The sequence below is a fragment of the Sphaerodactylus townsendi genome, linkage group LG02 (assembly GCF_021028975.2).
Source record: "Sphaerodactylus townsendi isolate TG3544 linkage group LG02, MPM_Stown_v2.3, whole genome shotgun sequence".
In the NCBI taxonomy this organism is placed as follows: domain Eukaryota; kingdom Metazoa; phylum Chordata; class Lepidosauria; order Squamata; family Sphaerodactylidae; genus Sphaerodactylus; species Sphaerodactylus townsendi.
In genome coordinates, this window is record NC_059426.1 from 30,167,116 (window position 1) to 30,588,282 (window position 421,167).

Consider the following 421,167-nt stretch of genomic DNA (forward strand, 5'->3'; position numbering starts at 1 on the left):
ATTAGGAAATTAGGAAAAGAGTTGGTGGGAGAAAGCCATGTATGTTTTGCTGGGAGTGGGAGGTGTTTTGTGAGCTGGTGCAAAAAAATAATTGTTTGGTCATGGTGCGGGAGGGTGGCTGCCCATACCCCGGGGGGGCGCCAAACGCAGGTTTTGTCGCCGGGTACCAGTTTGCCTAGGTACGCCTCTGTAGAAGACCCAGGTCTGAATCCCCATTCTAACCCTGGAAGCTGGCTGTATTCTTGGCTCAGTCATTCTTGCTCCCTTTAAACTTTAACCAGAATCAATTTTGTGTCACGGGATTTGGGGAGGTGGCAGGGGGAAAGTTAAAGTCTTCACTTTTTTCAGGCCTGTCTTACTTTTCATAATCAAATTTCATCAGGTGCACACAAGAATACATACTATTTTTAAAAGGTTATACGTTGTATGTTATTTGTCTCCCATAAATGTAAAGGTCACAGTACAGCACTGTCCCATAGATAAGGTCTGTGGGGTTGCGATTTTTGTTTTACTTTTTGTGGTATATTTCAATGTGAGGTTTCTTTACACATTCTGAGAATTAGTGCAAAATATGTTGTGCTTTACTGACTACCCTGCCTGTAGTTATGGTGGGGTCAGCACAACGGTGGCATATTTTCCCCTTTGCTCCCTCTGAGTTACACACTTCTAAGTCCATTTTAAGTCTATGGAGATTACAGGGGCTTCCCCCTTTAGCATGTACCACCCATATGTATCCCCATTCACTCCCTCCTCGCTTCACTTGGAGATTGAAAGTGTGTTCCTTGACTGATGGGAGGGAAGATGACAGGACAGCATATGGGAAGTAAGCACCAATCTCCCATTCTCCATTAAGAACTGGTACTGTGAAAAGGGTTGCTGTTAAGTCAGAAATGACTTGACACCACATAACATACAACACACTGTGCAAAACAGAGGATGGAAAGGAGAGAACGAGGCCCTGCTGTGGTCTACTGGGATCTGTCCCGTTAATGCCATGGTGGTGAACCTATGGCATTCCAGATGTTCATGGATTACAATTCCCATCAGCCCCTGCCAGCATGGGAAATTGGCCATGCTGGCAAGGGCTGATGGGAGTTGCAGTCCATGAACATCTGGAGTGCCATAGGTTCGCCACTACTGCGTTAACTGGATTGCACCCTCATGCTGTCTTTTAACATATGTTTTATTCTCCAACACAAGACAGTTACTTATTTCCACCAATTTGAATCCCTGCATCTCATCCAAAACAGGGATACAGAGATCCTCAGTGTAGCAAAATTCAAATGCCCAACCATTTCCTTGATGCCTGCAGAATTTTAAGACTTCTAGTGCCGTTCTTCCTAATTTTTAAAAATGGAGGTTTTGGGTTTTTTACATTCAACCACACACTCGTATGCCCCTCACAACAAAGGAGAGCCAGTGTAACAGAGTAGCTAATCCAGATTCGGATCCCCATTCAAACAGTGGAAGCTTGCTAGCTGACTTTGGATTAATCACACACTCTCAACCTAACCTTCCTAACAGAGTTGTTTTCGAGGAGAAAATTAAGAGAATGTAAGCAACTTTGGGTCTCTGGTGGAAAGAAAGGGAGAAGAGGAATAAAGTAAATGAATAAATAAAGTAAAAAGGGAAAACCAAATTAGTAAAAACAAGTCTGATAACCTGAAAGAAAATTGGGGTAAATAGGGAACAGGCGATTCACACAAATGGCCATTAAAATTATCTCTTTAGTGATACATGAATCTCCACAAAATTTACCAATGTTTCCTTATAGCTCTGCTTCATATTCCATTTCTTTCTTGGCTGCTGAATCTGCTTAACAACAGCAACATTTCTATCCCCAGTCTGCTTTTATTGTTTACAAAGGAATTACCCCCTACAAAACCAATGATAATCTAGTTTGTGTTGATCAAGATGTCACAAACATCTTAGATGTGTCCTAACACCAACAATCTGAAAGAGACATTCCCCACATTTTCCCAGGGACAGAGACGTATTGGGGGGAAATGGTACCCAAGGACAACACCTGCCCCGGGCACCCCCCACCCCCAGGCCCTTAACTCTTGGGGACAGGGCGCAGGGGTGGGAGAAGCTTGGATGGGCACCGCAGCAGCAGGCCGGCTCCTGGGCCAGCTGGCCTGCTGCTGCGGCGCCCATTGGAGCTGTTCCTCCCTAACCTGACCCAGGAGCCAGCCAGCTTCCAAGCCGGGTTGGCGCGGGAAGGAGGTGGTGGGGGCAATTTTGCAACCCCCGCTGTTGCGCCCAGAGACATTTGACCTCACTGTCCCCCTTGCAGATACACCACTGTCCAGGGACAGCTTAATCAATCTTTTCCTAGAATTGAACAACTGGACATTTGGAAAACATATGACTCTAAAGCAGAGCCCTGTCCCCTGCACTTTCCATAAGCTTCAAAAACAATCCACTTTTTAAAATATTCCAGAAGAAAGTTGTGTGTTGTACACAGAATCTTCTGGTGAAGCAGTACTAAATTTTCATCAGGAGCGCAGTATTTGCAAAGACTTCACCTGGGCTGTGAACTCTGCTAAGATCCTATTTTGCAGGTTAACATTATAACGTTGCTACAACAATCACCTAATTAAAAAAAAAACCTCCAGTTGATTACAAAAATGCCTATGATGAAGCAACACAGATAATTTATTGATTAAATCTGTATAACTCGACATATGTATAAAACAATTATTCCAAAAGAAAAAAAGTATACTGTATTTGCTCATACATTTTGCAGTAGGCACTATCTGGGAAGAGACTTTCCAGTAAAAAGAGAAACGCTTCTTGTAAGATGAAGCCTAGTGGATTTTGGGAAGTGCTAGCGTTACAGAACAACCACCTTTCAATTAAGTGAAGTCCAGTTCCAAGAGCAACACCTTTCTCGACACACTGCAGCCACCGAGCTTAGAAGGATGCAGCTCTACTTAGAATCGCACTGCCAATGATCAAAAAAATGTTTCAACCTTATTACACAATCAGATATTACCTTGTCAATGGACAACCCAGTAGTGTAGCGCCAAGGGGGCGGGGAGGTGCACGACACACTGGATGCGCGCCCCTGTGGAGGCATTCCAGGGGGCATTCTGGGGGTGGGGTGTTCTGGGGGCGGGACGAGGCACTCCAGGGTGGATGGGAACTTGGAGGGGTGCAGGGTGCACGCGTGCACTGGGTGCACCTCGCCCCGGTCCTGGGACAACCCAAACCTCAAACACCCATTCCTGAGCACCAAACAAAAACGAACAAAACAGAAATTCTGTCAGAGGAAAATGATGGATGCCGCACAAGGCTCTGAAATTCTCAGAACAGCCCATCCAGGTTCTCACTTCTCATGGTGGAGTGAATGCTCATTCTAGTACCAGGGCTAGAAGACAGGACGTGCAGCAGGGAATGGAAGAATATAAGTCCTTGGGAGTCAGTGGGGATGGGACAGATTTAAATACAACAATGACCTGTAACAAATCTGAATCTGCCCAGAGTGCCAATCCCAGACCCATGGCTAGTCTCACAGCCAGGTAGCCTAAAAAAACCGCACATTATCAGAATCAACTGAACTTATCCTGTCGATCAAGTTTACATAATTAATAAAACACATCGTACATTTTTTAGAAAGTGCTGGAACACTGAACCAATGTTAAGTAGGAAAAAAAACATAGGAAGGAAAAGGAAATCCTTTGAAATGTACACATTAAGATCAGCTGGTTTAATAACAAGTTTTTTTTTAAAAAAAACACACACACATTCCTGGTGCTCCCAAATTCCTAGGCATCAGAGTCTTCAGAAGTTGCTTCCATTTCCTCCCCACTTTCTTCCGTATCACTGGTATCCTCTTCGCTGTCATCCGTGCTCTCCTCATCAGTTTCTTCTTCAACAGCCTCCTGTTCGCTTTCTGACAGGGACATGGAGAGAATGGAGGTGTCAGTCAGCTTCAGAGTGGCTTGCCTACCTCTTGAGCATTTCTCCTGCCCCCCCCACTTTTTCCTGCCCCGCCTCTGGTACAAGCGGCAGACGCACCCCATGTGCCCACTGCTCCCCCTCAGATCTAGGAGCTAAACAATGGACACGGAGCTTTTGGTGAGTTTTCCTTCAGCAGTGGAAAGATGAGCAGAGGAACTGACTTCTTGCCACCAATTAGGAAATCAGTGGCCTTAATCATCTGTGAAACGGAACTTAAAAGTTTATAGAATACTCATTTAATGCCTTAGTTACATTAAATTTCCAGCCTGGTGTAGTGGTTAAGAGCAGGTAGATTCTAATCGGGAGAACTGGGTTTGATTCTCAACTCCTCCATCTGAGTAATGGAGGCTTATCTGGTGAACCAGATGAGTCTGCGCACTCCTACATTCCTGCTGGGTGACCTTGGGCTAGTCACAGTTCTTCGGAACTCTCTCAGCCCCTCGTACCTCACAAGGCGTCTGTTGTGGGAGAGGAAGGGAAAGGAGCTTGTAAGCCACCTTGAGTCTCCTTACAGGAGAGTGGGATGGGGTATAAATCCAAATAACAATAACAACTCCTACTCCTCCTCATCTTCCATATATTTTTATTGTCAAAGATATTTAATCTCTTATAGTTTCCACTGATCATGTGGTTTTTAAAAATATGCATATGCGCTGAGAATGCAACTATCATGGGAAGGGGGGGAATTGCTGTCTCAGTTGATGATCTTCCAGTGGGTTTGTGAGCTGAGATCAGGACTAGGGGAGGGGGGGTGTTGCTACCTCAGGATTAGAGGATATTGCTGACTCAGCTGGCGAGTCTGCGATGAAGAGCAGCCTTGGTCCCCACTGCAAATTCTGTGCGCCCCCACTTGTCTGTTATATTCCTATCTACTTTGGGCCTCTTGAGTCAAGCTTTATCTGGCTCCCCGCTTAGCTCAACAGTCACTTTTGATACTGGAAAGGCCTGGAAAAGCCCCAGCATTTTATTGACTGGCCATTTGCAATATTTATGGCTGTGCTTGAAATATTTCTCCATCTCTGCACACAGCAGTCATCTAAATCTTTGGAACTGTTGCCTAGAATCAGCAATATTATTTCCCAGCCTTGGTTGAAAAGAGAAAGATATATATGCCTCGAGTGCTAATCCTTTCACGTAAGCCTTTGGATCATCATAATAGCAAATGCTTAGCTTTATGCAGACCTCAGAAAGCTGTTTCACAAATGCAGATACACCAGCACTTACCATAATATACAAATGATGGGTCAAGCAGAGACACATGACTCCAAACTTAAATAGGCTGACCAGACATATCGCCCTGTCACAGGGCGGCAAACAGCAAGCCCCAGAAGGCAGTGCGCTCCTGCGGCTGCGCGTGCGGCCGCCTCCCCGTCCCGGATCACAAAGGTGACCATCTGGTCACCTTACACTTAAAACACATGTCCACCAGAGAGTATTGACCAACTGTGGTGTCTTGGCACATGTCAGCTATGTGTATAAATGTTTGTCACACTTTCTCATATTTGCTGAAGAATAAACCACTTATACAACAGTGTACAGTGGAACCTCGGTTTTCATTGCCTTCAGATTTCATCAGTTTGGGTTTTCATCGATTTTTTCAGTGAAAAATTTGTCTCGGTTTTCATCGATTTGCAGTAAGGTGTAGGGGTTTGTGGAGAAAATCGCCCAGACAAAGCTGTTGAAGGCCATGTCTGCAACTTGTTTAATGACAATGTCTTGCCCCATTTCAGACAAATCTTAAAGAGGCATCAGAAACAGACCTCTTTGGACAGTTTTCTGGTGCGACATTGGTCCACTGGCTCTGAAGCTGGTCCTAGTGTTATTGTTTGTTACTGTTGTCAGCATTAAACACTGTTTATTCGCCAAAAGTGTGTTTTTGGTATGTTTTTTGGATTAAATGGATTTACATTGATTTCTATGGAAAAGTTTGCCTAGGTTTTCATCCGTTTCGGTTTTCATCAATTCTTTTCAGACGGATTACCAACGAAAACAGAGGTTTCACTGTACTAGGTCTGGCAAATTAACTAGAGTAGGTCATAGCCTCTCCTCCACTCTTGAGCACCAATTTGTCAACAAACTTATCACTCACATTTTTATCACCTTGAAAGTCAACTGAGTATAGTTGGGATATCATTTGGCCACAGTAAGAAACAAAATCACATTTATTACCAGCATAAATAAGCCATCAATTCATCAGTCATCAACTTTAAAGCACTCAAGGACGATAAGGAGAAGGTCTTAGTCTTCTAGTTTTCAGACACTATTATTCTTTGCCACCAGAAAGCACATTTATAATACAGAAGTTAATTTTTTTCCCCTTAAGACTTACCTAATTGCATTTTTCGTTCAATTAGTGGAAGAAACTGCTCGGCTTCAGGATTGTGAGGTTCATATATAAGAACTGGAATTTAACCAAGAGAGTAATGAATGTTAAAATGTTGACATGGAAAATTGAAAAATTTGCCCCCCTTCTCTCAGAGCTCCAGTCCTATTTCATGTAATAGATTCTGGGAATAATTCTAAGCAGGTTCAACTGGGAAGTAAATCCCATTTATTTCAATGGTGCTTACTCCCAGGAAAGTGTTATTAGCATTACAGTCCGTGCACCCACAGAAACAGTAGGCAGAAAGAGAGAAATAAATGTCTAAATTCATACCTAATTTATCACTTAGAAATCTGAGCTACAGAGATACCACAGAAATCAGGTAGCTAATATTCATACTTACTCATTTGACAAAGTTTCTTGGCAAGTCTGTAATCGTGTTGCATTATTGCTTTCAGAAACTACAAAGAATAACATAGTTGAAAGCAAGAATGTTAGTACTCAGCAAAGATTAAAATGCAGATATTTAGTTTTTAACAACCTTTGAAGAAAAATAACTATATACAAACATTGCAATATTGCCCTTTTAGTTAAATTAATTTTAAGATGTAAGAGGTTTTAGAAGTTCCTATTCATCCCCAATAACAAACCAGATTTTCCAGTTTTAACAGGATCTCTGTCAAATCACATTCCCAAAGCATGTTACCTGAAATGGTGAGAGTCTGTCCCTTTTTAGAGTGGGAAATCAGTGAGAGCAGCCACCTGATCTTGGAGCAGAATGGTCTGATGAACAGAGCTGAATGACCTGCGCTTACCTCTCGTGGAAGAAAAAGATCAATGCGTTGGGGACAATATCAATAGACAGAGAGGTGTCCAGAGATATTGAACACTGGCTACTAGAAGAAGGGGCTTTTTATAGTGAAAAAGGGGCCCTTGAGATTATGCAGAGGGGCCTTAATCTCCCACAATAAAGGAGAATTCTGCCTTTCCAGGAAAAGACAAGAGACAGGTGTCAACCGTAATGGTTTGAGTACTTAGCCTGATGGGCTAAGCTGGGAGTGGCCAGTGGTGGGTGGAGTGCTAAGTCAATCACAACTAACAAACAATGACAGTGTAAATAAACTGGTCATTAGAGAGATCAGCCAGAGGAAGAAGTTTTGAGGTTGTTACAATACTGGCAGGAACACTTGGGGCAAGTATGTTAAGTTGTTTTTCTTTGCAAGGGTGGATAGTCCAGGGCTAGAGACAGGGATGCTTTCCAATGCAGGGGTATTATGCTCTTTTAATCCCTTTAAGAAGGGTGTGAGGAAGGTATTTTGCAAGGCAGATATGGGTGAGGGCAAGTCCAGACAAGTTTTTACTGTGTCCTTGTGGGAACACTAGCCAGTGCAGAGAATGGGCTCCCCATTTTGGCACTGCACCGCTAGGCACCTGAAAGGTTGGCAGGATGAGAAGAGACACTGCTCTTAAAACAGAGCCCCCCACCCACACATCATGGGTTGGTCTGGTAACAAGTTACGACAGCCAAGTGTCCTAAAAATTGCTCTGTGCAATTTGCTCTATCTTAGGGGCTGACGGAGGCTGAAATCGCACGAAAAGTTAGGAAAGTTAAAATGCAACTGGAAATCAACCTCCCCACAGAACCCAAGCACAAGAGCACTTAAAAGTGTTATCCACTTGCTATTCACACACTTCAGAGACTTTGAGTTTTCACCTGATCATATGGATGGGTGACTGGCTGAAAATTTTTATTTAAGAGGAATTAATCCAGACATCTGGAGCCTGACTGAAATAACTCCAGTAGATGTGAAATAACACCTGCCTAGAGGATATTCCATTTGTGAAGTAGGACCAGGACATGCAGTTGTTCAGTGGAAGCAGTAAGACCCCGGGACAGTGAGATTCCTAATGTCATATCCTATACTTTAAAAAAGAGAAAGAAATAGACTAGGGTGGTGGCGAACCTATGGCACTCCAGATGTTCATGGACTACAATTCCCATCACCCCCTGCCAGCATGGCCAATTGGCCAATGGTTCGCCACCACGGGAGGCAGTCTGATTCAAAAAGGAAATAGACCTCAGACGAGTGGCAAGAAAAAAACCCTTCTTCACATTAAATTGCTCAGATGGACATGTGAAAAAACTCCCGAAGTGTAACTCTGGGATACTATTCCTGAAGCTTTGATTCTGCCCTTCTGGCTTTTCCCCTCTCTTCTCTGTACACAGCTCTGTAGATCTCAAATTAATTAAGGCAGAATAATGGATCAAAACACTCTAGAAGGAACACATTTCAAGCTTCAAATCGATACTCTGATTTGATTCAAGACATACCAAGCCAAAAACGTTGAGATTTTATTTTTTAAAAATACAAAATCAAAGTTAGAATACTAATTTTTCCCATGGACTTCCTAGATCTGACTTGTCTTAATAAAAGTTTAGGAACACACATTTTATGCACATACTGATACAAATGGCAGAAATCTAGCTGCAATTATCTCTAGAAAAAAAAATCAGGAAATTTTGAATCCACATTCACATTGTCCTAATTGAATTACATATTTCCACTGATTCCCCTTTATCTTTAGATCAATATTTATTGAATCAATTGGAATTAATATGTTATTTGACACAACACGACACATTTGGTTTATTCGTTTAGTATACAGGCTCAGGGCGGTTTCCACCATTTCCAATACAGATTACCATTTAACAGTTTAACACTTACAAAATTCCAGCTTCACAATTAAAAACTTGAAACAATTAAACTCTAAGTAAATCAATACATCTCCATAGGTGGCAGTAAATTTATTTGGCTCCCGACTGATAGAGTAGGCTAAACTGAACAAAGTAGAGCAAAAGGAAACTGGAGAAGGAGAAGAGAAGGGGAAAGGGAGAAGGGGGAGCCCTAGATGGAAAGCTGCGGCTGCCTCAATTGTACACCTGGTGGAACAGCTTTGTCTAACAGGCCCTGCAAAACTGTACTATATCCCACAGGGCCCAGGTCTCATTAGACAGAGAATTCCATTAGGTTGGAGTCCTGGCTCTGGTTGAGGCTAGCCATATCTCTCTATGGCCAGGGACCTCCAGTAGATTTCCACTTGCTGAATGTAGAGTAGAGACCTTCAGAGGACAAATCAGGAGAGACAGTCCCAGGGGTCCTAAACCGTTTAGGGCTTTATAGGTCAATACCAAAACCTTAAACCTGCTCTGAGCCTTCATCTGGAGCCAGTGCAACTAGGGGAGCACCAGTGGAATATGCTCTCACCACAAGGTCCCTGTGAGGACTCTCATTGCTGTTTTTGGCCCAATTAGAGCAGGCCCAAGGGCAGCTCTGCATAGAAGGAATTGCTGTAATTTAACCCAACTATCAGAACATGATGTGATACAAGACTTCCTTCATTTAGGATTATGGTTTATTCATCAAATATGCATAAAATATGTACTTTAGAAGTTTTATTAAGACAAATGGTGTCTACAACCACTCTATGGGAAAATAGTAACACTCTGACTGATTTTTTTGAATAAAATGTTTTCGCCCAAACATATCTTGAATTGTACTTAAATCCAGAGTGTAACGTATTGATTGGAAGCTTGAAATATGTTCATTTGGGAAGTCTTTGATCTATTGTTCTGTCTATATTATCTGAGGTGTGGGGGAAAAAAAGAAAGGTATAATGAAAGGACCAGTTATAATGAAAGTGCCCTAGGTTGCAGATTCAGGGGACTTTTTCTCTATGCATCAATCAATCAATCAATCAATCAATCAATCAATCAATCAATCAATCAATCAATCAATCAATCAATCAATCAATCAATCAATCAATCAGACCTTCACTAGGCATCAATAATACAAGATAGATAACAAATCAAAATATTTGAATCCCATTAGTCGGCTAATACATTAGTTAAAAATTCAGCTCCCAGCTCTATTATCTCAGCTGACTGATTGTCCAAAAGAAAGCATACCCAAGATATTGTAGGGCAATTCCTTGCATGGGAGGGCAATATATTGAAGAAATCAGGTCTACAATAAGCATTTTTAGGGCAAATGTATATGTTCTACAGTTTCAGCAGCATTGAATTTGGGAATACTACAATATCCTCTATGCATCTTGCTAAACATCTGGATACTAATGCTCTGAGATACAGGTTAAACCTTTTCATTTTTGCTCTGGTTAAGAAGGCAAAAAAGATCATTTACAATTAAATGCTAATATTGCTTGTAGTTTGGTCAGAAGTAGCAGTAGCAAGAAGGTTTTAGAAGGCTGCCATAAAATGTGCAAAAATTTAATCCAAATGCCTTGGAGGTGACTGCCAGTGCAGAGGTGGAGCGCCACGGGAACATGTGGGGTCTCATGTCCCCGGGCGCATGCCAGCTGGTCATGTGGGGGCGGAAAATTGCTCCCACACCCCTCCCCTTGGGCCCACCCCACCAGGCTGCTCCTTCGGCTGGTGTTGCCCCCAGCGCCATTCCCCCACACACACCTCTGTGCCAATGCAATCCTAAGCATAAACACTCTTTTAAGTCCCCTGAAATCAACGGGCTTAGAAGAGTTGTAACTTTCATGATATATAAAAAAGAGAGAAAGGTTCACCAAAGGGTCATTTCAAGTTAGCAGAAGTTTGCTAACCCAAAGGCCGGAGACAGTCAGTCTAGAGCAGGGGTAGGGAACCTGCGGCTCTCCAGATGTTCAGGAACTACAATTCCCATCAGCCCCTACTAGCATGGCCAATTGGCCATGCTGACAGAGGCTGATGGGAATTGTAGTTCCTGAACATCTGGAGAGCCGCAGGTTCCCTACCCCTGGTCTAGAGGCTAAGGAGCAGTTAACCTTTAACATGATTGGTTAGTTCAACTGTAACTCTAGACCAATGAGAGGCTGATGCCTGGGCAGGGAAAAGTATCCTGTTGGATGTATGTATTGTATATGCTATGCTAAGTTCAGATAGACAGAGCTAGAGATAGAGACTCAGTTAAGTTCTGTGTGTTGAACTTTGTTATTGCTGTAGCGTTCTGTATAGTATTATAGTCTTGTATAGAATAAACTTGTGTAACCTTGCAACTGCCGAAGTAAAAACCTTCCTATGGAAAGAACATCTTGCGTGAAGAGTATTCTTTTCCTAGTGTGGTAGAAGGCTGCAGTGTGTGCAAGAAGACTATAGACCTTCTCATCTTACCAGAGTAGCTCCACTTTAAACTCTGCTGATAGTAACTCTGCTTCAAATTGCATTATCCAAAGGCATATTTGCAAAGGCATTATGCAAAGGCGTATTTGGTGAGCATATATTTACTTACAGTGGCACGTAAAAAGTTAAAGTCTCACCAACCGGCATCCACGTTCCATTCACATTGCAGGTGGATAGGCTAGTTCACATTATTTAGGCTGAGGCGTGAAAAAGCTTTTTCCATTTAGGGAAACATATGATAAGAGAATTCCCATAACACACTGGCTGCTGTGGAGTTCTCAGGCTATATGGCCACGGTCTGGTAGTTTTTGCTCTTCATATCCACCTGCAGCAATGGCAGGCATCTTCAGAGACATGTCACGGGGAGAAGTGTTTCTCTCCATGGCAAGGTGGAGTGATTGTGTGATTGTTACATGTTTTGTCCATAACACACTTTTTGTTTTTGGCCAAGTCTGTCCCACCCTGTTTGGAAACACGCCATAATGATTCCTATTTCATTTCCACCTGTTGTGCTAAGTAGACAATTATGCATATTTAATCAGAATTTGAGAATTTTATGCAATACTAGCGGGGCCCGGCCACGCGTTGCTATGACTTATTGTGGTGAAGTGGGAAAGGAACAGTAGCAGCAAATCAATTGCAGAGGCCAGCAGTACGTGCTCATGGAAACACGTAGGCTGATACTGTGCGATGTCATTGATGTGTGTGACCGCATTCCTTGGGGGGGAATGGAAAGGCACCCCTCCCACACATCTAGGCTGGCTGGTCACGATCCTTTACCTGGGAGTAAGTTGTGGTGGTGGCAATGGGTGTCGCTTCTAAGTAAACCCTCTGAGGGGCACGACTCAGCCATTCAAAGTATGTCACGGTAGCTTTACCGGGCTTACTCCTGAGTAACACGTGCCTCGGAGGCAACCTGGTTTTCTGAACTGTAACCTCAGTATTCAGTGAATCTAGGCTGGCTGGGCACTCCCTCTCCTCCCTTGCATGCCACCCCTCTCTCCCCTCCCTCACTTCTGTTCCCTTGCATGGCACCCCTCCCCCTAACTCCCTCCCCTTTCCCTTTGCTAGAGTGGGTGGGTCATATCCAGATGCTGGGCCCCCTCCCTCCCCTCCCTTGCATGCCACCCCTCACTCTCTCCCCTCCCTAACTTCTCTTCCCTTGCATGCCTCCCCCTCCATCCCTTTCCTCTCCCACCCTCTCTTGCCTTGCATGCCACCCCCCTCCCTTCCGTCTCCCTCTGCTAGGGTGGGTGGGTCATATCCAGATGCTGGGCCCGCTCCCTCCCCTCCCCTCCCCTCCCTTGCCTGCCACCCCTCACTCTCTGTCCCCTCCCTCACTTCTCTTCCCTTGCATGCCTCCCCCTCCATCCCTTCCCTCCCCCTCCACTGAATGTGTATGAGAGTAGGTGTGTTGTATGGTAGCAGTGGGTGAGGCACAGAAAGTGAAAGGTACCTGTGTGGGAGGGGGGAACCCCACCTGACGTCTCACACAGCAACGTGTGTATGTGTTTCACTTCTACTCAAGTTAGTGCCTATGTACTGTTTTCACTGCTCATATCTGGCCATCTGAGCGAACATTCTAACGGCGCGAACATTCTAAGGGTGACAGTTACACACAGGCAGCTTCATGGCCTGGTGTGCCTGGAAAAAAGATGTTTTACCTGGCTCAGGTGTGTTGTCTGACAGCGGGAGGTACGTAAGAACACAGTCGGGGGAATGAGTAAGTGTCTGTGAAATTTTCAGTGCATTTGGGCCAGCAGGTGCGGGGTTATTCTCGAAGCAACAAACGCATGGTTCCATTTTTATATATATAGATAATACAGTAAGAGGAGCTCAGCAGTCTTCATCTCCTACTTGACAGCCTATTTGTTCAAAAAAAGGGAGGGGATGATGCTGTACCTCTCCCATTAATTCTAGTGGGGCAGTTCTCTTCTCTGCTTCACCATCACTTGACTCATCATTGCATTCATCACTATCTGAACTGTCTAATGGCTTTTCATTGGCACTTTGCTTATCCACCTCGGTCACTTGGGTATCAGTCCTGACCTCACCGTTGGGGGACTTCTCCTCATTCTTGGACGTTTCTTCTTTTTCACCTACACACCCAGGAAGAAGAAACAACAGCTGTGAGCAGAGTTTCGGTTAAATTAACAAGCAGTATTAATGAACAGATCTCAATACAAGCGAAATGACAGCTGAGCGGGATTCCGTGACGTATTCTAAAATGTCTGTCATTTAGCCACTTCCTGTGCCAAATATTCAGATAAGGGTAAGATAAATGGTATAAAGCAGGGATCTCCAGCGTTTTTGAGCCTGGGGGGCACATCTGGAATTCTGACACATCATGGTGGGCACAACAACAAAATGGCTGCTTCAGGAGGCGGAACCAGCCACAGAATTATTGCCTCAGCTTAACTTCAATAACACAGTGAAGGTTCTTCAGCTGTGGTGGTGACAGATGCTGCCAAAGCAATGTTTTTAAAATATTTGCACAGCCAATCAAAACCCCAATAATCAATCAGAAGTCCTGCTGGGCAAAAGCCTGACGTGGCCCCACCCACTTCATAAAAACAGTTGGGGAGCACCAGAAAAGGTGTCGGTGGGTGCCATGGCACCCATAGAAACCCCACTTTGGGGTTCCTTGGTATAAAGTATCTGTGTAGTAGAGCAAATACCCACATTAGGTCCTAACTGTGTTGGCAAAAAGGTAGACCTAGAAATATTTTAGAACGTAATAAACAAACTCTTAAAATATTTAGGGGTATGATCCAGCCATACTTTTATTTACTGTTGATTCAATCATGGTTCTACTCAGCCTTCCCTCCAATGAGGAGAAGACAGCATAAATTGGGCTTATCCCATTCATCGCTGACCTTTCAGACTTTCATAGGTGAGAGACAACCTTACCTAGGACTCCCCATATCTCTCTGCCTTCTCTGTGTTATTTGTTCTCTTTATAAATAAATGCAGGGGGAACCATATGTGGAGGCAAAGGAATTCGTACAAGGAAACAGACCCACCATCAATAGGCTCAAAGAGAGTCAGAGGCAGAAGATCTACACCTCCAAGATACTTCACCCTAAGCAAACTCCAGCTCTTTCCTCTCTCTATTCCAAAATGATTGGCTCTTGTCTCCCCCACTCTTATATACCATGATGACCCTTCCTTTTAGTTGGAAGAAGAAATGTCATCTTCTTTAAGTTGGCCCTTGAACATTATCTGGAAGTCTTCTGTCGATAATCAGTACCCACTGAGCAAATGCCTACAGCTATTATTTCTTCTCCATACATGGAGATTCTTTAAGAATACTGGGAGTAAAGGCTGAAAGCTAGCAGCAGAACTATGTAAAAACAGTCAGGCACGGGCCCTGGTATAATATTATTTTAACAAAAATTCTCAAATTATAATCCAGTGACATGAACTCTATTAATATGGATCTCATAGACCAGGGGTCTGCAACCTGCGGCTCTCCAGATGTTCATGGCCTACAAATCCCATCAGCCCCTGCCAGCATGGTCAACTGGCTGATGGGAATTATAGTCCATGAACATCTGGAGAGTCGCAGGTTGCAGACCCTGTCATAGACCCACAAATACAGCAAGTTTGTAGAAAAGTTTTTTGGCCAGCCCTCTTTTTCCACTGCAGACCCTTTTGCCCCATGGAAACTGATTTCTGAACTTTCAAAAACAACATAGGATGTGGCAGAAGGAGACTACCCCAGAGGAAGGAACTGGCTGAAAGCAGAGGTGTGGGGGGCAGGGAATGGCACCCGGGAGAACACTTGCTCCTTCCTCCCATGCTCCTCTTACCTTAGCCTGGCTGGGCTGCCGCCATGCGCTCCTCAGGCCCGCGCTGCCAGGCTGTTCCTTCACTGCTGGCTGAAGGAGCAGCCTGGCAGGGTGGGGCCAAGGGGCGCCCGATGGCTGCTCAGCTAGGCTGCTCCTTCGGCTGGCGGGGTCTCTGCAGGCCCGAGGGGAGGGGTGTGGGAGGGCGGAGGTTTTTCCTATTATGTGAACAGTTGGCATGTGCCTGGGAACATGTGACCCCCACATGTCCTCGTGAGTGCTCCACCTCTGGCTGAAAGTACTCCTCCATTTCTAATGTGAATCATGGAAATGTATATGTATGTCTCTGTCAATTCCCCCTTCAGACCACATCTTACTTTGCTCCTTTGTGAACTCTGATGTATTTTGAGCAGCTTTCTAAAGGGTGCAAAAGACTTCAGTGGAAAAGGAAAGACATAGCAGATAACCTATGGGATGGCCAGAGAGATGCAGCAGGCATGGATCTGCTCAGTCCCAGGATGGGAGGCCTTGTGGGATTATGGAAGAAGGTCAGCAAATCAAACAAGCGAAACTATAACAGCAAACTATACACAAATTATATCACCTGCCCTTTCAAGTCTGCTTACTGAAGAAAAATGTATTATTTGAGTCTTTAACCCTGGTTAAATGGTCTTTGGTTCCAAGAATATATTAGCGATTTGGTCAAAATAAAATACAGTGGTTTTGGAAACTCACTTTTTAGCTAAATAATTTAAAGCAACAATGGTGACATAATTAATTAAATTAGGCCACCGTTATCTAAAGGTTTCATGTGATCTTCCTAAATCACAATGGGAATAACAGAAGAAAATGCTGGCCTTTTTTCTCCCACTGAATTAAATAAAACTCAATTTCTTCTGTACTCCAATGCATCTGCACAGAGAAAGGGAAGCATTGTTAAATGGCACACTACCCATTACCTTCCTTGCATATGCTCTTTATACATTTATGGGTCAAGACTATCAAGGAGGCCAAATGTCTCAGGAAATGGGGCATAAGCACATTTTCCCATCATAGTGCACCATACAGTACACAACACATTGGAAGTAAAGAAAGAGTTGAAAGAATTCAGAAGTCCTCAGGTAGCCATCAGTACATAAGAGTAATTAAAAAAGGTGAGGTGTCTTAAAGAAAAGCAAACCCAAATACCAACTGTTCAGCTCTCAATTTAAAGCCCAGCTTCCCTGAGTTAAATGTCCCCTTGATTTTGTGACACTTTTCCAGTCGAATGCATTAAAACTTCCGCATATGCAGTAAGTGTGACAGGCTAATGTTTAATTATAATTTGTCAATGGATTCCCTTAGTTTTGTAACTGTGCATGCCAATCTAGATCTAGTGAAAATTCACAATATCATTTGTCTATCCCCTGCAAAGATACTTGCTGGAATCTACCTACCCTACCTGGAGGAGATACCTACGCTCTTGGTATGCTTAGATGAGAAATACAAGAATATTTACCCAAATAAGCCTTTTTGTGGGTGGCTCAATGGCAGAGACCTGCTTTGCATACAGAAGGTTCCAGGCTCAATCCTAGTTTGACAAATCAGGTAGCAGGTGATATGAAAAGCCTCTGCCTGAGACCCTGGACAGCAGACCCTGTCAGTCACAGTAGACAGTGTAGATCTGGATAGACTAATTCACAGGTGTCAAACTCGCAGCTCTCCAGATGTTATGAACTACAGTTCCCATCACCCCCTGCCAGCATCACACTGGCAGGGGATGATGGGAACTGTAGTTCATAACATCTGGGGGGCTGTGAGTTTGACACCTATGGAGTCACTAATTGTTTGATTCAGCAGCTTCAAAGTATGATGCATCATCTTTCTCACTGCTCACTGTACAATGACCACAGACACAGATTCAGCACAAACCTATTAGTAACGCATTGGACGGCAAGAATTTGTCAGTAAATAATTAAGAGGCTCAGAAAATAATATCATCTACTCGCTGATTTAGAAAGCAATCCTCAGCAAGTCTGCTCAAAATCCTATTTAAGTCTACCTTCTGTGATTTCCTTCTAGGAAAATATTCCAAACCTGCATTATTAGTTGCCCATAAAACTCAGGACAACATTTTTCTGCTAAAGGTATACAATACGCAGAGAAAAAGGGCTCAAAATACTACTATTCTACAGTTCAAGCATTGTTAAAGGAGATTTCCCTGGCTCACAAGCCTAATCTGGCATCATTCTTATGCTTTTTTAATCCCAAGAAAGGAAAACAATGTTATGGCTATATGGAAGAACAGTAATATTAACCATTTCTCTCACAAATGTAACCAGAAGGCAGTTTATAACAACATCAACAAAACACCCACTGAAAGCAATTCTAAACTCAAGCAAAAGGAAACAGTCCAAAAAATGTCAAAGACACAATTCAACTGGCTGTTGTGGTTTTTCCAGGCTGTGCGATCATGGCTGTGCGATCATGGTAATTTTTGCCCCTAATGTTTTGCGGGTATCTGTAGTTGGAATCGTCAGAGGCATGCCACACAGAGAAATGCATTTTATCATAACGTGTCTCTAAAGATGGCAACCACAGATGCTGGTGAAACGTTAGAAGCAAAAACTACCAGGCCACACCCACACAGCCTAGAAAACCCACAACAGTCAGTTGGTTCTGGCCACAAAAGCCTTCAGCAATACACACAAATCAAAGCTACCTGCTATTCAGATTCCATGGTGCCTCTTTAAATATGATGATTGGAACCTTGACATAACAGAGTTACTCAGACTTGACTGTGAATTTCACTCACTAGGTGTACTGTTTTCCATTGTTTACTTTACTTGTATGAGAACTTTCAGTCAGTCTTCACAGGTTTAAAGATTCACATCAGCCTGGCCTTTTATTTAACAGAACTGAGTAAGCAATGACATCACACACAGTTCTAGAGTTTAGATCATAAAAAGGCAATGTGAAATACCAACTGTACTTTACAAGCCAAGATTTCCTTACAGAACAGAAAAAATACATACTTCATAGGATACATCCTTGTTGCTTACTGATATCCAACAGTGAACAAAAATACCAGTAAAGAGATATTTAAAAAAAATTGTAGTCTAATTCATATATCTTTTTATTACATGCACAAAGCCTTGACTGACAAATAATGTAACTAAGGTTGCAATTTAATCACTTAATTAGTTTATTAGTCTGGCTAAAAAGGCACCTGGTTAATTGGTAGCAGATTTAAAATAAATCTAATTAATACCTAACACAAGTTGTCACAAAAGTCACTAGTGGCAGTTGCCATCTTAGAAGAGACAATCCTCCTCCTCTCTCAAGACAGAGGGAATGCCTCTTCTAAGATGGTGCCAACTGCAACATGTGTTAATTCAGTTTACATTTTCCAATTACCAAGAAAATCAAAGTTAAGTTGTTGCTTTGATATCGTTCTCAGATATGCCACGTTACAAGAACAGGACCAAGAATTTCAGATTCTCACAGGCATACCATGGAACACTGAGGATATAAAATATTTCTCCCCCTTTTTAAAATTAAAGACTTTATTAATTAAAAACATAACTTTTAATAATTATATACAATGCAATTACACATATGAAGTAACACTCGTATCTTAAAACCTTTTGATAATAATAGTTTATAACTGAAATACAAAAAGCAAAAAACAAAAAGAGAAAATACAATTAATTATCATTGTGTTATTCTAAAGTATAATAGCCCTAATGTGTAGTATCATTTATTTATCTTACTTTAGTGGTTATGACAACAACAATGAAAGAACTAAGAATTTAAAAAATCATATTAAACTATTAAGTCAACTGACAATATTTGCAGTATAAGAAAGATAAGGATTACTACTGGTTTAAAAACAGCAGAATAAAAGGGCGGGGATCCAAGCCCCTCCCTCCCTTCTTCTCTAGGTCTAATCTCTTTACTGGACTTCCCCCTACAACATCTACAGTTGTTTCCATCATAAACTGTGTTCAACAAAGCTTTTCTAGAAACAGAAAGAAACAGAAAGTTATAAGGGAGTAGATTTATTCCCGGTCAGAGTTACCTTAAACAATGATACAACTTATTCACTGTCTATGTGACCTTAATATTCTACTGGTTGCATATTTAATTCATTGTGACCCTTTGTTTAACATAAAACACCCACTATTAGTAGTAAAACACAGTACACAGTATTTCAGATCGAAAATCAACTATTAAAAAAGAGGTAAGACAAGAGAGTCATCAATAATGTTGATTTTCGGGGCAATGTTGAAATGTTGAGAATGGGGGAGCAGATGGCTCCAGACAAAATGGCTGCCGCAAGAGGGCCATCACAAAATGGTTTCCACGTGGCAGGAGCATCATCCTCAGGGAGATGCAGGAAAGAGATGCTCTGCTGAAGAAGCAAATGTGCATCAGGATGCCCATGAATGCCACGCTGGCGATCACTGGGTTATTGCACCGTTTTGAGCTAGTAGTACCTTACCTAGGAGGGTCCATTGAAGATTTTAAAAAGAAACTAACTAAATGGCACCTACTAGCTCAGACTCAGGTGAATGAATTTTTGAAACTGTGCTTAAAACAAATGTAGAAATACTCATGACAGTGGAAAGAAAAAAATATATATTTGTTTTCACCTGCCATTACCTTTTGATTCTGTCTTTGGTCCAGTTATTCCAGTTCCATGATTCAGTTTGTGTAAATTTCCTTTTAACTGAGGATCATGATCGGTTTCTGGGGTGCGGAGAGAAACACTGAGTGAAAAACACGGCACAATCATCTGCAGCAATGATATCTACAAGTCTCCCTCACACCAAGCTACAATGTATTTAGCAAACATAATATACTTAAAGAACAAAATATATATTTAAAAATAATTCTGAAAAGTATCAGTGTTGATACAACTCATTTACCATTCCACTGAAGGCACTAATATGGCATTCAACATACTTATGTTAAGACTTGGGAGCAGGTACCGGGGCGTACCACCCAGGGGGACACATGGGGTCAAATGTCCCTGGGCTGCGGCCATTTAGTCACGAGGGGGCAGAAAATCGTCCCCTACACCCATCCTCCTTCTCCCGGATCCATACACTGTTTGGTTGTGATGGGGAAGGGCGGCCGCCCATATGGGGAGGGGAGGGGGGCAGAAAACTCAGATTCTGAACCAGGCTACATTTTCCCTAGATAAGCCTCTGGCAGGAACCCCAATGCAGTTTCATAAATTAGTAATATATTTGAAGTATTAATGAAACACATATGCTAACAAAAATGAAACCTCCATATTGTTAATCAGTTGGCATGCTGTTAATTAGAAATGAACACACACAAGCAATCTTTTTTTTTATTTCACAGGGAAGATGATCCATATTGGACTGCATGCTATTATATCAGAGACAATTAGTGAGAAAGAGTTCTAGTCTGTTTAATACCAGATATTGTAGCATGCATGCCTTAACAGAGATTAAGCAACCTCAAGGTCTAAATGCAATAAGAAGTTGTGGGATGCCTCCCTGGCTTTACCAGGGAGAAGAACAGGTGTCCCCCAGGCATATCAGGTGATCTCATTCTAACCTTATTAAAGGCCGAATCTCAGGAGATTTCAGTCATTATTATTATTGATCCTGTTAACCACCAATATTTTAATCTAATTAATCTCTAATATATGCCATGACCTGGGTAGCCCAGGCTAGCCTATCTTGGCATATCTCAGAAGCCATGCAGGGTTGACCCTGGCAAATATTTGGTTGGGAGACCTCCAAGGAACACCAGGGTCGTGATGTGGAAGAAAGCAATGGCAAACCACCCACAAACATCTCTTGCCTTGAAACTCCCACCAGGGGTCGCCATAAGTCAGATGTGACTGGACGGCAAAAACTCACATGAAAACACAATTTTCATCAACACAGTTTTCATCAAACATGAAAACTGAAGGAAGTCATTAAGATATAAATGGCTGGGGTTGATTCTGAAGATGAATTTCCCAGGCCCTCCCCCAATACAAAACCACACAAGCTCTCTATAAGCCATGCCTGCAGATGTAAAATCTTACCTGCTTCTTCTTGTATGCTCTTGTGCAGTTTTACTGCAGCCTTTGCATTCTGATTCTGTGAACTCCTTGCTAGAGCAGTCTGCCTAAATATTTCATTTGTTTTTCAGGGCAAGACAAAACAGCAGAAACTTTCATGGAGGCAACAGAAAGACATTGTGCTTTGAAGTCAATTTCTAATATCCAGTAGTAAAAAAATCCTGAGCTATCCAACTTGGCTTAAGCAGTGTTGCCTTGCTTTAGTGCAAGAACACAAATGATTCCACGTCATGGGCACAAGCCAATGCCACACAACACCTCCCTGCAGTCACAGAATTACAAATGAGCAGGGGCTGCCCCCATCTTCTGTGCTGAAAAATACATTCTACTTACCCAACTTATCAAAGAAATCAGGAACATCCACAATCACACAGAGATCCACGCTGGAACCCCTCCAGAGCCATAGAACAGTGGCACAACACTACGTATAGTTTAAGATTCATTGCCATGACTTTGCAGTCAGCCCTCCCAATGCACAACAGTCTTCCATGCTCCTTTCTGGTTGGTGGGCTGCCAACCAATCATTAATTGCTACTTAAGAGTTTATTTTTAACTTCCCTCTAACTCTGGGCTGGTGCTCTTACTCTCCCATGGTGACGCTACTACAAACTCCTTCGACAGAACAATCCATGGCAATAACATTTAGAAACACTTACCATGGAGAAGGCCTTCATCATAGTGAGAATTTCCATGCACTAACCAGCAACTATTTGCACCCTTTAGTAAAGACAGAGAAGCCCTCAACAGAATAGCAGCATCCTACACTCTTTAATAGGACTGTTTTGTGATCTACATCATGTTCTGGAGCAAGTTTAATCTCTGTCTTTACCTTCCTGTCACTGCCACAGGGGAAATTCAGTCCCCTTCTCTCTCGTGGGTTGCCTGAAGCCAACTCCACAGGGGCATCTTGCTGTAGCATTCCAATCAGCCAAAGTGTTGGTTAAATTTACATCAATGCTGCATATCATAAAGAGCAACTGGCAGAGGCCAAATCTACCATGGACTGTGAGGGCCCAGATACGAGTGAGTTTCATATAACAGGTTTACTAGCTAAAAGGAAGGGTTAACATGGAAGAAAACAATAAACTCTTGTTTTATACTGGCTACATTGTTACATTAATCCCAGCACATGGCTGAAATAGGCCCACTAATATAGAACAAAGAAACTAACATACATGCTTTCAGGCATGCAGTCAGTGGCTACAAAACTGACCAATGCCTAATCGATAAGTCAGCTCATTAGAATGTTGTTTACATGCAAACATCTTGTTTACATATAAACAGGTGGTTAACACTTTCATGACTGGTGTGTCACGCACTTGCAATTGCTAGCACAAAGGCAGGTGAATAAGGACTTGCGCAGGCTCTCTCAAGCAGAACAACTTTGTCGAAGGCTTTCACGGCCGGATTCAACTGGTTATGGTGGGTTTTCCGGGCTGTGTGGCCGTGGTCTGGTGGATCTATTTTCTAACATTTCGCCTGCATCTGTGGCTGGCATCTTCAGAGGTGTATCACAGAGGGAATGCAGACTTCCCTTTGTGATACACTTCTGAAGATGCCAGCCACAGATGCAGGCGAAACGTTAGGAAATAGATCCACCAGACCACGGCCACACAGCCCGGAAAACCCACCACAACCAGAACAACTTTATTTCTACAAGGCGTAAACTCAGCATACTACAAGAATAGAATCTAGGTGCACTAAGCTAATTAAACAAAGGACAGCTGCTAAGTTGGTCCTCACAATCCATGGTAGATCTGGCCTCTGCCGGTTGCAGGATGCCCACATCTCTGAGGCATCTGAAGCCCCCTTTAGCATTATTCCACTCAGTCCGTCCTTCATGGAGGAACACACAGGACAGATGCATCTCCTGATGAATACCAAAACCCAATTCCAACTTCAAAACTACAAGGCACTCCTAGACAAAGGAACAGCCCCCCTTTTCAGATCCTCCCCCCGCCCCACCCCGCCCCACGTCCAGGGCCTTCAGCCAATTTGGATGCCAAGCCCTGGGGCTAAAGCCCACCAGATCTGAACCTTCCAATCAAGAGGTGTTACCACATCAAAGAGCTAGCATGATTCTCTCTGGTTGGAAAAAGATGCTCTCTATCTGGCAAACAGCATCTTCTCCCCTGCTTCCCAGCCACAAGATGCCAGAGTCCATTTCTATCACCATAACTCTCACAGCACCTCTTGCCCCTCATTCACCACAGACTGCCAAGGCAGAAATCATTCACATTGCACACGCAAGGTTAGGAAACCATTATCACCCCACCCCCTGCCGCCGCAATATAACCTGTACATCAGAGGTGGGATCCAACCAGTTCTCACCACTTCTCTAGAAGTGGTTACTAATTTTTTCTGAGTCCCAAGAAGGGGTTACTAAAGCAACCTCCCTGCCCAATAGGGACTGGAGGTGAGTGTGCAGCGGCGCCACTGTTTGAATCCCACCACCATCGGAAACTGTTATTGAAGTTTTTGGATCCCACCACTGCTGTACATCAACTCTTGATGTTCCAAGAGTACTTTTGTTACCTACAGAATTATACAAACACTGTCTATTGAAAAAGCTAAAGGTCAGCAACTGGTTTCTTTATCAGACTGTAAAGCTCAGCTGAGGTGAGACTTACTTTCCTAACGATTTAGCTGTACGCAACAAGATCTGCTTCGATGGAGTGTAAGGTCTGCTTCTAGATTCTTTTCCACAACGGATGCTGCCTTAGTTTAAAAACAAAAGCAAAAGAAAAGCAGCCACAAAAGGTTTTAAATCAGGGGCAAACTACTGGTTCTGCTTAGAGCCAAACTACAGGATACGAGGGATTGCCGCTTCAGATTGCGCAGCTGAAAAAAAAATCAAGAACAAAGGGCACTGCATGGATTAGGACCGTGCAGTTGCGGAAGGATGCGTGCGTATAACTCCTAGCCTTTCAATGTAAACAGGGCATCAGTCATTTTTCCTATCCGAATCCTAAAGCTGCAGAGGGGAGAGCGTTTTCAAGTGGGAAATCGGCAGAGGTGCAAACATTCAAACCTCCCTTTCCTCAGCACCGTGCCCCTGACCCATGTTGCTTCATCTGCTTTTAGCAAGCAAAATATACCTATCCTGCTTTTCTCCTGAAAAACCACAATTACACATTATACCTTGAACAGCCAAAAATAAACAAACCCAAACATACCCCGGGTATACTAGGCTGGTCTACCATCGGCCTCCAGGCTGCAAATCACAGGCTGCCGACCTCTGGGTAAGTCAGCCATCACAGTTATGGGGATAGGTGCACCATTAGTAACCATCGCACCACTCTGCACCTAAAAGCTCCCACTACAGAGATTAGTTTCCTGGAAGAAAATGGAAACTCTGGTGGGTAGACTCTATGGCAGGGGTCTGCAACCTGCGCCTCTCCAGATGTTCATGGACTACAATTCCGATCAGCCCCTGGCAGCATGGCCATGAACATCTGGATAGCCGCAGGTTGCAGACCCCTGCTCTATGGCACCAGCCCCCTCCCCTCCCCAAAGGCCATCTTTCCCAGGTCCCAACTCCAAATCTCCAGGAATTTCCCAACCCAGAAATGGGAACACTTTGTCTCTTGGCGATCCTATCACACAACTGTAATGTATGTAGCTTGGCCCTCAAATGCAAAAATGCTAAGCAACCTCCAAGTTTCTCTTCTATATATTTTGAGTAACCAAGAGCAAGGTCTGAGTTAGGCATAGTGGCAAATCAATAATGCCATTATTTATCTATGTAAAAGAAGAAGAATAAGAGTTTGGATTTATACCCCAGCTTTCTCTCCTGTAAGGAGACTCAAGGTGGTTTATAAACTCCTTTCCCTTCCTCTCCCCACAACAGACACCTTGTGAAGTAGGTGGAGATGTGAGCGTTCCCAAGAACTATGACTAGCCCAAGGTCACCCAGCAGGGATGCAGAACTGGGGAAACACATCTGGTTCACCAGATAAGCCTCTGCCTCTCAGGTGGAGTGGAGAATCAAACCCGGTTCTCCAGATTAGAATCTACTGCTCTTAACCACCTCACCTCGCTGGCTCTCCCAGGTCCCAGATCCAAATCTTACGAGTTATGAGTGAGAGTCTGATTCAATATGTAGAATAAGCTTTCCTACTTTTTTTTAAAAAAGGTTATTATGCAACACTACAGAAATGTGAATCTCAGAAAGATCTTGGTTAGCTAGTGAACAATAATCAATATTACATTATAAAATTTAGTTTTTGTATCCAAAATCTAAAATTATTGCCATCATTTAAGCAACAATTTGGAAATAAAGCCCAGTTACAATGGCAAAAAACTTAAGACTGGGGAGTTCATTGGTAGAATCTATATTTTAAAAATGTATATCATAAGTTTGTGGTAGAATTGGCTATCAGTTATTATCAATCCAATTTTCAATTGTTTTATCAATTCTTTCAACATTTACATTACCCATGAACATTCTGGAATCACATTTAGAGGCAGTATTACCGTATATATTCGCATATAAGCCGAGTTTTTCAGTACCGTTTTAAGGCTGAAAAATGCCCCCTCGGCTTATACACAAGTCCTGCTTACCAGCCAGCTCTTCAGGCCTCTGCCGAGGCTGGGGGTGTGGCCGGGACGACCTCCCTGTGGCTGCACAAGCCGCTTGTTGCTCCCTCCACCTCCCGGCTGGGTTTGAGGAAGCCCAGGCAGCCGGGAGGTGGAGGGAGCTCCTCCTTTGGGCAATTACTTCAGGGGGAGTCTGAATTACTTCAGCTCCCTCTGCCTCCCGGCTTCCCACCTTCGGCTTATACGCAAGTCAATACGTTTCCCCAGGTTTTGCTAGTAAAATTAGGTGCCTTGGCTTATACACGAGTTTATACGGTAATTAAGTATACAAAAATATTCAAGAAACTATCAATATTGGGAGAAAGGGTAGGGGGAACCCAAGTATCATTCCACTTGGTGTCCACTTTTCGGTTCCCTTTAAATTGCCACCTTTTGGGGGGGGGGCAGCTTTTTGGGGTTGGTTAGTTCAGCTTTTGCCACATGCACCCCCCCCCCCCAGTTTTATCTTTAACTAACCTGTTACCCTAAAGAAACCTTAAAAGTCTTTGACAACGACTAGGTATATTTTGCAATTATTCTCAAACGAGCAAAAATACAACAGAATGGTATTATTAACTGTACAAGAAAGGTAAATCAATATAATCAACCTGATAACCGTTCTATCAACCCATGAAATCTTACATCGGTTTAGCTTAACATTTTGTGATCTTGGATACTGTTTCAGTTATGTTTATGATGGGTCTGAATATATAGTTTTAATTGTTTGAAAAGAGACAGAAGAGACGAGCTACACGACAAAAGACATCTTACCGTGGAGCTGTTTGAACTGGTTCAATGACAACATCTTCTAAAAACAAGGTGAAATGTTTGGTTCACTGAACACATTCAGTTTATTAAATGCAACAGAGATGAAAAATAATTTTTTATCAAAAACTAAGAAATAACTGAAGAATATGGAAACATAAAGAATAGCATCTTCTATCATTTGCTTTTCAAAACTCTTGGAGCTTCTACTTTTGTTAAGTGTCCCAGTTCCCTTATGCAAAATCAACTGAAACAAGTTGATAGTGCACAAAATCATGTTAATTCGGTATATGGGGAATTTTATAACCATCACTGTAGTTCAGAAAAGGCAACATGGTGTAGTCCAATCTCATCAGTTCTCAAGAGCTAAGAAGGGTCAACACTTGGAAGCGAAACCACCAAGGAAGTCTGCAGAGGAGGGCAATGGCAAACCACCTCTGCTTCTCACTTGTCTTGAAAAGTGCCTTGCTGGGGTCACCATAAGTCAGCTGTGACTTAAAAGTACTTGACACACACATGCTGGTTCAGAACTTTACTTTTTCCCAGTGGGAGTGAACATGGGAGAAAGGGGGATCTTCAGAAGTGTGTCTGGGGTGGGGCCTAAACCATTGCCCTCCACCTACCAACCACACTGTCTGTTTCAGAAAACAGGGTTTTCCCCTATCTCTGCCTACATTGAAATTTATTTACTTTATCCCATAGAAGTGAATGGGAACCACTGAAAATGCAGCCTGCTCAAATGGTACTCCATAATGTAACCCTTCCCAAACCACTACTTACCATTCGGACCAAATACATGCAGCCTTCCATTTTGCCAGTTCTTCTGTTCCTGAAACACAGATAGAAGTAAGAAACCAACCAATGTAGACACTGAAAGGGCAAACTAGTTGTGGATTGTGGAGGGAGAGAGGGATCTACGTGTATTTTTGCACGTATCCGTTTGTGCACAAGAGAGAAGGGCTAAACCCTGATCCCTCCCTGCCTGCCTTATCCTGCTGCCCTCTGGTGCTTTCACCATTTTTCTACCATCCTGCCTTCAATACTAGAAGTGGGCCAGGAAGGAAGAAAAATGCAGGAAGATATTTACTAATAAAGGCTAATAAATTATTCTTTACTAATAAAGGCTTTACAGGCTAATAAATTGAAGTTTCAAGATGGAAGTGCTACTGGTGGGCAGACAGTCTGACCTTACATTTAAAGTGTCACCTGTTCCAGAAGGAGCTAAACTCCTCTTGAAGGAAGAGGCTGTAGTGTGGGGCATGCTCTTGAAATCAGGCCAACTGCTGGATAAACAATGGCAGCTGTGGCCAAGAGTGCCTGTTATGAGCTTCAACTGGTTAACCAGCTGTGGTCTTTCCTTGGCAGAAAAGATCTGGCCACTGTGGAGCATGCCCTAGTTACAATTAGATTAGATTATTGCAATGCACACTGTGTAGGATTGCTCTTGAAAAGAGATTGGAAACTTCATTTAGACCAGAATTTCGCAGTCAGGACGTTGACTGGAGTGGGTCGAAGGGACCATGTCAACCAAGTCTTGACCCATCCACACTGGCTTCCCCTTTGTCTCTGGGCACAATTCAAGGTGCTGGTCTTGACTCTCAAAGTCCTGTATGGTGTGGGACCAATGTACCTGAAGGACCACCTAATCCCTTGTGAATCCACCCAAGATAACGTTGCAAGCTGCTTTGGGTCCCCATTGGAATGGAAAGTAGGATATAAAATATTTAAACAAATAAATGCCGATAGATCAATTCAGTTTCACGCAGGAAAAATCAACAAAAATAGGGATTTTTACCTTCATTGCATCTGTCCTTCCTAAGCCATTATGCCTAGTACAAAGTAAGATTGTTTGCAAAATGAGCATATTAGTTTGAATATAAAAAATAGTTTTGTCACATAGGGGGTGGGGGGACACTTCAAACAAAACCTGCATTCTGGAAGAACTTCATTCACAGAGAAAACATAGGTGGTTTAATGTATCAATATTTCCTTAGACACAGTAATCACATCCTATTCTTTGCATAAATCTTATCAAGCAGGCAATTTTCTCTTTGATCTAGAATGAATATAAATAGAATCCTTAGTGTACCTCATGTTATTGTCTGATTTTTGGGCTACGCTTAGGGTTGCCAGCTCTTGATTAGGAAATACTAGGTGATTTTGGAGATGGCTGCATTAAGGCTGAACCAACTGATGTCCATTCTACTTAGGTACATCAAATACACCTTGTGGTTCTCAGGGAAAGGGAAAAGGTGGTAAAAGTTTGTGAGAGAGGCCCATTTTTTTACCCACTTTGGCTTTTGTTTCTCCTCAATGTTCATTGGCATGCAAAAGAAATTGTATGCATCTCAAAGCAATTTTGCCTTTTCAGCATTTTCCCCTATTAATTTCATCCCCCTTCTATTGCCATGGGTTTTACTTTAAGAATTACAACTGCACACATTTTTGCATGTGTGCTTCATATATCCATATCAGCATACCATATGGTGGAGATTCTTCTCCGTAGGCATTTAGAATACACCACACTTGAACTTTTGACACTGAGGAACCAATAGGAGAAAAAGAACAGGCATCTCCTTCCTTGTGGGTGACCAATCAGGATCCAGTGCCTAAGTGTGATAATCATACACTCATGTTCACTGCCTGCTAATGCTTCATAATTGTATTAATCTAGCAAAGGATGGCTCAAGATGTTATAGTCTCTTTCTTATGAGAAAGCTCTTGTTTATCTGGAACTTTTAGCGATGTGTGAGGTCTCAGCTATGACTCTCTACCCTCACCAAGATGGAGGCTTGTCTTTCTTTCCTTACCTTGACAACGGCTCACATTTTTCTAGGTTGAATCCATCTAAAAAGAAAAGTTCAGTATACTGAATGCTATTTTCTCAAATTGTATTTTCAGTGTATAATCACACAAAATTATTTTGAGATATATTTACAACAATGTTTGTAAAAAAAAAATCCTTACAGCCCAATTCATAGTCCTGGGCGCTGGCGCAGCACAGCACAGCTGCCTCCAGAAAGCTTTCTGGCAGTGCTGGGAGGGTGAACCCCCGCCCCCCCCCCCAAAAACCAGCCACCAGAAAGTCCTTCATAGGGCTGGCCCATGATACAACTGGCCGCAAATCCAGGTTGGAAGCCAACCCCCACTGTGCTGATGGGGCTGGCGGTGGCACAGGAGTGCTGACATGGTGTTGGGCACCGGATCCAGGTGTCCCAGAAGGTTGCAGGAGCTGCCCCCTAGCATATTTGCCCCCGCGCTTTTAACATTTATCAGTTAAAGACAATTAGAGGAAAAAGAACAGACAGAATACAGGCACATTATCAGCACTCTGAATATTATACTTCTTTATAAATGTTCATGTTGGCTAGTATGTAGAATCACCAGCTTGGATCCCAAGATTTAGCTCTGTTGGCATAACAGTCGCAGTTCCTCCAATGGAGTAGCTTCTCCATCCACAGAGGAGATGAAGATTTGTGTCAATTCCTCCTCTCCTGCTTCAGACTCATCTGCTGTCCTCGCTAATTGTTCCTGGGTGCTCAGTGGCCCAGAGGAGCACAATTGCGGGGTACACAGAGGGATGCAGTGGGCAGGCGAATGCAATGAAGCTGCCCTTCTCCAGGACAACTCCACTCATGCTACAATTTCTAATAGAGTACTAAAACACCCTCAGAGATCAGGCTTCCTAAAGCATAAATAGGGGCAAGTGGTCACCAATGTGGATCAGTGAATGATCTTGGGACTTCTAGTAGTTCCTGGTCCTCAAGTATCAGGTCATAATATAAGCTAATTGAGTATTGTACTATATCATGACAAAATTATTTTCCTGCATAGCACTTACTTTACCAAGAAGAGAGACTCATTAAGTTCTGAGAGATTGTATGTTTTGCATTATGTTCAGATTTCATTTTAAAATCAGGATTTTAAAAAAGAGAAACTTATTATAGCTGTAACTTTAAAAACAAACCTGTGGTTTTAATTATTTAAGCCATCTATTTTTATCCTCCTGGTTATAACACAGGGTTTGTCATCAGCAGATCAATCCTGCAAGAAGAAAGATAGGGCTCCACTGACCCTGGTTACTTCTTACTTGAACACAATTTTTTCAGTGATGGGGTTAGTCTATTCCTCACTAATCTCAGGCTCCTTCTTCCTGAGCCCATTAGCAGAGGAATGGGTGAGAAAATGGGACCCGGGGCAAAATGGCACCTAGATGGCCCCCTCCCCCTGCCCTCACCCCCTCCCCCTTACCTTTTTCTGCTGGCAAAGCTGGCTTAAAAAAAGCTTTTTCAGCCCACTGCTTTGCTAGCTGAAGAAGCAGCCTGGCTGGGGTGAGGCGAGGGCGGGGGAAGAGAGAGGGGTCGGGCCTCCTGTCGCACTGAGGCCCAGCAAATTCCAGAAAGGAGGATGGGCGTGGCTGGACCTTGGCGTGACATGTGCATGTGCAATTTTTGTCCCCTCCCACGTGACTCCCAGAGGGGCGCCTAGGGCAAAATGGCACCCAGGTGCCCCCCGTGGCCCTGATTAAACTGATTCAAAACCAATTATTTGTAATCAGTAGGAACACAATAACTACGACTAGCCCAAAAAAAATGCATTATAAAACTGCACGTTACATGCCCCCAGGTTGCCCACAAGACTACCAGAAGAACATTTTGAGACCTTCCAGGAAAGCTTCAGTCCTTGATGAGTCATAATAAGACAACTGAGGATATGCTTTGTCTAAAGAAAAGGGACATTCTTGAATGGGTGCTTGCTTTCTTGCTGAGAAAACTCGGATGGAACCCATATCAGATTAAGCTGGAAGTAGAAATAAATATAAATATTTTCCTTGTGACAATCTGGGCCATGATGAAACTGATTGTCAACAGCCTTCCACAGCAAAAAGTTATGCAGGAAGTCATGTGTATGTGCCTGTCTTGCGTTATGTTTCTAGAGATGAAAGTCACTCATGGGGAACGCCTATGATTTAAAACATGCCACAGGACGTGGCTTTTGCTTATGAGGAGGAGGAGGAGGAGGAGGAGGAGGAGGAGGAGGAGGGCCAGGCATTTGCTCTGCACATGTTTTCCTTGAGCAGCACAACTGTCCCCTGAGCAAGAATGTCAGCTCCATGGCAAACTCGTGTGAGCAAATTCATGTCAACCATTCCTGTGAGCTCTGAAACATTAGTAAGAGATCAAAAGACAAAAACCACAGCATAGCTATAATGAGGAATTTCTTAAAAGAGAAGACATTTTAAAGGAAAAGGGATGGTATTCAAAATGCTTTTAATTATGTTCTAAATAAGCAACTATTCTTTTTATTTAAAAAAACATCCCTCAGAATTAAGAAATTAAAATATACTAATCTAAAAACTGTCCAATAATCATTCAGAGAAAATACCTTCAGGAGCAATCACTTCCAGCATTCCAGAAACCTATGGAAAATGTAGAAGAAAAAAATATCCAAATGGTGTCTCTGAGGAGAAGTATTCTGGGACTGAATGAGATCAACATATTGGATGCGCACAGCTGAGAGGGATCTTCACAGATCATTCAGATACTAATTTGCAGTTGAGTACATCACAGTAAGTCAACTGTAATGCTTCTTCTTACAACATGTTGCTAGTGACAGCAACTGTCAGTAAATTGACATTCTTGAGGGGCAAGATCAGGATGGTATAAAAAAACAGCGAAGTATTGTAGAGGTTACTCTTCACTACGAATCATGAGTTGTTCAGGTGAAAACAGACCAAGTGTACAACATCTCACCCCTTGCCCTGACAATTCTGTGTTGGCAATATGTCTTTAAAGGCTTGTTACATCTGTGGTTTTGCTAGTGAATCTATCTTTCTGGATCAGGAAACGTGTCAGATTTTAGCACAAGCTGACATCTCAAGAGTCCATGTTCAGAATTCTGAAAAATTCAGTTGATACTGAAGATACTAACTCTTGTGTCACGCAGATTTCAGTAGGTCTCACTTTAATATGCAACTTATCCCTGAAATCAGCTCGATCCCTGAAGACTGGAAAATGGCCAATGTCACACCAATCTTTAAGAAAGGATCTAAGGGGGATCCAGGAAATTACAGGCCAGTCAGTTTGACATCTGTTCCTGGTAAATTAGTAGAATCCATCATTAAAGATAAAATTATAAAACATGTAGTAAAGCAAGACTTGCTGAGGAAGAGTCAGCATGGCTTTTGCAGAGGCAAGTCCTGCCTTACAAACTTACTAGAGTTCTTTGAGGGTATAAACAGGCATGTGGATAAGGGGGAACCAGTGGGCACTGTCTATTTGGATTTCCAAAAGGCTTTTGACAAAGTTCCTCACCAGAGACTATTGAGAAAACTCAGCAGTCAAGGAATAAGAGGGGAAGTCTTCCTATGGATTAAAAACTGGTTGAGAAACAGGAAGCAAAGAGCGGGTGTAAATGGGAAGTTCTCACAATGGAGAGATGTAGGGAGTGGTGTCCCCCAAGGATCCGTTTTGGGACCAGTGCTCTTTAACCTATTCATAAATGACCTGGAAGTAGGGGTGGGTAGCGTGGTGGCCAAGTTTGCAGATAATACCAAATTATGTAGGGTGGTGAGAACCGCAAAGGATTGCGAAGAGCTCCAAGCGGACCTTGATAAATTAAGTGAGTGGGCTAAGAAATGGCAAATGCAGTTCAATGTAGCAAAATGTAAAGTGATGCACGTAGGGGCAAAAAATCCAAACTTCACATACACGCTATAGGGGTCAGTGCTATCAGTCACAGACCAGGAAAGGGATTTGGGTGTCTTAGTTGATAGTTCCCTGGGAATGTCAACTCAATGCATGGCAGCTGTGAAAAAGGCAAACTCAATGCTGGGGATCATTAGGAAAGGAATTGATAATAAAACTGCAAAGATTGTCATGCCCTTATATAAAGCAGTGGTGCGACCGCACTTGGAGTACTGTGTTCAGTTCTGGTCGCCACATCTCAAAAAGGATATTGAAGAGATAGAAAAAGTGCAGAGAAGGGCAACGAGGATGATTGAAGGATTGGAGCACCTTCCCTATGAGGAGAAGCTACAGTGTTTAGGACTGTTTGGAGAGGAGACGTCTGAGGGGGGATATGATTGAAGCAGAGGCGTATCTAGACCAGAGTGCGCCCGGTGCACACTCTGGCTTTTGCACGCATCCCCCCGCCGCCACGGTGCCCTCCCACGCACCCCAACCCACTTACTTTTAGGAAAGGAGCAGGCCGGAGAAGAAGGACGGAAGCCTGCCTGCGTTGCCTGGGCCTGGTGGGAACTACATTTCCCAGGAGCCCCTGGGAAATGTAGTTCCCATCAGGCCCAGGCAACGCAGGCAGGCTTGCGGCCTGCTCCATTCCTAAAAGTAAGTGGGGTGGTGCGCCGCGGGGGGGGGGCGCCGCGGGGGTGGCACAGCGGGGGGCACCATGGAGGGAAGGGGGAGGGAGGGGGATTTTTCTGCCCCCACAAGACTACAAATGGTGCGCCCGGTGCGTCGCGTACCCCCCGTCCCCTGGTGGCTTCGCCACTGGATTGAAGTCTATAAAATTATACGTGAGGTAGAAAATGTTGACAGAGAGAAATTTTTCTCTCTTTCTCACAATACTAAAACCAGGGGGCATCCATTGAAAATGCTGGGGGGAAGAACTAGGACTAATAAAAGGAAACATTTCTTCACGCAACACGTGATTGGTGTTTGGAAAAAGCTGCCACAGGAGGTGGTGATGGCCACTAACCTGGATAGCTTTAAAGGGGGCTTGGACAGATTTATGGAGGAAAAATCGATCTATGGCTACCAATCTTGATCCTCCTTGATCTGAGAATGCAAATGCCTTAGGAGACCAGGTGTTCGGGAGCAGCAGCAGCAGCAGCAGGCCATTGCTTTCACCTCCTGCATGTGAGCTCCCAAAGGCATCTGGTGGGCCACTGTGAGTAGCAGAGTGCTGGACTAGATGGACTCTAGTCTGATCCAGCAGGCTCTTTCTTAGAGTGGGAAATGGTTTCTACTGCAGAGGTAAAGCTCTAACTCAGAATAAAATCTGCCATCCTGATATCAAACAATTTTAACAAAAGGGATGGAAAAATACTTGCACGTGCCCTTAACTTTTATATAAAAATTATTTTATGGCATCTTGCACGAAATGCAGGATCAAAATAATTTTGTTTTGTAGAAAAACTAAAAAAACAGACAAACCCTAAAACTAAACACTAAACCAAAACGACAACAACAACAACAAAAGGGAATCTATTTGAAAGGGCAGTGTCCTTAACATTTCAGACAGTTGTGCAAGTCAACCGTCAATTTCAACAGACTGACCTTTTGGAGAAAGGAAAAAAATGTTAATCAGAAGCGGCCTACTCCTTCAGCATTGTAGGTGGTCGGGAGGCATACAAGCCAAAAGACAGTAACTCATTTCCATATAATTAACACAGCTTGCATTAAACTTATGTGAGCATGGCAGCATTTCGGTTTTTTAATCTGCTGCACTTCTGCTATGAAGCCTGCTGTGAACTTTCTGGTGTGGAAAGTGTCATTTGCGCTAAAGAAATCTTTTCTGGAGCGTGGGTCAAACCACTAGGTGTACTTTCATCCAGCTTTTGAACCTACTCGGATGAACAAACCCCTTGAAATCTGACTTTCCAATGTTACCAAGCATGAAAAAAAGAAGCAAAAAAGAATTTCCCCAAGTTTGCCATTTCTCCCCATTTACATTCTGATTTTGACTTACAATACACTTCACTCCTCCTGTGCAAGCAGGAAGATTTCAGAGACTCTGGAGCACTCATCAAATTCATACCTCCTCCTCCCTCTCTAGTTTTATTATCTTATTGTTATTTTATTTACTTCACTTGTAGTTTGCCTTTCTCACGGAGACTCAAGGCAGATAACAGCTAACATCACAAGAACTACAACCAGCCTTTGTTAAGCATCTGAAACACCACTGTAGGTGTGTTAAGCTTCCAGAACGTCCCCCTATGGAAGCAGCTGCATCAGCAGCAGTAGTAATGCCTAGGATGTTCTAAAGAATACAATAAACTCAAACACATACATTCAACTTCTTTCCCATGCATAAGAAGAGAAGAAGAAGAAGAGTTTGGATTTATATCCCCCCTTTCTCTCCTGCAGGAGACTCAAAGGGGCTGACAATCTCCTTGCCCTTCCCCTCACAACAAACACCCTGTGAGGTGGGTGCAGGCTGGGAGGCTCAGAGCTGAGCTAGGCAGCGTCACCCAGCTGGCGTGTGTGGGAGTGCACAGGCTAACCTGAATTCCCCAGATAAGCCTCCACAGCTCAGGCGGCAGAGCTGGGAATCAAACCCAGTTCCTCCAGATTAGATACACAAGCTCTTAACCTCCTACTCCACTGCTGCTCCTCTTGGGAGGTTTTTAAAGTGAGGCTGGATGATCATGTGACAGGAGTGCTTTGATTGTGTGTTCCTGCATTGCAGGGGATTGGACTTGGTGGCCTTTGGGGTCTTTGTGATTCTATGATTCTAAGCCCTTTCCATATCATATCATGTCTCTCCATAATAAATCCCTTAATCAAGTTGTAGGTAAGGATTGCAAATCTCCCTTTCACTGTATTCTTTCACAGAGATGTGTTATCTGAATGTGACCAAAACACACACACACTGGGGAGGGGGCACCTTTCATATGTGTAACAGCTGTCATTTCTATAGGGCCTTAGAACCTCTGCTGCTCTATGTGATCAACCCATTTATGTTATCAAGTGGAATTCAGCAGGTCTGGCAGGAGATCAAATGTGAGTAAGGCAATTTAAGAGCTCTGCAACTCATATTTGTTTAATTACTCATGTGGCCCAACATTTATAAAGGGGGTGGGGATGGGAGGAGAATGAGAAACAGACACTGTTCATGGTGCTTTGCTAGGGAGCGGTATGAAGATGTAATAAATACAGAAATCAATTTATTCCAAATGCCATCACAAACAGGTTCACTCCCTTAATTGCTGAACGACTTGCTATCCCCAGTTCTAAGTGCATAAGCATTGTATAAAAAATATTAATGTTACTTTAAACTTTAATGTAATTGCAACCCCCTCCCCCCCTCAGCTTTCAGGTAAGCTAATTTTACAATTACCAATCCCTAAGAACGACATTTTTTCCTGGGAACAGGATTCTGAGTAGACCTGCTTAAAATGGCACTGTAAGTTAACAGAGTTGTAAGCAAGTCATCTGCAAAGCAACAAACATTAGTGGCACTTAGATGTCCTTTTCCAGAGAAGAGCTGTATTGCTCCCCGCCTTTTGGCAACTATTATGACATAACCTGCTTTAGGTCACTATTGTGGAGATAAGAAGGGTAAAAATATACAAGGAAATAAACAGAAACCTTTGTATTGCACTCTAGAGCTGAGTGCCCCCTTTGGGTTAGCATTGCCAGCTTTTGAACTGATGGGGCTGTGCTGGACCTTTCATAATTACAGGAAAGGCAGAACATCAACAGGTGAAGGGTTTCTTAGTGTGGAATGTAACAATATGGAGGGGAGGAGGGGAGATGCTGCAGCGATGCAATGTCTGCCTGATGAACATACACTGTATGTATTCAAATGCAAAGGTCAGTCCCCCCACCCCACCCATATGCTACCCTCACCCCATATGCTACCCTTCACATACAAACTACAGTTATGCCAAATAACAGAAATATGTTTTGAGCATAACATGGGAACATCTTCCTTTCAAATCGAGTATTAAAAGGGAAGGGGGGAATTCCTAACATCCTAGCATAGCTGTTTTGGAGCAGAGCACTTGCGCATTTTACATGGCAATAAAAGGGTCTCCCTACCTTGAAAGGGCTGGCGAGCTTGGAAATCCCCCCTTGGCCCACCACAATGTGAACCTAAAGGAAATGGAAGACACTGATTTAGCAAGGGATTGCGGGGCGCACTGCTCCCTGCCTTCAACCCTCAAGGAACCAGCAGGACAAGCTACCTGTTCATGGCGCGGTCCAGCAGCCAATACCTGCCCACGGGTCAACAACCTGGCCTGGGTTTCTCCCAGTTCTCTGCATTCCTGTCTCTCAAGCAACACAGCTGACAGCCAAGGCGTAGCCATGGCAACAAGAAGCTCTACATGAGCTCGGGGCCGCCTGGAAAAGAGGGACGGCTGGAAACACGCACGGGAGCAAAAAGGTTCCGCAGCAGAGCAGAAGAGGTAAAGTTTCCCCCTTCCGAGTCATTGTCCAACCCTGGGGTACCCGCTTTGCAAAGAAGTGATTTCATAGGCTAGCCGTTTTTGTGGGGTAGTTTGCCATTGCTTTCCCCGGCTATTCTTTACCCCCTAGCTATGTGCTAAGTACTCTGTAATTGTCTGTCTGTAGTTGCTAGGCAGGGAGAGGTTCTTAAACGTGGGGAGGGGAGACACAGACAGGTGGACGGCAGAGGACAACATTTCAGTGGTCTCCAACTCAGTGAGTCTTAGTCCCAGGAAAGTGTCCTGTAAATTTGTTCCAGCACAGCTAAAGTAGGAGTCAGTGTTACTTTAGAGACAAAGCCGAAGCTTTAAGAACCAGAATGCAAATTCTGAAATTAACTTACTGTATATATTTCTGTTGCCTTAGTATCTTACACATTACCTGTTATTCTAAGTTCTAATACGATAGGTGCACAACATGTTTTTAACCAAATTTTAAATCTTATGTACTTTGTATTTCATGTATTATGTTTTATGACCAAAATTTAAATGTTATGTATTTTGCATTTATCTTTATGTATCTTAAATGTTACGTAATTTTCTCTTTTGAAATACTTTTATGATGTTACTGTGAGATAATGTTTACATATGCTATGGTTCTCTTTTGAAAGAAGATATTTAATGCCTAATAAAGGTTTTGGATTGGATTGGATTGGATTGGATTGGATTGGATTGGATTGGATTGGATTGGATTGGATTGGATTGGACAAACAAAAGTTATTCCAGCTCCAGAAGCCAGCCTCAAGGTAGGGTCTGGAGGGCGATTGAAATTACAACTGCTCTCCAGACATCAGTGATACATTCTTCAGGAGGAAATGGAAGCTTCAGAAGCCAGACTTTGCAGAGCTTCCTCCCATTCCCAAACTCCACAGGTTTCACACCCAAATCCCTGGGAATGGTCCAAGATTAGAGTTGGGAACCCTCAGCATAAAGTTTCTTGAGTCACAACATCCTTCACTCAACATCAAGTGGCATATGACTCACAAAAGATTGTGCTGGGATAAGATTTATCAGTCTTTAAAATGCCAGCATACTCCTGTTTAATGGCTGAAAGAGGGTCTTTTATCCTAATAATCAGGGGACAAATCTCTTCTGACCCATCTGTCCCAGTAGCCAGAAGTCTGGAGAAACATAAAAGGTATAAACTCAAACTATCCAATCTATTTGGTGGAAATTAATCTGGAATCATCCCCAGTTCTGGTTGTATACATTCTGTCACTAACCCAAGTTATGGAACAAAAGTGTCCACATCTTGAGATTTATAAGTGTATGCTTTTTTTCAAACAAATATGTAGAAATAAATGAAGGAACTTAGGTTTTTATGCAGTAGTACATGGGAACTTTAAGACAGTTCTTGTTGTACAAGACAGAATCTTCTCCAATCAATCATCTGAAGAATGACATCCCCATTGTCTGACTTTGGACTGTAGAGGAGCCAGAAATATCAGTTTCTTGCAATTTCTTGCCCAGTTGACATCGCTCTTCTCTTATTTATTTAGATTTAAAGCATGTTGTGTCTGTAGGATTGGGACAGGTGAGAATGTAAAACATGAAATACCATCAAAACAGAATATAATGTGGTCACATTAATATACCTTTAAAAGTTTCTAACAGTGCAATCTAGAACAGAGTTGCTCCAGTAATTCTGTTCTGGATTGCACTGTAAGTGTCTTCTGGTTTACTCACATTAACAGGAAGTGAAATATGAATGCCTCCAAGCTCCAAGAAAGCTCTTAAGGTATTCTAATCACTGGAAGGTAGTTCCCAGAGAGTTGCAGTATTATGTTTTTGGATAAGAACTGGTTTTGGATAAGAACAGGTTTTCACACAACTTTCAAGCATGTAGAGCAAAGTTGTCGCACTAGAAATACAAATATCAATAAAGAACTGAGATTTGAACAATTGTGTATCAGAAAAAAATAGGCTTTCAATTACCAACAGCACAAGGTGTATAATTTTGAGTATTCCAAAGCATATTCTTGAAAGCCAAGAACTCAAATTCTCTGCATCTGTGTGGCATAATGGTTAGAATGTCTTTATATTCAGGATTTAAATTGTATGTGTTGATTTCATTGTATACTTTAAAACAACATAGTGTTTCTGAGGAGTGATTATATGTGGTCTGAAATACGCGTTGAGACTGTTAATTTTAATCCATACAATTAAAAATGGCTAAATCCTGTATTAAGGGTTCAAACCTATTGATTCTTTACTGTTGAATTGCTGCCAGTGTGCAGAGAGGTCTGTGCTTACATTCTTGATTGATCTTTCACATTATGATGAAAATGAACGATTAAATCCACAATGAAATGAACTCACTTATGAATAACAGCTTCTTTTTCCAACGTTTCCTCTCCTTAAGTAATACAGTGTGGGGAGAGAGATGTGGACTGAATGGGTTCTTGGAATTCTGTAGTTTGTCCAAGTCACAGTCTCCTCCTCTTCAGTCCAGTCCAATTAATCATTTTGTCTGATGGATGGGTGGAGTGTTCAAGAGAAGGTATTAAATAACAGGCCATTCTGCCTCTGTACAACATCTAATTTCATTTTACTATATCCTATAGTAAAAACATCTTGTCCCTTTCAGAGAAATTGTTAGAATGTGTATAACTCTTTTTTAAAAAATGTTATAATGTTCATTCAGTTTCATCTATTATTTATCCTATAACAAGAGATGCAGAATTTAAGCAGATTAGTCATATTTCAGTGGTATTATGTACATATCTCAATCTTTCAGGGCATGTGCCTAATCTCTTATTTTAGTCAACCAATGGCAAAAAGGGTACTAGCATTTCTGTATAAGAGGAATTTTGCGCTGGTTTAGTTTATGTGGTTATTTGGTCAATTATTAATTTTTTTTTCACATCATGTCCTATAGTTCTGGGAGATGTAAATTTCCTTTTCCAAAATTTAGTAATTTGTGGTTTTGCATGTAAAAGCAAGAAGGTTTTTAATTCTTTGAGAAGCTTTGGATTATAGGGGTCTTCGCCATGCTGTCAACATAATTGCAGTTGAGAATTAGATATTTTGCAGTTGTTTTTATCATTGTGATTAATTATCTTACCCCAACATGTTTGTAACTTTGCATAAGATTACCAGTGTTATGAGTAAACTGTCCCCTCTCCCAATATATTTTGAGATATTGTGAACATGATCAGTTTTATGTATTGTCGAAGGCTTTCACGGCTGGAATCACTTGGGTGCTGTGTGGTTTCCGGGCTGTATGGCCGTATTCTAGCAGGAGAGAATGCTGCTAGAACAAACCCTTTGTGGCTCTAACCTGTAATCGGATACATCCAGTGTTAAGTGCTATCTAGTATATTTTTTCTTTATGACATCTCTAATAATTTTTTTCTGAAAGGGGGTGTAGACCATAACTTAGGCCATATAGCATCTTCATTTTTTTAGATCTCTTAGCCATAATTTTTACAAAAGATTTTTTATTTCTGAGTATCCAAAGTATTCTTGTTCAACCATTAGACAGAATCTAGAGACCATCAGACTTTTTTCCAAATAGTTTTTTAAAATTTTTCATTTTAAGGTCACCAATTAAACTTTGCATTTGTAGATTTTGGAACCATTGGAGAGATTGTTTGATGTGTCCTGGAATTATTATTTGTGGCAGAATTTGCTTTCCATTATATCACAGAATCTATGGATATCATTTTCTTTTAACACTTTAGATATCCTTTTTTGAGATCATTGGGCAAGAAAGTAGATATCAGTGAAATTCTGAAGCTAGGAATGTATGCCAGTTATTAAAAATAAGGGGAATCATGTTACAATTATTTTTGTATAACTTTCTTTAACCATCCCACCATATTCTCCGAAGTATAATCTACAGTGTAGTCTGTCTATGCAGAGCTCCTTGTTTTCATTAGTATATGTATTGGATGGTCACTGTTATATGCAAGAGAATCCTATGGAAAGCCAAACACATGAGTACAACTTAGTGACTGTCCCAGTTAACCACTTGTAGATGATTCTGTGGGAGAATTTTTCTTTTCATATCAGTGGGACCTAAAAGTACGAACTTAGTTGATTTGTGTTCATAAAACTGATGCTTAAGGCACTCATATTTACAATATTTTTCTATATTATATTACCTTTCATTAAAATAATTATTTTGAAGTATTAATTTGGCATGACTCATGTCCATAATTTAGGTTCAAGTTGCCAAGTTCTGATTCTGAACACATTTAAGGTGCAATTCTAAGCAGAGTTAAAAAGGTAAAGTTTCCCCTTCAGTCGTGTCCGACCCTGGGGTACCACTGCAAGCAGTGATTTCATGAAGCGTTACGTTTTTACTATTAGGAGTAGTTTGTATTTAGCTTCCCCGGCTATTCTTTACCCCCAGCTATGTGCTAGGTACTCATTTACTGACAAAGGAATGGATGGATGGCTGAGTTGACCATGAGCCAGGATATCTGCCCCACAGGGGGCTCGAACTCCTGACCGTTTGAGTGGCAGTGCAAGCACTTAACCACTACGCCAGGCAGCTCCTTCTAAGCAGAGTTACACCCTCCTAAACCCACTGACTTCAATGGATTTAGAAGGCTGCAACTCAGTTTAGGATTGCACTGTCTCTGTACTGGAAACACATTCCATTTCAAGTAACAGAATTAACTCCCCTAGTAAGTGGTTATAAGCCATTTGTGAAGCCCTCCTGCTAGCTTTGAGGCTCATTTTTATTGAAAAGTCCCCAGTCCTTGAATGTTTTCATACATGTGTAACATGAATAAATGGGGCAGATTTTCTTATAGACTGTGGGAAACATTTTATTAAATGGCTTGTTCAGATCTGATATTTTCATATCAGACATGACAAGTTTCATAAATGGAAAAAGCAGCCTTTAGATGAGGTTTTTTTAAAAAAATTGTGAGTTTTCCTAAGGGGTCTTCTAGATTGCTCCTGCACTTGTACCACTCAGCATACAAATTAGAATCACAGGAAAGTTCAGCTTGATCTCAAAATAGCGAGACAAGAAGAATATACATTTAAAATAAAAGAAGAATCCCACCAAGAATTCTGCAGAGCTGCCTAGGTGAATATTTACTTGTTTTCAGTCCTTTGTGCTCAGTGGGGCTTACTTCTGAATAAATATGTATAGTATTCGGACAAAGAAGTCAGAACAACAAATCTTGGCCAGGACAACAATAGCTTTATTTTAAAATATTGTTTGAATCTATCATTGCAAAGGTTTCAATTGATTACTGCATGGATTATCCCTTCTTTGCAGGAAATCCTCTTGTAGAATGCAACCCTGGCCAACAACCAGTGTTTAACAGGGAATATATTCTGAGCAGAGAAAAGGCTGGATGGCTAATGATAATCTTCTTGCACCAGCTCATGCCAGCTGCCCTGGAGGACCAACAAGCAAGGCAAAGAGGCCAAGGTCTTCCCTTGATGCTAACTCCAAGTGCTGGTATTCAGGGTTTTGCTGATTACATTAATGTATGTACATCCTGAATCTATATGGGTATAGTTGTTAACAGCACTCCTGCAAGCTTGAGCTCCTGCACCACACCAATCTCCTCCCTCTTGCCCTGCCTCCCTTTTATCCCTCTAAGGAGGTTCCTTCCCTCCTGAGAGCTGCCTGCTCCAGCCTCATAGTGGGTGGCAAGCTGTCTGTCTTGCCCTGCCAGCTTGAGACTGGCTCTTCAGCCTTCCAGGCCCTCCTCCTTGATTGCAGCCTGGCTGGGGCTGTGCTGGCCTTGCCCCACTCTCTGCTGTGGACTGCTGATTGCAGCTTGGTCAGGGCTGTATTGCCTTTACCCTGTTATCTGGAACTGATGAGGCTTGCTCTTGTTGCTCAGGCGTGCCTGCCAATTCTCCACTGTTCCTTCGTACTGATGGCTTTCTGGAAGTCACTTGTGATAAGTCCAGGGGTGGGGTTGTCAGTGGTGGTGTGCTCCAGGGTTCCTGGGTGGGCATTTGTCACAAGAAGGGGGGTGGAACAGTCTGCCAGGTGGTTGGAGGAAGCCCCATCCCTGGACAACGTGTATTTTTTTAAAAAAATCAAGCATACATTGAGTTTTATGTGAGTCAGTGGCACCATAGTGACCAATACCTGACAAAGGGAGCTTGGACTCTTGAAAGCTTCTACTCTGAAAATCTTGTTGGTCTCCAAGGTGCTCCTGGACTTAAATTTAGCTTTTTTGCTGCAGATCATCATGCTTACCTTCTGAAACTTTCATCATGGGCTCTAAGTGTACACTATCACCTGTGAACAAGACTTCTGTATATGGAGAAGGTAGCTATTCCGCTCTGAGGTACATTGAAGAAAAGTGTGATTAAAAATGTACTGGATAGATTTGTTTTAGGAGGGAGCGCAGAGAAAACTGCCAGTCAAAGATCTTGAAAACTTATAAAATTATAGAAGGAAGATATTTTCAGGTGTGGGATGGGATTTTCAGATCGTTCCCCTACATGTTTCCTCATAGGTCCACATCTTCGAATCTTAATAATATTAAGAGCATCAAATAACATTGCAATTGTAAGAATGGAGTAAAGAGAGTTTGTTAAAAAAAAACTTCACCTCTAAGTTCAAGAGTGCCTCAACAAAGAGAAACATATACATTTGTGCATACAGTCTTGTTCACAGACAAAAAGGCACTTATATCATTTGCTCACACGCTGTCCAGTTGTTAGCACAGATTCCTCATTCTAAGAGGACTTCACTAAGAGCTCCACAGATAAGAAATATCACTGTACAAATCAAGAACTACCTCTAACGGGGGGAAAGGTAAACATGACCATTGCTCTTGGAAAGTTGGGAGCAGCTGAGATTCCACTGAAGAAGAAAACAGGCAGATGGGAAAATTGCCTCACTCAAGTTCCAAAAGTTTACAGCATCTGGAAGTGGAAGATTTGGGTAAAATATATATTCTCCTACCTCCCCCTATTTTTCATAACTCCAAGTTTATATATTTATTGTTATTTTATTAATTTGTATCCCACCCTGTCAGATTCAGGGCAGCTAACAGTTTTTGACACAATTAATTAAAATACATAATATAAACAATATGATTAAAACCTATCAATTTTAAAATTCCAATCACCACCCATTAGCTGAAATGCTACACAGGATGGCCAGTCAGCAAGGGGGGAATAGTATAAAGCTCAAGAATATTATTTATTGGTTAACTTCATTTATATGCCACCTTTCTCCTCAATATAATTTTCAAGATGCATATATTTGTGGATTTGTTGGATCTTTCACAATAACAAGAAAGTTGGAAGTCTTACCAGTCAGATATAGAAATGTAGATATTGTTAAAGCATGGTTTAAATTTGGTACACATCTAGTAACTGATGCATAAACAATCTAGAGGAAAAGAAGTTTTGAAAACATTAAATTGGTGGGTCAAGCAGGTAAGGTATTAGATTGTTTTTATTTGGGGTAATTGATAAGAGGAGGAGAAATACAGTGCATAGACCCATTCTAAGCCAAATCATACTCTTCTAAACTTCACTGGAACTAGTAACTCTGTTTAGAATTGCACTTGATAGACTTACAGTGAACCAAGAATGGCATTGAGACAAAGTGCCTATTTTTTCTTTCTGTGCTAAACTCCACAGCTTAGAACGTCACTGTTCTTCTCTTCCCCAAACTTTCCCTTAATTGTTTAATACAACTGCCCTTCCCTTCCAAGAAAGGAAGAATATCACTAGGAATAGATTGATTTTGCAGAAACTGAAATTTCAGATTACTGAAGTAGGCAAGCAGCATATGGTGATGCCGGCGTAGAGAGTAGAAAGCCTTGAAGAATGGTCCTTATAAAGGAAAAAAATTAATATAGCTCCATAGTATGGTTAAGCACTGGCTATTCCTTTTATGCATAAGAATTGAGGTTTCCCTCTCTTCACTCATGATGCTCTTTGACAGTAGATGAATATATAGTTGTGTAAAGAAACACAAAGAGAAAAAGAAAAAGTTATCACCACATGGTTATTATGACAAATCCTAGAAAATGTTGATTTAGGTTTACATTTCAGAATCACTTAAAAATGAGTTTACTGAAAACCTTGTTGGAATGCACTGATTATATACTGAATTGTTAACACATTCTACTTCTACTGATCTTCTCCCAAGTATCAAAAAATAGCCAGTATGATTTCTGTGTTTTTATTGCCATTTTTTATGGTTTAGGGGGTTGTTTTGTGGCCGCTGGGGATGGCATAGCCACGCTACCTTCAAAGAGGAATGGGGAGATGTGCCAACAAAGGAAAATACACAAAACCCCGCAGATCCAAAACTTGGGGGGGGGGGGTGGAGTCAACAGTACACAGCTAGAAGAGGATCCAGAACAGCTGGTTTCAGTCAACTCTCTGGGGGGGCAGGGAGGACTGTTGGGGGGGAGGCATAATGCCAATTAAAGCCATTTTAGGAGTTGTCGTCCTAAACACACTGTCCTGGATTGTCAATAATGCCGGCAGCATGGTCACAGTCCTTTGCCCCCCATGGATTGCACTATGTTTGAAATGGTTAATGTCTATTCAATGCACTTGTGAGCTGTCCTAGAGACCTTTGAATGCAAAAGGTATATTTTACAAATATTTTATGTATTGGTATGTTTATATTATAACAGTAGCAGTTACTCAGCCCCATAGTTATTTATGTCATTCTTACATAATACACAAATATGTATAGACCTGTACAAATAGGTACCTTTTCTTTTCTTGTACTCCACCTTCATAGAAATTAAACAGGGCATGTTAGCAACCTCATAAGGAGTAAAAGGTTTTCAGTAAATGAGTACATGGGTAGTCAGTGGTAAAACAGAATTTTGAGACAATATGGCCCAGACAGGGATCTGCAACCTGCGGCTCTCCAGATATTCATGGTCTACAATTCCCATCAGCCAATTGGCCATGCTGGCAGTGGCTGATGGGATTTGTGGTCCATGAACATCTGCAGAGCCGCAGGTTGCAGTCCCCTGGTCCAGGACGTAATATAGTAATTTGACCTGAGAGGTTTACAGTGCAATCCAATGCTACCACATCCTTCTTAGTCAGTGATTATCAACCTTTCTAATGCCGCGACCCTTTAATACAGTTCCTCATGTTGTGGTGACCCCCAACCCTAACATTTATCCATTTTACAGATGGAGAACACTGAAGCAGAGTGTCTTAGGCAACCCCTGTGAAAGGGTCGTTTGACCCCTAAAGGGGTCCTGACCCCCAGTTTCAGAACCACTGTTCTAAGTCAATTGAAATCAATGGGTGTAGAAGCATTTATTCTACTTTGGATACCATCAGTACAGTAAAATTCTATTTCTGTTGAGCATTTACCAATTGGCCGTGGAAATATTCTCTGTCTCCGTTTGCCACCCACAAAAGCAACAACCAAAATGAAACTTCTTGTTTATGCTGAAACTTCTTTCACTTTGGTGCCCCTGTATGGCAAGCTCTTCCACTCCCTGCTCCTGTATCGTGCAGTAGAGTGTTTTCATCCCTCTGCTTAGCATTACATTGTAAATGTTCTTATCAGTATGTTTCCGGTTGATGGGCAGCTTCTTGTTACCAGCTCTCTCCCACAGCCCCCTGGTTTGATTTTCTACCATCGTTCATAAGATGTATGCCTAATTAAGTATATAAATTGTTGCCCTGAGGTCGACAGATCCATATCCTATGATGTACGACCTTTCTTTCCCTTGGATTGAGATGAAGCAACGATTCTGCAATCTGGATGTCAATTTTAAAAATATCAGCAGCAAATATATTTCTAGGGGTTTTTTTTTCTTTCTTGAAGCAAGTGACAAGTTAATAAGACTTGGCAGCCTGGCCCTATCCATATATCCTCAGAAGTATCGTGATATTCGGTTTCATGCTATTCATACTGATTTTATTTATTTAGAAGATTCAGCAGCTTATCCTGCCTTTCAGTCCAATCAGGACCACCCAGGCAGCTAACAACTAAAAACAGAGAAGCAGCAAAACACATCACTAAGCAAATGAAAAACCAGAAATGAAATACATTTGTGGAAAAACAAGAGGAAAAACAAAAGAGATTGGGAATTTTAAGTACTTACAGGGGTGGAGGTATGTCTGATTTTTTTCCAGATTGCTCCCAACACAAGTAGAAACAAAAACTTTTTAAAAGCAGCATACTATGACATACAAAGCCCTTCATGTCTGCTTCTCCTGTTATTCTCCGCTGCATGAGCTTTGCCCATCGGCGTCAACAAATGGGAAAGATTAGCAGCAGCCAGTTCACCTGCATTAGCTGAGGTGGCTCCCCCTTGTGGAACAACCCACTTCAGGAGGCCAGAAAGTCCCTGGTCCTTCTATCATTTTGCAGAACATGCAAAACAGAAATGTTCAGAACTTATAAAGGGATTAAAACTGCTGCCAAATGGAACAGCTCTGGAGGACGCTTGTACAAGGGACTGTGGTCAATCACAATGTTTATTGTATATAGTCACTTTTATAGCATCATCTTCTACCTTTGCAACCCCATGTTCCAGATTATGATACACATCACACCTTAGATTTTTTTTCTTTTTGCTTGCATTGTGTTAAAATTCTATATTAGTCCTTTTATGTTTACTGGATGCCTGATGCTGGTCAATCTCAGCAAAAAGGGGGAGGGGCTATAAATTAAGAAAATAAACGATATGCAAAGGCTCCTTTCTGTGTTTTCATTTCAATGAATACGGTTTATGGATCTGTGCTCTGCAGTCCCTAAAGCCAGAATATCTGAACCACTTACATATGCCCCAGGATTTAGTACCAGTGGTTCCATGATAACAAAGTATGGGAGCCATTTGAACATTATTGACAACCCAGTGAAAGTTTAGTTGTGATTGTTCCATTCAAAGAACCAGAACTTACCTTAAAGAAAAATCCTACACGGAGTTAACATGTATTGAAAATGGACTTAAGGAGGGTGTAACTTGGTTTCGGGTTGCACTGTTAGTCACAACTAACGGCTTGCAATGGTTTCATTGAGACTGAGCCTAAACAGAACTACGTTGAAATAAGTTCAATTTATTCAATGGGGCTTACTCCCAGGAAAGTATCCTTCCGATTGCAGCCTGTGCTACCACTAAATTTTACATCAATCAGGACTTACAGCGTTAGTGGATCACGCCATGTGAAGTGGTCCCAAGACTTGATTTATTACGATAAAGTTGTGACTGAATAAGAAGCAGCCAGCAGAATTTTGCTCAGACCTCAATTGGAACGAAAACATCTGTTAAGTGTTTACTTTTAAAAATGGACAGCTGCTCTGTTTGGGGAAAGTCAATAGAACTGATGATATGTATTAATATTGGGCTGAGCACAATGTTGTAGCCAAAGCTTGACCCCTATAAATACTATTTACCTCAAAGGGAAAATTAAGCATGTGCTCAAAACTTATCAATTTGAAATCAATGGGAAATATGCTTCACAATTTAAAGTCATAGAACAGCTAGATTCAAATCCAATAACCCCTTACAGACCAACATGATTTTCAGAGCTTTTGCGATTCAGTGCTCCTTTGGTTAGCATTGATTCTTGCAAGCTTATACCTCGCAAAACCCTGTTTGGTCTTTATAATGCCACTGGGCAGAAATCTTGCTGTTCAGGACAACAGAGCTACCCACCTGAACCTAATTTAAAGTCATATAAACAGAGATTCCAAAATGAAAGTAGGAAATTTTCCTAACGAGGATACATTATATCATGAATGGATAGATTTCCAATCTACATTCAGAAATTATGCACAAGCTAATCATAATTAACGTCTTTAAGACAGTAAAATGTACACAGAAATATAATTAATCCAATATAATTGTTCCAACAATGGAACAAAGTGATTTTGTAACTCATTTACAATCAAAAATTTCCTTAATTATCCATATAGAAAGAGCTCCAATATCATGGCACAAACATCAAACCACTCTATTTTATTCAGCACAAAACAGCTCAAACTACTCAAGGAGTGAACAGCCCTGCAACTAAACTAATAAAACTTCTGCTATGCTGGAAGAAATATTTTGGTCTTCGCCTGCTTTTATACCGGCTTCTCTTGATCTTTATTGTGTAGCCCACAGCTATGTTCTTGACTCTTGATTGAGTGCCAAATTGACACTTGATCTTCTCTATGCATATTGCTCTTACCAAAAAATCACTTCTAGCAATGTAATTAGAATCCAGTTATAGGGCAATTCTGACCAGAGATATACCTTTCTGAGTCCTCTGAAGCCAACGTTTAGGATTGCATCCACTAGAGAGTAATCCATGGAGCTTACTCCCAGGAAAGTGGTTCTTAGGATGGCACCACTGATGACTTAGATGAAAATTACTGTTTCCTGGGTGTATTTCTAATTATGTCAGTTCTGAATTTACAACCTGATCTCAAACATCTGCCTAGGAATATTTCTCATGACATGATTAGAGTCTTGGTTCACCACTGAAGTAGTAATTACAGTGTCAGAGTTAGATCTGAGAGATCAATGTTCGACTCCCCAAACTACCATGGGAGCTTGCTTGGTGATACACACTCAACCTGGCCTACCTCACAGAGCTGTTGTGAGGATAAAATGGAGGCGATGAGAACAGTGTAAGCCATTTTGGGTCCCCACTGGGGAGAAAGGCTGGATAAGTTAATAAATAAGTAATAAATGAATAAATGTATTGTCGAAGGCTTTCACAGCCAGAATCACTGGGGTGCTGTGTGGTTTCTGGGCTGTATGGCCGTGTTCTAGCATTCTCTCCTGACGTTTCGCCTGCATCTGTGGCTGGCATCTTCAGAGGACCTGACAGTATACTCCACTTGCTTTCCTTTCCTACTATCAGATCCTCTGAAGATGTCAGCCACAGATGCAGGCGAAACGTCAGGAGAGAATGCTGCTAGAACACGGCCATACAGCCCGGAAACCCCACAGCATCCCAATAAATTAATAAAGTTCGTAAGTACTAAGTAAGTTAATAAATAATGTCACATCCTTGTTCAACATGGGAAAAGAGGTACTGTGAGATTTTAAATAAAAGATTGACCTGCAACCTTTTTTACTTCTCAATACTAGTTAGCTGGAAAGCAAATATCCAAGCAGATTTCAAATTCAAGTGCTTCAGGTGGGGAAAATATTGCACCGCTCCTAATTCTACTAGTATTTCATTTCCTCCATGATTCCAAAATGCATTTCCCTCCCCCAAATGACTACCACCCTCTTAAACAGACTGTATTGTCATATTCTTGTTAAACCTAAACATGTCTTGAACAATCTGTATGAAAAATTTTAAACAAATTATAGTTACTGTTTCATAAGATGCATGACCGGGATAGCCCAGCCAGTCTTTTCAGTTCTTGGGAGCTAAGCAGGGTTGCTTCTGGTTAGTACTTGGATAGGAGACCACCAAGGAAGTCCAGGGTCATGATGAAAGAGCAGGCAAACCACTTCTGAACATTTCTGGCCTTGAAAACCCTGCAGGGTTCCCATAAGTTGCCTGCAATTTGATGGCAACTTATATCCAATCATTTATTAATTAATCCCAGAAAGGATTCCTGCAGAAGCCACAGAACCACTACATCTACACAATGAAATTTTTAGCACCCATCTGAAAACAAAAGCATGTCCCTGCTTTAGATTTGACACAGCAGTACTTTCAAAATTGTTCCATAATTGCTACTTGGAGGCCTTAATTTCAAGCAAAATATTAATCTAGCCTTATATTTCAGGTTTTATCCAATACTTGAATAAAAATTCTAAAAATTAAAATTACACATATCTAAGTCAAGGGGAAATTTCCAGAACTCTTACAAAGATATGCTTCAGCATATCAGTAGAACTTGCTCTCTCAAATGTGCATCGGAATGGAAACATTAACTTTGTCCATTTTTAAAAAAAAAATTTGAATTGTTTTGTTCTCTTTAAGTTTGTTACAAACTCTGGGTTAGTGTTTTCATCTTAGTATATAGTATTACATTTTGAAGTGTTTTTCACATTTTGCAAACATGAACAGGGACCTTTTCTACCAGTGAGTAAAAGTGTTTTATACTTTCAGCAGACATTGGGTGCAACTTCTTGTATAGTGTCTAGAAAGTAGAAACAAAATTGACAGTCAAAGAACTTTGGCATCAGGATAAAAGGAAAAGAATGTTGCCTTCTCCCTCTTCCATCCTTTCCTATTCAACAACCCTGCAGAAAGGTTTAATCAACTTGTGATGCGGCTGATAAATTGATGGTACAGTTCCCAGCTTATGTTGACGGTTATAACCTTGCTCAGTAAAAACTACCCAGAAACAAGGAAACCAAGAAGTTACACCTCTCTACCCCCCATCACAATGTGGGAAACTCAGTAAACTCTACATTGCCATAGAAAAGCTGGAAAAAAAATGAATATGAGGCTGTTGTGGTTCAAACAGTTGGGGTGGTCACCAAATAAATAGGCACGTTTATTTATTCAGGCTAAGAAAACAAAAATGGGCCCTCACCAGAGGGAGGGGTGTTTTGTAAAGCCTTCAGAAGGAAGAAAAGATCAAATGAAACTGACTCAGTGGGATCTTCCTGATGTGACCCCAGCGTTAAAGTATTTATTTTCCCACTGCAGTTGAAAGTCGCTTTACAGAAACATCTCATGCTGGAGCCAAAGACAGAAGAAAAAGTTTTGTTTGTTTTTTCAAATTCAAGCAAGGCTATTAAATAAGCTGTACACAGAAAGGTTGATGGTCCCCCTCCCCCTCCCAAGAAACACAAAATTGTAATAGTAAAATGACAACAGTAAGGAGAGCAGCCAGACCCTTCATAACCAACAGAACACTGTTGCTTTTATTTAAAACAGTAGCCTTGCCTGTCTATTGGTCCAAGCAATTCTCACTAACCCCTGGCCTTTCAGTCTTCATTGGGGGATCCGTATGGTAAAAGAGGTTGATTCCAGAGCCAAAAAAAGCGGGCTCTTGCCCCACAGCTCCATATTGACCCCCCCCCCCTTTGCAAATCCGCTTTGAGTGCCAGGGAGCCTCCAACGCTTCAGTTGTGTTTGAAGAAGCCTCAACTCCTGATATGGGAAGAAGAAGTTCCAAAGGCTCCAGAGGGCTGATCTCCTAAGCTGAAGATGCAAATCCACAAAAATCACCCACAGGGATTCCTGGAAGCATCTGGCCTTGGATCTGCTCAACAGGGCTCTCCGGGAGAGGGATCCTGTTCACTGAAAACCCACCCTGCGCAAGTCCAATGGTTCTCCCCATGGCTTCCAAATAGGGATCCCCTTGCATCCTTCTGCCCATCTGTCCCTGCAGATTCCAGTGGGGCATTATGGGAAGGAGGGTGTTTCCAAGGCGAAGGGCCACGCGGAGGTCGGAGGAGGGCCACCCATCCGACGGGGAGGTCACATGCCCCGCGCCGTCCCCTCCTCCTGCTCCCTCTTGACGGCGCAGGCGTGGCCGTGGCTGCCCGGCAGGGCCCCCCCTCCGGCCTTGAGCCGCTTGTTCTGGTGGGTCTTGACGTGCTTGGCCAGGTGGTCGCTGCGCATGAAGCGCTTCCCGCACTCGCCGCAGCCGAAGCGCTTCTCGCCGGTGTGAGTCCGCAGGTGCCGCTGCAGCTCGTCGGAGCGCGTGAAGCTCTTGCCGCAGAAGAGCCAGCTGCACACGAAGGGCCGCTCGCCCGTGTGCCAGCGCAGGTGCGCCTTCAGGTGCGACGTCTTGCCGTACACCTTGCCGCAGCCGGGCAGGTGGCACACGTGCTGCTTCTTCTTGCCCGGCTCGGCCGCGCCGTCGGGGGCCGCCTGGCAGTTGGGGCAGCGGCAGCGGCGGCACCTCCTGGCCGTGGCCGCCAAGGGCGCCTTGGGGTGCAGCAGGGCGGCCAGCTGCGACTGGTACTGCGCCAGATCCGACGGCGCCAACACCAGGCCGCGCTGCAGGCCGCCGGGGGCGAAGCGGGGGGCTCCCGGCGGCGCCTGCTGGAGGCTCCACCAGGGCAGGTCGTCGGGGGCCGGCGTGGCGGGCGAGAGCTGCCGGCAGGGCTGGGGCGCGGGCGGCGGGGGCAGCAGGTTGCAGTAGCCCGGGGGCAGCGCCGCTTGGGCGGCGTAGGGCACGTAAGGCGGCGGCGGGCAGCCCGAGGGCAGCGCGCCCATGGAGGGCGGCGGGGGCATCCTCTTGACGGGCGAGAACTCGTAGGGGTACGACGACGGGTCTGCGGGCGGCGTGAGCGGCAGCTCGTGGGCGGCCCCGAAGGCGGGCTGCGGGGTGAGGCCCAAGGCCGGTGGGCCCCCTGGGGAGTGCGCCGGCATCTCGCCGCTCCACGGGTGGAAGATCCTGGACGGCGACCCCAGGCTCGGCTCGTAGGAGACCTGCAGGAAGTCCGACGGGGCGCCCGGCTGCCCGATCCGGCTGCAGGTGGCGGCCAGCAGAGCCAGCGGAGAATGCTTGGCCAAATCCGGGGAGGCGCTGGGCGTGCGATCCTACGGCGAAGGAGGAGGAAGGCTGTTATTCGAAGGTCCCCCGTGCCCAGCTCGCAACTCGCCTGGTGCTCCCCTCCCCGCCCAGCTGGCGGCGGCCCATTCGTCACCCCCGGAAAGTTTGCTGTTAGTCACAAAGAACCAGTTACCGAGCACGTGGGCGGGACAGTTTCCCCAACAACAGGCGCCTGCCTCTGCCCCGGGGAGAGGGAGGGGGGGGGGCCAGACGCTGGGAGTCAGCATCGCGCCCATGCCCCCCCCCCCCCAACCCCGATAGTCCCTTTCAACTCTCCGGGCTACTGAGAAGTAGTTGGGAGTCGCAGGCTTTGGCTGGGGCGTTGAAGGGGACGAGATTTTTGCTGCCCAGACTGAACCCGGTGCTTGCAAACAAGGGAAGTTTGGGCGGAAAGAAGCGCGGCTTTTTAAATCGGCGCGTTTCTTTCCAGCCTAAAAACTACTTATTGGGACGCTTTTCAGAAAGTTCGCTTTGGGACCCAAACTCGTCTGGAAGAGTTCAGTATCTGACCACACTTCTCCCCTGTTTCTTGCAGCTCGGGTGGGCGCACGCCCTTGCAAGTTGTAACTTGGACCTTCCCCCCCCCCCCTCCTTTTCCGGGCGATCCTGTCCCCCAGTGGATGGCCTCGCACCCCCCAGCTTTTTGAGCCCGCCGACTTCTCCACCCCATTCCCCGAGATGAAGGTCCCACTGACCTGCAGAAACGCTTGCAGAGGGTCGTTCCGGAGCACCGCCACCGTGGCCATGGCTACCGCGCCCGGGGCGAGTGGAGGCCACGCGGGTAATGCTGCGGCATGGAGTCGCTCCCGGGAAACCGAGGAACTGCCCCGTTGACCTCCTTCTGCTGCGCCCTCGCCCCCTCCCCAACCTTTGCCCGGCCTCGCCCACCCACCCCCCAAGCCGGCCACCCCCTCGACCAGCCCGCCAGCCCCGACACCGCAGCGCGACGATCTCCGCGGCGGACTGTCTGACGACGGCAGGATCACCTCCAAGAATTTGATAAGGACTTTGCTGGGCCGCCAGCCAGTCAGAAGGAAGATTTATGGCTTTGAAGTTTGCCGCTGCCCAATCATCAAAGGAGAGCGGCTCTTTCAGAAGCGAAAGCAAATCCTTTGAATCCACAAAGCTCCTAGGGTGTGTTTGTTGGTGTGGATAAAAGAACTGATTATTAGGGGGGGGGGGATGGGAAGGGAGGAGATAAAGGCGGGACAATTAATGAAGTAATCACTATGTGGGAAATGTATATACACAAATAATTGGATTTTCTTGATCAAAGGGCCCCTTACCGCCTGGAGACCCTGGTGCTTGGATGCTCAGGCCTTGGCTTTTAGCCCCCCCTCTGCATTATCCTTTAAAAAAAAAAGTCTATTGCCACTAAGGATTTCCAGAACTTTAAAGTGACAGTTGTTACCTCCAGTAATATCATCATCCAGATAGTGGGTGGGACTCAACAATTGTATGAATAAATCCCCCCCCCCAAAAAAACCCCTTCACTCTGGTGTGTGCCTACCTCTCATGCCAATTGCAAAAGTTCTACAGTTTGTGTGTGAGAATTTTCTGAAGAATTCCTTCTCAAGTGGCTACAAAAAAAAAGGCAGTTCCTTGCCCCTCTTCCCAGTCTATTTGTCCCACTGCGCTTGGGGATTTCAGCCTTGAAGATGCTTTGATCTCCTACGAACGATATGGAAACCCCCCCACCCCCACCCCCATTAATGTGGAGAAGTGCAGTAAAAGTGGCTGAGAAACGTGTGGTGGATTTTAATTATGTGATATCTCAGAAGGAATTTTATTTTTAGCCAGGAAAATGTTTTCCAGTTCTTCATAAGAAGCCTTTCCAAAGAAGGGAAGAGTTCTGCACAATATATCTTCAGTAGAAATAATTCATTGACCAGGAAATCCGGGCAGCTTTAATGGCTCTGCTTTAAAAGTCTGCTCCTTTTATCCCTCTCCGACAGAAGTTTCTAACCTGATCCTAAATGCTTGCCAGGGTCGATTCCAGTTAACTTTCCAAAACTGAGGAAATGTGGCTCTTGATAGTGACAGTGAAATTAGTGGTCCTTGTTTCCATGTAAAGATATTTAGGATGGGAGTCTTGCTTTAAAACCAGGGCCACAAACTCAGAGTTGGAAGAGACCACCAAGTCCAACCCTTTGCAATGCAGGAACACACAATCAAAGCACTCCCCACATATGTTCATCCAGCCTTCAGCCGCTGGAAGCGATTTCTCCAAAGGCCGGTTTGGAAGCTTAGCCGGGCGGAGACCCGCCCTCGCGCTCTAGGCCGCACTTCCGAAGAGGTGGTGCTTCATTCCGTAGGCAATGTTGCAAAACAAGGCTGGAAGAAGCGCTCAGAGTCGCCCGTCTTCTGCCCCGGGCATTCTCGTGGCCCGTAAAAAAGAAACCCAAAAATCTGTGCTTCCTGCTATCTGTTCTTCAAAAATGGACAAATACGGAGCACCTCCACGGCTGACCCTCCTGGACCCATTTCAGGCTCGCTTCTTTCCACTTCCCAGAGGCGCTGCGTCCTCCTGAAGACGCCTCTGACTGCGTCCCTGGGGGGGTCGGTCTTTCTGGGCCTGGGCAGATCCTTGGCGCGGGATTCCCTGCCTGAGGTTTGGACACGCGCCAAAGGCGGGCGAAGCGGCGGGAAGGGGGCTTCCTGGGGGCAACTCGGGGAGGGGGAGGAAGAGGAGCGCCGGGGCGGCCCTGCCCTTCTGCCCCGCCGGCTGGCATTTCTGCAACTTTCCTCGGGTAACCTGAGCCGCCCGGCGCTGCTCGGCTTCCATTGTGGCCTTAAACGCCCGGCGCGGAGAGATCTTTATCTGGCTTCCCTGTGCAAACAATCCGTGCCCCCTCGGAGGCTTGCGCGGAGGGGGGGGGGGGGCTCGAATCAGGGCGGCCTCTTTGAGGGGATTAGAGGGCCACGTCCTCTCCCACGGCTCCATATGTAGTCTCGGAGAGGAAGAAAGCCCCCCCCCCGCCCCGCCGACCTACACCCGCAACGGGAGAGAGAGAGAGAAAGCAAAGGGCCTTTGCCTCGGGCCTCCTACACCAGGTCGAGCCTGGGCAAATGCTGGCGGACGGGGTGGGAGGACGCTAAAGAGGCCACCAGGCCCAGGTCGCGCTTTTGAGCAACTTGGCAAACGTTCTCGCCGCCACGAGCCACAGGAGGACACAGAGTCACGGTTGACGTATTCGGTGCCCGCCCCGGCTCATGGCACGATGCGCAAATTGGTGCATTTCACGCGCGCGTGGATAAAAAGATCGACAGCACCACGAAAACCAAGCGAGACTGGCCTCCCCACCCCCGCGGGGCTTCTCTCTACATCGAGGCCTCCCGAAACCTTCAGTGGACTCGACGACGTAAAGCTGGAAGCCGAGCCCCTCCGAAGCAACTCCTCTCCAGCTGGCGAGTGGCACCTTCGTGCGCAACGATGGCCTGTCCGCATTCCTGCGGCCCCCCAGCTGGAGATGGCCGGTTTTGGCGGGAGCCCTCTGAGCCTCGCTCGCTAGCTGTTCCCCGGGGGAGGAAAGGAAGGGTCCTGAGCTGCCTGCGAGTGCAGTGGGGTCGCGGAGAGACCGTCGCAGAGATGCTGGGGATATCAATCACCTCCCACCCCCCGCTCAGTGGGGAGGCTCAGCCATCCACAAGGGCGGAGAACATGAGACAGCGGCGCGGCCTCCCCTCCCGGTCAGAACCAGGCGTTGAGTGATCTCTGCGCGGGGTGCGCGCCTTGGGAAGTCGCGGGGCACGAGGGAAGATCGTCGGCCCCCCAGTCGGACTGTCTCCAGCAGGATCTTTTATTAGAATCAAGCAAAACTGCACAGTGCAGCAGGGTGCAAATTTTCAAGGTCTCCAGAACTCTTATCAGGTTGGATGTTAAAGGGAGGGGGGAGGGGAGCCCTGATCTTAAGGCTTTCACTTGCCGGCATTCTGTAAACAATGCGAAGCAGGTGCCCTGCCCGGGGTTGGAAATGATTCCGTTCATTGCCTGCTTGCACCCCTTGGCCCATTGGAAGGAAGAAGCAAAAAACAGAAGAAGCATCCTATCGAATGTACAAACTAGGCGGGGGGGTGGGGAGCTTTGTGTCCCGTAAAAGGGTTTCTGGGCAGAAGTGACCCAGAATCATCTCAGTGGAGGGTTAGGATTGGGAACGCTGTGGGACTTCACTTTCAGGCAGCGTGTTCAGGAGCAAGCCTCACACTTGGATCCTAAGCTTTTTAAAAAGTGCCACTGGTGATACTCACAAGAGGTCTAAGGCTTATTATTTGCCAAGCAATTTATTTCCCTGGTGGCTTTCCACGTAAGCAGTGGATTGCTGCAGTTCAATTGCAATCCCGGACACCCTTATGAGGGACTAAGTGAGACTTTCTTCTGCATGTACATCTGCAGGAGTGCATTGTAACCAAGGGCACTTTCACAAATGCAGAATAATGCACTTTCAATCCACTTTCACAATTGTCTGCAAGTAGATTTTGCTATTTTGCACAGTAACATCCGGCTGCAAAGTGCATTGAAAGTGCATTATCCTGCATGTGTGAAAGTGCCCCACGTGAGTCTTTTTCTTCCTTTGCAAAAGGCTTCAGGAAACGTTTGGAGGAAAACTTTGACATCAGTGGAACTGAATGCAAAGTAAGGACACAGAGACTTGCATGAAACCAGAGCCATGTGTAACTGTTGTTGAGATGGAAAACAGGGGAAACAGATTCTGATTTTTGACCTTCCTCACTAGGCAGGAGAAGCCAACTCAGGGAGACAATTATTTGGATCCTTTAGTGCAGTGAGGGAGCCAGCATGGTGTAGTGGTTAAGATGTTGGACTAAGACCTGGGGAAACTCCCGTTCAAATCTTCAGTCAGCCATGGAAACTTGCTGGGTGATCTCCGGCCAGTAATTCACACTCTCAGTCCTGACCCCAGGGGCGTAATGTCCATTGGGCAAAGTGGGCAGCTGCCCAGGGCACCACCTTGTGGGGGGCATCAAAATGCAGGGTTCGTTTTTGGGTATTTTAGTGGTTTTCCATTTTTGGCCTGTAGGGGGCGCAGTTTTTAGGCTAGCAGCACCAAAATTTCAGGGATTTTTTGGGAGACTCTCCTGATGATATCACCCAGGTTTGGCTCTGGGAGTCCAAAGTTATGGACTCCCAAAGGGAGTGCCCCCATACCCCATTGTTTCCAATGGGAGCTAATGCACTCCCTGCAGGCACCAATGTTGTGGTGCCAAAAATTTTTTGGTCATGGTGGAGTGGCTGCCCGGGGGGAGGGGGGGCATCCAACTCAGGTTTTGCTCAGGGCTACAGTTTGCCTCGTTACGCCCCTGCCTGACCCTGGCTGGTATTGGGATGGGAGATCTCCAAGGGATACCAGGGTTGTTGAACAGGGAAGTAAGCAATGGTAAAACACCATCTCTTGAGAGCCAGCATAGTGTAGTGATTAAGAGCAAGTGCATTCTAATCTGGAGAACTGGGTTTGATTCCCCACTCCCCCACATTAGTGGCAGAGGCTTATCTGGTGAACCAGACATGTTTCCGCACTCCTCCCTTCCTGCTGGGTGACCTTGGGCTAGTCACAGTTCTTCAGAACTCTCTCAGCCCCACCCACCTCACAAGGTGTTTGTTGTGGGATGGGTGAGAAGGGAAAGGAGATTGTAAGCCCCTTTGAGTCTCCTTATAGGAGATAAAGGGGGGGGATATAAATCCAAACTCTTCTTCTTCTTGCCTTAAAAACTGTACTGGGTTGTCATAACTCATCTGTGATTGTTAACAGGGCAGTGATTGTCAAAAAGTTGCTTTGTATGTGTGTTTTTAAAGCAATGAATACACTTGAAGCTCCATGTGTCTTTATTTCACAAATTCACTTTCAGTTATTAGGAGATGCACAGGTAAAGTCAAGGCCCAAAAACAATCCAAACATGACATAAAAACAGGGAAAGAGACACCAATGAGCTTACATTAAAATGAAAGATCTGGAGAGTCATTAAATAAATCAAATAAGAGTCCAGACAGCTACATTCAGGAGAGATTGGGCTTCGGACATGTCAACGGCCACAGATGAGAAGAAGCGCTGCGGGAATCTGTTCCTCTTCCCGTTTGGCCCCAGAGACAAAACCACTTTGTACAGACGCTCCAGCTGGAGTGGGCCAGATGAGAACAGTGGACTCAGAGACACATCTGCCAGGCCAACAGCAGGTTGGAGGAGCAAGAACGGGCTGGGATGGAGGTGGGTGCATCTTCCATCCTGTGGTGGCAAGGTCCCCTTTCCTGTGCAGGACTTCTTCCCTGCCTCCATCTCTTTCCTTACCCTGCAGGGAAAGAGGAAAAGAGGTGACCTGGGGGTGGGAGGGAGGGGGAAGAGAATGCAAAGAAACGGTTAATTTTTCTTTGGGCAGAGACAAGAGGGAGCACCAAACTGAGAGGAGGGAGACAAAGCAAAAAACATCATAATGGTTGCAATGGCAAAGATGTTGTAGGGCTACAAGAAGACTTATTTACCTGTAGTGTCCACACAAGGGAAGGGAAAGGGGGTGTAGAAGGGGGCACTCAGACACCAAACCTGATGCTTGTGTTTGTAAAGTGTCTTCAAGTTGCAGCCAAGTTATGGTCACCTGAGCATTCAAGAGGCTTTCAAGGCAAGCGTGAAGCTGAGGTGGTTTCCGTTGCCTTTCTCTGCAGAGTCTTTCTTGGAAGTTTCTCTTTCAAGTACTGACCCGGCTTCCAAGATCTAACGAAATCTGTGTTGCTTTACTTCCCAACCTACTATTTAGTACATTTAAAAAATCCTTTCTCCAAGGAGCTCAGGAAAATGTTCTAAAGGTTCTTGTTGCTCTATTGCATAGTCACAACAACTCGGTGAAGTAGGTTGGGCTAAAAGTGACTTGCCCTTGGCAGAGGTGGAGCGACCAGGGGGCAGGGTGCTCGTGTTGCACTGGGCGTGCCTGGGGGCGGAAAATCCCCGCCCCCGCACTTACCTTAGTGAAACAGTACAGACTGAAGAAGTGGCCTGCTTCCTTCAGGCTGAAAATGGCCTGGAAGGAACTACTCTTCCCAGGAGACCTTGTGAGTCCCAGGGTCTCATGGGAAGTGTAGTTCCCACCAGGCTGTTTTTAGCCTGAAGGGAACAGGCTGCTTTTCCAGGCTGAACTAAGGTATGGCGGGGGAGGGGGGGAGAAAACACGGAGTGCACACCAGGCGCACTCTGGCCCAGCTACGCCTCTGGCCCTACGTCATCTATCAAGCTTCCTGGTCGGGAGGATGGTTTGGACTTGGGTCTCCTAGGCTGATTCCCCACTGGCAGAGTCGGCCTAGGTTCGTCCCAGCAACTCCCCACTGCCGCTGAGTTTGACCCGGGTTCGTTTCAGTTCTGTCCCCTCAGAACTGGAATTTCTGATTCCAGTTCTGAAGTACAGCTTTCCCCCCAAACCTTGGTCAAACTCAGTTGGAAGCTAGACAGTGGGGAATCGTCCCTAGATCATTCCATTGTGGAATCTATATCATGGGGGAAACTATTTTATTCCCAAAATATCAGAAGTAGAAGAATCTGGAAGGATCTAGTCAACTAATGTCCAAATTCCCCCCCCCCCCCCCCAAATCATGAAGTTTACATGAGTGTTATGGAACTGGACAGAAGAGGTCTGAAGAATATGAACTGCCTGCATGCTATTCTGTGAAGCAGGGGCATAACGAGGCAGCCCTGGGCAAACTGTAGCCCTGGGCAAAACCTGAGTTGGATGCGCCCCCCCCCCCCATGGGCGGCCACTCCACCACGACCAAATTTTTTTTGCACCAGGACATTGGTGCCTGCAGGGGGTGCATTTTTAGACATATCAGCACCACAATGTCAGCATATCATCAGGAGACTGTCCTTATGCTACTCCCCAAGTTTGGTGAGGTTTGGTTCAAGGAGTCCAAAGTTATGGACTCCCAAAGGGGGGTGCCCCATCCCCCCATTGTTTCAAACGGGAGCTAATAGGAGATGGGGGCTACAGTTTTGAGGGTCCATAACTTTGGCCCCCCTGAACCAAACTGCACCAAACCTGGGGGGGGGGTATCATCAGGGCAGTCTCATGATGAGACCCTGAAAGTTTCGAGACTGTGCCTTCAGAAATTTGCCCCCCCCCAGCCTGCAACCCCCATTGACAGCAATACAGAAAACTCAATGCAGAACAAAGATTCTTGAGCAAATTTCTGGGATGTTCCTGCAGGGGGTGCATTTTTGAATGTATCTGCACCAAAATGTCAGGTTTCATCTGGAAACTGTCCTAATGGGACTCTCCCCAAGTTTGGTGCAGTTTGGTTTAGCGGGTCCAAAGTTATGGACCCTCCAAGGGAGTACCCCATCCCACATTCTTTGCTAAGGAGATGGGGCCACCCTTTTGAGGGTCCATAACTGAACTCCTAAACAAACTGCACCAAACTGCAGTGCCATCATCTCAGATGATACCCTGAAATTTTGGTGCCGATTATCCAAAAATACACTCTCTACAGGAACATCCTAGAAATTTGCCAAAATTGACGTTGTCTACATTATATCAATAGGAGTTACAGGCTGTCTATATTATGAAGGCACAGTCTCAAAGCTTTCAGGGCCTCATCAGGAGACTTCCCTAATGATACCCCCCAGGTTTGGTGCAGTTTGGTTCAGAGGGGCCAAAGTTATGGACCCTCAAAACTGTAGCCCCCATCTCCTATTAGCTCCCATTGGAAACAATGGGGGATAGGGGCACCCCCTTTGGGAGTCCATAACTTTGGACTCCTTGAAGCAAACCTCACCAAACTTGGGGGGTAGCATAAGAACAGTCTCCTGATGATACACTGAAAATTTGGTGCCGCTAGCCCAGGAGTAGGGAACCTGCGGCTCTCCAGATGTTCAGGAACTACAATTCCCATCAGCCTCTGTCAGCATGGCCAATTGGCCATGCTGGTAGAAATGAGAGTGAACCCTGATCTGGAATGAGTTCCCCCCCCCTAAACTAGCCTAAAACTCTGCCTGCAGGCCAAACATGGAAAACCACTAAAATACCCAAAAACGAACCCAGCATTTTGATGCCCCCCACAAGGTAATGCCCTGGGCAGCTGCCCACCTTGCCCAATGGGCATTACGCCAGTGCTGCGAAGTTTCATTAGGTCCTAGCATTACCCTACTGTTCAGTTGAGCTGATATGGCTACAGGCATTTGGGGGGGGGGGCTGTTCAGTGTGTGCATTTAGATAAGACAGTCCTGTTCTCAGGAGAAATCGCTACATGCTGTGAGCAGCGCAGCCCAGAAAATGGTCAGAAACTACCTGGTATAGTTCAGTCTCCAAAGCTATATTAGTGTGTCCTTAAACCCAAGCCTACAGATTACAAGTCTTACAATAGAGCAGAGGAATGGGGGCAGGCTTATTGTGTGATCTTTTGCAGAGTTACAAAGAAGTTACTTTACATAGGTTTGCATTGCAAGATTAGAATATGTTGGGGGGGGGGAGAGAAGAGAGGTCAGGTCACATCACAGCCTCTTAGGACAAAGAAGAAATTGTTGCTTTTCATGTGAAAAATATTTATGCCAGCAATGATTTGTATCCGTCTCCCATATTGATTATAACTTCTGGATTACTTATTTGACAAACAGTAGAAGTTTTTTTTAAAAGGACATTTTTACACTAATAAAGTAGGAGATTGATTTTTGGCTTCTGCTTTCAGGACCTTAGCCTGATTTTTCCAAGATAAGTGGAGTTGTACATGTAAGCGTTTGAGTGAGACTTGTAAAGGGTCCAGATCCTGCATGTCTTTGTATTTGTCTCACGTCTTTCCCGTGTGTAGGGGAGAGGAACACAGTGGCTCAGTTCAAAGAGGATCCCTCACTTCTGAGGAGAAGAAGGAGGGGACTGAGGCATAATCTAGAAAAAAGATGAATGCAGTTTCACTGGGACAAGGTAATTAAGCAACTGAGAGAAATCCTGTGCATACTTTCTGGAAAGGAAATCTCAATAAACTCAGTGAAACCTGTATTGTTGTTGGCTTTCGCAACCAGAATCAACCAGCTGTTGTGGGGTTTCTGGCCTGTGTGGCCATGGACTGATAGTTTTTGCTTCTAACATTAGGAGCAAAAACTTCCAGACCACAGCCATACAGCCTGGAAAACCCACAACAGTAAAACCTATTTCTGAGTGAACACATGTAACATTGTGCTGTACTTACAACTCAGTGAAGAAAAACCCTTTAAGGATACAGCAGCGTTGGCTAGATCATAATAGATCATAAGCTAGATCATAATAAAGTCCCCTGAGATAAAATTATTCATTCATTTTCTATCTATCATGACCCTAGATAAGAATGGCCCGAGAAAAGAACTGATAGTTACACTAGGACTTGACTTAGCGAGCAAAAATGTCAATTGGTTGCCCATAGGTACCGTGTTTCTCTGAAAATAAGAGAGGGTCTTATATTAAATTTTGCACCAAAATATGAATTAGGGCTCATTTTCATGGGATGTCTTATATTCGGGGAAATACGGTACCTTCACAATTCATTAAGGTGGGCTCTCAGCAACCCTGTTGCTTCCCCATCACGTGTGATGCAAGCCACATCCTCATTGGCAGGGAGCACCCTGCTGGATCACACTATCCTGAACCGTAACTACCAGTAGGGCTTATTTTTGGAGTAGGGCTTATATTTCAAGCATGGTGGAATGAGGAGAACCAGTGGGATGCTGTTATCCCAGGTTACAGGCTCTACAGGAAGGATAGGACAGGGCGTATTGGGGGTGGGGTGGCCCTCTACATCAAAGAGCATAGTGTCACATAAAATAGACAATGCAGAGGAGCTGATTCCTCTACAGAAGCACTGTGGATATCAATACCAGAGGTGGAAACAAGTTTAACATTAGGAATATATTATAGTCCCCTGACCCAAAGTGCACAAGAGGATTCACAGATGGAAAAAAAAGAAATTAGAGGCCATTATAAAAGCAAAAATAATGCAAATTGGTAATGGTGATTTTGCTATCCCCATAAACTGGAAAAAATGCATGTTCAAGGTCATAGTAGGGAGAGAACATTCCCTGGATATGCTAAATGACTGTAACTTAGAGCAGATGGTTGTAGAACCAACCAGGGGAGATGTGATCCTAGATCTAATTCTATGTGGGACCCAGGACCTGGTGCGGGAAGTCAGTGTTGTTGAGCCGATAGGGAACAGCGACCACAATGCTGTCAGATTCAGTATCTCTGCATGCGAACAAGTGACAACTACTAATGTAGTTACATTTGCCTTCAGAAAGGGAATTTCTCAAAGATGAAAGGGGATAGTCTGCTTGGGAAGCTGAAAGGAGAAAATCAAGAGAGTCAAAATGTCCAAAGGTGCTTGGAGGTTATTTAAAGAAAAACACAGTCTTAAAAGCTCAGCTGGAATGTGTTCCATAGGTTAGGGAAGAGCGGCCAGTCCAAAAAGCCACCATGGTTGTAAAGGGAGGTTAGAGGTAATTATTAGGAAAAAAAAAGATGTCTTTTAGAAAATGGAAGTCCAACTTAACTGATGAAGAATACAGAGAGAACACAAATGGTGGCAAAAGAGAAGCAAGTTAGCTGTAAGGGAGGCAAAAAAAAGTTATGAGAATAGCATGGCTGCTTGAACATCAAGACTAGCAACAAACAGTTCTTCAAATTGCATCAAAAGCAGGAAGCCAGCTAGGGAAGCCGGTAGGTCCAGATTAGACAGTGAAGGAACAAAAGGTGTGCTAAGGTGACAGGGAGATTGCAGAGAAGCTGAATGAATTCTTTGCATCTGTCTTCACCCCAAGAGGAAGTGAGAAAATTCCTGCACCTGAACCAAGCTTCTTAGGAGGTGAATCCGAGGAACTAAGCAGAAGTTAGTGGTAGACAAGGAAGAAGTTCTGGCAGCCATTGATAAACTAAATGCTACCAAATCCCTGGCCCAGATTGCATTCATCCAAGAGTTCTTAAAGAGCTCAAGCATGGGAAATTGCTGATGTTCTCACATTAATATGCAACTTATCCCTGAAATCCAGGCTCCATCCCTGAAGACTGGGAAGATGGCCAATGTCACGCAATCTTTAAGAAAGGGTCTAGGGGGGGACCAGGGAAATTACAGGCCAGTCAGTTTGACATCTGTTCCTGGTAAATTAGTAGAATCTATCATTAAAGATAAAATTATTAAACACGTAGAAAAGCAAGATCTGCTGAGGAAGAGTCAGCATGGCTTTTGTAGAGGCAGAATCCTGTCTTACAAACTTACTAGAGTTCTTTGAGGGTGTAAACAGACATGTGGATAAGGGAACCAGTGGACATTGTCTACTTGGATTTCAAAAGCCTTTTGACAAAGTTCCTCACCAGAGACTGTTGAGAAAACTCAGCAATGAAGGAATAAGAGGGGAAGTCCTCCTATGGATTAAAAACTGGTTGAGGAACAGGAAACAAAGAGTGGGTGTAAATGGGAAGTTCTCACAATGGAGAGATGTAGGGAGTGGTGTCCCCCAAGGATCCGTTTTGGGACCAGTGCTCTTTAACTTATTCATAAATGACCTGGAAGTAGGGGTGGGTAGTGTGGTGGCCAAGTTTGCAGATGATACCAAATTGCTTGAGGTGGTGAGAACCACAAAGGATTCTTGAAAGAGCTCAAAGCGGACCTTGATAGAAGTGGGTGAGTGGGCTACTAAGAAATGGCAAATGCAGTTCAATGTAGCGAAATGTAAAAGTGATGCACATGAGGGCAAAAAATCCAAACTTCACATGGCTACAGAGGGTCAGTGCTATCAGTCTGAGACCAGGAGGGATTTGAAGTCTTAGTTGATAGTTCCATGGGAATGTCAACTCAATGCATGGCAGCAGTCGAAAAAAGGCAAACTCTATGCTGGGGATAATTAGGAAAGGAATTGAGAGAATAAAACTGCAAGATTGTCATGCCCTTATATAAAAGCCGTGAGTGCGATCGCACTTGGAGTACTGTGTTCAGTTCTGGTCGCCACACATCTCAAAAGGATATCAGAGAGAGATAGAAAAAGAGATGCTGCAGAGAGGGCAGCGAGGATGATTGAAGGATTGGAGCACCTTCCTTATGAGGAGAGGCTGCAGCGTTTGGGACTCTTTAGTTTGGAGAGGAGGCGTCTGAGGGGGGATATGATTGAAGTCTATAAAATTATGCATGGGGTAGAAAATGTTGACAGAGAGAAATTTTTCTCTCTTTCTCTGTCACTAGAACCAGGGGGCCTTCATTTGAAAAGCTGGGGGGGGAAAAATTAGGACTAATAAAACACTTCTTCACATAGCGTGTGATTGGTGTTTGGAATATGCCACAGGAGGTGGTGATGGCCACTAACCTGGATAGCTTTAAAAAGGGCTTGGACAGATTTATGGAGGAGAAGTCAATCTATGGCTACCAATCTTGATCCTCCTTGATCTCAGATTGCTAATGCCTTAGCAGACCAGGTGCTCAGGAGCAGCAGCAGCAGAAGGCCATTGCTTTCACATCCTGCATGTGAGCTCCCAAAGGCACCTGGTGGGCCACTGCGAGTAGCAGAATGCTGGACTAGATGGACTCTGGTCTGATCCAGCAGGCTAGTTCTTATGTTCTTATGTTCTTAAAATCATGAAAAATCATGATAGGGCTTATTTTCGGGGTAGGTCTTATTTTGGAGAAAACACGGTATATCAGTAACTGCAAAGAGAGAGAAATAATTTTCTTCCTTATGTGAGTGAATAGGCTGTATTCTAAAATACAGTGCTCCAATGTGTCTATCTGTCTATCTTTCTTCATTTTCTGGAGTGTGCCCCAAATGTTCAATGTATATTAAGAATATTGTGTCTTTCAGAGAAGAGATAAGGGGTAACACATTTGCAGTATAATTAATCTTTACAAAAAATAAGCTTCTACGTTGTCTAAATTGGGGATGAGTTAAAAAAAATAATCCAAAAAGTTGATGCTAAAATAAAAAAAACGCGGTTGGCCTTAAAACATCAGAATTTTGCTGACGACACAGTTAATAAACCCATTCAGAGTGGATCAACTTCATTAAGAACTTCCCCAAAAGGTACAGAACTGTTAATGAATAAGAGAGTTCTGTTATGAATATTAAATACATTGCTGATCTGCAGTACTGACCTGGATAGAACAGGCTACCTTGGTCTCATCAGATCTTGGAAAGTATGTAGGGTCAGCCCTGGTTAGTATTTGGATGGGAGGCCACAGTGGAAGTCTAGGGTTGCTACCCAGAGGTAATGGCAAACCCCCTTTGCTCATCCCCTGTCCTGAATACCCTGTGGGGTCACTAAATTAGCTGTCACTGAAGACAAATACGTAGACAAACTTCAGTAATGGTAACTTTTCCTTGGTTTCTCTTTTCTTCAGAAACCTCCTGAAAAGAATGTAGGTCACCCTACAGTTTTCTCTCTTCTTACCAGCCCATTTTTGCCAGTATTTTCATGGCAAGGGGCATGCACAGAATGCCAGTTGTGCCAGTGGCTTCAGTTTTTCCTGTGTTGCACAGTTGCTGGTACTAGTTCAGGAGAGCAAAACAGCACAGATTTTGCCTGAATGCAAATCGTTTTAAAGTTAGCATTCTCATTACCACATCAAACATTTGCAACACAGCGATTCTCACCTTGTCAACAAATGGAGCATTTTAGAAGGAATTTGCATAGGGTACATTTTTTGAAAGAAAATTGCATAGATTATTAATCCTCAGGGGAAAGAGAGAAGCTGCCTGCATTTCGACCTTCCCAAAGGTGCTACACAGGGCTAGGACACCCAAGAATAGAACTAATTGTTGTGGTTGGGGGTGCTTAGAAAATGCTTTTCACACATTCATATATTAACAGAGGACATCACATTGCATTCATGTAGGTGTAGCAACAGAGCCAGTAGTGTGGTGTGGTGGTTAAGAGCCGAGGACTCTAATTTGGAGAGTCAATTAGGCTAATTCAATTCCCCACTTCTCCACATTAAGCCTGTTGGGTAACCTTGGACCAGTCACAGTTCTCTCAGAACTCTCACAGCCCATGCAGAGGCAGGCAATGGCAAACCAGCCCTGAACATCTCTTGCCCTGAAAACCCTATGGGGTTGCCAGAAGGAAGATGTGACTGGATGGCCCTCTCCACAATCACAAGAGTAGCAACAGAATTAACATAACTAATGTTGCAATAAATGCCTCAGATGAACACTGAGCCAATGATAAGGATCAATTCATTGTGAGCAAATTCAGTATAGAGTTTTAAAAATGTTAGTGGATATGAATCATAATTAGATCGCAATCTTCTTCTGAGAAGTACAAGGTGACATCCACAAGGATATCTCATTTTATTCTCACAACAACCCTCCGGAGTAGTTTATGCCAGCACACATTGGCTTGGATCCTGAGAAAAATCGCCACTGACTGAAAATATTTCCATCAACAGAGTGGTGATTTCTTACCCCCAACTCCAGCTTTTGAAGCCCCAGCGTCTCCCAAAATGCCCAGGAACAGCATGAGGTAAAAACTGGAGCCAGCAGCTGGGTGGGTGGGTGTGGGAATCATCTAAACCATTGGTTCCCAACCTAGGATACACTTACCCCCAGGTGTGCCAGCAGAGTGTTGTGGGAAAAATTCTGTAATGGTGGAAAATGGCAAGTCATCTTTGCAAACTGGGTGGGAGCCAGCAAAGTGCTTGTGAGCACTGGGAGACTCTGGGTGCTTGTGGGCCCTGGGAGAGGGCTCCTTTGCCTTTGAACGGTGGTGACTAATCTTTTCCAAAAATGCAACGTCTTTAAAACAGCCTCTTGTAAATAGAGATGAGGATTCTGCTGCATTAAAAGAACAGCTGCTGCGTGGCCATAACCAGCTGTCATGTCATGCAGGTAATTCTGTGTAAACGGCCCCCAGTTTGCTATGGTAGTACTAGGTAGAGTCATCAAAACAATAGGATTTGTATGTTATGATTTGCATCTTGGCTTAGAGATCATGATATAAAGATTCTAATTCTGTTTTACAGTGGCTAATGGAGGCAGTTCTGTGAGGTAGTTATAAAAGTGTCAAGCTAGGAGTTAGGAGTCCAGTCTCCACTGTGTTTTGTAGCTTGCCTGTCTTATAGCCTAATCTACCTTGTGGTGGTGTTGTGTGAACAAAGTGGAGGGAGAATAATTGCCCTGAGTTCCAGATTTAATACTGCATCTTGCATCGACTGATCCTGATTTCAAATAGCCAAGTTCTTCAAAACAAGCTTCAGGGTGGCACTGAATTTTTACTGTGTTTTTAAAAAGCCCTGTGGGAATAGGTTGGGATACAAATCCAATAAATAAATAAATAAATAAATAAAAATATATGTTATGTTAAATACAAGTTGTATACCACCCTCCCCGAATCAAAACAGTGTTAGCAAATTATACATATGATTAATAAATTATATGTAAAAAGTAACGTAGTGTCAATGTTAGCTAAGTATTGCACTGAACTCATTTCTTCTTTTGAGTTTTGAATGTAAACATATGCACACTGTTTGTTCATCTTGTTATTCCATGGCTTTTAATCCCATTATTGGGATTTATTTTGCAGTTACAACATACAAATTTGAAATAACAGCAACTGTATTAGTTACAAACATTTTGCTGACATGGAGGTACAATTTCAGGGAAATGGATTGCCAGGGGGTACACAAGTAAAAAAAAAAGATTGGGAAACACTGATCTAAAGTCATCCCAAAGAAATCCTCACCAAGCCACTGGACTGTTTAAGGCAGTGGTGGCGAACCTATGGCACAAGTGCCAGAGGTGGCACTCGGAGCCCTTTCTGTCGGCACGCGCACACAGAGTTCATCACCCCACAAACACACTCATCTAGGCTGGCCTGGTCTGCTGGCACAATGCCCCGCAGCAAGCAGGGAGGACTTGGCTGGCGAGTCTGGTGCCTGTGCTCTGGGTGGCTGTTGTCTGAGGGGTGGGGGGAGAGGAGGCGGAGATGCTAGAGAGGTGCAGAGCAGTGCACGCGGGACTTGCTGGAGGCTAGAGCAGGCTGGCCCCTGCTTGAGAGGAGGGGGGGCGGAGGCAGAGGGGTGGGGTGGGGTGGAGGCACTGGAGCAGCGCAGGGCAGAGGGGCGGGTGCATGCAGGACTAAAATGTCAGTACTCAGGTTAAATTGCCGTGTTGGCACTTTGCGATGAATAAGTAGGTTTTGGGTTGCAGTTTGGGCACTCGGTCTCGAAAAGGTTCGCCATCAGTGGTTTAAGGCCACCAAACATTCTGTGTGACGAAGAACCGATTTGAACCCGAGCTCACGAGTCTGATATTTTAATTATACCGCATTAGCCCCTTTGGCTTGGCTTTTCAGTTCCTTTCAGGATGTTTGCTCCATTTGGCACAGGGGCAGCACTGTCCTGCAGATGCCAACATGAGAGGAAGTTTCACAAAAACCTAGCAGTTGAGAAAGCATACTGGTTTGGGGGGGTCTGTCTATCACATTTTTTTATCTCATCCTTCTTCATTTTATTCTCACAACAACCCTGTAAGGAGGTTAGACAGAAAAAAGTGACTGGCCCAGGATCACCTTATTTATTTCATGGTACTGTGGAGATTTGAACATGGGCCTCTCAGATCCTAGGCCAATGCCTCTAATCACTGGGCCACAAAATGCTTTCTAATTTAACCCTTGATTTACAAAATTATTTTGTCCGTTGTCACAAACTTAGTTTCACTTTGGAGGAAAAATTTTTTAAAAAACCCAAATATTTTACAGGAGAACACCGCCTCATTTCTAAATCTGAATTTATAGTAAAGGTGCCTCTTGCCTTCCTCAGAGAAACTGATTTTAGCAATGTAGCATTTTTTAAATGGGATCCTTTGGCACAGCCCTAGAACACGGCCTTCTGTTTAACATTTTACTTCACTTTCCATAGAATTATCCATCTCACAACAGCAGTGATGAGCAAACTTTCCATCTCAGCCTTCTGACAGACTGGCTTATCTCCCACTGGGAAGATCTATTCTCTCTCTTAATTTATAGCCATCCTGGGCAGGCCACCTTTTAACTTCAGCTAGGTATTTTATGGCCCTCACAGAGGCTCTGATCACAATGCCTGTAAAAATTAGCCACTTCCTCTGTCTCCGCTGCTCTCCTAGTAGGGTGCCTCAGCTGTTAGGAATCTCAAACTTTGAGCAGCCGCCTTTTTGACAGACGACTTCTTTATGTGGAACATTATTTTATTTCCTACTGAGGAGTTCTTAACTTTCTCTGTTTTTTTGTAGTAATTCTTATTGTTTCCTCATTTAAAATATAGAAACAAAATTAAGAGAAAAAAGTTATACAAAATAACAAGAAAAAAAGATTGGGGGGAACTTAGCTGCTACAAAAAAATTAAAATGTAAGAGAACTTTACTAACAATTATTCATTTGATATGATATACAGCAGAATAAATCAATTTAACATTTATATAATTTTATATAAATTTACCATGATCTGTTGAAAATTTTACACCATTTGCTTTCTAATGACTCCATCATACAGAATGAAACCTGGATGAAATGTTGTTCACCCCTCCCTAAAGAAAGGGCCTGAAGACTCATTCAATTTGTACGGACCAAAGCAGCATTGAAGTTGGGTGACCCTGAAGTTCTTTGAATGGTGACTGATTATACATGTTCCAGAATGGTTGGAGACTTTGGGAATCCTTTAAAATATTTCTTTTCTTTCAGTTTGCAGGCTAAACCACTATCACTATGGCGTAAGTAAGTAAACATATCATGGCTGAGTAGGAAAAAGGCATGCATCTCATTTACATGCGATTTATTTACTTCACTTATACCCCACCTTTCTTCTCATTGGGAATCCAAAGTGGCTCACATTGTTCTCCGTTCTTCATATCCAATAACCACCTTGTAAAGGTAGGTTAGGTTAAGAGTGAGTGATTGGCCAAGTTTACCTAGGTCAGGGGTCTGCAACCTGTGGCTCTCCAGATGTTCATGGACTACAATTCCCATCAGCCCTGGCCAGCACGTGCTGGCAGGGGCTGATGAGGCCCTGAGATTTGAATCTGGGTCTTCCCACACTCCAACAACTACGTCACTCTGAGAGTCATACTATGTGCATTTTGCTGCATGTTTAACCAATGGGTCAAATCAGTTATGGCTTCAAACCACGTGTACTTGTGGTTGAAAAAGCCGTGTGTGTGTTCCTCACATGTGCTCTTTCCTGTTCAGAAACTAGGGGTGGGAGGAGCAGCAGAGCAATATTGAATTTATTTATTTAATTCAAACATTTCTCTCCTGCCAATTTCCTCAGACACAAGGCAGCTAGGATACAGTAATCTGCTCTGGTTCCCGTGGGGAACAAATTGGGGTACGTACAACATCAAAGTGTGGTAAGGTCAGCATGTATTTTAATGTATTTGATTTTGATGTATGTTATTAATGTATTTTATGGTATTGTATTTATTTTAATCTGTATTTTAATGTACTTTATTAAGGTATTTTGTTTTAATCTTGATTGTAAGCCGCTTTGAGCCCTATGGGGGAGAGCGGCATGGAAGTTTGATAAAATAAATTAATTAATGTATTTTAATGTAATGTATTTATTATATTTTATTTTGATGTACCGGTATGCTATTAATGTATTTTATAGTATTGTAATTATTTTAACCTGTATTTTAATGCATTTTATTAAGGTATTTTGTTTTAATCCTGATGGTAAGCCGCTTTGAGCCCTATGGGGGAAGAGCGGCATGTAAGTTTGATAAAACAAACAAACATTTGTGGCCTACAGCAGGAGCAGAAACATATAGCTGGAAAACCAGCTGATATATGCATATATATTTGATATATACATATTGCTCATATTGGCGAGCGCTGCACCATTTATTTTAGTGCAGGGAACAGATGCGTGAGGCCAGAGAACTAAATGCATCAGAGCTCCCACACTCAGAAGAAATATAAGGGCTGGGGCAATGATCCATATCTCTCTGGTGGTATATAAATACTCTGGTTCCACCACCTCTCATCTCAGTGGCACTTTAAGAGATACAGTTATCTTTTATTTTAGCTAGTTTGGAAAAAAGTTGAGTCAATTGCAGCTGGGCATAATGTTATCCTCTGGACGGCAATATAGCTACACAGAACTCTAAAGCCTATTATGCATGGAATGCTTACCACAGAGCATTTCACTGCGCAACAGGGCTATAGTGGACTCTCCTCGTGTTTCTCTGTTTACACGTGAGGAGGCACTTACTCGCTGAACTCCTCCTAGGCCTCTGCTTTTTCTGGTTCTCTTAATTCTGCCCATCAACTCACTCTTAAAGGCACAGCTCTCATCTCACACAAGATTGCTGGCTTTGTCAATGACAGTTATAGCGATATTGCTGTGATTGCAGTTATATCAATATTGTACCACTTTTCCAAAAATAACCCTCCCAAAAGAAAGAGGCAAAGCAATTTCCAGGGAGCATGTCCTAGAATTGATATTCTCCTGTCCCCCACTCCACACAGACATACATATTTCCTGCTGCTGCTGCTGCCGCTGCTGCTGCTGTGGGAGGACTGGGCAGCTTGTTATTAAATGGTTAGTCCGCCATTCATAATTAATCCTACAGACATTTTCCCCACCCCACCTTAGCCTGCTAAGCCAATTGCAACAGCTCTGGAAGGGAGAGTGCAATGGAAATGGTTAAACCACCATTTGGAGGTTTACAAATGCAATAAAAGACAGTGCTTTTGCAATGATGCTCTGTTTATATTGATATATCAATATTGCAATATAATAAATAACAAATAATTAAGTAATTAATCTGAAAAGGGGGAAGGGGAGAGGCATGCAAAGGAGTGTGAGGGAATGTGAGGAGTAAAGCTAGGTAGACTGGCAGTGAGCAGAGGGAATCTCCCCCACTCTGGCAACTAAGAAAATTAAAGTCATGCTTAAAGTGGTGTTGCTTGGTGCGGGGAGAATGGAAATTGAAAGTGGGGCTTGGGGAGATACATCCATACAAAAAATCTTGCTGCAATGGACATTTGTCCCTGCTGCACACTGGACACCTTGTGCATAATGGGCCTAAAATCCAGGCCTTGTTTCATTGGGAAACCCATGACCAAATCAGGCTTTCTGATCACCACAAGCAACCTTCTAGTTTCCATCCATATAGACGAAGGGTGCCTATAGTTATAGGTGGCCACAGGAGAAAAGCTTGCTCCAGTCCACTTTGGGGGAAGAATGGGAATTGGGCTGTTGCCTTCCATAAAACTGAAAAAGAAAAACCACAGCAAACTTAAATATGGTAATTGTCCCAGGATCATGCTTTGGACCTTATGCATATTTAAGTTCCACTGAAATCAGATGGATTTGCATAATACAAGTTGTATTTATATACTTGTCCATAGCTTCCGGGGGGAGGGGGCAGTCATACCCAGCCTCACCACTCAAGGATACTGTTGATCCCTCCCTTGACTTTGCAATATTGTCAACATAATTCTGGGCATTATGTTTAAAGTTTTCTATAAAAAGAGGAAACAGTGCATCAGGGTGTAACTGAGTCTTAGGCTTGTGACAATGACAGCCCACCTCCCAACCATGGATGAAGTAAATATTATACATATATATAATTTACAAATATTACTGCCTTTATCACATTCCTGTGGCTGAGCATTGGACACTCAAGCCTTGTCTTAAGTTGTTACGAAGCTCCATGAAAATGTGAGCAGAATATACTTTTAAACCAATATTCATAAATTAAAAATATATATTCATGCTCCGAGAGTGTGGTCATGGATATGGCGTCTGTGTGTAGTGATTATTGATGTCTGTTTTTTATTCTAGAGCAGTCCCTCTTTTTAAAAAAGGCTTTAAAAATGATGATCTTCAATAAATGATATGAATCCTCCCCCCCTCCCCGAGAAAACAAGAAAAAGGTGAGTCTTGTAATGGCAAGGAGGCACGCATTTGCGGGGCAATCCTTGGCATATATGCTCAGGAGGAAATCTCACTGGCCTGGACCTTGATGGCTCAAGCTAACCCAAGCCAGTTGGTGGAAGTCTAGGGTTGCTTTGAAGAGACAGGCAATGGCAAACCACCTAGGAGCAGCAGTGGTGTAGGAGGTTAAGAGCTCGTATATCTAATCTGGAGGAACCGGGTTTGATTCCCAGCTCTGCCGCCTGAGCTGTGGAGGCTTATCTGGGGAATTCAGATTAGCCTGTACACTCCCACACACGCCAGCTGGGTGACCTTGGGATAGTCACAGCTTCTCAGAGCTCTCTCAGCCCCACCTACCTCACAGGGTGTTTGTTGTGAGTGGGGAAGGGCAAGGAGATTGTAAGCCCCTTTGAGTCTCCTGCAGGAGAGAAAGGGGTGATATAAATCCAAACTCTTCTTCTACCTGAACATCTTTTGCCCTGAAAACCATCTGTGATTTGAGGACACTTTTGTCCCCTACTACCAAATGGAGGGATGTCCTTTAAAAGCTCAATTGTTTATGTGTCTCATCCAGAGGTGTGCCATGCCCTAGTAACTCAATAGAAAAGTGCTTTTTAAATTGTAAATAAGTGCTGGTTAAGCTGCATGAAAGATTGAATGCCACACAACAGCGTTGAATTTAAAATATATTTACTCAAGCTGTCAAAAGGTCCGCTCAGTGGTTGGGAAGTGCTTCTCAGTGGTGAGGGTCATTGGTTGTGGTTGTGTGAGAAACCGAACAAATGCTGTTCTAAGGTATATGTTGTTAAAGCACTGCTGTGCGCTGCATGCGTTCTGGAACAAGTCAAGTGAATTATTTTTGCTCCTCCAGTCAAACTTATTCTGGCTATAAACTGTATCAACAGGCTGAAAGGAAGAGATCTGCCTTCTAGCTAGGCCTGCACCCCAACTGTGGAGTCTAAACCAATCACATTAAGGATGCTGAATTAGCTAACTTTACTTCATTTAACATTGGTCCGGCAGGCTTATAATTGGCTCAGGAGACAGAGCTTCTTGGTAACACTCTTTTGCTTTAGTAACCTGTCTTTGAGGGAAACCCTCTCTGCCTAGACATCTATGATTGGCCATGCTGGCAGGGGCTGATGGGAATTGTAGTCCATAACATCTGGAGTGCCAAAGGTTCGCCATCACTGACCTAGGGGAACATATGGGGTCAAATGTCCCCAGGCTGTGGCCATTTAGTCATGTGGGGGTTTTTTGGAAAATTGCTCCCCACACCCCTCCTCTTCTCCCCCCCCCCCCCGGTCAATACACTGACTTTTGCACCCGGGGTGTGTGTGTTTGTGTGTGTGTGTGTTTGTGTGCATGCAAAAAAAGTTGTCTGGTCATGGTGGGGGAGGGCGGGCACCCATAGGGGGGTGAGGACGGATGAACGGAAAACTCAGATTTTGTACTGGGCTACATTTTTCCTAGATACGCCTCTGGATACAAGAGTCAATGGGTCAGGAGCAAACACCTAGGGTTGCCGAATCCCGCCTGGTCACCACATTGGATTGGGAGGGGGGTATATCGCCCCGCCTCTAGACCCAGGTTTGGAAACTCTTGGAGATTTGGGGGTGGAGCCTGTAGGGGGAAGGGACCTCAGTGAGGCCATACAGAGCACCCTCCAAAGCAAAAAAGTTTCTTCTGGAGAAATTATTTCTCTAGTCCAAAGATAAACTGTAAATTAGGGGGATCCTCAGATCCCGCCTACAAGGAGGCATCCCAGGGAGTAGCCACAAATAAGGACATTCCCATGTGGTCTCCCAGCTTCGAACACATCTAGATGGGTCCTTGTAGGACGCAGAGTCCAAGTATCACAGTTATCGCAGGCACACTAAACTCTCTGGGCAGTCCTCTACCTAACTGTCAGTGGGATCAGGGCCTGTGCATCCAAAATGGGGACAACCCAGGGATGATTTGGCTTGGAATATTTTGTTTCCCATATGTTTGCCAACCTCTATAGATCTCTCGCCAGCGTGGTGTAGTGGTTAAGAGCAGGTGCACTTTAATCTGGAGAACCAGATTAGATTCCTCACTCTGCCACTTGAGCTGTGGAAGCTTATCTAGTGAACTAGATTAGCTTGTGCACTCCAACACATGCCAGCTGGGTGACCTTGGGCTAGTCACAGTTCTTTAGAGTTCTCTCAGCCCCACCTACCTCACAGGGTGTTCGTTTTGAGGGGGGAAGGGAAAGGAGTTTGTAAGCCCCTTTGAGTCTCCTTACAGGAGAGAAAGGGGGGATATAAACTGGTGGGATTCAAAAATTTTAGTGACAGGTTCCGATGGTGGTGGGATTCAAACAGTGGTATAGTGCCAATGAGGCTGGGCGGGGCATGATGGGGGCGTGGCCAGGCATTCCAGGGGTGGGGCATTCCTGGGTGGGGCTGTGTCAAGGACGCAGGGCGTGCGCACCCCAGATGCAGTTCCCCTTCGCCCCGCCTCTAGATTCAAATAATGACTGTTTAAAGTATTAAAAAAGCAATATACCATATGGTAGCGTATTATTTTTTTTATATAATTATATTGATTAATTTTAAATAATAACATAAGTAAGGAGAGAAACCAAAAACTGTTTACAATTGTTAACATATTACAAACATATCTAATTGTCTATCTCTCTCAACCCCCCAACTAAAACATCCTATATTGCCTCCCTCCTTCCCATATTTCCCTCTCTCCCTACTTTCTACTTCCCCTTCAAATTCCTATAACTACTTTATCTATTCCACTTGAAAGAAAACTAACAGAGGGAGAGTTCCAAAATCCTTAATCTAAAAGAGTAGTTTAAACTCCTCTCTTTCCAATATAAATTTAAAGGGAAAAAAAGAAAATGAAAAATCTTTACCTATAATACTTTCCCAACCTTTACACCAATGAACAAAAAAAAAATAGAATTACTATATATTGTATTATTTCATACAGTTCATACACACGTGGGGGGGTGCCATGGGGGGCCGCAGTGGGCCCTGGGGGGTGATTTTGCATCCTCACTTGACGAGATTTGTTGTACCCAGGGACAGAGATTACCCCCTTGTCCCTAGTGGAGTTAATCATTAATAACCAGTTCTCCGAACTGAGAAAATTTTAGTAACCGGCTCTGCCGAATAGGTGCGAATAGGCTGCATCCCACCTCTGGATATAAATCCAACTGTTCTATTACAACTGGTCTCCAGGCAACAGAATTCAGTACCCCTGCAGAACATGGCCACATTGGAAGGTGTACTCTATGGCATTATACCCCACTGAAGTTTCTCCCCTCCCCAAACCCTTCCCTCCACCCCCAAAATCTCCAGATATTTTCCAGTCTTGAGCTGGCAACCCTACTTCCCCATTGGGGCTGACTAATTATGGCTAGCTGTTTGGGTGTTGTGGGTTGCCACCTGGATCATGGGATTTTTTCTTCATGTCCATTGCAAACTTCCACAGAATGTATTGCTGAAGGCTTTCATGGCTGGATTCAACTGGCTGTTGTGTGTATTCTGGACTTTGTGGCTGTGTTCTGGTAGGTCTTGTTCCTAACGTTTCTCAAGATGGTAGGTCTGGTAGGTCTTGCTCCTAACATTTCGCAAGATGCCAGCCACAGATGCAGGTGAAACTTAGGAACAGTTCCACAGGATAATTAGCACTGGCATAACAACAGTGTTAAGGTTCCTGGGGCAAGCTGGAACATTTGGCTTCCTAGAGACAGCCATCACAGGATGTAATATAAAACACTGGACGTATTCTTGTGGTGGTCATTCCATATGTACTAGTCCCAAACCTAATATTACTCTGAAACTAATTTGTACATTGTATTTAATTGAAATATTGTTCACAATTTTAGCCTGTATCACATGTGTCTGTCATCATGCTCTTACACGGCTGCATCGCACAAATTGTGCCTTGAGAAGAAATTAAGTAATAAACAAAGCCTTGGATTCAATTGGCTAGTCAATTTTCTTGTAATTGCACAGTAGATTAACTAATTGTCTGACTGCAAGTATTGCATGCTAACAAAAAGTTGCCTACAGCCTTGATAGTGAAAAGCAAAAAATAAACCATAATACTATCTCAGAATTTCATACTGCTGTTCTACCATCACTTGGGGACGAGGGGGGTCATTTGACCCAGGTGCAATCTGCCTGGGTCATATGGGGGCACCTTTTGGCTCCCCATGTCGTCTCCTCTTCATAGTCTGCTCGCCATAGCCACCTGCCCATTTTTTCCCTCCTCTGTCTGGTCCACCACTGCTTGTTTCCACCTCGTCTGCCCACTCTTCCCTGCTCCGTCCAGCCTGCCGCTACTTTCCCCTGCTGCCGCCTGCCCATTTTTCCTTGCTCCATCCGGCCTGCCACTGCTTTTCTTCACCACTGCCTGCACCCACTCTTCCCTGCTCTGTCTGGTCCACAGCTGCTTTTGCTTGGCCCCGCCTGGCCACTCTTCCCTGCTCCATCTGGCACACTGCTGCTTCCCCTGCCGCCGCCTGCCAACTCTTCTCTGGGTCACTGCTTGCTGCTGCACAACTGCAGAACACAGGGAGGTTGACTGGCTCTTGCTGGGCATGCTCGGCTCACCCTGGCTGGGGGCGCAGCACCCAGGGTTTGCGCCGCTTAATAACAATACACCTCTGGCTGTCATGAAGAATGATGTGCCATGGCAAATATTTAGGGGTCCAAAAGACTGTGGTGGAGAGCCTGACAAGGCCCAGGTGGGATGTGGGCCAAGAGGCTGCTGGCACGAGTACCCTAGCCTACCGGATATCACCTATGAAGGGCTGGCATGCCAGGGACAGGTGCAGAGTATAGGAGTTCCAGGTATTCCCCGCAACCAGCAGGGAAGGTGTGTGTGTGTGGAAATAGAGGCCTAAACCTTGATGGCATCAACACACTGATGTAACTTCTGGAAGTAATGTCATCATGACACCAACAACATGGGGATGCTTTGGTAGCTGGGCAAAAACTCTATCGTAGAAGCTGTTTTTACCATAGACTTTTGTAAAAAATACCGAGCATCTTGCACGTCATTAACCACTTGTTGATATCATCTCCAAAAGTGACCAACAAGATGATGATTTTGAGGCCCAGGCCTTAATTTGTACCTAGTGCCAAGGGAAGGAGGCCCAAAGTGAGGGATCCTATGCCCCAGTGAGTGTCTGGCAACCCTAGCAGAGGGGGACCAAAATGAGTCCTCCCATGGGGTAGGTCTGGTCGGATGTGCACTCTGTAGGTTGTGGGTGGATAGTGGCTTTGGTAGTGGTGCTAAAAGGAGAGGGTGTGATTGTGGAAATGAGGGAGCCAGAATGGATACAGGTCTGGGAGCAAGACTCAGGGGTTGGGGCCCAATGCTGGGGCAAGCATGAGAGGCGGTGGTGTGCCACTTGGTCAGGGTGGCCAGTAGAGGAGTCAAGTTTCGCTACTCTGTAACTGGGGCTAGGTCAGGGGTCTGCAACCTGCGGCTCTCCAGATGTTCATGAACTACAAATCCCACCAGCCCCTGCCAGCATGGCCAATTGCTCGCAGGGGCTGATGGGATTTGTAGTCCATGAACATATGGAGAGCCGCAGGTTGCAGATCCCTGGGCTAGGTGAAGTTAACAGCAGTCCTAGTGGCAATCAAGATTGGACACTCTGTGACCTTTCCCAAACCTCCAGGTAGATCAGAAAGTCCCTAGGCCAGCAACAATGACACATCATACAATGATGAGTGAGCACATCCCACAGCTTTCCATTCTGTCATATTGATGGCTCATCCTGTTTCACAATATGGTTTTGGCTGCTGATGAGAAATCTCCCTGGTTCCAACCTGAGGTCATCTGGGACATTATGTTGACATATAATCAGGTGCGAGTGGAAGAACAGATCAATTCTATTGCCCCCCCCCCAACCCCAGTATGTGTGACTTTTTCCACAGCTTTTGCTTTCTATTTTAATGTAGACGTCATAATCCAATTTTTTTGAAAAAAACTATGAAACAAAAATGGAAGACATGGCTAGTTATTGAATTGTGTTGGGTTCCATAATAAGCACAATTTTTTTCAAATGGATTGAATCAAGCTCTAATCCACAAAAGCTTATGCTTGAATAAGATTTCATCTTTATGGTACCACAAGACATTTGCACAGCTACAGAATAGCAAGGCTACCACTCTGGAATTATTCACCTGAGCAATACATGTAATGGATTTTTTGTTTGATTGTCCTGATACACCCATGAGTGAGAAAGGTCCAATCATTGTGTTACAGTGAATACCTATTAATTTTTTTTGAAAGCTGACATCCAAAACAGATACAAATGCATTGTCATTTGGTACATATCACATTTTTGTTGGGGTGTGGGGTAGGATTTCAATAAGAATGACATTAAACATAACCACTTCTGTTAAATAAATAGATCAGGCAAAGCTATTTTTACTCGAAAATATCACCAGACGTAGAGTTTGGTTACCATATGTCCAGGAGAACCACATACACACATACAAACACGCACAAATTTGATTACACCTTTAGTTTTAATCTGTAACAAATAATTGTTCAATCACTAGGGATGCCAAATCACCCACTGGCTCGGTTCCCATCCTGCTCACCAGTCACAAGCAGGGAGCCAAACCTTTGACAGGCTGTTTGATAAGGTTGCCTGTAGGACTGCCAGCCCCTGCTGCCAGTCAGCTGGCCGGTGGAAGGTCTTACAAGTGGAAAGGTCTTACAAGGTGGAAGGTCTACAAGGAAAGATTTAGGCTGCTGATACAGTGGCTTCACCAGCAACATCACTTCTGGTGCACACCAGAAATGATGCCAGTGTATCACTGGCCATATTGTTGCATTGCCTCCCTCTACCACTGGTAAGTCCCCCTCCCCTGTGCTGGTTGCCAGGATGGACCTGACCAGCAGTGGATAAGTTGCATCTGTACTACGTCTGTTGCCCTTTTTTGCATGTAGCATAATGCTTGGTTATGGCCCTTGGTCATGGGCCAAACAGTTCTTGGCCTATGGCTTGCAGATAGTGCTTATGGGAGAATCAGCAACTGATCTCTGAACTGCTCAGTCATATCGTTTCTGTTTTATCTATACTGAATTTATTTGTTGCTGTAAACTGCTTTGGGTCTCCTCCAGGAAAAAAGGTGGAATATAAATATTTTAATAAATAAATAACATGACTTGCCAAATCTGTTTCTATTGTGATGCTGTAAACCTCCAGAATCTCAAAGGCTCTGTCTGTGTGCGTGCGTGCGTGCGTGCGTGCGCTGTATTGTACTCCTGACTTGAAAAGAAGTGTATCTGCATTATAGTTGCAGTTACTGAGGAAAAAAATAATCTAGGCCTACAGGTAGAAAAAAAGTGCTTTGTCAAATTAAAGGGGTGGCCACTCAGTTGGGTTGCATATAAATGTGCAAAAAGTAAAGATCCCTTCAAAAACACCAGATTTGCTTTTTAAATAAAACACCTTTTAAATAATTGAGACTTGCCATTTAACTGTTTGCATTGAGAATTTTAAAAAATAGTTTAATTTAAAAAAAAACCCCACAATCATACTGAATTAAAAGCAGTGGAATAGCAATGTTATTTAGAAGGGAAGAAATCACCTGCTGCCCTGCTTAAGGCTCTCAGGAATCACCAAGGCTTGGATCAAAATTCCCATAGCATAAACATGGCCAGAAAAGCTGCATTTTAGACCTCTGTGTTACGGAAGTTCATCAGCTGGTCTATTTGTCCTGGCTGGTTGCTTGAACCTTAAAAGAGGTTCCATCTCACTGATAAAAATAGGTCATTCTGTCATATAATCAGGCTTTGGAAAACCAAGTCAATTTCTCATTCCACAGTTCATTTAAGCTTTCTAATTAGGTGCTTCCTTTGCAAAGGCTGAAATTGAAGTGACAGATCAAGATAACAATGTAATAAGTGTTTTCATACACTGACACACTTTGGAGTCTATTTGTTGTTGGGAGAAGTATTTGGGGAGATAAAAACCCAAATAATTAGGGCAATATCCTCAAATTAGATACTTGAAAACAAATCTTTAATTTTTAAAAGGTTCTTGACTTTCCTTCTTGGCAAAGACAACCGGGATAGATTTCTTTACCCTCCCCCTTAAAAAAAATCTCATCTTCCTTCCATGCCACCACAGAGTTTATTAAATGGCTGAAAAAGACAGCTGGTCCCACCATCTGTTAAAGTACTTTGGGGGGGGCAAAAGGAAACCGGGTTACACCTTTAGCCATGCCAAGTCTTTTCCCCCCTAATACTTCTCTTGTTGTGTTGCCCCCCCCCCCAACAAAAACCCTCCCTCCTGCTTCTTCTGATAGCCTGTGGGGGCCTAATCTGAATTTCACGCTCTGATTTTGCTCTTGCTAATGCCTGAGTTTCTCCTACAGTTGCCTGTATTACTTTGCTTTTCAGGAACAAAAGCTCACCCCTCCTCCCTTTCAACCAGGCTCATTTGCAACGAATGCAGTCCTGGCTTTGGAGTTTCCTTTCTTGCAGCAGATACTGTATCATAAAGGAAACCCGCAGAGAACTAATATCTGACTTTTAAAAAGGGACACAGGGAGGACCAGGAACACATCTCAGTGGTTTCGCCCAGCATCCCCCCCCCCCCCAATAAATGATAATAGAGGTAATTCAGATGGACCAACAAAGGCAGAGCCTGCGATTCACTGCAGGTGTGAGAGGCTTGAAACAAAAGGGGTGCTAACCCTAATGGTATTTCTTGTCATTAACAACTCTTTGATGTTCACACTCAAGGCTCTCTTTTATCTGTCCCCACACCCCTCCCCAGCTGTCTTTGTTAATGTGCGGTGCTGCTGAATCTTTCTTCTGTCCTTTCAAGACCCCTGCAAAATGTTTATGTTAAGCCCTGTTTTCGCAGCATTTTGGGGGCACCGCATCTGCCAAAACGAGATAAAGCTCACTGGCCGGGTTATTATTAAAACATCAGTAAGTTCTAATAATTAAGGCAGAGGATCAGATCAATAAAAAGAAGCGCTTAATGTGACTTTAATAAGGGCACGTTTCCGGTAATAGGTCTTGAAGATTAACTTTACTGTAACCAAAGTAGGGCCTCTCTCACGCGGCTGCTTGAAAGGTAAGAGTCGTTTGTTTCTCAGGTGCTCGTTAAGAAAACTCATTGCAAATGCATCAGACTTATTTGTTTGACACATTCCTACATTAAAAAGCACTCTCATGATGGAATCCAAGAAGGTTTCACTTTTAGAAGGGAGACTTTTCTTTTAATATGCTTCTGAAGGCTCCCCAGGATAGAGATTTGGGGGGGGGGAGTTGTCCCACTACTGTCCTATAATGCCAGCACATGGCCTTCTTATTACAGTAGGCATGCCCAACAGTAAAATTGTTGACTGAGAGCAGATGATAGAAAAATAATGTGGCACAAACATACTCAGGTTCCCCAGGTAGCATATCATGAATGGGTATCTGCAAACCTATAATAAAGTTTCATAGCTTTTCTCGAATATTATTAAAGTATCCCAGCTTTCTTACATCATCATGGATCTCGAATCATAGAGTTGGAAGAAACCACCAAAAAACATTGTCCAACCCCGTGCCATGCAGGAATATACAATTAAAGCGCTGTTGACAAATGGCCATCTAGCCTCTGTTTAAAAACCTCCAAGGAAGGAGACCCCACCACACTCTGAGGCAGTGTATTCCAATGTCTAACAGCCCTGACTGTCAGGAAGTTCATCGTAATGTTGAGGTGGAATCTCTTTTCCTGTACTTTGAATCCGTTACTGCTTGTCCTTGTCTCTGGAGTGGCAGAAAACAAGCTTGCCCCCTCTTCAACATAATCCCTTCAAATATTTAAATATGGCTATCAGGTCACCCCTTAACCTTCTCCTCTTCAGACTAAACGTACCTAGTTCCCTAAGCTGCTCCTCATAGGGCATCAAATCCAGACATTTTACCATTGTATCTGAATAGTATTGCAATTAGGAAATTCTCTGGTACTGAATGATCTTATCCTTTACCTAGCACAATAATTCCAGAAACTACAATTCCCAGAATAATGGGGGAGGACGTAGATAAACAAAGATGGTGGTGAGCTGGTTGGCAGCTACTGTCTGGGCCTTGTCATTGAGCTATAGTTGAAGACCCACACATTGTACCTTAACCGTCATAGTGGCACTGTCATAGTGGCACTGAAATTCAAGGCAGCATACATGAGAGGCCCAGCAGGTCTGTCCTCCAACCAAGGAGTAAACTAAGTCTTAACTTTAGTCAAGTAGCACTGCATCAACAAAAATATTTCAACAAAAATATGTTATTTATGTATGTGCTCTATTATGAGTAACTAGACTAAACCAAGATGGTTAGAAGCATGCCGAGATCCAGTAATCTGAAGCTGCATACCACAACTGAACAGGGAAAAAACCCTATAAAAACAATCAAGACAATATTTTCAAGGGACTATGATAGATCTTGGGTAGGGAAGGGACTTCAGCGGAGTATAATGCCATAGACGCGACCTTCTAACTCAGCCATTTGTTCCAGGGGAACTGATAAGAACATAAGAACTAGCCTGCTGGATCAGACCAGAGTCCATCTAGTCCAGCACTCTGCTACTCGCAGTGGCCCACCAGGTGCCTTCGGGAGCTGTCTGATGTCTGTTGTCTGAAGATCAGCTGTAACAGTGGGATATTTCCAGCCATGACAATCCTGGAGGCTGACCGTCCTAATTACGAACTGTTTATAATCTGCACATAAATGAACCATAATTAACAGTATCTTGCTGTAATGGGGTTTCCTATAAAAGAAACGGGCCTAACTTCACATGACAGGTTGCAGGGAGGATTCCAGTGACTAGTCCAAGATCACCGAGCAGACTTCATGTGTAGGAGTGAGAAAACAAACCTGGTTCACCAAATTAGAGTCCACTGCTCATGTAGAAGAGTGGAGAGTCAAACCAGGTCCCCCAGATTAGAGTCCACCACTCTTAACCACTACATCACGTTGGCTCTCTGAGGGAAAAGTTCCTTAATGACACTGAATTGCATCAGTGAGATCCACTTTTTAAATTTACAGCTGAAATGGAAAGGGAGTTCTTCTCTTCCTTTGGGGACAGAGACCACTGAAGTCAGTGGCCCAACCTGAGCTCTGCTAGCCATTCTCCAGGAATGGAGTGCGCATGTGAAGGTCAAATCACCCAGACCATGTAAAAGCTACCACCAAGTGATTTCCTCTTATAGTGGTTGAGAACACTTGACAACTTGATAGCTACGTGGCCACATCGAAGTGGCTGAGCTCCACACCACATGTTACCACTGATCACGTTGCATTATGTCATCACTATCCCTGATCATTGGACCCCCTCCTGGCATCTTTAATATATTCCCTTTTTGAGTAATTGCAGAGAGTCATCAGGATCAAAATGATAAGTGTTCTCTCAATTTGCAGCTGCACCTCTTAAAATCTGCTAAATAGGTGTCTACCGACTGAACTGATTACAGCTTGAAGCCCTAATCAAAATTTTGGCCAACCCTACTGCAAGAATTCAGGGCATCTAATCGTGAATTTAAAACACGTAGCTTTTTGTGCATGTATACATGGATTTATATGCACAAATAAACGAATAAATATTTTTTAAAACCGAACCCTAGCTGATCTGACAAAGGCCTTAGAAGTAAGCTGATTTAGCATATGCACTTACATTAATTCACAAGACAGTTATATGTTGGAAGTGACTTGATGGCTCTTAACACACTCACATCCTCCCTGTGTCAAAGACAGTTTGTATTATGAGTCAATAAGAACACAAGAAATGCCCTGATGGATCATGACAAAAGGAATACTATTTAGGGTTTCCAACCACCATGCTGGAAGAGGGGGATTCCCTGTCCCTAGACCCCGCTCCCCACCAATGAACTGACCAGTATGGGAATTACCAGCAAAGGGGGAGGCCTACACCAGCATCTTGGCATCAGTGCTTGCAACACAGTAATGTTATTGGGGTGTTGTGTGGTTTCTGGGCTGTATGGCCATGTTCTAGTAGCATTCTCTCCTGACGTTTCACCTGCATCTGTGGCTGGCATCTTCAGAGGATGCAGGAGAAACGTCAGGAGAAAATGCTACTAGAACATGGCCATACAGCCCGGAAACCACACAACACCCCAGTGATTCTGGCCGTGAAAGCATAAGAACATAAGAACATAAGAAATAGCCTGCTGGATAAGACTGGAGTCCATCTAGTCCAGCATTCTGCTACTCGCAATGGCCCACCAGGTGCCTTTGGGAGCTCACATGTAGGAGGTGAAAGCAATGGCCTTCTGCTGCTGCTGCTCCTGAGCACCTGGTCTGCTAAGGCATTTGCAATCTGAGATCAAGGAGGATCAAGATTGGTAGCCATAGATTGACTTCTCCTCCATAAATCCGTCCAAGCCCTTTTTAAAGCTATCCAGGTTAGTGGCCATCACCACCTCCTGTGGCAGCATATTCCAAACACCAATCACACGTTGCGTGAAGAAGTGTTTCCTTTGACAATACAATAATGTTATTTCTAGCATGCACTGAGGCATGATGTCATTATGTTGCCAGTAACATGGGGATGCTCTGGAATTTGGGCAAAAACTCTACAGTGAAAATGGCTCCTACTATGCTGAGATGCTGGTGTTACGCCTCCTCATTGCCAGCAAGGCTACCCCTCTCCCCTGCTGACTGCCAGCATCCTGTTTTCCACAGTGACCAATTATTAGAAATAGTACATGAAGACTCCAGTCATCAGTGGTGTTCCCTGGCAACTGATGTTCAGCGGTACAGTGTCTCTGAGTATGCAAGCTTCTTCCATTTACCATGGTAAACCACTGTCAACAACCCAACTGTTCCATAATTTGTCTAGTTCTCTCTCATTGGAGCCAATGGTTCTTACCCCCACCAGTAGGAGTTAGTTACTTTCTAGGAAGTGGTGGGACTGACTCATCAGGTTCGCACCACTTCGGCAGAACCGGTTGTTAAAATGGTGCTTGTAAACAACCAGTTGTTAAATTATTTGAATTCCATCACTGGAACTGGTTGCTAAATTATTTGAATCCCACCACTGTTTCTAGGTATTATGTGAACAAAGACTGTCTTTTGTCTATCTGGAAGCTATTGCTTCACTGGATGACCCACGTTCTTTTGTAAAGACTGAAGGATAAGAAGTCTTCTATGCCCTTTCTCTGCAACTTGCGTAACATGTTCTTCTCTAGTCATTTTCCCCTAAACCCTCAAACATCAATCCCTTTGTCATTTTTTTCATACAGAAGTCACTCCAGTCCTTTGATCATTTGATTTGACATCACTGGCTTCTCCTTTCTATGCTTTTGATTCAATTCTATGATGTCCTTTATGAAATGGGGCATCCGGAACTGTACATACTATTCCAAAAGGAATTTTTTTTTTCTAAACTACTCTATCTAATTCTTAATAATCCCTAGCCTAAAAATTTCCCCTTTCGTCACAGTTGCATACCAGTCAATGTTTAACTGCACTGTCTAACATGACCTTAAATTCCCTTTTCTTGTCAGTCACTGGCAATTCATACTCCACCAGAGTATATGGCTCATTCCGCATGGGCCAAAAACAGCGGTGTGAAAACGTTGTGAAAATGGTGTAAAAGGGTTTAAAACAGTGTAAAAGGGTTTATACTGTTTTCACACCATTTTCACACCACTTTTTTTGGCCCATGCGGAATCAGCCTATGTAAAGTTTAGGATTTGTTGCACCAGTGCGCATCGTTTTCCCATTCACACTAGCTTCATTCACTGTGTTGTTGCCTGTTATCCCCCCAGTTTGGAAAAATCCTGCTTGAAGAACTTCGTAGCTTCTTTTGGTCCTCACCATCCTGAATAATTTGGGGTTATTTTCAAACTTGACTACTTCAATGCTCAACCCTGATTCCGGATCATGTATGAACAAGTAAAACAGAGCAAGCCCCAGTATTCCCCAGAGAGACTCCTCTGCTTACTTCCATCCACTATGAGCTGTCCATTTACTTATGCCCACTCTGCTTCCCTGTGGTTAACCAATTTCTAAAGCACAAGATGACTTGTACGCTTATGCTGACTTCTGAAGTACAATTCCACTGGAAAGTCAATCTTTACTAAGTTCTACACTTTTAAACAACTTCTTCACAATAGATGCTTTGAATTCTTATTCCGTGACTGCTAACTTTTATTCAGGATTCTTTGATTAAGAAATCTGTTAAAACTTTTTGGAAGTTCAGGTGCATGTAATTAGATCATCTTTACCACATACTTGGTAGCACTCTCAAAGAATCCCCAAAAGTTGGTAATCCAGGATTTGCATTGGCAAAAGGGATGCTGATTTTCCCCCCAAAGATATTGTATTTATATGCTCTTCAGTTATATTACTTCTGCTTTTTTCCCCCTAACCAGGACTCACATAATTCACAAGCCTTTATTGGCATAAAATAAACATACAAAATCAGCATACAAAATTTGCCCATTATTGCTCACAATTATAGACACTGGTACTAAAATACTAAATACTAAAATATATACATGGTCCTTCTGTAACTATAGGACATTTCTTCAGCTAAGTTAACTCACTTAAACGTCATCGGATACTGACAGAAGCTAGCAAAATTACTGCTGGCTATATGTGGTCATAATACATAGACATTGGTTGGTATTCATCTAGACTTACGTCTATTATTGTTAGCAGAAATTTTGCTACATTCTCACACACTGTGGGATCCATGTTGTTCAAAAGCATAGGTATCTTAAGAGCATCAGTTAGATTGTTATACAGAAATGGGATAAGTGCAGATTGTGACATTCTGATTTTTGCAAACCTTACACAATGAAAGAGGGTATGATCGGTGTCTCCACCTGACCCATATTGCATGGACATAGCCTCCTCTGTTTATCAATTTGTTGATATCTGCCATAGAGCAGCATAGAAGGCATTAGATTGAATCTGGCCAGTGTTAAAGCTCTTCTTAATTTAGGGTTGGTGATCCACTGTAAATAATTGGCCATGTGTCCTTGTTCAATTGGAATAAGCAGGGTCAGGGTTGCACACGTTTTCCTCGCAGCTGTTATCATATCCGATACTCTTGTTCTAATAGCTTAGTGTTCTAGCAGCTATATGCTTCTGATAGGAAAGAGGGACTAACGACTCTAATGAAAAGCCAAGAGTGTTGATTTTCCCTCAACTAGTTTCAACCACCTAGAATTTGCATAGTCGGAAAGCATGAGGTGTAACAACCTGGAGTGATCCTGCAAATAGTGGATACGTAGCCAGTATCTGACAGTTCTCAGCCAGGCCATCGTGGCATATGATATTTGCCCGAGTTCTAAACATAGGGCTGCATATGAAGCACAATTTGGTAAGCCCATAATTTTGTGGAAGAAACGGGACTGGGCTGTGTTTATATTTTTGTTTATAGCTCCGATCCAAATAGGTGCTCCATAGAGGAGCTGGGAGCCGCATTTAGCATTGAACACCTTCAATGCGGAGGGTATATACTGGTGGCCCACAGTGAAAAAAAAAACGCTGAATTGCTGGGGTACTGTTGTTAGCTGCAGCGGTGCTAATTTCCTATGTACTGCCCAATTAATGTTGCTAGTAAGATTTATGCCCCAATAATTGATCTGGTTAGCTTGTTCTATGGGTCTGTTATTGATGTTCCATGTATGACTAGTGGTTCTTCTAGCGAAGACCATTATTTTGGTTTTCATAGTTAATTACCAGTTCGTTCCTCTTACAATATTCAGCACAGCAATTTAAAGAAAGAGTGAGACCAACTTTAGTGTGGGAAAAGAAAGAGCGGTGTCGTCAGCATACAGTAACGCTTGAGCGGAGACGTGTTTAGTGCTTAGTTGGGAACATGCCCATTGGCCTTCTGGAAGGTTGGCACTAAATCACTAAGGAATATATTGAACAAAGTGGGGGCCAATGTACAGCCTTGTTTGACCCCTCTGGTTGTGATGATATTTTCTGTGGCGGTCCTTTTGTTCATGGCTCTTATTCTGCAGCTAGTGCAAGTGTGTAGCTGTTTTATAAGAAACAGTAGTCTGGGGTCCATGTATAGCGCCGTCAATTTTCTCCACAGTAGGGCTCTTGATATGGAGTCAAATGCCCCTTTTAAATCCAGGAAGGCTGCAAACAGTTTCACGGTTATTATGAGTTATACTTTTGTTAGCTAAGTGTGCTAAAACTGTTACATGATCCAGTGTTGATTTATTTTTAGTGAATCCAATTTGCTCCGGTCCTATTACTTCTGCTTGCTTGACCCAATCTTCAACTCTCCTAAGGAGTAGTTTTGCATATAGTTTGCCAATTACAGATAATAGGCTTATAGGACGATAGTTTGAAGGATTTGTAATATCACCCTTTTGTAGATTGGGACAACTATAGGCGCCAGCCACATCTTTGGGATCACGGCCCGTGTTATTTACATGGGTAAATAAGGAAGCCAGAGTTGTAGCCCACCACTCGGGTGAGGATTTAAGTATTTCTGGTATTATTGCATCAGGACCTGGGGCCTTACCGCTTTTCAAACCACTGATTAGTTTACTCACTTCTTGAGGATTAACCTCAGGCCAATCTGGTAGCTCCTCTGGTATTGAAGTGGAATCAGGGTATTCAGTTAGGCTAGCATTGAACAGATTAGAAAAATAACTGAACCATCGGTCCTAGTGAAATATGGGGCAACTGGATACTGCTACGTTTGGGCCCTTCTATTTATGATCTGCCAGAATTGCTTAATGTTATTTGTTAAAGTGGCTTGATATAGTTGTTCCCACTGCTGTTCGAATTGATTTTTTTGTTTCCATTGTACCATAATTTGAAAATCCTTTTCAGTTGGGTTATATTGCTGAGTAGCTTTTCCTCACCTGTGCTGCGGTAACTTCTATATAATGATAAAGTATTAAGTTGTTAAATTCAATACAGTAGCGATCAAACCATTCTCTATGACCGTTTACAGCCTTAGATTTGGTCGAGGAGACGGCTTGAAGTTCCCCTGCTAAATTTGAAACTAGTTGTTCAAAGTGATGTATTCCACGTTCTGATGTGTCAGCCTGTAATATATTCTCTTTTAATTTATTAAATGTAAAAGAGCTAAGTAGTGTTTCTGTAGCAGCTGCCACTGAGGTGACCATGTTATTTTCTGATGCCTAAAGTTGGTGGGGTCCTCTGTATTAGTCTTTACCTCAGATGAAAAAGTTACATTGAGTGGAAGATGATCACTTAGCAATAAGTCCCCAACGCTAAAAGATGTGACACACTGGTGTAGATAGGGGGATATTAAGATGTAATCGATCACACTAGCACCGAGCGAGTTTACCAAGGTAAAGCTATCTGCATTCCTATAGCACTTGAGGCCGTTTAACCATAATTTGTTAAATTTGATGGCAAATTTGATTAACTGAATTCCTGCCGCATTCACGAGAGAGTCCTTTGAGGAGCGAAGAGCTGGGGTTAGAAAGAAGCTGTAATGAGATCATCCTCCTGATTCAAATGGGCCAAAGTGGTAGAAAGGTCCGTACCCACTCTGGCGTTAAAATCACCTACCAGGATCACCTCCGTAGATGGTTGTTTATTTTCTAAATTTTCTACAAATGATGATATCCTACTCCATGTGTTGATTAAGGAGTCTCGTGTCAATCCAGCAGGTATATACAAGTTCACTATAATCATGTGAAGAGCTTCCCCCCTCTACCAAAACAGCCTGTGCAAGAGGGGGACATGAGTCGAGAGGAGTTGCTTTGATGCTGTTGGCTACAAATAGTGAAAGTCCTCCAGAATAACGACCAAACTTGGATACTCTTGTAGCAGGAAGAGAGTATTGTTGGTAGCCATTTAAGGCAAGCTCTGAATTGGACCAAGTTTCTTGTAAAGGCTATAAGCGTAAATTTTTTGTAGATAAGTGAGGAAATCCACGATTATCGCATTTCTTGATCCATCCGGCTATATTCCACGAGATGAGGGAAATCACATCTCTTCTCTGACTTGGATTTGGAGATACTTCCCCATGCTGTGTTGGTCCCAGATTGGCTAAGAGATTTTGATAAGGGTTGGCGTCACTGAGATTGGTCTATGGATGTAATTTCGTGGTCATTTTGGACCACACATCCATTACCTTGTAGCCTAATCGGGTCTGGCATGGAGGTATGTGTATCTGAAGCCGTGGAAGAAGAGTCAATTATAATCTCTTTGGTGGGGCTTGGCTGAGTTGTATTATCCAAGAAGCTCTTAAATGCATGTATTTCAATCGGTACTTGAATGGAAACCCCAGATGATCTGTTATTATCTATAACCTGATCTGTCTTCTGAGACGTAGTAACCTCCTTTGACAGAGGGATGCTGATGTTTGGGTGGGCTTTTGTTGATTGAAGTGGGGTCATCCTCAGCTCTTTCAGTTCCTCGAACCAAGATTTCTTTGGAGTTTTTAGGAGAGTATCTTTATCCAGTATATTTGTGGACCTGAGGTCTACCTCCCAATGTAAGGGGGAGGTTTGATGATATACATTCTCAAGTGCTAGAGAGGTAGCCGCCTGGATAGGTGTTGGAGTAAGATCAGTATTTGTTGGGGAACAGTGTGTTTCACCGTGAGCTGCTGTGGGTGGCTTTGACACAGGCTCTGGCATTGTAATAGGGTGGTCTGTGTTCTTGGCGAGGTGCAGCCTCAAGGCCTTTGTAGTAGGGCTGGTTGAATAAGGGTTGCCTTTAGCCTGACTGGCAGTCCCCCCTTTACTTATGGGCACACAATTTGCTTCATTAGGAGAGTTATCTGGAGAACAGTAACTTTGAATTGCAGGATTATAGGCAAGTAAGGTTGGGCAAGAAGGGGAACCTAACCAGGACTCAAAGGAGTATCACATTGCTCTCCTCTCCTCTACCTCAACCCACAACAACAACATTGTGAGGTATGTTTGCCTGAAATGCGCCTGGGGTCACTCGCCAAGCTTCCACAGCAGAGCAGAGATTCGAACCTGGTTGCCCCAGGTCCTTGTCTTATACTCTAACCTCTATGCCACATCAGCTCTCAACCTATATCTTTTACAATATTTTTCACCAATTTACCTGAAACAGTTACTAAGTTTATTGGCCCTAAAATTTCCTGGCTTCTTCCAGATCCTTTTTCAAAAGTGACTGTTATGCTTGAAAAACCATGCTATTCCCACACTCCAGGGGACTTGCATGTGAAATGATACCCAGACTGCAATCATGAAGTATAATACCCAGGAATTCAGTGGATCTTGCTTATACATGAAGAGGGTTATGATGATGTTTGGAAGTTGTCTGGAAGCAGAAAGAGGCTCCAAGAGATACACAGCACAATGCAAGAGTACCAGCTGGACCTTTGCTTTTCGCCTTCTTCCCCAGCTGACACTTCTCCTCTGCATGTATTAAGCCATATTTTTCTCTTTGAACCACTTCAAATGTGAAGTTTACAGCTTGCAAAAAGACATGGTCTCATCTAGCAAATTCTACAAGTCTCACTTCAAAAACTGTAGCTCAGTTCAAATCTAGTAGCACCTTAGAGACCAACAAGATTTGGGGGCTATCAGTTTTGGGGAGTCAAAGCTCCCTTCTTCAGAAAGCTTATACCCCAAAAATCTTGTTCCATCTCTGTGGTTCTGCCAGACTCGAATCTAGCTGTTGGACTGCAGACCAACATGGTTACCCTCTCAAACTATCTTTTAAAATGACATGCATATTAATAACAACTGTTATCATTTGTGAAGCAACGAAAACGCTAGCAGAAGAGCAGAGAATTAGAAAAATACTAGTGGGAGCACTGCAATTAAAGTAACTGATGACCTTAGGCTAAATTATAGATTAGGCCCTTACCATTTGAGAATCAGGAAATTGTTTGCAGCTTAGGTATTGAGGACTGTCCAGTGTTTTTGCAGGCAGACATCAGAAACAGGACATATGTCAAAGTTCTGGTGGGCTACCATACAAAAAAGGTGCAAGCACCAGGTCATTACTGACCCATGGGGTGATGTCACATCACAATTTTTACTAGGTAGACTATGTTTATGGGGTGGTTTGCCAGTGCCTTCCCCAGTTATCTGCATTTAACCCCCAGCAAGCTGGGTATTCACTTTACCGACCTCGGAAGGATGGAAGACTAGTCAACCTTGAGCCAGCTACCTGAAACCAACATCTGTCAGAATCACACTCAGGTTGTGAACAGACTACAGCTTACCACTCTGTGTCATGGGGTTCCTAGAACTATCATATAGGACTGTGTTTTGGCCTGTATTGAGCATGGATAACATTAAATTATGCGGGACTGAAGTAGATTTCAAATATTAGATGGAAGGATTTTGTAACCACAATTTTCTTAGACTGATCTGATTGAACGAAGAGAGCCCCCCCTTTTTTGAGGGGGGGATGACAGAGCATATAACTTGGTTTCTTGAGGTTATACCAAGTACCAGTATTTGATCTTTTTATTTCCAACTTCACTCACAAAAACATTATAGAATGCTAAGTTAAGTGATTTTAGTAATATGCTATTAACTGTTTTGTCACTCAGGCTTTTGATATTTTTTCTTTCCTCAGGGGAAATAAGAGTCACATGGTCTCTTGCAAAATATTCTTTGTACAAGATAAAGTCAAAATCACAATTCAGCATTTTAAAGAGTTATTTCTACCATTTTTTTTCAACTGTGCCAATTTTCCCAAGCATTATACATGACAGTTTCAGAGTTCTATACAGTCCTGCATTGACATCCCACAATGCTGTGTCTTATGAAGGTTCTTATAAATGGGAGACACACCAGAAACCATGCTATGCCCAAAAGGCTCCAATAGTATCCTTTTGCAGGCAGACGCCACATTTTTGAAGCAGAGGTTGCAAAATGTAGACATGTAGCATGATTCCATGGCAGACATGAGTATTTGTCGAAAAACCCTTATTTCAGCAAGGATGTCAGTGTGAATTATAGTTTCCCTCAAATTTTACTGGAGTGCGTACTACCTCTTCACTAAGCAATGCTGGGTAATGTCTTTGCAGCTTAAGAAACAGGTGTTTTTTTCACATTTGAAGAAAAAGAAAATGATTTTCCAAAGTAGAGATCACAAAACTAAAGAGTGGCCTATCAATGAAACTGGGATGGCATGTATCCCACCCTAGACACGTCCTACCTTTCAGCCTAAAGAGACTTCCTTCAACTTAACTGGTTCTTCTGTTGGAGGAGGAAGATTCCTTAGGCTAGAGCAGCGGTTCTCAACCTGTGGGTCGCGACCCCTTTGGGGGTTGAATGACCCTTTCACAGGGGTCGCATAAGACCATCGGAAAACACCTATACAGTTACAGTTATGAAGTAGCAACGAAAATAATTTTATGGTTGGGGGTCACCACAACATGAGGAACTGTATTAAAGGGTCGCAGGATTAGGAAGCTGTGGGCTAGCCCACAGGTGTCAAACTCGCGACCCTCCAGATGTTATGGACTACAGACTACATTGGGATGATGGGAACTGTAGTCCATAACATCTGGAGGGTCGCGAGTTTGACACCTGTGGGCTAGAGGAAGGTTTCAAACTTGCTGAGTGGAGTGGTAGGATGCATACTATTCTTTTATATATTTATGCACACATGCAAATATTATGCTCACACTTACACCAGAAACTTGAACCATATGCCTGGATTCTTACCAGAGTTAAGGGGTAGAAGCTCAGCTCTGAAAGGACACCCCTCTGGAGGAAGGAAGAGCTTGGAATGTGTTGTCTTCTTCTGTGATGGAATCGGCAGCCGACAACGATTTGTAGTACTCATCCTCCCAGTCAAGCACTTTTATTTGCCTAAGGGAAAAAGAAAACACAAGCCACTCCGAATGGTGATCTTGACGTTGTGAAGTTTCTGTTACATGGATACAAGAAGTACCTTTGTCTGGATAGTGAAACCAAAATAATCTTATGCTTGACAACTGCTGGAGCTGCTACTGGTAAATAATTCAGCTTTGCAGGAGGGACCCGCAGAATATACCAGGTTTTGCACTACCTTCCTACAATTACTGGACAGAACTTAAGGGGTTAGCTTTGATTTACAGTAGTTCCCAGTCCTTTGGCCACTGCCTAGCCATACTATAAAAAATGACAACATGTGTTGCACATAAGAATAGGTTGTGAAATGTATCAAATCCTCAAAAACTAACACATGTCTAAATTTGAGATCTTGTTTGAGCTTAAGACCCAGCCAAATAGCCCTTCTGTCCCCCCATGTCTTTCTCCACATATTGTCATACGTTGCACAGAGTACTTCATATTGAATAAACCAAATTGCACAATACATCGCTAAACTTCTATCTTAACATTTTTCTCAGATTTTGTCCTGTTCCAAATTTAAGGTACAGATGCCAAATCCTTGGGAAGTGATCTTGATCAGACTGTTGTGTTTCCCACATCAGTCTATAAAGTGTAATCTATTTCAGGTTTAAGATACACTGCACAGTCCAAGTCTATTTTTTAAAGTGGTCAGCTACATACCTACACAGGACATTCAGATAAATATCCCCTCAAGACATCTTAAGACCTCTCAAAATGAGATCGTGCCTCTTACAGTGTGGGTGGCTAATCTGTGGTAGAAGGTTCCAGGAATGTTAATAATGCCGGTGCCCACAACCAAGTAACACCAAATAAATGACTCCTGGTGTCAACAGCAAGGCAGTTATTCACATTTGCATATCAACATTAATAACTATGATGTGGTCACACGAGGCAGCCCCACAAGTGACATGATGAGATAGAATGCTACTCAAGTCAGACTTGTGTTTCCAAAATAGAAAGGAAATGAAACCAATTATTCGAGGACAACTATAAAAGGGTCGTCAATACCACAAAAGGAAGCCCTAAATGGACCTTCACAGATACTCTGTCACTTTGACTTTATTTATCCTAATACAAACCAACCCTCAAGGGATAAACGTACATAAAATTGCCGAGATGTTGTAAAACCCATTTTATTGGGAGTGGTTTTTGAAAGCGGTAACTCTGCTTAGGTCAGCACTGCCAATAAGATGTCGATGACAGTTGAGCATTACTTATAGCCAGGGTGCATAGTGATACAAAAAAGTAACCCTTTTGACAAGAACAGAAAGGGGTTGTGCATTGTTTTTTCTATTCTAGGGACAAATGCCTGGTCCAATTGGTCTTTGCTATGGATCAAATTACTCAGCCTACTGCCACTCACCTTCTGCTTACGCTCACTCTTCATGAAAAGATTACAGGGCAGCCAGAGGCGTAGCAAGGGGGGGAAGCGCCTGGTGCACCAGTGCGTCCTCTGCCCTGCCCTGCCCCGCCCCACCACACCCACACAGGGGCGCACGCCCGGTACATCGCGCACCTTCCCCCCTGCTCCCTTGGAGCTACGCCTCTGAGGGCAGCCCAAAGCAGAGTTACACCTTTCAAAATCCATTAAAGTCAGTGGGCTTAGAGGTGTATAACTCTGCTTTGGATGACACCATCTGTCTACTACTTGTATCAAATCCCTTCCAAATGAAGCAGAAAAACAAAGCAAAACTTTGACTGGATTCTGTTGTCTAGAATCTTTTGAGATGGCTCTCATGTTTATAGAGACAGGATAAAATCCAAGTTTCCAATTCCTTCCTGCAGCAAATGCCCTAAGTTGCTACAGCAAAAAAACCCTTACTGTTTATTTTTAGAAATCTTTCTAGAAAGTTAGTATTATTTTGGAGAGTGTGTGCAGTTTTCTGTAATATCACAAAGGACTTCTGTTTACAGTTGCTTAGAACTAAGATGCTAGATATTTACCCAAGTTTTCTTGGCTTCCTCTTGCTCCCTTGATATTCTAGAGATCCCTGTGGAGAGGGCCAAGAACACACAGTCAAAGCAAAGCAGCGAGTCGTTAATTTTTAATTCAAAGTGATTTTGTGTTGAATGCAAGCAGATGCTGATAATATCAGAAGTCACAGCATAATTTTTTTGATCAAAGGGCTCCAGTGAGCCTGATGAAGCATGCATCTTGCTCGTCTTTGATAAACCACATCAATTATTCACCGTGAAGGCAGACATCCTGACATGAAAGCAACAGATAAAGAGCATAAGCACATGTTCAAGACAAGAGCTGAAGAACGTCAGGAGGGGCTTGCTGGGGTGGTAGTGTTTTGGGGCAAGAGGGTGGGGCTGGAAGGGTTGGAACAGGTATCAATAACAAAATTATCAACTGGAAAACAAAGCCAATAGAGCAGCTTTATTGCCACTTTGAACTCACATTTAGCTGGTTATAATACAAGTTGTCCTCAGGGCTATTCAGCATCTTGGGCTGCTGGCACCATCGGCGGGGGGCCTTCAGCTTCTGCTTGAGACCGTTCTCTGAGTCTGCAAAGAGGACAAATGCAGCTGAGATCTCAGTCATGCTAAGTGCTGTCAATATCTTGGCATATTTTAAAACCAAAAGAATCCTCCATCCTACCAGTTTCCTGGAGTTATTTGCCAAGCTGTGCCATTTGGACAGAGCACAGCCTCTCTGGGAATACTGGGATCAAACTCAGGCCCCTTCTGCACATGCAGAATAACATACTTTCAATCCACTTTCACAATTATTTGCGAGTGGATTTTGCTATTTCGCAAAGTAAAATCCAGTTGCAAAGTGGACTGAAAGTGCATTGAAAGGGCATTATTCTGCATTATTCTGCTAAGGGGCCTTAGCTTTAAAACACTGTCTTTATTTTCTAGCTCATATACTTACTGCCGTCCTTTTAACATGTATGCTGCACACAATCCTAAAAAGAACGATACCCTTCTAAGTCAATTGACTTTAATGGACTTTAAAAGGTGCACCGCTGCTGAGGACTTGTACTGTATATTTCGTTGAACGATGTAGCATTTAGCTAGAGTTATAATCAGAGGAACTCCCAAACTATACTACTTTGGCAGTTATTGTTGGTTCACTGAAAGAATCACCCTATATAATCCACGTCTGTTGAGCTGGCTACAACAGCAAAAAGAATATTTTATTACTGCCTTTAAAATATGTATTAAAAGGTACCTCTTGAAGCAGAGAAACAACCGATTAGAAGAAGGGGGGATTTGGTAGATTTAATAAATAATCGCTTTAAGGACAGCAGTGTTTTGCTGGATCAGACCAGTCCTTCAAGTTTACAATACGGCATGCATAAAGCAAGTCTAGATGGTGCCTGCTGTCCCCTGTTGTTTTTCCCTCTAAAGGTATACTGCTCCTGAACAGGGGGATTCCATATCATGGCTCATTATCGTTGAGAAGCCTGCTGTAGTATTCCAAAAGGGGTGGGGGGGGGGGTAATTCCACTCTCACAAGTCCCAAAATGGAGGAGCTATCTCCTCAGGAATTATTCCCCATTTTCCTCTGAGTACCTCCGGAATAATCAGCCCCAGAGTCTGTATCACTTTATAGCATAACAACAAAAGATTTTATTTAAATAAATGGAAAAGCTAAACTTCCCTTGGTAGGGTTGAGGAACACATAAACATATAATGAAAACAGAAGTATGTATTGTATTTCAAACTAGTATTTAGGCTCTCCTATGGTCCTAAGTCCAAAGGTGAGTTGGTTGGGTCCCTGTCTAGAATCCCCGTGTCCGCTGGCTTACACCAAGAAGGGTCACAGCTCTCCCCTCAGGAAGCTGGTCTTCCACTTCAAAACTGACCAGTCTCCCTCAGGCTCTTCCCTGCCGCCATATCTGGGAGACCTCCCCTTTAGGGAGAGTAAACAAGCCCCAATGACAAGTTCCTAGGGTCACCCTAATTTTATTTATTTTGTAGCCCTGTCAGGTTTGGGGGCTCAGGGCTCTTTCTAGGAGTCTCCCTTCCTGGGACTCTCCCCAGAAAATCCCCTTGGGACTCTTGCTGCCCCTTATTCTACCCTCAGGCAATTTCCCACAGCAAATCAGGACTGGGCAGGAATTAACCATTTCCCTGCTGTCTATCACTTGAAACTACCTCTCCTATGGGCGTTTGTTACATCTGCTCTTTATTACTTCATTAAAAACCAACATTATTTTCAAGTTTGTGTGTAATTATTCAGCATTTTTTAAAAAGTTCCCAAATAATAGAAATCTTTCAAAAAATTAATGCTTTGGTGTGAAAACATCTGATTTTTCTAAACTGGGGTCAGTTTCTATATAAACATCAGCACAGACGGTTGTGTGTAACCATTTCATTGTATCGCCACCTCACAAAATAATATATGAGCTGGTGAAAGTGAAACAGACAAACAGCAAGTCCTAACAAAAACCCTTGCACACGCAGCAAATCCCTTGCACACACAAGAAGTTTAGACGTGTATGTGTGTATGTTGGAATACTGCGATTCCCTCAAACATGCAGGGATTTTTAGACCTGGGGGGTGGGGTGGGGTGGGGTGAGGGTGCTGATTCCCAGCGCCTGTTTTGTGCAGAGTCATTTAAAACTAAATTGGTGAAAGTGAGTGTGGGGAACGGAGGTTGCCCGCGCATGCGTAGAAGACAGTGGCGAAGACCTCGCGGTGCAAGTGGAGGAGAGCCGGGAAGCAGTGCAAATTCAACAGCCGGGTAAAAAGCACCCTGGCAGGTGCGCTCCCAGATATAGCATGGGGCGTTTTTACTGTGCAAAATCAGCCTTGGGAGTAACTCTGGAAACCAGCAGTTTGTGATGGTTCACCAGGTGCCACAGAGAATGAAGGCTTCTAGTTTTCTTTTCTGGAAATGGGGAGTCATCTACATCTATGGGCTTGTGACCCTTGAATGACCCTTGTTCCAGTTGAAAAAAATCATGTTTTTGACATGAGTTTGTCCATTTTTTTAAAAGGTCTTGCAAAACAATAAACCAAATAATTGTCAATGACTGTATCGGTTGTAGCTAACGTAATTTGAGTACAGCATGTACTAGCCATTATGTCTGAGTAAACAGATAGATGACACACAGAATCATCTTCCTTATCTGCTTCATATATCTGATGAGGACTTTAATCCATGATTCTTAATGCTGCAATACATGTATTAGCTTTTACCATAGGTACCACTGGACTTCTCTGATGTCTTGTTGCAACTGATTAACTTCGGCAGCTACTTTCCTAGAATGCAATCCTATAGAAGACACTGCACTGAATCTTATGAGGCAAAAAAATCCATTCATTTAGCTTAGGCTTAAAGATTCACACACACCATTTCTTCTGACGCTTCCCATTGCAATTTCTGCAATCAACTGTGAGCGCTCTCAACAGTATGATTTACATGGATGCTTCAGGCAATAAGTTCACGGAGAGAGGAATTCTCAGCGGCCGCCCTCCAGTTATGAAACCTATTTTTAAAAAAACATTTATACTCCTACTTGCCGTCATCAGCCCTGTTCCCGTGGCAGCTTCCGGATAACCAATTAAAACTATAAAACAGAGTCAAATAAAATCTACAGAGACAAATAGGATGGAAGGGGTTTTTTTTGTTGTTTTTCTGGAGAGGGGATATGAAAATGTGGGCTGGGTTGAAAAAAGTAACTGGAGGAGCTGCATATAAACTCACTGTGTGTGGGGGGGGGGTGGGGGCTGGGGGTGGGGGCTGGGGGGGGAGAGACACAGTGGATGTAAACCTTAATAAAAATCCGGGAAAAACAAGAATATTCTCTCCTGGCACTTGAAGTTCAATAGTGCTGATTTGTCAGGCTGAAGCCTGGCTCTCGTCAATGAGGCCCGGAAGGGGTCAATGGTGTTGGGCAGAATACTTTCCTTTTCCTGTGTAGAGACTTTCACAGTGAGGCATCTTTATCTCTGTCTTTTGACCTTGGGTACTTCTGGCATTCTTGCCTTTCGCTTTCTGAACCATGGGATTGTATTTCGGGCTGGCGGGGGGAGGAGGAAGAATAGGGTTTGATATATTGGGGTTGCTTCCTGGTTCTGGCAGAACCAGCTTTCTCTGTCTGCTACCTGCATGTCTTCTCCAATAAAGGCTTCTCAATGGTATAGTTTGATTTGGGTCACAGATCCCAGGTTTGACATTAAGCTGGTTCTGCTGGTTCTTATCTTTAAACTTGAGACGGGGGTGCAGTCCTTCAAGTACCCCAGTCTCAAGTTTAAAGGTAAGAACCAGAACTATTGAGCTTTAGGTGCCAGGACAAAACCCACTGGTTAAGATCCTCTTCTCCATCCCTGCTCTCTGTGACCTTACCTGAAAAGCTCAGGTGTGTGGTGACCAGAAAAATGACTGTTTCAGAGGAGCATCTTGTCATTGGAATCCCCTCCTTTTTCAGGCTCACCTGATGCCCCCTTTCCTTTCGATGTCAAGCCAAAACTTTTCTTTATACCAAGATTTTTAAGGAGGAACACCCTTCTTTTTAATCTGTTTCATGGTCTGTTTTGAAAAAGAAGAAGAGTTGGATTTATATCCCGCCTTTCTCTCCTGTAAGGAGACTCAAAGGGGCTTACAAACTCCTTTCCCTTCCCCCCTCACAACAAACACCCTGTGAGGTGGGTGGGGCTGAGAGCTCCGAAAAACTGTGACAAGGTCACCCAGCTGGCATGTGTTGGAGTGCACAAGCTAATGTAGTTCACCAGTTAAGTCTCCACAGCTCAAGTGGCAGAGTAGGGAATCAAACCCGGTCCTCCAGATTAGAGTGCACCTGCTCTTAACCACTACACCACGCTGGCTCTCTAAAGGAAGGCAGTGGCAAACCAGCTCGGCTTCTCACTCACCTTGAAGAGATTACTACGTCTGCTGTGATTTCATGGCATTTTATAAGCACATAGTCTGCTTCTAGTCTGAGGATTTTTAAAATCAATATTATTTTAGGTCACAGTTTTTATGCCCTGGCTTGCTTTCAGTGGCTTGTTTTGTTTTATTGTATCGCTATAATTGTGAGCTGCTTCAAGTAGGTCTCTGGAGAGGTGGCATAGAAATCTTGAAATAAACAGACTCGATACCTGGTGAATCACTGTGCATGCATCTGTACGTGCGTATGTGTTTTGGGGGGGAATTCCAAATCAAGATATCAGAAAAGATCCCACCTCTGGTGTTTTCCTGTTAGGCATGTTCATACGGGAATTTCCATCAGTTTTTAGGAAACACGATCAGCTCCACCTGTTTGTGTTGGCTTGTAGAACTCGGGGATCTGGGGTTTTACTTTGTTCAGCTAAGCTTGCTTTGTTTTTCTCACTAATTCCCAGTCTTCAGGATGAGACAAGTTATATGTCCGAACCACTGATCAACAAACTGGTTCTGAGGGGTGCAGAATTAGGATGAAACAGGGTGAGTTTCAGGTCGCGTGAAACGGTACGGGCAATCTTTTAGAACCATAAACATGTTGGACGAGAGTTGCAGTGATGTCACAGGCAGCGTTTTCAGGGCTGTCAAAAGAACCCAAATTCCATTTGAGAATCTTTATTTTGCAGCAAACCCTTATGGAATTTGAGGGGAGGGGGCCCGGCCATTGCCTGCCTATGTGTAGCAACCGGGGGGGGGGGGGGCTCCTATGCAATTACTAACCTGTACTGACCCCTTTGTAGCTTCTGAGAACTGATGGGCTTTGGGCTAGCATGGAATCTGAGTACCTTAGATGGACTAAACTCTTCATAAAAAATGGCAGTCAGATGGAGGCTAATCTATGCGAAAGGAGGCTCTTACATCTTACCTCTTGAGATGATAAAGCTCTTAAAAATTCTGAACTGATTTCTTTAAATGCTCTATCATTGTCTGCAGTTTTTTTTTCTCTTCCCCAGCTGCTCCATCAACTGCCCTCATGGTTCCCCTCTAGTCTTTTAATCTATCCACATTCTGATACAATCTCTTCTGCATCATTCCTGGGTGGTCTGCTACTTGGCCCCTCCAAAGGAAATGCCCTTTCACTGAGGCTATTTGTCTTCAGTGTGCAAGTAGGCTAACATATGACTGAATAAGAAAATCTGGTACTATTTACCACAGTCAACCACACTGAGGAGAAACCACACTGACAGATGTGCTCTGCTACATCGTTTTAAACATATGCTGAAAATAACTTTCACGCATTTTTATCTGCCAGAATAATATGACGGTCACTGATAGGCCAAAGTATTGGTTTACCTATTTGCTGGCATTTATTTACAACAATGCAGGAATAAGATGAATAATGATTGCCAGAACCTTAATTCTTCTATAGTCACATGCAAAATATTAGAATAGCATACATTCCTCCATCTAACATCAGGTCTTGGATTTCCTGACCATGGCCAGATCTCTGACCCCACCTGCCTAGCTCCTTGACTTCACCTCTTCAGCTTCCTCACCTGTATCTTGCTAAGTGTTGCCTGTATGGCCATTTTCTTTCACAACTCTTGCTAGTCAGGTTATTGTCCTAAGGAACAGATATGTTTTTCTACTATTGCCTGAACATTGCCATTTTTAATAGCACATTGTTCTTATTTGTTCTTCTGCAGAGATACAACCCTATTTGTCCCATATAGAAGTAGAAGAAAAAGAGTTTGGATCCACATTAGTGGATCTCTTAGTCCATTGCAGATATTATTTTATTTGGGATCCTCTATGTATGTATTGTTCATTGTTTTGTTGTTGTTGTTGTTTATAATATGTATGTTTTTGTTGTTGATTAAGAGTTGTGGTTCCGGTATATAAATGTTTAAATTATTTTCATTAAAATAGATTTGTATAGTTCGCACTAGAGCCAGACAAGTTCTTTTCCTTTCTTTAAACAAGATACTGTCTCTGGCTCACTATATATAGATTCTGGACCAATCCCAGAATATAGTTAACTCTTGACATCTCTTTTTGTATACCAAAACCATATTATTTTTGTTATAGCATTTGTTGTAAGGTGTTTGGACCCTATTAGAGAGAAAACCAGCCAACAGATATACTAACTAAACCAGGGGTAGGGAACCTGCGGCTCTCCAGATGTTCAGGAACTACAATTCCCATCAGCCCCTACCAGCATGGTCAATTGGCCATGCTGATAGAGGCTGATGGGAATTGTAGTTCCTGAACATCTGGAGAGCCGCAGGTTCCCTACCCCTGAACTAAACTATTCTAATTGCTGATTTAGCAATTAAGCCCAATATACATTAGTAAATCAAACCAGTGCTACTAAGGGTTTCAGTCACCAGGGACTTACTTAAATGAGTCAAAGGATGCATTTTAACTTTTGCAATACAGGTCTACAAATCCCAATTCAAATGCAGAAGAGTACAACACAATTGATAGGGAGTAGCAGATGTATTTCTGAACTTGAGGGATGTGCTGTTGTTTACCACTCTTCTTTTCAAAGGTAGATTTAGCTACTTGGCTTAGTGGAGGGTCCTGACCCATGTGCTGAAGATCTCTGCTTTACAGAGAGGACTCACATGGGAAATGAAAGGAACTACTCCCAAGCCAAGGCAATGTCTAAGAACACCGGTTTTACTGCAGAAGCCAGTCCTACTGAAGTCCCAAAACAAAATTTGCGTTTATGATAAAAATACAAAAAACAGGATCATTTTGGGGAAAGAATTAATAAGTACGGAGGTGAAAGAAACTATTTCACTGTGCCAGTTATGTATTCCAGATAGCCTCCTTCTTAAGACGCCCTCCTTTAAAACTGTCCACATTGGTTACAGCAAGATCATGAGCTAGTTCTGTGGTGGTCTCAGTTGTTTGGAATGGCCTACCAGGGTGAGGAGGGTAACATCAATGAATACATAGAAGAAGAAGAAGAAGAAGAAGAAGAAGAAGAAGAAGAAGAAGAAGAAGAAGAAGAAGAAGAAGAAGAAGAAGTAGTAGTAGTAGTAGTAGTAGTAGTAGTAGTAGTAGTACAATTCAATAAAGTTCGTTCCTTTTACTGAAGTCCACTTTGAGTGTGTTCAGCCTTACAAACATAACATTTGGCTGTGCCTGTTCTACTCTGGTGTGTTTGTTCATTCTGCATATTTTTAAGTCTTGTGAGTTTTAAATTCTGACTGCTTTTAAATTTGTAATTTATGCATTTTAATCACTGGTTTAATTTTGTTAATTGGACTCTTATCATTTGTGTCTTCACAGCTTCTTTGCTGCAATGTTAGCCACCTTGAGTCCAAGTAGTCAAAGAGGACAGAAATACTTTATAAAAACAAATGACATATAGCAACAATGTGAAAAGGGCGCACTCCTTTGAAAGAAGCCTTGGAAAGGATCAACTCTGTCTGGGAAGGATTGTGGTAATGGAGATCAGCTGCCCAAGCCAGTATTATTTCATTTCCACATAGTTACAACCCAGGTGTGACTTATGAATGGGGCAAAGGGGGGTTGACTATCTGACTTGAATAGTGATACAAAATTCCATGAAACACTTTCTGTGATCGCTTTAATATATATTTAGCATTGGGTAGTAGATGGATATCTGGAAAGAATAATAGAAGAAAACTGAGACCGATGCGAATTCTAAGTATCGTTGCTTTATCAAACACCTCAACCCTTATTGTTTTTCTCTGCTTGTGATATGGATAGTAATACTTTAGAACAAATGGCAGCTTCAGAGTAAAACTGCAGAGAGAAAGATATGGAGGAGAAGCGGATAATAAAATAACCCCAGAGCAGAAAGTGGGGATTCAGGTATTAGAAACACAGACCAAAAAGTGCATCTTAAAGCAAGACTGTGTCCAATGCCAATACATTATGCTCAAAAGAATCTTAAGTAGAAACCACAGTTCTAGATACAGGGAATTCGTTGTCTATAATAAGGATCGTTTCTCTTAAGGGCCACAGCAAAACAAGCCTGTATTCTGAGTTGTGAAATTCTCTTTTCCCCACTGCTTTAGAAAGAAGAGATAAAAAGAGATAAGAGATACACACGAGCTGGAAGGGTGGATCACGCTCCCTATAAATTAGGCAGCACGCGGTTGCTCCAGCCTCTTCAACGCCTGGTGGCCCTGACCTCCCCAATAGGGATTGGGGTTGGTCCCGGGGTCAGCCAGGGGTGCTGACTGGCCGGTGAATGGATGTGCTCCTCTTGCGCGCCCAGCTTCCGCCTTAATTGTAAATAATAAAAGGGCTGTGGCCCAATTTATTCCAAGAACGTGTCCTGTGGTTATTCACCAGAAAAGCATCTGCACATCTGGGCACAATCGAAACGTTTGTACGTTAGTTGACATAATTTAGAAAGACAAAGCAGGTGAGGTCAGAAAAAAGAACTCGTTATGTACTCACACAGAAATCATTCTGGACACTCCTCTTCAAAATAAATACAGGACCCAAACACCCTCTCTGAAAGCTGTACCCCACGCTTATTTGGGGTAAGGTCGGAAAAAATGTTTGGCTGCTAAAAACAACGTATTTGGAAAAACATCTTGCTTATAGGAAATGTAGACCCTGACTTTCAAGCTTGTCTGACCCATCAACACTTGGAAACTAAGCAAGTTCAACCCAGGCTAGCACTTGGAGGAGACACACTACAGAAGGCAAGGGATGCCTTGAAAACCCTATGATGGGCTGCTATAGACTAGTTGTGACTTGATGGCACTTTACATTCACATAAGAAATGTGAATGCCATTCTTACAGTTCATCAGATCTTTGATTTTACATAGCCTGACAATACAAATATTTGATACCTCCCAGCTGCTAAAATCCAGCAAAGATAGCCAGCTAAATTCATGCCTCACACGTGAGGGTTATTGCAATGAACACTCAGAAGTTTTACTGAGATGCCAGGCAGTGCAATCCACAAGGGGAGGGAGGTGGCAGTATCGTGGCAGCTGAAGACAACACTGCTGCAGTGCCACAGTGCTGCCTCCACAAGGGTTTCAGACAGTACAGGAAGCCAGAAAAACAGCAGAAATTCCTGGCTGCCCTGCAAACCCCTCCCCCTGCAGGCCAATGGGCTGCACCACACTTTTACGTGGTGTAAGTCTATGCCAGCCAAAGCGGCCATGCCCAGGTTGAAAGGCCACAAGAAGTCAACTAAAGTCGGTTCCACCCCTGGGAATGCCCTCACCGAGTTGGTGCGGGCTTCTGCACCAAGGGAGAGCCAGAGCAGGGGCAGCTTCTGCATTTTGGCACCATGGAGCCACACGACATTAGTGCCTCTCCTGCTGGTGCATTTGCCCCTTGAACTAGTGTACAGGGCACTCACCACTTCAACAACTCTTTTGCCTCTCTCCCTGGTTGATCGTAGGAGTCAAGATAAAAGAAAATGATGACACTGGCCAACATGGCCCACATGGTTTCCAAACAGAAAAAGCTCCCTAAAGCATTACTCATTCAACATGGAGTTTGTTGAGAGAGTTGACCAGTGGTGGGATCCAAAAATTTTAGTAACAGGTTCCCATGGTGGTGGGATTCAAACTGTGGCGTAGCGCCAATGGGGCTGGGCTGGGCACGACGGGGACATGGCCGGGCATTTCAGGGGCAGGGCATTCCTGGGCGGGGCTGTGGCAAGGACGCAGCCGCTGTGCCGGTCCTTGGGTGGGAAATGAACACACGCAGGTGCAGGCTGCCACACACGCCGGTACACCTCCTGCTAGACTGCTTCAAGTTCTGCGCACTACTGCTGAGAGGAGGGGCGTAACTAAGGCAAAAATCACGTGGTAAAATCACCAATTAGTAACCCCCTCTCGACACACACAAATAATTAGTAACCTACTCTCAGGAACCTGTGAGAACCTGCTGGATCCCACCTCTGGAGTTGACCTCCTTTAACAGGAGGACTCAATGTGTCTTTCAGCTATAAACAGTATTAATATTTTTACTGGGCGTACATAGAGGAATTTGCTGATGGCCTTTTGTGAAGGAGTGACAGTCGGTTGCTTGCGTAAAATGGACAGAACCTACTGGATTTATGCTGTTTTTTAATTTCTAAGATATTTTCAGGGATGTTATTAACGTTTGCATTTATTTGGAAGCCCTCAGTGTTTCAAATTGCCACGCCTTTTGAATAATGGCGATAAACTGGCGATAAAAGGGGGATGAAATACAACTTCTTTGAAATATTCGGGCATTAGGAAAGTAATTATTAGAGGTAGAGAGGAACAACCCCACAAATAAATGTAATGGAGCTATTTAAAAGATTTAATCAATAATTAATAAAGTAAACACTTTAAAAACATCTGTATGGCCACAAAGATGTAGTGCTTGGTTTTCAACCTATACCATGTCAGCGAGAACATTAAAGTGCAACTCTTAATTATTGGCAAATATTAGCACAGGCTCTGGGGAGCTCATCATAACATTTCAAGGTCCAAGTTCATAAAAATTTAAGCAATGTTTAAAATCATGTTAATTTGTTCTTTGTTTCTTCGGCTACTGATCTAATTTATTCCACGGCACTTTAGTGCTCAAGCTTAAATATATTGATTGTGCCTATGGAATGCATTGTAATAGCCTGGAGAAAAAGACTGTTGTGTAGGATGAAGGGAGGGGGGAAAGAAACATATCTTTGTTCTCCTTTGATATTTTAGATGCATTCTGAAGCTTTTGAGAGCTTCTCATTTCCCTTTGGATTGCATCACTTTTTTCAAGGTTGGAAACTTCGTTTTCTCCATTGAAGTCTCGAAAAAAAGGGCTGACTGACTCCTACTCTGATGATGTCCAACTTTTTTTCCTGCTATTTGAAATTAATGCTAGTTGCAATGGAAAAAAACTTTGGTTTGGATCCACTGGACAGTTTCCATGAAGCCTACGGAGCATTCTCCTTGAGGGACCTGGGGCTGCAGTAGGAGAGGAAAGGCTCATTAGCCAATGCTTCAGTGCGGTGGAGTGGTTAAGAGAAGTGGACTCTGATTCCCCACTCTCCCACATGAGTAGTGGACTGGAGGGGCTGTTTTTCAAGCAAACGATGCCCGAACTACAGAGAACTGAGTCCTGTTTGTCCATTACTGCCCCAAGTTTCAAATGGAATGGATCAAGGGGAGCAATTCTACCCCCTAAAGATTTCCTGCTTCTCTCCATTGTTTATTGGGGGGGGGGGGGAATCCAGCAGATGGAGAAACTTGTAATCATAGGATTAAACTTGTGTTTTAAGATAAATGTGAGGAAATAGTAGTGAGGGGTGAGATAAAAGAAAGAAGAGAAAGACCAGACCAAATGTAGAATGGAGGTCTGTTTTGGCCATGTGCCCTTGACCTGCAAAGTTCCAAGCATTCCCAGAGGACGGGAAAGTAAAAAGGGGACGCCCAAAAGTAAAAGACACATGCCACTAATGTTCTGAATTTAGATTCGTACAATCAAGAGATTAATTCAGAACCCATCAGTCCATTGATCGTCATAGGTAGATAAAGGATGAGTCACCAAGAGCATATTTGACATGTATAAATGTATGAAGATCTTGAATATACCCTCAATATCAGGCAAACACTCCCATGAGAATTTCGTATAAGGACTGATGACCCATCGGTAAAAAATCCCTGCCTCTGAAAATTTCCCAACCTCTGATCCTGAATGTTTCTTTCTTTTCCCCCCTGATTTAATTAATGTCAGATTATGACCCATTCCCACTTGTAATTCTTTGTTCATGGGGAATAATTCCAGTTCCTGATTCCCATGATGAGTGCAGTTTAAAAGGTTGGTAAAATCAGTGGGCACAGGGTAGTGAGCCAATCAGTGCAGTGAGCAGTCCCAACCACAAACTTGTTCTTGCTCGGTCTCAGGTGACCGAATGCCATTTGTTTCTCTGAGAAGTTGGATGCCAATCGCTTGGAGGCTGCATAGCCAGGTAGGATGCCAGAGTCTTGTTTGTTATCGGAACTAACCACACTAATTGCTCCACCCAACAAAGGACAGCCAGGCACCACCACCACACACGGAATCAAGAAACAGCAATCCATCTGTCAGTCTTTTCTGTGCCTGTGTTGGGTGAGGTTTCCTGCGTGGAGTTAAATTAAGCCACAGGCTTCACTGCTGGTGGTGCCATTCTGTCAATTCCTGTAAATGTCAGCTGTGCTACTATACTCCTTCCTGGAACCCAAAGACTTTGGTTCACTTTAAGGACAAAAATGTTGTAGGGGAATTTGGATTAGGGACACAGCACTGGAGACAGAGGTGGCTATCTTTAAAAAAAACAACTTCTCCTTGGTGCCATTTGTTTGATAGAAATCCCCCTCCCCCATGGCTGTTTGCCTCGGTAAGGAAAGAATTTAGGTATAATACACTACCCCCATTGGGGCTATCAGCAGCTTGGGGGCAATTTCTATCGGAGCAATGGTGTTAGAGAGCAGACAATTTTCGGCTGCTTTTTACTCTTAAAGAACAACCAAGTGATCCAACTGCAGATTCACAGTATAAAAATGGAATTAGGTGTTTACAGTTTCCAAAAGTGAATCTTTTCAGGTAATAGCACAATGTTTGCTTCCACTTTTAATTCGGAAGGAGAAAAACAGCTCTCAGAAATATGGAAAACGTTGATTTAGCTTCACGTGCAAAGTTTGAAAAAAAGACTATTTTGCCCTGTAACTCCCAACACTATAATATATCAGATAACTTAGGAGCAACAGAGGGAAATGTTTTTCTTTAGCCTTTTTTAAAAAAAACACTCCCATTTTTAATGACTTCGAATTCCCTACAGCAGCAGCCAACTAGAGCATTGTTTGCTCAGATGGAGCACGTTCACAGAGCCAAAAAAATGCTATGGAAATTCATTAGAGCAGTGGCTTTGATGTCATGTGCATCCCAGAATCTGTAGCTAGCAACTACTTTTGGGAAAGGCTGCCTTTTGTTTATAACCTCTAAAGGGTACCACTGCACACATGGTTGTTTGTAACAGAAGCCACACATTTGCCTCTGCAGGCTTTCAAGACTTATGGCTTCGTTTTGGACACTGTGGGGGAACCACATGCTTTCAATTGCAATGCACCCATTCCCCACCCCCACTCCCTAAGATGGTAACTTTAAAGCCCGCCCTCCTGGTGAATTATATTGCTTCCTAAGTTGGGTGAGATTCAATGATCCATGAACAGAATGAGTTCATGGAATGGATTCTTCCCTCAGCACCTGGTAACCACAAGATCATGGGGTTTTCCAGGCAAGACATGAGCAGAGGTGGTTTGCCATTACTATTTTCTGCATAGCAGCTGCAGTCTTCTTGGTGGTTTCCCATCCAAGGACTAAAAATGCTGGACCCATTAGTTTCCAAACTTTGATGAGATAAATTTAAACTGGGCTATCAGACTGCTGTCAGCTGTAAAATGTGAAAGGGTTGCTCCACTGGTTGGGGGCATCCTATGATCCATGAAAAGTATGGAATGAATTTGTCCCTTTGCACCTTGAAACCCCCCACACCCACCTGGGCAATATAGTTTACCACTGACTGACCACTCAATAGCTGCTTCAAAAAGTTGAGTGACCCTTAGGAAGACAGTAGGGGTAAAAGGGGGTGGCTGGGTACAACTTGAGGGGAAATCAGCAGAAATGATCCCTTCCCCTCTTGTGTAAGCTCTTCTGTGAATAAAGAAAGCTTGTCCAAGAATTTGTGTGTAGAAGGAGTCAAACTCACCTTCTTGCTATAACCCTTCCATCAGCAACTCACCTGGTTCCTAAGAGTGACCCAGGAGCAACCTTTTGTTTTGGTGTAGTGGTTAAGGTGTTGGACTAGGATTTTGGAAACCCAGGTTCGAAATCTCACTCTGCCATGGGAACTTGCTGGGTGATCTTGGCCAAGTCACATACTCTCATCCCTGACCCTGCCTAGTATTTGGGTAGACAACCTCCAAGGTATACCAGGGGCATGACACGGAGGAAGGCAATGGCAAATCATCTCCGAACATCTCTTGCCTAACCTTGGATACTCTATGTGGTTGCCATAAGTCAGCTGTGACTTGACAGGTCTGTCTGTCTGTCTGTCTGTCTGTCTGTCTGTCTGTCTGTCTGTCTGTCTGTCCAAAAGTGGCTGCAGGGGGAAATGATCGAGATCTCATCTAGCAAGACTTCCACTCAAGGTTTCATGAGATAATATTGATCTGTTGTACATCTCAGACCTTTTAAAATTAAATTAAATTTAAAATATAATTTTGCATAAGTGCGGCCAAGAGGTGTTAGAAAATGCATGTCATAAAGTCCGCTCAGATAGTTAGGACTGTATGCTACTCCCAACTGAGTTGACAGTCAATGGTAAACCAGATTTGTTACTATGCAATGTGTGAAAGCATCTCACACATAGAACATTATCATATAACAATAGAAATACCATCAGTTAGGAGGCTAATTGAGAGTATATGAACTGAAGACTATTTTTTCCTCCTTTCCCCACCCCCCCCCCCAGATGATATGGCTCCTAAAAATATTATGCAAAATTTTTTAGAAGCGTGAAGCAATTTTAAAATATTTTTCCTCGGAGAGTAATATTTTAATTATATTAAAGAGTAGGATACTAACATTTGATTATTTTCTTCAGAAAAAACAGAATCTTCTCTGAAGAGTTAACCAGATCAAATATAAATTGAGACAATTGTGTCCCCGGCTCCTCCCAAATAAACAATTATTTCAGATCTCTCAGGGATCATCAAGATGATGACTTCTGCAAAATACAAGCAAGAAGGATTTGAGCTTTCATGGAAAGTATCAGCACAACTTGTAAGTGGCTCAGTGTTGTCTGTATTATGTGAGCATATGACTGGCGGGGGAATGCCCAGTGAAGGAAACAAACAAAATGAACAGTGTACTAAATAAACAAATTGCTTCAAAATGTTCCACTCAACTGTCCCTTTCAAATAAACATCTCAATTTATCGTCAAAGGCTTTCACGGCCGGATTCAACTGGTTCTGGTGGATTTTCCGGGCTGTGTGGCCGTGGTCTGGTGGATTTTGTTCCTAACGTTTTGCCTGCATCTGAGGCTTTTCTCTGTCATACACCTCTGAAGATGCCAGCCACAGATGTTAGGAACAAAATCCACCAGACCATGGCCACACAGCCCGGAAAACCCACCAGAACCAAACATCTCAATAACCAGGCAGCGAACCAGAAGTACGCTATGACTGGTAAACTTCAGTTTACTGTTAGCTCTTCTAGAGTGGAATGGCAGAAAATTGGCTGTTTTTCTCACTGAGGGTTAAGTTTCTGATTAGGTGATGTGTAGATTCTAGAAGCCACTACCCAAACAAAGATGAATCTCTGAAAGAAGCAAATAATATTTCTTTTTATTCAGATTCCAGGCCAGCCCCTCTCCCAAAAATCCTTGATTGATTTTATCAATGCAAAATAACATGTACTGATCGCTATCACAGGTCACCCTATCCCTTTTACAATATCACTAATATTTGTCTACTCTTTACCTAATGTGGCCTGCCGAGTTTTAGGATGTTTCCTGTCAGAAATCCAGTGTTGATTTACTAAAAAACGTTGTTTTAGCCTGCCTTTCCATCTGAATGTGGATCCAAGGGCCGGGCAAGTCACAGTCAGTTTAAAACTGTACAAATAAATATGTTGCATGCAACCCGTTTTGTGTGAGACAGCGATTATGCCATGTTTTGAGTGTGCGAGCGTGCTGGGGAACACACTGCAGGAACAAGATAAATGGGAAAACGCAGGAACAAAACTGGCCTGGGAGATTCAGTCTTCCTCAGTGTTTCCCAATCTAGACAACAAACTTGACAATTACCACTTGTTCAAACAGACAGAGGCAATGTGCATCTCTGCAGAAGTGAGCCTGTTTTGCATAAAAGCTTTTGAAGTGATGTAGTTCCACTTATACATTTATTTAGCCAGTACATTTTTAAGCCTGGGCATTCTTCCACAGAGCTCAGCTGGACATACATTCCTCTCCTGTCCTCTATTTTACCCTCACAACAGCTGGCTGGACTACCTCACTCTTTCTCAGTCTAGCTTACCTCATAGGTACAGTTGCCAGGACTGGTTTGGGAAATACCTGGAGAATTTGGGGTAGATCAAAGGGGGATGGGGTTTGGGGAGGGGAGGGGCTTCAAGGGGGTACAGTGCCACAGAGTCTGTTGGCAAAAAGATCCATCTGAGGGACTCCCCAGTCTCTGAACATGGGGATTAAATATTGAGGCTTGAGGGACCATTTGTGAGTGGATGACACCCACCTGTTCAGGAAATCCACAGTGGTATTGCTCGGTCCAGCCCTATGGATGGGCAACAGGGAAAATCGTATGGAATGGCTCACTGTCATTATCGGGAGACCTTGGCACATAGGGACATGGAACCCATTCCCTCTTGTTTGTTGATGTAAAACTTTGCTGTTGTATCGTGCAATGAGCAGATGTTTTCCAGTGGCTGCGGCAAGACCATATCTAATCACTCTGATTTCTAATAAAATTAACATGAATGTTAGACTAACTTTCTGACCAATGTCCCCAGATTTGCAAGGAGTTGCAGGAAGCTCTCCAACCTGATTGAGAGGCATCCATGCAGATCATGAGATCATAAAGGAAGGTTCCTGGGTCAACACAATAAATTACCTTGAGGCAACCATCAGAGCAGGGACCTGAAAACCCCACTGGGTTTGACCAGTTTACAACACTGGGAATGTACACTGTGTTTGAATTTGCCAAGGAACCAGTTTTGTATTCAACCCGGCATGAGGAATGACAGAAGTAGTGGAAACCATGAATCCCAGAAGTTTTTGGATATGGATGGCCTTTTGAAATCTGAAACCTGAATGGCCTTAAACAATGAATGGGTTAAATAAACTTTTTCTGAAATGACATCCAAAATGGCCACAATAAATGTTTGTGTAGGGTTTAAATGGGACTTTTCTGTATTGATTACCAAACCCAGGTAAGTTAATGTATGGGATGTGAAAGTCAGGTCACATTCTAAAAATTGGTAAAAAGGAGTGACAAACAACTAGTCTAGGTAGGGATACTGTAGTGGATTTATATTATATAATTCTGGACTTTCTTGGTGGAAGCTCAACTGGAGGAAGGTCTAAGTCAAACCCCGTCAATTATTTCTCGAATTAATGGGAGCGCAATTGACCCCATGTTGGTACTATATAACACACTCATAATCAGATCTGAAGATCTTGGATTTGACTGAATATAGTAAATATCCACGGTTTTTGCCATTTGAACTAATTGCTCCAAATAAAGTCCTCTGTTCAAGAGGGAGGAATGGGATCACCAACATTGTTCAAAAAAGGCATGGAGATGACATCAGCCTCAGCATCAGTGCTGGAAGGATGACTGTTGTCTGGGTCTCAATGGAGATATGGTGGAACAAAAATGTTCTCATGTCTGTTGACAGGTGGAATGGTACATCGATGTTGAGCTGCTGCTCAGATCCTATGGAGGTAGGGGAACCTCAAAACATCATCCTCAAGGAAGGAGAAAAGTGTCTGCTGAACATCAGTGAAGGTGTTCTCAGACAATAGATTATCTCTGGACCAGAAGGACAGCAAAATCCATGACAACAGACAACAATGTACAACAGCAAGGGGAGTGGGAGTTTTGATGTCCAGTGGTTCCTGATCTCTGACCATGACTGTAAGATGGACTCAAACTGGTAAAGAATTTGATGGACAGTGTTGAGGAGATGGACCAGATGGAACCAGAGAAGCTTGGCATAGAGAAGACAATAGTGATTAAAGTTGACAGGAAACTTCTGAGTGACCAACTGGAGAATCAGGTTTGGGAAACACTAGTGATGAGACTTGGCATCTTGGAAATAATTATGATCAATGTCGAGAGGAGACCTCCAGTAGATGAACCAGGGAAACCAATTCTGGATGCATTGGCAATGATGCTCAGTACTGAGGAGAAAATGGCTTGGCCTAAGAGGTATTTTTAAAGTTGTTTTGGCCTTCTTAAATGGGGATTCCAAAGTAGCTTGTTTGGCCACCAAAGCTGAGTCAGACTGAAGTGACCAAATATTTTGCCAGAAAAGTCTGAAGTGACAGACTTTTCCCACAGTGCAGTCTTAAGCCTTGAAGCCCTTCATGTCCAGCCTTTGGTCTAAAAATGTGGCAGGATGGGCAGGTATCAGAGACATGAGTCTCATTCTGAGCCATCTTCACTCCAAACTTGGAACGTTTTTTGAATAACACCATTTTGATGAAGAAGACTCCTGAGGTTAAAGAAGTGCTCAGCTAAAGCCTGTCCTCTCTCCACGTCAGCAAAGAGAGAACTAAGAGAGAACTAAGAGAGCACTCTCCCTGCCTGCATCATGTGACCATCTGGACAGGAAACCATTCTATTCTTCTCAGCTCTGGATGGGAGGGAGGAGAGCACTCCAAGCGCTCTGAAGCTTCTAGAAAACGTCTAATCATTCTCTGCAGCTGGTCTGCACCTGCGCAGTCCCATGCGGGACTGCAGTGAAGACACGGCAATGACTCTTCCCTTTTGAAACCACATATTAGGAGGTGCATTTGGATTTTTACAAATTTAAGTTAAAATCACTGACTTGTAGCTTTCTTTCAAAAGGGAACACTGTCAAATTTCAAAAGGTGTATATATTTATTTTAAAGGATTCTATAGCACATGGAACTCTGACAAATACAAGGCGATCCAGGAAAACTTTCCTTTACATCAAGACTAGGTCTACTAATTGGCTGGAGGGAAAACTCTATCCTTTTAACAGCCATTTGATCTGCAGGAATCAGCAGGTGAAGCTTTTTATGGCATGGAGATAAAAAAAAATTATCACCTGCCAATGTCAGCACATCAAACCACTCTTAAGGACACAGCAAAAGGCACCAATTCCAAAGCTGACTGGGGCTCTGATCCTTTTAAAGGACAAACCTTATGCGTGTCTTTTCAGAAAGAAGTCACGCCACATTCAATGTAAGTGTGTTTAGGACTGAAGAGAATGTTCCATTTTCTTCTCATCACAGTTTGTCTTGACGGTTTTAAGGAAGAAAACTTTGTTTTCAGTGCACAGCTGTCCATAGGTCAAGAAAATAAAGAAAGAATGCTCCTCCCCAAGAGAGGTACCACAACTGGAACCATAAGACAGAGTAGCGCCCCTGATTTCTCCCTTCCCAGATCTGCTGGGCTCTTAAATGAGAAAGAGAAACACAACAGAGGAAAGACTGAAAGAGGCTTAAAAAGAAGCGAATTGCTGGATCAGTTCAAAGTTCTATCTAGACCAACATCCGAGAGTGGGTTCCCCATGACTTCGGGGAAGCCTATCACCAGCTGATATTCAGAGGCACACTTCCTCTAAATACAAAAGCTTTCCGACTTCTCCAGCTTTTCGTTGTACCTGCTAGGAGAGCATGGGATACAGCAATGGGCAGAAAATGCTTAAATAAATGTGCCACACGGCTTGCATGACGAGAAAAATTAGGCTGCCTGGATTTGAGGATGTGATATGGCAACCACAATGACGTCTGTTGACAGGTGACAACCCAGAGGCCGAATTCTTGGTGGTTACCATGAGGCCTATGGATCTGGGAAAACTCTGTTAGCACATACCCTAGATTCCAATCAGTCTCAATGGAAGACAGCACCCCTTCCACTAAGAAACCACCTTGCCTGCATTGCAGGGGATAGTGGCAAAGGTTTTGCTTGCTTATACTGGGTGGCAGGTGCAGCTTTAGAGATGAAAGTGGGGTTGATAAAGGCAAAAACCCAGGCTTGCTCCTACTACAATAAAGAGCAATGGAAAGGGAAATAGAGAATTCTGCTCACAACTGTAAATGCCAAACACATACATACACACTTCTAACAGCTACAGGGCAGAACAGTGATGATGATGGATCACTATTTCTAAGAAATGCTTATTCAGGATATGAGATCTCTTAGATCTAAGATCTCAAGATCAGGGACGGAGCGAGGGGGAAGTGCGCCTAGTGCGCGCATGCGCCCTATGCCCCTTCAAGCCCCCAGAATGTCCTGTTCCGCCCCCGTCCCACCCCCAGAACGCCTCTGCAGGGGCACCCGCCCAGTGTGTCACGCGCCCCCCTCCCCCTTGGCACTACGCCGCTGCTCAAGGCACAGCCCTACAACTATACCAAACATGATATGCATGAGTGTGTACATTCAATTGTAACACTGGGCAGTCTATATTAAAATAAAACTGGAACTTGTGGATAAGGGGAGCTAACACAGCTAACCTTCTTGTTACTTTGCTGAAGTTTGCCATTTGAAACCTATTTTCTTCCAGCCAGGTTCAGATAGAGAAAGTATGCCAGGCTGGAAGAACAATGCATGAGATAAGTCACGGGGAAGGCAGAGCTTCACTCTCCTTACACATGCATTCCAGTTTTGTAAGGACAACTAGGCAACACACCCCTGCTTGAGGATCCATGAAAAGGCTAATACACATTCAAACTTATCAATTCCACAACTGAGAATCATAACTGCATATCAGTTCCACAACTGAGAATCATAGCTGCTTGCAGAACTTCCCCTTCTATGCCAGAAACACAGGAGCAACAGTTTCTTGAGATTTGCTAACCAGCTCTCTCTCTCTTTATTTTTTATTTTATTCAATTTATTACCTGACCCTTTCCTGGCTAAACCCAGGCTCAGGGCAGCTTACACACATCATCTTAAAACATTCAATCGATAGAATTTCAATAAAATAACTTAAAATGTTAACTATTAAACACCATAAAACACCATAAAACAATAAAGATGGCGACTGGCTGGGTATCCAAAAACTCTGATATAGCCTGAAATCCATTGTTACCCATAATATATCCAGTGTTTGACTGTTTGGGTGAGAAAAAAAAGGTGCAGAAAAAGCTGGGAGGCCAGAAAGATGAACCAGATGTATAGACTGCCTCAACTGAAAGCATGTGTGTATGTGTGTCTTTACGCACACACATTGCCCAAGGAACTATGTTTCCCAAGTGAAAATGGTAGAAAATACTCGGTTCCTTAATTTGGGTATTAAAGATCCTAACCTGACTTTTTGAAATGACACAGGGACCAAATCTGACCTTTCCTCCCTGCACCCTCCTTATCTGTCCCATTCAATTCAAGACATGACTTCTCCATGAACACACTAAGCTTTCTATGTCAAAGGATCTAGACTGACTGCTATAAACCTTTATCCATTTGTAAATGGGAGTATGTAGAATAGGAAGGCCACAGCAATCCTTGGATAGATAGTAAAGGCCAAAAATGGGAGCCTTAGAAGTCAACTCTGCCTCTCAAAAAAGAGCAACATTTAGAACTTTGCAGCATTAAACATTTTTTAAGCCCAAGTGCTTTTAATAGAATTACAAAGGTCCTCTGTCATGGTTCCATCAAAAGAACAGTCAACACACACAAAAGTTTTACACACTTTCTAATTACTATAAATGTGTTCAACATAGTTGACTATGATATATATCTCCATTCTTTGGATACCTATCTTCTCAAAGCACATATTGGAAGAACTACTCAGACTTAAAGATGCCTCTAGGAAGCAAAGAGTTATATATTCCATACAAAGTGTTTTGCTAAAGAGAGAGAGAAAAACATTTCATAGCTGTCAAGCATTTGTTTAAAGTACTATGGAAGAGACATCTGGATATATTTCTAGCCACTATTCATTCCCACTGGTGCAATTAATACAAGTTATGCATAAATCACAGGAAGATCGTTAAATCCACTGGCTCACACTGTTAAATAATTGCCAAATTGCACATTGCACATATGTGGATATGCTCACTTGAAGAGTTAAGAACACTTTAGGATTTGGTTTCTATTTGGAGCATTATACCCAGTTCTCCTCGAAAGTTCAGCTTATGTGATGATCCTACATACTTAACACAGTGTAAGAACCTACTAATGAACTCATTTCTGGCTGACCCCGACATAGGAAGCAAACCTCTCTCAAGCATAAATTGCAAGTAAACAATCTAAAGTGTTAGATGTACATCAGTATGGTCTGAATTCAAATTCCTACTCAGTCATGTCAGTTGTGGTAAAGATAAAATGGGATAAACCCAGGTATGTTTCCTGGGACCATTGAAGAAAACATGGGATGCTGGAGAGCCAGCGAGGTGTAGTGGTTAAGAGCAGTGGATTCTAATCTGGAGAACCGGGTTTGATTCCCTGCTCTGCCACTTTTGCTTATTGGGTGAACCAGATTAGCTGGGTGACCTTGGGCTTCGGAGCTCTCTCAACCCCACCCACCTCACAGTGTTCGTTGTGGACTGGGGGAAGGGAAAGGAGATTGTAAGCCCCTTTGAGTCTCCTTACAGGAGAGAAATGGGGGGGGGGATATAAATCCAAACTCCTCCTCCTCCTCCTCCTCCTCCTCCTCTTCTTCTTCAACAAATATGTTGAATTATGCTGCATTTCTTTTTACACAGACAATACCGAAAGTATCATGAAATTCTAAAGACAGTTACTCCCTTCTAAACCCCTGGGTATAGGCATTTAGGACTTTCAGATATCTGAAACAAAAATAGTGAAAAGACATGCTAGCAGGGTTTCCATATGCTCACTTATGGTGGGAGAATTTCGGGTAATTGAGGCCCTTGCCTACCATTGTTCAACTTATTGGTGGGTGGAAACTGCAGCCAGAGAGGTTTGTATAATCATTCTGGGGAGAGTTTTTTTTTTTTTTAAAAGTCCTGATCATATTGTTTCTGGTGATTCCTAGAGTTACCTGTGTAACTTCTGGGTATCTCTAGGAATTTCCCGGACCTCTATAGTCAGAATGTTTTGTAAACAGATAAGTCATTTTCTTTTATTTTTTTCCCCCTAGGAAGTTGCCCATCCACAATTCTCTTGTTGGTTGTCAGGCACTATCTGGCAACCATACACATTAACCCTATGCGTTTCTAATGGCCCCTGAAGATGAAAGCTGGGAGTCAGAAAATGACGGCTGTTCTAAATCTGCTACCCAAAGTCATTGCTTTGTGCTGATCCACTGCAAACCACACATATTAGTGAAAGAAAACACAGGATTTTATACAAAGTTCTCCATGTTCACTGTGCAATATACTTTACAACATATGTGCAGAGTTTCTTGAACCACTGGAACAATCTGACCTCTGTGTGTGTGTGTGTGTGTGTGTGTGTTTCGTGTCCCTACCAAGCAGAGAAGCGAACTGCACAAAATGCAGAGCGTCAAGACCCCGATGCTTTAATAACTGTATCACAGCGACAAAGCAGACGGAAGACTTTTTACTGATGTGGTTGCTTGAAAATGCGAGAAAAGGTCATGTTCTCGTATTTTGTCTTTGCACTTTGCTGAATGAGTAGCAATAAATAAATTAATTAATTGACAGTGACTAAAAAGAAATGAAAATGATAGGCTGATTGTGGGCAACATGCTGTTTGCACTGTTGAGGATTTCAAACAGGATCCCTTACTGCATTTCTCACAACGATATTAGAGTATCACAAATTTCCTCACAAATGGTCAGGATATACCAGGTTTCCCCGAAAATAAGACAGTGTCTTATAGTAATTTTTGCTCCCAAAGATGCGCTATGTCTTATTTTCAGGGGATGTCTTATTTTTCTGTGTTCTGTTCGTCGGGCATGCTTCCAAACAAAAACTTTGCTACGTCTTACTTTTGGGGGTTGTCTTATATTTCGCACTTCAGCAAAACCTCTACTACATCTTATTTTCTGGGGATGTCTTATATTTGGGAAAACAGGGTAGCAATGCTGATTTCCAGCCAAATTTCCTGCAGTTTTTCAGGCATTCTTGTGGAAACCATAATAATGTTATATTTCTTCCAAAATCTGTCAATCATCCCCTACCCTGTATCATCGTGACTAAGATGCTGTCCCCTCTCATTTCTTTTTTTGGGACACACTGTCAACAAGTGTGCATTCACTGATTGGGGCTAAGAAAACTGCAAACTATTGCTGTTGATTGTTGTGCGTGTGTGTGTGTGTGTGTGTGTGTGATGAATAAAACTTCTGAATATAACACTGGATGTTTTAGAACAGCTTTGGGGCTGGAGGGAGGGGGGGAAATCATCTCTTTTCTAAATTTAATAATTGGAAATGCTCTAGGGTTTGAGGAAAACATTTTCATTAAAATGTTTGATGTTGTAAAAATGCTCCAGGGCACTTAGATTGCTTCAGTCAACATTTCAGAATTGCTTCAGGACTGGAGTAAAGATTTGATGAAGGGTCCCTGTGTTTTAATTTCTCCAGCTTGAGAATAATTCTTTGAAAAGATATGTAAAAGAGCTTTCACTTTAAAAAGTATAGAAATATTAAGTATCCGTGATGCCAAAAAAATGGAAAAACAGATCTGTGGTCCAAATGAAAACCAAATCTCTTGCTGGTACTGTTGGCCTGGATCAGGCAGGTCCACCCTTGATCCGAAGGCACATCTATTCAGCATCTACAGTTTCCGTTGGGGTGTGCATCATTTCCCCCCCCCACACACACACACTATTTTTTGGACTCAGGTTGAATAATCCTAATTTTTTTAAAAAACCCTGAAAAATCAAAATCCCCATACCAGCTTTTTACAGGAATTCAAATTTTTCAGGTCTATTAAACCCAAACCCAAACAATTCCAGTTGCGTTTGAACAGATATTTTTGGAGGAGAGGTGGGTTTGGTTCAGCTTTGCCAAATGCACACCCTATTTTTCTTCTCTGGCTCTCCTGTTTTCTTTAAACAGATAATTTACTATCAATATAATATAATTTATTAGATTTTCCATTTCAAAGCGGAAAGAAAATGGATTTGGGTCTTGCTCAAACCATGATACCAAAGCTGTTAGGCAATCCGAAACAATACAGCAAATATTGCCAAGGTCTGGGCTTAGTTTACACCAGCAATCAGCCTGCCAAGCCTCAGATTTTTTTCCACGGAATATGTGAAGTCCCTCTAAGTACAGAAGGGACAGTATTAGCCACAGGGCAACTGTGACAGCTACCTTGAGACTGATGCTGGGGGAGCCAACCACACATGGTCCTGCCCAGATGTGTAGTGCCCAGGGGACGTGGGGCGTCTTGCCCCGGGCACATGCTGGTGCAGGAGTGTTCCAGGGTGTGTCGGGGGGGGGGGGTGTCGGGGAAGCAGGACGCACACATGTCCCAGGCACAGTTCCCCTTCATTCCAGCTCTGGTCCTGCCTCCCCCATGGAAGGGGAAAAAAGAAGAGCAGGATCCCACTGTGAAGGCCACTTTTACCTGCCCCCTCTAAGATGTGGGCAGCTGGCTTCTGGCAATGTCTCCTGCACACTTAGCATGGGGCAAGGAGTACCCCTTGCTTGGCTCTGGTGGGGGCAGCCGGGTGATGGTGCTGGGATTCTGGAGCCCTATTCTCAACTGTGCCCAGGGCACAGAATCATTAAGACTGCCCCTGAAGCACAGGCACAATGCTTAATAGCAAGCACAGCAGTTGACAAACCAAGAAGGTATAGGGTGTGTCAAAACATTATCAAGCAAGAATTTCCAGCATTCAGTTTTGGGTGAAAACAGGCATATATGCCATCATACATAAATAGCACCATTATAAATATATTGAACTATGTAACATTGGGATTCCATGACTAGATCTTTTGGAGGGGGGGGGGGGCAGAACAACAACTATGGATAGCTAATAGGAAACCAGGCTATGAATGGAAAGAGGAGGTTAATCCCCTCTACCCTTAACCAGATTCTGTGTTTGAAAATGACCTTCCTGTCTACTGTTAGCTCCAAGTGTGGAGTAGGGGACGCAAGAGAAGGATCAATAAGTAAAGGCAGGGATTTTTTGAAGGGTTCACTGCAATCCTACGGACTACTTGGACTATATTAGGTCTACTATTTAAAAAAAAACAACCATGTATTTTAAGATTTTCAAACATTACCAACTAAGTGAAATGCAAACGTAGTATGTGCATATCTACATATCTACATTCTCAAACATCTTCAACTAAATGTCCAATTAAACGAACACAATTAAGAGACAGAGAAGAGACCAAAAACAAAAGGAAAAAGAAAGATGGTTATTCTAGCCAGGGTACAACATTCTGTTTGCATTTATAGCTCATTTTAAATTTGTCTGATTGTGCAGCTGTAGAAAAGGCTGTGATACTAGAGACTGGAATTACGTTTCAGAGCCAAACTCTTACATTGTCTGAACGTGAGCCTTACGTCAATGTTTTCAACTAAATGTGATAATTGTTGTCAACATCATGGCGCCAAGTGCACATGCACAAAGAAACATTGTTTTTGCAAACTATTGCTGTTGATTGTTGTGCATGGGTGTGTGTGTTGAATATAACTTCTGAATATAATCGCAGCCACTGGCAACTTATGGTGACCTCTAAGGGTTTTTAAGGCAAAAGATGTTCATAGGTGGCTTGTTACTGCCCACCTCGGCGTAGTCACTCTAGTTCTTCTAGGTCAGTGGTGGCGAACCTTTGGCACTCCAGATGTTATGGACTACAATTCCCATCAGCCCCTGCCAGCATGGCCAATTGGCCATGCTGGCAGGGGCTCATGGGAATTGTAGTCCATAACATCTGGAGTGCCAAAGGTTCGCCACCACAATTCTAGGTGATCTTCCATACCCAGGTTCGAATCCCTACTCTGCCATGGAAACCTGCTGGGTTTCTCTCAGCTCTGACCTTGGCAAGTTGTCAGTCCCCCGCTCAGACAATAAAACGCTTGTAGGTTTTCAAGGATTTTATTGAAGACATATGAGAGACAGAAGAAGACAGTTCTGGCGAAAAGGCGCCAAGCCGTTGATAATATAGATAGCATAATCCCCACCCCCACATGGGAACAGAAAGAGTCAGAAGTGTCCAGCCTGGAGGCCCATCCCAGCCACGGAACTCCAAGGCCAGCACTGTTGATAGCATTGCACCTGCAAAAGCAGAAGCACTTCCAGACATCTACCTCCCAACAAGAGCATTGTCTGATGCACAAGTATTCTGATGGGAGACCTCCAAGGACTATTAGGGGCATGACACAGAGGAAGGCAATGGCAAACCACTTCTGTCTCTTGCCTTGAAAATCCTATGAGGTTGCCATAGGTTTGCTGCAACTTGATGGTTATATTTGTCTCTGTACACACACACACACACACACACACACACACACACACACACACACACACACACACACACGTAAAGCTTCTTTTCATTGTATGAGCAAAATTTTTAAAAATCGAGCTTATGTTTCCTTTAATTAGTATTACAGTATTAATATTCCTGTTTATCTTTTGTATGCCACATGGATGAAATTCTCATTACTTTTGATCTTAATATTTTTAAAAATATGTAGCTCTGCAGAGACCCTCTTTAAAGGACTGTTTGCTAGCCACTTCTACTATTGCCTTGGGGAACTCGGAAAATATCTGAATTGTTCAAATTCCAAAAATGCACAGAAAACTTGGAAATCTAAGTGTTTCAACACTCCAACTCCACAGATGAAATAAGACGCAAATACAGCATATCCATTCATTTTACGTTGTACCGCAGTCTTAATATAAAATGTAGTAGTCAGCTGGTCTCAGATGCAGTGGATGGATATAATAAGATCCTCATTTACAAAACAGTTTCAAATTGTATTACTCTAAACCAGCGGTTCTCAACCTTCCTAATGCCGCGACCCTTTAATACAGTTCTTCATGTTGTGGTGACCCCCAACCATAACATTATTTGTGTCTCGGTTCCTAAGACCATCGGAAATATGTGTTTTCCAATGGTCTTAGGCGACCCCTGTGAAAGGGTCATTCGACCCCCAAAGGGGTCGCGACCCACAGGTTGAGAACCGCTGCTCTAAACTGATTGTATAGTCTTAGTCTAAAACTTGGTATGCTTAGAATAGGAAATACAAAATATCACACTAGTAAGATGTCACAAAACTTACTATTAACTGGGTCGTGCAATGTGCTCCAACTTTCCTATTCATTGCAGTCTCTATTTTCTGGTACTTATGCCAAGTAAATGTGTGTGCAATGTGCCATCAAGTTGCAGACAACTTATGACCACCCAGTAGGGTTTTCAAGGCAAGAGACTAACAGGGTGGTTTGCTTTTCCCTCTCTGTGCAAAGTGACCCTGATATTCCTTGGTGGTCTCCCATCCAAGAACTAACCAGGGCTGAACCTGCTTAACTTCTGACAAGATCAGGCTAACCTGCCATCCAGGTGAGGGCCTTCAGGAACTAATCTTCCCTATTTTATCTTTGGCAAACATTAAAAAAATTATTTATCATGTCTATACATGCATTCCAGAGAACTTAAGCAAAGTCTCCCACTTAGGAATGTTCATCATTCAGTTTCCCTCCAGATACCCGTAACAAGCATAGAATCATAGAGTTGGAAGAGTCCATAAAGGCCATCAAGTCCAACCCCCTGCCATGCAGGAACAGTCAATTAAGGCACCCCGACAGATGGCCATCTAGCCTCTGTTTAAAAACCTCCAAAGAAGGAGATTCCACTACACTCAGATGAAGTGTATATTCCACTGTTGAACAGCCCTAACTGTCAAGAAGTTCCTCCTAATGTTTAGATGGAATCTCTTTTCATGCACCTTGAACCCATTACTCCTTGTCCCAGTCTCCGGAGCAGCAGAAAACTGACACCCCTTCAACATGACACCCCTTCAAATATTTAAACATGGTTATCATGTCGCCCCTTAACGTTCTCTTTGCCAAACTAATACAGCTCCCTAAGTCTCTCCTCATAGGGCACGGATTCCAGACCTTTTACAATTTTGATCGCCCTCCTCTGGACCCATTCAAGCTTGCCAATATCCACCTTGAAATGTTGTGCCCAGAACTGGACACAGCATTCCAGGTGAGATCTGACCAGTGTAGAATAGTGTGGTACTATTACGTCCCACAATCTAGACACTATAATCCTAATGATGCAGCCCAGAATTCTTTTGGCTTTCTTGGCTGCCACATCATGCTATCGACTCATGTTCAGCTTGTGGTCTACTAAGATTCCCAGATTCCTTTTGCATGTAGTGTTGTCAAGCCAGGTGTCACCCATCCTATATATGTGCATTTCATTTTTTCTGCCTCCCAGAGCTCAGGGCTCCTAGCGCTCCCTCAATGAAAGTAGTGAAAGAGCTTTCTGTTGCTCCATTGCTCTCCGGCAAGGGCATTTTTAAAGACCCATTTATAAGTCACAAAGTCATTGTGTGTGCTGCACAATGACATGAGGCCTCTGAATCAGATTTTAATGAGATTTTTACACCTCCCAGGCTCTCGCATGCACTTTTCTCCGTGTGACAGAGGTGCATCGATGGAAGCAAGCTGCAGACCTCCACTCCATGCTGTTTGCTCTCCCTTAAAATGACTCACAGTTCTGTTGTTGGCCAAGATGCAAAATTTACACGCAGTCATGTAAGTAATGTGGTTTTGCAAGCACGGAGCATCTCATAATGCAAGCTGTTAAAAGGCACCATCATCTCTCCACCCCAGCCCACCCCAGCCCACCCCAGCAGCGAACAATGAAGGCTTCTTTAGAGTACCATTGATGCCAATTCTTTTTCGGAGAAATAAAATGCCATTGGGAAAATGCATGTACTGGGTTGGATTCAATTATTCCTTTCTACTGAGTGAGGAATCTTCCATTGAAAAAAGATTTCCACCAGAGGAATGACTTCTTAGCAGCAGGAAAACTATTCAATCTTAACCATTATTAACAGAAGATAAGGACACTGTGATTTATTAGCCAAGCCTTGGCACTGTAGAGCTACAAGGAATTTGCACATCATTGTAATTCTATTGCCTGTCAGGCAAAGATAATCAGAAACATGTGAACTATACATTCATTCTATTGGACAATTCCATCAATTAGTGGTCATTCTAAGGCAGGGGTCTGCAACCTGCGGCTCTCCAGATGTTCATGGACTACAATTCCCATCAGCCCTTGCCACCATGGCCCATGGTGACAGGGGCTGATGGGAATTGTAGTCCATGAACATCTGGAGAGCCGCAGGTTGCAGACCCCTGTATGGAGATTCAAAGTATACTGGCCACCTTTGACTTCTTATGGAAACCGCAGTGGACATTTCTCTCAATTATCTAGAGGAGGAGAAGGAAGCAGGCTGCTACAGTGTGGTTTCAGCACACAGGGAATGCCACAGTGGGATTCCATCTATCCTCTGGTGTCTAACATCTCTGCATTCCACTGTCATAATAAAACATGAATCAACATGTCTGTGATCCACAGAGAAAGTGTTTTCCTGGCAACAGCTGGTTGAAGGAAAACTTCTTCGGAGCACAGCACTTTCTGAGAGCTGTATTTGCTTATGTACAGAACACCTGTGAAATAAAGGGACGGACCAATGGAAGTATTGGATGCAAGTGACTAAAGTATTCTAAAATGTCCCCTTGACAGCGGGTGCTTTCTCATCTCCCCACCCACCCTTTCACAACCTCCAACAGCAGTAAGTTGTTTTTAGTTGTGACTTGAGTTGCAAGTAGTCACTGAGGCAATGTTAACAAATAACTCTGCTGGATTACAGAAAGTTAAAAGTAGTTCGCTGTGTAAGTACTGGGTCATTACTGACCATGGTGTGATATCACATCACGACCAGTGGTGGGATCCAAAAATTTTAGTAACAGGTTCCCATGGGGGTGGGATTCAAACTGTGGTGTAGTGCCAATGGGGCTGGGTGGGGCACGACGGGGGGGTGGCTGGGCATTCCGGGGGCGGGGCATTTCTGGGTGGGGCTGTGGCAAGGACGCAGCCGCTGCGCCAGTCCTTAAGCGGGAAACGAATGCACGCAGGTGCAGGCTGCCACACACGCCGGTGCACCTCCTGCTAGACTGCTTCAAGTTGAAGGAAGGAAGGAAGGAAGGAAGGAAGGAAGGAAGGAAGGAAGGAAGGAAGGAAGAGGAAGGAACGAACAAAGGAAGGAAGGAAGGAAGGAAGGAAGGAAGGAAGGAAGGAAGGAAGGAAGGAAGGAAGGAAGGAAGGAAGGAAGGAAGGAAGGAAGGAGGGAGGGAGGGAGGGAGGGAGGGAGGGAGGGAGGGAGGGGCGGGGAAGCTCGCTGTGTCCCAAGTGCAACTTGCTGTTGTTGGCATTGCCGCTGCAGAGCTGCAGTACGAGGATGAAAGAGCTGCATGCAGCTCCGGAGCTGCGGGTTGCCGACCCCTGGGCTAGCCTGATCTTCTCAGGCCTCAGAAGCTAAGCAGAGTTGGGCCCTGTTAGTACTTGGCTGGGAGACCACCAGTCTGGGATAGCTACACAGAGGCAGACAATGGCAAACTATACATTGGCCATTTCCACATGGCCACACTGCGGGGGTGCGTTGGCGAAAACGACGCTGACGCACACACCCCCAGGACTGTTCGAATGGACGGTCCCAGTGGGGGCGGGGAAGACAGGCTGCGCCATCCCCCGAACGCCTTACCGTCCCTCCGACCTTCCGACGCAATGCCCAGGCCAGGGGACATGCCCCCCTGCCCTGCGTGACAGCTCTGGGGTCGCAGGGCAGGGGGAGCGTGTCCCCTGGCCTGGGCGACAAACTGGAAGGTCGGAGGGATGGTAAGGCGTTTGGGAAAGGGGGGGGAATGGTGCCTTCCAGCCGCTGCCGTTCGCACAGCAGTGGTTGGAAGCTTCTGCTTCCGAAAAATCTCGCTCAGGGAGCAAGGTTCAGAAACAGCGGCTTCGCGCTGCTGGGGGGTTGCGAGGCCGTGTGAACCCCTCCCCAGGGACGCTGTTTTTAGCGTCCCTGGGACACTGTATTCCACCCGTGCAGAAACAGCCAAAGTCTCATGGAAAGAAAAAACCTCAGTGTTGACTTAATCCACACAGGAAAAATTATGAAATTGGAAAGTTTGAGTTTTGGAAAAAAAAAAGATGGGTGGAGAAGAATCCCTAGGTGACCCCAAGCAGAATGCAGTTAATACTGCTATGATTGTCCAAGGGATTCCAGAGATACAGGTGCCCATTTTGGAAAAAATGAGGGGAGGATGTCTGAATTTTACAAACAAAAAAAATCAGTGGGGGAGACTCCTCAGGGGCCACTGAGCAGAATGCAGTTAAAACCACTGTGATAGCCCAAGGGATTCCAGAGATAGAGGTGGTTTTATCCATGGCGGCCATTTTAATATCTGGACTTTTTTTTCTACAGCGGAGGCACACTGCTTTCACTTCCTTCAAACACAGTGTCCTTCAAACACTGCAGAATTGCATTTTTATCTTTTGGTGGGACAGAGTACACCACTGAACATCTCTTGCCTTGAAAAGCTTACAGGTTTGTTGTGAGTTGGTTGACACTTGACAGCACTTTGCACTACTGAAAAAAAGAGTTACCTGTGATTACAGAGCATATAAATGAAATGTTCCTGTATTCTGAAGATAGTTTTACATAGGACTGCATTCAACTATTATACAGCCCAATCCAGATGGGGAGGTGGGGCGGAATGGCCATAGGAGGTGGCACAGACCAATGCATTTTCCCCCCAGGCTGATGTAATTGGCACTTATGCTGGCTAAGAAGGCAAATAGGGAGGCGGGTGGGCACCACAGACCCACATCCAATCACGGCTTCTGGAGTTGCATCAGCCTAACTTGTAGGCCAACACAACTGGGGGCATTCTGGGGGTGTGCCTGGAGGCAGAGCTGATGTTAATAGTAGGCTCCCACTGGGCTTTGGCCCCAGGAACACCTGCGGTGGAGAAGATGCGCTACAATTTTCCCTATGGAGAACTTCCGGGCAGCTGGGGAGGTTTTTTGTTTCTTCTGCCTCTCTGCGCCACCAGAAAGCCCAGAGGTAGCGTGGTGCCTGATACCAGTGCCTCCCCAGCTGCCTTTCAGACCAGGATAGCAGTGTTTTCTACTCATTAACAGTTTTAAAACTGTGATTTTAATTCATGTCCTTTATCAAAGACGTAGGTAAGAGGTTTTTTTTCATGGGTTCAACCCCCCCATCACATGTCTGGTTTGCTTGAGTGCCCCCCCGCAGGGTGGGACTCTGCCCCTCCAACCCCTGCCTGGAGACAGGGCTCCACGCCCCCACCCCATGAACCCACTCCATAAAAAATCTATACCTACGTCACTGCCTTTTATGGGTTTTTTAAAATTGTTCTACATTCTGCTTATATTGTAAGCAACCTTGAATTCCACAAGGGTGAAAGGTGACCAGCATATATTTTAAATAAATAAATGAACAAATAAATGAATGAATGAATGAAAGCAACCAATATAAACCCATTTTGAGTTTTCCCCAGAATAAGGGTGAGGATTTAGTTTCATAGCCTGTTAAAACAGTGGAAGTTCATCACTTCAATGAGCTACAGCACTGAATGATGGAAGTAAAAAACACACAACAACTCTGGATGATCTAGATACCTTTCAAAATGAGTTTCTTAGTTCCCTTTGATCCTCAAGGTACTTCAGCAGCTCCAGAGAGTTAAGGTTGGCCTCCCATCCATTAATGGCACTGATAAATTTGCGCTCATATACTGGAACTAAACCTTCATCAAACAAATTTCCTTGAAAAGTATGCTTGAAAAGCATTTTAAAAGATGATGCATGTGGAAATCTGTTATTTGTTTATGCAATATCTATGCATAATGTAACAAATTTACAACCAGTGCTGTAAAGGAGGACAATCAGAAATAAAACTGCTTGCAATGGCTCATATCAGTTTACAGATTACTCAGAATTTCTGCTTTTCTGTGTAATATGTGAAGAATGATCATTCTAAAGAAATGTGCTACCAAAGAGTTAACATTTTATCTGGCCCTGAAAATACCTGTTCTAAGATTAAAGTTTCAGAACTTGGCTTTAGCTTACTTAGATGGAAAATACTCTAAAAATTCCAGCAGATCAATGTTTTTATATTTATGACCAGAGGAAATTTTACATCATATATATAATGCCAGGTTTTTGAGAGATATTGATTGAGGTATACAGATAAGATCTTAGTTTTGTTCTGTGATCTGGATAAATACATTACTTATAGGTTTTTCTCTGATGATGCCAGAGGGGAGGAGAGAAGAGACACGTCCCCAAAGATCTCACCACCCCAATTCCTGATTACTGATTCAGGTTGCAGTTGTAAAAACAAACCTACCCTATACCTCCAGATAAATTATATGTGAAAACTTGTATTCAAGCGAGATAAAGAACTAGATGTTAATTGCTTTGCCAATACACTCTGTACCTGCTTTAAATTAAAAAGTGGAACAGCTGCTTATCTAAATTAATTTCAAAATTTACACATCCAAAAATGGGGGGGGGGGGATTCCACCCACCTCCCATGTTGCATTTAGCAGAGTAATATTATGCTGCTCTTCTCCCAGCAAATAAAAGACTATCAAAGTCTGCAGACCTGATGTCTTTCATCTGAACAGCTCTTTTGGCATTAAATGTATGACTGCAAAAGATGGCACCCTTTTTGTTGGGGGACTTCTCTGGCAAACTTTGAAATGAACTGATATGGTGGACAGTGTACTATCTTCAACTTATTTGAATATAAAGGGTGTGTGTACTGCTCCTGAGTAAGACAACCTTTTTTAAAAAATGTTGTGCTTCTGGTCAGAGGTGTACATTTGTTTGTCCCATGGGGTGATTTGGGCGTCTGGAGGATTTAAACTTTCTCTCCTTTCTATGTCTCCAGAAGCCCCCATGGAGGTGGAGCAGCATTGCCTTTGCGGTGCCATCTCCAGCCACTTCCATGCACCCCCCCCCTCAAAAAATCTGGATTGCACTGTAAAGAATTAAGAATCTGCTCCCTGCTTAAACCCCCAACGCACAAGTTGTAGGCTTGCATGAAGTTTTCTTCCTAAGAAACCTCACATATTTACAATTAAAAGTTACAAGCCAAACTCCTGATGCTGGAAGGCTAGGTACTGATATTTTTCATGGGCTAGACCAGTGGTGGGATTCAAACAATTTAACAACTGGTTCCGGTGGTTGGATTTAAATAATTTAACACATGACTATAGACAGTAAACAATCAAAGGGAACAAAGGCCAGGCTACTTCTATTCAGATGACCTCACCTATTGACCTTGCTATCTTCATTGTTACTCACATGCTAATGGGTGGATCCCACTCAACACATGTAAATCTAGCTTGCTAATTGCACCCTTTACTTGTTAACAGACAATGGTTCTTTTCCCCACCCTGGATACCCCAACAGGTATGTATACTCCACTTGCTTTCCTACTATCAGATCCTCTGAAGATGCCAGCCACAGATGCAGGCGAAACGTCAGGAGAGAATGCTGCTAGAACACGGCCATACAGCCCAGGAACCACACAGCACCCCAGTGATTCCGGCCGTGAAAGCCTTCAACAATAAATTTAACAACTGGTTGTTTACAAGCACCATTTTAACGACTGGTTCTGCCGAAGTGGTGCGAACCTGTTGAATCTCCCCTCTGGGTTAGACTGTTGGCACAATGTCTATCTAAATTCCATTTTGGTAATTCTTGTTAACTTTGGTGGATTCTGCACAGCATATATATAACGGATTGCAGTCATTATAAAGGAACCTGTTTTCCTTTTTCCTGTTCGCATGTGTACCTTTAACCCATTCAGGCAGCAATTGGAACCCACGGAAACAATCCAGGTTGCTTTCGTGCCTTCGCATGGAGATACTTCTTTAAAAAATAAAAGTTCCTGCAACACATGCGTAGCTGCACAGGCATACAGAAGTGAACCCCCACAGCCATGCCCATTGTCCCACAATCCAATCGGCTGCGCCTGTGTAGTTGCACATGTGCAATACCCAAAAGGAAAAGGGACCTCCCTGCAACAGCCAGGCAATAATGAATGTGCTGCTGTAAATCTATATGGCAGTCATATTCGCTGCCATGGGGGGGGGGGAACATGCTTGGGGGACTCTGTACACTGTTGGGCTCTCAGAGAATCTGTCCACAATGTGCTGAACAACCTGCACAGAGTGCCGGGTGGATTCTCCCTGCCAGAAAACAGCATGGAATCTAAAGTGAATAAGGGGGAAGGAAGGAAATAAAGTGTCTCCTGCCTGTTGTGTTTCCGTGGGAGCGCCTCCAACCCAGGATTGTGCAAAAGGACTGCTGGTTTAGCGATTTTTGAAAATCCCGGGTTGAGGGGAAGAAAATGGGTCAAACTCATATTGGCAACAGGACCTATGTGAATCCTCCCCCACCCCCCGCCCCCCACCAAACATCCTACACCCATTACATTTGGCCTGCAGAGAATCCACATTCGTCAAGAATGCAGTCCATCCTGCTACCAAATACATTAGGATACATATATGGAAAAACTGTCTTATAAAACTTCTAACTTGAGACTCAGAAGACTGAAAAATTGGAGAGACATAACGTACTAACTACATGGCTTACAGTGCCATTTTATGCTTTATGCATCTTCCAAATTCATTTTAAAATAAACAGAAATCTGGGATAGTAGTTTACATGAAGTTGTTACATTTGCTGGCTTTCAAAAAATATAAAGAGAAACTAGTGTACAAACTGAAGACTGAGAAACAAATACAAACCTCCCCTTCTCTTATCTGTAATCATGAAAGAGTTATGATTAAAGGATAGTTCTAGAGCAGCGATTCCCAACCAGGGTTCCGTGGTACCCTGGAGTGCCGTGAGCATGTCCCAGGGGTACCGCAGCAATGCTACCACCCCCCTCACTTTTGTGGTGTCTCCCACTGGTGCTAGCAAGGACATGGAGCTGGCCCAGGGGGCAGGGCCTGCTGCAAGGTCAGCAGCCATTTCCCTCCCCCTGCCCCCAACCCCCCAGTACTTCCCTTTACCCTGTGAAGGGAACGTGGGGTGGTGGTGGCAAGCAGGGGTACTGGGAGGGGAAGGTGGGGGATATGGCAGGGGTACTGTGAGACATGAGAAGTGAGGTCAAGGGTACCGTGACGTTGAAAAGGTTGGGAAACACTGTTCTAGAGTGTAGTCACAGAATCATAGAGTTGGAAGAGACCTCAAGGGCCATCAAATCCAACCCCCTGCAATGCAGGAACACATAATCAAAGCACTCCTGACAGATGGCCATCCATGACAGTCTGAGGCAGTGCATTCCACTGTCGAACAGCCCTTACTGTCAGGAAGTTTTTCCTGATATTTAGGTGGAATCTCTTTTCCTTCACCTGGTCCTAGTCTTTGGAGCCACAGAAAACAAGCTTGCTCCCTCACCAACATGACATCCCTTCAAATACCTAAACATGGCTAGTCTTGTTGGTCTGCAGTAGAACAGTTAAATCCAGTCCAGTAGCACCTTAGAGATCAGGAAGATTTTCCGGGTATAAGCTTTTGAGAGTCAAATCTCCCATCAAGCCTGACTAAGGGAGCTTTCTTTCTCAAAAACGTATACCCTGAAACTCTTCCTGGTCTCTAAGGTGCTACCGGCCTTGAATTTAAATGATTAAAGGAAGCTCAGATCTAAGGTGATTTGACAGACAAAGGGAGCACAGAGGAGAAGCCGTTCTTCAGTTTTAGTCATTCCAGCTGAAATACGCAGAGCTTAAGCAAGCTATGAGAGGGAAGTGAAAAGAAATTAATTGGGGGAAGGAGTTTTCAATATTTCAGCACAGGGCGGCAACCACTGCAGGAGACATATGGTGTTCTTTTTGGAGTACTTCCAGCGGTGGCTAAGCATTCTAAGAAAAGCTGTCAGAGGGATTCAAAGAGGATACTTAAGGAAAACTTTGAGCAATAATAACAGCACAGCAAGGTGGAGTATGATAAAAAGCTTAGCCATCAACAAAGAAGCGGGAAAGAAAAAGAACTACTAAGGCAAAGCTCTGTGTCAGGGATAGAAAATGAAAGAGACAGAAAAACCAAATGCTCTAGAGACTGGAGTCAGAAACAAATGGCTAGATCCTTCATTTTTAATGTGGAAAAGGGAACTGCTCCTTTGCTAGGGCTGTGTGCTTTTACTGTATTTTTCCTCTCAAATATTCTGAATCTATTTGTTTTTCGTATAAAACTAATTTATTTTAAATTTGTAATAGTTATAGTAATAAATCAATTTTTGATGTACCTAATGTATTCTGGGGGAGGGGGGAAGCTCCTGCCTCTCCACAGGTTCAGCTACACGTCACCTGGATATTTACAGGACTGATTCCAATTTACTGAAATGTAGACAAGAACTACAAACAGAATGAGATTGCTCAAGGGATTTTTGCTGTCTTCGTTTCACAACAGCTCCTGGTGCTCCCTAAGAAGTAATTCTTAGGTTCAAATGGGGAGGGTGGGGGGGAGATGAGGCCTGAAGAAAGTAGCTGCAAAAATTGTGAGTTAGGGAAGGGATTGTGCAACAGTTCAGCAGTAATTTTTGTTGATTCTCACCTCCTGGCTGCATCGTCTACCCCACCCCACACCCCTTCCACACCTCAGTCACCCTGAGGAGTTCCCAACACACAAGAGTGATTTTTTGGAGGGGAATCTGAGGGGAGGGGCTGCAATGGAAATTCAGCAAAAAGCTCTTCCAGGTCAGCAATCCCCATTCTGTTCACAGTTCTTTAGGATCCAGCCCTGCAGAAATATACTTACTAGGAATATTATAATCCCTGACCCACCCTTTGGGGTCACAGAATTTTCAACCTAAGGATGAAGACAAAATGTCAGTCTAAATGTATGTGAGAGAAGTGGTTTGGACACACATCATCTGCCCAAAAAACAATAGCCAATTCTTCATTCGATCTCATCCTGCCCTAATATCACCCCATCCTACATGTCTTTTGTCTGGGCAGACCCCCCCCCCCCGACTGCCAGAACTGCCTTTTTGGTGGTCACAGGGGACCCCCTCCTCCCTTTCACACCAGCAGAAAAACTGATTGGATCCTGAAGGGCAGCAGATGAATATGAAAACCAGTTCTACCCACACTACAAATACATGTTTGTTTTCACTGGCAGAGCTGGAAGCGCCCTAATCTAATCAACGATCTAAAAAAAACCCCAACCATCCCAACAGTCCCCCCACCTCCAACCATGTAATTCAAGCCACAGTGTGCCATAAGCCATTGGCAGGTGCACAGCAGAAAGATGATTAGGGAGCAAATTACTCAGTGCTGACTCCCTCAAGTGAACCGAGGCAAAGGCTGTAGCAAACAGAGCAGCTCCCTCCGTTCACCAAATCTGACCTCTGGAACTATTTCTACCAGATTCCACAAACAATTATGATCTCTCTCAACCAGTGTGTGAGCAAGACACAATTGCCAGGTTATTATCTGCATCCTCACCCGACTCGGTGTACTACAATTGTCTTTACCTGGAATTCCAAAAAATTGAAGGTTGTTAGGGGCTGGCAATTTTGGGAATTCTCCCCACCCACGAAGGATGTCCTTTTTACCCCTGTGATGTGTCTGAGAGCCCACTGACCTCAAAGAACAAAGTTTTTCTGCGGGGAGGGGGGCTTGATGAGCTGCAGCTGGAGGAGGATGTGGTCCGCTCTGCAAGCTGTGTTGGCATCCCAGCTCCTTACTCCAAATTGGATCCAGAATACATCTATTTCCCCTTCATCCGCAAAATGAAGGAATGGAGGAGCAGCAGTGGCATAGTGGTTAAGAGCAGATACACCCTAATCTGGAGAACTGGGTTTGATTCCCTGCTCTGCCACTTGAGCTGTAAAGGCTCATCTGGGGAACTAGATTAGTTTGTGCACTCCAACATATGCCAGCTGGGTGACCTTGGGCGAGTCACCACTCTTTGGAGCTCTCTCAGCCCCACCCACCTCATAGGGTGTTTGTTGGAGGGGGAGGGAAAGGAGATTGTGAGCCCCTTCGAGTCTTCTTACAGGAGAGAAAGGTGTGTTGGGGGGGGGGGGAATCCAAACCTTCTTTCCATTGCAGATCTCCCTCATGTCACTCTTCAGGATCCCCTTCCCCCCAGCAGCACCATTTTGTGTCGAAGAATGGGCTGCATTTCCATTCTGACACTGGAAAATGTAGCCTGGTCCCAACTCCCCTGATTTTTATACAGAAATGGGAAGCCATGTGAAAGGTATGAACAGTGTCTTTATTTTTCTGCAGCACCAGAAAACCCACGACATCAGGAAATGCAGATGATTCTGGGAATGAAGGGAACCCTCTTTGGCAGTCCACAAGTTGTTAGGATGTGTGAATCTGAGATGGAAGCTAGCAAATCTAATTCAGATCATTTCATATAAAGTGTACTTGTATCCTGTTTTGCTTCCTCGTCTTTGAATCTTTCTCTGCACTGTAGGGATGCACTGCTGACCCAGCAGCACCGTAAGTAGAGCGCTGGCACACCGGCGCTCCTACGGTCTTCTGGTCGCACCGCGCCCCCACCCCTCGTCCCCCGATGAGTCGCGTGTTCGTGAAATTACCTTGATGTCAACCACCGGGTGTCCAGGACAAATCAATGGTCGGTGTCGTCTGGTCATGGATTAGGGCAGATGGTCGATGGGTCCGCAGGTATCGGTTAATTATCCAGATGAGATCATGCATCACGCTGTTGATCTCTCCAGTCTCACGCTCTCCCGGCTCTCCCAGAATTCCCCCCGTTCCGCCCTTCTACACGCCCCCGTTAGAGAATCATAGCCAAAGGTGCCGGGAACCTTCAACTGCGGCGGAAGTGGCTAGGAACCTTACGGACACCAGCTCCCGCTGCTGGCACTCTCCCGCAGATGTTATCACGGCGTCTGCGTCTGCGTTCTAGCGGCTGACCGCCAGCGGTCACGACTACACTGCCGCGAGGAGGAGCGGGACAGAGCTATCCTCCTCCGGCCGGATCATCAGTATGGCAGTCTGCAATGAAAACCGCAGCCTGGCACCAAACTTGTTTCACAGGCCACAGCTCATGTGCATTGTTTGTTATTTATCTCTTAAGGTCTTTTGTGCTCTTACTGTGGGTGGCAGTGGGTTTTCCCTGCAGTTTTCTGTTCCAAAGGGAAGTCTCCTGCTGCGAAGCATCCCTAGACAAGATGAGCTGATCTGCCATTCTGTCCACCCACAGCTGCTTTGCCTGCTTCCTCACAGTTCCCTTTTAGCACCCTTTTCCCTCCCATTTTTGGTCTAGCATTATTTTGCTGGATTAAAGAAAGCTAGATAGATCTTCACTGCTGATGCAAAAAATATATATTTTCAGATCACTCTAAGTGTAATAGTGTGCCTGCCTGCTGCTTCCTTGTGTCTACTGCCTGCCACCTTTTAAAATATGTTTGCTGACTTTTTGCTTTTGCAGACTTCAGGGTTACTTCACGGGCATGGTCCTTTGCTCCATCAATAGACTTTTAGACTTGAAAAAAAAAGATATAAGAAGAGTCCTTCTGATAAATCTCAAATTGTGAAACCAAGGTGGGGAAGAGTGAGAAAACCAGAAGAGAGAGTAATGCACTCTATCTCCTTCTCTTTCCCTGTGAAGGCAGCCAAAAGAGATGCACTTTCCCTACTTTCAGAAACTGCAGGGATTCTCTCATCTGTGGCGTGGTGAGTTCAGGAGTGGGGAAAAGATGGACGCAATTGAGAATCTGACCCCAAGGGAATGTATGCTCACTGAGGAGCAGACCACAAGTGCACAAATGGCTTTGTTCTTCACAACATGTTGAAGTATTACAGAGTGCTTGTCTCCCTTTGTTCCAAAAGCCAGCTATTTTCTAGGTACAGCTAAACAATCAATGCAGATTGGTTTTGTAACTACTGGTGAAGAAGCTGGGAGAAGTTTCTGTTAGAGATTCTCCAATTTTCTATCTCATAATTAGCAGTTCCCTGAATTACTTTCTTTCAAATCAGTTTATGCCTGCAATTATAGCTGTATCACTTCCAGTGTTGACTAGGAGGAGGTCCTAAATGCAAGGACAGGGGTAGAGGATGCCTGGGAAATTGTTCGTGACCCTCCTGCCACAAACAAAACATGCAGGCATGTGCAAAGCCTCTGATAATAGACTGAAAAGTTCACAAAATGAAAAGCTATAGGCATTTTGCATCCAGCACTTTTTTAAAGTATAAAAGGTCAAGTGTTTAAAAGGTCAAGTATTCGCCAATCATTCTATTGCACATGTGATGTTCTTATATATTTCCCAATAAATGGGGTAAAGGACCTTACTGCTGGCCCAATGCATTTGGACACATAAATGTGCATTACGTGGAGTCAGACTGGTCTATTATAGCCAGTATTGTCTGCTTTGACTGGCAACAGATCTCTCAGAGTTTTTCCCAGCTTCTGCCAACTGACCCTTTTGAGTAGAAATGCTGGGGACTGAAGCTAGGACCAGGGATGTAGGTAAGGGGGGATTCACGGGTTCAAACCCCCTAATTACATGTCCAAATCAAATTGTCTCCAGGTGGCCCCCTTGTGGGTGGGGCGGGACTCCACCCCCTGCCTGGAGGCGGGGGTCTGCCCCACTCCGCTTGCTGTCCCCCTCTCCAGCCTACATTGCTGCCATCTTTTGCAGTTGTTTGGTACTGAAGTCCATGATTAAACTCAGCATGACTTTTGTTATAAGCCTGCATAGGGGGGGTCCTGCATAGCCTGACTGAAATTATAATTTCTTGTATACCCCTGTTGGCTGTATTTATTTTAAAAACAAGTTGCTGTATCTGCCACTTTATTTTTGGCTTGAGCACTGTGCCAACTACAAACTACACGCCAGGCGTTGAGAGCAATTCAGACTTGCCGGGGTGTGAAAGCATTTGAATTTCCAGCCGAAGCACTGTGCTTTCAAAAGCACTGGAACAGGCTATTACTCTTCAACAGGTTTATTTCTTTAAAACTTGCTCATTTAAGAGTGATTGATAATCGCTGCCTCTCTTAAGTGCTTCAAATGCATTACCAAGAGAGTCCTGCATCTAGGGGGATGCATGCCTCTTCTTCTTTACCTACTTGTTTCCTTCATAGATCAAGTCAATGGACTAGTTATTTCTTCATCAAAACAAAATTTTAATTAGGGCTCCTTTTGACACAGGATTTATTACAAAGCTTCTTTGACTCTGCTTACAATGGACTGCATTATTACCCCCATTTAGAGAAGCTGAATTCCGACACTCTCCCTGTCAAGATGAGCAATATTTTATTCTGATAATAAATCTACTGACTCCATTGGACGACTCAGAATGTAAGGTATTATTCAATGTGAAAAGAAACCCAGAAGTATTAATAGATGCATCCCTTACCCAGGCTTGTAGGTAATAGCGCCGTTTGGCAGATTTATGGCTTAATGTGGAATCCTTTTAGAGCATTCCACTGTAATGCACACATTCTTAAGTGCCCTCCCATTCCAAGAATCCAAGTTTCAAGCCTACTGAAAATGAACAGAGAATGAATTTGCCCACCACGGATGTTTATGGAAGACTTGCGCTTTTGCAGTGGGAAGTACCAGATAGATTGAATTTGAGTTGCAACCCTCTGTGTATTCACCTGGGAGTCAAGCTGTATTGAACAATGGTATTTACTTTTGCATAAACATGAACAGGCTTCTTGGAAGCCTGTCTGGGTGGAGTTAACACTCCATTCCCCCACTCTACCCTTTAGTGGGCTTTACTTGTTCACGCACATAAACAGATATACCATATATACTCGCATAAAGTCGACTTTTTCAGCACATTTTTTGTGCTAAACCCCCCCCCCCCCCCCGACTTATACGCAAGTCAGGTGTATTTTTAAAAATATTTTAGGGTTTTAATTTGTCGGCCACCAGGGGGCACAGTTTTTAGGCTAGCAGCACCAAAATTTCAGGGATTTTTCAAGAAACTCTCCTGATGATACCACCGAAGTTTGGTAAAGTTTGGTTCAGGGGGTCCAAAGTTATGGACCCCCAAAAGTGGTGCCCCATCTCCCATTGTTTCCAATGGGGGCTAATAGTAGATGGGGCTACATTTTGAGGGTCCATAACTTTGGACCCCCTGAACCAAACTTCACCAAACCTGGGTGGTATCATCAGGAGGGTCTTCTAAAGTTACTCTGAAATGTTGGTACTGCTAACATAAACATTCCTCCTCTGACCAAAAATCCAGTTTTGAAGGATTTTAACTCTTGTGTTTTAGCTTGGTTGCTGGTTGAGCTAAGGTTTTTGTACTTTTAAAGTTATTGTTGATACCATATTGTTTTTGTTGAACCTCTTTTCCACTTACAGAGCTAGTTTACTGCTTTTCTTTGAAATAAATATTCAAAAACATTTAACCTACTGATGCCTCAATTAATGTAATTTTATTGGCATCTATTTTTATGTTTGAAATTTACCAGTAGCTGCTGCATTTCCCACCCTTGACTTATACACGAGTCAATAAGTTTTCCCAGTTTTTTTGTGGTAAAATTAGGTGCCCCGACTTATTTGCGGGTCAACTTATACACGAGTATATACGGTAGGTAGCCACCATACAGACTGAAAAATAGTTACTATTTTTAGGAGAGTTTTTTTAAGAGTCACATTAGATTGGTTCCAAACAGCCAATATTAAATCAATGAAGTTTGTTTAGTATTCTCACAATGCAGCACTTGGTCTATGGCTTCTCTGTATAGGATGGAAGACCCAAAATGCAAAGTCTGTTGGAGGAAACCACAACAGCATGCCTCTCTTGTACTACCAAAAATATGGCTTAAACATACAGCGATATAGAGTAGTCCTAATTGGATGGTCTAAGCTAGCCCGATGTTGTCAGATCTCGGACTCTAAGCAGGGTCGGTACTTGAATCAGGACCACCAAGGAAGACTCTGCAGAGGAAGGCAGTGCCAGACCGCCTCTGTTTCTCACCTGCCTTGAAAGTCCCTTTTTGAAGTTGTCATAAGTGAATTGATGGTATAGGCATATGCACATATACATTTGTTAGCGTTAGGCAGAGGTTTTGAAATATTTTATTAGGCTTTGTCCCTTGGGTAACAGGAAAAGATTGACAGAGTAACTGGACCTACTCATTTTCAAGTTCAATGGGATTTGCTCTCTGATAAGAGTGCATTGGAAATCCCTAAAGAACTTTTGGTACGCTGCCCACCTTTGAAGGGAATGTAATCCATGGAAGTAGAGATCTATCAGTGGCCATAAGTAATAGCAGCCACATGGGACCTCTGTGTTTGGAGGCAGTGTTGCTCTGAGTACTAGTTGATAGGGAGAAAAATAGGATCTTTGGTTTTTGTGCTTGTGGGCCTTTTAGTACACCTGGTATGGGGAAACAGATGAACTATTGCTTTGCTCCAGCAGGGTTCTTCTTCTAAGATGCTGCAAAGAAGTAGGATTTTTCACAAAGACATTCTGAACATTACAGGCCAGGCCTTTTTTATATATATTAGAACATGCCTTCAGAGGTGTAGCAAGGGAGGAAAGCGCCCAGTGCACCAATGCATCTTCCACCCCTCCACGCCCCCCCCACACCCCTGGAACGCCCTCACCACACCCCCACAGGGGTACACGCCCGGTGCATCGTGCACCCCCGTCCCCTTGGAGCTACGCCTCTGTATGCCTTACCTTGAATTTTCTGCAATCTCAGTGAACAAGAGAACTGGTGGCCTTCAACAGCATGGGCCTGGCTGAGGGGCTGCAAATCCTTTGTTTGGGCCGAATCCCGTGAAACAACCAGAGATGCTGAAGTATCATCCATGTCCTTCTAAAAACAATAAGAACAAAAACTCAGGAATATTGCTTTAGGAACAAAAGTCAATCAGTATGCAATACAAGCAAAGAAGTTTCATTTCATTTCATAAACTTTATTGGCATAAGAAGCAACAGAACAATAATACTGGTAGGAAGGTTAAGATCGTATTGAAATAACAATATACAGAAATTTTGCTACAGCCTCCAACGTTGCATTGTTCTCATTATTAAGGAGAAATACAGTTTTTGTGCGTCGCTTGCCTCTACTTGGTCTACCAACAAGGGGGCTAGGTACTTGGCTCTGATAGACGCATACAAGGGACACTGTAATAAGACATGCCAAACAGTCTCTTCACAAGTGAGATCACAAATACATTTCCTCTTGTGGTGCGGGAGCCCCAATCTTCTTCCTTGTCAAAGAGCAGAAGGTAGAACATTGCAACAAGCTAGTGATATAGCCCGTCGCCATTTAGGCTCTATTAACAGTGGCAGATATCCTGCCATATTTGAATTATTCAATGGGATACCCAAAAGGGAGGGAGAACAAAATTTATTGGCCTCGTTTAACAATTCCCTATAATCCAAATCAAGGAGTCTTTTTTTGATTGTGGCAAATGCCTCCCTTTCAGTAAGCATCGTCTGGTGGATCTTCAGCAAAGAAGTGTGATTTTTGCAAAAATAAGCATTGAAATTTTGGTACAGCTCCATGCACATGTCCAATATTAAAAAAGAACAATTCAGGATTTGATCCAGTAAGCTTCTATGACTTCTATGAAGTCCTGCAAAACTCTGCACAAGGCACCTTGCCTCTACTCAACTGACTTGAGTCATAAGTGTTGCTAGAGTTTTTGCCCTTGTAGCCCAAACATTTGCTTCAGTTTCCCAGTGCCACCCACTCCCTTCACAACCTGGGTTCACATAAAGGCAAATAAGAATGGCACACACAGTATGCTGATTTCCTCTCAAAGTTAATTTGTATCTTTAGAAGAAGAAGGAAGAAAAAAAAAGCTATAGGAAGGTATTAATCTGCTTAACATTCCTAAGTACATCATCCAAGGGATTTTGTTTTTTTAATCTTACATATGCTCAGCAGAGTTACTGGCAAAAACTGTACATTTTCTTCATTTCATCCTTTCAACATCAAATGGTAAGCAGCAAAAATTGGATCAGACTTCAAAGACAGCGCTGTGCTCCCAGTCACAGAGCGACTCCTCCATTTCACATATTGAATTCGAGCAGGATATCAAAGTGCTACCAAAGAACCTCGGGTCCTTGCTCAAAAAAGAGGCTCTAACATCTGTAGAAAGTGAAGTGCACAGACAAATCACCTCGGGGAGCAGCGAGCATTTATTCTCAGCAGCAGACTTCCAGCCTTTTGATTCTCTTATTCACTGTACCTCCCTGCCTTTCGACAGAACTAAAGTTCTTAGCAAGCAGGCTTTTGTCTCAAAGACTTCAAAACACCGCTAACGGTTTCAAGTTCTGATGGTTATGCCAAGCAACCGTGAACACACTTCAGAACTGGGGATGTGGGGATTTGACGTCATTTCAGAATCTGAACTTCACAGTACCTTGCTTGGGTGTTTGTTGAGAATATCCGCCTCCACGGGAGAAGATGGGCTGCAACTTTGCTTCCTAAAAACATAACAAATTTACTGCTGTTATTTAGCAGTAAGCAGCAGCACCCTATTATCGGTATGCACACAACCCATAAATCACACCCCTTGTGACAAAATTCTTTGATCTATAAAAGAATTACAAAGTCAAAAAGTTATAATTGTAGGCTTTCAAATAGTCACTTACAAGCAGCTTGCAAAACAGCCCGTTTGCTATTTTAAAGTTTTAAAAATAACATTATCTGCATGGAATGAACTGTTTTAAAATTACAAAATACAATTAAAAAGTGACCTGATTTAAAAGCAATGGCCAGCATGGAATCCAGTGATATGTATACACAGGTGAGAACTCCATATATAACCAGGGCTTAGTTATCAGCTGAAGAAGTAAGTCACCTTTTAAGCTGAAGGTCTAAGTACATGTTACACTGTTTCTGGATATGCCATGAGTCCTGTCAAACCAAATGTGTGTAGGGAAACTTAATTTTCAGGTTTATGGGTCCCTGATTATAACCAGGATAATGGTATGTGGGAAGATGGGGATTAAGTTTTCTTCTCATGCCATTTCCCAGACCTGAAATGACCCTTTTGACTTACAAGGGAAACTTATGTGTAGTCCCGTTCGCACAAGTGCCGCCCAAAAGTACAGCTCATGTGAATTTTCCCTGCTCACGTCAAAAAATGTTGTGAAGGGAAAGTGTAAGTCTCCTCTCCTCATATACCTCGGTCTAGATCCAACTTAGATTCTGGTAAGCCAGAGTATTAAATTTCAAAAATTGCTGGAAATTCCATGATCAGGACATGGTAAGATTCGGGGCAGACTCAGAAACAGTGTAACATGTAGCTAGGCCCTGAAAACCTTACACAGCCAACTCTTCAACAGGCATTTGCTGCCCTGACATGGGTAACCTAGACAAATCTGATCTCATCAGATCTCAGAAGCTAAGAAGATCAGCCCTGGTCAGTATTTGGATGGGAGAACTCCAAGGAGTACCAGATTCCCGATATAGAAGAAGCCAATAGCAAAGCACCTCTGAACTTCTCTGGCTTTGAAAACCCTTCAGGGTCGCCATAATTTGGCTGTGACTTAATGACACTCTCCACGACCAAACATGCTATTATCGTAACAATTTCTTTCCCCTCCCACATTAACTCTATAATAAGTGCTACTTCACCCTCTGCACTTACCAGAGTAGAGAGGCAAGATACAGGAGTGTATGTACTTTATTTATAGTTTACCTTTCTCATAGGGACTTAAAGTGGATTGTATTTCCTGTGAATGACAGCACTGAAGACTCATGCTGTCTTTTAATATTTGCCTTATGAACAAAATATACAAGCAGAGCACACTGGAAACAAATAGACTTCCTACAAGAAATTAGCAGGAAGCTTCTTCACACACACACTTACACACACACACACACGCACATGCTGCTCTTCCAATTTATAACATGCACCTGCTCAAAATTCTCAACACAAAACCTACCCATCTTTACCCACTGCTAAAACAGCTCCCATAAGCACCAACCCTCACTCCTGCAAGTGAATGGCTCATTCAAAGAACATGAAAAGGGCTGCCAGCTCTAGCTTTGGAAATCCCTGGACCTTTAGCATCTTTACTGGTGATTTATTCTACTCTGCAAAGTTTACCATAGGAAAAATAGAAGTCCTAGGCTCTCTAGGCCTTTGGTTTCTCCATGAGTCTATGGTCTAGCATAGAGTTCGCCCTTTGAAACTGCCATTTCCTCCAGGGGAACTGATCTCAGTAGTCTGGTGATCAGTTGCAATTCCAGGAGAACTCCAGCCTCCACCTTGAGACTGATAACTTTTGTCATATCAAATCACTGACCCCCCCCATTAAGTGACACTTTAGGTAATACTGTAGAGATGGGTTACTGCGAATGTATCAGGCAGTGAAACTATGAATGCTCCGATTGACTTGAGCTGCTGATGTGGAGATGAAAATGTACAGAAATATGTATATGTCTAGACACGTTGGAAGGAGGGGTAAGGGGCAATTTTAGAATCAGCCAAAAGGCTCTGGATCTATATGGCCCTATCTCAATTAGGGGCAACGTGAAAAGCACAGATGCAGTGGCGGAGCTGCCAGGGAGTGGGGGGCGTAGCTCCAGGCGTACGCCTGGGGGAGGGGCAAAAAATTGCCCCAGCCCCCCCCCCCCCATGGAGCCCGCCACACTTACCTTAGTGAAACAGTGCAGGCTGGAGAAGCAGCCTGTTCCCTTCAGGCTGAAAACAGCCTGGTGGGAACTATACTTCCCAGGAGACCTTGTGATTCCCAAGGTCTCATGGGAAGTGTAGTTCCCACCAGGCTGTTTTCAGCCTGAAGGGAACAGGCTGCTTCTCCAGCCTGCACTGTTTCACTAAGGTAAGTGTGGGGTGTGGGGCAGGGAACCGGGGGGGGGGGGCACAGAGTGCACACCGGGCTCAGTATGGTTCAGCTATGCCTCTGCACAGATGGCACTTATTCCGTATGTGTGTGGTTATACCTATCAAATCTCCTGCCTCCTATTACCCATGCGGACAGGGGAGAAGAGACAGGCAAATACAGACACCATTGCCTCTTTTCCTTCCAATGCTGCTAGGAATATGTGTGTGTCGAGTGCCATCAAGTCACAGTGGATTTATGGAGATCTCAGAAAGGGGCTTTCAAGGCAAGTGAGAAAGACAGGTAGTCTGTCACCACCTCCCTCTGCAGAGTCTTCCTTGATGGTCTCCTTTTCAAGGACCAGCCCTGCTTAGTTTGCAGATCTGATAAGATTGGGCTACTCCAGCCTTCCCTTTCAGTGGGAGTATAGGGGATGCCAACACGTGAAACTGCTTGGAAGTATCCAGTCTGAAGGAATTGGCAGGGACTTCCTGTAAGGCAGAGATAAGTTTTCAGTCAGCTTCTGTCCTCTCTAGGAATATTAGAAGTGAAACTATGTAGAGTTGGCAGGGTGAAAGAACAGCCCAATCCAGGGCTTCTGTGCACCTGAAATTTCCTTCAAAAGATAGTGGGAGGTCTGTATTCTTCATCTTACTGAGTGTGACCCTCCCTCTCCCTACTCACTCTGTGGCATAGGAAATACGCTCAGTATTTATTGCAAGTAGGTTTGAGAATCAGAAAAGAGCACGGAAGAAATATTTCAAAAATAAATAAATACACTGGTCAAAGGACATCTTTTAAATCTAGTCTTTCTTCACTTGTGCCAGGGTTAAGCCCTGATATTGAAAACAGATGTCGGGGCTTCACCTCTGCAGGAATCAGACAAAAGCTGATGCAGAACAAAGGTCTGTTTTCCTTAAATGCTTGGTTTCATTAAAGACAATGGCAGGAAGAGTTGCAATTCACAGACAAAAGACAATTGGTTTCACTGAAGCACCTATTTACCAATAGTCTGCCTCATGTGATTTTGAGATTACAATTATGATATTTTGCTATTTTGCTCTTCCTTTGCCTGTCTTTTATTATTGGTGTATGCAATTAGTCAAGACCCAATCCAGTTGTAGCTGAAGTCACTGGGAGCATTCACAGTCTACTGGTTTGTTAAGAAAAGAACCATACAGGACAAATTCTTAAAGTGAATGGGCCTCTTCAGTGTCCTTACAGCGAGTGCCCGCAAAACTCTGAAGTGCACGCAAAACTCCAAACATTCAGAGCACTAGCAGAGGTGGGAAGAGAGGTTAGTGCCAATAAAAAATAATTAATCAGCCCACTCTCATGTTAGGTCATTCTCTTTTCAGTTTCAACAATGAGCTACTTATGACGACCTCACAAAGGAGCACACCGACAGAGAGAACTTTTAGCTCCTTTCCAGGAAGAGCTCTCTGCACCAGGGGTCTGCTCTTTTGAAAATTACATGCAGTTAAGCATTGGCACAAACTGTTTGCCACAAATAAGGATGATATTTTCCCACTATTAACAGGAAAACTACCACCTGAGCTGCCCCATCCCTTACTGGTGCACACCAGAATGGTGGAGTAAAATAGGGAGAGGGGAGAATTTACTTTAATGCAACAATATCACTTTTAGGTGGAGATCTGAAAGTGACATCAATGCATTGAACAACACTCTAGGAAGCCCTCCAATCTCTATGGTAAGGACCATAGAGATAAGGGGAATTCCTAGAGTGTCACTCAATGCATCAATGTCACTTTGGGGTGCCCATTTTTGTGATGCCCACTTTGTCAATCTCCACTTTCAGTCCAACCTAAGGCTGGATGACAGAAAGTGGCTGGCAAAACTAGTCCCTGTTACCAAATGACCATTTGATATCCTATATGCTGAGGGTTGTAAAGGAGTTGTGTCTCTTTGCATGCACGTGCGTGCATGTATATGTGGGGGAATGAACATTTGGGAATCCTCAGTCTCCCTCCACTAATATATGAAAGGCTCTTGGGGATTTAAACAGGTCAACGCCCCATCCCCCACATGGGAAAGGGGATTATAAACAATGGGCAATTTCTCCCTCAACCCAGATCTTCCCCTCTGGGATACTATAAACCCCAAGAGGCTTGAGCAGACCCTTTTCTTGTCCCCTGCCTTTAACTGGGATTAATCTACACACAATGCTCTAAGGGCAATGAGCATGGTCATTCTTTACCAGGGTATAATTTGGTCTTTTTTCATTTTCACTTTGGTTAACTTAAGAAGTCCTATTTTCCTCAATACCTGCAGAATCCCCAAAATATGTAGACATTTCTAACTTCTCTGTGGCCGAGTTACGTTGCTTTTGTGATTGGTACAAGCCACTTACTTTATCATTAAGCAGAGTAATTATTTCCAAGTGGTGACTATTTTTATAGTTTGTGTACAACTTGGCATCGAAAGGCCGCTTTATGCAAAGTCAACCCAGGCCGCTTTATGCAAAGTCAACCCAAACACTTCTATAGACGTTGTCTTTACACTATTTGTTTTGCACTGGAAACCTTTCTGCTAGAAATCTAGACTATTTCCTCCAAACATTTTTAACACAGGACTATATTTTAGAATGGTATTCTCCTTAGTACAGCAGTATGGATGGAAGTGTGGGGGGGGGGGGGACGAGTGATTACATCTCTCCCCCTTGTCAATGCAACTCTCTGATCCCCATGGTTATTACTCCACGTGAGTTCATCATCCTTCCAGGTACTGGGAGGGACTGCTGTAGAGAGGGGAAAGCAGAGAATATTCACCATTCTCATGCATGGAGATCACTGAATCCAACCCCCAGAATGGAAGGTTGCTATGCTATGCGCACTTTCTTAGCAGGAAGTTTCACTGAGCTCAGTGAAAACCATGCTTTGTGAATAACCATGCATAGGATGGGACGCACCTGTCTCTCCTTCCTTCGCATGCTGTACCCCTGATCAGTGTCTCATGTCTCCGTTTTTACTTCCAAAAGAATGTACATGATTAGCCTATGAATCATTTTGCTTGATATTATCGTGCGGCTGCTTCAATTGCCAGAAATGCTGAACAGTCCACTGCATCCTTGTGTGTGTTTTTTTTAAAAAAAACCTTTTCCATCAGTCCTTTCAAGTCGGCTATTGTAAAAATACAAGCGCTGTGGCTTCCTTTGATCTGGTGTGGGAAAGGTTTTGCATGTGTTTAATGTATCATGTTCTTTGAGGCATCTATTAGATCTTGACAGGTACAGTGAGCTGCATTGTAATACTTTGTTTAGAGATATTGTAGGATAAGTCAAAATGATAAATGCTACCATCACGTGAATGCAAATCATCGGTTCGTTTTTGGAAAAGGCCACTTATACAATAACTGAACCATAGAAAAAAAATCTTCTCTTGTGACAACAAACGACCCTCATCAAGGACAGGAAACCAATCAGTTATCACATGACAGAGAATTCCCTTGATTCTGAGAAAAACAACCCAGATATATAACTTGGCTATAAAGCAAGGATTCCTATATAGGAGCCTTGCAGGGGGAAATTCCAGCCTTAACATGTAATTTATTACTGGGGAAATATTACCGTATTTTTTCAAACCTCATATCTTGCCTTTCTGCAGTACAAGATGGCTCAACAGGATCAGAATTTTTATATAGAAAACATTGTTGAAAACAATGGTTTTAGTCAATAAATCAGCAAAAGATCCAACAAGAATAAAACTTTCAAAATGTTCCATATCACCATAAATCAAGTAAGAAATTTGGCACAGACAGATCAGAGTATTCTAATCTTTGAAAACACTGTAATTCCTTCAGTAATTCTTTCACAATGTTTTAAATTGTTTATTTTAGTTTTTTTGTATAATATCCCCTAGTATGTCACCCAATCCCATACATGTTTCCTTGGTAGCATGTCTTCTGGTTTCAACGGGGCTTACTCCCAAATATACAGAGTACTACAGATGTACCGTGTAATCTTTAGCAATACCCTTCCGAGACCACTGATTCCAACAGACTTGGAAGAGTGTAACTCTGTTCAGGACTTCACTGCAGGTGAACAACAGATAGCAAGAAATTCTAAGTGCCAAAATTAAAATTAACAAGTCACTTGAGTGTAATCCCAAGGTGGCATGCTCCCACTCATTTTCCTCCATGGCAGCATCTTCCCGTCTCCATGGCAACCGAAGGGATGGGAGAGTGCATGCTTGCTTTAAAAAGCGCATTGTCGCTAATATACCTTGTCTTTTATACAGATAGATATTCTGCTTTTCTCTCCAATGGGGACCCAAAGCAGCTTATGAAATCATTCTCTCTTCCTCCATTTTATTCTCACAACCTCTATCCTGGGGTTGGTTAGGCTGAGAGTGAGTGACTGGCCCAAGGTCACCAGGCAGGCTTCCAGGGCAAACTCAGGCTTTCAGCCTGGGTCTCCCAGATCCTAGCCCAATGCTCCAATCACTACACCAGGCTGGCTCTCACTAGAAAACAACCAAGAACAAAGTCTGGTTCCAAGAAGGAGGCATTTGAGAAAGGGCTGCAGTTCCAACCATCTTATTCAGAAACAAGCTGAAATCAGTGGGATTTATTTCTATTTATCATCACAAGGCTAAGGTCCCCTTCTGCACAGCAAAAGTACCGTGGGTTGCAGTTGGCATAAAGCAACCTGCTGTCCCATTGGCGCATTCACATGCTTCCGTGCAGGCAGTGAATGGAGCCCACGGAAGCAATGCGGGTTGCTGTCACGCCTTCGCACAGAGGCGTTATTTTTTTACTCACCTTCCTCTGCTGCATAGCAATGCAGGGAAGCAGGCATGACCCCCCCACCCAGCCATGCTAACTGCCAGGTGGGACCTTGAAAAATAGAGGGAAGCGTGGCTGCTGAAAGAAGAAGAGAAGAAGAGTTTGGATTTATATCCCCCCTTTCTCTCCTGCAGGAGACTCAAAGGGGCTTACAATCTCCTTGCCCTTCCCCCTAACAACAAACACCCTGTGAGGTGGGTGGGGCTGAGAGAGCTCCGAGAAGCTGTGACTAGCCCAAGGTCACCCAGCTGGCGTGTGTGGGAGTGTACAGGCTAATCTGAATTCCCCAGATAAGCCTCCACAGCTCAGGCGGCAGAGCTGGGAATCAAACCCGGTTCCTCCAGATTAGATTAGCAATTCCCAGCTGCCATTTGCTCATGGCTGAAAGCCGCGTTAAAATAAAAGAATTGCAGATAGTGTGATTCTTCAAAAACCTGGGTTGGGGGGTGGGGAACATGGGGCTGACTCACATTAGGAGCAGAATACATGTGAAGTTCCCCCCCATGGGTTTTATACCATCGTTAGCCCATGTTTATTGGCCCGTGCGGAAGGGGCCCAAGACTGGGGTGTCCAGCTGCAATCCCACATAAACGTAATCCCACGTATGGTAGTCAAGGATTTAGAACAGGGTGCTGTGTGGGATTATAACCCACCCAGGCACTTAAATGATCCTTCAGTACTAGAATGCATTCAAGAACAATTCTTCTGATACAACATCTTTAAAAAAAACTTTAAGCACTTTTAGTAATGTTGTGTTGAGCTGTTTCCCATTAAGAAATTTTAATGCAGACAAAATCTCCCTCTCCCTCCCTCTCTGTGGACAATGGAGTGGAGCCAAAGATTTTGGTTGTACTTGACACTTAGCAGAACCCTTTCTGTGTTCTGCAAGCCAGGAACTGTGGGAGGTTTGCCTACTCTGAGCTTTCCATATCATTGCAAATTATAGCCAGAATAGCATTTGTTGCTGGAGTTGATGGTTTGTCCACCCCCATCCCAGTTTTCCATTCTGTAATGTCAGTCACTTGCTATTCTTTCCCTTAACTCAAAGCCATCAGCATTTCAGGATTCATAAGCATGGCTCTACTCACACTGGTAGTCCATCAGATAGCTTTCCACTGTGCCTGCAGGATCAAGCACTTTGGCTTGAGTCAAGAGAGGGAGCAGCTGGCAACAGCAGACATTTTAAAAAGGTATTAAGAGTAATGAGTTTTTAGCAACTAAAATGTCAGAACAAGAGGTTAAAAATAAACCTCATGCCACTTTAAAGATTTTAATGTTTTACTCTTTTATTCTATTGTCATGGTTTAGATCCCGTTTCCTCAGGTGCATTTGAAAAAGTGGGCTCTAGTCCATGAAGGCTTCTACTAGAATAAAATTTTGTTAGTCTTTGAGATGCTGTTAGGTACCTGCTTTTTGCCGCAATTGAAGTCCTTTTCAGAAATTACAATAATACCAGGTGCCTACTGATTGCATGTAATGAGAATGCTGCTACCCAAGATCCTCCTGGTATATGCAGAACTGAGGCAACAGGCACACTGCCCAAACACATACAGCCTTTATAAATGCAACAAAAAAGACTAAAATATCTGCTAGTCAGTTAGTGAGTACTGACGCTCTAGGTGTCTGGCAAATTCATGCATTGCCGCTGTTTGCACAACCCAACATGCATGTGTATCAGAAGGATCATTTGTAGCATACACCCTTGTTATACCGGTATGTGAGTGGCAGGCTTCCAGTCCACATGATTGCAACATTTGAAAAGGACTAGACTAAGACAGCTATGCTTCTGAATAAGAGGTGATCTGTTTCAAGGATTCTACTGACACTGAGTGGCCCAGAAGTCTTTAAAGCATCAGGTTTCCCAAACACTTGGTGCCAGTCCAAAGTAGTTCCATCTGGCTACCTCTTTGCAAGCACTGTGTTCAGACAGCAGTAGATTCTCAGCTGAACGCTATCCACTGGACCACATGGATGTAGCTAAAGAAACTGAATCCAAGTACTAAACCCTCTGCAGATGCTATGTTTGCACTGCAATCATCCCAAGCAGGAATCCAGCAGTTATGCATTTCGGCAGTGCAATTTACCTAACTGGTGCATTGTATGATCAAGGCAATATGTAGATTTTCCCCATTTTGCCCTAATCTCATGACATAGCAATGACATCATTGATGGGTTTCCACTTCTCATGAATGGAAAGCCAATGTAACATCTATCGAGGGTTTGTGTCACTTCCCTTTCTGTTTCCAGTGTGATTACTACTGCTTGCTTGGCAGCATCAATATATGGCTGTGAGGCTCATATGCAACTCGATCCGATTTATTAATTGCAGTCATTGACCAGAACAAATACAATAAATAATTATGCTATAGCATAATACATAAAACATAAAACACCTCTAATGAGGCTCATATGACTAGAAACAAAGCGAGGAATGTAGTACATATCTTAGGCCCAAAGTAGATATTATGAACATAGGACCACTACGGGGACTTGCAGTCAGATAGCAGCAGCAAGTTTGTGGCAGTAGCTACATTCCTAAGGGGCTCAGGTGTCCAAACTGGATATCTGCATTACTGGGGAGAAACATATATACTGATGGACTATATGTGGAATTCCTCAAGGGGCAAATATTGCACCCCAACAGCCATTTTGGGACAGGAAAATGGCACAAAGAGACTAGCTGAAGCTCCTTCTCTCCTGCACTGAAGTTCCAATGCAAATCAGGGCTCCATGCCATTGGGAATTGCAAGTTTAGGGAAAGTCGCAGTGGCTATCTGATTGCAAGTCCCTGGTGTTACACGTTAAACTCTAAATTCAGCCCCAAGTCCCTCATTAAATCAATACTTTCCTTTGAACATCTGGTATTCTCAGTTCCCATTAAAGTTAAATGCATGCTGGCCAGTCCTGTAGAATTAAGTGTCCGTATTACACTGAGCCGCGTGGTGTAGTGGTTAAGTGCTTGCACTGCCACTCACACAGTCAGGAGTTCAAGCCCCCTGTGGGTCAGATATCCTGGCAGCTGGCTCATGGTCAACTCAGCCATCCATCCATTCCTTGGTCGGTAAATGAGTACCTAGCTCACAGCTAGGGGGTAAAGAGTAGCCGGGGAAAGCAATAGCAAACTACCCCACAAAAACAGCTTGCCTATGAAATCACTACTTGCTTGTAGTGATACCCCAGGGTCGGACACGACTGAAGGGGAAACTTTTAATTTTTTTTTATTACACTTCATGTCTCCAAAGTCCCGTAAACGCACCGGCATCTTATACAATGCCACATAGTACAACTTATATAATGATGTTCAGTCATGTTGAAAAAATATACTTAGGCACCTTCCGCACAGCAAATGTATAACGGATTGCAGTCAGGTAAAGTAACCCGTTTTCCTGTTTTTTTGCACTCACATGCATTCATGCAAGCAGTGATTGGAGCCCACAAAAACAATCCGGGTTGCTGTCGCACCTTCGCACAGAGATGCGTCTCTTTTGGGGTCGTACTTCCCACCGAGCGCGTGAGCTATGCAGTGCATGCACTAACAGTCCCCATAGCCATGGGATGTCTCACCTGAGCAACATTCACTGTGAAATTTAAAAAAAAGGAAAATGAAGGCAAATAAAATGCCTCCTGCCCAGTCATTCGCTTGTGAGCAGCTGCAATCTGGAATTTTTGAAAAGACTCATTAATAGTGCAATTCTCAAAAAACCCGGTTTGGGGAAAATAACACAGGACAGACTTGTTTTTAGGGGCAGGATATGTACGAAGTTCCCCCCAAAACAGTTTTTTTATCATCCTACACTCGGGTTTATTGGCCCGTGTGGAATGGGCCTTAGAAACCAGAGTCAAGTTAAAAACAGATCATGAGTTCAACAGCCAAACGATGTCAGATATAATATGACTATATACGGAATCCAATTAAAGGTGGTGATTTGATGATTTGGCTTTTTCAGCTTCACCCAAAAAATTTGGATTTTTAAAACCCAACCCTGAAATTTACCAGAAAAAAACAATGCTCACCCCTAAATTCAATACATTGTCCAGAGGCCAGATGGGGAGGGGGTCGGGTTTTTATCACCATCTGTATTATGTTTTAAATGGTTCCTGGTTATAGCTTTATTGCACAGGTGTCAAACTCGCGGCCCTCCAGATGTTATGGACTACAGTTCCCATCATCCCCTGCCGGCATCATGGGTTTTATGGGTTTTAATACTGTTTTAAATTATTGTGTTGTGTTATTCTATTTTTGCTGTTTGCCGCCCTGAGCCCTTCTGGGGAGGGCGGCCTATACATTTAAAGTATAAAATAAAATAAATATAAATGACGCTGGTGTTCCCCCCTCACCGATCCCCGCACTATCTCCCTGTCACGATCTTGCCCTTGGATTGAGGGGTGCAATCCAGCTATCGTTTGTGGATTCTTTTCCCATTCAGCACTCCAGCCTGCTAAGTTTCATAAGCTTTTATTTCAAGTGAAAATAACAAAATCTTAGTACAGTTCTCTTAGCAAAATAAGTTCCTTTTAAAGTTTCATTGTCCTCTTCCCCAGGAGCCCCTGGTAGAGAGATGCTTCCTAGTCAAACCCCTCAGGTGGAAGCTTAAATCCTTTGTTTTTACCTTCCCAGGAAAACTCCGTCCTGCCACGAGGTAAATCTAGCCTTTTGAATTCTACTGGTCAAATTTGAATGGCATTTCCTGGAATCAAAGCCCTTTTATCATCTTTGTGTGACTTCCTTGCTTCAGCAATAGAATCTTTCCATCACACTCCTGTTATGCTCCCCTTCCTCCCCACATCTCAAAACACGCATCCAAGCTGGGATATTTATTGATAGAATATATTTGTGATATATATTTCTGATTTATACTAATGCTAACAGATATATATGGTGTGGCGCAGGATAAAATAGGCTAACAGCAAGCCTAGAAACGGCAAACAGTCAGTAGAGTGTTAATCTACTCATTTGCTCCTTGATGTTGCCACCCAAGCTAGAGCTACAGTTGATAGAGTTGTAAATGTGCACTATCCCTTGAATTGAGATGCTGCAACCTTCCTTCTCTTCAGCTGTTCCTAAAACTTCCTAAGTGCTCCCATCCCTGATGTAATCTCGCTGCCTCAGCTAAATTACAATAGCCAGAGACTCACTCTGCCAGCCACCTATTCAAAATGTATTCTAATGTAATCAAATGTATTCTAATGTAATCAAATGTATTCTAATATAATCAAGAGAACAACTGGCTACCAATCCCCTGGGTTTAGAACAATAGATAGAGCTGCTAATTAGCTCAGCCCTGCAACCCAGCACAGATGCAAACCTAATGCAATGGGTCTCTTTTCCCGCTAAACTAGTGATCCACCCTAAAAAAGTCCTGCTCATCTTAAGCTCATTGCTCATTTCTAACCTGAACCTCCCTTGGTCAAGTTGGTGTGAGACATGATATCGTCCTTCCACTGGATTTCTGTGCTGGCATAGAGTCCCTGCCTTCTCCTTCATCTGCTGCATTGGAACCATTAGGTAATGTATCACCCTGCTGCCTCCCAATTCCCTTTCTATCATCCATACCTATTTTTCTCACCTTTTTATATCTCTAGGAACTTGTGTGTATGTGCCTCCATACCTTCCTGTATGTGTGCTTGAAACCAAATTTATATAAACATTTTAAACTTAATTTGGGTTCCTTGTGTTACTCTGCGGAACGCTCCTTGCCAATTTCTCCCTTTACATAGTCTCAAAGGTCCCAGTCTAGCCTCCTCTCGCATTGCCAAGATAAGTTGTTTCTTCCCCCAAAGCTCTGCCAAGCCAAGTTGCTCTCCCCAAAACACTGCCAAGCTGAGTTATTTCCCCATTGCTACTTTGAGAAAGATAGCCTATTAACCCCATTGCTACTTTGCTACTTTGAGAAAGATAGCCTATTAACACTCCCTAATTGGAAATGGCCCACTCTGGGCTGCTTTAAGATCCAGTAGGGAAAACAAGACAGATACCCACATTGTGCCTGTCTTTTTCCTTACCTAGGCTTTAAAGCAACCTCAGGGAAAACATTTTTAATTGAGGAAACAGTATGAGGATAGCATTAAACCTCTGTTCCCCAGCATTGCAGGTCCAGACCAGACTCCCCCACCCCACCCCAGGCTGTTTCCTAGGGCAAAATTGGACAGTTGGAAAAGGAATACAAAACACACTGACTTAAGTTGCAAAGGAATATTTTTCAGCCTCTAGCACTTTTAGAACCAGGAGCTTATCAGAAGCCACACATCCCATTTTAAATTGTATACCTGAAAAATATACACGTGTGACTGCAAACATGTGAGTCTTATTTTTCTACCCAACAAGGAGCTGGGAACAACCACACTTTCCTTTTGGGTGTAAGCTCAATTGGGTATTTGCTCACTGGCATCCCTGGGTTTGCTACCATATAAAGCATGAAGTGCCCCAAACGAGACAGAGTTTCTATGCCTTTTTTCTTCCAGCTTTCACTGAAGAACAACAACAACAATAACAACAAAAAAGCATACTCACCAGTTTTCCTCACACCTAAGATTGGAGGCAAAGTTCATTGACTCTGTATCTGCCACGTGGCCAACATTGTTTTTCATCCTTGCATAATATTTGCGAGCTAAGAATCCCCTGAAAGCTAAGCAGAGATTAAGAACAATAAAACCTCCTGAAAACTTTGCCAGCAGAAGGATCAGAAAGGGCAGAATCCTTGTTCAAAGGTTCAGAGATAAAATCAGGTATGTCAGTTAAGCCCAGTTCAGCAGCATCTTAGTAAGAATGAAGCTCAGTTTATTGATCTCACCAATGACAACTAATGCCCTGATCTGGATAGCCTAAGCTGGTCTGACTTTGTCAGATCTCAGAAGCTAAGGAGGGTCGACCCTGAGTTAGAATTTGGATGGGAGTCCAGCAAGGAAGTCCAGGATTGCCACAGAGAGGCGGGCATTGGCAAACTACCTCTGGACACAGTGTGTAACAGACTTCCCTCTGTGATACACCTCTGAAGATGCCAGCCACACATGCAGGTGAAACGTCAGGAACAAGATCCACCAGACCACGGCCACACGGCCTGGAAAGCCCACAACAAGCAGTCCCTCTGAACAGCTCTTGCCTTGAAAACTCTCTGGGTTCACCATAAGTTGGCTGTGACTTGACAGCTACAAAAAACAAAAGACCACAACATAAACCTGCTCTGAGTGTGGATGCAGAGAAGCTTTGGCCGCAACCTTTACCTGCAAGAAAACAGAGATGCCCTTTATTTTTAGTAGGTATGATTGTCATTAGAATGGATAAGAAATGAGCCGAGGTGAATTAAGATGGTGCTGAAAAGTGACATCAAGTCACCTCTCACTTATGGTGACCCTGAAAGGGGTTTCAAGAGAAGAGACGAAAAGGGGTGGTTTGCCATTGACTACCTCTGGGCAGTGGCCCTGGACTTCCTTGGTGGTCCCCCAGAATTTACCAGGGCCAGCTCTGCTTAGCTTCCAAGATCTGATGAGATTGAGTTAGTCTGGGCCATCCAGGTCACGGACAGATAGAAGTCCCTTTCAATGAATCAAGGGGAATCCTACCAAAAGGGTCCCCCCATTTTGACGATCTGTTGGGAAGCCTCAAAACAAGGGTGAAAATGTTCTTTTGATAAAAGAGGCAGACAGAATCAATTTCACAACAAAAAGTAATTGGAATGCTAACCACACAGTTTGTGTCCTCCCCATCCTGCAGACAGGTTCTGCAAACAGGCCATTTTAAGACCTGCCCCAAGAGTTGGATTTATATCCCCAGTTTTTCTCCTGTAAGGAGACTCAAGGTGGCCTACAAGCTTCTTTCCCTTCCTCCCTCACAACAAATAACCTGTGAGGTGGGTGGAGCTGAGGGAGCTCTGAAGAACTGTGACTAGCCCAAGGTCACCCAGCTGGCATGTGTTGGAGTGCACAAGCTAATCTAGTTCACCAGATAAGCCTCCACAGCTCAAGTGGCAGAGCGGGGAATCAAACCCTGTTCTCCAGATTAGAGTGCAACTGCTCTTAGCCACTATACCACGCTGGCTGCAATTTCCCCCGTCTTGGGAGCTACAACAATATTACTACAGTAAAAAAATCACTGCAACTTGTAGTTGTCTAACACTAACTCACACGGTACGTGCTGCTGGCACGTGTCTGCTGGAGAATGATCACATGGCAAAACGTCCACAGTGAAAATGCCCCTAGGCGCAAGCTCGTCAATAGTCTCAAGAAACATTACAAATAGACCCAACGCAGGTTTGAGAAAGATGCAGAGGCGTAGCTTCAAGGGAATGGGGGGATGCACGGGGCACGCGCCCCTGTAGGGGTGTGGCAGGGGCATTCCGGGGTGTGGCGGGGGTGTTCCAGGGCGGGAAGGGGGCAGAGGATGCACCGGTGCACCCCCCTTGCCAGGCCTCTGGAAAGATGCTTGGCTTTTGCAAAAGAAGCATCATATTAGGAATTAGCAGCTGGTAGGCTTGAATCAAATTGTATAGATTAACAATCATGACAAAAAGGGCTGGATGAAGCTGCAGGACCGAACGCAAAAAAAGAGTAAAGGCTACAGCAAGGTTTAATCCCATAAAGAGAAATATTAAACACCAAGTCTATAAACGAGGCTCCAAAATGCTATGCCCAGTATGAGAATCCAATCAGAAAGAATGGGCTACAGACACCAACCACTGGTTGCGATACAAGGAAACACAACTGGAATGGAAACAAAGTCCAAATATATCCGAATCAAAAGTCCATGTCTATTCATTAGGAGTTCACCAGTTATGTTCACCAGTAAGTGGATACTAGTCCATTTCCTCAGCTTTTGGTCTTTTTTTGTGACCTTAGGCTAGTCACAGTTCTTCGGAGCTCTCTCAGCCCCACCCACCTCACATAGTGTTTGTTGTAGGGGGGTGGGGGGTGGGAAAGGAGATTGTAAACCCCTTTGTTGAGTCTCCTTACAGGAGAGAAGGGGGGATATAATCCAAACTCTTCTTCTTCTTGCTTGCTTACTTGCCCTTGACTTTTCAGGAACAATATTAGGCAACCACTTAACGTATCTGCTCCTCCTTAGCAGGTTAAGCTGTGCGTACCCAGTTCTGTCCTGCAGCTTGGTTTAGTGCTTTTTGTCATGATCGTTAACCTTATCTGCATTTTACCTCCCTTTTGTGTTTGATTCAAATTGTATAGAGCCATCCTGAGCAGAGTTTCCCCCTTTCTTAAACCCACTGGCTTCAAAGGATTTAGAAGATAAAGACTGAACTGTTAGTACCTTTGTCTGGCCTGGCTCCCCACTGAGGAACCCAGAAACATTAAAAGACACATAGGGAGTGACAGAGCAGGCGGAGGCCTTGCTAGCAAGCTATTTGATGGAGCACACTGTGGCACTAATTACCCTCATTCCCTATCCAGTGATCTTTTTCTCCTGGAGGTTTCCCTGAGGTTTGGGTGCTGAGTTGCAGAGGTGGTGGTGGTTTTCTGACCTTCCTCATATTTTTATTTTCTATTGGTTGCGCTTCCATCATTTCCTTGCTGTTTCACCATGCTTCCTCTAATGCAGCCATTCCCAGCCAGGGTTCCATGGTACCCTGGGGTGCCGTGAGCATGTCCCAGGGGCACCGCAGCCCCCTTCATTTTTGTGGTGTCTCTTGCCAGTGCCAGCAAGGACATGGAGCTGGCCCAGGGGCAGGGCCTGCCACAAGGTCAGCAGCCACTTCCCCCCAGTGCTTCCCTTCACCCTGGGAGGGGAAGGGGAGGGGAAGGGGGGTGGCTAGCAGGGTCATTGGGAGGGGAAGGTGGGGGGGATGGCAGGGGTACCGTGAGATATGAAGAGTGTGGTCAAGGGTACCCTGACCTCGAAAAGGTTGGGAAACACTGCTCTAGTGACATCAAAGGTGGTTTGAGAAATTACGGAGAAATGATGAGGAGAATATGGAATGCCAACAAATGGAGAACAAGGAGGAAGCTTCTAGAAAAGCCGCAGCAGGTTGGCTCCCAAACTCTGGGAAAACCTTGGACGGAAAAGACCTTGAGTCAGTCCTCTGATCTTTTGTGCTTCTCAGGCATTTTGCTGGATGTCAGCAGCAAAGGACAGGTAGCGCACTGTCCAAGAACACCAGAAGATTTCACTGGAGTATTTAGGAAGATACCAAGTATATTCCCCCGCCATCACCCAATGTACACAGAATATACTGCTGCCATAAGAGGGGAAGGAAAGGCTACATTCGGGTGGATGATCCATCACAGCTATTTTGCCTTGCTGACTCTTCCTGGTTTTGACACTAAGCACTTGGCTCAAGAAGTGTGAAATTAGCAGGCATACATTGCCAGTGCCCCAGGAGCAATCCTCACATCACCGAAGAAGGATTACCAGCTGCCATGTTATTTTCACCTTACGCGTTCAATAATACTCTCAAGCCGAGCTCGAGTAATAAATGTATCCTATCCTGATCTTCATATTGCTAACAATGAGAACACTCCAAAAAAGCATCAGCCTGAAATGGACACCAGAGCCACATTATTACTCATTCTGCTTTAAAAAGGCTCCTGCTGCTTGCATCCTCGTGGTATTGACGATGACATAAAATAAGTCTCCCCTCCGCTTTCTGTTACCTACAGGAGCCCACTGCTCTGCACTCAAGTGAAAGGTGCTGAAGCACATCAATTATTCACAAACTTGCTCAAATTTGGAAGACCAAAAACAAAACAAAAATTGGGTCATTTTTCTTTTTATCCTCTGCAGGAGAAAACGATGCTCCAATGAGCTGCAGACCATAATGGAGAGACATTTTTATGGAGGAAGCAAACGGAGGCAACAAATCACTGGGCAGCAAGAAATGTGTCCCTTCGCTCCAAGTAATAAACAGACATATAAAACAGCGATTCTTTGCACACAAAGAAACAATTATGCAGTTCCAACGCCTCGTCTTGCATGATGCAGGAAAAAAGGCTGAATCCTGGCAAACAAAAACTCAAAGGATGTATGTTGAACTTTTCCTATTTATCTGTAAGTCTTGAGATGATGGGAGGTTACCCTCATGCTTCTGTTGGTGGTAAAAAAAAGAAGAAGCATCTGATGAAGTCAAAGATAAAACAAATCTTAGTGGTAGAGAAATGCAAGAAGAAATTACCACAATTCACTTTTTGGGCCTTTCCCCACTTCCCTTAAGCCCCGTGCTACTCCAGGAGAGTAGCGCGGGGTCCCTCGGCACTCCCCACAGAGGGGCGGCGACAGCACAGCCGCCCCGAAGCTGCTGCTGTCGCGCCCCTCAGTGCGCAGCATCCCAGGCGCTCTTCTCAACGGCGCCTTTTGATGGCCCCGCGCAGAGCGCGGGGTTGTGGGGACGGCCGGGCGCACCCCTGGGATGCTGCGCGCTGAGAGTAGCGCGCAGCATAGAGGGGAAGGACGAAAGTGGGGAAAGGCCCCTAGACAGGATGGTCCAAACTCAATTGCCCTTGGTGCACTTACAGTTTGGAGCGTGCCTCTGTGCTTTGCACAGTGGGGTTTCCCCATGTTTCCTCGTTGACACACAAGGAGATGGCCGCTGCTTCCTCCAAGCCAAGTTGCTGTTTTGTCTGATCCCTGCTTGTGGGTCAGGAAATTGTTTCCCACCTCTTTTGGGGTTTTTTAAAAAGCCATTTTAACAATGTACTGCAGGAGCAATAGATTGAAAGTATCAAAAATTTTAAAAAGCCTCACCGAAATCCTGGAAATGCCAGTGTGGGAGTGGGCGGAATTGCTCCTGCGTGGGTGGGGAAAGGCAGGCAGGAGCAGAAAAGCCAAATGAATCAGAGTATACACTGCACAGGCAGAGACAATATCTTAGAAACCACAGGTATTCTCTGATCTGTGGCGTGGTGAGTTCCGAAGAGAGGGAAACATGGATGTAATTCAGAAGCTGACCTGAAGGTAATGTAACTTGACTTGAAGAGACCAAACGTGCAAAAAAGGCCAATGTTTCCTGCATGAAAGTTGGATAGTATAAAGCAATAGAGATTTGTCTATTTAGTGGCTCATATACAATAATCTATCAGACACATGGAGTTCTAATGTGTTTTCCTCAATGGAGCTGTGCTTGCGAAGGTGGGAACAGCAGTGAAGAGACTCCTGAGCCCTCCCTCGTGTGTGTATTAAAAAAGGATGGTGAGTTCAGACTTCGGCAAATAACTTGTAGGTTTTGCTGCACAGATATGTGTTTGCAACCTGTGTCTAATGCAGCGATGGGCTGCTACTCCCCTTTGAGGGTATACTTAGTGGTATGCCTGAGTTAAGATGGAGGCGCATGATCCTATTTACTGGTGTCTTTGACTTAAAATGAGCTGTAGAGAGTCTTGAATTGGGTTGGGACCACACCCCTGCTGTTTTCCTGATTCAAATCCTCAGGGGCTCATTACTCTCTTGAGAATCACATACTTAGGAAGGAAATCCTCAACCAACCAAAAACAGTGTGTGGGGGGAAGGGGGAAGCAACAAAATGAAGGTTGAGGGAAAATCTAACTGAAATAGGTCAAGTAAATGAAAACAACCGACTGGCTCAAAACAACTGCAAGGATTCCTCAAACAGAAATCAATAGGTATAAAATAATTTAAATGTGATTAACACCAACCATATACATGATATTAAAATACAACCTACTAGTGTGCTACAATCAACAGTTTTGACCAAGGTCCCTTCCGCACGTGCAGAATAATGTATTTTCAATCCACTTTCACAATTGTTTGCGAGTGGATGTTGCTATGTCGCACAGTAAAATCCAGCTGCAAAGTGCATTGAAAGTGGATTGAAAGTGCATTATTCTGCATGTGCGGAAGGGGCCCTAGAGGTCTTCATTAGTAATATTTCACCATGTTCTCCAAATTGTTTAATATAAAACTAGAAAATACACTTCCCCAAAACAGCATCAATTCAGCATTTTAATATCTCTGTACAATGTTGAAATATTACCGATGTGATGAAGGCCCTTAGGACAAAATGTGTTTGATTTTAACTAGTATGGTGTATCTTTATCATAGGGTTTGTGTTAATGTTTAGACTACTGTATAAATGTTAATTTTTAAAGAAATTCTTGAATTTGCAGTCATTTAATTTAATTGACATATTTTATTTGCAGCCATTTAATTTAATTGACAGATTTCTCCTAAACTTTGGTCGTATTTTTACTTGTTGAATGACACCCCACCCCCTGCCGGTACCTTGGCCCTAATCCAACATAAGAATACAATGGCTCAAAGATATCAGGAGATGGATCTGTGTGCTTTAACCAGTTGAACCAGTTTTTTGGTTCAAATATATGTTCATAAACATGTATGGCATATAGGTATATCCATCATTTAAAAAAGGAAAGGTACCCTATTGATAGTTTAAGCATATTTGTTTTATTACTTCATTTATACCACACCTTCCTCCCAACAGGAACCCAAAGTTGCTTACATGATTCTCCTCCATGTTATCCTCACAACAATCCCATGAGGTAGGTTTGGGGCTGAGAGTGTGTGATTCACCCAGTGTCACCAGGCAAGCTTTGAATTTCTCTATCTAGCTGCAATTTCGTTTCACAGCTGAAAGGTAGAGGTGGTATAGATCATAAGTCTAAGTCAAGATGATGTTGTCTTAGGAGAAATGCAGGTTATTAAATTGTAGAGTGATCCAAGAAAAGAAAAGAAAAGAAAAGAAAAGAAAAGAAAAGAAAAGAAAAGAAAAGAAAGCCACATACCTATGGGGACCAGCTGCCCCATAACCTTGGTTTCCAGCTGCTGTTCAGTATAGCAGCAGAAGAAATTTGGGCAAGGAAAAAAAACCCAATGTGCAGCCAGGATACATCATTTCTGGTCACATACCTGAAAGTGATATCACCCATTACTGGAACTCCATAGAAGAAGAGAAGAGAAGACTTTGGATCTATATCCCCCCTTTCTCTCCTGTAGGAGACTCAAAGAGGCTTACAATCTCCTTGCCCTTCCCCCCTCACAACAAACACCCTGTGAGGTAGGTGGGGCTGAGAGAGCTCCGAAAAGCTGTGACTAGCCCAAGACCACCCAGCTGGCGTGCATGGGAGTGCCCAGGCTAATCTGAATTCCCCAGATAAGCCTCCACAGCTCAGGCGGCAGAGCGGTGAATCAAACCCGGTTCCTCCAGATTAGAATGCACCTACTCTTAAACACTACGCCACTGCTGCTCCCAACTGTATAGCAAAATGATGAAAGCATAGAATTTGGGAGGATTGCAAGAGAACCCCAGCGATATACGATGTTGCTTCCAGATACACAACCAGGAGTGATGTCACAATACCCAGCCCTGCCTCCAGAAACTTATAGTGGTGGCCAACCCTTGGGTTCCTTTAACCAAGCATACTGGCCTGTACTTAACCAGAAATTACCAAGACTTAACTTTTCCTTAAGAGAATGTTTTGATTTCCAGCCCCCAAACCCCACTGTAGATACCTACTTTACTCCTATGGTGCTTCTAAGGATCAGAAACACAGGGAAGGAGCTAAGCCAGGGGTCTGCAACCTGCGGCTCTCCAGATGTTCCTGGACTACAATTCCCATCAACCCTGCCACTAAGGCCAATTGGCCATGGTGGCAGGGGCTGATGGGAATTGTAGTCCACGAACATCTGGAGAGCTGCAGGTTGCGATTGCAGCAGCAGAGAGAACTGACAGAGATTGCCACTCTTTTTAAAGAAATTTTTAAAGTAATACATATTATTTTTAATATTTTATTTACTTTACTTTTCAATTTTATATTCTTTCAGTTATATTCCACTTTGAGTCTCAGGGACTCAAGGCACGTGACAAAATTAAAAAAGCAGTACAATTAAGAAAACCATTAGAAGATATATCAGCTCTTTGGAATTGCACGGTTGGATGCAGGAATTCTGTTCTCTCTTTCAATATTACCCTTTTAAAATATGAATATGTTTTATTTTCTACTGAGATTTTTATAGACTGTTAATGGACTTGATACATATGACTAATGGGCATTTAGATGCATTATTATTTCCTTTTTCTACTGTTAAATATGTAGCTGTGCCATCAGGGGCTGAATGCTGCTCATATATGCAGAAGTTCCATCTGTGAAAATACCCAGGTAGAAGGAAATGGGGAAAAGAGCCATCAGGAAGGTGGGGTTTCTAAGAAAGGTGTCTGAACAGTGCTTCCATCTGAACACTGGAAACTTCCCCTCATCAGAAAACATTCTGAGTCCAAAATACTGAAATATTTTTAATAGCAGACTCCAGATGTACGTAATCTTCCAGATGGCTGCAACAGTCCCTAATATCGATTAATCAGATGGCATTAAGTTCTCTGAGTGAAAAGCAGACAATTGTTTGGGACCTTATGCAAAAGCTGGAACAAACAGGAGATTTGATCCCTCTTTTAAAACCTTTGGAATCCATGGATGAGCATTCAGCAGGGCCGTAGATGAGACAGGGCTGTGGAGTGGGGGAAGGGCACCCACATTCCAAGCAGAAGGTCTCAGATTCAATCCCTGGCTCCTTAAGCGCTAGCGAAAGGATCAGGTAGGAGGTGATGTGGAACCATGGAGAGCTTCCGTCACCAAAGCAGACAATGGCCTGATTTAGGACCAAATTATATATTACATTTGCATAAGCTTGTCACTTGGACTGGCAGCCACACTGAAGCTGAGAATTCCTAGTGGCAACTCTGTGTAAAGGCACTACAGGAGCTTGATTTGGGTCAGTACCATGCTGAGCTCCAGCTCCTCAGCACTCTCTTTAATAAATGGCCTGGCTGGGGGGGCGGGGGTGCTATTAGCCCTCTTGGGGGTGGGCTGCATGGCATTGCACTGGAGTTCCCCAATGGGGCAAATAATGGTCAATTCCTTAGGGTACACATATAATGAGGGAAATATTCTGATTTGGGCAAGAACTTTGTATGGGTCCCTTCCTCAAAGTGGGATTGACCCACGATATTTCCCTCAACCTGGGTTTTTCAAAAAACGTCAAAATCACAATCTTAATAAAAAATCCCGGGTTGAACTCGCTTCCGTGGGAACGGCTTGGGTGCCCAACCGCTTTATTTTTCCTGCCTCACCACCTGTTCTCCTGCTTTACATCATGTCAGTTTTGTTTCTGCTGAGCTGCTGATTGGTATGATGGCCCGCCATTTCAGAAACATCCCCCAAGCACGTTTTCTCCCCTTGGCAGTGACTGTGACCACCATTTCACCCAAATGTGTACAGCAGAGGCATAGCTGGGCCAGATTGTGCCCGGTGCACACTCTGTGTTTTCTGCCCCCCTCTGTGGTGCCACCCCCTCTGCGGCTCCACCCTCCTTCCCCCCTGTGATGCCACCTTCCCCCCACACACTCTTGCCTTCGATAAACAGTGCAGGCTGGAGAAGCAGCCAATTCCCTTCAGGCTGAAAACGGCCTGGTGGGAACTATGCTTCCCATGAGACCTTGCGAGCTCCAAGGTCTCATGGGAAATGTAGTTCCCACTAGGCCATTTTCAGCCTGAAGGGAACAGGCTGCTTCTCCAGCCTGCACTGTTTATTGAAGGTAAGTGTGTAGTGGGGGCGCCATGAGAGGGCAGGGGGGCTGCGAAGGTTGCGGGGCAATTTTCCACCGCACCTCAGGCATGCGCCCGGTGTAATGTGCACCCCCTGGCCCCCTGGTAGCTACGCCTTTGGTGTACAGCAACGGATTCACAACAAATGCTGGCAGGGGCTGATGGGAATTGTAGTCCATGAACATCTGGAGAGCTGCAGGTTGCAGACCCCTGCTCTAGGCTGTTTGTGGAGGTCCTTCTTTGACCAATTGCCTGAGACTGTTAGTGGATATGTGGAGATTCAACCTATGGCTTATACATGAAAAGTATCTGCTTTGCTACTGAGTTGTGGTACATCTCAGAGAGAGAAACAAGATAATCTTGATTCCTCTCCCTCCTTGCCTGAAAGTCCCAAATGAAAACATCTTAAAACTTACAAATTAAATGAATCAGACAATGTTTCAAATTCTGGAAGCATTCTCTCATCTTCACATCTATGACGAGTTATTTATTGCAGTTCTATTCCCTCAAGAAAGTGATTCTAATGTACCTTTCAAGACTGGGGAAGTTTTTTTGGTTTTAAATTTGCCTTTTCTTTCCCAGATTTCATCAATGGCTACTGTACAGCTTAGTCCCACAGAGAATACCCAGCTGCTCAGGAACTTGAAAAAAAAGCATCTGTTTATTTTCCAAGTGCAAATGAAGCCTACCCTCAAAAGACTTCCTCGCTAGGAAATGAACAACCTGAACAAATCCAGAGGGGTTCCCACCCCTCCAATCAGGAGGTGTGTATTTTCTATTGAGGTTGCCATCCCTTGCTGTCAAAACTACTTAAAGAATATTCTGAAATCTGAATGAAGTCCCCTCCACCCAACAATTAAAAGGAGCAGGCTAATCTTGGAAGAATTATTCAGGCAAATCATTTTCCCCACTCACAGTATAAAGTAATGATAAGGTCATTTACAAAAGAAACCACTGCCTTTCAAACGCTGACTTGCAGACAGGAAGACCTGTGTGGAGGAGGGCCACAGATAAAACTAAAGACAGACTTCCCTCCCCCTTCCCCTCCCCCCCCCCCGGGCCTGCCTCCCCCTCCCCCTCCCCCACAACACCCATCTCATAGTCTTTGGAACAGATTCTGATGAGGGAAGGGTCCAATAAGGTTAATACCCCTACTTTGATCTCTGTTGAGGCAAGAATTAATTTACATTTCAGATGAAAAAGGTTGACAGCATGAAAAGGCATCTTGTTTCTGGTATGTGAATGTGCTGTAATAGATCGGGAATTCTGAAAGGAAGTTCTGAGGAAGCTAAAGGGATAAGCCGCACCGCTGCCTTGACTGGGAATAAGATGAAAGGCCAACAAAATTTCAGCGTTGGGCTGTGCTGTAGAAACATGTAAGCCAAAGGCTTCCTAAATTTCAAGACCATCTCCGTCCCTCCCCACTTTACCTTTTGGGGGGGAAAAGAGAGAGTTGTATAGTTTAATTAGATAGTTCCTCTGAAAGCATGGGGAACAAATGTAACAGTTGTACCTTAGAGAATCAAAATTTCTCATATTTTGACTTGTCATCGTGATCCCATTTCATATAAATGAAACAGTGCTCCTTAATAGAAAGTCTACTGTAAGTGTTGGAAGTGCTGGGTTTCTATGTCACCAACTCATATTAATATATGAGAAATGCGCCAGGATCCTCTCATGAAGCCCAAGTAAAGGACAATGCATTATAACTGCTAGTTATGTGCTGAGTCTCAGAAATCGAGGTAAATGTGGACATAATTCAGCTTGCTACTTCCTTTGAAGTTTCTCTGATTGTTAAGGGAAAGAACGCAGTACATCCTTAACGCTGTCACGGGGGAAAAAAGGGTTATTTAAAGTGGTTAGCATCCGCTGGACTATTCTCATGTTTATAAGGCTACAGTGAGGGAAGAAATTACACATCTTTCCTACATTATTTAGAGAACGTATATGCCACCTCTCCAGAGCCCTGTTAAATATTATAGTGTGAAGGCTGGATTCTTGGTTCCCACTACCCTCCACATACCATCACACTGGCTGGTTTGTGCTGTGCCGGTTCCCTCCCAGGGGACAGGAGGTTTCTTCGGGTTGCCATCTGACGTTAGGTTTTTCTGGCTTGCTGTTGCTATATTTGATTAATTCGGTTTTAATTATTTGATTGTGAGTTATTTTCATTGGCTTTTATCTTCTGTACACTGTCCAGAGCCCTTCAGGGGTGGGCGGTGTAACAAGTTTAATACATAAATAAATAAATATGTCAAGACAGAAATGGCACTAACCCTTTTTAGGAAGTAATACGAAATATCTTTACCAGCATCAACACAAGGCCTTTGCAAATGAATTCCCCATATCGGTAAACTGATCTTCAAAGACGTTTTCGCAGGAGATGCTGAATGGCCTTTTAAATTTGAATTTGAATTTATTAGCAGTCTGCCCAGTTCTGTTATTTTAAAGCGCTACGAGACTCGATTCGTGTCATTTGATAGCACGGAACATGCCATGCTTGCAGACAGGAGGCTGTGTTTTGCTATAAAAAAGATGGCCATTAATTATAGGCAAAGTTTTATGTGAAAGAGCCAGAGTGGTGTAGTGGTTAAGAGCAGCAGACCCTAATCTGGAAAACTCAGGGGTCCCTTCCGCACATGCAGAATAATGTACTTTCAACCCACTCTCACAACTGTTTGGAAGTGGATTTTGCTATTCCGCACAGTAAAATCCAGCTGCAAAGTGCATTGAAAGTGCATTATTTTGCATGTACAGAAGGGGCCTTAGAAATCTCTCAACCTACACAGAGGCAGACAATGGTAAACCACCTCCAAACATTCTCTTGGCTTGCAATCTGTACAGCAGTGATGGCGAACCTTTTCGAGAGCGAGTGCCCAAATTGCAACCCAAAACCCACTTATTTGTCACAAAGTGCCAACACAGCAATTTAACCTGAATACTGAGGTTTTAGTTTTAAAAAAGGGTTGGCTCCGAGGCGTGCTTTACTCGGGAGTAAGCTTGGTGAAGCAACCGTGCAGTGGCTTCGAACAGGTGAATCACGATCCTAGGAGGGTTTACTCAGAAGCAAGCCCCATTGCCAGCAACCAAGCTTACTCCCAGGCAAAGGATCGCACTTTAGTTTTTCCCATGAAAATCAGTGGGGTTTAACAGCGCTTAACAGGGTTCCCTACACTGTTTCCCCGAAACTAGGTCTTAGGTTTAATGCTAATAATCTCCCTGAAATAATTACACTATAATCACACTGGGGGACTGGCGGGGGAAGGAAGAGGGGTTTGGGGGGAGAGGGAAATAAAACTTTCGCTTTCCAAAACCCAATAAGCCCCCACCACAAAATAGAATAAAAAAGCAGTCAAGGAAGGCAATCCTAAGCAAGAATGCTGTGCAAGGTGTGGGATAACTTCAGGAAAGCGAAATTGGTGGAGCAGCCATCTGATCTGCGGTTTTACCTTCACGGCTCTTGACTTCCCACAAAAATGCAACAGGAACAGAAAATAAAAGCAGTTCTAGCAAAGACCTTGGTGTGCTTTTAAAAAAATCCTAAATGCATCTCAGTTCCTCCGCCCCAGGCTTGATCTGCCCATGCGACTGGCAAAAAACTTGGGTCTGAGCGTCTTCCTGGTGTATGTGGGACACATCCATTTGGATCCACCTTTTACCTTTTCTCCACATTTTGTTTGTTCAGCCCCTCGAGCAGCAGCAGCCAGCCTGCTGCAGACTCTAGCAGGTCCTGTGTGCACCTGCCGCTCTGCCCTGTGCTGCTCCAGCGCCTCCGCCCACCCACTTGTGCAGGGGTCAGCCTGCTCTAGTCTCCATCAAGCCCCGTGCACACTGCTCTGCGCCTCTCTAGCATCTCCACCTCCTCTGCCTCTGCCCCCCCCCCTCGGGAAGCAGCCACCCAGAACACAGGCACCAGGCCTGCCATCCGAGTCCTCCCTGCTCGCTGCGGTGCACGCACGTTGTGCCCAGCAGCCCAGCCCAGCCTAGATGTGTGTGTGTGGGGGGTGATTTTCTGCCCCCCACATGACAAACTCTGTGCGCATGTGTCCACAGAGAGGACTCTGAGTGCCACTTCTGGCCCGCGTGCCATAGGTTCGCCACCACTGCTCTACAGAGTCACTTTAAGTACGCTGTGAGTTGATGGCACTTTCCAACCACCTCCAAGTTTTATGTGAAGAGCCAACATGGTTGGGCTTTGAAGGACAGACCCAGATTCAAATCTCCATTCTGCCACGAGGATCACTGGGAGGCCCTGAGCCAATTACTATATCTCTGCTGATTACGCACAAAACATCTGCTGCTTGATGGGGGCAAGATTTTTTGTACAGATGTTTTTCTGCCAGCCCCAGTTTCACTTTCAGTCTTCTCAAACCAGCTGGGACAGCAGAGGCAAGGAGGATCTCTCCACCCCCATCCCCACCTTTCCTGTCTCAAGACTTTTGGGCTGAAACAGCATACGCAGGGGAGGTGTGGGGGAGGAGAGCCTGATCCTGGGTGCTGAATTGCTCCCCCCCCCCATCATGCTCCCCAAGACCTGTGGGGGGAAAGAGACCTTGGGAAGTGAGGTGGGGGAGAGAAGATCCTGATCCTGGATGCTGGACTGAGCGTGCTCAGTCCAGGACCCAGGATCATTTCAATTTTTATTTTAGAGGGTGTGTCTTTGAAGCTTCCCAGACTGGATATGAGAATCAGAAGGGATTCTAGCATCCGGTCTGGGAAGCTTTGAAGATCCACCTCTAAAATAAAAAGGGGAAACTATATATTGCTTTACCGCTGCATTTACCAACAACAAGCTGTCTAGAGCCCACTGTATTGTTTACCACAGTGACCTTTACTGCTAGTGATATCATAAGCCTCTGGTGTTCTCTGCGTCAAAGAGGAACCAACCCAGGTTAACATCAGCAACTGTAATTTCTTAGCACTCACTTAAAAGTGGCATACACATAACAGTACATAAGGAAATACCATTTGCATTACTGAGTAGGGTTGCCGGGTCTGGATTGGGAAATACTCGGAGGTTTTGGGGATGAAACCTGAGAAGGGGAGGGTTTGGGGAGGGGAGGGAAAGGACTTCTGTGGGATATAATGCCATGGAGTCCACATTCCAAAACGGACATTTTCTATAGGTGAAGTGATCTCTGTTGCCTGAAGATCAGTTATCAAGTGGAAGATATTCAGCCACCATTTGGCGGATGCCATTCAGAGGCAACAATTGTTGACCCCAAGAGTAAAGTAACCTCAGAGTAGGATTCTATTTCCTTTGGAATACAATGAGCTTAGTGAGGGCATCAGAAACATTATATGTAAATACTGGCCAATATTAAGTGACTTACCAGGGTGTAACAATCCTCCATTTATAGGACTGCAAAGGACACCTATTGTGGATTTTCTTTGTAAAGGCAGTTGGCCTAATACACATTTTTTTCTGGTATATATTTAATTACCGTGAAGGCATCTGTGTATGCCCGATATTTTGCATTGTATACCAGTGACTAAAAAGAAGAAGTTCTGAAATCTGCAGGGTGCTTTCATCCTTTCGCTTTCAGGTGCAAAATGGTGTGATTATTACCACCCGGAGCTTGGCAACTCTATTAATCAGCCCGTAATCATTTAAGAAGAAGAGTTTGTATTTATATCCCACCTTTCTCTCCTGTAAGGAGACTCAAAGTGGCTTACAAGCTCCTTTCCCTTCCTTGTCCCACAACAGACACTTTGTGAGGTAAGTGGGGCTGAGAGAGTTCTGAGAGAACTGTGGCTAGCTCAAGGTCACCCAGCAGGAATGTAGGAGTATGGAAACACATCTGGTTCACCAGATAAGCCTCTGCCACTCAGGTGGAGGAGTGGGAAATAAAACCCAGTTCTTCAGATTAGAAACCACTTGCTCTTAACCATTACACCACGCTGGCTCTCGCTGGCTCTCTTAAAATGCTGTGTTTGTTTCTTTAAATAAAGTGAGAGGTAAGTTGTAGAAGGAAGGGGAGGTGAAAGGGGGATGAGAGAGTGGTTGTCACTGGAGACTGACTATTGAGAGTCTGTGCTAGAACTGAGAAAGAGTCTGTGTGAGCAAAACTAGGGAGAGAGACATTCAATTGTGCTGGAAACTGAGAGAGTTGAGGTGACTTTTGCTAAAACTTGTAATGTTATATGAAGTGTAGCTCTGCCACAGAAATGGAACGAAACATTGAAAAACCAAAAATGGAGTCAAATCCTAACAGGGTCTCAGAGTTGAAAAGGAGGGAGAGATCGGATTGATGTAAAGCGAAAGTCACCTCAGCAGAAGTTGTTGCCTCAGTTTGTTTTATTGGCTGTAAATTATTTCTTGAAAACTTTAAGCTAAAGAACTTATATAAATAAAATTCAAATTTTGTTAAATGTAACCTGGAATCCCACACTACTAATTTCCTCAGGACCATGTAGCCCTTTGGAACTGCTTTACAGCTCAGAAACACTGCTTCAGGAGAAATTATAAAGAGATTTGGAATTAATTCCTGGTGGCAGCAAAATATAGATAAAGAAAAGGTAGAAACATGATTGTGCATTTATTATATTTATTTACAAAGAATTAAGAGAGGGGAGCATTGCAGAGCCCAATTGCTAGGAACTGACATTTGCTTGCAAAATGGCAGATGCCTACATCTTATCAGCTGGGCATGATTCACAAACGACAGGGAATGTGTGTGCCTGATGTGCCCCTCTCTACTTGTCCTGGGGTTTGAGAGCAGACTCGTGCTCTCCAGAATCTAGGGGTCTGCAACCTGCGGCTCTCCAGATGTTCATGGACTACACATCCCATCAGCCCCTGCCAGCATGGCCAATTGGCTGATGGGAATTGTAGTCCATGAATATCTGGAGAGCCGCAGGTTGCAGACCCCAGCAGAACAGCTGGTCAGACTTCTTAGCTGTCACTAGCCTTGGCACGTGTTCAGGAAGAGGAACATCCTCTATCCATACATGAAACTATCAAATGGTACCCTTTTAATTTCTGAAAATACTTTGTGCTTCACACTGACAGCAGCTTTGACTTTAGCATCCGACAAGGTGAGTCTCTGTCAGCCTTTTCCATTCTCCATTATCTACAGAAGAAGCTGGTAAGATCTGCTTTTTCCCCTTCCACAGAAGATCAAAGGAAGAAAACAGAGATTCGGATATGCATATTCCTTGGAACTTATGCTCATCAAAAGTAGTAGGATTTGCTTCTGTGAGAAGGCTTAGGATGGTAGTGTTACTCTTCCAGAGTAGAATTGTACATGGAGAAACATAGTAGTAATGGTTGTTATTTACAATGCAAGAACAATGTAGACAGAACAGGATTCGAGTGGAAAGACTCGAGTGTTGCCTTGATAAGCAGAAACAACCCTCCCCCAAATATTTTTAATTCATGTTCAGATGTGTCAGGATATCCTTTTCTGTGCTGATATTGATTAAATGTCCCCATATCTCCCGACTCGACCTCTCCGTTTGGCAGAGGCGAACTTACGGGTAGTCCCCCACCCCTCTATGATGAGGCTGGCTTCTACCTGGGCCAGGGTTTTTATGACCCTGGTCCCAGCCAGGTGGAACGCCCTTTCTCCAGCAGTCAGGGCCCTGTGGGACCTTGGCGAGCTCCACAGGACCTGCAAAACTGAGCTGTTCCACCAGGCTTTTTGGGGCGGGGGGGGGGGGGCTGGCCGCTGAGTTACCACCTCTCTTTGATGCCCATGTACAATCTGTTAATTTTTGACAATTTGCCGGCCCCCTCCCAGGGTTAGGACCAGACGCCATCTGCCAAATTGTGGGTGGGTTGTATTGTTGCTACTGTTTTAACTGGATTTTATGGATTTTAATGAAGTTATTCTATTTGTCTTTGTATACTGTTATTTGCTGTTTTCCTGTCTGACTTGTACACTGATTAAATAGAATTAATAATAATTATCGTCATCGTCATCATCGTCATCATCATCATCATCATCATCATCATCATCATCATCATCATCATCATCATCATCATCATCATCATCATCATTATTAAATGTTCCCTTACTTCCCAAAGCACCAGCTCACCCAGGAGGCTGTCCATTGCAACTCTGCAGGACACCCTCCCTGTTGTGACCCTGTCTTGTTCGAATCAACCTCAGCTGTAAGGGCCAAACTGATGCGGCATTTTAAAATAAGCTATTCCTGCTTCCTTGACCTATAGCCACCCAGCAGCTATGGGGAACTAATTTTCAAAGTGCCATAGGGGCTTTAGATTGAGAGCATGGTGTAGGGAGAGGAGGGGCTTCTGCCATTCCCCCTATGCTGTTTTCCCAAGCTGAAACAGCCCGGAGGGTGTTATTTGACCCATTTCACTGCATCATGTGCAATATTTCAGGAATATGGTACATGGGGGAAGGGGCAATCCCCATGCCGTAGTCCTGATTCAAACCAGGCCACTGAGGAGCTTTCAAAATTAGTTTCCCCATAGCTGCTGTGTCGCTATTAGCGAAGCAAGTCTTCTTTAAAAACGTTACGTTTAGTTTGGCCATTAGGATTTGCAATACTGTCATGTTTCTGTATCATTTAACTTCTCCTCATACAGACAGGTACTAGAACAGACTAGCATCACAGGAAGCTGTTTGTTTAGACCAGGGGTAGGGAACCTTTAACACTCAAAGAGCCATTTGGACCCGTTTTCCACGGGAAAAGAAAACACTTGGAGCCACAAATAATTTTTGACATTTAAAATAAAGATAACACTATATATATAGGGGGGGTTTTTTACCTTTTACTCCGCTCATTCTGAGAAGCGCATGGATGCGCAGGGCGGGCAAGGATGAAGCCGGCGGCTCGGCCTCGCCGGCCTCCGGGAAAGCGCCCACCCCACTCCAACGGGGCAGGTGAGAGGGGAACCCTGCGGCACGGCCCAGCCGATCGTGGGCAGTTGGTGCGCCCGCCCTGCTGCCTGCAGGGCTGGCAAGGATGGGGCCGGCAGCTCGGTTGGTGGAGCCACAGTGCAAGGGCAGAAGAGCCGCATGCGGCTCTTGAGCCGCAGGTTCCCTACCCCTGGTTTAGACACAGTGTGGGTTACACTTGCCTCTTTCCAACCAGGAAACATGCTCAGCCCAGTGACTTACATGCAAACACAAGAGCAGATTATTCCTGCAAATTTCTAATAACAAACCTTTTTAGCTGAAGCATGAAGCGCGCCTCAAATTTTAATTCAAACAAAACATGCGGCTTGGCTACTGGAAGCAGGAGACGTGTTGCTTTTGATTTTCTGCCAAACTCTCATAGGTTAGGGGAAACATTAGAACAGCATTCTGTGCACGCTCCTGCTGGCTATTCAGCAGAATGATAAATGCACAATGCAATACCTGCATCTCGTCATTCCTGGGCCTAAATAAACATCCATGCACAAAGGTGTATAACAAATGGCTTTTAAAAAATGAAAAAGGAAAGCTACTTCAGGAAGAACCATGTAGAGGTGAGAAGGTGGGCGCCTAACCATTTCTTTTCTCTGCTCCAAGGAATGCGTTCATTCCTTCGGGTCTTTGTTCTCTGTGGGGTTCCAAGCATTTTCTTGGGGGCCAAACACATTCTTGGATCCCCACTGGGAAAAATCACCTGAGTTGGAGTGGAGGTCAGGAAAGAGGAAAGCACTTCTCTCCTCTGCCTCCTCTCTGCTCAAAATAATCATTTTCTTTCTCAAAACAAAAGGTCTCCTGGGGTTTCATTCCATGAATCAACTTGGAGCCAAACTATACTTGGCACTGGGAATCTGTGACTGGATGTATAATTTAGCCATGAACAGCAGGTATGGGAGTGACAGTGTGGGTCAGGGCAATGTGGCTGGTGTGTCTCTTTCCCTGTACATTTTTGTTGGTCAAAACACTCCTCCCCTGATCTGTTTTCTCCCCATTGAAAAAAATCAAGCACAACAATAGTTGAGGAGTGTGATGGATTAGGCTTTTATATGGTTAATTTGAAAAGATGCAGTTCAGCCAGAGCAGGAGCACCAAGTGTTAATCAGAGCGCCACCTGATTGGATGGCTGAAATGCAGAAGCCAGAAGCCACAGATAGGGTGTGCTGGCTCATATAAAAGCAGGAAAAGCCTGTCAGAAAAACAGAGGGGAGATTTTGAACAGATCAGAAAGATCTTGAGAGCAGCTTGTGAGCTTGTGTGACACCCAGAGTGTGTCAGTCCTCAGATTCAGTCAGGAGAAGGATTAAACCACAGGTGCCCACTTTTGTGAGTAGCTTGGCTGATAGTATTTCACATGGGGTGGTGCAGTGGTCACAATGCTTGATATTAGGGTCTAGTAGGTTCACGTTCGAAGCCCCACTCTGCCATGGGAGCCTGCTGGTTGACCTCGGGGCAGTCATACGCTCTCAGACTCGCCTACTGCACACAGTTGTTTTAGATGATAACATGGAGGAGCAGAAAACAATAAGCTACTTTGAGTACTTTGTAAGCTACTTTGAGTCCCTGTTGGGGAGAAATAAACACAAATGCATTTTTCATGCTTCTAGGCACCTTTTTCCTGCACCCAGCACCCACTATGAGAAAATGGAATCTTTTTACAATTCTAAACCCCCCCCCCCAAAATTAGATTTTGATTCAGCTTCCTTGGGACCCAAATCAGGTTGTGGCAATGCGCTTGGGAGTGCTGGATTTGCTCATGTGCACGCTCTCTGGCTCTGAACCCATCCGTATTATCTAGTAATTCCGAACAGGTAACAACAAACAGGCTTGAAGCTCTTACGAAGGTAATAAGCATCCTGGCATGTTGAATCCGCTGGACCTGGTTCAGACAGCGCTCTTTCACCAGATGTCTGAATGCATCCTGACATATGGCGCAGAAACCGAGGATCAGAAGCAGAATATTTAACAGCGTTTTCTGTTTTGGCTGTGCGTTATTTCTGTCAGATGCAAACATGGACATGGGAAGTTACCCACAGTTAAATAGGTGTCAGCTGTGAAAATATTGTTTTAATTACCTGCTTGAATATGAATAGCAGCACCCACTCTTCTGGTTTTTATATCCTTGAACTTCCTGCGTGCATCATATCCTCTCCAGGCTAAAAATACAAAGCCATGTGTTGCAAATTATGCTGACTTGAAAAGAAAGGCTACAGAGTCACAGAAGTGCCGTTTCCCCCTTCACGCCACCCCTCTTCCTTATCCCACCCAAGTGCTATCGCGCTTGGGCTGCCTGTCGAACACCAGCTCGTGACTCAAGTCTGTCTAAGCGAGGCAACTTCAAGTTCATTCGTTCTTCTGTCACGGTATATGTTCTCTGATCAGGCTTGCTACCTTCCCTCAGAGGGGAAAAGAAACAAAAAAGACCAGCTATTGTTTCTGCATGTGCTTTTTTGAATATATGCAAATCCAAAGCAATCCTAATCGGCATTAAAGCCGAAGTGATTTTTTTAGGACAGTGACAACCCGCAAGCTCCACCTTCCTTTACACATAGGCAGTCTTAATGCCAGGCAGATGGCAACTATTTTTTGGTACTTTGAAGTGCCAGAGCCATTTTATGAAGTGGTGAGAATGCGGTTCTAAGAACTGCCTTGCTGGACCAGACCAGTGGTCCATTTAGCATCCTGTCTCGCACAGTGACCAACCAGTTACTATTAATATGAAAACATTTGAATACAATATGTAATATTTGTATATAATAGGAAAACATATTTATAAAGAAAATAATTATAATTATAAACGCTAATTTTATAACAAATAAATTCTATTTTACTTATTTCTAATTTTCTTCTAATTTCATGATAACCATCTATTTTCAATAAAAAAACAAATGAAAATCACAAGAATCGGACATATTCAGAGAGAAGAAAATAATCAAAGTAAAAAAAAGAACTATTAACATTTTTCTTTCCAATAACAATTAACATTTTCAATGAGAGAATAAAGCTATTTTTTCTTATGCAAATGATAAAGTTGATAGAGAAAATAGTTAATACTTAACATTCTAAGTTAAATACATGGACAAAGATGAAATATGTCTTCTGTATTTCTTTTTTCTCAGTAATAAATTTAATTCTTATTTGTTCAGGTATTGAACATACAGTTTCCAGTTTTCATTAAATTTCTCCAGGTTTTCTTTTAGTTTCCAAGTTAGTCTATCAATTGTCATTATATTTTTTATTTTCTGTTCCCATTCATCTATTTTTGGTATTTGATGTATGTAGCAATCTCAATAGAAGACAGAGCATTCACAGGCTAGCATTAGTATGTCAAAACTGCAGTCACATTTTTTTTTTCATGTTAAAAACAGAGGTAGGGTTTGGGGAGTTGTAGGAGCAAAAATAGAGGGAAAGCTGAAGTTTTTTGTGACACTCTAGGAATCTCCCCGCATCTCTATGGTAACAATCATAGAGAATTGAGAGATTCCTAGCATGTTGCTGATGCTGTGATGTCACTTCTGGAAATGCAGCCTAAAGTGACATCACAATGTTGCATGATGCCTCAACCCCCCCCCCCCCCGCATGATCATCATCTTAGTAGGGATCATGCTGAAACTGAGCATGCCAAAGCCAAACGGTGACTATTCTGCATTCAAAATTGTAGTAATTCAGCACTACAGGAAAAAGCTCACCAAACACTTAAGTGGTTTGGAATGTAATGTCTGCTTTTGTTGGTTTGTTTAAAGGCAGATTTTGCAATCTTTTTTCTTCCTTCATAGCCTCAGAAAGACATTTAACAAGAATGCACTGCCTTTGTTTACAGGCAAAAGCTATAAAAATGTTTTAAGCAAAGACATTAACGATTACTAAGTTGATGTTAGCAATGAATCACTGTAATATCCGCATCAGTTAACTGGAAGGAAAGAACCCACCACATGTTATTTTGATTTCACACTGAACAATTAAGAAAACGAATAGGCAATTTGCATGCAATTTAAAAGGCTTGAAGCTCTGGGATCATCTATGCTGCTGTTGGGAAATCTGAACATTTACCTGACTGAATGGCAACGGCACTGTTTGCTCTTTTCTGTTTGAGTTTCTTATATCTTCTCGCTCCGAGCCATCCTTTGGTGTAAGCCTGCATGACCACCACCCTGCCTATAACTTCACGCAGGCACAAGTTCAGTTGCTCAACATGATAATACTTCAAGAACACCTGAAATGAAAACACACAGAGGTGAAATCAAACATGAAGTTTTCCAGTCTGCATTTCTGCATTCCCAAGGAAGGAAGGCGCATACCACTTGAATTTTCTGGCCAGTTCTTAGAAGCAATGTGAATGTTAAACCGGGGACATGGTACAAGCCCTATGTAGTGTTAGAAAGTTTGTGTCCTATTTTTCCCCTTTGTATTAGATCCCAGTCTGGAAACACTGCCCTCTAGAGGGAGGTGAGTTCTACAGAGACGTAGCTGAAGCTGTAGTGCATAGGTGTCAAACTCGCACCCCTCCATATGTTGTGGACTACAGTTCCCATCATCCCCTTCCAGCATCATGCTGGCAGGGGATGATGGGAGCTGTAGTCCATAACATCTGGAGGGGTGCGAGTTTGACACCTGTGCTGTAGTGGATCTAGGTAGGGGACCCAGGCACCACTCTAACACGTCACATGGGGGCACATTGAGCCATCCCCCTGCCCTCCCTCCCAGGAGCAAGCAGCAGCAGCAGCTCTCCCACCCCCTGCCCACCCGATCATCAGCTACTTTTTTGGACACCCCTCCTCTACTGCTGCCACTGCTGCAGACATAATTCACTGCAGAAAGCCCATTTCAGCAGATTAGGTGCCCGGCTCTCACCAAACCGCAGCTGGGTTCCTCGGGGTGATGTAGGAAGGCCACTGTGGGGCATTCTCATGACAGTTCCCTCTCAGAGAGTGGTTTGGGTGGGCACTGGAGGAGAGCCAATCGATTCAGCTTCGCCAAAGTGGTGGCTCCTGCTGCTGCTTCCACTGACAAGCTACAGGAGTTTACTACATTAGTTTAGCTTTCAAACACAGTAAGGCTGTGTGGCTGCTTTACAGCAAGATAGTACACTTTGGGCACTTTCGCCCATGCAGAATAATGCACTTTCAATCCACTTTCACACTTGTTTGCAAGTGGATTTTGCTATTTCGCACAGTAAAATCCAGCTGCAAAGTGCACTGAAAGTGGATTGAAAGTCCATTATTCTGCATGTGCAAAAGTGCCCATTGACCATACCTCCTGCTCTAAGAGAAGCGAGACAGAATTTATCTTACCTTTGTTTTCCCAAGTAACCACTTGTCTAACTTGACTTTTTGCAGGATGGCAACGCAGCTGTCTTTGCTGGCAACAGGAGTCTCGTGTGCCTTGAAAGCAATGTAATAATACCTATGGGAAAAAAGTACAAAGAATAAACAAGCAAGCTTGTTTGTTGTGGCAGAGCTTATGATTCCTAGATTCAAACATTCCTGTAAACACCGAGAATCATACATTTTCAGCCATGAAGTTGGTCAAAGGCAGAATGAATCCATTCTGAATAAGGCTGCACAAACACAGAAGTTCTTCTCTGGCTTCCAAACTGCAGTCTGTGTTATTGTTTTTTAGCATCCACATCCTCTAATTATCCACATTTCATGATTTTTCCAGTTCTTGGTATATTCTTTTTCAAACCTGGTTTGGGACAATTATAGCTGCCAGGCCTCCTCTAGGGCAAGATGCTTACTGCCAGCTGCTGCCTTTGTAGACAGTTTTTGAAAAGTCAGTGTTGTGTGTGTCACTATGTAACTCCCAGGAAAACCCCAAAAATGGTGCAGCACCTCAAGAGTTTCTGGAAATTCCTAGAGATGCCCTGTATCACTTTCAGGTTTTCCCCAGAAGTGGACCACCCCCTATGTCCCCACCTTCAATCCTCCCACCTATTGCCAGACACAGCCTAGTGACCTTAGGTACAATCATTCTATAAGGAACACAGTCCAAGTGTGTAAACATGCCACTCAGACAGGAAGGTGTGCATTTTCAAATGTTCTGCCCACATCTGCCTCATTTCCCTTCTATCCTCTCCTCATGGTCGTTATTTTCTCCTGTGCCACCAGAGGGCTTTCAGAGGGCAATTTTTAATAAAAGGTATTGCAATGAAGCATTGTCAGTCACTAAAGACTTACAAACAACAGCAAGTGCGTATAAAGCACATGGCAGCCAGTAGAAATGATCAGTCAGTTGCAAGCTTTAAACCTGCTCATGCACTTTGGGGGATGTTTTCCAAAGTTCCCATGAATTCTGCAAGTGGTCCTTAGCACCTACAGATACACTCACAGCAATAGTTTCTCTCTTGAAATTACCCACCTCCACCTGCACACGGGAGAAGACAGGGGTTAAACTACCCTGAATCCTGGGAACCTCGGAATGAACTGTGCTATTTTCTATAAGCCTTTACAATAGTGGGGAGAGAACACCTCAGATGCAACGTCACCAACACTCAGCACCGTTAAGTAAAACACTCATGTTAATTTCAATCTTTGATTAAACTGGTGCTTAAACTGTTATTGCAATCAATAAATCTTAACAATGCTAAAAGTTGGTTGGATCATGCCCATAATGGAAAAAGGAATGAAAAAAATGAAAAGCCATTCTCAGGATTGCTGACATATGCCTAAAATATGGGAGCAGCAGTGGCATAGTGGTTAAGAGCAGGTGTACTCTAATCTGGAGGAACCGGGTTTGATTCCCCGCTCTGCCGCCTGAGCTGTGGAGGCTTATCTGGGGAATTCAGATTAGCCTGTACACTCCCACACACGCCAGCTGGGTGACCTTGGGCTAGTCACAGTTCTTCTGAGCTCTCTTAGCCCCACCTACCTCACAGGGTGTTTGTTGTGAGGGGGGAAGGGAAAGGAGTTTGTAAGCCCCTTTGAGTCTCCTCACAGGAGAGAAAGGTGGGATATAAACCCAATTCTTCTTCTTAAAATGTGGTGAAGCAGCATATGGAACATTGTTGTTTTCTCTCTGGAAAACACCACCTTTATCTCATTTGTTTGCTTAAGGGGCAAGATACAAATTTAAAACAAAGGCAATATAACAGTAACCCCAATTTTGGAAGAGGCACCTAAACCTTTCCCAGTTCATCATTTCTCCATTCCAATATTTTCTCCAGATGTGCATTCAAAATGCAATGCTGTAATTTGTTTTGAATTTCACAGGGACGGTGGTTTGAAGCAGAGTAACAGCAAAGGGGAGAAGGAGAGGGCTGTGAAGGATGGGGTAAAACCCCTAGTAGCAGAGCAGCGCCACTCTCAGAAACTCAGTAGGAACTCACACGCACACAGCTATTCGGCTTCACAGAAGCGGTCCTGCTTTTATTGTTCACAAATATTGGTTGCACAGACAAAGTGCTTCGCCAAGCTGTGCGAAGACAAATGCCTCCACAGACTTCAGTACCTGCAGCCTTATATCTAGTATATCAACCAATCACAGTCTCTTCCCAATTAGTGCCAGAATGAGGCTGCAGTCACATGTTAACTGTCAAGTAGATTTTGATGATCTAGCACCGTGGTGGCGAACCTTTGGCGCTCCAGATGTTATGGACTACAATTCCCATCAGCCCCTACCAGCATGGCCAATTGGCCATGCTGGGTAGAAGCTGATGTATGATCCTGGCATCTGGTCTCAAAAAATTCCTGTGATATATATCTGTTCAAAGTGCTGTGACAAGGATTGCCTGCTCTGGGGTGAGGAATTCCTGGAGATTTGGGGGGGGGGGTGGAGTCTGGGAGGGCAGGGCTTGGAGAGGGGAAAGACTCAATTGGGAAGACTTCAGTCTTCCATCCAAAGGAGCCATTTTCTCCAGGGGAGCTGCTCTCTGTAACCTGGAGGTCACTTGCAAATCCATCTGGAGAATGGCAACCCTAAACAACCAAGTGAGCACATATGCCCGCCATTTTTTCTGGTTTAAATTCCCACTAGGATGTGGCTATGCTTTCAAAAAATGGTGTCGTAGCTCCGGTACATACACTGGCATGAAGCCTGTGTTGGATTTCAATCCAACATTTGCAATTTCAAATACTGCTTTGGAAATTCATTGCATTTCTTGGTTGATTCTAAAGCAACGATGTGCCAGTTTGCTAAATTTGGTGGGATGCAAAGAATCTTGAGAGCCAGAATGGTTAAGAGCAGGGGATTCTAATCTGGAGAACTGAGTTTGATTCCCCACTCCTCCACCTGAGTGGCAGAGGCTTATCTGGTGAACCAGATGTGTTTCCACACTCCTACTGGGTGACCTTGGGCTAGTCATAGTTCCTCAGGACTCTCAGCCCCACCCACCTCACAAGATGTCTGTTGTGGGGAGACGAAGGGAAAGGAGCTATGATAGGCAGATTCTACAGCAGCTGTTATTGCACAAGAAAATAATGACCAGATCATCTTTCACTTTTATCCCACAAAGCCTTAATAGATTTTTTTCCACACAAAAAGGGGCTTCTTTAGATCCAGTGCAATAGTTTTACACCTTTCAAATCTATAACTCAGCAGCATTCCTAATCAATAATACTTGGAAAAGTCAGAACTTATATGCAAACCTTCTGAAAGCAAACTGAGTGGGGACAGAGGAGCATTTCCTTAAGCCCCACCCATGCATTAATTCCACCTGTATCCAATACTTAAGTGCTAGCTGTCTCTTTAGCATAAGTGACATTGAGGTATGGCTGAAGCAGAGATTCTGTCAAGACTACAATTGGTTTACAATAAAAATGAGCTGCACATTTATCTTCATTATCCTCAGCCCAAAAAAAGCAATCGCAGGCAAACAGAGGTACCGTATCTTTGGCATGGCTGCAGAAATTAAGATTCAATTTAATGTAACATCACTCTGTTCTTTAAACTACTAAAGAGTTCTCTATTTAATGGTATCACTAGAGTCAGCCCAACCATAAATGTGAATTGGGTGGTTTCCTAGAGCACCAGACTTTCAGTGATGCCCAGTGAGATAGAAGTTTCTCTTCTGTTTTAAAAATGTGTGTGGTCATCAATTATAAATGAAAGCTTATCCCAGACTTCTCAGTTTTCTCTGTATTAAATGGAGGGCCACGAAAGTCATAGTTTAGCTTGACTTTGACTATGAAGCCCCTAGGCCAGGACTGGGAACTTCTACAAAGTTTCCATTCAGTACATAAATTTTACATTTTCAAAATCCAGAAATTATATTCCTTCCTTTGACCATTTTGGTCACCTTCCTCTGGACCTGTTCAAGATTGTCAATGTCCACCTTGAATTGTTGTGCCCAGAACTGGACACAGTATTCCAGGTGAGATCTGACCAATGCAGAATAGTGTGGTACTATTACGTCCCACAATCTAGACACTATACTCCTATTGATGCAGCCCAGAATTGCTTTGGCTTTCTTGGCTTGCCATCAGAATTACTGAGCCTCATGTTCAGTTTCAGATCTGCTAAGACTGCCAGATCCCTTTCACATATACTGCTGTCACCCATCTTAAATCTGTGCATTTCATTTTTTCTACCTAAGTGTAGTATCTTACTTTTATCTCTGTTGAAATTCATGTTGTTAGATTTTATTTAGCTCTCTAATCTGTCAAATCATTTGAATCTATACAATGGCTGCGGTATTAGCTACCCCATCTCCTATGACCCCCCACAGCCATGCCCACTGTCCCACAATCCAATTGGCTGCACCTGAGATGTGTGGGGGGAGAGAGCAGGGAACATAGGGGGCCACCCACCTTGAGAAGGTTAAGTAGGCTCCCTAATAGAGCTGCCAGATAGATAGTACCTGGCAACCAGCTGGAGGGTTGTGCGAGGAGTCCAATGCTAGCTACAGTGCCATGTCACTTTCAGTAAAAAAAAAAAAACAGAAGTGACATGGGAAACTCTAGGAATCGTCAGAAACTTTATGGTTTCTGGTGATTCCTAGAGCAATAGTTTCTGGCAATTCCTACAGCTATTCTGTGTTTTAACTGTGAGCAAATACAGCTCTTCTTCCTGTGGAATTCTCTGCTCTGCATGGCTCTTCAGGATTTATAGAAGTGATTTATCATGACAAATGGCACCAGTTTTTGTAATAAAAATTATCCTACTGCTGCTCAGAGCAGCAGCTGGCAAAGAAGCAGGGTGAAGGGGATCCCCCACACCCACCAGAGGAATGGAACCGTTTCTTCCACACTCCTATTATTCTGCAAAATGTGCAAACCAGACTTTTTAGGAGGGCATTTTTATAAAGGATAAAGCTGTAGTTTATGGCACTCTTATATTCATTATGTTTTTCTTTCCGCATTTTTCCCTCTTTGTAGTCCAGTTTTTCCACTGCTGATAATTTACACATCTCATGTTGTTCCTATTGCATTGTTTTTCTGTGTATTTTTTAAATTTGTCTTGGGTCTCCATAAGAAAACCAGACTATGAATATATAAACAAATAATCAGAGACAGAAATTATTATCGTTTAGCAACATTTGGATCTCATCAGCAATGATGGAATCTTTTATTTAAGAAGTACCTCAGAATTACATAGAATATAATCTATATTTCTTGCTGAAATCACTTCAGCTCCAGATCCCAAGGAGAGACGCTGGAACTTCACAACATCCAGTTTTCAATCAACTTTGCTTGTAGCCACGGCACTAAGATCACCACACTATGTGCCCCTCTCGCATCCCACAATTGCCAAAGGTTTGCATTGTTATTGCTTTTCAAAAGTTGCATGAACTGTATCATGCAAATGTTCTCTTGACATATTTGCTTGCATATGAATAGCTGTAATTCAGTTTGAGTTACTCGCTGTGTTCTGTAATAAATAGCCCTTCTGAGAGATTTCAGGGGCTGGGAGCATTTAAGCCAAGATCAAAGCTGCGAGTCTTGTCTTGATGCACTTGCATAAGTGCCATTAGCATTACCAAATAAATGGGAAAATGCAAATCAGAGTGCCACCAGTTTTGTCACAATGAAACAAGTAATCAGGACCCTAAAGGGTAACAAACCCACTGCTTCTCCTAATAGAATTCAGGAGCAATACTTTTATTTTCAGTAGTTCCTGTTGTCACTTACAAAACTTATAACTGTGTGGCTGCCACCTAAATTTGAGCTCTCAGAAGTGCATAAAAACAGAAAAAAAGTGCTTCCACTCCAACACTGGTAATTGTATTTGCATAGCTGTGTGCAGCCAAATGTGTCTTCCATGTGTAAAATGCTCCCAGATAAAATTATGCAAATAATGCTGAGCCTTCATAGGTAACACAGGATAAAATATATTAAAGGAACGTTGCAATGATTTCTGTAACAAGAACCCTCAGGAAAAGATTCAGACAATGTTACCTGAAGAAACCCACATGCGAAGAATAGAAATATAAGGAACTTGGCTCTCGTCTGCCATATAAAACCATCAAGCAAGATCTGTATGCTTACACTTTTGTGCCCCACTCAACAGATCTTTAAGTACACATTTTGTAGCACAATCCTAAATCCTGTCTGAACGCCTTGAGGTAACAACTAATCCTGATGCCAGCACAAGTCTGAGACGTACTAGAGAGAGCAGGGTATAAACTGTGCAGTCCCTATGCCAATGCATAAATAGCTGGCATCAGGGGCATGTCAGGAGAGAAGTAAGGCACAGTGGATATCATAAGCTTCTTCAAGCTGAATTCTGCTCCTGGTGTAACTTTATGCTTATCACAACCATGGCATAGATGGAAAAATGTTCACAGAAAGTAGACAGGGAAAGACAATGAAAGCACATACAAGGCTTGGGATACCAACATTAGTGCACGCATTTATGGAACCGCGGGGCCACCCATGGCGAGCTGGGGCAGCATGCCTGTGGTTTAAGCAATCTTAGAGGGCACTGCCCTTTTAAGAGAGTCCATAGAGATAGGCTTGCCTGAGTGACAGCTTTCTGAAAACCGAGCCTCAGAGCCTGTGGAGAAAGGAAGGGGTGAGTGAGTGAGTAGTGAAGTGAGTGGGAGTGAGTGAGTGAGGTGAGTGAGTGAGAGGAAGGAGGAGGAGGAGGAGGAGGAGGAGTGAGTGAGTGAGTGGTGGGTGAGGGACAGAAGATATACTCTTGCATTAGTAAAGCGGGGGCTCCACAGGGAGGGCCGAGAGGTTTTTGGTCTCTGAAACTTCATTTGGACCCGATAAGCCCTTCAGATAACTGACATGAAATCAATCACACAGCTCCCTACACATATGACATAAATGACACCCATCATCTAGATAACAGGAGTCACAGCATGTCGGACTCACATGGGGGAACTTGAGCAATGGAAAAACAGAGAAAGAGAACTTTGAACAAAAAAAGAACACTTGGAGAACCAGCATGAGGCAGTGGTTAAGAGAAGTGAGTTCTATTCTGGAGAACTGGGTTTGATTCTGCCACAGGAGGTGGTGATGGCCACTAACCTGGATAGCTTTAAAAGGGGCTTGGACAGATTTATGGAGGAGAAGTCGATTTATGGCTACCAATCTTGATCCTCTTTGATCTGAGATTGCAAAATGCCTTAACAGAAGTCCAGCAGGTGTTGGGGCAACAACCACAGGAGCCATTGCTCATCCTACAGCCTTGAACTCCCAAAGAGGCACCTGGTGGGCCACTGCAGTGGCAGAGCTGGACTAGATGGACTCTGGTCTGATCCAGCTGTGGCTTGTTCTTATGTTCTTGCTGTTCTTGTGATTCCTCACTCCTCCCACATGAGTGGTGAACTCAGTGAACTAGTTTGTTTCTCCACTCCAGTCCACAGTTCTTAGAACTCTCTCAGCCCCACCTACCTCACAAGATTGTCTGTTGTGGGGAGAGAGGGAGAAGGAGTTTGTAAGCCACCTTGAGTCTCCTTACAGGAGAGAGGTGGGGTATAAATCCAAACTTCTCCTCCTCCTCCTCCTCCTCATCTTCTTAACTCAAGCTGCTATATGTTTAAAACCAAAAAATGGTATTCGAATAGGGTTGCAAATCTGCACGTAGGGCCTGCAGTTTTTCCAGATTTACAACTGATTTTCAGACTTACAGGATCTGAAGTTGGCCCTCTGAAGGAAGTAGCCGAATCTTCAGGCAAGGTAGCTTTGTAGGTTTTACATCCTCTCTGAGGCCACTTCCCTCCCCAAACGCCACTGTTTCCAGGAATCTAACCTCCAGGAATTTTTTTCTACCAAAGGTCAAAGTTGGAGCTCTATGTTTCACAAGCCAGGGGTGGGAACCTGCGGCTCCAGCATGTTCAGGGAACTTCTATCAATTTCCCATCCCAGCCTACCAGCATAGCCTGCATTGGCCATGCTGACAGAGGCTTGATGGGAATTGGAGTTCCTGAACATTATCTAGGCTGCTGATTCTATTCCCAAGCATATGGCTTAGGATGCAATGGGGACATGTGGGGACATTTGCCCCAGGTAGCCCCCATTGCATCAAGTGGGGGGGGCAGAAAATCATACCCCACACTTCCGGGAAGGAGGAGGGGCATGGCTGGGCCTGGGTACAACATGCGTGCACTGCCCAGGACGAGGCCAGTCCGGGCGGTATGCACACATTGCACCCAGGCCCAGTCATGCCCCAGGAAGGAAGAGGGGCACGACATGTGTGCACCTCCCAGGATAAGGCCTGTGCCTGTCGGCTAGCCTGGTGAGCTGTTGGCAGGCTTTCTTTCTCTTTGGAGAGCACGCCCATGGGCCACCAGGCCAACTAACGTCACGCCCAGATCCAGCCATGCCCCTTCTCCTTCCCCCCTAACCCTGCCAGGCCCAGCCACCGGCTTAGGTAAGTGGGGGGCGGGGGGCCCATGAGTGCGGGAGGGCCCCCCAGAAAGTTCAGAGTCTGCTCCGGGCTCCATTTTCCATAGCTCCACCTCTGATTCTAAGAAAACATTGTTGTATAAGTTCAACATTAATGCAGTGCTTGATATTAAGCGAATTAACCATCTAGAGCAGGGGTAGGGAACCTGCGGCTCTCCAGATGTTCAGGAACTACAATTCCCATCAGCCTCTGTCAGCATGGCCAATTGGCCATGCTGGTAGAGAGCTTGATAAGAATATGGATTCCTAATTTATCGAAGGCTGCAAAATCCTACCCTGATCTAGAATTTTATTATATAGGAGAAAGAAGGATTAAAAAGACTTGAACAAGTAAAGAAAGATAAACAGCTGAAAGTCGTAGTTCAGCCCCAGGAAAACATCTTTACAATTCAACATTTGCGGAAAGTAACTTACATAAGATGTTATATGCACCAGCTACAAAAATCTCAAAAAACCATCAAAACTTATAATTGAAATGACACCACCCCCTCTAATTTGTTATAAACATATCTGCAACGAAAATTAAAAGATCAAGTCTCTCAAAATTTTATTTAAACTGCCACTACTAGACTGGATGAAGCAAACAAGTCCCCAAAGGCTTCGGTCCTGATAGTAAGGGCTGTCCAACAGTGGAATGCACTACCTAGGAGTGTGGTGGAGTCTCCTTCTTTGGAGGTTTTTAAACAAAGGCTGGACGGCCATCAACCGGAGGCTTTGATTTTGTGTTCCTGCATTGCAGGGGGTTGGACTTGATGGCCCTTGTGGCCTCTTCCAACTCTATGATTCTATGATTCTAGGTCAAACTCTCAGACCAGCAACCTCATCATCAGGGATGTAGTTATAGATTTTTAGGGGGGGTCGGGGGTGTGGCCACACCCCCACCCTCACCAAGGCATGGCCACGCCTGAGCCCCAAGCCCTGCCCACGGACTCAGCTTGTAAAAAGCAACTCTCCGAGGGCAGGAGGCGGCAGACTCCCTGCCTACCCTCCTCCCTGCACCCCACTCAGCTGGGCTCCCAGCTGGCAGCCAGCTGTGTATTCCTTCTGCCCTCTCCTCTGAACTTGAGAGGCATAGAGGGAAAATGGAGCCCGGTGCAAATCTGAGCTCCCAGGGCAGCCGCTGTGATGCTGGAATCCACCCCCTGACACAGAGCGTATGAGGCAAAACCTGGAGCCCTAGGCAAGAGTACAGTTGGATGCCCCCCCATGCTTGAAACCCACCCTGGGACCAAAACTTTTGCAGCACTTCAGGTCATTGGTGCCTGCAGGGGGTGCATTTTAAAAATATCGGCACCAGAATTTCAGCGTATCATCAGCATATCATCAGCCCCCATCTCCTATTAGCTCCCATTGGAAACAATGGGGGATGGGGCACCTCTTTTTGGGAGTCTATAACTTTGGACCCCCTGAACCAAACCTCACCAAACCTGGGTAGTATCATCAGGAGAGTCTCCCAAACAATCACTGGAAGTTTGGTGCTGCTAAGCTAAAACAATGCGCACTTGAATGACAAAAACCGAGAAAAAACAACTAAAAATAAGTTTTTTAAAACCCACAAAATCTTGGACATGAATGGGGGGGGGGTTGAACCCAAGAAAAAAAAACCTTACCTACATCCTTGCTCATTATCATAATCCCAGACATGTGTTTAGCTAGCGGTGAGAAAAAGGCCCTCTAAACATGCTCTGAGGCATTCTGCCCATTGTTACTGTACTTCAACTCGGAAGGAAAGGGCTCATTGTTGGGGACCCACAAAGTCAAACAATCAATCAATGTTTATTAGCCACAGGCCATACACATATAAACAGATACTTCAACCCTTGGCCCATTCCCCGCCACAGTTTACAAAATATAAAAAACACATTGTGAGGATTCTTCTCAAGCTTTAGATGTGTAGATGCACCACAGTTTCCAATAGTGTTAAAACCACCAAAGCAAAATTTATCATATATCCACACGCAGCAGGATCCGATTGTGATTATAAAAGGTTTTTTTTCCCACCTTTAATACAACTTAGCTTCGTATGTTTTACGAACATCAGTTAAGCGTTCTCTGATTTTAGCTACTAAAAACATGAAGATATCATTACTTTAAATGTAACTCCTCAGGATACCGCGTCCATTTATCAAGAAAGCAAACTTTCTCTTCCTCCCACTACCTTTCAGACCTGACAGTGATATCATTGATATATTTGACTACTTGGGATAGCAGAGTGAAAGGGCAATGAAGTGTGGTGCAGGGGTGGGAACCCTCGCGGCTCTCCCAGATGTTCAGGAACTGAATTCCCCATCAGCCCCTACCAGCATGGCCAAGTGGCCATGCTGACAAAGGGCTGATAGGGAGTATGGGATCCCTGAAGCCCCTGGCCTGAAGCAATTCTCGCAAATTAATGTGCGTAGTTATGCGTCATTACACTGGATTTGCTAAAGCATACATCTACGCATGCAGTAGCTCTTTTGGTGTTTTGTTATATATCTCCCCAGTAATTGTTCTTGATTTAAGAAACGTCGATATCTCAGGAAGTGAATGATTTCCTTAGGTTTGCTTCCTTGAGATTTGTGAGATATTGTGCATAACATTTGTTCTTTTTGACGCAGAAGAACCATGGGGAGTATTTCTGAATGGAAGCAAGTTGTTTGTCTTGTAGAGCATCCTCTACTATAGAGCCAGTCACCGAGAATTTTTTGCTTTAGCATCCCATCTAAGCGAATAGTTTTTCAGATCAGAAATTTCGTAAAGAGCTAAAATGGGAGAAATTTGATCATCCCCCCTGTTTGTTCTCGTCATGTGTCTATAGCTCAGATTTACTAATTGGTTGGACTTTAGAGTTGCCAAGGTTTTATGATACAAAAGTATTCTTAGATGGATTCTTGTCCTGATGGAGGGTAGCCCTACTTCCATTCGGAGCAGCTGGGCAGGGGTGGAAGGTGGCAGGGCCAAAATCTTTCTCAGAAAGATATTTTGAACCGTTTCCAATTTTCCTACAGTGGCAATGTCCCATCCCCAGAAAGTCAGAATAACGTTTAGCAAGGATCCATGTAAGGGCTTCTCAGTGGTTGCTCCTAAACTGGGGATCTCCCTTCCTTAGGAGTAAGAATCCTAATTTCAGGCCTTCGGGTGCCATTTGAAAACCCACCTTTCCCAGGAGACTTCTGAATACATTTTATGTTTTTTGTCTTTATTTGATTGTTGTGTGTAGAAGGATGCTGTATTGTCTAAGATGGCGTTTTTATAAGTGTCCTTTAGCATTTTCTAAAAAGGCAGCCTAGAATTTAAAAAAATAAAATAGGGTAGACTAAGTCCTCTTAAACATTCTGCTGTATTTATGAATCCAAACTTCACTGCCTTTCCCCACTATATTCTGTTTTGCAGAACTAAAATTGTCCAGAGAGACACTTTTTGCCTTATTGCAGGTAGGATGTGGGAGTCTGGGGAGGGGACTGTAGAGAAGTGGCGTATCTGCCTAAAGACAGGGGGTACCCTCTGTCCCCGGGTGCCACTAATCTGGTCATGTGGGGACGCAAAATCGCCCCCCACATGACCAGGAAGACGGCAAGGCAGCAGGAAGTCCTGCTGCCTCATCGGCTTCAGGCACCCTCGGCCCTAATCATATCATCATCAATGTGGGCGGGGCCAAAGAAGCCTTACACTGCCCCCCCAAGCATCACCCCCCCGGCTCCCAGCTCCTAGCTGGCAGCTGGCAGTCCCTTTTGCCCTCCCCGCTGGGGACAGCAGAAGCAACTGCAAGGCTCCATCCTCGTCTTCTTTGCTTTTATAAGCATGGGGGGCTCGGGGGCCCCATCTCCCGAGCCCCCTGAACCCCGTCTCCAGGATTAGCGGGGGGGGGGGTGCCTGGAGAACAGGCGCCATTTCCCCCCACATGCCTCTGTTATAGAGTTGACCCTGGTGGTGGTAGAAAGTATGTTCAACTCACAGCTGGTTTATGGAAATCCTGTAGGATTTTCAAGGCAAGAGACATTCAGAGGTGGTTTGCTGTCGCCTACCTCCATGTGGGATGAGAGAGTTTTGAGAGAACTGTGACTGGTCCAAGGTCACCCAAAAGGCTTCATTTGGAAGAGTGGGGAATTTAACCCAGTTCTCCAGGTTACAGTCTGCCACTCTTAACCACTACACTACATTGGTTTTCATCCCATAACATAAAACTATAGAGTTTTTGGAAATTCCTAGTGCAATGTGACATAATGCCATTGCCCAAGGGTGATCCCCCCCCACCAACTGGTAAAATCTTCCTTCCTGCACCTGCACATGGCAAACCTAATGGCAGAGCTACATCTGAAGTACCACCATGTAGACCCCGACACAATATGTGAAAAACCCTAAACCTATTTGTCAATCAGATAGCCTGGCCCATACTTTGAGGGTGAATTGGTAGCGATGCAACTTTTTGTTTTCATGTAACAAGCTACCTTTCAGGGCTGCCTTGTGAAGTAATTCCAAAACAAAAGCTGGGAAGCATTAAACAAGTCTTCAGTTTTTGTTTACCTTTAACCTGATAAACCTCCCTGGCCTCTGTTTCCTCCCGCCTTTGATGGTTTTGTTCTGCCTTTTCCGGATAAGAGTTTACAAAACAACGGCTATTGAACAGGAAGATAAGAAGTGCACCTATTTGTTTAATAACATCAAGGGGAGGAAAAACTGCTGTTTCATCTATTTTTGTTGTTAAGTTGCTCAAAAAGGATCAAAATACCAATTAACTTGCTAGCTTAGGAAAAAAAAATCTTTGATATCCTCAGATTTACTGCCATTTCGAAACTCTTGTTCGTACCTGCCTAATGGCTTTTATGATTAGGAACAAAGAAATGCCAGTCTGTTTAGCATTTGACCTGTTTTTCCTCTAAGCTTTCTATGTTTTTCCACCGCTAAGGAACTAAGTACTTGATTTGTTAGGGTTGAGATTCCCCACTCAATCTACAAACGCTTATAATTTAACTTTATTTCTGTATTTATATTCCATCGTTTTGCCACAGCATCTAATTGTTTTGACATAGGACCTTCATTTTGGACAAGAGGCTACTGTTAGGAGAGAATACGGAGAGAGAAAGAATGGTTTCCAGTTGGCAAAAGTGTTAGACAAGGATGTATTTTATCTCCCTATTGCTTCAATAGATATGCAGTACATATCATAAGGAAAGTTGGATTAGAATTAGATGAAGGTGGAGTGAAAATTGGGGGAAGGAACATTAACAATTTGAGATATGAAGAAGAAGAAGAGTTTGGATTTATACCCCACCTTTCTCTCCTGTAAGGAGACTCAAGGTGGCGTACAAACTCCTTTCCCTTACTCTCCCCCCTACAGACACCTTGTAAGGTAGGTGGGGCTGAGAGAATTCCAAAAAGCTGCAACTAGCCCAAGGTCACCCAGCAGGAATGTAGGACTGCGGAAATACATCTGGTTCACCAGATAAGCCTCTGCCACTCAGGCGGAGGAGTGGGGAATCAAACCCGGTTCTCCAGATTAGAATCCACCTACTCTTTACCACTACACCACGCTAATGATTCTACATTACTGGCAGAAAATAGTAAAGACTTGAAATGACTATTGCTGAAAGTTAAAGGAGAACGTGCCAAAGTTGGACTATAGGTGATCGGGAGCAACAGCCACAGAAGGCCATTGCTTTCACATCCTGCATGTGAGCTCCCAAAGGCACCTGGTGGGCCACTGCGAGTAGCAGAGAGCTGGACTAGATGGACTCTGGTCTGATCCAGCTGGCTTGTTCTTATGTTCTTATGTTCTTATCATTAAGAAGACAAAAGTAATTACTGTTGGAGAATTACCCAACTTTAAGGTGAACAATGAGCAAACTGAAGTTGTTCAAGTCTTTCTGGTCGAATCCCCACTTGAAATTTGCACGCAGATCCAAACCTGTTCATTGTGAAACTGTGTCCTCTTCATCGGAGTTTCTCCCTCCCCACCGCAGCGAGCACACAGCAGACACACCCGGTTGCAGAACTCTTAGCAATCCCCACTACCAGGTGAGCTTGCTTCGCCTGTCTCCCCTGATTGGCTGGCATGCTTTGATGGGGCGGGACCTTTTCCCACTGCGGAAACACACATTGTAGGGGTGTGATAAAAAAAACCCAGCATATGAAAGTTTAACATTTAACTGTTTAACTGTGCAAACAGTTAATCGTTACCTGTGTAAACCATTAACGATTCAAAGTTACACGTTTGACTATTTAACATTTGCGTCCCCTTCTGCCGGCCGATTGCAAAAGCGGAAATGAAACCAAGGAAAAATATGCGCACAAGATCGCGAAAGCGCTGATTGGTTCCACCTAAATTCGCCAGCGTCACACTCCAGAGGCGGGAAATCTGTTGTGGTTTCAACCCTCATCCCTCCCCTTGGATCAACTCTGAACCGTGTTAATAGGGTCTATGCCACTTGCAACCAGGTCCTGCCAGAACGAGCGCCAGAAACAGAATCTGCCACGCAAGCAATGGGGAGGTCGTCCCTCAAACCTGGTTAGTTTGTGTTCTGAAACCTGGCTAAGACGGTAGTGGGGATTCGACCTCTATTCCTTGGCTCCATCATCAATGAAAAGGGAGACTGCAACCAAGAAATCCAAAGGAGACAGTGACTGGGAAGGGCATCCAGGAAGGAACTAGAAAAGATTCTTAGTTGTAATGATGTGTCACTGACAACCAAGACCACGTTAATTCATGACATAGTATTCCCCATTACTATGTATGGGTGTGAAAGTTGTACAATGAAGAAAGTTGACAGGAAGAAAGTAGATTCCCTGGAAATGAAGTGTTGGAAGAGAGCACTACAAGATACCGTGAACTGCCAAAGAAACAAATAAGTGCATTCTAGATCAAATCAAGGCCAAACTGTCCTTAGAAGCTAAAATAACTAAGCAAAGGTTGTCATGCTTGGGTTACATTATGAGAAGAAAAGAGTCACTGGAGAAGACAATAACTCTAGGAAAGATTGGAGGCAGCAGGAAAGGAGGAAGACCCAACATGAGAAGAATAGACTCTACAAAGGAAGCCATGGCCCTCATGAAGAATATTAAACACAAAATTGCCTAAACTCACACTAAAGTCAAAACACCACTGAGGCAACATTTTAAACAGTAAGCCAGGTCAAAAAAAGTTAAAACAGTAGCTCTTGGGGGATCATCACAAGAGAATGGACTGTTCAGAAACAAAGTATTATTGATCTATTACTGAATGATCATCATCATCACTGTTGTTAATTGAATTTATACCTTGCCTTTGCTGTCCAAATAAGAGCTCAGAGCAGCTTACAATATAAAATTAGATAACCATATCCCACTTTTCTTCCCAATGGGAAACCAAAGCATTCTTCTCTTCTTCATTTTTATCTTCATAAGTACCTGTGAGGTGGGGGCAGTGCAATACTGAGGAGGGGGGAATAGTTGTGTTGCAGCTGGGGATGGTGCAGCCACAGTGTAGCTGTGCAATCTCCAAAGAGGCGTGCTGCACTACGGACACCAAGCTCAAAGTGGCACTGCCCCCTCCCTGACAAAAGGGGTCTATGCAGCTCAATAGGTTGTGCCCATGACTTTGCTGGTGTAAGTCTGTGCCAGCAAAACACACACACACCCCCAATCAGGCATTTTTAATGGGTTGGACAGTCAAGAGGGCGTCTCCCTGAGATCTTAATTTCTGGGTAGAAATACACCATAACTTTTTGGGAATATGAGATGCATGGAGGAGTACATCATTCAGGTCAATCACAGAAAAGTGGTTGGGGGGTGGGGGAAATCTTACAAAGAGAGGCTGGTTCAAAAATAGATCCAGTTCAACAAGTAATCAATTAATTCAGCCAGGGATGCAGGGTTGAAGAAAGCCAAGGGCAATTTTTCATTGCAGCACATACGTAACTATGATGATATTACAGGTAGAAGATCTTGAATGTTAAGCCCCATACACATTAATGTGAAAACAACCTCTTGCTTGGTAAACAACGTATCATTGGAAAGTCTGTCAGGTGCTTTCTTTCTAGTATGCTACCGTTTAAAATATAGTTTGGGAAGGGGTGGGTGGTTAATACATGGACAGGTGTTTTAACATGTGATCTTCCTTTGGTACCATGAATTGGTACAGGTTGTAGGACTCATGTGATCTCTCTGCATATACAGACTGGCCTAAAATCCAACTGAATGGAACTCCAATATTTATGTCACTCAACAAGAATATGGCTTACCTTTTTACAAACTCCTCAAAGAGAATGCGATGAGAATACCCTTGTCGACGTATATTGATGGTCTCTAGAATACCAGTGTAGCGCAGCTGCACTAAAACCCTCGCCTGGGAAAACCTCAGTGCTTCACGGTCATCATTGGGCTTAATGCAGCGAACAAAGTGAGGCTGCCCAATCACCATTTTGGACAACAGATCCATCAGAGAATACTAAGAAAATAAAAGAAAACATGAAAAGATATGACCAAAAAAACCAAGAGTGCAAATAACCACTAAAGAAATGAAATGCAGCGTACGCTATCTCTTCCAGTCACATCTCCACTTTCCCATGGACAAACAATGGGAATTTCCACACCATTCATTTAAAATGTTTTGAGGCAGGAAATAAAACATTTACTCTGTGGAGTTCCGCATTCTTTTTACCCCCAAATGTTTTATTTCCAGTCTCAAAACATCTTAAACGAATCCCCTTTTAAAGCGATTCTCTGGCTGAAACGTTTTGAAAACGTCTTCAGTTGCTGTGCGAGCTACTGACTACGTTTCCCATGCTTCTCGGTTTCCTTGAACTTCCTTCTTGGTGCCATCTTCTGAGCTCACTAAGTTCCTCCTCACCTATTTATTTGCAGCATTTAGCTGTTTTGTTCTTCTATTTTGTGGGGGCCAATCTTCGAAGCACAGTCTACAAGGAGCAGAGAATGTAGCACGAGGCTGTGAAGCACTGAATCACAAAAACCATGGAACTCCCTTTCCAGAGAGATTCACCTGTCCTCCTTCCAGCATTTGAAGACTTTTTTTTTTGCTCTGGTATTCTCTCAAAGATTCCCTCTTCTTGCCCCATGTTTGAACTGTCGTTTTCCTGTACTTTAAAATGTGTATCTTAGTTTTGGTTTTTATGCTGTGGCTTTAAAGTGCTTGCTTTAAATGTTAGCTATCTTCATGGCCCTGATGGGGCAGAAAGGTGGGGCCCACATTTTATAAGTAAATAAGTGTCCCACAGTAACCCCTCCCACTTAGCAAAAGGTTTCATTTTAAGGTGATTCTTCTCTGCCTGAGACCATTAATTTAGTAAACATTTACCGAAAAGGGCCTGATTCCCACCCTTCATCTTCTCACTTGACCTTATTTTTCACTTCCATTCGATTCTTCCCAACTATAATGATTATACCAGTTCCTGACAAGTTCCTTCGTCCTTATCTTGAGCATCCACAGAAATCCTACATGCTGTAGACAACATTCAGCACAGTGCCAACTTTACAAGAACAGTCAGAACAGAATAGTAGCAGTGGCAAAATTACAATATAGGTACCCTAAAATAGGAAGCCACAGTTTGCCTCTTCATGTTGGTTGTTTCCTCAGGGTGCCTCATAATCTCCATAGTGTCAACCTGGAAACACAAAGTGCATGGAAATATGTATTTGTTTATGAAGCTTACATGAGGTGTTCTCACCCATATTCCCCCCAAGCCAGATAGACAATGCAATTATCAGTCAAGTCACACCTTCCCAGCTCACTAACTCTAAGCTCAATCTTATCAGATCTCAGAAGCTAAGGAGGGTCTTAGTATTTGGGTGGGAGACTACCAAGGAAGTCCAGGGTCATGACTCAGAGGTAGGCAATGGCAAACAACCTCTAATCAATGTATTGTCGAAGGGTTTCACGGCCAGAATCACTGGAGTGCTGTGTGGTTTCCAGGCTGTATGGCCATGATCTAGCAGCATTCTCTCCTGACGTTTCGCCTCCTTCTGTGGCTGGCATCTTCAGAGAATTCTCTAACTATCCTCTTCCACTGAAATCTGAAATGATGCCACTGAGCAACATAAAAATAATGGGATCACAGTGTTATTAATATATAGGGTGAGATTTGGGAAGGCCTGGAAATGGGGGTGGGTTTTTCTGTTCTTTTCTGGGGATTCCCTACCAATTCTACCAACTGAACAATTAGAAAATTCGAGAGAACCCTAGAAAAAAACCCATCCCATGAAATCATTCCTCTTGTGAAATGAGTGAAGATTAGATTTTACTCAACCAAAATGTACAGCTCAAACATTTTAATGTAAGACAAACAACAGCATTTGGTAATGATAATGCAAACGATAATGCATAATGTAAGTATGCACATTGCAGACATGTACGATGTCTATAAATATATATATTTATTGTTTACATGTGAACAGCTTTGGCAGCAATTAATATGTTTTAAGATGTTTGGGTGATAATACTGCATTAAAGAATTCATTGCCTCCAACATGCTGGTTGCCTTGCTATCATCAGATGAGTCTCTTCCTGTCAAAATAATACCTTCTTCTTTTCTTTCTTTTTTTTGCTTCCTACAAAAATTGTTTTCTATTTGCAATTTTTAGTTTTTCCTCTGGCCAGCCAGCAAAGATTAAGTGATATGTGCTCCGTAGGGTGCAGCAATTCTGGAATTCTCTTACTATATCTGCAATTTTGCTTCTACAAAATGAAGGGATGACCTTTTTTTAAAATTCCATAACTATGCCCAAAAGTACAATTTTTACAGTAACAAAATTATACATTTTATGTTGCTAATGCAGTAAAATAAGTTTAGGTTGGCCAGGAAAAAATTGGGGCCGAATATATTTCAATTTTCTGAAAACTTTCATTTTCCTTCATGGCTTCAAAATCTCTGTGTGGCGACTGCGGCAGGCTATGCTCATCATGCAAAGCAGACCCACAGGGTTTTTTTCCCCCCCTCACAATGGATCAAAGTACACTGAGGAAAGACACAACAACTTAATTATTCTGCAGGACTGGAAGGAAGGTTTTCAGTCTCAAGGTAGGACCTCCAATTCTTCCGGATTTAAAACTGGTTACAGAGATTAGTTCCCATGAAGGAAACAGCAACTTTAAATGGCAGAATGCAAGGTATTGCATCGCTACTGAGCTCCCTCCACCAGAGGCATAGCAATGGGGAAAAATGCCCAGTGCACCGGTGCATCCTCCACCCCGTCCCGTCCCGTCCCGCCCCTGCGACATCCTGAAACATCCCCTTGGAGCTACGCCTCTGCCCTCCACTGTCCAAACATCACCCAAACCTCCAGGAATTTCCCAAGGCAGAATTGGCAACACTCTGACTACATATCAGGCACAGATATGTGGCAAACTACTTATCAGTATGGGTACATATTGACAGAGTTGATGTGAGCTGAAATATAAGAAATGTTTTCTATATTTGCCTGCTGTATGAAGACGTCAAATAAGCCAGAACATTGTAGTACTAAGACTTCAGGGCAAGGCCTGGGATGACCTAGGTTAAAAATCCCTGCTTGCCATTTAGGTTTGCCAGGCTTAGTGGGAAGGTTCCCATTTAGCCTGTGTTGCCCGCTCCTGTCCCGAGCAGCACTGGGAGGGAAAAAGGCCTCACATGCATCAATACTCCAGTTCTGTGGAAAACCCAGAAGTGATTTTACCACAGAGTTTCTGAAGAATCCTAGAGTTACCTGATGTTACTTCCTGGTTGTCCTTCAAGTAAAATTGTGGACCATTCAGGTAGTATGGCCCCGTCATGTGTCAACTCCCAAGTTCCTGCTAGTTCTAGTTAATGCCATACAACTTAGTGGGTGACCTTGGACGGGTCGCTCTCTTTCCCTTTCTGCACATGCAGAATAATGCACTTTCAATGCACTTTCAATCCACTTTGCAGCTGGATTTTACTGAGCGAAATAGCAAAATCCACTTGCAAACAATTGTGAAAGAGGATTGAAAGTGCATTATTCCGAATGTGTGGAAGTGCCCTCTGTCAGCCTAGCCTATCTCACAGGGCTGTTGTGAAGATAAAACGGAAAAGGGGAGAACCTTGGAGGAAACTCGGGATAAAAATAAATAGCAATGAAGAAAACTTTGCCACCTACCTTGCTATCCCTCTGGCCTAATTTCAAAGAACGGTGGCCCAAGCTTAACAGGTCTGCTCTGTAGACTGCACTCACAATGAAGCAGCAGGCATCGGCTTCCTTTCCACTGAACGCAAAACCTGTTTCCTTTTAACTATTTGGGATGGTTTTTCAGTATTCTACACCGGGTATCACGCTGCCAAGTTGCCACTGCTTTACCCAGAAAAAGCATCTTAGCGTTTCAACATAGTGCGCAGGGGAGGAAGTATATTGTTCCTCACATGTCTTAATTATGCTGTCACTACAGCTGCTCTTGATCAAAAATCAAAGCTGACTTTGTGAATGAAAGGAGGAGGAAATCAGCCACACAGATAGCAATCCAAAGCAGCTTTGTATTGTTGCATGACAGTTCTACAAAATGAAAGGAAACAATCTGTCCCCTGTTCACATGGCACATTAGTAACATTTTAGCACTCGAGAATGCTCTGTGGCAGTTTACCATCTGTTGTGAACAGGCGGCGTTTGTGTAAACCATGAACATTTGAACCAGAGAACGGCGCTTTCGCCACCGCCGCTGCCCACCGCAACCTTTGTATTGTGCCGCGTTTCCTATATGTCACCAGATCTAGACTCTGATTTTCAAAGGGCTGTAAGCAGAGGCAGAGGAAGGACCGCTGTTCTCAAAACAGTAATTTTATATGCCTTACCTTGAGGAGGTACTTGGGAGACTGCATGCAAAACAAGAAAGGAAAAGAAAGAGCTACTAAATCAGCATTAGAATAGTCGTTGAAGGGACAGAGTCAGGAAGGACAGGAGAAATGGATTGGATGATCAGAATTACATGGAGAAATGAAAGGGTCACATCAATCATAGGAGTCATAAGTTGCCAATGGAAGTACCCTTCTATATACGAAGTATATAGAAGTACCCTTCTATATCCCGCACATGCAGAATAATGCACTTTCAATCCACTCTCAATGCACTTTGCAGTTGTGCGGAATAGCAAAATCCACTTGCAAACAATTGTGAAAGTGGATTGAAAGTGTATTATTCTGCATTTGCAGAAGGGGCCATTGTGTCAACTAAAGACTGGTATATAGAAGGTTTCTTTCATCGACAGCTTGCTACTGAACTTATACTCTTCTCTGAAAAGCCACTGCAAGACTAACAGGGTTGGTAACATTCATTTAAGCACAAATAACATTCTTTAAATCTGAGCCAAACTTGTTGGGTACTGGACTGTTTCATCTTATCTCTCTCACTTATAAAGCCTCTTTTCTTCCTCCTCTGTGCAATCTCGAGGATAACTAAGCTCCATCAGTTTTGTTTATGGTACAATCTGTATTCTGATTTTTAATATGTTTTATTTGCTTGTGTAATTTTAACTGTTTTTATAAACTCAGTAACATATTTATATATTATCTATTACAGATTCCCCTGGAGATGCCCCTTGGGCGAAACGTGTAGGGAATTTTATCTGAGTCATAAAATATTTTTACCTATTTTGCACCATCAGACTTGGCCTTATTTTTAAACTCCTGATAATAATTTCACACCACACAAGAAGACCCAGTAGAAATTGGAAGGTTTCGCAGTTAGTGATAGGTGTAATTTTTCTGCTCTAAACTGTGCATGCATCTCAAATTAAAAGTATAGTTCTCTCTCTCTCTCTCATTCACTCGCTTGCCCCCCCCTAATACAGCACAGGGAGAAACATGCTGCATCAGCTTAGATAACTTCAAACATTTCAGGAGGTCACATGACCGAAAAAATATCAATCTTCTGCTTAGAACTGTAGAGATGTCTGCAGGGAAGGTTATCAGGCAGGGATTTCAGAACTCTCTTAGGCAGACATTTTGCAACATCTCCAGTTAATTTTCCCATCAGAGGAGAGAGGGGAAGAGATTCTTGCATCCTGATTGTTAGAATTTGAGACTAGAAAATGTTTGAGAGACTGAGCTTATTGACAGAACAAAGCATACTGGGCATACACTTCTGATATTGAAAAAGTTAAAAGCCAGAGTGGTGTAGTGGTTACGAGCAGGTGCACTCTAATCTGGAGAACCGGGTTTGATTCCCCGCTCTGCCACTTGAGCTATCTTAGCATTTATCTGGTGAACCAGCATTTATCTGGTGAACCAGATGGAGGCTTATCTGGTGAACCAAATTAGCTTGTGCACTCCAACACATGCCAGCTGAGTGACCTTGGGCTAGTCACAGTTCTTCGGAGCTCTGTCACCCCAGAAAGTGTTTGTTTATTATTTGATTTATTTTTTTATTTATTCTGATTTTGGTAAACGCTTCCTCTACTCCCAAAGCGGGGCTCAGTGGAGGTGCACACAACAAACAACAATACAATAAAACAAATCGAATAACCCCAGTTAAAATACAAAGCCTTTTAAAACTATAAAACTTCACGGCAGCAGTAATGTAGCCTTCAATAAATAATTTTGATTAATAATAGAAGAGGTCTGACACCCAACCCCAGTGATCGAACCCTGGGAAGGGAGGGGATTGGCAGATGGTCCAATAGATAGCCAGTGTGCAGGACAACACGAGGGGTGGGCTCAGCGGCTGGCTCCCTCAAAAGCCCGGTGGAACAGCACTGTTTTGCAGGCCCTGCGGAACTCTCCAAGGTTTCACAGGGCCCTAACTGCTGGAGGAAGGCGCGTGCTCCCACCAGGCAGGGCCAGGAGGCAGTAAACGTCCTGTAAGCCCCGCGGTGTGGAGGCTAGCTGCATCATGGAGGGCCGGGGACCCACCCAGTGAATTCGCCTCAGCAGAAGCCCGGGAGGGCACTCGGCACTCTGGGACGTAAAAGGGTGGTGAGACTGAGGTCCCATAGAGGTAAGGAGGAAGTGGGGGAGGCAACACCACAGAATTTGTGACAGGGCTGCGAAGAGGGAGAGATTGTAAAGACCTATGTTTGATTACGAAGGAGCCAGTGACTCATTCCCAAGGGAAAGATTACATATTAATCCTTCTGCATGCAACTACAAGGGAAAAGGCCAAACAACAATAAGACGGGGGTGGGGGGTGGGGGGAAGAGATTATGATGATCAAAAGATGAAACTCCCCCATGAAAATGAGCAGCATTTGATTTTTTTCAAAGTTTAGGACATGTTATTTTTACAAATGAATAGTCTCAGAAATAATTCATATATAACACACAAAAATTACTTTAAACTCGATCCGAAAGAACAGTTCCATTGTTGTAGTAATCACACCCGGGTAGGTGCTAAGGCTGCAATCTCCGGGTTGGGGGATTTCTGGAGCCTAAGGAAGGAGTCTACGGAAGCTTGGGTGGGGGAAAGGGTGAGACCTCAACAGGATATAATTATATAGATCAAGGGTCGGCAACCTTTACCACCCAAAGAGCCATTTGGACCCATTTTCCACGGCCGTGAAGATCTACTGAGCCGGAGAGGTGGCTCTGCACAGAGCCGCCTCCAGTTTGGTCCCTCCACTCACCTTTCCTTCCAGCGCCGGGAGGCAGAGGCACCAGGCAGGGAAACCCCCTCTACCCGACGGAGCAGGCAGCTGCCTGCTCCATGGGGCAGAGGGGGTGGCAGCTGCGAGGATGGCAGAAGGGGGATGGCGGCTGCTCTGGAGGGACATGCCCACAATACTCTCCATCCTCCAGGGGTCGGAGGTTAGCGTGAGCGTGTCCCTCCAGCCCTCCAGAGCAGCCCTGGAAGGAGAGGTGAGTGGAGGGGACGCGAAAAGTGGCGCCCTCATGCACGGAGCCGCATCCGGTTCGGCCCCTCCACTCACTTTTCCTTCCAGCGCTGCTCTGGAGGGCTGGAGGGACACACCCATGCTACCCTCCGACCTCCAGGTCACCCAGAGCCGCAGTATAAGGCTGAAAGAGCCGCATGCGGCTCCGGAGCCGCAGCTGCAGACCCCTGATATAGATCCTCCTTCCCAAACTGCAGTTTCTTCCAGGGGAACTGAACTCTGTGTTCTGGAGGAAGAAGAGGAAGAGGAAGAAGTGGAGGAGGAGGAGGAGTTTGGATGTATACCCCCCTTTGTAAGGAGACTCAAGGTGGCTTACAAGCTCCTTTCCCTTCCTCTCCCCACAACAGACACCTTGTGAGGTAGGTGGGACTGAGAGAGTCCTGAGAGAACTGTGACTACCCCAAGGTCACCCAGCAGGAATGTAGGAGTGGGGAAACACATCTGGTTCACCAGATAAGCCTCGGCCACTCAGGTGGAGGAGTGAGGAATCAAACCCTGTTCTCCAGATTAGAATCCACCTGCTCTTATCCACTACACCACGGGTAGGGAACCTGTGGCTCTCCAGATGTTCAGGAACTACAATTCCCATCAGCCCCTACCAGCATGGCCAATTGGCCATGCTGACAGAGGCTGATGGGAATTGTAGTTCCTGAACATCTGGAGAGCCGGAGGTTCCCTACCCCTGCACTACACCATGCTGGAGATCAGTTATAATGTGGGGAGAGCTCCAGGCCTTACACAGAGGCTTATAACCTTAGTAGTTTCGCTACTGTAAAAATAATTAAAACAACCCAGCAACACCCCTATGCAATAGAGCATTTGTTCTAGGTCTTGTAATATTGCTTTGTAGTGGAGAATCCCTTTCAAACGGGTGGGAATCCCTTTCAAATAGGCACTAAGTGCAGAGTACCTACCTTAATGCGTCCAGTGCTGAGCTGTGGGGGTAAAGACCTGGATGCTGCTGTCACTCTGGCTCTTGTCTGTGCCAAGTTCCCTGTTTTTAAGAAAGCATGAGAGAGAGATGGAAAGAAAAAATTAGGGAATGGGCAAGAATAATGAGTGAAGTACAGTGTGGATGACAGGAAACTTTCCTGAGCAGTAGAAGCATGAATGCTACCCAATAGTTTCTCACAGTTTCCGAATAGTTGGAAGAGGCATATTAGAGTGACAAGCCAACAAAAGAAACTCACTATTCTGTGAGAAGGAATCTAGAAAGAATGCCACGAACTAGTGCCCCACCCCATCATTACAATCATATCCTACTACAAGTTCAGAGCGTCAAGGACTGAACAGCTTGGAGCAGAAACTAACAGTACCATACTAAGCCCACTGACTACAGCGAACTTAACAATGGTTTTAATCCTGCCTGTGATGCTACTGTAAGTGAGAAATTAAACCAACTTTGGTAGAAGTGTCAGTGGCATCAAGTTCCAGAGCTCCTTCTAGGCAAATAAAGAACGAGATGTAGAACAGACTGAATAAGGAAAGAGTCTGCTTCACTTTCACACACACACACACACACACACACACACACAAACTTACATATATCTTAATTTACCGCAAAGGAATAAAGACAAAAACTGCCTTTTTCCATTATGATGGTAGGGTGTTTTAAAATATGCATCCTATTTTGTGAAGGAGTTTTCATATATGAGGAGCCGCGTGGCATAGTGGTTAAGTGCTTGCACTGCCACTCACATGGTCAGGAGTTCGAGCCCCATGTGGGTCAGATATCCTGGCAGCTGGCTCATGGTCAACTCAACCATCCATCCGTTCCTTGGTCGGTAAATGAGTACTTAGCACAAAGCTAGGGGGTAAAGAATAGCCGGGGAAACTAGCCAACAAAAAAGGCTTGCCTATGAAATCACTGCTTGCAGTGGTACCCCAGGGTCGGACACAACTGAAGGGGAAACTTTACCTTTTACTTTTTTCATACATGGGGTGTGATCTCCTTCGGGGTGACCATGAGTACCATGATGACCACTAGAGGGTTTTGTGGCACCTTCTCCAAACATCTCTTCCTCACAGCAAAGAGACAATCTTGGCTTACTGGTACATGATGTGATTCAGAAAAACCTGGAAGAACATTTGTGCTCCACAGCAGTCATTTTGTGAGGTCCCTCAACTCCTCATTCTCAAAATTCCAAAACTGGCCCTGGGCTTAACAAAACTGTGGACCCCTGGTCCTAGATAATGTTTTTCTCCTCAAAGAATGCCCTGCTAAAACCATACACAAATGGGCCTGCCCATGCGACATGCACACAGAACATTTTATGCATGGGTTGCCTCTTGTATAAATGAACCACAAAGTGATTCTTGGGCTGTACTACTTTAGATGACAGATAGGGGCATTTCTGAATGCTCCAGCATGTAAAAAATTGTCCAGTTACATAGTAAATTACAACATCAAGGGAACATTCCCTGGTGTACTCATTTTAGCACATGCAAGGAACTTTCAAAGACTTAAAAAGGTTTACCTAAACAAACACAGAGAGAGCCTGAACAATAATGGCCCAGATTCTGCCTGATTAATCTGCCACCTCATTTCTCATGATGTGTAAAAAGGCTCGATGCTACATTTAAGGAACTGTAAACAGATCACCCAAAGGCCGCCACATCTTGTCTAGATAAAAGCCAGAGAGCCTGGTCTCAGGGAGCAGCCTAGATAACAGATCACTGATCATCAACACCAAGAAGCACTTTTGAAAGAACCAGTTTGTGAGTGGGCAGAGGGGCAAAGCTACAAGTATGTCTTCTCATGAACTCTGATTCATCCTCTGCGAGTCAAAGGTGATGAGAACATGGCAGAATTTCCTGATAAAAGGTTTGCTTCCTTTTCAGCTGGGAAGGACCCCGGTGGCTGTGGCGCACTGATCTGATGGCGCACTCTGACCTAATTTGGGTTCAGGGGTTGACATTTGGAGAACGCCCCTTAGGACAGAGTGAGGCCTCAGATGACATCACCTTCAGGTCTCTCTTTTTTCAAAGCCTGCCTATATTTATTGGTATGTGCGGGGTGGGGTGGGGGATTAATGGCTCACTCCTGCCGACGTTAAGTAGTTTTGACTTCCACTTGTTAGAAAAGAAAAGCCATATTTTCGTCGAACCAAGAAGAAGAGTTTGGATTTATATCCCTCCCCTTTCTCTCCTGTAAGGAGACTCAAAGGGGCTTACAATCTCCTTTCCCAACCCCGCCCCAACAACAAACACCCTGTGAGGTGGGTGGGGTTGAAAGAGCTCTGAAGAACTGTGACTAGCCCAAACTGGCATGTGTTAGGGCGCACAAGCTAATCTGGTTCACCAGATAAGCCTCCACAGCTCAAGTGGCAGAGTGGGGAATCAAATCAGGTTCTCCCGATTAGAGTGCACAGGCTCTTAACCACTACACTGTGGAGGCTCTTTACATGCAATCCTAAACAGAGCAGCAGCCTTCCAAGACACTGATCTGATATGAGTCCATAACTCTAGTTCAAATTGGATTGTTGGTAATAACTGGAGGGGCAAAATGCCTTATCCCTTTAACAGAGGTTAATGCGTGCGAACTGGGTAGCCAGAGCTTTTTGTGGCAGGCAAGTAAATAACATCCTCTGTTAAATAACATCTGCACTAAGCCTCTGTTAAGAGGGCAGATTTCTGTCCACGTTGATGGCAATCACCCTATCATTAGTCTCTTCCACCAACCCTCAGATAAGGCTGGAATAGCACTAATCTATGGTGGGATCATGTCCACTGTGTTAAATGTTGAGAATCCACGAAGCAGTTTGTTGACATGTTTAAAAAATTATAATTTCCAACATCTGGGGGTAGGGCTGGGGGGGGGGGGTTGGTTAAAAGTTTTTTTTTAATGGTGGGGGGAAGCTTTTTTTTAAAAAAAGGAAAGCTTTGAAAGAAAGAGGAAACGATGAGGATGATGCATGTGCAAGCCATTCCAGATATATTTCAAAGTTTTAAGTCGAGAGGGGAGCACAAGATGTCCAAATGTTTTCTCTGGCTACATATCTTCAGAGGCTAAACGGTGATTAATAGCATTGAAAGAACCCTTTGAAGCGGGATTGGTGACATCAAAGTCCTAATCCATGGGTGGCAGGATTTTTATAATGAGTGGGAAGCATTTTAACACATTTCAAAGGATTTGCAGCATGAATAAACAATAGGCCTCGGCAGATGTGCGCACACCTTTCAGAAACATAACACACAAATAAGTTTCCATTTTAATTTAAATGTAAATAAAGTGCTAACGCTTCTTTCAGATGTTAAAAAGTGGTTTGTTTGCAGCAACTCCGCTGTTTGGCGCCTCACTTTTGCAGAAAACATGTTAATTCCAAACAGTCTTCTCTGCATTCCAAAGGTGCAGCCCATGCTAAATATCTGGAAAGAGGCAGCATTAAAAAAAACTCTCTTAAAAAAAACCTGAATTAATCTAGTTCAAAAACAACATTCAATAAATATAGCAGCCATATTACACGGAAAAAGATCTTTGACATTCGGTGTTCAAATTTGAATTTTTAACACTCTGATTTGCAGACCTTTTTGGAAACAATTCGGAAACCGACATTACAGATCTGGAAATTACATATACATGTTAAAAAAGGGGGAATTATTTTTGGATTCAAGTTTGTTTGTTTCTAAGAGACTATCAGACAAATAGGAAAAATGTGCTCAGAGAGGGGTTTTTGTTCCGTCATCTGGGAATTACTTTTTCCTCCATGGACATAGGTAGGTAACAGGTCCAGTGTCCTTGAACTAAGAGAAGTCCATGAAAATGTCCTCCACTTTATTGTCACAGCATGACTTTTGAAACTTGTCAGTTTAGGAATCTGTGATCACAGTTTTCCTATCTGTTTGGCAGCAAGGGAGCACAAAGGCTGAAAGTAACTGGCAAAGATCTATAAGAGGACGGAAGATTTAAAAAAGTATCATACTTGGAGCCTAGAGTCTTGATTCATCAGCTGCATATTATACACAAAACATTTCCCCATTTTTTCCTGCTATCAGACAATTATTGGTCATATCTCTGGTGAAAAATGTCCCCTCACACAAACACACCCTGTCCAGCTGTGCTATCATGCAAATGAATGTATTAATTATAAATATTACTCATTATCAATATATGTATCTTATTTTAATGTTAGATTGCTAAAATGTAAACACTACTGCAAGATGAAATGAGATAAGTAGATACAGTAGGACAGAAGTGCCCACTTTTTAAAGAATGCAGACGCCTTTGAAATTCTGACATTGGTGGTGGGTGCAACTACAAAATGGTTACCTCAGGAAGAGTAGCCAATTACAAAATGGCTTGTCGAAGGCTTTCATGGCTGGAATCACTGGGGTGCTGTGTGATTTCCGGGCTGCATTCTCTCCTGACGTTTCACCTGCATCTGTGGCTGGCATCTTCAGAGGATCCTCAGAGGAGCCACAGATGCAGGCGAAACGTCAGGAGAGAATACTGCTAGAACACGGCCATACAGCCCGGAAACCACACAGCACCCTACAAAATGGCTGCCCAAACAGGCAGAACCAACCACAATATGGCAGGAAATAAGGTAAAGCATTCATTTAACAGTAACTCTGTTTAACAGGTACCTTTTAAAATGAACCTACAGCTTCAAAAAACATTTTCTTGCATACACGCAACGGCTACTGAAGCACGTTTTTAAAAATCTGCACAATCCAATGGCCAAACAGAGCTCTTCTGGGAGAAAGCCCCACCTGGCCCTGAACACTTTCTAAAAGCACCTGACAGGCATCCCAAAGGTGTTGTGGGGGGCATGGCTCACACAGGCATCATATTGGGGATCCCTCCACTAAGATGGTATGACTGAATTAATTAACATATGTCAAGGGTACAATAAAGGAACCATGCAATCATAAACAAAGTTACCTTGTCTTCAGTGGATTTGGAAGGGTATAACTATACTTAGCCATCTAAAATCCATGCAATGGCATAGATCATAGGTGTCAAACTTGCGCCCCTCCAGATGTTATGGACTACAGTTCCCATCATCCCCTGCTAGCATCATACTGACAGGGGATGATGGGAACTGTAGTCCATAACACCTGGAAGGCCACGAGTTTGACACGTGTGGCATTCCTCCTAAATGCTAATCTTAGCCAACATAGAAGGAATACTCAGCCTGCCAACAAAGAAGTACTTTATTTGTATCAGCCTGATCATATGTTATGTTGTGGTGCTAAGCCCTCTATCAGGAATTGGAGGCATCTTAGGAATGAAGATGATGTTCAGTAAGAATATGCCTTATCAGGCATGGCTGGGAATCACTGGTGAAGTTTACCTACACAGTTGCAGGCAGTGTGCTATGCATGAAGTAGTATTAGTCATATGTTTCATGGTTGCATCTTAGTATTACCATTCAGCTCTCATAAAGAACAGACTGTGGGACATGTAGGTAGTGATATACCAGAACAGTGTAGCCATCAGTGTTGGACTAGATCTGGAAGACCCAGATTGAAATCACCACTCTTGTCATGAAAATTTGCTAGGTGACTGATTTGTTGGTTTTGCTGATCAGCCTAACTCGCCTCACTGAGTTATTGGAAGAATAAAACAGAGGAGGGAAGAATATTGTAAGCCACTTCAGATCCACATCGGGCTGCAAAGTAGCTTATAAATAAAGTATATAAAATAAATACTCTTGTCTGTAAGCTTGCCAGCCTCTATCCGTCCATGCACAATATAAGAACATTTTTTGAAGTGCTTCTCTATTCCCATCTGTCAGAAAAAAAGCTTTTTCCTCCTCACTGAATTACAGCTTTCTGCTTCTTTCCAAATATCTTAATAGCCTGTGAATGACCAGCTGCTTGACAGCACTATGCTTTATGCTGTTAGCAGGATACTGATCTGCACAAATCCTTAATGGGTCTATTTATACTTCGCTGCTGGCTCAATCCCGTTCCATGAATTACATCTGCAGGCTCACCAAATGTTGAAGGAGTGTCATGCATCAGAGATTATTATACCATTTTCTGGAAAACTGTCAACAAGACAGTTTTACTTCTGGAGAGAGGAAAGTAAAAAGGAGTCGATTGGGTTGGGTTTTGTGACCGAGTACCACAGGTTTCTCAAGCTCAGTGTAAGCAGCTCCTTAAGAGAAGGAATAGATTCCCCTCAAACAAGTTCCTCTCCTGTGGCCTATTTTAAACCCTGGTCAAGGATTTCTGGAAACACTGCAAAACAGCATGTTTTTCAGAAATCCACATTGGTTTTATTTTGAATTGAACTAGGGAAGTTTTCAGGCTATATCACTGCAGGGAAGAGGGGGGAAAATGCTGAGTAGCAGAAAAGTTGCCGGTTGAAGAAGTGCAATTTCGTTGCTCAACAGATAGTAAATCATTTATAACTGCATTAATGCCAACACCTGAAAAATACAAAGGCCATCTCAAGGCTTCCTGAAAATTCATTGATCATGCTTTCAACAGTAAACAAAATGTGCCACTATGAAGTGTTACAGTCAAGTAATTTTTGATTCTGGATTTAATTCTCTTATGGGGAATGCCTTTGGATTTTTTTTTTGCTCCACCACATGCTGAACCCTGGACTTCTGCTCTGAAAGTCCTGTCCTTATGATACCAATGGCATTATGGCTCCTCGTCTATCTAAATTAACGTACTGTTAAAAATCCATTTGCTCACATCTGTAGTTATGCCATTTAACCAACCACAGACTGGATCCCACTGTTTTGTGATAATGGCAGCAAAGAAGCTTTACTGCAATTTGGGTGAACGGCGCCCTAACTTTGTCCCTACAGGCCATATCTGAGGTGCTGAGGAACTGATACATACACTGGCTAATGGTTAAGCAAGTCAGAGTAAAATCTGAGAGAACCAAATTCAATTCCCCACTCTGCTATGGAAGCTTGCTGGGGGATCTTGGGTCAGCCACTCCGTACCAGCCACCTCTCTGGATTATTGTGAGGATAAAATGGATACAGTACAATACAGTATGCAATAATCATACGACCCCAAAGGAATAGTGATCTCTGTTGGTAAGGAGAGGAAATGGCAGAATTATTAGATTTCTTCCTCGATCATGCTCAGAGTTCACAACCACACAGCACCCTTTATCAGATGCACTCGTGCCCGAGCACTGTTTGTTTTCATCAGCTTGCACAAAATAAAACTGCCAGTTGTGTTTTAGGTTCTGTGAATATCAGCAGCGGCTGTTTTATATAGCACACAGCACGAGCAAAATAATTATTAAAGCACTGATAACGTAGCGAGAAGTTGGTAGTTTTTCTCTGTAGTCAGTTCTTCATTTTTCAACCTCTTGCTTCAGAAGCAAAATGTGTTATTTATTGTGTGTGCTACTTATTCTCTTGGGGAAAGAATGACAGAGTTTTCAAAACAGCTGAGATCCCAGTTTTGCTACATCCCTGCAAAGTCAGCTCTTGTAATCCCAGAATTCCCAGCTCTTGCAATCCCAGCAAGAACAATTTAACTTCTACAGAAACTAGCATGAGACTTGTGCATGCGGGAACAGGTCTTATACATGCCTGTCCAACCTACCCTGTTTCCCCTAATATAAGACATCCCCCAAAAATAAGACATAGTAGAGGTTTTGCTGAAGTGCGAAATATAAGGCATCCCCCGAAAGTAAGACATAGCAAAGTTTTTGTTTGGAAGCATGCCCGACAAACAGAACACAGAAAAATAAGACATCCCCTGAAAATAAGACATAGCGCATCTTTGGGAGCAAAAATTAATATAAGACACTGTCTTATATTTGGGGAAACACGGTATGTGGTGCTTACATACTAAAAAAACAAACAATGCCACCATCGCATCAGCATTATTTTGCAGACACCAGCAAAAGCTTTTGCTAGTAGAATGGGATTTACTTGCAAGCAAAACTCGAATCGTGAGGGAACCCATCCAAGAGCTTTGAACCAAGAGGAAAGGCAGGATGTACACTCTGGTTTTATTTTGGTATTTTAATTATTTTTTAAAATTTTAATTCAGACAATAGGGACAAACTCTGTCATGCGTTGGAATATTCTGTAATGGACCATAAAACAAAGCGGAGGAGAGTACATTGCATCTGGCCCTTATTATTATCCACCTGTGTTAATAATTAAATTAAATTAAATAATAATTAAAACCAGGGTCAACCCTGCTTAGCTTCTGACAAGATCAGGATAGTCTGGGCTATCCAAGTCAAGGAGTACCACATTTTAGTACAGTTCTCTTTAGCAAGATGAACGATGCTTTTAGAAAGAAACAAAACAGCAATCAAAAGGCACAGGCACCACTTTACCATTGTAATGGCCACTCTACTGGGAGTAAGGCAGTTCTGCTGATAGAGAAAAGGGAGAATAATTTTCACCAATTTCCCCCTTCCATTGCAGATTCTCCTGTTTTCTCCCCTGCTGTTCTTGAGAGTGGCTTCACCCCCAGAAGCTGAATTTCGGGAGAGGGGACTCAGTGGGCTGCAACAGGCGGGGAGAGGCAGGTCAGAGAAGTCCCAGTCCATTAGCATCACTCTGATAGAAGTGCTCTGCATCCAACCAATATAATACTCCAGCCGTTCTCGAAATGTTAATTAATCATAGCCATAACCATGCCCAACAAATAAGCCACAACCATTAGCTGGCTATGACACGACTATTGAACTCAGCAGAGCAATAACTGGACAAGGATGCTCTTCGACAATACAGATCCATCTAAACGTTTATGTGTAGAGCTTGCTAGTGCAAACTTGGCCTGTTCCGAATAACCAAGGTTACCAGCTAATGACATTTATTTTGACTGGCATCATGCAGTCTTGCCTAGCTAGAGCTCAGAATATTGCCAGGGCGTACTATATTCTCAGTTGCTAAATTTCTTGAAAATGTAATATGTTGTAGTTAGAAACTACAATTTTTTCCTGCCAATGCACTATTTCTAGATACAATGCCAATGCACTATTTCCAGATATAAAACTCAGTTATTCCTTTGGAGATAAACTTTTGGCAATAGTGTAGGTTTTATAAACCAGTTACTCTAGCCCAGCGGTTCTTAACCTGTGGGTCGCAACCCCTTTGAAGGTCTAACGACCCTTTCACAGGGGTCGCCTAAGACTCTCTGCATCAGTGTTCTCCATCTGTAAAATGGATAAATGTTAGGGTTGGGGGTCACCACAACATGAGGAACTGTATTAAAGGGTTGCGGCACTAGGAAGGTTTAGAACCACTGCTCTAGCCTTTAACATGTTAATCAAACATAAAATCTGATCTCACAAAAACTGGTATAATAATAATAATATATTCATAGAGCATTCAAAGCACTAAGCATATGTAAGGGGGAAAAAATCTTACAGCCCCGTCCAGACTGGACGAGCAAGGATGGTGCTGCTGCAGTACCACCCCACCTTCCCCCAAGAGATTCTTCATGGTGCGGGAAGCCCCAAAACAGAAAGATAACAAGCAGCCAGCACAACTCTCCCATAGGGGATAATGGAGATACCCTACAAAAAGTGGTGTATCTCCAAGGCCGGCTCTGTCAGCATGTGGGGGCTGGGCGGGCAGTGCCCCTGGCCACACTGGCCTTCTGCACAGGTGGACCTAGGCAAGGATGGTGGCTTCCAGGTCAGGTGCCATGGAGCCACATAACGCCCACCCGCGGGGGTAAGACAACCCCCCACTGACGCATTAGCCCCTTATGCCGGCCAGGTGGGCACTCATGCGGGCATGCACCAGCTCCAGAAGTGGGTCTGTACCTACCCTCTGGATTGGGCTGTCCAACACCCTCCACTCTTATAAAAACACATGGCTTTACAACTGATAATGATCATTTCCAGTGAAGGAAACAGCAGCTTTGGATTAGATTCTATTTGGTGTCACATCTCCAGTGGGTTCTTGCCTCTCCCCGTACCCTGTCTTCCCCTGACATTGGCCCCAAATCTCCAGAAATTTCCTAACCTGAAGTTGGAAACCCTACTTACAAAGTGAATTTGTCATTGCATGGTTTTAGTAATTACATCTGCATGCAGATGTTTTTCCTGGAATGTCACACTTCAGACCCCACTGCTAGGATGGCAGGCCCCCGGTGGAAGCAAGGGACCCCCAACCCCCAGCTCCTGTTTCCCACCTTGGCTAGAATAATTGTAAAAAATGGCACAATTGTAAAAAATTGGCACAAATTCATTTTCAGGGAAAACTCAGATGTGACATCATGCCTCTCTAGGAATTACCAGAAACTCTATGGTAAAACTGAAGGGATGACATGCTGCCACTGACAGTCACCCCTATGTCCCCTCCTCTAGTTACCAAACCAGGCCTGGCAACCCTGTTCACTGCATAGCTCTTGCAGTTTGTTGTCAGCACACATAGCCATTGCTGTAGTGAAGAAAGTTTTGTACACCTTACTAAAATCTACTTTCTCTATGACATAGTTTGAGACATTTCAAACCTCTTCCCCAAATAAAACACCAGTCAATTCCCAAAGTACAGTACCTTTTAATTTGTTAAATAGTATTAAGAAGAGGAGGAGGAGGAGGAGTATGGATTTATACCCCACCTTTCTCGCCTGTAAGGAGACTCAAGGTAGCTTACAAACTCCTTTCCCCTCCTCTCCCCACAACAGTCACCTTGTGAGGTAGGTGTGGCTGAGAGAGTTCCAAAGAACTGTGACTAGCCCAAGGTCATCCAGCAGGAATACAGGAGTGCGGAAACACATCTGGTTCCCCAGATAAGCCTCTGCCACTCAGGTGGAGGAGTGGGAATCAAACCCTGTTCTCCAGATTAGAATCCACCTGCTCTTAACCACCACACCACGCTGGTGTAGAAAAAGCTTGCATATGTTCATATCATGTTCAACAACACAAGCCTTTACTGGCATATAAAACAGGACACACACAAAAAGCTTGCATATAGAGGAGTGCTATTTCATAGTGCCAAATCAATATGTCATCACTTTAGGACAATATGGGATGCATGTAGAAAATTTCAAAAATCTAGAGTTTTGGATAATGAAGTTCTACCACATCGACTCTTAAGACTCATTGCCTTATATTGTATTCTTTGATTTTCCCAGAACTTCATTTGCAGTGTTTTTATGCCATTTGAAACTGCCAAGGCATGGTTTGTCTAGACCTAGAGTTGGTTCCAACCAATATTTTCACTGGACATAAATGGTGGGCAGAGTCCGCCCTGACTACCAAAAAAGCTATGTAACAGATCATGAGACCTAAGTGGACAAATGCTATGTAGAACAGGGGCTGCCTGTCATATAAAGGGAGAACTGGGCTTTTCTGATGAGTGAAAAGGCTGACAGAATCCAGACCCTAACGTGATACAACAGAAATCATGCACCTTATGTTGGAGTGCAGGTGATTCATTTTTGAAGCCAGGAAATTCTGTAGTGGGTTATAATTCTTTCTGAAGGAGTGGGGGGGGGTCCCATTATATTCATCTATATTAACAAAGAAAATTTATCTATTATCTTAGATGATGGACCAAGGTTCTGATCCATGGTGAGGTAGCTTTTTGTATGTTCAATGTGAGAAATATACTTCACAGCATGAAATCATTTGCATTGGCATAATAAGAACATAAGAAAGAGCCTGCTGGATCAGATCAGAGTCCATCTAGTCCAGCACTCTGCTACTCGCAGTGGCCCACCAGATGCCTTTGGGAGCTCAAATGCAGGATGTGAAAGTAATGGCCTTCTGCTGCTGATGATGCTGCTGCTCCAAAGCACCTGGTCTGCTAAGGCATTTGAAATCTCAGATCAAGGAGAATCAAGATTGGTAGCCATAGATCGACTTCATAAATCTGTCCAAGCCCCTTTTAAAACTATCCAGGTTAGTGGCCATCACCACCTTCTGTGAGGAGCATATTCCAAACACCAATCACATGTTGTGTGAAGAAATGTTTCCTTTTATTAGTCCTAATTCTTCCCCCCAGCATTTTCAATGGATGCCCCCTGGTTTTAGTATTGTGAGAAAGAGAGAAAAATTATCTCTGTTAACATTTTCTATCCCATGCATAATTTTATACACTTTAATCATATCCCCCTCAGAGTCCCAAACGCTGCACCCTCTCCTCATAAGAAAGGTGCTCCAATCCCCCAATTATCCTCATTGCTTTTCTCTGCACTTTTTCTATCTCTTCAATATCCTTTTCAGCACAGAATTCAAGATGTTGGTTTTGCCCTTAACAATTTGAGCCCAATATATCTGTTGAATTACTTTCTTCTTTATGTGGCACCACAAAACAGGCAATTGTTTGTAAGAGACCTGGTGGAGACACCGTTCGACTATCTGTGGTACACCTATTAAGAAATTAACCACAGTAACACAATGACCTCTTCTCAAACCAGTTTTCAGGTCTTTAAAGATCCTCAACTTGCACTTTGGAAGAGCTGGGATTGGCTCTTCAGAAGTATGACAGGCACCACTTCAAAAAATCTGTATATGTACAGATTACCACAGGCACCCACAGTTCAGTGTCCATGACAAGTAATATACTTCCTTCCCCATCCCTGGAGCATTTTCTGGGCTATTTTTAATGTTTCTTTTGGTTAAATTATTTTTAATTTTAACAAAGTTTGTGTGCACTCTGCATTGTGTAATGACTCATTCATGTTGCTTTTAAAAAGCAGTAGTCCCCAGTTCTGGCCTCGATTACGGTTCCCTGGGGTTGCCAGAGAATAATGTTACCAGTAAGCTGAGGCGAACTGTGGATGCTAGGGTCAGCGAAGAAACGGGCACCTCACCTCAAATTACACTGGAGTTCTTCCGATTGCAACCTGCTAAGTCTAGGTTTTCTCAGCTGGCCTCCTGGTACATGAAACAGAAATCTTTGATCAAGTCATCCAGAAATTCTCCTGTGAGACCTGCAATACCAAACTTTTGTCTTTCAACAGGATTCAGACAACCAGTTTCTTTAAAGCATGAGGTAACTGACGAAGTTAGGCTCCAGTTCCAAGGATACAATCCACATAATACCTTTTTGCACACAAGAGTGTGCAAACTCTGGAATTCACCAGAACTCTTCATCAGGCCAGGCGTTACAAAATTCAAAAGCAAGGGAGCAGATTTTTTATAACACAGTTTTTAAATTTTGTCATGCAATCCTTAGGATACTTTCCAGGAAGACCCAATGAATAACTTTGGACCTCCAAGCAGACCTGCTTTGGCTTTCCCACTATAAAACAACTGCTCCTACAACAACTGAAGAGTTGTATAGTGCCCAATGAAAGCCCACTAAAGGTATAAAACCCTCATATCTTGGTTAATCTATATTTAGTCCTGGTCAATCTATATTTAAACAAATTCATTCATGTTTCAACATCTGCAGGCCAGTATAGTTCACAACTTTTTTTTGCTCATCTGTAGTTCAAGACAGCTCTTTGCGCACAAAGCATTGGCAAACGGCAAAAAACAATTAGGTTTTTTTCTACAAGCTTTTTATCATAAGGACCAGACAAGAAAAAGGAAGAAAACCATTTGAGTTCTAAGGCAAGCACTACAGCCTTTCAATTAACTTGGTTCATTTCTTGGAAAATATACGTTTTGATTTATCTACAAATGGAGACGTTATCATTGTAATAGCTTTGTTACTGATCCATTATATCTGGGGGGGGGGAGAGGGGAGTCACCACTTATCTGTCAGCAGGGAAAGCATATGAGTCCAAACTCTCAGTGGATTTTATTAGGAGGGGGATTAATAAACTGTAAATGGCTTTGGAGTCTCCCCACCCTTATTGTTCAGAAAACTAAAAAGGGGGGAGAAACATAAGGTTAAGTGGAAGCATACTGCATTTGAGTGAACAAATACATGAACAAGTACATGAAACCAAAGAACAAATTTTGAAATACTTTTCAGTCAAAGTGATATTGTTATTCAAGTGGCATAGAAAGAATATCTCTGATCTATCTGCAAGTAGAGTTTACTGAAAGGAGATGCAGTTAACAGCAAAATAATGGCCACGTGGTGACAAATTGGGACCGCCGGCCTGTAACCTGAAGAACACCCATGCACAGCAGGAGATAAAGCAGCCTTTTTCTGCATGGTGGAGCCTAGAGATCTCCCAGAGTTATAGCTGATCTTCACACAACACAAATAACTTCCCCTGGGGGGGAAATGGTAGCTTTAGAAGGTGGACTCTATGGCATCACCTATCTCCTTCTCTTCCCAAACTCCAACTTTCCCCAGGCTCTGTCCTCTCAAATCTCCAGGACTTTCTCAGCTTGTATTGGCAACCTTGTTTCCCTGCCTGTCATATGTCCCCTCCCACATCTGTTATGCAGCACTCCCAAAGACCCACTTACAATAGCAAATGGCAGAAGAGGAGAAGCTATAGTTGCTACAGGGGGGTGGGGGCAAGAGGGAGAGGTGCAAGGATGCTGCTACAAACAACTTGGGTCCCTATTTGGAGAAATGTTCTATTTCCATTTTGTCACTACATATTTGGCCCTATGGGAGCTATAATGCCACAAACAAAGGTTGAAGGATTATGGGTCACTAGGAAGTATCTTCTATCACATGACAGAGCGTACTGTGAAGTAGAGCAGCTGGGCAGCTGCCAGGGCCCATGGCTTCTGAAGGTTGTGTGAAGATCAGCTATGTCACAAAGCAAATGTTATCCCCCCCTAAAATTGTAAATTCTGTGGCAATGCAGAAGCCAAGCTGGGCATCACCACATGACTTCCCAAGCTGGGCAGGCAAGGGAGCAATCACTTAGCAACTTGACCAGGACAGGTGGGTAAAGGAACCTCTGCCACACAGTTTGTTCTTGGCTGGGCAGCAGCTGCCTATTGGTCTCCTGGCCAAAGCTTGCATTGGCTGAGACAGCCTCCCTGTGGGGTGGGAGGGGCTCAGGAGAAGCAGTCTCCCAGGTCACTGGCTCACTAGGACTTTTCTGGTGGCCACAACAGCCAATTCACCACTAGATGAAGCAGCTTCAAACTGGTTCTCTGGCCAGGGTCAGTTTAACAGTGGCTGCTCATTTTATGTCTAGCAGCTCGCCACATGAAACAGTTCCACATTTGTCTCTGCAGTGTCTCAAGTTGCTCTCAGGATTGTTTGGCTGGGGGAGACAATTTACAGGTTGGATCCTATCCAGTGCAAACACTCCTTGCTTCCACTTCCCCTCCCTTAGCATAGATATATTCTGCCAACACAAATACAATTAAGATCTGACACTATGTATGGCTCAGTTCGCCATCGTTAACTTAGTACTTCCCAAATTGTTCCCCATGCAGAACACCCACTATGTGGAGGCAGCTTTATGTATGATCTGTTGACTGTGGCTACCCAACAGCCAGCTGAAACTGACCTCGATCCTACACACCGTTCAGCAAAATCTGAAGCTTTCCTCCAGAGTGACAGTGCAATCCTATGCAGAGTTTTACTCCAGTCCAAGTTCATTGAAATGAATGTACATAGGCTGGAGTAACTCTCCTTTGGATTGTACTGTAAGAATAGTTGCTCCAACTTATAGGGTTCCTCTGTTGGAGGAAGAGCTACTTAAACTGGAGAGAGTTTCCTTAGGCTGGAAGCAGGTTTCAAACTGTAATGAATGGTGTAGCTGGATTTAGCCACACCATTCATTACAGTTTTAAACTGGCTTAGTTTGTTGTTTGTTTGACGAATTCTGTTCATCTTCCTCCATAAAAGGTCAAACCACAACTTGGGCCACGCTTGAATTTGCATGCAGCTTAAATTATTAACATAAATACGTAAGTGATAGATTCTTCTTCACCCTTCAGGAAAGTGCTGCACCCAGATATTAATAGGATCTTACCATATGTAACAAGTTTCTCTTTTTAACATAGTTGTCTTACTGCTTCCTCAGAAGTACAAAACCTATATTAACAGGAAATAAAATGTTTGCTTCCAAGACCTGCAATGCCAGTGGTGAGAAATTCTTTAAAACATTTTTTCCCAACCTGCACAATATTTGGAAAGTGCACCTTGTAGAGCTCGTTGAATATGCACACGCTTTCAATTTCATCCTTTGCTCTGTGGCAGCACCATCTAGTGGAATTCACACACATGGAACTTGGAACTGGACTACATTTACTAAATAAAAGCCTTTAAATGGCAAACATTCCTCACAAACAAACATACTGGGCTCACATACTGGGCTTTCATAGCCAGAATGAACTGGCTGTTGTGGTTTTTCTGACTGGTCTTTTAGTTGTAGGAGCAAAAACTTCAAGACTGTGGTCACACAATCTGGAAAACCCACAACAGCCAACGAATAGAAGTTGTTATAACAATGGACTGGATTTTTCTGTTGCACAGTAGATTTGAAGCCCTTCAATTGGCTTATAATGTCCACAGTTTTATAAAAACACTGGGCAACACATCCGTCTTCACAAGCCAAAATCATAATAGTGGCACTTGAAGTCTAGGAACAGTATAGTAACAAACTTCTGTCCTGATTTCATTGATAAGATGCTCCCACCTCTAATACACTGATTCTCAATGGTGTTTTAGAGGTTTTTAGGTTTCAGCCATAACATTTTAAAGCTGGTCTGAGAAGATTAGGGCCCAGTATGGATCATTTATTTAAAACATTTCTATTTTGCCTTATCTCCTTAGAGTCATGACATCTAATAATGCAGTAACCCAGCTGCGAGGACACAGATTTCAACAGCCAAATTAAAATTAAAACACAGATTCTAATTACAAAAGTATAGGATAGTTAACCCATCCAATTTTTTTTGTAATTACAAATGGAACATCATTCATGATTTAAAACACACAAGAATTAAAAACACACTGGATTAACAAACACACAGGAGTAAAAAGAGGCACGGTCACATCTGCTGAAACACAATTTGTGTGCATACAAAGTGCTGTCTTGTAATCGACTTATAGTGACCCCACGAAGGGGCTTTCAAGGCCAGTGAGAAGCAGAGGTGGTTTGCCATTGTGTTCCTCTGCAGTCTCCCTTGGTGGTCTGCCCTTCCAAGTCCTGACCCTGCTTAGCTTCTGAGATCTGACAAGACCATACTATACCTTGCTGCCAGCATGGTGTAGTGGTTAAGAGCAGATGGACAAAAAAACCCTTTAAAATTCAAATGAACCCAAATTTTTCGGTATATTCGAATATACTCGGGTATACCATATCAGGAATTCGGCTGATTTGGCTATAATGATAATTTTACAGTCGAATCAAGCTGAATCTGAATTTTACCAATTTTGGGGGTGGTATTGCTCAAGCTTAACGAAGATCCTCCGCCTTATTTACAACATCAGTGGTGTCCTTGATGTAAGTATGGGTTTCTTTAACTCGAGGCTGTAAAAATGACTCCAGGTATTGGGCAGTAGGCTCCAAGAGGGATCCAACTCCCATGACAGTAGGTCTCCCTGGAGGTGATTACAGGGGCTTGTTGATTTTTGGCAGGTACTCAAGGGGATTCTTTCATAAGACATCTGGCAGTGTGGTTGTCAATGTATCCCATGGAGTTACCTTCATTGACAGCCATATTAATAATTTATTTGAAGTCAGAGGTAGGATCCTTATCTAAGGGCTTAGTAAAACTTTTGTCAGCCAATTGGCAGTTGACTTCAAGAACATAGTCAGCAGTGTTCATAATCATCAAGCCTCAACAAGTTTAACGGTTAGGGAGTCATCACTGGCAATAGATTCTATGGATTTAATATCATTGTAAGAAATATTATGGCCAGTACTCTTTAATTGGGACTCAATTACACATTGGTAAATGTGGTTACCAGGTTGGCAAATGTGGTTAAAGAAGGAATCTCTATATTTGGTGTAAACCATGACTTGGGCCTCCCCTCACCCCAGGGGAAGAAGGAAAGTTTAATTTTTAACATTTCATCTAAACCTTTAACTGCTTCACAGGAACAGGTTTTGCATCTGGGCTCAGGTTTTTTCCCACTCCCAAGTACAATGCAAACCAGAATAGATATTTTCAAACTCACAAGACTCAAGATATTTCTTGACAAGTTGGGCACTTCTGTCCAACATGGGGCCTTTAAGCCCGAGCACATTTGAATATTCACATCGTCAGTAACAAAATTAAGAATGTAATATACAAGTAGTACTGGTCTTTAATTCAAGAGCTGCCAGGCTGTTCAACATCTGCATTCTTGGGATTAAGGAAAACTAAGAGTTTAGGTGATCTTTTTATCAGGGTAGACATTAGAGCTCCTTCAAAGAAAAAAATCAATCACCTTGGGGCATTTTAAATACAGCAATTGCATTGCCTGTCCACTTGTCATTGAGTCAAAGGAAGTTTGTTTTCTTGACAAGGTTTTTTTCTAAGAAACTGAAGGGTTTTTCTAATTGTAACACAAAACATATAATTTACTATGAAAGATGTACATGTAATCTACTGCACATTGGGCAAACTTCAAGATCTTTAAAGGTGAGAATATTGGAGCATCAATCCCGCATCAGGAATGTTTATAAGTGCCTTTAGTAGATCATTCTGTGGAGATACATCATGCACCAGAGTCTCTACGTGTCCTGGAAACTATTGAGGAGAATACTGCCAATATTCAACAACTTTTACAGAGATTGGAAACAGCATACATTTTATGCATCAGGACCTTGCATCCAATGGCCTCAACCAAAACATGGACTTTTCTTGTTATCTGTAACCACTAAATATCTGTACCTGGTTAATGACCTCACTGTACTCCCCTAATATGTATACTCTCCATCAAGGACATTCTGCATCAGCCAGAGTTTTCAGAGCAGACTGCATTACAGTGTCCTAGGCCTCTGGGTGGGGCTTGAATTGTAATGAAAGGCCAACAACCAGCTAAAGAACTATGATAGCAAACAACATTAAATAATAATAAATGTACTAGTTTCATCCCTTTATGATGTGATGGACATCAATCACAGTGATGTTCTTATGTTCTTATGTGATGGAGGATAAGAAAGTGACTATCATTGACATAGGTGACCTGGTGACAGCAGGGTTGATGAAAAAGAACATGAGAAGGTCACTAAATACCCATGAAAATCGAGATTCAGCAACGATGGCACAAGCCAAAACTGTGAATGCCCCGACCGCTTTATGTACTGCAATACTAAAAAAATTCATGGATTTTGTGACTACTAGTGGTTAATTTCACATCTGGGGTTTAAAAGCAGAGCCCAAAAACTGTGGCAAGGGCACAATTAGCAGAGCAAGAATGAATTAATATTCTCTTTGTTCTTGATGAACAATATGGATTTGAGTTTCATGCGGGGAACTTGTTTAGTCACAGGGATGCTCTTAGCATGAATAAAACTTCAGAGGGAAGAATACCTGTTTTGGTTAAAGGGCTGGAAAAGAGCTGCTGAAGGAGCCTGTTCTCAGAAGTCCTCAGCACCACCACAATGTCAGGAGGAAGGGTGTCCCTGTTCTTCTCCAAGAAACCATACGCGTCGTATTGCACCTATACAGCATGGGAGATAAAAAGTGAATATATGTGAAGTTGCCTTAGTACCAGGGGTCTGCAACCTGTGGCTCTCCAGATGTTCATGAACTACAATTCCCATCAGCCCAATTGGCCATGCTGGCAGGGGCTAATGGGAATTGTAGTTCATGAACATCTGGAGAGCCACAGGTTGCAGATCTCTGCAGGCTTATACTGAATCAGGTCATTAGTCCATTAAGGTCAGTCCTATCTACTCAGTCTGGAAGTGGATCTTCAGAGTCTCAAGCTATAGTCTTTCACTTCGCCTGCTACTGGATCCTTAACTGGAGATGCTGGGGATTGAACCTGAAACTTTCTGCATGGCAGGCAGATACTCTATTACTGAGTCACAGACCCTCCCATGAAACAACAGTTTACAAATTCCTGCTACGTACTTCAAGAAAGGGGCAACTGTGTTCATAGGCCCAGGATGGAAGGCAACAGAAATATGCCATTTGCCCTCACGGCTCCCACCACATGTCATTCAGTGGGTAAAGTTAGTCCCTTGTGCAAGCACCAGGGGTGACATCACAACATTTACTAGGCCCGTGGTGGTGAACCTTTGGCACTCCAGATGTTATGGACTACAATTCCCATCAGCCCCTGCCAGCATGCCCAATTGGCTGATGGGAATTGGCAGGGGCTGATGGGAATTGTAGTCCATAACATCTGGAGTGCCAAAGGTTCGCCACCACTGTACTAGGCAGATTATGTTTACAGGGTGATTTGCCACTGCCTTCCGCAGTCATCTACACTTCACCTCAGCAAGCTGGGCACTCATTTTACCAACCTCAGAAGGATGGAAGGCTGAGTCAAATGTGAGCAGGCTATCTGAAACCAGCTTCCGTCAGAAAAGAACTGAGGTTGTGAGTAGAGCTTTGACTGCAGTACTGAAGCCTGCCATGAGGCTCCTAGCATTCAGTAGATCACAGAAATTCAGGCATGTAAAATGTCTGGTGTGGATTTAGAAATACGGCCTCTAGGTTTTGAAATATGAATACGTGAAGTAGAGAAAGAAAGAAATCTGAAAGCAATTAATTGCAGCAAAACAAAGAGCGGCTTCATTGAGCACATTCGGATTCAACACAAGTTGTTGATGGCTTTTACCTTTCCAGCATAATGCTGAATGCCGAAACACAACTCCACTCCTTTGGGTCTCCAGAAGTACTTGCATCGTAAGTTATCTTCAAATTTATCTGATTGTTGGGGAAGAGGAAAGAAACATCATGTGTGGCTTCTCTTTTGCTCCCGTGCCCCATTAGTGTAGCACCCTGCCTACACAATCAGAAATGCTGTTTTTCAATCAATACTCATAATTTAAGCCCACTAATGGAGCCACCCACATTAACCATTTGACATCTCTCTTTTAGTTCTTACTTTCAGCTTGTTCAAAAGAGTTACAGCCAATCCTATACTTGGGTTGGTTTTTTTAGCTGTATGTGTGCTTTCTAGTGACAGCTGACTTAGGGCAATTCTGCAGGGTTTTCATGGCAAAGGATGTTCAGAGGTGCTTTGCCATTGCCTGCCTCTGCACATCACAACCCTGATGCTCCTTGGAGGTGTCCCATCCAAATACTAACCAGGGCTGACCCTGCTTAGCTTCTGAGATCTGATGAGATTAGGCTGGACTGGGATTATTCATACTTACTTGGAAGTAAACCCCACAGAGTTTAACCATTCTTAGGATTCCAACTTTACCTAACCTACTATCACTGCAAAAGGGTTGCCACCAGGGACTTCTGATTTTTACCTCATTTTTCGCATATTTTTTTCTAAAAGTGAATTTACTTTATTTTTGCATATTTTTAAAAAGAGAATTTTCCATTATGCCTAAAAGTATTTAGAGGCCTACAATGATTTGATAAGACATTTCCAGATTGTACACAATTCTCAGTATAGTTTCAAATTACCATTGATGGCAGAGCTTTAGGACAGGTGGTTCTAACAACATGGGAAGCCCATTCAGTAGCAGTATTTCCTTCTGCTGCATAGAGATCCAGGGATTCAAACAGTGATGATAGCAGTGAGAACATAAGAAAAAGCCTGCTGGATCAGACCAGAGTCCATCTAGTCCAGCACTCTGCTACTCGCAGTGGCCCACCAGGTACCTTTGGGAGCTCACATGAAGGATGTGAAAGCAATGGCCTTCGGCTGCTGCTGCTCCCGAGCACCTGGTCTGCTGAGGCATTGGCAATCTCAGATCAAGGAGGATCAACATTTGTAGCCGTAGATCGACTTATCCTCCATAAATCTGTCCGAGCCCCTTTTAAAGCTATCCAGGTTAGTGGCCATCACCACCTCCTGTAAATGCTAATCTTATCAAATTGTCATAAACCACGGACACCTAGTTTTTCACAAGGAGAGGGACAGAGTCTGAGACCTTTCCTGATGTTACCTCCCAGCATTTGTAGAAGTTTGTACTACTGTACACACAGGTTCCAGTTTTTCACCATGGCTAAGAACTATTGAGCCCTGACCTGGATAGTCCAGCATAGCCTGATCTCATAAGAGCAGCCGAGTAGTTCTGCTCTCTGGAGTCCACTGGTGAACCACACAATGACTATGAATCAGAGAAACAATCATGAGGTGACTTTTCCCTCCCCTTTGACTGCACAGATTGTTTACTGAATTTTTCAGGGTTCTCATTCACACACACCAAGGCTGCATGCACATGATAAATATGTGTATTGTCCCTGTTTGGAGAACATGGCGACCATGTATATTGAGAAGACTGTGGGTACTGTGCAGTCCCATTATGCACGGTTGGTAAGCTCCTAGAATGTGTGATTGTAACATCTAGAAAGGACTTTCACCTCTACGGTCAGAGAATCTGAAAGATCCTTGGAAAACACTGCATTTCTTCTAACATTCCTATAGACACAGTCAGTTTCAGTTATGAACAAGGACTCGCTTCTCTAAGGCTAGGTTCACCTCAGCTATGGATGAATAAATCATGGTACAGTTCTTTTAAGATACATTTTCCACACAATAGACTAATCAGAAATAATGGCACCAGAAGAATCCATATCACAGCAAGATCAGCTAACATTCACACTTCAGAGTAGATAGTGGATCCATTCGTGAATAATTAAAAACAGCAAGCACAGTGTATATGGGAAAGCTCCAGTTAACAGAGTCAAGTGCACATAAGTATTGAGTAAGTTAAGCAAACCCAGAGAGATTCAGTACATGACTCTGATGACTAGTTAAAACAACACTGAAAAGCTTCATTGCTTTCCTTTCTCAGTGTTCTATCAAATCACTACTTATATTCATACCAACTAAAGTAAGATCTGTTGCTTGGGGAAATCGACTTTCTTCATCAAGAAGAGACAGGAGACCCATTGGTTTCTGGAGGAACATATCTAGGAGTGGCCTGTTGTCTTCATATTCAATTATAGGAGCATCAATTCCTTCATTCTGATATTCTGTCTAAAACATGAGAAAAGGTTTAAAACATCACCCTGGGGATATCCTGCTCCAGCAATATATTTGTTTGTTTGTTTATTAAATTTAATATACCGCTCACCCCCAAAGGGCACTGGGCGGTGTACCCAATACATTAAAACGTTACAATTAAAACTGACAGCAAATAACATTAAATCATAAATACAAAATAAAACAATATCAGATGGCAAGAATAGCATATCATCATGTCACGAGGGGTGGGCAAGATTTTACAATCAATCTAAATTAGAATGTAGCAAGTTCTATATATTTTAATACAATAGAATAGAACAAATCACTGCACAGAGCACAGTACATCTGTAAGAAAGTTTGGAGGCAAATGTATGCCATTTTAGATTTCTTCACTAGCTGAAATGTACACATTTGTGTGCCTTTTCTGAAGAGCATCTCTCTTGTCTACAGTACCCAACAGCTGATATCCAGTTGATACCCAACATGGTGTCTGGAACTGCTGATGGACTTGCCAGTGAGTGATCCGATGGCCATTTGCTTCTCCCCCAAAGTGTCTCTTACTTAAGGACATAAGAACAAGCCAGCTGGATCAGACCAGAGTCCATCTAGTCCAGCACTCTGCTGCTCGCAATGGCCCACTAGGTGCCTCTAGGGTTTTTCATGCAGGATGTGAAAGCAATGGCCTGCTGCTGCTGCTGCTCCCGAGCACCTGGTCTGCTAAGGCATTTGCAATCTCAGATCAAAGAGGATCAAGATTGGTAGCCATAAATCGACTTCTCCTCCATAAATCTGTCCAAGCCCTTTTTAAAGCTATCCAGGTTAGTGGCCATAACCACCTCCTGGGGCAGCATATTCCAAACACCAATCACATGTTGCGTGAAGAAGTGTTTCCTTTTATTAGTCCTTATTCTTCCCCCCAGCATTTTCAATGGATGCCCTCTGGTTCTAGTATTGTGAGAAAGAGAGAAAAATGTCTCTCTGTCAACATTTTCTACCCCATGCATAATTTTATAGACTTCAATCATATCCCCCCTCATTCGTCTCCTCTCCAAACTAAAGAGTCCCAAACGCTGCAGCCTCTCTTCATAAGGAAGGTGCTCCAATCCCTCAATCATCCTCGTTGCCCTTCTCTGCACTTTTTCTATCCCTTCGATATCCTTTTTGAGATGTGATGACCAGAACTGAACACAGTACTCCCAAGTGTGGTCACACCACTGCTTTATATAAGGGCATGACAATCTTTGCAGTTTTATTATCAATTCCTTTCCTAATGATCCCCAGCATAGAGTTTGCCTTTTTCACAGCTGCCATGCATTGAGTTGACATTCCCATGGAACTATCAACTAAGACGCCTAAATCCCTTTCCTGGTCTGTGACTGATAGCACTGACCTCTGTAGCATGTATGTGAAGTTCGGATTTTTTGCCCCTATGTGCATCACTTTACATTTTGCTACATTGAACTGCATTTGCCATTTCTTAGCCCACTCACCTAATTTATCAAGGTCTGCTTGGAACTCTTCGCAATCCTTTGCAGTTCTCACCACCCTACATAATTTGGTATCATCCGCAAACTTGGCCACCACGCTACCCAGCCCTACTTCCAGGTCATTTATGAATAGGTTAAAGAGCACTGGTCCCAAAACTGATCCTTGGGGGACACCACTCCCTACATCTCTCCATTGCGAGAACTTCCCATTTACACTTAAAACAGGTTGCTTTTGCATGCTGAAATTGCCCTTCTGTTGGCACGGGGAATGCCTTGATGCAATCGGAAGTTTTGCACAGCCCTCGGTGCTGCAGCGTGGCTGCCACATTTCTGCCCTGGAGCTAATCTTCATTTTCCTTCTTTTTACTGAAGAAGGTGCTTCAGAAGACCCCAGGAGACATAACCTTTGTGCCTAGAAAGCACTTATTCAGAAACAGACGCTGGCATCCTAGGAGGAACAACTGTTCGATACTTACCTATGAAAGGTCCTTCTCCTCTGAGCAGAGCAGGACATCTCAGATGATTCCCACTGTCCTATCAGTGAGACAGGATTAAAGTTTTTGCTTCCTGTTGCTAAACAGATTGCCCTGTCTTCCACAGTTCTGGAGACTCCAAACAGCAGTCTCTTTTTAAACCTATAATTGAATATCAACTACTCAAGGAGCATCGTCTCTGGTGTTGATCAATGCCAGGTCCATTAATAACAAAACCGCTGTGCTCCGGGATTACTTAGGAGCCCAGCAGATGGACCTGGCTTGTGTCACCGAAACCTGGGTGCGCGAGGGTGAGACCGTCGCCTTGGGTGAGGTCGAGGCACTTCCAGGTTTTATGCGTGCGGCTCCACCAGCCAACGCAACACAGGGGCCGGGGCGGTGTGGACATGTTCATCCTGCGGATTCCATCCCCTTCTGTGGGGTGCCCCCATTCGAGATCATCGGGCGGGAATGTGTCGGCCTGGAGTGAGTTGGTCTTTGGGAGAGATGATGGCTGTCCACTTGGTGTACCGTTGCCTAGCGCACTTCCAGGGACAGCCTGCCGCGGCTGCTGGAGGTGAGTGGCGGACTAGGCATTGAGGTTCCCCAGACTTATTGTCTTGGGTGACTTTCAATGTCCATGCTGGCACCCGCCTACCATGTACAGCAACAGCCAGACTCTGGTGTCATCCATGTAAGCGACATCTTTCAGGCCTCTCCCTGGTAAATTCTGGCCCCACCTCCATGAGGCCGGGCCACCTGCACGCTGGATTTGGTCTTTGGTCTGGGGGTTGACATGAATGTCAGCAGTCCTCTACAGACAGAGTGCCATGGTCCAAACCATTACACCCCTGGGGGTTCGGATGAACTCTGTCAGCCAACCTCGCTCTAGGCGGGGCAGATTTATGCCCTCGGCCTCGCGGAGACTTATGGATCCACCATTGGGTTCCTGGAATGCTCTGGCGGGACCCTGAACCCATGCCGGCACACCTTTCGATGAGCAGGTGGAGGATTGGAACTCCCGGCTCTCCAATGCCATCGGAGATTGTTGCCTCCCCGGCGTCCTCAGCCTTCTCGGTCTCGGGCAGGCTCCCCTTGGTATCACCGAGGGGAGCTGCGCCATATGGAAACGGGTGCTTAGACCTGACTAGGAAGCGAAAGTGTGGGAGGAAATCTGCATTGGACGGCTAAGCTTGTGAACATCTTATAGGACGCTTATGAAGGCTTCTATGAGATGGCAACTTGTGAAGGAGATAGCTTAAGAGGGCTTTCATCTCCTCCTCTCTTGCGCCTGCTAGCTCTCAGCCCGGCACAATTATTCCGCGATAATTTGGTTCTTTTGACCTCCTTTGTCGGAAGGGTCTACAAATCCTCGGACATTGGCTGTTACCTGTATGAGGCATTTATGAGCTTTTGCAGATAAAGTCACGTCAGTCATTCGCCAGGACCTTCCCCCGGCCATACATTATCTACAATTAGTGAACTGGAGGCTCCCTTTGCCCTCTTCGGGCCCAAGTTTGGCCCAGTAGTTCTCTGCTCCTCCGAAGCCGCTGTTGACAGGGCCTTGGCTGCTGTTAGATCCTTACTACCTGTCCTCCGGATCCGTGCCCCTCCTGGCTTCTCATAAAAGTTTGCTGGGCGGAGCTACGACTCCATCTGTTGAATATCATCAATGGCTCCCCTTTGATGCAAGGCGAGTCTTTTCCGGATGGGTTGAAGCGGTGAGGCAGTGGTCCCGCCCCACTCTTAAAAGACCATCGCTAGATCCGGGTGATCTGGCCAGTACCTTGCCCTCCGGCCTCGAATCTTCGTTTCTGGGGAAGGTAATTGAGAGAGTGGTGTTGGAGCAGCTTCAGGGTTTCCTGGATGACACATCGGCTTCGATCCCTTCCAGTCCAGCTTCCCATGCGCTGGAGCATGGGACGGAGAACTGCTCTTGTCGCCATCATCACAGCATAACGCCCGCATGCAGCTTGACCGGAGGCAGATGCGGGCGCTTGTTGGTTCTGTTAGATCTTTACGCGAAAATGCGTTTGATATGAATTCGATCATGACCTTTTGACCCAATCCGCCTGGCTGCTCTTCATCAAGGTACGGGGCATTGTCCTTCAGTGGATTGCCTCGTTTCTCCAGGACCGGAGCCAGCAAGTGTGGTGCGGGGGTTAAGCCTCCCGGAGATGCCTGCTTCAGTGTGGAGTACCTCAGGGGGCATTGCTGTCCCTGCTATTATTTAACATCTATATCGCGACCCTCACTCTGCTCAGCTGGTAACGGAGACTTTGGGGGTGATCTGTCATCAGTATGCTGATGACACTCAGCTCATTCTACTGTTGATGGAGGGGGGAGCGGTTTCTGCCCCCTGCAGCTCTCCAGCATTGTTTGGAGGCGGTATTAGCTGGTTGGTTACAAGCAGAGCAGATTGCAACTGGAATCCATCGAAGACGGAGATCTTTCTACAGCTAAGCCGTGAGGGAGAGGTTGGGGATTTCCAGTCACCGGTGTGGGAGGGATCTCATTGGCACCCGACCTCCTCCATTCGCAGATCTGGGGGGGTCCACCTGGATTCGTCTCTTTCAATGGAGACCCAGGTGGCCCCTTACAACCCGGACTGCATTTTTTTCCACCTCACGTCAGGCCCGGTGATTCCAGCCCCCATCCTCTCCCACACGGACCTGGCTACTGAGATCCCTGCAACGGTCACCTCCAGGCTGGACTCATATTGTAACTTCCCCGCTTCACGCGGAGCCTTCCCCTATACCCGGTTGATTCGGAAATTAAAACTGGTCCCAAAATGCAGCGGCGTGTTTTGCTCACAGGAGGTGCTCTTTAGAGAGCACACATTCAACCTGTGCTGCGCCTAGCTACATTGGCTCCTGGTTGAATTTCTCAATCATCTTCAAGGTGTGGAGCTCTTTTGACCTTTAAGGCATTTATCGTGGCCTGGGACCGTCAGGTACCTCCGGGACCGCATTACCCCTATATAAGTCCCTACTCGGCCTCCTCGCGGTCAGCAGAGGCCAATTTGCTAGTGGTCCCCGGCCCTCAATGATCGCGCGGGCTGGCCTCCACACGGGCCAAGGACTTTTTTTACAGCATCTTGGCCCCGGCCTGGTGGAACACCACTTCCTCCCAGCTGTCCGGGCCCTGCGGGACCTTGGCCCGAAGTTCCACAGGGCCTGTAAGACTGTGTTGTTCCACCGGGCCTTTGGAGTGCCCTAGTCAGCTGATAATACGGTGCCCCCTCCTCTGCTCCTACCTCTGGCACTGGTACATCAGAGGCCAGCCCCTCATATTGAGGGACCTGCTGTCCCCCCCCTCTTTGGGGTGGGCTGAAATTGAGGCGGGACGCCTTGTTTAAATGTTAATTATTGACCGCTGGTTTTAAGTATTTTAAGACGTTTTATTGATGGAGCCTATGTATTGTGTACTGGATTCGCTCCTGTTTAATGCTTCATGTTTTATATTATGTTGTTCACCGCCCGGAGCCCTTCGGGGATCGGGCGGTATAGAAATTGAAATAATAAATTAATTAATAAATTAATAAAAATTAGTAATATGCATGGTAGAAAAAGAAGACTCACCAGAGCCAACTTGCACCAGCAAGTCAGATATCTAAGAAGAAAATAACAAGAGCAAGATAAGCACCTAAATTAGCCCCACTGATAGAAAAACATTGCCTGACGTAAAAGAAAAAAATGATCAGGCAGGAGGGCAGATGTCCTACCGTGCTCTAAGGAGAAGGACCTTGCACAGGTAAGTATCCAATGGTTGTTCTCCCTCTGAGCCATAGGACATCTTGGGACCTCCCTTAGCAGTGTCCCTAGTTGATGAGTGGGATATCGTTTTCTGACCCTAATACATGTTGCAAGACCATTCTCTCATATGCAGCGCCTGCTAAACTGTAGTCATGAATCCTACAGAGTTTAACAAATGTTGAAATTGACGACTAAGTTGCAGCGTTGCAAATTTCTTCTATGGATGCATTCTTAACAAAAGCTGACATGGTGGAAGAACTTCTAATCAAATGAGCTGTGATTCCCTTTGGAACTGTTAGAGTCCAGCGGTTCTCAATCTTCCTAATGCCGCGACATTTTAATACAGTTCCTCATGCTGTGGTAACCCCCACCATAGAATTACTTGTGTCTCGGTTCCTAAGACAATCGGAAATATGTGTTTTCTGATGGTCTTAGGCAGCCCCTGTGAAAGGGTTGTTCAACTCCCAAAGGGGTCGTGACCCACAGGTTGAGAACCACTATGGGCCTTTCCCCACTTACCTTAAGCCCCGCGCTACTCTCCTCAAGTAGCATGGGGTCCCCCGGCACTCCCCACGACAGGGGCAGCGATAGCACAGCCGCCCCAACGCTGACGCTGTCGCGCCCCCTCAGCGCGTGGCATCCCTGCCGCTCTTGTAAACGGCACCTTTTGATTACCCCACGCAGAGTGCAGGGTCGTGGGGACGCCCGGGCGCGTGGCATAGGGGAGATCGTGGAGAGTGGGGAAACGCCCTATGTTAGACCCTGAACTCTATAGGCTTCTGTAATGCAATCCCTAAGATGCTTATTTATGGCCTTGTTTGAAATTTTTGAATCCTTATTGAGATGAGACATTGCAATTCTTAAGCCCTCAAGATGTAAGCTTTCAAGGTCTTACATACATCCAGCATATGCCAATAAACCTTCTTTAGGATTTTCAGATTTGGATAGAAAGATGGTAAGTATCTCTCCTGTGTGGAACTGAATAGTTACTTTTGGACAAAAGGTGAGATTTGACCTTAACACTATCTTGTCTTTGTGAAATACACACAATGCTGGACTGAGGGACAATGCCCTCAGTTCCAAAACCCATCTAGCTGAAGTCATTGCTGCCAGGAAAATGGTCTTCATTCTGAGATGAGAAGCAAATAAGTCTATTATTGGATTCCCCAAGTGTTCTCAGGAAAAATATTCCCCTCCTGAGGCTCCATTCCTTAGGATGGATACTCTGTCAACTGAGCCAATTGGCTTGTATATTAGACAACCCTTTGATGTGTTCCGCACGAATTGACAATAGATGAATGACCACCCAAGTGAAGAGTCTGCAGCCTTCCCTGTGAAGGTGGATGACTTGAAGCTTCTTGTTTGTTTATGCATATTTTTGAGGCTCTATTGTCCATTTGTATCAATACGTGAGTACCTGTGGCCTGGGACTGAATTTGTAGTAGAGCTAGGAACTTTGCTTTGAGTTCCAGCTAATGTATAGGCATTTTAGATTCTCTATTTCCCTTGTACTAGAATCTGATCCAGTGACGCTCCCCATCCAGCCAGGCTTGCATCGGTGAAGATCTGTCTGGTGGTTGCAATCTGATATGGTCTGCCTTGTCTGACACTATCGTTCTTTGTCCACCGTAGCAGACTGGTTTTGACTGGCCTGAGACCTGTGATTGACATGTTCACCTTGTTGACTATTTAAAGTTGAAAAGACCTTATCAACTGCTGAAGCTCTATCAAGTGAAGTCTGCCCCACTGGACTGTCTCGATTCTGGCCATGAGCTGTCCATCAAATCTGTTAGTATCAGAAGAGTGGTTCACCTGCCGCTGTCAGAGTCCCTGGATCAGGACCCAATAAGCGCTCTGGTTGATCAAAGGATTTTATTGGCAGACTTCGGGGTACAGTAAAGAAGATGAATCTGAGTAAAAGCGCACCAAGCAATTGATACTACATCCCAGGATCCCCATCCCCACATGGGAACCCAGCAGCATAGAACTGCATAACAGAATCCAGACATGAGGCCCGTCCCAGCAGCAGACCCTCAAGGCCAGACCGTTAGATAGCAGAGCACCTGCAAAAGTGAAAGCAACTCTGAACATGTCCCCCTCCCAGCTTGGTAACCCAACATCAAACAATGGGGTTGACTATCAACTCCACCACCAGCTGCTGACTATCAACTCCACCATCTTTGTTCCTCTGAGACTCCAGATAAAATACAGCAATAATTTCACATCATTTGAACATACGTTGCAAAAAATACCAAACGTGTTTGTTTCCAGGAACAGTCTAATTGGCTTTCCCTTCCCATTTGGTAAAAATGTTTTTTTCAAAGATGTCGTAAATATTCATCTAACTGCAGTAAGGGATGCAGTAAGAAAAAAGATTCATACCATAGCAAGACAAGAGAGACAGAGACAGAGAGAGAAGTCACTGAGTGAGGTTCTCTTCTCTCTCAATCTCCACATTCTACTTTATAGACTGTATAGTCCAAAACCCTAACCCAGCTCCAGAAAGTTTACCTGCTCAAGTGCAAAGATGTGCTGATTGAAATAAAATTGAATCTGCTCATTAGCGATGTTTATGCACAGCTGTTCAAATGAGTTTCTTGTAAAGTTCTCAAATCCAAAAATATCCAGAATCCCAACATTCATTCCTCTATGAGCATTGCTAGGTAGGGGGAAAAATACAAAATCTATAACTGAACAAGTCTGGAGAAGTAATAGAGCACAGTAATTATTTAAACCAAAATAAATTATAATGCCAGTTCTTAACTCAAACCAAGACTCATCATTGTTGAATTCTGTAATCTAAACTTATCCCTGATAGCCCAATCCAGAGGAGGGGGAGTGCACAGTGACCAAGAATGATGCTGCTGCAGCACAGCGCCCCCCCCCCATCTCCAAAGAAATTCTGGGTAGCACAGAAAGGGTGAAAAAGAAGGAAAAGTTCTACTGACTCGAAGCCACACTGAACATGCTTTTTCGTGTCATAACTCTGTCACGGACGTGGGGGTGTTCCCAGACTGAAAGTCCTTTGGAAACTGACTTCAGTTGGTTCTGCCTCTGGGAATACCCCCAGACTGTCCCCTTCCCCAGCAGCTTGACTTTGCCTCAGCATGGGTCATTCTGGCGCTGCTCAAAACGGCGCCTTTTGATGACCCTGCGCAGGGCGCGGGGCAGTGGGGAGGCCCGGGGAACAGGACCCTCGCGCTAAAAAGGTCCTGGACCAGACAAAACGGACGTCATTTTAAAAGTGGGGAAACGGCCTCTATTATATCCTCTATTCTCCTAAGAATAAGTTGTTTTGCTATGTCAATACCTCTGTTTAAAAGGACCAGAGAGGAGAAGCATTTTCAAGAACAGCCCACAGCCATTGGCTGAAAGTTGTTCTATGGTACCAGAGGCAGGAGACTTTGGGGATTTAAATTTTCTTTTAGCAATATGAGGATAGATTTAAAAAACACACCCTGTCTTTGAATCCAATGCCTGCACCATAATCCCCAACTATTTAAAGCTGTTTACTTGTTCTATCCAGTGTTCCTTAAGTTCTCATGACCTACTTGTCAGGTTTCTCGCCAAAGCAGTAATTTTAGTTTTTTGATAATTAATTGTGACGTGTTCACAAGAGTGACCTGATTGCACATTTGTGGTTTTCATGCAGATACACACATTGTCCTAGGCCCTTTCCGCACAGATTCTTTAAAACATTTTGAGACAGGAAATAAACTGTTTCCTTCATGGAGTTCCGCATTGTTTTTATCCCAAAATATTTTATTTGCAGCCTCAGAATGTTTTAAGTGAATGGCTTTTTAAAACAATTCTTTAGTGGAAATGTTTTCAAAACAGCTTCATTTGTCTGTCTAGTCCCTATAAGACGTTTCCTATACTTTTTTGCAATTCCCCAGACTTCCTTCTTGACACGGCTTTCTCTGTTCACTCTTTAATGTCCCTCGCCCATTTTTGGAGAATTTGAGCAGAGCTTTGGGGGCTAATTTTTGAAAGATGGAGTGTACAAGACACAAAGAATTGCAACACTCTGCTGTGAAGCACTGAAGCAGAGATTCCACAACAAACTAAAAAAAGGGCAAAAATCACAAAACGGCGGTCAGGAATTGTTCCAAGGGGGTTAGTGCAGACATAAATCCTGGTAAAGAGGGGAATTGAAAACATTTTATAAACGTTTTATACATGTTTTATAAATGTTTTCAAAGATTTGTGTGGAAAGGGCCTTAGTATCAACCAACACAGTTATATGGTGTAGAACTGTACAGATAAGACTCACTCATCACCACATGTGGATGAATCCATAAGCATGGGCCACCATGAACTGATCTTTTGAATTTCATTATCAAATGTTTTCAAGTATCCATAAAAATCTTTGTCAGCAAGTATTTCATATTGATCAATTGCTCATTAAGTGCTCTTCTCTTATTCCTTATGATCTTGATGCTGTTTGTATTAATCTACATATAAAATTCTTTCCATCCCATATGTGCAGCTAAGCCAATTCAGACACATTTTAGCGAACAATTTTTAAAGTGTGAGTTCATCATGTTATACGTTTTGCAAGCTACCATCTCATTGCTAAAAGAACTCCAATAGCTTTTCCACCATAAAACAAACTTGAAAAGCAACATTCTGGATTGGATCCAGACTAACATTTCTGCAGCTTCCTGAAACACCCCCACCCCACATTCTGCTCCCGGGAAAGAAGGGACCCCCCAGGATTTCATGGGACATCTCTGGCTGCTATGTGAGAGGGCATGTGGGCAAATCACACTCCACAGGCAAGAACTGGATCCAAGCCAATATTTTTCAAAGAGTTGATGGGATTTTAACCCCACAATGATCCCATTAACCTACTTGGTTAAATCCCAGTCAACTCTTTTGAGAAACACCGGGGTTAATGTGCTGAAACAAAAATGCAGACTCTCAGCATGAAGACCATTTAAAGGCGTCATCTAAAACAAACAGTAAATTCCTCCTATAAAATAAAAGAAATATACAGACGCAAAATGATGCCACTAGCACACATGCTGTTTGTTGATGTGTTCACTTGCCATATATTTTTATCTGGCTGCAGCAGGGTATTGATACGATTTACGATCCAACTGAAGAGCCGGCCATAAAGTGCCTTTGACATGGCATCTCGTACATCAGCTGCTTTGTCCACTGTGTTTGTTCGGATAATGGTCTCCCCGCGTGTGACAACACAGTGTGAAGTAAGAGCTTCCTGAAGTTCTTCTGAGCCGATACTCAACAGTGAGGCAGCTGAAAGTGACACAGACATATCAAGAAACTGACTGCTAATGCTGGCAGCCCTCGTACGCATGTATAACTGGATATGCTCGTACACATTTACAAATACTTTAAATCCAAATTGACAGATTTGTAGTAAATATTTACCACTATCTAAGGCTTCGGCATTGGGCACTTCACTTTTATCTGTTTGGTGTTGTGAGGAAATGGCAGCAAATTCAATGTTTCCTATATTTAAGATCCCAGCCAGAATTCGATACACTGAATGCACTTCCTGCAGGCAACAAGAGCAACTATTAAAGTCAGAACCATAAGAGTCAGCAAACTTTGAACACACCACTAACAATTTCAAGGAGCTGCAGACAACTTCCAGCCAGAAATACCAAAAGTATCAGGCTACATAGTCTCTGTCCCACACATCCCCTATAGACAAGACCACAACATGCACTCATGGTCTCACAGGCCTCGAGAGATGGGAACTGAGCCTCAACTCCCCCAAATGGCTGCATAACACAATTTCAGATCCTAAACATTGTTTGCTGTTTCCAGGTCCAGTTTTAATACCCTCTGTGAAGAAATTGCTTTTTTTTCACCTTGAGGTTTGAAGGGAATTTCAACAGACCCCACATATCTTCCTAACTTCTTCAGACAGGGAAACCGTTCACTGACCTGTCTGATCAGATTTTTCCCACCTTTTTTCCTGTAGGGATTGAGCTGCTTCAAATACTGGTAGTATAAAGAGAAACAGAAGAATTTCCCCTCAGTCTTGTAACTATCTCAGAAGGTGAAGGGTGCCCGTTATTGAAACTTTTCTAGGCAAACCCCTTAATAAGGCACACAAAATAATAATACTGAGGCAGATTTAAAACTTAAACAGAATAAAATGTTTATTAATAGAGAGGAGATGGGAAAGGGAGTCAAATAACTTGGAGGGAAGGCATGGATGAGGCGGGAGAAATATGGTTACATAAGAGCTTAGGCAGATAATAATCAGGGTTTTTTTGTTTCCAGACACAGGCTTAATAAGTCTGTCCAGTTTCAGTTCTCAGTTAGCTTAGATGGTATTAAGATATTTCATTGATGCTACAGCTACTTAACATGTTGCTGGCTAATGGATAAGAACATAAGAACATAAGAACAAGCCAGCTGGATCAGACCAAAGTCCATCTAGTCCAGCTCTCTGCTACTCGCAGTGGCCCACCAGGTGCCTTTGGGAGCTCACATGTAGGATGTGAACGCAATGGCCTTCTGCGGCTGTTGCTCCCGATCACCTGGTCTGTTAAGGCATTTGCAATCTCAGATCAAAGAGGATCAAGATTGGTAGCCATAAATCAACTTCTCCTCCATAAATCTGTCCAAGCCCCTTTTAAAGCTATCCAGGTTAGTGGCCATCACCACCTCCTGTGGCAGCATATTCCAAACACCAATCACACGCTATGCGGAAGAAGAAGTGTTTTCCTTTTATTAGTCCTAATTCTTCCCCCCAGCATTTCTTGGCAATGAATGTCCCCTGGTTCTAGTATTGTGAGAAAGAGAGAAAAATGTCTCTCTGTCAACATTTTCTACCCCCCCATGCATAATTTTTGTAGACTTCAATCATATCCCCCCCTCACGCCTCTCCTCTCCAAACCAGTAGGTCCCTAAACGCTGCAGTTCTCATAGGGAAGGTGCTCCAGTTCCTCAATCATCCTTGTTGCCCTTCTCTGCACTTTTTCTATTCTCCTCAATATCCTTTTGAGATGCGGCGACCAGAACTGGACACAGTACCTGCAGTCGGTCGCATTCACTGCTTTTATATAAGGGCATGACAATCTTTGCAGTTTTATTATCAATTCCTTTCCTAATGATCCTTGTAGTATATAGAGTTTGCTCTTTTCACAGCGTTGCCATGTATTGAGTTGACATGACATGGAACTATCAACCAAGACGCTTTAAATCTCCTTTCTCTCTGGTTCAGTGATCGATAGTGCGACTCTGGACTCCTGTGAAGCGTGTAATGTGGAAGTTTGGATGGTTGCCCTATGTGTATCGCACATTTGCTACATTTTGTTAAGCAGCTGGAATCGGCCATTTCTGAGCTCACTCATCCTAACTACCAAAGCGTCCCGCCCGAGCTAACTTCTCGCAATTCCCGGTGGTTCTCACTACCCCCATAATTGCTATCATCTGCGGTCATTCACCGTCACGCTACCCACCCCATTTCCTGCGTCGCTGGCGCAATAGGTTAATAGATACCGGTCCCAAAAGCGCACCATTCCGGCATGCATCACTCCCTACGGTTCATCAGTGAGGCAACCTCCCCATTATACTCACTCTTTGCTTCCGCCTTCTCGCAACCAGTTTTTTTAATCCATAGGAGGACTTATCTCTGCTTCCACATACGGGGGGTTTCTCCTAAAAATGAAGTCTCTCGAATTGAGTAATACTCTAGGTCAAAAAAGCTCGGAAATCCAAGTGAATAATGTCCACCATTCACCCTGTTCCACATGTGCCTCATTACACCCTCAAAGCATCCCAGGTAGTTTGTAAGACAGGAGTTGCCTCTGCAAAGCCATGTTTCATCTCCTTCTCAGCAGTTCAAGCTTTTCTGCCACATCATTTTATAATTGGTATCTTCAATTATGTGATTCTACCACTTTACCAGGCTCAGATATCAAACTCACTGGCCCTTATGTAATTTCGGGTCCCGTAGATCCTTTCTTAAAAGACAGTGATGGATGCCATTGGCCATCTTCCAGTCTTCCCAGGGACGGAAAGCCTGATTTCAGAGATGGCTTGCATGGAGCCAGTGGAGGAAGATCAGCCACTGCTTTAGCGAGCTCTTTAATGAACCCTTGGGTGAAGTAGCACTCTGGGCCAAAAGTTGGTAATAGATTTTAGTTTTTGTCACTGTCTGCTTGAACTCTTTCCCGGTTCATCAATTATCTCCACTTGTCTCCTCGGAGTTCACCTCCCATGCAGCTCTTTGGTTCAGGTGCAGGAATGTTCCTCCACCTACTCTTGGTGAACATGATGCAAAAATTACCTGGCTCAGGCTTCCCTTAATCCCCACTACACAAGCAGGGGTCCCAAAGCTTGGTGCAGGCATTTTGAGCATTCTGACAGACCTCACAATCAGAAACCCAAATTTTAGCATAAATCACTGTCTTTGGAGGAAAACCAAAAACCCATATACCAGACTAACTGGTACCCAGGAATTCTTCCCTCACTAGAATATATATTCCACACTGGTTTATGCATATGGCCCTTCAGATTAGCCCCTCAATAAACCCCATACCAGTTCTCCCAGTCTGGGTATGTTACTGCTTTCACACAGATCAGAGGCTGATATCAATAGAACCAGTCACATGCATTGACTGAACTACTCTTCTCTGAGATAACTGAACACAGTCAGGGCAGATAGCTCTTAACTCCTAGACATTCAGATCCAAAAGCACTTCAGATTGTTCTTCACAGGGAGATAATGGGGTTGCTCTCTTCTGCACCTTCTCAAGTTCTGCAATATCCTTTTTCAGGTACGGTGGCCAGAATTGTACACAGTATTCCACGTGTGGTCTCACTATAGAATTGCACAATATGATAGCAGCAGTTTTATTCTCCATTCCTTGCCTAATTAAGGGCAGCATGGAATTTGCCTTTTCACAACAGCTGCACACCAGATTGACATTTTTATTGAGCTATCCACTACCAACCCAAGATCATTTCCTTTGTCTGTCACTGCTAGCACAGATCCCATCTGTGTTTATGTGAAGTTGGGAAATTTTGTCCCAATATGCATCACATTACACTTGTTCACATTGAATCTCATATGCTATTTTAATGCTCATTTTTCCAGTTTGGGAAGATCCTCTTGGAGCTCTTCACAATTCATTTTTCTTTTAATCACCCTACACAATTTGGTGTTATTTGCAAATCTGGTTGACCAATGTTGTACTCAGACAAGAAGCAGGACTCCATAAGATGGAAGCTAGAGCCTGGCTAATTATTATTAACCTAGTAATCCATGAATTTCCCCACCTGGAGGTGGCATCTCTACCCGGCACCACCTCCACATGTCCAGTAGCTTCCCAAGCTGGAGTTGTCAGCCTTTGCTCTTGACAGCATCAAGCCTTCCTTGCTGCCAGTGACCACATACAAATACCAATAGAGTAGGGGTTTTTTTTAAGGGATGACTGGCAGAATTGCCTCAGAATAAGCTTAAGATCACCTAACCTTGACTTTTAAAAGGCCTTAATCTAAACTCCCACAATTCTGAATTTGCTGTTGGCAAATCTTTGAATTTAACAATTCTTGAGAAGACTTATCTTTCTTGCCATGGAATGTTATGACTACATGATTCTATTTGGCCCCCTTAGCTTCTCATATCTGCTTTTCCCAACTCAGTGTAGCATTAAAACTACCAATATCACTTGCTAATGTACCAAAAATGAGGGTATTTGATCAGCCCATTTTGCTAATATGATAAACTCCCATTCCATAACCTGTTCAGGATAAAGATGACAGGAGATTTTTGAATTCATCCGACATTTCCTGGACCGTCTTTGTTCTAGAATGCGCCGCTTGGGTCCCAGTGCTTATCTAGTTCTGTCCCCAAGACACTAGGACCCAAGCAGTGCATTCTGGAACAAAGACAGCCAAGGAAATGGTGGATGAATTCACAAATCCCCTGCCATCTTTATCCTGAACAGGTATAGCAGAGAAAAGGCTTTAAAATGAGTAGACAGACGTGACTGCACAGAACTAGATTTCAGCATGGCACTGAATTCCCATTTACTTGCCAGAAAAACAGAGGAAATACACATCTTCTTCACAAGCCTGAATTAAAAAACAAACAATAAAAAACGCCCTTGCACACACACAAAAACGAAGATGTCATCTTTTGGGGACTTACCTCATCACTAAACCCTATGATTCTAAAGCAATGCTGAATGGCTTCAAACTGAGTTCCATAAGATTCTTTGCTAATAATATCACACATCACCCTTCCAGTGTCATTATCAATATACCTAAAACAAAAAAAAAGAAATGTACTTCAGAAAAGAACCTGTAAGTGAAACTCACTGACTCACATTTCTTGATAACGTTATGTTGATGGGCTCACTGGATTTGCTCAGCGGTGAACAAAAAAGTATTCTGCATACACTCCCATGCCAATTTGTCTTATCATTACATCAGTACTTGAAGATCTGGGCTCAAAGATATCTGAAGGCTGAGTCCTGGCTCAATTTAAGCCCTGGTTAACTGAGTTTTGTATTACTGACTACTGCCGAGTAATAAAAGTCCCTTGATTTCAAATAAATTAGTCTTTCAGAGTAGCCCAATTTTAAGTTATTGATAGCCATCTACTATAGTAAATAATGGGGTAGTTCCTGCTGGGCGGGGTTCTCTTCCTTCCATCTTACCAAATTTCTATCATTAAAGCCCCAATTCCACATAGCTTTTGTCCACATGGGTCCCATGATCCAAAACTAGGTTTGCCCACTATCCAGGAAAACAAAAAGTAGCCTGTTCTTGCATTTTCAAGAGCCTGATGAGTAGAAATCAGCAGAAGAAAGTTTCCAAGATAAATTTTAAACTGCAGCAATTAGCAAGTGATACCTGGCCATTAAAGGCACAACTACAAGGGTTAGTTCAAAAGTGGATAAGCTACCCACAACAACAAAACAAGTAGGGTGGATTCAAATTAGGGGTGTCCATGAGCCAGCTGAGGCAACCTCTCTTTGGCCCCAATCTGGCCTGGCAAACTAGTTGCAGTCTGACCATTCCAGGCATTCAACCCATCCCACTGCGAGATCGCCAGTCCAGGCACCCATCCACCTCACTCTTGATCTAGCCTGGTGAGTCACCTCCCCATGCCAATCTGAGGCTGCCCCCCCAAGTGCACTCGCCAGCTGAGACAGCCCCCCTTCCCCCAGGATCCAGTCTGACCAAGTCATATTTATGTTATATCTGGCCCTCATAACAAATCAGTTCAGCACCGCTGCTTTAAATGGTTATGTACTTCCCAGAAACCATTTGGTGGCTGGATGTCACATCTAAACATGATCGAAACATTCAGATCAGAGTGTGCTGTATTCATAAATGGGTCAAGCTATGTAGATAGAAATAGGTTTAATTCAAGTGGCTAAAATAGTTGGGGAATCCTTCCCTCTACCAGTAAATAAAGGCCACAGAAATGAAGGGGGGGGGATCTAGACATCGATAGTGTTTCCAAACTACCCTTTTCTTGTTCCTGCATAAGTGAATAATGAATTCACATCTTTGGGGAAAGTATTTTGTTGAACTGTGGTCAAAAACTATTTCCATTTCTGATACTGGATGGTTTGGCTTCCCCTCACAAGGATCTCACAAAGAAGTCCAGTATTTCTCAACATGCAAAGCCCTAAGAAGTGCATTTTATTGTTCCAATTTGGAGAATACATACAGCCCCACCCACCCCCACCCACTCAGCACCCACAACAATTGCCAGCAAATTCCTTCTTCTCCAAATGGTATTATTAACAGGGTTACTTCTAGAGAACAAAGGCAGCTCAAACTGGGTCCAGCTTCCAAGTGAATAAAAATCCAACGACTTTAAGAATGACACACTTAGCATACCCAAAGGCAGGCTTTGACCTAATATGCTAATCACTCCAATAATAATGTACACATTTAAAGCAATTCATTTGGCTTTGTTTGCATAATGTTAACACAAACCATTAATTCTGTAATCAACCATTTCTAAAAGAAGATGAAATTCCAAGGCTGAAAACAAAACAAAAATGCAGATGCTTTTATTTCTGATCTGTGCAGTTAAAATCAGATAAAAACAACAGAATTCCTTCTTGCCCATCTAGTTTTGCAGTTCAATTTGTTCAAGGGCTCCTTAAGAGACAGAAGAAGGATAAAGAGAGGTTCACATGAAAAGGAAGAGCTAATCGATAGCCAATTACAGCTGACATTAAAAACAAATTAGTAATAGTTACCTAGGAGGCTTTTCTTCAGGCAATTTATATTCAAAAAGTTTCTTCTGATGATATAGGCCAGCATAAATATAATAAAATATATGGAAGTTTTTCTCCCCTCTGTAGGAAAAAACAAGTTGTAAAACATGTTGGTATATGTGAGTCTATAAAGTAACGGCCTTGAATATACTGTGAAAACTAATACCACCAGCTATTGGAAATATATCATCCACATATAGCCTTCCTTTTATATATGCAAATAATGCAGTGTTATTTATCATACATAGCTACTGCAAGAATGGACACACAATTGCCATGATTGATGACTGGCCTACAAAAGCCATATTGTAGGTCACAGGCGGAGCTACTAGGGGACAGGGGGTGTGTGTTGCACCGGGCGCATGCCAGAGCATGGTGGAAAATCACTCCCCACCCCACCCCACGGTGCCCATCACCACTTACCTTAGTGAAACAGTGCAGGCTGGAGAAGCGACCTGTTCCCTTCAGACTGAAAACAGCCTGGTGGGAACTACACTTCCCAGGAGACCTTGCAAGCCCCAAGGTCTCATGGGAAGTGTAGTTCCCACCAAGCCGTTTTCAGCCTGAAGGAAACAGGCCGCTTCTCCAGCCTGCACTGTTTCACTAAGATAAGTGTGGGAGCGCAGGGGGCAGGGCACCGCAAGGGAGCGTGGAAAACACAGAGTGTGCACCGACACAGTATGGCCCAGCTACGCCTCTGTTGTAGGTCAGTTCCCACATAATAGGGATTCTCAGTTTGCAGAGAGTGGTGCCATTATGAAATGTTGGAGTTATGCCTTAATATTCCTCTTTTTGGATGGTGAAATGTATTTCAAAATGCAAAATCATAGCCCATTTTGGGAGACCTCTCTGCTGAGTGTGTTGACTGGGTTCCAGGGCTTCCTCCCTAAATAGTTCAGCCCTAACTGTTTACAAACCAGTTTCAAGCTGTATGGTTGGATCCAATCAGTTGGTAAAAGGGAGGAGGAAATTCCCATTGACTACCAAAAAGATTGTGCTGGGGACCGTGGCAACTGAATAGTCAAAAGCCATATGGTAGGCATGGAAGCAGTAATGAAGGAGGGCATGGGCATGATTAAGCAAAACAGTTGGCAGGGTTCAAGCCACCATTTCCTGACTAGCAGACAATTGCAAACCAGTTTTTTTTTTAGTTCAGGTCTCAGAACAGGCCACAAATTGGCATCACTTTTGCTACATCTGGTACCTGTGTGCAATGCTGTACCAGGTCTAAATGGCGCCCGGGGACATGACTGCCTTCCCGCACCTCCCCTGCACCCGGCTTCTCATGCCACGCCCCCCATGCCCCACTTACAGGAGCCAGCAGGGAGGATGGGGAGGGCAGGGTTCGGGGGACAGAAGCCAGTCTGCAGGGAGGCCAGGAAGGGGGTGGGGCACCGCTGTGGGCGGCTCAGACACATGTCGTTCCGTCACATGATGAAATGGTATGCACCCAGGAACATGGGATATCCATTAGCGGTACGCCACTGCCTGTGTGTTTGTGCATGTGTGTTAAGTGCCATCAAGTTGCTTCCAACTTATGGAGACTTTATGAATTAATGATCTCAAAAATATCCTATTCTGAACCTTGCTCAGATCTTCCAGAGTGACATGGCTTCCTTTACTGAATAGAGCCAGTGCTTCCACTCATTTATGTGCTTTGGCACATGTGGGCATAATGCCTGGCCACATATATGCTGCCTGTATGTATGTTCGTACATAAATTTTTTGTGTAAATTTTTTGTAAGATGCCATAAAGCTCCGTCAAGATTGAGAGATAAATTGTTTTCTTAGTTTTGCTTATGACTCAATCATGATTACCTGGTATGTTTTAAATGTTAATAAAAGTTTGTCTATCTGTCAAAGTGTTCAGACACTGTCATCACTCCACTGCTTGCTTCAAAAAATCCTTAAAAACTGCTTTAAAAACTGCTTGCTTTAAAAACCTGCAACACACATATTTTTCCAGCTTTGGTACACCCAGTGTACATCCAGCTTTGGTACACCCAGCGTTCCCAAACAAACCTGGGGTTGTGCTGGTGGAAAGTGCCATCAAATTGCAGCCAATTTATGCCAACCCTGTGGGCTTTTCAAGGCAAGAGATGTTCAGAGGTGGTTTGCTGTTCAGAGGTGGTTTGCTGTTGCCTGTCCCTGCGTAATGACCCTGGACTTGTGGTTTCCCATCCAGATATCAGACAGGGCCAACTCTGCTTAGCTTTTAAGATCTGAGAAAATCTGGCTAGTCTGGGCTATCTGGGTCAGGGATACATGCCAAAAGAGGGAAACACATGCATATGGTAAACATGCCTGACGACAGAAAATGTGGCATGCTCTCCCAGTATGTGAGGTAAGATCACCAAAAGTGAACATAAGAACATAAGAACCTAAGAACAAGCCAGCTGGATCAGACCAAAGTCCATCTAGTCCAGCTCTCTGCTACTCGCAGTGGCCCACCAGGTGCCTTTGGGAGCTCACATGTAGGATGTGAACGCAATGGCCTTCTGCGGCTGTTGCTCTCGATCACCTGGTCTGTTAAGGCATTTGCAATCTCAGATCAAAGAGGATCAAGATTGGTAGCCATAAATCGACTTCTCCTCCATAAATCTGTCCAAGCCCCTTTTAAAGCTATCCAGGTTAGTGGCCATCACCACCTCCTGTGGCAGCATTATTCCAAACACCAATCACACGTTGCGTGAAGAAGTGTTTCCTTTTATTAGTCCTAATTCTTCCCCCCAGCATTTTCAATGAATGCCCCCTGGTTCTAGTATTGTGAGAAAGTGAGAACAATTTCTCTCTGTCAACATTTTCTACCCCATGCATAATTTTGTAGACTTCAATCATATCCCCCCTCAGCCGCCTCCTCTCCAAACTAAAGAGTCCCAAACGCTGCAGCCTTCTCCTCATAGGGAAGGTGCTCCAGTCCCTCAATCATCCTCAAGTTGCACTTCTCTTGCACTTTTTTTTTCTATCTCCTCAATATCCTTTTTTGAGATGCGCGACCAGAACACAGTACTCCAAGTGCTTTGGTCAGCACTCCACTTGCTTTATATATAAGGGCATGACAATCTTTACCCAGTTTTATTATCAATTCCTTTTCTAATGATCCCCAGCATGGAGTTTGCCTTTTTCACAGCTGCCATGCATTGAGTTAAACATCTCCACATGGAACTATCAACTAAGACGCCTTAAAATCCCTTTCCTGGTCTGTGACTGATAGCACTGACCCCTGTAGCGTGTATGTGAAGTTTGGATTTTTTTGCCCCTATGTGCACTCTCTCATCACTTTGCATTTTTTGCTACACATTGAACTGTGCATTTGCCACCATTTCTGGAGCCCACTCCTACCTAATTTTATCAAAGGATCCAGCTTGGAGCTCTTCGCAATCCTTTTGTGGTGGTTCTCACCATCCCTACATAATTTGGTATCATCTCTGCAAACTTGGCCACCACGCTACCCACCCCTACTTCCAGGTCATTTATGAATAGGTTAAAGAGCACTGGTCCCAAAACTATTGAGGATCCTTGGGGACACCCACTCCCAACACATCTCTCCATTGTGAGAACTTCCCATTTACACCCACTCTTTTGTTTCCTTGTTTCTCAACCAGTTTTTAATCCATAGGAGGACTTCCCCTCTTATTCCTTCATTGCTGAGTTTTCTCAACAGTCTCTGGTGAGGAACTTTGTCAAAAGCCTTTTGGAAATCCAAGTAGACAATGTCCACCGGTTCACCCCTGTCCACATGCTTGTTTACACCCTCAAAGAACTCTAGTAAGTTTGTAAGACAGGATTTGCCTCTGCAAAAGCCATGCTGACTCTTTCTCAGCAGGTCTTGCTTTTCTACATGTTTTATAATTTTACCAAAAGTGTGCTGACCAAACAGGGATTGAAAGCTTTGAGAGAATACTCCTCCCTTTACCAAGAGCCCAGTGAAGTGCAGTGGGCTTGCAAGGTCCTAGCACCAACTTGTATTTAAATGAAGCTTTCAGAATGACCTTTGCCAAATAGCTCAACTTTCAGCTTCGCTGTACTCCAAACTCCTTGAAAGAAAAGCAGGCCATCAGGGGTTGGATTCCATCATAATTTCCCCCTGTACATAAGCTGGAGTGTATTTTAGCAGAAATTGCATTAAAAAATTTGTTTTTACTGTTGGAGGTGAAGTTGTCAACAATTACAAAAACATATTGAAAAAGTCGTCTAATTTATACCTACACAGCTTGCTTTATGACTCTGGATTTTTCTAGCAGATATTCAGAAATTTTCGCTCCCATCACCGCTCCTGTTGGCGTAAACATCATTTCCAAATATTTTCCAAACCGACTGGAGTTGTCATTGATTGCAGTGCAGGCGTTGCCAAAAGCTTCTACCAGAGGGTTCACCTGAAGAATCTTCTCCCGCAAAGCCCGATTGTTAGCCTTTGTGGAACATTATCAGTGAGGAGGAATCCCCAGGAAATAGGAAACAGCTCCATGCAGTAAGGTCCCTAATCTCATAGAATCAAAAAGTTGGAAGAGTCCTAAGGACCATCCAGTCCAACCCCCTGCATCAAAAGTATATATCCAAATATACATTCAATCTCTGCTTGGGCATGTCCAAGGATGGAGAACACAGAACATCTCTCAACCATTATGCTTACTATATTGGACATGGACTGAACAAGTGTCAGGAGTTGTTGTAGTTATGTGCCTGTTGCCTGATCCCTGGGAAAATAGGAGATTGTTCCAACTCTGCAGCATTGCAAGGGACTATGGGACCGTCTCCTATCTCTGGCTAGACAGACAGTATGGGAAAGAGATGTGCAGCATGGCACCCATGACTGCTTTGGCGCCTGCCAATTCTTTTCCTGGGACCCACCAAATGTTTTCAGAAAGTGGGTAGGGCCAGGTGGGTGTTCTGTCCAGCAAGTCTTCAAATTGGCCATTAGAGATTTGATTGACTGTGCAGATTTTTAAAAACTGCTGTTTTGGTAGCGGCTGCCACCAGAGTATATGGATCTTCCCTGTGAGACCAAAGGTAAGCTGTGGCAGCCATTCTGTGGTTGGCTCTGCCTCCTGCAGTAGCCATTTGGTGGCAGCCATTTTGGCAGCCATGCTGTGTCAGAATTCCAAAAGTGCCTGCAGGATCAAAATTATTGGGGACTGCTGCTATAAGGAATGGAGCAGCGAGTATTGGGCACCGTCAGGGGAAAGATGGAATGGATAACAATGAATTGGTGGTAGCAATTTTTTAGGGGAAGGTTACTAGAGGTCATAGTAGAAAAACACTGGAGAGGGGTGGATAGAGGCAGAAGAAGTGTGAGAAAGAAATGTATTTCTACATGGAACACCTTGCAATTACGTGGCTTTCTTGTTTAATTCCATTCAGACGCATACCTGCCAGAGGGACATATGGGTACAAATGTCCCCAGGAGCAGGAAATTTAATCACGGGGGGGGGGATTGCCCCCACACCCCTCCTCCTTCCTGATAATTGCTTTATTTGCCTCTCTCTCTTTACACAAAAACATATAGAAACTGTATCCAAGCATGTTCTGTGACGCTGCAAAAGTTCCTGGGGTGTATCTCTCAGATTCCATGTTGTTTTATTGGCCATTTATAAATATCACTACCACAGGCAACTGTTGGTGTTGCTTGTGCAACATGTCTATCAACACTATCAACATGGACATATCTATTAATACGGATGCATAAAATAAACAATACTTTACACCATAAACATTTGTGCTCCATGGCAGGTGATCGATACCTTTCCCAGGAAAGTCAAATGTTGTACAATGAGATGGGCACTTTCAGTCTTTCCAGCACCGCTTTCTCCGCTGATGATAATGCACTGACATACAAAAACAGAGCTGTAAAATGCCTAGCTTACAACTCAGCTGATAAACTTTAATCTGTATGCATCTCAACAGACCATTAAGATAACAGAGCGTTTGAGATTTGACTGGCTTTGCAGACTCCAACAGATCAAGCCCAGCTTAACAGGCTATACTCCGAGGCGGAGCTTCAACAGGGCCACCTGAGGACAAATGCCCCGGGCAGCCCATGCATGCAGTCACGTGGGGGGTGAAAATCACCCCCACCCTCACTCAGCACCCTTTGATCTCAACTCCAGCCCCGCCCCAGGCCCTAGCCCTCCTTCAGCCGGCTGAGGGAGCAGCCTGGTGGGGCTGCTGCCGGGCACCCCTCAGCCCAGCCCCACCAGGCTGCCCAGGACCACCACCACCAGCTAAGGCAGTGGTGGCGAACCTTTGGCACTCCAGATGTTATGGACTACAATTCCCATCAGCCCCTGCCAGCATGGCCAATTGGAGCTAAGGTAAGTGGGGCCCAGAGGGGCCAGGGGAGCACCTGGAGCAAGTGTTGCCCTGGGTGCCATTTTCCCTTGCTACACCTCTGGCTATACCCTACCACTCTGCTATACTAAGTGTGGTGGTTTCCACCAGCCTTTTTCTGAAGGAAGGATCCATCCGTTACAGGAAGGCTCCACACTCAGCTGAGCAGAATGGAAGGATAGAACCCAGTATAAATAGAAAAATCTCAGCTTTGCAAACCTGAATCCCATGAAGCTCTCTCATATGATAGTATGCTTACAAGCTTACATACCTTAAACATATTAATAGATAAATACAAACATTTAAACAGGGAATGCACAAAAATAAGTAAAAATTTAAAAGATACATAATTTATCTATTGCCACACAGTCATCAACAGAAGCTATGAGTAAGCAAAGCAAGACATGTTCATTTTGGCAATATTTCAAGGCGAGAGAGTGGGGGAAGGGGCGGTGAGGTGAGGGGTACCTTCCATGAAGGTGTGATATGGCTTCTGAGGAAAACCAAAAGGAAAATCACACCTCTCTAGGAATTGCTGGAAACTCTATGGTTTTTGATAATTCCTAGAGAGGTGGGATGTCATGGAAGGATTTTAGCCAGAAGTGATGTCATGCCATCAGCCTGGAAAATACACTGCTTATTTTTCTTCTGCCATCCTGGCAGGCAACAATCCTGTTTTAGAGAAATCAGCAACCACCTTATCTCAACTCATCCACAATTGGGAATATCTTTTACATTTGCTTCTAGACAAACTCATTCACATCCTTTGCAAATCATAAGCAAAATGATCTTTTCCTGTGTTCAAGGAAACTTTTTTTAAAATTTAAAATTTCCTTTTATTCAAATCTTCAAACACATAACATAAGTTATCAGGGAAACTTTTCAAGGTTTGGATCCAGACCCTTTCAAGCTTTAAAAAAATAGAATCTAGCACTAAAAAGGGCAGCTAAATAAACACAGTTGCTGATCAACCCCTCCCACCTGTTACCACTTTGATAAAAACTGTTGCCAAATTTGAGGGAGATTACAGCACTATGATTGTGCTGCTTCAGGCTAACCTAGAAGTGACCTTTGTCAGAATACTGCTGCGGGACCCCATGTTTCATCAGCCTGTTCCCGCACTGGCTATTCCATTGTAACTTTAATCAACAAGGCCTGGGTCATAGAAGGCATTTTCATTAGATATTTGGAAGTGCCTTAACAGTGCATTAAATTACAGGAGTAGCTCTGCAGAGGATTGCACTGTAAGAGGTACAGCAAGAAACTAGACATTATACCAGTATGTAATTTGGATTGTGTGAAAAATATCTCCTGATGGAAGCGATTTCCATGAGCAGAATAGGACTTCCTTGCCTCTCTCTCTCTCTCTCTCTCTCTCTCTCTCTCTCTCTCTCTCTCTCTCTCTCTCTCTCTTCTGTTGCAGCCCAAAATGTCCACCCAAGCTTTACACTTTGGAAAGCAGAAACTTTTCATGGGGTCCATCCCTGAGTCAAGCTGCTGAAAACAGTGACTATCCCCACCTTTAATATTTACACAGGGGTTCCCAACATGCCCTTTGGCGCTATGGCACCCACTGATACATTTTTCTGGTGCCCATCAAGTGTTTTTAGGAAGTGGGCAGGGTCAGGCCAGGCTTTTGTCCAGTAAGGCTTCTGATTGGATGTGCAGATTTTTTTTAAAAAAATTGCTTTGGCAGCAACTGCCACCGCAACACAAGGATCTGCACTGTGTTACTGACGTTAAGCTGTGGCAGCCATTTTGTAGTAGCCATTTTGTTTTTGCACCCACCATGCTATGTCGGAATTCCAAATGTACCTGCAGGCTCTAAAAGGATGGGAACCCCTGACCCAGCAGAACTCTCCTCATTCTGTGACATTTCACAATTATCCATTGTCTTTAAGCAATTATCCATTGTCTTTAAGACATTTCACAATTGTCCATTGTCTTTAAGCAGCCACAAAAATACACAGCACGAGGGGACATCACGACGAAAGGGAAACTGCTATTTTCAGTTGTAGCTACATAGCAAGCATTTTGAAGCTCATGGAATATCTCAGAAAAAGAACCCCTAGCAGCAATTCTTGGCTGGGATGGTTCTGAAAACTTGGTCTCCCTGGCCATGCCTAATGCTTCTTATTATCCTTAGCTCATTCCGCATATGCAAAATGATGCACTTTCAAACTGCTTTCAGTGCTCTTTGAAGCTGTGCAGAATGACAAAATCCACTTGCAAACAGTTGTGAAAGTGGTTTGAAAACGCATTATTTTGCGTGTGCGGAAGGGGCCCTTAAGTACTATAAAGATTTTCATTCTCCATCCTGGCCATACTGTATCCATGCATTTATTTTACTGGGGTTTCTTACAAAGCTTTCATATCGTTGGCTTTGGTCTACTACACATCATGCTGTAAACAAAGGAAGACTTTTCAAAAAAAATGTAAAAAAGCAGTAGCCAATTATTACACCCAACCATCATTTCTGTGCACAGGACTTCATGTGAAATAGCAATGCGAGGATTGCAGTCTTCGGAACATAGAGATGTTGGTTTCCATGGCATTGTATTTCATTTTCATTAAAATCATTGCCATATAATTGGATTTGTGTCCTCATTATATTTATCCTGATTATGTTTTATCATGGAAATGAGCGATTGCAGAGTTAATGGCTCTTATTTTTCTGTGACAGAGCCAGACACTTCTTGGCTCTGTCCCCAGTTCCAACTTAGTTTCACACACTGAATGCTGGAGATAGAAGGGGGCAGAAACTACTTCCCTGTGTTAGAGAGTCAAGCATATCACACACATGCTCTGGATTCCGAGATCCTCAACCAAATTTAGGGCAAATATATGCTATGCGTTTCAACCGTGAAAAAAGCAGTGAGCAGATTAAAAGAGCACAGAACCAGTTTCCGCACACGTACCCTCTCTCCAAATAGCTTGTTGTTGTCCCGTCCACCCCCCATTGCATCAGTGTAGAAACACCAACACAAGAATAATCTTGCTTCCCTGGTTCTTATTCAGCCCAATATGTAGGGAAAAAAAGAAGAGGATTGCTTCATACCTGGTCTTTGCTCGATGTAACCATGCCTTGGTAAGCAGCGTCCGCAGAAGCGAATATGTGAGGTGGGTTTGTAGAACGCTTCACGCCATGATAAAGCTTGGAAAACTAAATGAAAGCAGGAATCTGTCAAATTGCAATGTGCATTTCACAGCATTAAAAAATCCCCTTTAACAGAGGTGTCCAACTCTGGCATTTCAGATGTTTATGGACAGCAATTCCCAGCAGAGGCTGATGGGAATTGTAGTCCATGAACATGTGAAGCGCCAGAGTTGGACACCCCTGCATAAGAATTTGAAGGCAAACAAACAGGGATTCAAACCTCCTGCTCAGGACCAGATAAAGATCTCCTAGGGTGAAACATCTGCCTGGCAGGAAGCCCACTGCTGTCCTGAGATGTTTGGGTGATGCGCCCATGGGCAATCTGTCTCCTACTTTATGCTGGGACAGGCTTCTGGAAGGAACAGGCTGGAGCTTGGGGGAAGGAGCTCTTTTTAGTCTCACTAGCACTGTCAAAGATTGAAGGATCCCCCAAGAAATGAAAGGTACTACACTTAAGCAGAAAAAATGAAATGCACAGATATAAGATGGGTGATACCTGGCATGACAACAGTACATGTGAAAGAGAACTGGGAATCTTAATAGACCGCAAGCAGCACGAGTCAACGATGTGATGTAGCAGCTAAGAAAGCCAATGCAACTCTGGGATGCATCAATAGGAGTATAGTACCTAGATCCAAGGGGAGTAATAGTACTACTGTATTCTGCATTGGTCAAACCTCGCCTGGAATACTGTGTCCAGTTCTGGGCACCACAATTCAAAAAGAATACTGACAAGCTGGAGTGTGTCCAGGGGACAGCAGCCAAATGATAAAAGGTCTGGGATCCATGCCCTTTGTGGAGAGACTTAGGGAGCTGGGTATGTTTGGTCTGGAGAAGAGAAGGTAAAGGGGTGACATGATAGGTTTGACATGTTGAAGATGTCAAAGGGATGACATGTTGAAGATGGAGCAAGTTTGTTTTCTGCTGCTCCAGAGACTAGGACAAGGAGTAATAGATTCAAAATACAGGAAAAGAGATTCTACCTAAACAGTAGGAAGAACTGCCTGACAGTAAGGGTTGTTCAACAGTGGAATACACTGCCTCTGAGAGTGGTGGAGTCTCTTTCTTTGGAGGTTTGTAAACAGAGGCTGGATAGTCATCTGTCAAGGTTGCTCTGATTGTGTGTTCCTGCCTGGCAGTGGGTTGGACTTGATGGCCCTTGTGGACTCCTCCGACTCTATGGGTCTACAACTAAACTTTTCAAGAGAAGCAAACAAACAAAAAAGGTTGAGGGAAAGAACATAAGCTTGTATTATTAGCAGCTGGATGGATCCCTCCTCACCTTAAAGAGCTTCATGGAGATGAATGAGCCTCTAAGATTATATCAGAGTAGGGCACTGCTCTCCCAAAATGCATGTCCCTCAGAGTTTTGGGGATCTATCTTGTTGTTTTTGAGCTATGGTAGGAAGGGATTGGCAGCTGACTTTTCCCCTTGCCTGAAGATATACCTGGATTAACAAAGGGGCTAGTTTTACCTCAAGGTGTGTGTTACCCAAGGTGCTTTAATCAGCACCCCAAGAAGACCATTTCCTACCATATCTGGATCCAAATGGTCTAGTATTTGCATTTACAAACCTTCAAAGTTCAATTTGCCTGCATGGGAACCCTTTGGTCCAATGCCCAAGAAAAGCAATCAACACTTTTTGATCTCTGGAATCCTTGCCATAATATCTCATATTGCTCAGGTTAGTTTCAGGGTATAAAGGGGGATCTTTTGGTCCCCACATGCATGCATGCGTGCGTGCGTGCGTGCGTGCGTGCATGCGTGTCTTGGATCCATATCACACATTCTCACTTACATGTGGGTTCTCTTTGTTTCTGAAAATGCTGGCTCTTTTCCTCCCTCTACCTGCAGCTTCCATGGACCTTCAAGACCAGTGATTATCACCTTTAGAGTGACTGTAAGCTGCCGTTTTCTGAGACAGTCTTCACTTAAGTTGGGGGAATGAGCTGGGCAGCAAGGAGGGAGTTCCCAGCACCTTGGCTTAGTTTTTCCCCTTGGGAAGAGCAACTCTGAGCATCCAGTAGGCATCAGACTTGATAGGGCTTGCAAAGTTTTCCCCAGACAGTGCGGAAAGGTACTCCTCCCTTCCAAGAGACTTAGGCATTTGTACCAAGTTAGCTCAGTTTTGGTTTTCGACCCATTTCAGAAACCCCATCAAAACCAGTTGTAAGTTCTACCACAAGATAAGACAAAGCCAACTGGTTTGAAATAATTTCAGAGGTAGCCAGGTTGGTCAGAAGTAGGAAAGCTAAATTCAAGACCAGTAGCAACAAGATTTTCAGGGTATGAGCTTTCAGAAGTTAAACTCCCTCAGAATCTAACAAATGGAACTTTGACTCTTAAAAGCTTATACCGCCCAAATCATGTTTGTCTCTAAGTTGCTAGTGGGCTAAAATCTAGCTAGTCTAAAACAAATATACCAGTCTGGACAAATCAGATGTAGATTTGGGAGCAGGTTTAAGTTTGTATTATAAAATTATCATTCAATTGACCACAGATGAAGACTTTGCTGTATTCAGTTTTCTGTTTGAAAATTGAGCATTCGGTGACGGTGTTACACATGTTTACATTATTTTGGATTAGTTTTATTTTGTACGTACATTATATTTCATTGATTTCATACAGATTATTTTGTATGCTTGTTTCAAACCTGGTGGCCTTTTTGGCCCCTTTGTATGGTAAATACTACATGATTTAATGAATTTCCCTCAACACTTGGTTGCTGTTTATTTTGCTGCTCTCTGAGTTACCTGCAGGAGGCTTTAGATCCTCTTTTAAACCATTTGTGACTGAATGTCACCAGAAGTTTAAATTGCAGCATCAGGTGGGAGCCCTATGGTGTGGTTTTCTTTAAATAACAAAACAGAATAATACAATCATTTCAACATCATCTTCTTACCTGTGGCGAATATATGCTGAGATTTTGGAAAGGGTTTAAGGCTATTAAGATATCACCGACATACGTATAAATCTGTAAGTCTGCATAGCGTTTCTTCAGTTGATGAATAATGGTTTCCTGGAAAAGATTACATGTTTCACAGTTAAGTGGGTTTGGAAGGGGGAGATTGAAGATTGGAACCTCATTGGAAGTACATCAAAGGCGCAAAGCAATAAGCGATAATCTTAAAACTTATTTGTCATTTGTGTCAGGTACTGACTTCAATCTATCAAGCCATTGTTTTCAGAACCTCCTCTCTCTTCCCAAGATAAATTCAGTGCCAAGTTAAAAGCAATATGTCAATTAAGTTTTTGTTATTATGTGGATTGGAGAAACAAAACTACACGCAGGTTCATCTCTAGTAGTAAGAATAGAAAGATGCAACCTAAATATATTTAATGTTCTGAGTGCGGCATTCTACCAGAGTTATTGATGCATTCAAATGAAGGCAGTAATGGGGAAGTGGGCAGAGGAACCATAAGGCAATTGATTTGACTGGCTTAGGGGGAATGTGATCCAAACCACGGGTGTTCCTTGATTTCAGTTGTCCTATAAATCAAGGCTCACCAGCATGGTGTCTGTGAGTTCATGGTGCCCACCAATACCTTTCTTGGCACATGTCATGTGTTTTAGGCAAGTTGAGGGGCAAGTGGAGTTTTTGCCAAGCAAGATTTTGACTGGCCATTGAGTATATGAATGGCTGTTCAGTTTGTTAAAATATGTTTCTATGGCAGTAGCTGCCTTCAAAGCTCAAAAATCTTCATTACGGGACTACAGGTAAACAGTGACAGCCATTTTGTGGCTGGCTTCACTTCCTCCTATGGCAACTATTCTGTGGCACCGATTTTGTGGCTGAGTCCATCACGCTATGCCAGGATTCTAAAGGTGCCTGCAGCCTCAAAGAAGTTGGGAACCCCCACTTCAGTATGTGTTATTTACTTCTGAAAAAGGCTTCTTCTGTGTGAGAGCTCCCCAAATAACAATTGAAAAACTGTATATGTCATATTTGGTGTCAAAATATTAGCATTCTCTTTAATGGGTTCAGGAAGGAGGTATACAGTAGTGCTGCAAGCTCCATTCACGCGGAGACTGTGGGAATGAGAAAGGCCAATGCACTTGAAGAATCCAAACTAGAAATCTTAACATGATAATGCACCAGCTTGAAGATGTTTGCTGGCTTGAGTTCCAGATGAAGTGGGGAAGGGGGATCAGGGGAACGTACAAAGAAGAAAGTTCATGCCCATAGCTGTCTCATGGATGAATTTCCCAAACCCCACACTCCCCAGGATCCAACCCCAAATCTCCAGGTTGGCAACCTAGGAGCTACTCTTCTCGATGGTGACCCCTGGCTCTTCCCCAGTGGGACAAGATTGCCTGAGCCACTGAACTAACAACTTTTCTTCCCTTGCTTGCTGTTCTATTCATTGTATGCTGGTGGTTTTCTCAAACTTAACTGGGCATCCTGAAACTGGCTCCCACAACAGCAAAGTCTAATTGCCTGCTTAAAGAGGCCCTTATCTTTCTGGGATAGATGACTTAGCCCTTGCTAATTAGTCTGTTCTGGCCTTCCAAGCCAGGTGGAGAGCAACAGCCTCATTCTGCCTCGTTACTGCTTTCAGAGATTGAGCTACCATGGGCTTGCAGCCAGGCACTCCATCATCTTTCTTGCATTTTGCATTGACACTGTCTTCCCCTTTACTCTAGAGGTTTTGGCGAGCTCCGTGGTGATGCTGATTGTTGCTGGGTTTCAGACACAGCTGGAGTCCTTCAATTGGAAGGCTGCAGACATGGTAAGACTTCTTCTACCGCAGTGGTTCCTGTGTTCTCTGACTGACTTCCGCTTGTGACTGTTCCTCTGTTCCCACACTGACTCACTCTATTTCCTCTTGGTCTGAGGAGGTCTCACCAGGCTGACCCAGGACACTGGGTGTCTCACATGTGCTTAAGGAATTTTCAAAGTATTGCAGAAATATACACTAGGAAAATAATATGACTAAACTAAGGTAATGCTATTTTCAAAGAACAGAGTTTAGATGGCTCAGGATAAAGCTAACAGGGGATTTGTGAATTCATCTGCCATTTTCTGGACTGTCTTTGTTCTAGAATTGGTCCCTTCTGCACATGCAGAATAATGCACATTCAATCCACTTCCACAATTGTTTGAAAGTGGATTTTGCTATTCTGCACAGTAAAATCCAGCTGCAAAGTGCATTGAAAGTGGATTGAAAGTGCATTATTCTGCATGTGTGAAAGTGCCAAAATTTTTGAAAAGGGTACAGAACAAGTACACTTCTGCAACTATTTGGACATTGTATTTCATTCCTCTAGTAAATGGACAATACATTTCCAACATGCACAAGCAAAGGCTGAACTATCTTGTTGAGCAATTACTTGATTCCATTACATCAAAGGTGGATCTTTTCTCCTGCTGAAGTTCATGTATACAGGACAAGTGGGGCCTCAACTAATTTATACTTGCTTAGCATGACGGATGCAATCCAAACAGAGATAAGATACAGCTGAGGCCCTCAATCTTTTGGACCCTGTGAGGCACCTTTGCAATTCTGACCCAGAGTGGTGGATTCAACCCCTCCCCCCAGGTTGGAGATCCCAATATTAGTGGGATCCATTATCAAGATCTATGGGTCCCTCATACCATTGGGACCCATTATCCCCCTCCTTCTAAGAGGATTAGGTTCAGGTGGGACGCCATCTTGGGATATTTTAACTGCTGTTTTTATTATAATTATGGACGTTTATGATGTTTTCATGTGATTCTGTGTTGTACACCACCCAGAGCCCCCCAGGGATGGGGCGGTATATCAAATTAAATAAATAAATTAATAATAATAATAATAATAATAATAATATTGACTGCAGCAGGAGGTGGTGACAATCACAAAATAGCTGCCATGGCAGGCAAAGCCAAACACAAAATGTTAATTCCAAAAGCAACTCTTCAGCATTTCAGGCAGAAGAGATACTTGACAGGATGCCTTTTTAAATGAGAATGTTGTTGGTTTTTTCCACACAGCATACCTTCAGTTATGCAGGGCAGATTTTGGTGTTCTTGAAGCAACTGATTATCTGCACTGCCAATCAGATCACCAATGACTGATTAGAAGACTTACAAGGCAAAAGCTCCTTTTTTCCATTTCCCCTCTCTCCCCCCTCCCAGATGGAGGATATACTACTGAGCAGTAGCGTGTGAGAACAAGATTTTGGGGTACAGGTGGACAGTAAGTTAAATATGAGCAGTTAGTGTGATGAAGTGACAAAAAAAGGCTAATGCGATCTTGGGGTGTATCAATAGGGGCATAACATCCGGACTGCAAGAGATTGGAGAGGTGCAGTTTGAAAACTTGCCCCGGGCATCATTTTCTGTAGATATGCTCTGCTGGCTCCTTAAAAAGCCACGAGAACTGCGACATAGAACAAAGGGCCATAGAGAAAGGAGGAGTCAGAGAGCATCTCCAAGGTTAAGAACAAAGAGAGGCATGTAACAATTACACACACTTAGAACAATGTAGCGCCCCCCAATGTCCCATTACCCTAATAGTATTCACCTTAAATATGTGAAAAGTCATTAGAGCTAGAATTAACCTAGTTTAGGTAAGCGGGAAACAAATGTGCTTGGGTAATCAGTCGCAATTGCTTTTAAATTCCCCCCTCACACATACAGACAAATAGAAAAGCAGCTTTTGATATACACATGTGACCATCCATCATTTGGTTCTCCTGTGTAACAAAGCAATCTAGTCTCTCAGAATATAAATGAGCAAATGATTGGAGATCATAATCATGGGGTCAGGGGTTTTCTTTTTCTTCTGCTGCTTCTTTTTTTTTGTGTGGGGTCATTGCAGGACTATTAACAATTAGCTTGGCAACAGGGTCATACACTACAGCAAGGACAGGCAATAAAATCATTTTTAGTGCTGTGAGTTCATTACTTCAGCATACCTTACCTCATCCAGAACTTCAAGGTTTACCAAATCATCATCTGAGGAATATTTGTCAGGAGCATCAATACGATAAGGCCTTCGAGTGTGTATTCTCTCGTGTCTGTAAAAAGGTCAGAGAACCTGTGTGAACTTGTGATTCTCTTATATTAAGTCAGATTCCCAGGACTAGCAAAGGCAATACAGTGTAGTCTATTCAGATTGTCAGTGGCTTTCCAGGGTCCCAGGCAGAGATCTTTCACATCACCTACCACCACCTGACTCTTTGAGCTGGAGATTGAACAGGACCTTCCATAGAGGGTATATGGCCAAAGGCAGCAATGGATCAATTTGTGACAGTGTAGTGGTTAGAGTGTCAAACTAGGATCTGGGAGACCCAGGTTTGGTTTGGTTTGCTTTGGTTTATTAGATTTGTATACCGCCCTACCCCCGAAGGGCTCAGGGCGGTAAACAACAGCTACAGAATTACAACAACAGTAATCATAACATTCAATAGTAACCAACAAAGCATAACATCAATAAACAACAACAACAATCCTAATAGTCAATAACGACTAGGAGGAGCATAACATTAATAAACAGGAAGTGAATAACATGGCATAACATGGCATGAATAAATAAATAACATAGTATTTTAACCCAACATTCTAGCTATAATAGATACAGCTTTCCGACATTGGATTTATAATAGTACAGCATCAACATAATACATCACTACATCCCATAACATCGCATAATAACCAACAATAATCATAAAATAACATCACAAATTGTAAACAACAGTACTCATATAATTTATTTATTTATTTATTTATTTTATTAAACTTATAGGCCGCCTATCCCCGAAGGGCTCAAGGCGGCTTCCAACATGGCCTGAGAACAATAAGAAGGAGACTTGAATCCCCACTCTGCCATGCAAGCTTGCTGGATGACTTGGGCCAACTTTTCTCAGCCTAACCCAACCTCTCAGGGGGTTGTTGTGAGAATGAAACAGACGTACAGAGAATGATATTGTAAGCCAGTTTGGGTCCCCATTGTGAAAAAAAATAGAGTGTAATCATGTGAATAAATAAGGACAGATCTACAGCACACTATGGATTCTCACTGGCTTAAGAGTAATTTCTTCCTCAGAAAACATGGAAATTAAAATTCTTCGAAGGGGACTACTTATCTCCAACAAAAAAAAACTTGAGCATCTTAACCAAACTACAGTTCATAGGATTCTTGAAGAAGGTACAGAACATATAGATTAACCTTAGTCAGTTTGTAGTGTAGATAAAGAGTTGGTTTTTATGCCCCACTTTACCTTTAAGGAGTCTCAAAGTGGCTTACAATTGCCTTCCCTCCCTTCCCCACAACAGATACCTTGTGATGTAGGTGGGGCTGTAATTATAGGAGGGGGGCAGGTCAGATTATCATTTTGGCCCATCAGGAGGGTAGAGCTGTTGCCCTGTTCCCATCTCCCCATGGTACAGGGAGAGGGGTGGAAGGCAATCTTCCCACCTCTCCATGGTATGGGAGACTAGCTTGGGTACCCTAAACAAGCGCTCCCCAAATCCTTGGAGCTGCCCTGAGCCTAAGGCTGAAATCCAGTATACACTTACTAAGGAAGCAAGTCCCATTTAAGTGCATGGAATATGTAGGCATTCTACCTATGACTAAGAGGACATACTAAAATTCTGGAGAATATCATTTTATTGGAATGCATAAACAATGATATTATTGTATGCTCCATTTAAAAAATCCCTTGCCACTAATAATCTGAAGGAGGCCTGCATTAAATTTTTATCTATAATTTGATAGCTTGATATTTCTGATTTAACAGCAGAGTAGGTTGGAGGTTTTTTTAAACATACACAAACATCCCAACTGCAGTCTGAAATGGTACACTACGGTCCCTAATCCTAGCAACTGTGCCTTTCTGCACAATGTGTTAAAAGGTTTATTTCCAAACATGCGCATGACACGCACAGAATACACCAATCAAAATGTTTCACCCAAACACCATTCACGTCACCGACTCCAGCTTGTTGCATGTTAACTCCACACCAACATAAAAAAACCCTCCCAAACCAATAACAAAGATTGTCTTCACCCTGTTACCTTGCAGTTTGCCAAACCATCTTGCCCGTTGATTGTGGAACTGTTCCAGGATCACATTTCTGATCCATGACATGCTACATTCCGTCAGCGTTCGGCCAGCTACTCTTGGCAGAGATTAAACCTTCTGCATCTAAGCCACACACTTGGAAGCAAAGACATGCTGTCCCATAACCCCTGTATAATCTGATTACATGGGAGGAATCTTTGAACATGCTGCTGTATCTTTCATTTTTAAATGGGGTGCACCGATTGTGAGCCGAAACATTTTCAGCCAAACAGGAGTACATCCTTACTGTGAGCCTGAAGATTTTTTTTAAAAAAAAATCCTGAAACAGATAGAATCAAAGGGTAAAAGGAGTACACCCACTGAGAAACAACAGCACCCCCGCTGTGTAACATTCAGCACTGATACTCAGTGACACCCTGACAGATTTCTTTCTATGCAGGACATGCTGTGTGCAAAGGAAAGTAGCAATCTCAGCCAAACCAAATGGAACAATGGTAGGATTTGTCAGGGCAGCAAGAGCTGTCCCATTGTCTACATACAATGAGCCATCTTTCCCCCAAACGGAAAAATTTATTTTTTCTTTTATGTCTGTATTGATAGCTGCCCTTTTCTTCTCTTCCAATCCCTTATGTAAAACAAAAGTTGACATGCTGAAGACAGATGACAGAATTGAAATTGCACAAAGAAACTGTGCCAAATTGATGAGAGATTATAACAAAATCTAAGAATCATACTAATCCAAAAGGGTTAGGTTATCATTCTGCTGATGTTAACTAACGGGGCCATCTGAAGGGACACTAGCCAGAGTAAAAACATTTTATTTAAACCATGGCATTATAATGGTTTGATGGTGGCACTGTACTGCTGCATGAGTGATGATAGTGTGCAAATGGAAGTCAAGAAGCCCAGTCATAGAATCATAGAGTTGGAAGAGACCATAAGGGCCATCAAGGGCCCTGCCATGAAGGAACACACAATCAAAGCACTCCCAAAATACGTTCATTCAGCCTCTGTTTAAAAATCTCCAAAGGAGACTCCACCACTCTTCGAGGCAGTGAATTCCACTGTCAACAGCCCTGACAGAAAGTTCTTTCTAATGTTTAGGTGGAATTTCTTTTCTTGCACCTTGAATCCATTACTCCGTGTCCTAGTCTCTGAGGCAGCAGAAAACAAGCTTGCTCCCTCTTCAACATGGCATCCCTTCAAATATTTAAACATAGCTATCATGTCCCCCCTTAACCTTCTCTTCTCCAGACTAAACATTCCCAGCTCCCTAAGCCTCTCTTTGTAGAGCATGGATTTTACCATTTTGGTAAAGTGCACTTTTGAAAACTGCAATCAGGCATTGGTCCAACAGCCCTCTGCAGTAGGGACAGCCTGCAGGTGATACATAGAAGCTGAGACCCATTAAGGCTGTTAGACAGGCTGTTCAGCAGGTAAGTAAAATCTTTGTTCTAGAACAGCGGTTCGCAACCTGTGGGTCGCGACCCCTTTGGGGGTCGAACGACCCTTTCACAGGGGTCGCCTAAGACTCTCTGCATCAGTGTTCTCCATCTGTAAAATGGATAAATGTTAGGGTTGGGGGTCACCACAACATGAGGAACTGTATTAAAGGGTCGTGGCATTAGGAAGGTTGAGAACCACTGTTCTAGAGCATCAGAGTAGAAAATGAAGGCCAGGATGCGACACAACCATCTGCGATGAATAAGGGGTGGGCCACTTTGGAAGGCATTTGGCCTCCCATTTATTCCGTACATCCCTATCCCAAAGCTAGCAACTTGGATTCTGAGGGTGGGTTCCTGGCTCAGTTGCAGATTATTTGCTTTGAGTGCCTAACTTTCCAAGTTTCATCTCTGGTGAACAGATCAGGTAACAGGTAATGTGAAGAAAACTCTGTCTGGGTTCCTAGAAAGCCCATATCAGATTATTCTTTGATAGATTGATAGTCTGACTCAGTAGGAAGCAGTTTTATGTCTGTCATTCAGGGAAAACGTCAGCTACTCAAGAGTTAAAGCCCTCACATCCATCCAAGGTATCCGCTAGGAGAAATTCTCTGCAACGTCATACATGCTTTTTGATGGATTTCCCCTCCTTGGGGTTACCTCATAAGTTGGACAATTGTAAAACTAGGTTAGGAATGAATTAAAGCACCACTATTTCTGGTGTGCACCAGGTTTGTTTTAGAATGCATACACAGCCAGGCGGGGCTTTTACCCAGTAAGACTTCTGATTGACCATTGGAGATGTGATTGACTCTGAAGTTTTTTTAAAATGCTACTTTGGGGGCAGTTGCCATCACAGCACAATGGATCTTCACTGACTGACTGAAGCTGTGGCAGACATTTTGTGGGCAGACATTTTGTGGCTATGCTTACTATGTTGTGTCAGAAATCCACAGGTATCAACAGCCTTAAAAAAGTTAGGATTCTCTGCATTAATTAAACGTGGATTGATTGATTGATTGATTGATTTATAATGAATTTTGTATACTGCCCCTCCCCCGAAGGGCTCTGGGCGGTGAACAACACAATAAAACAAACAATTACATTAAAACCCCATTAAAACAGCAGACTAAACAAGATTACATTGGCGCCCAGCATAGAACTTCATAATCTCACCCTGGGAAGAAACAAAAAAAGGGAGTGGAGGGCCCCATAAATATTAAAGGGCCCAGAGTGTAAAGGGGGGAAGGGGCGCACATCGGCGCCTTTAAACCCGGGTGGAACAATTAGGAACGCTGTACAGGCCCTCTGGCGGAACTTCCTTAAGCAAGATCCCTACAGGGACTCTTCGGATAGCTGGTGGTAAAGTGTTCCACCAGGCAGGGGCCAGGGCTGTAAAATCCCTGGCTCGGGTAGAGGCCAGCCGCATCATCGAGGGGCTAGGGATTGCCAGCAAAATTTGATGGTGGGATCCTGTACCACAGAGAGATGAATCCTGTTCCACAAGACAGGTCTTCAAAATCTCACCAAAGGATAGTGGACAGCAACCCAGACACAGAAACTACTACTTGATTAACCTGTTTCCATGACATTTTTGTCCAGTAATGACACATAGGTGGGAAAGGGGGACAAAGTATTACAAATTACATACATCTCAGCAATGTATCTATCCCAGTGCTATCAGTCGATGTCGCCAGCCAGTTCCTTATCCAGTCCATGCAGATATTGTACTGTTTATTCTGCTTTCACAAATCATAACAAAATGGGTATACTTTCTAATTAGATTTCTAAGAGGGGTAACAGCACAGTGGAAAGCTATCAATTCATTAACAGAAGGAAGGGGAAAGCCCTTACAAATGTTAAAACACTACTTTGATATTTCCCTGTTTCTGGCCAGTCAAAATAAAGTCTTATATTGTTTTTGGATAAAGGTCAGGCACGGATGAAAGTCCTCATGGAGAGAATAAGCAATTCTGTAGGAGAGGGGTACAAAAGCAGAATGTCTTTCTATATGCCTTTGCCGACTTAATTTGGTATATTTTCACACATTTATGAACATCGCATTAGTGTTTGGGGACACAGTGTATTCATAGCACAGTCCCTTTATATGAAGACATTTCTAATTGCTGAGTGCGTTTGCAAATGAACCAGCTATCAGAATGCAAAACACCCACTGTTTTTCTCCCTTGGACAACAGGAAAAGTAAATGTTACATTACAGAAAATTTCCTTTTTGACCTAAAAATCTCGAGCTGCCAGTGAAATTCCTCAAGCGAATTCACTAAAATGAAAGACCTCTCTGCATGTTTCTGTGGTTAACTTCTTTTGTGACATGCACAATCACAAAGGCAATATCAGGAGCACAACATTACATTGCCCCCAAGACCCTTGGCGGGCCTCATCAGTTTTCCACTCAGTGAGCTGCTGAAATGCTGACAGTGCCAAATGCTTACAAAAGGATGAGATTCAGTCATGTTCAGAGGAATGTCATCCAATATTCGAGAGGGGTTTGCACCATCTCTCTGTGGTGAACACCGTACCGTTGGAAGGAGACTTGTCTGCAGAAGTGGACACGTGAGAAACAGGGACCTCGGGTGAGGCTGACAAGTGACAAACCATAAGGGGAGTCTTTGTGCTCAAAGCAGGTCATTAAGGGATCCAGGGGAGGACATCTGTCTAAGGGCTACTGCACACTCACTGCTTTCAGCATGGCTGTTTGCTTTGAACAGGGGTTTCCCTGCAGTTTTCCATTCAAAAGAGAAGTCCCCTGCTCTGAGGTGTCTGATTCACCATTTTGCTCACCTGCCGCTTCCGTTTTGTTCCCGGACAACCTTACTCTGGGGAGGCTGCCGGCTGCCTTTTGTTTGTTGGTTTGTTTGTTTTGTGCTGCCAGCTGTGGTCTGTTGCTGGAGCCACAGACCATGGCCCGCTATGCATGGAACGCTTGACTTGGGGCTCTTTGCTGCACAGTGGAGTTGTTGTGGGGTCTCCTTGCATTCCCCCGTTTATACTCAAAGAGACACTCCACTGCCTACTGTGCAGTTTGCTTGCTGAACTCTTCAGGCTTCTGCTCTTCCTGGTTCTCTTAACTATGCCCATCAATTCACTGTTTAAGGCACACAGCTGCAAGATGGCTGGCTTTGCTAAAGCCCTTTAAATTGCTGTTATATCAATGCTGCTGTTATTGAATTTATATCAATATTGTAGCAGCTTTCCAAAAAAACCCCAACCCCCCCCCCCCAAATGAAAGAGGCAAAGCAATTCCCTGGACCTCACTCTGCTGAAGAAGGGGATGATGTCCTAGAACTCCCCTCTCCTCCCCCCCCCACACACACACACCCTGCTGCTGCTACCATGGGAGGAGAGAGAGGATTGTTATTTTGATATTCCTTGATATTTTGATATTCCTGTATTATATATATATATATCATTATTTCAATAGATATAATATGGTACAAATGCTTGAAGTGGAAATAAAGTTTTTAAAAGCCCTCCTGATCATTAGTGTGAGCAGAAGTAGAGGGCGAGAAGTGGGGTGGAACTCAAAAGACACCCTGCTTGTACTATCCACATAAACTTCAACTTGTCCCCCAAATGTAAATGAGCACAGTACAACCCCCACATCTGCTCCCTGCCACTCCTGCAGTGCATGGAGGGAATTCACACCATCCCAGGGCAAAGGGCGGGACTGAGTGCTCAGGAAAATTGGGGGTGTGACAGACCAAGCACTCTCTGTTATTATCATAGCAAGATATCAAGATATCAATATAAGAATTCATAGGTCAGTATGTTTTGGTTAAGCTTATGTGGTAGAGCTTCTTTTCTTTGACCTCCACTTGCTAGCTACCAAAAGATGTCGGCAGGATGAGTAGGAAGCAGGAGGGAGATAGCAACATAGAAGGGGAAGTGAGAGTGAAGGTGTGGATAGCTGGTCGAGAGGGTGGGAAGGATGAAGCCAGGTAGGCTGGCCATGGGCAGAGGGAAGATGTCCAGGACAAAGCTGTGCTTACTGGCAAATCTGACCGCTCTGGCAGTGAAACAAATTAAAGTCATGCTAGAAATAGCATTGCTTGCCATGGAGATAATGGAAAGTGAAAGCAGGGCTCGAGGAAATACGTCCATACAAGAAATCTTGCCACGACAGACATTAGTCCCTGCAGCGTGACAGACAACTTGTGCATAATCCAGTCCATGTCAATTTCATGGGTCTATTGCTCCAGTGATTTAAAAAAAAACCCAACACAGCCCAGCAGATTCTACCCAGAAGAGCTAGTGTGTGCATGAGGTGAGTCAGGGAGGAACTGGAAACCCCAAATCAAGAGTAATGCTTCCTGATTCACTTCATCTTTTTCCTATGAAAGGAAGGAAAAGACTCAGAGCTTCTCTGATCAGAAAGGACAGTGGCATCTGAAGAGGGCAAAATGAGCGCACAATCGAGGATTATTGTATGGGGAGACATCTTTTTTCAATTTAGGTGCCTAAATACCTACGGACAGTCCACCATGACTTAAATAGTGTAGTGTCCACACACTTTTAGAACAAAATGTAAATGTTCCTGTTTAAACTAGAAAAATTGCTTGCTTAAACATACAGCTTGGTGTATCCGTTTTCAGGAAAATATGATATTCTCTCACTAGTGAAAGGAGGAGAAGGAACCATTTTGACCCTTCCTGACTCCCATCCTTCTCAGACTGGTAAAATGAGTACTCAATATCATAGAATCATGAAATTGGAAGAGACCACAAGAGCCCTCAAGTCCAACCCCCTGCCAGGCAGGAACACACAATCAAACCAACCTTGACAGATGACTTTCCAACCTCTATTTAAAAACCTCCAAAGGAGCCTCCACCACACACTGACACAATGTACTGAATAACTGTACTGAATAACTGTTGAATAACTCTTACTGTCAGGAAGTTCTTCCTACTGTTCAAGTAGACTCTCTTTTCCTGTGCTCTGAATCCATTATGTCTTGTGCTAGTCTCTGGAGCAGCAGAAAACAAGCTTGCTCCATCTGCAACATAACATCCCTTCAAATATTTAAACATGGCTTTCATGTCACCCCTTTAACCTTCTCTGCTCCAGACTAAATATAACTAAGCTCCCTAAACTGCTCCTCATAGGACATGGAATCCAGATCTTGTACCATTTTGGTTGCCCTCCTCTGGACTAGTTCCAGCTTGCTGGTGGTAAGGTGCTGGTGGTAAGGTGCCCTGCTTTCATCCTCCCCCTGCTGTATAGGGTCCCTAACATCATCGGGACCCATCACTCTTCTTGGGAGGGTTGCATATGGGTTCGTGGGATACTGTTTTAGAATGAAAATTTTAAACTTTTATATATTTATGTTTATATATGCTTTTATATTGTTCACCGCCCTGAGCCCTTTGGGGATAGGGCGGTATACGAAATCAAATAATAAATAAATAAATAATAAATAAATAATAAAAATAAGGTGTAGAAGACTAGGGAAGGCAATGGCAAACCACCCCATAAATGTAGTCTTCCTAGTAAACATTGTAACGTAATTGCAACCTGTACATCCGTAACAACATGGTGCTTGCACAGGAGACTACCGTTACGTTTTCAAAGGCTATGGAGGGTACATGATGAAGCCTGCATTGAGGAGGTGAATCTGGTGAGATCCAGCAGAAAATCTGGCAGAATATAGCCCTTGTACACCAAAGCTGTGTACACACTGTTTTCATGCTCAAAACCAAGTTTTCCATTTTCCCAGTGATGGATAATCCGCAATGCCACACGTTCAAATGAATTGTTTTGCCCTACAGCTGTTAGCTCCAAACTTCTCATTTTCCCCACACTGTTCTCCCCCTCGAAAAAAGTGAACAAAGAACACATTCTGTTTGGAAGAGGCATGGAAGTCATCTGATCCAAATCCTTTCTTTCATTATCCTTGAAAGAGATGGGACCGCTAGGTTGAACAAGGAAAATCTTCAGCCCAAGAGAGAACAGAGCAGACACAATGACCTTAATTACAGTCAGAGAACCACCCTTCCAATGCAGTTTGAATGTTGTTTAATCCACTGAGGGGCTTGCTAGAGAACATGCGTACATTTGGAAGGTGTAACATTTTGCAGGGACAACAGTAGGCACAGCCATAATTGCAACATCATGCATGCCATGACTATAATAAGAACTCTGTATAATTATTTGCATTTGCAATGTAATCAAACTTTTCAGTGGTGGCTTTCTTACCCAAAAGGCAAAGCTTTCAAGTTGGTAATCTTTCCATTGGTATTAACCCAGTCAAGGTTGGGAAGAACTGCATTTGAACGCATTTAATTTTGTATGCCCATCATTTTACAATCCAAGAGCTATTATTGGTCTTTGTTATCTGTGAATATACAGAGGAAATTACAAGCTGGGTACCAGCTAGTTTCTTGCTGATAATTGCTTTCAAGATGGAAATGGAATTGGCAGAATAGCTGGCCAGAGTTGTAAAACCTCTCTCCTTCCTAATGCCAGACTAGTGGATTAAAACATCATCTAACAAGAGACAGTTTTGAGCGCCAGCGTGGTCCCCTGGTTTAGGTTCTTCAAGCTCAGGTTTCAAGCCTGGTTTAGCCAAGGAATTACTGGATAACTTTCAGCAATTCACTGTTTCTCACCCTACATCATGGAAGGGACTGGGTGATGTTAGAAACAGACTTTGGCCTCCTTAGGTGGTCTATAACTTCTAGGACATCTCTTGCCTTGAAAATCCTACACGGTGGCCATAAATCAACTGAAACCTGTTGGTACTTTACATACATCCAGTTTCTAGGAGGAAATCCAGAATACGGTTCCATATCAAATCCATACTCTTGAAATCTTAGCTAGTGATCATGAGATCTGTATAGGTACTGCAGTCCTATGCTCAGGAGTTAACAATGTGAATACACAGTAAAGCAAGTGGCTCAGAGAGCAGAGTTTTCAGCTGAAATCATATAAATGGCAAAACTTATGGTTTCTACCTAGTACTGGTAGAGCACAAGTAAGAACTGAGCAGAATCAATACTTTAACTGTAGCAACTGTACCAAACATCCAGTGAAGGTCCAATGCTATTTATTCTAGTATGAGCAGGTGGATTCTAATCTGGAGAACCGGGTTTGATTCCCCACTCCTCCACCTGAGTGGCAGAGGCTTATCTGGTGAACCAGATGTGTTTCCACGCTCCTAGGCCCCTTCCGCACACGCAAAATAATGCATTTTCAAACCACTTTCACAACTGTTTGCAAGTGGATTTTGCCATTCCGCACAGCTTCAAAGAGCACTGAAAGCAGTTTGAAAGTGCATTATTCTGCATGTGCGGAATGAGCCCTACATTCTTGCTGGGTGACCTTGAGCTAGTCACAGTTCTCTCAGAATTCTCTCAGCCTCACTTACCTCACAGGGTGTCTGTTGTGGGGAGAGGAAGGGAAAGGAGCTTGTAAGCCACCTTGAGTCTCTTTACAGGAGAGAAAGGTAGGGTAGTAGTAGTAGTAGTACTAGCAGCAGCAGCAGCAGCAGCAGCAGCATTTCTTCTTCTATGATCACAGTGAAGATGTCAGCTTTGAGTATATTTTTCAAGCACCATAGTGTCAATATATATGTATGATGCAGAACTCTCCCACAGGATTACATGGCCCCTCATCACATGCTCTTTTGGTTAATAGCCCAACGGGCTGAGGAAATTTTGCCACTGTAAGTCCCTACATGACTGATTGTTGGTCGGTCTATAGGTGTGGAAAATCAAAACTGCAATATAGTAAGTTGTCAGGCAATGAATCAAATAAGTATCACATAAAAATCTCTGTTTGGACTTTTGCGAATGCCTGCTTGAGTGTGCATGGAATCGGTTTTTGTAAAGTGGAAGCCCATTTAAGAAAACGCAATCAAAGGAAGAAGGGTACCAAACCCAATCCAAAAATCAGGTTAGAAACCAAAAAGGTTGAGCTATCATAAAATAACAAAATAGTCATTTCTTTAAAATCCAAAGCCTCATCATGGAATTAAAGCCATAAATTTTATAAACACAATTTTGAAACACACACAAACTGCTGTAACTATACTTTTTCAGCCCTACATCCTTTCTCAGTGGTCTCAGAAAAATGTATATACGTGTTCAGAGATAAATATACAGTTATTTTTAAGTTAGAACAGGTTACATGTAAAACTTTATGTTATTATAATGATAAGGCAGGGGTGTCCATTTTGGCCATGCTGGCAGGGACTGATGGGAACTGTAGTCCATGAACATCTGGGGAGCAAGAGTTGGACACCCCCCTGATAAGGCCACCAAAACAATTTTTTTCACATCAGGCCTGACCTTGTCAAAGAGTCCCCATCCATTCGTTATATAAGTGCCACAACTGTATAGCTCATGACTGCAGTTCTGTTCATGATGCATGCCAACAGTAAAGTGAAAAACACAGCTGGCAACTTGCCAGGAGAGTTTAGGGCGGTGGGGGCAATTGCATTGGTACTACAGTGATGCACGACATCACTTCCTCTAAAAAACTAACTGAAGTCATCATCACACCAGGATACCGCTCTAGAATTCCTGGAGCACAAATCCTAGAGCATTGCCCTGTCATAACAGTGTCACACTGCTGTTTGTTTTGCTGGAAATGATGTTGTGTGTCAGCACACTGCTCACAAGCCCTTACTGCTTCTTCCTTGCCAGCCTGTTAGGTGGCTGTGAGAAAGAAGGGGAGGCTAGGAGGCTTCCAGCTATAAAACTGCCCCGCCCCAACCTTAACCAGGTTCACAGACCTGGCTCCTCCTGCTGCTGCTATCAAGTGAAATTGATATCACCTGTGATGTTACATGCTAGTAGCTCAATGGTTCCTTGATGCTACCTAAGTGGGTTACAGTAGATTCCAGATCTGTTAAGGACCACGATGTAATACTTCAAGCTGTGATTCCTCTCAGGTAAAAGTAGGTAGTCATTCATCTCAGATGGCATTAGCAAAGCCTGCTTTTGTTTCTCCCCAAAGCAGCTGACAACATTCTGCTCTGCTCCATTTTATCCTCACAACTGTTGGAAGTGACACAATGTCTAGTGTGCAAAAGAACTGGGAAGAGGCAGCAGGATTGGGCAGTTGATCAGCCAGATCGGGATTGCCAAACAGGGCTTATCCGGCCCACGAGTCAGCTGAGACAAACGCTCCCTCCCTCACTCCCAGTCTGGTCTGGTGAGCCTGCTGCAGACTTAGTCAGTCTTGGCACCCACTCCCGATCTGGATTGATCTATCCTGGCAAGCTACCCCATCCCATGCCAATCTGGGCTGGCAATTCCACTGAGGGATCACCAGCTGAGGCAGCCCTCCCCCCCCCCTGCGCCAACCATCTCCCCCAGTACTGATCTGGGCTAGTATGGCTGCTGGGGGTTCACCAGTCAAGGTAGCCCTGCCCCAGCCCAACCAAGTCACATTTATACCATATCTTCAGCTCAGCAAATGAGTTTTGACACCCCTGAGCTAGATAGTGCTGTAAGATTAGAGACCCTTCTGTTCTTTCGTGCCACCTCTTGTCTGTCCTTAGACTGATACTCCCAGGTCTAATTTCCTCCTTCTTGGAAGTTGTGGCCTCCCTCCTTGTCTAGCTAGCAAGGTAGATGCAGACTATCCCTGTCTGTCAACTTTCCCACCCGAAATGTAGTTCTCTGATAAACTTTTACCTTTATCATGTAATTAATATGGATGCTGTTTCTCTTCACGCCTAGCATCCTGCTAACAACAACCCTGTGAAGTAGGTTAATCTGAGTGTGCGTACCTGGCCCAAGGCCCATGGCAAAAGTATTTAAACATGGGTTTCTCAGAGCCTATCCAACACTTTCAGCATTATATCACACTAGCAGCACAATCTAGAGCTAAGGCTGACGGGGTCGGCGCTGCTTGAGTGCTGCTCTGCCCACTCCACAAGGCTTTCCTGTGGTGTGGGAAGCCCCCCAAAGTTTTTTTTAAAAAACCCTCTAACTCCCCCACAGGGGAGCATAGAGAATATCTCTGTCGGCAGCTCCACCAACATACGGGATGGATGCAAGAGAGGTTTGGAGGCAAACTAAGCTTGCCCCTGCACCTGAAACACCTTTGGAATGTCCCTGGAACACTGGCATAGTGACATGCAAGTGCCACCGTGAGGCCAGGTTTGGGGGCCAGGAGTTGTGGGGTGCCACAGTGGCTGGGTGCTGGTGGATTTGCCCCTCCACTGGCATAAATGTCCAGAGAGGGCATTTATGCTGGCAGAAGCCCATGCCGCATCCAGAGAGCGATTCACCCCTGCTGCCAATCTCTTTCACAACTATTTCTCTATTTTACATTAATGTATCTCATACCTATTAAAATTTGTATCACTCGCGTGTCCAATGTCAGAAGAGCACTTGTGGAAAAAAGATGAGTCCACTGCTTTTTTTAAAGCATAGGCTCAGAGGCTTTTAATTTCTGTTCTGAAAGGAGAGTTCATAGCCCCATATTTTTCCACCCAGTTCTATTATTGTGCTATAACCTTGCCATTGGAGATTTACATCAAGTTTTCACTCTGTGACAGATTTTTGTTAATACGTGGAAAGAACTGCTGTCAACCAGGAAGAGATTCTCTTGCCCTCTGCCTGTGTAGGGAAGGAAAGAAACACATAAAAAAGCCAGACTTCTGCAGCAAATGTGACCCATTCAGACTCTTGCTTTAGAGGAGTTTGCAAATAATCCCCATTGCAGTGAAATCTGGAAAGTCAGCCTCACCTTGAAACAGCTTCTATTACCTTGTGGGGTTTATTCCCCCCCACCCCCCCCAAGTTTCACTTTAAGCCTTTTGGTTTTCAAATAGCACATTCACTCTGCCTGGGTGTGCACATAAATTTTTATGACTTATGAATTGTGACATTTAATTTTCTTCATCAACATTAGCAGGTATTTATTTACAATAATGGTTTACAGCTTATCTAGCACGAGACAAATTTCATATTGCAAAATGACTGCTGAGCAGAGAAAGTGTGTTCATTTGCATTTAAATTCAGTTTTAGAATAGTGAAATCCTGCCACCCTCTGGACAGCCATGAAACAAAGACACCTCTCCTGCTGCCAGCCCCGAATTGTACTCGAAAAGAAGACTCTCTTGATGTATATAAAGTACCAAGCTTTGTACAAACAATGGTTGGTATTAAACAATAAACAAAGCATTCCGAGTCTGCTTTGCAAGACGTAGCTAAGCAAACACAATAACCTTAGCTTTTTTGGTGCCCATTCTCTTTTCTATCAATCACTTTGTGATTCATGTTTGGACTTTTCTACAAACACCGTTGCAAAATATGAGCATGTTCCCTGTTAGAATTCGGCGGTCTGATTAATGAACATGAGGTGGATGTTAGAAGTAAATTTTTAAAAGGACAGTTTTAGAAACAAAAGCTGGATATGACAGTGTGAAATGTATATGACAAGATACATTTACAAGACATGAATGGGAAGTTCCCCTCTTGAAACACTCTGTCTATATGGGATGTAGTAATTACATGAGGGCTCTGACCCAGCTTCAGTTATGTGTAACATTTGATGGGCACTTAGCACACAAACACAACATCTGCTGGCAAATAGCAAGGATATACATTGCCACGGGCATCAAGGTGCACACAGCAAATGCAACATCCAATCCTAAGCAGAGTTAATATGCTTCTAGCCCAGAGGCGTAGCAAGGAGGAAAAGCGCCCAGTGCAATGGTGCATTCTCCCCCCAGTCCTGACCTGGAACATCCCTGGAACCCTTGCCACGCCTCCACGTACCAGGTGCGTCATGCACCCCTCACCCCCCTGGAGCTACATCTCTGTTCTTGGCCCACTGATATCCAAGTATTTTGAAGGGCATGATTCTGCTTAGAACTGCACTGTCAATGCATTTGGAGTGGATGATGCGGATGGGGAAGCCATTAGCAGTGTTGCATAAGCATTTCCTTACATGTGGCATTCTTTGGCTGGATTGGGACAATACTTGTCAGTGTTAAATGTCTTAAACTTTTTAAGTATTTTATTTGTGAGGCCGTCTAGGCTGAAAAACATGGTAAGGAATTTTACCTCGTCTTGGCAACAGCACCCAGTTGTTGTTGTGCTTGGATAAGATCAGCCAGCTGTTTCTGAAGTGCCATGTCCTTACCGTGGGCTTGTCTGATGAAGGGATGCTCTAAAAGGTGGGTGACACATGGACGCTTTTCAAAGTCCTTAATAAGACACCTGCAAAATACATCAAGCAAATTACTTATACAGCATAATCTCATCCAGTGTTTTAAATATCAAGTTGTTTGTTTCAAAAATTTTGTTTTCTTCTATGGATTGTGCAATGGTCCAACTATCCAGCTCTCATATACCACATTACATTGTAAGAAGAATTGTTTACTCTCTACAAAATCACCCTCCCACCCCTTAGCCATGGTGGGGGCTTGTCTCAGTTCCTGGGAAGGAACATGTGACTGTAAGCCATGCCCAGCAGAGTATTCAGGACAGGAGGAGTGGTTTCTGAGCAGCGGTGGGATTCAAAAATTTTAGTAACAGGTTCCGAAGGTGGTGGGATTCAAACAGTGGCGTAGCGCCAATGGGGCTGGGCGAGGCACGACGGGGCATGGCCAGGCATTCCGTGGGTGGGGCATTCCTGGGCAGGGCTGTGGCAAGGACGCAGGGCACGCACGCCCCAGGTGCAGTCCCCCTTCACTTCGCCTCTAGATTCAAATAATGATGGTTTAAAGTATTTTAAAAGCAATATACCATATGGTAGTGTATTATTTCTTTTTTATATAATTATTTGATTGATTTTAAATAATAAAGTAAGGAGAGAAACCAAAAACTGTTTACAGTTGTTAACATATTACAAACATATCTAATTGACTATCTCTCTCAACCTCCCCCCCCCCAACTAAAACATCCTATATTGTCTCCCTCCTTCCCATATTTCCCTCCCTTCCTACTTTCTATTCCACTTGAAAGAAAACTGAGGGAGAGATCCAAAAGCCTTAATTTAAAAGAGTAGTTTCAAGGGGGAAAAAGAAAATGAAAAATCTTTACCTATAATACTTTCCCATCCTTTATACCAATGAACAAAAAAAATAGAATTACTATATATTGCATTATTTCATACAGTTCATACACACATGGGGGGGGGGGTTGCCATGGAGGGCAGGGGATCTCAGGGGGGCGATTTTGCATCCCCCACTTGATGAGATTTGTTGTACCCAGGGACAGAGATTACCCCCTTGTTCCTAGTGGAGTTAATCATTAATAACCGGTTCTCCGAACTGAGAAAACTTTAGTAACTGGTTCTACCGAATAGGTGCGAATAGGCTGCATCCCACCTCTGTTTCTGAGGGCATTTAACTCCTGGAAGCAATCCAAGTGTCCCACTTTTCTTGCTAGACACAGACCCCACAGTGACTAAAATCAGTGACTCATTCATTCATACAAGTATGAAATCTAAACGGCAAAATACATAGTTTAAAAAAGTTTAGAAAGAGAGGTTCTAGCACATTTTCTTTTCTTTTTTTTGTAGTATCAAAGAAGTTCAAAATTTGCAAGTTCTTCACACATGTTCTGAACTGGGTGTCCTGGGTGAGTAATGATCACAGTGAGTACAAGTTAAATATCACAAGTCAGTCAAGGCTGCCCACATTTGGGGAAATGGCTGAGGAAGAGTTAGTTCCTCTCCATGCCATAATTCCAATCTGAATCGGGGCCTCCTATGGCTGCTGTTTCCATATTGTCTATTTTGATACAGTCCTAAGCAGAGTTAAAGCCTTATAAGCCCTTTGACTGCTATGGATTTAGAAGGGTAAAACTCTGTTTAGGATTATGCTGATAGCCTTTCAGAGGGACTTCCTCCATAATCCTATGCATGTTGATTCAGCCCCACTGAATTCAACAGGGTTTCCTGCTATGGAAGTATGAATAGAATTGCAGCCTTCGTTACAACTAACATTAGCAATGAAGCATTGGCTGAATTTACCAATATCAATAGCTGTTAGAAATGTTAAGGAAAACCTAGAAAAATACAGGAGGCGATATGGTGTTAGCAATTGATAGAAATTTTGGATTACATTATACTTGAAATTTTGGATTACATTATAATTGAACAATCTGAAATCGCACAATCACACAAACCTATGGTCTAAAAATAAAATAAAATAATGTGACTTAAAAAAATATGTTCCAAGCACAAAAATTACTGAAAAGCCAAGTAAATCCTTTTTAAAACACCCCTCCCAGAGTTATATCTAGTCAAGTCAAATAAGTCTTTATTGGCATAAGGACATCTATCTGCATTAGCTTTTCAAACTTGGTTTGGTTTAGCAAAGTTGTGTGATCTATCATTGGAGAATTAATAGAACAGAAGCTCCAACATACTAGAAAAATTATTACAAAATGTATGATTTGATAATTTTCAAGACATCAATACTGGTTCTAGCAGGAGGAGGAGGAGGTGAAGGAGAAGTTTACAATTAACAAATTCAGTTTTATATGTCACACTTTTCAGTGCCCCAAAAATTAATTATTTCATACAAACAATGTTTAAAAACTATTTCAGGACAAATGTTGGGGTACATCATATTGAATTTCAGGACAAATGTTGGGGTACATCATATTGAATCAAGCAATAAAACCAACACTAAGCCTCAATGACAATGCACTACCTTCTATATTTACAACTTCACATAGCATCAGTGTTGCACAGTTCCAGAATAACAAAAAGACAAAATATACTCACTGATCACAAAGGTCAGTCTCACACTGAGAGCATTCTTTCAAAAGAATATTATAGCATGCTTCCTAGAATACTAATCCAGCAAAGACTGCCTGTCAGGGTAACTTTCATGTATTTGGTCCCCCAGAGCTCTTCTGGCTGTTCCAACAGAAGTCAGCTTGGACAATGTGTTATTTTGCAAAGAATGAAGAGACTTTTGGTGTCTGTTCAAACTGACACCTCTTGACACAAAAACTAAAGCAATAAAAATCTACTTTATACCCATCCTCTGACTGCAGAGGTTACAAATACTCCTCCCCCCCCCCGCCCCATGAAAAGAAATAAATCACTTGGATTTTAAATGTTCAGGTTTCTTTTGTTTTGTTACCGATCTTTTTAAAAAGAAAATGTGACCACTTTTTTTAAAATACATTTAAAATATTACATTTGTTAGTCTCCACAAATGTATATCCTGTCTTAGGAGGGAAATTTTATTGAAATAGGAGAATAAAAGAACACTCTTATAAAATTGCTTAAATAGCATAATTAGTTATTCATTGAAAATAAACTCACGATAAAAACAGTGAACTCATTGGAAAGAAAAAAGAATTTACCCATGTATCTCAACCAGGACTTCTCTTCCTAACCTGATTTTGAATATCAAAGCTTACTGAACATAGCAAATGACGGAGAAAGAGCATCTCTAAACACATACAGCCTTTCACTGGCCACCTAGGCCAATTGGCCAGAAAGCTTGTGTGCGTTTGTGTGAGTCACACACTTAGATTCCCCCACACAGAATGTTCCCATGGCCACATTCACACAGAGGAAGACAATGTGACTATACAACTTCCAAGTACCTGACATAAAAACACATGTGTCTCTGCATTTACACAATTCACCCCCAGAAGCTGATTGCAGGAACCACTGGTCTACTCAGACTGAAACTTTCGTTGGGGCCACTCCCCACTTACCTCGTCTGAGTGCAACCCCGCAGCAACCCCTCGTAGAAAAGCCTCCGTGGCTTTTGACAACGGAGACATTTGTTCCCCACTCATTTTCCATTCAGGAAATAGCGCGGGGTTCCACATCAAGAGTCAAAGAGGCAATCGAGCGTTCTGATTGGCTGGCACGCATGTGCATCATTTACACGTGGGAGTTGCAGCCAGCCGAAGGCAGGGCTCCATTTTGATTGGCTGACCCGAAAAGTTCGTTTGGATAAGCTGAACACATTGTTTTAAGACGTCTGCACATGCTGACGTCACTACCTGTTGCAAATTGCTTGGGCAGAAAAATGAAAGTAAATATCGGTTTCGGTTTACACCGCCGACAACCCTGTGCTCAGCGGCACTTTGCCAAGCTGCAAAACAGTGGAGCTCGAGCAAAAAAGAGCAAAAAAGAGCAATGTTGGCACGTCTTGTTGTGCACACGTTTCAATTTCTGAGCACTTTCTGACAGGGATACCCTCCCTAAACAAAATGGCAGTTCCTGTTTCCTGATTGGCCGGAAGCTGCGCATCAGAGCGAATCAGCCGCGCGTAAACAGCCGAGGTTCCCCACCCCCCTGCGGCACCTGCGGGGTTTTTGAAAATGTTGCTCTTTTCAGAGGACCTAATTTGCCGCGCGACAAGGAGGTGGGAGAGAGGCAAATTAAGGGCAGCTGCGCAGTGGGCGCTGGTGACGTGGGGAACATCCATCGTCCTCGTGTCTTTTAAAGAGGTGACCCCGCGGCTTATGGTGAGTGGGGAGTGGCCCTTGGTCTCTAATTTAACTGTTCAGACTAGCAACAGCTCCCCAGAGTCTCAGGCAGAGGTCTTCCATTTCACCTACTACCTGGTCCTTTTAACTGGACTCCGGAACCTTCTGCATGCCCACTGGCTCCTCCTCCTTGCTCTCACATGAATGCTCTTCATCACTCCAGACGTGGCAGAGCACGAGGGGCAAACCACAGCACCACTATAGCCAGTATGGTGTGGTAGTTAGAGTTTCTGACTAGAAACTGGGAGACCCAAGTAAAAATCCCCACTCTACCAATGAAACTCACTGGGTGACCATGGGCTGGTTACCTCATCTCATCCTAAAGTTCATCATATAGTTTTTGTTGTGAGGATAGAATGGAGGACAAGAAAATGATGTCAGCCACTTTGGGGCCTCATTGTGGAGAAAAGTGGGATACAAATGGAAGAAATTAGTTTTAAATACAGCAAAAAAACTTGGCAACAGATAAAAGGTAGGTTGGTTAGTGAGTGGGAAGGAGTGAAGGAAGTATGGAAAGATACTGGTATGGGGCTTGCCAGGAGGAGGGAAAGAGGAAATAGTGTGGCAGGGAGAAAGAGGAAAGTGAGTGCTCCCCCAAAGCTCTTGAGGGTTCCTCACTGTGCATCTAGGCTGGGCCAAGTGGCTTTGACACATTTTGATCCCAGACCATCTGGACTACTTTTGGAAATATGTTCATGTACCCCTACTTGGAACCTGCCTGCAGCAGCCAACCAGACCATGACAAGTAGGGAGCAGCAGCCAGATGCACCAGTGGTTGCTGCAAGGCCTTTTACTGAGAAAAAATCAAGGATAGAAAGCTGGCGATACTAATATGAGGACTAGATCAGGAAACCTGTTGTAGAGAATTGGTCCCGGTATGTAAACTGACTTTGAGGCTTATTTGGCTGCATATTACTAATAACAAGAGTGTCATTGGTGCTTAGACTTCTTTACTATTTCAACTGTGTTTATGCGTATATCATTGTGTAGGAAAGCAGGAACAACGGCCACAGATGTGTTCCAGAACTGTAATTGCAACCCAAGTGAGGAATTGTAAGCAACCTACAATTTTGAGCCACAGTTAAATTCTCTATAGTTTACTGTTTTTACAATAATTCATTCACGATGTTTATCGTCTCACACAGATACTCGAGCCAGTGTGAAGATATTCACAAAATCATTCTACATCGGGGAATGATAGCCCATTCAAAATACTAACTTTTCATAGTCTTGTAAGCTGTGACTCTCTGAGCACCCTTCAAGCATCCTTCAAGCACTCATTTGAGACTTTGCTGGCATTCCTGTTGTGACTTTATTTTTGATATTGTATATTTGGTTTCAGTGTTGGAGAATTCATATCCAGTGTAAGTTTGGTTGTCAACTGTTATAGAATTATACTTTTTGGAAACTTTGTGCTTATATAAAACTACCAGTGTGATTGTTTGAATAACAGTACATGGGCTGAGAAACGTGCCATGCAAGATCAAGCCTACTCTCGCCCCGCCTCTCCTGTCCCAGATGGAACGCGTGACAATTGGTTGCAAGTGTGTCTGCATCACATGTTCCATCCTTGGGCAATTATGTCTTGGGACAGTTGCCTCATTAATAGCCCTATACTGCAAAAATATTATACACATACAAAATTAGTTTGCTAATATAACATATACCCCTTGAAGATCACTGTGCTCAGGGAAGGAAAACCTGCTCATGGCCCCTGGCCCAAAAGATGTCTGGCTTGCCTCAACCAGGGCCAGGAGTTTCTCAGCCTTGGCCACAACCTGGTGGAACACTCCATCCAATGGGCGGAGCCTGTGGGGCCTGATGTGGTTCTATGGTGAATGTAAGACAGAGTTGTTCCACCAGACATATGGTTGAGGAAGCTACGATTTTTTCCATCTCGACCTCTTCCTTTTCCATCTTCCAGCCTTTTCCTCCCTCTTTCCTGCAGCAGGTCTAGTACTGTATTTTAATGAACTGCCATCGTCAATGGTTGAAAGGGGTTTATATGTTGTTTTAAATGGACGGTATTTGTTTTATATAAAATGTTGGAAGCCGTCCTGAGCCCATGAGGGGAAGAGCAACATATAAAACTAACGAAATAAATAAAATAACAAAATATATAATCATTGAAAATCACTTGGCTATCTACTTACAATCCAGATGTGTACAAGAAGTCTGAGATCTAGACATTAAGTCTGCAACCCAGCATCTTATTACATATGCATAAACCCCTTAAAATAATTGAAACAAAGCATGTATGAAGTACAAGAATGTGGGATTCCATCTAAAAAATTCACTTTGGGCTACTTTGTCAGCCAATCTAACAAATACAGTTGTAATACAGTTGTAAACATTTCATTTACAATTCATTTCATTTACAAAATTCATTTCATTTACAAAATTCACTTTGGGATACTTTGTCAGCCAATATAACAAATACAGTTGTAAACATTTCATTTTGATGCTCTGCGTATGTTGGTTTGGAATTCAATGCTGGGGCCCTTCAATGCTGGGGAATTCAATGCTGGGGCTCTTGGTAGATGGCACTGACAGAGAATTCATCACATGCTACAATTCCGCACTTCATTTCACAAATCATTACAAAATGACATGGTACTGACTGATATTAACGTTGACTAATATTATGGTTTCCAAACCCTGTTGGTTTATAACCATAGCTAATAAGAGTAAAAATAGACTGAAAACAAATGCTGAATATACTGGCCTTGCCAAAAGTCAATCCATTACCTAATTTGAAATTTTAGCACCTTCAACCATGCTTCCTTAGCTGAAAATTAAGCCTCAGAATTCATTAGTGCCACTACATTAAACGCAGGTTGCAGCCATTTGCTGTCTGTTACATTACCGAAATCTAATATCCAGGTTCCCAAATACCAATTTCATTCTGTCACAATTACAGGCAAAGACGAGGCATTTGTTAGGCAGGAACAAGAAATGCACAGGTCTGGCTCAGATAGGCTCTGGACACTCACTGGCCGCATGCACCGGGATGATAACATTGTGGGAATAGCTGTGCCTCCACAATGTAAACTGCCATTTTGCAGTCAGCAAAGCAGGAGACTGAAAGGGGGGGAGCTATCCATCAACCATCTTGTGATGCGAACAAATATTTACCAATGAGTAAATGGATGGAAATAGAGGTGGTGGCTTAGCTTATCAGAAACAAGCTCCATCCAAAGAAAACATTTCCTAATGACATATTTATCATGGCGGTCAAAGCTGAAAGAGCCCTGCTTATATTTCTTTCTTCAAATGGGAAGGGAAGAACATATTTATCAAGGGCATTTTTTCATCACAGAGATTCAGGAAGTTCCCAGAGCATTGCCACCAGGCAATGACATCAAATAGTTTTCAAACTTCTTATTTTCAGTTACACTAAATCATCTGCTGAGGAACCCTTGAAAAACTTCAAAGTTATCCCATTGAAGTACATGAACACAATGAGTGTGGACATTAATGATAGACTAACAGAGTTACACTACCTATGTCCTTTGAAGGCAATGTTCTTGACAGCAGTGGTGTCAAGGGTTGATTCCCCACGGACCATAAATCGTGTGATACTCAAGCCAAAACCCACATATTTTCACAACCCTCCCCACGGCCAGGTCTCCGAACGAGCATTCAAGTGGGTTCTGGCACTCCTTCTCCACCTAATCCCGCATTTTCCCAGAACCTGCTTGTATGTGCAACCTTTTGAAAAATCAAGCATTCAAAGCAGGCTGGAGGGGAAGGTTGGAGTTTGAAGCCAGATTTGATTTCCTGCTGTAGGCAATGACATAGAGGATTCCAGCGAATCCCAGCCAATGGGAGCCCGGCAGGCTGTGCGCAATGTGCGTGCAGCCCTTTTTTAAAATTTTGCTCAGCGGAGTCCCACGTAGACACAAAGCAATGTATGCACGTTCTAGCATGATTTACCAGGAACAAAGAAGTCTGCAGGGTGGCTGAATACCATGTGTTCATGCGCATGAGCGGCTGAGACCATATGAAAATGGGGCTTTGAGTTATCCCCATTTCCACGTCACTCCGTTGCATGCATGCACGTGCCTCTGGTAACAAAAACAATTAAAAATCCCGCCCCATCTCAGCACGGCAGCCAATCAGGGCAGAGCGGCGGAGCAGTTCCCAGATTAGTGGGGAAGGGCGCATTGCCAGAATTCGTGGTCAAGGCACATTTCCTCAAGGGAAAATTGTGCAGTGGGTAGGGAGAAACCAGGATGGAAAAAATGCAGTTTTATTTCTATCTGGATGCAATCCAGATAGAATTTCCTAGCGGGGAATCGACCAAGTACTGTCAAGTTGCATCCAAGTTAAGATGTCACGTTATGATGACCCCTTAAGGCTTTCAACGCAACAGACATTCAGAGGTGGTGTGCCATTGCCTGCCTCTGCGTAGCAACCTGTGTTAACAACCCAGTCCGGGGTTGGTGGTCTGCCCTCCAAGTACCAACCAGGACCGATCCTACTTAGCTTCTGAGATCTGATACAACTGGGCTAGCCTGGACCATACAGGTCAATACTCTTAGAAATTCTGCTTAGAATTGCGCTCTTGATAGCCAAGATGGTGTATTTGAAACACCTGGTGCACAGATGAGCAACACTTTCAGAATTATGAACTATATACATAGGCCACATTCATTTGCACACAATTTTTATGTGCTTACATTACAGCCTACCCTTCTTGTTAAAATTATGAACATTGATTGTATGTCATTTATTCAGACATTATGGCAACCATATACTGCTTCTCAAATCAAACATTTTAAACTATCTTCTTAAACAATGCTTGAAAGACTTAAAAATACTGAAATTTCCAAAACACTTTGCACGGGTGTCGCATATAGCTCTCATTTTTGCTTTTTGATATTTCCTTCACATGAATAATCTTCCCTCTGCAAGCAACCATAAGCTCTAGGAAACTGAAGTCACTGATAAATTTCTATCTCAAAGCTCAAGAAATAGTTAAAGGGGCCACTAATTATAAAACTGCTATCAAAAACATATGCGTATTTATTACAAAAACACATTTGTATTTGTGGGGTGCTGTGTGATTTCCGGGCTGTATGGCCGTGTTCTAGCGGCATTCTCTCCTGACGTTTCACCTGCATCTGTGGCTGACATCTTCAGAGGATTTTCAGAGAGAATGCTGCTAGAACACGGCCATACAGCCCGGAAACCACACAGCACCCCAGTGATTCCGGCCATGAAAGCCTTCGACAATACATTTGTATTTATTACAAACTAAAATCATCTACATTAATAAAAGCTCGTAACACCCTGCCTTGTGCACATAGTATCACAATTACATTACACAGAGGGGTCCTATTGGACATTTTTTGACCCTTAAAAAACAGATGTGTTTTGGCCAATTGAACTTCCTCAATGGTCAAAAGTAATACAATAATACAGTTTTTAGCTACCAGACTACAAATGACAATTGTAACATTTTTATGACTGAATTTATTTTTCTTGACTTTTTAGGTACTTAATTCTAGTTTGCAGGGTCACGTTTGTTCCCCCCTTTTTGTTTGTGCGTTGAATATGTAATTCAGGGGTCTTCAAACTATGGCCCTCCAGATGTCCATGGACTACAATTCCCATCAACCCCTGCCAGCATGGCCAAGTGGTAGGGCTCATGGGAATTGTAGTCTATGAACATCTGGAGGGCCATAGTTTGAAGACCCCTGATCTAATTCATTTCTAACCTGACTCTCTTCCAAGGAACAGGGGGCTATTTTATCCTGACAGAAGCCTTGTGAAGCAGGTCAAGTTGAGAGAATGACCAGCTCAAGGCTTCCTGGCAAACTGGGAATGGGAATGGGAATGTGGGTCCCCCCAGGCCCTAGTTCAGTGGTGGCTAACCTATGACACTTCAGATGTTCATGGACTACAATTCCCATCATCCCCAATTGGCCATGCTGGGCATGAGCTTTTGAGAGTCAAGTTCCCCCTAATTCGAATTCAGCTCTGACCAGTACATACTCCAGATTGGCTCCAAGCAGTTCTAGTTAATTCTGTAACACTGTGCTAGATGGCAGGGCTAGTTGGAATACAAGAACAGAAGTCCAATCTGCAGTGGGTAAAACAGGGAGAGCATTTTGCAAAATCAGTTACAAACACGGATGCTAATTTTCCCCTCCATTAACCACTTCAGTCGCGCTCAGCAGAACGCACTGTGCTCCCTCAAGGCAGATCCTAATGTTGACAACTGAGAGCATGTGGCAGCCTTTTCTCCCGAATGCAGATGATGATAAACATAGAATTTCTGTCTTCAGTGCTACCAAGGCAACTCCTTTCCAAAATTTTATTTGTCTTTTTTAACAGGAATGACAAGAGAAAAAAATGGTACTGAGATTTTCCCAAATCCAACCAGTCCAGCAGTCCCTGCAGCATTTAACATCCCAGCCTCCTCAGAAATATTTACTCTATTTCAGAGGGTTTTTTCTGCCTCAGAACCCTGTAATTTAATTTCTATCATATCCACGAAGCCAAGCTCTTTCACGAGTTGCTTGGAGGGAAATGAAGGAAGAATGACACAGCATTGGCAACACACAAAACTGAAAAGGAAGCTTTTTGTGGAAGGAACTCTGAATGATTACTGTTTCCATCTCCTTATTTTCTTCCCAAACATCTGCTTGAGATGGCTCATCCTCGCGTTTGTCATACATAGCTCTGATTCACACAGTCACATGCTGAGGCCAAATGGAAGAGAACAAGTAGCATCAGGAATGCCATTTGGACAAAATGATCCCTTACACCTGCTCCCCTGTTCTCGTACTTCCTGTCCTCAGACTGCTGTTGTGAAAAATAAATGAAGGAAATCAGCAGCAGATGTGCCTGTCAGACTTTTTTTCTTTTCCCAGTCGTCATTTAATAGGACACATCACATCATTGTGTGTTAAGAAAGCATTATCGATAGACTCATATCAAATACGAACACTCTCTGCAATCATAGAATTTGCAGAACACGAATCTGCAACGAATATGCAATGGTGAATAGCTCAGCAGTGAGAGCCAGCGTGGTGAAGAAGAAGAAGAAGAAGAAGAAGAAGAAGAAGAAGAAGAAGAAGAAGAAGAAGAAGAAGAAGAAGAAGAAGAAGAAGAAGAAGAAGAAGAAGAAGAAGAAGAGGCGGCGGCGGCGGCGGCGGCGGCGGCAGCGTTTGGATTTATATCCCCCCTTTCTCTCCTGCAGGAGACTCAAAGGGGCTTACAATCTCCTTGCCCTTCCCCCCTCACAACAAACACCCTGTGAGGTAGGTGGGGCTGAGAGAGCTCCGAGAAGCTGTGACTAGCCCAAGGTCACCCAGCTGGCGTGTCTGGGAGTGTACAGGCTAATCTGAATTCCCCAGATAAGCCTCCACAGCTCAGGCGGCAGAGCTGGGAATCAAACCCAGTTCTTCCAGATTAGATACCCGAGCTCTTAACCTCCTACGCCACTGCTGCTCTTTGTAGTGGTCAAGAGCAGGTGGATTCTAATCTGGAGAACCGGGTTTGATTCCCCACTCCTCCACCTGAGTGGCAAAGGCTTATCTGGGGAACCAGATGTGTTTCCGCTCTCCTACATTCCTGCTAGTGACCTTGGGCTAGTCACAGTTCTTTGAAGCTCTCTCAGCCCCACCTACCTCACAAGGTATTTGTTGTGGGGGAGAGGAAGGAAAAGAAGCTTGTAGGCCACCTTGAGTCTCCCTATAGGAGAGAAAGGTGGGATATAAATCCAAAACCATCATCATCTTCTTTAATGGTTTTATTGTTCTTTCTGCTATGCTGACTATGTAACCCTAAGAGAATAACTGAACAAACCTGAAAATGAGTCTGTGTTGACCTATTTAGGATTTCTCTCAAAGATTCCAAATAAAACCAATTATAATTGACATAAAACCATAGATAATAAATTAATATACAAAAATATTAATTTATTGTTGTGATGTCCATTTTTCTTCTGAAACAGGAAGTATCCAGACTTCAACTGATATCCTTTCCCCACGTTGATCAATTGAGTTAGGGTGGGGTGACTGGGAGGATCTTTGAAAGATACCTTCAAGCTAGTGATTATGTATGCTAGGTTTTTCAAAATTCTCCTTACTGCTCATTTATGACCATGTTATTGAGATTACTTTGCACGTGTGCATTTTTGTGTACACATACAAACATTATTTAATCAAGCACCCATAAAGCAAATTGAAATAAAACTTGCCACCATAGCTACTATACAGCAGTTGTTTTATTTTATTTATTTTATTGGATTTATATCCTGCCCCATCACCAAAGGGTTGGCAATGTTGGCTGGTTGACAATTAACTGAGAAGATCTGAGGATCTGTATTGTCGAAGACTTTCACGTCCAGATTCAACTGGTTGTTGTGGGTTTTCCTGGCTGTGAGGCCGTTGTCTGGTGTATCTTGTTCCTAACGTTTCGCCTGCATCTGTGGCTGGCATCTTCAGAGGTGTATGACAGAGGGAAGTCTGTTAGAGAGAAGACACAGTATGTAACAGACTTCTCTCTGTCATACACCTCTGAAGATGCCAGCCACAAATGCAGGCGAAACGTTAGGAACAAGATACACCAGACCATAGCCACACAGCCTGGAAAACCCACAACAACCATCTGAGGATCTGTTCATAAGTGACTGTGTCTGTCAAAATGGCATGTTCACCAGCCAAACAGGTTCACCATGAAATTTGTGGTATCCCTAAATATAATCTGAACACTATCTATAAACTACCAGACCCATGAAATATATTATTTGCTGTTGCTCTGATTGGTGCTCCCTTTATTTTTTTCTGAACATTGTGTATTTCCTATTTGGGGTGTCTCAATGAAAAGGACATTGGAGACACAATACTTAGATCCATTTTTCTTTAAGCACACTCACACATCTCAATCAATCTAAACTTAATACCCAAATATTGTCATGTATATTTATTTATTTATTTATTTATTTATTATATTTGTATACCGCCCTCCCCGAAGGCTCAGGTGTACCGCCCTCCCCAAAGGCTCATATGTACACTGCATGGGCAAAAAAATCATTGTCAGAATCCATGCAATGTTGTTGTGACAAACAGAAGCACTTTTAAATCCTGAAATTTTGTATCTGTACACTAAATCTTAATTCCTTGGGTTTTTTCCTTAGTTTTTGAGAATCTAATTTCAATAAATCACATAATAGCTAATCACTGGTTCAATAAATTTAAAATGAGTCCCTGCCCCCGGAGATATCATTGCTCAGTTAATTAAAATTACTATTTTTGAGGTAACATAAACAAAGCTTATTGTATCCTTCTGATTCTATCACATGTTAACCTTTTGTCACCTCCAGAAAATATGCTGAAGCAAAGAATAAGAACAAAAGATTTGTTAGAACCTTTTGTTGTTGTTGTTTGTTGTTGTTTGTTGTTGTTTGTTGTTAATTTGGTGTCACTCTTTTTTATTTATTTATTTATTTATTTTATTCGATTTTTATACCGCCCCATCCCCGAGGGGCTCTGGGCGGTGTACAGTATTTAAAACAGTGTAATTAAATAACATTTAAAAGCAGCGATAAAACTCCCAATACATTCTCAGTTTAAAGCCCAAGATTAAATTTAGATAAAAATTCAAGATACAAAGATATAAAGTTATAAAGTGGCGTCCAGCGTTCCAATATTGTAAAAAACCCTCCCTCCCCAAGGTGGAGGGGGGCATGGCGAGTCTCAATGATGTCGTTGTGGCCCAGATGTTGAGGGCCAAGACGGGGCACTATTGGCGGCTCGGTCCTCCAAAGGCCCGGCGGAACAGCTCCGTCTTGCAGGCCCCGCGGAACTCCTTAAGGTCCCGCAGGGCCCGGACAGCTGGAGGAAGGGCGTTCCACCAGGCCGGGGCCAGGGCAGTAAAGGTCCTGGCCCGCGTGGAGGCCAGCCGCATTGCCGAGGGGCCAGGGACCGCCAGTAGATTGGCCTCTGCGGATCGAAGAGGCCGCCTAGGGACGTATGGGGTGATGCGGTCTCGAAGATACGATGGTCCCAGGCCGTGAATGGCCTTAAAGGTCAATACCAGCACCTTGAAGATGATCCGGAACTCTACTGGAAGCCAATGCAGCTGCCGCAGCACAGGCTGGATGTGTTCACGAAAGGTGCTGCCCGTAAGCAGACGTGCTGCTGCATGGTGAACCAGTTTTAATCGCCGGATCAAACGCAAGGGAAGGCCCGCGTAGAGCGAGTTACAATAGTCAAGTCTGGAGATGACCGTTGCATGGATCACCGAGGCTAGATCCACTCTGGAGAGGAAGGGGGCCAGTCGCCGGGCCTGACGGAGGTGGAAAAAGGCAGCCCGGGTTGTATGGGCCACCTGGGTCTCCATTGAGAGAGATAAGTCCAGGTGGACCCCCAGGCTGCGAACGGAGGGGGTCGGTGCCAGTGTGACCCCCTCCCATACCGGCGGCTGGAAAGGCCCCTCCCCCCTCCACGGCCCAGCCAAAGGATCTCCGTCTTCGAGGGATTCAGTTTCAACCTGCTCTGTCGCAACCAACCAGCTACCGCCTCCAAACAATGCTGTAGAGCCGCAGGGGCGGTGGCTGCTCCCCCCTCCATCAACAGAATGAGCTGAGTGTCATCAGCGTACTGATGACAGATCAATACACACAGCCAATATTTTTTCAGGAATTTTGTAACACCAGAAGGCTGTAAATCAGTGGTTCTCAACCTGTGGGTCGGGACCCCTTTGGGGGTCGAACGACCCTTTCACAGGGGTCCCCTAAGACTCTCTGCATCAGTGTTCTCAGTGTTCTCCATCTGTTCTCCATCTGTTCTCCATCAGTGTTCTCCATCTGTAAAATGGTTAAATGTTATGGTTGGGAGTCACCACAACATGAGGAACTGTATTAAAGGGTTGCGGCATTAGGAAGGTTGAGAACCACTGCTGTAAATCATCGTGAATCCCAGAATGGTAATCTCAAGATGCCAGCTATTCATTTTAAGGTTATAGTTCATAATGCTGGGCTCAATCCAGACCTCGATTGGCGCAAGCCCACATGTGAAGGGATCTCTCTACGACATCCCGGAAACTTATCCCTTTTCTCCCACAGCACATGTGAGCGGTCAGCATACCAAGCCATAATGTGGAACAGAATGGCTGTGTATGCTTCAGGAACCCCCATCCATCCTTCTGCCTCTTCTCATTCAAGGAAAATGAGCTGAAGGGGAAAGTTCCATGGGGGTAATTGGAAGTCTACGCAAGAAGGGGGTGAATTTTGGATTTATACCCCCATCTTTCTCTCCGTTAAGGAGATTCAAGGTGGCCTACAAGTTCCTTTCCCTTCCTCTCCCCACAACCTTGAGAGGTAGGTGGGGATGAGAGAGTTCTAAAGAACTGTGTGACTAGCCCAAGGTCACCCAGCAGGAATGTAGGAGTGTGGAAACACATCTGGTTCCCCAGATAAGCCTCTGCCACTCAGGTGGAGGAGTGGGGAATCAAACCAGATTCTCCACATTTAGAATCCACCTGCTCTTAACCACTACACCACAAGCCTCTTCTGGTGCTTTTTACAAGGGTAGAGAAAATGGCATTCTTTATGCCTTGTGGGGATCCCTCCATGCTCAGAGTGCCATGCACACAGGAGAGATTTAAGAGGTCAAGTTTGTTTTGGGAAATTCCTGGAGATTTCGTGCTGGAGTCTGGGGAGGAGACGCACTTCAGCAGAGCATAAAGGCCATACAGTCCTCCTTCCAAAGAAGATATTTTCTCCAAGGAAACTGCTCTCTGTTGTCCGCAATTCAGTTGTAACCCCAGGCCCCATAGTATTTCATCTCACAAATCTTTAATGAAATAACTTTGGGTGCATCACATTTTTGTTTTATAGCAATGAGTGAAAAACCTAGAATTTTAAATAATTATTGACTAGCTAATGATGCTTGATCAGATCTCAGAAGCTAAGCAGGGTCAGCCTTGGTTAGTATTTGGACGGGGGACCACCAAGGAGCTCCAGGGTCGGCAGAGGAAAGCAATGGCAAACCACCTCTGAACATCTCTTGTCTTAAAATCCCTACAGGGTTGCCTTCAGTAGACTGAAGGCACTTTATACACAGAGACAGCTCATCAGCATCATTCATCAGTGCTCACTCACCAGTATCTAGTTATTTATACAGCTGTATATGGATATTGTGAGCCGCCCGGAGTCCTATGGAAGATTTGGCAGGGTGTAAATGTAAAGAATAAAATAAACAAATAAACAAAATAAATAAATAAATAAATATGCATACATATTTATCTCTATTAAAATGTTGTTTTATAAAGACTCAGACAGTGGACCAGCTTTGCTTCACTGTGGGGCTAACTGGGGGGGGGGGGAGGTGAGCAGAGAAAGGGAGAGAGTCTGTGGCATTCCAGTTCAATCACTTGCCTTTCACTTTCTCTTGCTTTTTGGAGAGAGGAGGCATTTTGTTCTCCACCATGGTAGCAACTGTCCATATACAGTCTGCCTGGGGGGCAGAGGCATAGCTCCAAGGGGACTGGGGGGACGTACCAGGCGCGCACCCCTATGGGGGTGTGGTGGGGCGTTCCGGGGGTGGGGTGGGAGCATCTGGGACAGGGGGCGTTCCAAGGCGGGGTGGGGGCGGAGGATGCACCAGTGTACCAGGCACTTTCCCCCCTTGCTACGCCTCTGCCTGGGGGAGATGGTGTTCAAGGGAAAAAGGAAGGACAGGTGGGGTCATTTTGTTTTTTTGGTTGTTATTGTTAACTCCTGCAAATGATTTTGGAAAGAGGGCATAGAAATATTTAAATGTACTAATATAGAGGTATGCAATGAAGTGGACATTTTGACCCATACGAAACTGTCAGGGGATCATGGGGTTTGTAACATTTCTCTAAGCAACTGCCAGATGCTAAACAAATTCTCAGATAAAACACAATGCAGTAGTTTAATTTGAATGACACAAGGAAATGGATAGTCATAGCAAGGGTTAGCCCATCTGCCTACCTCAATTTTGTCACTCTAGTACATAGGTGTCAAACTCAGGACCTCCAGGTGTTCATGGACTACGATTCCCATCAGTCCTTGCCAGTATAGCCAATGCTCATGTTGGGAGGGACTGATGGGAATTGTAGTTCATGAACAACTGGAGGGTCGCGAGATTGACACCCCTGCTCTAGTAGAACTCAATCCCCTCTCCTAGGTACTTTAAAATAAAATTTTCAATTATCAGCTCTCACATTCACTATAAACATTGGGGTTTGGATACTCTCTTGTGGCCCAGCAATCGCCATCTTCCCCCCCCCCCCCAATACTGATGTTAAAGGTGGGGGGAAAGGTCCAGTCAAGAGTTGAAAGGGGTGGGAGAAAATGGGAGTTTAGAACCACCAATTTGAAAGCAGCACTAAGCTCCCCCTCCCACCCTCAAATTGGCCAGGGGAGGGGGGGCACAGCTTTCACATAGCCTTAGTATCATTTCCCCTTTAAGTTGGAGTGAAAGAAATTTTCCTTTGCTCCACCTCAAAAAGGAAAACCCTTGGACCCAGACACAGGAGGAGAACAAAGTAATAAGTAAGCTCTTAAACAAAGCAGGAGAATGTAGTGTTCCATGTGGAAACAACCTATGTCTGCTCAGAGGTAATTCCGTGTTACTCAATGAGTTCCAGGAAAGTGTCTTTAGGATTGCAACCTCAGGATATTGTGTTATTGGGTTAGGAATATGGTTGCCAGTCCAGTGGGGGTCTAGACCAGGGGTCTGCAACTTGCAGCTCTCCAGATGTTCATGGACTACAATTCCCATCAGCCCCTGTCAACATGGCCAATTGGCCAATTCCCATCAGCATGGCCAAAGTTGGGAACTTATCTCCAGTGATCAGTTTCATTGGAGAAAATGGCTGATTTGGAAACGGACTTCTTTGCATTATGCTCTTCTGAGGGCCGCTTCCCTCCACAAATGCCAAGTAAGAACCCTGCCTTTAAACTACAGTGTAAACTGAAGAGCGTATCCACTCCCAGGAATATGAAGTTGGCAGAAAAATAGATGGTGCCTCTCACTTGAGTCAGCTCAGGTATCTCTGGTTAGAATCCCTATTCTGCCTTGGAAATTTAGACCAGTCACACACTCTCAGACTAACCTATCTCACATTGGTGATTGTGAGGATAAAATGAAGACAACAATGTAAACCCCTTGAGTTCTTGTTGGGGGCAAAGGTGGGATATAACTGAAGTGAACAAAACAAATAATTAAAAACTGGTCCTTTGCAAGAGCACTTCATCAGCAAATTGCCATTTCCAGTTAGTTGACCCTTCTGTCTGCTGGAGCTTCTAAAGAAAACAAACATTTAAAAAAGATTTTTGAACAATAAACAGCTTTATTGCTAACTGAAAGGTCAGCCATGCTAGGCCTGAGAGCAGCTTTCTGGGGAATTTTATTCTTATAATAAAACTGTTTTAATGAATTGTTGAATAAAATCCATGAAGCAGTTTAACCAAATTAACCTTTTCCTTTTTAAGGTCTGAAACAAAATAAACAAGACCTTGCTCTGGCCTGAGGCTTTCTGGGACAATCATTTATTTAATTCCCAACTTTGCAACAGCTGTTGACTGACTTCTTACTTTACTGAGTATCAAAAACAATTTATTATTTTAGCTGCGATTTCCACCTTTCCTGTACTGTGAAACTAAAGCCAGTACACAGCCAGTCTCCAAGAGGTCTTGAGGGCTTGGTCTGATCTCTAGGATCTTTCTCCCTGACCGGTATCATTCTTCCCAGATTTTGGTGCCCCAATAAGCAATCATGCACTTTGACCTGAGCCCAGGGGAAGGGCTGGCTCAACATAGGCCCCTTCCGCACAGCACAGGTGGAGCGGGTTGAAGTCAGGTTAAAGTAACCTGCTCTCCTGCCTTCCCGTTCAGATGCCTCCGTGCAAGCAGCAACAAAACCATGCAGGTTGCTGGCACACCTTCGCACAGAGGCACTTTTTCCCCTTCTCCTTCCCTCCCTCGCTGCACAATGGAGAAGCCTCCCCTCCAGTAGAGAAGTGTGTGCCTTTGCAGATGAGAAAGCGCCTCAGTCCCGGCTGGGCACCCCAGCCCCCACCCTGCTTTTCTTTCTTCCTCCACTGACTTCAGGGATTGGGGTCTTTTAAAAAACGGGAAGCATGGCTGAGGAAAGCACTTCCCGGGACAGCTGTTCGCTTGTGAGAGGCTGCAACCCTCAGTAAAACTAAAGAATCACAGACAGCACAATTCTTGTAAAACCTGTTTTTGGGGGGGAACACGGGGCAGACTCGTGTTAGGGGTGGGAACCATGCGAAGTCCCCCCAAAAACAGGTTTTTCCCCATCATTACCCTGCGTTTATTGGCCCGTGCAGAAGGGATCATAGTGAGCTGCCTGAAGGGACTTTCTGCCTCAACACCTTCCCAACAGGATCCCGGGGACACATGTGGACCCTGCATGGTTCTGAGGTGAGGAAGAAGGTTATCTTCTCTCATGCCATCCCAGCAGGATCCAAGGCTGGCTTTAGAGCAGGGCTGTCCAACCATAGACAGAGGCAGAGCGAGGGGAAACTGTGCCTAGGGCGTGCATGCGCCCTGTGCCCCTGCCGCAGCATCGTCCACTCCTGCCATGCCCCGGTATGCCATACCACACCCCCTCCATGCAGTGAATCAACCTTACCAAGAGGCCTCTTGGATCCTTCTTTCTGCAATGTGAAAAGGGTTGATGGTTTTTTTCAGCCCTTGATGAATTTAAAATTTGCCTCCCATTAAAAAGTAACTGATTGACCTGCACTGTACTATACAATTAATAGAGTGAGAGTTGGCTGAACTCTACAAATGTATGTTTTAATAGTAAAAAGTGGTTTCCCTACCCCAAAAAAAGTGTTTCTTTCCTTCCCACCCCCACTTTCCATTGTGAATATGAAGCCATTGACCTTGCAAAAGTACACTTCACACATTTCATAAAATGAGATCTGACTCACAAAAGCTTACTCTTATTAGTCTCCAAGGTGCCACTGGACTCATGTTGCTGCTAAAGACTAAAATAGCTAACATATGGAATGTAAAAAGTGAAATTTGGACTGCAATTGCTCCAAATGAGACTTTCACAGGGTCTTTTTATGCACTTGTACCCTTCTAAGCCCACTGTCTTCAATGGATTTAGAAGGGTGTTATACTTTTATAACCCTACTATAATTAATCCTTATTATACTGTAATAGGGTTTGCTGGTGGTAGCAAGAAACAATCACGGTACTGTATAGTTACAGTTTAGAATAGTGGTGGCGAACCTATGGCACGCGTGCCAGAGGTGGCACTCAGAGCCCTCTCTGTGGGCACTCGGGCACAGGGTTCGTCATGTGGAGAGTGGAAAATCACCCCCCCACACATACACACACATCTAGGCTGGCCTGGGCCACGGGGCACGATGTGGGAAGAACTAAAGTGTGATCCTTTACCTGGGAGTAAGCTTAGTTGCTGGCCATGGGGCTTGCTTCTGAGTAAACTCTCCTAGGGTCATGATTCAAAGTGTTGCACAGTTGCTTCACCAAGCTTACTCCCGAGTAACTTTCGCCTCGGAGCCAACTGTTTTTTCTAAACTAAAACCTCAGTATTCAGGTTAAATTGCCATGTTGGCACTTTGCGATAAATAAGTGGGTTTTGAGTTGCAATTTGGGCACACGGTCTCAAAAAGGTTCGCCATCACTGGTTTAGAAGGACTTTATGGATATGGTTAAACAATTGACCTTATATGTTAATTTCTTGAGCCTTACAAATTACAATTAGAATGTAAGATGTTGTAAACTCAGATGTTACAAATGTATGCAAACTTCACAATGGTTACTATATTTAATTTTAATTCCATGTAAAAATATATTTTTAAAAAGAACTTATTCACTGTAATTGTGTTGTGCATGCAGAGGAACTATAACTCCAAGCCACTAGATCAGGAATCTCCAACCTATGGCCCTTCAGACGTTCATGGACTACAATTCCCATCAGTCCATGTCAGTGTGGTACTGACAGAATTCAGAAATAGGCTCATCTGAAGATGCATGGTCCTTTTTGTGCAGCTACACAGGTCTGGATCAAACTTGAACCAGATAAGCTTGTTATGCAAATAGTATTCAACAGCAGTAAAGCAGCAGATAATGAAATTATTGAAAAGTCAACCACTCATCACAAAGGTGACAGAGCCATCAGGCAAGGTCCTAACATATGGATAAGAGACAGAATAGACTTGTTACAATCACTGCTTTCAATTTATCAAAACTAAGCTGTCACAAGTCAGGTCTTGACAAATGAAGAACTGATGCATATAAATGAGGCAATTATCGCTAATGGACAAAAGGTTGAATGCTGTATAACCTGATGCTTTTGTACTACTTAAAAAACCTCTTTAGAAGGAAGAGGAAATATCCAAAGATCACAATAATGCCTTGATGCATTTTCATCAGATTTCAAAGGAGAACTGATTCAACTTCAAGATTCTGGATTTCCCAAAACTCAGATCGTATGCATACCAGATTTGAAGAAAGAGTTGTTCTGTTTACAAGATCCTCACCAAAACTCACAAGGTTGTCCCATATCAGATCGGGCAGCCTAATATCTGCCCAGCATCAACAGATTCTGGGCAAAATAAGCTATTCTCCTGGATTTTTCTGCCTTGTCCTTGTTTACCACTGCCATCCCAATTAAGGAAAAGCTAGAAAAAGTCCATAACAGGGGCTTTTCTGCATGCCCACCTTACTTCTGATTTTCTTGCCAATCCACAAGCATTGGAATTGGTTTGTGTAGAGTTGTTTCACACATCTGTCATCCCTTTGCATTTTCAGTTATGGAGTCAGTTTATTTTCTTCTTTATGTGTTTAAATGATCAGGGTTTTCAAAGAAGGGTGATGACATCATCAGTGGCACCAATAGTGGCATCAAAACACACACCCCTTCTTATTTTCTGTGTATCAGTGTGGGTGTGGGTGTGTGGGTGTGTTTGTGCATAAAGTGCCATCAAGTCACAGCCGACTTATGTTTTCAAGGCAAGAGACCAGAGGTAGTGTGCTATTGCCTTGCTCTGCATAGCAACCCTGATATTCCTTGGAGGCATCCCATTCAAATACTAACCAGGGTTGACCCTCCTTAGTGTATGCTTATATAGATTGTTGCAATGGCACTCACATATGAACATATCAGTTGACTGATGCAGTGGTAGTTCTAGCAGATTCTCTGAACTCTGAGTTTAAATTTTTTAAAGTAAATCTAGCATCTTCTGTTGCAGAGATTTGCCTTTTCCTTTGTATCTCCATTCAGGAAAAGGACAGAGATTTACCTTTTTAAAAAGGAAATCTGAGAATTAAGAGAATTTGCTGAAATTATCATTGCTTCAGTATACTGACATGTCGATATTTTTGTACCACTTTCCAAAAAATAAAAAAGAGACCCTTATATCAATTTGATAATAAATAATAAATAAATAAATATTCAGGACAGTGGGGAGGAAAAGTTGTGGTTGTTGATGACAACGGTCCAATCATCAACAAGTAGGATGAAATTGGGAAGGCAAAAGAAAACCAACAGAAAAATTATGCACAAAGGGTGTTGAGGGTTTTCCGAGTTGTATGGCTGTGTTCCAGTAGCATTCTCTCCAGATGTTTCGCCTGCATCTGTGGCTGGCATCTTCAGAGGATCTGTTGGTAGTCCTCTGAGGATGCCAGCTACAGATGCAGGTGAAACGTCCGGAGAGAATGCTACTGGAACACAGCCATACAACCTGGAAAACCCACAATACCCTAGTGATTCTGGCTGTGAAAGCCTTCAACAATACATTATGCCTCAAAATTGCTTCCAGAAAAAGGTTGAGGGGGGGGAAATGCCTTAGTTCTCTACAAGCAAAATTGCAAATAAACTGGGATGGGTCCAGCCATCCTCCAAGGATTCTTTCTCCAACCTAAGAATCCTTCCTCCCATTTAAGTGGCTCTTTTGTTGCAGAAGGAGCCATTTAAATTAGAGGAAGTCTCCTCAGATGGAAGGAAGGCTTCACACTTTGCTCAGAGAAGTGGTAGGATACAGGTAGGCTCTACCTCACACAATACACAAGTGCCAATGCTGCCTCAGCTCATGAATATTAGTTTTTGCTATTTGAGAGGCAGAAAAGATAGAAGTTTCAAACAGAAAACAACTTCTGTAGCAAAAAAGTATGTTATTTGAACAGAGATAGTCGAACACTCCTTTTAGGACAACAGCACATTTGAACATCAAGTTAAACACTGAACATTTCAGTAGTGTCATACACATCCTACCACATTAACTGAGGACAAAATTAGTCACATTCAAACAGCGAAGATATCTTTGAAAACATGCTGCACATGTCTACCATTCACAGTAGTTATCATCTAATGCCATAGATGGTAATGATACTCACTGTGAAATGAAGTGGTTGAATCCTCTGGACCACATGTCTGGCTGAAATAAAGTAGGAGGGGGATTCCTAGGAAGGAAAGGACAAGCCATATTTCATAAGAACAACTGAACTGAATCAACCCATTTGGTCGCTGTCAGTGAGTATTAGGATCCAGCCAGCTTTTTAGTTCAATCTCATCCCATTTTCTTCATTAAGCCCCCTCTCATATTTCTTTTGTCTACACAGAACCAATGAAACCCAAAATAACCTTTTTGGAAATCAAAACAAACCCACTCCTCTCTTTTTTTGCCAACAGAAAACCTGGTTGAATCCAACCCAGTTGTTTGACACTGCCTGGAGTTGACTACACAAAATGTTTTTGTCAAGACAGATCCATTTTTTTAAAGCCTGCAGAAACCTAGTTTGGATTGGAAGTGCAATGCAAGTGAAAAAGCAGTTCCTGCCTTTGTATTATCAAAAGCTTTCATAGCCAGAAACACTAGGTTGTTGTGGGTTTTCTGGATTGTAAGACTGTGTTCCAGTAGCATTTTCTCCTGACGTTTCGTCTGCATCAGGAAAAAACATCAGGAGAAAATGCTACTGGAACACGGCCATACAACTCAGAAAACCCACAATACCTTAGTTCCTGCCTTTGTCAGCATCATTTCCCAGGTCAAGTTGGAACCTGGTGGGGAGTTATTTGCATAACTTTGAAGCTACCCATAGAGTATTCAGTACACACGCATCTCCAAAGTTATGCGAACTGTAATATCATGGGCACTTGTGAAATTGTTGATGTACCCTTATTTAGGGTATAGCTATTTTAACATGGACCCTTAAGGCAAAAACTTTTGTTGAGTTTCACTGTTCACTTGTGTTGTTGATTGCTGACTGAGGCTGGTTATGGCCTGGCAGGGCCCAGAGCAGGCCTAGCTTATGCTGTAACAAAGTTCTGTTCTGTTTTGGTACTGGGTGCTGTGGAGTTATTACACAAAGACCACCCCTTTTCAGCTCAAGAAAACTGCAAGGGGAAGAAGACAGGAGCTCCACCTCCCCATACACATTGAAATTGCAAGTCGAATCAGTTTCCTGCCGATTTTTAAGATGCCGTTCCCTGCAAATGCTGTGTGGCTGCAAGGAAAGCGAGCTGGACCCAGCTCACCCAAAAACATATTGTAAGGATACATTGGTTTGCCAATCTCCATGTGGCTTCTTCAGGTTCATGGATCACAAATTCCATTGCAGCCCCCCCTGCCAGCATGGTCAGTTGGCCATGCTGGCTGGGGCTGATGGGGATTGTAGTCCATGAACATCTGGAGAGCCGCAAGTTGCAGACCCCTGGCTGTAGTGTGATCCCTGTGCATACCGACCCAGGGGTAACAGCACATCAAAACATTTACTAGACAAACTATGTTTATGGTTTACCATTCCCTTCCCCAGTCATCTACCCTTTACCCAGCAAACTGGGCACTCATTTTACTGACCTCAGAAGGATGGAAGGCTGAGCCAATCTTGAGCCGGCTACCTGAAACCAGCTTCCATTGGGATCAAATTCAGGTCATGAGCAGAGTTGTCACTGCCGTACTGCAGTTTACCACTTTGCGCCATGGGACCCATGGTATGACCTTTAGTTTCTCCTAAATCTTTTAATAGTAGTGAGTACTAACACAGTGCTCAAATGCCAGCTCCTGGCCGGTTAAACTATTATTGCTAATCTATTTGGGGAGCAGGGGACGGGGGGACGGATCTCAAAAGGGAACTACAGCATGACCTCTTCCTATTTCTCTCCTAAAAATAGATGCAGACGCTGCCCTAACCTTTATTGAATGCAAAATAATCTAAAATAATAAGATACTTGTTGAAAACAGTTTTGGAAATTTAAAACAAAAGGAAAAGTTTCAAGCATAGCATAAATTAGAAAGCTGTCACTGAGCATGCATGTTCAAAGAGCTATTTGGATTTAAAATGTCTGCCCACTCTTACACATACACACCCACAACAAATCAAAATATAGTGAAGACATTATGGCCTTGTAATAAATGGACCATTTTTATTCATCTGTATCTGTTCAAAGCAATTTAAACTATCCCCTTTCATTGCAGTTTGTCATGTCATCTGAGCTGAATGTATTATTACTTTTCATTTTGCATAGAAAACCAGCACGTAACGAGAGGGGGAAACCCAAAATACTTGCAAGATATGCATCATTTATCACATTTACTATTAGGAAGTAATGTGATGGGTTATATTCAGTGACACTACGACAGAGTCCCGTGTTCCATTAAATAGGCTCATATCACCTCCTGCATCAGAGAATCAATCGCAGTGCATACAAATACAATCTGCTGCAGAGATGAATTCAGAAACCACAGTAAGGCATGTACTTGAATCAGCTCTATAAATTCTGTGTCAGGGCTGCAGCTGTTAGGTAAGAAAGAAAGCGCCAAAAATGTCTCAGGCTGAGAAACCCGAATCGGAAGCTTTATCAAATCAGTCTGTTTGGGTCACTGGTATCACTTGACTCAGTGGTTCTTAAGAAAAGGAAGCCAGCATGGTGTAGTGGTTAAGAGCAGGTGCACTCTGATCTGGAGAACCGGGTTTGATTCCCCGTTCAGCCACTTGAGCTGTGGAGGCTTATCTGGTGAACCAGATTAGCTTGTGAACTCCAAGCGCCAGCTGGATGATCTTGGGCTAGTCACAGTTCTTTGAGCTCTCTCAACCCCACTCACCTCACAGGGTGGAGGGGGGGAGGAGATTGTAAGCCCCTTTGAGCCTCCTTCAGGAGAGAAAGGGGGAATATAAATCCAAACTACTACTACTACTACTACTACTACTACTCTCCTCCTGCTGCTGCTTTAATCCACAATCACACACTCCCATTATCATCAAATGCCACCCCACTTCTATTTCCAACAACCGTGGCAACTCAAGGTGACTTATTAAAAAACCCTCCACTTGCAAGCAACAGACAACATAAAATACCAGACAAGAAAAACACAGCTATCCAACTTTCTCTCAAAATAATAGAAGAAGAAGAGTTGGATGTAGGCACTTTGGAAGGAAGTCATAAATGGTATTTGTTCTTAGTTAAGTCTTGCCTTCTCACAATGTAGTAGCAACAAGTAGCTCAGATCAGGTCTGTTTTGTTGTTTTTCTACCACATTACACTTCCCTTCTATTTTCTCAGTAAAGTGTATTTAAGCTAACTAGCAGCATCTGTGATTATTTACTCTGCTGGCTATCTACTTTATACTTTGTACATCAACACAAAATCCTGTTTAAGGGGACATATTGGGTAAGACAAAACCAAAAGCCTGAAGTAAGAGTCCTAACATCCCAGGGTACCACTGCTACCAGTTCCCTTACTACTCAGTCAGCCAGGGACTATGTCTCTAGCCCTCCCATATCTAAGAAGATAGTTAGCCTTTCAAGGCAGAATGCTTACAAGGTGAGTTACAGGAAAACAATTACGGTGGTAGCTGTAGCCAATAGGGCTACAGTACGGGATCCAGATTAAAGTCCCAAAGCACAGTTAGCACCATAAAAACTAATTGTTTCTCCATGGTCTCTCAAACTCCCTTTGATCCATTGTGAGGAAGGATAAAGAAATGAGAAGAGAAGCATGGGAAAATAACAGATGGAATTTGAAAGAAGCGAGGAAACTTGGAGGAAAAAATGCTACAATCTAAGCATCCAAACTGCAAGAAAACTTCCATGTGAGAAGACCCATAATGATACAGAAGAAATCACTTGATAATTTATAACTCTTTGTCAAGACTCCACCATTTCACACCAAGGTCTCATATACTTGTTGAAATCACAAAATGGAACCCCAGAGAGGATCCAGCTACCCACCCACAATCCTCTGGAACCTTTGCCAAAAATTTTGTGCATCTCACAATGCCATGAGAGCATGGTCCAACCTATTCACTAACATCTAATCACCAGTACTGAAATATGTAAGACATATTTTAGTCTGGAGAAGAGAAGGTTAAGGGGTGACAGGATAGCCATTTGAAGGGATGTCATATTGAAGAGGAAGCAAGCTTGTTTTCTGCTGCTCCAGAGACTAGGACAAGGAGTAATGATTTCAAAGTGCAGGAAAAAAGATTCCACCTAAACATTAGGAAGAACTTTCTGATGGTAAGGGCTATTCAACAGTGGAATAAACTGCCTCAGAGTCTCCTTCTTTGGAGATTTTGAAACAGAGACTGGATGGCCATCTGTCGAGAGTCCTTTGGATTGTGTGTTCCTGCATGGCAGGGAGTTGGACTTGATGTCCCTTGTGATCTCTTCCAACTCTATGATTCTATGAAATATTTTGTTGAAATTGGCATGGCAGGAAATAATAATTGAAAGCTCTTAATAAAACCAGTGGAGTTTACAGTGAAGGCTGTACCACCTCAAACAACTTCCAGTGCACATTACCCAGCAATGATCTAACTGAGGACAGAAGGTTACTTGGAACACAGCATATAACCCTCTATTATTAATGGCATGTCCTTGTATCAGCGGATGGCATAATACTTTATTAGTATCCAACTACTGTAGCAGGCTTTAACACACATTCACACACAAGCCAAATATCCATCTCAGGGTAATTGTCCCATCTACATCTTTCATGCATACTTCCTGCTGGTGTAACATTAAATCAACGCCTATATAACTGGCACCGTCATCAGAAACTCAAGGGCAAGATGAGTTCATTTTATGACAGGGGGTCTCAAAAATACACACTAGAATCTGGAATACATTTTTGTACAAGCCCAGTCAATATGCTTACGTAATATGCAGTTGTTCTTTTCTGTCACACACACATGCATACAAATGCACACATACACAAAGGTATTGCTCTAGGTATTGCTCAGATTTGTATCAATTTTTTACTGCCAACTCAGAGCTGACTTATGACAAACATGCATAGTTTTCAAGGCAAGAGACCTTCAGAGGTGGTTTGCCATTGCCTGCTGTAGGGAACTACTGCTGACCAGTCATCCCCCTGTGCACATGGGAGGCCGGTCACCTAAGATAATGTGGTAAAAGCAGTTTCACAGTCAGATGTTATAGATGACCAGTTTCTGATATAATAAGAGATGACATGGGACATGAAACCATCAATTGTATTGCTGGTGGCTAGTGTTCTGATTTCAATAATTTCCTTATCTTTCTAAGAACTGCTGAGTACAAGAACCCAATCTATTGGGTTACTTTAAAGAAGGGCTCACCATTAAGTTACCATACCCTCTGATATACCCAATCACCCACCCTCCCACATACTGTCTCCCATCTCTCACATTTTTTTAGCCTAGGTTAGGGTTCAGATCAGTAGGCTCTCCAGATATTGATGGACTACAATTCCCATCAGCCCCTGCCAATTGGCCATGCTGGCAGGGGCTAATGGGATTTGTAGTCCATCAACATCTGGAGAGCCGCAGGTTGCAGACCCCTGGCTAGGCAGGTCCCTTGATACCTAGGTATAACCATTTTGCCCTGACTGGGATCAACAGATCTTGGAAGCTAGGCAGGAGACCGCCCTGGTTAGTATTTGGATGGGAGACCACCAAGAAAACCCAAGGTTGCTATCCAGAGGAAGGCAATCACAAATCACCTCTGTTAATCTTGTGCCTTGAAAAAACAACTGGATTGCACAAGTCGGCTGCGACTTGATGGTACATTACTCACAACCATTTGGTAATCACTCCACCCGCCCTTTTCACCAATAGAAAGGATGGTTGGAGAAACCCATTGTGTGGACACAAAGAGAACCATTTTACTGTGTATTTTAGCATAACAGAAATTACCTGAGGGTCACTTGGTCATACTGTATGTATTTATGCTAGTAGCGCTCTGGAACAGACATGGGCATTGCCAAGCAAAGAATATCAACACTCGCATGAACACAGTTCATTTTGGGCAAGGGAGGAAATTCTTCCTTAAACATATACATCGCTTGTTCCCTTGCTGTCATTTTGCTGCTTTCCATTTTGTTTGTGAGTTCCAGGAGTAGGGTCCCCACTCCAGAGGCATGGCTCCAAGGGGGCAGGGGGGTACGATGCACTGTGCGCACGCCCCTGTGGGGATGTGGTGAGGGTGTTCTGGGGTGTGGCAGGGGCATTCTGGGGGTGGGGCATTCCGGGGGTGGGGCGTTCCAGGGGCATTCCGGGGTGGGGGCAGAGGACGCACCAGTGCACCGGGTGCTTTTCCCCCTTGCTACACCTCTGCCCCACTCAGCCCAGGCCCTGCTGGATCCTGCTGTTAGTGTAGCACTTAGTAGAGACATATATACAGCAGCTTCCTTTTATTCCTGGGAAGAAGAAGAAGAAGAGTTTGGATTTATACCCCCCCCCCTTTCTCTCCTGTAAGGAGACTCAAAGGGGTTTACAATCTCCTTTCCCTTCCCCCACCCCCAAACAAACACCCTGTGAGGCAGGTGGGGCTGAGAGAGCTCTGAAGAACTATGACTAGCCCAAGGTCACCTAGCTGGCGTGTGTTGGAGTGCACAAGCTAATCTGGTTCACCAGATAAGCCTCCACAGCTCAAGTGGCAGAGCGGGGAATCAGACCCCAGATGAGAGTGCACCTGCTCTCAACCACTACACCACACTGGCTCCAAGTTCATTGAGACAGCTTAGATTGGAAGGCAGGTGACCTCTTACTGATTCCTTCTTGCCAGCACATTTTTTCTTAGCCAGAACCAATCCAACTAACAAACAGCTCCACTAAAGCACCCCATTCAAATATAAGAGGGGACAGCTGACCTTTCCACTCCAGGACACCCACTGACTGGCAGAAGAAGCATGGCACCAACAGGCATGCAGGTGTCCTTTCCCACTTGACTTAGAAAAAGGTGGCCAGATATTCACCAGTAAGGAAGTGATCATTCCAATGGTCCCAGACTAGATGAACATGAGCCACTAAATTGTTTAGGAAGGCCTGCCAGTTTGGATAAAGAAACAAGGGACACCTTCCAGGGAATAAGCCCCATTGTGGCTTAATTTCAACACAAAGGCTGGTGTTAAACCTACAAGAACTGGGAAGAAGCAGCATATTTCAGAAGAAGATTAGAGCTGAGGAGCACCTTAGAGGCCAACTAGATTTTCAGGGTAAAAGCTTACAAGAATCAAATCTCCCTTCCAGATATCTGGGAACTTTGACTCTGAAAAGCTTATACCCCCCAAATCTTGTGGGTCTCTAAAGTGCTTCTGGACTTTAATATACTAGCCCTTATGCTGCACACCAACATGGTTACTGCCCTGAAACTAACAGAATTACTTCCCCTCCAAACAAGGGGAAGGAAAGAGAAAAGCATTGCTGTTGTGGCCATCTTATTTATTTACATACATTTGTTTATATTTTTCCCACACTTCCTCCAAGGAGGTCAAGGTGGCATATGCCATTCTTCCCCCCGACCGTCTCAACAATTCTGTGAAGTAGGTTAGACTGGTTGCAATGACTAGCCCAAGGTAACTGAGTTTTTCATGATAAGCTGGAATCTGAACCCTTTCAGTACTCCAACCATTATACGACACTCTTATTTTTTACTGTGGTTTGGGGCCCTTGTTATGTATTGAACTGAGTTTTATGGAATCTCCTGTCATTGAGCCTTCCTCCAAAGTCACAGCTGGTGCAACCAAATGGGTCATTTTTCCACCATCAAGGCCAGAGTTATGGTTCAGTGAACCCCATTTATCCTTTACGTTAAGCTGTACGCTTAATTACAGATCACAGTTAATAGATTTACAATGAGTAACACTGGATGAAAAAAGTGGCTGGCTTGATCTCAAAGCAGAAGGGGGGTTGGGGGGGGGTAGGAAAAGCAGATAAATTAAAAGCATTTGACAAACAAAAACATACATTGCTGTTATTCCTTTAATCTATTTCACAGTCTCTCTGATAAAGAACAACCAGGCTGGACTTCTAAATTAACAGATGTAACATCGAAGCCAGAAACATTTGTTCCCCAAATGGGGGGAATTAGCAGCTGAACATCAACACCTGCCACCAGGAGCAACTCTGGCAAACAGAAAAGTCAGGTAGGTTCCTTGTTGCGAATTTGCTAAGAGAGGTTTGGAATGAAGCAACCAAATGTGCTCCATATGTCAACAATTATTGGATCTTAAAATAGATTTCTCATCTCCACTTAAGCTTGTAAACATATTTCTTAAAGCTAAATGAAGCACCTATTTTGGGGGGGAAAGAAAAAGACTAATAATGTAATAATGAGATTCTACTACAGACGGCTACATAATTGCTTGTATTAAAACACATACGGCTCTGAAATGAATTCATAGTCCATATGCTGTCTGATAAAGCATGCTGATCCCAAGCAGCTATTCACTAATCTAGATGCTCATGGGCGCGTTGCATTCTATCTTTTAATGGCTGGTGGCCAAGAGCCACATGCTGACTTTCTCTAGGTTGTTTCTTGAGCTTTAGTTTTAGCGGTATTAGATAAGCAGTCTAGTTGTAAACAAACATATACCAATAAAAATACTTCCAGGATGTTAGACGTCAAACGATAGTACTTCAGAGGCATACAGATGTGGGTGGGAGAACTCCAGCACAACAAGGATTCCTTCCAATTCACTTTGAATGGACAAAAAGAATGAATGAAGTGAATTGGGGAAGCCAACAAAAGTTCTCTGTATGTCCATCAAAAGTCCTCAGCTCAGAACAACTGTATTTGGGAGAGTGAGTCCTTGGACAAACATTTTCACTGTTCACTATCTCCCTTTGTCCCAGAGGCGTACCACCTATGGAGACATGGGGACACCCATGTCTCCGGGCACACATCTGTGGGGTGCCCAGCAGGCTCCTGCCCCCTCCCCCCACTGCTGGCGCCCTCCCCCTCCATCAATGGAGAAGGCTGGTCTCTTGTGAAGGCTTCAAATATTTCTTAAAGGGGCAATTCTCCAAAGATTGCTTAAAGGGGAAAGGACAGTATTTTCCCCTTTAAGCAATCTTTGGGGAATTGCCCCTTTAAGAAATACGTGAAGGCTTCACAAGAGACCAGCGGAGGGGGGCCACCGCTGCTGCCATCTCCCTGCCTAGCAGCCAGAGGGCGAGGGAAACTCATCCCTCAGCTGCTAGGCACTGGCAGGGAGGCGGCGGCGGCGGCAGAGGGGGTCGCCACCGTCTCCCTGCCTAGAAGCCCCAGGTGCCAGGCAGGGAGAAGGGCTGGAGCCCCGCTTACTCACCAGTAATTAGGGCTTACTCACAAGTGGGGCTTACTCATGAGCACACCCCACTTACTAGCAAGTAAGCGGGGCTCCGCACAGGGGGGCCTCGGAGGGAGGTTTGTCTCCAGGCACCATTTGGCTCCGGTATGCCTCTGCTTTGTCCAGACTGGTATTACACTGTCACAATCACTTCCAACAACTCCGTCAAGAGACATTTCCACAATGTAACAGGTTGCATTACTGGGAAATTATTTGCTTCATTTCATCCCATAACTCCTGCTTAGCCATATCTCCTGGATTCCCTGAGTCTCAGGTATCAGACACACAAGTAACCTATTACACTATCAAATATATAAACCAGTGATGGCGAACCTATGGCATGAGTGCCAGAGGTGGCACTCAGAGCCCTCTCTGCGGGCACACGCGCACAAGGTTCATCATGTGGGGGGGGGGGTAGAAAATCACACACACACCCCACACACACACATCTAGCTGGCTTGGGCCACTGGGCACGACGCCCCGCGGAGAGCAGGGAGGTCTCGGCTGGCGGGCCTGGTCCCTGTGCTCCGGATGGCTGCTGCCCGAGGGGGGCAGAGGCAGAGGAGGCGGAGATGCTAGAGAGGTGCAGAGCAGTGCGTGCGGGGCTTGCTGGAGGCTAGAGCAGGCTGGCCCCTGTTCAAGCTGGTGGGGCGGAGGCAGAGGGGTGGGGTGGAGGCACTGGAGCAGCACAAGGCACAGGTGGGTGCACGCAGGACTAAAACTTCAGTATTCAGGTTAAATTGCCGTGTTGGCAACTTTGCGATAAATAAGTGGGTTTGGGGTTGGAATGTGGGCACTCTGTTTCGAAAAGGTTCGTCATCACTGATATAAACGAACAAGGAACCTGTTACATGGAAAAGCTCCTCTCTTAACCACTAGGCCAGCTGGCTGACCTTGGGCAAGTCACACCTCTTTGGAGCTCTCTCAGCCCCACCCACCTCACAGGGTATTTGTTGTGGGGGGGGGGAGGGAAAGGAGACCGTAATCCCCTTTGAGTCTCCTTACATGAGAGAAAGGGGGGATATAAATCCAAACTCTCTTCTTCTTCATTGACTAGGAGTGAAAAGACTCATCTAGGAGTGAAAAGACTTATCTAGAAGAGAAAAACTTTTAAATCATTTTCCATTTTTCAAAATAATATTCCAAATAAGTCATATGGCGGGATTCCCCTTTGTTTCAAGGAAGAACAGCTGTCTTACAAATGAGACTGGCAAGCAAAAAAGGAAGGAAATAGTGAGTCTATTAAAACTTAAAGGCAAAATGCCTTTTCAAGTTATTTCAATTGACAATTACAGAATTAGCAACTATTTCCTTCTCTAAATGGGTGTGTCATTCAGCTTCTCCATTGTACACATGAAATCAATCTGAGAGTACAGCGAATGATCAGATGTATTTTAGGTAAGTAGGTGGTTTAATGCATAGATAGCCTCAATTTTTAAAAAATGCCTATTTGAACGCAATTCCATCCGGACCGTGAATTTCGCGACATTCATATAATCATAGAACCTATTAATCACTTAGAAAATTCCTTTAGGTTCTTATTATTTATGCTCTGGACTCAGAAAAAAAATTGGATGTGAGTTTGCTTTTTTTTTCTGTTCCTGTAATGAATCCAACCATTATTGGCTAGGTAGTCTGAGACACGCAAGCTTACATTGGCCCTTTCCAATGGGTTCCAAAAGTTCTGCCCTGCTACTGTAATGGCAGAACAGGGAGGGGGGGGTGAATTTGTTCAATTCTTCCCCATTTCTACAAACTCCCCTTGCCCCTGTGTTGTTCATGAGGGTCCCCTAACACCCAAGAGCAGAAATTCCAGGGGCTAAATAGTCTTTAGGAAAAGGGAAGAGATAAGAGAATCCCATTCCTCAAACTTTGCTGCATATGTATGCTGCACGTATGGAACACTTACCTTGGGACTCTTCTCTGTACAGGAGTTTTTGGTGGGCTCTCCTTGCATTTCTTTCTTTACACACGAGGAGGCACTCCCTCATTTCCCCAGAGTTTTTCTGCAGAGAGCTCTCTAGGCCTGGTTCTCTTAACTCTGCCCATCAAGTGATTCTTAAAGGCACAGATCTCATTACATCCAGTAATCAAGACTGCTGGCTTAGCCCTTTAAGCTGCACTTATGTCAGTGTTACTGTTCCAAATGCCTATTTGTTACTGTTACTGTTATTTGTTACTGGAGTTACTGTTCCTCCTCCATCCACTCCTACAAATGTAAGAGGCAAAGAAATTCTCTGAACCATAGGATGCTAAAGAAGGGGACCGTCCTACAGCAGATATTATCTCCCCTCCCCTCCATACAACACTTCCTGCTGCTGGGCTCCTGCCACTGCAGGACAGAGGCTTGTTATTTCCCAGCTCTCTTTATTGCAATATGTTGAAATATCAAGAGAATTAGAGGTTGGTGTTGTGTGAGTGAGCTTCTTTTCTGTTACTTGAAGCAGCTGGCAACATGGAGGGGAGGGGAGAAGGAAGGCATGCAAAGGCATGAGGGAGTAGGAAGGCTGACTGTGGGCAAAGGGAAGATGTCCATGGTCTATCAAGCAACAGATCATCTTCAAAGTCTTGCTGTTGACCTTTAAGGCCATTTATAGTCTTGGACCTGCATATCTGCGAGACCGCCTCTTCCCTTATTGCCCCCAAAGACCCCTCCAGAGGAGGAGGATGAGGAGAATTTGCGGAGGGGAATTTGCTAGTGGTACCAGGCCCCAGGGATGTTTGGTTGGCATCGACACAGGCCAGGGTTTTTATGGCCCTGGCTCGGGCCTGGTGGAACGCACTCCCCAATGACATCTGGGCCCTGTGGAGTTTATCTCAGTTCCTCAGGGCCTGCAAAACTGAGTTGTTCCACTGGGACTTTTCTGTTGGGCCAGCTGGGCATCCCTCTTCTTAAAATCACCCTCTGGCCTCCGGCTGGGTGCAACACACATGCTATTTCATGCTTTTGAATTTTGTTTCCCATCGTGTTTAAACTGGTTTTAATATTTCTATATTTCTAAATTTTTTGCATTGTATTTTAAACTATTGTATTATGTTTTAATTATTTTTTAAGCCGCCTCAAGCCCTTTGGGGGATTGGTGGGATAAAAATGAGGGAAATAAATAAATAAATAAATAAATAAATAAATAAATAAATAAATGAATGCTGTGCTTACTGGCAAATTTCCCCATTCTGGCGATGAAGCAAATTAAAAGTTGTGCTAAAAGTGGTCTTGCTTGCCCTGGAGAGAATGGAAAGTGAAAGAGGGGCTTCAAAAAACAGGTCACTACAAGAAATCCTGCTGGGGTGGACATTCGTCTCCATCCTGCAACAAGCATATTGTTCATAATCGGCCCCTGTGATTTCCTCCCCCGCACAGTACTGCTGAGGAACAGTGGCGTATCTGCCTAGGGACAAGGGGTGCCACTCTTCTGGTCGAGCGGGGGGTGCAAAATCGGCCCCCCATGTGACCAGGAAGTCCTGCTGTCTCGTCGTTTTCACGTGCCTCGACCCCGTCCGTGACACACAAAAAGGACGAGACAGCAGGACTTCCTGCTGCCTCCAAGCGCCCTCAACCCCACCCTGGACTCCCCCCTCCCTTCCTTCTCCCCCCCTGCCAGCTGGGCTCTGTGCTCTAAAATGCTTTTCTGATCTCCCCTTCAGGGGCAGGCCAGAAGAGATTGTAGTCTCGTTCCTGGAGACCTTCTTTTATAAGCACTGAGGCCGGGGGTGGGGCTTGGGGAGCAGGAAGTGCTTAGTGCAGTCTGAGGTTGATCGTAGTCTCTTCTGGCCTGCCTGGAGGGGAGGTCAGAAGAGACTGCAGGCTGCCGGTTGGGAGCCCAGCTGGCAGGGGGAGTCTGGGGGGGGAGGTGGGCACTCTAGACCATGGTGACATGGGCGGGGTCGAGGGCAGTGGGGGGAGCCTGGGGTCAGGGCAGGGCAGGGGGCAGAGCCTGGGGGGTGTCCTGGAGACAATTTGTCTCCGGGCACCATTTACCCCTGGTACACCTCTGCTGAGAAAGGTTAACATTTCAGATTAGTCACAAAAACTCTGTCAAAGGATTGACAGACAACTGACACAAAATCTTTCCTGCAGCAACAGACAGGTGCAGAGAGGGAGAACAAGATACCAAAACCGATTTTAGAAACAAATGTTTAATCAGGAATTTCTGGCCACACTCCAGCACAGAATGATTTCTGGCAGGTGGCATACTGATGAGCAAGGAACAATTCCAACAGATCAATTCAGTGGCAAAATTATGCAGAAAACATTCCAAGTTTTCAAGAATCAGTTTATAAATCACTGCATGAGGTCCTTAAAAAAAAGAAGTGGTAAGAGGAGCCTGCAGCAGTAACCCCCGCAGACTCACTTGTATCTTCAAATGCAAACATTTGGAGTACCATTTAGCTTAGTGGCCATAAGATTCCTATGAAATGAAGGAGTTGCTTTCAGGTTATTGCATTAGTTGAAGGCTATGATAACCTCTACATGATGATGATGATGATGATGATGATGATGATGATGATGATGATGATGATGATGATGATGATGATGATGATGATGATGATGATGATGATGATGATGGAGGAGGAGGAGGAGGAGGAGGAGGAAGAGGAAGAATTTGGATTTATATCCCCCCTTCCTCTCCTGTAAGGGGACTCAAAGGGGCTTACAATCTCCTTTCCCTCCCCTGCCCCCAACAAACACACTGTGAAGTGAGTGGGGCTGAGAGAGCTCTGAAGAACGGTCACCCAGCTGGCGTGGGTTGGAGTACACAAGCTAATCTGGTTTACCAGATAAGCCTCCACAGCTCAAGTGCAAAGCAGGGAATCAAACCTGTTTTTCCAGATTAGGGTGCCCCTGCTCTTAACTACTACACCACACTGGCTCTCAAGATGAAAACAGTCCCACTAAGTGGTTTTTTTAAAAGCCACACAGTAGAAAAGCTCTGACTTAAAAAGTATGCTGCTTGAAACCTTTGGATGGTTTTCAATGACTTTTTATCTTGCTATCTACGGGCCACTGAATTCAGGCAACTTTGGCAGCTGCGGGACTTTTTTAGTCCTTTGCAGAACCTGCCAGGGCATCGTTTACTTCTGTCATTTTCTTTGTGCCTCCCAATGTTAGTTCCAGCTTCATTCGCAGCAATAAGGAAAAAGCAGCTAATTTTACAATAACCTCAAGATGCAGGTGAAGAAGCACAGTTTGGCTTTTCAATGGTCAAGCTTCATAACGCATATTTAACCTATTACCTTTATAGCTTCCCATAAGGCCATTCCATTTCTTTCGAGGAATTAATGGAGAAACTGAAATTAAAAGCCATCAGGATCCTAAGCATGTTTATGCAGAGCTACGTCCCATTTTATTCAATGGGACTTACTCCCAGGAAAGAGTTCTTAGGTTTTCAGCCACCAGCGGAAAGAAGTAAAATTAATTATTTTCACTCAAAATGAGCCCATATCCGTATTGTAGATTAATATGTTGCCCTTTTATTCTTTTGTTAATATCTGCATGTTTGAAAAATAAAAGCTTGCCAGTTTGCAAAGGATGACAAATGGGTCATGCTGTACCGAGCTAAAATGCATAGTTAGTTGCCAGACAATGCAATTTATTAGTTGGAATATCTGGATATTGCTGTTTCGTTTTATAAAGATGTATGAGGGCCTACACAAAAAGTGAAAAACCTTCTGCAAGGACAACACTTCCTTGCAATCCATGTGTACCTTATTACCAATGACAATTCCAAACATGGCTATTTCATTATAAATACATAAACTAGGAAGCCACAAGCTGGCTATGAATTTTCAGCCAATGTAGACTGTAATGTCTGGCAATATCCAGTCATACATTGGAGTATCCACTGCCATCCTTCTGATACACAAAGTCACTATTTTGGTCAACATCACGTGCATTTTCCAGCTTCAATGCACACTACATGAAACCCTTATTCTTGATGATTCACACATACCAAAGCTGGAAAATACAGTGTCCTCTTTTCAGCATGGTGTAGTGGTTAAGAGCAGGTGGATTCTAATCTGGAGAACTGGGTTTGATTCCCCACTCCTCCACCTGAGTGGCAGAGGCTTATCTGGGGAACCAGATGTGTTTCCTCACTCCTACATTCCTGCTGGGTGACCTTGGGTTATCACAGTTCTTTGGAACTCTCTCAGCCCCACCTACCTCACAAGAGGTCTGTTGTGGAGAGAGGAAGGGAAAGGAGCTTGTAAGCCACCTTAAGTCTCCTTACAGGAGAGAAATATATATAAATCCAAACCCCTCTTCAATGAAATAGCAATGGCATATAATGTTGGCAGCATCAGTACACGTGGCTGGATACTCTCTCAATGTAATGTCTGAAAAGGACTATCATGTTCACTCCATATATATTATGATGAAGAATAAGTGTTGGATTTGTATAAATTCAGAACAATAGACACCCCACCCCAGGGCTGAATAGGGACACAGGATTCTCAGATCACTACAGATACTGGAAGAAGAAAAAGAAGAGTTAGATTTATAGCCCCAGCCCAAACATCATGTCTTATATCTCTATTCAATACTTCCAAAATTAATATAACCAGGATAGGAGATAGTGGGCAACTATGCCCTATCCTCCATGAACATGTCCACTCCCCTCTGGAAGCCTTCCAAGTTGGCAACCGTCACCACATCCTGTGGAAGGGAGTTCCAACGTTTAGCTATGCATGGTGTGAAGAAATGATTCTTCTTGTCTGTTTGGAGGCAGCAAGTTAGGAAAGCGGTGATGGGAGAGCCTCAAGGACTCTCTTTGGCAATTTCTTTGACACACCAAATCGCTCCGTGCGTAATTCCAGATATATACTTGTAAATTTGCCTTGCATGTTCTATTGTAAAAGATTAAGTACTCTCTCCTCCCTTCCCCATGTTTAAAGTTGCAGCCTTCGGAAGCTGCTTTTCCCTTGCAAAATGAAAACCGTACCAAACATCTGTTCAGCATGCTTGCACCTAAATCAGTACAGGCGGCTCTACACGCAGCTCACCTACTTGGTGTGGTACTTTTTATACTATGGAACATGACACTGGAGCGCCAGAATGACTCTAATCTGGAGAACTGGGTTTGATTCCCCATTCCTCCACATGAGGCCTGCTGGGTGACCTTGGACCAGTCACAGTTCTCTCAGAATTCTCTCAGCCTGTATAGAGGCAGACAACGGCAAACCACCTCCAAACACCTCTTGCCTTGAAAACCCTATCGCACAGGTGTCAAACTTGGGGCCCTCCAGATGTTATGGACTACAGTTCCCATCATGATGCTGGCAGGGTGTAAAGCTGCAGTTCGACCTTGGAGAGGCTCTCGCCAGAGGTTTTGGCTGAATGCCTGGAAAAGGGAATTTGATGTTTTGGTTATCTTTTTACTTGCCTACTTGCTTGTGTAAAATACTGTGTGAAATTTTCCTTTGTTTATATTCTTTTGGCGGGAGCCTGTCTGATGCCCTGTATAAGCAGCTGCTTGAGATCTGGGTATCAGTTCTTGCATTGTTTGTGCCTGACTAAGAATGCCAGTTCAATAAAGAACTTAACACGGTTGCTTTTGACTGGACTTTACTGGTTCATTACATTATGCGAGAACTTGTAAATTACACAGGGGATGATGGGAACTGTAGTCCATCTGGAGGGCCGCGAGTTTGAAACCTGTGCCCTATTGGGTCCCCATAAGTCAGCTGTGACAAGAGAACAAACCATCTACAGAAGCCTGGTTTCAGTGTACAAACTGCTCTCACTAGGTTACCACGGCTATATACTTTTGTAAATTATATCAGAAGACAACACACATACGCAATTATGATCCATTTGCTACAAAGTATCAAAAGTTTGATTGGTCACAGTAAACAAAAAACACAGTGTCATTAAAAATACAGTCAGTCCTTGAAAAGTTTAATATGTACTATTTATCAGGCCATAAAATAATTTTGCTATGGGTACGGGCATCAGTATTGTTTTTCTGAGGGGGGGAAATGAAACCAAAGACCTTTCTCATGAAAATATGCAACCGTATGGGTAGGTTATGAATCCCCCTCCTCCTGGTACAGTGACGATATTCAGGGATAATCACTTCGAAAAATGACAAGAAACGATTTACATTTCTAGAGTCTATTATGTTAAAAAGAACTGAAATGGCAAAATAATGAAAAGCAGTCACCAGAGAACAGAAAGTATATTTATCATTTAAAATATAAAGTTAGTGAAGCTGCTAATATGGAACATACAAGTATCAGTGGGAAGGTTAGGAGAAGGGTGTGCGTGTGTGTGTTTTGTGTGATTCTCCCTTGCTCATATTAACATACACAGTGATTGTATATGAAATAATAGATATTTATTTTCCAAACCCTGCTCCATATTCTGTGCAACCATACTTTTAATAAATATTTTTTTCCAAACACTAATTCTTATCACAGCATGAACCTGCTTTTCATCACTGCAGTAACTTTTCATGTTTCTTTGAATTATGGGAATGAAGAAACTCAAAACCCCACTTTGGAGAAAAAAACATGTACCATATTAGGAAGATAACCCTCAATGCAAAAAGGTCATCTCTACAAATGTTACTCACAAACAGTTTTTAATTCTTGACATAACTGTAATGTGTATGAGTTTATGGTGGCTCCCTTTTTAAAGAAGGACTAGCCTTGTGTTTGAGTAAATAGTACTGCAAGGAGAACAAGTTAGTTCAAAATAATCATATTTCCAATGGTTTCCAAACAAAATTCTAGCATCTGAACACTACCTTACCAATTGGAAAGAAAGAAGAAAATTTCAAAGAAGAAACTGTACTTTAACAGTAAATATGGCAAAAAGTACAGTCTAGTTCTTCCAAAATTTAAATTCTGACTTTCAAGCATATCCCCTGAATACATTTCTCCTTGGAATAACATAGGAGCTGGGGGCGCAATCATTTCCTGGACTAGTTGGTACAATAGCTTTTCCTGTATCATCTTTGGCTTTCAACATCAAATAGGAGCTCACGGAGGAGACATTGAGAAAATGTCAGAAGAGTATTCTAAGGTTATCAAGAAACCATGTCTGGATTGTATCCCCTCAAAAACAAATGTGCGAATTGTCCATTATTGTCTGAACATAGGGCTTTTTTTTACCATTTCTGGATAGGGAAAGCCCCCCCCCCCCCTATTATTTTACATAATGGAAACCTTGAAGAATACTTTTGAGAAGTGAATCAGTCCACATATGTAAGGCTATGGCTCCTTCCGCACATGCAGAATAATGCACTTTCAATCAACTTTCAATGCACTTTGCAGCTGAGTGGAATAGCAAAATCCACTTGCAAACAATTGTGAAAGTGGATTGAAAATGCATTATTTTGCATATGCGGAAGGGGCCTATCGCTTGGAAGGGCTGCAGTGACAGCTTTTCCATGTGAATGAATCAAGCGACAGCTTTCCTATGTGAATGAGCATCACAGTTCAGTCAATGGGAAACTTTCATTTTACCCCAACATTCTTTTCGGGGAAAATCAGCTTAAAGTTTTCAGCTACAAATCACCCAATTGAATAACATGGTGACAGGCAAGGGAACCACTCAGAAATCTCTAGTTCGTTGCCTCTAGCTGTATCCTTCACCCAACCTCTCTCTATCCAACACATTTTTAAACATTCCAAGCAGGGAAACAGGCTCCAGTTACCTTGGTGACGAACGAAAGCTAAAAATTACACATAATTGTTGCTGATGTCACAGCTCTCACATTGTTTCCAAGGCTACAAAGTATCTCAATTAATAGCGATGTTCATTTCTCCTTTGTACTGGGAGCCTTTTTCTCCCTCTTTTGCTTGACAAATTGTTTAGAAGAGCAGGTAATCTATTTAGTTCTTATCTAATAAATCATTCAGAGTCTCTGGGCCATCTCTGGTAATGACAGGGATTTATAAATTAAAAGTATGGTTTCCTAAATTGTAGAAAGCAATTTGATTCCTAGGCAATTTCAACATTGCCTCCCCCAAAATCCACAACAGTTCCTCAAAACTGCAACTCCAAGGCTAAATTCTTATGTTCTGCTTACAGCACTTCACACCCCTTTCTCCCACAGTTGGAGTGCATGTGTAAAAAGCAGTTTTAGATATGCTTGTGCCAGGTTTTGGAATCTACAGGCAGAGGCGTAGCTCCAAGGGGACAGGGGGTGCGACGCACTGGGCACGCGCCCCTGTGGGGGCATGGTGAGGGTGTTCCAGGGGTGGGGCGGGGCGTTCTGAGGCAGGACGGGGTGGACAGGGTTGTGGCAGGGGCAGAGGACGCACCAGTGCCCCGGGCACTTTCCCCCCTTGCTACGTCTCTGTCTACAGGAAAGGTGAATTACAACTGCATTTCAGCCTTCTCACATGTTACTGCTCACATGTTACAATGCATGTGTGATTTTGGCCTGCAAAACCTTTCACCCAGAACCAAGTTGAATTACGTACATTTCAACAATCAGTATATAAGTGGCCTACCAATCTAAAAGAAGCTAATACAAATAGTTTGAGAGTGAGAAAAGAGGGAGTCTGAAAAAAATTAATATCCACAATTATGGTCGAAAACTACACCTTGTAAAATGGCTACCTCCCCCCCCCCCACGCCCCCTCCATGCATGTGGTCTTGTACTCCTCCACAAACATCAAAAAGACACTCAACCACAGGCTTTGGACCCTTTCTGCTGACCAGAAACAGGTCCTCCCCAGTCCAAGATTTCTGATCTAAGTAGAAGTTGCCCCTTCAGAATAAAGGGTTAAAAATTTGACCAGGGTTAGAGTCTTAGTGAGGCTATCTGAACACTACTATTTCAAGGACTGACGTTTATATGTAGTAGCATACCATGCCTTTTTGCTTCACAATCCTAGCCTGTGTGTGCATGACCTTCCTATGTGTTTTGTCATAGAACAGAAACTGTGTGTGTAGAAGAAGAAGAAGAAGAGTTTGGATTTATATCCCCCCTTTCTCTCCTGTAAGGAGACTCAAAGGGGCTTACAATCTCCTTGCCCTTCCCCCCTCACAACAAATACCCTGTGAGGTAGGTGGGGCTGAGAGAGCTCCGAGAAGCTGTGACTAGCCCAAGGTCACCCAGCTGGCGTGTGTGGGAGTGTACAGGCTAATCTGAATTCCCCAGATAAGCCTCCACAGCTCAGGCAGCAGAGCTGGGAATCAAACCCGGTTCCTCCAGATTAGATACACGAGCTCTTAACCTCCTACGCCACTGCTGCTCCTGCGTCACTGCTTCACAATCCTAATCTGTGTGTGTATGATCTTCCTATGTGTTTTGTCATAGAACAGAAACTGTATGTGTATCAATATTTTGACTTTGTCTAGCAATAGTATGTTTGACTTATCCTAGTAAAATCTCTTGCATTTTCCCTAGTGTTCACGTTTTGGTGTATTTATGGTCTTGAGGCCAGAGGGTTGGTATTTGGACAGCTATGGCTGTTCTCCCTTGAGCTCGTATAACAAGCCTGATTTGTAGAGCAAAGAAGCTTTAGGGTGAACCTGCAAGTTTACTGAAGCAAGAGAACTTCAGTCACACACTTGATGCTGCGGCAGGGCAGAGAGGAGGTAGGTTCCCCCGTCTGTAATGGACCACAATGTACCTGAATGAGTGTGGATATCAACCAATAGGTATAGTAAACATGAGCTAACATCCTCAGTTCCTTATCCCCTGGGCAGTTCCTGTCCCAAGTAAGTTGCTGCTAGGCTCCTATTATGATACTAATTATTTGCTTTTTTGACTCCCTGACTCCTTGATATAGCTGAGGATGAGCCCTCCTTGGAAAGTGATTTCCTTCCTTCCCTGCCACAAAAAGTCCCACCCCCTGTACTGCTCGGTAGCTCTCTACTGCCACCTACTGACTAGGCTTGTCTATTTCACAGGGTAGGGAATCCACAACCAAATATAAATCTTAAAGCAGCAAATAGGTGTCGTCCATCTGGCACCTCTCAAGATGTTGAATATGTCCTTCGTCACTGGACTGCACTCAGACTGCAAGAGACATGCTCTTGTCAGCATGGAATTTTTTCAACAAACAAAATTACATTTAGGGCACTGGAGAAGCTTCTCCTTACTTAGGTAACAGTTTCTGAACAGTAATAATTGGTGTCAGCATTTGCTGACTGGAGCAGTAGACAGTAGAAAAAACAGGGCATATCATGATTCTGAAAACAGGGCAACCCTGACCCTATTACAAATTGTAAAAAATTGTGAAGCCATGAACTTGCCTGTGGGTTCTGAGTGTTCAGATTCAATACTTCTGAAGTATTCAGTTTGAAAGTCAATTGGTGGACCCCTGTTTTAGTCACATTTTTTACTGACACTAATAGTTCGTTCTTGTGTCTCCCCCACCCCACTCCATTTTTGTCCATTGTTCACATTTTGAAAAAGGATGATTGCAGTGATCCAGCCAACTATTATCCCAAAAGTCTTCTAGATATTACTTACAAACTATCTGTACGATTGGCGAAGGCTTTCACAGCCAGATTCAACTGGTTGTGGTGGGTTTTCCAGGCTGTGTAGCCGTGGTCTGGTTGATCTTGTTCCTAACGTTTCGCCTGCATCTGTGGCTGGCATCTTCAGAGGTGTATCACAGAGAGAAGTCACAGTGTATAACTGACTTCTCTCTGTGATACATCTCTGAAGATGCCAACCACAGATGCAGGCGAAACGTTAGGAACAAGATCAACCAGACCACGGCTACACAGCCTGGAAAACCCTTTGTCTGACTTTATCTGCTTATCTGGTGAACAAAAAGGTACTCTGTGTTTCCATGCTTCACTGTTTTTACAATTTCAGTTTCTCTCAATCTCAAATCAATTCAGGACTCACTATTAGGATGGCCTGCCCAAGGTATTTGCAGGGAGTGGGGTGGGAGGGGCTGTCTGGTGACGTCACTTTTAGGCTGACCCAGTAGTGATGTTACCACATAGGAACGTTGCCCTCACATTCACCCAAAACTCTAGAGTTTGGAGCAGGGGCTACAGCATCATTTCCGGGTTGTGACTCAAGTGATGTCACTGCATCTCTGGCAGTGATGACTACCTTTCCCTTTTCCCCTCTTCCAGCCCATCATATGGTGTGACGGGCGAGAGTGTAGCCTGCCACTGGGGAACGGGGCAGCCCTACTCACAGTGCTTGTGGGGTAAAGTGGACCCACCCATTTAATTGTAATTTTAATGCTGTGCCTTGGAAAGAAAACACTAGAGTTGCATCAAGTCAACCAACTTCTAAGACAAAAGACAAACGGGAAACAATATTCACATAAATGCTAACATTTTTTCCCAATAACACACGTTCTGTTTCATCAATATAGATTTTTGGGGCTAGCTCATAAATCTCATGAATGTGGGGAGGGGGGGCTCAAGTGCCTACAAATTTAGATAAGTCATGCTGAGAAGACAGTGGACCATGAAATGATTCTGTTAACATGTCATCTGTCTGGAATATCTTTTCAAATCTCCAACAGAAAAGTCTAAGTTATGAGGGAAAAGCGGTCAGGTCTAACAAAGCTGGTAATCGGGGAACTGATACTTTTTGACTTGTCCACCTGCATTCATACGTTCAGGCATGATGTGCTGCTCATCATTCTGTGCTGCTCATCATTAGAAGCTTGTAAAAAGTGAAATGAGGTTCCTGAATTTGTCAAGCTATGATAACCTCACAAAAAGCATTATATCACAGAGATAAACATTTATTTGACTGATATCCCTGTTACATTTTTAGAGGAAAGGTTAATGGCTGGTGGGGAAAAAAACGGAGCCAGAAGGAGTTAAATATGTGGTAAATGAGGAATTGTCAAATATGAATAACACGGCAAAGCAACGTCAGCACTGCCAGGTTTTTGATGTATCAGTGCTATGAATCTAAATTATTTTTGAAGTGAAATGGGAAGGGTGGGGAAAGAGGATTGCTCTTTGGTCAGAACAAAGAATTAGATGTTCAGAGTGTAGGGCAGCCCAGTGCCTGGTGGGAGTGGGGGAGAGCCAGCGTGGTGTAGTGGTTAAGAGCAGGTGCACTCTAATCTGGACAACCGGGTTTGATTCCCCGCTCTGCCACTTGAGCTGTGGAAGTTTATCTGGTGAACTAGATTAGCTTGTGCACTCCAACACATGCCAGGGTGACCTTGGGCTAGTCACAGTTCTTCAGAGCTCTCTCAGCCCCACCTGGGGGGGGAGGAAGGAAAAGGAGATTGTAAGCCCCTTTGAATCTCCTTCCAGGAGAAAAAGGTGGGAGATGATGATGATGATGATGAATCTCTCACTGCTCAAGCAATAAATAAATACAAAAAGATGGGCCTTAGAATGAAAGGATAATAATACAGCATCACTGCCAGACAGTTCTCTTGCCTCTCCCTGTTCACCAACACTGGTCTGTTCCCAGTTCAAAGGGGGAAGACTTTGTCGTGTGCATGAAGCTGCTACATACTAGATCAAATCACTGATTTACCAAGGTGGGCGTGGTCTACTCTGACTCTCTAGATTCTTTCATATCTCCTTTTACCAGCATCTTTTAATTGCAGATGCCAAGGAATGAAAACTAGGATGACCTGCATGCAAAGCAGATGTTCTATTACTGAGACAGAACACCCCACCCCAATTGTAAAACTGAACCTGTAGAACAACTACATTCCAGCTCAGTAGCACCTTAGAGACTAATAAAATTTGGGGATGGGTGGGTGTGAGCTTTCAAGAGTCAAAGCTCCCTTTAGACTACAGTGATCAGTTCCCAGAATTACAACTGATCTCCAGACTATGGGAATCAGTTCCCATGGAGAAAATGGCTTTTTGAATTCTATGACAGAGGTGTCCAACTCTGGCACTTCAGATGTTCATGAACTACAATTCCCATCAGCCCCTGTTGGCATGGCCAATTGGCCATGTTCTCTGTTCTATGACATTATAACCAAATGAGGTACCTCCCCAAACCCTGTTCTCCCTAGGCTACATACAAAGATCTCCAGGAATTTCCCAACTCACAGTTGGCAACTCTAGAGCAGAAATATGACAGTGCAGTTCACATCTGGTTTGCTGATTGGTCTGAATCAGCAGTGACTACACACAGGTGCAAAAACCTAACACAAACTTGTCCAGCAGGCAACTGTGGCTTTTCGGTACAAACTGAACAGGCTGGGTGATTGGTGTTCAGTGATCTGCTCACATCTGTTCAGCACATTAAGTGATACCGTCAAATACATTTGTGATGGAATTCACTGCATCTGTACCACAAATATTCAGAATGTTCATCAGAATCCATATCTGGTCAAGAAAAAACTGAAAGATAGATCAGTGCTGAGTCTGTAACATTCAATCGAACTGAACAGAGATAGTTTGTTCTTGCGGGGAACTCGATTCAGAATTGGTTTCAGGAAAGAGACCTGAGAGATACTGGAATACAAGGGGTATATTCTCTCACCAGCACTATAGTTGAGATAATTCAGTATGTAATAGTGATGCCAAAATATTGTTTTATCCACCATGTCCAGTTGTTTGCCAAAGCAGTTAATGAGCGAATTTTTATTGTTTCTTATGCCTTCTATGCGACTGCCTCCAAGACCCACTGGGCGTACTGACCCACTGACAACCCATAAATGACTCTAGGGCCCCTTCTGCACACGCAAAATAATGCGTTTTCAAACCACTTTCACAACTGTTTGCAAGTGGATTTTGCCATTCCGCACAGCTTCAAAGAGCACTGAAAGCAGTTTGAAAGTGCATTATTCTGCATGTGCGGAATGAGACCTTGTTCACCAAATGCTATCCCAGACCCAACTCGGGTGCCATATTATCCTTATTTTCAACCGTCAGCATGCAGACTGAAAGCCACTAGAGCGTGAAACTATGAATCAGCGACAACCACTACTAAAGAATGCCAAGGATGGAATAATTGCAGGTTATTAAAAACAAGTATGCCATGCCAGAGTGAAACCCAGCATTATGTCTTGCGAGTGGCATTTACAACCCCGTTAGGAACCAGATCAGTCCAGTCGGCTAAAATGACCGTTCAGAATTAATGAAGTCAAAATAATACAAACAGAGAATGTGCTGCAAAATGAGTCAAGTTCAGCAAATCAATACTTCATAATGTTGACTGTCTTTTCTTCTGAATTCTTCTTTTATTCCCAGATAGAAATGCTGTTCATCTCTACTGTGGATTTATATAATGAAAGCAGAATGCTCTGTGACTTTTAGAACGACCCACATTTGGGTGTTACATACAAATAACTGGGGGCTTGACAAATTGATAATACATGCTTAAATCAACACTGATTTTTTTTAATTATATAGACCAGAAGACACTACATCAAGGTAAATGGGGGTAACATGTTTCTGGATCCTGCACCTTGCTCCCATCCAATGATTTTGGAAAAGGAGATGTGAGTCACAAAATAACTGTTCACTCTTGTGCTAAGTAACTCCATCTTTTGAGCTGTATGAGATTCATCAGCCATGTCCAACATGTCCTCTTCTTATAAATAAAAGGAAATTCAAATGATAACAGGACCTAAATTAGTTCCTCTCTATGCACTTGTTGTTGTTTTGTTTTATGCACCTTGGTTTTGCTGAGTTACTCAGGATTTTGCCAAGTTACTTGGAGAATTTCCAGATGGATAGCTATTTTAGTCTGTTTCAAAAAAACCAACAACCAAGTGGCACTCTAGACTACCATTACTGTGGCAAAGACTTGTTAGACGAGAGCAGTGATGGCGAACCTTTTCAAGACCAAGTGCCCAAATTGCAACCCAAAACCCACTTATTTATCACAAAGTGCCAACATGGCAATTTAACCTGAAGACTGAGGTTTTAGTTTAAAAAAAACAGTTGGCTCCGAGGCATGCATTACTTGGGAGTAAGCTTGGTGGTGGCTTTGCTTTGAAGCAACCATGCAACTCTTCCAACAGGTGAATCACAACCCTAGGAGGTTTACTCAGAAGCAAGCCCCATTGCCAGCAACCGAGCTTACTCCCAGGTAAATGATTGCGCTTTAGTTCTTTGCATGAAAATCAGTGGGTTTATCAGCGCTTAACAGGTTTACCTACACTGCTTCCCCAAAACTAGGTCTTAGGTGGGGGTGGGGGGTGGGGGTGACTCTGTTTGCACGTGCCCATAGAGAGGGCTCTGAGTGCCACCTCTAGAACCTGTGCCATAGGTTCGCCACCACTGGATTAGAGCATACTTTGTCATATTCATAAAGTGTTGCTCCCGGTTGGCATATACATGGTGAGACCCAGAGGCGTAAAGGGGGAAATGGCACCCGAGGCAACACCTGCTCTGGCAGCCCCACCCTCCTTACTTATCTGAGCAGGCAGGAGCCTGTCACGGGCCAAGGGGTGCCCAGCCGTGGCCCAGCCAGGCTGCTGCTTCAGATGGCGGAGGCTTTGCCAGCTGAAGGAGCAACCTGGTGGGGCAGGCCCAAGGGGAGGGGTGGGGTGATTCTCCGCCCCCCCACGTGACCAGTTGGCGTGCGCCCAAGGGCATGTGACCCCACATGTCCCCGTGAGCACTCCGCCTCTGGGTCCACCAAATGACTGTGAACTACAGAAATCACAGCGAATTACTTCTCTACGCAAAGGTCTAAGCGTGCGACCATTCACAGCACTCGAAACTGACAATAAAATAATCGTCCTACAACGTTTGTAATGAAAGAGGAAACCACTGTCCCAACTGAGGCCTAAACTAAAAGAATCAAACTTGCTGATGTATTCTAATTCAAAAGTTTCATCTTGGAGTCTCCCTTTGAAATTGCTTTGTTCAGGAATAATGATTTTTAGGTCAGCAGGAGAGTGTCCTGAGAGACAAATTCTCCCACTAATTTTTTTTTTAATGCTGCCATTTTTACGAGAGATCTGCTCTTTCTCACTCATTCTTGAGGCTGCACAAATCTTTGGTGTACTGAGTTTCAGACATCTTTCTCACCATGAAACAGAAAGATAAGAGAATTGGTTAAATGAAATAATATATGTTGAGCCTTTGACTGTGGAAATAATTGTGTCAGCATTCTCAGGTTTCCAAGTAGTTTTGCTATGAGAAAGCAGTCAGCTGTCCAACGGGCGGCAGTTTTGCTTCAGGAGTATAACTTACTTTGCACAGACAGACAGCATTGCTTCGTTGTTCTTTTTAAAAAATAGACTGTGAGGTAAATATGGATTTATAAGCCTCATAATGTAATCAAAGTAAGCTGTGCAAAGCTGCTCACTGCTACAGATAATGTTTTCTATATCAGTCCCTTTCATGGTCCCATTAATTCCTTAATTATAATGATGTTTCTGTCAGTAGGTGAACTGCAGCCTCAGTTTGTCCACAAGCCTACTAGTTAAGGGGAAAGTCAGTAGAGAAGATTCAGGAGTAAAGCTGGAAAAGGACTGGAAGGTTAAAAGGGGTATTATTCCTGCTGAGGAGATTCCTAATGAAGAGGCTGAAGAATTACTTTTTATACTTGCTTTTCTCTTCCTTCCAAAGTCTAAAAGCAACTGACAATCACAATCCCTTCCTCTCCCCACAACAGGCACCTTGTAAAATAGGTGGGGTTGGGAGAGTTGTGAGAAAGCTGACAGACCCAAGGTCACTCAGCAGGCCTCATGTGGAGGAGAAGGGGAAACAAACACCAGAATAAAGTCTGTTGCTCATGTGAACAAGTCAGAAATCGAACCCAGTTTTCCAAGCTAGAGTCCATGCTCTTAACCATTACACCAGACTAGTTCTCTTTAGTAGACACACCTCCCTTTTCCTTGATTTTTCCAGCTTCCAGTCATCAAAGCAATCTGGACAGAGGACTCTAGTTACTGGGTATCTTTACATCCCCTCCCTCCTCTGTGTTTACCAAATTATCATGCACAGAATGATATCTGGTGGTTTCTGTGTACCTGGTTTTCCTCATGTCACAGTGTGGAATCTAAAAGGGGTGCACAAAAATGTCCTCCCGCAACATACACTCTTCTTCTCTGATATACTGTCACACTGACAGAACTGCCAAAGAAGAGTGCATTTATGGCTCAACATAGATTTTCTGTTTCAATTAGAAGTAGGAGCGATACAAACTATTATAGTGGTGGGTAAAAGGCAGGTAGAGGTTGCTAGGCAACTGCCAATACATTTCAGCAACTGGTTTCCTAATAATCCAGGAGTAGTAGGTAAAGGTAGTGTATGCTTTTCTCTTTTTCCCCTACCCACCCTTTACCTCCCTTCTGAGAGGGGATAAAAAGCAGAGATTAGAAGCATCTGCTTGGAAGAGCCAGCATTTACATTGATGGTAACTTTGATGGCATCAACATTTTAACAGCCCCGTGCTCAGTGCTGAAGTCACAGATCTCTGGGGGCATGGGAGGGAGGGAGGGAGGGAGGGAGGGAGGGAGGGAGGGAGGGAGGGAGGGAGGAAGGAAGGAAGGAAGGAAGGAAGGAAGGAAGGAAGGAAGGAAGGAAGGAAGGAAGGAAGGAAGGAAGGAGGAAGGAAGGAAGGAAGGAAGAGGGAGGAGGAGGGAAGGAAGGAAGGAAGGAAGGAAGGAAGGAAGGAAGGAAGGAAGGAAGGAAGGAAGGAAGGGAGGGAGGGAGGGAGGGAGGGAGGGAGGGAGGGAGGGACGGACTATCTTTTAACATATAGCGCATTGCAAATGTGCCCACATCTTTACTGCAATCTTTCAATAGCAAAAGGATCCTCCTATACACTTTTAGCTGATGCTGTCATATACCACGTCAGTACGACCACACTCTGTCAGCTGGTTTAACCTAGCTGTAATCATTGATATTCATTCATTGATATTCACTCACAAAAGATACTAATTTTCTGCCCCTAGCCATTTTTCCTCTGCTCTAATCAAGATGATTACAACGTGCATCCTGAGTTCCTTCCCTTCCCACCATTTGACAGGGATGTGATGACAGAGATTTCCAATCCAATTCTTATCTGAAAAGCTCATACCCCGAAAAGCTTGCTGGTCTCTAAAGTGCTATCTTGTGGATTTGACTCTAGAACTCTATTACAAATGGGTTAAGAGCAGGCAGACTCTAATCTGGAGAACTGGGTTTGATCCCCACTCCTGTGCATGGATAGTGGACTTTTATCTGGTGAACTGGATTTGTTTCCCTGCTCGTACACATGAAGCCTGCTGGATGACCTTGGGCTAGCCACAGTTCATTCAGAACTCTCTTTGCCGCACCTACTTCATGAGGTGTCTGTTGTGGGGAGAGGAAGATAAAGGAGTTTGTAAGTCGCATTGAGATTCCTTACAAAAGGGAAAGGCGGAGCATAAATCCAAATCCTTCTTCTACGTGCAACACAGTCTGTGTGTGTGAAATGAGCAATTATTGGGGAGTTACCCCCAGATGACAAGTATCCACGGGATGCCTTGAGCCCCAAACAACTTAGTTAACAAAATGGTTGTTTGTATGAGGATTACATTTCCCAAGCTATGGAAACAGCTTAGTAAATGTGCGTCTTCACATATGGAACCGGGTTTGATTCCCCGCTCTGCTGCCTGAGCTGTGGGGGCTTATCTGGGGAATTCAGATTAGCACTCCCACACAAGCCAGCTGGGTGACCTTGGGCTAGTCACAGCTTCTCAGAGCTCTCTCAGCCCCACTCACCTCACAGGGTGTTTGTTGTGAGGGGGGAAGGGCAAGGAGATTGTAAGCCCCTTTGAGTCTCCTACAGGAGAGAAAGGGGGGATATAAATCCAAACTCTTCTTCTTCTTCTTTATGTCATTCTGCCTTCCATTTCATTTTTTTCCAAATTCTTTGTAAACACAATGATCCTGCATTGAGGTCAAAAGCATAAATGCCTTCTTAGAACAGTATCCTTTACTACAGAAAGAAGGGATTGGGGAGGCAACATGGAAATTGCAAATAAATAATTAGTTTCCTGGTAGCAGAAGGTGTTGCATAGAGCAATAAATAACTTTCACATAATTATGATTGAGATGTTGGACCTATTGTTGATCTGGGTGATTCTAGTTAATGCTTTTGGTCCTAGAAGATGTGTTTGCCCCTGGCACATTTCATGCATGTTGGGGTCGGGGACACCCCACTTTAGACCAGGAATTAGCATATGCATTCTTGGAGGGGAGAAAAGGCAAAAATCTAGTAATGGTAAAGGGCGGGAATAAAGACAGACAGACAAATAAATTTGGGGTACATGATATGCAGTGGTCCAAACCTTGTTTGGGGGTAAAGAGGACATTCAGCTATTCCAGTTCCTTATACAAATATTTGTAATACAGGCTTCTTGGAGGCAACCCAAATAGAAGTTCTTTGTGTCAGAACCAGTATTTGGACCAAGCACCAAAGTAGGTCTTCTTGCAGGGGGAAGTGTCCAAAAACTGGGAGTGTGGGATTTAAGGTTGTCCAAAGGTTGTTTTGGGGTGCAGATTGACCTCAGTTTCTGCCTGTGCATTTGTCCTGAAGTCACCCCACTTTGGAGCAGCTGACACAAGAACTGGACTTTGGACCAGGAAAAGGCATACATCTACTTAAAGGACAGAATCCCCTGAATGTAGAGATGTCATGTGTGGTGGTCCAACCCCTGTTTTGGGGTGTAGAGGGCAGGCAGTTGTTCTAATTTCTCATTCAAATCTTCATAATAGAGGTTTCTTGGAGGCAACCAGTGATGCCAGAACCAGTGTTTGGACCAGGTATTCTTGTATGTCTTTTTGCAGAGGACAGTTTCTGGAGTGTGGGGATGTATGATTCGGGGTGCTCCAAAGATTTTTTTGGGATGCAGCTGGGCCCCATTTTCTGAATGTCTTTTTGTCTTGGGGGCACCCCACTTTTGAGCAACTGACACAAGAAATGGATTTTGGCCCTGGAAACAGCATCTGTCCCCTTGGAGGGCAGAGTCCTCAGAATGTGGGGGTAATATGATATGTGGTGGTTCAAGCCTTTTCGTCCGGTGAAGTCAACCCTCGTACCGGGAAGTGGGGCCTCAGTATTTTTCATTGTCATCGAAATCTGCGGATGAATTTCCAAATAAGGAACTAGGAAATGTGAATGAGGAAATGAGGACCTACCAGCTGATACTTTATAGGACTGTATCATGATTGTCATTCTTTTAAGCTGCTTACAGATTCATTGATAGAATTCAGGAGTATTGGTGTGGAAACTGAAAATCTTCACTACTCCTTTTAAATGCTGCAACACTTTTCAAATATGTGCAGAAGCCACACAAACATACAAACACACACAAAGACCCAGAAGAGATGTAAATTGCTGCTTTAAGTTTAAATAAATTTTAGAGCAGTAGCAGTTCATGTCTGGATTGTGTAAAAAAGATAATATGATGCAGAATATTGGAGAGCCTCATCTACATATAAATAGACCTAATCAGAAATGCAAATAGCAATCAGGGTAAATTCTTTTCAAAAAAGAAAAAAGCCCCATGATAATTATGTGATAACAAAAGGTCAAATACTTGCATTGTCTATGCTTTTAAATTGTTAATAGCCAGTAGCTCTGCTTTCCTTTGCAAAATTGGTCATGGAAGGAGCAGACAAGCGGTAACTGGAAATTGCCCTCAGTCAAACATTTGAGAGATGTTTCACTCTTGTTCTTACAACCATCCAAACATTAATTCATATTTTGCAACATCTTTACAATCTTGACGTCTTCAGTCGGGGAAAATAAATGTCACCACCAAACCATCCTTACATGACATCAAATGCTCCTTTAAAATCTGTGTACTGTGAGGAATTATCCTGTTTTCTGCCTGTAAATAAGCAACTTATACGCTTAATGGATACCCATAATACATACAAAACTATATTCTCTGCACAATAAACCAAACCTTCTAACTCCCTAGCAATAACCTTTATTTAGGTCCAGTCTGATCTGATCTTACAAATTCTGAGGGGTATATTTCCAAACCCCAGGGGATTGGGAGGGAATCTATTACAAATCTAGAATGTTCTTGTTGTTTTTAAACTGTAAATCACAGCACAGAATCTTCACATTCGTGGAAACATATCTTCATACATTCCAGTTAAGATGCCTTACAACGCAATGTGTTTATACCAAATATTTACTGCACTACTGAAATACTGCTTTCTGTGTGAGTAACAATCTAGTAAGCCAAGAGAGCCACCTAGTGCCATACCTTGGAATCTTAAAAAGCGTTTTCACGGGATGCATGTCGAATAAAGGTGGATCTCCATCTCCCAGTTCAATAGCTGTGATCCCAAGGGACCATACATCACATCGAGCATCATAGGAGTAATCGTACTGTTGTTCACAGGCAATCACCTACCAGATGAAAGCAAAGAAGACATCACATTCACTTTCTTCAGCATCCACATCTTCCAAGCAGGACATCCTAAGACATTGTGACTTAGTTACCAATTTGGATTCAGCTCCAGGCTTGGTGACTCTGCTACTCATATGCCGACCTCCCATTCCAGTTTCTTTTGCTAAAATACACTTGCAACATTGATCATTGCCACTCTGACCAGCTTGTAAATGCAAAGATTTACAAAGAAATGCCTCCGGTTGACCTTCAAGTTGCTTCCAAAATTAACAAACTTTTCACAAGCAATTTCTACCCCAATTAGTTAAATTTCAGTATTAAAAACTATTACTTTTAATCCCTACTACTGATTTACAAGTTGTAAGGCAGAAAGGATGCATGCACCTAAATGGAAAGGATGCTTCCCCCTTCCAGTTTGCTTCCTAAACCCTGGCACTTCTCGGCCGATAGATGGCAATACTTATGCCGTCTGCATCTTCCAGCTGACACAATGAGTCCACATCAATCTATCCTGGGAAGGGTTGAGGCCAGCAATGATATCCACCCTCTGGCCTCCCCTCTTCCCACTCTCCCCTTCCCCTCCCTCTTCCTTGTCCTCCCTCCTTTATCTTTTTCAATACTGATGTGAATGTTAGTTTTAAAGGGGGACAGTTTTAATTTAGCTATTATTCCTTAATGGCTCCGGTGACTGTTGTGGATGCTATGGTTTTGATTGTTGCAAAGTGTTGTACACCGCTGTGAGCCCATATGAAGAAGGGCAACATGAATAAAATAAATCAACTGGTTTATCACATGCAACCTGGTGTATGAAGGAAGCTGAGAATTCAGGTCTGAAGTTACGGCTGAGTTGAGAAATATATCTTTTTTTGTAGTTAAATTTTAAACAGAGTTAGACCCATCAAAGCCTGTCAACTTCAGTGGGTTTAGATTAGAAGGTGAAAGGTAAATATTAGGTGAAAAATTCACAACCCGATAAGCTAGAAGTATCTAACCCTGCTTGGGATTGTGCAGTGAAATTGAGCAACACCCAGAATCAAATCTCTAGTTGGCTATAGAGGTGACCTTATACTAGCAGGCAGTGTGACTTTGCTAAAGGATGAACCATCAGGTTTATTTATTTATTAATTTATTCAGACGTTTATACGCCATGATTTCTGCAAGCAAACAAAACCAGAGTTTTAAAGTCTCATACAAATAGCAGTCTAAAATTGAGCAATGCCCTAAATTTCTACAACAATAATTTTTAAAAAGTCAGAATATTAGGTGAAAAATTACAATCAAATTCAGCTACATTTTAAAAGACTTCCATTTAGAAATAGACTTCTCTTTGCACTGAAAATCATAGTTCATGTGGTTCCCACAACCCTGGGAGCTAACTTTCCTGGAGACAGAAATAGCTGTTAGGAACCAAGGATTATGGGAAAGATCTACAATCATTGATGGCTCTGGCTGAAAGATCTGAGGATTCCGTTTGTAATGACGAAAGTTGGCTATAGCCCTGACCAGATTTGTTCGAAGGAAGTGATGGAAATAACACAGAAACCATCAAGAGATTTCACATCCAGATTCCATGAAGCTAAACTTGCCTACAGAAAGCTAAATTTTACCTCAGATTTTGCCATTCCAAGTTTGGATTTAAAACCCAGTGTTGTAGAGTCGAAAGAAGCACACATTACTTGCAAATCTACATTGTTCTGCTCCCTCGCCAGTTAATATTAAGCTTGCATGGACCAATTACTAACCGTGAGAAGAAATCAGAAATTAGCATATAAATTGACACTGGGACTACCAGAAATAGCAACTCAGAAAAAAAGTATACTTAGTGCAGAAGATTTATAAGCTTTTCAGGATTCAAACCATAAACTAAGAAAGGTGCACAAATGTAGATCCTTTAAAAATCTACAACTGTACTGAGTTCAGTGATGAAATTATCATTTCCAGCACCCTGTCCTTTGGCCTCAGTATATACAGTACATCCATGAAAAACATAGCTGCAGGCATACAAAGTGTAACATGGAGTAATTGTGGCACGGAGCTAGGCTAGCTGGAAACCTGCATGGTATAATTAGCCCAGTTGACCTACCAAGCTGGAAGGAATCAGACTTTTAAAGGGTTGAACCTCCTGGGAAAAGTTCAACGATTCACTCGGTTGATGTTACTACCTCAAGAACTTCTGAGGTATGGCCATATTCTGCTGAAAACAGTGTTCAGTAAATGGGGGTAGATGGAACACAAACCCTGAATGTCACACCAAGGAATGACCCTAGTCCCAAGAAGAGTAAAATGGCTAGCCAAATAAACAAATAAAAGGCACCATCTACATTTCTTCCTTAGCTTTACTTTAATTTATTCATGGCAATAATACTGTATGCTTTGTACATTTAACATAATTGAGTTTTACAAACTCTACAGATTCCATTGGTAGACAAGGAGGAATACATTTGGATTTCTAATTCATGTTGCATGGATTGTGGTAGCTATCAGTGGTAGAGAATTTGATGTGGCAGGCTGGACCTACGTACTCTGGCCATGTGCCTGGAGGCTTTGGTGAGATGGTTAAAGCACAGACGTCTGAAACTGAATGTATCAAAGACAGAGTTCTGGGGCTGGGTCAGGAGGTCCAGGGGAGAAGCTGCAGCTCCCAATCCTCGAAGGGATTCAGTTTATACCAGGTTCCTCTGTCAGGAGTTTGGGTGTGATCCTGGATGCCTCCCTTTCTTTGGAGGTCCATGTCACAAATACAGCCAGGATGACTTTTTCCATCTCAATCAAACCTGGCAGGTGCTGCCCGACCTGTCCTGTTCTGACCTAGCCACAGTGTTCCACGCAATGCCCACCCCCGGACTAGATTACTGTAACTCACTCTACATAGGGCTACCTCTGATGCTGTTCCAGAAGCTACAACTGGTCTGGAATATGGCATTGTGGGTCCCAGTTCACAAACCCATTCTCCGTCATCTGCACTGCTTCAGATTGGGCACTGATCAAGTTCAAAGTTTTGGTATTGACCATTAAAGCCCTGAACAGTCTGAGACCATTGTACCTCAGGGACATTGTACCTCTTCCAAAACATGTGTTTCATCTCCACCTTACTTGTATTTTTTTTAATCCCACCTTCTGATGAGATCTGGTGAACTCTAAAATTTACACAATTACTTATTAATTTGGTTGGTTCTAAATGGTTACATTTCTTTTGGTTTTGGACTTCGCATTGAGCAACCATGACTACCTGCCTTCTCTGCACACAGGAGGAACCTGAAAAGTATGGGGAGTCAGGCTAAAGAAGAGATGGAAAGCAAATATACCATGAAATGGTTAAATGTTAATATTGTGTGTTGTGCCCAGTCAAAATCTATCAGAGTTTAAATAACCACAATTTCCTGAAAATTATTCTTCATACAGTTGTCAAGTGCCCTTCTAGTCGTGTAAAGTCTCTATGTGCCTCTTGAATTACAAAGCCACCCTAGATTACCCATTATATTTTGGCTTTGCCTGTCAATGGACACTTTTAACAAGGAAGGAAAATTACTGGGCAAATATTAAGAGTTATTTCTAGCATATGTATTTTCTTTATTTGCTTCCCAAAAACATCTGTTTCCAATAATGTCACTTCAGCGAACTAATATGAATCAACTACTTCAAGAGGGTGACTCAGAAGAAAGTCATAATCAGTTTTTGCTATGCATGGGAAAATAAAGTTTTTCTCCATTTTTTTCTTTTTGAAATACTGAAAAATCACCATTAGTCTAACTACAAAGCGACAAAATAGTACTTCTGAAGATGCTTTTTAAAAATACTTATGTTATTGAAACTTGTCTGCAAATTTAAAATGACCCTTTCTTTTTCTTGATGACACATCTGGAGGAAAGAATAATCTGCTTTTCAGGTAAACAGGATAGCAGTTTTCCTGACATCACCTAATGAGCTTATGTCTGAGGTAAGGTTTGAGCAAGGGACATCCTAGGTCTGCTCTGCTTACCATGATTCCACATATATATGCTTTTCACTCCTTGTTTTAAAAAACGTGAAAAAATACTGCCCAATCTCTTCAAAACAACTCATGGTTTGGTATGTTATAGGAACCTCTTAGCGACAGTGTCAGTATTGACAAAGTGCTCAGTTATTGCTGCAACATGGCTAAGGGGGCCGTCAAGGGGACAGCAGAAGCCACAGACTGTCTGACACAAGGGCCTTGGTATGGCATAGAACCAGAGGCGTATTTGCCTAGGGATAGGGGGTACCCTCTGTCCCTGGGCACCACTGATCTGGTCACATGGGGGCACAAATCAGCCCCGCCCACATGACCAGGAAGATGACAAGGCAGCAGGAAGTCCTGCCTTGTCATCTTCTGGTGCCCTCACCCCACCCATGTCATCATCAACATGGACAGGGCCAAGGAAGCCAGAAGACGCCCCAAGCCTCACTCCCCTCCCGGCTGCCAGCTCTCCCCCAAGCCCTGCCGCCCTCCCGACTGCCGACTTCAAGCTGGCAGCCGGCAGTCCCTTCTGCCCTCCCCTCTGAGGAGGACAGAAGCAACTGGAAGGCCCCGTGCTGGGGCCTTTGCTTGCATAAGCTTGGGGGCATGGCCCCGCCCCTCAACTTGGAGATTGCCTGCCATGGCTGACAATTTGGTAACCTAGTCCGGATACTCCTGTTTACAGTTGGGGGCTTCCCATGCTTATAAAGAAAAACATTTTTGTGTGGATATAGCCACATAAATTACCTTATCAATAATTCTATAATGAACATTAAAATTAGAAGCTTTCTTGTCATTTATATGTTAGAAATAAAACTAGAAATGTAGAACTATGCATTCTTCACAAATTATTTTGTTACAACAAAGTCTGCATTGTTAAAATTATTTTCCTAATTACTTTCAGTCGCCTTCAAGGCATCAAAAAGTAGAAACGGTCATTATGTTTTGTTTTTGAAATTGTCATCTTTAAATAAGGTCATTTGCCTAGAATTTAGCGTACAGATATTCTTTCTGTTGTTTAAATGGCACTGAAACACACAACAAAATGTTCACCTATATCAGAAAAAAATCCTTAATGTTTGCTAAATAGGAGGTACAGAAACCTAAAGCTATTAACCTGGAGCTGACCTTATTCCCCAAGATGCGGCCCAATGAGTATTGAGCAGGAGATGCTGAAGGGGACGGAAGGACAAAGGCAGGGAAGGCTTTTTAAAAATTATTCTGTATGCTAGGCAATGTTTACTTCCAATTAATTATAAAACATTAAGACCCTGAGTGATATTTTCAATTATACAGAGTTCTGCCGATTCTGCTGGGAGCTAGATTTTTCAGTGGAACTTATTTAAAAGCATTTTCAATTACAAATGTCAGGCATTGTAAATTCATTTTAAAGGTAAGCTTGATATTACAAGCTATAATTTGAGATCAATTTTTAAATTCCAGTTATAATTAGATAAGAAAGGCAGAGCTTCAAGCTGAAAGGCCTTGTTCAACCAGATGTTTCCACAATATCAATGGAGATTATTATCTATTTTCCAACAGGAACATTTTAAAAATCCTGGGAATTTCATATTTTCTATTCATTCTGTCACACAGGCCAAAGACATATTAAGATGCATTCTTCAGACATGTTCTTAGTGTTCTGCCAGTTCGTGTATTGCTTTTCTTTACTCTGAAATAAATCATTTTTGTTCTCTCTCTCTCACGTATGAATCTTAACCTGCTGGGGCATTCTTGGTTTCTGATGAACTTTTTCAAAGAAACCTATGCACATCGATGCCATTTAAGCCACAATCAACTTACAGCAACCTCAGTAGGGGTTTTCAAGGCAAATGAAAAGCAGAGGTGATATGCTATTCCCTTCCTCAGCAGCAGGGGCATAATGCGCAAATGTCCCCGGGCTGCAGCCATTTGGTCACATGGGGGGTGTAAAATCGCTCCCACACCCCTCCTCCTTCTCCCCGGGTCCACACACTGACTTCAAGACCTGGTGCAAAAAAAGTTGGTCATGGTGTGAGAAAACAGCAGCCCATACTGGGGGGCGAGGCGGGGGGGGGGGGGGGGGAAAACTCAAATTTTGCACTGAGCTACATTTTCCTTAGATACACCTCTACTCAGCAGAGTCTTCTTTGTATTGACTTTGCTTAGCTTCCAAGATCAGACTATGGGGCTTTCCCCACTTACCATTTGCGGCGCGCTACTCCCAGCGCGCTCCCAGCACAAGTGATTTCTGCCGTGGGGTTGCGTTTCCCACTGCCCCGCGCAGCGCAGGGCAGTCAGAAGGTGTCGTTTCTTCAGCGCCAAAAATGACGGGCGCTGAAGGGGCGGGAGAGCGGCAGCGTCGGGGCGGCTGCGTGGTTGCCACCCTTGCAAGTGGGGAGCGCCGCTGGACCCCGGGCTACTTTCCTGCAGTAGCGCGCAGCAAATGGTAAGTGGGGAAAGCCCCTATAACAGCGATGGCAAACCTTTTTGAGACCAAGTGCCTAAACTGCAACCCAAAACTCACTTATTTATTACAAAATTGCCAACACGGCAATTTAACCTGAATACTGAGGTTTTAGTTTAGAAAAAACGGTTGGTTCCAAGGTGCACGTTACTCGGGAGTAAGCTTGGTGGTAGTCGGAGGCTTTGCTTTGAAGCAACCGTGCAACGCTTCAAATGAGTGAATCACAACCCTAGGACAGTTTACTCAGAAGCAAGCCCCATTACCAGCAACCAAGCTTTCTCCCAGGTAAAGGATCGCGCTCGTTCTTCCCATGAAAATCAGCGGGGTTTAACAGCGCTTAACAGGGTTACCTACACTGCTTCCCCAAAACTAGGTCTTAGATTTAATGCTAATAATCTCCCTGAAATAATTACACTATTATCACACTGGGGGCCTGGCGGGGGAAGGTGGAGGGGTGGGGGGGGAGAGGGAAGTAAAACGTTTGCTTTCTGAAACCCAATAAACCCCCCACCACAAAACAGAAGTAAAAAGGCAGTCAAGGAAGGCAATTCTAAGCAAGAATGCGGTGTGAGGGGTGGGATAACTTCAGGAAAGCTTTTGCCCCTATAACATGCTGCCTCCCCTCCCATGACAGAAACATAGCTCTAATTAGACAGAAACATGTCTTAGTACAAAGCTCCTCTCAGAAAGTATTGATAATAGGGATTTGGGAAAGTATTGATAATAGGGGTTCAGGGGAAAACAGAGTTTCTATCTTTGACTGGTTGCTAGGGTTGCCAGCTCTAAGTTGGGAAATACCTAGAGATTTTGAGGATGGCGTCTGAGTAGGATGAGGCTTGAGGAGGGGAGAGACTTCAGTGGGGAATAATGTCATACAGTCCACCTTCCAAAGTGGCCATTTTCGTCCAGAGTACAGGGGGCCCTTTTTGAGGTAATATAAGTCATCCATGTTTAATATAAAGTCTATGGAAGAATGGGTAGGAAAAGTTCCAAATAGTAATACAGACAGTTCAGCGGCCAAGAAGAGGCACACTGAGAAGGCAAGAGCATTTTACGGCACCCAGTTTTGGTCACTTATTTATTCAATGAACTCCTAAACACTTTGAGTTTGCCTATTTTTAAAGTGAACCAATTACTATAATTTATTGTTATTACAGTGCTTTGAGAAATCACATCTTTAGCAACCCTGGAATTTTTAAAAACTCAGAACTTCATAGAAATAAAAACAGTGAACAGAGTACAGCTCACCTCAGGAGCCATCCAAAACGGAGTCCCCACTGATGTGTTCCTTCTCAACCTTGTGCTGGTAAGCTGTGCAGAAACACCTGTAAGGATGAAATGATTCAAATACGAGCCCAGTATAGCAATCTTCTTGCCCTTTTCATTTACACAGTACTTGTCCCACAAGCCAGTTTTTTGCAAAGCCCACAGGTTTTGGAAACATTCTGTCACTTAATGTTTCTGTAAAGATTAAGTTTAGAATACACTGAATCCTTTGGAACTGGAATTCTCATTCAGTCACCTGATTCAGAGACGCATTCCTGAAATCTGGGCACTTCCAAACACTATGTTTAGCGCATGCAGGGGATCATTGGGAACAAGGCAAATTATTGTTATAATTCTGGAATGGAAATCATACTCTCCACAGTTATGTAAGAACTAGGCTGAAGACCTAGATTGGTTATTCAAAAAAAGAACTGTGTGTGTGTGAACTTCCATCAAGTTGCAGGCAATTATGGCAAGGTCTTCAAGGCAAGAGGCTAATAGAGGTAGTTTGCCATTGCCTTCCTCTCCATAGTCACCATGGTATTTCTTGGTAATCTCCCATCCAAGTGCTAACCAGGGCCAACCCTGCTTAGCTCCTGAGATCTGATGAGATCAGGCTAGTTATACGTACAACAATGATAATCCAGTGGGTTGTATCCTCGAATCTATGTGCTTCCCCCCGCCCCAACACACACACACCTCATCCTTTCTCACAGAAGCCTTTCATAATTTAGAAAAGGAATTCTCAGGGGGTGGCCAATCAATATGGACAAACGTCTTGTGGTATAAAGGGTTGCAGTGAGAAAGCAGAATCACAGAGAACGTTTGCTAGTGTAAGAGACTCTGCTACCGGAAGATGGAAGGGAAGGTGATTTCTCTCACTTCCTCCCCTCTTAGTATAGTTCCCTATGACACTTGGCTTTTTTGTACACAAGGGACCTCAACAATACCTTTTGACAGTGCTGCTGTGGGAAGAGGAATATCCACTTCTGTAAGTGCCTTTAGTTTGCACCTCATAGGAACCTGCCTAGCGTAATTGGACAGCCATTCCTAGAACCGTTCATTCAATTAGAACGATTTATTTAACATTAACATTGCATTTAGCTCTCAAACATTTCCTGGAGTTCCCTTTTTTCTTTTTCCCCCTTTTCATTTGCTTGTTTTGTTTCACTTCCCAACTTGGATTAAATTTCCCACACCTTTTAAAATCAGTCACATGCACTTGCAGCTGAAGATTTACTGAGTACGAGACTGGGGTGTGTGTGATTTGCTAATATCAAATTTGTTGTCTTTTGGCAACACGTTTTTAAATTATTATTCTCCTGTTAATTGTCAATAAAAATGCTAACAAATAAATGCCTTTTTATCATTATACACAGGAGGGCCATAGGGAAGCAGATGGTGAGAAGGATCTACTATGTCCTTAGCGTCACTTATGAAACTGCACCATTCTCATTGGTTAGTGAACTATTTATTACATTTTCATCCCACCCACCTCCATACAGCTCTCCATGGCTCTCCAGTTGACTCACAGGAGATTAGGGTGAGAGGGAATGACTAGCCCCAGATCACCCATTAAGCTTCTTGGTCAAGTGGGGATTTGATCTCAGATATCACCAGTCCTCATTTGACACCTTAATCACTATACTTCATTAATGCTCAACTGTTTTGCAGTGTCTCATTTGGGGAAGGTGAGGAAAAGAAATCCCTCTTCCATGCAGCAAACAAAGTATGAGGTCAAGAGTGCCAATATTTCTGGCCAAGTACTTGGTCCTGCAAGCAAATTTTTAACAGTTCTGTTCACCTATATTGAGAATTCTGCAATAAATATCATGAGGTTTTTTAAAAACACACACAAAAACACAATAAATGCTCTTAAAACCTTTGCTTTGTTTGGGTTTTTGTTGGAATTTAATTTTGTACTTATTTAAAAACAGGCCTCTGCACTATGAATGTTTACCTTCTCTTCATTATGCTCCATCCCAGCCCACATAAATGCAGTGAAACCTGAAAAGGGTATATCCATGCTATTTTGTGGAACGCATGGACAGAATTAGTATTATGACCTATAAAGGGCATGAAGCTCTTATTTTGAAATAGACTTTTTTTACAAGTGACCATTTCTCCCTGCTGAGTGTTTCACAAGTGATTTCAAAATAACACATATTTAGGCAAAAGAACACACCCTCAAATCAAGCACCCATAGCTATTTTTATCTACCTCTTATTGAACAGAAACACTCAACAGCTCAGTGATTCCTTTCCTTGCTCAGTTCTGGCTGTTACATTCCATGCAACATGGCAATATGTGCAAAATATTGAACAATGCTGTTAACCAATATTGTTCACTTTCTAACTTCCTCCCTTCTGACGTGGTTGTGCTTTCGTCCACAATGAGCTGTTTCCTGCAGCTCAATCTAATAATTTGTGCTAATTGTTGTACTGGGAAGCCGACCTCAACTGCAAAGTGATTTCCACCCCCTGCCATCTGATGCCAAAGAGGCTACTAAAGAAGCTGCTGCTCCGGGCTCAATGTTTGTCCGGTGGCTACTCAAAAAAACAAGTGTTTTCAACCACTCGTCGATAATGAATTTCTGTTCCTTCCAGGTAATAAAGAGACATCTGCTCTCAGATTCATTTGACAAATATTGCTAGCTTTAAAGGATCAGGGAATTAGCAGTTATGCAGTGATAAATCTGTTTTATATTTATACACACACAGCATCTTATTTTAGTTTTGGGGTGAATTCCTTCTTTATAGAATTATTTTGCATAAGCCAGATGCACATGCTGGCAATGCCTTTTACGATGGTGGTGATGTGGTTCATTTCCCCATCTTGCCCAGTTTACTGGCTTTAATATGCTTCTACCTCAGTCCCAAGCATATTTATGAATTTTGTTCAGTGAGCCTCCCTCCTAAGCAGGTATGAAGCTCACAGCTTTCTTTATGTTCTCCTTGTGTCAGATTATAGGTAGGCATTTTACAGTGTAAGGTTTTTTTTCTTCTTTTTACATGGTGTTTTTTTTTATCCTCCCTAACAAATTAGCACATTTATCCAGAGGTAAAGCTTACTGCAAACCACACACTTCTTTCATCCTTTTCTAGATGCTTCCCGTTCAGACCCACTCATTTCTAACAGCTGTAATTGCAAATTAAACGGATCTGTTAGCTTTTGGGGCCCAGAGGACCACTTTACCTTCTGCTGAGAGGGAATAAATGTGCTGGAGGCTAGTCACAACCATTTGAGAAAGAAGGATGTCTTACTTGCATATGCAGAAGATGAAATATTTAAAGTCTAGATTAGAGAGACAAATGCCTTCAATGCAATACAAACAGGGTTTTTTTTTGTAAGTGAAAACAGCTTGGGGACGAATCCTTCCATGGGCAGATGCTGTGATCCAGTAGGGACACACAGATGTAGAAAATGAGTGTTGTGTGGGATTTCTGAAACAGTCCCGATACTGGGATGCATGACCCAGGCAGATCTTTCAGTGACAGTGCTGAGAAGTTATGCTACACAGCCAGCATGGTGTGGTGCAGAGCCATAGCAAGGGGGAACTATGCCCAGGGCACATGTGCGCCCTGAGCCCCTGCCACGCCCCCATCCGCCCCGCCCCAGAATGCCCCCGGAATGCCCCTAAACGGCCACGCCATGCCCCACCACACCGCACCCTGGCACCAGCACACGCCCAGTGCAAGATGCCCCTTCCACCCCCTGGGCGCTACCCCACTGGTATGGTGTTGAAATTGTCAGACCAAGTGCTGGAACATCTGGATTCAGGACAGTAAGAGATAAACTAAAATTGGAAATACACAGATCCCATTCATTAATTCAGTTATTGTAACTAATATTTTAAAAATAACAGTAATGACATTCAGAGACAACAATATAGTTATGTTCTCACCTCACAGACCTTTGCGGGGAGGGAGTCTTATAAAACGCTCAAGGCATTAGGAGAAGGGGGAGAACGCCTCACCATCTAAAAGCCCACAGTGCTTTCATGGAAGCAAATTGGATGACCTTGGGCCAGTCACTTGCTATCAGACTTACCTACATGATGGGGTTGTTATTGTGAGAAACTGGAGGAAGGGAGAACAGTAAGCTATTTGGGGAGGGGCATCGGGAAGAAAAGTGGGATTTAAAAACCAACAGAATGAGAAGCAGACAGAAATATTTGATTGGTATTACTGCCTATTATCTGATCAGATCCTTTTAGCATCCAGCCCCAGATGGCCTGTTCGCACAGAGCAGAATCAAGGCTGGAGTTTCCTATCTGAATTATTATGAATTCAATGCAAAAAACCCCTTTCCCCTCCTTTTTCAAGATTTCATCAATTACAAAAACGCAGATGCAGAAACCTCTCTGCCTTCTCATCCAGTCAAAAATAGACACCTTGAGCTAAACAGTACATACCATCAGACAAAAAAGAGGGAAGAATGAAAAGAAGCAGGATGCTATTATTACCAAAGTCAACAAGTTTAACTCCTCCTTCTGTAGTCAAAAGAATGTTGTTCCCTTTGACGTCACGATGAATGATTCGGTTGTTGTGTAAGTGCTGCAGACCCTGGATACCAGTAACAAGGACAAAAAAGATCCTTAAGCTCATATTTAAATATAATTCTCCTAATATCCGGGGGGGGGGGGGGGGGGGTTAACCAAAACAATCTGTGCTTGATGCCACAGAAACATCTGCCCCACTGTATCACCACCTCAAGAGAGCTCCCTGCTGCTCATACAGCCAGCAAATTACAGTGAGCCACATCATCATTTATAAGTGGAAAGTGTATCAGATGGGAAAATTGCCCCCTCTTCTCTCATTAGAAGCTTAATGAACATCCTTACCAGGAGAGCACCGTATAAGATGTACGAGATTATAGCTTCATCCAGCCGTTGGCCGCACTTCAGCAGGCCTTTGACGAGGTCTGTGACGGAGCCCCCATTGCACAGCTGTGAAAGGGTGGGAGAGGAAAGAGAGATGAAACAAAACAAGACCTCAGTTATTCCACAGACCTGTTTTTGCCGGTGAATCTCCCTTTCACAGGTCTGTAAGCAACACCATCAGTGTTCTACCGAGATGTTAAGTGGAATGGCATACTGCTGGTTTCCATAACTGCCATTGCCAATTAGCTGTCACACAGTTCCAAAATGTTTGAACTGTATGCTTCCCATTCTTCTCTGCTGGAAAGAGATACACCACATTTGCACAAGCGTTTCCCAGGGTATGCATGGAGCAGAGAAAAGAACAAGAACCACATGCATGGCTCTGACCCAGTGTGGTGTTGTGGTTAAGAGGGTTGGACTAGAATCTGGAAACCTGGGTTTGAATTCCCCACTCTGCCATGGAGAGTGACTAGGGCAGGTCAGTCACTCTCAGCCTAACCTTCCTCAAAGGGTTATTGTAAGGATAAAATTTTGCAAAGAGAAAATGGAGGAAAAGAGATGTAAGCCACTTTTTATCCTCATTGGGGAGAAAGGTAGGGTAAAAATGAAGTAAGTAAATAAGTCATGGCAATCATTGCAATCTGTGATTAATTTGTTCATGCAGTAGCTCCAGTGTGTTTGTGGAGTTTTTCTTTCCGCAAACACAGCTCCATGCCCTCACTCTCCAGAGTAGCTTTTCAGGGAGCAGGAGTGGGCTGCAATGAGATCGGTAGGAGGCAGAGATTCCTTTCATCAGAGGCGTACCGCCCAGGGGGACATACGTCAAATGTCCCCGGGCTGCGGCCATTTAGTTATGTGGGAGGCGGAAAATCGCCCCCACACCCCTCCTCCTTCTCCATGGGTCCATACACTGACTTTGAGATGACCTGGTGCAAAAAAATGTTGTTGGGTCATGGTGGGGGAGGATGGCTGCTCACACTGGGGAGGGGGCCCAGATTTTGCACTGGGCTACATTTTCCCTAGATATGCCTTTGCCTTTCATGAGCTGACTTCATTTATGGTGGATTGGAGCCAGTCTTTTCCATTCTCCCTTAGGGCAAACAAATTTAGGATCAGATTGAGATACCAAGATTCTTCTTTTTTTAAAAAAAATCAGGTGTATTCTTTAAACACTTTTTTATGATTAGGGTAACTTCTAAGTAGATCCCTTCATCCAATACTATTCCACCTTTCCTTGCATTTTGCACCAGCATCATTTTATCAGATATTTGATTTAACAGTTCTTGAGAAGCAGAATTAATTTTTAAGTCAGCTGATTTTTCAGTTAGCCAATTAAATAAAAATCTTCAGCATTGATTTGAAATGGTTTAAAAGAGCACATTTTATACGTTTTATTCTAACGGCAGGCAGGCCTTTCCAAAATGCTATTGTGTGAAAGGAAGTCCAGAGATATTATTTTTTAAAATGACAGACAAGATTGATGTGCCTGATAACTGGGAGGCCACAAATTACAGTCATTTCAAACCTTCACTCCATCAATGCTCCTGCAGGCAGGCAATATAAAATAGACAGCAGACATATCTCTATTCTCAGGCTTGGTGGTTTGCTCTGTCAACAATGGAGACAAAACAGTCTGACCCAGAAAAGCACAGGTTCTTGCAAACATTTCCCCATTAATAGCTTCTCCGCACAGCAGCAGCAGCAGCAGCAGCAGCAGCAGCAGCAGCAGCAGCAGGAGGAGGAGGAGGAGGAGGAGGAGGAGGAAGGGGAGTTTGGATTTATATGCCCCCTTTCTCTCCTGTAGGAGACTCAAAGGGGCTTACAATCTCCTTGCCCTTCCTCCCTCACAACAAACACCCTCTGAGGTGGGTGGGGCTGAGAGAGCTCTGAAAAGGTGTGACTAGCCCAAGGTCACCCAGCTGGCGTGTGTGGGAGTGCACAGGCTAATCTGAATTCCCCAGATAAACCTCCACAGCTCAAGCGGCAGAGTGTGGAATCAAACCCAGTTCCTCCAGATTAGAATGCACCTGCTCTTAACCACCATGCCACTGCTGTGGGAGAAAAAGTTGAAATTAAATCCTTTCTAAATTTATGTTACCCGTGTTTCTCATGCAACTATTTTACTCATCTCCCATTGCCCTTTCTATTCTTTTTTCCCTACTTTGAATATCTGAAAAAGTAAAACCAGAGATAAACAGATCCCATTCATTTATTCAGTTACTGTAACTAATATTTTAAAAATTATAGTAAGGACATTCAGAGATAACAATATATTTATGTCCTCACCTCACAGAAATTTGAGGGGGTGTCTTATAAAAGGCTCAAGGCGTTAGAACAGGGGTCAGCAACCTTTACCACCCAAAGAGCCATTTGGACCTGTTTTCCATGGCCCCAAAGATCTACTGAGCTGGAGGGCGGAGCCACCTCCAGTTCGGCCCCTCCACTCACCTTTCCTTCCAGCAGTGGGAGGCGGAGGCACCAGGCAGAGAAACCCCTCTGCCTGATGGAGCAGGCAGCCACCTGCTCCGTGGGGCAGAGGGGGGATGGCGGCTGCAGCCTGCCCGTTGCTGCCGCCTGTCGTGCTGCAGGAGGCAGTGGTGCGAGCAGGGAAAACCTCGACGGAGCAGGCAGCCAGCTGCAGGGATGGCGGCTGCAGGGATGGCAGAGGGCAGATGGCAGCTGCTCTGGAGGGACATGACCATGCTAACCTCCGACCTCCAGGCCACGTGGAGCAGCAATATAAGGCTGAAAGAGCCACATGAGGCTCTGGAGCCGCAGGTTGCAGACCCCTGCGTTAGAAGAAGGGGGGAAATGATCAGCAACTAAAAGTCCACCCCTGCTGATTGGCAAGAATTAGACATTGTATAGCTATGCCAGTTAGGAGGGTTCTGATGTTTAGTGTGAACATCAGCAAACTCCTCTGATGAGATTCTGGATCATACACAAAACTGGGTCCTTTTCCGCAAGCCATTTCATTTCCTGGGGTTGCACTAGCGACTTGATCCAAACTTGGATTCATCCCTATTGGCAGGCAGAGAGAGCCATGGAGGTTGGGGGAAGATAGAGGCAGAAGCCCAGTATTTGCTTCTCTGGCAAACACACCCCCATCCCAACCCACCCCATGCAGACAAATATTTTGCTTGCGTTAGCTGGCAGTCTGGCAGGGTTCTGATTGGAGTGGACAAAGATAGAAAATAAAGGCTTCTCCTCCTCACAATAAATGCACACACAACAAATAAGGCAAGAAGAGAGAACTAAGAGATGAGCAAGCATCAAAACATTTCTCCTTGGGACAGAGAACGACTGACTCAGGATCTGAGGCCTCCAAAAATCTTTAAACTGTAAGTAAAAACAATAACCAATATCATATTTTCCCCAATATGAATCACTCTGTGCCCTGCTATTATTAGCCCTTAAAAGGGAAAATAACAGCAGGCAACCTTTATTCATATTTACACAAAGCAGAAGGGTCTGTCTTTAAACATCACCAAAGCATGCAGGTGAGGGGATTCAAACCACGATCCTTTGAATATCTTCTTCTGGAGTTTATTCTGTCTCCCAGCCGGGCTCAATACCAGGAGCCAGGTGGGATAGGAGAAAAATGCTGAAATCTTCAGAGTGCAGCAAGGTCAGGCATGTGGGGATTCGGGGAGTTTATTTCCTTTTGCCCACATCATCCGCTTTTGCTTGAAAATGTTGCCATCTAGATCAGGAGTAAGCAACCCCACCATGTGTGTCAGAGCAGCAGTCCATTTTGCTCAGCATGTGTGACCCAATGGACCAAGTCAAGACTCTAAGAACGACAGCCTCAGGCTGTTTTTTTTTTCCTACCACCTGCTCAATGGTACACCATTTTCACAGACAGACATTGCAAGTGTTTGGTGTAATGATTAAAAACAAGGTCCAGAAGTCATTCACTTCGCCCACCCTTATCCTTAGGTAACAACACCTGAAGTCATGACAGGTCCCGGTGTTCAAAGGGCCTATTGCTGAGGGGAAGGTATTACAATGTGCAAGCCTGGCAGAATAACGATGCCCTGAGGAAAAATCAGTGCTTGCAATTACATTTTTTTTCTGAAGTTAGCCACATCATAAAGAATATATGATTTCATCAAAGAAATAGTGATGAAAGAGCTGGAATTCTTTGTATATGGTTCCTTTCATTGCATTAAAGGATTATAAATAGCAAGTGCTGTGAACATACAAATTGGTATGCAAATTTGAGGCACAGGATTTCTCAGTTAGGCCAGTAATGCTAACATTTGCGTGCACGCACACACGCGCACACATACTTGATTGCTGTTATCTAGAGCAGAACAATCAGATCTGAATGGTTTGAAAAACTTCCCTCTCAGGGCCTGAGTATTTAAGACAAAAGAAAGATTTGAAGCAAGAAATATTTGCAGAACAATGGCATCTTTTCATCAGTAACTGGAATCGGAGGCACAAATCCCATAACGTCCAGCAAGAGATCCTAATTTATATAGTTTGTAAGTGTTACAGGCTTTAGTTAACTGTAAATTTGTGTCTCTGTTACATAATACAGCAAGTGTATGCTTTAAAACTTTAAAAAGTTTTTAAAGTTTTTAACTTTTAAAAAATTTCCTTCTCAGAAGCTGTGTCCTCTCGCAAATTGATCTTATTTAAAAAACAAGCCTCTCTTTTCCCTACCATGGCAGCAGTGGCAGGAGGAGAGAGAGAGACAGAGAGAGAGACAGAGAGAGAGACAGAGAGAGACAGAGACAGAGACAGAGACAGAGACAGAGAGAGAGGGAGAGAGAGAGAGAGAGAGAGAGAGAGTGTGTGTGTGTGTGTGTGTGTGTGTGTGTGTGTGTGTGTGTGTGTGTGTGTGTGTGTGTGTGTGTGTGTGTGTGTGTGTGTGTGTGTGTGTGTGTGTGTGTGTGTGTGTGTGTGTGTAAAACTGTGCTGCAGGCTGTGGGATGCCTCCTCACACGTAAACAGAAAAATCTGAGGAGACCCTACTACAAGCCCACTGCACAGTGAAGAGCCCCAAGGTAAGCCTTCCAAAGCATAATGGACCTTGGTTTTATACCTCACTTTTCTCTACCTATAAGGAGTCTCAAAACAGCTTACAATCACCTTCCCTTCTGCTCCCCACAACGTTTATCTTGTGAGATAGGTGAGGCTGAGACACTTTTGAGAGAACTGTGACTAGCCCAAGGTCACCCAGCAGGCTTCATGTGGAAGAGGGTGGAAATAAACCTGGGTCTCCAGATTAGAGTCCACTGTTCATGTAGAGAAGGGGGGAATCAAATCCAGTTCTCCAGATTTGAGGCTACTGCTCCTACCATTACAATATTAAAATTGTAATGAACCTGAACATATGAATAAACTGTATAAAATGTATTTCATTTCAGAGGATGTCTTTCATATCATCTGCTATGAGAACCTGGGATCTTCTGCAGGCAGAACAGATGTTCTAGTGCTGAGCCATGACCCTTCCCCTAACAAGTCACCCAAACAGCATAGCACCAGTAACCATAGCTGCATCAAAGAAGACAAAGTCATTAAACCCAAACATCAAAGGCTTGGGAAAATAATATTGACTTCACCTGGCAATTGAAGGTCAAGAAGAAAAAGAAGAGGAGGAGGAGGAGCTTGGATTTATACCCCACCTTTCTCTCCTGTAAGGAGACTCAAGGTGGCTTACAAGCTCCTTTCCCTTCCTCTCCCTACAACAGACACCTTGTGAGGTAGGTGGGGCTGAGAGAGTGCCAAAGAATTATGACTAGCTCAAGGTCACCCAGCAGGAATGTAGGAGTGCGGTGACACATCTGGTTCACCAGATAAGCCTCAGCCACTCAGGTGGAGGAGTGGGGAATCAAACCTGGCTCTCCAGATTAGAATCTACCTGCTCTTAACTACTACACCACACTAGAGTTGAGGTTTAGGATTCAGGTCTAAACAATGACCACATTTGACAGATTGGATTTGCTATACATCATTTCCTTCCCCAGTTAGATCTTCTCATTAATAATCACAAGAAAGCAGATGCCAAATTTTACAGAGCACAGAAGCCAACCAATGGTTTTGCTTCTGGTTCTGGGGAGGAAGCAGCTATCTCATAAAATTTGTTTTAATTAAGATTTAGCAACACAAAATACCTTACCTCAAGAACAAGCCAGAGCTGGCCACCCACGTATTGATCTGCTTTGTAAAACATTCCATAAAATTTAACAACGTTGGGATGATTAGGAAGAAACTGTAAAATGTTGTATTCCGCTTCAATTTCCTCATCCACATCCTAGATTGAAGATACATGCATACACTTTATAAATCTCATACATTTATGAACAATAATACAATGGACCATGTCAAGTCAAATAATAAAGAATCAGATTAATTCAAAAGGGGGGGTGGAATACCACAAGAAATGTCGAATTGATATAGGCTGCCATTGAACTCCCCATTATTAGGCCACTTAACAGTGCAGTTCTAATGAGAATTACACCCTTTGAAGACCATTGTCTTCAGTGGATTTACAAGAGTGCAGCTGTGCTTAGGACTACACTGTAAAATCTCGCAAAGCTTAACTATAGTGCAGGATTGAAGCGATGAACTCTATTAGCACAAAAACATGTACAGGATATTTGCAGATAACAATTATGGCAATCACATATGGCTCTTTGTCAGTAGTCTGCAAATACAAATAGGGGGCTGAAACCCATAGCTGAGGCCATTTATCACACCATTTATTTACCTCTAATTTATTTAGAAGCTTTATTTACTATTTCCCTTTTGCAGCCAAAGCAGTTGTCCATTAATTTTTACTTCTTTTTATTTCTTTTTATAGCAATTCCATAATTTTGTGATTACAAAATAAAATTACAAAATAAGATTACAAAAATAAAACAAAATAGATTTTTGCTGCAAAGTAAAAAGCAGTAATTACATTTCCCTCCTATTACCACTACCCAGTGCAAAAAAGCAAGAACTAATTTAGGACCCATCCAGGAATGTATTGTGAGTGAGCAGGAAGTAATTAATTTGGTTGAGAAGGGAGTTGCTTGAAAACAACAAAGGCAAGAAGGAAAACATCAAGCTCTAGAAAGACTCAATAGTGCTTTGTCAGTCTTCATAGGGCTGGCTGGAACTAAGGAGACAGAAAAATCCCAGCCACAGATCAGATCTTTAAAAAAATAGGAAAGCAATAGAGCAGTGGTTCTCAACCTGGGGGTCAGGACCCCTTTGGGGGTCAAACAACCCTTTCACAGGGGTCGGCTAAGACTCTCTGCATAAATGTTAGGGTTGGGGGTCACCACAACATGAGGAACTGTCGCAGCATTAGGAAGGTTGAGAACCACTGCAATAGAGAAAACACTGGAATGCAATGACCTGACAGCGTTGTCATCTGGATTATCTACGAAGTGAATAAATGATGTCTATTCCAGTTAGAATAGTTAGCATGGAGGGAATCTGTGTTGCAACATGTGGAAGAAGGAGATGCCTATTTATTTTCCAAATATTTTTCTACCCCTTGGTCTTGCAAGGGCAAATTTTAATGTGTGAAAGCAAGAACAAAGTCTGATTCAGTTTTCAGTACATAAGAGGTTGCTAAATTCAATTACAAAGAATCTGCAGGAGGCAAGAATATGGGCCTTAAATCTAGCCTAGCCTCCTCATTCTGTTCTAAGACTGAAGGACACAATGTCATCAAAAAGTCTGTTTTAGTTCATGTTGTACTTTGCCATTATAATCATTTTGCAATCCATGTGTGCACCTGACTATTCCTGAATACCTTAAAATTGCCTAATGAGTGAGCATTCGTTTCGCCCTTGTTTGCATAATATGCTAACAATTTACTCAGAAAAAATCAACGTTAATTTTGCTCATTACTTACACTGATAGGATCTAGAATCTTCACGGCTGCCAAACTCCCATCTTTCTTATTAGTGACTTTATAGACTTTACCGTACGTGCCTTTGCCAATGGTCTCAACAATTTCCCAGGTATCTGAGGGATCAGGTAAGGATTCCAGTCCAATCATATTCCGATTATACTGAAACAATCCATAGAGCGGCTTCCTGCCAATATATAGACACAGATGTTAATTTACTTGGTATTGCATAATCAAGTTTTCCTACATAAAAATGTTGATGGCTATATTGCCATAAACCCTGTTCAGATATTGAAAGTATACATGTGCCCATCAATGTCCTTTACAACATCCACTTGCTTCCTGTGTCTTAGAGATGAAATCCAAAAAGGTTATGATGGAACAGACAAAAACAGGAAAAAATGGGACTATCCCTGTCAGTTGACTTGAAAAACTGAACTTATGCACGCCAGGCCTTCTGGTCTCTCTGTGTTTGACAACTTTTTTCTGTCATGTCACACTATTTTTTCCACCTTTTGTCACAGTTTCTGCAGAGATCTCTATGAACAGACAAGAAGGCGGTAGGCTCTCTGGAATGCTAAAAAAAGAAGGATCCCAATAATGAGGCCAAAAGCCTATATGCCTCCACATGTATATGTGTAGAACTCCCTGTAAATGAGGATGTCCAGAGGTCAGCAGGTATAATCTCAACACTGTGGATACAGTGTTAGTCACATCACTGAGCCTGTAGGCATTATTTTTAAAGGATAGCATTCGCCACCACAAAATGGCTGCCATTGGGATTGGACTGGCAGCCCTGACAGTGCCAATTCCTGGAGTTTTAGGGGTTCAGAGCCTGGGGAGGGGGGGGGTATCATGAATGCTGTGACATTACTTCTGGGTGAGCACTCCAAAGTGATGTCACACATTTGCAATGCTGCCCAATCCCCATTTCCCCCTCTCTCACTGAGCATGGGCAATCAAGGGTGGGAGTTCACCCACCAGAGGTAGGCAAATGGTAAAGCTACACTGGGAGCAGGTCAGCTCTTTCCTTTGTTGTTTGATTTCAGTTTCCAAATACATGGGAAAATTTTCTCCCCAATGCGCCCATAGGGAGAGACTGCAACACTTATTATTATTATTATTTATTTTTATTTTATTTTATTAAATTTCTATACCGCCCTTCCCCGAAGGGCTCAGGGCGGTGTCCATCATTCAAATAACAGTTAAAATCCAATTCACCCCAATCCCACTTAGAGACACAGAGGGAGATCAATCATCATTTCTTATTATGCCTCGTCCAATGAATAATAATGTAAAGTAAACTCTTAATTTCACCAGTTGAGGTTCTGAAATTAAATGGCTGTTCCCTAATATGGAACTCTTTGATAACAACCTGTTCTCCACAGAACAGCCATCTCCATGCTAACTGTCTCAAAACACTGAAACATTTCTTTGAAAGTACTGCAAAAACAGAACCAGGTGCACAGCACTGTGACTGTATGATTAAAGGCAGTTTATAAATATAGTTATTAAATTAAAAGTACATTAAAAGTAAATTAAAAATACATTTTGCAGGAGGGGGCTTAATACAAGCAGTATAACAAATGGTTAATCTTTTTGAACTCCAATACTTTCCAGCGTGATAAATGAGGAATTTGTTTTCTACTTAGAACAAAGAAATGAGTCAAGAGAACATGCTAGAACAGTGTTTTCCAACCTTTTCGACGTCACGGTACCCTTGACCTCACTCTTCATATCTCACGGTACCCCTGTCATCCTCCCCCACCTTCCCCTACCAGTTTCCCTGCTTGCCACCCCCCACCTTCCCCTCCCACGGTGAAGGGAAGCATGGGGGTGGGAGGGTGGGAAGTGTCTGATGACCTTGCAGCAGGCCCTGCCCCCTGGGCCAGCTCCATATCCTTGCTGGTGCCGGCGGGAGACACCGCAAAGGTGAGGGGGGCCGGTAGCATTGCCATGGTACCCCTGGGACATGCTCACGGCACTCCAGGGTACCACGGAACCCTGGTTGGGAATCACTGTGCTAGAACCACCTTTACAGTAGGGAATCTGACTCTTGGCCTACTAAGACAAACTAGCTTGGGTTAAAAAAAAAACCTACTAGCCAAAAACTATACTTTCAGATACAAGATGAACAGAAGATTATCTCAGCAGTTTCTGCAAAAAGTTCTTGTTCTTCCATTAAAAAGAGTTGCTTCGTTTTTTAAATAGACTAGCAACATCTGTCATCTTACTTTGAAATCTTTTATCTACTAGTACAAATTAATGTAGATCTGGCAAGACAGGTTTTTTAAAAGTTGAAAATACAAGACATAATACATTTGTTAACCTCCATTATATAGAAAGCCAATCTCCCCCTCCCACCCCTTGCTAAGAAAGATTGTGGTTCAGGTGTCATTAATTATTGCATAGCTGCATTCAAACTGTGCTCTGGATAAAAAACTTCAATCAATCAATCTCAAATTCTTAATCATCCCAAACATTAACCTGACAATGTAAAATCATATATAAAGTGGATTGATCACCTATAAAACAAATGAGGGGCTGCAAACATCTACATCTTCACAGTGATACAGAATGTAGCAGGCAATATTCAGACCAAAATTCACAGAATAAAAAAGGTGACCTTGATACCTGGGTGTTCCACGGAAGCCACGTTTCTGCTGCATACACAGAAAACTGAAAGCACAACACTTCTTTGAAACATCCACTGTGACACTAACTGGCTTGATTCACTTAAATTCACTTTACAAAATATATGCATTGATATGCACCCGCATTGATATGCACCTTATGACATCATACATTGATATGCATTGATATGCACCTTATGACATCACACACCTCAGTTAAGGCTGAGAACATACCATCATTATATACCCATGGTGGCCAACCTTTGGCACTCCAGATGTTATGGACTACAATTCCCATCAGCTCCTTCCAGCACGGCCAATTGGCCATGCTGGAAGGGGCTGATGGGAATTGTAGTCCATAACATCTGGAGTGCCAAAGGTTCGCCACCACTGTTATATACCAACCACCACAGACACAGGGGGGAGGAGGAGGAGTTTGGATTTATATCCCCACTTTCTCTCCTGTAAGGTGACTCAAAGAGAGACTAGCCCAGACTGCAAAGCTCATGGCTGCCTAGTCATTATCTCAGGGTAAAATTGGAAGGGAAATGTACACCATTCTGAGCTCCCAGAAGAAAGGTTAAAATGCCACAAGTGAAATAATTATGTGGTCTTTGATTCATAATTCATGAGAGTGAATCAGAGCAGGAAAACTTGCTGTAAGGGTGCCCAGAGACATTATGCCTGATTTCTCCCAATTCCAGGCCTTTGCTTCTAACACTATGTTTTGCATGACCATTTCACAACCTATGGATCCGGTTGCACCCTTAATGCTAGGCTAAGGAGGCAACATGGTTTTTGATAAGAGCACTCTGAGGTCTTCCATCACCAACACCACCTCCTACCCCTCAGTCCTCAGCAATCCGCTTGCACTCCCCTTGGTCTCCCAGAGAAAGGGTTGTGTCAACCAAGTTCTTTCTTTTGTGGAGTGTTGTCCTGTTATGAGCAATACAATGCTCCCTCTCTTCTCTAGGGCTGACAGCTTTCAGGGGGGAGGGCCTGGAGTTCTCCCAGAATTAAAAGAAATGGCTGCCTTGGAGGATAGACTCTATGGAATTATATCACATTGAGGTCCCTCCCCATGCTTCATTCTCCATTCCAGGTATTTCCCAGCCAGTAGTTAGTTGTGAAGTCACCATTTATGCTTCCTCTCTGACAACCCACCTCATGGTTTGAGCCATTATGTGGGCCGGAGGTTGAAGCACTCCTGTCCCCGGTCTCATGCTCAATTCTTCCTGGCCCTTTCACTTTCTCTCACTGGCCGGTTCCTGGGAGCCTTCAGCCAGGGGGACCTCCTGTGCCTGGGTCTTCCCAGGTCCTTACGTGGCTGGGCCCTGCCTAGTTCATCATGGTTAAGATTCAGCTGACTGCCTCCATTGACTGCTTCTGAGAGGCATGCTCTTCCATGATGTCATCTTTATTGTCCCATTGCCAGGAGGTGATGTTATCAGCCAGAAGCTGAGGTTCTGGGGAGAGAGGTGACAAGGCAAAACCTCCAGTACCTCAGGGTCCCATCCTGGGAGTTCTGGCTGAGACAATGGTGGCTGTCCAAAGTACAAGGGAGTTGGCTGGTTCCTGTTCAGCTTGGCAGCATTGGAGAAGTCTCTCCAACTTTGGCACAGGTACCTTGGCTGGGTCCCTGCTGAGTGACTTTGGGCTAGTCACAGTTAGTTCAGATCTTTCTCAGTCCCACCTACCTCACAAGGTGCCTGTTGGGGAAGAGGAAGGGAAATGAATTTGTAAGCCTCCTTGAGTCCCCTTACAGGAGAGAAGGGTGGGGTATAAATTCAAACTCCACTTTTTCTTCATGGCCAAGGACAGAACAAGCACTGACTATGAAGGACAGTTTAATAATTCAGTTTTCCTCCGCTCTGAGTGAAGCTGAAGTGACAAGTTCGTTTCTCCCTATTCCTGCCTACATCAAGTCCCATAGTGGACTCAGGCAGTCTAAAACACTGGTCTAGGAACAAAGGCTCGTTCTGCACATGCAGAATAATGCACTTTCAAACTGCTTTCAGTGCTCTTTGAAGCTGTGCTGAATAGCAAAATCCACTTGCAAACAGTTGTGAAAGTGGTTTGAAAACGCATTATTTTGCGTGTGCGGAAGGGGCCAAGGTTGTCAAAAGAAGCACAGATTCCAACCCAAAAATGGATGATAAATTATGTGAAATTAGGCTGCAGTGCAGATTTTTCTCCATATAAAGGGTGGGCTAGTCCACAGCTTGGCATGCAGAACTCAGCTGAATTCCTTGCCAAACGTGTCAAAAAAAGGCTCCACGCAGTTTTTGACACACGCAAACATATTCACATTTTCATTTGTTGAATTGCAGAGGGGTGCCCATGTTAATCGGTTGGAAGCAAAATATTGAGATTCTAGTAGAACATAAAGATTCAATCGAAAGAGGAAGTGATCCTGTGAAGAAACAAACCCTGTCTAGAATCTCTATAGATATTATAAAACCTGAGGGGGGTTTTTTCAAGTATAGAAAAGCTAATGTTTAAGAATAAGAATTAATAAAGTTATGAGGTAAAAGTGAGATGATTTTACTTCTAAAATTGATTTATAAGGCTATAAAGTTGGAGGCTTCTGGGCAGCCTGCCAAGTAATGGAGTTGCTTCTGTTACTGTAATCAAGGGAATGCCCTCAGTAAAGTTTTATCTGAATGGCTGTGGTAAATAGGATTGCAGGGTTTGGCTGGGAAATAACTGAAGTTTGGGGGTGAGGCCTGAAGATGATGTAGTTTGAGGAGGGAGGGGCTTTGATGGGGTATAATCCCATAGAGTCCACCTTCCAAAGTGGCAATCTGTTATAATCCCAGTTTTCCAGCCACCATCTGGAAGTTGGCAACCCTGCTGGTGAGGCAGGTAGCTTTTTTAAAAAAAAATCAGTGACCTTACAATACAGTGGAACCTTGGTTTTCGTTGGTAATCCGTTCAAAACGAATCGATGAAAACCAAAACCGATGAAAACCGAGGCAAACTTCTCCATAGGAATCAATGTAAATCCAATTAATCCGTTCTAGGCACTCCAAAAAACATACCAAAAACACATTTTTGGGTGAATAAACATAGTGTTTAATGCTGAAAACAGTAACAAACAATAACACCAGCTTCAGAGCCAGTGGACCAATGTCGTACCAGAAAGTTGTCCAAAGAGGTCTGTTTCTGACGCCTGTTTAAGATTTGTCTGAAATGGGGCAAGACATTGCCATTGAACAAGTTGCAGACACGGCCTGCAACAGCTTTGGCCAGGTGATTTTTCTCCACAAACCTCTGCACCTTACTGCAAATTGATGAAAATCGAGGAAAATCGAGGAAAACCGAGACAAATTTTTCACTGAAAAATTCGATGAAAACCGAAATTGATGAAAACTGAGGCTCCACTGTATAACATGTTATGAGGTAACGTAACCATGTGTCTTTCCATAGCCTATCAGATTAAATAACAGTATGAGAAAGGGTAGGATTAAAAAAATGGCCAAGTGAGCAAAGGAGAAGAAACACCAAACTATATCAGAAGCCATAGGAACAAACAAGTGCCAAAAAGTATTGACGTAATGAGACCATTCTACAAGTTGAGCATTGTATCAGTAATTTGTTCAGCTGTTTTCAAGTGTACAAATTTTGAAACAAATATTAAAACAAAATGTTATTTGTTGCAGCCCTATTCACGCATAGAAGACAGACAGTGTAAATCAACCCTGCCTGGTTAACCTAAAATAGCTTCCACCACTCCAATGAGATGTGTGGGATTTACTGCCAAATAAAATGTACTTAGGGGTCAAGGTGCCTGAAGAAAATATATCAGTCAAATTACTCTTTACCCGGGCATTTCAGAAACAGCAACCATTTCCCAAGGAAAGAAAGGTAGCCCTCTTCTTTATATTTTGTGCCTCTCCCAGCTCTCATTGTTTGTGTGACACTTAAGAAGACAAGATGTGTCAGACCAGTGAGCAAGGATAATAGAGCCACAGTAGCTCCTTCTGACTGATCATGTTATTTCCAGCACAAGCCCTCTGAAACTGTAAATATCTTTACAATTTTCGGCAACACTAGCTGCCTTCCAGCAGACAGTCATTATCTAGTCCTAAGTAACATAAGCCTTTCGGACAGGTCTGTCACAGCCCTGAAATTAGTTCAAGGCTCAGCTTCAGGCTGATGATTTATTGGAGAGTCAGGATATAAAACATTTTGGGGGCTCTGCTGTGGCTGGCAGAGGCAATCCCAACATTTCCAGCAGATATGCTTGAGCCATGAAGCAAAATATATTTTTTTATTGTTCCATATGCACAACTCCATCTGGTGTTAAGAGAGTTTGCATGTGCAATTAGCCCGGATGTATCGCCTTTCCACACCACACTGAACCAAGGAAGCTGCTTTGGTGGAACCACTGGCTGCAAAAGAATGAAACGGTTCAACAAGGAGTTTAACACTTCTGCAAGCATGCACACATAAGAGCATACCAAAATGTAAACAAAGTGTTGAAATGTTGCCACCTTCTCTGAGCTGATAAGAAGAAGAAGAAGAAGAAGAAGAAGAAGAAGAAGAAGAAGAAGAAGAAGAAGAAGAAGAAGAAGAAGAAGAAGAAGAAGAAGAAGAAGAAGAAGAAGAAGAAGAAGAAGTAGAATAGAATAGAATAGAATAGAATAGAATAGAATAGAATAGAATAGAATAGAATCTTTATTGGCCAAGTGTGATTGGACACACAAGGAATTTGTCTCCGGTGCATATGCTCTCAGTGTACATAAAAGAAAATACATTTGTCAAGAATCATAAGGTACAGCACTTAATGATTGTCATATAGGTCTAGTAAGCAATCAGGAAACAATCAATAGTAATAAAAACATAAAATGTAAAATCATAAAATAAAATGAAATGTCAGCACAGGCTATAGTCATACAGTCATAATTGGGAGGAGATGGGTAATAGGAATGATGAAAAAAGTAGTGCAGTAATTATATAATAAATATATAATAAATAGTTTGACATTATCGAGGGAATTATTTGTTTAACAGAGTGATGGCATTCGGGAAAAAACTGTTCTTATGTCTAGTTGTCTTGGTGTGCAGTGCTCTGTAGCGACGTTTAGAGGGTAAGAGTTGAAACAGTTTATGTCCAGGATGCGAGGGGTCAGTAAGTAGTAGTAGTAGTAGTTAGTAGTAGTAGTAGTAGTAGTAGTAGGATTTATATCCCCCCTTTCTCTCCTGTAAGGAGACTCAAAGGGGTTTACAATCTCCTTTCCCTTCCGCCCCCTCACAACAAACACCCTGTAAGGTGGGTGGGGCTGAGAGCTCCAAAGAACTGTGACTAGCCCAAGGTCACCCAGCTGGCTAATTGGTTCACCAGATAAGCCTCCACAGCTCAAGTGGCAGAGCAGGGAATCAAACCCAGTTATCCAGATTAGAGTGCACTTGCTCTTAACCAGTACACCACACTGGCTCTCATCTAGAGAGAATGCACAACATTAAACATTTAATCCAACATCTGGAGCACACCTTCTTAAAAATACAAATGTAGAAGAGTGAATTAAAATCCTAATTAGGTTGGAAAAATCTTGATTAGGTTGGAAATATTCAATAGGGACCACTTTTTTCCCTTTAATACCGAACTAGAACTGGAAGACACCCATCAAACTTAAGACTTTGCTGAAATGAAGTAATTGTTTAGCAAATATAACACATGGTTGACTGGTAGAACTCTCCCTCACCAAAAGCAGACTTTTAACTGTCCCGAGAAAGACTAAACCAATTATTAAAAGGAATTGTTGTTAATATTTGTGTATGAAAAAGCTAGTCCTCTATTCCAAAACTGCAGACCAAGAAATCCGAAGAAAACTGAGACTTGGAAAAGGCAGCCATAAAGAAACTAGAAAAGATTGTTAACCATGAGGACATGTTGATAGAGATCCAGATGAAGGTAATTCATACTATATTTCCCATTAGTATTTATGGATATGGAAGTTGAATTATGAAGAAAGCTGACAGGAAGAAAATGTATTTATTTGAAATGTGGTGTGATCCATCCATGGGGTCATTAGGCAGACTTTGTTTATGGGATGGTTTGTCATTGCCTTCACCAGTCATGTACTTATTTTACCAACCTCAGAAGGATGGAAGGCTCAATAAACCTCAACCCAGCTACCTGAAACCAACTTCTGTCAGGATTGAACTCAGGTTGTGAGTAACCTTTGACTGCAATACCACAACTTATCACTCTGCGCCAGAGGGCACCTTCCAAGGAACTTACCCAAAAACATTTTTCAGGGAAGTAGTAAAAGGGACGGCAACAGAAGGAAAAGATAAGGTGAACTGATTAACATGGGAAGAATGAGAGTAAAGGCAGTTGAATTAACTGTATATACTAGGTTTCATTTCAGATGGGGATCAGGGTTAAGGGGTTATGTCACAGACTTTCTGGACAGAATGAATTTTAGTTGAGGTTTGATGGTGTGGAACATCACAGATATAAGAGAAAAAACAGTAATAAGATGGGCCGTTTCCGCACGGCCAAAAGCAGCGACGCGATGACGTCGCAAATTGCGACGCATCCCAAAAAAAGCGTTCACACAGACAGGCGGAGCTGCGGGCGTCCGCAGCCCCGCAGAAATGTGACGGTTCGCACGGAAGCGCTGCGGAAGCGGCGTCTCGCGACGTTGCGCCTGCGCACTTGCGAAGCCGTGCAGGCCCGACACCATTTTTGACGACAGCTCCGTGGCGGCTGTTCGCACGAGTGCGGCGTCGATGCGTCACATGGGGAAAAAGAGTGGTTTTAAGCGTTTTCTGAATACACCGTCTTCGCGCTGGTTTCGCGTTTTCGCGACGGCGCGACTGCGCACCTCCGCCGCTGCGCGTGCGAACGCTCTCGCTCTGACGCTTCTTTTTCCGTTGCGACGACGTCATATTTTGCCCGTGCGGAAACGGCCATGGTGTGGAACATCACAGACATAAGAGAAAAAACAGTAATAAGGGCCCTCAAATTGGCTGAATATGGTAGAATTAAGGGAATAAAAGGCTTGTTTGAAAATTATATAGACTAGGAGGGCAGAGAGGGAAAAGGATTAAATTTATGCTGCTCAATATGAGATGGAATGGAAGGTCAACATAGGACTTGCAGTGGAGGCTTCAAAACACTGAGGCTATACATAACATTTCATAACAGAGTCAATTGTGGGTTTGAGGACACAAAAATGGAGTCTGTTCATATGGTGCCTGATCTGGCAGATGAATGATTTTGACAATGGAAATCTGGACAGTGGAGAGGACCAAGATGCAACCATGGAAGTTCAGAGAGAAGAAGCCTACTGCAATCAAGAAGGGAGGTTAGGATAAGGATAAGGAGGATAAGAATATCAGCACCATTAGGATGGAGACAGATGCTGTCAAAAGAGAATTCATCTTGGAATCTGAAGTCTTTCTCTGACAACTACAAGTACAGAGTGCTCTTCCTCAACCCCCTCTTCCCAGGGACGGGTTCACACGCCAGCTAAATTTACTCATGCGTTCCAACTGGGAATCCAGTTTGGAGATGGGGAACTCACTCCCCAGAAAGTTCTATGGATGCAGCCCCATGATTGGTTGTGTGCACTCAGGAGATTAAGACCAGCTTTCTCCATAAGTACAGCTGATGAGAAGAATAGAGATCCTTTTATCTTTACCCCCTCCTTGCTGCAGAAAGACATCTATTGCTCTGGAAACTATTTACCTCAAGAACCAACATTGCTGTATTACGACTCCAGTAAGAAAGATAGCTAGTTAGCTCTGATAATTTAGTGCATTATACTACCAATCGAACTGTATGTCTTGTTTTTGAATATCTTTTCTAATCTTCTTCAATGAAGACTTATTTAGCATTATGATGTGTGTTGCTCAAGGAGTCACTGGTCCCAAACACAGCTGAGCTTGATTGCATTACCACGCTAAAGTGGGGACAGCTGTGGCAGATGCCTAATAGCTGATCATAGTGCTTCTAATGGAGAATGACTATCAACATCACAAAGAGCTCCTGAGGATCTGGCCAATGCTGGTTTATGGCTCGCTTTTAACAACATACCCTAAACATATCCATTTTCTTGTTATCTCCGACCAGAGCATTCAGCAGCTCCTGCAGGGGTTCACAGCTGTTTGGACATCAGGGTCTTAAACTCACATTTTTGCCCACCCAGCTGCTAAACAGAAAGATGTTGCTGGAGGAGCTAATGAAAAGGGAAAGAAAAAAATCAATCAACAAATATTCTGCTTTTGCTACTCTGACTTGACAGGGAAAAAAGAGAAGACAAAGGAAATGTCAATATCAGAATGTAAAGGTACAAAAGAGCTTGACAAACATTATGTAGCTATTGGCATTTGGTCACAGAAAGGCAATTGTAGACTTCTTTTTTTCTTCCACCCGAGAGACTGAGGATTGCGGTATCTTGTTTTCTCCACTGCTGCCCCCCTCCCATGTTTATCAACACGATGCTCAGACTAGGATATTTCCATATAGGATATTTCTGTCAGCTCTGTCCCCAATACTGTTTTAGTCCAGTTCCCCCCTCCCCGCACCCATTCTGGCACACATTTTTGTGCCTTTAGTTTTCTATTTGGATTTTTCTGGTTAATCCCATTTTTTCTCTGGTTCTCTCGAAACCACTTGTACTCTGATCTTTGTCCCATACACTTCCACTCACATCTTGCCCATTTTTCAACCACTGGACCATAGTCATCAAACGAATTCCCCCTTTCCCTCCATTTTGAAGATGGGTGGTTTGGGTTCTTTTTTTATAAGCTCCAAAAATATTGATATATTGAAATAGTGTTGTAATTTGTTGTTTAGGTTCTTTAAATTCTCAGCTCTCATTTTTTTTTGAAAAAAAAAAGTAAGGTTACTTTTTTTAAAAAAGTTAAAGTTATGTTTGGATTGCCTTCCCCATGTCTTCCCCATGGCTGCTTGCTCCCCACGGGAGGGTAGTCTCCTCACGTTTTTCTGTCTATAAGCGAGGAAGTGCCCCATTGCTTGCCCCAATTGTAGCTGGTGTGTTTGCCCACCTCTTTTTTCAGGTTGTCCCTGGTTCTCACATTGACCAGTGGCATTTCTTCACATTAATTTTTTTCAGCATTTCCCCATTCTATTGCTGCTGCTAATGTGCCTTCTGTTCCCCAGAAGTGCCCATGGAGGAGTGGGCCGAACTGCTCCTCCATGGGTGGGGGAAGGCAGGGAGACACAAAACAAGCCAGATGTATCCTGAGGCCGTTCTGCTCTCCCTGCGCAGGCAGGGAAAACATCACACTTTGCCCGCTATTTGAAGACACGGGGCTTCTTGGATCTGTGGTGTGGTGAGTTCAGCAGTGGGAAAAATGTAAAAAGTTAAAATCTGCCTCAAAGGGAGTGAATGCTCACTTCAGGGCAGGCTTGTTGTCCTTAATAGGCCCAAGTCTCTTGCTCTTTACCTCATGGAAAGATAGAAAAAGGCATATCTCAGCAAATTTGCTTTTTTAAAAAAAATGAAAGTTAGAAATTCAGAGAATTTGCTTACACTGTTAGTACAAGACTAAGTCAATATAACAATATTTTAGGGCTTTTTTAAAAAGGAGGTACTGTGACATCTCCCTACAAGAATGAACTGAACTTGAGATCATGATGTCTCAGGAACTCAAAAATTAATGTGGTAAAAAATAAAGCAAAACAACCTTGTAAGACATCTAGATTATCTGTCAATAATTCCAGTACATCCAATTTTCAACTAGTTTGACTACTGTGCTCCAACGGTTTTGTTTGACACAGAGCACAAATAAACCACATTCATTGGCCACAAATAACTTATTAACTGAAATATAAAGAGTTGTTTCTCTCTTCATACCACAGACCCTTACGGCTAACAAGCCATTTTCCTCACTGATATTTGAAAGCCATGTGGCAAAGAATGACGAGATGCATGTGGAGAAAGAGCTTGGAAAAAATCTGAAGAATGTGAAAATCACACTCAAGGCAGTGGCGTAGCTAGGCCAGAGTGTGCCCGGTGCACACTCTGGCTCCCCCCCCATGCGGCGCCCCCCCCCCCGCGGCTCCCTGACCTCCCCACGGCGCCCCACCCCCCGCGGTGCTTCATTCCACTTACTTTTAGGAAAGGAGCAGGCCGAAAAAGCCTGCCTGCGTTGCCTGGGCCTGGTGGGAACTGCATTTCCCAGGAGCCCCTGGGAAATGTAGTTCCTACCAGGCCCAGGCAACTCAGGCAGGCTTCTTCTCTGGGATGTTCCATTCCTAAAAGTAAGTGGGGGATGCGCCGTGGGGACGGGGGGCACCAAGGAAGGGGGCAGGGGCACCGCGGGAGGGAGCACGAGGGCTGCAGGGGGGCCGGGGGATTTTTCTGCCCCCCACGTGACTAGAATCGGTTCACCCAGTGTGTTGCGCACCCCCCCCCTCCCCCTGGTGGCTTCCCCACTGACTCAAGGCCAATCAGAAGAGGGCATTTGCCCTCGGCGTCCAGCTCAAAGAGGGTCTCAAAATTAGATATTTGTTAATTTTTGGCATTTGTTAAGTTTTGCAACTTGTTTTTATGCACACCGTACATATAAACTAGGGGCCTCAAAAGCTGGAAGTGGCCCAGGCAGCTGCTTTGGGCTTTGAAAGACTGATGATGCGTTTAATACTTTTGCTGCCAGATAATGCTTTCACCTGGTCCAGTATTTGAAGCCTGTGTAAGATCTGCACTGCATCCTGTGTTTGGTCAGCATCCATCAGTGTTCCACACCAGATCAGACAGGCCGTTTCTACATGGCACAATTTTACCAGGTTACAATCAGTATCTTACAATCCAGGGTCTATTTTATCCCTGTTTCTCCCTTTGCACGACTTTCGTTCTTGCGGTGGAATTGAGTGAAGAACTGGGAGGAAAGATTTTGGTTTCGACTTTCAGGAAGAGCTATGGATCTTTTGAACGGTTTGCGCTGGCGTATCCGCGCATGCGCAAACATCCCCAGTGTCCCATGTTCTGATTGGCTGTTGTTTTTGGGCAGCAGCTTGAATTAATGTTCTGGATAGGACCTAGCACAGACCTCAACTCAGCAAGCGGCAGCAAAAAACAATGGGGCGCAGCATCACATCACAATCCCACTCACATTTTTGTGGAAAACGAGATACTCCCCCCCATGATATGCCCACTAAAATTTGGCCCAAAGTGCACATCTCCCTAGCTATGCATTTCAAGCAACCTGTACATGTACAGAAAAGAAAACTGGGACATTTTGGGGCTCTGCTCCTGATTAACCCAGGCAAAATGGCACTCGGTTGATACCATAAGCAGAAAACGTGCTTGTTTTGGGAAGAACGGGCTGCAACAGTCAGCGGCTCAGCAGAATTGAAAACTAACATGACATCAGGTGGAGAGATCAGGGGAGTGGGCGGAGGGGCAGGGAGATCAGGCCGCTGGGCAGGAAAAATAAACTGTTTCTGCTTCCGTGGTGTTTGCACAGTAGCATGTTCACTGCAGGATTTTTGAAAAGAATCGCCAAATTGGCGATTTTAAAAAATCCTAGGATGAGGGAAATATCGCAGGGCAAACCCACTTTAGGACCAGGAACCATGCAAACTTCTGGGCCAAACCGGGATATTTCCCTTGCTCAACCTGGGATATTTGGACCATGCAGAAATGACCTGAGGCAATCATCAACTCAGTGGGAACCATCAGGAGTAATTCCAGACCATCTGTTCCTGTGTAGGAACTACTGTTTGCAAATCTCCCTGTTTCATAAAAGTAATCCCACGGGCGATACGGACGGACAATTGGAATGCGGACTCCAGAAATGCAGGACAGCATCTAAAAGTAGCCAGCACCCTTTCTCAGATTTTGAAAAATCAAGTGCTCAGGTGTTCCATACGCCTTTGGGGGAGAAGCCACTGTGTGCCACTTCCAAAAAGGTCATTTATTTACTTAAAAATGTTTCTGTCATTTCCTTAATAATCAGAGCAACTTGGATGACTCTGGCTAAGATGGGAATTATTAGCTTTGTAATTCTTAGCCTTTTGAGTCTCCCAAGAACGCTGAAATGAAACTAAATAACTATGTTTTGGGGTTAGTTTATCTTCAGTTGCAGCATATTTTTCATTCAAGTCTAATTTTTCATTCAAGTCTAATTAATAAGAGGAGGGTGAACTGAAGCTAATAATGTTGTTTCACAGTGTTCTCTGAACAATCTAGTTTAATCATGGAATATATTAATATATAAAAAGTCTACTTTCATTGCAATGGTGTTTGTCATTCAGTATCTAGACTCTGAAATCTAGCTCCATATGAAGATTCCAAGACAAACTTATTACAGCTAAGAGTTGCTTACAACAATATGAAAGGGAGATGCACAGTGCCATTCTAAGCAGAGGCACCTTCCGCACATGCAGAATAACGCATTTTCAATCCACTTTCACAATTGTTTGAAAGTGGATTTTGCTATTCCGCACAGTCTCCAAATACCTGCTGAAGAAGAAGAAGAAGAAGAAGAAGAAGAAGAAGAAGAAGAAGAAGAAGAAGAAGAAGAAGAAGAAGAAGAAGAAGAAGAAGAAGAAGAAGAAGAAGACAACTACTACTACTTTATTTATGATCAATGACCAAATATTTATTCTGCATGTGAGGAAAGGGTCACAGTGATACCTTTCTAAATCCATTGAAGTCCATGGCTGAGGAATGCACAGGCACATGTTTCCATTTCACACATTTATACCAATGTTTAACTAATATGTCCCAACATCATATACAATTTGATGCAAATATAAAATACCCTCCAACTTCTGATCTGCTTTCAAAAGATCTCCAGACAAACTGAAGGGACAAACATTGCTGTAAAACAACTCTCTTTTTATTATGCTCAGAGAACTCATGCTATTTGAAAGTTTACATACACTGCTTTAAAAACTATACTTCACCTCACAGCTCTTTCACTATACCAAAGTCTTAACCTCATGAGGTAAAACATTCAGTATATTTCAGCTACCACATGGAGGCTGTTTTAAATTGTTCCACATAGGAAGTCACAGTTGGGGCCATTTTCTCCACCTTTTGATGGGACTTTTGTGCTGATGTGAACAAACCACTCCTGGTGAGTCACACTTCGTAAAAAAGTTACCACACACTAACAGCTGCTGTGCACAGCTATACAAGACCTCTGTGCGGAGACCACAATCTGGAATGGCCAAGACACATTACCCAAAAAACTTTTGTTTTGGTTGAATGTTAAATCAGTTGTAACCAGAATAAGACTCATACTCCTCATCCACCAGCCATCAAGTCTTTGGTCCATACTATACAGTGGAGTATTATGATAGCTTCCCAACTAACAAGAGGACAAAAAAAAATATCTGAGCAGAATCAAGCAACAACAGTGTTAAAAACACATATAAACACCTTGAGGCATGACTAGAATATATTTAGCAACAAGGATTGACTATGCAGTTATAGGTGTGACACAGCAACCATTTAGGACTGTCATACACAAAGTCCTACTACCACAGTATAAATGGCTCGACTGCCATTATTAGTTTCATCTGGTCCCATCTATGAAACCAAAATACAAAGGCTACTTTTACACTATCCTATTTTGCAGTTGTTACAGTGTCAGACTACAGTTTGGAAAGCTTAGGTTCAAATTCCCTCTCTTGCAAAAGCTCCCTGGGTGACTTTGGCCCAGTCACACACCCTCAATCCGACCTATCTCACACGTATCTCAATCCGACCTATCTCTTGCCTTGAAAACTCCACCAGGGGTCATCATAAGTCAGATGTGACTTGACAGCAAAAAAAATCTACCTCTAACAAAAACGACATTTAGTCATTAGCTGAACATTTTTAATTGAGAAATGCAGGATAAAAACCTTTAAATACTGAAATATGAAACACGGATGTTTCTGAATTTAACATTTCCCTAGTAACATAATCATTTCTACACATTTACTGCTCTCACTGAAGTGCCCGTTTCTCTCAGTATACAGCATGTTCAGTGAGGAAAATGTAATTATTTTCTGTGGGTCAAGATAATGATTAATTTGGGGGGAGAAATTGCTTCTTGCAAAGCGTATCAATTTATGAAAAAGGGTAAATCAATTCCTGAAAAAATAAGGTTGTTGGGAAGAAAAAAAATCAGTGAGACGGTCAGCAGTTTCACTACTGGCTTCCATGCCTTGACAGAGCTTGAAAGGAAAGGAACAGAACATTTACAGAAACCATTACAGAAACCAACTGCGAGCCCATGGGACTATCCAATATGGACACTGTCAGTTTAATCCTAAAGAGATTTGTATTCTTCTAAACTGACTGACTTTAAGTGGGTTCAGAAGGTCATAACTCTGCTTAGGATGGCATTGTGAGATCCTAAGCAGCCCATGGATGGGGCTATTGATCATTCTACCATTGAGATCACATATGCATCATTTTGAGAAATCAGCATAAGGAAACATGTAAAACGATTGCACTATTGCTTAAATAAGTGGCTGATACAACTAAGAACTGATTGTTCTGCTGAAATTATCCTGCACCACAAACCTGTAGTAAAACTGAAGAAAGTGCTATTACTTAAGCAAAATGGCTGTGTGGATGGTTTAAATATAGGGGGAGGGACAGAGGGATAATAGCGGGTAGACTTTAAGTTTGCACTAGATGTGGTGTTGAAATTAAGTTTATAATCTCTTGAGCGCACATGGTTACAAACTGCAGGCGGCTAATCAAGTGACTTTGAACGATGCTCCCTGGATGCGAAAATCAATACCTGAGAAGATTTTTGCTACACCTCCCTTTGACAGCCATTTAACAGCTAGGACAAAAGGCACCTGCCAGTTAAATGTTAGATGGAAAGAAAAGAAAACATTATAGAAGAACAACAATGACCCATTTGACCAAAGTAGTCTGTCACTCCAGTGGGTTCAGAAGGGTCTGAGAAAATGCACGCATAGACCGGGAAAGAGATCTAAAAGGGCAGGGAGGAGAGAAAAGAACTGCAAATTGATATTAGTGACCCAATTTCTTTTTTAAAAAATGCTTACATTGTGTTGGGCTTTTGTCCCGCAAAGTGAGTTTCGGACTTCTTCAAGACTTAAATGGGAGGTTTTCTTTCCCCAAGGGCGACTTTTCTCTCTGCCTGAGATGCAACACACAGCTTATTTCCCATAGCGTTTCCCAACATCTCCTCTGCCACAGGGTATGCTGTGTGCTACTAACTTAAGATGCCTGTCATGAAGGATACGGATTAACTGGTGCAATCTCCAAGCAGCTTCACTTCATTATTGCCACAGATTAATGTGACGGTAATTGGTCCTGAGTCTGATCTATTTATCCAGCCTTTTTACACGTTTCGGGCCGCAGAATAAGAGCTTTGGCTGTTAACCGACTGGGAGCAAGCGCCGGCTGTTTTATTTATTTCCTAATGCATTTGTCTATTGTTTTCCAATGCACTTTTAGCTCTGAAGGGCAATCGGTCATCTTCCAGAACATTTAAAGTGGCAGATTTATTAGTTTGCCTTTTCAAGTAGCTTTTTTTCCTTAAAAACAGTCATTAGTCTTCGGTCATGAAAATATAATAGCAATAAACAGTTAATACAGACTGCAGCCCTTAAGTGCAAATGATCACTCTTGCTCAAGATGAAATACTTCCATTGGTAAGCTAATTGTTATGCGTCCCCAGCATGCCTGCAGTCGCCTAGCGTGACACAAATTTACATAATTTCTCTTCTCTAAGAGGCTTCAAATAATAATAGGCATGTGAGATAGAATCTATTAATTTTAAAGTTACTTTGGCTGCTATCTTTGTGGAGCAGCTTATCAAAAGAAGCCTTACATTAAGATTCATAAATTGTAAGTGTATTATTCGGGGCTATCAGAAATGGAGCATTTTGGAATCAGAGTTTAAGTCAGGAGAGACTAAATGCATGTCCCAAACAGTCTCACTTTTCCTCAGTGGAAGTGGGTTGAAATCAAATGGCAGGAGGGTACCCAATGATTAGTCAGATCACCGCTGAATTGGGAAGTCAGATTAAGTAGATGGTCACTAAAGTGACTGGTTGCAGAAAACAACGCCCACATACATCTGACTCACTGTTCTCATCAGGCAGTCCCAGATAGTATCCTTGTGCTGTGCTCAGGGGCCTTGGAGTGTTATAATGCACCCTCCAAAGCAGCCATTTCTTCCAGTGGTAGTCTGGAGAGCAGTTGTCATTTCGGGAAATGTTAAGGCTTTAATAGGGCCTGAAGATCTTCTCGAATTACTAATAATCTTCAAAGAATGAGATCAGTTTTCCTGGAGAATATGGCTGCTTTGGAAGATAGAATTATACTCTGCTAAGATTTCTCCCAATGTTTCCAACTCAAATCTCTAGGTATCTCCTAACTCATAGCTGGCAACCTGAGCCAGGTGGCTGCACTAGGTGGATCTCCCACTATGACAAAGACACTTAACGCTGATTTGTAAGCAAGATGTGTCCAGGGTGTCCCAGCACCCAGCAGCCTGTTCCACCCGCCTACTTGTCAAAAAAATGCCCACCCAGGAACCCTGGAGCACCCTGTAACCAACAGCCCTGCCCCTGGACTTACCATGGCAGGAGGGCCTGAGCAGAAACAGCAAGCCTCAGAAGTTCCAGGGAACAGGGTGGAGGCAGCACAGCCCTAGCCAAGCTGCAATCAGCAGTCCTCAGTAGTCTTAGTGGGGTGGGACCAGCACAGCCTGAGCCAAGCTACAATCAAGGAGGAGAGTCAGGAAGGCTGAAGAGCCTGTCTCAGGCCAGCAGAGCAAGACAGACAGCTCACCAGCCACAAGGAGGTTGAAGCAGGGAGTTCCCAGGAGGAAGGGAACATCTTGAGGGGGATAAAAGAGAGGTAGGCCAAGAGGGGGCTGGTTGGTGTTGTAGTATGGGGGTTCAAGCTTGCAGGAGTGCTCCTAACTACCTGACGCAAATAAAGAGTTATGAACTGAAGACAGAGTCATGTCCGAGCTCCTATGAGGTCAAGGTGGCCTACCCTGCAGGGGTAGCTGGCAGGGGAGCACTCACAATATAGAATGTAAGGCAGGTCTTAATCAGATCTGTTGGCCAAATCATGAAAAAAGTGCATTCTCAATGGCAGAACTTGGCTGAAGACAAAGGCATACTATGGCAGAACTTGGCTGAAGACAAAGGCATACTTTTACTATGGAATTAAAAAGACTAGATTTAACCCAAACAGGCAAACAATCTTCCTCTCCTCCCTGTAAAAACAATTTAAAATACACACTGTTCACGTAAGAAAAATAAGAAAAATGCCTACTACTTTTTAAAAGAATAAGACCTGAGAGCTGGAGACCTAATCCTGCCACCAAATCTACCTGTTTCCTCATATAAAAAGTCCATAATTTACAGTATACTGCCAGCCTTCCTAGATACCACTTCTGAATACAGCCTCCCTATCTCACATTATGAGCCATTCATGAAACTCTGAGGAACCTACATGTACAGTCATAAGGGGGAAAACCCAAAGAACCCCACTGTGCACGTGCAGCATGGTATGGTGGTTAAGAGCAGGTGCACTCTAATCTGGGGAACGGGGTTTGATTCCCCACTCTGCCACTTGAGCTGTGGAGGCTTATCTGGTGAACCAGATTGGCTTGTGCACTCCAACACATGCCAGCTGGGTGACCTTGGGCTAGTCACAGTTCTTCAGGGCTCTCTCAGCCCCACCCACCTCACAGGGTGTTTGTTGTGAGGGGGGAAGGGAAAGGAGACTGTAAGCCCCTTTGAGTCTCCTACAAGAGAGAATGGGGGGAGATATAAATCCAAACTCTTCTTGTTCACTAAAGGATTGGTATAGAATCATGATTCCGTTCCTGCCTGAGAACAGTGAGAGACTATAATATAACATCATATTTTTACACTTCCTGAGGTTTAGGATATGATTTCTATGATTGATAGTTTTGGAACCCAGTTTTGGCGGGGGAAGGGGGTTGCTCCTGATGTATCAAACTGCACAAAGGTAATTTTCTGCCATGAATTATTCAAGCTATTGTGACATTTGATATATTCTAATCTAAAATATTTAGACAGCTACTGAATTCACTAATGATAATTGAACTGATTTTTAAATTGAGTTTCCTGAAAGGAGCTGCGCGGGGGTTGCCAATCTCCAGGTGGGGCCTAGAGACCTCCCAGAATTACAGCTGAACTCCTGATTATAGAGGTCAGTTCACCTGGAGGAAATAACTGTTTGGGAGGACAGACAACATGCCATAAGTGGGCTCCCTCCCCTCCCCAAATCCCACTCTCTTCAGGCTCCATCCCCAAATCATCAATAATTTCCACAAGCCAGACTTGGAAACCCTAGCTTGCACTAATGTGTACTATTTTACAGCAGGACAACCAACCTTAAAAGGTCAAAATTCAGTTCTGTTAGCCATTTGACACAGAATAAAATTGGTTTCAGAGGGTAGTAGTGCTAGGTCGTTTCTGCACAGTCCAAATACCCCTGGTTGAGCAAGGGAAATATCCCGTTTTGGCCAAGATGTTCGAACAGTTCTTGGTTTTAAAACAGGTTTGCCCTGAGATATTTCCCCCTGCAATATTTCCCCCACCCGAGATTTTCAAAAATTGCCAATTTGGCGACTCTTTTCAAAAATCTCGCAGTGAACCCGCTACCCTGCAAACACCGCGAGAGCAGAACTGATTTATTTTTCCCACCCAGCCGCCTGATCTTCCTGCCCCTCCACCTGCCCCCCTGATTTCCCCACCTGACGCCATGACAGTTTTCAGCTCTGCTGAACTGCCAACAGTTGCAGCCCGTCCTTCCCAAAACATTCACTTACATACATTTTCTGCTCGACCAGGTGCTCATTTTCTGCTCGACCAGGTGCCATTTCACCTGGGTTAATCAGGAGTGGAGTCCCAAAATGTCCCCATTTTCTTTTCTGTACATGTACTGGTTGCTTGAAGTGCATAGCTAGGGAGATGTTTGGGCCAAATGTTAGTGGGCATACCATGGGGGACAGTCTCTCGTTTTCTGCAGAAATATGAGAACATGAGTGGGAACGTGATGTGATGCTGCGCCCCATTGTTTTTTGCTGTCACTTGCCATGTTGAGGTCTGCACCGGGCCCTATCCAGAGCGTTCATTCAAGCTGCCGCCCCAAAACAACAGTCCATCAGAACGCGTGACACCGGGGATGTTCACACATGCACAGATACGCTTGCAGTGTAAATACAAAATACCCAGGCTCATGTGAAAAAAACTGGAGTATTTCCTCCGGATCTTCACTCAATTCCTTCACAGAAATGGGCAGCCAAGCAAAGGGAGAAACTGGGATAAAATAGACCCGGATTGTAAGATACCGATTGTAGCCCTGTATAATTGTGCTGTGCAGAAATGGTTGCTGTCTGCAGTAGAACATCTAGATTTGAGTTCTGTAGCACTTTAGAGACTACAAGATTTTCAGGTTATAAGCTTTCGAGAGTCAAAGTTCCTTACATGAGATACCTGACAATGAAAATACAGAAAGAACTGGTATCTGTCAAAGGAAGCTTTGACTCTCAAAAGCTTACACCTCCATAATGTTGTTGATCTCTATGGCGCTACTGGACTCAAATCCAGCAGAAAAGAATTAGTCTCATTAGTTTACTTGCTGGCTGACAGAAGAAGAGGAGGAAGAGTTTGGATTTACACCATGTGTTTCTCTCCTGTAAGGAGTCTCAAAGCACCTTACAAACTCCTTTCCTTTCCCTTCCTCTCCCCACAACATATACCTTGTGAGGTAGGTGGGGCTGAGATAGTTCTGAAGAACTGAGACTAGCCCAAGGTCACCCAACAGGCTTCATGTGTAGGAGTGGGGAAACAAATCCAGTTCACCAGATAAGAGCTCACCGCTCACATGGAGGAGTGGAGAATCAAACCCAGATTAGAGTCCACCTGCTCTTAACCACTACACCACACTGGTAATACATATCTTTAAGGCTCTAACATTCATTGGTGAATCTCATCCCACCGTTAGGAAATCCACATGCAGGACACTGGATATTTTATAAGAACAGTGAGAAAAGGCAGAAGGAGATCACAACAATCTAGAAAACAGTGTCAGAAGCACCTGCCACAGTATTGTGCATCGCAGTCTGAAATAAATATAATTAAACATAGTATACAGACAAAAGCTTGAGCAGTACAACAGTATTATAACAATTATTTGTAAGGCTACAGCGTGTGAAAATTATAACCATGTTATTAGTAGCTACTATTGCATATCAAGAGGCCTCCCATTTACCTGCAAGGAGCAGTGAATTACCAGTCTCAGACCCAATTTCCTGCCCCAGGGGAACAGGAGGGAAAAAAATTGACTCTAAATAGTGACATTTTAGGAATTTCCTCTATGGTAAAGACCATGGAGATGAGGGGAGGCAGTCTAGAAGTAACCACATCCTCCCCAAATTTCATCTTCCTGAGTCTCCACCCCTAAGATGTCCTGGCATTTGGCAAGGATACCAGCTTCATGCCAAACAGTACCCGCAGCCTAAGTTCTGGTTAGAGGGAGACATCCAAACTCACCAGGGCTCAAGCACCTATGGGAGGAAATGGAGAGAGAATAGGCATGTGCTGGCATTGCACCAGCATATTTATGCCACTTCTAGGAAATACCAACATAACATGGGAATGATCCAGCAGTTTACAAAAACGCTGAGGTAAAACCATACAGTTTTTAAAACTTAGAGCATCTAATGACCCATCTTAGATGTTTTAAATAGACCTGATTTTTAAAATAGATCTGCATGACACCAGGCCCTTCCCATGATTTCTCCCAGGGGTTGACAGCTGCACCTTGGCAACACTGAGTTAGAGAAGCAAACTAGATTCAAATGCCCTATGATTCACCAGTTCACCAGATAACAAGATGAGCTGGGTGAGCCTAAGTCTGGGTGACTCTATGAGCGGGGGGACCCTAAGTCTATATTATTATTATTATTATTTATTAGATTTATAGGCCGCCTCACCCCCAAAGGGCTCGAGGCAGCTCACAATACAGCTGTTCCAACAACAGCACATAAAATACATACTAAAACTAACCACATTAAAACAAATTTCGACAGCAGCAATATCTTAAAATTTAAATAACAGAGTTAAGAGCAAGCAAAATTAAAGACAGTTGTGAGGATAAAATGGTAGTGGGGAGAATGATGCACACTCCATTAGGCTCACAGAAAGAGCATGGTAAAAATTTACTTAAGAGTGTGTGGCGGGGGGGAGTAAAACCCACATAGTCAATTGGATCTTATTTAGGATGCGTTTAGGATTGCAGTCTCAATATTGTAACATGCCAGTGATGACGAGTACTGCTGTAACATTCAGGATCAACTTCGTCCTAGAATCAAAGATGGATTATTCACTGGTGCTATGCCCCACAGCAAAAGTAAGTTTTTCTGCAGCATTTTCTGTACTGACACAGTGTCAAAGATTCAGGAAGCCTTCTGGTTAGCGAAAATGAGAAACCCCCAATGTTTCCCCCTAGCTTTGGGGTTTCACTTCTTCTGGGTTGCTCCCCCATCCAACACAAGACTGAAGATTGCCAGCTTTTTGTGTGTGTGCCCTTTAAATGTAATACTGATATTCCTTATCCTGCTGTTATTGTTGTTGTTGTTGTATTAGGGAAATGCTGGCTGTCAATCCCTGCAAGGAGTAGGCGGAGCGAGGGGGGGGTCTTCTTGTAGGGATTGTTGGGTGGCATTTCCCTAAAAAAAGTTAATCATGATAGCAGCCTGCACAATATCAATATAAGGAATATCATTTAAAGGGCTAAAAAAAGGCAGCAATCTTCAATCTTGCATTGGACAGGGGAGTGACCCGGAAGTGGGGGCTGGAAAGCCCAAAGGCAGGCAGTGGGGCACCTCCTTGCATGTAACCAAGGAAAGACAAGGAGACCCACCAAAAAGGCATTATGGGGCAAGAAGCGTCATGGAAAATGCTACATGCATAGTGGGTCAAAGTCATTTCTCTGTATCTGCACCACTATCTGAGAATGCAGCAAACCATGAGACAAATATCAGTATAAAGGCCAGTTTCAAATGTTCTACCACACAGAACACCTTAAGGCCTTCCCCTTGTCGCTAAACTGATGCCTGCTCTGCTTTCTTTCAGGTGCCAGGTAAATGTTTCTGTGTACGTAAGCTTGTAATGAAGGGGCTGATTTTTAACACTACTTTTATAGAGTCTTTAGCCTGGAAACGACTCAAGTCATTTCAAGCAGCACAGTATTTTAATGCTCTGGCTAGTCGTTAAATGCTGGATCTTAATTAATAACTTTTAAGGTTTTATGGTCTTGATTATGTTTTATTTTGTACGCTGCTTGGGGCAGATCCCCTGGACAAAACAGCATAAAGATTTTCTAAACAAGTCCAGGATAAATAAGTAACAAAACTCAGAATGGGCTCTACAGACAGAAGCGGGCCTGATTCTTACTAGCTGGGGTTACCAGAGGCATGGAGCACTGTTGATTCCCATACCTAATATTGGGTTTCCCTACCTAATGGAGCAGTTTGCCTTTAACACCTTTGGGTGAAAATGAAACCCTTCTCTTGGGGATACTGTGGTGAAGACAGAAAAACCGATACCTCTGCATAGGGATAAGACTAAGAGAGAAGAGAGTTTTGGATTTATAAGGAGACACAAGGTGGCTTACAAACTCCTTTCCCTTCCGCTCCCCACAACAGACACCTTGTGAGGTAGGAGGGGCTGAGAGAGTTCCGAAAAACTGTGACTAGCTCAAGGTCACCCAGTAGGAATGTAGGATGCGGGAACGCATGTGGTTCACCAGATAAGCCTCTGCCACTCAGGTGGAGGAGTGAGGAATCAAATCCGGTTCTCCAGATTAGAATCCACCTGCTCTTAACCACTACACCACACTATCTCTCTCTGTATATGGCATCCGCTGCCAAGAGATTTTGAAGTATATAAGCCATTTTTCTACACTCACCCCAATGCAAAGCGTTATCACTACTGCTCATATGAAAGTCATGCACTTATTTGGTTTCCAGCTCTTCTACATGATAATTGCCTATTCTTTTGAATGAATCTCAGTAACATGACAGTTGACAAAAAAGCAAATGGAAATTCCAGTCCACAATGCAAACAAGGAAGTCCATCAACCTACCTTTCAATTCTGTTTCTCTTCTTTACATTAAACAGCTCTTAGGAAACCCTGGGACATCCTTTGGGCTTTATATGCTACTGATGACACTCCACTGGATTACAAAAGAGCCAGGATATTGAGCCGATGGGAGCTCCTAACAGGTTCATCAATTCCAAGCCTCAAGTGTAACAATATACATGCCTGACTATAAAAAATTCATGCTGATTTGCCGTCAAGGGCTAACACCATTTGCTGAAAGTTTCTTGCATGTAAAAAGCAAGGCAGAAGCTCTTCAGATGTGGCAGGAAAACAACATGTACAAAAGGAAACACAAACACAGCTCTATCGTGATAGAAAAAATGCTTTTAACTGTAAACAAGAGAACAATGAGAAGTCTTAGAAACAGGGCGGAGCTAACAGGAAGCTAGCAGCTACGTCACTGCAGGTGCTTATTACAGGGCGTGTTTCCTTATCCACATCTCACTGAATGCCATGCAGCATAATGGGCGTGAAATCAATTGCACTAATTGTGGCAAGAAAGGATAGTGAACACAAATCAGGAAGCGTAAACAGTGTTGCCCTTTGGGTGTTTTCTTATAAAGCTTGCCTGCCACCCTCAGCAATACTGGAATTGTTATTCATAGTCAAGACGTTTGTACTTCTTTTCAATCATTACGCTTCCAGCACTTCCACTACACCTACCAGTAGAGTGCACAACAGATAATCATCTCAACACATGTAACTGCCATTGTGTTGGAATAAGGAAATGCACACGCACGCATGCACACACATGTATTGTCTGTCTTCAGTTCAGGCCATCTGAAACACTGTGTTTTGTGGTAAGCATTTGTGCACGCTGAAACTGGAATATAAGTGTGTTTGCCTGCAGAGGTGGGATCCAACCAGTTCTCACCACTACTCTAGAAGTGGTTACTAATTTTTTCTGAGTGCCGAGAAGGGGTTACTAAAGCAACCTCCCTGCCCAATAGGGACCTGAGGTGCGTGTGTGCGGCGGCGGCACTGTTTGAATCCACCACCATCAGAACCTGTTATTAAAATTTTTGGATCCCACTACTGTTTGCCTGCTTCAGACAAAATGGCAATCAAGAAAATCAGGCATAACATACTCTCCTGATTAGGTTAGGACCTCTGGAAACACAGTTGCTGAAAGAGCATAGAATATCTTTCAAAGATATTCAAAGGACATAGTAAACTTAAAGAAGGGGTCTACAAAGACCCCTTTATAGTCCTTAACATACTGTCCTTTATATGTCAAATAGAAAATATGCATGGAAAATTATTAGATGAAATGAAAATAGCAAAAGAATGAAATGAATTATTAGATGAAATGAAAATAGCAAAAGAAATTTTTTCTTTTTTTTGAAAAGAAAAAAAGGAATTCACCTTATATTTGCTTAGTGGAACATCTACTCCAGACAAGACTTCCACTAATTTACTGAACCAGTATTCATAGTAAAGCATACATTGAATCACACAGTATGTTATTCACAGGAAAAAAAATTACTGTTTAACGTTCTCGGGGAAAAAATGATCAGAAATTTCTGAAATCCTATTTGGCACCAAGGATAATAAGATTTTCTGTAGACTTGAGTAACTTGAGAATCTTGGCATGTCAATTCTTACAATATGCCTTTTCTACAAATGTGCCTGCAGAACTTACCAAAATGGTTCCTATAGGCTGGATTGATACCATCTAAAGAATACACTGAAAAAGTTGCATTTGCCAAAATATACTGATTTTTAAATGCAAAACTTGTAGTGAGACATTTCAAAAGGGCAAGATAAAAGGGACGGAATCAAATAAAATGAATGATTTGTTCAAGATCATAAGGGTATCAATTCTACAATCCATTCAATTTTTTTCTTATTGGAACTGTCACTGAAGGGGGCTGAGAGTACTTTATCTACATTATGTGCGCAATCGTGTTCTAAATGCCACAGTTAGACAGCAAAATAAGTCATGGCAGGGATCCAAAGAAATCGTGTCACTTGTTTGGCTCAAGTCTTCTGTTCCAAAAATAAAGCCTTTGGATTTGTGCCTCTCATGGCGCAATCTTAAACAGCGTAACCATGATCCATCCTCTTCACATATTCTAGAGTACATAGGATTTGGTCCTCAGTCTCCACCTCATATCCTGTGTAATAAAGTACCCCCCACCACACCAGAATAATTCAAAGTAAAGAAAATTGGTGCGGTTGTCAATTCTGGGTTGGGTAATACCTGGAGATTTTAGGGGCGGAGCCTGAGGAGAATGAATGGGGTGTGGGGAAGGAAGAGACTTCAGTAAGGTATAGAGTTCTACTTCCAAAGTGGCTGTTGTCTGCAGGTGAACTGATCTGTCACCTGGACATCAGTTGTAATCCCAGGAGATCTCCAGCCAGTGGCGTACCGCTCATTGGGCAAAGTGGGCAGTGGCCCAAGGCACAGAAATTTTTCGTCATGTGGGGGTGCCTGATTTCTAAGCCCTGCCCACTCTGGCTAAGCCCCGCCCACTCTGTACAGTGGCCACAAGCCACAAGAGGCCAAACAGGAGGACAGGGAGCTCTGCCTCCAGTGAACTTGGGCTGCTAGGGCTGTCCGGGAAGGGTGAGTGCTGTGGCCGGGCTGCTCCACCCATGGGGGGGCATCAAACTCAGGTTTTGCCCAGGGTGCCAGTTTGCCTAGGTACACCACTGTCTCCAGCCACCACCTGGAGGTTAGCAATCCTACTGGAAATCCTTTCTCCACATACACCAGATTCACAGTTTCAATTGGGCACCACACAGCGGTGTACCTGCCAGAGGGACATGTGAGGACACATGTCTCCAGGCGCCAATCATTTGATCACATGGGGGGGCAGTCTGATCATGTGGGGGTCTGCCCCAGGCACCTTTTATTGCCGGTACACCTCTGGCACCACATGAATGGAAATTGAGAGGAATCCACAGCTCAAACTTAACTGTCACAAAGACCGGGGGGGGGGGGGGGGCCTGGACCCAACCTGCCTACTCTGTAATGTTAGTACTCTTCTAAGTCCATCAAAGTCAATGGTTTTGTAGGGCATAACTTTTCTCACAGTTGCATTGCCAAAGAGTACTCAGGAGCAGCAGCAGCAGAAGGCCATTGCTTTCACATTCTAGGCATGTGAGCTCCCAAAGGCACCTGGTGGGCCACTGTGAGTTGCAGAGTGCTGGACTAGATGGACTCTGGTCTGATCCAGCAGGCTTGTTCTTATGTTCTTAAAATGGAAGGAACTGTCAAAAATATTTGTGAGGATCTGTTGTTCAAAGGAAAAGGAAACTGAGCAAATATAAACATCTGAAGTTGCTATGTGGATCCCAGTCTACATGCCTGTGTACAAACTGTTGATGATTCAGTTCTTAACTAGTTCTGAGGAGGACATGTCCTGAATCCTTGCTATCCATTCTTTTAAAATAAATCAACAGTTTCCTATCCATTTATTTTAAAGAAATCAACAAAAAATAAAAGAGAGAGTTCCATCAACATTAAAAGCCCAATCCAGAGGGTGGGGATTGAAGCACAATTTGGAAGCAGCATGGGCTTGCACTGACGCATTTTCCCATCCCACTGGCATAGGTGGCACCTATGCCATTGGAGAGAGCAAACAGAGTGGTGAGTAGGCGCCACAAAGCGGCGTGGAGCCCAACCCAAAAGAGGCTGTCTGCCCTAGAGCTGAGGGCAGGCTAGGGGCATTCCTGGGTGTAGGTAGAGCTGACCTTAGTCATCATTCACCAGGCTTTCCGCCCAGAAAGGCCCCTGGCACAGGCCTCCAGCTTATGCCACCCAAAAGGATGGCATAAGTTCATTGTGGACTATGGGGGCTTTTCAAGCAGTCGGGGTTTTTCTGATTTTCACTGCCTACCCATGGAAGCCCTCCCACGGAGGTGGTGCAGTGATGGAGCTGCCCTTTGAATTGCCTCTGGCTTGGACTGTAAGTCATGTCGTGCATAAACCAAATAAAAGAGTTCAGAGGAAAGGACAAAATTTGAATGCAAAGTCTGGTCTAAAAATAAAGGACACTGATGAAAGAAAGCGGTGGCCTTAATTTGTAAAACCCTTCTGAATTATGAGAGGTGTTGATGAACTTCTAATATCTTGCAGGAAGATTCGCTACAGGGTTTTGCCAGCGGAAACCTCTCTTTGAACAACTAGGACCAAAGCCAGCCAATCACCGACAGCACCCCCAATCTTTTAAAATCGACGGGAGTTTTGCCATGGACTTTAATGGGATGTAAACTGAGGATCAGAACCAGGAATATAGTGCAAAAGCAAATTGAGGTTACCACGAGAGAGAAGACAAGGGGGGAAATAGCCCTGCTGCGATTAGATCTTAGTGTTTTCCATAAGAAGGCAGATTAGGAAAAGTAGCATGAATTCTTCCGCCTGCTCTATGCTTCAAAAAACCTTCCCTTCCCATTGTGCTCTGTGTTACTCTGATAGCAACTGAGCATTCTCAGAGCATTGGAGTGTTTTTTTTAATCGCACATGTTCATTGGACCCTTGCTGCTCTGTTATATGGTGCTGATTGCGAGTTCATTTTCCAGCTGGCTCTGCAGCTGGAATTCTCTCCTGCCAATAGGCTGACTTCCATAAATTTCATTTGTGATGTTCCTGCTGTTTTTGCAGCATGGTGCTGATTGCTGGCACTTGTTTCCAGGAGATTCCCAGACTCGCTGGAGCGCAGGCGACATGGTCAGCTTCCTGCTTTATCATGCTTGTGCTCAAAATCTGCCTGGGCCATTCCCTCCCGTGCTGTTTTGAGCTCTTCCTTCCCTTTTCAAATGGCTGGTGTTCTTTTCCGTTGTTGTTTTTATTAAAAGCAGACTTTGGAACTCAACAGCAATTTTGTTTCAGTACGATATATATCATATATACACATACAATAGAATCAGATGAGAACCCTTAACCAGTATTTGATGAGGGGTAGAATGTAAGGCAATCTTTAGGTTAGAGGACTGGGAAATAAGAAACATAAATGGAAAATCACAGGAAAGTTTAATAGCAATTCATTGCTCCAAATGCTTGATCTCTGAATCTCGACTATTCATATTCACTGTGCACCTCCCATAGAGCAGCAGATGATGTACCCCTTAGGAAACAGTTGCCCTTTCTCCACTTACCCTTTTCCGAGGGTTGCTGCGCGCAATCCCCAGCGCGCGGCATCCCTGGCGCACGCCCAGGTATCCCCACGACCCTGCGCAGAGCGCGGGGTCATCAAAAGGCACCCTTTGAAAGAGCGCCAGGAATGCCTCGCGCTGAGGGGCGCGACAGCAGCAGCGTCGGGGCGGCTGCGCTGTCGCCGCCCCTCTCAGTGGGGAGTGCCGAGGGACCCCGCGCTACTCTCCTCGAGTAGCGCGGGGCTTAAGGTAAGTGGGAAAAGGGCCAGTATCACTGTATATCTGCCCTTGGATAGTTTGAATTTTTTTATACTCGATCCCACTGAAAGATCTAAGTGCGGTCAGTTGTGACTCAGCGGAAGTAAAAGTAGCGTGCTTCTGCGGGTGAAAATAGTCCCAACGTCTGTGAGAATTAAAGAAGCATTTTTAGTTGCAGCCTTTGTCAAAACCATCATTCTGTGCTAGTTTGATAAAAGAGCATTTATATTCCCTCAAACAACTATCAGCGAAGCTTGCTCCCTCCCACCTCAGAGCTCTTACTTGTATCTTTGTTGAGCCCACAATTTCATGTTAGCTTCAAGAGCCTCCGTGCTGCTGCTGCCACTTTAAGAATGTTCCCAGGAGTTTCCCTGCTTGCAGCTCATCCGATGGACATTTCAATGTAAAAAGTACATGAATAAAGTTTGCTTATTGTTGCTTCTTGGAGCTCTCAGCCCCACCTATTGTTATTGTTTATTGTTGCTTCTTGGAGCTCTCTCAGCCCCACCCACCTCACAGGGTGTTTGTTGTGAGGGGGGGGAAGGGCAAGGAGATTGTAAGCCCCTTTGAGTCTCATACAGGCGAGAAAGGGGGGATATAAATCCAAACTCTTCTTCTTCTTTCCCTGGCGATCCCGAACACGTGTTTTTTTCCTTTTTTCTTTTTCTTTCGTTTTGAATGAGATATCTTCTTAGCCATGAAGACATATCTGAGACAGTGGTTCTCAACCTTCCTAATGCCGCAATCCTGTAATACAGTTCCTCATATTGTGGTGACCCCCAACATTTATCCATTTTACAGATGGAGAACACTGATGCAGAGAGTCTTAGGCGACCCCTGTAAAAGGGTCGTTCGACCTCCAAAGGGGTCCCGACCCACAGGCTGAGAAGCACTGATCTAAGATTAGAAAATTGCTTGGAGGGCTGATCTGCCTCCCTTTAAGAAGCACTGGGTGGATATTGGCAACCCTACCTTAACTATACACATTTTCTTTTAGCATACAGGCTGGTGAGGATTTTCTGAGACCTCATAAACTTGCACGCTATGCCAGTCATAATAAAAGGTATCACAAAAGTGTTGTTTTTCACTTTTGCTATGAACCAATGAAGCTAGTTATATATTTTAAAGATAACCAGTGTCCAGGATTGTATAGTACAATTTCCTGCATCTCAGATCCAGCAAAGTTCTGTCTGCAGAATGAGATTTTGGTTTTACATCCTCCTTCCTATTGCAGTCCCCAAAGCTCTTCTCAAGTTTTAGGAGTTCCTTGGGAGCACAAGGGAAATTAGAAGGAAGCAGCAATATCCGTGTTTGTATGTATGAAAGTGCCTTCCATTAGGGCTCTATAAGATTTGATCCCATATTTGTGTCATGAGCCAGCCTCTTGGTACTTACCAAGACACAGAGGCCTCTGAGGCAGAACCTGAGGACCCAGTGCAGCCAGAGCTTCATTGAGTGATCTTTGCCTTGATATGTCCCATAGGTAAAGATTATCCCCTGTGCAAGCACCAGATCATTACTGACCCAATGGATGATATCAAATCATTACATTACATTTACTAGACAGACTGTGTTTGTGGCTTTGCCATTGCCTTACATTTTACCCCCAGCAACCTGGGTACTCATTTTACCAACAGAAGAAGAAGAAGGAGGAGGAGGAGGAGGAGGAGGAGGAGGAGTTTGGATTTATATCCCCCTTTCTCTCCTGTAGGAGACTCAAAGGGGCTGACAATCTCCTTGCCCTTCCCCCCCCCCCACAAAAAGCACCCTGTGAGGTGGGTGGGACTGAGAGAGCTCCGAGAAGCTGTGACTAGCCCAAGGTCACCCAGCTGGCGTGTGTGGGAGTGCACAGGCTAATCTGAATTCCCCAGATAAGCCTCCACAGCTCAGGCTGCAGAGCTGGGAATCAAACCCGGTTCCTCCAGATTAGATACACGAGCTCTTAACCTCCTACGCCACTGCTGGAAGGCTTAGTCAACCTTGAGCTACCTGAAACCAACTTCAATTGGGATCAAACTCAGATCATGAGCAGTATTACACTGCAGTATTGCAACTTGCCATTCTGTATCATGGGGCTCATGATATGCCCCATAGCAGAATCATTATTACATTCCAAAAGGTGCCACAGTACATCTTATATTAACCAACGTTCATATCAGTTCAACCTCTTGGCTAAAAATAAAAAATAAAAAGGAGAACAACTATTCTTCTTACATCAACATCTCAGAATGTGCAAAGGTGTGAACTTCACCTCTGTCATTACTGCCAGAAAACCCCAGGCATAAGGTGAAAAGATATGCACCACTTAAAACTGCAGTCTTTACTGTTCAGCTCCTTAGATCGGTTGTTTGGGAGTGGGGAGCTGCTCAGAGGCAGCCACACCACGAGACACAGCAAAGTGTTGTCCAGTGTGATTTCTGCTTTCTTAAAATATCCATGAATTGTATGATCTGGGGCGAGAGCAAGCCATAGTATCTTGCTGTATTCGGATCAGCTAAAAATAACCCCAAGGTATAGTCCAGTAGTTATGAGTGATTACCATTTTCCAAAGTTTGCTGGGAATCAGCATTGTTTATTTCTCAAATGTATATTTTAGCCTACTGAGAAGCATACATCTGAGTGTCATTTCTGGGATTGCCAACAACCTGAGGGAAAGCGATGTCCTGTCCCTTTAATAGAGGCATAATGTGCGAAAATGTGCAGGTAAAGTGTCTTATGGTATGGAGGTAAGTAACACCACCTGTTAATAACATCCTGTTAAAGGCAGGCGACACTTTTCCCCCAGGTAGTTGCAGAAGCATAGCTGGGTCAGACTGCGCCTGGTGCGCACTCTGTGTTTTACGCCATCCCCCCTCCATGGCGCCCTGCCCCTCCATACCCTCCCTTACCTTAGTTTAGCCTGGAAAAGCAGCCTGTTCACTGCAGGCTGAAAACAGCCTGGTAGGAATTACACTTCCCATGAGATCCTGTGGCTCGCAAGGTCTCCTGGGAAGTGTAGTTCCCACCAGCCCATTTTCAGCCTGAAGAGAACAGGCCACTTCTCCAGCCTGCACTATTTCACTAAGGTAAGTGTGAGAGGGGCGCCACAGAGGTGGGTGGGTTCAATTTTCTGCCCCAGGTGTATGCCCAGTGCAACAGGCGCCCCCCCCCCCCCTGGTAGCTCTGCCTCTGGGTCATTGGCAATGCGGGTTCAATGTAACATTCAATGTGGGTTTTGTGCCTCCCAGATACAAATGTGCCCTATTCTACTCACGACTGCAGTTTTTGAGTAAAAGTGACTTTAGTCCCCATCCCATACTATTTCAGTTTCCTCAAACTGCCCCACAGAGCTGCTATTGGCCCTATTAACAAAAATATATTCTTATATATGTAAGTTATATGTAAGTTTTACATTGGAGCCAAAAGCATCTCCATGGGACAGGCTGAGGAAGCAAAAATGCCAAGAGGAGCAGGCTCAATCCGTTTCTACCCACACAACACAGCTGCAAGGAGAAAAGTGTACACATGAGTCTGGAAGGCACAACAACCCTGTTACATATCTGCTGCAAAGACTTCATATCATCCACCAACATACATGAGGAATTTGTAACATGTCATCAGTCCATTTCGCTTTTTCCAGACAGGCTTCAGTCGCTGCAGGACGTCTAGTAAGAAAGACTATCAAACTGCCACAGGTTTTTGTGTTCCAGTTCACACACTGTCACTTTCCATTGATGCATCCTAATGCCTGTGAACACAAGACATTTTAGAATGGACGCTCCTCCACACAGGGCCAGTTCCAAGTTATGGAGGACCCCAGAACCTCACACTTCTATTCCTCCTCTGTGTCCTCACCTGCTCATGCATCTTTCCATCATCTTTACTCATAGGTACCCTCACTCTCTGTAGCACTTACAAGTGAGACGGTGGGGGAAGGATACACAAGTGGCAGGGGAGGATCGTGGGTCGGTCTTCAGGGACCACTAGAAGCTCTGGACCCTAGCAGCTGCCCCCCTCATGGTATGCTGATGGGAACCCTGCCTCCACACATTACATTCCACTGCATGGGGATACCTGCATTTATCTATAAAGCAATGCTTCGTCAAGGGCACATACATCTGCTAATTAACAGGACTCAGATCTTTTGCACAGCTGAACAACTTTGCCTAGCCCTGTAAAAATGTGCTAATCTAAACTACATTTTGCCTTGCAACAATGAAGATCACCTTAGCGCAGCAGTCCCAACTGTTGGTTTTCAGCCATAACAATGTGTTGCAGTAAAACAGATCTAGCCTCCTTATTCTCTCTCCTAATGGACTCCTACCCTCCCCTCAACAACCCCAGGCACACAGTCTTGGAAGCAGTGGAAGTAATTCCGATGTAAGCAAAACAGCATGTGTGTTTTGTTGGTCTTCCAAAATTCATTGTTTGATGCCTTCAGGTTACACATAATAAGTTGTGGGGGGAGGGGGGGGTGACCATACCAACTGAACAGCATGGTTTTACTTCAGACTGCCATAATGAGTGAGGAAGGAACAGCTTTTGAGATGGAAGTAGTTAGATAACTGCTTCTTTGGAAATTTACACCCCATTTTCCTCTCCAATGTGAACCCCAAGTAGCTTACAACATCATTATCCCTACCTTTGATTTTGCCTCACAACTGAGTGACTGGACTAAGGTTACCTCATGAGCTTCCATGGCAGAGTGGGGATTCAAAGCTAGATCTCCCAGATCCTAATCCTCTAGTCTATCCCCTGTACCATACTGATGTAGCAACAGCAAGGAGAGGAAGTAACCCGATCATTTAAACTAGGGGTAAACCTATCAATCACCTTTTAAATTTCCTTCTTTCCTCCAAGGAGTTTAGAGCAGCTTAGATGTCTCTATATCAGTGATGGCAAACCTGTGGCACGGGTGCTAGAGGTGGCACTCGGAGCCCTCTCTGTGGGCATGCGCATACAGAGTTCATCATGTGGGGGGGCGGAAAATCACCCACCCACACACACACACACACACACACACACACACACACACACACACACTCACATCTAGACTGACCTGGGCCACTGAGCACAATGTGAGCGCACCGTGGTGAGCAGGGAGGATTCGGCTGGCGGGCCTGGTGCCTGTGCTCCGGGTGGCTGCTGCCTGGGGGGGGGGGGGGCAGAGGAGGCAGAGATGCTAGAGAGGCACAGAGCAGTGCGCATGGGACTTGCTGGAGGCTAGAGCAGGCTGGCCCCTGCTCGAGCGGGTGGGGCGGAGGAAGAGGGAGCCAACTGTTTTTTTTCTAAACGAAAACCTCAGCATTCAGATTAAATTGCCGGGTTGGCACTTTGCAATAAATAAATGGGGTTTGGGTTGCAATTTGGGCACTTGGTCTCAAAAAGGTTCGCCATCACTGCTCTATATCTTCTGTACTCCGTTTTATTGTCACAACAGCCCTATATGACAGGTTAGACTTGTCCAAGAATCACCCACGGCAGAGAAGGGATTTGAACTTGGCTCTCCCTTGTTGTAGCTAGTCTAATACTCTAAGCATTTATACCATACTGGCTGGCTGTGACTGTCAAATCGAAGGAAGCAAGCATTTGCACAGCTTGTGAAAATTGCCCATTTTTCAGTAGTTTGGGATCTGTGTATCCTTAAGGACAAAAAGTCAGCAAGCATTGTTCTCAACCAATTGGCTTTTTGTGTGTGTTATATGGCATCATGAACCAAGAAAAACAGAGACTGAAGCAATGATACAGATAAAAACGAAGCCTTCTCTTCAAGGCCAATACAATCTAAATAAATTAAATATCTTTCAATGAACAAATAACATGCTTATCATGCTACTGTTAACTACAAAAGACCAAACCATTTCAAAGGATTGTTGGTTAGAAGTCCCTTTACAACATTTTATGTAGCCATTCTTTTATTAAAGAATAAACACAACACTCAGATTTAAATACTTAGACTTAATTATCAAAAGTGCAGATAAATCATCAGTATTGTATCGAACCATGCCCAGCCATTCATTCTTTACAATCTTATTTTCAAAACCACAGCATAATTATTCCATTGAATATCAGTAGATAAAATATCTTGGTACAAAACTGCAATTTCCATTTAATAGTATCTCAATGAGGTTACCAGTAAAGAGACATATCTCCAAATTTACAAGAGATCAAGTCTCTAAAGAGCCTGCTGATTGCTTTAGTGGGGAAAAGATTACATAAGCCAAACCAAAACAGACCCAATCCTGAAAATTTCCCTCATGAAGCTTAATCAAACTACAGAAAACAATCACTGAACCCTTTCTGAATTAGCTCTGGGATACCATCAAGTAGCCCAGCTACCAAATTCATGACAAAATTCCTGACTGGTTTGGATCCCATTATCAGGTAAATAAAAACAAAATAGAATGACATTGAATCAGCAGATCAAGGGGAAAGGCAGTGAAGCAGAAAACAAAGTAAACAAAGGAGATTTTGGATTATTTTTTGCATGCCACGCAAACCTTCATAACAGCCCTCATTTAAAAGTCAAGAAGTGGGAAATGGGCTGAAGAAGATTGTTGCTAGAGAAAAATACAAAAGTAGGAATGAATACTTCGGCTGATGTATTTAGGAACCTCTTCCATAAAACCTTCTAGTTCTCAACAAACGTTCCCCAAAGGTACACCCTTAACTATTACGCACAAGGTATTTGCTGCATGGTGCAGGCAAATGTCCACCATGGCAAGATTTCTTGTACGGACTTTCACTTTCCACTCTCTCTGTGGCAAGCAAATCCACTTATAGCATAATTTTTAATTTTGCTTCACTGCCAGAGAGGGACAGATTTGCCGGTGGGCACATCTTTGCCCCTGACAGGCCTAGTCTTACTCCCCACTCCCTCACTCTGCTTTGCATTTATTTCATAACTGAGCATCCCACTTGCACTTTGATGGCTTTTCTTGGCCTCTTGTAAGCAATGGACAAGAACATATAGCATGCGGAGCTGGTCTGCAATATTTGTGATATCCCTCACTCTGATATTCCTCACTCTGCTTTGCATGTTTCCTCCTCCTTGTTGCCAACTACTTCCTATATTTTGTCCCGCTATATCATTTCTATTGCCCATGGCCTCCCTGCTCCTCCATCTCTTTAGATTTTTAAAAAATTAAATAACCATATCGATAGATCAATAAATCGATACTAACACTAAAAAAATGTAAAAACAATAAGACTAGTCAATCAGTCCAAACACCTGATTTGTTCCTGCATTGGATCAGCAAACTGGGACGTCTCCAGATTCATAGTTTTATACACAAACAATCAGTGATTCCAGACCACACCAGGAGAAGCCTGCTGGTCTTGATGCTTGGGAGACAAATGATCGTAAACCTGGGGAGCTTAGAAAATGGCAGTTCAACACTGCCCTTTTGCATTTTTGCTGTTTGTACACTGCCATTATCCCCCCCTTCATTTCCCACCATAAAAGACAACCAGTGTTCAGGCAATGTGTACAGATGCCACATTCAAAACTTTTCTTCAACAGTTTGCCTTTTTTATGTCACTCTAGCAATAGATCGATATATCAATCTATTGAGAACGCTAAAGATAAAAATTAAAGATTATATTCAAAATGAAAGCATGCATGCGTGATAGAGTACTCACTAAACATTGCCTCCAGCCCATCCCAGATGCAAGCAAAAAGCCAACCGATGGGTAATGCCTGCCTCGCTACAAACAGGGCGGTGGGTAAGAATGCCGAATATGCCCCAAAACAAAGACTCCCTGGCCAATTTTCTTTGAAGTCATGGGAACCTCACAGTGCGTAATCGGCCCTTTGAAGCCAACATTCTCTTCAGAGATCTGTAATTCTGGGAGAACTCCAGGCCCCATCTTGAGGTTGGCAACCATAGTTAAATTTAGACACATCATTAAATGGAATGGGAATAAAAACAAGAACTGTTGCCCATGGCTGAATTAAATGTAAGAGATGGAACCATGAATCCAATCAAATATTTTGTACTTTCTTTTCAGCCATGTTGGGTTTTTATTTTCCTTTCCTTTTACAGCTACTGCCTTTATTCTTTTAGCTCAATCCAATGTAATCCAATTCAGTGGGACTTATTCCCAACAGGAATGCAGCCTTTGAGAGTAATAGAGGGTTAAGAGATTAACAGTGCAATGCTAAACAGAGTCACACCCGTTCTACAGACCAATTGAAGTCAACAGGCTAAGACAGGTATGACTTAGTTTAGGATTGCACAGCCAGCTGCTCGTGAGCTGTAGTAACAATTCACCCGCTCCTGCAGTTGTTCTTTACAGGGATCATCATTATGAGCTAGCATGGTGCAGTGGTTAAAAATGGGGGAGTCTAATCTGGAGAACTGGGTTTTATTTTTCACTTCTTCACATGAAGCCTGCTGGCCAATCACAGTTCTCTCAGAACTCTCACAGCCTCCCCTACCTCACAAGGTGTCCATTGTGCAGAGAAGAAGGGAAGGTGATTGTGAACTGCTATGAAACTCCTTTAGGTATTGAAAAGCAGGGTACCAAAAATCTTCTTTTATGTTTTTGCAGAACCAAAAAAGACTTTCATCCTTTTGGCCTCTGTTTTGCTAGCAAACACAAACAACATAAATATTTCTTTGCAAAGGCCACACTCTCCTTTCCTTCTAAATGTCAGACAATATGTCGGCTTTTTCAATCATTCCATCCTACCTGCCTTGATTGGCTTCAGAGCTTGCAGTTCTTAGAAAATTGGGGTGGGGGTTGGGGGAGCAAAACAAGCATGAAAACAAGAAAGAACATGACAGCCTTCAAGACATCTGAGGCCCCTGGTATTACTTTGACACTTTACCAACACAACACAGGAGCTGTTGAAGGAGACATGGTCCCTGTATGTATTACACTTTCCTTTTAAAGCACAGTCACTGCTGGCAAAACTAACACAACCCCAAACCCACAGACTGATAAAAGAAAACGCCTGGTTGTGCTCCTTACCAGCCATAGTCCTTGGTCGCCATACGCTGTAACAAGCACAAAGTATTGTCTCTTCTGTGAAATAAACCTAGAACAGATAAAGACTTAATAATTAACAAGAATTTGAGGAGGAGTGTGAGATGCTACTCAGAAAGGGAGAAACTCAAACCCAAGCGGGCAGATTGTCCACCTCTGTTGGCAAGGGGGGGGGGGGGCTCAGAGAGACTTCCTGAGATGAAGTTGATGACATGTTGGTCCAATATTTACTTTTCCATTGAGGGGAGTGGGAAGCAGATTGGCTGAATCTTTGCAAAGATGGGATGCCTTCCATCCCCACCCCCCACCTGAGTGATGCTGCATGCTAGCGTGGTCACATTTCTCAACCAGATCATTCGGACAGCTCCAACTTTTACTGTCAAGCTCTCCCTTACAAAGATTCCGTTTCACTAGCGAGATGTGTGCACACTGATCAATAGCTAATGTGCTTCCAGAATTACAGCACATGTTATTCAAGCCAAACTATTTTGTCTCCTGCTTTACTGACGCTGTGATTCAGAAGCTGGCATTCGGACTTGAGCCAATCTACAGTTTTGAAACTGCGTATGTTTCATATCAGTTCACAACAGCCGAAACTACGGGTCACTATCCATTCACCATAAGCCGCGGGGTCACCTCTTTAAAAGCCACGGGGGTCCTGGACGCTCCCCACATCTCCGGCGCTCACTGCGCGGCTGCCAGGGATTTACCTCTCTCCCGCCTCCTGGCTGCGCGGCAAATTCAGCCCTCGCATTACGGAAAAGAGCAATCTTTTTGAAAAACCTCTGCGGGTGCCGGCGGGTTTGTGGGGAACTCCTCTGAGCTGTTTATGCGCAGCGGCTGATTCCGCTGTGACGCTGCTTAAGCTCACGCGCCAGTAATTCCAGGGAACAGGGAGCGCCATCTTGTTAAGTGGGGGTGTCCCCGTCTAAAAGTGGCGTAGTGATGGCGTAGACACGTGTCGACACCCAGTCTAAGTCACGTCTTCACGTCTCACCTTGTTCAAAGCCCGTGCGGAGCAAATGGAAAATGTCGGCGCCGAGCGAATGAGGAAGTACAAGAGGCGTGCGTGCGAGCTGGCTTCTGCTTTCACTTCCAAACACTGCTGATGACGTGTCTCCACAGAAAGCGCAGCCAACGATTTACTGCTGACTTCAGCATGTGCCGACGTCTTAATAGAGGGCTGTTAGCGCCTCTTTGATGACGTTCGCACTCACGCTCGTGCGAACCTATCATAAACAACCTCTTCCCAGCCAATCACACTGGAGACCCGCCCTCGGCTGGCCGCCACTTTCACGTAACTCATGACGCACACGTTCGACGGCCAATCGGAGCGCTCCATTCCCCTCATTGCAACGGAACTCCCGCTCTTTGCTGCCCGTGTTATTTCAAGAATTGCAAACGTGTGGGGAACAAATGTCTCCGTGGTCAGAAGCCACGGAGGCTTTTCATTGCGGGGTCGCAGCGGCGTTGCAGTTTAGTGAGGTAAGTGGGTAGTGGCCCTACCTTTCCTTGTAGAAAGGCATGATAACCCTCTTGCTCAGAGTTCGCTCAGGCTCTTTGTAGAATAGAGGCAGAGTTGCCTTGTTTAGTGTTCTTTTTCATTTGGAAAACTGCTTCTCATTTCTGGTAATATCCCCCAGTACTTGCCACAAACACTTTTGCACAGATTCAATGCTGTTCTTCTCTGTATAACTTCCTTCACCCTATCCCTCATTTGGTCTCATTTGCTTATCCCATTGGCTATGGCAACCTTTGTTATTTTGTTAATAATATTACACGCCATGCTCTGACCTGGATGGTCCAGGCAACACCAAACTCTCCAAACCTCAGAAGCTAAACAGGATTGGCTCAGGTTAGCTCTTAGATGGGAGACCACCAAGGAAGACAGGGGTAGCTATGCAGAGAAAGGCAATGGCAAACCACCTCTCAACATTTCTTGCCTTGAAACCCTTACAAGGCTAACATAAGTCAGCTACAGCTTGATGGCACTTTCCACCACCATCACATGCAAAGGAGGCTCCAGTGCCTACCAAAGTTTGGGAGTTTTGGCTGTCACACAGGGTTTTCAAGGCAAGGGATGTTCAGAGGTGGTTTGCCATTGCCTGCCTCTGTGTCATGCCCCTGGAAATCATTTATCCTAGTGGGCCTTCCATCTAAATACTTGCTAGGGTTGAGGCTGGGAGTATGTGACTGGCCCAAAGTCAGCCAGTATGTTTCCACGACAGGGTGAAGATTCAGACCTGGGTTTCCCAGATCCTAGTCCAACATCTTAACCACTACACCACACTGAATTCTACAAATTATTGCAGATGCCATATAGAAAGAAGAAAAATTGAACTGCCTGGTTTTCCTTATATAAACATTGATTGAAGTTACAGGTGCTGTGTAGCCCTCTGCAATCCAGAAGAGTACAGTCTCAGCAAATTCTTAGAATTGTGGCAGCTGGAACACAAACACTAGGGATGCTAGGTCTGGCTTGGAAAATACCTGAAGATTTTAGGAGCGGAGCATGAGAAGAACAGGGTTTGGAGAGTTCATCTTGCAAAGTGGCCATTTTCTCTAGAGTAGGGGTGGCCAACCTATGGTGCTCCAAATGTTCATGGACTACAATTGTAGTCCGGAATATCTGGAGCACCATAGGTTGGCCACCCCTGCTCTAGATGAACTGATCTCTGCCATCTGGAAATCAGTTGTAATAACAGGTGATTTCCAGCCATCCCCTGGAGGTTGGCAGCCTTAACACACAGTGCTGTCCTAGGGACAGTGTCCCTGCAGAAAGCACTGCTAGCTGTGTGCACTGTCTGGTTCCACCACATGATTATGGGCCCGCAACAGCTGAAGACAGGTTGAAGCTGCCCACACATACAGGGGTAAAGGTAAGTGAACAGTTGAACCCAGAGGTTCAACTGCGGCTGCTACAGAGCTGGGTGATTCTAAACTGGGTTACAGATAATGGGTTAGATCCATTAGCAAGATGGGATTTTCTCATCTGGCCTTTATGTTGTTGCAGCTCAAATGGCTATCCGAAAGGCTGCTGTTTTCGGACAGGAGACACCCCCCCCCACACACACCCCCAAGAACAGGGGCAAATTGCTAAAGAGGGATTCAGCAACAATCCCCTTGATTCCGTTAGTTCAAATCTACCACTGGATCCAACCAATTGATTATTTCTTTTTTACTTCATTTATCCTCTCCCACTGAGACTTGAAACGGATTATCAAAGTGCAAAACAATGTAATAAAGACCAGCATAATACATACAACCTGAGTCACACAATGAAATAAAACATCCAATGATAAATGTGATGTGAGAGGGGAAGGCAAAAACTCCCCTCAAGAGATGGTATTTTTTTGCTGAAGTAATTAATCCGAAGACAATATGTTTGTAAGAACACCTCTGTCGTTGTCCACAAAATTCTGGAGGAGGCTATTTTGTTGCACACAATATACACAGTGCACTCCTTTCCATTCATCAAACTAATTAACAGAAAACTGTACACAACTGTCAACCACCTGATCTTCTTGTCATCAGCCCTCCTTTATGACAACCAAACTGAAGAACCGTAAAACATGTTTCTTCACTGTGGTGTCACCACAGGAGTAGGTTCCATTTAGCACCATCTGACGAAGCCTACCACCTACCGTGGAGTGTTCAAAAGAAAGGTTGGCGTTAAAATTATCGGAGTCTTATCCCTCAGTAATGTCAACCTAGCAGGAGCCACCGTGATTCAGTTTCCACCTCAATGCTGTCACTGTGAGGAAGGTCAGTGTGACCTACACAGCATATCAACCTGAAAGCAAGCTGTTAATTGAAAAGAAGAAGAAAAGGGCCCTGGGGAAAATTGTCTTCATTCAAACACAAACAATGGTTTTATTTTTTTTAAATGTGGGTTTTAAAAAACAAATTAACTCTTCATTGATAAATACCACTAATATTAATCGTGGCCCCAATTAGCAGGGGTGGACAATGTTCTGGGACCCGGAGTATGAACTCCATTTCAGTCCTGAACTCAGTAGTGACTTTTTTTCCTTGAAATCGCTTTGAAAACATTTCCTGCTTGATGTGTGGTAAGCAGGAAATGTTTTCTTTTTCCTGCCTGACTTGTTTCAGCTCTCACTTTTGGTTTCTGAGCAACTTGCGCCCCACATTTTCTGCTGCTTCAGAAACCAAAAATGAGAGCCGGGGGGGGGGGGGGGGAGCAGACAAAAGAGCCACTTCTCCCTGAAGACTCTTTTCCCCCACACACACTGCAGACCAAAAAAAAAGCCACAACAATTCTTCTTACTTACTTACTTACTTACTTACTTACTTGTTTGTTTGTTTGTTTGTTTATTGTTTAGGTTTTTATACCACCCCATCCCCAAGGGGCTCTTAAAACATCTGCAAGACATTTTATTGCTATTGTGCGGAATGGGCCACTATCTCTATTTAAAACATGTTATGCTGTCTTATCATCCGATTAGGGTCTATATATTGGACGTGTTGTTTCCCACCCAACCCAAAAAGAATCAGAAGGAAACTCGGAGAGGCGAATGGGATACTTCTTCCTTCCCTGTATCCTTTCAATGACTCTTTGCAGTAGGTTAAGCTGAGAGACAGGCCCAAGGCCACCCAGGAAATTTCAAGGCAGAGTGGGAATTTGAACTTGAATCTCCTCAATTCTACTCTAGCACTTCCAGAACTACAACACGCTAGCTATTTCTTGTCTCCTGGGTTGTTGCAGAACTAGGACCACGTCCAACTAATATTTTTGTATCCTGGGGCTAGCTATAGCAGAAAGCCCTGTGAGTAAACAGATATGAAAACAGTTCATCAGAATTTCTTCCAGTGTCAACTATCTATTATTACATTGTTACCCCATCCTTCCTTCTAGAAGCTCAGGGTGGAATACACAATTTTCTTCACCAGTCTATCCTCACAATGATTATCCTGTGAGGTAAATTAGGCCAAGATGATGTGACTGGCTCAAGGCTTCCGACTTTAGCACTCTAATCATTATACTTTATTGGCTTTCTATGGATCACCCATCAAGCTTGTGCTAAGAGTTCCCAAGAAATGCATCTAACCACCAGTTCAGTCTCAAGCTGCACTTTGGTCACCTATGTAAGTCAGCCAGCCTGACGAAGCACTGTTAACATGTACCAATCAAATACATCACTCCCATGGAGTTAAATAATTGTGTTCTAGAAGCTGTTGGTCTGGGGTGAAGGAGGGTATGTGGGTGGGTAATATTTTGGAAGTTTAGTTTATATGTTTTTTATTGTTGCTTTTCGTTTTGTAAGCCTGGGACCTTCAGATAGGATGGGGTATAAGCTCCAAAATAGAGAGAGAGAGAGAGAGAGAGAGAGAGAGAGAGAGAGAGAGAGAGAGAGAGAGAGAGAGATGATTACCCAAGGGACAGTTGTTGCACTCTGGCAACTAAAGCGCATCAGCAGAGGCGTAGCTCCAATTGGGCAGGGGCGCAATGCACCAGATGCGTGCCCCTGTGGAGGTGTGGCAAGGGCGTTCCGGGGGCATGGCGGGGGCATTCCGGGGCGTGGCGAGGGCAGAGGACACACCAATGCACCAGGCGCTTTCCCCCCTTGCTACGCCTCTGTGCATCAGGGACAGAAATCTTGTCTCAATGCACATCCTTCCTGTTGCGCACCAAGAACAGAAGCATGTTGGGGCAAAAAGTCTTGTCCCAACATGTTTCCTCTTGCCCCGCCTTTGCTTCCTGCTTTTCGCATGAAATGCATCTAACCCCCAAGTCAGTCTCAAGTTGTACTTTGGTCAAGGACAAGGCAGAACCGACCGTGGGTAATCAGCCATTGACCGTTTTCTCAAAGAGGTTAGTTGTGTTGGCCTGCAGTAGAACAATTAGATTTGGGTCCAGGAGCAACTCAGAGACTAACAAGGGAGCTTCGGCTCTTGAAAATCTTTAGATTCTCTAAGGTGCTACTGGATTTGAATCTGACGTTTCTCAAATAAGTTTTCAGATTAGAGACTTTTCACCCATTAGCCAAAAATATTATGTGTAGCTTTCACAGATCAGCCATATGAACCCTTATCATGTGAGGTGCTCATGTCAGATTAAAGACAAGCTATTATATGTTTAATTGGCTTGTGAACTGGTCATTTGAATCTACTCAGGGTGGTATAAACCAGATAAATAAATAAATAAATAAATAAATAAATAAATAAATAAATCAATCAATCAATCAATCAATCAATCAGGGAGATAGAAGATCAAAGTAGCCCAAACTTTTTCTGGATTAAGCAGCAAGTTCTACTTAAAATGGAACCTGCACATGACAGTTGTCATAGCTGTTCCGTATGTCTATAGCTTAGGAACCCAGGATGAGGGTCAAACCCACTATACCTCCCATCTGCACCCCTCACTGCAGAGGCATCAGGAGTCTGTAAATGGCTAGCTTCGCTGCATAATTTAGTAGTTGTCTGATTAGGATGATCAGCTTTCAGGCAAGGAATTTAATGTACTCCAATAACAGCCTTTCTCCAACAGTTTGACCTGATACAGCACTATATTCATTTCTTCCCTTCCACCCACCTCACAGGGGAATCAGGGGCCTTATTCCAAAGGAAAGGAAGCTTCTGGAATTGGACAAATAGCAACACTGTCAAGATCTGCCAACTCCCTGAGCCTGAGTCCATGAGAACTGTTGTGTACTACTGCCTCTTTCAGAGGTTAACCCAGAAGGCTTCACTGCAAACAGGAAAGTAGGAGGGGCAAACTGCACTCCCAATATAGGTACCAGTACCCACAACCTTACCAAAGGTATCAGCGGTCCTATCCTGCAGCAACAATCCCAACAATATCCCGTCCAAAATTCCTTCAGCCATACCCTCCAACAGTCATAACGCAGAAGAAGAAATTAGACAACTGTCTAAGGATCCCTCACAGGAACAAAAATCCTCTTTCTGACTAGTTCAGCCCAAGGTGTCCGTCCCAGCAATTTTGGGACTAGTTGTTTGTGTTCCTTTCTGAATAATGTTTAATCAAGTCAGGCTCATGTGTTCTGTTTTTTTTTTTTTTGTTAATGATGGTTATAAGTTGCATGTCCTAAGGATGGCCTCCTCCACCACTGATAGTATTTTTTTCCTGAGTTGTATTCCAAGATATAGTCTCTGCTAAGCAATGGAACAATTTAAAAAGTGTTGAAATCTGATTCAGTTCTACTCCAGATTTAATAAATGCAGGACCTCTTATGCCAGCAAAAGACAATTTTGGAACGGTATGGATAATGCCAGCTGAAATCTCAGAAGCCAGAGGGGGTTGAGCAGACTGTCCCATGAACAAAGAATAGGACTGTAATGAGCCTACAGCTCCTTCATCCTTTTTAGGACTTTGCAAAACAAGTAAATGGATGCAAAAGTTGGATTCTGCCTGGTTTATATAGTTGCAGAGCAGTTCTGCAAGAACAGAAAGGGTTGACAAAATGACTTGGCCACCAGTAAAGAGTTAGAATCATCGATTTTCAAATATATACACAAGTTGTTTTGTGTGAGCCAAGGAACCCTGTGGTGACTGTATAACCATATTCTCTGGAGTTCTCATTAAAATACTCTGTGTCTGGGGGAAGCACTGCATGTTAATCAATATAAAGAATAAGCCAGAAACAGTATGTATATGAAGAAAAATTACTCTGTCTGGCTCAAAAGAACAGCAATACAACCATAAACTCTAACAGAAATTATTAAAAACACTATATGAAATAATCCAAATATCAACAATGCAATAATTGAACAACACTAACAGACAGAAAAAGGATCCCAACATATGCACAAAGCATGATGAGTCTCTGTATAAATAATATCCCTTCAGTGAAATCTTTGCAATTCAATTGTAAACATCAAGCAGACCTCCAGTAATCAAATTATCTGAAAAGAAATGAATGCTTGTCCTTCATCAAAACATTGGAATATCCAAATAGTAAGCTGCTTGTTGCTCTGATGATAAAGCACGGTACTCCAGTTGCCAGATCTCACCTGGATACCATGTAAAGAGATAAACTGGCAATGCATAGGCATGAATGAATATCAAAAGTTGGAAGTATTCCAGCTGCCAGATGTTCAGCTGGATGCCGCATCAGGAGATAATCTGGCCACATGTAAACATCAAATAGATATCAGTAGTGCTAACCCAGGTAAGTTAAACACTTTTGACCTTAGTCTTCTTCAGCCACAACAGTTATCTACAGAAGGTATCAAGACATCAAGCCCAAAACTATAACTTCAGAAGGTGAAGCATCAAAATTCTCAGACCAAATGCATTTAAGCATAATGAATGAAGCATCCCCAATAATTAGCAGAGCAGACTGCAAAATGCACACAAATTAAAAATGTGACACACCAGTTAGAAAAAACCCCAAACCAATTTGGCCAAAAGAGTACATCAGAATTCTAATACTCACCTGACTCCAGTTCTGTTTCTCACTTCTTTCCTTTCATTATTTTCATGTTTTCTCTTCCTTTTATCCTTTTGTTCATGTTTTTCTTCCTAAAATGTTCACACAGTAGCAAATTATCTGTCTTTTTGAGCATGTTAAATGTCAAAACTGCTTTAACTCAGGATTTCCCAGACCTCCTGTTAATGCTCCTGAAATTGCTTTTAGGGTAGGAGAACAGCCCCACGTTCTCTTTGAATATTTTCAGTTACTTTTCAATTCAGTTTTCTGCTGTAGTTTTCTAATGCTCCAGATTGCTTCTCAAAGAGCCAGCGGCATACACAGTACAAATGGTCATCATTGTATGTGTCTAGTGAACTTTTTATCCGACAATCTACATTTGGCAAAAGCACAAAACAAAGAAAACTGCTTTTCTGGCACTTTCTCAAGTGCCCAGACAGCAACAGTCCATCTTTTCAACATGGGGAACAGAGGGTCAGCAACACAAACAGCACATTCCTCCAGATAATGGTTTTGGCTGCTGTGGGAAAGCAGAAAGCACTGGGCCAGACAAAGTGCTAGACGAATGCAGGTAGAAAAGAAACATTAATTGTTCTATCATTTTGTATTACTGAGGACTATATAGTGACATCATTAGCCGTATCACAGTGCTGAAAGGAGGCATCTGTCTCCCCAAATCAAGCAAATGTTGATCTTACTACTTCTTTTTTTTTTTACTACTTCTGTGTCATAGGGAGCCAGTGTGATGTAGTGGCTAAAGTATCAGACAAGGATGTAGGAGACCCAGGTTCAAATGTCCCCCTCCATTATAAAGCTTGCTGGGTGACCTTGGGTCAATCACATTCTCTCAGGGTTGTTGTAAGGATAAAGTAAAGGCAGAACTCTGCCTGCCACTCAGAGCTCCTCAGAGGAAGGCAGGATGATAGGGTATTAGCTAGACAAGCATCCCATATTTTCTTCCCTGATTCAGATTGTTCTTGTCAACAGCCAAATTATCACTGTGTTGGGAGCTTTTTGTGCTGGGATCTGTATGTGCTGTCATGATGTTTCAAGGACACTGACAGCAATAAATGTCAGTCATCATGGTGCAATTACAAAATGTTGGAGATATAAGGTTAATCACAATGTATATGTACTTCATTCCCTTCGGAGCTATGCAGGAATGTTCAGACAGCTTTAAGAATGTTTTTATGAAGCAGGGAGAAATTCCCCCACTCTGACATAACCCCTCCTGAACGTCATAGGAGAGGATCTAATAATCAGCTAGGTCATACATACCCTTCTTATTGTGAGGCAGTATCTATTACCTCTAAATCCGTGATTGCGCTGTTCTTCTGACAATGTATCTTTCCTCAAAGCAAGAAGATCTTTCCTTCATGGCACTGAAGGAGAAGGTGCTTCTGAAGAAACCAGGAAGCATTGCCTTCATGTCTGCCAGGAGAAACAACTGTCTCCGTTATAATAAAAAAAATTGCTTGACTTGCAACCTCCCAGTTTTTAAGGCTGGCCCCAGTATCCCATGGCAGCCATTTTTATATCACCTCCTGTAGTATCCATTTTGTGGTGACACCCACTCCCTGTTCTCAGCATTCCAAAAATGCTCACAGGTTGAAATAAGATTGTGATCTCCTTCCCTAATGTATTATTGGTAAGTCTAGAAATACATTCTGTGCTGTAAATCTCAACTGATTTAACTGCTCCTCTTATCCACACTTTACTGACAGGAAACTCGGAAACCATGGTTCTGTGAGGGAACTTCTAAAAAAGAAAACTCTCAGCACCAGAGGCGTAGCTGGGCCAGAGTGCACCCAGCGCGCACTCTGGATTTTTCGGGGGGCCCTTCCGCGGTGCCCCCCTGCGGTGCCCACTCCCACTCCCACTCACTTTAGAAAAATGAGCAGGCTGGAGAACAGGGCCTCCTGGGAAATGTAGTTCCCACCAGAATAGGAAGGCCTGTTCTGCAGCCTGCTCGGTTTCCTAAAGTAAGGGGGGGCGCTGTGGGAGGGAATCACACCGGCACCCCACGGCGCTCCCCCCCCCCACACACACTTATTTTAGAAAACCGAGCAGGCTGCAGAACAGGCCTTCGTGTTCTGGTGGGAACTACATTTCCCAAGGTCTCTAAAGTACATGTGTGGGGGGGAGTGCAGCGAGGGGCTGCGGTTTTCTAAAGTAAGTGTGTGGGGGGCGCGGTGGGGGGGGCGGGGGCAGGGGAGGGACCGAGGGGATTTTGCACCCGCCCCACGTGACCCAAATCCGTGCGTCCGGTGCATCGCACACACCCCGTCCCCTGGGAGCTTCGCCACTGCTCAGCACACATAAAATTCTACAAGTTATCTATATATTACCATACATCTACACATGGCAATTTGATACAGAAATCAACTTACTGTGGATAAATATGCACATAATGGTAAGTTATTTGGTTGCTGATGTGCCCTATAACTGGGTGTTGTCAGTATAGAATGCGAACATGATCCATCTTAACCTTGTGGACAAATAATGTAAATTTTCAGAGAAGTTACAGACAATGCTAGCTAAGCCACTGCAAAACATCTGTAAACTGGACTTTATTTGTTTGTTTGTTTGTTTGTTTATTAGTCTTGATAAACCGCCCAACCCCCGGAGGGCTCTGGGCGGTTTACAATAAACGTAAAAGGCAATTACAATGTAAAATATCATAAAATAGTGTACCAATAAAAAACATTAAAATACATTATAGCAGCAGTTCTTATATCAATCCAAATACAAGTACTGATGGCGTTCCGACCATTTTATTTTATTTTAGGGATGTAGTTAGTCAAAGAATATCTCAGGCAATTAATCGAGTGAATCAACCAAGGCTGTCCTCAGAGCAGCCTGACGGAAGGGAGTCATCGCAGCTTTCCAAGTTCAGTGACAGCTTTTCTGAGGTGACTTTGTGAGGGAAAACTTAGTTCTTCATTCACCCCCTCCCAGTTTTTCTTGGACCATTGCCAACAGTTGCAACACAATGCCTTTTCCTTTCTTCTTCTCACAGTGCTCTCTAATCAAATGTTTCTGCTGCCTGTCAGGTCGTTTAAGGACTTTTAATCTCTTTCTGGAGTTAACAGGAACGAGCTAAAGGGGGAGGGGTGCACAGGTTAGGGCAGGGGTAGGGAACCTGCGGCTCTCCAGATGTTCAGGAACTACAATTCCCATCAGCCTCTGTCAGCATGGCCAATTGGCCATATATATATCAAGAAATTACAGGGCTGTTCTTAGAGCAGACTATAACAATAGCTTGTTGGGACAGTTTACTTAAAGGAGAAGTCAGGATTTAGACCTTCTGTATTTATAAACAGCAAATTAGAATTAGTTGGTTCCATACAGGACTCCAGGATTGTTAGTTGGCGGGGAGGAAGAATGTTTTAACCGCTGTGGGAATTGTTGGATTTTACAGCCTTGCTTGCATGCAGCAGCACGGAATTCTGGGAAATCTCTACGAACATTCTAAATGTGACAGTTGGAAACAGTTGCTCTCTGACTGTTGCTGAGGAAGGATGTTATGTGTTCTGTTTAAACCAAAAGGCTCTGACTGACGCCATTTTTATTGAATCTACCACTGTGTTTTAAATTTAAATTATTTTAATTTAATGGGGTTTTGTCTGTATATACTATATGTAGAATCTGTGTTGTGCACCACCCAGAGCCCTTCGAGGGTTGGGCGGTATAAAAATCCCATTAATAAATAAAATAAATAAATAAAGTGTTTGATATTGTAGACTATAGTTGAAATTGTAACCAAACGATGAACTGTGAATGTAACGATGTATAAGTTATACTTTGTTTATGTATATAGTCTGTTTTGCCGTTTCTGCATGGCCAGAGGCAACAGCATCTGTTCACATGATCCCATGCGGGTAGTCCCGACGCTGCTGCTGCCTGCAGGAGTGGCTCCGCACGGAGCCGCCCAGGGTGTGTGCCAGGGACTTACCTTGCCTTCCTGTGCAGCTCCGAGCAACTGGAAAGACACATCCATGCTGCCCTCCGACCCCCAGGGGTCGGAGGGCAGCGTGGGCATGTCTTTCCAGCCACCCAGAGCTGCACAGGAAGGCAAGGTAAATCCCTCGCACACACCGGAGGGGCCAAAAGCAGTGCCCTCATGCTGGTGCAAGTTTGCATCGCGCCAGCACGAAGATGCCACTTTTGGAAAATCTCGCTCGGGGGGAGCGTGGTTTGGAAGCAGTGTCTTTGCGCCACTTGGGCGGGTCCAGCACGGCGCTGCTGCAATGCAGCAGCACCTGCTGTGCAAACAGCGCCCAGAAATGGTGTTTTTTTCCATCCCCAGGGGGCTGTTATTTGGCTGTGCAGAAACGGTCTTTCTCTCTCAGTTTGAGTAAAGTTCTCTTATGTTTAATGATTTCTGTGGTCAGTTCATACATGCTGAAAATGTACACACCTTGCCTCTATGACTATTGGGAGGATCTATGTGCAGTTAGGACATATGCGGGTATAATTTCTGAGGGGGACAGTGATTTTCCAGTTGCCATCAAATACATTTCCTCCTTATTCCGGAGTACCAGTACTTCTGACAAATTCAGTAGTTATATTTACTGAGTGTCATAATTATGTGAGCTGGTATATCAGGTATGAATGCTAAACATGGGAGCTCTATGCTTATTTTTTTTTAATTATGTCACTGTGATGTTATTTTACCTGGGTTGATAGTGTTGATGGCGATATTTATTATGATATATTAAAATAACCATAGGCTGTTTAAAAATTCAATACTTTCTGGATTTTAGCTTTTAATATTTCCTAGAAGAGGACTGGGTTCTTTGCAGATTCTTCCTCTCTCCCACTCCTCAAATGGCTCCTACGGAAACTGGCACTCCTTACATGCTGAGGCAGTCTCAGCGATGAGGCCACCACAGTTGCCTCTTCCAGCAGTGGCGCATGCTGATTTGCAATTCCATGCTAGCATTTTATCACACATAGTTAGGCATCTAATGTGCCAAGGTAGCATGTTGCGCAAATGCCTTTAGGTTGGCATAGAGATGAATTATCCCCCATATCTATCAATGATGATTGTTCCCGCTTCTGTAATTATTCCATTGTGTTGTTCTCATGCCATTTGTGCATCATGGTGTACTGGCTCAGCAGTTGGGCTCCAATCAAAACACTTGTTGACAAACGAGGATCATAAGAATAGGTGGTCTGATGACAGCACAGCACTGGAACTTGGGAGAATCTGGGAGTGGGTGACCTTAGGCCAGACACTGGCTCTCTCTCTTAACATAAACTACCTCACAGCGTGAGTGTGAGGGAATTGTCTGGATTTTTGCAAGTGTATTAGTGCTGTTTCAATTTTTCCCCTCAGTAGTAATGGAGAACCCTACAATACTGTTTCTTGTGGCTGGCTGTAGAAGACAATGCTTTGTGAATATATGGGACGCTTCTCAGATCCATCAGTGATTAACAGAATCCTTTAAATTGGAATGTGCTGATCCATTCAACTAGAGGATGCACATATTATGAATCTGGGGAAGTTCCTTCTGCCAGAAAGACGCATGGGATCCAGCACTTTGATTGCAAGGGACCCCCTGGTTGGTTGAACCATATTTATATAGCTACCACCTGTATGTTACAGCATTTTTGGTGAAAATCACAATAATCCTTTTTTAAAAAATACTGGGTTGAATCCAAAGACTCCTTTCTGATAAGCTAGATCTTGTGATTGTCTCTGATGGAGAGAAGTCATTCTGTTTCAAAGGAAGTCTTTCTCTGATGAAAGGAAACTTGGCGAAAGAAAATTCACAAGATCCAACTCTCTACTACTTTCCCCTACTTTCCTTGCCCCCTTTTCTTCCATATTTTCCTTTCCCTTCTTCTTAATTTCCCTCCCTTTTCCTCTCTCCCTCCTTTTTAATTTTTTGGTTGCCCCCTATTTAAATTCCTATTAAGAAATAAAAGTTACAATAGAAGATGGGACCCATGGACAGGCTGAACTGATGGCCTGTGGGCGTCTATGCTGATATATTTTACATTAAAATATTTTCTAGTGTAATTTTAAAGTATTTATCTTGCTTTATCTATTGTTTTATTGGATGGTGAAAACCACCCTGAGCCTCTCAAGGAAGGGCGGTAAATAATTCTAATACTAAATACAATAAAAATAAATGAATGAATGTGCTGAACTTAATGTGGTCAGCCTTGTTTTCTAAAATATGCCAGGTTGAGGAAGTGTGTTCTATTCTCTTCAGACACCACAGGCTGAAAACAGTGGCAAGTCCTTTGCTGGCTTCTGAGGACACTGTCATTCAGGATCATGCTGAGGATCAACTTAGGTATACAGAGAAATATAATCAAAATATAGAATATCCTTTAGAATCTAATATTTCATGGTCTTGTAGGCAATTTAGGAATATGTGATGAGGCACCACATGCAGGCATCTTTCCCCTCCCAGGCCAACTCAAGCCAGTAAAAGAAGAATGGTGAGAACAGCAGCTCTCTGACCCTTTGATTAACTGTTTGTTAATTTTCTTTAAGATTGGCATTTGTTGTTCAGAATTAAAAGGGGATTGTTTTTAATTTTGTGGCCACATGACAAGCCCTATTCTCCACACACCATCCCATGGCAACACAGCACTGGATGCTACCACATTATAATGGAGGACTGAATTCCAGCTATGGAATGGATTCAGTAATACTAGCCAATGAAGCAAGTGAGGAGAAACAGGACTGAACCAGCAGATTATTGACAGACAGTGTTGTATATTAGGTAGAACATCGGATTAGGATACAGGAGACCTCTCAGGCACGAAATTCACCAGGTGATCCTGAGTCTGCAACAGAAGACTGTCGTGAGGACAAAATGGTGGGAGGAAATGAATTTTCTGCCCCGTGTGTCTTGGAGGAAGGGTAGGATCAACTTATATGGGAATCTGAGAGAGAACCATTTAGTATACCTAAGAATGGCAGAGGTGTTTGGGGGACAAGGGGAATCCACATTTTATATTTGTCCAGCATGACCAATTCTAAAGAACTTTTTTGGTGTTCTGATCTAGAGGACTCAGGAAGGTAAATCACCTAAACTGGTTCTGCATTTGCCTGTTTATTGTTTCCATGGTGACTACTCTTTAGTATTCAGAACTGTAGTATAAATGTTCTACTTGCATTTTTGGCATGGGGGGGTGGGCAGGGGAGAAAAAATATATGCACTGCAGCAAATTGAACAAATCATTGGTATGCGGAACTGAACAACGAAGAGGGGAAAATCACTCAAAGGCATTTGGACGATATGATTAGAGTGCTTGCCGATATTCTTCCCTCTTTTCCTTGTCCCCATCTACCCATTTATCTTGGGTTGGATCCAACCAGCTTTTCTGCTGGTGTGTGTGTGAGGGTCACCTTTGATTTTTAAAAGGCTATGCTGGGGATCATGGGCTCTTAATTGACAGGAGACACATAGGAAGGTGGTATAATGAGGGGCATTAGATGAGATTGAGTGGGAAATCTGGTTGAGTCCAGCCTCTTGATCTTTTGCTCACTGCACACAAATACTGAACCCTTTTCTTTAGCTGATGACGATTATTGAACCGCACTGTCATAAGGCTGACTGTCTTGATGGGAACGCATAGCCCATTTTGTCTGTCTTCTTGAATCCTGTGGCATCCTCATTTGACACAAAGGTAAGACCTCTGGCAATGATGAATTTTTATCAGTTACTGGAAGGTCATGATAAAGCGAATACATACCTGTTATAAAGTCTGTGAGCCCTCGCCAACTGTCATGCAGAAGAGAAAAAACTCAATTTGATGAAAAACTACCTCACAGGGGCCTGCTGTGAGGGGAAGAATCGGCAGAGCTGAAGTAAGAAACTTCTGTTCTCCATGGCAGAGAAAGAACAGAGGGACTATTTGGGTGGAAATCTTCCCTCCCAAGGGGAATGGGTCAGTGCTCTTCATTGCTGCAAAGCAGACAAATGCTTGTAAATCTTTCCATGGCTGGCCTGCACAAGCACAGTTCCAATGAGTGCCTGCACAGAAGGTCACAAAGTGGTAACCAACAGATACTCTCCTGAGGCTTTAAAAAAAGGAAACTTGTGAGGGCTACTCTTCTCTTACCACTCTAAGTTCTGGAAAGGTTCCCAGTTGTGTTCCCAGTCTGAGATTGCAAATGCCTTAACAGTCCAGGTGCTCGGGAGCAACAGCAGCAGAAGGCCATTGCTTTCACATCCTGCACGTGAGCTCCCAAAGGCACCTGGTGGGCCACTGCGAGTAGCAGAGTGCTGGACTAGATGGACTCTGGTCTGATCCAGCAGGCTAGTTCTTATGTTCTTATGTGTTACAGTTCGCAGTCTGCACAATGTTTTGGAGGACATTGATTCAGAGGTTACCCATGAATCAGAAGCAACTTCACAGTGCTTAACACCCCCGGCAGGATGAGACTGTATGAATTTCCTGGCTCTGAGTTAAGGGGTTGAAGAGCTTCCCAGAAAGGTGAGTTTGCATCCAGATAGGGTTGATAAAGGGCTAGCAGGGTAGAGACTTCTCTCATGCTTGGAGCAGGCTGGCAGGAGGAAATCAGCAAGAGGAAATCAGTTCACCTGACTGCTTGATAGCTATTAGATTTTGCTGTCAGGAGGACTTGCATTTGCTGATGAAATTACCATGCTAGACCAAGGTGGGTGCCTAGCTTTGCAAACCCCTGTGGCATATAGATGTCCCATCAGTGAATCAATCTCCCACTCAAGGTTTTGGCCACTCTATTAGTATAGCCTGAGGAGAGCTTCGGTCTCACCGTATCCAAAGCAAGGCATTGCTAACTTCTAACATGGATGCCAAGGCAAATTTAGCCAAGATGGAATCAGGGCAGACAACACACATCTAAGTAGGAAGAGTAATACTCCCTCACACCCTTAGCTAAAGGTAACATGAAGTTGGGACCCTTGTTTTCTCTAAGACAGGGTCACCAGACACATTAACAATGCAATTATTGGTATCCCATAATTCTCTCAATCTGTTACTTACATAAGATAGCTTCAGAGGGTAGTTGTGTTGGCCTGCAGTAGAACAGCAAAATTTGAGTCCAGTCGTACCTGAGATCAATAAGATTTTTAGAATATAAGATTTTGAGACCAATGCTCCTTTCATCAGATACCAACGAAGGGAGCATTGATTCTTGTGAGCTGGACCCCAAAACTCTTGTTGGTCTCTAAGGTACTGCTGGATTCAAATCTAGTTTGTTGCAGGAAATACACTCTTCAGCCCAACCACTGAAGCCTCCTGATTGCTAAATGAAACCACATCTCCCTTCCCCATCTCTCTCATGTCTATCAGCTGAAGCCCTGCCCCCTCTTATTTTCACAAAAAAATAAACAAAACCAGCCCTCATAGGTGCCTACAAAGATAGAAAGGACTGACTGAACTTGAGAACCTGATGGCCTGGGCAGATTCATGATCCTACCTGGCAGCTCAGGGGAGGCACTGATTCTGCTGGAAAGTCGATAGTCCAAAGGGGAACACTGACTGCTGGGAAATTAGGAGGTTGGACCTCTGCTGTTCCCCTTAAGTTTACACCCCTGGTATAGGTGGAGATCATTACTTCACAGATTTGTTATATAGGTCTTTTTGACGTGCATTGCTTACCTCAGATTTTACTTGTTGTCAGGCTCAAGGGATTGGAATCATATTCCATGTTCTTTGTCCGCATGTTCCTATGTTTAATCTTTTCCACACTGGAAGCAATTTGTTCAGGAGGATGGCATCACAACGTTCATGACACCACGAATGGTCACACTGCATGTGATCATCCATGAATGAACCCTATACTGTTGTGTGTTTTGCATGCATGCTGTAGTGCATGATTGGCGAACGAGGAAACACAAATCATGCCTGCGTGTTAGCACATTGTTGCATTACTGCTAATGTGATAATTAGTTGTTTACATATAGTTCATTCTGTCTGCTCTGATTAGTCACTGCAGCTGTGATGCTCTTTTTGAAAAGCTGCCTCTCTTGTTTCCCGATATTCTCAGATCTGAACTTCCAACTGGATGACATTTTGATTGCACATTGGAGAATCTCTGCATTTGGAGCACATATATTGCACTTCATGATGGAGCCACAAGATTTTTTTTTCAGTCATAGTAGCAATGTATCTGATGTATTGTCAAAGGCTTTCATGACCATAATCACTAGAATGTTGTGGGTTTTCTGGGTTGTATGGCCGTGCTCCAGTGGTATTTTCTCCTAACATTTTGCCTGCATCTGTGGCTGGCATCCTCTGAAGATGCCAGCCACAGATGCAAGCGAACGTCAGGAGAAAATACTGCTGGAACATGGCCATACAACCCAGAAAAACCACAACATTCTAATTAATCTGATTTCTGCTTCAGGAAAACCTTCAGATTTTTTTCTGAGGATTTACCTTCACTGGATACAGATTAGGCATAGATATATGCCACAAACATTCCTACAGGCACAAAGAGCAAGACATGCTGCACTGCCAGACAAAATGGCTTGCCACTCAAAGGCAGTGCAGAGGCGGTAGTATGCTCTTGCTTGTGCATCTGTACCACATAGTTATTTCATTTACCCCAGAAGCAAGGATTGAGGGGGAAATGATGTGCTTCCATGACGGAGTGATTAGCAATGGCTGTACAACTTTCGTTTGACACTGCAAACATTCACTGAAGTTATGGGAGCTTTCCAAGAACTGCAGAGGACTACCATGCACAAATCAATTGTAGTGGGCAAGCGTGTAGTGACTGCCTTGTGGTATCTGGCAAATGTGAAGACTTACAGGAGGTCCAGGAGTACTTTGGGGTTGGACTGTCTACCGTTGCAGAAAGTCATGGAGGTGCACTTCACGATATTGTGCTGTACAGAAAACCTGTGTCTAAGCAGAGATGTGGCAAAAAATATATCCTCCGTTTGTCAATCTCACTATTGCTAATGTGTTCATGCAGTATACTGCATCAAATATACTGGTCCAAGGGAGCAGTATATTTGAAACGGCAGTGTGCCTGGCCTGCTCCATATGTTCAATGCTTTTCATAATCTCTGTTTAATGTTTCCACTGTGAGTATGGGAACAGAAAGAACTACTTCTCTGCCCTACTGTACGGCACTGTGGACCACACAGGGAGATTCATCGATGCAGAGGTTGGTTACAGTGGGAGGAGCCATGATGACTTCGTATTCACCAACTCCTCAATGTGGTGCCCTGAACAACCAAGTGTTTGTGCAAGGAAGCCTACCCTCACTTTGGAAGACACCCCAAAGAAACAAAGACAACCACGTGTTTCCCAGGCATTCTTTAAAGCACCAGGATTCCATGGGTGCATGCCTTCCCACACGCCACCCCAGAGAAACCCAGACATGCTTCCCAGAGTAACAACAACAAAACAGCCTGTGATTCAGGAATAATTATGGTCTCATCGAGGCTAGAAGACGAATTGGTGGAGTATCAGACACTGGAGTGCCCCCATTATCTATTGAGGGGCAGAGGCGTAGCAAGGGGGAAAGCGCCCGGTACACCAGTGTGTCCTCCACTCCCGTCCTGCCCCGTTCCGGAATGCCCCCACGACACCTCCAAAGGGGCACATACCTGGTGCATTGTCCCCCCTTGGAGCTACACCACTGTCGAGGGGGGCAGAGTTAGTATGTGTGCAGGGAATGTAGTAGCAATTCGTTGCTAATTTGATCTGCCAGATGTTAGGTGGGACAAAGAAATAAAGACCAATTCAACATGATTGCATGCTCAAGGGAGGCTGGTTTGGAAATGGATCAAAAAATTGTGGTAAAAAGTGCTTGAGGAAATGATGGAGGAAAAACGAAAGGAAAATGTTTCCAGAACCCAATGGAGAAAATAATGTACAGAATTCAAAGAAAAAACGAAAAAGCATTTGACAGTAAGAAAGGCTGTAAATTACTCGTGCAGAAAAGGATGTAGTACTGCAAGAACTGAACTCACACCTTCAGCATATAACTATCTATTTTCATATTTTACCAGGGAGAGAAGTTTCACTAGCTATGAGGTAGAAACAAAAGATGAAGCACAACAGGTCTAATGGGTTGTTTATTAGGAAGTAAATCATTTGATGATATAAGGGGTTTTCTGTAGAGTCTGTTACAGTCACTACAAATTACAAGAGCCAGAATGCAGTACATCATCAAGGGGCGATGTGATAGGAGAAACTGCTTTGGCAATGATGGTGCTTTCATGTGGGCGCATTTTGAATCATTTGAACTGAAGCTAAATTTAATGTGTTTTTCAGGGCCAGGCTGTGCTTTTTCT

At 43.6% G+C, this 421,167-nt stretch overlaps 3 protein-coding genes across 9 annotated transcripts; all 3 read right to left on the reverse strand.

Moving 5' to 3' along the window:
* Positions 1–2,635: 2,635 nt before the first annotated feature.
* Positions 2,636–37,746, reverse strand: ERICH2 (glutamate rich 2). Its single transcript, XM_048484473.1, has 14 exons — positions 37,624–37,746; positions 37,478–37,531; positions 32,079–32,112; positions 29,504–29,540; positions 28,489–28,522; positions 27,474–27,522; positions 26,700–26,736; positions 23,981–24,064; positions 21,315–21,397; positions 19,910–19,996; positions 13,380–13,576; positions 6,693–6,750; positions 6,296–6,367; positions 2,636–3,898 (listed from the first exon to the last, which is right to left on the reverse strand). Exons 1-14 carry the CDS (start codon positions 37,744–37,746, stop codon positions 3,771–3,773), a joined length of 1,077 nt encoding a protein of 358 aa, XP_048340430.1. The 3' UTR covers positions 2,636–3,770.
* Positions 37,747–53,068: 15,322 nt separating this feature from the next.
* Positions 53,069–55,176, reverse strand: SP5 (Sp5 transcription factor). Its single transcript, XM_048487122.1, has 2 exons — positions 54,982–55,176; positions 53,069–54,273 (listed from the first exon to the last, which is right to left on the reverse strand). Exons 1-2 carry the CDS (start codon positions 55,030–55,032, stop codon positions 53,203–53,205), a joined length of 1,122 nt encoding a protein of 373 aa, XP_048343079.1. The 5' UTR covers positions 55,033–55,176; the 3' UTR covers positions 53,069–53,202.
* A 4,931-nt stretch (positions 55,177–60,107) lies between these two features.
* Positions 60,108–409,248, reverse strand: MYO3B (myosin IIIB). Of its 7 annotated transcripts, none has more exons than XM_048486349.1 (37): positions 408,911–409,248; positions 400,479–400,545; positions 360,417–360,600; positions 358,686–358,820; positions 352,517–352,621; positions 352,139–352,238; positions 347,656–347,732; positions 339,839–339,984; positions 307,576–307,641; positions 283,785–283,940; positions 268,199–268,295; positions 264,195–264,311; positions 261,193–261,297; positions 257,549–257,632; positions 256,017–256,219; positions 251,790–251,888; positions 249,716–249,830; positions 244,972–245,098; positions 244,626–244,836; positions 242,086–242,233; positions 233,718–233,871; positions 231,547–231,635; positions 230,289–230,418; positions 210,964–211,043; positions 207,019–207,039; positions 203,767–203,844; positions 202,465–202,670; positions 185,771–185,882; positions 184,530–184,692; positions 182,555–182,635; positions 161,594–161,708; positions 147,849–147,912; positions 146,152–146,290; positions 100,356–100,462; positions 99,896–99,942; positions 97,781–97,927; positions 60,108–60,586 (listed from the first exon to the last, which is right to left on the reverse strand). In XM_048486349.1, the coding sequence occupies exons 2-36, from the start codon at positions 400,499–400,501 to the stop codon at positions 97,801–97,803; spliced, it is 4,011 nt and encodes a 1,336-aa protein (XP_048342306.1). In that variant the 5' UTR covers positions 400,502–400,545; positions 408,911–409,248; the 3' UTR covers positions 60,108–60,586; positions 97,781–97,800. The 7 variants fall into 7 exon arrangements, with proteins under 7 accessions (XP_048342306.1, XP_048342305.1, XP_048342309.1 ...); XM_048486348.1 differs by having other exon boundaries at positions 60,108–60,613; XM_048486352.1 differs by lacking the exon at positions 400,479–400,545 and having other exon boundaries at positions 60,108–60,613.
* Between the last annotated feature and the right edge of the window lie 11,919 nt (positions 409,249–421,167).

Bases quoted from the DNA above. Each gene is read 5' to 3' on its own strand.
- MYO3B (XM_048486349.1), bottom strand. From the start codon at position 400,501: ATGGCGACCAAGGACTATGGCTG. The intron at 347,733-352,138 runs GTAATAATAGCA...TCATCCTTACAG, and splicing joins AGTTAAACTTGTTGACTTTG to GTGTTTCTGCACAGCTTACC. The intron at 100,463-146,151 runs GTAAGGCATACA...TCCTCTTTGCAG, and splicing joins GAGATTGCAGAAAATTCAAG to ACTCAGAGAACGGTCTCAAG.
- ERICH2 (XM_048484473.1), bottom strand. From the start codon at position 37,746: ATGGCTACGCCTTGGCTGTCAGCTGTGTTGCTTGAGAGACAGGAATGC. The intron at 32,113-37,477 runs GTAGGGAGACCC...CATTTTCCATAG, and splicing joins AGCTCGCCAGCCCTTTCAAG to GTTTCTGGAATGCTGGAAGT. The intron at 6,751-13,379 runs GTACAGCATCAT...TATTCTTTGTAG, and splicing joins CACTAGAATTAATGGGAGAG to TTTCTGAAAGCAATAATGCA.
- SP5 (XM_048487122.1), bottom strand. From the start codon at position 55,032: ATGGCCACGGTGGCGGTGCTCCGGAACGACCCTCTGCAAGCGTTTCTG. The intron at 54,274-54,981 runs GTCAGTGGGACC...CCTTCGCCGTAG, and splicing joins CTCTGCAAGCGTTTCTGCAG to GATCGCACGCCCAGCGCCTC.